Source organism: Capra hircus, chromosome 2, assembly GCF_001704415.2.
Source record: "Capra hircus breed San Clemente chromosome 2, ASM170441v1, whole genome shotgun sequence".
NCBI lineage: Eukaryota > Metazoa > Chordata > Mammalia > Artiodactyla > Bovidae > Capra > Capra hircus.
Window position 1 is genome coordinate 88,856,913 of NC_030809.1, and position 576,716 is coordinate 89,433,628.

Consider the following 576,716-nt stretch of genomic DNA (forward strand, 5'->3'; position numbering starts at 1 on the left):
GAGGTTCTGAATGTTAGCATCACTTGGGGATTTTTTTTAAAAAATACCCATGCCTGAGCTCTTCCTCAGACCAATTAAATCAAAACTTCTGTGGCTGGAGCCTGGGCATCAGTAGTTTTCACCCCATCTCCACCCAGGAAACTGGAATGTGCAGCCAGCATTGAACAGCATTGCTTTTGAGCCTGTAGGCCACTTCCTGGCTGGGTGATACTGGAAGGCTTTTCAACTGTGGTTTCCCCAGTGATTCAATATGGTGGATGTGATTTGCCTCCCAGAATTATAGTGAGGAGCAGTGGATTAAATGGGCTTGATACAGTGGAGGGACCACAGTAAGTGCTTGATAAATGATATCTTCTATTTTAAGCTGAGCAATTGAAGGCTAGCAACTGTTGTAAGATCCTGGAGTGTGGAGATGGAATGAGAAATAAAATTCAAAACAAAATCCAAGGAAATGAAATGGCAAGCCATGAAATACTGTAAATATTTTATCCTGATTTTATTTGATGAAGGACTAGTGCCAGGATATAAAAAGAATCTCTGCAGAGTAGTGATTAAAAAAAAAAAAAACCAACAACAAAGGATCAAAAGACTTCTGAAAGCCACAGGCAGACACCTCACAAAAAGAAGATGTAAGATTAGTCAATAAGTGCATGAAAATGTGTTCAGTGTCATCAGTCATTTTAGGGAATATGCAGATTAAAATCATAAGAGATCACTTCATACCCACTGCAACAGCTGGAATTCAAAAGATTAATAATACCAAATGTTGGTAAAGATGTGAAGCAATTAGAATGCTCATATTGTGGATAGAAGTGTACTGCGATTTGATCACTTCACAAGTCTATTTAGTAGTTTCTCATAAAGTTAAGCATATATTTACAATACAACTCCAATCCTAGCCAAGGAGATTTAAAAACATATGTCTACGGAAAGACTTGTACAAGAACATTTACAGGTGCTTCATTTACAGGCAAATATGACCAACCTAGATGACATATTCAAAAGCAGAGACATTACTTTGCCGACTAAGGTCCATCTAGTCAAGGCTATGGTTTTTCCAGTGGTCATGTATGGATGTCAGAGTTGGACTGTGAAGAAAGCTGAGCACCAAAGAATTGATGCTTTTGAACTGTGGTGTTGGAAAAAACTCTTGAGAGTCCCTTGGACTGCAAGGAGATCCAACCAGTCCATTCTGAAGGAGATCAGCCCTGGGATTTCTTTGGAAGGAATGATGCTAAATCTGAAACTCCAGTACTTTGGCCACCTCATGAGAAGAGTTGACTCATTGGAAAAGACTCTGATGCTGGGAGGGATTGGGGGCCGGAGGAGAAGGGGACGACCGAGGATGAGATGGCTGGATGGCATCACTGACTTGATGGGTGTGAGTCTGAGTGAACTCTGGCAGTTGGTGATGGACAGGGAGGCCTGGCATGCTGCGATTCATGGGGTCGCAAAGAGTTGGACACGACTGAGTGACTGGACTGAACTGAACTGAACTAGAAACAACCCCAAAGTCCATCAGTTGGTGAATGGACTGACAAATTAATTGGAGCGTGCTACTAAGCACTGAAAATTAAAAACAGCACATGTGAACCTCAAAGCGTTATGTTATTGTGAGAAAGAAATGAAACACTGAAGCGTTTGTTCTGTATGATTCCCTTCATGTGAAGTCTAAAACAAGCAAACCTAATCTTCAGTGACAGAGAACAAATCAGTTCTCTGAGGTATATCTGAGTGGCTGGATGGGATTGACTAGAGAGAGGCATGAAAAACGTTTTGGGGGATGGAAATGTTGTATTTCTTGTTGGAAGTGACAGGTGCATGAAATTTCCATTGTCAAAACCCATTAACTTGTAAAAATTAAACCTGTACATTTTATTTTCTGAAAATTATGTGTTAATTAGAGTTTGTGGAGACAATAAAATCTCATACCAGAGACTCTAAGTGTTTGGGTGCAAAGGATGAAAACTGGAAGACAGATGAACGTGTGGCTGCCAAGTTCACCACCAACTGTTTTTGGCCAAATAAGAGGGAGTACCTGCGCCTAAAAGGAGGTATAAATCCTATTTACATGTAATATTAATCAAGGATATATGCCCTCCATGAAGAAGTATGATATGCGCTCTACTCACATAGTCCTCTTGTCCAGTTGAGAAGATTTCCATTCTCCAAGATTTGTACAAATGAAATCTTTTGACAGGGCAAAATCATACCATGTGGATTTTCAGCTTCAGTATTTCAACAGACTGGTTCCAAATAGGAAAAGGAGTACGTCAAGGCTGTATATTGTCACCCTGCTTATTTAACTTACATGCAGAGTACATCATGAGAAATGCTGGGCTGGAAGAAACACAAGCTGAAATCAAGATTGCCGGGAGAAATATCAGTAACCTCAGATATGCAGATGACACCACCCTTATGGCAGAAAGTGAAGAGGAACTAAAAAGCCTCTTGATGAAAGTGAAAGAGGAGAGTGAAAAAGTTGGCTTAAAGCTCCACATTCAGAACACGAAGATCATGGCATCTGGTCCCATCACTTCAGGGCAAATAGATGGGGAAACAATGGAAATAGTGTCAGATTTTATTTTTGGGGGCTCCAAAATCACTGCAGATGGTGATTGCAGCCATGAAATTAAAAGACGCTTACTCCTTGGAAGGAAAGTTAGGACCAACCTAGATAGTATGTTGAAAAGCAGAAACATTACTTTGCCAAAAAATGTCCATCTAGTCAAGGCTATGGTTTTTCCAGTGGTCATGTATGGATGTGAGAGTTGGACTGTGAAGAAAGCTGAGTGCCGAAGAATTGATGCTTTTGAACTGTGGTATTGGAGAAGACTCTTGAGAGTCCCTTGGACTGCAAGGAGATCCAACCAGTCCATCCTAAAGAAGATCAGTCCTTAAAGGACTGATGCTGAAGCTGAAACTCCAATACTTTGGCCACCTCATGTGAAGAGTTGACTCATTGGAAAAGACCCTGATGCTGGGACAGATTAGGGGCAGGAGGAGAAGGGGACGACAGAGGATGAGATGGCTGGATGGCATCACTGACTCGATGGGTATGTGTTTGAGTGAACTCTGGCAGTTGGTGATGGACAGAGAGGCCTGGCTGCAATTCATGGGGTCGCAAAGAGTCGGACACGACTGAGCGACTGAACTGAACTGAACCTCAAAATATTATGTTGTGATAGCTTGTCTTAATCCAGCCAATACTCTGGAACAAACTTGAAGAGGTTCCAACTAGCCAAAGGTGGACGATGTGAACATCACTGAGGATGATGACTACAGTGGATCAAAGAATATCACATGTGTGTAAATGCATGAGTGTATAATAGTACTAATATCAACAACCTCAGATATTCAGATGATACCACTCTAATGGCAGAAACCAGAGAGCAACTAAAGAGCCTTTTGATGAGGTGAAAGAGTGAAAAGCTGGCTTGAAACTCAACATCCAAAAAAGTAAGTTCATGGCATCTGGTCCCATCACTTCATGGCAAATAGAAGGGGAAAAAGTGGAAGCAGTGACAGATTTTATTTTCTTGGTCTTCAGAATCACTGTAGATGGTGACTGTAGCCATGAAATTAAAAGACCCTTGCTCCTTGGAAGGAAAGCTATGACAAGCCTAGACTGTGTATTAAAAAGCAGAGATATTATTTTGCCAACAAAGGTCCATCTAGTCAAAGGTCCATCTAGACTACTGGTTTTTCCAGTAGTCCTGTATGGATGTGAGAGTTGGACCAAAAAGAAGTCTAAGCACTGAAGAAGTGATGCTTTGGGATTGTGGTGCTGGAGAAGACTCTTGAGAGTCCCTTGGACTGCTAGGAGGTCAAACCCATGAATCCTAAAGGAAATCAACCCTGAATATTCATCTGAAGGACTGATGCTGAAGCTGAGGTTCCAATACTTTGGCTACCTGTTGTGAAGAGCCAACTCACTGGAAAAGAACCTAATACTGGGAAAGATTGAAGGCAGAAAGAGAAGGGGAAGACAGAGGATGAGATGGTTAGACAGCATCACTGACTCAATGGACATACATTTGAACAAATTCCAGGAGATAGTGGAGGGCAGAGGAGCCTGGCATACTGCAGTCCATGGGGTCGCAGAGTCAAACACGACTTAACGACTGAACAACAAGCAACATAATAGTATTAAACCAGCAAGGACAACAAAGGTAAATCTAATTGGTCACTATTGGAGGATGCTAGGGAACCAAGCTTTCTTGTGAAAACAGTAAAAAAAGGAAAGAACTAAGTATTTGTTAATATCTTGACTTCTTTTTACTAACTGTGCAGGTAGAGCAATGGTACAAAAGGTGGCGTTTATTTTAATGAAAGTATTCCTAATAAATAGTAGGTTTTGAATATTATAATTTTGGATCTTGGAGTGTTACCAGCTGTTAACATCCCACAAAACAGCGACACATTGTGTGCCTCCCGATGGAAGCACACACCACCATCCAGCAAGTATTCTTATCAAAAGAACCCAGCGTGAATCTGTTCAAGCCTGTATCTGACTACCAGTGCAGAGAACAGAGGACTTGTTCAACACCCCATGAGATGCAGTCAGCAAAATCCCAAGTCGGGAAACTGTAGTATAAACTATCCTTTTTTTCCCCATCAAATTAATTGTAAGACAAAGAAAAAAAAAAAGGAATGGAAACCTATTGAGTAAAGAAAATGCAAACACATTTCAACCAATTACCATGTGTGGACTTCATTTGATTCCAATTCAAACAAGGTGTTAAAAAAAGAGAGAGAAAAGAAAGGAACAGTGAATGACGTTTATGAAACAGAATTCTGGATACTTACTAGATAATTGATATTATTGGTTGATTTTTAGGTGTTATACTGTTATTATAGTTACATATTAAAAAGGAGTCCTTATATTCTTTTGAGACATATTTAAAAATTTACAGGGGAAGTAATATGATATCTGGGATATGCTTCAAAATCATATGGGAGGAGCAAGTGGATGAGATATAGATGAAATGAAATTCACCCTGAATTAGATCATAGTCCTCATGTTGAAGCCGCTGAGAGGTATAGAGGAATTCATTCTTTGGTCTGTTCTTTCCTGTATTTGAAATCATCCATAGTGGATACTTTTAAAAAGCAGAACTGGGGTGAAATTTTGGTAATAGCATTACACTGTTTGAGTGTGGATATTGTGGATGCTGATTAATTTTCAACAATGACAGAAGATATATGCTTAAAAATCTTTTGTCAAAATGTAAATGTAACATCAGATAAATAGAAATAGAATACATAATTTTCAAATAACTAAGGTAGGGAAAATATATAAGATCCTTGAAAGAGAAAGTCAGAGGGAAATGAACAACACAGTGCTTAGTTAATTCCCCAGTGATTCCGTTGGTGTAAAGAAGACCCTCTGTGTTTATAAATGCAAGCAAATGGGAATAAAGGCAGACTTTCATCTTATTTTGTTTACTTGATATTATTTGAATTTTTAGTATAAGTGTATGCATTTAGAGAACATCACTGAAAGCTCAAAAGGTGATGACAAGTTTCTGCCACACATAGGACCAGTTGGCCTTGAATTTCTGACTCAGTTTTCTGGGGCAGGGCCCGGACACCACCTGCTGGCCTCCACTCCAGGCGATTCTGTGGCGCAGGCCACCCTCTGATGTTTTTCCATGGTGAAAAACACAATTACTATTTTATTTTAAATAAATAAATTTATATTAAAAAAAACCACACAATTACTGTTCAGAATTGCTGTTATGCATGGTGGGCCTGCCACGCTCACCCCAATAAAAGCAATTCGAACCTTAAAAAACAAAAAGGAATTTACTGTTATAGTGTATCAGACATGCAGTACCCAGTGTTTATCGGTTCATTTATTTCATTATAATAAACTATTTTAAAATAATTTTAGATTTACAGAAAACATAAGACAATACAGAGAGTTCCTGGATCCCCTATCGTTAACACCTCACATTACTATGGTAAGTTCCTCACAATAAGGGAGCCAATGTTGATACATGATTATTAACTAAAGTCAATACTTTATTCAGATTGTCTTGGTTTTTACCTAATGTTCCTTTTCTGTTTTCAGGATCCCACCCACGATACTGCTCTGTCATGGGTGGGGTCCTTGCGTCCCCTCAGAGTCCTCTTGGCTATGACAATTCCTCAGAGTTGTTTTATTTTTGTTGACCTCGACAGTTTTGAGAAGTATTAACCAAGTACTTTGTGATATGTCCCTCAATGTGAGATTGTTTGACTTTTTTTTCACGATTAGTTTGAGCTGATGTTTTTGAGAGGCAGACCCCAGAGGTGAAGTACCATTCCTACCCCGTCTTATTAGGGTGTCAACCATCACCATAACTTATCAATGATGACGTTAAACTTTGTCTTCAGAGCAGTTGCATACCATAGGAAATAATTGTCCAGACTAAAGTTCTGGAAGAGATTCTTCAATGTGTTTACTAGTAGGGTATAATGTCTTTAAAAAAAAAAAAGATAAAGTAAATAACAAATATTCCATTATGCCTGGTAGTCACAAAGATTTGTGGGAGCGAGTGAGGCATGGGGTGCTCTGCGGTTTGTATGGGCATAGTATTCTTTTCTCACTTCTTCACAGCATCAGCATGCCAGTGTCTGACGGTGGTGTCCTCTGAGATCATTTATGTCCAACAGGGGAGCACCTGGCCTGGCTGTGAGAATCAGAAGAGCTTCTAAGAACACCGAGAACAACCCTGAGCCTCAGACCAGATCTCAGGTGTCAGGGGCCCCTCTCTTTCTAGATCACTCAGAGGCTGTTTGCTTTTTTCTCTTCTAACAACTTTACATAAATTTTCTCTTTTAGTATTTATAGCCACCTCACAAAGAAGGCATTTGTCCTGGGGGTGCTCCCTGCATGCAGAGCCTGAGACCAGGATGTGTCTGAGCTTGTCTAGGGGAAAGTGATCCCAGGAGGCAGGAGGGCGGGAGAAGGGAGAGAGGGGTGGAGATAGGGAGACTCACTCCAGAAGATGTGAAGGACGTCCCCAGGATATCTAAGGAGCACACAGAATGCCCCCAGATCTTCTGTCTCAAGCAGGTTAACTTGCCCCCTTGCTAGGCCACTGGCCCACCGGCTCCATTCTGCTTTCGGCTGAGAATCACGCTATGGGTGTGTCTGCTCAGTCGTGTCTGACTCTCTGTGACCTCAAGGATTATAGCCTGCCAGGCTCCTCTGTCCACGGAATTTTCCAGGCAAGAATACTGGAGTGGGTTGCCATTACCTACTCCAGTGAGAGTTTCTAATGGAGGCTTAAACTTCCCTGCATTTCCAAAGCAAGGCCAGCAGGCTGAGAATGACCAGGTAGGCTCCTCAACAGCAAACCCCTGAGCGGGAGAGGGAATCCCACAGAATCCGCCCCCACCGCCGCCGCCCCGGCTACACCTGAACCCAGAGCTGCAGCTGGGACCAGACAGTGAGAGCCTGTATAGACTTCAGCATCATCCCGAACTTACCTGTGAGGAAACTGAGAATGAGAGAGGTGGATTAACACATCCAAGGTCACACAGCTAGTAAGTTACAGAGCCGCGATTGTCACTCAGGTTCTAGGGAATTCATCTCACATCTTTTAACCATTAAGCTTCTCTGTCCACTGTTTTGACTGTACTTAAAGCAGTGCTGTGTCTTGCTCATGGATCCCATTCAATATCCTCATCTTGATGCCTTTCTTCCAGTCCTCACCCACCGTTTCTTACCTGGCTAGCCCCTCTGGGTTCCTGGGTTCCTGGGTTTCCCTTTCCCTCCTTCCTCTATGCCTCCTCATGGCAGGACCATGGGCCCAAGGCTCCTTTACCACCATTCTCCTCAGCCAGTTCTGTCTCCTATCTAATGAGCAGTTTCTGATAGTCTCACCTGAGCTCTGATGTTTGCCTGGACTTGGGGAGGGGTGGTGGCGGGGGCTTATTGAGTCTGTGTTCAAGAGGAGCTCTCAACTTTCCTTCAGCTGAGCCAGGCTGCACGCAGAGCTCACAAGGCCTGACTTGTCGCTGTCCCAGAGACTGGCTCACATGGTCCCTGCCCCCTCCCCCACACTTGCTGACCTGTCTGTGGTATCAGTCTTCCTCACTTGGCTTTGGTCTGATGGTTTTTATCCAACTCACCTTTATTCATCGTTCTGTGTTGGTGCTAAATTCCTAGAGGTCATGGATCATCTCTGTGCATCTGTCCTGAGTCACGGGAAAGAGCCTTGCTGACTGCTCCTGCCACCAAGTCAGGTTTCCCAGGTCGGGTCAGAACTGTATGGACAGAGGTGCAGGCGAGGGGGCTGCGGCATCAGTGTGCACCCTGGCTGTGCCTTGTTTGGGTTTCCAAGGTGTGTCCACTTCATCAGTTCCTCAAGCCGAATGACCAGGTATCTGTTCTTTCCTTTCTGTCCCCCGAGGTATGACTGCCACTAGAAGGTGAGTCCGCATGGATCCGGGATGTGCGGCAGCCTCCTGTGTCCCAGTCACTGGCCAGAAGGGTGAACAGGGATGGGTTCTACCCAGCACTGGGCTTGGACTCAGGCAGGTAGTTGGTAACCTGAACAATAAGGAGCTGCTGTCAGAAAGGCCAGAAGCTTAGAGAATGGTGTAGAAGCTCTGTAGATCTCAGGACCTGAGTCCAGAATCTCAGATCAGGAAGGAGGCAACAGAAGATTACCAAGGGTTGGAGCCGAAAGCTGGATTCAGAATCCAGGCGTGGTCTAGGGACCGCCAGCACAAGCAGCATAAAGGAATGGGTCTGGGTGCACAGGCAAGGCCCCTCACTAGGCTCCGTCCTCTGCAGGGGTGGGGTCATGCTGGCCAGCATGGGTCTGTGACCAGGGCATGTTCCTGACTCAGGCAGAGTGGAGGCTGGGCTGGGTCTGAGGCGCTGCAGGCCTTTTGGTCCTCTTGGCTTCTTTATCTCCTTGGTCACCTTGGTCTGACCTTCCCTCTGCAGTCGAAAGGAGCTCCCTGGATGCTCATCCCACTGTTGTCCAGAGGTGGGTAGAGTTCGAAAGGAAGCAGTAGGTAAGTGCAAGTGGCCACTGGAAGCAGAGCCTGGGGGTCAGGAGATGGAAAGAACTGGGCACAGATGCCTGGCTATGGCCAAAAGAGAGTTTTTGCTGATCCTTTAGGGCTCAGATGTGCAATGTCCATTAGCGCTCAAAGCCAAAAACACATTGGCAGTTGCAGTAGGAATAATGGTATTGAAGAGGAAATGGGGTCAATGCAAGAAAGTAAAGTGCTGGCACACTTACCAGCACTCCAGTTAAAGAATTTGGAAAAGCCCAGGAGTTGCTGAAGCAGCATAAGACTTTGTAATAAATATTAAAGGAGGTGAATGGGAGAGGGAAGCCTGGCACGGCTGCCCCAGGCAAATGTGCAGGTCTTGTCTGCAGTTTACCCCTTCTCGCTGGGGCCTCACTCGAGCAGATCTCTCCCTTCCACTGCCATCAGTGACGTCAGCAGCTGTGAACTGTGTGCCCACTGTGTGCACAACATATAGGCAGGCCCTGAAGATGCAAAGAAAGAAGTGAGAACGTCCAGGGGCTCACACCGGGGCTGGGGAAGCATCTCTGCGGCTCTCACAAGGGCGGTGGACCCTGGGAGACTGCAGCTGCCTGTCTGCTCTCTGTGACGGATGGGACAGTGTTTTTTCTTGAATTTTAGTGTCATTCTTGACTGACAGCTCCGATGACGTGACTGCCTTTTCTGGCCTCAGCAGCACATGGGCCAGAATCCGTAGTATGGTCCACATTGTTTTTAGAGACATCGAGTTAGGAATACTGGGCACTTTACTAGTCCTCTCTTACCTCCAGTTTCCTCATCTGTAAAGTGAGGCAGCTGGACTTTGGAGCGGACACTTGTCAAAGTCTTTTAAAAACTAGATAGAGCAGTGCCTCGTATATTCTAAATGCATTTGACTTCCCGGTGGATCTTGTTAAAATGCAGGTTCTGCATTCAACACATCTGAGTGAAGCCTGAGAGTCTGCATTTTGAACAAACTCTGAGGTGATGCTGATGCTGCCGGGCCATAGACTACACCTTGTGTATCAAGAAAAAAGATCACATCATATGATATGATCCAAGACTTTCCACCAAATAGCCCTGGGTTTGAAGTCCAGTGCTGCTACTGTGTGATCTTGAACAGGTTCCTTAATTTCTCTGAGCCTCAGTTTCCTCATCTGTAAATTGGGGCAATACCAGTAGTAATAACCACCTCTTTCATTTATGATTTTAGTACTTTGAGCCTTCCCTTTGTTTTTCTTGGTCAGTCTAGGTAAAGGTTCGCCGATTTTATCTTTTTGAAGAATCAACTATTGGTTGATTACATTGATTCTGCTTTTCTGGTCTCAATTTTTTAAAAATCTCTATTCTAATCCTTATTACTTCTATCCTTCTGCTAAATTGAAGTTTAATTTCTCTCTCTCTCTCTTTTTTTACCCACTGTCTCAAGTTGGAATATTAGGTTATCAGTAGACTCCAGAACTTCAAAATTGCTTTATTGGGAAATTTCTGCTAGATAGTCATTCTCCAGATGGGGGGACAGGTTTTTGGAGCTTCCTACTCTGCCATGACAGAGTTTTTTTAGGCAAGACTAGTTTTTTAAGGCAATCTTTGAGGTTTGTTTAGACCCCCAGTTGGGCTGTTTCTATCAGCGTCTTTCCATAGTTCTGTCTGGTGAACTAGTTAGCCTATGTTTAAGCTTATTGTTCTTAATTAAAAGGATCCATTATTTTCTATAGGGGGCTTCCCTGGTAGCTCAACTGGTTAAGAATCCACCTGCAGTGCAGAAGACCCCAGTTTGATTCCTGAGTCGAGAAGATCCTCTGGAGAAGAGATAGGTACCCATTCTAGTATTCTTGGGCTTCCCTGGTGGCTCAGCTGATAAAGAATCTGCCTGCAAGGAGACACCAGTTCGATCCTTGGATTGGGGAGATCCCTGGAGAAAGGAAAGGCTACCCACTCCAGTATTCTGGCCTGGAGAATTCCATGGACTGTATAGGGTTGCAAAGAGCTGGACATGACTGAGCAACTTTCATTTTCAATGTTTTCTACAGCACTCTTAAGCTTGAACTACTGCACACTCTGTTTTAAATAAAGTTAGTTCTTTGGTGAGAGCTTTGAAAGAAAGAAAGTGAAGTTGCCGACTCTGCTACCTCATGGACTGTAACCCACCAGGCTCCTCCATCCGTGGAATTTTCCAGGTGAGAGTACTGGAATGGGTTGCCATTTCCTTCTCCAGGGGATCTTCCTGACCCAGGGCTGGAAACTGGGTCTCCTGCATTGCAAGCAGACGCTTTACCATCTGAGCCACAGGGAAGCCCTGATGAGAGCTTTGGAGCTCTCTTTTCTTATGGACTGCCTTTCCCTTGGGCAAACTCCTGAGCCATAACTCTGAGCAATGGCTGGTATAGTAGTCCCTAGTCTTCTTGGCTTGCTGCTACCCTACAAGTGAGCACTGGGATGGGGGTGAGTGAGGCCCCAATGTTCTTGGTTTGTCAAGCCTGAGATAGAACTCCATACTAAGTGTTAAAGCTGGATGGTAAGAAAGCTTTCAAGAATCCAGCAGCTGTACCTGGAGTTGAATGGAATGAGAAATGTAGGAGGGTGGCTTGCCTCTCTCAGTGAAATACAATAGCCGTTGATTGGGAGATGACGGAAGAGGAAGTCCTGTCTTCTTGATCACACCTCTTTTGAGTAGAGCTTCCATCAAGCTGAGATGGGATAAAGAGAGCGAGGACATATGTCGTGGCTCATATGCCTTGGACATATCAAGTTTAATATGTTTTCTTGAATAAATGTTTATCCTATTGTTCTTATCAAGGTTTATATATTTTCTTGAATAAATGTTTCTTCATTTGTTGTATGCCCTTAGGACAATTTCCGAAGATTTCAAATGATTGTTTTAGAAATGATTTTCACAAGCTTTGCTTATTTTACTGGGGACTAGATCTGCTAGTTCCTTGTGATACTATCCTGGAAGTGAAATGCCCACCAACTGGTTCTATACCCCATTGATAAAGTATTTTCTTTGGGGCATTTTGATTGATATCATTACTTTGTTTAGAAACTTTCAAAATTTTTGTGCCAGAGACCACTAGTTGGTCTCTGATTTAATAGCCATTTTCTCCTTCCTCAAGCACATAATTCCAATGTTATTTTTGGCAGCAATGTACCCAGATAAAAGACTATATGGCAGTTAGGTGTGGCCAAGTGAGTTCTGATCTCTGAGTTGTAAGTAGGTGTATTGCCTGTGTCTTGAAGAAAACTGCTTAACGGGAGTTGTTCAGTCAGGTTGTGAGCCTTCATCTTTCTTGTTGACTAGAATATGGTCTTGATGGCTGGAGTGCTAGCTGTCATCTTGGACAATGAGGCAGTTCTAGGGGTGGAGGTCACACAGTGAGGATGGCAGAGTAGAAACATAGGAAACATTTCACTTTCATTACTGAGTCCTTTGTCATTTCCCAGAGCCGCCATATCAGTCCTAGGTTGCTTTCTTACAGTAAGTATGAATCCTTGTGTGTTGAAGCCACTGTTTTCAAATATCTCTCAAATGTCACCTCCTCTAAGAAATTATACTTGACCCCTCCACATCTAGAAATGGTCTCTCTTTCCTTTAAATTCTCATTAACACTTACCTCTAACTCCCTGAGCCCTGATACCTAATATAAATTCCTCCTTGGATCAATACTACTTAGTTTTAGACTGAAAGGAATTAGATGGCTAGCCTAATAAAATCTAGTCCAGATCATCTAAGGCCAACTATAGGGGATGAACCAACAAGTGAGGGGGGCTAACTGGACCTTGAAGCCCGCATCCCCTCTCTGAGATCCACTTCTCTCCTGCAGGATTCTCACTGTTACCTATGGGCTGACTTCGGGGACCACTGCTTTACTTTTGAGGGTTCAACCCAAGTATGAGGTCATACAGCATGCAACCATTCCCTTAATTCCATCTGGCACAGCTGAGAACAGGCTAGAAGATATTCTTCGAAGATAATTGAAAGCTGAGAATAACAAAGGAGAAATAAACAAAGACAGTAAAATAACGCTGCTGCTGCTGCTGCTGCTGCTGCCAAGTGTCCAACTCTGTGCGACCCGTAGAAGGCAGCCTACCAGGCTCCGCCCTCCCTGGGATTCTCCAGGCACTAGGCAATCTCGTTTACTCATCTTCAGCTTGGAGGCCCTGCTGCATACTTTGCGGCCTCCGGGTAACAGATAACTTTGGTTCCTCATCATCTTGATGTTCCAGTGGCCAAATTATCCAGATGCAGCCATTACAGTATCTTAAAACCTTTGGAATGTGAAGGTAATGGACATCTGTATCTGGCATGCCCAAGCTGAGGCCTGGATCCTAATAGTTTTTGGAGCTTGATAATGAAGAGGATGAAAAACAAACAACTTTTGTCATTTAAAATCTCCCTTGTAGAGGTAATGATTTTGGACCTAGAATTACATTCAAATGGAAATTTTATAAATGCAAATACACAGCAAAGATCCTCTTCTAAATGAAAGTGTTTGAGACTAGTTCCCAGGAGCTAAACTTAGAACTGAATATAGTAAAATGTCATCCTTGCTGGCTGCTGAGTGGTATCTATCACTGCAAATTTGGTCGCTTTGGGAGAAAATACCCTTAACCTAAAAGGGGCCAATAATGATAGGAGAGCTAGCACGGTGCCTGAGTCTTGGACTTGCACTGAACCCCTGTTTTAATTAAGAGATGAAGGTTAAGAGATCACAGGACTGTTTTCAAGGAAGGATTTGTGAGACTCAGGGCTGAAGGCAAAATTTCAGGGCAGGTGACAGCTGGCTAAGAGCTAATAATAAAAAATAAAAATAACAGCAAACAATTCTATACAGCTTATTCAGCCACACATTGCTCTAACACATAATACTTGATGTACATTATTTTATTAATCCTCATAGTAACCTTTGAGGTAGTATGATTATCATCCCCATTTTATGGATGAGTAAATTGAGGCACAGGAGGTTCACTGTGTGATAAAGTGGAGTTGGAATTTAAACCCATGCAGTGCAGCTCCAGAGCTTGAGTCCTTCTCTATTGTTTACATAAGGCAAGTGTCTATTTCTTTCCACCTTTACATGAAACCCTGAGCTCTTGTTAATGGCATTTCATCTTCCTTATGAAGCTGAATATTCCTGATGGACAGAAAAAAATGAGTGATTTCATCCACTTATTCTTCATCTGACCACTTTATTGAACTTGCATATTTGGTCTATTAGCTTTGTAGCTAACTCATTATTTGAAGGTGGTGTTGGTAGTAATCATTTTTCCTGCAATTGTATATAACTTTGCTTTCCCTTTTTCTATAGTTGTGCCTCTCATTTTTGTATGTTGCCTTATGTATGTGTAATTTATGGAATAGTAAAAATGGAATTAATTTTAGAGTGGCTATTGGACAGATAAATGTGAGATCAGAGTATATGGTGCAGGGTAAGTAGTTAAGCTCCTGCAGTAATTTAGGTGTGATGTCAAGAGAGCTTAGTCTAGGATAATTGCTAGGCACGTATAAGGAGGGACACACAGGAACAATATTTAATTATTTATTGCTTCTATGCTTCATTTTATTTTTTTAGCTTTTTATTTTATATTGGGGTATAGCTGATTAACAACGATGTGACAGTTTCAGGTGAATGGTGAAGGGACTTAGCCATATATTTACATTTTCTTCCCCAGATTCCCTTCCCATCCAGGCTGGCACACAACATTGAGCAGAGTTCTCTGTCCTATATAGTTGGACCTTGTTGGTTATCCATTTTAAATACAGCAATGTGTATATCTCCATCCCAAACTCTCTAACTATCCCTTCCTACCACCCTTTCCCCTGGCAACCATAAGACTGTCAGGAACGATATTTTGCACAAAGAATGTACTGGGCTTAGCGATGTGGGTGAACAATTAAAAACATCCTACCTGAAATCTGAAATCTAGTACTCTCCCTGATGGTGATGATTTGTAACAAATGCTAGTATCAATTGAAAACATGTATGTCCGGTCATCTAAAAGGGGGTAAGAGGAAAAGAATGAATCCCAATTTTCAGTTTGTGACAGCATTAGAGTTATAATAAATTCTATTAGATAGATTACAGATCAATATTCAGATATATTTATATCCAGATAGATTCTATCTATTCTATCTTTATCCATCCACCCATTTACCCATGGATCTATCCACTTAACAATCTATCTAGTTGAATCTTCATGGTTCAGTCTTTGATCCCTGAACTATCCAGCCTCATTGCTTATCTACCTGCTCCAGAACCACAAGCTTCTCTTTTTTTACTCAAAACCACCGGCATCCTTTCCCCTGTCACATCTACCTCAAATTCTATCCCCATCCTCCATCCCATCCTAGTTTAAATGGCACTCGCTCCAGCCAACACCACCACACACTCTGCACTTTTCTTTCCAAAGTATTGATACTTGCCACAATTGCAGTTCAATAGGTATTTGTGTAACTGTGGTGTCTATTGCTTTTACTAGACCATAAGCTCCATGAGAGCATATTTGTTTTTGCTGAATCCCGAATGCCCACCACAGTGCCTGGAATGTAATTCCTAATCCACAGTCCTTCTTGCATGGATTTATGACTATCAAAAACAAATCTTAAATTATTAGCCCCTGGGCATAGCTCTTCTAGTTTCTAGAGTAACATTTTGTCTGTTGTGCGCCATCTGGTCTTCACATTAAACCTGTGAGATTTGGGACATGAAGCTGGCATCTTACAGGTGACTGTGTTTTCTCCTGCATCATCTCACTCCATGCTCACTGACAGCCTCATCATTCACACGCCAGCACTATGCTCTGAACACAGCGTACTCACAGGTCCCTCTCTCTGCTGAGCATGTGCCTCCGTTGTGGATGCCCTGGTGCCCCACACACGCCCCCTTACCACCTTGTGCTCCCCTCCCCTGGTGCTGGGAGCTCTGTAGAGCTCATCTGTGGAGAGCTGGCCTGCTCTTAACCTGAGAGAGGACTCCACACATCCAGTGACTGACCAATACCCGGACACAAAAGACTACCCCCTTCCTCATGGGGGCGTAATTATATGTCAGAGTCTCCTGTTGGGACCATTCCAGAGCCAGTCTCCTGTGGCCTCACCATACCTCACTCGTCTGTTCCTTCACTCTTCAAGAAACCCCTGCCATGGGACGGCCCACCCTGGGCTCTGCTTCTGGGGAACTCTTCATCCTACCAAGCTTTTCCACCAGAGACAACCTTCTGCCTGGAGGTGGTAAGACTGGTGTGCAGGCAGCCTGGTCCTCGGAGAAGTGGCACCCAACAGTTGGGTGGTCCCCGCTGGCAGGTGTGGTGGGGTCTTTACAAAGTTGGCATTTCTAGATGATGACAGAAGAGGTTGCTCCTTATCTCTCAGATCTGCCAGAGATACCACCTGTCACAGTTTTCTGTTAACCCTCATCACTCCCCAGTTTTTAATTATGCCACTACTGGGGACTCTTCTCAGCGTCTGTTTCTGACTCTGATTCTTCCCCCATTTCAGTCTGCAGCCCCCAATCATATCTCCATCTAGAAGCACCATTTTTGCTCCCAATATGCTATAGAAGTATTGGGACAAAGCAGCCAGGAGTGACTTTCCCTGGGTGACTGAGGCACCTCCCTCCCTTCCTTGGTGAGCTGAACCCCCCTCCCCCAGAGGAAGAGAAGCAATACTCACCACTCAGCCTCCATTCTCTCACTCGTGACACGTGAACACGGAAGAAGGGGAGCTGTGGTTACACGCAGGAGTTTGCATTCGTGCAGCCTGGCTATCTCAAGTCCCAGCACTACTGGCCCCCCTTGATGTCCAGGATTCCAAACAGGCAGCCCCGAGAGAAGCTGGAGCCTTCTCCTACCTGCCCGAGGCCTGCCGCCTCTTCCGGGGTCTGGCAGTCGGGACCCCACCTCTCTTTCACAAGGACACGGCCTTGCTCTGTGCCCATGACAGGTCGACTCCTCTGAAACCCCAGATTCAGTTATTTTCCAGGTCTCTGTTTCTCCCCTAGATGGTAAACTCTAGGGGAGCAGGCGCCACGCCTTGCTTATCTTAGTGGCTGCTGTGGTAGCAAGAATATACATGTTATTTTTGAGTTGAAAGTTCTTAAAGCTGTGCGGTACAGTTTCCTATGGTGGAGTCTTACAATCAGTATAAATATTTTCCTTTGATTTGGATCTTCTAATAATTCACCCAGAATTATATTAAAGTAGAATTTCCCTGGTGGTCCAGTGATTAAGACTCCTCGCTTCCACTGCAGGGGGTGTGGGCTTCCCTGGTAGGGAAAGTTCCACATGCATTGGTGGTGTGGCCAAAAAAAAATATATATATATATATATATATATATATATATATATATGTAGATTTGTTCATCAGAGCCATTTTTTAATATTTATATTTTAGGGCAGGGAGGCCTATAGGTATCCTCAAACTTTTTTAAAATAGGAAGACACCTTTTGCTTTTTAAGACTCCTCAGGCTTACCTGACATTTAGAAGACAGGCAAAGAGTGGGCTGTGATGAGAGGCCTCCAGGCAGAACAGGAACCTTTCACACAATTTGTTTTGTCCCACGCATGGAAAATTCCCAAATCATTTCTGTGTCTTTTTGAAATACATCGAGTCAGTCTCAAGACCCTTCTTGCTCCCTGATCCTGATCGTCTTCACCTTCTGACCGCATTCTGCTCGCAGATGGAGACTGCAGATGGGTGCAGGGCACACGACCCACTTTCAGATGAAAGAGGATGGAGTGTATTCATTTTTTCAACTTTACACATGCTTTTTAATTGGTGTACAGTTGCTTTACAATGTTGTGTTAGTTTCTGCTCTACAGCAGTGACTCAGCTGTGCACATATATTTCCTCTTATTTTGGATCTCCTTCCCGTTTAGGTCACCACAGAGAATTGAGTAGAGCTCCCTGTGATATACAGTAGGTTCTCATTCGTTATCAGTTTCATGCATGGTAGTGTGTATATGTCAGTCCCAAACACCTAATTCATACACATATTTAAAAATAAGCATCCCTCCCTCCTCCCCTCCCTTCCTCCCTGCTTCCTGTTTCCTTCCACCCTCCTCATGCTAGTAAACGGCCTCTGTGTGTCCACGCCATAGTTGGCTTGGGCTGCCGTAACCAAATGCCATAGGCTGGGGGGTTTAAACAACAGAAAATTATTTCCTCACAGTTCTGGAGGTGGGGGAGTCTAAGATCAAGGTTCCGTCAGGGTCAGGTTGTGATGAGAGCTCTCTGGCTACAGGTGGTCACCTTCTCACTGTGCCTCCATGGTAGAGAGAGAGGAGGGTATTTCTCTCTTCCTCTTCTTCTTCTTTTTTTTTTCTGTCACTTTCAGTTTTGTATTGGAGTATTTCTGATTAACAATGTTGCGATAGTTTCAGGTGGACAGCAAAGGGACCCAGCCATACATATACATGTACCCGTTCTCCCCCACACTCCCCTCCCATCCAGGCTGCCACATAACATTGAGCAGAGTTCCATATGCTATACAGTAGGTCCTTGTTGGTTATCCATTTTAAAGAGACCAGTGTCTACATGTCCATCCCAAACTCCCTAACTGTCTCTTCCTCCCATCCCCTCTTCCAACAACTATAAGTTTGTTTTCCAAGTCTGTGAGTCTCTTTCTGCTTTGTAAATAAGTTCATTTATACAATTTCTTTTTAGATTCCACATATAAGGGATGTCATACAATATTTCTTCTTCTCTGTCTGACATACTTCACTCAGTATGACAATCTCTAGGTCCTTCCATATTGCTGCAAATGGCATTATTTCACTCCTTTTCATGGCTGAGTAATATTCTGTTGTATATATGTACTGTATCTTCTTTGTCCGTTCCTCTGTCTATGGACATTTAGGTTGCTGGTAGAACTCATGAATGAATTTGGTAAAGTTGCAGGTTACAAAATTAATACACAGAAATCTGTTGCATTTCTATATACTAACAATGAAAGATCACAAAGAGAAATTCAAGAAACAATTCCATTTACAATTACATCTTCCTCTTCTTCTGAGGCCACAGTCTATCAGATTAAGACCTTACTCTTATGACCTTGTTTGTTACCTTTCCAAAGACTCCATCTCCAGAGATGGTCACATTAGGATTTCAACATATGAATTTGAGGGGGACACAATTCAATTCATATTTACAGCCTTGCACGGGGACTTTGCAGTTCTCTCTCACTCTGTCTTGGCCAATGTTAGCAAGTATGAGGCTAGTAGAGGCTTGGAAAGTACATGCTCATTTGTACCTAATCTTTTACATAGTGGGGCTTGCTCACTCTGCCTCACTGTGAGAACGTGCCTCGGCTTGTTTCCTGGGGTGGTGGAGAGACGTGGAGAGGAGATTGGACCATCTTAGACTAACTGACAGTCAGCTGATCCCCTGAAATGTGAGAGAGTCCAGCCAGGTCAGCAGAAATGTGCAGTGAGTCATAGGCTGGCAAGAAATAATACACAGCTGTTGTTTCAGGCCACCATGAGTGAGACCAAAAGGCTGAAGCCATCCATCTGACCCCCATTCCGTAGGAAGGGCTGTCTCTTCGGCTCTGCTATACAGTGAAGCAAAAGCGGATCCATGGGATGAGAGAGTGATGAGTCTCTCCAGTTCTTTCCCTGGATTTGTATCTCATTGGTGTTGCTAACTGGACTTAGACCTCTTTTCTCACCTGGTCACTCCTCTCCTTAAGAACCTCCAGTGATTTCCCACTGTCAGCTGAATGCCACCCAGACATCACCACCTGTGGCCCAAGGCTCTCAGTAATTTGGCATAAATGCACTTTTTCAGTTTTAATTCTCAGATGTCTCCTTTCAAGTTTGCACTTCTTGTTCCCTGAAGGTACAAATGCTTGCTTGCCTGGTATTTCTGTCACTTTCAGTAGGAAGTCTGCATCTGTACACATTTCAGGGTTTGATTTATGTTGCCCTCCCAGAGTAATTGTATATATCTCCCCTCCTATCAGTAGGGTAAGAGAAAGTTGCCTTCTCTCTTTACGACATTGGCTGTTGTTACTCTTCATAATCTTTGCCGATTTAAAAGGCATTCCTTTGGTTAGTAATATGGCTGAATAGTTTTTCATGCATTTAATTCTTTTGTTTACTGAGTGTTTATGCTCTGGCTATTTTTTTTCTGTTGTACATTACAACTGTCATATTGATTAGCAAGCATCCTTTATTAATGATACCGACTCTTTGTCATATGTGTTGCAATGGCTTCCTTAGCTGATCATTTACTTGTTTGTTTGTTCACTTGTTTCTGGCTGTGCTGGGTCTTCACTGCCCTGCGTGTGCTTCGGTTGCGGTGCGTGGACTTCTCATTGCAGTGGCCTCTCTTGTCGCAGGGCATGGACTCTAGAGTGCAGGCTCAGCAGTTGTGGTGCAGTTGCCCCAAAACAGGTGGGATCTAGTTCCCTGACCAAGGATTGAACCTGTGTACCCTGTATTGGCAGGTGGGTTCTTAACCACTGGACCACCAGGAAAGTCCCAGTGTATGATTTTTTATATATAGGATTTTATATTTTTATGAAGTTTAGTATATTTATTCCTTTGATAGGAGCCATCTTAATTTTTTGGTGTTTAGAATGGCTGTTTCTCTTTTAATCTCTGTATATCTTGTCTCCCGATTAGATTGAAGCTCTTTGAGTGAAAGGTCTGTTTCCAAAGTTGTACTTCTTAGGTCTACTCTCTGCCCTATTTCAATGCAAATGGAAGTGCAGTAGACCTAGTGGTTTACATCTAATCAGGGAAGTACGGAAACATGATTGGATGAGATTAAGCTATGAAAGACTGTGATTTTGGTCTTGTTTTCTCTCTCTCACTTGCTCTGATGATATCTACAGCTCTTGAGAGGCTCACTGGATAAAGAACAAAGGGTAGCCTCTGGCCAGCAACCAGAGAGGAATGGAATCCTGCCCCAAACCACAAGAATGAGCAGGGAATGGATCCTTCCCCAGTTTGAGCCTAGGGATGGTTGCCGCCATGGCTGCATGAAAGATGAAACCTGGGCCACAGCACTCAGCTAAGGGATGCCCAATTCCTAACCCACTGTGAATGCTGTTTTAAGCCTCTAGCTGTTGGGGTAATTTGTTATGCAGCAGTAGGTAACTAATACCAGTGTTGAAGAAAAGGCTTCTCATCTTTGGGTACTTTCTCTGACCTCTGTTGAAGAAAACTATCTCATTTACTGTTTCAAAAAGTAAAGGAGAACCTCCATAGGGAACCACATCCATCTTGGAATTCTTGGTCTTTAACATATTTACAATGAGTTGATTTGCTGAGGATGCTTCTATGTTTCTCCAGTGTTGGTGATAGGAGATATGTTTATATTTATTCCTCTTTCTGATGGTGTCTGAGGAGGATGGGGCTGCTGACTAGAGAAGCCCATGTATTTACTGAGCACACTGATGAGTCAGAGGCTGCAAGGCTGAAATGGAGCTGGAACACCACGGACTAGCTCTGCATCAGGGAAGAACGATGCAGGAAAAGTTGGGACCGGGAGAGAGGAGTCGGTCGCATGGGTGCTGGGATGAAAAGAGACCCTCCCTGGTGCACGATGGAGATGGAACTTTGGAGACAAGCGTCTGATTTTTAAATAGTTCTCTGTGGAGTGTGCAATAGAAATCCCTAATCTGTGATTCCTGTTACATTTTCAGTAAAATTGAATTACTTCTAATGCTTTCCTGAGAGTGGATTTTTAGAGGAACTAGCAATGTTGAACTCTGTCTCTAAGTAGGGACTGAATGAAGTTAGATACAGTTGCTAAAAAGTGAGGAAATCGCTGACATTCAGGTCACACTAGGATTGTGCTGCCAGCCCGGAGAAGGGCAGGGGCACCCATGCCCCTCACCTCCTGCATCTTGACTCCTAACTAGGCCTGGTGCCTGGTAGCCAGTATCCTGCACAGGTGGGTCCCTATCTCCACCCCTAGGACATAAAAGAGTTGGCTTTTCTCTCTCCTCTCCCTCTTTAGAGTCAATAGTTATCCATCTTATTCATCCAGTGCCCTGGATTTTTTCTGTCTTTTTTTTTTCTGCAGGAATTAATAGTAAAGGTTTAATCTAGTAAAATAAATCTCAGTTGATATGTCAACTCCTCTACAAGGAAACAGGCAAGAAAACGTGCTTTCTCTTTCAGATCAGCTAATGTCATGATAAAAGGAAGTGAGTCTTTGCTTCTTCTCTGCAGAGCTGGGTTATCTGGACATCTTGAGGTGCTATAGTTTAAAAGATATCCTGATTTTCCATTCCGTGGAAATAACTTATTTTTTGTGCAAGTTTTAAAGGATTTTAAACACTAAAAAACATCTCCACCTGTTCATTTGGTTTTTAATCTTCACTGGGACCAGATATTTTTTGTACTTACAGGAATGGAGCCGGGCCCAGGCCATCAGAAATGATTAAACCCACATCAGAACCTGCAGACCCCAGGGTTTAAGTTAAATGACAATCCCAGTGACTGCCTAAGATGGGGAGCTGATGTGAAAATTGAAGCAATTACCTAGATCACTCAGGCAGAAGGATTTCTGAGGCTTTTTTTTTCCTTGAACAATCCAGATAATTGCTTCAATTTGCACTTCTCACTGGCAGTGGAGACTAGGATAGAAACTGTTATCTAGGACTGAGCTGAATAGAGAAGCATAGTGTTCAGAAAATGACTCTGATCACTCCAGAGACAAGGGGGATGGGGCGGGGGGGAGATTCACATGCCTTGATTTCTATCAGGCTAAAGTCACTCAAAGGGAGACTGTTCACTTTTTCCCAAATGATTCAGATAATTCCTTATTTATTTTCTGTCTCATCTCAACACTGAAGTTTTAGGGTCAAGCAGGTGTTACTGGTGGAGGTGTTGGAAGCAATAGTGGCTGGGGAACTTGGAATCTGTTTGAGGCCCTTTCCTTGTGCTTTTACCCTTAATTCCTCAGTTCATTAACTGCCCTCAAAGGGCCTTTACATTCCAGCTTCAAGAAGGCTTTGCTGGGCCAGGAAGGATAGCAGTGGAGCAGGTGCTGTCCTGAAAGAGTATTGCACCTCTTAGCTATTCTTTTGGCTGTTCCGGGTCTTAGTTGTGGCACTCTAATCTTCAATCTTCAAACTGCAGCATGCGAACTCTTAGTTGGGGCATGTGGGATCTAGTTCCCCGACTAGTGACTGAACCCAGGCCCCCAGCACTGGGAAGGCAGACTCTTAGCTACTAGACCACCAGGGAAGTCCCCATACCTCTTCACACAACCATGAGCAAAATTCAGGACAGCAAGACTTGACCCAGCCCTGAAGCAGATGATGCCTTTACTAGGACCCTCTAGGGATTCATTGCTGCCATGGGAAATTCACATTTGTTGAATAAATGCGTAAATAATGCATGAATGCATGAAAGACATTTATTGAGTTGCCATTTTGAGTCTGTTCTTATGCTGGGCCTTGGAATAATTCCCTTTGTATTAATACATACTTTTCTTTCTTCTCATGTTTTCTTAGAGGCAGCGATTCTCCCAATCTCTTCGCAACTTCTCCTGGACTTTATTTCCAAGCATTTGGGCACATACTTCTCTCTCAATTCTCACTTATCCAGAAGAGATGATATTTTCAGCACCATTTCAACAGATGGTATAAAAAATCATTCAGTGAAGCTGAATATCTTTCCCAAAGTCACAGAACTCGTTAGCAGCAGAATGAATGAAAAATGCAGGTCCAAGAGCTTACCTGGTATCCAGTGGTAGGACTCTGTGTGTTCAGTGCAGGGGACTTGGGTTCAATCTCTGGTTGGGTAACAGATCCCACATGTTGTGGGGCCTGGCCAAAATAAATGCACAAAAGAAAGAAAAGAAGAGAAAATGAGCTTCAAAATTCTCTTTAAAAAATGTAGGTCCTAAGCCCAAGGCTCCACCTACAAGGCAAGATCATTATTTCCAGGTTCATGTATTCATTCATTTGTCCTTGCCATTATTGTGATCACGTTGGGCATGGACTGATGATCCAGAAAGTGTTCTTATAAAGCACATAAATACTGCATGATCTCCACAACATAGATAAGGGAGCAAGACATATTTAGCAGAAAGAAAAATACTATGTAGACAAAGGAACTAGAGGACAGAACCAGACCACAGTAGGACTATCACTGCAAGATAGTAGAGCTCAGGTACAAAATCAAAGGGACTGATAGCCTGAGAGAGCAGAGACTTCTGTGGGCTAGAGTGGTTCAAGAAGTTTTTCTAAAAATCAGTTTCTTTTTCCTTCACTGTTAAAATAGTTTTTAAAATTGAGATATAATTGACATATAGCATTATATTCATATATGCATGCATTGTGAAACCATAAGTTTATTTAACATCCATCTCCATACATAGTTAGAAATTTTTTTCATGATGAGAATTTTAAGATTTAGCAACCTTCAAATATGCAATGCGGTATTGTTAACTATAGTCACCATGCTGTACATTATATCTCTAGGACTCATTTATCTTAAAAACATTTTTTAATTGGAGTATAGTTGCTTTACAATGTTGTATTAGTTTCTGCTGCACAGCAAAGTGAATCAGGTATTCATAAACGTATATCCCCTGTTTTTTAGATACCCTTCCGACTTAGGTCACTGTTAGTGGTAAAGATCCAACCAATCCATTCTGAAGGAGATCAGCCCTGGGATTTCTTTGGAGGGAATGATGCTAAAGCTGAAACTCCAGTACTTTGGCCACCTCATGAGAAGAGTTGACTCATTGGAAAAGACTCTGATGCTGGGAGGGATTGAGGACAGGAAGAGAAGGGGATGACAGAGGATGAGATGGCTGGATGGCATCACTGACTCGATGGACGTGAGTCTGAGTGAACTCCGGGAGTTGGTGATGGACAGGGAGGCCTGGCGTGCTGCGGTTCATGGGGTCGCAAGGAGTCGGATACGACTGAGCGACTGAACTGACTGACTGACTGAGTGGTAAAGAACTTGCCTCCCAGTGCAGGAGACGTAAGAAACACAGGTTTGATCCCTGGATTGAGAAGATTCCCTGGAGGAGAAAATGGCAACCCACTTCGGTATTCTTGCCTGGAAAATCTCATTGGCAGAGGAGCTTGGTGGGCCAGGGTCCGTAGGGTTACCGAGTCAGATACAACTGAAATGACTTAGCGTGCAGCACGGCTCGCGTGCAGTGCATAGGCACAGAGCATTGAGTAGAGTTCCCTGTGCTGAACAGCAGGTTCTCATACTGATCTATTTTATACATAGTATCGAGAGTGTATATATATAGCTCATCCCAGCCTCCCAATTCATCCCACCTTTCCCTCCCTCTTTGGTATACCCATAAATTTTTTTCTAGAATTTATTTATCTTATAGCTAGAAGTTTGCACCTTTTAAAAAATACATTTACTTACTTATTTGACTGTACTGGGTCATAGTTGTGTCATGTGGGATCTTTAGTTATCACAAGTGGGATCTAGTTCCCTGACCAGGGATCAAACCCCAGCCCCCTGCAGTGGGAGCTTGGAGTCTTAGCCACTGGACCACCAGGGAAGTTCCAGAAGTTTGTACCTTTTGACTTCCTTCACCCATTTCATCCCCTACTTTGGCAACCTACCAATCTGGTTTCGGTATCTATATGTTTGGTTTATTTTTCTTAGATTCCACATATAAGTGAGAGCACGCAGTATTCCTTTCTCTGGCTTGTTTCACTTAGCCTCTTGATGTCACTGCTCATGAATTTCACTCTGGTCACATGGGGTTTTTCACTGTCCGGAGCATGTAAATTTAATCTGACCTTCAGACTGTCCCTTGCTCACCTCTTCCCTGTATATCTTCCGGTATCAGATAATACCCTTTTGCTGTGAGTCACAGAAAGCTGACTTGAACAGGCAAATTTACTGGCTCAAGAAAGAACTCTAGAGAAGGGTGTGGTTTGGGTTGTTCAGTCTCAGTGGCTTGATCGTATAATCAAAGACCCAGGCGTTTTGATCAATTGGCTCTGTTGTCCAGAGCTTGGCTTCATCCTAAGCTTTGTTCTCCACACGGTCACAAAATGTTTCAGTAGCAATTGAATGTGGAATGTTATCCTCCAGAAAGGGAGAGAAGTTTTAGGAAATAGAATGTCTTTCCAAAAATGTGGCAAACTTTTCTTCTATCTTCTTGGCTTCATCCTGCCCATCCCGGAGTATGGGATTTTAATGAGACTAACCAAAGCCATACGTGAACTGTGAACTTCCTGATGTTCAAGCTGGTTTTAGAAAAGGCAGAGGAACCAGAGATCAAATTGCCAACATCCGCTGGATCATGGAAAAAGCAAGAGAGTTCCAGAAAAACATCTATTTATGCTTTATTGACTATGCCAAAGCCTTTGACTGTGTGGATCACAATAAACTGTGGAAAATTCTGAAAGAGATGGGAATACCAGACCACCTGACCTGCCTGCTGAGAAATCTGTATGCAGGCCAGGAAGCAACAGTTAGAACTGGACATGGAACAACAGACTGGTTCCAAATAGGAAAAGGAGTACGTCAAGGATGTATATTGTCACCCTGCTTATTTAACTTCTATGCAGAGTACATCATTAAAAACCCTGGCTGGAAGAAACACAAGCTGGAATCAAGATTGCCAGGAGAAATATCAGTAACCTTAGATATGCAGATGACACCACCTTTATGGCAGAAAGTGAAGAGGAGCTAAAAAGCCTCTTGATGAAAGTAAAAGAGGAGAGTGAAAAAGTTAGCTTAAAGCTCAACATTCAGAAAATGAAGATCATGGCATCCGGTCCCATCACTCCATGGGAAATAGAAGGGGAAAGAGTGGAAACAGTGTCAGACTTTATTTTTTGGGCTCCAAAATCACTGCAGATGGTGATTGCAGCCATGAAATTGAAAGACGGTTACTCTTTGGAAGAAAAGTTATGACCAACCTAGATCAGTTCAGTTCAGTTCAGTTCAGTCGCTTAGTTGTGTCCGACTCTTTGCAGCCCCATGAATCGCAGCATGCCAGGCCTCCCTGTCCATCACCATCTCCAGAGTTCACTCAGACTCACGTCCATTGAGTCCATGATGCCATCCAGGCATCTCATCCTCTGTTGTCCCCTTCTCCTCGTGCCCCCTATCCCTCCCAGCATCAGAGTATTTTCCAATGAGTCAACTCTTCTCATGAGGTGGCCAAAGTACTGGAGTTTCAGCTTTAGCGTCATTCCTTCCAAAGAAATCCCAGGGCTGATCTCCTTTAGAATGGACTGGTTGGATTTCCTTGCAGTCCAAGGGACTCTCTAGAGTCTTCTCCAACACCACAGTTCAAAAGCATCAATTCTTCGGCGCTCAGCCTTCTTCACAGTCCAACTCTCACATCCATACATGACCACAGGAAAAACCACAGCCTTGACTAGACGGACCTTAGTTGGCAAAGTAATGTCCCTGCTTTTGAATATGCTATCTAGGTTGGTCATAATTTCCTTCCAAGGAGTAAGCGTCTCTTAATTTCATGGCTGCAGTCATCATCTGCAGTGATTTTGGAGCCCCGAAAAATAAAGTCTGACACTGTTTCCACTGTTAAGCAGAGACATTACTTTGCCGCCTAAGGTCCGTCTAGTCAAGGCTGTGGTTTTTCCAGTGGTCATGTATGGATGTGAGAGTTGGACTGTGAAGAAGGCTGAGCGCTGAAGAATTGATGCTTTGAACTGTGGTGTTGGAGAAGACTCTTGAGAGTCCCTTGGACTGCAAGGAGATCCAACCAGTCCATTCTGAAGGAGATCAGCCCTGGGATTTCTTTGGAAGAAGGATGCTAAAGCTGAAACTTCAATACTTTGGCCACCTCATGCGAAGAGCTGACTCATTGGAAAAGACTCTGATGCTGGGAGGGATTGGGGGCAGGAGGAGAAGGGGACGACCGAGGATGAGATGGCTGGATGGCATCACTGACTCGATGGATGTGAGTCTGAGTGAACTCCGGGAGTTGGTGATGGACAGGGAGGCCTGGCGTGCTGCGGTTCATGGGGTCACAAAGAGTCGGACACGACTGAGCGACTGAACTGAAGTGAACCAAAGCCATGCCCAGAGTTGGGGACATTTGTCCACAGTGTGTTCTAGCTTCTCAGTAGGGATGCGTGGGATGGATGTCAGGGAATTTACCAGTGACCTCAGTGCCTCCCCCTACCTTTTACTACTTCCCCTGGGGAAATCTATTACTAATTTGTTTGTTTCTCCAGCTTTGCTGCAACATAATTGACTTATAATGTTGGGTAAGTTTAGCATATCTGCTGCTGTTGCTTAGTCATTTCAGTCATGTCCAACTCTGTGCTACCCTATGGACTATAGCCCCTTCAGGCTCCTCTGTCCATGGAATTCTCCAGGCAAGACTACTGGAGTGGGTTGCCATTCCCTTCTCAAGGGGAAATTCCCAACCCAGGACTTGAACACAGATCTCCTGCACTGTAGGCAGATTCTTTACCACTGAGCCACCAGGGAAGCTCGAGTTTAAGGTATATAGCCTATTAATTTGATACATTTATAATTTGCAAGAGGATTATCACTATAGTGATCTAAAGCCTACATTGTCTGTGTGTGTTCAGTTGCTAAGTCTTTTCCGACTCTTTTCGACCCCAAGGACATAGCCTACCAAGCTCCTCTGTCCATGGTATTCTCCAGGCAAGAACATTAGAGTGGGTTTCCATGCCCTTCTCCAGGGGATCTTCCTGACCCAGGGATGGAATGCATGCCCTCTGCAGTGGAAACACTGAATCTTAACCACTGGACCAGGGAAGTCCCAAGTTCTCCTTTAGACTCAGTGGCTCTGGGTGGATTTCTATCACCTTCCATGGCAAGAGCCCTGCTGTACATACTTACTAATGGGCATGAATGCTTGACTTCCAGAGAGTCAATGCTTAAACAAAGTACAAGAAGCAAGCAGAGCGAGAGGTAAATTTAAATAGAAGAAGCCACAAGTAGTCTGGTGTTTATCAGAGTGTAAATGTCAAGACAAGAAGCAGTAAGAGATGAGGCTAATAAGTAGACAGAAATCTGATCGTGGGACCTGGATGTAGTTTGCAAAGAACTTTGGACTTGATAATATATCTGTTCATTCTACAGGATTATAAACAGGTGTTAGGGAGAGGGTCTGTAAGCTATACAACGTTTGTGTTAATTGCTTAGTTGTGTCCGACTCTTTGCCAGCCCATGAACTGGAGCCTGCCAAGCTCCTCTGTCCATGGGATTCTGCAGGCAAGAGTACTGGAGTGGGTTGCCATTTCCTTCTCCAAAACTATACAATAAATACTAGTAATTAAGAATTTCTTAACCTGGGTGTTAAAGGCAGGGTTCGATTGTCCCTGCTGCTGCGTCACTTCAGTCGTGTCCGACTCTGTGCGACCCCATAGATGGCAGCCCACCAGGCTCCCCCGTCCCTGGCATTCTCCAGGCAAGAACACTGGAGTGGGTTGCCATTTCCTTCTCCAATGCATGAAAGTGAAAAGTGAAAGTGAAGAAGCTCAGTCGTATCCAACTCTTAGCGACCCCATGGATTGCAGCCTACCAGGCTCCTCCATTTATGGGATTTTCCAAGCAAGAGTGACCCTCTGAAATAGCGTGAAAAAAATCTGTGGGTGTGTACGGGTTTATTTGTCTTTGTTTCCGTTATGGGAAAGGTCCCTAACTTTCATCACATATTAATGGAGTTCCTGACCCAAAAAATGTATGAACAAACTTTTTCAGGAATTACTGGCTTCAAATATCCATGCAAATCTCATTTCCCTTCTAATTTCCTCACAACGCTTAATAACTGTTGAGCACAAAGAAAATGCTCCATAACTGTTTGGTTGGACACGGTCTTAAGAGGGGACTTTCCTGTGGGATCATGAAAAGATGTAAGGAGATAATATAGACCTTGTTAGTTATAGAGATTTTAACCGGGAATATTGGATGCGACATCCGTCGTTTTATTGACTTGGGCAGCCACCCAAGATCTGCAGGTTGTCGGAAGCGTCACCCTAGGCACCGCCGCTATCCCCGAAAGCCAACTCCAAGCATCCAAGTCTTTTCACCCGCAGGTGCAGCGACTACAAGTCCCAGGATGCTTCGCTCTCAGAGCCTGAGCGAGGGCGGGGCGGATCCCCGCAGTGACGTAACCGACCAGGGCTGTGCCGAGGCAGGGCGGGGCGAAGGGGCGGGTCCGGGAGGCGACCCAGCGCGCTGGTGCTGATGCAGGATGGCTGAGCTCGCAGGAGCCCGGGAGGTCTGAGTAGGGAGAGGCTGGCTCCCTGCGCATCGCCTCGTCCGCCCGCCGCGTGGTCGTGGGCAGGTGGGCCTGGGGCGCAGCGCAGGGCCAGGAAAGGCAGGTCTGCAGCCGGCTGGGCCAAAGGTTAATAGGCTGCCCACCTACAAGGTGTCGGAGCGGCCGGAGCTGCCCAGCCAGCCGAGTTCGCGATGACCTGCTGAGAAGCGTCGTGTAGGCTGAGGGAGGCGGCCTTGTTGCGGGCGGTGCGGTTCTCAACCACTTTCCCTCGTTGTGCCGAACCGCGGCCCCCCACCCATCCTTGCGCCCCCTCCCTGCCGCCGGCCGAGATGGCGGATCCAGCCGAATGCAGCATCAAAGTGATGTGCCGGTTCCGGCCACTAAACGAAGCAGAGATCCTCCGCGGGGACAAATTCATCCCCAAATTTAAAGGCGAGGAGACCGTGGTGATCGGGGTAAGTGGCTGGGAAGTCTGGCCTCCCTGATGCTTCGCGCCCCAGCCCGGCGCCCCAATGCCCCAGGCCGGGCAGAGATGCTTTGGCAGCCCCTTTGGACATCCCTTGGGGGCTGCCCTCTAGGGTGGACTTGAGAATCCCCCACCCTGCAGTTCCCTTCTGGGCGAGTTGAGGGTCGACTGGAGGCCTAGGGGCGGCCCCAGGTGGCGGGGGTGGGGGTAGGGGGCGAGCAAGGGTTCGGCGCCGCCATTGTTATTGGGGTGGGGGCCCGGGTGGGTCTATTGTTCCCCGCCCTGGCCACGTCGCGTGGGTAGTGTGTTCGCGTTATCCTCAAGCTCAGACTCCTCTTAAAGTATGAGCTCGGTAACCCACAAATGATTCCAGGGATCGTTTCGATTTATCGAGCACTTTGCCTCTTCTCACAGTTTTGGTAAAAGAAGGAAAAAAGCTACTGGAAAAATCCTAGCTTCTGCACCGAGCTCCAACAGCCGTGTCGAATTGGCTCCCCGCGGCGTTTCACCTTGCTCTGCACGCGGAAGGCGGGGGCTGGGGGAACACTGGTGGCCTCTCCCGGAGGCTTCGTATGTCTCCTCTTGCTTCCTCTCAACCCAGGCTGTCCTGACTTGGACCTCGAGTCTCTCTTCCCCGGTGGGGCGACCCCCACCTGGTGTCCGCAGACCCTCGGGTGTGTTTCATGCTGGACGGTGAGGAGGCTGTGCACCCGCCCGCATCTGTAGGACCAGGGGTCCCAAACGGAGCCAAATAGCCTCTGTACCCAAAGAACAAGTTACTTTGTGTGGCTGGGGCCCCCTCGCTTTTGATCTCCCTTCCCAAGTTTCCCCTCCCCAGACTTGGCTCCATTTCTGCAGCGCGGCTGCTGGTGCGGGGAGGGAATACCGTTGGGTTTTAGTTCTTAAAGGAATATGTCAAATGAAATAAGCCAGCTTTCCCTGCCCCCACCCCCACCCTTCCCCCTCCTCTGTCCCCAGCGTGTGTAGCTGACGGTACCCTCTTTGTATGCGAGTCGCGTGGGGAGGGACCGAGTTAATGGGAGCCTCCCGATCCCCGCTGACACGTTCCTGGCAGCCTGCTCGAGGCTGCTGATGCAGCCTTCCCGGCCTCAGCATTGATTAAATGATGTCATCCCGATTACTGAGCATGCTCAGACTACCTCCTCCCTCCTATTTTCCCCCAGTGGCTGGGGTATTTAGGTCAAGTGATTGACAGGTGACAATTTACTTGGGGTCTCTGCTGGAGTCAGGTCGACCCTTCTTAAGCACCAGAGGCAGACATTTGCCTGCCCAAGCAGTCCCAGCATCTTTGCCAAGGTTGTGCCGCAGTATCTGTGAAGGGCCCCAGGGACTAGCAGGTGCTGGTCGAAGCGGAAGGCAGGCTTTCTCTGCGCGAGACCAGAGGCAAGGCTCTGGCATTGCCTAAGGGCTTCATCGTGTACCTTCCTTAGAAAGGCATCTCCTCTTGAAGACCTCCTCTCCTCCTCATTTTCACAGTCATCAGAAAACCGTGACCTCCAAATGCTATGGGGGTGGTCGTTCATCCTGAGAGCTGGCTTGTGAGGCCAGGAAGGAGGGGTTTTCTATCTGCTTAGTGTTAAATTGAAGGAAGGGTGTATGCTACAATTATTGATGAGGAAGAAAATTCTATACTTGATGGCTGACATTGGATAGTGATGTATCTATGGTCAGGACATGGGACGGATAGTAGCTTGTGGGTTACACATCTAAGCTGGGGTCACCCTACAGGCTGATTTGCTGTTTCCTGAGCCTGCTTGTGGTTTGGATAGAGTGGGAGTTACTGGGGACATCTAGCCCTGCCCCTTGTCTGGTAACAGTTTTTTAACCAGTAATTGTTCAGTCCTAGAACATGTTCTGGCGACCCTATTTTTTCAGAGGTTTTAAAGAGAGGCTCAAGCTGTTTCTTTTCTTTCTCCTCCTTCTCTCCCTCCTACTCCACCTTCTTCCTTTCCACGCTCTTCTCTTTCTCCGTCTTCTAAGGGTGACATACCAGAACTAGCGAAGTGGAGTAATCGATCTTCCCTTTGATCTGTATGCAAGGCAGAGATCTTGAATTTTATGGTTATCCTTCCTTAATTTTATGACACTACTAAATTATATTAAACAAATGGTTGTGGATGTGAATACACATGTAGTTCTTCAACTGTAAATCTGGGGTAAATTGAAAATTTTTCATCTTACTATAATCCTTTAATGAAACACTTTTGAGTTTTCTTTAAGATAAATTTTTCTTTGAAATAAAGCATTCATATAGAAAAGTGTTTTCATAAGTGTATATAGCTTTTCTTTTTTTATATAAACACTCCCGTAACCACCTCTTAGGCTAGGAACCAGACATTTTCAGGACCCCAGAAGTCCCTCCTAGTCACTAACTCCCTCTGCCTCAGAATAACTGCTATTCTGACTTTTAGTTTTTTTTTTTTTTTAAGCTTTAGCTCCATAAAACCACACAGTATGTTCACCTCTTTGTGTGAGTTCTTGTGTTCAACATTATGATTGTCAAATTGGTCCATAATGTGATGTGTGGCTGCAGTTGGTTCATCCTCATTGTTCTGTAGTATCTTATTATATGAATATGCCACAATTTATTTATCCAGTAACTGTTGGTAGTAACAGTTTGGGTAGTTTCCACTTTGAGGCTAATATAGATGGAGCGGCTATGAACATTCTTTTATGCATCTGTCAGTGAGTTTGGTACAGAACAGAAGACTGCCAGATGCTGAAGGGTGTTGGGACTTGAGTTGGCATGTGCTAGGACCCTTCCCATTCCTCCTTAGTAATGTGTAACTAAAGGAAGTGACCGTTCTCGCAGCCTGTATCACCCTTTGTCGACGGAGTAGAAGGCTCCCAGGTCAGTTCGGCTGGAACCAGCCCACCTGGCTCGGGTGCAGGTGGAGGCTCTCTTAGATGGGCTCTCCCCTCCTTCTTGCAGGGGCATAGATTGTGGGGAGGACCAAAGAAGTGCAGAGCCCAACAGAGATGAATGAAGAATGAATTTCTGCGCAGGTAACTGTGAGTCCAAATTCAGAATCTCAGAAATTCTTGTTTGTTTTTGAAACTGGAGTGATTGTTTTTCCTTTAAAGTCTTGTTCATTTCTTGTGGAGATGTATGCTGAGAGAAGATTTTGCAGGTGGGCTTCCTAGATTTCTCTTTTTTTAAGAAATGTCATCTTGAAGTGCGTGCTTAGTCACTCAGTCGTGTCTGACTCTTTGCGACACCATGGGTTGTAGCCCGCCAGGCTCCTGTGTCCATGGGATTCTCCAGACAAGAGAACTGGAGTGGGTTGCCATACCCTTCTCCAGGGGATCTTCCTGACTCAGAGCTTGAACCCAGGTCTCCTACATTGCAGGCTGATGTTTAACCGCCTGAGCCACCAGGGGTAAAGCTTGAAGAGATTATCTCTATCATTCTTGCTTTTTTCCCCCCCTGCTCCTTTCTTTCCCTGACTGCCCCAGCCACAGTGTCTTCCACTGTGAACTCTTGCAGCATTCATTCTGTATGTGATCTCGTACTTTTTTGCCTTAGATTATCATTTTTTAATTTTTAAGAGATTCTTATTTATTTTAGAGATTTTTGTTTATTTTCGGCTGTGCTGGGTCTTTGTTGCTGTGTGTGGGTTTCCTCCGGTTGCACAGAGTGGTAGCTTCTCTTGTTGCGTACAAGCTCTAGCACAGGAGCTCAGTAGTTGCGGTGCATGGGCTTAGTTGCTCTGAGCATATGGAACCTTCCCTGACCAGGGATTGAACACTTGTCCCCTGCATTGGCATATGCCTCCAGAGAAGTCCCTTAGATTATTATTAATTTTGATCCTGTGTCTAATGACATTGTAAAGCAGGTGTAGAGCCAAGACCCGTTCATGTTTTGCTTCTTGTACTTCTCAGGTGTTACCCACAGAAGGCACCTAATAAATATTTATTGACCTCTTTGTTGAATCTAGAAATCTTTACCTTGGTGTATTTTAATGACTTTATGGACTTTTCATCGACTGTAGGCTGTGGAGAGTAGTTAAAAATAATTTTAAAGAGATGTGCTATGTGCTATCTCTTAAATGCCTTGGTAAAGAACTGTATTCAACCTTGTTAAAAATTAGGTCTGCTAATGACACTTGTGATGAGCTAGAAGTGGAGGGTGGGGGTGAGGGGCACCACATTAATTCTTTCAGAGAAAAATATTGGATTTAGAGCATTTCTCAGAACACATCTTCATTAACTGCTAAAAATCCTGGTAAGTCCTCCATTACTTTGAGCTCTGCCTGTTGGTTTTGGTGTATCTACATTGATGGAACTCTGTCTTGAGAGAGTTCTCAGTAGGTTTCTTTGAAATGGACTTTCACATGTCAGTTTTCGGCTTTCCTCTTGTTTGCACTCCTGGGAAAGCAGGTCTTTTTAACCAAGGGTGCCTCACCTGAGGCAGTGTAAGTTTTGACTTGTTTGAAAGCCAAAGCGAAATATTAGCCACAAACCCTGAGCTGGCCTTTGGCATGGAAAGTGGCCTTAGGCTCTAGGAGGTTAGATTAGTTCTGGTCAGTGGATGGGCAGGGAAGTCAGGGTGGGGACAGAAACCAAATTCCAAGCCTGAGTTACTGTTGTGGAGATTATGGGCTGAAGATGTCAAGAAATATGGCTAGAACTTTTCTTTTTGTCCATAGTCATGATTCTTAAAAGCAAGAATATTTTAAAATTTATACAGAGTAAAATCACTATTTTTGGTTTATAGTTCTATTGTAGGGGATGTGAGAAATACATAGAATTGTGTAGCTATGCTGTATTCATTTTCTGTTGCTGCTATAACAAATTATCACAAAGTTGAAGGCTTAAAATGATACAAATTTATTATCGCACAGTTTCCATACGTCATGTGGACAAAGAATGTCGCCGGCAGTTGGTGGTGCACCCTGAGGGGAATTCAGGACAGAGAGAAAAGGGTACTGGTTCTAGATAGTTAAGATGCATATCAAAGGAATGTTTTCAATTAGTCCAGACCCTTTCATCTTCCCATACACAGAAAAGCACTAAAACCATTAACTTGAGATGCCTGTTTTTCATGATTAGCAGTGATCTTTGATGTTCCACTACTTCCTTTCTTTTTTCTTCAGCCTCCTTCAAAATCTCCTGAATATCCTGGCTCCTTTCTTGCTCTTTAGAACAGTCCCTCAGAGCTATCTGACAGGCTGCCATCTCCTGCTCTAATCCTCAGTAAATGCCTTAAATAAAACAGAATTCTCAACTTTTAGGTTGTGCTTTTTTTTTTTTTTTCAGTCGACTGAAGTCCATCAAGTCAGCTGGTTTCCCTGCTTAGAGTCTTACAAGGTCAAGACCAAGGTGTTGACAGGACCTTGTTCTTTTCTGGAGGATCTGGAAGAAAATCCATTTCTTTGCTCATTCAGGTTTTGGCAGAATTTGGTCCTTGTGGTTGTAGGACTGAGGTCCCATCCCCTTGCTGGCTGTCAGCCTGGGGCTGTTCCTAGCTGCTAGAGGCCACTCTCAGGTCCTGGCCATATGGCCCCTTCCTATACCTTAAGAGCCAAGGATGGGTTGATTCCCTCTCATGCTTCAAATCTCTTCTGCCTCTTCTTCCATGGCATATCTTTCTCACTGACTCCTCTGCCTCCCTATTCCACTTTTCAGGGCCCATCCGGTTACAGTGAGCCCAGCCAGATAATACGGGATGATGTCCCTATTATAAGGTCATCTGATCAGCAATCAGTTCAATTTGCAAATTTCCTTTCATCCTGTAACTTTCATATATTCACAAGTTTAGTGTAGACATCTTTTGGACCATTATTGTACCTACCATATACAACCATACTCAAGATACAAAACAGTTTCATCACTCAAAAGAACAAAACCAAACCCCCAAAATCTCTCATGCCATCCCTCTGTAATCAAACCTTCTCCCCTCTCTTAACCTCTGGCAACCAGATTGTCATAAAAATGGAATCATAAATTTAAGTATCTTTTTGAGATTGAGTCCATTGAGGTTTAGGTTGTTGTTCCATGTATCAATAGTTTATTCCTTGACAAAAAAGTTCATTACTTTTTATTGCTTAGTAGTATTCCTTTATACAAGTATATCACAATTTGTTTATCCATTCACCTGTTGAAGGACATTTGGGTTGTTTCCAGTCTGAGATGATTATGAATAAAGCTGCTATAAACCTTTACATATGGGTTCTTGTGTGAGTATAAATTTTTATTTCTCTTGGGTAATCAGCCAGGAGTAGGAACTAGATCGTACCATAACTGTATGTTTAACTCTAAGAAATGGCCAGTTTTCCAATGTGGCTTAAACTAAAAAGTGGTAATATTTTATGCCAGACTTTTTAAAGAGTATATTCATCACTGTGTCTAAGTGAATATTAACAGTAGTGTTTAATAGTGTGGAGATATGTTCTTCCTAAATTCAGAAATGTTTACATCACCTGAAAATGAATTTGTGGTTTCCTCTAAACCTGCCCTCTGAAATCCTGGAATGAGTGAACACAAGAGAGTAATTATAATCTGGCCTGTGTCACTGGAGGCTACTCTTGTTTATGGTGAGCACGCGGTTGGTGCTACAATAAAGGATTGGGGTTGGTAGAGGCATTGGGGAGGGTCAGACAGAACTGCCTATGAATTCACTAGCTCACTGTGGGGCCTTTTTCAGGTTGCTTAACTTTCCTGGGGCTCAGTTTGGTCATATTTCAATTGGAGACAATTACTTAACTCACAGGATTGTTGGAATGAAATGAAATGAAGTGGTCAAAACAGGGTCTGGCACAGAGAAAATGCTCAGCATATGCTAATTATCTCTCACATTTCCTCTTCCTCTGTAGGTTTCCTCATTTTCAGAATTAGCCTTGCCCCCGAAAATTACCACCCTTAATTCTGGCTAGCCACTGAAAACGCTTCTTGCATCCTTGTTTCCTAGCCACTAGTTCACGCCATTCTTGTCCGTGGAATTCTTAGCCTTCGGAAGGCAGAGCTCGGTTTCCATTTCCTTGCTATGGCGGCTGTTCCTCTTGTCTGCCGTGATCACATATTGGGGTGTGCACGTGCATGTGCGCTTGCGTGAATATCCTCTTCGTGTAAATGACCAGCTTCTTAGAAGCAGGAGCTGTTTTTTTTTTTTTTTCTTTTTAACATCTTTTTGCCTTTTACTGTCGTAGTCAAGTTGCTTAGTAAGTGTATCTTGATTGACAGTTCTGTCTTCCCCTGTTTCCTTGCCTAGAATCAAGTCTCGCTAAATGCCAATTTCTGCATTTCCTTGAATAACTTGGGCATCACTGGGGATTTCCCTCTGCCTCCACCTGTGCTTCCCTGGCCTGACTCCCTGGTTTAATGACAGGATTTTGCCTCCTTGACTTCTCTCCTCCCTTTAGAATAGGAAACTTCCCCCACCTTTGGGTTCCCTTTGGTACCTGTCTCAGATTTCTCACCTGTGTCTCCTTATTAAACAAGCGAAAACAAAACCACCTACTCCCTAATGGTTTCTCTTGAGTTAAAAAAGAATAGCTCCTTGACAGATCCAGTTTCACCTGATTTCTCTCAGGTTTTCATGAAGTCCTATCTTTGTGGCTGAGAAAGCTCCTCCTTTAACCTATTTGCTGCATATCCACCAAGGTCCTTTTATGAGGAAGAAAGCTGTTGAGTGTGTGGTTATTTGAAAATACTACAGAACTTGAGAGAAAATAGGGTTGTAAATTCATTCTACCATCCCCAACACCAAACTTGGACGCAAGGCAGACAGCCCAGGACCAACACCCAGCTCTGTGACTTCTTCGCTTTATGTACTTGGACCCATGGCTACACCACACTAAGTTCCAGTTTCCTGGCCTGTGAAATATGGATGATAACACTCTCCACCTTGTAGGATCCTTGTGATGGTTACATGAGCTGATGTGTATAGGTTGCCGAGTATGGTGCCAGGTTCAGAAAATGTACGCTGTGAGAAGACCCACAGTGGGTATTTCTCTGCACGCTTGTCAGATTAACTAGGCTTTAGAAAGCTTAAGACCCTTCATAGATTCCCTGGTATCTTCTGGTTGTGCTAAAGAAAAAATTATTCTCACATTTGTAAACACAGTAAGGAAGACTATTATAGTACGGGTTGATACTGTTCCAGTCGGGGAGAGAAATCAGGGTCAATTTCAAGTACAAGGGAAGCAGGTTGGTGGAAGGACAGTCACTAAGAGAGATGTGAAAAGTATGGGGGATTCTTGGTACAGGCAGGCCAGATATAAAGCTTTTAAGATACAAGCATTGAAGTATCTAGGGTGATGAGGTATTGATGGTGAGTGGGGGGGATTCTCTCTAAACTGCTTTAGGAGGAGTCTTGCTCAAACTGGACTCTGCAAGGACAGACATGGAAGTCCAAGTTCAAGGCCCAGTTGAGAAGAGGGCTCAGAGGAGCCTGATTAAAATATGGTCAAGGAGAGAGTCTTGGTCGTTTGGAACCCAGATTCTTCAGAGGCGCATTCGAGACCTTCCATCCTCTGGGCCCACGTACCTTCCTAGCCTCACCCTTTATCTTGTGTTCATCTGTGCTTCTATTCCCCTAGGTTTCTCAATGCCTGCCCTTCTCCACCAGAGCTGACCACACCTGGGATAACCATCCCTAAATTGTACCTGCGCGGCATTAGACTAAACCCCTTGCAGGGCAGGAAGACTTATTGCCATCAGTTCCTGAGCTAGCACTCGGGACAGAGTAGTTGCTTAGTATAAGATGTCTTTTGAACGAAGTGAAAGAATGCTGACCCTCCTAGGCTGTCAGATGTCCAAGCCTGGGTTTTCTTCTTGGATTTTTATCTTTGACCTCTGTCCAGCTCTGGTGACTTTTTCCCTACTTTGATCATCATCATGTTGTTGTTATTGTCTTGAAAGAATAGTTTTCTCTGGGGCTCAAAAAACCTCAGACCATACAGAAAAATATGAAGGATAAGGTAAAAAGCACTTTTAATTTTATGAACTAGAAAACATCATTTTTAACACCTTATTGTTTATTCCAGCTCTTTTCTACTTTATAGAAAACACACTTTGTTTTAAAATGAAGATACAGTTTTATAAAGTCTGCTTTGAAAGCCACCATTTTACTCAATGGTATACCTCAGACATCAGCATTTATAAAAGATTATATATAATTTCATTATGTGTCTAAAGTGAAAGTGAAAGTCTCTCAGTCGTGTCCGACTCTTTGCAATCCCATGGACTGTAGCCTGCCAGGCTCTTCTGTCCATAAAATTCTCCAGGTAAGAATACTGGAGTGGGTTGCCATGCCTTCCTCCAGGAGATATTCCCAACCCAGGAATTGAACCCAGGTCTCCTAAGTAATACTTTATTTTCCACTGATACTCATTTGATTTTCTGTTTTCTTTTTCTATTATAACCAAAGGTGTGATAAACATCGGTTTATCAGTACACATCTCTTTGTGTCCTTGCCCAGTTTTTTGTTAGAATACGTTCCTAGGATTGAGATTTCTGGCTAAAAGGATATAGCTGATTTTAAGGTATGCACAGTTTTTCAGAGGGAGCAACTTAGAGATGGTGAATTGTCTTCTATTTTATATCCTCACTTCTTTGCCCACCCCATGGAGTTGGTGCCAGTTTGTTTCATAAGGCATCCGTTCATACCGGAGCTAAATTAAATTCTCACCAAGAGCGTGTACTTTGTCATGCACTGTTAACCCACAGATCCAGGACATGGCAATGCCTTCAGACTTCTAATGTAAACCGTAGGTTTTTGTAGGCTATCTCTTGTCAGGTTCAATATCCTAAAGGATGTTGTTTCTTGGAGGTGATCAAACGCTAACTCTCTCTTGAGACAGAGAGAGATAGAGGTCAAGATTGTAGTCTTAAAGAAAACTAGGATGGATGTGTGCTTTCTTCTTGGAGCTAACAGTGAATGGCCTGTGATACCTTTAGGCAACGGTAAGTTGAGAAGGGATATAATAGCCCCAAAAAAGCCCTGGAAAGAGCTTTTTACCCCCTTCTCCTTTGATTACTAGGTACTCAGAAAAAATATAAAATTTCAAGCATACACCAGAGTGGAAAGAATATAAAAATCTACCCCCATGAGTCTATCAACCAGTTTCAGCTATCATCAACAAATGAGCTAATCTTATTTTGCTATACACCTCTAACCTTTTCTCCCCAAATTGCTCAATTATTTTAAAGTGAAATCTCACGTCATTATTTTATCCCTCAACTTTAGTATATGTGCTGCCTAAGTGAGTACTATTTTATCCCTAAACTTCTGATATCTCTGAAAGATCAGGACTCTTAAAACTACAATAACGTCATCTCAACTAAAATGTGCACAATTCTATAATGTCAAATACCCAGACAAATTCTCCCCATTGCCTCTTAAGTTTCTTCTACAGTTGCGTTTGCTCAAATCAGAATACTAGGTACCATTGACTACAAGTGTGGAGAAAAAGAAATGCTTGTACATACTGACCCTGCAAGAAGAGGGAGGGAGGCTTCTGCTCTAGAATCACGTGTGGCAGTAGAGACACACACTGAGCACCAGGGCTAAGCAAGATCTGCAGCCTGTCTCCCTTAACAGTGGTCGCACCCTAGTTATGCTTTTTAACAAACCAACTCCAGCATTGCAGTGTCACCCAGAAAAGCTGTTTCAAGAGCTGCATGCCTTATAGCTCTCCCTCACCCCTGAGTCTTCCATTGCTCTTGTTGACTTGTATAAATGTCAGGAAAGCAGGCAGACGTGTTACTCATTTGTCTTCCAAGCTCAGTACTCACCCTTATAAAATTGGGATGTGTGTGTGTGTGTGTTCAGTCCCGACTGACTCTTTGCGACCCCATGGACTGTAGCCTGCTAGGCTTCTCTGTCCATGGGATTCTCCAGGCAAGAATACTGGAGTGAGTTGCCATTTCCTCCTCCAGGGGATCTTCCCGACCCAGGCATCAAACTTGAGACTCTTGCGTCTCTTGCACTGGCAGGTGGATTCTTTACCAGTTAGCCACCTGGGAAACCCCATAAAATTGTGGCCAAGTACATTTAGAGCAGTTCTTTTAGGTGTGTCTTGGTATGTTACTATTTACTATGTTGTCAGTCAATGAACACTCATCCTTTATGTGAATTGGATACAGGAACATAAATCCAGAGAGGTGAAGGGAAAATGTGTAAAATTCAGTGCAACAGAGTACTTTAAGGGAAAAGGTTTGAAGTTCTCTTTTTATGTTTTTTTAAAAATTCCTTTTATTCCTTTATCCCCCTTTTCTTATTAAAGAAAAGGGAGTTGGGTTGGAGAAAAAGTGCAAATAAAAACCAAATCCAATGATTGATACTTTAACTTCTCCGACTACAGAGTATGGTCATGAGAGCTGCTGATCAGTAATGTTATTTTAGAAGCATTTTGTCTAAAGAGCTTGGTTACGCAATTCTCTGTTGGCAAATCTCAGGGACTCTCCAAGGCTCTCTGACAAGAGCCGTCTCTCCCACTTCTAGGTCTCATTTTGCCTCAAGGGGAAATGAAGAACAGCACGCTTCAGTCCTCTGAGGAGGTTACATCATAGTTTTTTTTACTGAACGACCTGTCTGGTACCTCACTCCACTGAGATTATTGACTTTCATCTGGGAACCTGGGTAAATAACAACTCCATATGACGTCAGAAACTTGGGGGAGTCTTGGGGAAAGGGACTTCTGTTCTTCTTTCATAGCACCCCCTGTTCCATAGAGAGGAACACATGCCCATTTGATTGGTCAGTGTCCAAACCTCTGTTGGTCCTGGTTACTGGTGGCAACATCCCATGGGTAGCGTTCAGTTCCGTCCTGTGTCTGCTTCTGGTAAGCTGACCCCTGCAGGGTCTGGCTTCCTGGGCTGGCTCCCAGGGACCGGCTGTTTTTCCATCTCAGCATCACCCACTGCTGAATGGATAAGTGGTCTGGACCCACAGATTCAGGCCCATGTGGGCTGGTCTCAAGGTTCAGAACAGGCTGGGCTGTGGGAGGCTGGGGTGATGGGGTGAGGAAAGTAGGAAGACCACATACGCCTTCTTGCTGGAGACTGGCCAGGTTTGACATTGGGTTGATGCATCCTACCACCCATCAGGTGGTACTTGGATACCTGCTCCGTTCCTGTTCCTGCGTGGAGCAAACTCACCCGCCCAGAAGGGAGAAGACTCCTAGGCAGAAGACTCTTAGGTGAGGCTTTTGGCATTCCAGGACCCCTGCTGTTAATGTCATCACGATAGCATTGAAACTATCTTCTAACTACTCAAATAGTTTGTTTATATAATATTTGTGAAAGTAGGCTTTAGAAGGGAAGTGCTTAGCTCTTTAGTAATAATTACTAAACAACACAGCCTACTAATTATCTGCTCAGACAAGTTGGGAAAAAAACACCAAAGTACTATATCCTAGAGCAACGCTTGCTCCTGTGTGTTGTTAAATTTTCCTTAATGAATATGGCTCTTGGAAAAGACTGGCTTGAGGATGTTTTTTTTTGTTTCCATTCGCGTATAGTTGATTTACAATGTTATATTAATTTCTACAGTACACCAAAGTGATGCATATATTATGTATATGCTCACCCTCTGTGATGGCCCACACTCTGTTTGTGGAGTGTGCTTCTCTCTGAATCTGAATAAATCCACTTCTTACCTATCACTTTGTCTCTCACTGATTTCTTTCTGCGATGAGACATCAAGAACCTCAGCTTCATTAGGTCCTTAAACCAGATACCATGGGTTTTATCTGGGCTTGAGTCCCACCCACGTGGGTTCAAGTCCCAAGCAGGGTTTTGGCTGGGTTCGGGTCCCAGCCACATGGGTTTGAGTCCCAAACTGGGTTTTGGCTGGGTTTGAGTCCCAGCGCATGGGTTCAAGTCCCAATCTGAGGTAAATGGTTTCACTTTTAAAATGTTCTCTTTGTCTTTGTTTTCTCTAGATTACTGTGATGAATTTAGATTTGGGGGAAGAGGGCTGTTTTATGGATATTCTTCAGTCTGTGGCTTCATTTTGAAATATTCTAAGATTTAGAATACTTCTATGTGAAGTATTTCTTCAAATACTGAATCTGTCTATTCTTCTCCCTCTCCTCTGGCACTACAATTACGTGTACGTTGGGATTTTAACTATGTCCTATATGTCTCACACATTTCCTGCCCTTTTAGGGGGCATGTGAGGACTTCTCAGGTGGCGCTAATGGTAAAGAATCTGACTGCCAATGCAGCAGACGCTGGTTCAGTCCCTGCGTTGGGAAGATCCTCTGTAGTAGGAAATGGCAACCTGCTCCAGTATCCTTACCTGCAAAATTCCATACTCTGCACTGAGTTCACACTCACTGGAGAAGGAAATGGCAACCCGCTCCAGTATTCTTGCCTGGAAAATCCCATGGACAGAGGAACCTGGCAGGCTACAGTCCATGGGGTTGCAAAGAGTCAGACACGACGGAGCACACAGGATACACACACACACACACACACACACTCTTGTTTATATTCTTTTCCATATGGTTTATCACGGGATATTGAATATAGTTCCCTGTGGAGGATATATTTTAAACAATATTTTCTGATTTACACAATTATACAAACAAGTTTGTAAAGGGGAAAATGTACATCTATCTTGCTTTCTTAGTTCTATTAGAAACAAATATAAAGAGGTAACATACAGGTTAATGTAAAACTTTAAATGAATTCTTTATTAGCATACTTCTCTTTATAAAGAGGCGTTTTTCTGTACTGTGGACTTTTTGGAGCTTCACTGCAATACTGTGCTGTCCATAATGGTAGCCACCAGGCTCATGTGACTGTTAAGCCCTTGAGTGTGGGTTGTCCAAATTGGGGGGTGCAAGAGATGTAAAATATTTGTAAACTGGCTTTCAAAGTCTCTGTACAAAAAATGTAAAATATTAATTTACTCTTTTTTTTTTTGGTATTCATTACATGTTGAAGTAGTAACATTTTGGATGTATTGGGTTAAATAACATTAATGAAATAAATGTCCCCTATTCTTTTTACTTTTTAAAATGTGACTGCTAGAAAATTTAAAGGTGCATGTGTGGCTTGCATTTTTGGCTGGTGTTATATTTCTATTGGTAATATATTTCTAGATCAGACGGCTGCGCTAACATTTAGATGCCAGCATCTTGATTGTCTTTTGCGTTTAGGAATTTTGGTTCCAGTCTGGCATATTGAGGGATTATTGTGTGCTAAGATCAGTTGTGCTAAGCATTGTGAACTTGCTGTGATAAGTGAGACGAGATCCCTGCCCCCACCCCACCCCCACCCCCGACCCGCCAAAAAATTACTCTGCTGAGTGTCCAAAGAGAAGAGGAAACAACGTTATTGGAGTTAGAAAAAGAAAGGACATCCCACCTCAAGCAGGGGGATCCTTTGATCCTTACCTTGAGACTGGGTGGGAGTCTGCTCCGCAAATGTAACATTTGTTTCTTCATCTTCAGTTACTTTACAATTATGTGTAGACGCTTTACAGATTTCTGTTTTAAATATTGAGAAAAGACCTGAGTAGGAACCTGTGCTATAGCCAGGTCTCTCTCCTCTCTCCCCTCATCAGTATTGTGCCGCGGCTGCTCCCGGGACAACAGCCCACCCTGAACTCTGGAATTAAGTACCAGCCATTTACAGCTCGTGTGTGATGTGGATTTGTATGCGTATGTCGTGGGTGACATGAGAACAACAAACGGTGAGAGGGTGCGGCGTCCTGGGAGAAAAATCGGCACCGTGTCCTCCTGCCGCCTGGCTCCCGCCGCAGGGCAGCCGCCCGGGGCGCGGGGAGCCCAGCCTCCGGCCTCGCCATGCCCCTTGTGTGTTTTTAATTTCCGGCATGATGATCAATCTGCCGCGTACCCTGTCTCCATTCTGCCGCTAATGCTGGGAATGATGAAACCTCTTGTCCTGGAAGTGCATTCCCGTTCAGCACAGGCACCCTCTGATGCGGTCCCCTCCCCCAGCTAAACAAAAGCACCCGTGCCCATTAGGATGTCAGGGTGGGCAGCGCTGCGGAGGGAAGAAGGCGGGGGAACGCTGCCTTTGTCGCTCAAGGTGCGCCTCTTCTTTGTCCTGGTATCTGAGGGAGAGGTCGCCTTGCAGGAAGGCCACACAGCTCTTTGCAGAAGGAGCTGGAAACTCTTTTACACCCATTTATGTCCTTGTTCGTATGGGTTGGGACAGAACTGATTTTTCCTCCTTTGTCAGTGGCAGAACTGCCCTTTCACATGACGGTAACATGGAAGCAGAGCACAGTAAAACCAGCCATGGTCTTAGCACCCTACATCATCCATGTTAATTTTCTAATATCCTCCTTTTCCTGCTCTTGGTTGATACTTAAACATTTTGGAAAATTAATGTATTTCCAACCATAGATATACAATTCTTCCTTTTTGAAAAAAAAAGAAAAGAAAAGAAGAACCAGAGCCTACTCCATAAGTGCTTTTCCGTGTTATCTTTATGGTTATAATGTTCAGTGGTGATGTAAGTGATAGATCACAGCTCGGTCATTCAGATCTCCTTTCCCCTTGCTGTGGGTGCCGGTGTAGTGATCGAATGCGTGATTTCTTTGGCCGAGTTATTTCTAGAGCATACCTTCTCCAGAAGTCAGTTTACTGGACGCAGTGCTGTGAAAATGTGAATTGATGCTGTCCAGTATTATCCTGTTGCTTCTATAAGGGTCTACCATCCCTATGGCCTCTGGGGATTTATGAGCTTCCCGTTTGGCAGGGAATTAATTTTTCAGGTAAAGGAGATAATCATTTGAGAGGGGGCTTACAACAGTACAGTGGTCTGGGATTCGTGTGTCTTGGGTTTTGTTCTGGTGTTTGCTCTGATTTATATGAATTTCAAACTAAAATTGTAACTATTCAGTGGTCTGTTTTTTTTTTTTAATTTTAAAATCTTTAATTCTTACATGTTTTAATGTGGAATATTGCTGTCAGTGGGCACTTCTGGGATCAGGCTGGCGATTGAGGAGTCTCCTGGTCCTTATAGATGAAGGCAGGACTTGGAAGGGTAGCAGTACTCTACCTCCCAACATTCATCAGAAGAATTGTTTGGAGGTGGTGATTTATACTCATGTTTAACTCAGGGTACTTCTCACGTGCTCACAGATATAATTATTCAAATATGCTATAGCAGTGAATGAACCACAGACCTTCTCTAACCTAACAGCAGCACACGTAGGGATACATTTTGCTGGATGACTCGGGACATCTTGTAGGCATCCATGCTTCCAGGAGGTGTGGTGACACCTCACAGAAAGCATGACTTTATGCTTTGATGGTTCTGTATTTCCAGGCACCAGCGTGCTCTTCAGGTCTGTGGTAGCCCTCTAACCAGGCTCACCATCCTGTGGGCATCACTGACAAACCCAGCACTGGAACGTGAGAACCTAGGCAGGGTAAACGAAAAAGACCTTGATTGCTTCTTCCTTGCATTGTAATCCTCTTGGAAAACAATCTGTTTGTTCCTCACTCTATGTAGTCTTTTGAACACGTTAGCTAAAATCTTCCAGAAGTTCCGTTCAGAGTATGTCAGTTCTCTGCTCAAAACATTTAAGGACTCTCATTTGCTAAAATAAATATGAATTCATCAACTTGTTCCTGAAATTTGGCAAAACTCTTCACAATACGTTCCTCCAGCCTTTCTCAAACCTAACTATACTATATGTATCCTGAACTCAGTCTGAGCTTTCACTCTTTCAGGCATTTGTTGGTGAGGTTCCCATCTCGTGGAGTCCCATTCCGATTTTTTTGTTCTCCTGAACTGCTTTCTCACCTTAGAAATTCACCAGGAGGCATTTCCTTGTCTCTAATCTTGGAATTACCACATTTAGATGTGAGCTCCTTTCCAGGTTGAGGTCTATTTGATTAATTTTCTTTCTTTTTTTAAAAACAGTTTTATTGAGGCATGATTGCTATACGTTGCTTAATTTATTTTCATACTCTCAGCATATGATTCATAATGGGTGCATAGTGTATGATGCTGTGTATGAATGACACTGAAAGAGTATTTCTTATGGACTTATTGTTCATTTTTATGATTGTTTTTATTTCATTGTGCCCCTCTTCCTTTCTCTGTCAATCTTACCTGAGGACTAAATATGCCCACATGTTTCTTTTGTGAAATTTTACCATAATTGGACCAAACAGTGAACAGGCATTCCTTTGGTACACGGTCCATTTATCCAACCTCAACCAACTCACTGTCTAGTAGGAGATAAACAGAGACACACACAAATAATGGCAATGTGGCTAATAAGTGATTGAAGAGTGAGTGAGTGAGTGGAGTCACTCATTCGTGACCGACTCTTTGCGACCCCATAGACTGTAGCCTGCCAGGCTCCTCCGTCCATGGGATTTTCCAGGCAATGGTACTGGAGTGGATTGCCATTTCCTTCTCCAGGGGATCTTCCCAACCCAGAGCTTGAACCTGGGTCTCCCGCATTGTAGACAGACGCTTTACCATCTGAGCCACCAGGGAAGTCATCAAGGTTTATTGAACATGAAACACCTTTAAGGTTGGGGCAAATTTTGCAAAGTGTTTCCATTTTCCAAAGGAAGAGATTGTTTTGTATCGAATATCCAAACTATTATGTTCTATTCAGCTAGTCAACTGTCAGAAGCAAAAAGGAAAGAAATTAGAGACTCATTAAGTACAGAAAATGATTGCTTTCAAACAATTTTCTCTTCTTCTAAAATGTAGAAACCACATGTAAAACACTCTTTTCTTGATTTGCAACTTACTAGTCTTACAAAGTTATTTTAATATGAACTGAAACCTGGTATCATAAAAGGGTCCAAGAAATTATAAATTGAAGACATTAACATAAATGAGCCATACTAAGAATTCCATTGATAGTCTTCAACCCTGGAAGGGAAGTATCTGTAATTTACCTAGATTGCCTGAAAGGAAAAGAAATAAGAGACTTCCTTCCTTAGATGCCTGTTTCCTGGCATTTTCCTAGTAACCAGGTTATGGAGTGATTGAATTATTATTATAATCCCATAGCTGTTATTTTCATTTCAAAAGAGTAGGGTTAATTCCAGCTGAAGCTTACCTTTCAAATAAGTTTATCCATAATACATTTAATAAATCAATACTGAGCCATATGGTCTGTGGCCCCTACATTGGGAGTACAGAGTCTTAGCCACTGTATCACTAGGGAAGTCCCTAAAATTGCTATTTTTAACTTAGGGTAACTCTGTGATGTGAATGTCTGACTTTGTTGTCCCATAAAACGAAGATCATGGCATCTGTCCCATCACTTCATGGAAAATAGATGGGGAAACAGTGGAAAACAGTGTCAGACTTTATTTTTTTGGGCTCCAAAATCACTGCAGATGGTGACTGCAGCCATGAAATTAAAAGACGCTTACTCCTTGGAAGAAAAGTTATGACCAACCTAGATAGCATATTGAAAAGCAGAGACATTACTTTGCCAACAAAGGTCCATCTAGTCAAGGCTATGGTTTTTCCAGTGGTCACGTATAGATGTGAGAGTTGGACTGTGAAGAGAGATGAGCACTGAAGAATTGATGCTTTTGAACTGTGGAGTTGGAGAAGACTCTTGAGAGTCCCTTGGACTGCAAGGAGATCCAACCAGTCCATTCTGAAGGAGATCAGCCCTGGGATTTCTTTGGAAGGAATGATGCTAAAGCTGAAACGCCAATGCTTTGGCCACCTCATGAGAAGAGTTGACTCATTGGAAAAGCCTCTGATGCTGGGAGGGATTGGGGGCAGGAGGAGAAGGGGACAACAAAGGATGAGATGGCTGGATGGCATCACGGACTTGATGGACGTGAGTCTGAGTGAACTCCAGGAGTTGGTGATGGACAGGGAGGCCTGGCGTGCTGTGATTCATGGGGTCGCAAAGAATTGGAGACTGAGCGACTGAACTGAACTGAACTGAACTGAAGTCACCCTGGGGCTGTGTGCTCTAGGGAGAGGTGTGACTGGTGGGGAACGCCTAGGGTGTGGGTCAGTAGAGATGAATCAGGCCTTGACTTTATTGCTCTGAGGGCATCATTTTGGGCAAATTGACCAATTTAACATGTCCACAGTGAAACAGAGATGCTGAGAAACCTGGTGGATGGGAGTGAAGGGAGAAACCTGGTGGATAGGAGTGAAGGTGAAATGATACCATATGTGAGAGGATTTTGCACTCTGTACCTGTGGCCCCCACTCCTAGCCCCCTCTGCATGTGGTCCATGGTGCGAAGCCCTACCTCTTTCCTAGACCTCTCTCCTACCAGACATCCTGTCCAGTCTGCACAGGAACAGAGACCTTCAGGGATCTACGTGGTGAAAAGTCCTAGACTGAGCAGCTTTTTCCAGTCTGAAAAAGCCAGAGTTTGTTAATTCCCCTGCAGCTGAGTAGGCTGGTCCAGCTTCTATGTCCTTGTAACTTCAGTTTGTGTCATTAAGATCACCACCGCACCATTTATTAGATACACAAGGTCCCAGGACCCTGTGGAATGAGTATCTCCTGAGACAATCCCCATCCTCTCTGTGGAAGGCAGAATAGTAACCCCCAAGGATGTCCATTTCCTAATCCCTGGAGCCTATGTGTTATGTTATATATAACAAAGGAGAATAAGGTTGCAAATGGAACTGAGGGGGTTACTTAGTTGACCTTAAAATAAGGAGATTGTTCTGGATTTTCCCTATGAGCCCAGTGTAAACAAAGGTCCTTAAATGGGGAAGAAAGATACAGAAGAGTCAGAACCAGACAGATCACATCTTGAGAGAGACTGGAGTGGACTCAGCTGGTCATGGCTGCTTTGAAGGTGAAAGGAGAGCATGAGCCAAAGTGTGCAGGAGGCCTCTGAGACCCGGAAAAGGCAAGAACACGGAGCCTTCAGGAAAGAAGTGCAGCAGTAACCTTGCCATTTGCCCAGAGAGCCCCCTGCAGACTTCTGACCCAGAGAGCTGTAAGATGATAAAGCTGTGTTGTTTTAAGCCACTAACTTTGTGGTAATTGGTACATCCCCAATAGGAAATGAATACAGCATCCCATTTTTAAGTTTTTTACAAACAAAATGCACATGTATTTGCCAGAAGTGAATGTAAGAAAAACAGTAATATTTGAAGGGCCTATTTTCATATTGACAGTAAAATATTCAACATTCAGAAGGAAATTTTACCTGAAAGGGACTTGTGTACAATCCTTCTAAAGTAAAAGAATTATACTAAGTGCTTGCTGTATTGAATATTAATTAAATAGTATATTTTTCAGAATTCACAATTATTGACCTATATAATTCTTTTGACAGGGAAGCATTTTAAAAATTTTTTGAAAAAGATTCAGTGGCAAAGCATATTCAGCTATAGCCTACCGTTTCCCTTTATTTATGTTTCAAGACTTGTTGCTGCTTTTATTGTTAAAAACTCTTGGCAATTTCAGCTTGTGGATAATTAAAAATGGAAACCAGGTGAAGTAAAGCAAATTAAAAGGCATTTATTTTATTCTCTTGAATGAGAACATCGTGGACATGCATGTGCTTTGCATTGAAATGTTCGATAATTAATAGCCACTTACGTACAGGCTCCTTAAAAACTAGTTCAGTGTATTTCCTCAGCCAGGTCATGGGAATCTCTTCCTCCTGAATTCTTTGAGGTTGGGTCTCCCTATCTCCCCTGTAGCCTCGTGTGTAGCTCCTGCTTTCATGGCTCAGTGTAGGATGCCCCCGGGGCACCGAGGCAGGAGGATGATCTCGTCGAAGAACAAGTGAGCTTTACAGCCACTTCATCCTGCCCTACTTCATGCTTGGCTCAAACCAACACAGAAACAATTAAGGTTGGTAGCTGCCCTAGAATCTGGCTGCACAGTCAGCTTTATTGAACCATTTTTCTACTCTTCAGGTACCTTGTTTGATTATTCCTTGGAAAGCTATTCTGCTGATTTTGTGGTTTTTCCCTTTTGCCTTCTCTGCAGCTCAATTTCCAGTATTCCCCAAAGATCTCTCTATTTTGACAACACCTACTTCTCAGACCTCAAAGCAGATGGTTTTCCTGATGATTTATCTCCCCTCATTCTTAAACCCACATCATTGTGGACACTCTTTGTCCGATACCCTGCCTAGATTCTCCATTCTCCATTTAAAGTTTACAGTCCAGTGATCTAGTGATGCAGAGAGTGCCTTATCTGGAATGTTTCATGCTCATCCTGAGGAAAACCTCTGATTTGTTTTCAAAACCTTGGAAACCGATTTTGAAAATGTCCCTCATTTTTTCTTTCTTCAGCAAAGCAGGCAGCTGACACAGTGGCCCCTCCCTGTCTGCCAGCAGAATCCTGTGAGTGGCCCTTCCCCATCACAGGGCTGACCCACCTCTGCCTCTTTACAAGCTTCCTGCCTCCTCTCTGACAGTTACTTTAATTGTGAAGTTTGCATTCAGTCATTTCCATAGCAACAGTGATCAGGGAATTGATAATTTTACTTTGTAATTACAACCTGCCTTGGGGAAAGGGTTTAACAGATATCTAGTTGGTGCTTTCTCAGTAGACACTGGTGAGACATTGGTGATAAAGAAGGGAACTCATGCTTACAGACCAGGGGAGAAAGATCATTTCAGAGGCTGTGATGGTGCAGGGTTGGAGGGCAGGTACAGGTGTGGGAGCACAGAGGAATGAACTTAGCTCTTGAAATTCATCTCTTGTCTCGTAAGAGGAACACAGTATCTTATGATTGTTATGACATGAATGCAAAAACATTGTATCACAGTTACAGAAATCAAAACTGGTGGTTATGAGGTAGGGTTGACTAGAAAGGAACACAGTGCAGGTGACCTATTATTTTGTTTTAAATGATGGTTACACGAGGGTACATGATGTCAGAATCAATTGGTGGAATATTGGAATATTTCAGATCTATGCATTTGTTATATGTAAATTAAATTTGTTGTAAGGCAGTGCTCTATGTGCTAATATATGGAAAGATCTTCAAGATGTATTAGGTGAAAAAAGCAAGGTGGTCCCACTGTATTTCATGACACCTGGAGGGTATAAACATGCCTCAAATTAAAAAACAAAAGTGAGGTGGATACAGGTTTAGATCACACACCACCTTTTAAGGCATAAAGAGGGAAAACTAAGAATCCATGTTTGTCTGCTGCTTGGTGAACAAGAACTCAGGAAGCCAGGTGGGGAGCTGGTAGCAGTGGCTGACTGAGAGGTGAGGAGGTGGAGAGCAGCTAGCATCTGGGGGGTGGAAGGCAGGGTCGTGAGGAAGATTTCTCACTGTACCATATACCCTTTTGTGCTTTTTGTTGTTGGAACCATGTAAACATTTTTCTTATTCAAAAAATTAAAAAGAAAATGCATTGAAACAGGACTGAGAAGGTTTTAAACTGAGAGATAAATGGTTTCATTGTTCTTTATAGCAGGTTATTTACCAATTGAATGTTTTTAAGCAACTTTCAGTGCTGCTTTGGCAGCTAGCCCGGGCATATGTCCCGCCCCCATGCCAGGGGCCCTGTAGCAGGCCCCTCTCTGCATATTGCCCCATCCTAACTCCAGTCCTGAGAACCTCTCCCCATCATTCTCTTTGGCACCGAAGAGAAAACATTATTTGCCATCTGGATAATGACTTATGTGAGACATGGCCTCAGTTAGTCTTTTTTTAAAAAAAAAAACAAAACACATTTACAAAGCCAGTATCTTCTACCGTATTGTATTTCTACTTGGAACAAATACAAGCTTTGCAATCCCATGGACTGTAAGCCCGCCAGGCTCCTTTGCCTATGGAATTCTCCAGGCAAGAATACTGGAGCGGGTTGCCATGCCCTCCTCCAGGGGGTCTTCCCAACCCAGGGATCAAACCCAGGTCTCCTGCATTGCAGGTAAATTGTTTACTGTCTGAGCCACCAGGGAAGCCCCCAGTTATAAACAAGGTATTCTTTTTAAACAAGATTTCTGGCTTGAATTAGGTAGGGTCTTCTTGCCTCTCCTGTGGGTGGGCTGGGCATGGAGGTGGCCTCTTTACTGAGCTCATTCTTTCTAACAGTCAGAATTGGTCCCAGACAAACAAATCCTGGCCCTCTTACATTTCAATGCCCCTGTCTTATATGAGGAGCCTGAGCAATACCTTCTCTGGTTGATAGGCCAGTGGGAGCGCCATTCACAGGCCTGGATTCCACCTCGGCTGGTTTGTTTCATTTCTTCTGGTTCTGAGTTCTCCTCCCAGTGGTCCTACAGGGGGCAAGACCGAGATAACTGCTAACTGCCAGAGTATCTTAATAAGAGCCTTGCGGTCTTTGTTCCTGTACATTTCTTACCTTTCAAATGAAGATGCTGCTAGTTTTTCTTCTGGAAGCCTGGAGGGAATGGAGATATTTTTGGAGTGCTTATGTATTCTGACGAAAGACCTTATGAGAAAGAACATCTCACATGGCTTCTATCTATCATTGTTTGGATGTTCTGAACCTTCTCCCCACAGATGAAATCTGTGTACTTAGCTGTTTAGATATAAATGTCTTATCAAAAGAACCTAAGTAAAAATAGTTGTTGGCCCCTGCTGAGTTTTAGTTCCGTGCATCAGGCTTGGGTTTCCTGCTTATACTGTCATCCGCAAAAAGGCAACGCCTATGGACTGGCAGTGGAGCGCTGGTTTGAGAATTGTGCTTGAGCTGTATTGAGCTCTGAGGGCAAGCATGCTGTGATTGATTAGTGATGTCTGCCATGGGAAAGAGATGGGACGTAGTTCAAGGGACAGGCATAGCTTGTTATTTGTGTTTTGCAATAAACCACTTCACATCGTTGCATTTTTTTTTGCAAATTGAAGGTCTGTGACAAACCTGTGTCAAGCAGGTCTATCAGTGCCATTTTTCCAATTTTCTCTGTCATGTTTTGGTAATTCTCCCAACATTTCAACCTTTTTCATTGTATTGTAATGTTTATGGTGACCTGTGATCAGTGATCTTTGATGTTACTATTGCAAAGAGATTGTGGCTTACTCAAGGCTCAGATGATGGTTAGCATATTTTAGCAATATTTTAAAATTAAGGTATATACATTGTTTTTTTTAGATCAATGTTATTGTACAGTTGGAAGACTTCACTGTAGTATAAACATAACTTACAGGCACTGAGAAACCAAAAAATTTGTGTGACTCAACTTAATTGTGATATTGCGGTTGCAGTAATTGTGACATTGCTTTTTTGCAGTGGTATGGAAATCCTATGGATCCTGTAGAATCCAACCCACAGTATCTCTGAGTATGCCTATATTTGCCAAGCTTGCCTTTGTTGGCCCTGCCCTAGTTTTTTTTTTTTGTATCTTATATAGTGCCTAGTGCTTTTTACTAAGTGTGTGTTTGTGTTAGTTGCTCAGTCATGTCCTACTCTTTATGACTTTATGGACTATAGCCCGCCAGGCTCCTCTGTCCATGGGATTCTCCAGGTAAGAATACTGGAGTATTCATTCTGTTCTCCAAGGGGTCTTCCCAACCTAGGGATTGAACCTGGTCTCCTGCCTTGCAGGAAAATTCTTTCTGTCTGAGCCACTTAATGGGCCAGTTTACTAAGTATATATTCAATAAATATTTGCTCATGTTACTTTTTTCTTTTTGAGTTTGCTTTTCTAGAAATATGATTATCCAAATAAACAAGTGTATGCATGAGATCAGGGGGACTGACACTGATACTTACAGTGTTTAAGTAGCACAGTACAAGGAACAAAGGTCTGGTTCTGTGCCCTTCTCCCTCCTTAAATGAACCTTGGCTAAACTCCTTTGGTTCATAGTTTGAGCTCTGTGTGGTAGATGTTGGCCATCTCCTCTAACAGCTCCTCAGCACATAATACATACTTACTACAGTAAGAACTGGACATGGAACAACAGACTGGTTCCAAATAGGAAAAGGAGTACGTCAAGGCTGTATATTGTCACCCTGATTATTTAACTTATATGCAGAGTACATCATGAGAAACGCTGGACTGGAAGAAACACAAGCTGGAATCAAGATTGCTGGGAGAAATATCAATAACCTCAGATATGCAGATGACACCACCCTTATGGCAGAAAGTGAAGAGGAGCTAAAAAGCCTCTTGATGAAAGTGAAAAAGGAGAGTGAAAAAGTTGGCTTAAAGCTCAACATTCAGAAAATGAAGATCATGGCATCCAGTCCCATCACTTCATGGGGAATAGATGGGGAAACAATGGAAATAGTGTCAGACTTTATTTTTTTGGGCTCCAAAATCACTGCAGATGGTGACTGCAGCCATGAAATTAAAAGATGCTTACTCCTTGGAAGAAAAGTTATTACCAACCTATATAGCATATTCAAAAGCAGGGACATTACTTTGCCGACTAAGGTCCGTCTAGTCAAGGCTATGGTTTTTCCTGTGGTCATGTATGGATGTGAGAGTTGGACTGTGAAGAAGGCTGAGCGCCGAAGAATGGATGCTTTTGAACTGTGGTGTTGGAGAAGACTCTTGAGAGTCCCTTGGACTGCAAGGAGATCCAACCAATCCATTCTGAAGGAGATCAACCCTGGGATTTCTTTGGAGGGAATGATGCTGAAGCTGAAGCTCCAGTACTTTGGCCACCTCATGCGAAGAGTTGAGTCATTGGAAAAGACTCTGATGCTGGGAGGGATTGGGGGCAGTAGGAGAAAGGGACGACAGAGGATGAGATGGCTGGATGGCATCACGGAGTCGATGGACATGAGTCTGAGTGAACTCCGGGAGATGGTGACGGACAGGGAGGCCTGGCGTGCTGCTATTCATGGTGTCGCAAAGAGTCGGACATGACTGAGTGACTGAACTGAACTGAACTGTTCATAGCATCCCCAATGAGTACTTTAAAATATTTCCAAGGCTTGTCAACCACATGTAGCTTGCCATTTAAAGTAATAGTATAAATGGCTAAATGTATTGACCAGATGTCATGTCAAGTAGCATTTCAAGCATTTCATGTATTAGCTCATTAAAAAAAAAAAACTTTTTATTTTATATCAGAGTATAGCAGATTAACAATGTTGTGATAATTTCAGGTGGACAGCAAATGGACTCAACCATATATATACATGTATCCGTTCTCTCCCAAGCTCCCTTCCCATCTGGTCTGCCATGTAACATTGAGCAGAATTCCCTGTGCTGTACAGTAGGTCCTTGTTGGTTATTCCTTTTAAATATAGCAGTGTGTACACTGCGGATCCCAAAATGCCTATCTATCCTTTCCTCTCATCCTTCCCCGCCGGCAACTATTAAATTTATTCTGTAAGTCTGTGAGTTAGTTTCTATTTGGTAAATAAGTTCATTTGTATCGTTCCTTTTTAGAATCCATAGGTAAGGGGTGGCATACAATATTTCTCCTTCTCTGACTTACTTCATTAAGTATGACAATCTCTAGGTCCATCATTGTTGCTGCAGATGGCATTATTTCCATATATTAGCTCACTTAATCCTCACAAAGTCCTATGAAAGAGTTATTCTTATCTTTCCAACTTGAACTCAGAGAGGTTAAGTAGCTTCCCCAAGGTCCCACAACTGCTGAGTAGTATAGTCAGGTTTTCAGCTTTAGGCAGTCTGATATAAACCTGTCTAAACAGGGAGGTGTGCTGAGCACTTGAGCAGGAGGCAGAGACCTGCATGTTCTTGGGAAATTTCTTCTCTGGGCCCTGACTTCCCCATGTATAAAATGCCGGGTTGGATGGGGTGGCTAAGATCCCTCCACGTTCTACCTTATTTGATTCTGAGTTACATACCAAAGATATTGTTGAGCCATGCTGGTGCATGCATCTGTGCTCAGTTGGGTCCAACTCTTTGCGACCCCATGGACTGTAGCCCAGCAGGCTCCTCTGTTTATGGGATTTCCCAGGCAAGAATACTGGAGAGGCTTGCCATTTCCTTCTCCAGGGGATCTTCAGCCCAGGGATCAAACCCACATCTCCTGCACATTCCTTACTGCTGAGCCATCTAGGAAGCCTCAAGCCACCCTACTCAGTTCAGTTCAGTCGCTCAGTCGTGTCCGACTCTTTGCGACCCCATGAATCGCAGCACGCCAGGCCTCCCTGTCCATCACCAGCTCCTGGAGTTCACTCAGACTCACGTCCATCGAGTCAGTGATGCCATCCAGCCATCTCATCCTCTGTTGTCCCCTTCTCCTCCTGCCCCCAATCCCTCCCAGCATCAGAGTCTTTTCCAATGAGTCAGCTCTTCGCATGAGGTGGCCAAAGTATTGGAGTTTCAGCTTCAGCGTCAGTCCTTCGCACTGATCTCCTTTAGGATGGACTGGTTGGACCTCCTTGCAGTCCAAGGGACTCTCAAGAGTCTTCTCCAATACCACAGTTCAAAAGCATCAATTCTTCGGCGCTCAGCCTTCTTCACAGTCCAACTCTCGCATCCATACGTGACCACTGGAAAAACCATAGCCTTGACTAGATAGACATTTGTTGGCAAAGTAATGTCTCTGCTTTTGAATATGCTATCTAGGTTGGTCATAACTTTCCTTCCAAGGAGTAAGTGTCTTTTAATTTCATGGCTGCAGTGATTTTGGAACCCCCCAAAATAAAGTCTGACACTGTTTCCACTGTTTCCCCATCTATTTCCCATGAAGTGATGGGACCAGATGCCATGATCTTCATTTTCTGAATGTTGAGCTTTAAGCCAACTTTTTCACTCTCCTCTTTCACTTTCATCAAGAGGCTCTTCAGTTCCTCTTCGCTTTCTGCCATAAGGGTGGTGTCATCTGCATATCTGAGGTTATTGATATTTCTCCCGGCAATCTTCATTCCAGCTTGTGCTTCTTCCAGTCCAGCGTTTCTCATGATGTACTCTGCATACGAGTTAAATAAGCAGGGTGACAATATACAGCCTCGACGTACTCTTTTTCCTATTTGGAACCAGTCTGTTGTTCCATGTCCAGTTCTAACTGTTGCTTCCTGACCTGCATAGAGGTTTCTCAAGAGGCAGGTCAGGTGGTCTGGTATGCCTGTCTCTTTCAGAATTTTCCACAGTTTATTGTGATCCACAGAGTCAAAGGCTTTGACATAGTCAAGAAAGCAGAAATAGATGTTTTTCTGGAACTCTCTTGCTTTTTCCATGATCCAGAGGATGTTGGCAATTTGATCTCTGGTTCCTCTACCTTTTCCAAAACCAGCTTGAACGTTAGGAAGTTCACGGTTCACGTACTGCTGAAGCCTGGCTTGGAGAATTCTGAGCATTACTTTACTAGTGTGTGAGATGAGTGCAATTGTGTGGTAGTTTGAGCATTCTTTGGCATTGCCTTTCTTTGGGATTGGAATGAAAACTGACCTTTTCCAGTCCTGTGGCCACTGCTGAGTTTTCCAAATTTGCTGGCATATTGAGTGCAGCACTTTCACGCATGATCTTCCAGGATTTGAAACAGCTCAACTGGAATTCCATCACGTCCACTAGCTTTGTTCGTAATGATGCTTTCTAAGGCCCACTTGACTTCACATTCCAGGATGTCTGGCTCTAGGTGAGTGATCACACCATTGTGATTATCTGGGTCATGAAAATCTTTTTTGTAGAGTTCTTCTGTGTATTCTTGCCACCTCTTCTTAATATCTTCTGCTTCTGATAGGTCGAGACCATTTCTGTCCTTTATCGAGCCTGTCTTTGCATGAAATGTTCCCTTGGTATCTCTAATTTTCTTGAAGAGATCTCTAGTCTTTCCCATTCTGTTGTTTTCCTCTATTCCTTTGCATTGATTGCTGAAGAAGGCTTTCTTATCTCTTGCTATTCTTTGGAACTCTGCATTCAGATGCTTATATCTTTCCTTTGCTCCTTTGCTTTTTGCTTCTCTTCTTTTCACAGCTATTTGTAAGGCCTCCCCAGATGGCCACTGCGCTTTTTTGCATTTCTTTTCCATGGCTACTCACCCTGAAATCTGACCAGTGTTCTCTGCTTGTGTTGGAGATTCACAGACTGAAGTGAAGACTCGAACATTCTTCCCGCACACACCAGAATTATAGCTTGTCAAGTGTGAGAGACTTATTTTCCCAAACAATTAGAGGACACCAGCAATTATGTTTAATTCTATACTGAACAGTTTTCCTGTTGTTTCAGCCCATTGTCTTAATTGTGCTTAAGAGCAGCAGGCTGTTATTTTGAGGTTTGTGAAGTTTAAAAATGGCCTTGTGTCTGAGCATCAGGGAAGCAGAAGAGTTAAGAGCTTGGGCTGTGGAGTCAGACACACTTGGTACAAAAGCTGGATCTGCTCCTTATTGGAAATCTTTAGCAAATTTCTTAACTTCTTTAAATGTTGGTTTCCTCACATTGGGGATAATAGTGGCATCAAAGTCATAGGGGTGTTGTGAAGATCGCAGAGCATATATATGAGGTGCGTGGTGTGGCATTTGGCATGTAAATTTTTCAGATGTTGGCTGTTGTAGGATTTCTTCTTGATTGATTAGATGCTGATGATGGGCAATTTCTGGACACATTCCAGCCTCCAACCCTGATGGATGGCCCCGTCTGGGGTAGATCTGGGCTCCAGCCAGGATGGATTGCTGGTGTTTTGCACTAGCTCTGACCTTTGAGGTGTTTGTTGCCTATCTTGTGTCAATTTTTTGTCTATAATTTCATTCTCTAAGGACAAGTAGAATGGAGCTAAGACATATGGTCAACTATTGGAGAAGTCACAATTGTAAGTCCCTTGAAGAGAACCATGGGCGAGAAAGAGCTAATCCTAGCTTTGAGTAGGGGTGTTATCTCGGTAGCTGATAATTTTAAGCTGTATGCAGACATGACCTTAGAAGATATTGAATTACATAGTGAGAAAAGTTATTTCCTTTTCATTCCTCTTTCAATCCATCTGATTCTATCAAAGAGAAAGCCTCAGTGTTGTACTATCCTTTAATCTCGAATACTTTGGAGTTTCACTTGTAGTGAAAGGAAAAAGCAGGTCTCAGGTTTGGAGCCCCTGGTGGGCAGTTGTATCTGGCTAGAATTCATTAATATGGCTTTACTTTCATTGTATCTTTTTTTTTTTTTTTTTTACTGCTTTTTACTTATAGCACTTTATACTACTGTTTCACTTATAATAGTAGTATGAAAGTTTCATTGAAAGTGTATTTAAGGAAAGATGAATTGATTTAAATAAAAATGCTCAATTAAAAGTGAATGGGAAATTCCCTGGCTGTCCAGTGGTTTAAGACTTCACGTGTTGGTGCAGGTTTGATCCCTGATCAGGGAGCTAAGATCCCATATGCCTCACAGCCAGAAAACGGAAACATAAAACAGAAGCAGTATTATAACAAATTCAATAAAGACTTTAAAAATGGTCCACATCAAAAAAAAACTTTAAAAAAATGTGAGTGGATAGTACATAGCTGCAGCAAAAATTGTGATGTGTGGATGCTCAATCATTTTCAGCACTTTTTGACCCCATGAACTGCAGCCCCACCAGGCTCCTCTGTCCATGGAATTTTCCAGGCTAGAGTGGATTACCATTTCCTCCTGCAAAATATTGTGATGATGGCACTCAAAGCTCTGAGTTGGGGAATGATGCTTTAGAGAGGGAAGGGGGACAAAAACTTTATCCTAGGGCAGGCCAGCGTTTTGAAAGAAGTGAGAGGAACACCAAGAGAATGCAGAATTGCAGGGGAAATCCTGCGGGAAGCAGGAGGCGGACACACGGGCAGACATTGCAGAGGGGGCTCAACAGTGATGACAGAAGCAGTGTAGCTGGGTTTGCCTCTGGGACAGTGGAGAGGCCTCTGCTGGTACCCGTTTAGCACGGGGATCAGCATTGCCCGAGGAATGAGTCAGAGGCAGAAAACAGGAAGTGTTTTCGGCTTTCTTCTAAGAAGCTTGGTATTTTGAGGTAGAGATAAGGTGGATAGGAGTATTTGTTTTAGAATAGTAAAGACATGGGCATGTTCTTAATGAATGGAAGAGGAGCTGGCAGAGACGCATGTGGGAGGGGATAGATGGAGCCAGGGCCAGGGATGCAGGAGGGTGGGTTTCCCTAGGATGGAGGGAGGCAGAGCAAGACTTCCCCTGGGTGGGAGGGAAGGGGAGAGACAGAGGAGAGAGGCGGGAAGTTGCTTCTCCTTTCAGTAAATTCTGCAAGTAAATGCTAGCCAAGTCTTGATGTTGAAACTATTCAGCAGGAGAGGAGGGAAGAGAGCAAACAAGAGTGCCTGGGGGAAGCAGGTGGCTGTGGAAATGAAGACTGGGGAGATCTAGGCAAATACCCGCTCATTGATCTTTGGGAAGCACAGGGAGGAAGGGACTTTCCTGCAGGGAGTCTTGGTGCTTAGGGCATGATGTTGTTAGAAAACCGAGGGCAAAGCAAGTAGCAGCTGCTTTCCAGACCCGTCAAAGAGAGATTAATCCAAAAGCCAGCCCTTTGGGGCCCTCTGGTGCTGTCTTGTGAGGCTTCTTGAGTTGAGGAAGACCAGTAGAGAGGCCTGGGGTATACATCCAACTGTAGCCTCTCAGCCCAACTGGGGCCTCTCCTCGGGCTCTTTTAGAGAAAAAGCAGTGATTTCCTGTCACTTGAGGGCATCCGGAGATCCAGCCTGTAGTCTCCAGGCCCGAAGTCCCCTGCCCTGTCTCAGATCTTTCCAACCTACTCAAATGCTACTGCTTACCATTCACACTGAAAGTTTTGGCTGGCCTGGCTTTCCTTTTATTACAGCATTGCCCACGGTCCCAGAAATGGAATCGATGTGGTAAAGTCATTCTTGTTTACCAGCATGAAGAGTAAAGCTTTCCAGGCAGCTCAGATGGTGACTTTGAGAATCACTATCCATTTGCGTTTTCCAGAGAAGTGCGTCAGAGACAGAGGAGATGGGGTAAGGCCTGGCTGCTTCCCTCCAGAGAGTTGCCTTTCAGTTGGAAGAGAAAACACACATTCTCAAAAGGAGAAGAAGATAAACAGAGAAAAATACTTCTCAGCAGGTGGGATATGAAATGGTCCTTGAAGAAAGAGTAGGATTAAGAGGAAGCATTTGCGGTTTGACAAACAATTAAAGGGACACCAGAGCTTGCCAGGGTCTATTGAGACCCCACTGTCTGGACATTTTTTATCTACTTCACCTATCAGGCTGAGGGTGAAAGTCTCTTCTTCTCCCCTCAAGGGAGACGGAGAGCAGCTGTCTCAATTTATTTGAAAAATATCCTAAATAAGCTATCATGAATCACTCTCTAGGATTTCTCTCCTCCAGACAAAATAAGGCTTGGTCCATCAATCCCCACTTTTATATTTCGAATCCCTTAGTCACTGTAGAGTCCCACCCTGGCCTTAACAGAATAGGAGATGGGTTAAGAGTATGGTCGTGGTTCCGTTCCACACTTACTCACTGGACAGCCTTGCGCAGGTCATCTCCACTGTAAGCCTCGCTTTCTCTAGCTGTGAATCAGGCATTCGAATATTCTGGGGCCGTGCTGGGATTCACGGAGATGATTTCTGCCCGCCATGGTGCTGTGAGTCCAGCAGCTGACAAGCGTCCTGTCTTTCTGCCCTTCCCAGCAGTGCTGTTAGGATCAGTCCCAACTGTCTGGAGAGGTGCTGCTCGCCCTCCAACCTTCTGAAGGCTGATTAAAATAGAAAGGGACTACTTTGTCTGAGACTTCACATTTTTTAAGCTGACACATTTTTTTTTTATTAGAACTCCTACAGAATAATAAAATGGAATGAATCTGTGAAGCTATCTATGTAATGAGGCCAGTGTGTGACACCAAGTCCCTGAAAATATCAGCCAGATCTCTAGTATCACTTTAACTTTAGCATTCATGGAGTTTAAAGGACCTCAGAGAGGAAAACCACTTTACTTGCCAGCTGTTTTGCCTCCCCAGTCAGACGCTGGACTCTTGGTTCTTATGGACTGTGTCTTTGTCACTGTTGGGCTGCTAAGATTTGGCAGGTTGCTTGACACAAGAGAGCATCAATAGTTGTATGTTAAATAAATAACAAAAGTATTTTTACATTAGAAAATTTTGGAAAAAAGTGAAGGAAATGGAAGTCAAGGAGTAGAACCCAGAGTAGTTTCAGGAGTGAGTGTTACTAACTCACAGTCACTCCAGATGCTCTGAAGTTCATTCTCCCCACAGTGAAGTCTCTGGATTCTGTTAACAGAGACGCACGGGCAGTGGGGTCAGGCAGCCCTGGGCCTGATTATGGATCTGCCATGTCTCAGTTGAGTGATGTTAGGGAATCTGCTGCCCCTGTCATGTGGGGCTATGTGTGATAGCATTTCTTCCGTGGGATTGTTGTGGGCATGAGAGATGTTGACTTGAGGTACTTGGTACCTCGGGCTTTATTCTCACCTTGATTTCTGGACTGTTTGGATGATGACTTCAGTTAGCATGCTTGAACTTTGAGACTGAAGGAGGAGAGGCAATGTCAGAAGGGTGTTCTGAGAATAAGGATGAATAAGGCCTTGCTGGCCTGGGCAGCCTTGATGTTGGGTTGACTTTAAGTGGCCTGAGGTCTCTGACTCTCGTGCCGAGATTATTGTATCTGACTCTTGGACATTTGCAAGAATCCATCCAGTGGGTCTTTGTCATCCATGCTTACAACATGCATTTTGCCCTCGCCCCCAGCCCACCTTCTTTCTTTCTCCATTGCCCACTCCACCAAGCTGTCCTCTTTCTTTGTGGACTTCTAAAAGACCTCTTAAGTGGTCTTCATGTTTCCTTTCCTTCTCGTTGCTTCCACAAACACCAAGTCCCTACAGAGCATACAAAGTCATATTTTTAAAGGAAAATGAAAGTGTTAGTTGCTCAGTTGGGTCTGACTGTTTGTGACCCCATGGTCTATAACCGTCCAGGCCCCTCTGTCCATAGAATTATCCAGGCAGGAATACTGGAGTGAGTTGTCATTCCCTTCTCCAGTGATTCTTCCCGACCCAGGGATTGAACCTGGGTCTCACACATTGCCGGCAGATTGTTCACCGTCTGAGCCATAAAAGCAGAAGTCAAATCAGGCCATTCCTTTGCTTAAGGGTACATTAAAAGGTATGATAATCCTTAGGTGCATCCATGTAATTACAAATGGCATGCTTTTGCTCTTTCTTTGTGGCTAAGTAGTATTCCAGTGTATATATATACCACATCCTCTTTATCCATTTGTCTCTCAATAGACATTTATGTTGCTTCATATTTTAGCTGTTGTGAATAGTGCTCCTATGAACATAGGAGTGCATGTACCTGTTTTGAATTAAACCATAATGGAAAAGAACATAAGCAGAGAATGTATATAGCTGAGTCACTTTGCTGTACAGCAGAAATTAGCACAACATTGCAAATCAGCTATGTATGTGTGCTTAGTCATGTCTGACTTTTTAGGACCCCCTGGACTGTAGCCTCCAGGCTCCTCTGCCCATGGAATTTCCCAGGCAAGAATACTGGAGTAGGTTCCCATTTCCTACTCCAGGGGATCTTCCCGTTGCAGGGATTGATCCCATGTCTCTTGCATCTCCTGCATTGGCAGGTGGATTCTTTACCACTGCACCACCTGAGAAGTCCTTAACTATATAGCAATTAAAAAAAAGAGTACATTACAAGGATGCATGACTGGACTTTCTAGCACTGACCCTCTTCGTGGTCGGTGAAGACCCTCATCTCATACCACCCTGCTCTTTGCTCTCCAAATACATCAGCCCACTTTCCAATAAGCCCAGTGCTTCCTAACTCAAGGCTGCACTGTCTTGGTTGCCTCTGCCTGGAGTACCCTGCCTGTTGCCCTTCTTGTGGCTGGCAAGCCTTCAAGCCCCCATTCTCTGTCACATGCTCCATGCCATTGTCCTGACCCTCTGTATTTCTGTCCCATCAGAATACCAGCAGAATTGATCTCTGTTATGATTTCACTGCTTATAGACTGTTTCTTCCCACTCTGTTTGAATAAAAGCTTCCCTGGTGGCTCACACGGTAAAGAATCTGCCAGTAGTGCAGGAGACCTGGGTTCAATCCCTGGGTCAGGAAGATCCCCTGGAGAAGGGAATGACTATCCACTCCAGTATTCTTGCCTGGAGAATTCCAGAGGAATTCCAGAGAAGCCTGGCAGGCAACAGTTCATGGGGTCGCAAAGAGCTGGACATGACTGAGTAACTAACACTTTCAAAGGCAGGGAACCCATATCTCATCACCACTGAATTCCCAGTGTCTAGAACAGTGCCTGGCACATGAAGGAGTCTATTAATATTTGTTGAATAAAGTGGTGAGAAGAGAAACTCTAAGTAGGTGACACTATACAAAATGTATCCAGCTGTGTGAAGCTATTGAGGGGAATCTGAGAGGGGAGTCTCAGTGCTTGTGGGTATAAGAGAAAATAATATTTCCATCCTCATAAGAGACAGGAACCATCTCTAATGCAGAAACACTGTTGGACTGTGATGGTGTGTAGGAGAATTAGGTGGATCTTTGCGGTCCTGAGTCTGGAATGGGGGAAAATCATGAGCTCTGAAATCCGAACCCCCTCCTTCTGCTCCTTACTAGCTGTGTGATTGTTCCCGATTATCTCTGGACTCTGATTTTCCCTATAACATGGGGCAGTAATACCAGCCTCCCTCCATTGCTGTGGAGATTAGACATGGTCTATGTCTGGCACATGCAGCTGCTCAATAAATGGCAGCTTTTATTTTGGGGGGAAAATTTCAAAATTCTAGTAATTCAAGACATGACATCTGAAATCCAATTTAAATAGCTATTAAACACTTAAAAATTATCATAAAAACTGCAAGGAATCCAAAAATATATGAAAGGGTAATATTAGTCGTTGTGCTGATAACAAGTATGTGTACAATACTTTGCAATTGATAAAGTGGTTTTGTCTGCTTTTTATTAATTGCTTCCCACTGATACTATGTGAAGCAAATATAATACAGGCTTTGTGACCCTGTGCAAGGCAGGGACCTCTCTGAATCTGACCTTGTCACTTATAAAATTGAAAGAGTGATAGTTACTTTAGAGAGTAATTGTGCAAAATCTGTGATGACCCAGGCAAAACATAGGGTCTGGCAGGTGAGAGTCACTCAAATAAATTTTCTCACCCTAATCTCTGACCTGGATCCTGTTTTCTTATAACATAGTGCTTCCAGGTGACTGATATGAAGGAGCTTGTGATCAGAGATCAGAGTCCTCCTGGAAACATATCAAAGTGTCATAGAAGTTCAAAGAAGGAATGAATGAGAGAGAGAGAGGGAGAGAGATGAAATAAGAGAGAGCAAGCATCTATTTGAGAGGCTCAAGAAAAGGCTTTATGTTGGGAGCGATTGCATTGGTATGAGGTTGAGAGAACAGATTGTGCTTTGACAGATAACAAGGTGAAGGGTGTCAAGTTCCCCGTTAGAGGGAACAGTTACAGCAGTGAGGCATATGCAGGCAAGTTGCTGTGAGCGCATTGCTGGTGTGGAGTAGGGAAGGACCCACTGTGAGGTGGTTCTGCGTTGTAGACGGCATTAAACTAAGGGGCTCACGTACAGTAGGGCATCCTAGCAAGTGACTGTCAATTTTTTTAGGAGCAGGGCCAAAGGCTCGTGCATTTGGCAAAGAACATAGGAGGCAAGATAAGTGGACCACTGAGAAGGCTCTTGCACAAGGGTAGGCAAAAAGGAATGATGGTTGAGGTGCAAAGCAAGAGAGAACAGACATGAATCAGCACTCTGTGGCAACTGACAGCGGCTGCGGGCGAGAAAGCTCAGAGTTTTCAGTTCAGATGCCTGGGGGCTGTGACTGGAAGGGGGAGGCAGGGGAGGAGGACGAGGAAGGAAACAATGCGTTCCCTTGTCAACATGCTTTGTCTAGGGTATTTGGGGCCAAGCAGCTGGAAGTTTTAATCAAACGGTGACATGGATTGTGGACTTGGGGTTAAGAATGGTCTCATATGAGTGTTGCACACAACTTACGGCTGAAACTATGAGAGTGAGCTCTTTCATGAGGGAGAGGACAGAGGAAGAGGATGCCAGAAAGAAGAGGTCCAGTGAAAGAGCTGGGGACATTCTTTATTTGGAGGCAACAGCAGGGAGAGCTAGTGACAGGAAGACAGGAAGGGGTACGAATGACTGAGTGCAGGGTCCAGGGAGACAGTGGATCAGACTCCTACCGCAGCAGGACTGGCGCACAGTTCTAAACGCTTTGTAAACTTTGAGGACACTGCAGGCTGACAGAAGGCTTAGGTACAATGACTAGGAGGCCACGGAGCCCTTTAAGAAAGCAGTTGAATAAGGACAAAAATTTGGTGGCGGGATGTGAGGGGAAAGAATGAGGAAGTACTAGGAGCAAAATACCAACCTTTCTTCTAAATAGTTTGACTGAGAAAGAGGACCAAGATGGGGCAATGGTTTGAGGGAGAACAAAGGAAAAAATTAATAAAAGAATAAAACATTGGCTCCTTCTTTTTCTTGAAGCATGCTAATGAAGAAGATGCTATATAAAGGGAACATGTGATGAGAATGGATGAACAAAGGGTCCATTCTCAAAGGAGAAGGCAGCCACAAGCAGCCCTTCAGGTAATTGGGTAGCTATTAACAATTATAGCCCTAGACACAGTAGTTGAGCAAAAGCAGCTTGAAATAATAGGTTTAAACTGTTTTCTTGCTGACCCATCCTAGGGTCGGTCGTGAAGAAGATGCACCTGCCTTCCCTGCCTTCTTCCCGTGTCCTGTCTTTCCCTGTTTGGCCAGGAAACTCCTCTCCTCTCCAACTATCTACTCAGAATAAATAATTGATTTATCTTGGCTCTATAAAGTAATGATTCTGATAAGCTAATTGCTGCTCCTGGCAGAAGACTAGAAAGCTATTTCTGATTACAGCCTTCTGGAACCATGCTGGTTTCTCTTGTTGTCTAATCCATTAATGGATCACATGGTAGAGCTTCAAGTCAGGAGGAGGGGCGTGGGCAGGCAGAATAAAGTGTTGGGAGACTTTGCTGTTTAAATCCTGCCTTGTTTGTGGCCAGCTAGCCCTTCCAGTGCCTTCAGTTCAGTTCAGTCGCTCAGTCGTGTCCGACTCTTTGCGACCCCATGAACCGCAGCACGCCAGGCCTCCCTGTCCATCACCAACTCCCGGAGTTCACTCAGACTTGCATCCATCGAGTCAGTGATGCCATCGAGCCATCTCATCCTCTGTCGTCCCCTTCTCCTGCCCCCAATCCCTCCCAGCATCAGAGTCTTTTCCAATGAGTCAACTCTTCGCATGAGGTGGCCAAAAGACTGGAGTTTCAGCTTTAGCATCATTCCTTCCAAAGAAATCCCAGGGCTGATCTCCTTCAGAATGGACTGATTGGATCTCCTTGCAGTCCAAGGGACTCTCAAGAGTCTTCTCCAACACCACAGTTCAAAAGCATCAATTCTTTGGCGCTCAGCCTTCTTCACAGTCCAACTTTCACATCCGTACATGACCACAGGAAAAACCATAGCCTTGACTAGACGGACCTTAGTCGGCGAAGTAATGTCTCTGCTTTCAAATAAGTACTGACAAATATGGTGTCCTATCCTCCAAGCAAAATTTTAAAATCTTTTGAAAGATGCAAGGCTTCTGTGTCCTTTGCACTTAAAACAACTTCTCTTAGATTTACTGATTACAAAATCGTGGCTGAATTCAACAACACTAAATCTTTAAAACAAGTACATTTTGGGGGCATGTCCCAAGAACCCCACTGGCTAACTGTCAGACTCCCCTTATCCTGGATGATGAGGATATGTTCTCATTGGACTGAGACGCATGAGCCTCATGCAACCTGAGTTGTAGCCCATCTGTTCTAGACTTTGCTGGCTGTGGAAGAGCTATTAAAATCTGCACAGAGCAGCTCACCTTTATAGTGATAGTGCTCTCAAACCACATGGGGCTGGCACCCTAGACTCAAACTGTGACATAGTTACCCTGAACTTAACAGCTATTGCTGGTATGAGTTAATGTGATTGTTCTATTTTATGCTACATTTTTTTTCTCGTGTAATGTATGGGAGTCATTTTTTTCAGTACTGTGTAAAAGAAACCATTGCTTTTACATGTTGGGTTATACTGTGTCATGTCCTAAACCCAAATGTGTGGAATTCTTAGAAAATCTATAGTTGAAGGTTAAATATGTTCTTGGAGGATCAATGACAGGATGCAATATGGTGTTATGGGTGGAAGGCTTGGCTGGGAACCAGATATTCTGGATCTAGTCTCGGCTCAAATTGTTGCTTTACACATGATCTTGGGAAGTTATTCTCCAGAAAGGGAAGCTAAGATTCCTGTTCAGCTTCCAAAATCATGAGGAACAAATAGAGACAAGGGACCCGAACATACCATAAGAGCAAAATTGCCATCTAATACGTGGGAGAATCATAATTATATAAGCTGTTTCTGAAGAGTGAAAAATGAGTAGAATGCTAGTTAATTTCTAGTAAATATTTGCAGTGCCCATTTGTCAGAAGCCTCTGTATGCACTTTTAACCAAGGGAAGGTTTGGGGAAAAGTTTTGTTTCATTTTTTAGGTAAAAGGAAGAGAACATACGTGTGTTACCGTGTGGCTTCCATGTTGCTGGAGGTGTCACCTGGAGTCCTGGCCTCCCTGGGGGAGGGCTGCAGAGGGGCAGTTTGCCTGGATTGCCCAGTGCTTTGCCCAGTAGGCTGCTCCCAGGGCAACATGCCCCAGTAAGAAGGCTCGCAGTCATCTTTAATCTCTTCCATTTGGCAAAATAATACCTTCAGTGGAATAGCTTTTCACCTCTTCTCCAGTGAGAAAGGTTTGGTTTTTCTTTTTTTTTTTCTTCAGAATTGGCTTGTCAGAAAACCACATCTCCTAAAATAACCATAGCAACAGTTTTATTCATTTCTCCAAGTATATAGAATGTTGAACTCAACTCCCAGTTTAAAGATTATGTTCTCTCATGCTGTGTGTATCAAGACAGAAGCCACCCTTACGGGGGAAAATTCCAGAACCTCTGTGATGTTCATTATTATTACAACGTGTTAGAGCTGGAATGAGCCAGTCTTTTACTTTACAGAGAGGAGGAGACCTGGAAAATAGAGGTAAATTGTTTAAGGTGACAGAGTATGTTGGTGTGAGGTCTGCGAGTAAAACAAGTTCCTCTGACTCTCCTAAACTCTCTGTGTTGGTAGATGAGGGCACAGAACAGTTAATGAGTGGAGACTGAGGGGAGTTCATTGTATTTCGATATGAAATAAAAATCACATACAAATAAGCATCTTACTTTTGAAACACAGACTTCATTAATTTCTCTAACAAAAGTAACACTTCTGTCTTCATTATTTCCTTTAGCCAGACAATAATTCTGAATTTCTTCATTATCACTTGGGCAGTTTGCCTTCCCAGAGTGGTTTTTTCTTTTTTCATAGCCGTCTGCAATCTTGACAGGGCTTGTGTGTGCACCCAGCAGGACTTTGGGTTGAAAGGAAATAACTAAGGCTGGTTTCCTGCTGGAGAAAGGCTTACAAGATTCACGCTCGTGTGTTGCCTTTGTTCGTTCTCAAGACTTGCAGAGGTTGGCATTGCCTTGGCAGCTCTGGTGGAAGCCGATCGCTGCTTGGTGGATGCCAGTTTTATGACAGCCTCTCCTGGGAACGGCCCTGGCTTTGGCCAGAACTGGCACCAGCCACCTTCCTTGGGGCACAGAGCCAGTGTGGGGCAGTAGACGAGAATGTCTGGGCCCAGCTCGGGTTGAGCGTTTTAGACTCAGTCATGGAGCCCTCCCAGCACAGATAGGGCAGGCGATGGAGTGGTGGGGAGAAGATGCAGCTGGAGGGTTCAGCTGATAGGAGAAGTCCAACTGACTGGCTTCAGGGTCTCCCTGTGAGGCTACATTTACAGGTTAGTGGATCCAACTAATTTAACGGTGGTCATATAGGATTTATCGCTGACGGGAGAGAGCTGGTCACTGCTGGGTATGGTATGCTTCTGTGCGGTGGGGTTTCTTTCTGCTTTGGGAATTTGCTAGTTCCAGAGACTTAGGAAGGTCGGTGATGGGGTAAAGAGGAGTAAAGGGATGCAGAAAGAGGGTAACTCCATGACTGCTAAAACCGTGGCGGTCAGGGATGAGAAAGGTTAGTAACAAGTAACATTTCTGATATGCTGGAGAGAGATTGGGTTGGCCAGGAAGTTTGAGTTTTTCTGTAAGACAGTGCAGGGAAAAAACCTGAACAAACTTTTTGGCCTACCCAATACAATGAGTATAGATTGTCTCCCTCCCTCCAGCCCCCCAGCACCACAGGACATTTCACGGTGTCCTGGCACCCTGGGTGCTCGCCTGCAGGTATTAATCATTGTCATCAGCAGCAGACTTTTACTGAGCGCCTGCTTTATACCATTATGTGCAAGGCACTCTGCTAGGTCAGGGCCTTTGGGAGCTTGGAGCCCTCCTTTGTGTAAATGAGAAATTGGTAATCCTCCGGGCATCCCACGGGCCCAAGGTTTGGCAAGTGACCAGCACCCTATGATGAAGAAAAAGACTTTTTCTAGGATAGTGTCTCAAGCCCACGGCTTGTTAAATTTTGATAAGCATTTCAGTTTCCACTCACCCTCCTGTCTGGACATGAACCGAATGTGATGGCTCCATATTTAACAGTGACTCAACAAACCCAGAATCTCTTAGGACACACTTACTGAATGAAAGAGCAGAACGTCTGGGATTTCGCCTTACCTTCGGCCTTCCCAGAAGCGAACACAGAGAAGGGATTCGAGTGCACATTTCTATGGGAGGTGGCTCCTGGACACACCGAAGAATGGAGAAGTAAGGCAAGGAAGAGAAAGAAACCAACAGAGAGCATGTCATCACGCAGGTTACACCATGGACAACGCGAGTTCCATCCCAGTGGGGACCCTGGGAGCCAGTTTGGAATACTTGCCTCAGAGTCACCCCACCTCCACTGGTACCTCTGGGTGAGGGAGCTGAGCCCCAACTCCTGTCAGTCCGTCATTGACTGAGGGCTGCTGGGCTGCTGCTGGGGAATCTTCTGGCCTGCCGCAGGTGACGGAGAGGGCCCTGGGCCAGAAAAGTCCTCAGGCAGAGACACAGGTGCTGGAGGTTGGGCCAGCATTAGTGGAGATGATGAAGACTATGAGGATGCCGTCAGGACCCTGGATGCATCTGCTTTAGGTTTGCAGTTGGTAAAATCACAGATGTTTCCTGGAGGCTCCAGAGCTATGATCGCCAAGCTGGTATCTCCAAGTGCCTGCACCAGACGCAGCTCCTCCCCTTCCCTGAACAGGCTCTGTAGCTGAACATGGAAATTCTGTTTATTTTTAAAGAGTGTAGAGGGTGGCCTTAGAACAGAGTAATATTTTTGAGGGATATCCCCACCCTGGAAATTAAGGGGCCCCAGAGTTCTGTGGGTGCAGAGCTCATGAGTGGCAGACCTGGGGGACTGGGTGCCCAAGCTGTCATTTGGCACTTGGCTGGTAAGGGCACCAGCGCGCCAAGTCTTGAAGTTGCTACATTGTGAGTGATTGTCACATATTGCCATCCCTCCCTTTAAAGGGTCATTGCTCAGTAATTTTGCAATGCAAGTGCCCAGTGTAAATTGACTCAGGTTTTCTATTACGGTATAGCACTGCCCATGTCTTGAGCATCTGCTATAACAGCAGGCACAGCACTGGGTCCTTTCCTGCATGAGCATATCTAATCCTCACAGGAGGCCTGAATTGCGGATATTATTGGCTTTGTTTTACAGATGAGGAAACTGAGCTTCAGAGAAATGGGAGCTGCATTGAGGAGTATTTGGGTTCATGTCCACCTTTTGGCAGTCTGCTTTCTTTGGGCAACACTCAGCATAGGCTTCTGGAGTGAGAAGCAGAGAACCGCTATTCTAAATCCTTTTATAAATCCCCTCCTCCTGGTCCACTGTTCCCTTTCTTAAAGCATGTGGATGTGTACAACTTATAGGTTTCATAAAATGATTCTTTCATCCTGGGTCATTGTATAAATGCTAAGATACCAGCAAAACAATGTGTTATAATGCCTGGGAACACCTCTGTATCCATAATACATATTGAAATCAATTTTGCGATGTGTCAATTTAAAAACTTCTCCTCGTGTTACTAAGAAACACCACTGCATGCCCACTAGAATGGCTATAATAAAGAAAACAGATAATTACAAGTGTTGGCATGGCTGTGGAGAAATTGGAACCCTGATATGCTGCTGGTACGAATGTAAAATGGTAAACAGTTTGGAAAAGAATTTGTCAGTTCTTCAAAAAGTTAAGCGTAGAGTTATTGTATCACTCAGAAATTCTACTCCTAGTTATATACCCAGGAGAAATCAAAGTAAATGTACACATAAAAACCTCCCATGAATGTTTATAGTAGGACTCATAATAACCAAAAACTAGAAACAACTCAGTGTCCATCAATAGGTGAATGGATTCATAAAATGCATTCATAAAATGCATACAATGGAATTTTATTCAGTCTTGAAAGGGAATGAAGCGATTCATGAGACACATAGATGAACCTTGAAAACATTGTATTTGAAAGAAACTTGTCACAAAAAGCTACATATTATATAATTCCAGAACAGGCAAATCTGTAAGGACAGAAATATGTTAGTGGTTGCTTAGCTGCTGTTGGTCAGTCCCTCACTGGTGTCCAACTCTTTGGAGCACGCCATGCTTCCCGGTCCATCACCATCTCTTGGAGCTTGCTCAAACTCATATACATTGAGTCGATGATGCCATCCAATGATCTCATCCTCTGTCGTCTCCTTCTCCTCCCACCTTCAATCTTTCCTAGCATCAGGGTCTTTTCAAATGAGTTGGTTAGTATTGGAGCTTCAGCTTCAGCATCAGTCCTTTCAGTGAATGTTCAGGACTGATTTCCTTTAGGATTGACTGGTTTGATCTCCTTGCAGTCCAAGGGACTCTCAAGAGTCTTCTCTAACACCACAGTTCAAAAGCAGCAGTTCTTCAGTGCTTAGCCTTCTTTATGATCCAACACTCACATCCATACATGACTAATGGAAAAACCATAGATTTGACTATACAGACCTTTGTCAGCAAAGTGATGTCTCTGTGTTTTAATATGCTGTCTAGGTTTGTCATAGGTTTTCTTCCAAGGAGCAAGCATCTTTTAATTTCATGACTGCAGTCACCATCTGCAGTGATTTTGGAATCCAAGAAAATAAAATCTGTCGTCACTGTTTCCACTGTTTCTCCATCTATTTGCCATGAAGTGATGGGACTGGATGCCATGATCTTAGTGTTTTGAATGTTGAGTTTTAAGCCAGCTTTTCCACTCTTTTCTTTTCAACCCTCATCAAGAGGCTCTTTGGTTCCTCTTCCCTTTCTGCCGTAAGGGTGGTGTCATCTGCATATCTGAGGTTATTGATATTTCTCCCGGCAGTCTTGATTTCAGCTTGTGCTTCATCCAGCCCAGCATTTCACATGATGTACTCTGCATATAAGTTAAATAAACAGAGTGACAATATACAGACTTGACATACTCCTTTCCCAATTTTGAACCAGTCCATTGTTCCATGCCTGGTTCTAACTGTTGCTTTTTGACCTGCATACAGATTTTGACAGAGACAGGTAAGGTGGTCTGGTATTCCCATCTCTTTAAGAATTTTCCACAGTTTGTTGTGAGCCACATAGTCAAAAGCTTTAGCACAGTCATGAAGTGGAATTCTCTTGCTTTTTCTATGATCCAACGGATGTTGGCAATTTGCTCTCTGGTTCCTCTGCCTTTTCTAAATCCAGCTTGAACATTTGGAGGTTCTCGGTTCATGTACTGTTGAAGCCTGGCTTGGAGAATTTTGAGCATTGCTTTGCCAGCCTGTGAGATGAGTGCAGCTGTGCATAGTTTGAGCATTCTTTGGCGCTGCCTGTCTTTGGGATTGGAACGAAACCTTAGCTTTTCCAGTCCTGTGGCCACTGCTGAGTTTTTCAAATTTGCTGGCATATTGAGTGTAGCACTTTCACAGCATCACCTTTTAGGATTTGAAACAGCTCAGCTGGAATTACATCACTTCCATAGGCTTTGTTTCTAGAGATGCTTCCTAAGGCCCACTTGACTTCACATTCCAATATGGTGGCTTAGGGTTGGGGAAATTGAGAGGCTGCGGAGTGACTGCTGATGGGTACAGAGCTCCTTTTAGGGATGATGAAGATGCTCTGAAATTAGACACTGGTGATAAGAGCACAACCTTGTGAATGTTCTGACAACCACTGATATGTACCTTCTTATTAAGGGGTGCATTTCATGGGATATGAATTGTATTTCAATAAGCAACACAGAACTTCTTCTCCCAGAATACTTGTGTTGATTAAAAAAATAAATATCACCATTAACCCAAAGACTTCCTGCTTTTTAGCTAATGTTTTGGAAACATTCTTTCAGATTGTTTGCCTAGTCCTGGACAGTTTGGAAATTTATCTTATTTGATTTATTCTTGTGCAAGCTAATATAATGTTTTACTGATGTCTTAACTTTGGATATCTTTGGAGTCTTTCAAGCAAGACAAATCCATACCCCTTTCATGAAGGGGGCACATATGTCTTTCTCCAGAGAAAAGAGATTTGGGCTTTGAACACTCAGCTCCCAAAGTGAAACAAAGCTACCGTGGTGTAGAAGGAGGCAGGTCTCTCAGCCTTGGTCTGTCTTGTTCTGACACTTGGAGGATAGTGTCACAGCTAACGCTTCAGAGAGGCAGATTTTAAATCAACCCAAGGGGCTTCTCTGGTGGCGCAGTGGATAAGAATCCACCTGTCAATGCATGGAACATGGGTTTGATCCCTGGTCGGGGAAGATTCCACGTGCTGTGGAGGGACCAAGCCCGTGCACCACGGCTGCTGAGCCTGTGTGCTGCGACTGCTGAAGCCTGCATGCCTAGATCCTGTGCTCCACAAGAGGAGCCTCCACAATGAGAAGGCCTCGCACCGCAACAGAGTAGCCCTGTTCCCTGCAACTAGAGAAAGCCTATGCCAAAAGCAGCAAAGAGCCAGCATAGCCAAAAATAATAAATAAAAAATTGAAATAAATCGATACAAGAACAAACTTTGTAACAGTTAGAGCTAGCTGAGTTTCAAGCCGGTTTCCTGTTGCCTCTTAGACTGTGGAGATGAGTTGTGCTTAAGAGGGGATCGGACAGACTGACTCTCAAGTTCATGTTGACTCTGAGAGGTGGTGATTCTGTTGATGTTCCCTTGCTGTACTGCTCTGGGTGTCACAGCACGGACTCTTTATTTGTTGAACTAATCAGTTGTATATTTGGAAATAGTATAGAAATGATGGAAAGGAAAGCAGGGGAAGAAAGTTCCAGAGTCTCATGCTTGTTGTTTCTTTGATGTTCAGAGAGAATAATTGATTCTAAAGCCAGAACTCAGAACACAAGACAGGGAGCCAGGAGGTCTGGACTCTAGATGGACCTGCCACCTACCCAATTAACTAGGTAACTTTCACAGATCATCTACGCTCTCCCAACCTTGTTTATTTGTAAAAGACAGTGTTGGGTTTGGATGACCTGGAAGGACTGTTTGGCTCTGAAAAATTCTAAAAATTTTCTGAGTAAGTCCTTCTTATCATAACAAGTCTTAACATCTGCCTTTTCCTTGCCTCTGGTTGGCTTTTGTCTGTTTTTAATTCCTTCTTTTGCAGAGAAGGCTTGCTGTGTGCTTGCCCAGCACCTTCTTGCCAGTCTTGACCTTCTTCCCCGGTCTTAGCCCTTCTCTATTCACTGGATTCCCGTCAGTCCCGTCTTAATGGTGAACACTGTCTTGACTGCTGCTGTGGTTTGGCTGTCTTTTGTTACCTCGTTAATCACTTGGCTTCAGTCTTTCATGTCAGTCCTAACATCTTTTGTTTCGTGTGTCTCCTACTTTTCCAGTAACTAATCAGCAATTTAGGAGAGTGGCATAATACAAAGGAAGAATTCTTGAAACCAGAGACTTAAAGTTTTTTCACCAGACTGACAGAGCTGATGGTAGGCCTTGGCCTTAGTTTTCCAGTTTATAGAAGGCAGCTAATAATATCTAAGAAAGCCTTCCTCAGTGAGCAGTGCAAAGAAATAGAGGAAAACAACAGAATGGGAAAGACTAGAGAGCTCTTCAAGAAAATCAGAGATGCCAAGGAAACATTTCATGCAAAGCTCGGCATAATAAAGAACAGAAACGGTATGGACCTAACAGAAGCAGAAGATATTAAGAAGAGGTGGCAAGAATACACAGTTGAACTGTACAAAAAAGATCCTCACAACCCAAATAATCACAATGGTATGATCACTCACCTAGAACCAGACATCCTGGAATATGAGGTCAAGTGGGCCTCAGGAAGCATCACTATGAACAAAGCTAAGGGAAGTGATGGAATTCCAGTGGAGCTGTTTCAAATCCTAAAAGATGATGCTGTGAAAGTGCTGCACTCAATATGCCAGCAAATTTGGGAAACTCAACCATGGCCACAGGACTGGAAAAGGTCAGTTTTCATTCCAAACCCAAAGAAAGGCAATGCCAAAGAATGCACAAAGTGAAAGTGAAGTTGCTCAGTTGTGTCCGACTCTTTGTGACCTGTGGACTGTAGCCCACCCAGCTCCTCCGTCCATGGGATTCTCCCGGCAAGACTACTGGAGTGGGTTGCCATTTCCTTCTCCAGTAGATCTTCCCAACCCAGGGATCGAACCCAGGTCTCCCACATTGCAGGCAGACGCTTTAACCTCTGCACCACCAGGGAAGCCCTTAAATACAAGAATCCAAGTACTAACATCAAAGATTTCAAGGGAGGAAAGGAAGCCAGGTTGAAAGAAGAAGGGGGAGGAGGCGGGAGGGGGGGCAAATGGGGTGGCCTTACAGACATCTCCTGCCACCTACAGATGCCCAGGCGTTATGGGACTTTTCCCTGGGCCTCCAGAGAAGTGAGGACTGGAACTCGGCCCTACCAGAAATCAGACCAGACCAGAACCAGAATTTGAGTTCTCTGCCAAGAGGAGGTGATCAGTCTCTAATCCTCAGCTCAGGCTGAGGGCCCTTCGACCAGATTCCTGCATCCAGGACTGGCGGACTAGAAAAACTAAAAAAAAGAATGCTCAAACTACCACACAATTGTACTCATCTCACTAGCAAAGTAATGGTCAATATTCTCCAAGCCAGGCTTCAACAGTATGTGAACTGTGAACTTCAGATGTTCAAGCTGGATTTAGAAAAGCCAGAAGAACCAAAGATCAAATTGCTAACATCCATTGGATCATCAAAAAAACAGCAAGAGAGTTCCAGAAAAACATCTATTTCTGCTTTATTGACTATGCCAAAGCCTTTGACTATGTGGATCACCACAAACTGTGGAGAATTCTGGAAGAGATGGGAATACCAGACCACCTGGCCTGCCTCTTGAGAAATCTGTATGCAGGTCAGGAAGCAACAGTTAGACCTGGACGTGGAACAACAGACTGGTTCCAAATAGGAAAAGGAGTATGTCAAGGCTGTATATTGTCACCCTGCTTATTCAACTTATATGCAGAGTACATCATGAGAAATGCTGGGCTGGAGGAAGCACAGGCTGGAATCAAGATTGCTGGGAGAAATATCAATAACCTCAGATATGCAGATGACACCACCCTTATGGCAGAAAGTGAAGAAGAACCAAAGAGCTTCTTGAAGAAAGTGAAAGAGTGAAAAAGTTGGCTTAAAGCTCAGCATTCAAAAAACTAAGATCATGGCATCCAGTCCCATCACTTCATGGCAAATAGATGGGGAAACACTGGGAACAGTGAGAGACTATTTTTGGAGGGCTCTAAAATCACTGCATATGGTGACTGCAGCTATGAAATTAAAAGACACTCCTTGGAAGAAAAGTTATGACCAACCTAGACAGCATATTAAAAAGCAGAGACATTACTTTGCCAACAAAGTTTCCTCTAGTCAAGGCTATGATTTTCCCACTAGTCATGTATGGATGTGATAGTTGGACTATAAAGAAAACTGAGCACCAAAGAATTGGTGCTTTTGAGCTGTGATGTTGGAGAAGACTCTTGAGAGTCCCTTGGACTGCAAGAAGGTCCAACCAGTCCATCCTAAAGGAAATCAGTCCTGAATATTCATTGGAAGAACTGATGTTAAAGCTGAAACTCCAATACTTTGGCCACCTGATGCAAAGAACTGACTCATTTGAAAAGACTGATGCTGGAAATGATTGAAAGCGGGAGGAGAAGGGGACAACAGAGGATGAGATGGTTGGATGACATGACTGACTTAATGGACATGAGTTTGAGTAAACTCTGGGACTTGGTGATGGACAGGGAGGCCTGGCATGCTGCAGTCCATGGGGTTGCAGAGTTGGACATGACTGAGTGACTGAACTGAACTGAATAATACATATCTCATGGAGTTGGTGTGAGAATTAAATGAGATAAAATATAAAAGCATTTGGATCCTAGTGTTTGGTGGTGGTGTTGGTGGACATTAATGAGAAGGTGGTCAGTGCAGGGAAAACTTCTCATCTTCTGTACTTTCAGGAATGAAGTTAAACAAACACCTGAGACAGAGAGGGAGTGATTATTCTCTCTCTCTCTCTCTTTTTATAAATAGTTATTTGTTTGGCTGCATTGGGTCTTCATTGCATCATGTGGGATCTTTTATTGTGGTCTGTGGATTCTCTAGTCGTGGCATGTGGGCTTTTAATTCCCTGACCAGGAATTGAACCCATGTCCCTGACATTGCAAGGTGGATTCTTAACCACTAGGCCACCGGGAAGTCCCAGTGATTATTCTTAGTAATCACTTCCTCTACTCAGTGTCTGAAGATAATTCCACAGAGTGAGTTTTAATCTTGCTGGGGAAATTTTTTTTTCTTCCTTTTTCTTTCTTTCTTAAAGATAGAAGAAAAATCATGTAAGTCATTGCTACTGCCCCCCCCCCCCAACTCTGGTCACTACTCTTGGTCTCAGAAAGACCAATAATCTTGTTATTAGATAATATGCTAATAAAAATGTTAATAATCTTGTTAGATTATCTTTTTAAAAAAATTAATTTCTTTGAAGTAAAGTTGAATTACAGTGTTTTGTCAATTACTGCTATACAGCTAAGTGACTCAGTTATATATATATATATATATATATACTTTTTTTCATATTCTTTTCCATTATGGCACATCACAGGATATTGAATATAGTTTCCTGTGCTGTATAGTAGGACCTTGCTGTTTAGCCATTCTGTATATACCAGTTTGCATCTGCTAATCCCAAACTCCCAGTCCTCCACTCTCCTGCCCTCCTCCCCGTTGGCAGCTGCCAATCTATTCTCTATGTCCTTGGTTTTCTTTGTTTCATAGGCAGGTTCATTTGTGTCATCTTTTAGATTCTACATATATCATATGGTATTTGTCTTTCTGACTTACTTCACTTAGTACAATAATCTCTGATTGTATCCATGTCACTGCAAATGGCATTATTTCATTCTTTTTAAACGACTGGGGAGTATGCCATTGTATGTATGTACTACGCATGCACGCACACTAAGTCGCTTTAGTCATGTCTGACTCTTTGCGACACTATGGACTGTAGCTCTCCAGGCTGCTCTGTCTATGGGATTCTCCGGGCAAGAGTACTGGAGTGGGTTGCCATATCCTTCTTCAGGGGATCTTCCTGACCCAGGGATGGAACTCACGTTTCTTACATCTCCTGCACTGGTAGACGGGTTCTTCACCACTAGCGCCACCTGGAAAGCCCAACGTATGTACCATATCTTCTTTATCCATTCTTTGTCCATGGGCATTAAGGTTGTTTCGATGTCAGTGAATAGTGCTGCTGTGAACACAGGAGTGCATGTATCTTTTAAAAAAATACCTGTTTATTTATTTAGGCTCTGCTGGTTCTCGGTTGCAGCATGCACAGTCTTCGATCTTCGTTGCAGCATTCGAGATCTTTGGTTGTAATAGCATGTGGGACCCGCCATGCTCCTCTGCGTTGGAAGCTCAGTCTTAGCCACCGGACCACCAGGGAGTCCCTTGTGTATCTTGTTGAATTATGGTTTTGTCTGGTTATATGCCCAGAACTGAAATTGCTGGATCTATTTTTAGTTTTCTGAGGAACCTCCAAACTGTTCTCCAGAGTGGCTGTACTAGCTTACATCCCCACCAGTAGTACAGGAGGGTTCCCTTTCCTCCACACCTTCTCCAGCACTGATTGTTTATAGCCCTTTTGACGATGGCCATTCTGAACAGTGTGAGGCGGCACCTCACTGCAGTTTTGATCTGCATTTCTCTAACAAGTAGCCGCGCGGGACAGCCTTTTATGTGCCTGTTTGCCGTCTGTATTTCTTCTTTGGAGGAAGGTCTCTTAGGTCTTCTGCCTATTTTGTAATTGGGGTGTTCGTTGTTGTTGTTGTTGTCAAGGATTACCTCTTGATTATCTCTTCTTGGGGATAATTAATTTCAGTTTCCTTCACCTTCCTTCTGGTGCTGATTTTCTGAATCTTTAAAGGGGTCTTTGCTTTCCTCTGTCTCCAGTAGTAATATTCCTTCCAGGTTGGGGTATTAATAGACAGGCCATATGGTTCATAGACACTTTGCTCCCAACAACTTGATAGGAATTCTGGTGGCTTGATTTTTTTTTTAAAATTTCAACTATAAAAGTGTAAGAACCATCTGCTGTTATTTTTTTGTGTGTGATCTTGGTAAGTTATTTAGCTACACTGCTTCCATGCTCCGCGAAAGGCTTTCATGGCAAAGCTGGGCTACTTCATTTTCAGTTGTAATGTATGTGGAGTATGAGTCCCACCCAGATTCCTTTCATATATTGCAGCAGCTTTGCGTATCCTGCACTTAGGTTCTGGCATTTGTGTGGCTTCTCTGTTAGCTGGTTAGATGGTTTAATAGTAGGGGTCCATCTGATTGGTTGAAAATGGGTCACATAGTAATTGCTATGGAGCAAACCAAATAGAGTAATGTGATAGAAACCGATGTCAGGGTCGGGTGCAGTCGCTTTTGTTAGGGCCATGGAAGCCTTCAAAAGAGAATTTGGAGGTGACGTCTGGAAGGTGGTAAAGACAGTCAAATGAAGACCTGTGGTGAGCGCAGTGAAGATCTGCAGTGAGAGAATTCCAGGAAAAAGGAAGAGTTAAGAGCAAAGGCTCTGAGCTGAGGAATAAACAAGGTACAGAAGGAAGTCCAGCAGGCTACACTGTAGTAAGATGGAGGAGAGTGCAGGGAGCTAAGGGTGGAGAGGGTCTAGTCTAATAGGAGCCACTGGGGAGTTTTAAGGGAGATGGGGTCATTTGGTTTATGGATCTCAAAAGCTCACTCTGACTGCTAAGTGAACATTGGATTGTTTGGAGCAAGAATGGAGGCAGGGAGACCGGTCAGGAGACTAAAGCCGTGGTCTTGATGAGAATGATAATGGCATGGACTGGGGTTCTGCGGTGCAGATGGTGAGAAGTGATAGAATTTGGATTGTATTTTGGATATGGAATCTGTGGGACATAATAAATGATTTTGACCTGAGTACTAGGTGATTAGTGGTGCAATTCTTTTTCAGATATAGAGGGCTTGATGGTCCTTTTTTGGCCAGTTAAGCTTGAGATGGCTAATGGACATCAAATGGAAATGTCCAGCAGGCGACTGAGTGTATGAATCTGGAGCTTGGGCGAGATTTGAAGGCTGACATGTTCATTTGAATTATAGAGAGAAGGCTGAGGTCTGGGGCCAGACACACTGTCACTTAGAAGTCTAGAAGAGATGTCAGCAAAGGACATGGACAGAGTAGCCAGAGAAGTCTCAGAGGACCATGCGGTAAATAGATGCCTGGAAAGGAAAGTGTCTCTGGAAGGAGTAAATGGCAACCTAGTCATTCAGGCTCAAATGTTAGCACCCAGACCCATATTAAAATGTAAATGCAAAAATTTATTCTGCAGCTGCAAACAGTGACAGCTGAAGCAGGCTGGGCCCACTGCCTGCCCACTGAAACCCTCAGCTATTGTGGGAGACTCTGAAACAGGGAAACTCCCCCAGAAACAGGGAGACTCTGGTTTCCTAGGGGTCTTTGCTGCAGTCTCAACCAGGAATTGTGAGATTTTCATTCCTCTACTAAAATAACAATGATGAGTTAGTTGTTATTGTTGCTTAAATGTATACAGCTGGTACACTATGCCATAAATCAGTTCTTGAAAATAATCAGTAACTAAATTCTAATCCAGATTCTAGTTCCTCGACTTTAAGGTTCACCTGAAATAAAAGGCTATGACCAACTCAGTGTATGAAAAAGCATATAGAAATGCTTACAATTTTAACTAATTTATGCTCTGATCCTGACAAGATAAGTTTCATAACAAATCATTTTCTAAATTTTATCTGTTCTCAAAGGCAGTTTCTGTTTTGGGAATTAACTTTTGCTTATGGAAAATCATTGTGTTATATGTTTGTCAACTTGATAAATGTGATATTATTGAAATGAGGAGTTAGAGATTTCTAACCACTTCAGTATTCTTGCCTTGAGAACCCCATGAACCATATGAAAAGGCAAAATGATAGGATACTGAAAGAGGACCTCCCCAGGTGAGTAGGTGCCCAATATGCTACTGGAGATCAGTGGAGAAATAACTCCAGAAAGAATGAAGGGATGGAGCCAAAGCAAAAACAATAGCCAGCTGTGAATGTGACTGGTGATAGAAGCAAGGTCCGATGCTGTAAAGAGCAATATTGCATAGGAACCTGGAATGTCAGATCCATGAATCAAGGCAAATAGGAAGTGGTCAAACGAGATGGCAAGAGTGAACGTTGACATTCTGGGAATCAGCGAACTAAATTGGACTGGAATGGGTGAATTTAACTCAGATGACCATTATATCTACTACTACGGGGAGGACTCCCTCAGAAGAAATGGAGTAGCCATCATGGTCAACAAAAGAGTCCAAAATGCAGTACTTGGATGCAGTCTCAAAAATGACAGAATGATCTCTGTTCGTTTCCAAGGCAAACCATTCAATATAACAATAATCCAAATCTGTGCCCCAACCGGTAACACTGAAGAAGCTGAAGTTGAATGGTTCTATGAAGACCTACAAGACCTTTTAGAACTAACACCCAAAAAAGATGTCCTTTTCATTATAGGGGACTGGAATGCAAAAGTAGGAAGTCAAGAGACACCTAGAGTAACAGGCAAATTTGGCTTTGCAATATGGAATGAAGGAGGGCAAAGGCTAATAGAATTTTGCCAAGAAAATGCACTGGTCATAGTAAACACTCTCTTCCAACAAAACAAGAGAGAACTCTACACATGGACATCACCAGATGGTCAACACCAAAACAGATTGATTATGTTATTTGCAGCTAAAGATGGAGAAGCTTTGTACAGTCAACAAAAACAAGACCGGGAGCTCCTTATTGCCAAATTCAGACTGAAATTGAAGAAAGTAGGGAAAACCACTAGACCATTCAGGTATGACCTAAATCAAATCCCTTATGATTATACAGTGGAAGTGAGAAATAGATTTAAGGGGCTAGATCTGATAGAGTGCCTGATGAACTATGGACAGAGGTTCGTGACATTGTACAGGAGACAGGGATCAAGACCATCCCCAAGAAAAAAGAAATGCAAATAAGCAAAATGGGTGTCTGAGGAGGCCTTACAAATAGCTGTGAAAAGAGGAGAAGCAAAAAGCAAAGGAGAAAAGGAAAGATATACCCATTTGAATGCAGAGTTCCGAAGAATAGCAAGGAGAGATAAGAAAGCCTTCTTCAGCGATCAATGCAAAGAAATAGAGGAAAAGAACAGAATGGGAAAGACTAGAGATCTCTTCAAGAAAATTAGAGATACCAAGGGAACATTTCATGAAAAGATGGGCTCGATAAAGGACAGAAATGGTATGGACCTAACCTATGGACCTTCCAGAAGATATTAGGAAGAGGTGGCAAGAATACACAGAAGAACTGTACTAAAAAGATCTTCACGGCCAAGATAATCACCATGGTGTGATCACTCACCTAGAGCCAGACATCCTGGAATGTGAAGTCAAGTGGGCCTTAGAAAGCATCACTCTGAACAAAGCTAGTGGACGTGATGGAATTCCAGTGGAGCTGTTTCAAATCCTGAAAGATGATGCTGTGAAAGTGCTGCCCTCAATATACCAGCAAATTTGGAAAACTCAACAGTGGCCACAGGACTGGAAAAGGTCAGTTTTCATTCCAATCCCAAAGAAAGGCAATGCCAAAGAATGCTCAAACTGCTGCACAATTGCATTCATCTCTCATGCTACTAAAGTAATGCTCAGAATTCTCCAAGCCAGGCTTCAGCATTACGTGAACTGCGAACTTCCAGATGTTCAAGCTGGTTTTGGAAAAGGCAGAGGAACCAGAGATCAAATTGCCAACATCCGCTGGATCATGGAAAAAGCAAGACAGTTCCAGATAAACATCTATTTCTGCTTTATTGGCTATGTCAAAGCCTTTGACTGTGTGGATCACAATAAACTGTGGAAAATTCTGAAAGAGATGGGCATACCAGACCACCTGACCTGCCTCTTGAGAAACCTCTATGCAGGTCAGGAAGTAACAGTTAGAACTGGACATGGAACAACAGACTGGTTCCAAATAGGAAAAGGAGTACGTCAAGGCTGTATATTGTCACCCTGCTTATTCAACTTATATGCAGAGTACATCATGAGAAATGCTGGGCTGGAGGAAGCACAAGCTGGAATCAAGATTGCTGGGAGAAATATCAATAACCTCAGATATGCAGATGACACCACCCTTATGGCAGAAAGTGAAGAGGAACTAAAAAGCCTCTTGATGAAAGTGAAAAAGGAGAGTGAAAAAGTTGGCTTAAAGCTCAACATTCAGAAAACGAAGATCATGGCATCTGGTCCCATCACTTCATGGGGAATAGAAGGGGAAACAGTGGAAACAGTGTCAGACATTATATTTTTGAGCTCCAAAATCACTGCAGATGGTGATTGCAGCCATGAAATTAAAAGACGCTTATTCCTTGGAAGGAAAGTTAGGACCAACCTAGATAGCATATTCAAAAGCAGAGACATTACTTTGCCAACAAAGGTCTATCTAGTCAAGGCTATGTTTTTTCCATTGGTCATGTACGGATGTGAGAGTTGGACTGTGAAGAAAGCTGAGCGCCGAAAAATTGATGCTTTTGAGCTGTGGTGTTGGAGAAGACTCTTGAGAGTCCCTTGGACTGCAAGGAGATCCAACCAGTCCATTCTGAAGGAGATCAACCCTGGTATTTCTTTGGAAGGACTGATGCTAAAGCTGAAACTCCAGTACTTTGGCTACCTCATGCGAAGAGTTGAGTCATTGGAAAAGACTCTGATGCTGGGAGGGATTGGGGGCCGGAGAAGAAGGGGACAACAGAGGATGAGATGGGTGGATGGCATCACTGACTCGATGGGTGTGAGTTTGAGTTGGTGATGGACAGGGCGGCCTGGCGTGCTGTGGTTCATGGGATCGCAAAGAGGCGGACACGACTGAGCGACTGAACTGAACCTCTCTTGAAGCAAATGCGCAATGTACCCAACCAACATTTTAAAGGGCACACTTGGTGAGTCCTATTTTTGCACCTTATACTATGATAGGTCCTTTACCTTGCTGTGTCAAGTGCATTTTCTGTAAAACCTAAAACCGAATCATGCTGTAAAGAAGACAGTTTATTTTGGCTACTTTCATTAAGTTTGGAGGAATAATGGATTTGTTTTAAATTAAGCAGAGCTGCGTTTTCTTTCCAGAAGGTTTAGTGGATGACACATACTTAGGCAAACTCTGTAAATGTTTATGCAAACGTTCACCCTACTGACATTTAGTTGAATTTTACAAATAGGTAAATCTAGTAAGAATGTGGTGGGCTGATCACTGGCAATAGATTGTGGTGAGGAATATTCTCTTGATTATTAAGCCAAATACTTGGTTCGCTGATTGTGGTGAGGAATATTCTCTTGATTATTAAGCCAAATACTTGGTTCACTGATCAAATGAGACTCGCTGGGAACAAAGCATCAGGAAATAATCCCTTTGCATAATTTTAACAGAATGACTGGCTCTGCTCTTTGTGAAATGCAAACTTTGATGGTACCTCAAAATTCTCCATTTTCTTTTTCCTAAGACTAGGCTGGAAGCAGCTTGTCTACCTGGTTGGCAGTGTCTTGTCGGCTGAAGCGCAAGCACGGCTGTAACACATAGGGCCTCACTGGTGTGTGGCTTTCCCAGTCGTAAAGGAGTGAGAGAAAGGTTAAGCCAGTCTGACACTTGCATGCCTCCTTTTGTGTGAAGGTTATAGGATGTAACAGGCCTTGTCCTTGGATCTCTCATGAGCAGTTATCTTTTTGAGGTGTCAGACTGGCTTTGGGTGGTTCCTGGCATCCAGAGCCACGTGTGGAGATGCGGGGTGAGAGTGCAGGAGGCTCTGGGCTCTCTCCTTCCCTCCCTTGGCTGCTCCTGTCCTTGCTGCCGCACGTACTTGGGGAAAATGAAGGTGAAGGGCTGCCTGGGTGGAGCGGGCTGTGGGAAGGGAGGTGTTGTTGGGTAAAGTGCTGTGATGGGGGCTATCTGGGGAAAAGGTCCTGTCTGTCCTCCTCCCGCCTTCCCAGAGTGCAGTGCCTGGCACAGAAACTTCCAGTAGTTGCCTGCTGAATGCTGAGAGGCAGAGAATCGGGGCTTGGGGCTTACGTAGTAGCACCGCAGAACCTCTTCCCTTCCCTCTGACCCTTCTCAGTTGCACACAGCCCAGCACCGTGGGGCCAAATCCCAGAGCCCACAGCTGGGGAACGCACGTGACTCTCTTTATAGTGTATGTGTTAGTAGCACTCGTCATGTCCAGCTCTTTGTGACTCCATGGACCATGGCCCTCCAGACTCCTCTGTCCGTGGCGTTCTCCAGGCAAGAATACCGGAGTGGGGTGCCATTTCCTTCTCCGAGGGGATCTTCCCAACCCAGGGATCAAACCTGGGTCTCCTGCGTTGGCAGGTGGAATTTTTTACCATCTGAGCCACTATAGAAGCCCTTACTTTATAGATGCCCCCCTTTTCTCCAAAGCATCTACACAGTTAAGGTACCACCTGTGCATGTGAAAAAAACACTAGAATAATCTGGGACAGAGAACAATAATATCTGGCTATTAAGAGCAGCTTCTTAAATCTGATCATGGCATCTTTCTAGTGAATAAAGTCCAAGTGCGTTACAACCCTGGCTAGCCATCCGGCATGCACTGGCTCCCCGTTGCCTTTCCATCTCCTCTTGTCCACCCTTTAGGCCATGGGACCCCAACCTCTGGGTCTAAGGCCTGATGATCTGAAGTGGAGCTGATGTAATAATAATAGAAATAGAGTGCACGATAAATGTAATACATTTGAATCATCCCCAAACCATCCCCCACCCCCCTCCATGGTCCATGGAAACACTGTCTTACACAAAACCAGTCCCTGGTGCCAAAAAAGTTGGAGACCCCTGCGCTAGTTCCTTGAGCACCCCAGGCCCTTGCTCTCTGCTCCACCCTTTGCCTCTGTTATTCCTCCCCTGCCTCAGCCTTCCTGAGCCTTTCAAAAGATCCGCTTAAGCGGTGCTGCTTCACAGAGGCCTTCATGTCCCGTCTGTCCCATTAATTTATACCCAGGCATTTTGCATTTTCCTGTGTGTTTGTTTCCTTGCTTATTAGCTATCTGTCATGCTTAACTGATGCTCTCCAGGTAGGGCTGTTTTCTGATTTGGTTAGCATCTAGTCTATGCCTGGCTCAGAAGAAGCTCTCCGTAACTAAATATTTATTTAAATAATGAATGAATGTGTCAACCAGTCTTTCATCGGAAAAAGTGCTTCAAGTAAAAAAAAAAACAAAAAACATTTTCCTTTCTCCTCTCTGATCTCAACATACAGTATACACACACACAATGAAGGTGTCGTTCATGCTATAAAATTTTCCTCATCTTGGTAAGGAGTTGCCTTGACAAGTAGCATTGGTGATTTAGTGCCTATGGTCTAACTAATATTAGTGCTTTTTATTCATGAATGTCTAATGTGTTTTTTTCCACCTCTCTCTTCCTTTTGTCTTTCTTTTTTAGCAAGGAAAGCCGTATGTCTTCGACAGAGTGTTGCCTCCCAGCACGACTCAAGAGCAAGTTTACAATGCTTGTGCAAAGCAAATTGTCAAAGGTAAGTGCTATTTCTTTATTTTCTCCTGGGCCTTTCAAAATAATTGAAAATGTTAAGTGGTATTTGCAGCCTAGAAATCAATGTACCTTGACCGTAAGCAGAGGCCTGCTAATTGGAAACACTGAATTATAGCAAGCTCTGGCCCTGATTTGCTACGATGTCAGGATTTAACTCCTCGACACCTCCTTTCCAAGGAGATTTCTTTATTTCTTTTGCCACCTTTTGGGCAGAGTTATTCTGTCACTTAGAAGCTTAAAAGCAGGGTAATATATAGTCACACTATTTTTTGTAATGGCTTTAAAATATTGCTGAAGCTATAGTGCCTCAGGAGAAAAACATCTATTCTGATGCTCCAGTTGTATATTTTTTGGTTGATCTATTTTGTGCATCTGTCTCTTTAGAAAGAAGATTTTTTATTTTTGTTTTTAATTTTATTGGAGTATAATCGATTTGCAATACTGTGTTAGTTTCTGGTGTACAGTAAAGTGAATCTATTATATGGACGCGTATTTCCATTCTTTTTAAGCTTCTTTTCCCATCTAGGCCATTGCAGAGTTTGGAGTAGAGCTCCCTGTGCTATACAATAGGTCTTGATTAGTGTTTTTCTATATAGTAGTGTGTATGTGACAGTAGAAAGGATTTCTGAAAGTATAGTCTTCAGAAAGAAGCTTTAAATGTGGAAAATTCTTGGGCATCAAGGAATTTTCTGCAGCATCCTAAGATCACACATTACCTTGCTGGTTAGTGAGTTGTTCTTACCGCTCAGCATTCCTTAGTAATACTTTCATCTAACCCACTTTCTATCGTCCCACCCAGACCCTGACATTTGTTCTTCCACATAGGTAGCCTAAAGCCTGAATTTGTGTCTTAGAGATCAATTCTTTTTTTCTGGGCCTGGCCTTGGCCCTGAAGGATTTGTGTCAAAATAACAGCAGGGAGCCAAGCAATTTACACGTTTCTCTGCCTTGCCCTTTCAAATCAGGGGCAGGACAGAGCTTGCCCTTGGGGAGCTCGCCATCTGGACAGAGCCGACAGAGCTGAAGGGGCACCTCCTGCTCCTCTGCTTTTCATCCTTGAGTCCTTGGTTTCAGATCTGAGTGCTGCAGTAAATGTGCTTTCAGATGTCTTGATGCTGCCGCTTTCATAGGTAGCGCTAGATTTAAAGAGTGAAAAGTGAAAAAACAAAACCCCAAACTCCTTGTCCTATTAGATCCGCTTGTTTTTAGAAGCTGGGTTGACTAACCTAACTATTTGAAAGGCATGAAAATCAGCCCTGGTTACTTCTGTTAGATTCATTCTGACCTGGGACACCTGCGTGGGAGACGCCTGTCACTATGTACCATTTCTTGCTGAGGTGTATGGTTATTTATGTTCTTGTTGCAGACATCAATTCAATTAGAAAGTCTTTACAGTAAGATTATTACAGAAAATTGAAGAGAAAAAAATATGCCAGCATGTGAGATTTTTTTGAATTAATAGTTTGGGCTTGTATATGTGGTAATTTTTGTCTTCTTTCCACTTCTACTCTTTTGCTTCTCTGTCTAAACATATTTGCTCTTTCTGGAGTGTATAGTTCTTGTTTGCTCCTGGTCAGCCCTCCTTCCCCTCTATTATCAGTCTCTTTTATATTTTTATTAAAGTAATCACATGCAAGCCAGAATTCCTTCTTTTTCTCTCCTCCTTCATTATCAGAACCAAACAGTGTTTACTGCTTGCTGTGCTAAGCACGAGGGCTATTTAAACACACACCCACCCTCTCTAAGTTGACGTAGTAATTAGAGATGGATGCACTCCATTCTTAAAAAGTCCTGTGATTAACAAATAGTACTAATAACCCTTGAGTTTTTATTTACTAGATAAGTTTGGGCCGCCCTCAGTGCTTGGATTTTTTTATAATATGAAATGTCAGAAATGGACAGTCCCCAGGTCGGGGGGGTTCTTGTAGACTTTCTAACTGTGGATAACTTGAGTCTCCAATAGACAGTGAGTCACAAAGAAAACCATCTAAAATAAAATCAGGCTCTGACATGATATAGTAAACAGACATTGCTTGGGTACCATAAATATAGCATCAACATATGCATTTTGTAGCAATAGAGAGTGTCTTATTCTCCCTTAAAAGGAAATTATTAGGGGCATAATGGAGACCAAATTTAACTTTTTTTTTTAATATCCACTGAAGCTGCCATGAGGGGAAGTGGCTGTGTATTTCTGTGTCAGCAAGATAAAATGTAGGTATATAAGAAAGAACTGATTGGCACAGATTACTCAGGTACAGCTGAGGTTTCTCTGGCCATGATAAGCCTTGTTTACATCAGGAATGGAAGGTGGTGCAATGGGAATCTTTTTTTTCTAGAGGCCAAGATTTGAATCAAATGACTTCTAAAAGTCCCTTGAGTCTCTGCAATTCATGGTAATATAGTAGATTGGTGAGCTTTCCTTTCAAGTCTGTCTAAACCCTTAAATGTTTTTGAGATCAGAGAGACTCCTTTTAACTGCACAGCTTTATTCTCTCTTGGTCCTTGCATTCCCTTCAACTTCACTGGGTTTAAAAAAATATTTTGAACATTTGATTGTAGCATCCTGGCATCTCCTATGCTCTCATCTTTGCCTGGTGTGTGTTTTTCAAAATGTCATCTGAAAGAGTGTAGAATTCTCTCCATTTCTTCTAGAAGAGGTGATAGGGTTTGTGGGTACCAGCATGGTAAATAGGAAGGTTCCTATGGATGCCCTAGGATTTAAAAACTGTGGTCAGTGGGCACTATGACTGAAGTAATCAGAGAAACTGTTTCCCCATGTACAGAAGCCACCCCTGGCATTTGCCTTCCAGATTAACTGGATGTAGATCATCCAGTGCTAGAGAAGATAGTTTCTTGTTTTCCAGTTCTAATTTCTTTAAATTGCATTCATTTGATTGTTTCTTTCATTTGTATTTCGATGTGAGTATACTAGGTATTTGCCATATGGTTAAGTATTGCTAGGGGCTGAAGTCACTAAGACACCTAAGACTCTGCAGAAATCTTTGACTATAGAGAAGGAGCAGATGCTTGCATAGTTATTATTCATGTGGAGATTATGTGCTTTAAGATGGGTGTGTGCAAAGTGCTATGGGAGCACAGAAGAAAGTCATTTGCTACTGTTAATTTTGGTGAGTGGGGAGGAAGATTGGAGAATTAAGGAAGGCTTCTTGGAAAGGTTGGGATCTGAGGAGCATAGAATATGCAGGGCTGTACAAGCAGAAGGAACAGCAAAAAACCAAAGCCTAAAGCTTAGGGTGCAGAGTGATAAGCTCTAAAAAGTTAGGCTGGGGACCTCCATGGTGATTTAGTGGCTAAGACTCCACTCTCCCAATGTAGGGGGTCTGGGTTTGATCCCTGGTCAGGGAACCAGGTCCCACATGCCACAACTAAGAGTTCACATGCTGCAGATAAAAATCCTAAGTGCTCCAATGAAGACCCAAATAAACAATTAATAAATAGAAATAAATATTAAAAAGTCAGGCAGGACCAGAGTTGGATAGAAATTGATGGACTTTATTCTGTAGGCGATGTGGACCCACTGAAGAGTTGTGGAATTTTTTTTTTTTTTAGCCTTGTTACACAGCATGCAGGATCAGAGTTCCCTGACCAGGGATTGAACCTGTAGCTCCTGCAGTGGGAGTGTGGGGTCTTAACCACTGGACCGCCGGGGAAGTCCCCACTGGAGAATTTTAAGCTCAGGGATATTATCAGATCAATTTTATTATTCTATTATATATGACTTTTCAGTTCATTTATTTTGCCGCTGTTATCTGTCAGGTACCCCCTGTACATTTACGTATGTTACTGCATTTTAAATCTTTACGACTTTATGAGGTGTGTGAGTATTATTATTCCCATTGTACTACAGAGGAAGTTGAGGTGAAGTAACTTGACCAGGTAGTTTAGGGACTAGTGAGGCCGTGCCTTGAACCTGAGTTTGTCTGACTTGAATTTTTCTGTACTATCCTGCCCCCACGTTTCTTGTGGGCCTGTAATGAGCATTTGGTAATTATTTTATGAGTTATTCCTTTTCCGTCAGGCCATATGGACTACCTTGCAGAAAGGCAGGGGTAGGAATGTGAGTAGAGAAGGGAAAAAGGGAAAAAACAGAGACTGGGTTCCCAGGGCTGCTGGGTGACCCTGGCTGCTGCCAGTGAGGAGGCACGCTTCCATTCTGAAGATGCAGCGTGACCTTGCCTGGGCACAGTGGCGTGGGTGCCCCCAGGTTGGCGGGCCCAGCATGCAGGCTGGCCACTGGCGTTTGGCAGGATGGCCTCTGCAATCTCTGGGCACAACCTGCTTGAGTAGTGTGGTCGGCTGGCGAGAGCCTTAGGAGTCCAAGCCAGGGGTGGCTTGTTAGCCACTATTGCCAGAGGCTCTGGTGCTACTTGTGTTTCCCTGGTAGCTCAGACAGTAAAGAGCCTTTTTGCCAGTGCAGGAGACTTAAGAGACATGGGTTCTATCCCTGGGTTGGGAAGATCCCCTGGAGGGAGGGCATGGCAACCCACTCCAGTATTCTTGCCTGGAGGATTCCATGGATAGAGGAGCCTGGAGGGCTGCAGTCCATGGGGTTGCAAAAGAATTGGATACAACTGGGCAACTAAACAGCAGCAATGACTGGAGCCACTGTTGGGCCACTGCTCCACCTGGAGAGATGGCAGGAGGCCACGGCAGCCTCCTCAGGCACCCGACGTGTAGCTCTGATTCTGTCCTCCCCGAATTCTTACCTGCCAGACAATGGAACTAACTCTTCTGCTTTAGTAAGACCTAGATTCAGAACTGGTAAAGCCTAGGGAGGGCAGCTTGACTCTGAGGCCGCACCAGGAGGCACAGAGTATCTTCAAGGACCCCACTCCCCTCCGGCTTCCTCCCGGGAGATGACAGGACTCCTCCCGTGCACTATGGGCTCTCTTCTGAGTTTGCTTGGCTGCTGGATGGACCTGTGCTGTGTGGGGCCCGGCTGGCCCTGTGGTGTGAGCTGAGGTCACATCACGCCAGTCCCTGTCACAAAGAAAGGTTCTGTCCAGCTGGGCTGGTCTCTGGCTTTGTGGCTGGTGTACAGAAACAGTCATCTTGTGATGACAGAGACCCTGAAACAAATGCTTTCCTCGGGCCCAGGACCTGGCCTTCAGCATGATGAAAGTGCCTCTCTGTGGGCTCTTTCTGCAGAGGCGGGCGGGTGGTGATGTGGCTCAGTGGCGGCAAGCACAGGCCTGTTCCCCTCATCTTTCCGACCTTGGTGGCTGTCCTCCGTCTCCTCGCATTTGTGGTCCAGCCTCACGTGCATTTTGGTGCTGTGCCCCCCTCTCCGTCTGTCTTCTCCCCTCATAAGCAAATGTAGATGCAACAACAAGCAATGCCCCCCACCCCCAAACCCAGAGTTTGGAAGGAAATAGAGGACACCGGGTTAGAAGAGCTTGTTTTCTTTTTAAATCACCTTCTGATTCAGAACCCAGTTGATAGAGGGTGACATCAGCCCTCTTCAACCTTGAACGTCGAGATAGGTTCTCCAACAATGAATTAATTGTTACATGATTCTGAACACTTTAAAGGCTAAGTGGAGTTTGTCCTAATGGGGTTTTATGTATTCTCCTTTTCTTTAAAAAATAAAATAAAATAAAAAGCAATTGCCCACAGTGTTGCCATAGCAGCAACAAAGAATCAGGGATTCTCCAAGAGTCTCACGTGCCCTTAGCTCCTTACCCTAAACAAGCGATGCTGTTCACGAGCATTGTGTGTTTGCATGTGTGTGTCCCAGTCCTTAGCCTGAGGGAGTCTGGTGAACAGTGTGACTCACTAGGGTTTAGTGGGGGTGGATTAGATGGGGGGACTGGGAATGTCTGTGGGGCAGAATTCCGAAGCCCTCGTCCTGTCATTTCCTGGAAGAAGCAAGCACTGGCTTTTCTGCTGTCAGCAGAGCTGGACTCTGAGCTAAGATTTCTTCAAGGGGGCAGCTGCCTGTGGGCAGCTGCTCAGGGCCACCTCTGGGTGCAGGTGGGCGTGTGGGGTGGCCAGCGGCTCTGAGGAGGAGCAGAGGGACTGGACCTTGGCCTTGGGTCCCTTCCTCCTGTCCTAATGCCTGAGCTAATGGGTCCCAGGGTGCTTCCTCCATAGGGACTTAAAATAAGGAAGCCCTTTCAGGGTGGGGGAGAGGTTTAATTTCTAATCAGTTAGGAGCTTAGGTGCTGTGATTGTGGCTGGCATTGAAATTGTCTGGAGGTGTTTGTGCCATGAACATAGAAAATTTTCAAACAACATCCAAGGATGGAGACCTCTTTCTCCAAGTCCCTGAAAATATGTCACATTTGTGGTTGTGTAGAAGCTCCCACTCTGACTACTGTTTTTGACCGGAGAAACCTTTTCTCTGAGCAGGTTGGCATTTTCAAGAAGACTGAAGCTTGAACCTCCAGCCCTTACATTGTAATCTTCAAGCTTTTGCTTCCCCTGTTACCAGGGAAACCATTACCAGAAGTCAGATACGTGTGAACAGTTTTCCTCTCTCAATATAGCTTGACACAAACTCTTGAGAGCTGCTATGATTAAAAAAAAAAAAAATCCTGCTATTTAATTTTTCTTTTTTTTAGCTTCTCGAGGGAAAATCCTACTCTCTTTTCTGATCCCAGTTTACACTCCAAAGTCTCAGAGCAGTACAACATGTATTAAACAATTTTTTTTAGGAGACTCAACAAAACAACAAAAACTAACCACCATCATGAAACTGAGAGAGACTGAAAGAGCAAACCAACCAACCTAATCAGGGCTTGAAATAGATGGAGCTGAATACCTGCCTTGATTTTTTTTTCTTTGTACACGGCCTTGGAGAGGACACCCTCTTATAGGGCTCCTCTCCCCACCCCTCTGTGCTTTTAGGAATGAGAACTTCCTCCCTTATGTAAAGGTAGGGGGTCAGGGATATTAATCATGCATCATCCCGCTGTCAGCGCTGTTTATGTGGGTGAAGCAGATCGAGGGAAGTGAGCACTAAATATATTTTAATCACCTCTGCTGCTTTGAAAGAATTCCCACAGATAATCGCCAGCTCATAGCTATGTCTGTCTGCCTGTCCACACGCGACCCTCCCGCCACCGCTCCCCCCCACAGTCATCTCTGTGTGAGACGGAAACGGCCTACAGCGCGTGGGGTCAGCACAGTCTGCTCCTCCTGTTGCTGCTGCTGTTTGAGTCACTAAGTCATGTCTGACTCTTGTGACCCCATGGCCTGCAGCCCACCAGGCTCCTCTGTCCATGGGATTCTCCAGGCAAGCATACTAGAGTGGTTGTCATTTCCTCCTCCAGGGGATCTTCCCGACCCAGGGATCAAACCCATGTCTTAGCATTGGCAGATGGATTCTTGACAGAGGAGGCACCAGGGAAGCCCCTGCACCTTGTGTAGTTAAAAGAAATTCCCAATGCTCTTGGGCCGGGGCCGTCTTCCTAGCACAATCACTGGAAAAAAGAGGCATTAAATCTGAGTCAGGACCCAGCTGGTTTCCAGGCTCACTGGATTGTCACTGTGTGTCTCAGTATATGGAGTGGGGCCCCGCCCAGCTCTGGACAAGCTCTGTTCCGAATGGGCTCCAGGCAGCTTCTCAAGAAACCTCCCCAAGGAACCCGCTGGGGCCAGGTTTAGCCCAATCCAAATCAGATCTTCAGGAGAGAAATTCTATGTGCACCTCGCTGCAGAGACTCAGGGCATGATAATATTTCCCCCCTCGACAGATCTCAAGAGATCAACATGGAGAAGAAAATTCAAATACCTTTCTACTAAAAATAAAATATAGTGCTCGATGTCTATTTTCATTTTGGTATAACCGGGAGAAAGGGTGTTCGCCTCTCCCTTTATTAATATATTCCATAGGCGTGTGAGTCCATTTATTTTTATTTTGTGGAGCCGTGGAGGCCCTCATTCCCGCTTTTATCTCACAATTCTACTTAAAATGCAAATGGAATTGAATACATCATTTGTGTGAAAAATGAGATGGGCCATTTGGAAAATGTAATTTTAAAACAGGCAACTGGCCCTGGCATGCCATCAAAGTAATGAGTTACTTTTAATTTTTTTTCTTGCTTGCAGATGTCCTTGAGGGTTACAATGGGACGATTTTTGCGTATGGACAGACCTCGTCAGGAAAAACACACACCATGGAGGTAAGGCTTCAGTGTGCTGTTATGTGAGTCTCTGAAATGACTGAATGGAAGTGATGCTTCCTGCAAAATGTTAGGGGCATGTGGCTTTTTGACTGAGCAATAGAGATGGTTAAGGGGATGTTATGTTTGTGGCACAATTTTTGTGTATCTTTGAGGTTTTTTTAAAATAGTGGTGAGTAATAAAGTCTCAGGAGTTCAGTATTAAAAAATCCTCTTTTGAAAGCTCTGTGAAAATATTAATAATAAATTCTGTTTACAACAAGCTAACCAGTGGCGTGAGTATCCCTATGGGGTGTCACCCCAATCTTGCTGAGAAAGTCTGTTGTGAAAATCATTTGCTCTCTAAAGAGTTTCTGGGGAGGCGAGTCTCTTGGGAGGCGAGTCTCTTCTGAATAAATAAAAATTTGTAGGTCAGAGGTTGAAAGAAGCTGCCTTTTGGACCAAATTCAGCCCACAGACACATTTCTGTATGACCTGCAGTGTTCTGTGGTTTTTTGGTTTTTATTTGTTTGCTTTTTTACAAATTGCAGGCAGTGTTTAAAATGGGAATATTTCAAACAATCCTAAGTTGAAAATTCTTAGATTCTTGTACATTTTGGTTGAAAATTCTGATGATCTAGCAACTCTGGGTGCAATTTCACCATGATACGAATGTAAGTTTCACTGGAGCAAAGCTGTTCGTTGTCTCGTTCACCTCTTTACTCACATTGCTAGTGTGTGGGACCACGGCTGTCCCATAGGAGGGCTTCGATAGAATATTTGTGAAAATGGTACCCTTGTGGTGGTCCTGGCTGACCCATGAGTGTCAGGCCAGCCCTTGTGGTCCCCTGGTCCCCTGCATGCACATTGTGAGTGAATGTTTAGCATCCTTCCCCAGAAACATACACTCCTGGTCCCCCTGTGCCCTTGAGGCTGTGCCCCCAGCGCTAATTGTTGGCCCTGGATTTCTGTGGCTCCAGGCAGTTTTCCAGACAGGGCATGCCTGCAGAAAAAATTGGCCCCTTTTACCTCTTCTTTTCCTGCTTTTTGCCATGGATTTGATTCCTAAACAACCTTTAGAGCTGGATAATTGTTCTAAAGACTGGGCCCACCTGACAGGTGAGGAGAGGTGAAGAGTGGTTATTATAAGCAACTACACAGAGGAGGTTTGGGGAATTCATCTTACAAGCAGCAGGGTAAGATGAATCCTTAATCCTTCAAGCTTAGGTTTTTCATTTACGGTCCCCTCTTGGGACTGTCACTGAGTTGGCTACTGCAGACTCGGTTTAGCTTATGAATCATTCCTACTGAAGAAGAGATTTCAAAGGCACAAGGCTAATATCCTCAGGGCTCTGGTGTTCTGCTCACACCAACTTCCAAGTGTGGGGCATGACTCTGGGGGACCTCATTCCTGTTGTGTTGACTCACTTCCCTCTGTTTCGCTGAGACAGAGGGGTTCAGAGACTGCACGGATTCAAGGAAGCCCCAGGTTTATTTGCCACCTTGTCCAAGTGGAGCAGGAATGTGCTTGGATACCCGAGCCTTTTGGTCTCTCTTCCCTGCATCTTACGTCCTGTGGCAGTGCATCTCACATCCTTGGAAATGGGGCACAGGCATGGGTGTACCCCACGCTTCTGCTTTGGCCCCTCTGCTGCCTCTCTACCGGGCCCCAGACACTTAACCTGCTAGTCACTAGAAAAACTGCAGTGATCCATTGCCTGAGTTTCACCCACTCCAGTAGCCATGGGTAGAAACTCCTTCATAACACCTGAGAGAGAGAGAGTAGGAGATGGCTTCTTATGAGGGAATCATTCCTTAGTTTTTTGGAAACTTGCCCAACCGTATACAATGCAAAAAAAATGCAATATTTAAACCTTCCCCCCAAATCTTACAAAATGCTTACACTAGTGACCTTTTAAGCTTTGGGATTAATTCATCTTTGAGAAATAAATACAATGTATTTGCTAAATGGCAAAAATTTAAATTGTAAACCACCAGCGACCTGTCCCCAGAGTAGAATCTTTGTTTGTGTTGCATGTGGGTGGCCAAGGATAGAGGTGGATGTGAGGAGATAGCAAAGAGGTGTGCCAGCCCCTTCACACTAAAATTGGAGGTGTTGCATTAAACGAGAGCCTCTCCAGCTGTCTGTGACTCACTGCATAAACCCCGCACCCTGGGAGTGGTACCGTAGGTCTGGAGGGACTCATGGGACCTAAAAGGAACAGGATGCTTCTCGGGCGGCTCTCACAGGTGCCTGAATTCTGTTGCTGTTCCTTCCTTGTCCGTTTCAAAAGGTTGCTGGGAATGAGCTGCTTTCCTTTACTGTGACTCTGGAGGACCACATGCTTATGTCTGCAGGAGGAAGGAGTGGGGTGGATGGGGATCCTACCCTAGTGCCTTCCCACCCCCTCCATACTCTGCATCTGGCTCATTCTGAAGGGGGATGGTAGTTGGAGAAAAGGTAGGAAATATTTTAAACAGAGGAAAGGGGAAGCCCCACGCTGAAGTCTAGACATTGCAGGAGACCAGGAAACCCAGGGCCCTGAAATAAAAAAAAAAAACAAAAACCCCAACAAAACCCTGCAGGGCTCTCACCTTCTACAAGGAGGATTTTGTATATTCCGCATTACACATTGTGATCTTTTAAAAGCTCTGGGAAGGGACTGTTAATTCCGTGAATGGACAGAGCTGTCACATTTAAAAGCTGTTTTTCATTTTAATCTCCCCCCACCACCCCAGTTTGGGGTCTGGCATCCAGTGGTGATTCCATTACCTTCTATTGAGGGGAGCAAGCAGATAAGCCCACATAAAATTGGAAAGATTAGCTTCTGAAGATGGTGCATTTCAGGCGGATTTTCAGCACAAATGGGAAACACTTGGCAGTGTTGGTGCTAAGCTGAGGGGACCCTTGGTGTGCTGGGCCCTGGCTAGGCTCTGGTGGGCAGTGTTCAGGGGCTGATCGGAAGAGGGGTCCTGGGGTGCTGGCTGCACGAAGAGAGGGCTGGACCTTTGTTCAGAGCAGGAGGCTGGGAAGGGCTTCTCTTGCCCCGTGCCTTGCTTTTTGGCCTGCTTCTGCACACTGATTCAGATGGATGCAGACACGCTGTGTTTTTCCTTCTGCCCAAAGGGACACCTGGAGGCCCTGCGAGGGCGCAGGCTGTCCTGCTGCGAGGAGCTGCCGAGTGGGATTTTCATGAGCCTGTCTGCGTGCATTGGTGCTTGTGTGCTGACGGGCCCCCACTCTCCCTTCTTAAGTGTTTCAGGAAGCTCTGTCCTGCTTGGGAGGCTGAGGAGGCCACTGGGGCTGGAACAAAGGGAGTCTTGTTCCATGGCCAATGGCCTGGGTCTGGTTTCTGCTTTCACACGTGCTCCAAGAAGGCCACCTTCAGAAGTGGGGAAATTATACAGGATTTGAGGAAGATTATACAGGATGCAAGAATTAAAATGTCTCTTTTGCTTTCTGGGAGAAACAAGATGATGGAGTGGTAATGTCCACTCGAGTTCATCCCTGATCCTCCAGCCGACTAAACTTGTCATGTTCTCCAAACCGCAGCGTGCTCTCTCAGTCCCTCCCCCATTCTCTTTCTCCTGTTTCCTCTGCCCACAGTCTCACGTCTCCTTAATCTTACTCATCCCTCAAGATGTGGTGTCCTTCAAGGAAGCCATCCTATGTCACCCCAGCTGCAAGGGATGTTTCTGTTCTCTGAGTTTCTAGAGCTCATTGCCTCTTTATTACCTTTTTTGCCTGAGGTGACTATTTATTGTTTGTGTACATATACTTTCATTTGCAACAGAGACGCAGTGAAGACCTTTGTGGAACGCCTGTCTCCTACACACACCACACAAATCCATCATCACTGCCCCACACACACACCACACACACCTCCACACCACACACGCCTCCACACCACACACACCACACACACCTCCACACCACACACGCCTCCACACCACACACACCACACACGCCACACACACCTCCACACCACACTCACCTCCACACCACACACGCCTCCACACCACACAAATCCATCATCACTGCCCCACACACACACCACATACGCCCCCACACCACACACGCCTCCACACCACACCCACCTCCACACCACACACACCACACACGCCTCCACACCACACACGCCTCCACACCACACATATCCTCCACACCACACACACCTCCCCACCCACACCTCCACACCACACACGCCTCCACACCACACACACCACACACATCTCCACACCACACACACCTCCACACCACATACACCACACATACCCCACGAGGCTCCGCACCACACACCCCACACACCCCACACACCCCACACATACCCCACGTAGCTCCACACCACACACAAACACAACATATCTCCACACCATGTACACCACACACTTTCATTCTCACCACACCACACATACCTCCACACTACACACATATCCCACACACCACACACACTACACACATTCATCCTCATCACACCTCACATTGATAGCCTTCCCCACACATCCTCATGCCTCTCACACCCACACGCTGTGTACCCCACACACAACACAAATACACACACTACACAAACACACATCATACCTCACGCACAACACACACTACACACCGTGTACATTGACACCACACACATACCCACACACACACACAACCCTCCACACACAGGTTATTTTGGCATCCTCAGTTTACTGAACATAAAGGCCCTCACCTCTCTTGGGCTTATGAGCTAGAAGAAGGCATCCTAGCCCTTAAACCTCTGGTAGCTTTGGGTATCACTGCGTCACTATGGGAATGGGGGGTATTACCAGGCCTTCTCCAAACGAACATGTGCTCCTTCTTGTATGATTTTTGGGTTGAGTCTTCAGGGAGACAAAATAGGGAGTGTCTAGACTCATCCTGATTCTGCCTTGGTTCACACCCCGACGAAGGCAAAAACGGGATGTCAAAACTTGTATGCACCCAGAATTAATTGGAAGATCAGTCTGTTGAAAGCAAAGGCATCTAGGGAAACAGATTTGAGTCAATTATAAATGATTTTTGGATTATCAATCATTCTCCTTTGGCTGTGGGCCACTGAGGAGAAGCTGAAGTGTTGTGACGGATTATTCAAGAGCTCCAGGTTGGGGGTGGTGGAGGAGGATACTCTTTGGACTTTCTGAGTCAGATTGGCCCATTGGTGGTATCTCTATTTGATAGAATAGAGATCTGTGTTTTTAGTGTAGGTACCATTTCTGCCAGCAGAGTCCACAGTCCAAAGCAGGTGGGGTCCAGTATTTTGATTTGTTACATGTTTATGACGGCCAGTGAGAAGTGACGGCTCAGTAATTTGGCTTTGTTTTCATTAGATATATCTGGGGTAGTAACATGTTTTAAGACTCTTCAGGTCAAATAAACCCTAAAAACTGCTTAATGAGAACGTTATTATGAGCTGAATAATAGCATTGATTGTCACTAAGCCCATTATATATATTTTTCAATTTAGATTCTATATTAATTCTATGCAGTAGATATTGTACTGAGTCTCATAAGCCCTGGAAAGAAATACTAACTGGCCATCCTGCCAGTTAGTAACAAGAGAAATACATCAAATGATTTAGGATTCTTGGCAGATGAGGCATTCCATGAGAGTACCTATTTTCCTGTTACGAGAGCTTTGCCAGAGGCCAGAAGTGTCTGAATTCAGCTGTTCCCTTGCTTTGGACAGAGCGGACGGTCAGGAATCAGGTGCCTGAAGGAGGGCTCAAAATGGAAAGCGTTCTGTGGCCTGTAGTTAGTGCCAGGGTTTGTGTGACTTCTTGCTTTTCATAACTCAAATGTTGGCTTGAAAGTCATCTGAAAGAAAGAGAGGGCTTGACTGAGGAAAACAAAGCAGATCTTTCAGGTATTGGGCAGATTTGGAACAAAGATATGTGCGTCAAATTCATAAAGACTGTTGGGCATTCCTGGAAAACGAGAGAGCAAGTTGGCTTTTCTGCCAGCTCCATTTCTTCCTAGAATTTTAGAACTTCTGAAACCCAGAGTGGTCTGGGTATGCTGTTACTGACAATTGCTTTGACATGCAATCCCTGTGTTTGTGAGCTGAAAGGTTGTTCAATGTGGAACTTAAGTGTTCCTTTGGTGTGTGTAGAGAAGGCTCTCTGGAAGTTGTATGCTGAGGTCCTTTGTAAGTCTGTTGCTTTAAACACTTCTAGAACTCCTCTTGAAGAATTAGTTTCAGGTACTATGCCATATCTTTTGGAAAGTTTTTGAAACAGCAAATTCTGGATTTTGAAAATGGATTTAGTGATAATTGAGATAACAGAAACATTCATCTGTCCATCCATAAATTAGGTAAAATGAATACAAGTGGGAAAAAGGGGGAAAAAAGGTGTATAAGCAGATTTGTATATTAGAAACAGTCAAAATACTTGAAACAATAAAAGCTTGGAAGTATAGATTTTAAAAGAAATTGATAAAATGGATTTTCTTGATTGGTTTTTAAAGTGCTACTGCAGATATTTGCAGAATCAGGTTCTTAGAAATGTTTAAGCAGTGATGATGTGAATGAAACTATGTCTATCAGCTCTTGATGTGATTTCATTAAGACAGATTAACTTGGATTTGTAGGTTCTGGTCAGTGTGTAAACATTCCAAACCAAAGCCCACATTTAGTATGTTACAGTCACACGTATAACCTCATTCATTCTCCAGCTACCTTTCTCTTCCTTCTACCCACAAGCTCACCTGCATACACACTGATCTGCTGCCCCCAGTGGCAGCAGGAGGGGATATTGTGGGCCTGCAGAGCCTGACAAAATGTGCTATTCCACGTGGGCTTGAGTTATCCTGCTAACTGTTGGTCTGTTGGCTTGTGGGGTGGATCTCCAGGGGAGCAGGCACCCTCTGTGTTCTGTTTAAGTGTCTTCCTGCTCCTATTTAAGAAGCCTGAGTATGGTCCTTTCTCTCTCACACGCGGTGCTCAGGTACCCATCACCCTTTAGATACCTGTGTTGTGTTTTTCACTCGCTAGGGGAAGCTACACGACCCTCAGCTCATGGGCATCATTCCAAGGATTGCACATGACATCTTTGACCATATCTATTCCATGGATGAGAACCTGGAGTTCCACATCAAGGTAAGTGCAATTGATTGAGTCCCGAGAGAAGAAACTGAGCCCCAGATTGTGTTTCTTTGCTTTCCTCTTTTTTACATGCACATAGATGATTTTATTGATTTTAAGTGACATTTATGTGGTCAACAGAGCCACATTTATTATTTAATGGCTTAGGCCAATACCAAGGAAGTATTGAGATAAAGGCAAAGCCCCTTTTAGGATGGAATCATCGTGATTGTGGTCTGAGTTCTCCCCTTTACCCTGTGGATTTCTATAGATATGACTGGCGTGTGTCCGTAATTGGGCAAGGACAGCATTTCCCAAAGTTTGTCTGGGGAACCCAGTCCCTCATATCATTACCCAGTGGGCTGCCATGGAAAAGGCTTATGTGGCCAGATTAGCTGGGAAAATGCTCTTGTTGAACAATTTAAATTTACCCCATGCTTCAGCATGCCTCTGGTTAACGCACTTGTGCACAGTGGACATGCGGTGTATCACATTTCCCAGCTCCTTTGACTGTGGACCTACTTTTCCCTCCTTGGAGGGCGACAGGCTAGCATCTGGAGGAGCAGGTTCTGAGAAGTGCTGAGGAAGGGAACTCTATTCCTTCTTGTTTTTGTTTTTCATACCTATGTTCTGGCTTAAATTTGAACTGAAAAAGGGAGATTTCTACTCTCTTAACTATAGCTGTTAATTCTTAACATTTGGTATGAGGGGTATATTCATTGGAACGCCTTTGTTTGCAAGTGACTCAACGTCACTTGTTTAAGCAAATAGCGGAAGTTGTTGTAGATAAAGCATCTGACAGCGGGTGTGGGGGCGGGGAGTTGTGGAGAAGTAAGAAATCCAGGCTCTGCTTTTCCTTAAGAAACTTGTGATATGGTTCACATACGATAAAGTTAACCTTTTTACAGTGTACAATTTAATGGTTCTTAGTATATTTTCCAAATTGTACAACTATGACCATTATTTATTACTCCAGTGAATGCTAAGCAGATTTATTAAGTAAGTGTTTAGACAGTTACATGGAAAATCTTACAACACATTTTAAATGAAAGGGGGCTATATGATTTCCATAAAGAATTTTAGTAGCATCACCTCTGAAAGGTGAGACTACAGATGATTAGTTAAATCAAAGTTTTATACATGTTTATCCTAGAAGGTGGCAAGAAAACTAGGCACTAAGAAGGGAAAATGCAAAATTAAACATGAATTTTGAAAAGTACATTCTGTAAGACTTAGTGTAGTCTTTTACCAGTAAAAACATTCTGACACCTACTTTCCTTTCTACTTTCTGCTTCAAAAATCTTTTGTGAAAAATATACCAACAATGAAGTACAAACTTCTATTGGAAACATCAGATTAGCTCTGTATGATGCTTTCAGGATCACTGGTTAATTCCAGAACATTTTCATTACCGCCAAAAGAAACTCCATCCCGGTTAGGGTCCCTGTCCCTGCCTTCTTGCTTTCTTTCTTTCCCTTGTTCCAGACCATCTTTCTCTTTTGTTTGTGTGGGAAAGAGGGTGACATCACAGCTTCTGCTCCACCTCCCCTTATTTCCAGTCCCTCATTCCCCTGGGAAGGAGCCCGTTGGCCCAGCCTTGGTCTGATGAGCTGTGTCTAGGATGCACATGGCTGGTGGGGTCCCTGCCACAGTGACTATCACAGGGACAGGGTTGACAAGGGGATGGGGAGGAGAAGGGGGCATTTCTAAGATGACTTGGAGCTGAGCAGATCAACCAAGAGGCTGATGATCCTTGAAAACTGGGACCCAACTGCCTCAGTTCAGTTCAGTTCAGTCACTCAGTCGTGTCTGACTCTTTGCAACCCCCTGGACTGCAGCACACCAGGCCTCCCTGTCCATCACCAACTCCCGGAGTTTACTCAGACTCATGTCCATTGAGTCGGTGATGCCATCCATCCCCTTAGGCAAAGATACAGAGCCCAGTGGCCCAAGTGACATCAAGTCCTCAGCACAGTTGAAATTAGACTCCTGATCTGACCAACCCCACGTGTAGTACCTATTCCATTGTATTAAATTTCTCCTTCACTTATTTCTGTGGTGTGTGCATGCTAAGTCGCTTCCATCATGTCCGTCTCTTTGAAACCCTATGGACTGTAGCCCACCAGGCTCCTCTGTCCATGGGATTCTCCAGGCGAGGATACTGGAGTGGGTTGCCCTGCCCTCCTCCAGGGGATCTTTCCAACCCAGGGATCAAATCCTGCGTCTCTTCTATCTCTTGCATTGGCAGGCAGGTTCTTTACCACGAGAGCCACCTGGGAAGCCCATTTCTGTGGTACCTTCCCCAGATTATATAAAAACAAGGCAACAACTGTTTGCCCATTTATAAAGTACATCTGGCAGATCTTTTTCCTTACAGCTCCCTTTGTTGGCTGAAGCCAGCTTCTCCTCCTTGCCAGAGTTCTTTATATCTGAGGATGCAGAAGCTTGTTGCTTTGATGGGATCAAGATTTAGGAGCTTAATGCATCTTTAAGGCTGTTTGCATTTAAATACCTTGAACCACTGCAGGGTTCTTATGGGATAATCCTGGAGTAAGATGTTAAACCAATTATTGCCCTCAAAATAGGGTCTCATATTAGAATCTTATTAGAATAAAAATAGCCCCAGCATGAAGGGAGGGAGGAAAGGGGGAATGACACTCATGTCGAGGGCAGAATTTCACAATCTAGGGTCCTGTCCTGCATTTGTTAGTTATATTCTCTTATTTCACAGATAATGATTGTTGAGTAGGCAAGTTTGCTATTGATTACTCCGCATTTTGAACTGAGTAGTGACAGGCTTAATCAAGAAAAAAAGGCGTGATTAAGACAGTATTGAATATCTGCTCCTTAAAGTGAGCCTCACAGAGGTTTTAAACATTATTTCTGAACATGCTTTTAAATGCTTATTTATTTTTCTTCCATCCGGTCTTACAAAGTCTTTGAGGTGACAGAAATAACAAAATTTACCCCCTCCCAAGAAACCACTATCTGCTATGGTAAAAAATGAATAAATCAGAATTCTCTGTATACTTATATTAAATATGAACAAGATTCTAAGTGCCAGATTTGCTAATATCTACTTCACGAGTGGTCTTCGGGTGTCATTAATTTTCTTTGTAACCTGTGGAGATAAGGACACATGCTTAAGATCTCAGAGTTAACAGAAAAGTCTTAATGAAAACCAGACAATTCTAAAATACAGAGTGGGTTGGAGCCAGGGTTGAGTGGGCTGCAGAAGGACTGGGTTAGACATAGCTAAGGTTTAGAGACCAAGCAGACCCTAGAATTGTGGCCTCAGGGAGAATTTTCGGGAGCAGTGGGTAAGCTAGGTGTGTCTGTGACAGAGAGAGCCAGTAACAGGGCCATTTGACAGGCATTCAAGCAGGCAGAGGTTGTTAGGGAGAGGATGCTCAGCTATAGATTCCAGGATTTGAAGCCAGGACCCCAGATCTCAGAGAAACGAGGAGTCAGAAGGTTCCAGGCTGAGACAGACGAAAGATACTGAACCAGGACTGAGCTGGGTTGGGACTAGTGCTGGGTTAGGGAGATTTTACTTTGCCTGGTCTAGAGCCAAGACTGGGGGTGCAGGGGTGAGGTTTCACCTGTAGAGTTGCATCCCCACTTTACAACTATTTTTTCAGCTTTTTAGAAAACATCTTTTTGATTCAATCCTCTGTTTAGATTTCCGAGGAGGGGGAACTGGAGGGGAACCATGAACTTGAGGGAAGGAAAAGTTGATCTGGCTGGCAGAAGGCAAGTGTAGGTAGAGTACAGAATCCTAGAGGGAATTTTTGGTATCAATGGCTTCATATGACAGATGGGAGCACTGAAGTCTAGGTTCTTGATTACTTGTGAATTAAATCTCCAAGATCACATATCTAGTTAGAGTTGTTCCCAGATGTCAGCCTGGGGTAAGGGTCACCTGGGGAGTTTAGAAGTGGATTCCCAAATCCTATTCTTAGAGATTCTGATTGAGGAGGATTGCAGTAGGGTTCAGGGCAATTTAAGCAAACGCCGAGTGAGATGCTGGTACAGGCAGTGCTGGGACTGAGGTTTGAGAATAATTCATTGGAAGGCTTCCTTTCCCTCTCACAGATTAACTGTCTTTTATTAAGTTACATTTTGTTCAAGTCCTTCCTGGACTCCCCAGAGCTGGCCACTGCCACCAGCTCTCTTCCTGTTACCGGTTCTGTGGTTCTAAGCAACTGCCCTTATCCCCCCTCCCCACCTTCTTCATTTGAATGTTTGGAGCATGCCCCCTCCCTGGTCTGGTGAGGCTCTCAGTGTCATGCCCAAGGTGAGGCCTACTGGTTTTTTGACAGTTACTTGCAAAGGACATTTTCTGCTCTAGCTGTTGTCATACCTAGAAGTTTGCTTGGTGCTCATCTAAGGTGAAAGAGTCTTCCATCAGACTAGCACAGGATGTCAGTAACACCTGGTTGGGAGCATGCGGACCTCTGATGTGGGGGTGGGGGTGGGGCCTGGGCTGCTGAGCAAGGACCCTTAGAGCAAGCTGGAGGCAGGAGGCCGGTGAGAGGTGGGGGGTTGGCTGGAGCTCTCCCCTCTAGACTCTGAGTCTTCATTTTGTAGCCTTCTTCTTACTCTTCATAGCATGACAGAAAAGCTTTTGAAAGTTCTAATAATGATGTTATTGAAATACAGGGTGGCATTTCTGTTTCAAAATCAATTTGTTTTTAATCAGGTTTCCTATTTTGAGATCTACCTGGACAAAATCAGGGACTTACTTGATGGTGAGTAACCCGAATTCTTGTCCTTTATTCTGTAACTATAGTCCAGGGAGGTTGAAATGTTTTACAGCCCTTCTGCTTCAGGAATTTATAGAGATGTTCTGTTGCCTTCAGGCTGTCTGCTTATTCTCAGCCTAAGCTTTAACTTGAGTTACTGCAGATTAGATCTGCCTATCTTCTGTAACAATTTCTATTTTTCCTCCAATACAGGGCCTTTAACTTTTCTTTTCTTCTTTGCATGTCATCATTATCGTCTCTGTAGTATCCAAGACAAACTTGGCTGTTCATGAAGATAAAAATAGAGTCCCGTACGTAAAGGTATGAGGAAATCTTGACTGATGATACAATTGATTTCCCTCCAATCACTGTCATAATTATTACCTAAGATGCCCAGAACAGTACCTAAAAAGTACATATCCATATTTAATCATTTCTTATATTTAATATTCATCTGGTTAAAAAGTTGGCATTTAATTTCTTCAGTGTAAGTGTAAGAATGTAAGTGTATCCCAGATGTCAGATCACAGGAGGTAAGAACTAGAGAACTGAACAGACATTATTCACATTTAAAGAGACTTTGGGATTGAGTACAGTTGTTCATACTCGGCACTTAGAAGAAACCTATCGTAGCATTATGTGTACAGCTTCAGTATCTAATTAAAGTTGGTGGCTAGATTGAAAGGCAAAGCAAGATTTCATCCATTTCTTTCTCTAGCATTGGTTTTCTTCTTTATTTTCTGTCTCCCCTGCTATTACGTGTGACTGTGTTCTTAAAATCTGGCATTTCTTTTATGGTTAACTTCTGGGTTTCCCAGTGTTTCTTCTTTTGAATGTAGTATTCAAGCCCTTGGTGAGGAGGAAGAGTTTTGGGGTCGACACTGTATCCTTTCTCTGCAACTGCAGTTCCGGAAGTGGGAAGATGTTTAGCTGTTTCAAAGTCTTGCTGCTTCTCAGCTTTTCAGTGACCCGCTTGCTCTGGCTGTCTTGCAGGGCTGCACGGAGCGATTTGTGTCGAGCCCGGAGGAAGTCATGGATGTAATAGACGAAGGCAAAGCAAACCGCCACGTGGCTGTAACAAGTAAGCCTGCTGTGGTGTTTCCTCCCCTCTAACCCGGGACACCGACGTCTGCCTACCAGCCAGGTCGGCTGCGGGTGATGAGGTCCAAACGGAATAATGCCCAAGAAGGCAGTTGTAAAGCAGTGACTGGCACTCAGACAGAGGGATGTGTGCAGTACCAGCGGGCCTGGGCAGGTCCGGGTACAGCGCCTGAAACAGCGCCTCCTGCTGTCCAGGGCCTGTTGGAAATGTTGGGTGACGTTGGGCCTGGGTAACAGCCTGAGCCTCAACACTGGGGTAAGCAACCAGCCAGCCAGCTAAAGGCGGGAGAAAGTACGCTTCTAAGCTCATTCGTTTTAACTCTATTATTGTTTACAAAATCCAAACTGACAGATTCTATATGCCAGTCATACACATCAAAAGAAACGACGCTAGATTTACATCCTCCGTAAACAAGGAAAAGAAAGACGCGGAGGAACTCAGAAACTGGGGCCAGGTGCTTTCTTGTAAACTCTCTGCTGCCTTGTCCATAACAGACACAGGCAGGTCAGCTGGTTGACCTTGTGGGGCCGTCCTCAGGGAAACAGGTCGTGTTGTGTTAGAGCAGCAGGCGTTCCATGAGAAGCTGTCTGTCTTATTCAGAGGGGCAGGGACGAATGAGAGTGACTTCTTGTGAAGATCTCCTGAAAGAACAAAGAGTTTCTAGCTTTGAAGAGAGAAACTTATCTGGGCAGGGCATGTGGATATATCTTAACAAAGTCTTGATGTCTTCAAGGTGCTGACCTTCAGAGGGGCAGCTTGCTTTGTCTGATCTGAATGAGTAGACCATCCAGGACAGTTGATACTACAGAGAGGCAGATTTTGACCTACTGCAAGAAAAACCCTTGTCCTTATAGCTGCGTCACGTAAAGCCTGCTACCTGGAGAGGTAGTGAGTCCTCGGCATGGTGTAGAAGAGATTCAAGCACTGTTTGGTTGTTGACTGGTTCTATGATTTTTTGCTCCAGAACTGTAATTCTCAGCTGTTTCTCTACTGCAACGCATGTATCAGATGATATTCATCTATATGGCAAGTTCCATACGTGAGCCTAGACTTGTAAACAGTATGGGTTAAACTCTATTTCTTTCTCTTCTGCTTAGACACTTACAGAAAGAATGATACACTTACACTAACAGCCTCTCTTGTAAAGAAGTTTCCACTCTGTTTCTCTAGTTATGAATTATTTGTGCTATACCTGATAGTTTGTCTTGGCCCTCTGCTTCAGAACTGTTGGTACAGAACATTGTACGATTTTTTCTTATTCTAGTAAGATGTTTTCTTTTTAAATTTCGTTATATTATACGTAACATGCAATACCATTTTAAGCTCTTTTAAGTGTCCAGTTTAGTGGCATTAAGTACGTTCACAATATTTGCAACCATTACCATTTCCTATTTCCAGAATTTTTATTTATCCCAAAGTGAAACTCCATACCCATCGAATAATAACGGTCTGTACCATACTCCCTCCTCCCAACCCCTGTTAACCATTGTCCTACTTCCTGTCTCAATGAATTTGACAACTCTAGGTACTTCATATAAGTGGAATGATACAAGTCCTTTTGTGACATGCTTGTTTCACTTAGCACAGTGTCCTCAAGATTCATTCATGCTGTAGCGTGTATCAGAGTCCCCTTCCTTTTTATCAGGCAGAGTAATGTTCCATTGTATGCATACACCAGATTTTGTTTATCCGTTCATCCATAGATAGACATTGTATTGCTTCTGCCTTTTGGCTGTTGTGAATAGTGTTGCTGTGAACATGGGTGTTCAAGTTCTTGCTTTTAGTTGTTTTTTGGGTGTATACCCAGAAGTAGGAGAAGGCAATGGCACCCCACTCCAGTACTCTTGCCTGGAAAATCCCATGGACAAAGGAGCCTGGTAGGCTGCAGTCCATGAAGTTGCTAAGAGTTGGACATGACTGAGCGACTTCACTTTCACTTTTCACTTTCATGCATTGGAGAAGGAAATGGCAACTCACTCCAGTGTTTTTGCCTGGAGAATCCCAGGGACGGGGAGCCTGGTGGGCTGCCGTCTCTGGGGTCGCACAGAGTTGGACACGACTGAAGCGACTTAGCAGCAGCACACCCAGAGGTAGAATTGCTGGATCACATGGTAATTCTACTTTTAATTTTTTAAGGAACAGCTATATTGTTTTCCATTGCAAGTGTACCATTTTGCATTCCCACTAACAGTGTGCAAGAATTTCAGTTTCTCACATCCTTGCTGATGCTTCTTATTCTCTATTTTTGTTTTCTTTTTAATAGTCATCTGTTGTGTAATGATGTAAAATGGTATCTATTGAGATTTTTGATTTGCATTTCCTGAATGATTAGTGATGTTGAGCATCTTTTCATATGCTTCTCGGCCATTATGCATCTTTTTTGGAGCAATGCTATTCAGGTCCTTTGCTCTGTTGTTAAAAATTAGGTTGTTCGGCTTTTGTTGTTTATTTGTAGGAATTCTGTATATATTCTGGATCTCAACCCCTTACAGATATATGATTTGAGATATTTTCTGTCATTCTGTGGGTTGCCTTTTCACTCTTTTGACAGTGTCCTTTCATACACAGTGTTGTACATTTGATGAAGTTGCATTATTTTTTGTTGCTGTTGTGGTTTGTTTTTTGGTCTCATATCCAAATTGTTGCCAAATCCAGTGTCATGAAACTTTTCCCCTATGCCTTCTTCTAAGGTTTTATAGTTTTAACTTTTACATTCAGACTTTTTATCCTTTTTGAGTTAACTTTTATGTATGACCTAAGGAAAGAGACCAACTTCATTCTTGCATGCGGATATCCAGTTTTCAGTTTGGTGAAGAGACTGTCCTTTCCCCACTGAATGGTCCTGACACGCTTGTCAAAAATTACTTGACCATATCATGTGAGGTTTTATTTCTAGGCTTTCTATTCTGTCTTATAGGTCTATATGTCTGCCTTTATGACAATACCACACTGTTTTCATTACCATAGCTTTGTAGTAAATTTTGAAATCATTAAGTGTGAGATCTTTAACTTTGTTCTTTTTAAGGATTGTTTTGGCTATCCAGGGTCCCTTGACATTCCATATGAATGTTAGAATAGACTTTTCTATTTCTATAAACAAGAGCAAGGTTAGCTTTCCATTTACTTTTATATTCTTTAATTTCTTTTGGCAGCATTTCATAGTTTTCATTATTTGCCTTTCATTTTCTTGGTTAAATTTATTCCTAAGTATCTTATTCCTTTTTCCTATTTTAAATGAAATTGTTAATTTCCTTTTTGGATTGTTCATTATCATAATATATAATGCAACTGATTTTTATGTATTGCTTTTGTATCCTGCCAAATTCATTAGTTCTAACATTTTTCTGGAAACTTTTAGGGTTCTTTTCCCCCTACATAATCTGGTTAGATGGTTTTGAGAACTGATTACCAATGTGGGTTGAATAAGACAGTCACTGGGATCCTTGTCTGCCTGGTGAACAAAGACCAAGATCCAAGAAGATTTTGATTTTGTTACTTGGTTCTAATGAAGCATATTTCATTTCTGAGACTTTCTATGTTCCTAGCATGGGTTATAAAAGAAATGTATATCTTAATCCTTCTTTAATAAAGTCATAATTCTTCCTTAAGAAGGGTTGTGATATCACTGGTAAGTCAAGGCCTGCACACATGAAGAAGATGGAATACATCAGGTTCTAATCATGGTGATCAAGGCTGAGGGGCTTACAGTAAGGCAGAGGAGGAAGCCTTGAGCTCTTCAAGGAGAGAGTCAGACTGGACAGTCAGACTGGAATGTTGGAGGACATTCCAGTTGGAGGACAGAGCTTGAGAATCTGTTGTCTTAAGCCACTGACCTCAAATTTTAGATTAATTTCTCTGCCACTTGAAGGTATTTTAAATCTTTCATTCCTAGAATGAGCATTGTTTTTTGGAAGAAGTGGTCTCAGATAATTTTTTAAAATTGAATGGACTTAAAAAGAAATGGAGCTATTAGGCATGATTTGTTGTATTTTTGATTGAGAGGCTTACTACTAAATTTATGTGTTCTCTGTAGAGCAGTAAACTCTTTTCCTTTTCAGACATGAATGAACACAGCTCTAGAAGTCACAGTATCTTCCTGATTAACATTAAGCAAGAAAATGTAGAGACTGAAAAAAAACTCAGTGGGAAGCTTTATCTAGTTGATTTGGCTGGGAGTGAAAAGGTAATTGGTTCTTTATTTGTATTATCTACAGTTTCCCCCTGCAATTTGCTTCAGTGTGCAGTGGTATAATTTTTATGTCTTTCTAGTCCCTGGTTTTAAAGAGCTTTTAAAGTTTCTGATGTTGTGCCAAGATGTTATTAAATTTAACCTTCCTTTCCCTGCTCTTTCTTTTCTGGTCCTGAAGTTCCCTACTCACGTCACAGGAGGTGCTTTGAATGCAAACCCTGATTTATGACTAGTAGACTCTGATGATGAGACGAGGCGAGCGTTTGATGTGAACTTAGCCTGGTGAAGGCAGCTATTCAAAGGTGGGAGGGACGTGAACTTCAGAGGGCGGGAAAAATCTCTGTGTTGTAACAGATTCGAATAGGCCAGGAAGGGGCTTTGCCATTGGAATGTGGCAGGCTTGCCTCTGCAGGTTTGTTTGCTGATAAAAGATCTGGAACGTGGGGCTCTCCCTGCCTTCCTGGCTTCTCTCTCCAGCAGGCGTGAACTGCCCCAGTCCTGCATGGGCAGCCTCACTCCCTTCAAGTTACAGGGCCTGAAGCCCATGTTTAGCCACAAGCCCTGACCGTTCTGTGATTTTGTCAGGATTTTCTTTCGGCATCTGGACCCTGTCAGTTCTCTTCCAGGCACACTTGGCCACACTCCAGATCCAATAGGCTTCCCAGCACCTGCCCCCTGCCCTCCCACCTCACCTCCCCAGCACCACTGGAAGCTCCTGTGGCCATACCCGAGTGGGGGCACTGCCCTCCTTGGGTGACATCATAGAGCACGTCTCTGCACATAATACCCCGTGGCCTACCTCATTGCTGATGTCATGCAGACTGTGTCCCCATCAGGGCCAGCCCTGAAGCTTGGTCAGTCTCCCGAACCGTGTCATTGATCCCCACTTACTGCTCCCACCACTGAGTTGCCGAACACCAAGTTATGGCCACTGTCTTCTGTGTAAGTAATGGCTACTTGGGTGGTTCTCCTGTCCGCATTTGTACAGCCTGGAGCAGAAGATCGCCTGGATAGTCCTAACTGGGACTTGAAAATCGTTCTGGCCCAGCTTGAAACTGTAATTAAATAGACGTCCACCAGCACAGGAGCAGAGAGTAGCTTTGCTCACCTCTAGACTGGCCATTAGCAGCCGGCATCTACTTTGCTGCCCCACCTGTCGTGTGGGTCCAGACAAAGCTCTTAGGGATCCTTTGCCTCATCCCGAGCCTGCCCTATTTCCCTTTAGAGAACAGAGATGAGTACTCAGGGCCTAAATGCACTGGGAAAGTGCTTCATGCAGGCAGCTGAGAGTGGAGCGTGTGCAGCGTTGGCGGTTATTGCTTATGATATTTATGAGGTGTTTTAAAGGTGTGGACCTGCAGGTTGTTTCCTCTGCTCATATCTGTGTTCCTTGCCCGAGATGTATCCGCATGAATGTGTCAGGGTGACCTAGTAGAGCAGAGCTCTGGGGCTTAGTCCCATCTCCCCGAAATGTGTTCTTCTCTTGGGTGAGCAATTTGACATGCCCGGAGCTCAGATTTTTCTTGTCTGTTAGAGGAAGGTGATTGTACTTGTCTTGCATATTTCATGAAGCCGAGATGCTCAAATGTGAAAGCACCTTAAACACCATGAATAGACTGTTACTATTTGTGAGCTGGCAGCTCTGTGATTTCTCCATCTGTAAGCGGGGGACCCACACACAATTTCTGGAGAAATACTTGAATTTTTCTTTGAAAAAACCCGTCCCCTGCCCCCTGGACATGCATTCATCTCTATCATTGGGAGTTCCTCCTTTATATGTAATTGAAATCCATCTTCGCACAATTTAAAATCTTTTCCCCACTGTTCTTTCTTTAGAGAGCAGCCGCTCCCCCTGTGTCTTTGGTCCAGTCAGCAGAGCTATGAATCATGTTGAGTTCCCTTTTTTTTTCTTTAGCATCAGTGAACTGCTTTGTACCCAGAGCAAATGCTGTATATACGAAATTACCAGTAATAACAGAGCCGAGGAGGAATGGTGCATGGTTCCTCTAACTGTGGAGAAAAAAGACAGATTCACTATGTAATATACATTTTTTTGACTTTTCATGCATTGTCAAGTATTTTTCCCTTTGGCTGATTACTCCTTTTTTTCTTACTAAGGGAATAAGTAGGGAAGGGACAGAGAGTCTGGATAACCATCCCCAGCACCTCTTGACCTTTGCTTGAAGGTGGAGCTTGTAATGTCCATTCATTGTGGCCAGGACATCGTTTTCTCTTCGCGCATCCCCAGCATGGGGATGGTTCAGTCTCACAAGACCCCAGCCTTTCTGCAGTGACAGTGCTTTTGGAGCCTGGCATCCCCAGACGGATGTCCCCTGGGAAGTATCTGCAGCTCTACACGCGAGGTGTCCCAGCCATTCCCCTAAAACCTAATTGAGAGGAAAATGACAACAGGAGAGAACCAATCCCCTGCCTCGGGCACTGTGGTTCTTACTTATATTTTCCCCAGCACTCCAGGAGGGTTCACCTCGGCTCCCTCCTGCACACGTGCCCTCTTGTGAGTTGGAGTTTTCTCCTTTGCACCTGTGCACCTGTGTAGCTCACATCTTTCTCTTCTCTCTGGTAGGTCAGCAAAACTGGTGCCGAGGGAGCTGTTCTCGATGAAGCTAAAAATATCAATAAGTCTTTGTCTGCTCTTGGAAACGTGATCTCTGCTTTGGCAGAAGGGACGGTAAGTGATCGTGTCCCCATCTATTAAATGATATCTTGAGAAGTTGCCTCTTGGGTCCGTGTACTCTTGCCACACACCCCGGCTATTCATTTGTTTTTGTTTGGAAAGGGACAGGGGGAATCCTGGCTATGGACACCCTGCTTTCAGGGAAATCTAGCTCATTAAAATGTGTGAATGGTGATGCTAATTTCATATGACCCAGGTCCCACAGCAAGATGCAAAGATCAGGCCACAGATTTTTATTTCACGTGTTTCTAAGCCCAGTTCCCATCACTAACTTGCTGGCCTCTGTATTTTCTCTTTGAATTGGCTGTAGCAGACAGTGTTTTTTCTTTTCCTAAATAGAAAACACACGTGCCATACCGGGACAGCAAGATGACTCGGATTCTTCAGGACTCTCTGGGGGGGAACTGTAGAACCACCATCGTCATTTGCTGCTCTCCCTCAGTCTTCAATGAAGCTGAGACCAAGTCAACGCTCATGTTTGGACAAAGGTGGGCGTGACCTTCGTAAGCTGTGCTCTGAGCTGGGTCTTAGGTGTTAGGGGTGAGTGGTGAGGCACTTGGGTCAGAGAGGAAGCAGAGGGAGGGGGCAAGCAGCCTGTTAGTAATTTGCATCTAGCAGGTGACCTGTAAAACTTGAGGCATCATGTACTGAGGCCAAAAGAAAAATTATGTTTTAAAACAATAGGTATGAATATGTCTTATCAAAGGTTATGATGTTAAAAAAAAATCCAAGCGTATTATAGATGTGATTGATGGTAATTCAGTGGAATTTTAGTTTTGTTTTCATGGAATTAATTCTAACTCGCAGGTTCTTCATGGAATTAAGTCTGACTCTCAGGTTCATGGAATTAAACCTTATCTCTCGGGTTCAAGCATATTCAACTCAAGACTGGTAACTACCAGTTACAAGTGGTAGTGCTGCTACTACCACCAGTAACTACTTCAATATTTGGAATCCATTGCAAATTTGCTGATAGACTAAATGTTAAAGAGCAGGGAGAAGTCCCGATGCTCACCCTGGGGCAAGAAATACAGCTGTATGCTGCGGAAAGGAGAGGATGGCCTCATCTCCTCGTCTTCAGAAACGTCTGAAGGACATTTCCTAGGTGTGTGGGGAGTGTTACTAGGTAGGCAGCAGGGACAGCCAGTAATGCTCCAGCAGCATTCCCCGGTACGCGTTAGCTCATCCCTCCCTTTTTTTTGGCTCTGCTGGGTCTTCATTGTGGTGTGCAGGCTTCTCTGGCTGTGTGAGCAGGCTTAGTTGTCCTGCAGCATGGGAGATCTTAGTTCCCCACCAGGGGTCGAACCTGTGTCCCCTGCATCGGAAGGAGGATTCTTAATCACTGAACCCCCAGGGAAGTCCCATCCCTTCCTTTCTTGACCTTCAGTCATGGTCTATCAGCCAGTGGTGTTGAGCTCCATCCTCCCTGCATGGCTGCCTGAGTGCTAGTCCCTAGAGTGCTTGCGTACTGTGGATGGGGCGATTCTGGGCATCTTCCGTGCTCAGTGAGCTGAGCCCAGAGCTGAGGTTGGGAGATGCAGACTTACTGACATCATCCCCTTCATGCAACTGTGTTATCTTTGGACAAGTTACCAGTTCTCTTCAGGCTCTGCCTTATGCCCGGGGCACTCCCGTCTCCCAGGAATGTGTGGTTATGCCTGAGAAGTGGTTTAAGATGCCTAGAGAAAAGACAGATGGTGGTGGGCATTCTGTATGGGAGATTGTTATGGCTTGTTGAAACCACATTAAACCCCAGTCATTTCCTGAACCCTCACAGAACATAGAATTAACCAGTTATGGCACCTGTGGGATGTCTGAATAAATAATAATCACACTGAACTGTTGTAGAACTAATATATTTCTTAAGTTGGATTTGGGTCCTCTATTTCCTCTGAAATCACTTCCTTAATTAGCCAAATGCTTAGGTCAGTGGGTTACAGAAGGATAGCACCTTCTTTTCTTAAGGGTCACGGGATACCTATAAACCAGTATCTGCTTATGAGAAGCATAGAATACTGTGGTGATCATCCTGCCTTCCCCATCTCTCTTGGTTTCTTTTAAAAAAAATTGTGGCCACGTCGTGCGGCATGTGTGATATCCGTTCCCCAGCCAGGGTGGGACCTGTGCCACCTGGCCTGGAAGCACGGAGTCTTACCCACTGGGCCGCCAGGGAAGCCCCTCTCCTGGTTTCTTAAACTTAAGCTTTGACAGTTTCCTCTGAAGACATTTTGGAGGAAACCAGCCCTGGATGCATTTATAAAGGGAACATCTCTTTAAAAAATATATTCCCACTCATAAAGCAAAGATACTTTACATCTTTGCAACCCAGAGTCTTCCTGGGGCACAGGCTCTGTCTCAAGGCTGTTGTTATTGGTGGGCATGTTGCAGCTGTCTAGAGGGAGAGTTTTAGGCATCAGTGAAAATGATGATTTACTTTCTTCTAATCTCAGTGAGGCCATCATAGCATCTTCATTATCAGTAGCACTTTTTTTTAAGGAACTAGCATGTGCCAGACATGTCAGAATCCTCATGGAAATTGTGTCAGGTAGGTGTCTCTCCCCTTTGTACAGAGGATGGGATTGGGATCTAGGCTCCAAGCCATCAGGTCCTGTCCCTGAGGCCACAAAGCTGGTAACCTGTGAGCTGTTACTGGACTGAGACTGTATCACCGGACCCGCAGCCTCTTCCATGTGGGCTGCCTGATCAGGGATCTAGATGATCATGGGCCTCTGGGGACGGTTACTCCAGCTTTGAACCTCAGCTCTGCTCCTGACTTTTTTCTCCCTTTTCCTTCTCTTGGAACCTCAGTCTCTTTGCCTGTAGGAAAAAGAAATAATAATATAATAACACCTACTTCTTAAAATTATTGGGAGGATTAGATGAGTTGCTTCAGTTTTTGCTCAGCACAAGGGCTGGCATGGAATATGGTGTCCCATAATTGCAAGTTCCTCTTTCCTCTGTCTTTGAACAGGCTTGGGAAAGTCACAGTCATGCATGTGGCTGGGCCAAATGTGACAAAAGGTACAGGATACAGCTTTAATGTAAGGATCAGGACTGAATGAAGCAGTAGAGTTAGATTTCTGCAATGAATGATGAACGAAATCTGATAATCTGATAATTAAATGCTGATAATTTGGGATGCCAGGAAATAAATAGTATGTCAATTATATTTTCAAATGAAATTGGTTGGTTTGTAATCTTTTGTCAGAGTCATCTGAATACTGGGCTCCATGAGGATAAGAATTAATTTATTACCAGCATCAGTGAGTGGCACCAACAAGCACCTAGGACAACTGGGACCCAGTAGGTGGTCAGTAGACAAACGTCATCAAACGAATGAGCAGACGAATCTAGTGCTTATTATGTAGGAATCCCGAACATTAGGGCAGTTGCTGTACTATGACACCACTATGTCCAAAAATTGGTTGAGGTTTAGATCTGATTTGTTTTCCTGCTTATAGTTAGAAATGTGTTACGTTTTGTTCCCTTTCCTCCATCTTCAAGTTAGTTAATGGATTCTTTAAGAACATCTAACTTCTCTACGGGGCCAATACTCTCTTTATTATTAAATACACACATTGAACCCAGTTACACAGCAGACATGAGTCTGAACCTCAGATTTGACATGGTACTGATAGCTAATGAGATTAAGCACTTTGAACTCAAAAAAGGCTGCCGGGCACCTCCCAAATTCAGTGTAATGAGTGTTCATTATGTTCTTGCTGCAGGGTGGCCACACCTACAGGCAGCACGAAGTTCCCTAGTTATCACCACATGGTTCTTTCAAGAACACAAAGAAAGTCCATGTTTGTTGTTGAGCCATACTGTATTGATGTTCTGAATAAAACAGTAGTGGGTCCTTTGAAGCAGTAGGAACATGACGGAGTGTACAGAGGCCTGAGGGCAGCTTCCGAATCCGCACTCTGCAGGATTCGAGATGACGTCCTAGAATTGAAAGGAAAAGATTTCACTGTGTCTGTTTGATTTCCGTGATGGTGGCTCTTCTCGTGGGTCAGGCCTGTCACTCTGTGTCCCCTGAATGCCCTGCATTGTGCTAGGAAAGGGGTACAACCATTTCCTGAGTTGTCACAGAGCTTTCAATCTGGTTGAGGAGGCAATACTTGAATTTCCAGGTGATGGAGAGTCAAAGAGCTGTCCTCTGTCAGGAAGCTGAACACTTGGCAGCTGTAATGGTTGGGGACTCAAATTAAAGCAGTTTCATTGATTCTTCTTTTTCATCTGGCTTCTAGCGTTTCATTTTCTAGTCTTTAATTACTCTTCCAAAGTACTTTATAGCACCATTCGAAAAGGATATTTTGAAGTTTTAGAAGTATAAACTCAAATCCCAATTATCTCGGAAGCCTGTTTAGTGTACCTTGATTTGGGGCAATAATGAGGAAAAGGGGAGGCCCCTGGGAGCAGACCAGTTTAGAAATAGCCTGAATCAGCACATCATTGATACCAAGTGTTTTGATTGATCCAGCATGAATAATTCAGAGGCTTTGTTTTATGTGTTAAATGTGAAAGAAGAATGGATCGTTCAGGAAAAGTAATATTCTTTTTTGTTTTTCCAGTATGCACTTTTCAGGAAAAAAACCCAAAAACTGTGCTGTTTCATGCTCAGTTTGATGGTAGCTGGATCAGGCAGAGCCTGAGAGGTGTATGTGCAACACGCATTTGTGCAGAGCTTGACAAGTTCCCTGCAGGACCAGAGCGAGAGCTTTGGCCAAGGGAGATGCTTAGCTACAGTTTTGACATACAATGGATTAAGACTCAAATCGGTTCCTGTTGGAGAGCCTGTTGCCAGAACACCCATAGGTTAATTTTTGCTCTTTGGAGGATGAGATATTGTGGATGACAGTTAATTTACCTGGATATCAAATCCTCATCCAGGTCCATCATTTCTTAATATTTCTTGGGAGACTAGAGTTTTTCAAAAGACCAGATTTAAAGCTCTTGGTTTCTGCTTCCCTACATCCCCCACTCACGAGCAGGGAAATGGTCTTACTGGGGAATGGGAAGGTGCTTTGTGGCAGGCACCTTTCCAGAAGAACGTTAGGTGTCTTACGTGGGCACTAGGACCTAGAATAGAGTAGAAGGTGTGATGGATTCATGTGGAAGCTTGATTAGGCTGTAGTAGCCCGTTATTTAATCTAACACTGACCTGGATGTTGTCGTGAAAGTGTGGTATAGATGCGGTTACCCTCTAGCAGCAGTTGACTTTAAGTAAACACATTATCCTCCATAATAGAGGTGTGCACCATCCAGTCAGATGGAGGCTGTAAGAGCAAAAAATGAGTTTTTTTGGAGAAGAGGAAATTCTTCCTCAAGAATGCAGCAACAATTTCTGCATGAGTTTCCAGTGAGCCAATTTCTTTAAATAGATAGCTAGACAGATGGATGGAAGGTATATCTTATGTATATATCAGATAGGGTATCTACTCATCCATCCATCTATATATCTGTTCTGTTGGTTCTGTTGCTCTGGAGAACCCTAACTGATAGAAAGGGATGCTAGACTACCCCGTCTCCCAACCCACAGTGGGAGGACCTCAGTCTTTTTGTCTCTCGCATATACCAGTCACAGTGTGGAATCATACATTACAGATTTATTCTATACATTGGAGGTCTGGGTTTGTCTAGAGCTCCTTGTCCAACTGCGAGAGGGAAGGAAAATGTTGAAAAACAAGAGGTAAGAAGGTACCAAGAGTAAACATCTTCCTGGCCTTTCCACGGGAGGCCAAGGTAATTTGAAGAAACTCCAATAGTATGTTTCTGTATCATTTAGAAGTGATCTTGGCCAGAAAGATGAGTATAGGCAATTATTGAGGCATAGAAGTTTACTGTCTCTTAGTAGCTCTTATTTATTTCACAATCTGGAAATTCTTATCTGATTTGATTTCTTTACACATCAGTTTATTTTTCTTATGTTGAGTATAACACGCATATAGTAAAGTAAATATAAGTATGCAACTCAGTAAAAATTTAACAAATGTATATACACATGTATCTGTCTTAGAAACCCAGCATCTTAGAAACCTCTGTTTCACACCCTCCCAGTCAGTACCCAACTCTCAGGGGTAGATGGCATCCTGATTTCTGTCAACATAGATAACTATTTGCTGTCCTTGAACTGTTTACAAATAAAGACATACAGTATTGTTTTGTATCTGGCTTCTTTTATGCAACATTGTTATCTTTGTTATCCCTACATTGTTAGATTATGAGCAGTTTATTTTTCGTAGGTATACAGTATTTTGTTGTATCAATATAGTATGTATGCATGCATGCTGTTCTTGATGGATATTTGGATTGTGTTCATCTTGGGGCTATTATAAATGAAGTTGCTATGACATTGATTGCCATGTCATTAGGTGAACATAGATCTTCATTTCTGTTAGTTATACACCTATGAGTATTTAGTTTTAATCGATAGTACCAAAGAGTTTTCCAAAATGATTGGAATAGTTTACACTCTGTCTAGTAGCAGGTGAGTGTTATAGTCATTGCACATCCTCACCAACACTTAGCATTATCAGTTTAAAAAATTTTAACTGTTCTATTAGGTGTGTAAATATATCTTTTTGTTATTTTTTTCCCTAAAGGCTAGTGACATTTGGCACACTTTTCTGGGTACAATTTATTGGCACTTTTTCTGTGAAGTTCCTGTTCAAATCTTTACTGGTGTTTTCACCAATTGTGTGCTTTTTTCTGATTGATTTATAGGGATTGTTCTGGATAAGTCCTTTGTCAGACACATGGATTGTTTGTATCTTTTCCCACTTTGTAGTTTATGTTTTAACTCCTTTAATGGTGACTTTTAATGAAGAGAGGTTTTTAATTTTAATGAAGTCAAGTTTATCTTTTCTTTCTGTTCTATTTGAGAAATGAATCTCTATCTACCCTAAGGTCTTAATGACATTCTCCTGTTTTCTTCTAGCAGCTTTGTTGTTTTGCCTTTCACATTTATGCATGTGATTCATCTGTATAGAATTTTTTATGAGTATTGGGGGAGTCAGTAAAGCACCAGACATTGAAAGGACCGTCCTTTCCCTCGGTGCTAGATGCACACCTTTGTTGTATATCAGATGGCTACAGGGCCGAGTGTCTGTGGGTAATCTATTCTGTTTCTATTCTAAAGTTTCTGGACTCTTTAATCAGTTTTAGTTACTGTGGCTTTATAATGCATTGATATTTCATCCTCTTTGTCCTTCAAAATTGTCTTTGCTATTGTTGGCCTTCTTTATTTCTATTATAAATCTTAGAAGCAGATTGTCAATTTCAATACATACATGCAAATCCGGAGAAGGCAATGGCACCCCACTCCAGTCCTCTTGCCTGGAAAATCCCATGGACGGAGGAGCCTGGTAGGTTGCAGTCCATGGGGTCGCTAAGGGTCGGACACGACTGAGAGACTTCACTTTCACTTTTCACTTTCATGCATTGGAGAAGGAAATGGCAACCCACTCCAGTGTTCTTGCCTGGAGAATCCCAGGGACGGGGGAGCCTGGTGGGCTGCCATGTGTGGGGTTGCACAGAGTCGGACACGACTGAAGCGGCTTAGCAGCAGCAGCAGCATGCAAGTCTCCTGAGATTTTGTTTCGGATTATTTTAAATCTGTAGAATGCATCTGGGATAGTTAATATCTTTCTAATCGGTGCTGGCTGGTTTCTTCCTGTCCTCCATTTAGGAGATGGAGAGGCATGATGGTCTGCCTCATCAATGACCGACTGGAGTCTGTTCAGGGCAGCAGCAGAGACATATTATTCTCGGTTCCAGATGGGAGTTGGGCTGTGTGTCTTCCGTCTGCTCCTCTGCATTGATTCCGTGCCGGCTCTGCTCTGCTCTGCTCTGCACCCTGGGGCAGTGACCAGCTTGGACAACTACAATGGGCTCCTTTGCCTCTGGCTTCCAGTTAGGTTCCACCAATGGGAGGGGAGCCTAGGCAGGTACTCAAAAAGAGAGAAGAGAGTGATGTCAGGGTATTAATTTCATGGCTTCTTCCATGAAGGGTCACTTCGGGTTGGCTGTGTTCCTAGACTAAAGGCTGTCAACAGCTTTGACAGGGCAGCATTTTTCTTTTAAGAGTTTAACAGTTTTAAAAATTTACTTAATTTTTTAAAATTGAAGCATAGCTGATGTATGATATTGTCAGTGTATAAGTTAGAGGTATACAATACAGTGATTCACAATTTTAAAAGGTTATTTTCTATTTGTAGTTATTATGAAATATTTATTATATTCCCTGTGCTACACAATATATCCTTGTAGCTTATTTATTGTATGTATAGTGGTTTGTCCCTCTTAATTCCCTACCCCTGCCTTGCCCTTCCCCCCTTCCCTCTCCCCACTGGTAACCACTTGTTTGGTCTCTGTATCTGCGAGTCTAGACAGCTTTCCTCTTATAGTTCCCTTCCTCTGGGCCCCCTTCAGCCTAAGAGTGGTAACGGATCCCCCCATCACTATTGTGTGTGTTTGAGTGTGTGTGTGTGTGTGTGTGTGTGTGTGTGTTAGTCGCTCAGTCGTGTCTGACACTTTGTGACCTCATGGACTACAGCTCGCCAGGCTCCTCTGTCCATAAAATTCTCCAGGCAAGAATACTGGAGTGGGTTGCCATTTCCTTCTCCAGGGGATCTTCCCGACCCAGGGATTGAACCCAGGTCTCCTGCATTGCAGGCAGATGCTTTACCATCTGAGTTACACCTGTTATCCCTTGTTATTTCCCATCACCCTTACCATACCTTTGTTAAACTCTTCCCAATTTGAGAAGACTGTTTCCTGCCAGGACTCTGATTACTGCAGAAGTGGGAGAAAAAGAATTTTCTCAACAACTTTAAGAGAACTTTGAGAATAAGGATCAGTTATAACCTTGTTGGGTCTGCTCACAAAATTGTACTTCTGGCTAAACCTGCCAGATTACAGCATAAAGGCTGTATGCTTCTGCTTCTGGTATCCTTGGAAATCATCAAGAGACTCTGTGGTATGATAAGTAAGATTAGTAGCCAAAGAGTATATCCTTAAATGTCCATAAGCACTTCAGCCATAGGTTATTTTTCACTTTCTGACTTAACTCAGTTAAAATGGATGCTGGAGTGTTTGTGCTTGTATCTGAGGAACATCTGTGACACTGCCTAAGGATGTTGGGGGAGTGGTGAGGTGAGAGTGTCAACTTGGCACAGACTTTAAAGTAGCAATAAAGTTGCTACTATTTGAAAACAGTCGAAACATTTCTGGAGACAGCAGCCATAAGCTACAGTGAGAGGGAGAATTATACCAATTCTTAAGTCGAGTCTTTCATAGAAATCGTTTTAACTCTTCTTTTGACAGTTGGGTCATTTAATTGTCTGCTTTAGAAATTAATTCATAGAGTGACATCTGCTGCACTGGTGAGGATCGCTGAATTTCTTTTACTGAAATAGAAATCGTGTCCAAAATGTCATTTCCTGACCACAGTGTTTAACCCGAATCACACATCAGATAGCGCTGGCAAATGTGACAGGACAAGAACTGGTGGGAGTGAAAAATGAAAAAGTCAGTAGCAAATAAAACAGGATAGCACAGAAATGAAGTGTTTACTTCTTAAAAAGTATATAATAAGTAGAGTTCTGCCATCATGAATTTGCTTTTCAATTGGACAGACCTTGTGTGCTCATTTCTGTGCATAGTTGGTGAGTCATGTATTTTGTTTTCATTACTGACTGGAGCTGGCACTGCCTTGATTTACTGTCCAGAGTTCCGCTGGGGCATCACACCCCGCTCCAGGCCATCTGCCCTGGGTGGTCACTCTTTATACCACAAGTGGCAAAATGGTGGCCATTAGACTTGTTTGTGTATCCCACACATCAGTTTGAAAAATTATATTGAACTGGGATATACGAAGAAAAATCTCTATTTCTGACTTTTCTTGAAAAAAATGGGATGATCTGAGAAAAGTGGGCCCTCTGCTCCTTTTTGGTGATGGGATGGTGGGAGAGGATGTGGTCAGCTCGGAGCCGTGGTTTCACCTGGCCACCCTGAGTTGGTAAAGGGACCATCTGTCCCTGGAGGCATGTGTTGACATGTGTTCAGTACCTTAGGGATGATGCTAAGGTACCAAATGAGAGTAAGAGAAAGAATTGATTTGTCCGTATGTATATTGTTATGAGAAACTGTAAACTCTAAGGCCAGAGACCTTGTCTCGTTTATCTTGATAAATCCCCAGTGTTTCATAGACGTTAATTGAATTGAAAGGAAGCTCTTCTTGGGCAGAGGACTCTGAAAGTGGCATGCAAGATGCTTAAAGAGGATGCTGAATGTCTGAAAAGCTAGGCTATCGCCACAGGGGGGTTCTAAGAACGTAGGCCAAAGTGGTAGCAGCGAGAATAGAAATGGTGGCAGAGGGAACCGAGAAAGACTCGAGACGAATTCGATGGAAATCCCATTGGGTCTAGAGATAGGCAGGGGGGAAAGGAGAGAAGAAAAGGAAAAGGTGAGTTTTGCAGCCTTAGGAATAGTGGGGCCATTAAAGCAGGGTGGTAGGAAAAGCTCTAGCTTGCTCCCTAAGACCTAATTTTCTGGTGTGAAAGGAATTTGAAGTTTAATTGTATTCCTGATTTAGCAAATGCTAGTAACTCTGCTCAGAATTTTTCCCTTATGTTTTTCACACCAGGGCTAAGACCATCAAGAATACTGTCTCCGTGAACCTGGAACTGACGGCTGAAGAATGGAAGAAGAAATACGAGAAAGAGAAAGAGAAAAATAAGACTTTGAAAAATGTTATCCAGCATCTGGAGATGGAGCTAAACAGATGGAGAAATGGTAAGGACGAAGGAGATGTGAGTGCGTGCTTTTCTCCCCCCATGACTATTGATGTCCTGGGACACTTGGGAAAGAGTGGATGATGGTGGAGCTTGGTCTGGCCTTTCGGCAAGCCGTGTGAACAAGCAGATGTTTTCCCTGGCACTGATCCCTGCCCCCACCCTGTCACTTGACTGACATCCATTCCTAGTGTGGGCAAGTGACTGTCTGCAAGCTTGCCTTAATCTGCTTCCATCGAGATGTGCCTCTATCCGTTACTGTAATTCACTCTCCGGTAGCCACATTTGAGGTGTAGAGGGTGGTGTTTGAGATTTGGGGGTTTTGATTGCTTTTGATTAGATGAAAAATGTCATTCTCTCCTCTGTGAGTTTTATAATTGATTTGGAGTTAAAAGTCACCTCTGGCAAATGTTTGCTTTTTTTTTTTGGCCCAACTCATCTTCATGCTCTGCTTCTTCAGAGCTAGAAATAGAGGATTCCTGAAGAAGCTCGGTCCTAAAATGGAGTCTCAAAGGCTTGTTTCGTGACTCATATCTCTTTTTCCCTTAAGCATTCTCTTTGGTGTGTTCTCCTCAAAGAAAATATCTTAGAGAGCTGACGTGCAGTGGTGGGTGGACTATGGGTGAGGTGTTGGAGAAGGGTTTCCACGTACAGACAGATCATTTCAGTGGTTTTTGCTTTGTGTTGGAGGTTAGCAGGCACAAGTCCTGTTTCTATCCGCCACCCCCCCCTTTCTCCCCATGGAAACAAGGTAGCTTGGTGTGTGTGGTGGGAGATAGTGGATGGTTGGTGTTGGTATTTATTTCAGATGCTGCATCAGGTCTCAATCTTGGGTGACTGTGGGAGCCTGGCGGCCGCTGTGCAAAATCCAAAAGTAACCTGCCTGCTTGGAAGTGCACAGTTAGCAGCAGATGTCTTATGATTATATGCTTGCCTCTGTTTTTGCTAGGAGGGGTGGGTGTCAATGAGCTACTGTTCAATTGAAGAACAATTACGTGGCCAACGAGGATTCAAGAGAGGCTCAAGAAATGACCTAGTGGCCTAAATAACATGATTCTTTTCTTTGGGGGCGATTTTCTAGCTGCACATGTGTTCTGAAAGCTGCTAGAATAATTGAACAATTCAGCATCTGCGGCTGGTGGATGACTTCTTGCAATTTGGCAGTAAGAGAGTGGGGAGGGGTGCTTGGAAAGGCGGGGAGCGCCCTGTGAAATTTTGTTCTATTTCTGTGATCCTCTTGGGTCATTTCTCTGCTGGACACCTGGAACATTCAATGAAACCTTTTGGCAAAAGAGGGGCACTGGCCTTAGAAGCATCATGGTGTAGGCAACTAACCTTGTTCTTTTCTTTCCTGTCCTTTGCCAAGCACCAACCCAGCCCTGCAGTTTTCCATCCTTCGGTCACTGTCATCTTGGGTCTGCCCACTGCCCTTTTTGCCTGGCCAATGCTTATCTTTTTATCTCTTTTGGTTACTCTGCCCTGCTCTTGAACTAGTCACTTGGCCTCATTTCATCCACTTTGCAAATCTACTCAGAAATCTACTGTTTTTCACATCCTGTGAGGTGAGATCCTACCTAAGCCCTTAACTTACATAATTCAGGAAAACTAACATGTGCTTTCTGACACATGATAGATTTTCGTAAGTGTATGTTAAGTAAACCTGTGTTAAAGGCAGTGCCAGGGATTAGAGGGTGAGCCGTCAGCCACAGTCTCTGCCCTCGCAGAGCTTACAGACTGGTGAGGGAGACAGTCTCCAAGCACGATCACTACATGTGCCAAGAAGGGAGAGGATAAAGTGTCGAGGGCAATTACAGAAGAAGGCCCTGAGCTTGACTCGAGTCAGCAAAGGTTTCCTTCAGTAAGTTCCAAGAGAAACAGAGCAGTTGGTTGAGCAAACTAGGAGGTGAGGGTGGAAATGGGGGTGGGGTAGGGGAGCCAGGCTTACATGCCCTGAGGGGGAGGGAGCATGAAGGCCAGGGTGGAGAGCTGGGGTGGGCCAGCTCCGAACTGCAATGGGCAAGAGCAGCAGGCAAGTCTGGGCAGTACTCGTTCAGGATTCTGGTCATTATCTCAGAAGCAGTGAAAAGCCATTCAAGGATATCGGATGATGAGATTTGCCTTTTTGAAGACCCATTGGTTGTGTTGGAGGGTGGACTGGAGGGCCTAGGAAGAGCGCTGGGACCTGAGGTGGCCCTCCAGGCCTGAGACTTAGTCACTGAATTGAGAGACAGGGTGGTGGAAAGGGAGAGAGATGGGCAGACCAGAGAGGTATTTAGGAGGTGAAACCAGCCAGGCTTGGTGAGGCTGGTGGCTGTAGGGAGAGACAGCATCAAGGTTTCTGGCTTGCCGAGTTGGATGGAGGGCAGAGCCACCCACTGAGACAAGAAATGGGGGAGGAGAATTGGAAGTGAGAAGTGGGAGATGATGAGGGGAGTTTGAGGGGAGTCTGTGGAACATCCAGGTGAAAATGCCAGGTAACAAGTTATGTCAGAGTGTCTGGAGCTCTAGGGAGCTTCTTGAGTGATGAAGAAAAATATGTGGGTCGTGGATTTTTTTTTTTTAATGTATGGCTAGCATAATTTTCATGTACATTAAATGTGAGGCATTTTTAAAGTCTTTATTGAATTTTCTACAGTATTGTTTCAGTTTTATGTTTTGATTTTTTTGGCTGTAAGACATGTGAGGCCCTACCTCTGATCAGGGATCGAACCCACAACCTCTGAGTTGCAAGACAAAGTTTTAACCACTGGACTGCTAGGGAAGTCCCTGGGAGTCATGGATCTTTAGGACATAATTGAAGGTATAGGTAGGGATGAGGTCCTCTCTGGGCTCTGAAGAGAGGAGAGGGAAGAGGAGAGGGAGGTTCTTGAGAGACCCCTCCATTCATCCCCATGTTAACATGTAATCACTGAGTGATTAAGAGAAGGGAGCTCTCTGGAGTTCTGTCCTGCAAGCTGACATTTTAAAGGATTTTTTTTTTTTTCTGGAAGTGAAAGTTTTCAAATATAGAGAACCTACTGAAGTGGTATAAAACTTTCAGACAGGAAGTGAGGCAGGTGGAGGCATGGTGAGGTGGTCCTTTGACTGGGTGTGAGTGAAGGATTATTTTAAGGATTAACTACTCATCCAACAAAAACGCAGAGGCTTTCTGTTCTGTTTGGAGACCATGTGTGTCTTTTAGGCAGGATATGAGACTTGCCCAAGCTGACTCCACAGGGTGCTCCTGAGTTCATTCTTTTCCTGTTGTGGGCGCATCCTGCATGCTGCCCTTGTGGTTTGTGTTTAGGCTGGGGAGATGAGTGTGAAAAGAAGGGACTGGAATTTCCCCCAGTGTGTCCTGTGCATTCTGATTCCTCATGGTCACGATGGCACGGCTGGTTGGTGTCAACTAGAGAGCTGGAATTTTGAAGGTTCAATCCCTAGATTAGGAAGATCCCCTGAAGAAGGAAAGAGCAACCCACCTCAGTATTCCTGCCTGGAAAATCCCACAGACAGAGGAGCCTGGCGAGCTACAGCCCATGGGGTCACAAAGAGTCAGACATGACTCAAGTGATTTAGCACACGCTTGGAGAGGGGCGGGAAAGGTAAAAGAATATGATGTCTCAGTGGCCAGTCTGGTCCAGGCAGATACCGTAAATAAGTGAAGGGAGGTACATCTGATACAGTTGCCGCAGGGGAGAGCATTCCCTGCCCAAAGTCATTTCAAAGCTGTGAAGTACTCTATTACATGCTGGTAGTCTGGTCCCTACCCCAGCCCACCCCACCTAAATGCTCCTAGCTTAATGGGTTACTTCAGATGCGAGCCTTGCCATTTTCTCCTCTGGGTATAATACAACATTGATCCTCAGCATATTGACCTGTGGCTCATAATGCACGTACTACACTAAGCCTTAATTCATTTCTGCCACTGCCATTCCAGCACTGTGGCCCGGGGCATGTGCTTGGGGGCTTAAGATAGGGGGCACACCTTGTTTTTATAAATTAAGAGTGGGGAGAACCACCCACTCTCCTGGCTCCATTCCCCACTGGTCCAATGAGGGTTCCGAAGATAAAAAGAGAAAGGAGAAACTGTATTCCGTATCTTGCAATAATCCATAATGGAAAAGAATCTGAAAAGGAGTAGATATATATGTGTAACTGAATCACTTTGCTATATACCTGAAAATAACGCAATGTTGTAAACTACCTATGCTCCAATTAAAAAAAAAAAAAGCTATGAGAGACTCATAGAACTAAAAGAACAGCTGAGGAACGGGGCTTCTGAGGGGCCACACCTCGAGTGAATCCTCTCTGGACGTGTTTCTGTCCTTGTCATGTATATTGGAGACCCAGAGCCCCAGGAGAGAAGGAGGAGATTGTGCTGGGTGGTGTGCTTGGGCTGGGGAAGGACAGGGCACCCTAATGTGTTGTCTGACCACAGCTGCACTCCTGCGGTGAGGGGGTGGGTAATGCTTCACAATGCAGTCGAGGCGCTGTTATGAGAATGGGTGTTGAGTGGCTAAAAAACAACGCATGTCCCCCAGAATGTACTAGTGACATCTTGTGGGCGGAAATCCACGGGCAGACTCTTCAAATCTGGAGGCTCTGTTGGCAGCTTTTAGCCTCATGGAAATGCATTCAGCCTACATGCTTAAGGACAGATAGAGGGAGTGGGCAGCTGTCAGAAATAGGATCTTTCTTTTTTTTTTTCCCTACTCTGTTACTTGTTGATCATATGTATGGAAAGGACTCAAACCATTCTGTAAAGGAGTTGAATTCAGCTTCCAGTCCACCACTGCCTGGCCCCTGCTCCCATCTCTGGTCCCTCCTCAATCTATCAAGAAGACTCTGGACAGGAGGATGGGGAAGGAAGGCTGAGGGCCCAGGGCCATGATGCTAGAGGAAAGTTGAGTCCATTGTTTCCTGTTGTTGCTAGGTCAGTCTTTACCCATGCCCTCTTCTCTGGTACGACTTTGAATTTTGTCCTTGAAAGAAATGACCACTTTTTACAAGAGCTTAAGTCAGAGAAGGATCCCTGAAAATCTGAGGGTCAGACGTGCAGGGAAATAATCTGAGGATATGGTGCATCTACAGTGTGTCTTGCATAATTAAATATAATATTAATGAACAGAGTGGATACAGTCATGCAAAGAAACTATTTCATCACAGGCTGAGAAGGTGTGGAAAAACCAGCAATCTCTAAAGCAGATTGGTTCTCCAGATTTAAAACCTGCCAGGACAGTGGCCTTGGTTCCCTAAGTAGCTGAATCTGTAACCTTGAGGCTGGTGGGTGCTTTGTGGAACTGTGCGAGTTCTGCAGTTGGAACACAGTTTGCTCCTGGGGCATTAAATATTTAGAAGATGTGCTGCTCCTTGGATTTCTGATTATTGTAGAAGCTCAGAAGTTAGCATTTCATTTGAGAGATCTAATTTGTTAGGCTCTCTTCCTTCTTTCGAGAGACAACCAAACACTCGTAGAAATGCTGACTGCTAGGAGAATCGTGTGGCCTGTGTAAGAAGAATGTAAAGCAGATGCTGACTCCTGGGTAACCAGTTTATTAGAAAATTACTGCAGAAGGGATGAGAGAATGTCTTAAGCTTCTTACAATATTTTGAGCAGCTAGGGTAAGAGATGCTACGTGTGTGCAAAATAATCCCATAAAGAAATGAGGTTTTTTTTTTTTTTTTAAACCTTCCATTTATACAATGACATCTTGTATCCTGCTGCTCTCACCCTTCTGGCAACTTAAAAGATTTCCTTTTTCCTTTCTTTGATATAGAAATTACCTGCCATTAGGTCTGCCACTGGGCCTGTTTAATTGGTATTAAAAGAAAGTACCTCCTTTGCCAGATCTGATCTGGTTTCTGGTGGAAGCTGTGAGTGACCAGCCAATATATGCCCTGGAGTTGCAGAGAGAAGGCAATTACCTTACTATATTCTCCGGAGGCTTTAGGGGCTTGACTTATGAAAAGGATAACTGGCTTGTTGCTATTTCATGTGTGAAATTTTAATGAATTACTGGCTGTCTAATGGTTTTCTTTCTTTTTTATTTTATTTTTTTAACAAAAACCCGAAAAACCTGTTTTAGAATTTTTTAACTAATAGTGCTAACAAGATTTTTTGATTAGTCTGTCATTCTTATTTATTGCAATTGATGGATTTCTATTTTTTGTGGAAATGTTATTTATGGCCTCTGGGGGTTTTGCTTTTATAATTAAAATGCTCTGTAAACCTTATAGGTGTGCTCCAACTAAACACTCCTGTGTACACACAAATCTCTTTAGTCCTTAAAGGTAATTACATCTGACAATAGGAAATGCCAGAATGCTTATGTAAAGAAGGAAGTCTTTTCTTGAGGTGGGGGTTGGGGGGGAACCTTTCATTCTGAAAAATAAGATGCTTTACAATATTACAAGCCCTTTCTCTATGGACAGCAAGTATAAATCCTCAAGGGATAAACTAAGAGAAATTTGCTTTTCACATAAAGGAGAGTAAAAATAAAAATAGATACTGGTCTTCGTTTGTGGTCCTTTCCCCTTCTCCCACCAGATTTCAGGGCATTATTTCTCCAGGATTTGTTTGCAGCTGTCTTCCACGTTATGATTGGTTATTCTGTAATCACCTGGTGGTACTTCTCTGGAGACCCGGTCTGCTGCAGTGCAGGGAATATTCTCCATTAATGCCGTGAGATTGCCATGGAGACAGATTGCCTGGTGTCGGGTCCTGCCGAGGGTTGGGAATTTACAATCCCCAGGCGTGTTTGTGAGCTGGACAGTGTAGTTACCAGGGACGCTTCTGGAAGTCATTTTCTGGGTCCTTTGAAGGGCAGCAGTGTTTGGGAAAACTGGCTCTTGATTCCTCCCTGGGCAGGAGCTGTACTCTCCCCAGCAGACACCCGCTGCTTTTGTTGCTGCGTGTTGCTGCTTTGTTCTTCTCGGCCCGAAAGGCTGCTGCAAAAAATAATCTTGACTGCCTGACCTTTAGAATAAAAACTGGGATGGGCTCGCTGTTCAGATGTAGCTTTGTGGGGGACATGTTGACGCTTTGATTGAGAGAGTTGTTCAAGGGAAACCAGAAGGCCTGGTATAGGTTTCAAATATTGTTTTCATAATAAAAATAAACCCGAAAGGCACTCTCACGGCTATACTGTATTTTATTTTGGGAACTGAGCTCTAACCACTAACGGTATTGTCAGGATCCCAGAGACACTAATCTCAGAATAAGTAAAAATAATATTTTATGTACAAACCCTGAAACGTTGACACCTGGTCAGGGAGTGGAGGGGATAAGAAATGGATTTTTGTGTTTTTTACACACACTGTTTTAATTAATCTTTAGAACAATGCTATGTTCAAAGCACTGGTATTTCCTTGCCTTTACAGAAAACAAAGCCAGAAGTTAAGTGGGAGATGGCTTGTGATTAGCTGAATCTGCGGAAGGTGCGGGTAGCTGAGTGTCCCGCTATGGCCCTGACCGTGTTTATGTAGCATCTGTTGGTCACTTCAGGTGCCTCCCAGAGCAGTGCTGACTGGCTTGTTGAACCTTTCTAATCTGGAACAACCGTGGTCGTACTTTGTGATGCTACAATTTTTCAGTGCCAGAAGAGGGCAGCTTTAGGGGTAGTCAAGCCTATGGCTTTTGGTTACAGCAGGTCACCCACTGCTAGGTTGTGGGGTTCATCCCTGACTCCTCCTCCCACCAAACAAATGAAAATATGCACTGGATAACTCCTTGGAAACAAAAAAACTGAAAGTCATTCAGTTGTGTCTGACTCTGTGACTCTGTGGACTGTAGCCCACCAGGATCCCTTGTTCATGAAATTCTCCAGGCAAGAATATTGGAGTGGGTAGCTATTCCCTTCTCTGGGGATCTTCCTGAGCCAGGGATGGAAGCCGAGTCCCCTGCATTGCAGGCAGATTCTTGACCATCTGAGCCACCAGGCAAGCCCCAGGCAACTCCTTAGCTGACCCAGTCTCACGGTATCACTGCTTCTCTGGGCATTCGGAACCAAAGAGCACAGAGTTTCGGATGCCTCTTTTAGATGTTTTTATGTCATACCTCTGGACTTGGCCTGAACTGGCCTGTGGACAGTATGACTATATTCTGCCTGCCTTCTGGTCCAGTGCAATTAAGAATTTCCTCTTTATAAGATTTAACTGGAAGATTTAACTGCTCTGGATTGCCCTGTTCATAAATTTCAGAAGCTAGAACTGAAAAATTAGATGTACAGTCATGATCCAAGTGGGAGAAGGACGTTTACAAAGTGTTAATGGTGAAATTCTCTTAAGAAGGAACAGAATTGGAAGGTAGAGGTGAAAGAGGGCTTTCAAATTTTAGTATATACTATACAGTTAGAAAAAGACACATATATTTATATTTATAATTTTATATTTATAATGTTTTAAACAAACAGAAAAAAAAAACTTGGAAACTAAATAGAACACTGTACAGCTTTTATAGCCCATGGACTTAGCAGGCTGTAGAGAATATAGGTGCTTTAATTGGATGAAATCCAGTTTGCACACTAAGATTGCTGATAGATGCTTTAAACCAAGAATTAGAACTGAATGAAATATTGATTTGGTTCAGGTTCAGTTCAAAGGCTACTCTGATATTCTGGTTTTGTTTCAGGTCAATAATTTTAGAAAAAGGCTTAGGTACAGTACAGTCCGGTTGAGCTTTAGAAGGAAAAACAGTTGGCTCAGTTTTATATTCAGCAGAGTAATAATTTATTCCAGGTTTTGGCTCAAGTTGCTGCTTCAAATGGAACTGTGATATCAAGGTGAAATCACTGAGTGTTAGTTTTGTTTGAGCTGGAGGCCTATGGTACCATTTTGTGATTATCGAGTGAGATAACGGAGTCTTAAGCAATAAAGCTAACCCGTCACAAAGTGCTTTGTTTATATTGAGATAAATGTCCACGGTCAGTGTTCAGGGGTTTCCCGAGATGTGATGTACACTGTTCATGAAGCCATGGATTAGGAGTTAAGTTCTGCCATCTGTCTTTGGGTGCCTTTTGTTGTTGTTTTTTCTTTGAGAAATTCCCTCTGGCTCCGGACAGTTTTCCTGGGGAATTTCCACAGAATACATTTTACGGGCTGAGAACTGGGTGAGGCCTGGAACGTTGCAGACACTCACTGATTGTAGCAAATTGAGTGTGAAGCTGATGGTAAACATTGTGATGGAAAAGTATGTTTGGTTTTGATTTGCTTTCCAAGTAGATATTTAAGCTGAGCTGAGTGCTTTCCATAGACTCCGTTTTTGCAGTCTGTCTTTGCGAGGTGGTTTTCTGGTTGGGGATAGCCCTTGGCCGGTTTAAGAGCTTCCCCTTTTCGCTCAGTTTGCACGGTCACATTTGGTACCGTTTCCTTCGAAGGCACCAACAATGCTCCTCTGCAGATTGAGAAGCAGGAAGGAGTCTGCATGGTGTTCTCGGTGGGCTGCTGCTTCTTTCCCGGGACTACCTGATATCACAGGAGATTATTCTATTTGAACTCTCCAGTCCGCCAATTAACTCTGACTTCCTGGGGGAGAGAGTGGTAGTGGAAATGTGTGTGTGTGTGTGTGTGTAATGTCAGTCAGAGTTCCTGGGTCCTGGGGCCACCCCAACTTCCTCCTTCAGAGTCAGGGATTCTCAAAGCGTGAATATTTGGGCCCTACAGTGTTCCGTTAACAATGGTGAATTTGTTCCTTGACTTGGCTGTTGCTGTTAATGAAACAGTAACCTAATTAATTGTAACTAGAGTGCCTCAGAGGTCTGCTTCCCTTTGAATCCATCACCAAAGAGAACATGATTCTAGTAAAGCCCCAGCATATTCCTCAACAAAAGAAAAATGTTTGCAAAAAATTCTGGGTATCGCTGCAAAGTTGGATTCGTTGAGAGCTTGCATGGTTGATGGAGCCAGTTTACATCAGGAGCAAGGGGGTGTTACATAATCTTCCTCCTTATACTCGTTTTGGTCAATTAACTACGACCTTTCTTGTCAAACGACAAACTATTAACTTTAAACAGCTCCTCATTGTGTCCTTTGTGTCTTTTTCATGGAGTGACTATTTCTGTAACTTTTTCTGGAGGGCTGCATGCTAAATTTCTTCAATGCCTAACTCCTCTTGGCTGTGCTTTGCAGGAGAAGCTGTGCCTGAGGATGAACAGATCAGTGCCAAGGACCAGAAGAGTCTAGAGCCCTGTGATAACACGCCCATCATAGACAACATTGCTCCTGTGGTTGCTGGCATCTCTGCAGAGGAGAAGGAGAAGTACGATGAGGAGATCTCCAGTCTCTACCGACAACTGGATGATAAGGTCTGTGGTCAGAGTTTATAGACCTCACACTGGTACAAAAGCTAAAGGTAGCAGGTCCTAGACTTACTGGCTGGAAGTAGCTCAAGCCCCATGCAACCTGATGTAAGACTGAAGACTGACGTTTATGTCAGGTTTCCTAATGCTTGCCCTCGCTCTTTATTGGGCTGTTGTGTGCTAAGTCGCCTCAGTCCTGTCTGACTCTTTGCGACCCCGTGGACTGTAGCCCACCAGGCTTCTCTGTCCCTGGGATTCTCCAGGCAAGAATACTAGAGTGGGGATGCCAGGCCCTCCTCCAGGGGATCTTCCTGACCCAAGGATTGAACCAGCATCTCTTACGTCTCCTGCATTGGGCGACGGGTTCTTCACCACTAGCGCCACTGGGGGAACTGGATTCACGGGGAATGGAAACTTTCATGGGAATTTGATTGAAAGATTGGCCTCGGCAGACAGAATCTTCACATCTAGAAACTGGATGGGACCTTATCATAGCATGAGGGTGGAGGGTGAGTGAACTTTGTTTAATTCTCCCTTCTTTTCTTCTCTGGGCTTGTCTGTCACCTCTTGGAAATTCCAGCAGTGTCCCAGCTCTAGAGGCAAAGGTGGTGGCTCCCAAAACTCAAGTGTGCACTTTGATCATGTAGCTCTAAGGTCCTGGAATGAGGAGCCGGTAATAGCATCAGAAAGGGGCATCCTCTTGAATGAAGTCGTTTGGATATGCTGATTAGGGATGTCCAATTTCTTGACAGACTTTTGGGACTCAAAGAATCCTGTCAGTGCACAAACTGGAATAAAGGAAGAGAGATCTTGGAGGACACTGTCTCACTCATCCCCAGTGAAGGTCAGGTTAGGAATCCCAGAGGCAAAGGAAATTAAATTGATGTTTCACGTGACCTTGGCATATTGCCCTTGGAATGCTTAAATCCTTTCAGTTCATTTCATCTGGGTTGCTGGTATTTTTAATCTGATTTCATCTTTCCTGCTGTGGTTCAGCTCAGAGTGCTTGGGGACACCTCTGGCTTGGATAGAACAGCTTTGTTATGTTAACGTTGTCATTAATCTTACAAGCCTCTTTCTTCTGAGTAAAGCTCAGAGTCTGGTCTCACCTTTACAAGGGAAATGTGACTGCTTGCCCTAAGGAAGCTGGTTCTCTTTGTGCTTGTGGCTCTGGGAGTTTGCATTATACAGTGTTAAACTGGGGTCACCTTACCCTTTGGGTGACATATTTAATAAGATATTCGTGCTGTGAGAGCTGGATTAATTACTTTTTAGGCTGTAGACATACTGTTACCCTTCTCTTTCTACCCAGGTATTTAATGTAAAACCTCAAACAAAGTGAGAGAAAAGGGAGATCAATAAGTAAGTGAGCAGTCTCTGTGGATTTTTTTGTTTCTCCAAAGAAATGTTACTGTTGAAGCATATTGCAATTATTTTCTCTCATTTAGAATTGAAGGGTTCATTTTTAGTATCCCCAAAGAATCCTGGATGTGGGGTCATAACCTGATTCTGCCCTCTGTTCTCTACAAATAGAAACCAAACATGGTTGGAATTGGGATCTTTTTACCCTGGTAGCATGAGGATTTTTCATGGATCTGAGAAAACTTTAGGGTCTTGAATTGGGCATCTGAAATGTAGGCAATGCCAGGCCTTGGCAGTTTTCAGTTGGTAGCTGGCAGAACTGACCCTGGAGCTCTGCCTCCTAATTCCTAGCCTAGGACATTTTCTGTCATATTCCTTTCCTTTAGTGTATGTTTTGAAAACCCTGGTAAGCATACATTTTGAGATTAGCATTTGTGGTCCATCACAGGGTGATGCTGAGAGATCTGGGAAAGGACTTGAGCCCCAAAGCCTCAGCTTGGCTGGGGGACACTGAAGCTTGTCATGCCATTTGTATCTCTACCCATGGATGGCCTGGGTATGTCTTATCAGGTGTCATTTTTATTTGTCTGCCTTTTAAAGTTCTAGAAGCTATTTCATGCTTCTGATGATGCTGATGGTTTGATACTTTTAAGAATACATGAGTTGGGACAGGGCACCTTCATAGATGATTAGTGGCAGTGCTGAAAGTATCTAGGTTTAGATAAGATGCTAGCCCAGGGTGCTTAGATGACTTACATTGCCTGGAGGTGGCAGAGCTACAATGAGCTTACGCATCTTCTGACTCCCAGTCCAGTGCTCATCCTATTTTGGCTTCAGCCCTTGAAATGAGGAACTTGTCAGTCCTAATGAATTTGTCTTGAATGTGCTGGAAGAAAGATTCTATGTGCTCTTCTTCCCGCTTCCCCCTCTGTCCCTCTGTGCTGCCCCTCCGTGCTGCCCCTCCAGGGGTCGAAGGACAGGTGCTTTTCTAAGGCAGGGCTGTGTGATGGAAAAGCAGGGACTTTAGAGTCAGTCCTGTGGCTTAACAATGTTGAGACCTGGGCTGATGACCCATCTGCTGAAGTTGTTTTTCTTATCTGCAACATGGAGCTCACATCTGTTACTTCAGAAGGTTGCATTGTGGAGTAAACGATTCTAGGACATAGCTGCTGCTGCTGCTGCTAAGTCACTTCAGTCGTGTCCAACTCTGTGTGACCCCATAGATGGCAGCCCACCAGGCTCCTCCGTCCCTGGGATTCTCCAGGCAAGAACACTGGAGTGGGTTGCCATTTCCTTCTCCAGTGCATGAAAGTGAAAAGTGAAAGTGAAGTCGCTCAGTCACGTCCGACTCTTCGCGACCCCATGGACTGCAGCCCACCAGGCTCCCCCGTCCATGGGATTTTCCAGGCAAGAGTACTGGAGTGGGGTGCCATTGCCTTCTCCGCTAGGACATAGCAGATGCCACTAAATATTAGTTTCTTTCTTTTCTATCTCCTCCCTTTCTGTTTGTTTAAGGGAGAAGCCACATGATGGGGGTATCCGAGGGTGGTGGTGCAGAGGTGGGCTAAGAGCAGAGTTGTTAAGACAGGCAGTTTGGCACCGGCACTGTCTCTGATTCCCCATCACCTCTCCAGAGCTTCTGTACTGATGGAGACGTAAGAGCAGAGCTAAGTGTAAGTAGGAGTTGAACTGATGGAATTCATTGAATCATTTCACTGAGTACCATTGCAACAAACACATCTTTGTCATTAAGGGAGACCAGTAACCTATTGACAACTCACTTATTTCAAATACCAGAATGTTTTCTGAAAAGTGCCTGCTAATCCATTATCCACAGACCAGATCTTAACAATTGGCATCAGAGTGAGCATGTATAAATACATTCTAAAAGATGCGCTTGAATGTATAGATATTGACTGCACAGCACATCTTCCTCTGAAAATTTTGAAAATTAAGAAAAAAAAAACACAACACAACAGACTATGCTAATTCCTTAGAGAAGTTTCCTTAAGAAAGGGTAAGTGTAGGTTTGGAAATGTCTCTGACATAAGCGATTCATGTTGTCATAATGTAGTCCTTGGTCGTCATCCTTTCCAGACAGGCTAAGGGCCCTTGATTTCTCCTGGTGCCTCAAACATAACCGTCTCTCAGCCCATCACCCATCAGGAGCGAGCCCACGTCATCAGGCTTTGAAATGAACACAGTATAAGAACAAAGGGCTTGAGCTACTATTCTGCCTCTCGTGATTTATGTCACTTGTAGCCATTGCTTATACGTCCTGGGGAAGAGGTGGCAGCTCTTCCATGTTAAACTTCTTGAGTCTTTTATGTTAAGTTGTTTAATATTTGTGCGCTGAGGAACATAAACACTAAAACCATTCCTGGTAACTGACATCCTAAGTTTATACAGTAGAAGAGAAAATATGTCCACATAATAATCTTCTAGTTGGGGAAATAACCTTTTTTTTGAGAGATTTCACTTACTATGGTATAATTTCCCTAATTCTCCTGCCAGAAATCTGACTTCAAGAGGAAAGCCATGAGTATTTTTTAGAACCATTAAAGAATTTTTAACTTGTAAAAAAATTTTCAAAACTTCAGGGTAAGATGTGCTATGGAGTCCATATCTATACATTCAAGTGCATCTCTTAGAACCTGTTGACACAGGCCTGATGCCAGCTGTTAAGATCTAGTCCATGGATAATAGATTTCTAAGCACTTTTCAGAAAACATTCTGGCATTTGAATTTTCCTATATATAAAATATAGTTGAGTTGGTGTTAAAAAGTTCAGTAGAAACATGATCTCCCTGAGCAGAGAAATAAGCCCAAAAGATGTTCTATACAAAGAAAAAGGAGACGCAGATCTCATAATATTAATGCTAGAATTTTCTTGCTCTGTGGAAAGCATCAGGCTGTGATAGTGGTTAATCTGATTTAAGAGGATGAACTGACATAACCGGACAGGCAGGAGAGTATCCTGGGGAAAACTGAGGACCTGCAACCCAGGCCCTTGAGTTTCCCCTCGAGCCCCCACTCTGGAAAAGGAGGACAGCGCACTACAGGTAGTTGTTTTAGGGGCTGCTGGTGGAAACACCTGGGCAGCTCCTGGCGCAAAGAGGAGCGCAGGACTACTGAACTGGACTGAACTCTGCTCCGGGTTTAGACCCCAGAAGCGTCATCACACAGGATGTTCTCTTGTTCCTAAGGTAGAGGCACGTGGGAAGCCGCGCTGTCTTTCTGCACAGGCTGCGCTTCACAGTTTCCTTTGAACTCATGAAAACCTTTGTAACCAAGACTGAATCTCACGCAGTTAGGTGCTGGCCGCCTGCCGCTTTGGACCACATCTAGGGAGGGGAGAGGTGGAGATGCTTACGCTGGGCCGTGCGAGGCGGCAGCTCCGGCTTTTGTGGCAGCAACACCTAGCGGCAGAAGCTGAGAGCAAGAAGAGCGAATTTAGTCTGTGGGGAGATCCTTTCCCACTTCAGTGACACACCAGAAACGAAGCAATCGTATTTCTGCATGCCAGCATCCTTGAGGTTTTTTCAGACTGGTAAGAAATTTAGCTCCTAATCAAAGGCAGCTCTCTAATGCCAAAGATTAATTCTCTAGTAAATGTTTCCTAGTCTAAGTAAGAGGTTTGAAGTGGAAATACTGGTCTCTTTCACCTGTCACATGGCCGTGTTCCCACTCACGGATGTGTTTGCAAGCTTCGGGACGTGTGCCTGTTACAGTACAAGTGGTTAGAGATTCACTCCCTAATTTTTTGAGCTAGGAATTCACTGTCAACATCTTTGAGTTGGAAGGGATAACTCCAGAGTCCCTTTCAGTTTCCAAGCCCTACATCGCTAATTTCTGGATGAGAAGGAATTGAGTTGAATGTGGAGGATATTGATTTCCCCAGAATATCTAAATGTTTCATCAGCTGAAAAAGATGGGTAAAGTGGTATTTGAACCAATCTCTCATCTGCGACGAGGCACCACACCATTTGCTTCATCTGATTAGCAAGCTTACAGCTGGCATCCTGGTATCTGACTGCCGTCCATCGAGAAACCAGGCTATCAAAAATGACATAACTAACCACAAAAAATTAAACATGATGTTTCGTTTCAGGATGATGAAATTAACCAACAGAGCCAGCTGGCTGAAAAGCTAAAGCAACAGATGTTGGATCAGGATGAGGTAAAGAATGCAATAAAATTTTTTTTTTTGCAAAGTTCTTTTATGATGTCTGTTGTGGCTATTCCAGAAATTTAATTTGCAAAGAGTTTTTTAAAAAAAAATCACTGAATCATGGAAATTTCTTGGTAGATTTCCTTTCAGTGGCTGCTAAAAGCTGATTTTAGCTGAATTTAGGAAGTAAATGTCTGACTTGGTGGAGCTCTAGGGTTTTGAGAGTAAGTAACTGGTTGCTACACAATCTATGAAGAGCAGAGACAGAGGAGCTTGGTAGTGGGGCAAGGATGATCCTACTTCCTCATACCCAGGGCCTAGCACTCCTGGTTCATTCCATTTCAGCCTTTTCTCAGCTTTGCAAATCAGGTAACTCAGGTCTTTGATATGCACCATGTTCTTGTGCTGTCTTGTAGGGAAAAAAATCCTCAGAGAACAAATGTAGACTGTAGAGAAGAGGAAAGCAACAGAAGACAGGGGTCCAAGCGCTGTGTTAGTATATATGTGATACACTTACAAGAAGGCAAATTTTTTTCAGTCTCTCCCTGGATGGCACTCAGTCCTCTAGTAGATGTCTTTATTACGTTGCATTTTTGCCAAGTATTTTGCAAACAGGAACCTAAGCAAAGAACAGATAGCCAATCTATCAAATATAGATGGTTCGTAATTCCCTTGCTGAGGGCCTAAGTATGTTTCCTCTTTTGTGCTTTAGGGTGTTTCCTGCTTTGTTGCTAAAATGCGATGGATTGGCTCATATGATACAGTTATAGCAAGTGGCTATGGTTCATGGCCCCGGTCCCACCCCTCTCATAGATGTAACACACTCTCTCACCATTTTCTTCTCTTCCTCTTTGTTGCCCGTCATCTCTTTAGGATAGTGATTATGCCCTCTGCGCAAACAGTCCTCTTGGCAGGAACCATATTTAATTGATTTTCCTCTTCACTGTAGTTGAGGCTTCCATTTGTTTAGTGCTGCCTGCCTTCTCCCTCCCATTCTGTGGCTGTGCATCTCCAGCTTGGTACAACTGCTGTGATAAGCTTTCCTTTTTGTTACAGTGAAGACTTACTATTTTTCTATGCTGTCAAGACAATCTCTGTTCACTATAGGCAAATCAGAAAATGCAGTAAGCACAAAAATAATGAAAGTATCCATAAAGTTAGTCACTCACTTTTTACTAGTATTAATGTGGAGGGCAAATTCTTCTGTAATCCATGATGAATATTAAGAAAAATTAGGGACTGCTCTTTTACACTGTTTTGATTGACTCTGAAATTGACCAGTTGACAATGTGAAAAAATGATAATAGTGAAAAGCCATGTAAGTATTATAGTCCTTGGAAATTACTTCTCCTCATCCTTTGTTCAACATGTGGAATAGCCAGTCAGCTAAAAAGTGTGATTCTTGATCTGTAATCAGTTCTTGGAATTAAGCTTATGCAGCTTTAAATACAAAAGAAACAGAAAGAAAGAGAAACATGTTTTCAAGACAACATGCTGTTTTTTCATTTAGCATATGGTTATATAGTACGGTTTCTAGTTATCCTGAGCTTTTTCAACTTATTTTCTCTAATCTTTGGGTAGAGCACTGAACATAAACCTTTGAACATTAGCGTCACCAATTCCATGCCATCTAATTTCCCCAGCTTTTAGCTTCCACGAGAAGAGACTACGAGAAGATTCAGGAGGAGCTGACACGGCTCCAGATTGAAAATGAGGCAGCCAAAGACGAGGTGAAAGAAGTTCTCCAGGCTCTGGAGGAGCTGGCTGTCAATTACGACCAGAAGTCGCAGGAAGTGGAGGACAAGACCAGGGCCAATGAGCAGCTGACAGACGAGCTGGCCCAGAAAACGGTTGGAGCATTTGTGTGTGGGAGCGGGCCTTCCTCGGGTGCTGTTCCTGTACTTCTGTTGATATTTACTGACAAGACACTACGTAGCACGGCACTTGGCTGAGTGGTTTTTCAGTGTTAGGCGCAGATGCATTCTGTGAATCCTCCAGTGACTGAAGTAGTTTGTGTGAGTGACTTGTCACTTGCCCCAGATCTTCATGTCAGGTCTGTTTTATATCGGGGATTTGTAACACCAGAAGTGATGCCTTATAGGATACTCAAGAAAGTGCAGACTTTGGAGCCAGAAAAATCCTAGTTAGAAATCTGACTTTAACTGTTAAGCCTTAGTCGAGACATGAATACTTCAGTGTTCATTTCCTTATCTGTAAAAATGGTGATAGTAACATGTTCCTTTCAGGGTATGGGAATTAGTGACAGTTTACATAAAACACTTAGCGTGGACCTGTGCATCACGCTACAGTATCAGCAAATAAATCCCCAAATACTGTATTGACAGGGGAGCGTGCAAGGCATGGAGTCCACTCTTCCTATTTACACCTTCCTGAATGTAGCCCATTCCTTCCCCAGCGCTGCTTGTCCTCGCCTAGGACCTAGCTGTCCTGGTTTCTCTGTTGTCCTGTTTTTCAGCTAGTGCTTCGATCTGCACGCTTCCTAATTTTCAGATTCTCCCAGTGAGAGATACTGCTGGTTCTGCACAGGGAGCTAGTGGCAGACGGCCAGTGAGCATTTGGTGAGGTGGCTGCTGGTGGAACATGTCCATTTTTCCTTTTTCTACTTGGAAGATGGGCGGTGGGCAGCCGAGTGGCTGTAACCAGCTGCCCTTGGCACCTCAGTCCAATGGCCTGGTGTCATGGGATTGTGCCCAGTCTGCTTGGTGGAAAACCACCATCCTCCCAGCAAGGGGAAGTAGCAGATGGTGCAGGAAAGCGCCGATCTGTTGACCGTAGATGCTGCGGATGGAAAACGCTGCTTATTCCATACATTCAGCTGCATGTAGGAAGGCTTTTCAATGTTTCCCAAGATAGGAACTACTGCTTCTGTGGATTTTGAAAACAAAATGAAATAAGCAGTGGCAGTGCCTAAATAAAAACAAAAATGAAAAATAGAAAAACAAAGCAGAAGTTACATAGGAAATAAGGAGACTTAGATTTCTCGGGGCTTACTGTTTTCTGCAGGATTTTTTAACTAGTCTGTGGTGCTTCCCAAAACAATGAAACATTTTCCATGATACAAGTTTTATTTTCTGTCAGACCAAAGTACTACTAGACTAGTTTAGGGTACTATTTTTAGTTTGATTATTAAGAAATACTCGAGTAAAATAGTTGCATATGGAAGAATTACATAAATGTCTTTGCATTAACCTTTACAGTTCTATAATTTATGCAGATTATTTTCTGTTTTGGCTGAGTTAATACCAAGAAACCAAAAGATGGCAAATTTGTTGATGTTGAGAGTTTGTTAAATTAGGTAGTTAAAAATACATGCATATTGGTAGCATACATGAAGAATGGGAAAGGGATGGATTTGTTAATGTTTGGTAGTAAAATGGGGCTTCTGGTATGTATAATTAGAAGCTATGTATATTTAGAAGCCATCTCCTGTTGAACCAGACTAAATTTGAAATGTGATGAAGAGTGTCCAGTTCTGGTTCACTTGAAGATGGAAAGACTTTTTCTTGGTTGTTCTCTGAACTCATTAATGTCCCTTTGGGCCTTCCAGACCCATCTGTTATGAAGTCAGATGGGAATTTGGAAGTGGTCCCAGGGAGCAGGTTTGTTTGGAAGTGGAGGTGGAGACGTTTGCAGGTATGTTTATATCCTGAAGAATGTGGACTGAAACAGAACATCTGGTAGGTCGGATTAGATGTGATTACACATTGTAAACATAAGGACTCCTTTTGAGCTTTATTTGTTTTTAATAACTTATTCCACTCACCTGGAAATTATCATCTGGTATGCAGACAAATGACATATCAGGCCAAGACAACTTCCTCTTCTTATCAGAGAATGCAGAGCTATACCATAGTTTGGCTTAAAAGGACTCCTGCCGAAATTACCTGAAAGGATAAAAGAACTCCACCCTACATGATATTATTCTTGATGACACTGTGTGTATGAAATTGACGGGTGGCCCTTTAAATCTGTTGTTAAAATGTGTATTTCAGACTACACTGACAACCACGCAGAGAGAACTGAGCCAGCTGCAGGAGCTTAGCAATCATCAGAAGAAAAGGGCCACCGAGATCCTGAATCTGCTGTTGAAGGATTTGGGGGAGATAGGAGGAATCATCGGTACCAACGACGTGAAGACTGTAAGCCAGCCCCTCTTTTATCCTCTCTACCTTCTCTTATAATGGCACGAGTCTGAGCAAGCAGAGTCTGTGTTTATTCTCCTAAGTATCCAGTGCTTAGCACGGTGTCTTGCATCTGCTGTGTGCTTGATCATATTTGAATGAATGAACGAAAAGCTGATTGAATGACTAAGTAAATGATTATTTTGGTTAAGGAGGAGAAAAGAAAAATTACCTTTCAGTTATAGGAAATGTCCTCAAATCTTGGTTGGCCTTCTGTGAGTTGGTTTAGTCCTCAGGATTACATGCCAATGTCACAGAGCTTTGGGACTGGATAGGTTAAACAAAAGTTCTACTCAGAAATGTTTCTCCTTTTTTTTTCTTTTTAAGTTATCTATTTATTTTTGGCTGTACTGGGTCTTTTTTGCTGTGCGTGGGTTTTCTCTAGTGCAGCGAGCGGGGGTTACTTTCTGGTTGTAGTCCACAGACTCTAGGTGCATAGGCTTCAGGAGTTGTGGCCCACAGGCTTAGCTGCCCTGCAGCATGCGGGATCTTCCTGGACCAGGACTGAACCCATGTTCCTGAATTGCAAAGTGGTCTCAAGCAGTGGACCACCATGGAAGCCCTCTCCTTTTCTATGAAAATACAACAGAATGAAGGTCCCCAATCAATCAGTATGAGTTAGGAAAGATTTCAGCTGGAAATAAGAGGATTCTAACGGTGGCTTAATAAAATAAAGCCATGTTTATTATTCACAGTATAAGAAGTCTAGAGTCTTGTTATTCAAGTTGTGGTCTGCATCACCTGGGAACTTGTTCTAACTAGAGACTCCTAGGCCCACCTCAGGCCTACTGAATTAGAAGCTGCATTTTAACAAGAATCCCCAGGTCATTCCTATGCTTCTTGAAGTTTTAGAAGAAACTTTTGGTGCAGGATCTCAACAACGTCAAGGATCCAGGTCTTTATTTTCTTTCTGTTTTCCTCAGCCTCATCTGTAGATTTTTGTCTCTTGGTAGCAAGATAGCTTCTGTAGCACCAATCATCATATCCGAAGCAGGACAGGCTGTAAAGCCAGACAGCTTTCATCCAGGAGAGAACTATATCCCCAGAAATCCCCAAAGGCATCCCCTTATACTTTAAAGAGGCCAGAATTGGGTCACATGGTCACCCCAAGCTTCAAGGGAAGCTGGGAGAGCAAAGAGAAATAGTTTTACTACAATGGGCTTAAACCAACCATGATTAACCCCGGGAGTGGTGTACATTAGTGCCATTGATAGCAAAGTTATAAGGGATGTGGCATAAAGTTGTCTATGAGTTTAGGAGTACAGGGAAATGAGAGTAAATACTGCCATCAATCAGGAACAGTTTGCCACAAAATAGACAGGGCATTGAAAAAATGAGTGACATCAAACAAAATAGCTCTCTTGAGGTATAATTGATATAAAATAAGCTGCATGTATTTATTTATTTGACTGTGGTAGGTCTTAGTCGCCACAGGTAGGATCTCAGTTTTGGCATGCAGGGTCTTGTTCCCAGCCAGGACCCCCTGCATTGGGAGTGTGGAGTCTTACCCACTGGGCTACCAGGGAAGTCCCAGCTGCACATGTATACAGTTTGAGAAGTTTTGACATATGTGTACATTCATGAAACCATCATCCCCACAATAAGATAATGAGCATGTCTGCCACCTTCAAAAGTATGCGGGGCTATTTCTGGTCTCTAGTCTATTTCAGCGATCTGATCTTGATACCAGTACCATACTATTTTGATGATTGTTGTTGTTGTTCAGTTAATTACTGTAGGTTTATATGAACTCAAGGCCTTCTGTGGAGTAGCCATTGATAAACGTGTGTGTATTTTATCAAGCCAGGGAATAGTACTATAGTATTAAACTTCTACCTCAAAGGTTAAAACCAAATTCTTGGAGTTTAGCCTGTTAGCCTTTAAAAGGCCGAATTATACTTCAGACTGCTTTGGAGGAACACTCAGGTTTTGAGTTGGAATTGTTAAATACTAGACAGGCCTCCCGAAATTAGTTTTGTTTATGGACATTTCTGGGAACCATTGAAAGCTCTTCTTAGGTGGTATAACAGATCGAGGTTTAGAGCATATGACCTCTTATAAACCCAATCATTCTTTCATAGAACCTCTGTTGTAGCTGAATATTTAATGAATCTTTGCAAACGAATCTAATTTTAGCATAGAATTCTCCGGTACTATAAGATTAACTATAAGATTAAGTTCCAGTTCGGTGATTTTATATTTGAGGATTTATTTTTAGACGCATATGTTGGTGTTGAGCTATAAACTTCTAAGTTTGGGGTGATTAAATGGTCCTTGCAATATGAAGGTACAGTTGATTTATGGGAAGTTGGTGCCTGCTGCTGATAATGATAAAGGAAGATATTTTTATGCCAAGTTCTAAAATAGAGCTGATGAAAAATGCTAATGAAATCAAGGAGTATCTGGGTACTTTGGAATTTAAAAAGAAAGAGTCCTTACCTTTGGGAATATGAAGTATGATTGAGATTATTTTTAAGTACTTTGAATATTTTTAAGATATCTTTGAATTCCAGACATTGGATGCCCTAGTTAATTTCATTGATAACTTTCACTTAGATAGCATCATATTCTTAATCACTCTGGTTTTTTCTTACAATTATGATTTAGTTTGTAATTATAAGCAAAAAAATTCATCATGGCAATGAGCATTAAAGGAGAGTAATTATGTGACTTTGGGCAAGTTACTTTATTTATCTGGGTTTCATATTCCTAATTTGTAAAATGATAAGATGAGTCCAGATTATCTTGAAGATGGTCAGCTCAGGAACTGCATGAGTTATGCATCTATTTCTTAAATCTATCATTGTGGGTACAGATGCTTTTCTTATTGGCGATGAGTATTCAGTTGATATAATTCTTTTGATCTAAAAAATGAGATCAAGGAAATCTTTTTTGGTGATCTTGTGTTTTTATTCCTAAAAATCCTATTCAGTCCCCCTGGTAGTGTTCTGGGGCGAGAGGGAAAGATGGCTGCCGGAGTCTCTCTCAGCCATCAGTTCTAGGATACAGCAGGCCTAAACAGCAAAGAAACAGAAGAACTCATATTTCTCCAGCTCGGTCATGTCTGGGGGCATTTTCAGAGTCCAGGAAATACTTAAGTCAACAGAGCAAGATGAGAGCAGCAAATGACAAGATGAGCCTGTGTTGGCTTCATCCAGGCTTATTAGTGAGCCTCCTCTTTTCATGTTCCAACGTCACCGGTCTTTCCTTAAGGCAGAGGTTTCCAGATTTCTAGCCACAAGCAGAATAACAAGTTGAGGTTGAGTAAACGAAATGGATTGGATTAGCTGCCTAGTTTTCTTCGGACCTCAGGTCTAGCTGAGATGCAGGTGAAGAAATTCAAGCAGGTGACAGAGACCCTGGGCCCCGCCTCCATGAGGGACCTGGCTGTGGCTGGACCAGAGATGCAGATAAAACCGTTCCGGATCCTGGGCCTGAAGTCAGCCTTCATCACCGATAGCTCCCTTCTCATCAACTTCTTCAGCACAGCCTGGGGTCTGCTGGGGCTACGGTGTGACTTCCAGTCCCCACAGAATGGTGGCTGGGGTCCTCACCTCCAAGAGTGCTTGTTTCTTCATTCCCCTCCTGCTCCTCAGCCTCTGGGAAGCAACTTTATCATACCTTGGCTCTGTGCTGCACTTGTAAATAAAACTGACATTTCTAGACGCCTTTTCTTTTTTTTTTTAAACTGGGCTTCATTCCCTGGCCTGATTGGCTGCTGCTTGACAACCGACCAGAGCCCATAGCCGCTTTTTCTAATAGGGATTTTTTAAGTCCCGTTATGACTTTGTAGGGCTTCACTGGTGGCTCAAGCAGTAAAGAATCTCCCCGTGATGCAGGAGACACGGGAGATGGGGGCTTGATCCCTGAACTGGGAAGATCCTCTGGAGAAGGAAATTGCAACCCACTCCTGTATCCTTGCCTGAAGAATCCCATGGACAGAGGAGCCAGGCGGGCTGCAGTCCATGAGGTCACAAAAGAGTTGGACACAACTGAGTGACTAAACAGCAACAACAAGTGACTTTCTAGGTCTTAGAATGTGAACAGTCACTTCACTTACTTTTTACTTGGCCTAGAAATGACAGCTTGGATGACTGCAGCATGCTCTAGAGACGTGGGTGAGGGTGATTCCTATACAGGCAAGATGGAAGGGGGAGGCAGTCTCTTCTGCTGAATTAGCCATCCACACTGGGCCTCATGGTCTAGTACATACGTTCCAGTCACTGTTAGACCCAGAGGAGAGTTATTAAATAAGCCTACAGCAGCAAACTCTGATTCTCCTTTCTAAAATAACAGTATACTGGAATTACTGAAAACTCTGAAGTTATATGATTACATATATGAGCTTGTAAGTGGTAAGAAACCTTGCAGTTAATATTTGCTTGGAGTACTGTTTTTTTTTTTTTTTTTTCCCCATCAGGTGTAGATTCAAAATCTCCTTTTTGACCTCCTAGAATAAGTATAGGCTTCAGAAGTTATGGTTCTGGTTTGAGGGAAGAAATACCCAGTTCTCACTTTGGAGAATGTCCATTCTTATAATTTATTTTTTTTCTACTCATCTCCAGTTCAGATGTCACCTGGGCATAGAACACAATGTGCCCTCAGCTGAAGAATGTCTTAGAGGAGGAGGGGTTGCTTCCTTCCCACGACACCCTAACTCGGTTCAGCAATGTTCTCACCCCCAGGAGCTGGTATAGGCTGTGAATTCCACACAAAAGAGATGGATGTCCTCTTACCTTTATACAGAAAGACAATACACAGGGCACACTTGGTCAGGCTAAAGAATGAGTTTCTCATCTCTGTACCATGTTGGACCGATCACCAAGGCACAAGGATAAAACTGAACTTAAAGATTGTGGGGTTTTCTCATCTGTTATCTCCACGATACTGGATTATGAAAGAAGTGTAATGAGTGGATTTGGTAGGCAAATCGCTGGCAGTCAGAAGTGTAACTATTAGGAAGAACCTCCATTAAAGTAAGGGGCTTCCCTGGTGGCTTAGCTGGTAAAGAATCTGCCTGCAATGCGGGAGACCTGGGTTTGATCCCTGGGTTGGGAAGATCCCCTGGAGAAGGGAACGGCAACCCACTCCAGTATTCTGGCCGGGAGAGTCCCATGGACTGTATTGTCCATGGGGTCGCAGAGGGTCGCAGAGGGTCGGAAGGGACTGAGAGACTTTCACTTTCGCTTCTGTTCAAGTAGGATGGAGTCAGATGTTGATAATTGTGGATTTTCTTGCTGTGAACCTGGACTCTGCATTGTGTTGATTGACCCTGAGACATTTAGCAACATTGTTGGGGAATTTTTAGGGGAAGGTTGACACCAGATTTTAGGCACTCAGCACTGTCCTGTGTACTTTTTACCTGCTGCCAATTTTCAGGGTTGATAGACCACTACCGTGTTCATAACTCTTAAATGTTTACTGAAAAAAATAGTCATACGATGAGCTAATGACAGCAATAATGACAAAAGTGGGCAGATGGAGTGTATTGTGAAACATCAAAAAAACAGAGTTGGAATCACTGTCTTAAACTGAAGCCTCTGTTCGTGGGATGGGTACTGGAGAGGGCTCTTGTTTTCTCCTGAGGTGCTAGGGTGCCCTCTGGTGGTTAAACAAAATATTCGCAGTTACTTTGCTCCTCAAGGCTATCTCTGCATCTCAGCAAGTGGGTTTCTATCCCAAGTATCTTGCTGCATTATATGTATCCTGTAGAGCTCTGAAAATTAGACAACAAATATGAGATAGTAGAAGAATTCTTATTGTCAGAATCTTTTCTTCTAAAGGTGAATTTAAACCGTTATTCTCAGGTGATCATAACTAAGCGAGATCCCTGTGTGCAGGCAGGTAGGGGCAAGGAAACATTGGTCATAATGAGAAGTCATGCAGGAAAACTTTCATCCAGAGCTGTTTCTAGTGATAACATGTTCTTGTTCATTAGATTCTTTAATTGAGAACCATATAGAGAATCCTCTGTATTTCAACCTTTGCTTATAGAAACATGTTCAAGCTCTTAGACTGCTTGTTTCTCTGGATAACAGACTGTAGAGAACATAATTGAAGTTTTGAATGATTTCTTTTGGGACTCCGGATCACCTTTAGGAACACTGGGTTTTGCTGCCCTTCCAGAAATGTAAGGAACACCTCTTCAGAGTTATCTCTTTTTAAAATTTCAATATTTTTTCTACTGATATCATCTCTTTCATTCTAGAAAATCAATTGTAATGAAAAACCTGGTTAATTGAAGATTATATTAATTGAGGTTTTTCACTGGAAGTTTTATCTGAGGTTTCAGAGAACGTCAGGTTGAACCTATAGTTCAGCTTGTGGTTCTCAGCTTGTGGTCCTGTGATTAGGGATTCTTAACCCAGAAATCCACAGACATCCCCATGGACAGGTTTCAGGGCCCTGTGAACTTCTGGCAGTCTTAGGCGTCATTGAGTGGTTCCCTCCTGTGCTCAGTTGGCAGATGTGAACGGAGTCATTGAAGAGGAATTCACCATGGCCCGGCTGTACATCAGCAAGATGAAGTCGGAGGTCAAATCTCTGGTGAACCGCAGCAAACAGCTCGAGAGCGCCCAGATGGACTCCAACAGGAAGATGAATGCCAGCGAGCGGGAGCTGGCAGCCTGCCAGCTGCTCATCTCCCAGGTAGGCCACGCCTTTGTTCATTATGTCACACCCTTGTGCTCTGGAAATCTGTTTCCTCCATGCTCCTACTAAGGCTGTTGGTACCTAATAGGGACAACTGATGGACTTATCCATGGCCTCCCAGGCAGTGACCGGCCAGGCTTATTCTTAAGGCTAGGTTTAGTTGTACAAATTACATGAATTACCTTCAGTCTTTTTTTTAAGGGATGTATCTACATATCTTTATCTAGCTATTTACAAATAAGTAGGTAGGTAGATAGGTAGGATAGATAGTGATGTATAATGAATGGAAAAGATTCAGTTCAGTTCAGTGGTCAGTGGTACCCGACTCTTTGCCACCCCATGGGCTGCTGCATGCCAGGCTTCCCTGGAAAAGTGGAAAAGATTGGGTGGCACCTAAAACACGTCTCAGCTAAGGCAGCATTCTTTGATCTTCTAATCTCTACCACAGATCCAGTTTAATATGGGACAATAGAAACTGCCGCCACCACCAGTATGGCAGTAGCAGGAAACATTTTACTGAGTGCTTACAGTGCCCTGTATACTGTGTTAAGTACTTTACATGCAACCTCTCACTTGATCTTTAGAAAAATTCTGATAGGCAGGTGTTATGATTGCCCTTGCTTTTTAGATAAGGAGAATGAGACTTGAAAGATTAAATATACTGTCCAGACTCAGATAGCCAGTGAAAGGCAGAGCTGGCACTCAAACCTTTGTGTGGGAACTCAAAGCCTTGCAGGGATTTTCAAGCCCCAGTGATAAGGTACTCTTCTGTCCATTAGAAAGCATTTTCATTTTAGCATGGTGGTTTCAGAAAACAGCAGCCTTGTTTCTGGTCTGCCACTGCACCTGAGGCTGGTGTTTGGGTTTGAGGCTTCTGTGAGTGGTCCAGTGTGTGCTGCTCACTGCCTCAGTCCAGGCATTGAAATAGCTAGAGTCGTTTGGGGAGAGCAGATACCAGCGTGTAATGGCACATCTGACAGTGCTGAGAAGCAGACGAAAGCATACTTCATCCTGTATGCTTTTAAACAGAGGAATGTGTCATCATACAACCAGCCTCCTCACCTACTGTAATCATTTAAGAGATGCAAATTAAAGCGTAAAGTTTCCATTTGATAAATAACATAGTAAGCAAAGAAGTGTTTAAGAGACTAGTCAGTGCTGGTATGTAATAGTGAAACTTATATACATTGTTGAAAAAAGTATAATTTAGTTAGTCCCTTTGGAAAGCACCTTGGGAATCAAAAGCATAAGTATACTTTGGCCAGTAATTTCACTTATAGTTATAACATTTTTCATTGGTAATGAAAGTGAAGATTTTTCATTTCATATAGTATCATTCCCTGATTTAAAATATTAGCACTTATATGGACGATGTGGATTGCAGTATTACTTTTATTTTAATAAAATAAAATGGGTAACTATTTATTGAGAGACTAATAACATAAAGTTACATGGAAGAATATTATGCAGCTCTTACCAAAAATGTATGCAACCTAGTCATTTGGAAAGTATAATTATATCAAGTTAAATAAAAATGGAAATGCCGAGTGACAGATCTATGCTATACATTGCAACTTGGTAAAATATGCATTTGTATAGATAAGACCAGGAATATAGGGGGGAAATAGTTGATAGAGTGGTTTATGGGTGAAATTTATACTACTTTTCTGGGTTTGCTGGACTCTTTGACATTTTTATAATTTATGAAAATTGAGAAGAAGAACGATAAACATTAGGGCATAGTACACTTCAAGTCTAATTTCCAGGTCTCCTGTTACTCTGAGAGCATGTTCTTCTGAAGCACTCTGTCCCTAAGATTTGAAGGCCAACGCAAATGCACAGAGGCCCTGCGGCCCAAAGCCCACTGTCTTTCCTTCCATCTGGACACATCAGCCTTCACGTCCAAGTCAGGCCCCTTCCGCACGTTCTGTGAGCTGATGGGGCTGTGCAACTGTGTCAGCTGTAATCTATGTAAATGGATGATGGAAGCTGCACTGCTGCTCCTGGGGGTGACCTTAGGGTCATTAGAGTAAGGAGTTTCTAGTTTTCCAGACTCACTGTGATCTAGAAGAGGATGTGGGTTCCAAGTGGGCGTGCTCCCTTGGCATAGAACTTTGCTCGGTAGACTGGGGTACAGCCAGAGGACTGCCCAAGTGGGGTGCCCTGAAGTGTCAGGCCCAGGACTGGGGCCCCAGTTGCCCAGATCTTAAGAGTGACACACACTCAGGGTGTATGAGATTGGAGTCAAGAATATTAGGATGGTTTGGGGTTAAAGAATAACTGTGTTGGTTAGACAGTGCTTTCTGCATTAGCAACAAATACAGTTTTCCCTTAGGTGCTATTTTGTACTCTGCCACAGTTTACACAAAACCAAAGATTTAGTCATTGTTGCCTGGGGTTCAAAAGTAAGAAGAACCTTGTTTCTTTATTTTCTGACATGATCTAAGGAACCTGACAAAATATTTCTAGCTAAAATGCTATTATCTCCTTTGTTTATACTCATCCTTGTCACCAAAAGCTGTGCTTATAAAATATCTGCTCCAACAAAGTCCCATTTCCCAGAGGTTATTTCATTACATTAGAGCTCCATCTCCAGGGTCCTTCTGCCTAAATATGATCCGTGCAGATATGGGGGAGGAGGTGTCTGCATATTTCCATCTGCCTCGAGGTGACTGCTGTTCCTGTTCAGTCACAAGCTCTCATTCATTCATTTATTCCTTCACTCCATTATTATTTATTAATTCTACGTTTTCATGGAGCTAACAAGTAGAAAAAAATAGATGAATCAAATAGAAGTTAGGTGCTATAAGAAAATGTTGGGGCCCAAGTAAGAAGGATCCAGCCAGGCCCATGTCTGGCAGGGTGTTGGGGAGAGCTTCCTAGGGAGAGGAAAATGGAAACCAGGTCTCTGAAATAGTAATTGTTGTGCTTGAAAGGCAGAAAGTGTAAAGACATAATACTTGAGTTCCAAAGAAGAAATCCGAAGGTGCAGGTTCAAAGAATGAAGCCCACAGCCTTGACATTCTTCCAGCCCCTTTCTTTCCAGCAGACTCTGTTTTTTACAAAGAGGAAAACCAGCTTGGGCTTTGGTATTTCAGTTTAATAGATGGTAAGGAAGGACATGGTAAGGAAAGCCATGAGCAGGGGAATGAGGCAGAGAAGCACATGGGAGAAAGAAGACTGTCTTAGCCTGTAATCCCAGATCCCAAGCCAAGGGCAGAATAGCTCTGTTGGGACTCAAACAGAGGAGTCAAGAACTCCTCTTCTGTTGCGTTTTCCTGTTGGACAGTCCTGGGCCAGCCAGGATAATCACTCGCTAGTCATTCACAGCCCCCTTTCTGTTTGCTTGTTTAAAGCACGAAGCCAAGATCAAATCCCTGACGGACTACATGCAGAACATGGAGCAGAAGAGGAGACAGCTTGAAGAGTCCCAGGACTCGCTCAGTGAAGAGCTGGCCAAGCTCCGAGCCCAAGGTGAGCAATCGACCACTTTGCAGGTGTCCAGCGGTTGGCCTGAATCAGACACACTGTAGTTGGCTGGACTCTTGATGTTTAATTTTGCCCAATTAAACCATTTGTATGTCTACTGAAAACAGTGGCATAATTGGAGTGGGGTAGGGGGTAGAGAACCATCTAGAAGACTGCCCCTACCCCATATTGGCTTCTGTTTGCATTTCCCCTCAGTCCACCCTGCTGCCCAAGTCAGAATCCTCCCCTTCTTCACCTCCTGCCCCCACTCTGTCACCGAGGCCCGTCCATTCAGCCTGCCAGATGCCCCTCTGGTTCTGTGCGTCTCCAGCTTCCTTGTCACTGTCCTTCATCCTAATTAAGAATTGGCTCCGTTCATTGACCGAGGGGCAAAACCTGAGCATGTTTGAGGCTGGCCACTGTGCTGCATCCCAAGGGAGGATTCCAAAATCCAGTTCTACCTTATGTCCAGCCCCAGACCTCCAGCCTTTCCCTGCTGTCCTGTTGCGCTAAATATCAACTCTGAGCTTGCAGCCATAGTTCCCCTGCATCTTGCATCCTTTGAGCACACTCTGCCTTTTCCAGGCAGTCTCCTGACCTGTTTGTGGAAGAATGTGCTCAGCACATAGGAAGCACTCAATAAATATGAATAAATAGAAGAGATTCGAGAGAAGAGACTGGAAATGTAGAAACCAGGACAGAATTAATGATGTATGTGTTGTGGTGAAACGGGAACACACAGATCTTATGAGTTGCAAAGAAAGCTGGTAAAATCCCTTTGGGAAGCATTTTGAAAATACATATTAATCATGCTAACACTTTTCATACCTTTTACTCCTCAAATCTCAAATATTTGTTGCAGAATTCTCAAGAATTCATTGTTTATATTAGTGGGAAAAAAGGAAATCACCTAAATGTCCAACAGTTAAGTGAACTATGGTATGTGGTTTAAAAGAATAGGTTTTTTTTCATCTTGGAGATGAAATACATGAAGACCAAGCAACAGTGTTTACAATGCATTAGATTAAACATCATAATATGTAATTTTATCTTTACTGTGGTTATGACATTTAAAAATCAGTGGATACTTAGGTTTGAAGGCCTATAAAATTAATATTTGAAGGGAACATGGTTTTAGTAGGGTAACAGGATTGGTGACAATGTTATCCTTTTTTATTTATTGTTGTATTGTCTGTTTGCTCAGTAAATACATTTTGCTTCAAATGGCAATGTAAATTAACAAAAAAGGAGAAAACACCCACCCCTGCTATGACCTTGTAAGGTTTTCTTTATGAGATAAGGGATGTTGGGAATAGAATGCTCTACCCAAAAGCTGACATGGAAAAGAAGCTTTCCCTCTGGTCAGTGGCTTCTGCAGTGGTGCCACCGAGTGGAAACAAAATCAAAGCAAGAATAGCTGATGTCCACTAAAAAAGATGCATAACGTGAAAGTTGCGAGTTAAGTTTTATCTGGAGCGAAATGAGGACTGTAGCCCAGGAGACAGCACCTCAGACAGCTCTGAGAAAGTGCTCCAACAAGGTAGTGTGGGAAGGTCAGTATATATGATTTTGGTGAAGAGGGAGTTCACACAGTCAGGCACTTATCTTACACAAGGTTTTCTGCTAGCCATGAGGAGCTAAATTTCACCATGAAGATAGTTAGTGCTTTTCCAGATGTGAGGAGATGCAAGGATTGGGATAATGAAATCACTTCCTGAAAATATCTTTCTAAAACCCCCTTCCACCAGTTTCCCTGGAGCACAAAATGCCTCTTTTCTCCACCCTGAGCTCCCTTCAGGGCGTGTCGAAGGTCAACAGCTGCAGCGGCACAGGGTTCAGTCTCTGCAGAGGCAGATGGCAAATGCCCTTGGCAAGTGCCAATTTGCAGTTGACACTGGAGTAAAGTGAAACAGAGTGGAGAGAATACTTAATGACTTGAATGTCACTGTTGGAAACCCTTTTGGTCCCTCCACCTGAGGCTGCTCATGGTCCACTGGGCTCGGCGAGACCTCTGACTGAGAGGAGGGTGGGGCTGATGCCCCCTCCCCAGAGGTGTATCTCATTGCACCATGCCCCAGCACACAGCGTGGGCTCCCTGCTTAGTCTGGAGAGAGTTATTTTATGTTTCTTTTTGCTTTGTGCTTGTCCCTAGATTATTTCCCTGCTCCAGATTCTTAGAGAATACCCATGGGAGGTAAATTAGCTCTTTCCGAAACTCTAATAGTGGCAGGTATCCAAGTACCACTAATGTTTGCAGAGAGCGTTGTTAGTGACGATGCATGTCTATGCACACTGGCAGGAGTGGCTCACCAGGCCTGGGGGGGCGCAGTCCTCTGAGGGCACGGAGTGGCAGCCCCGTCAGGTCCAGCATGACCGCTCCTAGATCACATGTCCCCTCCAATCGCCCTTCTCCCCGGAGGACTTCCACAGTCTCCCTGGAGAGATCAGCCTTGATTTAACAAGCTGGAAGTTCTGAGGTGTGGAGGGTATCTGAGAGTGACATTCAAGAAGTCCCCCTTCAGAGGCATGTTCCTTTATTCCACGGTGGTACCTTGGTGAGATAAGCTGATGTTTCACCATATTCCTTTCTGTTGTGTGTGTGTGTTTTTTTCTTAATTTTTACTTTTGGATGGGAATCCTGCCAGTTAAATCTTTTACATCATCCTTTAAAATTCAAAACAGAAAAAATGCATGAAGTCAGCTTCCAGGATAAGGAAAAGGAGCATCTGACCCGGTTACAGGATGCCGAGGAAATGAAGGTATGTATGCAGCCCTTTCCAGGAGCCCCGCACGCCCTGGGACTAGATCTCCTTCATCTGGGAAAATCCAGATCCTTTCCAAGATGTGTGAGGTGAGGTAGGAAGGAGGGGGGCGGGACTGGGGCTGGGCCGCAGAGCTGCTCTCAGAGGGTGGCTGGACTTAGAGGTGAGATGGAGATGGACGTGCAGGTGTCCAGGCCCACTGAGATGTCTGCAGACAATAGTTACGTTGCTTCAGCACATTTCTCTTCCCGCTCATGAGCAAGAGGGAGAGAATGCACCTTCCAGTAGCCGTGCTGGTGAGCCGTCACAGCCTCTGCAGAAACAGTCACCCCTCTTTTGAATGGAAGGAAGCACCTCCTCTCTATCTTTTAAAGAAGTACCCCCAATTTGAATTTTCATCTCAAACACAGGGGTCTTTATTTTGGTCACATTTTAAACAGAAATGGAAATGTGGGAAAGAAGATTGGGAAATAAGGGTTTTAGGTGGATAAAATGAGACAGGAGAAAATATAGAACTTTTGATTGTGTGTGTGCATGTGTGCGCACGCTTAGTTGCTCAGTCATGTCCAACTCTTTGTGACCCCATGGGCTATAGCCTGCCAGGCTCCTCTGCCCATGGAATTTTCCAGGCAAGGATACTGAAGTGGGTTGCCATTTCCTTCTCCAGGGGATCTTTCTGACCATTGGCAGGTGGGTTCTTTGCTACTAGAGCCACCTGGAATAGTTTTAGACAAGCCCCAAGCTCCACTGGGTGTGAGTCCCATAGTTAAAGTGATGCCATGCTGTTCAGCCAACAACCCTGCCTCACCTGGCTGGGCCTCTCCTGGGTTCACATCACTTTGGTGGAAGGGTCTGCTTGGAGCATCATCATAAATCCATGCAGTGGACAGGGCCGGGAGATTATTGACATTTTACTGGTGGGGAAGTGCAGCTCAGGGAGGTGCCATGACCTGAGGTCATCCAGGTAGTAAGAGGTCAGTGACCTCAGGGTGACCTGGTGAGAGAAGCTGTGTGGCTCAGGTGAGCTGTGGAAGGTCAGAGGCAAACCCTTTCCTCATGAAATATGGTTATTTGTCCATGGGAACCACTCAGTTTTCTAACAGATCCTTGGCTATTGTCCCTATAAAGCAGGGTAGGTCCTGGGCCCTCGTGTGGGGATCTGGCAGCTGAGGGAGGTGGGATAGAAGGTAGCGACCCGGTCTTGGCACCGCGTGGGCTGCGAGCCGACAGCGGCTGACACATTTCCGCTGGCCTGGGCTGCAGAAGGCGCTGGAGCAGCAGATGGAGAGCCACCGGGAAGCCCATCAGAAGCAGCTGTCCAGACTCCGGGATGAAATCGAGGAGAAGCAGAGAATCATCGATGAGATTCGGGAGTGAGTTGCCCCGGGGGACTCGCAGGGCATGGAGGCGGGCACAAGCCCTGTGCCAGCCTGGAGGGATGTGGCGTCTAGCCCTCTGCTTTTCCTGCCCTGTGGGTGCTGGGCTCCGCCCTGGTGTCACAGGGAGCTGGGTTGTGATGCTTCTGAGGTCTGTTCCCCATCTGGAGTCCAACCTCTGAGGGCTCTGGTGGGCAGGTGGCAGGTTGGCCCAGCTGCCCTGCCTGGTGCCCTGCAGAGCAGGACACATTGATGACTCACATGGACAGACACGTGCCCCTGTAGGTGGGGATGAGTTCCTGTGAGGGTGTGAAAAAACCTGAGTTGGTCCTGACTCGGGGCTTCTGCTGGGTTAATAAATGCTCCAGAGGAGACCGTCAGCTCCTGCTGCCTCCTCGCCCAACACATACCTGTGTCTCTACAACCTGGAGCCACCAGGTCACACACGTGGACTCTTAGGGACCCATGCTGTTGGGTGTCTGTCTGCGCTTGAGGACATCATTGCAGCTGGGCTCCAGTGACACCTTCTCAAGGCCATTCTGTTGCAGCTGCTGCTGAACAGCCCCCTGCTCAGTAACGACCCCTCCCCATTCCCCTCACCTTCCCACATCATCAACACAAGTCCCCAGGCTGGGAGGCACCTTTAGGATCCTCTCCTGGGGATTCTTAACATTTTTGCACAGTGAGTCCCTTTGCAGAACAATGTGTTTACATGTCCCAAATAAAAGAGAAAAACAAAGAAAACCAGTTATATTGAAATATGCTGAAATACAGTTCATTCCATGCCCCCATGTCCCCCACCCCAGTCTAGACTAAAGGTTCCCTCCTTTCTGTTTCTATAGATGAAGAAACAAGATTTCTATACAGAATCAAAGCTAAATGATTTCCTTAAGGTCATACTGTTAAACAGGAATCAAGCTAGAGTTGGAGTTATTCTCCAGACTACTGATCCAAATCTCTTTGCTTGTACCGCACATTTGCATTTTAAAAGCAAAAGTGTAAATGATGCCATGGGTAGACTTTGTGCACAGTCTACCTAGGAAAGCACTTAGCATCGTCTTTCTCCCTTGGGGCCACCCCATGCTGCCTCTCAGGTTGTGCTTTCGGCCTTTAAGCACGGCTTTTATTTGTTATTCTGATGAATCACCCACAAATCATTCAACTGGGAGGAAAGGGAAGGGAGGGAATGGAGGTGAGAGAGATGGAGGGTCTCTGAATGAGTTGACAGGTGGGGGGAGTTTCCTTGGCCTATGCCTTTCATCTGGCCTCTGGGTTTTCCTTCAGATAGTGTGTAAGCTATTCGGTATGGTCACGCGGGCATGGGAATACAAAAGGTTTTATGAGGATAGCACGTATGCTAAGTCATGTCCAACTCTTTGAAACCCTATGGACTGTAGCCCACCAGACTCCTCTGTCCATGGTATTCTCCAGGCAAGAATACTGGAGTGGGTTGCCATGCCCTTCTCCAGGGGATCTCCCCAACCCAGGGATCAAGTCTATGCCTCTTATATCTCCTGCATTGGCAGGTGGGTTCTTTACCACTAGCACCACCTGGCAAGGACTGGGGTACATAAAATGACCCGGTGTTCCCATCCAGGTGGTGAGTTTCTTTCTTGCAGCAAGCTCAGACTTTCTTTGTGTTTCCTCTCTCTGACCACTGCCTCGCTTCCCCCTCCTCCCCCACCCAAAGACCTGACAGAGCAGAATGGTCCCTATGTCAGCCAGGGAGTTGGACTTGGGAGATGTTTTCAGAGCATCGGACCAGAGAGGAGGGGAAGGTCAGAGTGGCCAGATAAGGTTCCGGGAGTGCATGCGTACCATCTGTGGGGCAGAAAAAGAATTCTTACTGGGCTCTCTTTCCCTGTTTTAAAATATTGGCCCCTTTCCCATCTCATTTTTTTTTTTCCCTTCCAGAGCTCTTGCATAAGCCAGCTATAAATACATTCTTAAAGCCTTATGTTTCATGCCTCTTAGATGTTCCCAGAAATTAGTTTTCACTTGGGCAGGGAGGAAGCTGTGAGGTTGTTCTCTGATCTCTCAAAATCTTCCAGAATTGTCGCCTTTATTGCACAGAGCTAATGGGCTTGGAACAGAATTATGTCTTCAGTCGCATGACTCAGAATCTCAGGGTGATGTGGAATGCATTGCTGTTTCCTCTCATTTCAGTTTGAATCAGAAACTGCAACTAGAACAGGAGAAGCTCAGTTCTGATTATAACAAGCTGAAAATAGAGGACCAAGAGAGAGAAATGAAACTGGAAAAGCTCTTGTGAGTACGCTTTAAATATTTCCTCTGTTTTCTCTCATCCCCATGAAATCTCCGCCAGTCCACACTGGAGATTCAGGTACCAAGATATTCAGGTTAGGTCGGGCCAATTTAAAAACAGACCCTGAGCTGGTGAGTTGGTTTGTTTTGCTGATTTATCTGCAGATGCATGGTGTCTGTGAGAATCTCTGATGCCCCTTCGGTGGTTCATGGTTCCTTTCTGTTTTATAGATTGCTCAATGATAAAAGGGAGCAAGCCAGAGAGGACCTCAAAGGGCTGGAGGAGACAGTGGTATGTTGATGTGTTTCCCAACTCATTTTAGTCTCAAAGACCAGATTAGTTTATGATCTTTTGAATTTGTTTCTTCTAAAATTTTATCTGTGCATGCCTTTCTTGAGTATAATTTTAAACATAAAACTTCTTATGGAAACATAAGAGCTGTAGAATTTATTCCCTAGGTTTTGACACAGTGACTAACCATCCAGCCATCCTTAGGAGTATAACCCTGGAGTCCTGATGAGATTTAAACTCAACTCAGTGTCTGGAATTTTGCCGCCTCTTGCACATTGTGCTTACTTCCATTCAACAATCAGTGGGTATTTGTTGAGCACCTGCTAAGGACTGTTTCTTTTAGGTGCTTGGGTTGCATCAATACACAAGAGAAGAGGGTGGCCTTCTGAAGCTGTCCTTCACTTGGGGAAAACAGTGAACAGTAAGGAAGTAGATCGTGGTCTCCATTAGATGGTTATAGAAGAGGCACAGGATACTGGCTGGGGGAGGCCCCACTGGGAAGTAACATTTGAGCAGGAGCTTAAATAGGAAAACGAAGGAGCCGTGGGGATATCTGGAGGAGGAGCCTGTGCCAAGGCCCTGAGGTCAGCCCACGACCCACATTTGGGGAACAGCAGGGAGATCAGTCTGTCTGTGGCCAAGAGGAGAGGCGGCGTAGGAGGCAGGCACAGAGAGGTCAAGGCAGAAGGGGGGCCAGGCCAGATTCGGCCTTGAGACCTGCAGGGTTTGTGGCAGAGGAGTGGCAGGTCCACTTCCCTTTGGAAGAAGGGCTCGCCATGTGAGACCCTGGTTGCTTTTCTCTGTCCTACATCTGAATTCATTGGGCTTGTCTCCTGGTCTGCTTCTGTTTTATTTGCCCTTGTGGATGGCTGCCTGGTGCCAAGGGCTCTCAAGAGCCCTTCAGAGTACCATACAGCCTGTGTTTGAAGACAGACATCCCGACATAGTTTCTAAATCTGGTGAAAACACATCCAGTCATTGCACATGACATGTTGTTTAGATATAGGCAAGCATACTGGTTCCATCCATACGTCATGTGAACTACTGAGGGACTGAACCTGAATCCAGGAACTTGGTGACCCCAGACTGGAAGCAGGTGGTTGATCAGGGCTGGACCTGAGGCTGTGCGTGGGCCCCTGGGTGAGAGTTGGCTACTCCTCAAGGCTGGATGGGGGCTCTAAGGGCACAAACCATTCAGGACAGAAGTAGAATGACTGTTGATAAAGTTGGGCCTCTTGAGCCTGGTGGAGAAGACAGTGGACAGAGCGGCTGGAGGGGAAACCGAAATGAAGCCATGAAGTTGCTTTATCTATGTCTGTTTTCCTGGAGAAGTGATATTCATAATCATAAATAGTATATAACAATTCAGAAAAATATTGACCATTAAAATGTTCCTATATTCCCACCAGCCGGAGGTCAGTATTTCAGTATCTTCCTTTGCACTCACGCACTCTCTCAGTCTGTCACCTAGCACACCTTTCATGCTCACACCCAGACACTCACTGTTTACCTCTCTCCCTCTCATGGTCTCACCCACACTTGTGCATAATCACTTGTTCTCACTCACTCACACGTCTTCACATATACTCCCACCCACAGGTCCCCACTATCACATGCTCATGCCTGGATTCATCCACTCACAAGCTCTTACACACTCAGCACATCCCCATCACATGCTGACACACGCATGCACAGACCCCCGTGGCCACCCACACACTCTCACTGGCATACTCTCACTTCTGCTCATTCACTCTCACAACCCCCCTCACGTCCACTCACACTCACCCCACGTACTCTCGCTCCCAGACTCACAAGATTTCTCTCTTTCATACTTACTTGTGAGCATGTTACTTTGCTCTGTTGACTACATTTCTTTTTTTTCTCTGTGTGTGTGTGTGTGTGTGTGTGTGTGCACATGCTCAGCTTATGGAATCTTAGTTCCCCAACCGAGGATCGAACCTGTGCCCCTGCAATGGAAGCGTGCTGTCCTAACCACTGGGCAACCAGGGAATTTGCTTGAATATGTTTTTAACAACACATTTTCCTCACTAGCCTCCTCAGATACACTGGTTCTCCCTACCCTTGCATCCATTCCCCACCCCACCCCCCACACCATACTCACACTCAGACACTCAGTCCCTCACACGTGGACAGACCCACCAATACAGCCCCCCACGAGCCCTCGCTCTCCATCCACATACACGCACATGCATCACACACGAACGTTTCAGTCCCCACACTGGAGCCCTGCAGTCTGTGCCAGTCTAGACGCGGGTGTTACTACGTATCCTTCCATCGCATCCTCCCCACGCTGTCAGTGTTCCTCAGAAGTGGCTCACTGTCTTTGGCTGACCCTTCCTGATCCTTCCTCAGCTCAAGCTGCTCTGCCTCCTGAAGTGTCTGGGAAAGGTCAGGGTGGGACCTGCCACGAGGGACCAAGGTCTGTAAAGCCCCCTCCAGGGGCGACATTTGGGAAGGCCAGCCGGCCAGTGGGGACATCTCTGGGACCCCAGGCAGCCCTCTGGCCTTACCAGGACACTTCGTGTGGACTCTGGGGCTAGACCCCTCCTCCCTCTGTGTTGGTGAACCTTGTGTCTCCACCGCTGTGGTCCCACCCTTGCTGTGACAGGAAGTTGAGCCCTGACTTTTACACGGAGGGGCAGCACCTGTGCTAGGAGAGACTTGAAGGAAAGCAGTCAGGGTGGAGGAAGAAATAATGCACGTGATGGAGGAAAATTCATGGCCCCAGGAAGCCAAATGGGAGTTGCCTAAGCATACACGTGTGGGCTATCAACCATCTCCAAGGTCTGAACTGCCTGTGTTAAACTGTTTATAGAAAACCAAACAAGAATGAGAGAAAGTCACCAAGCTCAGGTCTCTGGATTGTTTGGTGTTTGCCCCCGAAGAATCGCCTGGCCCTTTGACAAGGCGCCTAGGTCTTCTCTTCTCATTTCCCTGTGGGGTGCTGGTGTTTTTCATGGAAAGTAGTTTCTGTGGTTATAGTTCAGTCATTAATCAACTACCTGAAGCAGGAAGGAGGCTCGCAGAGCAGAGGGCCAGGATGGAGCTCCCTGGGACAGAGGCGCAGACAGCGTGGCTGTGTGGCTGACAGCGTGGAGCTGTCCCCCCCTCTGCCCCCACCTGCCAGCTGGTGGCTCCGCCCCGGACATGCACTGTGTCCATGGCGTTCCCAACAGCAGGCCCGCTGGGCCTCCTGCAGAAAGCAATTTGCCTCATCTGAGGAGGCAATTGACTTTAGGTGCTTTTTATTTCAGCACTATTACGGAATTGGACCCAGTAATAAGACCTAAAATTAACATAGAACCTTTATTCCCAGAAGCTTATTGTTTCCACGGCTTTGGAGCCTGTTTTGTCCTTTTTTCTGTGAGCTTCTGTTAGTTCCATCCCTTGATGTTCTGTGTGAGAGTAGATCAATTTTAACAAATTGAAAAATACAAATGCGAGTGTATTTCTCTCCTCATAGGAAAATATTTTTCACGGAACTGGTTGTAGATCTTGTGATGAATACATGGAGACTTAAATGGAAGGAAACATTTAGGTTTTCTGACTTTGTTAACAGAGGGCACCAGGTTTGACTCAGACCTTTGTCTTAGCAATCTAATTCCTAAGTGTTCATTAGTAGAAAATAATCCAAAATTAAGGGGGAAGAAAATGCTCCCAAGAAGTTAACTATAGGAAAGTTATAGCAACAGCAAAAGCCTAATGAAGAAATAGCTGCCAACTATGATGCATCAATAAAGTAATACTAGCTAATATTTACTGAATACTTACTATGTGCCAGAAACTGTTGTAAGAGTTTTATAAGAATAATCTCATTTAATCTTGATAACAACAACTATAAAGCAACTACTGTTTTTATCCTCATGTTATAAATAAGAAAGCACAGGAAGGTTAGATACTTTGCCCAGGGTCACCAGGTGGAATGTCCCATTAGCTCAGTGATGTGAGGCAAAAAAAGTCTATAGACCAGGGCCAGAGGGGTGTGGGAACATGAAAAATGTTGGTCAGCTCGGGTGGGAGAAATTGCGGGTAACTTTTCATTAAAATTTGTTGGCATTTTGTGTACACCAATAAATTAAAGTGAAAAAAGAGTCCATTCTGTTACAACTAAACTCACTAGGAATTTTTATGAGAAAGCTTTCAAGTTTTCGTGGTTAAAAGGGAGGAAAAAGGTTCTATTTAAAACAGAGCAAATGAGCAGGCTTCAATTTAGTTTCCGTATCTTTGTTTGAGCTCCCAGGCTCTGTGCCTTGGGGTAGCCCTGGGAAGATGCCGGGTGGAGGGGGAGAGCACGAGGGTGGGCAGGTCACAGGGAGCGGAAGGCCCCATGGCCTTGACAGACAGCTTGCAGAGCTTTGTGGAGGCAGCTGGGGTTGATGGTCTGGTGCCAATGGTGTCATAAGTTGTGTGCCCTCACTTAAGTGGTGTTTTAACGATCTTCTCTTCCAGTCTCGAGAACTCCAGACTCTACATAACCTCCGTAAACTCTTTGTCCAGGATCTAACTGCACGGGTTAAAAAAGTGAGTTCTAATTCATATGAATGGGATTGAGGAGAAACAAAAAGCTGGCCAGAAAGAATCATTTTCAGTTGCTTAAATCATTATCACTTGCTTAAATCCTAGCTGGTGATGCTTAAAAATTACTTCATACCAGAGAATATGATTAAAAGAATGTGCCAGAGGGGGAAAAAATACTTGGGAACATTTTTCCGTCTGACTTTTTGTTCTTAGTGAAAGGAAGCTATCATCCTTTCCTTGGCCTTTATTTCAAAGGAACACATATTTATCTGGTTGCAGTGTGAAAACCTCTGAGTGACGCAGGGAAAACCCAGAGGGCTGTCAATAGACAGCGTGGCCCTTAGCCTGGTGAATGATGCCAGGAACCTGGAAACACCAGGGGCTAGACCCTCCTGTTTCCCTGTTAGGAGGCTGTGAGGGGCCAGGCCAGAGTGTATGAAGCACTTTAACTTCACGTGTCTTGCCTCCTGTCCCCAGCAGCCTCGTAATTGGTCCTTTGTGTTCTGTTTTACGGTTGTGGGAAGGGCTCCGCTGACCTGAGATGACAGAGCTGGGGAGAGCCAGAGATAGGACTGAGATCCAGGTCGGTGTGACTTCTGAGTCTGAGCATTTTGTGCCACACGCAGTGGTGATCTTGGGGAATTCCGAATGGTGAACCCCTAGAGCAGTTAGCAGAGGTCTTAGGAGTGAGGAGGGAGAAGCAGCAAGGAGGCTTTTGAAAAAGTGATGGATGAGGAGCAGTGAGCATACCCAGAGGTAACAGGATGGACAGAGGTGTATTTAAGTGTGTGCATGGGGGTCTGTGTGCAGGAGCCAGGGAAAAGAGATGAAGTATATTATTTAAGGGAAAAAAAAGAGGAGGTGATTGATAGGGTCAGATCTGAGAGGATAGAATTGATAGCATAGAAGAGTATATATGGCTTGGTAAATGGAAGGGACATACTTTCTCAGAGAGGAGAAGTGGAGAAACCAGACATTAGCAAGGAGATATATGACAGGGGAAGAGATACATTCAACGACTCTGACTTTCTCAGTTAATGTGGAGAAGGAGGAAGAGAATGGGGAGCCCACGGAGGCTGGAGGAGGCTTGGGCAGCTGTGAGGGATTTTCTGGAGATAAGCAAAAGGATGCTGAGCAGTGGAGGGAGTGTCCAGATGAGGTTCAGAGCATGGATTTGCCTCGGCACTTGGCAGCATGATTCTAGTGAGTTTGGAGGGCTGGAAATCAAAATAAGGAAGGAGGGTAGAGGATGATGGGAGGTTTCAAGGCTTGAGTGGCAGGGATCAGGAAGGTAGGTAGTGACCACAATCAACAACATAGAAATGATCAGAGGACCTGGATCGGGGAGCAAAGAGAGGCCAGAGCAGAGGTGATGAAGACAGAGACGAGAGAGATTATGATAAGAACTGAAAAGACTCAGGGGGGGGAGGAAGTATTCCAAGGAGGAAGCAGAGCTTGGGACCAGATTTCATGATGTAAGACTCTCTGGGGAGGATTTGCTCTTAGACCAGTGGTTCTCAAAGTGTGGTCACCTGGCCAGCAGCACTCGCATCACATAAGAACTTGCTGGGTGTGCAGATTCTCAGACCCACCCTGGATCCACTGACTCAGAGACTGGGCTGAGTGAAAGTCACTCATCGGGTCTGACTCTTTGCGACCCCATGGACTATACAGTCCATGAAATTCTCTAGGCCAGAATACAGAAATGGGTAGCCTATCCCTTCTCCAGCGGATCTTCCTGGCCCAGGAATCGAACCGGGGTCTCCTGCATTGCAGGCAGATTCTTTACTGACTGAGCTATCAGGGAAGGCCCTAGAGCTTGGGACCAGACTAAAGACTAGGGTGGGGCCCAGCAATCTGAGTTTTAACAAACCTTCTGGGTTTAAGAGCCCTGGATTTAGAGCCAGGAGACAGGTTTGAGATGCTTGTGTGGCCACCAGCTCTCAGAAAGAGTGATGATATCTTTTGTAATCAGACAAAATAAGCATGCTTTGCCGTTTTTAGACTCCAGGATGCGTTTGTACATGTATTTCCGAACTTATGTGGCCACTCAGCATGGAAGTGTTGGGAGAACAGTGCTTTTGTTAATCTCAAGATCTGATAAATTTCGAGTGTCAGTCCAGCACAGCACACAGATGCCTCGACTGGTCTGGGATGGATTCATTAAATAATCTCATGTAATTGAAAGCTGAAGGGACAAGCAGAGACCATGGAGACTGCCCAGTGGGACCACAGACACTTTCCCGCAGCTTGATGACTCATTATCTCACTTGTGATGTTTTGAAATGAAATTTAGGTCTTGGGCTTATGTTTTCCCATTAGTTCTTCTTAATGAGTTTTGACACACTTCCTTTTGAAAAGAAAAGTGTCTGTTCACCTACCTGCAAGGGAGAGGTATATTCACAAAGAGAACTGTATCTAATCTGTATCTTTCAAAAGTAGATTGCAATATTTTTGGTCAGCTATCTAAAAAATAGCATGTTTGATACCGATCAAAGGAATTAATTGGGAAGACTGTTGAGTCTCAACTTCTAGAAGCTCTATTTTCATTTTCAGAATAAACCTTTAGTAGGATTGGGGATTTCTCCCCAAAGATATTTAGAATGGCTCTTCCGCATGATGCTGGGGCTGCGGCTGGGCAGTTTGGAGGCTGATTCTGCTGACCCCTTGTGTTGATGCAGAGTGTAGAGCTGGACAGTGACGATGGAGGAGGCAGTGCTGCCCAGAAGCAGAAAATTTCCTTCCTGGAGAATAATCTGGAGCAGCTCACCAAGGTTCACAAACAGGTAGGAGGGTTGTGCCAGCTTGCCCCTGCTTCTCCTTCTCTCCTGGAAGGGAGACTCACTGCATTTGGCTCCACTGAGGGAGGAGCTCTGATACGGAGGGTAAAAGGACTACAGCGTCACCAGGGAACATCAGCGTCAGAAGGGACCTTGAACTCTTAGTCTTCAGTGGCTCCCTTTGTATATAAAATACTGTCTTTGAAGGAAGCCAAATAAAAAGAATAGAGTGTGAGCTCTCTGGGGATTGGAGAGCAGGGTGTTCAGTCGTGTCTTTTCATTCTGCCTCCCTTTCCAGCCTCTGCGCCCAGCTGGCCTCGGTGTGTCCCATGATGCTTTTGAGGACACTCTGTGGACCCAAAGACTCCACAGTACACAAAGCAGAGGACACTGAGTTGGTTCAGGCTTCCTGTTTCTAGAGACGAGAAACAGACTAGGAGGGGAAGCCACGGGCTTCATCCCACAAGTGGGAGAACTGGGGCCGGCACCAGACCCCGTTCTGCTTGCTCTGTTTCTTGGGCATCCTCTCAGGTCCCCGCGACACCCTGGAGTTTGTTTAGAGCGACAGAGAGCAATAACCATGTCCAAACCCACTGATGACTCAGGCAGGTTGTTTGTCTCCTTTCTGCTTATTTTTTAAAATTTGCTTTTAATTGGAAGATAATTGCTTCACAGTATCGTGCTGGTTTCTGTCGTACATCAGCATGAATGAGCCATAGGCGTACACATGTCCCCTTCCTCTTGGCCCTCTGCTCTCTGTTTAAATGCGGAAATGTTCGTGATGGCTTCCCCTAAATCCTCAAGATTTGGGATCTGAAAAAAAAGGTTCAGCTTTGCAATGGACCACATGCTCTAGGGGATGTCATTTCTCTTTGACTCGTTACATGCCCTTCAACGTTACTGATGACAGCACTTTTGCCCAAAGGGAGGATGACAGATTCAACGTGGTTGAAGTCATTCAAGCAAACTGTTGAAGACAAACAGAAAAGCGGAAACTGCTGGGGACTTGAAATTGAGTCCTGAGATTCGTTAATTATTTTATTCAAGAATTCAGTGAATATTTATTAAAAACCTACTCTGTACCGGGCACTGGGGCTGGGACTGGGTGGGGAGATGGGGTAAAGAAAACAGGTGTGGACCTAGGAATAGTTCAACCCATATAGCACTCCTGATTTTCAAATATTTCCTGACCCACTTGCATTCCCACAATGGTCCTTTTATGTAGTATGTGGACTTAATAGTGGTTGAATGACTCATACCTGGTCAGATGACCAGGAAATAACAGAACTGGCTTTTGGCCCATCCTCAACCTCGGGTGAGTCTGTTCCTTCTGAATTGAGAGTCTTGGATCATAAAGAATGAGCAGTATTCCTGGGTTACTTAGACCCTGGCTACACTCCAAACCTTGTGCTGCTGTGGACAACATGTCCTCTCTGAAGGAGGCCTTCAGAGAGCTCAAGAACATGAATGCCTTTCGAGAGCATGTCCGAGCTGGCCTTGTGTTTCTTAGCTTTCACATGCCAGCGTCGGAGTTGTCAATTTTCTCCCGCAAGTTCCCCCTCGCCCCTCAAACAAAAGAAGCAAATCCCACCCAAGCCTGAATGTTTCCCACAGTTGGAAATGGCTTCTAATTCTAGCCTACTCCCCTCTCCACTTTCTCCAAACTGTGAATACTGTGTTTGGCAAATCTGAGTCTCGGGGTGTGGGGTTTTTATTCCCCTTGGGTGCTCCCAGAGTTTATGGTCTTATGCACTTTCCAGAACAGCCTGGCAGGGGGTGGCGGTTCTAACTGCTCCTCTGTGGCCTTCTCAGCCCCCCAGCGCGGGGTCTGCTGCTCCTGCCTCCCCTTCCGCTAACTCCCCAGCTCTCCCTTCCCTGCAGCTGGTCCGGGACAATGCAGACCTGCGCTGTGAGCTGCCCAAGCTGGAGAAGCGCCTGCGCGCCACGGCCGAGCGCGTGAAGGCGCTGGAGAGCGCGCTGAAGGAGGCCAAGGAGAACGCCATGCGGGACCGCAAGCGCTACCAGCAGGAGGTGGACCGCATCAAGGAGGCCGTGCGGGCCAAGAACATGGCCAGGAGAGCTCACTCGGCCCAGATCGGTACGTGCGCCTGTACCCGGGCCCTTGATATAAGGCGAGGGCTCCACGGGCCAGATGCCCTGTGCAGGCCAGCCGGGGCCTCCCAGTACCTGGCGTCCATCCTGGCAAGATGGGATCGCCAGACACGTGCTTCCTTGAGATTCCAGAGGACATGGTGATCTTCAAAATTACCGAGCTGAGCAAAGAAGCCAGCCAGCCCTGGCTGCCGGCAGAGGGGTTTGGCTGTAAACAGAGGTACACTCTCCCAGAGATACCAGAGTATAGGGCTTGCTCAGCAAAGCCTGCAGGCCCCTCGTGGTCTGCACCTGGCAGAACCATGAAGGAGCTGCATGTAGCTAGAAGCCTCAGGGAGAGTCTCTTGCAAGTACAGGTCTGGAAATACCCTGGAGAGAGCCAGGCCTGGCATCAGTGAGTGCATGGGGGGTTGGACATCTAGCCCCTTCCTTCTACCTGCAAAGACTGAGAGTGTAGCTGTTGAGTCATAGTTCCTGGGATAGAGCCATAGGAGGAAAATAGATTTAGGGATGTCTCTAGAGAGCATTTTTTTCTTCTTCTTAGATGGAAATATCTCCAATAACATGTAATATTTCTTATCAGATACTGCTCTGCAGATGTTTGGGAAACCAGCAATTCCTTGTTTCTAGTTTTAAGATCATAGATTAGTGCTTTACTGCGTTTACTGGATTTTTATACCCTTGGAAAATCTCCTGAAACCTGTGGACCTCTTCCCCTAAAAATGCATCACAGACAGAATTCTGCATCCAGTTATAGGGAGATGCTGTTGGAACTCATCGGGACCTACAGATCTGCCTCAGATAAAACTGAAAGTCTGATGTCTCTAATTTTCATTAATCAGAATTGAAGTAATTGATAAATAAGGTCTCTTTGTCCCCTGAATATTGGGTGGCTTGGGTTAGCTAAGTGTGCTAATAGAAGGGTAAACTTCCTGTCTTCAGAAAAGTCTGGTGACCGATAAGAATTGCAACGTTGATGAGAAGATTGTGCCTCTTGGTTTTTGCATGTGACCAGGAGGTATCTGGATGCAGCTGTGTAAGCCCTTTCTGAATGTCTCTTCTCTCTTTTCTGTCGGTTGGACACAGCCAAGCCTATCCGCCCTGGACACTACCCTGCATCATCTCCAACGGCGGTCCACGCCATCCGAGGGGGAGGAGGCAGCTCTTCAAACTCCACTCACCACCAGAAATAAATATGAAGTGAGTCCCTGGTGTCGGGTGGCTTCTGTCCAGGGCAACACCAGGGGCTCTCCTCGCGTCTGCCAGGAGCTTGGCTCCATGTGTGTAGACAGCTAAGCTCCACCCAGCACACGCTCTGGGGCTTCAGGTTATTGGGGGGCCTGCGTTTACCCCCAACTCAGTCTAGAACCTTTGGGTCTTCCAGCTCAGGCCACCTGATGCTGGGACCCTCTGGGGGTGCCAAGGGCGTGGTGAATGAGTCATGCCAGTCTCCTTTTGTCTGTGGGACTCCCCTCTGTAGCTGGCATCCTCAATGGCATTACCTGTTTGTCAGGTGCTTTTGCCCAGAGCAGGTAGACATGGGTGGTTGCTCTAAGTCTCAGGAACCGAACCTAAGAAAGAGCCAGATAATTGAAAGTCACATGTTTATAATTACTATCTGAAATCAACAAATAGGGTTTTAAAGAATTGTGCAAATTTTCATCTAGCTAAGTCTGGACCACTTTTTTTCTTTGAGATGCTGGTCTGAAAACTACTCTTCCCACAATCCACATGCCTGACTTTGCTGTACCATGTCAGCACAAAGGAAAAAGTGGTGTGCTTGAGAAAAGAGGGGGCAGTACAGGCCTGTCCTCTTGTGCTTGAGGGAAAGAGTTTACTGGTTGGGCAGGGCAGAGAGACAGCTCGGTGGCCAGAAAACTCTGTTTAGAGAAACTGACTTCATGCCAGTAACCTATAGATGGGAGGAGGTGGCTCCTAATGCTGACTGTGGAGTCTGAGCGCTCACTAGGAAAGCTTGCAAAATGGATGAGCTTGGCGACAAAACTGCAGTGATCGGGGCAAGTCAAGAAAGAGTGGGTCTGTATCTAGCCTTCCCTGATAGCTCAGTTGGTACAGAACCCACCTGAAATGCAGGAGGCCCTGGTTCCATCCCTGGGTTGGGAAGATCCCCTGGAGAAGGGAAAGGCTACCCACTCCAGTATTCTGACCTGGAAAATTCTATAGAATAGCAGAGTTGGACCAAGTGACTTTCACTCTCACTTCAAGGCAAGTGAAGATGAAGGGCTGGAGCCCCCACTCACAGGCTACGACAGTATTGTTAAGGCTCAGACAAAACTTCCAAAGAGGAAGCTTTCACGTGCCCTGCCCCAGGAGCATGTCAAGGAGCAGGACACACCATGCCCATGGCAGGCAGGGTGACCCCATCTTCTGTTGTATCCTGGAAGGGTGGATGGGAAATTATCTTAGTGATGGGTCACCCTATTCAGATGTGATCTCTGCTTTTAATCAGAAGTGAAGGCAACCCACTCCAGTGTTCTTGCCTGGAAAATCCCGGGGCAGAGGAGCCTGGTAGGCTACACTCCCTGGGTTGCAGAGTCACACATGACTGAGTGGCTAAACAACAACAAAGTAAAACTGGACGTTAAAAAATTGGTTTTGACTGCATCTTATCAGTGTTAGGGTTGACACTTGAAGGGAGCTGTAAGAGCAAATTGGGCAGCTTAGTACAGAAAGCCTAACAGGGCTTCTCGACCTTTGGTGAGTGTTAGCAGCACCTAGCACCCAGAGACACAGTCTCCTTGAAGCAGCGTAGGGTTTGGACCTTCATGTTTTCACCAAGTACCCCAGGTGACTGCTGCCTGCATGCTATCACTTCAGTCATGTCTGACTCTTTGTGACCCCATGGACTATAGCTGGCCAGGCTCCTCTGTCCATGGGATTCTCCAGGCAAGAATACTGGAGTGGGTTGCCGTTTCCTCCTCCAGGGGATCTTCCCGACCCAGGGATCAAACCCTTGTCTCTTGTGTCTCCTGCATTGGCAGGAGGGTTCATTACCACTCACACCACCTGGGAAGCCTTTGAGACCTGGTAGCCTAAAGTATCCAAAAGTGGCTTATATGGGATGCATGTTTATTCCTCTGTCTCATGAAGGACATTTGAGGGTGATCTGTCAATGGCTGGGAGAACCGTACAGTGACAAACTTCAGCTCCCTGTCCTCGGCAGGCGCCTCCCTTCCTCAGGGTCACCTAAATGACTTCTGCAGTCCTCACGGTAGTACCTGTGCTCCATGTTAATGTATGATATTTGTTTTTCTCTTTCTGACTTACTTTGCTCTGTACGACAGACTCTGGGTTGATCCATGTCTCTACAAATGGCCAAGTTTCGTCCCTTTTTATGGCTGAGTAATATTCCATTGTATATGCGTACCATATCCTCTTTATCCTTTCTGCTGTGGATGGACATTTAGCCTGTGTGCTATGTTGAGCAAGCAGAGAGAGCAGCTGGGGAGAGGCAGAAGCAGCTCTTGCTGTTGAGTCAGCTTCCTTTAAGTTGCCCTTTCAGAGGTGCCATCCAGCTCCAATGCCTGCACCCCTCGGACACAACTGAGACCCACGTGATCACAGCTGCTTCAGGGGAGGCTGGAGAAGGTGGTCTTTGGCTGGGCCCATCACTGCCCCAGATAAGAGTAGTGTTCTCTTGCCTGGAACGATGAGATGGATGTTGGATAGGCAGCCAGCACTCTGGTTGTTCTTTTATTAAAATTTTGTTTGGCTGTGCTGGGTCTTAATTGTGGTATGTGGGATCTTAGTTCTCTGACCAGAAATCAATCCCTGGCCCCCTGAATTGGGAATGTGGGGTCTTAACCATGGAGCCGCCAGCACAGTGCCCCCAGCACTCTGCTTATTGAACACACTCTGCAGCAGCTCTGTGCAAGATGCAATATCTGTTACCCACTTGGTGGAAGCGCCATGTTCACATGTGTGCTTGGCTTCAGCAAGCTCCTAAGGAATACACCAGCCCAGGGATTCCAGCTTCAGAGACTGCTCAGTGGAAGGCCCCCTCCTCGGGCACTCCCAGAAAGGCCCGTGAGCCCCACTTTAATGTAAGATATGTACAGCCATACGGCGGCCAGCCATCACCCCAGCCTGAAAGTCTCAAAGTCCTGAGACTTTCAAGACCTTCAAAGTGTAGACGCACCCTCACCCAGCATGGTGATTTGTTTCTTTTGTTTCTAACTCAAAGTGCTCAGAGTGGTTTTGATGATTTTATCTGAAACTGGAACCTTCTCCACCCACCTTATTACCTATTCCTATGACTCCCATGGCTGACTGTTCTCACAGCGTCACCAAACAGACCCCATGCAAGTGTCAGGGTGGCGGAGGGGTTAAGGGGCTTGACTTTGGACAGAGACCTGGGTCAGGTGTCAGGCCTTTCATGTTCTTAATCTCAGAGTCAGTCTTCTCTTCTGTGAGATGGGGAGAGTCCTTTCCCTGGGCACTGCAGTGATTTGAGGGCTAAATGAGGTCATGCTTCTGAGCAGCTTGGCACATAGCGAGTGCTCAACAAAATGGCAGCTATGGGAGAGGTGAGCAGTGCAAGCTTGGCACAAGGTGGGTGGTTAGTGAGTGCTGGTTTATGTTATCTTCTAATTCTCATAATTGTTGCAAAACAGTTTTTAGTCTCTGTAGCAATAGATTATAACCGCTAAGTGGAGAAGGTTAATGTCTGAGTATCCTGTTTGGTGCTGTGACCAGATATAAGGGGTTTAAAATATACTAGCGTGTATTTATCCCAATATTATAAACAACAACATTGACTATTTTTATGAAAATAATTGAGCATTGATTAGTGGAGTCGGAAAAAAAAAGGATGATAACCAATGGAGTAAGGAATTATAATTGGAGCTGAGGAAATGCTGATTAAAAATAAGCTTATTTAAAAAAATAATTGGAGGAAATTCCCTGGCGATCCAGTGGGTAGGACTCTGCTCACTCTCTGCTGAGGGCCTGGATTTAGTCCTTGGTCGGGGAACTGAGATCCCACAAGCCTCACAGCATGGCTTAAAAAATAGAAATATGGAATTCATTTATTAGGTGGATCAAAACCTTTTTGAGATGATCTCTTTTGGGTTTGCCTGGTGGCATTGCAGGTAAAGAATCCGCCTGCAATGCAAGAGATGTGGAATCTATCCGAAGGTTAGGAAGATCCCCTGGAGAAGGGAATGGCTACCCACTCCAGTATTCTTGCCTGGAGAATCCCATGGACAGATGAATCTGTTGGGCTACAGTCTATGGAGTTGCAGAGAGTTGGACATGACTGAATGACTGACACTTTCTGCTCTTTGGATGCTTGTTCTGAAGTGTGTCTGTCCTGTAGCAATGGTCTCAGCTGCCGATCTTCCCAGCCCTCCTGTTGGAGCCAGAATGGCACCTTCATACTCAGGCAGCATCTGGGTCCCTTTGGGATTTCTTTCCGCTTCATTTCAGGATGCAGAGAATATAGTCACAATGCATCTCTGGGTTTATGCTCAAAGTTTCAGAGCCACTGAAGAGGCCAGCGTGTGGAAATAAAAAAAAAAACCCAGGACAGTGCCAGCTTTAATCTCATATTAAAATCTGGGGGCCAGGGCTGCCTCAGCAGGATGGGGACCATCTCTTTCAAGCTCCAAAGCCGGACAGGGGGCAGCATGGTGCAGCAGACTGAGGACACGGGGTATGGAACTGGCCACGTGTGGGTTCCAGCCCTGGCCTTGGCTCTGTTCTTTTGTGACAGTCGGCAAGTTGCTTGATTTCTTTTAGCCTCAATTTCTTTATCTGCCAAATGGGATCAGGCATTTTATACTTGCTCCGTACTTGGTTTAACAGTAGAGAGACAAAGACTCTGTTCTTGTGTGCTGACATACTTGTCGGGGAGAGAGAGCAGATAAAGAAGGTAACTGCAAATAGTGGTCAGTGTTCTAAAGAAAATAAGAACAGCTTAATGAAATAGAGATTAGGGAGATTTATTTAGAAATGGGGGTGACCTTTGAGCTGAGAACTAAATGATGAGAAATGCCGGCCCCATGGTGATGTGTGCACAGACACTCACTGGAAGCTGGGTCCAGATTGCAGCACGTTTGAGGAACCACAGGAAGGCTGATAAGGCTGGAGCATGGAGAACAGAGGAGAGTATCATAATTTGGGGAGGGAGATGGAACCAGATAAATTGAGATTGAGGTGAGCAGTTTAGAGTGTAAGCTAAGCCTCGGGTTCACTGGGGCCTTTGGGCCTGGGAGTGATGGGACGGGTTCATGACTAGGAAAGGTCTGCGAGAGCTGGACTTTGTAAAGAGGATAGGGATGGGGTGAGAGTAAGTGCAGGGGACTCCCCAGGGGGTACTGTTGTGGATGTCCGCTTGGGCGGGTGGCAGGCGGAGTAGCCCTGAGCTAGGTGGCAGTAGCAAGTGGTCAGAGTTGACCTGTGTTGGAGAGCTGAGGGTGGAAGGGTGAGGAGGAGGGGTAGCTGGGAATCAAAGGTGGTTCCTGGGCCCTAGCAATCAGGTAAATATTGGTACCTTTTAGCAGTGACTTGGAAAATTGAGCAGTGCAGGGTTTATGGAAAAGAGAGCTTGGTGGATCATGAGATTCCTCTTAGACAGCTCAGCCTAGCTCACCATCAGGCAGGTATGCTGAGTAGGCAGAAACCTGCAAGCTCAGGCGAGAGGTCAGGGCTGAGGTCATAGAGAATTATGGCCTGTGGATTGTGTTTAAGACCACATGTCCAGGAGGTCACCTGGAGAAAGGGTAGACAGAGGCAGAGAGTGAGGAGGGTTTGACCAGATCTGGGGACTGGCCAACGGAAAGAGCAGAGAAAGGACGTAGCAGCGATGAAGGGGCCTGAGGAGGAAAATGTTAGGTTCAGGGAGGCAGAGTGAAGCCCTGGCTCCTAAGGGAAGGTGGTCAGCTGCGCTGAAGGCGGCTCAGAGCTCCAGGGAGATGACCACAGAGACTGATGGTTGTTGGAGGTCTGAGGGCAGAAACTTTAGCTTTAGCACAAGGGGGCAGCATGGAGCAGAGTGTGGAGGTGGGGAAATAGAGTCAGTACCTGCTTGCGGCTTGGAGTTTTGTTTGAAGAAGCAGCAGAGAAATGGAGGGATGTGAGATTAAGATGGGGTTTGCATTTTTTTTTTGTTTTAATTTTTTTTAGCTGAACTCCACAGCATGTGGGATCTTAGCTCCCTGACCAGGCATCGAACCTGTGTGCCCCCAGAAATGGATGTGCGGAGTCTTAACCACTGGACCAGGAAATCCCTGCTTTTCTTTTTTAAGATGGCAGCTATTACAGCTTATTTATACGCTGATGGTAATAGTCCAACTAAGAAGGGAAATTGATAACTTCGGAGCCGGGAGAATTACAGTAGAGAGTATTGGCTTCCGGTGAGGTGCTTTGATCTGAACGTGAACGAAGGCAACGCTGTATCCAAGGCAGGATAGAAAGTTCTGGTAAATGGGACATGCAGGGAGGTGAAAACGGAGCTCATCTTAGTGCTTGTTTTCCTGTGCAAGTAAGGCAAGTTATCTGCTGAGAAACACAGGGTTGCAGGCTGAAGAGAGGTGTGAAATAGGCCGCTTGGGTAGTGCTGAGTGCTTATTCGAGGCCCTGCATTTAATTAAGGTAGACACCGTTTCAATAATTGTCCAGCTGCCTGGTACCGAGGGCCCTGGAGCTGGGATTACTTCCTTTGCTGTGCAGTGGGCACTGGTTCCAGTATGTCCACCAGATGGCGCACGTGGGGCATTACTGAAAGCTCGGTCGTTTTCTGAAAGGCTTTTTGAGGCAGAATCCATCGTCTTTTGGTTTTCCTCTCTTATTTCTCAAATTTGAGTAGTAAATAGAGTACTTTTAAGGAAATAAAATTCTCACAGATTCGTATAGTTAATTTAAATTATTTTATTATAGTTTTTATTTTATTTATTATAGTGCAAATTTTAAGAAGTGTTCACTCCTTAAACTGGTAGATGTTCTACAACTATCAAGTTGAAAAAGATTTACGAAGTAGATTTAAAGAGTCGAAAATCCAAATCACCAACCTTTACTAAGTTTTACTAACTTAACAATGATAGTCTTTTGCTGAAAATAAAGAGCAACATGCAATGTGACTGTAGTATGTATTGCATTCGGTGGAGTTCATCACGTGTGTCAAGACATGACGATTCTTTCACCCTCTCTTCCTGTTAAAAATCACTGCAGGATCACCCATTGCTTTCAAGTCATTCTGTCTTTTCATGGCTGGAATGCCTCATCTTCCCATTGTCTGGATTTTACTTGAAGAGGATAAAAGCTGTGACGAGAAGCACCAACTTGGTTTTGGCGTAAAGCAGGTGTGGGGCTGAAGTTGGTTACAAGGTGGCCAGCTAGATAATCTAGAGTATGCACATGTTAATGCTTCAGTTTCTTGACAAGGAAAGCATACAGTTGAAAATATAGTGGAAATGAATCAAAGACCTCAGATGCCTTTCAGTGTTGATGTAGCTGAACACTGTTATTTTGGCGACTGTACACATATTGCATGCTGTTCATGGGGTTCTCAAGGCAGGATACTGAAGTGGTTTGCCATTCCCTTCTCCAGGGGACCACATTCTGTCAGACCCCTCCACCATGACCCACCATCTTGGGTGGCCCCCTCACCGCATCGCTTAGTTTCACTGAGTTAGACAAGGCTGTGGTCCGTGTGATTAGATTGGCTAGTTTTCTGTGATTATGGTTTCAGTGTGTCTGCCCTCTGATGCCCTCTTGCAACACCTACCGTCCTACTTGGGTTTCTCTTACCTTGGACATGGGGTATCTCTTCAGCTGCTCCAGCAAAGCACAGCCGCTGCTCCTTACCTTGGACAAGGAGTATCTCCTCACTGCCGCCCCTCCTGACCTTGAACGTAGAGTAGCTCCTTTCAGCCCTCCTGTGCCAGCATGGCCACCGCACCTTGGATGTGGGATTGTTCCTCTCAGCCCCCGCCCCTGACCTCAGGCGTGTGGTAGTTCCTCTCAGCCACTGCCCCTAACCTTGGACGTAGGGTAGCTCCTCTAGGCTGCTCCTGTGCCGTTGCAGCCTGGCACTCTCGGTCACTATGATGCTGTGAAAGTGCTGCACTCAGTATGCCAGCAAATTTGGAAAATTCAGCAGTGGCCACAGGACTGGAAAAGGTCGGTTTTCATCCTAGTCCCAAAGAAAGACAATGCCAAAGAATGCTCAAACTACCGCACAATTGCACTCATCTCACACGCTAGTAAAGTAATGCTCAAAATTCTCCAAGCCAGGCTTCAGCATTACGTGAACTGCGAACTTCCATATGTTCAAGCTGGTTTTGGAAAAGGCAGAGGAACCAGAGATCAAATTGCCAACATCTACTAGATCATGGAAAAAGCAACAGAGTTCCAGACAAACATCTATTTCTGCTTTATTGACTATGCCAAAGCCTTTGACTGTGTAGATCACAATAACCTATGGAAAATTCTGAAAGAGATGGGAATACCAGACCACCTGACATGCCTCTATATGCAGGTCAGGAAGCAACAGTTAGAACTGGATATGGAACAACAGACTGGTTCCAAATAGGAAAAGGAGTACATCAAGGCTATATATTGTCACCCTGCTTATTTAACTTATATGCAGAGTACATCATGAGAAACACTGGGCTGGAAGAAGCACAAACTGGAATCAAGATTGCCAGGAGAAATATCAATAACCTCAGATATGCAGATGACACCACCCTTATGGCAGAAAGTGGAGAGGAACTGAAAAGCCAGTTGATGAAAGTGAAAGAGGAGAGTGAAAAAGTTGGCTTAAAGCTTAACATTCAGAAAACGAAGATCATGGCATCTGGTCCCATCAGTTCATGGGAAATAGATGGGGAAACAGTGTCAGAATTTATTTTCGGGGGCTTCAAAATCACTGCAGATGGTGACTGCAGCCATGAAATTAAAAGACACTTACTCCTTGGAAGGAAAGTTAGGACCAACCTAGATAGCATATTCAAAAGCAGAGACATTACTTTGCCAACAAAGGTCCATCTAGTCAAGGCTTTGGTTTTTTCTGTGGTCATGTATGGATGTGAGAGTTGGACTGTGAAGAAAGCTGAGCACCAAAGAATTGATGCTTTTGAACTATGGCGTTGGAGAAGACTCTTGAGAGTCCCTTGGACTATGAGGAGGTCCAACCAGTCCATCCTAGAGGAGATCAGTCCAGGGTGTTCATTGGAAGGAGTGATGCTAAAGCTGAAGCTCCAATATTTTGGCCACCTCATGCGAAGAGTTGACTCATTGGAAAAGACCCTGATACTGGGAGGGATTCTGGGCAGGAGGAGAAGGGGACAACAGAGGATGAGATGACTGGATGGCATCACTGACTCGATGGACATGAGTCTGTGTGAACTCTGGGAGTTGGTGATGGACAGGAAGGCCTGGCGTGCGATTCATGGGGTTGCAAAGAGTCGGACACGACTGAGTGACTGAACTGAACTGTACACATATTAAAAACTATATCAGGTCTAGAAATTATATCCTATTTAATAAAGTTTTGATTCACTTTGATAAAATATTAGGCAAAATCATGGTAGTAGAGCCAGAAGACACAAACCGGCTCTTGAAATGCATTTGAGGACACTTGTTTTTATTAACCACTGTGATTTCATGTTTTGAGGCATAAAGAAAACAGCTCTGGAAATGCACTTCTGCAGTTTATAGCAGGGTCATCCAGGTGAATGTAACTACAGAAAGCCATTGAAGAGCTCAGGAGTCTGTCCTGACCCCTGGGTCTCTGATTTATGTGACATTCCCTGGATCACTGATAGTCGTTGCAGGGTAGTGGTACCTCTTTCTGGTTTTACTACTTCAGGATTTTATTGTGAGTTTATTTGTTAATTGTTTTTCTTTCTTTTTCTGCTTTTTATAAAAGTTTCTAAGTGTTTTATTTATTTTTTAATTTAGTTTTTATTTTATTTTGGAGTATATAGTTGCTTCCCTGGTGGCTCAGATGATAAAAGTATCTGATTACAATGCAAGAGACCTGGGTTCGATCCCTGGTCCCAGAATATCCTCTGGAGAAGAGAATAGCTACCTACTCCAGTATTCTTGCCTGGAGAATCCCACAAACAGAGGAACCTGACGGGATACAGTCTATGGGGTTGCAAAGAATTGGATATGACCTAGTGACTAGCACTCGCACTTGTCATAGTTGATTACAGTGGTGTGGTAGTCCTCAGTGAATCCTGCGTCCAGCTTCATTCGACATCCTGCAGAGAGGCAGAGTGACCCGTCAAGATCTTGACAACTTGTTAGTGGGGGATCCTGGTCTGAGAGCTCTGATCTGCTCTGCAGCAGTTCTCAAGGTTCCTGACCTTAGGACCTTTGACATTCCTAAAAAGCTTGGTGAACTCAAAGAGCTTTTATATTAATATTTGTGAGTTGGATCTGCTGATTGGTAGTATATTAAAAATGGAAACATTTAAAATGGTACTTCTATTAACAAATGCCATTTTTAATGAAAAGTAATAATTTTTCAAAACAAAAAACTTAGAATGGCACTGTTTTTTTTTTTTTTTTACAGTTTTTTGCAGATCTCTTACTAAGCTTAAAAGACAACAGCTGGTCTCTCACATCTGCAGCAGGCCTCCTGTCTGCTGCAGTTGGGTTGCTTCAGTTGAAGTATATGAAGCAAATCCAGCCTTGTCCCTTCAGACAAGGTTCCTGTCCGTTTAACAGCTAAAAGATCCATGGTATGAAGTTATGACCAGAGTGCCTCTATCACGGGCTTGTGCTGGGAATTAAATGAGATCATGTGAAAGTAGAGTGAAAAGTCAATAGAATATCTGGAAAAAATGAGACCCTGACAAGTGAGACCATGAATGTTATGGCCGTGGGGACAGGCGTAAAAGGAGTAGGTGAAGCAGGACCTGGGGGAGAAAGGAAAGAAGTGACTGCAGACAGCACTGGTGTAACATGGGGCTTTGAAACTAGCAATGTGCCTTCCAAGGGAGGGATCATGGAGGAGCCGAGGGAAAGAATTCCTTCCTTCATCTCCAGCACAGTCACTGGACTTGACTCTCCTCAGTGGTACGCTTCTCAGAGTTACGAATTCAGAGCAAGTAAAACCCTCCCTCAACAGCGGGTTGCACGAGTGCCCCCGTGGGACAAATTTGGTTCTGTTCAGCAGTGGTACGTCCGATACAACTGGTAATTTTTACAGGGTGGGGACTGAATTGTAGAAAGGCAAAAGGAAAGATAGAATTATGTATTATTTGGATTAAGCATAAATCCATTGCAAGCAACTGCAAAAGCCAAAGTTGGTGAGGGGGAGTCTCTAACTGCTTCTTGCAAAACCCATATATAATTAGTTTCCTTCTTCAACCTTCCCCACCTCTTCTAAAGGAAGGCAGTTTTAGTTCTTGCTCAATCTGGTCACACATTGCCACTCTGAGTTACTATCTCCAGTTGTGCAGAGGCCTACGGACAGTCCAGTAGCAGGATGCTTGGTCCAGTATGCTTTTAGGTGAGTGAGTGGCTCCTCCGAACCGTCTAAGAAGGGTCAACAGTGCTGGGTTCTCAAGATTCACCAAGCTGTCTGGATGGCCAGTCTCTGTTCAGAACACTCAGAAATGGTTTTCTGGGGGCTAACCCACTGGCCTCTATATGTTACATCTGTCTTCTCCCTGGAGTTTGTCAGAGGAGGTGAACATCCAGATAGTTAGGGGATGGATGGGAGTATCCAGTCCGTCCTTGGACCTGGGGAAAAGACTACTTTGGCATACATGCCCATGAAGGTCTTTAACTCACGATGAAAAAGGTGGACCTCTAAGTAATAAAAGTTGTTTTCTGGGTAGAATTGCTGTGTTTCCTTTCAGAACCCCTCACAATCTCAGTTCAGGATGCTTGGTCCAGTATGCTTTAAACTAAGCAGATTGGGCCTCCTTTGCGGCCCCCCGTTTCTTCCAGACTGTTAGCCAAAACGTGCAGCAGCTTGTACATTGAGGGGAGTTGGAGGATTTGAATGAAAGGCCTTCTATGGAAATCGTGTCGCTTCATGGTCCGCTGAAGTTACTGAGGCCGCCCCGTAGAGTTTGTGTGTCTAACGCTCGGCTCTGTCAACACGGGTAGGCTGCAGTCATCACGTTAAGCCATAATCCTACATGTAAAGTATGTGCTCAGTCCCTCCTGCAGGCACGCAGGACAGCCACCTCAGGGTGGCCCATGAATGATTCTGAGATCACTTGGAAAAATGAACCTGTAAGGAAAGTGAAATGGGCATTTCAAAGGGACTATTTAGAAAGCATTCTTGAGCCTATTGGTTTTCAGCTCAAAATAGATTTAAACGATGACTATGACTATGCTTTTAGGTTTTTCATTTCTGGTGCTAATAATAAGCACACAGTCTCACCAGAGAGTCTCCTCTGGTAAAGATGCTCTTTCCAAAAACAGATCTCTCTCCCTCTATCTGACTTCTAAAAATGACGGGAATATAAGATAGCTTTATATTTTTAATTTAGCAGCTTTGTAATTGTGAGCAATTGCACTATTGGGAGCAAGAAATGGTAGTTAGCGTATGATCTCCCTGACTATTTATTTTTTGAGTGGGGAAGAGGTAATATTCTAAAAAGGAATGTGTTCTCTTTTTTTCTACTCAATTTTTATTCTTTGTTCCCTTTCCCCCACCACCTACTTTGCTCTTATCTATCTTTTAAGATCCCTTTTCCACACTCTGAATTTTTTCCTGTTTACTTATAATTTATATCCTACTTATTTATACAAAATATGTGAGGTTGCTTACAATATTATAACACACAAATCAGGAGAGTGAAGACAAAAAAATTAGGGAGAGAGCGTTGTAGTAGGAAGCTGAGATATTTATCACAGTTGAGCACCAAGTTTGAATGTAAGGCTCCTCGGGGCAAAAACAGATGTGTGGCCACTCGAAGTACCCTCTTTTTTTTTTTTTCAGGTATAATTGCTTTATGATCTTATATTAGTTTCAAGTGTTCAACATAGTGATTTAAATTTTTTATAGATTATACTCCATTTATTGTTGTTATAAAATAGTGGCTATTATTTCCTGTGCTTTGCAATATATCCTTGTAGCTTACTTATTTTTTGCATGGTGATTTGTACCTCTTAATCCCCTACTTCTGTCTTGCCCCTGCCCCTTCTCTCCCTCCACTGATGATTACTAATTTGTTCTCTATATCTGTGAGTATGTTTCTTTTCTGTTGTATTCACTAGCTTATGTTTTTTAGGCTCCACATATAAGTGACAGCATACAGTGTGTGTCTTTCTCTCTGACTTACTTGACTTAGCATAATGCTCCCCCAGTCTATCATCCATGTTGTTGTAAATGGCAAAACTTCATTCTTGTTGATGGCCAAGTAGCATTCCATTATATATCTACATGAAGTTTTTAGAATCAGAAGAGCAGCTGGGTTTTTCTCAGTGTCTGTCACATTTCCTGTGCCTGGCACTACCCGTGTATTCTTTAAGGATGAGGCTGTACCAGGCTCTCCTGTCACCCACTCCCCACCCCACAAGCACCATGATCTCTGCACAAAACCCACAGGCAGGACCCCAGACAGACCACAGCTTCCAGCTGGTGTGAGGAAGTTGAGCCTTTCTGTTTCTTGCTGAAAGCAGAGTTCCTTGGAGTTGGTCCAAAGGCTGATGAAGGGCTGGCCTCTGAGTCAGAACTGGTCACATTTCATCCTGGAGACTCGACAGTGATCAGATGAACATCTGTTGGGACATGGAGTGACATCAGAGAAGGCGTACTATGTAACTTCATCACCCTGGGGAGACAAAACAGTGCCTTTCAGGACTGGGAGTCTCTGCCTTGAGAGAGCTTGGTTTGAGGGGTTGTGTCTGACCTGCCTGGATGTCTTCAAGTGCTGGCAAGTGAGAACTGTTGTTTGAGTGCCCCCAAAAATGAGAAAATGAATTCTGTTTCTCCAAATATCTGTCGTTTCAATAGGCACTGACTTTCGGAAGACACTGTGAAAAGTGAAAGTGTTAGTCGCTCAATCATGTCCAACTCTTTGTGACCCCGTAGACTGTAGCCCACCAGGCTCCTCTGTCCATGAAATTCTCCAGGCAAGAATACTGGAACGGGTAGCCCATTCCCTTCTCCAGAAGAGCTTCCCGACCCAGGGGTTGAACCTGGGTCTTCCATACTGCAGGCAGATTCTTTAGCATCTGAGTCTTAGGGAAGAAACTATTGTCAGGGCTAAATACTTGGAGCAAAATCATGAAGTAGGAGGCTGTGCTGTCCGTAGGCTCACTGCTCACCACACAGGTGACTTCTGAGCCCTTGACTTGTGGCCAAGTCCACACCAAGATGTATGGAAAGTGCAAAAAACACACCAATTGACAAACACTGGCAAAAAAGACTGAACTATCTCAGTAGTAACGTTTTAATGTAAAACATCTCAGTCTCTAATAATTACTTATGTGGCCACCTGAACATTTATTAATAAAATTAAATGTGTGGGTCACATGGTATTTCTGTTGGGACAGCTCTGGTCTAAATATCTAAAATTAAAACTTTTTTCCCCCTAAAGAGTGAATTTCTATTGTGTTCTCTAACTCCTATGTTCTTTCTCTGTTTGATTCTCTTTCAACAGATATGACTGTCCACGTAGCATGTCAAGGACCACATTAATCACCAGTTCCGTTATTTTTCTCCCTCCTACACTTTCCATTTTCTTCTACACTTGCTTACCCCAGCCATCTGCAGTACACCAGTTTCAGATATTTGAGCTGTATAGAGTTTCTGTGTACAGATGCGTGCTTGGACTTTTCTCAAGAAATCTGAAGGGAACGCTGACAGAAGACCCACTTACTCCTGGGACCCGTTGCTCTGGCCTTGGGCCTGGGGCACTGGGTGGTCCCTGGGTGGTTCTTAGAGACTCGTTTCTCGGCAGCCACGTTCCAGCAAACACCACTCCCTGAGGGGGAACAACCAAGTGCCGTGGTGGTGGGGACACCCGCTCCACCACCACAACTGTCTGGTTTCCTGTAAAATAAACACATTACTTTATATTTTTAGGGAACACAAAAATGCTGCTATAGCGTTTAAATTTTTCATTCTGAACACTTTTCCAAAACAAGTCACCCCAAAGATGCATTTTGAATACCCTGGTCACATCTTTGGATCTGTAAAATACACCTTTTAGTATGGCACCCTTTAAAATGCAAAGCATATTTGTTCAAGGCAGAAAAACAATCTGACAGTAGCAATGTAGACAGGGTTCATTCAGACACATCTATGTAAATGCGAAAAGTCATAGCATTCACCTCTGAGCTGCTTGTGACTGAACCTGCAGTGACTAGTCTCAGCCAGCCCAGGTAAAACATCATTCCTTCAGACGTGTTGAAAATATTGCAAAGTTGGATGAGTGGAAATGGGGCTGCCTCCCTCCTCACTTCCTCCTCCCTGAACACAAGAGCTCGCTTCGGGGATGGCCTCTTCTCTAGGGAACCATCGTAAGCTTGGTGAGGATACTGCTGATGAAATCCAGGATCGTTCCAGCAGTTGAAAAGGAAGCCCTAGAGGGAAAGTGACATATTTTTGTGCCTATGAATAAGTTGTTGTATTAATCCATCCTTACTGACTGTTTAGGTGAGTTCTCTCTTTGGCGGCAAATAGATAGGTTTCTCTTAGGCAGAATTAGAAGAAATCAGTGTGGGTGGATTTTTCAGTTCAGCTGTTGTTTCATTCAAATACATGACTCTAAAGCTGATTCAACTTTTATTTCTAGTTGTGCATATTAAAATGATCGATGTCCAAGTAGTAAAGTTTCCAGGGAAACTGATAAGGATTCAATTCAGTTAGTCTCATGTGCTGCTACTTGTTTGGGTAAATCTGAGGGTTAAGTCAACGATGACCAAACCCATCTTGTTGAAAGAACTCATCCTATGCTTGGCTGACCTGGGATGAGTGAGCTGGTTCTAGCCCTGCTGTTTTCACCATTGGAATGAAATTATGCCAGGAGAGACATGGCGCTTTCTCATTGCTGGTGGGTGGGAGATAGTTCGTGCGTGTGTGAGTGTGCGCATGCGTGTGTATAAAAAGCTTAGTGCCGAATTGATTTCCAAACTCTTGTGTAAAATTTCCCTAACCAAGCAAAGCTGCTCTGACTTAATTTATTTGTTAAATGTTGCACTTTATGTGTGTTTTGTTTTGAGGGGCAGGTAGTAAGGCAAGAGAAGAGGATGAATTCCACTGAAGTATTTATTTCATAAGAATGACACGTTTGCATTCATTTACATTTTTAAAGCTTCTTGTGTTTGATTTTTTTTTAACAGTGTTGATAGTGCTCAGTGCTATTTGCCATCTGACAGAAAGATCCTTGTAGAGCAGGTTTGACAAACCTTATCAGATAATAAATAACATATGCCATAGATTATAACCTTGCTGTTAATATGGTTGCCTCTGATTTTAGAAGCTAAAATTGGTCCTTAAGAGGATTGCCAGTTAATAAATTGTCATAACCAGTGTTGTGGTTATGCTGTCTTATGCAACTGTATAACTGTGTTTGGAAATTGAACAAAGGTGAGGAATTCTTCCTTTTGGATTTTCTTGGTAATAGATTATTTTAGATTCTTTACAAAGTCATTTTTCCCTGGGCACCCCCTTTCTAATTCTAAAGGGGTCTTTGACCTGTTCATGTTTCTAAAAGAAACATTCACTTGTAGTTCCATATTTCTTGACCTCTGTTAGGGATTCACGAAGTTCAGTTCACTTTTATTCACAGAGAAAGTTGGCTTTGATGTCTCTTAAAGATGATTCTGCTAGTTGCTGATCAGCCAGTCAGTCCACCTAGCCTCAATCTTTACAGGACTGCTAAGCTAACTTTCCTACACTGTGACTAAAAGGCAGATTATTGGAATGGATTATGCAGCGTAATCAAATGAATCCCTAAATGTTCCTCTGCTTAATAAGGTAATATCAGGACCATATACTTAATAGAATCACTTTTGTTAAAAGCCATATTTATGCAATTTTCAGTTTCCTAGACTACCATTCTTTACATTTGTACTCCAGATGTGAAAACCACATTTGTGAAAGGCTGAGCCTATGCTGATATTTTTTGGTTGTACACTACTTTGCTAGAGTGTGTGTGTATGTATGTGTGTGTGTGTTTCTCCTCTATGAATAATTTTATATTTCAAGCCACTTCTTGAAAGTTTACTCTTTGATGCTAAAAGGGAATAACCAGATGATTTCTACAGATAATCTCTCCCTGCAGGACGGTGGATTGTTGAATTAGAGGAATGCTGTTTGGGATATCAACATTTATGGTTGGAGACAAAACATATTAATGCCAAGTCGGTTTTTGTCAGTTACTGGAGAATTCTGTATAAATGCATCATCTCTTCCAATGCTGTACAATTTGCCTTGTGAAATGGCAGGTAGTGGGGAAAACAATAAGTGTGGATTAAGACTTTAAAGGAAATAGTATTATATGATTAAGAAAATTAGAATTTGTAGAAATATTGGGATAAATGAAGTAAAAAGGACTGTCTAGAATGTAGCATCCATCTAGAGAGTTTCTGAAGCCCTACTTTCACAGGGGGAAGTGATTTTCCTGTCCAAAGGCCAGACTAAGCCATCCCCAAGACTCATGGGGAGATTATCACTTCTTTTTTCCTGGAGGAATAACTGAAAGCAAATAAAAATTCTCAACAGTCTCCTTTTGAAGTGTATTTTTTAAGCCGGGCAGAAGACATTTAGACTCTGCCTTTATGACCTAGTAGGGAAGTTGTTTGTTGGCAGGGGGTAGGAGGTAGGGGACTGGGGTAAGATTTCACTTCTAAGTTGTCTCACACTGCATATCTTAAGCAAGCTACAGGAACCGTCATAGTCTAAAATGTCTTCACTGAACATTAACAGTTTAGACTTTTTAGAAAATCTTGAATAAGGTCAAGGTAACAGCTGAGGGAAGCACCATTCCGTGAAGTCTGCTTACATATTTACAAATCTGTTCATCAGTTTAAATACTTTTCACTGTGTGTGGATATAAGGGGAATAGGGCAATTCTGTAGAATTATCCATGTCTAGTTTGTAAAGTATGTTGTGTGTACTGCAGATGTGTGTTCTCTGGGCTTTATGTATTTGTACAGTAGCTTTCATTAAAAAAAAAACAAACAACAACTTGTGGATGAATTTGTTTTGGTGGTGTGAGGGGGAGAATGGCAGTTTGTATCGAGTTATGATGCTGTAATATAGTACATGTAACAAAAGAGCTGGAAGTAACCCTCCCCTGGCCCATGGACAATTTTGGTTATCTTCTAGGTTCTAAAATGAAGATCTATGGATACTCTGGCAGACTGCATGTTGTATAATTTGAAAAATACTAAAAGTGGAAAATAAAATTGAATTAAACTTTGGCTGGTCTGTTTTTTCTTATCTGAGTCATCTTAAAGGCACTCTCTCCTTGCAGTCCTCAATACCAGTGTGAGGATGGACCATTTTCTGGCCTCGAAGGAGTTCATTTCAGGGAGCAGTGGCTCGAATTCATTCGAGCAAAGTCAACCTTTACCTCTTTGTCTTTTGCTTTGCTTGAATGTCTGTTTTTAAATTTTTCCTTCATTGAGGATCCAAGAAAACCTGACCTTTGTTTCTTCGGCACTGAAAAGATGGCCACTGATGTCAGTAAGTATCTTAACTTTTTAAAAAGTATGATTGAGTTAGTGCGATAGACCAATGTATTAGCTGAATTTCTGAATTTCTTCTTGTCCAAGAAAGGATTTGTTCTAATAATATGTTTTACTTCATGGGCATTCTTCAACTAATGCTTTGGAGCTCTGCATATGTTGAAAGGTTATTGGGATCTTCTGACAATTGTTGGGGTGTTTGAATTCCTGTTTTAACCTACTGATTATTACTGTTTTGTTTATTTGGCTCTGCTGGGTCTTAGTTGTAACATGTGGGATCTAATTCTCTCATTGGGAATCAAACTCAGGTCCCCAGCTTTGGGAGCATTGAGTAGTAGCCGTTGGAACATAAGGGAAGTCCCGAGTGGAATCTTTAGTTGCAACGTGTGAGGTATTTTAATTGCAGCATGCAAGATCTTTAGTTGTGGTCTAAGCGATCTAGTTCCCTAACCAGGGGTTGAACCTGGGCCCCTTGCATTGGGAACATGGAGACTTAGCCACTGGACCACCAGGGACATCCCTAACTTTCTGATTATTACAATTAATGTACAGCTCTGAGATCTTCTGAGAGGATGCCAGAGTATGAAGCCACTGGGAAATAACAACTGGCCGGACACAGGATTATTTCTATCTGCCCTCTCAGCAAGGAGACTGCCCTACTTTGGGTCACTGACCTGTGGCCATGCATGGCCTTGTGTGTGTAAAAACCCTCATTCGATCTTTGTTTGGTTAATGTTGCCTGAGAGCCAGACAGTAAACTGCTTTTATCAGTTGAAAGTGGAAAGGTGGATGTCAGATAAAGGGTTCGTTGTAGAATTCAGGGCACTGCAAATGACATGCTTTTACGATGTCTTATCCATCTCCTTGAATTTGTCATTCTCCAAAGAACTTGAAAGAGGCAGTTACTAGACTGTTAAAGGTAACTTAAGTAGTAAAACTTCAAATGTGGTGGATGAATATTTAGGCTGAAGCCCATTTATTTTAGATGGGGAAGCAGTCCCCCAAAAGGACCTGATTTATACAGCACATTTCAGTACCACTGGGAGGCGACCTCTAGGTTCCAGGACCAGCAGCTCTGCAATACAGTAGGTCTGCATGAACCCCATCTGTTCCCTGGGCTCCCGCGACCCATCCTTAAGGTTTCCTGTTGCATCGAGCTCTGAGCAGTGTTCAGGCTGTGCCTTGGAAATACTACAGAGCTGGAGCGTCTGTGGGAGAATGTGGAACGGAAGCTATCTGCCGAGGCAATTACTGGTGACGTGTGTATTGGCAACTTTAATTCCAGCATTTGTGACAGGTTACATCTTGTGATTTGTCTTATGTACATAATAAATTGAACAGGAGTGGGAGGCATCTCTCGGATGACACATCAGATGAAAAAATGCGGGCTCACTTAACAAAAGGCATCCTGAGCCATGGGATTTTCACTTTCCCTTTGGTGTTTGGTGGTTCTTTAGACAATCCGCAGAGCAAACCGATTTCTGTGTGGTTAGTTGGGCTCAAAATAATAAAAGACTTGCAGGTAACCCCTGTGGGTCTTTCTACTTGACAATGCACCGTGGATGCAAAGGTTGGAATCTTCCACCTGCTTCGCTTCCCCAGTGCTGAAGGAGGTTCTGTTTGAAGCCCCATCTGTTTCTGTGTGTGCTTGGTCATGTCTGCCTCTTTGCAACCCCATGGATTGTAGCCTGCCATGCTTTCCGGTCCATGGGATTTCCCAGGCAAGAATACTGGGGTGGGTTGCCATTTCCTACTCCAGGGGATCTTCCTGGCCCAGGGATTGAACCCACGTCTCTTGCATCTCCTGCATTGTCAGGTGGATTCTTTACCAATTGGGAAGAACCGGTCTTTCTGGGACCCTCTAAACCTTCACCCCCACGCATGACCAGGCTGCAAATCATTCTTGTAGGACAGCTTTTCAAAAAATTGACCTAAAATGATACTTGACTCCTTCAGAATGTATACCTGAGATGAAAGAGATTGGCAAGCTTGCCAATAATGCGTGCCAGTCCCAGAACCTCACAGTGCTTGGAAAGCTGCTGTTGGTAGTGGATTAAGGTGAGAGACTCTCCTGGTGATGTGCCAGATACTGTTTTAAGTGCTTTACTTGTATTAATCCATCTAATCCCCCTAATAACCCCATGAGGTAGGCACCATTGTCTCCAGTGGGGAGGGCATGGACACAGAGAGGTTAATTAACTTGCCCAAGGTCTCACAGCTGGGCAGAGAAGCAAGGATTGCGACCCAGGTGGACTGACCCTAAGGAGTGCACCCTCCGCAGCTGATAATACTGCGTCTCAGAGCAGTGCTCTGTGTGTATGTGTGTAGTGAAAATCAGCAACCAGCCTCAGAAACCATCTTGTCAAGAACTTATACAAAGTTTTCTTACTTGGCAACTTTCTGTGCTTTCTCCTTTCATGGGAATCTGAGATCTTACTGTTGTTTGAATTACTTTAAGCAATCTAAAACATCTAGGAAAGGATTGTTGTTGTCATCTGGTCACTAAGTTGTGTCCGACTCTTCTAACCCATGAACTGTAGCCCGCCAGGCTCTTCTGTCCATGGGATTTCCCAGGCAGGAATCCTGGAGTGGGGTGCTGTTTCCTTCTCCAGGGAATTTTCCTGACTCAGGGATTTAACCCACATCTCCTGCGTTGGCAGGTGGCTTCTTTGTCACTGAGCCACTAAGCAGTCGAAATAACAGAGAGGCCTCACTTGGAAGTGCAACTGTCACTTGGGTCACGGTTTTCAAACTGTAGGTAGTTAGAATTTCACTTAACCCATGTTGACTTCTTTTTCTCTTTAGGACGCTATCTCTGGTTGCATTTAAAAATATACGACCTATATCCCTTGACTTCTCAAGCTAAAAGAAGAGCAGGGTTCTCTTGTCCCAGCTAAGCCAGCTCTAGCAGAAGGCCTCAGGGGGCCCTGGGTGGGTTCCCTCATCCATAGATCTGTGTGAGGCCTTGAAGAAGGCTCTCAGGGACCCATGCTCATAATAATAGCTGCCCCGTACCTCACCTCCAGCCCTGTCATGATGATTAATAGGATCTCATTTTAGTGTTTTAAGTTTTAGCAAAAGTAAACATGCCAATCATACCACACGTGCAAATGCATGTCCAACTACAGAAAGGGGCAGGAACAGCTGTAGTGGGGTCCCCCTGAAACCCCCATTTTATCACAGACTCCCTGTGCTTCTGTCTGAGGATGCCTCTCCTGGGCTCCTGCAGGGTTGGAAAGGGCCGGCCCAAGGCAGATATGTCTAGGTCATGCAATGCTAATTCCTTCAGCCAGTGCCAACCTGGAAACCTGCTAGCCAGACCCCAACCCGCAGCCCTGATGTCCTTGTTGCCCTGTAATGCCCTCTTTTGAGCAAAATACCCCTGAAGCACGGGCCATCTGGCAGTGACGCTACTCAGTCATGAAGGAGGGATGGACTTGGGACCTGGACCTGGCCCTACTTTCCAGGGAACAACTCTGGGATGTGGTCAGCCTGTTTAACTGTGCAGCATCTCAACAACCTCATCTCCATACCCAAATCAGGGAGTTTTGTAGCCCCCTGTCCTCCATTCTTCAGTTTGTTGTGAGCATCAGTGAGAAACTGTATGTAAGCATCTCAAACAAATGCCACTCAAATATATGGGACTGTGACATTGAAATAAAATTCAAAAGGAATAAATCTTTTTGGCTTTATTCAGTGTTTCATGAATCAGGTAGCATCCAATCTAGCAGATAGAAGCTCTAAGGAGATGTACAAAGTGAAAGACTTTTATAGGCAGAAGGTAACAGGAGCAGAGAGGCAAAAAGCAGGTTGGTTATTGCAAGGTCACTTTCCTTTAGGGGATGGCAGGGGCATGTAAGGCAGATGATGTAATGAATGCTGGTCAGGTGATTCCCCATTGCCTGGTTTAAGATTCCATTTCTGGGAGAGCCAAAACTGAAATTAAGTCCCATTTTTGGTTTGGTGACGTGGGACTTTAAAGTGACTCCATCAGGGGCCTGTTGCCTTGTTTTTAATAGTTATTATCAAATACTTCCCAAGTGAAGGTATTTTTTCCTTGGACACCAGCTAAGCCTTCACCTAGCATCACAGATACTTTGAGCAGGAGAGAAGACTGTGAGATCCTGGGAATCATTGGATTCTCCCAGTGAAATGGAATCTCACTGGAGCTGTCTGGTTGGGGCCCTCGCTTTTCCTACTGCTCCACCCTCATTTTCTTTTGGGGAAAGTCTGCTCTTAGGCTATTTCATGGGGAGAGAACCTCCTGAGAACTGCAGTGAGTGGGGTTTGAGGCTGGTTTCTATCTCTGTGCCTGGTGGCTGTTCCGAGGACTCCTGTAAGTACTCCCCTCTCAATGTCCTGACACCAGATCATGAGTCAAGTCTATTCAGACTCCCAGCAATTATAGCTAGTGCTAAGAGCCTACAACCCAGAAGCATCTTTGTAGGAGCAACATACAGGAGCAGCTGCCACCTTCATGTGATGTACTCAGAGCCTGCTGCAAAAATGTGAGCATTCATTAAGTTTTCTGCAAAGATTTAAGCACCTACTTTGTACTCGCATTGTTTTCAGAGCTGGAGAGAGGTGGTATATGACACAAAGTCTTCATTTTCTTAGAGGTACATTGTAAACCAGTGAACAGCACTTTCTAAAATGATTCGGTACATTTGAATGCTATAAACGGAACAGGGTACTGTGATACTACGTGGCTTGGGTGGTCAGGGACGGTTCCGTGAATGAAGGAAGGAGCCAGCCTTGCAAAGATCTGGAGACAAATCCAAACAGAAGGAACAGTAAGTGCAAAGGTCCTGTAGCAGATTTTGCCTGGTGTGTTCATGGTACTAGAATTCTGATTTTACACTAAGAATTTTCTCCACACTGTTATTTTAGTTCCTCATTTAGCAAATTAAAAAGATACGTATGTTTGTGTTGATTTCAGAAGTAAGAAGTAAATTTAGAATAATCAAGATCCTCTTTGCTTAGTTTACAAATACAACAACAAAGGCATTTGGGCATTTTTGTAGCCAACAACTCTGTAAACAGACCCGTGCATTTGTGGCCCACGCTTCAGTGCTCGCTCTGAAACAAAGCCAAAGAGGGCAAGCTCATCCCCAGCTGATAGGTTTTAGACAGCCAAGCAGGTTCACACTGATCCACAGTCCTCCAGAGGTTACAAGACAATACTGAGGGACAAATATGGAAAAGCTGACTTGCTGCCCAGCCTCAGTCTAGCATAGACCTGAGGGGCCAGCTGCATCTTTGTACATTTCTCAAGGAAATGGCACAGCCACAGCCAGCCATGTGGGAAATTTTTCCTGCTTGCCTTGTATTTGAGAGGTTGCTCAGCTCACTGTCGGAAGGTTATTTCAACTTTTTGCTACATCAGGACTTTGTGATTGGTGAACATTAAAACCCCAAAGACATGCACGCATCCTTGGCTGCCCTTGGTAAGCACAGAGAGAACCTCACCGGTCAGGATGAGAATATTCTGGGTTTTGTCTGATCCTTCTTGGGCTGACCTTTTTGGGCATTCCTGAAACATAGCCGCTCTTGCTGCAGCTGCCACCTGTCCTGTTCTTGCTTCAGACTCAGCACTTGCCAAGATTAGCCCCCAAAGAAGCATGTCCCCCGTAGGCCTCACACACTGAAATGGCACCAGACTTAAGTCCTCTATTTCAGGGTCTGATTAGCCTGTGGCTTTAGAATATAGGACAAAACCGACATTTTTGTAGGATGTCACTTGGGAGTGTTAGCTGAATAGCCTCAGCTGTTCAAATAGCAGCGCTAGATACGACTTGTGTGGAGGGGGTGTGTGGAGGGGGATGGCTAGACTGAGGGTTGTGGGTGCTGGAGGGGGGTGTCCTGGCAAGACAGGTTTAGGCTCCTTTAAGATGTAAAGAACTAGCCCTCAGGTAACCGCACATGTTATTTTCCTTATGAAAGAAGGCTGTTTTGTTCGCTGAGTGCTCCTTGTGCAAAGCTGGGTTGTGCAGGGAGAAACATTTCTTTCCCTTGGTTTGGGTGGGGTGAGGGCTTGGCTGATTGGCAGATGTGGGCTGGAAGGTGATTCCAAGTGAGCTGATCCCTGGGGCTGCTTCTCACCTGAGAGATGGGAAGGTTGGATGCTATCAGTTTCCTAGGCTCACCGGTTGGTAAGTAGCACCTGAACTTAACCCACAACCTCTCGGCCCTCCTGAATCAGACTTCTCGGGTGCAGTGGTTTGCACCTTGAGTAGGCCTCCTGGTGAACCTCCTTCTCAAGAATGTCTGCCCTTTGTGAGGGCTCACAAGTCTTCCAGTCCTAAAACCGCTGGCTAAGTTTGGAAGACAGTGATTCCTAACTGGTCTTGAGACTCTTATATTTTTGCAAGTATAAGGACAGTTGTGGATGCTCTCTTAAGGAAAAACTGTAAGACATAGACTACTGAGTCCAGGTTCAAGGTTTGTGATTCCTTGATGAATTCCCGCTCTGAAGTCAACTGTGAAAAGAAAATCTAAGCACCTGACATCATGTGCAGCACAGAGTAGCTGCTCACTGAAGGTTAGCTATCCTTTTCATGTCTCCAGCTTCTTCCTATGATATACTAATATTATCTTCATTTTATAGATGAGGAAACTGGAGCATAGTGAGATTCATAAACCGTGACTGGATTTTAACCTAAATGGTCTGATTCCAGAACCAGTGAACTTAAAATTCTGGGTTACCTAATTAACTGATTCTTAGATTTGCCTGCCTGAATCCATGGTTCTTTGTGATCCTAGTAATTCTGATCACTTCCACACCTCTCCCATGTTAGTTGTAATTAATCGAGCAGTTATTATGTGCCGGGAATTCTCCTAGGTACTTTATATGCAATGTTTCATTGAAAAATGTGCACAGAAAATGGTGTACCATGTTAATGTACATACTGAGTGCTATGTAAAAGTAGGAAAAATTAGGAAGGTAAATATATTCCAAGGTTCAGAAAATTGGAATTATTTCCTCTTTGGATAGTTTCTCTTCCATTATACTATCAAAGATCTAGAGACGGAAAAGAACCTGAAGATTTCCTAGGTCAGATATCCTTTTCCTAGGAATCACAGCTATTTGCAAGGATTAATTTAGTTTAGATTCTCCAGGAGTCCATCAATGGTTTGGTCTTTATTTTCAGCACTATAATGGCTAGCAGATATCAGCCGGCTCTCTTGGCACTGGCAGGCTGAGCACCATTTATTGAGCAGGTGCTTTGTGTGGCCCTGTGCTCTTGTACTTCAAGTACCTTCTTTCATTTAACCTCACAGTGGTATCAGCCCATCATATTTTGGATACCCCTTTCAAGTAAAGAACTTCAAGCAGACAGCATGTCTGATTTCATACATACACATTTCTCAAGCAGGAGAAATGCATAACTGAGGAAGATGCTTAGGGCTCCTCACAAGCCCAGAGGGGAGAGAGAGAGAACAGGAACACCAGAGCACAACTTGCATTTACTTTCCTGATGATTCTCAGGTTAGCCCAGCCAAGATCACACACAGAGTGGGAGGATCCTAAATCACAGGGGATCACACGCTCCACTGACTGAAACCAACATGCAAGAAAGGCTGGGTTCATGTCATGTGGGTGAGACCCAGAGGGATCCCTGGGCTCAGCCTCACCTACTAGTGCCAGTGGCTGTCCCAAGGGCAGGCCCCTTCACAATCCCGAGAGGGACACCAGCCTCCCCACCCACCATGGAGGGAGCGCAGCTGGGGGAGGGCACACTGGGTGGGGTATCCTCTGTGGCTTTTTTCTGGGTTGGCCTTGCCCAGTGTAAAGTGGCCAGCCAGGCCATACCACATCTTAAACACCCATCTGTGCAGGACTCACTGATGAAGGGATATGGGGTCCAGGCCTTCAGAGTGTTGAGCCTATTGTTCCAGGGACGGGTGGCCTTGACATCATCTTAACAGCCTCCAGTTATGGCTTCTGAGGTTTAATGTGCAGTCATTGAAGAATACAGAAATAGTTACAAGGAGGAATAGTCTCTATACAACTTTAAAGTTGTACAGTGTTTCCTGTAGTGGGCTTGAAATGGATTTCTTTAATGAGTCTGGAAATTAACATGTTAATAGCAGCATCACACATCATCTCCTGGGTGTTTGTGTGTGAGAAGACTATTCGTTTGTTCAATGAAACACTTAAGAAATATACCACATTCTTTCTATCCTATTCTAATACGTCTTTATTTTTGAAACTGTCAGGGCCTCAGTAAATACAAATGGCTCAGGTCACACCTGACCTTTGAGAAGCTGGGAAAGGCCATGGATTAGAGAACTCAGAGCAAACCCAAGCCCCATTTCTGCAGAAGGTCAAGACTTCCCATCCACAGGTCCCCCCCACTCAGCTCTGCTATCAGCTGTGGGATGTCAGGTCAGTTGCCCAAACTCTGGGCTGTGCCTGAACAGGGTGGGGCTGGCAGGACAGCATTGTATGTCCGAGTTCCTCTGCCTGTAACATCTTCAGGAGGTAAAGATTTTCTCAACAGCTTCCAAAGGTGCCCCTAAGACCTTTGCAGACCTCTCACAAGTCAGCCTCTGGACCGGCATTGGGAGGGAGGTAAGCAGTACAGAGAGGATGGGTGGTCCGGAAGCCAGGCAGCTTGACTCTGGGCTCTCTGACAAAGCTGGGGTGGGGGCGGGGACGGTCGGGCAGACTGGCCAGGGGGGACCAGTAAGAGGCTGGTCACGCCTCAGTTATTCGTCAGCCATTAACTGAGCACCTGCTCTGCCCTTGGTTTGTTCACCTCTAATGATTCGTCAAGGACAGGAGAGTTTGCTGCCCCACCTGGGGCTTACCGTCTCCAGTTGGGGAGGACATCACTATCTGAAATGACCTTATTTATAGTTTAAAGTCATTATTTTAAAAAGGGGGAGAATCATCTGAAGTGCGGATGGGCGGGCAGAACGGTTAGAAAAGGCCTTTCTGAGCTTTCCAGTTCTGAATTTGCCCTTGGCCCCATCAATTTCACCCTGAGAATCTCGGTTCTTGATTTCTAAGTCCACAAAGAGAAGGACTGGCCTCTCCTTTTCCTGTTCAGGGGGTTCCGGCTCCCACGCTCCGTGATCCATTTCTCCAGTGGGCCAGGCTGTGTGGAAACGGGCCGGGTCCTGGCTCCCCGCCCCTCTCCCGCACTAACTGTCCCAGGTGTCACTTATTTCGCGGCGGCCCGGGCCCCCCTTCCACCCCGCGGAGGATCGCGAAAGAGCCCCGCGCTGCTGGCAGCGGGCGGGGCCCACCTGTCCCGGCCCTGCCCCGCCCCTTCCCGGGCGCCCCAGGTGGCTCGGGGCGGGGAGGAGCCGCACCCCGCCCCGGCCCTCCCTGCGCGGCCACACCAAGGCCGGCCCGCAGCGAGCGCGCTCTGCGCTAGGACTGGGACCTGAGAGCCGGGAGCCGGGCTGGCGCGCGGAGGCCCGGCGAGCGCGGCGGCGCAGGTGAGCGGGACGGGCGCACCGCGCTGGGGGCGGCGGGCCCCCGAGCCTGGTCCCTGCGGGGCCGCGCGGCCGCGGTGGGCAATGCGGGCGCCCCTGCCCGGCGCCGCTGGGGAGCGGGGGCGCCAGGGGCGCGGCACAGCTGAGGGGTCGGGGTCGCGTCGCCGCCTGGGGGCGAACAGATGCGAATATCTGCCCGGGACCAGGCTGGGGTGGGCGCGGGGACAGGATCCGGCTGCGCCGGTCTCTGAGCGGCCTGGGCAGTGGGGAGCCAGGGTTTGCGGGGCGCTGGTGGGGAGAGCAGGGGGGCCGGCTGCTGCGGAGAGCGCGGGGCTGGGCTGGGGGTTCGGCCGCGGGGGAGACCCGGCGAGCTCCCGCCTCTCTCTCGGCGGCGCTTCCCGGGCCCGCGCAGGTGCCGCTGCTCCTTCTACCCGGGTCTTTACTTCTGGCCCTGGTGTTGCGAATCCGACAGACACCTGGGTTAGTTACCTGCGGCTTCCAGAAAACTGGGTATGCGAGGCTGCTCTGACTGCAGGGGGCCGAGGCTGTCAGGGTCCATCCAGGTCTGTGTGTCCTGGGGCGCTGTCGGTGCTGGGGTGGAGGCGGAGGGTTGCGCTCCATCTCCCAGGCCCTGGCCATCAGAGCGATAAAGTGGAAAAGGTGTAGAATTTAAATTCTAGTTAGTAGCTGTGTGACCTCGAGCAAGTTACTTAATTTCGCTGATTCTGTTTGCTCAGAGGTAAGAAGGGTATTATAATCATCACAACAGTTGTTATAAGATATTTGTAAAATCTATAGTAGATTGCTTGATGAGAATTCTCTCCATTTTTTTCTGTATCTAGTTAATGTAACACTTTATGCCTCCCAGAGGTTCAAATTCATTTCTGAACGGAGAAGAACAGAGGAGGTTCAGATTACCCTCCTTTAGGAGGAAAGGCGGTGATGGTGGTGTGTGTTTTGTTCCCAGAGAAGGCAATGGCACCCCACTCCAGTCCTCTTGCTTGGAAAATCCCATGGACGGAGGAGCCTGGTAGGCTGCAGTCCATGGGGTCGCTAAGAGTCGGACAGGACTGAGCGGCTTGACTTTCACTTTTCACTTTCATGCATTGGAGAAGGAAATGGCAACCCACTCCAGTGTTCCTGCCTGGAGAATCCCAGCGACGGGGGAGCCTGGTGGGCTGCGGTCTATGGGGTCGCAAGGAGTCGGACACGACTGAAGCGACTTAGCAGCAGCAGCAGGCCTCCTCCAGGCTATCTTAGTTGCCACCACTATCCTAGAAGCCAAGTTTTGAGAAGTGACAGCGCCCAGGTCCTGAATGTAGAAGGGATGGTAACAGTTTGTTTTCAACATTATTGACTGTATTTGTCAGAATTCTTTTCTTTGGATTGTGTTTTAGTCACTTGAAAATTGCCTTATGCTATATTGAAATTGTGGAGAAGGCGATGGTACCTCACTCTAGTACTCTTGCCTGGAAAATCCCATGGATGGAGGAGCCTGGTGGGCCGCAGTCCATGGGGTCACGACTTAGCAGCAGCAGCATATTGAAAATGATTGAGTCACATAAATGAAAAGGCTGAGGGTTTCATCTGCAGGCATAGCTTGATCCAGGGCACACATAAGGTGGCATGGCTATTTCTCTCTCTTGTATGTATCTTAGCTCTTTCCCCCCTATGTTGACTGCTTCTTCGTATGGTGTGATAAAAAGCACTGGTACCTTCAGGCTTATCTGTTCCTTTATGGGTGGGGAAGGGGGGGATGTCTTTCTCTCTTCATCTCCTCCATCCTAACAGATCTTATCGATATACTAGACTAAAACTGGGCCAAGCCATCTCCGTGGACAGGGAGTGGGTTTTCACCATAAGAGTGGGTACTTTGCTCAGGTGCCGCTATGATAGACAGCTGCACCCCAGCTTCCGGTGATTGGACAAGGGTAGTTTCCAGGCAGATAAAAATAGGACCTGTTCATTGTACTGTCCCAGCCTTTGCTCACCACCACCTAAAGGAAGTCTTTGGTAGAATGCAGACAGCCTGTGTGCCATATTCCATCTGTCAGTTGTCAAGGCTTATCTAAGGCATGGAAGGCGTCCTGCATATTCATCCTTTGATTTCTTATTTTGCTGTTTGCGTGTTGGTTCATTCATTCATTCAGCATTTAGTAAGTGCCCAGTGTATGGCAGGGCCTCTGCCAAGGGTGAAAATGTTTGCTTTTGAGAATTTCACAGTTTAGTTGGAGAGCTTCACAGTTTAGTTCACAGATGTGCAGATAACAGAGTCTGTGACTGTTTAACTATCTGGGGACAACCAAAGCCTTCTCAAGGAAACTAGTTGAGCTCTGAATCAGAGATAAGTAGAGCTGCTCTAGGAGGAAAAGTTGGAGGGACTTCCCAGGCCAAGTGGTGGGTACTCTCTGTTGTAAGTAGCATTGTTTAGGTTATGTGACTGTTTGCTTAAGAAGTCTAGAGGTGGGTGGTTTAAAAGAGCCACAGTTTGGGGTTGGCTTCTTGAAGATTCTCTAAGTTTCTGTCCTGCCACAGGGTGACTGGAGCTCCATCATGCCTTCACATGCTAACATCTAAAACAAAAAGGGAGGGAGAGGGCTTGCTTTTCAGTGATTATCTAGACAATGAAAGTCATAATTCCTCAGAAGTTCCCTGTGTCGCTGGCCAGAATGGTCATATGTCCATGCTCAACCATCAATGGAGAAGGAGGCGAGGGTGGCTGTGATTGTTGTGGCCAAGCTGTGCTCCGGAGCTGGGGGAGGGTCACCTTCCCTGAGCACATTGGTGTCAGAATTCTGTTAGCTAGGCAGAAAGCGAAACTGCCTGTCGGGCTGTTAGTAGGCAGTCATCCGAGTCTCCCAGAGGTGGTGACAGATGATGAAAGACATGGCCTTGTGGGCAGACAGGAGAAACTCAGGACAATAGGAGACGTCTAGGGTGTGGCTGAGGGAGGGAAGGGGCTGAGGCTGGAGGTGCTGGTAGAGACAAGAAAACCACTCTGGGCATCACTAAGAAGCCTAAATCTCGGTCCCATCCCTCAAAGAATTACGCTTAGAACCTGGTGAAGTGTTTGAATCTTTCATACGTTCATAGTGACGGCAACGGTGGCTCACTCTATTAGGTAATTGTGGGGTGGTTTAAGTGGAGGAGTTTAGGGCCGGGCTGAGTATAGTTAGAAAAAGCCTCCCACCCCCCAGCACCCGGTCACCCTCTCCTCATCCCTTATTGGGAACATCTGCTCTCAATCAGGGCTTTTCAGTGTTGTTACCTGTCTTCAAACTAACAGCTGGTATTCGGTGAAGATGCAGTTAGCGGCGGGTCCGGGATTAGAGACCGATTCTCCTGATGATAGTCCAGCGAGTGGATACTTTATAACTCTGTTCAGTAGGAAACCAGCCTCTACCGTCCACTGCTTTTGGAGCATTTCTCCTGTTTTCGTTGAAGTTTGAAGTGAGCTGCTGTTTGTTTGCATTTGGCATGGTGGACACGGTGGGCGTTTGGCGTTAGATTGGGCCACCGGGGTGCTACTTCTCATGATCCTTCATCCTCAGTATGTACTTAGCATAGAACTTGGCAGAAAGATCTAGTCACTAATCCTGGAAGAAAGGAGGGAGTGGAAGGTAGCATATTTTGTTGTTTCCGTCAGCAGTCCTGCCCAGGATCCCTGAAAGAATGTGAGGGGATGAAGTAGGAGATGCCTTGGGCAGTCAATTCATTCATACATATTTATTGAACACTCACTGTATGGCAGACACTGCTCTGGGGGTACAAAAAAAAGTATATGAGAAGGACAAAGTCTGTGTTCTCATGGAGCTCACACTTTGCTGGAATGAGATATATTTGTTTTGTCTCCTGTGTCAGGTGATGAGAAGTCCTATAATGAAAAATAGGTTAAGAGAAGACTGCAGTAGTAGTTGGAAACAGCTGTGCGCAGTGCTGGAAATCATCAAGGTTTAGTATCACTCTGGTTTCCAGCAGAGAAATGTGGCTTGTGCAGGTATGGTGTTGGGGAAAAAAGACCTTCACGTGGAGGAAGAGGATTACATATTGAATAACTTAAAGAATTTGTTTCATGCAAAATCTCTTTGTTTGCTATACCTCACATTATCCCCAAAACGTGATTTTTAATGACTTAACAAAACATGGTGCCAGGTGATGAAATAAGTGAAGAAATATGAGCAAAGGGAAAATAAGGGTCATTTCTCTCATCATTGTGTTCCATAATTGTTTAGATTTGGTAGCAGGGGAAGAAAGAAGTAGGGTTATTAAAAATGATTCATACTCAGGGTTCATTATTTAAAAGGTGACAGTGTAAAGTTTCGATGTCCCAAAGTTATAACTCATTTGGGTGTGTGTGAAAAGAGCTGGTTTTATTTGATAGGAAAAAATAGTCTCTTTATTAAAGTTGTGCATGCAAATTATCTTCTGAGTTCAAAGAAAATTAATAGTATTATTTTTAAGGCCAGTTTAAAGTGCCCAAAGGTTAACAGAGATCAAAAGCCTAATTCCAAAATCAAAACAATATAGTATAAAAAATTAATGAGAAGTTAAGTTTGGTCTGATTACTAGCTGAGAAAAATATACAGATTCAAATAAAAATTTATAAAATAGAAGTGTTATGCAAAGGTAATTTTGATTACCTATTTTTATTGGGTTGTTTGTTTTCTTATTGAGTTTTGAGAGTTCTTTACATAATCTGGGCTTCCCTAGTGGCTCAGATGGTAAAGAAACTGCCTGCAATGTGGGAGACATGAGTTCAGTCCCTGGGTCAGGAAGATCCACTGGAGAAGGAAATGGCAACCCACTGCAATATTCTTGCCTGGAGAATTCAATGGACAGAGGAGCCTGATGGCTACAGTCCACTGGGTCACAAAGAGTCAGACATGACTGAGTGACTAATACTAATACTACGTAATCTGGATATATATCTTGTGTCAGAAATTATTTTCAGAGAAATTCTCGCAGCCTGTGCCAATCTTTTTATTCCCATAGCAGTGTCTTTCTTAGGGCAAAAGGTTTTAAACCTTGGTAAACCAATTTATCAGTCTTTTCTTCTGGAAGTTTTCTACTGCATTTTCTTCACAGTTCTGTGTTTTACATTTAGATATAGGATTCATTTGGGGTTAATTTTTGTGTAACATGTAAACTTTGAGTCAAGCCATTTTTTTTCATAGCATGTGGAATTCTAGTTCTTTCAGCACAATTTGTTGAAGAGATTGTTTTTTCCCTATTGAGTTGTCTTGCTATTTTGTTGATAATCAGTAAGGTTATAATCAAAGGTTTATTTTGGGATTGCCAGTTTTATTCCATTGATCTTAATGCCTACTTTATACCACCAGTACACTGTCTTGATACTGTGACTTTATAATAAATTTTGAAAGTCCTCTGATTTTATTCCTTTTCAACCTCATTACGGCTCTCCTAGTTCCTTTGCCTTTTCATGTAAGTTGTAGAGATGTACAAAAATTCCTGCTGGGATTTTGAGTGGGATTGCACTGTATCTATAGATTCATTTAGGAGGAACTGACATCTTTAGAATATTGAGGGTTCCAGTCATGAACACAGTATGGCCTCTCTCTCTATTTCTGGTTTTATTTTTCTATCAGCACTCAGTAGTTTTCAGGATATAGATCTTCCACGTGTTTTGTTAGATTTATACTCAAGTGTTTCACTTTTGATATTGTTTTTGTTGCTCATATACAGAAATACAATAGATTTTGTATGTTGACATTGTATTCTGTTACCTTGCTAAAGTCAGTTATTATTGTAGGAGGTTTATTTGTAAATTCTTTGGGATTTTTTACATATGCAATCATATCATCTGTGAATAAAGACATCTTTATTTCTTCCTTTCCAGTCTGGTTGCCTTTTATTTCTTTTTCTTGACTTAATCAACTGGTTAAGAATTCTAGTTGAATGTTGAATAGGAGTGATGAGAGAATGTCCTTGTTTCTTATAATAAGGGCGAAATAATCTTTCACGATGAAATATGGTGTTAGCTGAGTTTTCCACCTGAGGTTAAGGAATTTCCCTTTTATTCTAGTTTACTGAGTTTTTATTATGGATGGATTTTTAATTTTGTTGAATACTTTTTTCCCCATCTGTTGACAGGATCATGTGATTTATTCATATTCACTGTGGTGAGTTCAGTTCAGCTTAGTCGTGTCCAACTCTTTGCGACCCCATGAATCGCAACACACCAGGCCTCCCTGTCCATCACCAACTCCTGGAGTTTACCCAGACTCATGTGCATCGAGTCGGTGATGCCATCCAGCCATCTCATCCTCTGTCGTCCCCTTCTCCTGCCCCCAATCCCTCCCAGCATCAGGATCTTTTCCAATGACTCAACTGTTCGCATGAGGTGGCCAAAGTATTGGAGCTTCAGCATCAGTCCTTCTAATGAACACCCAGGACTGATCTCCTTTAGGATGGACTGGTTGGATCTCCTTGCAGTCCAAGGGACTCTCAAGAGTCTTCTCCAACACCACAGTTCAAAAGCTTCAATTCTTTAGCACTCAGCCTTCTTCACAGTCCAACTCTCACATCCATACATGACCACTGGAAAAACCATAGCCTTGACTAGATGGATCTTTGTTGGCAAAGTAATATCTCTGCTTTTGAATATACTATCTAGGTTGGTCATAACTTTCCAAGGAGTAAGCATCTTTTAATTTCATGGCTGCAGTCACCATCTGCAGTGGGTTACACTGATTGCTTTTCAACTGTTGAAACAGCTTTGTGTTCCTAGGATAAATCCTACTTGATTGTGATGTATTTTTGGAAGAGACTCTTCAGGACTGCTGTGATTTCTTCCTTCAGTGTTTGGTAGAATTCATTAGTGAAACCATCTTGGCCTAGAGTTTTCTCTGATGGAAGGTTTTTAAACTACAAATTTAACTTCTTTAGTAGATATAGGACAATTCTGGCTACCCAGTTTTTCTTGATAAGTCTCAATTGTTTTATTTTCCAAGGAGTTGGTCTTCTTCACCTACGTTGTCAAATTTATGGATATAGAATTGTTTGTGGTATTCTTCTATTATCCATTTAATGTCTTTGGGGTCTGTAGTGATGTTCCCCGTTTCATTTCTGATACTGGAAATTTGTGTCTTCAATAATTTCCTTAGTCTCTCTAGAAGTTTATCAACTTTATTGACCTTTCAAAGATCCAGACTTTAATTTCATTGATTTTGTATCTTTTTCTGTTTTCTTTTTTTCCTCCAAGCTTATTTATTTTTAATTGAAGGAAATTTTGTTTTCAATTTTATTGATTTCTGTTCTAGTTTATTTCCTTCCTTCACCTTGCTTTGGGTTTAATTTACACTCCTGTTTTCTTAAGGGGTAAGCTCTTATTACTGATCTGAGACTTTTCCTCTGTTTTAATATAAGCATTTAGTGCTGTAAACTTCCCTTTCACCACTGCTTTAGCTGCATTCCACAATTTTGAGATGTGTATTTTCGTTTATTTAAATTAAAATATTTAAAATTTTTCTTTGAGACTTCCTCTTGACTCATGTGTTATTTTAAAGTATGTCATTTAATTTTCAAGTACTTGGGAATTTTCCCCAAAGTCTTCCTATTACTGATTTCTAGTTTAATTCTATTATTATCTCATAATTTGCGTGATTTTTATTCTAAGTTTGTTCACATTTATTTTATGGCCCAGAATATGGTTTATGGTGAATGTTCAGTTGAAAATATTCTGCATTCTTATTGCTGGTTAGAATATTTGGGAAATATTGAGTTGTCTGATAAGTTTGTTCAGGTCTCTTATGTTCTTATTGACTCTCTATCTACTACTTTTATCGATAAGAGAAGCATGTTAGACTTTCCAACTACAGTTGCAGATTTTAAAGTTTCTTTCAGTTCTATCACAGTTTTTGATTCACATATCTCGACCATTTGTTCTTAAGTGCAACTTTAATAATGTAATAGTTATTTTACCAGTGAAAGCAAGTTTATTCAGAAGTAGTTAGAGGAATTGCAATTCAGAATATGTGAACTATGGTGGGCCATATGCAAATCCAAAGAACATGGAAAGGGAACTTGCTTTTATAGGAAAAAGCAGAAACTTGGGAGGGGCTCTAATAACCAAAGAGTTTTCTTGTAGTAAGCCGAGAGTCCGTTGTGTGGAGGCTTCTCATCGGTTGTATTGCTATAGTCCCTTGACTGGGCTGTCCTCCAGAGCGAAGTTTTCTTGTCTCTGCTGTACAGTAGTCAACACCTTCCTGTTTGTAGTTAATTTATGACGTGTGGCAGGGAGTGAGAGTTCCCCTTACAGGTCTGTCTCAACTCCAGTTTTAGCTGTGCATGCTAAGTCTCTTTAGTCGTGTCCGACTCTTTGTGGCCCCATGAACTGTAACCTACCAGGCTTCTCCTGTCCATGGGCTTTCCCAGGCAAGAATACTGGAGTGGGTTGCCATGCCCTCCTTCGGGGAATCTTCCCCACCCAGGGACTGAACCTTCTTCTCTTATGTCTCCTGCATTGGCAGGCGGGTTCTTTACCTCTTGTGCTCCCTGGGAAGTCAGGTTTCTTTAATTCCAGAGTGGAAACACTCTTAGGATTACGTCCTCTTGGAAAACTGGTCCTGTTCTCATTATATAATATTCCTCTTTATTCATGTTATAACTCCTTGCTCTGGGATCTACTTTGGGTTGATAATATAACTACTCGTGCTTTCTTTTGCTTAGTGTTTGCATCCATATCTTTTCATGTTCTTTTTTTTAATTTTATTTTTTGTTTGGAGGAAAAGTGCTTTACAGTGTTGTGTTGGTCTCTGCCATACAACAACACAAATCAGCTGTAATTATATGCTTCTTGGTCCCCAGTCACCTCCCCACCTCCCTGCCCCTGTCCCACACCTCCAGGTCATCACAGAGCACTAGGCTGGGCTCCCTGTGTTATAAAACAACTTCTTACCAGCTCTCTGTTTTACACGTAATAGTGTATATATATATATATCTATGCTACTTTTTTTCTGTTCATTCCACTCTCTCCTTCCCCTACTATGTCCACAAATCCACTCTCTATATCTGGGTCTCCATTCCTTTTCTGCAAATAGATTAATCAATGCCATTTTCTAGATACCATATATTAATATATGTGCTAATATATGATGTTTGTTTTTCTCTTTCTGACTTACTTCACTCTGAATAACAGACTCTAGGTTCATTCACCTTACTATAACTGCCTCAAATTCATTCTTTTTTATGGCCGAGTAATATTCCATTGTATACATGTGCAACATCTTCATCCATTCATCTATCAATGGACATCTAGGTTGCTTCCATGCTGTTCTTTTAATTTTAACCTGCCTGTGTCTGTATATTTAGACGTCAGATAGTTGGATCTTCCTTTTTAAATGAATCTAACAGTATCTGTCTTTTAGTTAGTGTGTTAGACTATTCATATTTACTGTGGTATTAATATGGCTTAATTAAAAACTTACCACCTTGTTATTTTTCCACTTGTTCCATTTTCCCCTATAATTTGAGCGTTTATGTTTCTCTTTTGTCTCTACTTCTTTTTTATGCTTCTTTAACATTTTTAATGATTGCTTTGATTGTTTATATTCGTAAATCCTTAATTAGAGTCTACGTTCAAGTAATATTACACTCTTTCACATGTAGTCTAAGGACCTTGCAGCAGTATATTCTGAATCCTTCTTTTCTATCCTTTGTGCTATTATTATCATTTTTCTTCTATGTGTGCTATAAGCAAAACATTGGTACTATTTTTGCTTTAGACTAGGGGTCAGCAAACCTTTTTTGTAAAGGTCCAGAAAGTGAATATATTGCTCTGAGGTCATATCTTGTCCCTATTCTATGTTCTTCTTTTCTCCTTAAACAACACTTTGAAAACATAAAAACCATTCTTTGCTCATCAGTTCAGTTCAGCCGCTCAGTCGTGTCCGACTCTTTGTGACCCCATGAATCGCAGCATGCCAGGCCTCCCTGTCCATCACCAACTCCCGGAGTTCACTCAGACTCACGTCCATCAAGTCCGTGATGCCATCCAGCCATCTCATCCTCTGTCATCCCCTTCTCCTCTGCCCCCAATCCCTCCCAGCATCAGAGTCTTTTCCAATGAGTCAACTCTTCACATGAGGTGGCCCAAGTACTGGAGTTTCAGCTTTAGCATCATTCCTTCCATTCCTTTTCCAGGGGCTCTTCCCAACCCAGGGATCAAGTCTACATCTCCTGTGTCTCTGGCATTGGCAGGTGGATTTGTTATCTCTGAGTCACCAGGGAATCCCTAAAATAGACTTTGGGCTGGATTTGGTTTGCAGGCTGTAGTTTTCTGACTCTTGCTTAAAACATTCAGTTACCTTTTATAGCGATTAAAAATAAAGAAGAATTGTATTTGACTTTTGTTTATTCTATTTCTAGCACTTAAATAGGTCCAAGTTTCTGTCTGACATCATACTCCTTCTGCCTATAAAACCTCAGTATTTATTGTAGTGTAGGTCTCTTGGCAATGAAGTCTCTCGGTTTCTGTTGGCCTATTGCAGTTATTTCTTGTTCACTTCGGAAAGATATCTCCCCTAGGTAAAGAACTCTGGGTTGACACCTTTATACCTTTCAGCACTTCGAAGCTGTTGCTTCATTTTCTTGCCTGCATACCTTCTGACAAGCTGTCTTCTGTAATTCTTATCTTTGTTCCTTTGTATATAATGTTTCATTCTCCCCCACGGCTTTTGAGATTTTGTTTTGTTTTCAGTTGTCAGCTGCTTTAATAAGGTATGCCTCTGTGTGTGTCTGTGTACACATGCACGCACATGCTTGGTATTTATCCTCCATGGTGTTTTTGAGCTGCTTGTTTCTGTGGTTTTGTATCTGTCATTAATTTTAGAAAATTCTCAGCAATTATTTCTTCAACTATTTCTTCTTCTTTCTCCTTCTGAAATTTTGACTACACCTCCATTAGGACTTTTGGTATTAGTCCACAGCTATTGGACACTTTGTCTTGTTTCTACTGTTGAGCGTTCTTCATTTCTGTTACTGTGTTTGGCATTTCAAGCATTTCCATTTGATTATGTCTTACAGGTTCTATGTTAAAATTATACATTTGATCTTTCATGCTGTCTGCCCTCTTTTCCACTAGCATCTCTGACCATTGATTATGGTTATTTTGAATTTGGTGTGTCTGATAACTTCCCCATCTGTGTTGCATCTGAGTCTGGTTCTGTTAGTGGCTGTGTCTCTTGGCGGTGCTGTTTTTTCTTTTTGTATGCTCTGTTATGTTTTGTCAAGACACAAACGTCTTGTATAGGACATGAGAGACTGAGATAGTTTTCATGCTTGGAAATGGGAATGCCTCTCTGTTAACACTAGGCCTTTAGTGTGGGGAGTTGATCAGTCTGCTTGGGAGTTGACTGGATTTGAAATTTGTTATGGGTGTACTTCTTTCTCCCCAATGCCCCACAGACCTCAGCTTCCTCTAGCGACACCTGGAGTTTAGAGTTGGGGCTGGTTTGCTGCAGGGCTTGTCTCACTGTTTCAGGGTCAGCCTTCGGTCTTCCTTGTGCCCTGTGCCTCAGGGTGGTCCCTGTCTATGCTCTTTCAACTCCCTCAGTAGGTTCCATTGGTATCTGTTACTTGTCTCCAGGTGCATCTGCCTCGGGTAAGCAAGTGCACGTGTTATCTCTTTCTTCAGGTGCCTGGTTCTCAGATTCTGGGCTAGTTTGTTCCCCTGTGACCTCAGCTGTCTAATAGACTCAAGAGAGTCATGAACTTGCAGTTTATCTGTTTTATTTGTAAGCATGGGTGTAATGCTCTTTTCAGCTTTCTGTACCTGGAGCAGAATCCAAACCCTTGACTTGATGTTTTCCATCCACTTCTTTTTATGATCTTCGTGTACAACCATCGTGCTGTTTTCCTTCCCTCTGTGCTTTATAAAATGTCACTTTTACATTTTACACATATAAATGAGTGGTTTGCAACTCATACCCGGGGAACGTGAAACAAAATACAAATCTTGGGCCCCAGTGTTTCAGTTGAGATACGTTGGGATCCAAGCATGGGTGTCTTTTACAAGCTCCCCAGATGATTCTGATGTACACCTAGGTTGAGAGCCCTCAGTCCAAGTATCACTTACAATGTTTCCTTTCACAGAGGTACTGTTCCAATATAAATGACCAAATGAAATCTCACCTCTGTGACTTCATGGAGTTGCTTCCCTTCTAATTGTTCCTTCAGTGGTAATTACAGGCCTGTGGTTTAGACTTGACAGTCTCATACATGGGGCAGATACTTAGACTTCTTCACATTTAACTTTCCACCAATGTGAATATCCTCCTTGACAATCTATGGCTTTGGCACTGCTTGGAGTCTTTTAGAGGCTGGAAGCTGCCTGCCATTCACAATAATAAACCCCCTTGTGAGGCAGTTTCACTTGTTTGAGGTGCTTTCCTTCTTTTGAAATGTGTCTTTCTCATAATATTTGTCTAATTCAAACTTGGCAAAAAATCATTTGTCAAGAAATCCATTTGTGTGACCCGGTGCACATGCATGTGTGCACACACATGCATTTTATGAAACAGCACTTACTGCAAGTCTTCTCTCTTTAGATTGACCTCATGACCCCACTGTTTCTTGTAGTATGAGAAATGCTTACTGAGCCCATCTGCCATTAGACAAGCATTCAGAACCTTCATGACCACTCTTCTGGCTCCCCAGGAGTTTTCGTGTGCCCGGTGTTGTACTGGTTCTTTCAGCTGTGTTCAGCTTCCTCACTGCCCTGGCCAGTGTCCTGCACCAGATGGACTTCAGTGTGTGGCGTCCTCTGCAGATGAATGGCCTAGTTCAGAGGCCAGGGCCCTGCAAGTGGCAGACCAGTTCAGAGTAGAGAAGGTCCCTTGTTTTTCCGTAGACAGCACTTCACTCCCCTGGCCTGAATTCAGTGGGATGTAAATTGAAGCCTTCTCTTGAGGAACATTGCTGATGGCTCTTCTTTGGAGCTTATCCAAAGCTCTTACTTTTGCCGTGTTAATTACATGTTATTCTACATATGGGTCTTTAATTTCCAAGAGACTGTGAACTCCTTAGATATCAAGAATATTTCCTTCTTTTTGAACAGCACACAAAATTTTGTTTGTTGAATTATTCTTAGAAAACTGTGTTCCCAGTCAAGAAATTCTGGCCTTTAGTGCCATTGCTTTGTTCACAGTTATGCTACCAGTCTTACCTCTAACTACCAAGGGGGCGGTGGACAAAGTGGAAATTAGGTGAACTGTCACCTTGGTACTCATGCACGAGACACTGCAGCAGGTCCCGGGTGAGATGCCCAATATGCCGCAGCCTACAGCCTGACCAGGGGCACATGCCACGCAGGATGTGTGTCAGTGAGCTGTGCAGGGTTATGTTCTCTTGGAGGCCACAGGTGAAAGAAAGGTCACAGTACTGGTCAGGAAAGTCTTGATTTTGACCTTGAAGGTAAGCATCAGGCATATGGAATGGACAGTATTTGGGGGTGGGGAGGATTTGGAGGAAGAAGAACACTATGTCAATAGTCTCCCAAGTTCTATAGCATCTTAGCTCTCTCATGGGGTGGCTTGGGATCTGTAGGATCTGGGAGAAACTGTAGGTAAGATACAGAGGGAAATCTAATTTACATGGTTTCTGTACAAAGGATAGACATCAACAGAAGGTAACAGGCTCAACTTCCTCACCCTCGTCCCCAGTGTCTGAATCCTCAGGGACACTGACGTTGACAGATGCTGTGTGTGGGGCTTCTTGTTGTGGTCATCTTGCCAGGGGCCACCTCAGGCCTGGTCGTTCAGCTGTGCCTCTCTGTGGCTTCCATGAACTTTTAGAGCAAGCATCCATGGCCACTGATGTAATTTTTTTCTACTTTCTCTTCTCAGAGGGCTCTTAAATATATTAAGAAACGCACATTCTTAAAGTGCATCACATGTACCACTCTGGCCCACTGCATCCGTGAGACAGTCTTCTGAGTATTCCTGTGCAAGTGACGCCATCAGCATGCTGCCTAAAAGCTGGATATTCATCAGTGAGGCCTTATTGAAAGCATCTCATTCATCTTGAGACTATTTTGCTATGGCAGATAAACAGGAATGGGAGTACATTATGAAAAAATAGGCGCTATGTGTGTGGTACTTGTCCCTTAGTGAGCAGGGAGAACTTCAGTTCTTAAGCAACTACAGGAGTCGTTAGAACAAAGTGTACATCATACATTTCTCCTAGAATCCAGTGCCAAGATGGTAGTTTATATCCTGGGAAGAACTGATAAATCAAGCAGTGGAGACTTATATAAGTCTTCATTTCTCTCTGTGCCTCAGCAGTCAGGAGGCCTAGAGCTAAATGTGAAAACACCCAACTATCATGATAATTTTATTTCACGTTCTAAGGACAAAAATTTCCTTTATTAAATCATATGATTTCATCTTTTTAAAAACAGTAACTTTTTTTTCTTATTACCTCAGTCATACATGTTCATTATAGAAAATGCGGAAAATAGCAGATTTACCTCCCTCATCAGATATTTTCCTGCCACATAGTAGCTGACACTGTTTAAATCTTTTTAATTTTTTCTAAGCCTATGTGTGTCTGTATTTTTTTCCTTAAAAAATGAAATGATACCTCTTGGCGGTAGTTTCATTGCTAAGTCGTGTCCAACTCTTGCCATCCCATGAACTGGCTCCTCAAGGCTCCTCTGTCTATAGGATTTTCATATTGGAGTGGTTGCCATTCTCTTCTCCAGGGGGGGGGGGGGTCTTCCTGACCCAGGAATTGAACCCGGGTCTCCTGGACTGCAGGCAGATTCTTTACCAACTGAACTACCAGTGAAGCCCAAGCATGTGTATGTATTTTTTCCTTAAAAGATGAAATGATCCCTCTTACACTGTATTAAAGCTTTAAAAAATGTAACCTTTGTAAACAGCTTCCATGTCATTAAATACTCCTGCACAGCATTATTTTTAACAGCTGGTATAATACTCCACCACAAGGCCACATTTTGTACTTTTAGCTTGAATTTAGCCTTCTGCTCTCATAAACAACTCTGTCATGTATGTTCTTGTAGGTAAACCTCTGAGCATATCCACAATTACTTCCATTGGATATTTTCAAGAAATGACACAGTTGCTTAAAGGGCTGTAATATTCTTAAGGCTTTAGATATATATTTCCATGTTGTTGTCCAGAAAGCATGAGCTAATCACCTAAAATTTGAGAGTGCATCTTCCCTAAGCCTCTTGCTGTTCCAAGGTGATGATTTTTCAGAATTTCTGTCAGGAGACAGGATTCTGGCTATGGCCATATGAGGAAGTTGCACATCTTCTTCCCCAGAAAGCAACTCTACATCTGGACAAAATTAGCAGAAACAGCCATTCTTATCACTCTGGTGCCCATCCATCACACCACATCCATCTGCGAAGCTGCCCCGCCCTGTGGTGCAGAGGTGTTGTCTCAGCAGCGGAGGGCCCGCCCTTTGCTGCCCAGATCACAGGGACTTGCTCCATCTCTGGTGGGCGCTGCCTGCTCCCAGTGAGGGTTTCTCCAGATCCCTTCTCCCTGTCAGTTTACTTTGAATCTTAAATAATAATAACAGTATTCTTTTATCCAAACATTTCTATTTATTACCAGAAAAGTGGAAAATAAGCACAAAGAAATTTAAAAGCATCGTAAGGCCTCTTGGTGTGTATTCTTCTGTATCAGCTCATTTCAGTGGAACTGTCTGCAGTGAAGGCAGTGTTCCCATGCTGTCCAGTACAGTAGCCACTGTTGCCATGTGCTTACTGAGCACCTGATGTGGCCAGTGTAACTGAGGATCTGGATTCTTAATTTTTGTTCATCTTATGAATTTAAATATGCACATGGGCTAGTGGCTATAGTTTGGGCTGCCTAGTTCTATTATTTCTATCATATGGAGGCATGAATACATACATGTATAGTTTAAAAGCTGGAATCAAGATTGCAGGGAGAAATATCAACAACCTCAGATATGCAGATGATACCACTCTAATGGCAGAAAGTGAAGAGAAACTGAAGAACCTGTTGATGAGGGTGAAGGAGGAGAGTGGAAAAAGCTGGCTTAAAACTCAAATATTACAAAAACTAAGATCATGGCATGCAGCCCCATCACTTCACGTCTAATAGAAGGGGGCAAGGTGGAAGCAGTGACAGATTTCCTCTTCTTGCTCTCTAAAATCACTGCAGGTGGCGACTGCAGCCATGAAGTTAGAAGACAACTGCTGCTTGTCAGGAAGGCTGTGACAAACCTAGACAGGGCGTTACCAAGCAAAGGTGTCACTTTGCTGACAAAGGCCCATATAGTCAAGGCTATGGTCTTTCCAGTAGTCAGTACGGATGTGAGAATTGGACTATAAAGAAGGCAGAGTGCCAAAGAGTTGATTCCTTTGAATTATGGTGCTGGAAAAGATTCTTGAGAGTCTTTTGGATTGCAAGGAGATAAAACTAGTCGATCTTAAGGGAGATCAACCCTGAAAACTCACTGGAAGGACTGATGCTGAAACTCCAGTACTTTGGCCACCTGATGCAAAGAGCTGACTCATTGGAAAAGACCCTGATGCTGGGAAAGACTGAAGGCAGAGGAGGGCGATAGAGGATGAGATGTTTGGATGGCATCGCTGACTCAGTGGACATGAGTTTAAGCAAACTCAAGGAGATAGTGAAGGACAGGATATCCTGGAATGCTGCAGTCCATGGACTTGTGAAGAGTTGTCATGACTTGGTGACTGAACAACAACAGCAGCAGCTACATAGTTTAAAAAACAAAACTACAATCAGACTTCATATTGTATTTTGTATCCCTCTTTTTCCAGTTAACAGTATATCAATAAATATCATTTTTGCAGGTGACTCCTTAAACTGAATGAATGTGCCATAGTTGGCTTACCAAAATCTGTTGTGCCTTCAGGGTATTTACAATAATTTGACACTGTAAACAACATTACAGATAATCTTTAGAGCTAAAGTTGTGACCTCATAATTATTTATGGAGGCTAAATTCTTAGAATTTATCAGGTAAATTTTGATACCCTTTTCCAGACCCCTCTTCTAAGAAATTCTGCCAGTGAACATTCTCACCAGCATGAAAATATGTGAAAATATCTCACTGTTATTACTGTTAATTGTAAATTGAGATAAATACACATGCCATAAAATCCGCCCTTTTAAAATATATACACTTCAGTGGTTTTTAATACAGTCACAGAGGTGTAGCCATCATCACTGTCTAACTGTGGTATGTTTCTATGACTCCACAAAGACATCTCATACTTATTAACAATCACTCCCCATTCCCTCCATCCCTCAGCCCCTGGAAATCTCTGCTCTACTCTCTAGCATATGGATTTGCATATTCTGGACATTTCATATAAATGGAATCATCCAACTCAACATTCAGAAAACTAAGATCATGGCATCTGGTTCCATTACTTCATGGCAAATAGATGGGGAAACGATGGAAACAGTGAAAGACTTCATTTTCTCGGGCTCCAAAATCACTGCAGATAGTGACTGCAGCCATGAAATTAGATAATGCTTGCTCCTTGGAAGAAAAGCTATGACCAACTTAGAAAGCATATTAAATAGCAGAGAGATTACTTTACCAATAAAGGTCTGTCTAGTCAAAGCTATGGTTTTTTCAATAGTCACGTATGGATGTGAGAGTCAGACCATATAGAAGGCTGAGCACTGAAGAACTGATGCTTTCGAACTGTGGTGTTGGAGAAGACTCTTGAGAGTCCCTTGGACTGCAAAGATATCAAATCAGTCAATCCTCAAGGAAACCAGTCCTGAATATTGACTGATGCTGAAGCTGTAGTACTTTGGTCACCTGATGCGAAGAGCTGACTCATTTGAAAAGACCCTGATGCTGGGAATAATTGAAGGCGGGAGGCATTGAAGGTTGGATGGCGTCACTGACTCAATGGACATGAATTTGAGCAAACTCCAGGAGATGAAGGACAGGGAAACCTGGCGTGCTGCAGTCCAAGTGGTCACAAAGTCGGACACCGCTGAGCGACAGAACCACAAATATGCAGCCTTTTGTGTGTAACTTTCTTAGCGTAATGTTTTCAAGATTGAAGGTTCATAAACCAGTACTTCATTCCTTTTATGATTGGAAAATATTCCATTGCATGGATAGACCATATTTTGTATATCCATTCATCCTGATGGAGATTTTGGGTTTTTTTTTTTGTTGTTGTTAACTATTGTAAATAATGCTTCTATGAACATCCATGTACAGATTTTTGTGTGGACATGTTTTCGTTTCTGTTGGATATGTGCCTAGGAGTGGAACTGCTGGATTATGTGGTTAAGTTTATACTTGACTGAGGAACTGCCAGACTGTATCCAAAGCAGCTGTCATTTTGCATCCCCACCAGCAATGTGTATGGTTCCAACTTCTTTACATCCTCCTCCACACTTTTTATTGTCCATGTTTTTGCTTATAGCCATCTTAGTGCGTGTGAAGTTGTATCTCTTTCTGGTTTCAATTTGCATTTTTTCTGCTAATGATGTTGAGTATCTTTTATGTGCTTATTGGCCATTTATTTATCTTCTTTGAAGAAATGTCTATTAAAATAACTTTGCCAATTTTATTTGGGCTACTTGTCTTTTTATTTTAAAGTTGAGAGAGGTCTTTACATATTCTGGATACCATACCCTCATCAGATGTATGATTTACAAATATTTTCTCTCCTCCTGTAGGTTATCTTTTAATTTCTTTGCTAATATACTTTGAAACACGAAAGTTTTAATTTTTATAACATCCTGTTTATGTTTTGTTTCCCGTTGTGCTTTTATTGTCATGTCTAAGCAAGCACTGCCTAATCCGAAGTCACAGAAGTTTACTTTTGTTTTATAGTTTTACCTCTTCCATTTAGATATTTGATCTGTTGTTGTTCAGTTGTTAAGTCGTGTCTGACTCTTTGTGACCCCATGGACCGTTGCCCATCAGCCTCCTCTGTCCTCCACTATATCCCAGAGTTTGCTCAAATTCATGTCCATTAAGTTGATGATACTATCTAACCATCCCATCTTATGTTGCCCCCTTCTCCTTTTGCCTTCAATTTTCTCAGCATCAGGGTCTTTTCTAATGAGTTGGATCCTTGCTGCTGCTGCTGCTACTGCTAAGTCACTTCAGTCATGTCTGACTCTGTGCGACCCCATAGATGGGGGCCCACTGTCTCTGGGATTTTCCAGGCAAGAACACTGGAGTGGGTTGCCATTTCCTTCTCCAATGCATGAAAAGGAAAAGCGAAAGTCGTGCCCGACTCTTAGCGACCCCATGGACTACAGCCTACCAGGCTCCTCCGTCCATGGGATTTTCCAGGCAAGAGTACTGGAGTGGGTTGCCATTGCCTTCTCTGTGGATCCTTGCATCAGGTAGCAAAGATTTTAGAACTTCAGTATCAGTGCTTCCAATGAATATTCAGGGTTGATTTCTAGGATTGATTTAGTTTGATCTTCTTGCAGTCCAAGGGACTCTCAAGAGTCTTCTCCAACACCACAGTTCAAAAGCATCAATTCTTTGGTGCTTACCCTCCATTATGATCCAGCTTTCATACCTGTACATGACTACTGGAAAAACCGTACCTTGACTAGACAGACCTTTGTCGGCAAATTGATGTCTCTGCTTTTTATGCACTGTCTAGGTTTGTCATAGCTTTTCTTCCACGGAGCAAGTGACTTTAATTTTATGGCTGCAGTCACCATCTGCCATGATTTGGGAGCCCAAGAAAACCTGTCACTGCTTCCACTGTTTCCCCTTCTATTTGCCATGAAGTGATGAAGATGCCATGATCTTAGTTTTTTAAATGTTGAGTTATAAGCCAGCTTTTTCACTCTCCTCTTTCACCTTCATCAAGAGGCTCTTTATTTCCTCTTCACTTTCTACTATTATCGTGGTTATCTGCATATCTGAGATTGATGATATTTCTCCTGACAGCCTTGATTCCAGCTTGTATTTCACTTGATATACTCTGGGATTTCACTTGATATACTCTGTATATAAGTTAAGTAATCAGGTTGACAAAATACAGCCGTGTTGTACTCCTTTTCCAATTTTGAAAGAGTCTATTGTTCCATGTCTAGTTCTTACTGTTGCTTCTTGACCAGCATATACAGGTTTCTCAGGAGACAGGTACTCTTGCCTGGAAAATCCCATGGACAGAGGAGCCTGGTGGGCTGCAGTCCATGGGGTCGCTAAGAGTCGGACACAACTGAGCAGCTTCACTTTCACTTTTCACTTTCATGTGTTGGAGAAGGAAATGGCAGCCCACTCCAGTGTTCTTGCCTGGAGAATCCCAGGGACGGGGGAGCCTGGTTGGCTGCCATCCATGGGGTCGCACAGAGTCGGACATGACTGAAGCGACTTAGCAGCAGCAGGAGACAGGTAAGGTGGTCTGGTATTCCCATGTCTTTGCAAATTTTCTACAGTTTGTTGTGATCCACACAGTCAAAAGCTTTAGTGTAGTCAGTGAAGCCGAGGTAGATGTTTTTCTGAAATTCCCTTGCTTTCTACATGATCCAGTGAATCTTGGCAATTAGATCTCTGGTTCTCCTGCCTCTTTGAAACCCAGCTTATACATTTGAAAGTTCTTGATTCACATATTGCTGAATCCTGACTTGAATAATTCTGAGCATTACCTTACTAGCATGTGAAATGAGCACAATTGTACAGTAACTTGAACATTCTTTGGCATTGTCCTCCTTTGAGATTGGAATGAAAACCTGACCTTTTCCAGTCCTGTGGCCACTGCTGAGTTTTCCAAATTTGCTGGCATATTGAGTGCAGCATTTTAACAGCATTGTCTTTAGAATTTGAATAGCTCAGCTGGAATAATTAAGCTGAAATTCCATCCCTTCCATTAGCTTTGTTTGTAGTAATGTGTTCTAAGGTCCACTAGACTTCACACTCCAAGATGTCTGGCTCTAGGTGAGTGACCACACCATCGTGGTTATCAGATCATTAAGACCTTTCTTATATAGTTTTTCTGTGTATTCCTGCCACTTCTACTTAATCTCTTTTGCTTCTGTTAGGTTGTTACCGTTTCTGTTCTTTGTCGTGCCCATCCTTGCATGAAATATCCCCTTGGTATCTCCAATTTTCTTGAAAAGATCTCTAGTCTTTCTGATTCTATCATTTTCCTCTATTTCTTTGCATGTTCATTGAAGAAGGCCTTCTTTTATCTCCTTGCTGTTCTCTGGAACTCTGCATTCAGTTGGGCATGTTTTTCCCTTTCTCCCTTGCCTCTTGGGTCTCTTCTCTTCGCAGCTATTTGTTAAGCCTCCTCAGACAACCACGTTGGCTTCTTGCATTTCTTTTTGTTTTTGGATGGTTTTGGTCACTGCCTCCTATACGTGTTATGAACCTCTGTCCATAGTTCTTCAGGTACTTTGTCTATCAGATCGAATCCCTTGCTTGAATCTATTCATCACTTCCACTGTATAATCATAAGGGATTTGATTTAGGTCATACCTGAATGGCCTAGTGGTTTTCCCTACTTTCTTCAATTTAAGCTTGAATTTTTCAATAAGGAGCACATAACCTGAGCCACAGTCAGCTCCAAGTCTTGTTTTTACTGACTAGGTAGAACTTCCTTGTCTTTGGCTGCAGATAACATGATCAATCTGACTTTGATACTGACCATCTGATGATGTCCATGTTTAGAGTCATCTCTTGTGTTGTGATTGTATATAATTATGTTCAACTAATATTTTATAGAGTTCTATTCAGATGGTGACTCCAGCCATGAAATTTAAAGATGCTTGCTCCTTAATGGACTTTTGGACTCAGAGGGAGAGGGAGAGGGTGGGATGATTTGGGAGAATGACATTCTAACATGTATACTATCATGTAAGAATTGAATCGCCAGTCTATGTCTGATGCAGGATACAGCATGCTTGGAGCTGGTGCATGGGGATGACCCAGAGAGATGTTATGGGGAGGGAGGTGGGAGGGGGGTTCATGTTTGGGAACACATGTAAGAATTAAAGATTTTAAAATTAAAAAAAAAAAAAAAAGAAAAGCTATGGCCAACCTACATAGAGTATTTAAAAGCAGAGACATTACTTTGCCAACAAAGATCCATCCAGTCAAGGCTATGGTTTTTCCAGTAGTCATGTATGGTTGTCAGAGTTGGACTATAAAGAAAACTGAGTATTGAAGAACTGATGCTTTTGAACTGTGGTGCTGGAGAAGACTCTTGAGAGTCCCTTGGACTGCAAGGAGATCCAACCTGTCAATCTTAAAGGAAATCAGTCCTGAATATTCATTGGAAAGACTGATGCTGAAGCTGAAACTCCAGTACTTTGGCCACCTGAGGCGAAGAACTGACTCATTGGAAAAGACCCTGATGCTGAGAAAAGTTGAAGGTGGGAGGAGAAGGGGACAACAGAGGATGAGATAGTTGGATGGCATCACCGACTCGATGGACATGAGTTTGAGTAAGCTCTGGGAATTGGTGATGGACAGGGAAGCCTGGCATGCTGCAGTCCATGAGGTTGCAGAGTCAGACACACCTGAGCAACTGAACTGAACTGACAACAATCAATGGAGGAAAGAATACTCTTGTACACAAATGGTGCTGGGACAACTGGGTACTTACATGCAAAAGAATAAATTTGGATCCCTAACTCACACTGTATAGAAAAAGATCTATTTTGAGGTAATTTTTGTATATGGTGTGAGTTAGGGATCCGGATTTGTTCTTTTTGCATGTAATTGTCCAGTTGTCCCAGCACCATTTGTGGACACGTGTATTGTTTCCCCCATTGATTTTCATAGCACTCTTATAAAAAAAATCATTTGATCATAAATATATGCAATTACTTCCATGTTCTAAATTCTACTCTGTTGATCTCTATATCTATCCTTATGTCACTGACGCACAGTCTCGATTGTTCTTGTTTTGTAGTAGTTTTGAATTCTGAAAATATAAGTCTTCTAACTTTGTTCTTTTTTTCCCCCAAGATGCCTTTGGCTATTCTAGGTCTTACATTGCTATACAAACTTTAGGATTATTTTGTTAATTTCAGCATTAAATCCAGTGGGGATTTTGATATTGATTACATTGAATCTGGAGGTGAATTTGGAGATTAATGCGTTTTAACAATATTGTCTTCTTGTCATGAACATAGGATGTTTTCCCAGTTATTTAGATCTTCTTTAATTTCTTTCAATGATGTTGTTAATTTTCAGTGTTCAAGTATCGCATTTCTTTTGTTAAATTTATTACCAAGAATTTTATTTCTGCTGCAGTGTAAATGAAACTATCCCAGTTTTATTTTTGGATTTTCTATTGGTATTGCATAGAAACAATTGATTCTTATGGTTTGATTGTGTATCCTGAAACCTTGCTGAAGGTTTTCTTATTTATTGTCTCTAATGATTTTTACTGAATTCATTAGAATTTTTATATACAAGATCATCTAAAAATGGAGATAGTTTTACTTATTTCTGGCAGAGATTCCTTTTATTTCTTTTTCTTGCCCAGCTACCTTGGCTAGAAGTGACAGTACAATGTTGAATAGAAGTGATGAGAGGAGACATCTTTATTTTGTTCCTGGTTAATGAGATGGCAAGTATTATTTATGCTTCTTTTTGATGACTGTTTTTATGTTCTAAGAATCTGAGCAATGGGGCAGGAGTTGCTGCTTGGTTCCTCCAAGGGAAGGAAAAATAATAAGCAATCAAAACAATAAAATCACACAATGAACATTCCCTTTGTCTTGTGCATTGGAAGGTTTGGCATAGTAGTTACTAGAAAAGAAGCATTTTAATTGAGGTATTTATTCATGTAACATCTAGGTACCAAGGAGTTTGATTAATCTTTTTATTTATTATTATGTAAGCATTCATTATTTTAAAGTAAAACTTAAATTTTCCTATGATATTTTCCACCCTATATTTTCGCAGTTTTGGTTTCCCACTGGGAACTTCAGGTACCATGTGGGATCACAGAGATGAATTAAACACAGGCTGTTCCCCTAGGATGCTTGTGGAAAAGTCTCCTGAGGGAGACAGGAAACAGGAAGTTTAATATTCTAGCAAATGGTTTCCATCAAAGGGTAACCTGTCAGAAGAGGTGAGCTTCACCATTAGTATTTTTGGATCTTAGTTTTCTGATGGAACATTCACTTATTACCCTATAGAATCAAAGAATTTTGGAACTAGAGGCTTGTAAATCCTTTTAGTAATATCTGACCTCATATTTTTTTTTTTAATAGGAAGAACCTCTTACCTTATTCCACAATTCCTGTTTTCTCTTATCACCAGTGAGCAGCTCTTCTCACTCTGAAGTGTTTTATCACATACACAGACACAGATGAATGTACACATGCATGCTAAGTTGCCTTAGTTCAGTTCAGTCGCTCAGTCGTGTCTGACTCTCTGTGACCCCATGAATCGCAGCACGCCAGGCCTCCCTGTCCATCACCATCTCCCGGAGTTCACCCAAACTCACGTCCATCGAGTCAGTGATGCCATCCAGCCATCTCATCCTCTGTCGTCCCCTTTGCCTCCTGCCCCCAATCCCTCCCAGCATCAGAGTCTGTTCCAATGAGTCAACTCTTCCCATGAGGTGGCCAAAGTACTGGAGTTTCAGCTTTAGCATCATTCCTTCCAAAGAACACCCAGGGCTGATCTCCTTTAGAATGGACTGGTTGGATCTCCTTGCAGTCCAAGGGACTCTCAAGAGTCTTCTCCAACACCACAGTTCAAAAGCATCAGTTCTTCGGTGCTCAGCTTTCTTTATAGTCCAAGTCTCATATCTATACATGACCACTGGAAAAACCAAAGCCTTGGCTAGACGGACCTTTGTTGGCAAAGTAATGTCTCTGCTTTTGAATATACTATCTAGGTTGGTCATAACTTTTCTTCCAAGGAGTAAGCATCTTTTAATTTCATGGCTGCAGTCACCATCTGCAGTGATTTTGAAGCCCCCCAAAATAAAGTCTGACACTGTTTCCACTGTTTCCCCATCTATTTCCCATGAAGTGATGTGACCAGATGCCATGATCTTCGTATTCTGAATGTTGAGCTTTAAGCCAACTTTTTCACTTTCCTCTTTCACTTTCATCAAGAGGTTTTTCAGTTCCTCTTCACTTTCTGCCATAAGGGTGGTGTCATCTGCATATCTGCAGATATTGATATTTCTCCTGGCAATCTTGATTCCAGCTTATGCTTCTTCCAACCCAGTGTTTCTCATGATGTACTCTGCATAGAAGTTAAATAAGCAGGGTGACAATATACAGCCTTGACATACTCCTTTTCCTATTTGGAACCAGTCTGTTGTTCCATGTCCAGTGCTAACTGTTGCTTTCTGACCTGCATATAGGTTTCTCAAGAGGCAGGTCAGATGGTCTGGTATTCCCATCTCTTGAAGTTGCCTCAGTTGTGTCCAATTCTTTGTGACCCCATGGACTGTAGCCTGCCCGTTTCCTCTGTCCATGGAATTTTCCGGGCAAGAATACTGGAGTGGGTTGTCTTTCCCTTCTCCAGGGGATCTTCCTGACCCAGGGATCGAACTCAGGTCTCTTATGTCTCCTGCATTGGCAGGCGGGTTCTTTGCCACTGAGCCACTGGGAAGCCCCACCAGTGTACACATGCACAGTATTTTCTGTAGAGAGGCAATCCATGTTCAGTCCACTTCTTGCTCCATTGGTTGTGTCTGGCTGGGGTAATATAACACCAGCCCCCAGGTTCATCTTCAGGGTGACTTGTCTAGGATTCTTGCTTCACTTTGCCCTCGAAGACTACTCAGCATTGTCCTTCTGATAGGTGTTGATGACGTGGAATTGACAAGGACAGGGATGTTATCTGACTCCAAATCTGAATGACCCAGAGGTTGTGGGAGGTTTCCTGTTTTTTTTTTAATTGTACATTCAACATTTTTTTGTAAAGAGCATACTCCATCCATTTTAAACTTGTCAATTCAGAGGATTAACTAGGACACATATAAAGACATACCCGTTTACTTACTGTAAAGTCATCTTTCTAGAAAAGAATGCAAGTGGTATTAACAAAAGCAATTAAATAGACACATGCCTTAAAAATATTTACAGAGGCTTTAAAAAAAATGTCAATTCAGAATGGTAGGGAACATGTGTTTCCACTTGGCTATTTAAAAGAAACTTTTAATCTAACTTCCTTATATATTATTTATTATTACAATTAAAATGACATATGGCTGCTTTTTATCATTCCACTGGTAAAATGGAATGTGAAGCTTATGGTCTTAGACTACAAAAGGAAATGAATTGTCCATACAAACCTTTCAAGTTTAATTAAATTTCAAACAAATATGAAGTTCTAGTTTCCTCTTCTCTTTTCTATTACAGTGTGGTTTTTTTTTTTCTTTTTTGATTATGTGAGGGTGAGATAAGGATGCAAGAGTGCTTTCTGGTTCACACTGTTACCGTGTATGATATAGTAGCCAATTCCATCAAAAGGGAAATAGGAAAATAACTGCTCTGTTTGTGCCTCGTAAGCAGTTTGTAAAGTCCCCTCTAGTCCCTATGATTAAATATTGGCATCTCTCCTTGCAGGCTTCTAAAATGAAATTTAAAAGTGGAGCAAACAGCATTTTAAAACCAAGCACATATACTGTGTAGGGACAAATCCAGCAAAGAATCACGGCACCGCAGGCAGGCATTTGATTCAGTGCTGTGGGAAATGCTACAGAGAGGGAAATGGATGGGGCAGGGGAGCCTGGGGGAATTCCAGGCCATTGAAAGGCTCTGATGGCTTGCCCCTGTTGGGGGCGGTTGGGCTGGGGAGCAAGGAGCATGGGATGGTAAAAAGCAGAGCTTTGCCTCTCGTGTGTGACAAATCCATCAGTAAGGCAGATTGTCACTGAGTTCCTCCTTACCTCAATCTAAGCCCCGGAGTGATCTGGATCTTGCTCTGGGGAGGGTGTGGAGGGCCCTTCCTAGAAAAGGAGGCGGCACCGTGTGGAGGAAAGAGTGTTTGGTTGGGAGTCAGGAACTAGAGTCCTGAGCTTTGTCCTTCTGGCTTCCATTCCATGACCCTGGATGAGTCACCTTACTCTCCGAGCTGTGGTTTCCATACTGCAACACGTAGGGCTGACCTAAGTACATGATTCCCAAACCAGATCCCCAGGCTGCCATCAACCAGCTCTGAGGCTGTTGCTATACCAACACTGGGATTCCTGGCCCTGCCCGCTGAAAGGAGCAGCCTCAGCCTCCTCTCTCGTAGCTGTTCTGCTGCAAGCTGTTTGAACAAAGCTGTGACTGGAAGGCGAAAATTATTAGGTGGTCTGATCTTGAGGATCTTCTTGTTCTTACATTCCAGCTGTCTCTGTGACATCCCATCCCTGCTGAATATGACAGGGGTCAGGAACACCCGTTATCCCGGCCTCTCCCATCTTGGCCAGAAAACACCAGGGACGTGTATCCTCAGCAACAGAAACACAGCTCATTAGTGAACGTGAAGCTGCAGTGAGGAAAGGAGTCTGTGTTTGTGGGATTTCAGCCTCTGACTCGTGGACAGACCAGTTCACTCTCTTTGGATGTGGTTTCCCCTTTTCTCCAAGCCTGGGGCCTGGATCCTGTACATGGTCATGTGGCGTTGAGGGCGCTGCAGCCTGTACCCCTCTACCCTAGTCAGCTTTCCACAGGTGCTGTCCAGGTGCTGAGTCCTGACCTTTACTGGTGTCTCTGAGGTTACTGGGGTTCTGAGCTCTGGGCTTCTCGCAAGAGTCACTTGCTTTTTCTCCCTTGTGTCAAGTCATCACTTATCTGGTTTTGTCTTGAGATCATTCTCCTTTCACTTATTCATTATGTGACTTATCCCTCTGCAACAAACTTTCCTTTCTTTCTTTTGAAATGATAGTCCATGTGCTCTTGTGTTGCCAGGACTGAAGATTTAGGGAATAGGCCTTCAATTTCTCTGCTGTGTCAAGCAGATATGTGCCTTTTGTTACTTATCCCAAGACAACCTGATGAGAACAGAAGCCTAGGAGGAAGGTTTGGCAGAGGAAACCATCATGATAGACCAATTTTAATTGATGAATGTGTAGCTGGAGACCCAGGGGTGTTGAGCAGTTTGATTAATGTTTATGAGGAATGAAGATGTGTTATTCAAGAATGAAAATTTGGACATTGTGTCTCCATGTCCACTTCTCCATCATGTTCTGTTCCTTTCACTGTTTTGTAACTTAGCAGACTCTCCTTAAGTTCCCTGATGAGAGCATGGGGCTTGCTGAGCATGGGGCTGTCAGAAGTGAATGACCCAGGCGTTGCCCTCAAGGGGCATGTGGCCGGGCTTGGGCAGGAGCTGAGTGGTGACAGCCCACAGTGGTCGCTGCACTTTCAAGAAAGTCCTTGGTGTTGGGGACACTCAGGATGGGCAGTCACGTGCTCCTGGCTGGGGCAGGAAGTACTCTTACAGAAGGTACCCCAGAGGGATGACCTTGAGGTGCTCCAGAAAGTGGGGGATTCCAGGGGGAGGCAAAGGACTTGGTGGGCTTGGTCAGGTGTAGGAGCCCAGAGCTGTCATTGGGCCAACCCTGAGGGAGAGATGAGGAGGGGGCAGGAACCTGGATAGGATGAGCAGAATCAGGCTGGGAAGGGTTTTGAATACTTGACTGTCAGTTTGGGTTTTACCCCCAGGGCATGGGAACCCAGAGCACAATGTCAGGCAGACTAGGAAGTATGGGAGGAGGTTTGCAAGGTCACTGAGCGTAAAGTTAATAAGCAAGGGCTCTTGGTGCAGGTGACTGGGGTTTGAAACCTGCCGTTACTACCTTCCAACCCTGGGCAGGTTACTTAACTGTGTCTCTTTTGCCTCATCTTTCAAACAGGGATAATAGTCCTTTTTGTCTGATAGGGTTCTTGTGAGGAAACAATAAATACTTCCGCCTCTTGGGGCTTCCCTGGTGGCTCCAGTCAGTAAAGAATTCGCCTGCAGCGCAGGAGATGCACATTCAATCCCTGGTTTGGTAAGATCCCCTGGAGAGGAAATGGCAACTCCAGCATTGTTGCCTGGGAAATCTCATTGCCAGGAGCCTGGTGGGCTACAGTCCATGGGGTCGCAAGAGTTGGACAGGACTTAATGACTCAACCACCACTAAACCACAATACTCTTACCAAAATGGGCCCATAGTAAGCACTTCTTAAAATGTAGTCATCATATTTTGGGCAAGGGGACATACCGTATTTGCCAGGAACAGTTTCTTAGACTGTGTATCAGTTAGCTGTTGACATAATAATGCTGGGTAACAAATATAACACAGCAGCTGACAACAGTGATTTACTATGACTTTTGCAGTGGTGGGTTGGCAGTGGAGCTTGGCGGCTCCACCTTGGACTTCACTCAGTGGCCAAGCCTCAAGCTGTGGCCCTGGCTGGGCCTGCAGGTTGCTTCATGTCTGTTCCATGTGGGGTCCAGGCTGAGGGCAGCTGTGGTCCCAGGGTAGCTCCTGTCAAGGCTGTGGCAGAGCGGGAAAGGCTAAGAGAAATCCTGCGAGACTGCTTAAGGCCTGGGATCCCTGCATCAACAGTAAGTCCAGGCCAGCAAGCCCAAGGTCAAAGGGCCAGGGATTCTGATTCTTGTTGGTGGGAGGAGCTGCAGGGTCTCTTGGGAAAGGCCATGCCCATAAGAGGTGGGGGCCAACAGTGAGGAGTCATGGATGGTACTGCATTCCTCCTAATGAAGCTTCTAGAGGGGAATTTCCTTGCAGGGTGAAGCAACACTCACCGGACAAGGTGACCCCAGGGGCCTGACTTCAATTAGTGTCCTTCCTGTGCTTGTCCCAGCACCTACCTTCAGGCTTTGCAAACGCCTGCTTTTTCTTGCTTCTCAGAGTCTCAGGGAAGCCTGCACATTTCAGGGAAAATGTACTGGTATGGGTTTGAATCTTCAAAGTGAGGATGAGCACAGGCTGTAGTGGCCCTTACTGGAAGGATGGGAGGTCCCACTGAAGGAGCACTGGGCAGCCTCTTGCAGACTCACCAGGCTGTGATGACTTTCACTAGAAGACTTACTGCTTAGACCCGAGAATAAAATGTCTTTGCTTACATGTGTTTTTAGATGTCTTTCTCCCAGTATAGCTGAGGAATTGCATCTTTTTCTGGTTTCCCTGGCATTTGCTTTCTACTCCCTGGGGACCTCCTGGGAGGTGTGCCTGGCTCTCCAGGGTCCAGCCCTGGGCAAGTGCTGGGAGGGAGGCAGCGAGAGGCAGCCCAGGCAGAATGGGTGAGCGGGTAACTCTGCCTCTTTCTCCAGCCTCCTCGGCGCTTGGGAGGAGGATGGGGACAGTGATGGGAGGAGCCGAATGCAATTGCTTTGCCAGTTTGTAAGATAATCCCTCCTCTTCCCTGGCCTCCTTATGCTGCACACAAAAGTGTCCATTCTTCTCCAACAGAAAAGAGAGAAGCAGAGAGGACAGTGTTATAGTTGGACTTTCCTATTTTATATATGAGACAATATTGTGAAGTGGAATATCACATTTCTTAATATGCTGTTCACTTATTAGATTAAAAAATTAAGCAAGATCTCTAAAATTAAACTTAATAGTTAAGCATAATATTAAATTGAGCAATTTTTTCAGAGATGTGGAAGAAATGCATTCTAGGATTTTTTTTCTTTTTTTGGTAAGAAAAACAGCACCAGCTATATTATTATTATTATTTTTTTTATTTATTTATTTATTTTTAGCACCAGCTATATTATAACAAGTGACATATTTAATAGCTTGGAGAACATTAGATGCTCAGTAATTGTACCTTTGATGGTGGTGCTCTCTCTGGTTCGTGTTTGGAGGAGGGGATTGAAAGCAGAGAATGCCAGGCTGAGCACTGCCATCCAGGGCCTTGGTCCAGAGGAACCACTCAGCCATTTCTTTTCTGGTTGGAGAAGCAGTAGGGAATTGAAACAGAAAAGCTCAGATTCTAAAACCAAGCCATGTATGAACCTTTGAGGTTATAATTTTTTTTTTTTTTTCATATAGTGGTTGCTCCTAAAAAACCCAATTCAAAATAGTTACTGCAAGAATAGACATGCTGAAATCCTAATGGTGCAATTCTGTTTTGTTGAGTCAAAAAAATAGGGCTGGATAATGACGAGTCCTAGCTATGCAAATGGAAAGAAAGATCATCGTGCCTTGTGCTTCAGGGTGTGAACTGATCGCAGAAGTCTGCCCACATCACTGTGTAGGGGAGATGAAAGCAGTCAGTGATACTAGGTTGCTTTTCTTTTTTTCTTCAAGCATCACTTATGACTGAGATGCTAAGATAGCTGATCCATTGGCAGCCTTTCCTGAGTGTCCACTGTGGGTAAGGCTCACATAGAGGTCTCTGCAGTGACTGTACTTGAGTCCCTCCTTTCTTCATTGGTGAGTAGCTTCAGGCTTGGCTTTCCAGGAGCTTGTGTCTTGATGGGAATGGCAAGGTGCAGACATTAGAACCTAAAACACAAGAGCCGATTTACATAGTACACACTATGTATGGTAGGTTTCTAGTAGATCTGGAGGAAAACTCAATAGAGTAAAAATCCATGATTCTGAATCTTGACCAGTTAAACAATGAATTCTTGGACTTCTTTTATTTTTCTCAGGGCAAAGGGGTATTATTTCCAGGTGTGTCAGGGTTAGAATAACATTGCCACCCAAGAAGTAGCCCCTCCCCATAAAATAAGCAGAGAATCCAAACAGTTGGTGACTCAGCTGCCATATACTTATATACCCCACAATTATATACTCAAAGCCTTGTACTGAATGGGAAGAACTGATTTTAGATGGAAATTATGGCTCAGTTGACTGATGCCCCACTGAAGATGAAATGGCTTGATGATGTCTTGATTTGCTCATAATCTCTTACTGAGATTTCTTATAAAACTCTTATGTATATTTGGATTTTTACTTTGAGGTTCTTGTACTTTAAAAAGTAAATTGGAATAATCTTCTAACTATAACTCAAATATACTAAAATTTCAAAATAAGGCAATGAGGAAGAATTATTTAATAGATTATTTAATAAATGGTTTGGATATAGTAAGATATCAATTGGACCTTCACCAAATGTAAGCTCCAGAGAGTTGAATATTGCAAATCAAATGATAGAAACACTAGCAGAGAATATAATATTTATTAGTTCTGCATAGAAGTAACAATTTTAATGGCTTTAAAGAAAAAGAAGAAACCTGTGAAGAAAAAATGAGCAGATTTGAACACATTAAAATTTAAAACTTCTGTACAAATGAAGAGACAACATACTGGGAACATTTGCATTACATTTTTGATACACCTATATTCAAATATATTAAACAATTGGGATTTTAATAGATATAAAATATAATTGGTCCCATTTATTGGATATTTTTCTATGCCCACATAGGTTTACAAAAAATCAGGTTATAATGAATGTTTTGTAACCAGCTTTTCTCTTACTAGTCTTCACAGTTTCCAGGGGTTGCAAAATGTTGCACTGGTCAGGAAGTAACAACTCAGTTTTACTTAATTACGTTTTCAGGGCTCCGTGTGAAGGTTACAGAAATCTAATTGAAGGTGATTTTTCTATTGTCTCTTCTACTTATGAAGCTCGTCTGCTGTGGGAATGATGGTTATGGAAAAATACACCCCCTTGTACTGTACAAAGAAGCACATCTGATACCGTTTTTATCAGCAATTTTTAGGGAGTGTTTGCCACTGAGATCTGTTTTAGCGAAAGAGGAAGTATCTTTTGAGGTCCAGTGCCTTTCACAACATATCATCAGTTGTCTTTAAAGGCTGTGGTAAAAGGAACACGTTAATTACCATTCCTGTGAGCATTTCTAGGGTGGTGATGACTGTAGTGTTATATTAGGGCTCTCTGTCAAGCATGTCATTCCCTTATCTTGCTTTTATAGCAGAGGAAATAGAGGCACTAGAGAAGTGTCTTTGAGGTCACACAACAAGTTAGCAGCAGATAAACATTAGAACTGGCAGCTCCGGAATTCCCACTGTGTGTAATTAGTTCACTGCAGGCAGGAAGTGGCAGCATGGGGGATAAATGGCAAGCGTGGTGTTTGGGGACCTGGAGGCTGGTAGAAATTCTCTGTGTTCTTCTGAATGGTTAATTAAGTTAGTTTCTTTCTGAGGTTCTCACTGTGTAGAACTGGGAGGCCTCTCAGGCAGGCACTTTACTCCTTAGGGTGAAAGGAAACAGTAGTCACCCTCTAGTGTCTTGATGGCGGTGGCACCCACTCCAGTCCTCTTGCTTGGAAAATCCCATGGATGGAGGAGCCTGGAGGGCTGCAGTCCATGGGGTCGCGAAGAGTCAGACACGACTGAGCGACTTGACTCACTTTTCACTTTCATGCATGGAGAAGGAAATGGCAACCCACTCCAATGTTCCTGCCTGAAGAATCCCAGGGACGGGGGAGCCTGGTGGGCTGCTATCTATGGGGTCACGCAGAGCTGGACTCGACTGAAGTGACTTAGCAGCAGCAGCAGCACAGCACCAGCAGTGTCTTGATGAGCTAGCTAAGTGGAGCATATTGACTGTGGGGTTGGGAGGCTCAGTAGATTCTTGGACCTTTCAGTCTCCTCCTGATGCTTTTGGAGTTTCTGAGTGTGGTTTTGTTCTGGAGCTCCTGATGGAGCATGAGGATGGGAGTGAAAGGGTGGAAACTGTTCTGACTCTTTACAAGTTCCCCCTTCTTCCAACAACTCCAGGATCCAGAGCGTCTGGTAAGCACTTGGTTGGCTTGTGGAGGGCATGCTTGCCTTTTTTTTTTTTTTTTTTTTTGTCTCCTTAAGGAGAGAGAGATTCAAAATCGGTGTTCTCCATCCTGTTCTTAGGCCTGTGACAAATCGTTGTAGGAGACAGTGTGGTGTTTGGAAGCTCCACCAAGAAGTTTGGTGTGGAGAATTCCAGGGAGTCCAGAGGCAGTCTGCCAAGTTGGAGTCAGAGGCTGGCTCCATCAGATGCTCTAAAAAAAGCTCCTTAGATTTTGGAGTCATGATGATCTTAATTTCATTGGGCCCCTTTTAAGGCCATGACTAAGGATTTAATCAGCAAGGGCTGACTGGTGAGAGAGAAGGCTGTGCCCCTGCTTTAGGACTTTGAAGGCAGGTGAGGTTCAGAGTTCATCTCTCCTCTGTCCTCTCTGGAAGGGGCCTGGCAGGCTTCCTGGGGCTCTGCTGGCTTCGCGTTGCCTCCACCTTGGCTACTCAGAGCGAGGTCGAGTGATTGGCAGATCACTGTCACCTGAGAGCTCCTTCGACCTGCTCTCACACATCATCTAGGTGGTTATTCTGTCTCCTCAAGTTTGAGGGGCACTGGTATGTATGGTGTTAAGTTGTTTGACTCAGAAATATAATTTGATCAGTGGCCAAACCTTTCTTCCTGATTTTATTTTGTATTTATATACTTATAAGTCTTAATAGATACTCAGTCCTTTGACATTTTGGTAATTTAAACATCTTTTTTTTTTTAAAGTTGTTTTTCATTTTAAATTACGACATTCATTCTAAAAGCTTCAGAAAACACAGAAAAGTGAAGAGTAAAGGGCAACTTACCCTCAAATATACTTACTCAGAACATTTTAAAGGTAGGTTTTCTTTCTGTTTTTTCAGTGCACAATTTTGAATAACTTCTTGTTTTTCATGGTAGACATAATATATAATCCTTGAAGAAAATCAAGAAACTAGGAACAAGCATGAAACAGAATGGAAGGCATCCTATTTATTAGGTTTTGGAGTTTTGTATAGTGTAATAAAGAGGTGCTTCCTAGTCTTTGCCTCTATCCTTTGGTTTTAGAGGATCTTTTCAGAAAATGTTTTTAGTTCTTATGCCACTTAAAGGTTCAGTTTCTTATTTCAATTTGATAAAATTTTAGAAGATGCTGGTGTGATCACCAGTGTCTCAAATACTTATTTTTATGGTCAGAACAGACAACATTTTTGTGCAAATGAGAAGCTACTTGACTCCTCATCCGGAGGGCGTGCTCTGTGGTATATGTGAATCTTTGATCAGAAACTTTCCTGTGGGTGGAAAAGCCTTCACTGTTGAAGGATGCATGACCACACTGGAAGGTAAAGGATGGACCGGTTAGATTGGTGATCCCTAGAGAAAGTTGCTCTTTCTTGAGTCAACTGATTAGAACCTTCTAGATGATTGGAGAACACTACTGCAAAGAAGCAGATTTTTGTTACCTGGACTTTTGGCCGAGACTGGAAAAATACAAGAAAATGAATCTTTGCCCAAATCTCTACCTTTTGAGGTAATTTGAGAGAAATCCAGGGTATGATTTTGAATGTCTGTAGAGTAACTGGCTTCAGTGTTTGAAGTAGGCAGGGGACATCTGGTGGTGATTTTCCCTGTAACATCTTTGCCACACTTGATTTTGGAATATGTCATTGCCCTCAGTAATGCAGACTGCATTGTGTCAAGTGAAGAATTCACTGCATTTTTAAGTTTTATTTTTATTTTTTTATTGGAGTATAACTGCTTTACAATGTTGTGTTAGATTCTGCTATACAAGGAAGTGAATCAGCTATATTGTACGTATATCCCCTCACTCTTGAGCCTCCCTCCTATTCCCCAGGCCCCCTTCTAGGTCGTCACAGAGCTCTGAGCTGAGCTCACTGTGATATACAGCAGCCCCCCACTAGCTGTCTATTTCACACATGGCAGTGTATATACGTCAGTCCTAATCTAATTCATCCCACCTGCCTCTCCCCTGATTGGTGTCTGTATGTCTGTTCTCTACGTCTGTGTCTCCAGTCCTGCTTTTTCAGGTAGATTCATCTGTACAGTTTTCCTAAATCCCACATGTATGCATTAATATTTGTTTTTCTCTGTCTGACTTACTGCATGTTTTTATGTCTGTGAACTAGACTATTTGCTCAAGTCTGGTTGTTCCAAGAATAGTTGATATAATATATCACCCAGAGGAGCATAGTGCTGAAACTAAAAGTAACAAATATTTCTAAATCTCAAACTTTACTTCTTTTAGAGAACATTAAAAAGAGATTCAGTGTTTATTTTTAAAAATTCCAAGTAACATCTCTCAAAGCTTTCTCCCTTCTCTCCTGCCCCACACCTCCCTTTCATCTCTCCTCAGCACTCATTTTCATTCCTCTGATCCACACCTTCCCGGGGTTCTTAGTCACTTCTTCCCTGCGGTTTTTCACTCTATAGATCACTTGAGCCCCAGCGACTTCTTTACTTTGCAAGAAGTTCTGAAAACTTCTGACCAAGAAGAGTTATGAAATAACCCAGCAACAGGAATTTGTCCATTTTTGTGGGTGGGGCAGTGGCTGTGGCCTCAGCAGAACCTGAATGGGAAGAATTGTGACTACTTAGTTATTAGTAATAATAGCTTTTAAAGAAATGGTTGCTGTTATACAGGTTCCAGGTATGCCCTCTAGTCCATGCTTGTTGCCTTGGTCAAACTGTATGTTTTTAAGAACAGTAGAGTCACTGCAATGAGTTGTGTAGAATTTCTTATGAATATTTGTTCATTAGAGAACTAAAGAATTTGAAAAAGAATAGATACAACTATATGTATAATGGAGTCACTTTGCTGTACACCTGAAACTAATACAACATTATTAATCAACTGTACTCCAATATAAAATAAAATTAAAACTGAGAAAGCTGTGTATATGATACATGAAACTGGGCTGATCAGGACTGAATGGAATTGGAAGATAGCAGATTTGAAGGTACCACCCCCAAACCCCGCTGCCAGAGATCTTGGCTGATAGCATCTTATTCTTGTTGAGAAGCTGGTTGGGCAGGAAAGGGGTGTGGCCTGGATACCGCATTAGCCAGCTTGGCATTTAAACTTGCCAAAGAGTTTGATGTATTGCAACATTTAAAAACGTGTCCCTGTGGTAAATTTCGATGCTTCAGTCTCCTATAGTTCTCTGTGTTATTCTTTTTAACCAGTTTGACATCTTTTCAGAGCATCGATGCATGCCCAGTCGCCCATGGTGTTGAGCTGTGTTCTCTATTGTGATGCCTGATCCCAATCCTATACAAGCTTACACTCAGAGCCGCAAACCATTTCCATTCTTATTAATAGGAGCTTAGGATTTTCCCCTAGGCTTGCTGGGGAAAATGTTGGCTTGCTGTATATTTTTTTTCTTTTTATAGAGGGCAGGTTGTTCTCTTGAATCATGCAGATACAGATTCTTGAAGAAATAACCACTGGAGAGTTTTGAGGAAGTGAAAATTAGATGGAAGGGTGGTCTTCCTGTGATTGATAGAAAGGCCTCTGTTGTGGAAGCAGGGTTCAGAACGGTCCTGTTGCTGCTCCTCTAGGATCTTACTTCCTCGTCTCTCCCTGTGAACATCAGGCTCCAGCCACACTGGCCTTTGTGGGGCCCTTGACATATCGCCCATGCTTTTTCATAGAGCCTGGCATTGGCATCACCTCTGCTGGAAATGCTCTCCCCCGTTGATCTGTGAGCCTGCCCCCCTCACTCCCTTCAGATTTAAATATGAGCCCCTCATCGAGGACATCATTGGTTGTGCATCCGTTAATTTCACTCCCTCCCTTCAGCCCCTTTACAGTTTGTTTCTAGCCTCCTTGTTTTGTTTTTCTGGTTCTTTTCCCCCTTGCAATCGCATCAGTCGTGTCCGACTCTGTGCGACATAGACGGCAGCCCACCAGGCTCCTCCGTCCATGGGATTTTCCAGGCAAGAGTACTGGAGTGGGGTGCCATTGCCTTCTCCCCCTTATCACTTACCAGTACCTAACATGATATACATGTTGCTTATTTCTCTTGTTGATCTCTCTCTCTGTCACTGGATTAACCTTTCTGAGGGCATGGTAAGGTGTATCTCTCTGCTGTTCCTAGTGTTTAGATTCCTGCCTGGACCATCATATAAATACTTTGCCGTATGAAGTGCTCAATAAGTAATGGCTGATAGGAGGTGGGAAGGAAGAAAGGTTGTGAATAGCTCTTGTTGGCTTCTCCCTGTCATAACTGTCCTCCCCCTGCCTTAGACAGCCCAGTGTCAGCTAGCCCACTCACCACACAGAACAGTGTGTGATTTCCAGGTGCATCTGGAGGCTCCCGGGTTCTGGCAGGCTTCAGGGTCGGTAACCATAGGAAGTAAACTGTCCTTAGTGTTTGGTGTACGGAGGCGTGTCTGGTGACACTGGTTCTGCTGTTTCATACATTTCCAGGAAGTCAACAGTTGGTAACAGAGGAAGCCTGATTGATTTCTTGGAGGTAAAGACAGAGCATATTTGCTATGGGATAGGTGAATGGACTCTTTGGCACTGGGATTCCTTTATCTTTTGTCCATGGATAAAAAGTGTATGACGTACTTATCATTTAACCCCACACCTGGCATTAGCGGTGGCGATAGGTGAGGGGGTATGAGGCGAGGGACCTGTAAATAGTGATAAGATGGTGGGAGCATGAAACTCAGCTTTTTACCTCGCAGGAGAGTCTGCTGGGGTTTTGCTGATTCCAGAGTGATATTAATTAACTGTGCAAACATTCTGTTCCAGATAAGACTGTAACAGTTGCCTGGGGGAAAATTCTTTTGAGTCAATATTTGTTTGATCTTGTAGAGAGTATTTTGGCTCTACTCTAGCGAAGTTCCCATAATAGATGCCATTTTCAGGGATTTGCCATATTTACACACAAGGTCAGTCCTGGAAGAGGTTAAAGGATTGAATCACCGTCTAAATAGAGGTTCTAAGGGGTTTCAAATGAAATTTTAAACATGGAAATCCTTTGTTTCCATCACTTGACAATAATTATTAAAAACTAATGGCAAGTACTCTAGAGGAAAATTTAAAAATCCAGACGTAAGATGTTGGCCCTCAATTTGCTTGTAACCTAGCTGTGGGAATAAGAGTTTAATTAGTATATGTGATACAAGATACTTAAACTAAATAACAGGAATAATGGCTGTGATTTATTGGCTAATAAACAGCACCACACCATCCTAGTACTTCCCTAAGCATGCGGTGACCCGCTCAGTCCTCCCACTGAGGCAGGTACTGTTGGTCAGTATGGTTTGCATGGAGTAGACAATGCTGAGGGGTCTGGAGAAAGGGTAGAGGGGGAAGCAGAGATGTGAAGGAGAACCTTCAGGAAGAGGTTTCTCAGCGACTGGGAAACAGATGGCTGTGGCATGGGAAGAAGGAAAAGGGCTTGATGGACATTTGCTGGTTTTCTCTTGTATTAGTACCTTCTTTCTCTCTGGGAAGTTGTCTTACCCTTCCATGACTCTCAGCACATGAGCTTCTGGTGAAGGGCACATGAAAGGCACACAAATACAGAAGAAGACATACAGAATGTCAGTGTGAAAAGTGCTGTGAAGCAGAAGAAATACAGGAAAAAGAGCATTTGAGATTTAAAAAGGATGGTCAGGGAAGGCTAAATAAGACATTTTGGTGAAGTGTGAAGGAGGAGAGAGAAAGAGCTATGAAGGCACCTGTGGGCAGAGCCTTCTAGGCAGAGGGACTAGCAAGTGCAAAGGCCCTGGGGTGGCCACTTACTCAGGATCATCAGAGGCCAGAGACTCAGGAGAATGGCAGCAAGCAAAGCCTTTAGAGGCAGTGCACGCCTGGCTCCTGCTGGTTTTGGTGATGAAAACACATATGCTGGACCTTTGCCAGAGTCCTCGGGGCAGGGCTATGATGCATGGACTCCTTTCAGCGTGGGTTTGCCTGTGTCTGGTCATTCCCTTTGGTCCCTGAGGCTGATCCACTCAGTTATAAGCAGAGGCTGTTTCCGGGAGGATGGGGACTTGGGAATGGGGTTGGGAACCCAGACCACGCAGGGTGAATGGAGGAGGAGGCAGATATCAGGGATCTGAAGAAGCCACGATGGAACACGAAGCAGCCTACTCTAAGGAGACTCAGTAAAGAGCAGAACCAGAACAAGCATTTAAGGGGTTAGGGATGCATATTAACTAACAAGTTGCAAAGGCAACAAGCATTTTCCAAGTCTTACAGCTGAGATGTGACCAAGTTAAGTAAAGAAGAATGTGTCTGCCTTGGGGACCCCATGAGGGCACAGGTGGGGCTGGGTCCATATGGGATAAGTTCAGGTCAGATGGTCAAGCTAATGTTTGCTCTGAGGGCCAGCCACAGGGTCACTGGTGTGAGGCACACCCACGCACACACTCATGTGCACACATTCTCACCCATTCAGTCTTTTGGTTTGTTTTCAGTTGTTGTCACTTCTGTGTCGATCTGGAACACCAACTTGAGTGCTGTTAAAAGGAACCATTTCAGTGCCAAGGGGCCCAGTTCTCAAACTTACAAGAGGTTGAGGTACTGGAAAGTTCTCTGCAATGAGAACCTGACTCACTAAGGGTGCATATACCACATGGAAGCTTTTCTGAGTCTCCTGTGAATCAAAGCATGCTTCTGGGCCACTGTGGTGCTGGAGAAGAGTAGCGGGGTTGAAAAATGTTATTTCAATAAAAATATAATATTGGTATGATCATAGAAGGTAATTAAACTAAGGCATGTTTCTTCTTTGAAGATAAATGCTAACAAAATAAGTGGTCTCCCTGGCTTAACCACTTACTTTCTTTGGAAATGGATAAATTTAACATTCTGTCAGCTTCCAGAATATCCTATGCAATGCCTTAAAATTTTATAATATAATTTATTTTCTGAATAGGTAATTGACTCATGTGATTCAACATTTAAAAACTACAGAAGTATATCACTGAAAACCTTTCCTCCACTCCCTCCTTCTTGCAGATTAACTGGTTCCTTCCTCAGGGCAATTCATGTTACCAGTTTCTGATCTGTTTTGTTAATATACAATAGAATGTGCTCAGCCTGTGTTAATATTAAGGAAGAACAAGGTGACTTTTCCCTTGTTAAGAACCTTCTACTGAATAAAACAGGGTATGCCAATCAATCATTTATAGCTGTGTCTTTGAAACGTTTATTGTAAGTCCAATAATGACAAAGTTCTTATGTGCTGAAGTCTGTATTTGCTACTCAGTTTTTTTGTTCCTCCGGGCTTCCTTGGTGGCTCGGAGGGTAAAAAATCTGCCTGCAATGTGGGAGACCAGGGTTTTGTCTCTGGGTTGCGAAGCTCCCCTGGAGGAGGAAATGGCTTACCCACTTCAGTATTCTCAGCTGGAGAACCCCGTGGACAGAGGAGCCTGGCGGACTACAATCCATGGAGTCTCAAAGAGCCAGACATGACGGAGTGACTAACGCTTTCACTTTTTTGTTCCTCAAACCAGCAGCAGTAACAAGCACCTGAGAGCTTGTGAGCAAGCAGAATCTCAGGTTCCACTCCAAACCTCTCCAGTCAGAGTCAGTATTTCATACATGCAAAGTGATTCTGAAGCATCTGAAGGTTTGAGAAGCCTCTGCTGTGTCTCATTGTCCCAGCACTGGCCTCAGGTAGCAGGGTGAGCAGAGGTCTATGTTGAGTGAAGAGAGGGAGAGATGGCCCTCGTGTAGAGCCCTGTCCTCTCCTTATTCTGAGGGTTCTGTTTGTTTTGTTTTTTTTTTTTTTTGCTAAAGTTATAGTGGCTGATCTTTTCTTAATTTGCCGCAAGATTAAGTTACTATGTAAACTTTTGTGCTTTGATTTTTAAATTCAGAAGTCTTCCTCCTTTCCTCCCCCGCTCCTCCCTTATAAATTGTTCTTAAACCTTGGCATTTGCTGTTTACTTCCTTGTGGGGCCTTGCTGAGCTAAGTGAGTAAGTAATAAGTGACTGTTAATAGGAAAATGTAGAAACAGCCAATCAGATACAGATTGGCAGGTTCTGGTTTGATGGGTACATGTTTATGGTTGTGGTTTAATGTAATGCTTTGCAGTGTGTTTGTATACTTTATGAATTTTCACAATTCTGAGCATTTTAGACTTCATGTATATGTGCTAATCTCAGTGTGGTGGAGCTAGTTAATGGGATTCTGAAAAAACAATTTGAATTCCTTGAAAGTTGTCAACCTTCTCTTGGGGAGGAAAGAAGGGAGGAAACTGTAAATGGAGGAGTTCTTGTTCACTTGCTCAGTCGTGTCTGACTCTTTGTAACCCCATGGACTGCAGCATGCCGGGCTTCCTTGTCCTTCACCATCTCCTGGAGTTCAAACTCATGTCCTTTGAATCAGTGATGACATCCAACTATCTCGTCCTCTGTCATCCCCTTCTCCTGCCTTCAGGGTCTTTTCCAATGAGTCAGCTCTTCATTCAGCATCAGTCCTTCCAATGAATATTCAGGACTGATTTCCTTTAGGATTGACTGATTTGATCTTGCAGTTCAAGGGTCTCTCAAGAGTCTTCTGTCATGTAAGAATTGAATCGCCAGTCCATGTCTGACGTAGGGTGCAGCTTGCTTGGGGCTGGTGCATGGGGATGACCCAGAGAGATGTTGTGGGGAGGGAGGTGGGAGGGGGGTTCATGTTTGGGAACGCATGTAAGAATTAAAGATTTTAAAATTTAAAAAAAATAAAAAATTAAAAAAAAAAAAAAAAGAGTCTTCTCCAACACCGCAGTTCAAAAGCGTCAATTCTTTGGTGCTCAGCCTTCTTTCTGGTCCAACTCTCACATTCATACATGACTACTGGAAAAACCAAAGCTTTGACTATATGGACCTTTTTTGGCGAAGTAATGTCTCTGCCTTTTAATACACTGTCTAGGTTTGTTATAGCTTTTCTTCCAAGGAGCAAAGGTCTTTTAATTTCATGGCTGCAGTCACCCACCCTCCCTCTACCCACCCCCGCCAGGATGATTTTGGAGCCCAAGAAAATAAAGTCTGACACTTTTTTCATTGTTTCCCCATCTATTTGCCCTGAAGTGATGGGACCAGATGCTGTGATCTTAGTTTTTTGAATGTTGGGTTTTAAGCCAGCTTTTTCACTCTCCTCTTTCACCTTCATCAAGAGGCTCTTTAGTTCCTCTTCACTTTCTGCCATAAGGGTGGTGTCATCTGCATATCTGAGGTTATTGTTATTTCTCCTGGCAGTCTTGATTCCAGCTTCTGCTTCACTCAGCCCTGCATTTAACATGATATACTCTGCATATAAGTTAAATAAGCTGGGTGACAATATATAGCCTTAATGTACTCCTTTCCCAATTTGGAACCAGTCCATTGTTCATATCTGGTTCTAACTGTTGCTTCTTGACCTGCATACAGATTTCTCAGGAGGCAGGTAAGGTAGTCTGGCATTCTCATCTTTTTAAGAATTTACCACAGTTTGTTGTGATCTGCCTAGTCAAAGGCTTTAGCATCGTCAGTGAAGCAGGAGTAAATGTGCTTCTGGAACTCTCTTGCTTTTTCTATGTTCCAGTGGATGTTGGCAATTTGATCTCTGGTTCCTCTGCCTTTTCTAAAACCAGCTTGAACATCTGGAAGTTTATGGTTCGTGTATTGCCGAAGCCTGGCTTGGAGAATTTTGAGCATTACTTTACTACCGTGTGCTATGCTAAGTCACTTCAGTCATGTCCGACTCTGTGCGACCCCAGAGACGGCAGCCCACTAGGCTCCTCTGTCCCTGGGATTCTCCAGGCAGGAATACTGGAGTGGGTTGCCACTTCCTTCTCCAATGCATGAAAGTGAAAAGTCAAAGTGAAGTCGCTCAGTTGTGCCTGACTCTTAGCGACCCCATGGACTGCAGCCTACCAGGCTCCTCCATCCATAGAATTTTCCAGGCAAGAGTACTGGAGTGGGGTGCCATTGCCTTCTCCGTTACTAGTGTGTGAGATGAGTGCAATTGTGCAGTAGTTTGAATATTCTTTGTTTGATATTGCCCCTTCTTTGGGACTGGAAATGAAAACTGACCTTTTTCCAGTCCTGTGACCACTGCTGAGTTTTGCAAATTTGCTGGCATATTGAGTGCAGCATTTTAACAGCATCATCTTTTAGGATTTGAAATAGCTCAGCTGGAATTCTATTACCTCTATTAGCTTTGTTCATGGTGATGCTGCCTAAGACCCACTTGACTTTGCACTTCAGGATGTCTGGCTCTAGGTGAGTGCCAGACAACCATCTTGGTTATCTGAGTCATTAAGATCTTTTTTGTATAGTTCTTCTGTGTATTCTTGCCACCTCTTCTTAATATCTTCTGCTTCTGTTAGGCCCATACCATTTCTGTCCTTTATTGTGCCCATCTTTGGATGAAATGTTCCCTTGGTATCTCTAATTTTCTTGAGATCTCTAGTTTTTCTCATTCTATTGTTTTCCTCTATTTCTTTGCATTGTTCATTTAAGAAGGCCTTCTTATCTCTTCTTGCTATTCTTTGAAAGTCTCTTTTTCTCCTTTGCCTTTTGATTGGAGTAAAGAGCAGAAATGGAAAATTCTATGATGGGTGAACCTGTAAACTAGTGAAAATAATTTGAAATTAGCTCAAAACTTGTGGAAAATTTATAAAAAGAATATTAGAAAGTAGGTCACAGGACTATATTGTTGTTAACTGCTTTAAAAATGTTTCTAATCACTAAAGGTTTTACCTTCTAAAAAATAGGTAAGATAAATTTGTGACATCATTTAAAAACTAATGCTAGAGTGGAGGTTGATCATCTGATACACCATCCAGACCTTGGACTGGGGCTGAAAACTTGACATCCTAGAAATAATTAGGACTTATAAATAAAATAATTTTCATACAAAAAAAAAAGCTAGTGCTAATAGATTACTTTTTTGAATGTATTGTGGCAGAGCTGGAGAATGAGTGATGTAGAAACAAAGTAAATACCTAACAAACCCTGGCTTGTTAGAAGTGAGACAATTAAGCCTAAAACTTCTGGGGCAGTTCTACTACTGATGTGGGCAGGAGGTGTAAGGGAGGAAGGAAGCCAGTTCAGGAGAGAAGCTTCCAGAGAAGAGTGGTTGAGGGGAAGAAAGTTTTCTGAATATGGGAGAGAACCCCTGAGACAGTGTGATATTGAAACTTATTTGAGCATTTGGATAATTACTCACACCTGCAATAATTCTAACACTAGAAATCTATTTTCAAGGAAATGTCTGAAATTAAAAATTCTTGGCATAAAAATGTTCTTTAAAGTATCGAAGTCGAAGTGAAGTGAAGTCGCTCAGTCGTGTCTGACTCTTTGCGACCCCATGGACTGTAGCCTACCAGGCTCCTCTGTCCATGGAATTTTCCAGGCAATAGTACTGGAGTGGGTTGCCATTTCCTTCTCCAGCGGATCTTCCGGACCCAGGGATCGAACCCAGGTCTCCCGCACTGTAGACAGACGCTTTACCGTCTGAGCCATTCATAATAAAAATAGAAAGTGAGTTAGTTTTCTAACAGAGAGGGAATGGATGAGTTAATTTTAATGTATCCATAGGATTGGATGTTTTACAGCTAAAATAATGATTATGGCATATTCTAAATTAGGTAAGAAACAAGATAAAAATAGTTTGGAAGAATGACAGGAGATTTGATGATGGTTGTATATATGTTACGGGGTTAAAAAAAACCAATCTGGATCTAAAAATAGGCCATGATAAGGATATATTACTTGAAAAAGTGTTGGAAAAAATCCTTTTTCTAATTTTTAAAGAAGAGCAAAGGTTGAACAGAAATTTGTTGCCTTTATTTAGTGAGGATATTATCATGATGATTTAAAATTGAGGTATTGAAGGTGTTTCTGTATATTCCTTAGCAATGTCATGTCAAGGTTAAGGTGTGCTGGGGTTGGAGTTGGTCATACAGGGAGGAGAGGGAAAGAAGGAATTCTTAGTGGGAGAAGTAAGACATTCCTAACCTAGAATCACAGTTTGCAGGCTCCGCTGACCCTGTATGTGAGGCACTTACAGTTTGTGGAGATGACAGTCAGTGCCTCTGGCTATAGGTGGCCAAGTGGCTGGCTGCCTGGAATGCATGGGCGGCCATGGACTCCTTGGTGACCAGTGTTCTGTTAAATGCCACAGGACACTTCTAATTCTCCCGAATTCCCTTGCAACTTTGAAAAGATAAGGCGAGAGATCCTGCTGGGGCTGCACCCAGAGCATAAGCAGCCCCAGGGACGTCTGCAGGAAGCTCTGGGGACTGAAACCTACCAGACTTCCAGCAGCGCAGGGAGGTGCAGGCTTGGGTCTCTGGCACGCTTTAAATAGCCGTCTGGACATAATGGATGAACGCTGAAAAATACGTTCCCTTTATATTTGGAAACTATCATATTTCTGTATGTTTGGATTTTTCTTAAAGACAATGTGACGTATAGTAAGAAGTGTTAACTATAACTAAAAACAAATTTCCCCAGGACTGCACTAGAGCAGCTTCTCAAAGGAGGTTTTAAAAGTGATTTTGAAGGGAGTGGCTTTTAAGGTTTTCATCCTTTTTCACGTATCTTATTCTTTAAAGTCGGTGAGTTGAGCACATCTACATGAACACACGCAACTATAATTGCTCCGTTTTTGAGCTCCTCTGAGCCGCAATGAAAGATCAGCACCATTAGCACAGTGTGTAAGCCTCCATCCTCAAAGTGCTGGACGCTTTTTAGTGGATAAAATGCAGGTTTCATAATGTAGAAACTGAAGTTCGTCACGCTGATGTCTAGCTTTCAATTCATCATTTGGCTGAAAGTGACTGGATTTCATTGAGAAAGAAGATAAGGTGGAATGGCATGAAGTCCCAGCAGGGTAGCTTTGGGCAGAGCTGAAGAGGCTGTTGAAGAGGCTGCTCTGAGCTGCTGGGTCCTCACCTGGAGCAGGAAGTCCTGGGATTCACCCGAGGAAGTGACTGTCAGCACTCTTAGTTTGCCTGGGGGGCTGACACTGTCGGGTCAGAGTACCACAAGGTCAGGCCAGGGGAGGGTCCTTGAAGGCCACAGGGTATCTCATGTACAGAGTGGCAGGAGTGCTGCTGGCATCTCTGCTTCCCCTGGGAAGGTGTCGGCATGACCGGATGGAGGCCTGTTTCCTGTCATAACCCATCTTCATCTCTGTTGGTTTAGCTTCCCTCTCTGTTCATGCGATGCTTTACTCAGATCCCCTCTGAGCTTGCTGGAGGGCGTACTCCTTTCTGTAAACCAGTAATTTGAAATATGGACTTGCCAGCCAAGATATTGGGCTTCCCAGATGGCGCTAGTGGTAAAGAATCCTCCTGCCAGTGCAGGAGACATAAGAGACGCGGGTTCGATCCCTGGGTCAGAGAGATCCCCTGGAGGAGGGCATGGCAACTGACTCCAGTGTTCTTGCCTGGAGAATCCCCATGGACAGAGGAGCCTTGTGGGCTATAGTCCAGGGGGTCACAAAGACTCGGACACAACTGAAGGGACTTAGCACGCACGCATGCAGCCAAGATAATAAGTGCAGTTTCTTGAAGTAACCTGGTCCTGTGAAGAGTAAATCGGTGACCCTGGTTTTCTCAGTCCACCCACTGGTCCTCTTTTGAAGTTGACGCACACACAAAGGGGAATGTGCCTCCCAGTCCATATACTGTACGGAAGAGGAGCCCAGAACCGAGCCTCTGGTGTTAACTTCAATGACCGCCATCAAATGATGGCGGTCTGGCTAATTTTAAGACTCAGAAGAACAAACAGAAATTTCTAAGATGGTAGTCACTAAAATTTCTCCTTTAAAGACCAGCAGATATCACCACCGTGAGTTAACTCTGAACTCTAGTTTGACAGCTTTACTCTAAAATCTGTGAGGGCTTTTAGACAGGGCTGGTGTCTGTTTTGTTCACCCCTGGATCTGACTTTGAATGGGTGGACTACATCCAGCATGTGGCATGTGCTCAATTAATATTTCTTAAATGTGTGGCTTTCCATTTAATAAAATCTGACTCTAGCTACTACTACTATTGTTGCAGCTACTATTAAATACAGTCTAGATATTACTGACATTTGTTGTAGTTTGAATTTTAGCCATAACTAGCACACCAGAGATCTGTTAATAAACTCTACCCTAACACTGATTGCTTTTAGAGCTTCATTTTTATTTTCTGTGGTTGCATTCGAAATGGACACCATTGTGCAAGCTCTTTACTGGACTGACACTTTTGGAACACAATGTAGATTAATTCTACATGAAAGTTCAGAGGTGATTCTGAACTTCTAGGCTCCCTGGACGTCTTAATACTTATTAAAATGCCATTTCTATTCACTTTTTTTTTCCTTGCGTCATTTTCAGTCCCTACATTCTTTTTAACAGATTCAGGCCTTTGAAAATTAACTCATTCCCTCCCTCCTTGGGAATTATAATTCTTGGCACAGGTATGCTGTGTTGGCTTAGATTTGCAGGGGTGGGGGCACCTTTGGGGACACACGTTAGGCCCCTTTCTCTGTACACAGGAGCCCCCCTTGGCCCTCCCAGACAGGAGGTAGCAAGCCTTTGGGGAAAGACAGTTCGCCATTTTTTTCATGCCTTTGCTTACTACAACTTTTTGGATCACTTTTCCCCTTGATTCCTGAGTTCTAATCTTGGCCAGTGAGGGCCAATACAGCATTCTGCATTATTTCTCTGTACTTGTTTCTTCATCTACAAAGCCCTAGCTCAGACTCAGGACCTTAAACAGCTCACAGTTCTGGAGCCCAGAAATCTGGGATGGAGGGGTCAGCAGGTCCATGCTCCCTTGGAGGACACTAAGGAAGGGTGTGTTCCAGGTCTCTCCCCAGCTGCTCGTGGCGCTTCTCATGGTACTTCCTCATGGCACTGTGACTCCAATCTTTACATGGCGTTCCCCATGTATGTGTCCAAATTTTTCTATTTATTTATCTTTTTTTAAAGAAACTTTTGTATATTGGAGTATAGTTGATTAACAATGCTGTGTTGGTTTCATGGGTACAGCTATAGCAAAGTGATTCAGTTACGTACACATCAATACATCTATCTATTCTTTTTCAAATTCTTTTCATATTTAGCTTGTTATTAATACATAATATTGAGCAGCATTCCCTGTGCTATACAGTAGGTCCTTACTGGTTCTCCATTTCAGTGTCGCAGTGTGTGCATGTCACTCCCAAATTCCCTAATTATCCCTTCCTGCCAGTAACCATAAGTTCATTCTCTGTGAGTCTGTTTTGTAAATAAGTTCATTTGTAACATTTCTTTTTAGATTCCACATATAAGTGATACCAAATGGTATTTCTCTTTCTCTGTCTGCTTTCACCCAGTATGATGATCTCTATGTTGCAGTATGTTGCTGCAAATGACATTATTTAAGTTTCCGTAATGGCTGAGTAATATTCCTTCGTATATATGTACCACGTCTTCTTTATCCACTCCTCTGTCTATGGACATTTAGGTTGCTTCTTGTCTTGGCTATTGTAAAGAGTGTTGAAATAAACATTGTCTTGCATGAATCCTTTCAGACCATGTTTTTCTCCAAATATATGCCCAGGAGTGGGATTGCTCCATCATATGGTACTATGATTAGTTTTTTAAGGTATCTCATACTGTTCTTCACAGTGTCTGTGCCAATTTACATTCCCATCAATAGTGTAGGAGAATTATATATATATATGTATTTTATAAGAATGCCACTTGTATTCAGGTCCATCCTACTCCAGTATGTGAAAGTGAAAGGTGAATGTTAGTCATGTCTTACTCTTTGTGACCCCATGGACTATCCAGTCCATGGAATTCTCCAGGCCAGAATACTGGAGTGGGTAGCCTTTCCCTTCTTTGGGGGATCTTCCTAACCTAGGGATCGAACACAGGTCTCCCGCATTGCAGGTGGATTCTTTACCAGTTGAGCCACAAAGGAAGCCCAAGAATACTGGGGTGGATAGCCTATCCCTTCTCCAGCAGATCTTCCCAACCCAAGAATCGAACCAGGGCCTCCTGCATTGCAGGCAGATTCTTTACCAGTTGAACTACGGGGGAAGCTTAAAGTGAAAGTGAAAGTCGTGTGGTCGTGTCCAACTCTTTGCGACCCCATGGCCTGTAGCCCACTTGGCTCCTCTGTCCTTGGAATTCCCCAGGCAAGAATACTGGAGTGGGTATTCACTGTTCTCTTCTCCAGGGGATCTTCCCAACCCAGGGATCAAAATCAGGTCTCCTGCACTGCGGGGAAATTCTTTACTGTCTGAGCCACCAGGGAAGCGAAAGAGACATATTTTCATGAAGGAACTGGGCAAAGTTGTGGATAGTTTGGTGGTGGTGGTTTTTTCGCTAGTTGTGTCTGATTCTTACTACCTCGTGGCCTGCAGCCTGCCATGCTCCTCTGTGCATGTGATTTCCCAGGCAAGAACACTGGAGTGGGTTGCCATTTCTGTCTCCAGGGGATCTTCCCAACCCAGGGGTCAAACCGGAGTCTCCTGTACTGTAGGCAGATTCTTTACTGACTCAGCTACCTTTTGGCTGAGCCCAGTTCTGGTCACTCCAGTGTATAACCTCATCTTAACTAATAACATCCACAATGACACTATTTCCAAATAACGTCGCATTCTGAGGGCTAGGGGTTAGGACCCCAGCATACAAACTATGGAGGGAGACAATACAACCAACCCATAACAGTAGCGTCAAATAGGATTGTGAACAGTGAAAGATCAGATAGGTCAGATAGGATTGTGAATAGTGAAAGTCACTCAGTCATGTCTGACTCTTTGCAACCCCATGGACTATACAGTCCATGGAATTCTCCAGGCCAGAATGCTGGAGTGGGTGGTCTTTGCCTTCTCCAGAGGATCTTCCCAACCCAGGGATTGAACCCACGTTTCTAGCATTGCAGGTGGATTCTTTACCAGCTGAGCCACAAGGGAAGCCACAATAGGATTGGGAGGTTTGAAGTAATAGATTTTTCTTGCTTTTATAGAATCTGATCTATTAGGAAAAAATGCCAACCTGGGACACATAGATTTGCTTTCTGCTTGGGACCCTGCTTATAAAGGCCAGACGGAAGTGAGCTTACATGGACTTTTTGATTTAATCCTATTTTCATGTCACGACGTTAGTACCATCTTGGTCCTTCCCTGAATTCAGCAGCTGCCATGCAGAGGTGCAGGGGCTGGGGTTGGTGCAGTGCACGGATGAAGACACGTGGGCTTTGGCAGCACACTGCTGGGCCTTGTTTGCTGGCTTCTTGGAGATCCCAGATGGAAGGTATAATAGAGGATCAAAGGCCTTTGATTCTAGCCCCAGTAGTTCTTGCTAATGCTTGCAGTTACTTGTACAGCAATTGCAGGAACTGTGTCTCATTTCATTTTACGCATGGACTTAAGATTAATTCCTAATCGCCTTGAGCTCTCACTTTCTTTGAGTGGATGATTTTACATAACACCATTTCTGAGGTTGTTTCAAAAGTAGGAGTCAGAGATCTCTTGGTATAGGAATATTCAGTTGTCTTCATATTTGTTTATGAAAAATATAATTGACTTACAACTTTAGCTTCAGGTGTACAACATGATGATGTGATATTTGCAAATATATAACAAATGATTTTGTATATATTGCAAAAATGATCACCACGGTAGGTCTGGTTAACATCTGTCCCCATACATAGTTACAGAATTGATTCCTGTCATGAGAAACTTTAAAGATTTACTTTCAGTGACTTTCAAATATACCCTATACTATTATTAATTATAGTCACCATGCTGTACATTACATCCCCATGACATTTTTGCTGGAAATTTCTATCTTTTGACTCCCTTTAACTCATTTCACTCTTGCCCTACCTCTGGCAACCACCAGTCTGTTGTCTGTATCTGTCAGCTTGCTTGTTATTTTTTAAATTCCACATGAAAGTGAGATCATGCAGTGGTTTTCTTTCTCTGACTTACTTCACTTAGCACAGTGCTCTTGAGGTCCATCCATGTCACAAATGCAAACTTTCATTCTTCTTTAGTGGCTGAATAACATTCCATTATATATGTATGCATGTACATATAAACACTATGAAAAGGCAAAATGATAGGATACTGAAAGAGGAACTCCCCAGGTCAGTAGGTGCCCGATATGCTACTGGAGATCAGTGGAGAAATAACTCCAGAAAGAATGAAGAGATGGAGCCAAAGCAAAAACAATACCCAGCTGTGGATGTGACTGGTGATAGAGGCAAGGTCCAATGCTATAAAGAGCAATATTACATAGGAACCTGGAATGTCAGGTCCATGAATCAAGGCAAATTGGAAGTGGTAAAACAGGCGATGGCAAGAGTGAATGTTGACATTCTAGGAATCAGCGAACTAAAATGGACTGGAATGGGTGAATTTAACTCAGATGACCATTATATCTACTACTGTGGGCAGGAATCCTTTAAAAGAAATGGAGTAGCCATCATGGTCAACAAGAGAGTCCGAAATGCAGTACTTGGATGCAATCTCAAAAACGACAGGATGATCTCTGTTGGTTTCCAAGGTAAACCATTCAATATCTTGGTAATCCAAGTCTACACCCCAACCAGTAATGCTGAAGAAGCTGAAGTTGAACGGTTCTATGAAGACCTACAAGACCTTTTAGAACTAACACTCAAAAAAGATGTCCTTTTCATTATAGGGGACTGGAATGCAAAAGTAGGAAGTCAAGAAACACCTGGGGTAACAGGCAAATTTGGCCTTGGAGTACAGAATGAAGCAGGGCAAAGGCTAATAGAGTTTTGCCAAGAGAACACACTGGTCATAGCAAACACCCTCTTCCAACAACACAAGAGAAGACTCTACACATGGACATCACCAGATGGTCAACACTGAAATCAGATTGGTTATATTCTTTGCTCTATACAGTCAGCAGAAACAGGACCGGGAGCTGACTGTGGCTCAGATCATGAACTCCTTATTGCCAAATTCAGACTTAAATTGAAGAAAGTAGGGAAAACCACTAGACCATTCAGGTATGACCTAAATCAAATCCCTTATGATTATATAGTGGAAGTGAGAAATAGATTTAAGGGCCTAGATCTGATAGAGTGCCTGATGAACTATGGACGGAGGTTCCTGACGTTGTATAGGAGACAGGGATCAAGACCATCAGCAACATGGCTGTCTGGAGAGGGCTTACAAATAGCTGTGAAAAGAAGAGAAGCAAAAAGCAAAGGATAAAAGGAAAGATATAAGCATCTGAATGCAGAGTTCCAAAGAATAGCAAGAAGAGATAAGAAAGCCTTCTTCAGTGATCAAGGCAAAGAAATAGAGGAAAAGAACAGAATGGGAAAGACTAGAGATCTCTTCAAGAAAATTACCAATGATACCAAGGGAACATTTCATGCAAAGATGGGCTCAATAAAGGACAGAAATGGTATGGACCTAACAGAAGCAGAAGATATTAAGAAGAGGTGGCAAGAATACACAGAAGAACTGTACAAAAAAGATCTTCACGACCCAGATAATCACCATGGTGTGATCACTCACTCAGAGCCAGACATCCTGGAATGTGAAGTCAAGTGGGCCTTAGAAAGCATCACTACAACAAAGCTAGTGGAGGTGATGGAATTCCAGTGGAGCTATTTCAAATCCTGAAAGATGATGCTGTGAAAGTGCTGCACTCAATATGCCAGCAAGTTTGGAAAACTCAGCAGTGGCCACAGGACTGCAAAAGGTCAGTTTTTATTCCAATCTCAAAGAAAGGCAATGCCAAACAATGTTCAAACTACTGCACAATTGCACTCATCTGACACGCTAGTGAAGTAATGCTCAAAATTTTCCAAGCCAGGCTTCAGCAATACGTGAACCGTGAACTTCCAGATGTTCAAGCTCGTTTTAGAAAAGGTAGAGGAACCAGAGATCAAATTGCCAACACCCGCTGGATCATGAAAAAGCAAAAGAGTTCCAGAAAAACATCTATTTCTGCTTTTCTGACTATGCCAAGGACTTTGACTGTGTGAAAGTGAAAGTGAAGTCACTCAGTCATGTCCTACTCTTTGTGACCCCATGGACTGTAGCCTCCCAGGCTCCTCTATCCATGGGATTTTCTAGGCAATAGTACCGGAGTGGGTTGCCTTTTCCTTCTCCAGGGGATCTTCCTGACCCAGGGATCGAACCCGGGTCTCTTGCATTGCAGACAGACACTTTACTGTCTGAGCCATCAGGGAAGTCCTTTGACTGTGTGGATCACAATAAACTGTGGAAAATTCTGAAAGAGATGGGAATACCAGACCACCTGACCTGCCTCTTGAGAATTTGTATGCAGGTCAGGAAGCAACAGTTAGAACTAAACATGGAACAACAGACTGGTTCCAAATAGGAAAAGGAGTATGTCAAGGCTGTATATTGTCACCCTGCTTATTTAACTTCTATGCAGAGTACATCATGAGAAACACTGGGTTGGAAGAAGCACAAGCTGGAATCAAGATTGCCAGGAGAAATATCAATAACCTCAGATATGCAGATGACACCACCCTTATGGCAGAAAGTGAAGAGGAATTAAAAAGCCTCTTGATGAAAGTGAAAGAGGAGAATGAAAAAGTTGGCTTAAAGATCCACATTCAGAAAACGAAGAACATGGCATCTGGTCCCATCACTTCATGGGAAATAGATGGGGAAACAGTGGCAGACTTTACTTCTTGGGGCTCCAAAATCACTGGAGATGGTGATTGCAGCCATGAAATTAAAAGACACTTACTCCTTGAAAGGAAAGTTATGACCAACCTAGATAGCATATTAAAAAGCAGAGACATTACTTTGCCAACAAAGGTCCGTCTAATCAAGGCTACGGTTTTTCCAGTGGTCATGTATGGATGTGAGAGTTGGACTGTGAAGAAAGCTAAGGGCCGAAGAATTGATGCTTTGAACTGTGGTGTGGAGAAGACTTGGAGGGACCAAGTCAAAGTGAAGCAGAGATACTTGCCAAGGTCGTCTATCAAGTACGGTTTTCAGGGTCATGTATGGATGTGAGGTTGGACTGGAGAAGCTAAGGCCGAAGAATTGATGCTTTTGAACTGTGGTGTTGGAGAAGACTCTTGAGAGTCCCTTGGACTGCAAGGAGATCCAACCAGTCCATTCTGAAGGAGATCAGCCCTGGGTGTTCATTGGAAGGCTCCAATACTTTGGCCACCTCATGCGAACAGTTGAGTCATTGGAAAAGATTCTGATGCTGGGAGGGATTGGGGGCAAGAGGAAAAGCGGACAACAGAGGATGAGATGGCTGGATGGCATCACTGACTCGATGGACATGAGTTTGAGTGAACTCCGGGAGATGGTGATGGACAGGGAAGTCTGGTGTGCTGCGATTCATGAGGTCGCGAAGAGTCGGACACGACTGAGCGACTGAACTGAATTGATGTTCATATATGTGTGTGTGTTTGTGTATGTATATCCTCACATTTTCTTTGTCTATTCATCCATGAATGACCACATAGGTTATTTTCGTATCTTGAAAGAAAGTGAATGTGACATTGCTCAGTCATGTCTGACTCTTTGCGAGACCATGGACTGTAGCCTACGAGGCTTCTCTGTCCATGGGGTTTTCCAGGCGTGAGTACTGGAGTGGATTGCCATTTCCTTCTCTAGGGGATCTTCCCGACTGAGGGATCAAACACAGGTCTCCTGCATTGCAGGCAGATACCTTACCCTCTGAGCCACCAGGGAATCCCCAGAACCAATTCAACTGTCATCAATCCCTTCCCTGCAAGTTTCAACAACTGGTGAAGATTGACTTATCACTGGATAGGAAGTCAACCCAAACTTCATCCCAGACTCTCATACCTCCCACCTTCTCTTCAAGGCCCCTTTCTTTCTTCCTAAAAAGCACTCACTCACTCTCTAAGAGCTCAGATCTCTCTCCCCTTTCTCTATGAAGATGGTCTACTCCTGAATTCTTTGCCACCTGGGGGAGTTACTAAGCTTCTCTAGTAGCTCAGTTGGTAAAGAATCCACCTGCCATGCAGGAGACCCTGGTTCGATTCCTGGGTCGGGAAGATCCGCTGGAGAAGGGATAGGCTATCCACTCCAGTATTCTTGGGCTTCCTTTGTGGCTCAGCTGGTAAAGAATCCACCTGCAATGCAGGAGACCTGTGTTCAATCCCTGGATTGGGAAGATATCCTGGAGAAGGGAAAGGCTACCCTCTCCAGTATTCTGGCCTGGTGAATTTTATGGATTATATAGTCCATGGGGTCACAAAGAGTTGGACACAACTGAGTGCCTTTCACTTTCATATATTGGCTGTTGTTAATAATTCTGAATTTAACATGGGGGTGAGTGTTGGTATCTCCATGAAATAGCAATTTCACTTACTTTGGATATGGATGTATACCCAGAATGGAATTGCTGAATGTACAGTTCAGTTCAGTTCAGTCACTCAGTCATGTCCGACTCTTTGCGACCTCATGAATCGCAGCACGCCAGGCCTCCCTGTTCATCACCATCTCCTGGAGTTCACTCAGATTCATGTCCATCGAGTCAGTGATGCCATCCAGCCATCTCATCCTCAGTTGTCCCCTTCTCCTACTGCCCCCAATCCCTCCCAGCATCAGAGTCTTTTCCAATGAGTCAACTCTTCGCATGAGGTGGCCAAAGTACTGGAGTTTCAGCTTCAGCATCATTCCCTCCAAAGAAATCCCAGGGCTGATCTCCTTCAGAATGGACTGGTTGGATCTCCTTGCAGTCCAAGGGACTCTCAAGAGTCTTCTCCAACACCACAGTTCAAAAACATCAATTCTTTGGCACTCAGCCTTCTTCACAGTCCAACTCTCACATCCATACATGACCACTGGAAAAACCATAGCCTTGACTAGACGGACCTTAGCCGGCAAAGTAATGTCCCTGCTTTTGAATATGCTATCTAGGTTGGTCATAACTTTTCTTCCAAGGAGTAAGCATCTTTTAATTTCATGGCTGCAGTCACCATCTGCGGTGATTTTGGAGTCCCCCAAAATAAAAGTCTGCCACTGTTTCCACTGTTTCCCCATCTATTTCCCATGAAGTGGTGGGACCAGATGCCATGATCTTCGTTTTCTGAATGCTGAGCTTTAAGCCAACTTTTTCACTCTCCTCTTTCACTTTCATCAAGAGGCTTTTTAGCTCCTGTTCACTTTCTGCCATAAGGGTGGTGTCATGTGCATATCTGAGCTTATTGATATTTCTCCCGGCAATCTCGATTCCATTTTAAATTTTTTGAGGAAACTCCATTTTGGTTTCCGTAGTGGCTGCACAAATTTACATTCCAACCAGTGTTGGAGGAGGGCTCCCTTCTCTCCAAATCTTCTCCAACACTTGTTGCATCATTTCTTTCCTTTTTTCTTTTATAATAGCCTTACATCTAACAGATGTGAGGTGATATCTCATTGTGGTTAATTGTTTTCACCTTCTTAATTGAACTTTTGAAGTCTAACATATGTATGGAAAGTACACACAGAAGAACACAGTTCAGTGGATTTTCACATGCAGAACATTTCTTTGTAACCAGCACCCATATGAAGAAATAGAACCTCACCGGCCTCTAGTGACAGTCCTTGCCCATGGTGCCCCTTCCTAGTTACTATTCTCTTCAAAAGTTGTCACTGTTACCTATGATAACAGGTTACCATATGGTAGAATAGCTAGTGAAAATTTGCTATATGACACAGGGAGCTCAACCCAGGGCTCTGTGGCAATCTAGAGGGATGGGATGGGGTGGGAGGTGGAAGGGACCTTCACAAGGGAGGGGCCATATGTATACTTATGGCTGATTCCTGCTGACATATGGCAGAAACAGACACAATATTGTAAATTAATTATCCTATAGTTAAAAATTTAAAAGTTATGAGAAAGAGAAAAAGAAACCACTATTCTGAATTCTCACCACTATTCTGAATTCTAACAGCATTAGTTATTTTTGCTTGGTTTGAATTTTATTATATATACATGTTTTAAATATATTTTAAAAATTAAATTTTAAATGAATAAATTATATAAATAAATTATATCAATATACAGTTCAGTTCAGTCGCTCAGTCATGTCCGACTCTTTGCGACCCCATGAATCGCAGCACACCAGGCCTCCCTGTCCACCACCACCTCCCGGAGTTCACTCAGACTCATGTTCATCGAGTCCGTGATGCCATCCAGCCATCTCATCCCGGGTCGTCCCCTTCTCCTCCTGCCCCCAGTCCCTCCCAGCATCAGAGTCTTTTCCAATGAGTCAACTCTTCGCATGAGGTGGCCAGAGTGCTGGAGCGTCAGCTTTAGCATCATTCCATAGCCACATTATATACTCTTTTAGTGTCTGGCTTCTTGTGTTCATTATATGAGATTTCATCCATGTTGTTGCCTATAGTTCCCATTTATTCTGTAGGGGAGGAAGAAGAATTTTCCTTCAGTTCTTAGCTGAGAACCCTGTATATAAAAGATAGGTTAACAAGAGAAAAACAAGTTAACATGTGTCCCTCATATATATATGTATATATATATGGGTGATACCAGGGACAATTTAGTAACTCCCCCAGGTGGCAAAGAATTCAGGAGTAGACCATCTTCATAGGAAAAAGGGAGAGAGATCTAAGCTCTTGGTGGAGAGTGAGTGCTTTTTAGGAAGAATGAAAGGGGCCTTGAAGAGTAGATGGGAGGTATGAAAGTTTGGGATGAAGTTTGGGTTGACTTCCAGTCTCCTCTCCTGTGATAAGTCAATCTTCCCCAGTTGTTGAAACTTTCAGGGAAGGAATTGATGACAGCTAAATTGGTTTTGGAAGCTCTTTCTTTAGGCAGATAAGGGAGTTGGAGGAAACATCTCTGTGCATTTTCTCTTCTCCAAGTGCCTACAGCTGAAAATAATCAGTATACCCAGGTGGCATCTTTGGGGTGGCATGTTCTGAGCCCCTGTGGTCCTGTTTTGGCATGCTGGGTTCTGCTCCTCTTCAATTCCGACGGCTGCATGATGGTCCAGGGTTCCTTCTTATTAATAAAATATACTGTCTTCTGTGTAGTTACCAGGTAGTTAAATGTTAGAGCCAGTCACTAACAGTTGGCCGTCCTTCCTGTTTTTGTCCATGTTCACGTGATTCAGCTGCCGACCTCCAAGATTTGAATACCTGCCTAACTTCCTCGATGTCTGTAGGTCTTTTCCCCCCTTTCTTCTATCCCACAGGATATTTGAAGCTTAGTTTTCTCCACCCTCAATAACTATCTGCAGTGATGTTGGGGAGGGAACAAATGCTGTAGTCCTTAGAAGTTTCTAGAGCCAGTGTGTGAAGAGAGCTGTGAACGATGGCAAGTGACTGATGAGCGGTGACCCGGGAGGAGCAGCTGGGTTGGGTGATAGGGCTTTGCTTCTCCTGCTTTGATTGCCGGATGGCAGGAAGACAGCCATGATGTTCAACGGTGGTACATTCTTCCTCATGATAAATGGTTATGGAGGCCGAGACTTGAAAGACTGAGGGGGGATTCACAGTAATGGTGTTTAGGAAAGAAATACTGAACCTCCTCCCACCTCCAGTATCAATCCCCATTTTTTCAAGCAAAGACGACTCAGCCTTCTGAATGTGAGTACTATTGCAAGTTACTTTTAGTCTTTGCCTATGATGATGGTTTCAGTCAGTCCTGGATAGTGGTACTTAATGATGATATGATAAAGTACGGCTTTATCATGACAGCTCCTGTAAATCCACGCATTTAGGGTACATAAGGCACTTGGTGTCTGGCACTTAGTAAGTACTCAAGAACTGTGGTTGTTGTAACAATTATTGGCAATTATTTGGTCCCTTTTCTTGTGCCAGCTGAGGGCCCATACTAGCTGGATTCTGTTGTGTGGTTAATTATTATCAGCTTGTTAGGCAGCCGGAAAAGCTTGTTAGCTGAACCTGGCTGGGTTCGGCCATAACTCAGGCCTCCCTTTCTGCCTCACTGCTTGTAGGAAATAAGGAGTTCAGGGTGTGGAACGGCATTCTTACTGGCTGCCTGTGTGCTCCCAGCTGCACCTCCAGAAAGGAAAGCCAGTGCCAGCACACAGAGCAGAGGCTCTGGCCATCAGATGAGAAAGGCGCTGCAGAACTCAGGTCCCCAGGCCAGAGTCTGGAGGCGCTGGACCAAACGCCCTTGAGTGGGGGTCACGTGGCTCTGTAAGGCGTGACTGCAGAGCAGTTCTCTTACAAAAAGGAAGAGCTTCATGTGTTCCCTGCCAATATGCTGCCCCACAAACAGTATTTTCCTCTATCTTCTCTTCTCTTAAGTTTCAGACATTAGAGCATCTCACCCCTGAAAACTTCAGAATGTATCTCCTAAAAATAGGGACATTTCTCCTTCCTTCCAGTAGTACAATAGAACGCCTAAGAAAATGAACAGTGGTTGTTTTGCCATCAAATATCCAGTATTTTCAAATTTCTGTGTTTATTTGAAAAATGTCTTATAGTGTTTTTTCAACATTAGGATCGAATCAAGGTTTATGAGTTACATTTGCCTATATCTTTTTTAACAGTCTCCACACCTCCTCCTCTAATGTTTTAGGGAGTCTAGGGGGAGAATGTCCCATATTATGGGTTTCTTGATGGTTTCCTCATGTGTCATGTATTTATTCTTTAATGTGGGTGGCACATCTATATATAGGTGGCACAGTGGTAAAGAATCTGCCTGCCAATGCAGGAGACACAAGAGATGTCTGGATTGGGACGATCCCCTGGAGAAGGAAATGGCAACTCACTCCAGTATTCTTTCTTGGGAAATCCCATGAACAGAGCAGCCTGGCAGACTATTGTCCATGGGGTCACAGAGTCAGACACAACTGAGCACACACACACACACACACACACACACACACACACAAACACAGGGTGTGTATTTCTTGTAAACTGGAAGTTAGTTTTAAAAGTGTGAGTAGATTTCAGGTTAAACATTATCTTAGTCCACTTGCATGCTAAATCACTTCAATTGTGTCCCACTCTTCACGACCCCATGGACTGTAGCCCACCATGCTCCTCTGTCCGTGGGATTTCCCAGGCAACAATACTGGAGTTAGGTTGCTCTAACAAAAATACTGTAGACTGAATGGCTTATAAACAACAGAAATTTCTCACAGATCTGGAGGCTGGAAGTCTGAGATCAGGGTGCCCCCATGGTTGGGTGGGTGTCCCCTTCTGGGTTGCAGTAGGCCTGCTTGTACCCTACATGGCAGAAAGGGCAGTGAACTCTGAAGAGTCTCTTTTGGAAGGGCACTAATCCCACTGATGAGAGCTGTGTCCTCGTGATCTAATCATCTCCCAAAGGCCCCACCTCCAAATACCATCACCCTGAGGTGGAGGTCTTAACATAGGAATTTTGGGTGTGGGTAGAGACATTCAGTCTATAGCAAACAGTCGCCAGAACTGTTTCATAGGTGATGCTGTGAGTTTCATATCACCTAACTGTCTTGCTGTCTCAGTATTACTGATGCAGAGCTGGTGATTGCTGGGTCTTTCCACCAGAAAAGTGTATTTTCCTTTGTAATTGGAATCTGTGGGCTGATTTTTGGGCAAACATCCTGTTTCCTAAAGATTTCTAAACCAAATTTTTACCTTCCTTTGATCCCTGCCTCAACCAGCTGTTGCACTGGAAGTATTAACACTAAATAGAGACTTGGTATTCTTTTGTTGTTTCTGCATTGAGCTGCGGGCGTTCAGCTGTAACGAGTTTTCCTTACTCACCATTTTCCTGAGTATCGCTATAGATTTGTGGATTTCTGATGCCCATTCTTTTTGATCCTCTGGATGACCTCCATGTTGAAAGGTTAATGGGAAATTGAGGTTGTTAGTTGACAAGTTCTTGTGTGAGAATGATAGTGTTGTGGTTTAGTTTCTTAACTTCAGGCCACTGGCTTAACAGTTGGTTATGTTCAGAGGATTTAGGATGCTCCAGGGTTGGGGGTGGGAGGACGTTAGTTCTCTTTATGAACCAGCTCTGTTTGGGGTGGTTTTAAAACTGTAGAGCCTAGAAGGGATTTGATGCTGAAGATTGCCAGAGCAGGGAGAACAGTGAGGCATTCGTGTAGTAACTCTTATGGTAACTGAAGCTTTCTTCTGATTTGAAGCATTACCCTTTCTCCAACTTTTCTGTCACTAACGTGGAAGAATGACCAAAGACTAGTGAGACAGGACAAGGAGGTAGTGCTGTCCAGAAGGTTCATCAGTGAGGACTGGAATTGCTGAAAGCATAAAGTTAGACCATCAGTGCCTCTTGGTTACTGCAGGCAGCCAGAGAAAGGCCCATTAAAAACAACTCCATCAAAGTCCAGGAGGTTGCCAAGGAGCTGTGCTCAGATGGAGGCCTGGGCCTTTTGAATGCACAGATGCACCTTAGGGGAGGTGTTTTGATGAGGGTGGAATATAGCTCATTTTTCTTCCAAAATGAAATGTTTCCAGAATATACTCCCCCACCTCCATACACATAAACACTTCTCCAGTGTTAAACAGTCTGCCCATGTGTGGGTATAGTTAATGATTATAAAGCCAGAGGAGGCTCCATCTAGAAAATGGAAAGGAGCCATCAGTTCTCTCCCTAACAAGAGAGGCAAGGATGAGGCAAGTTAGTTTGGGGTTTGTGGAGATTGAACTTCTTTGTTCGCAGCCCTTCCCTCCCCAGTTGGCTCCTCCAGACCCAGGGGGGGAAGAGGAGTCACAGGAAGTGAGCGGTAGTGGTACCATGTGCGTCAGGGTATCACAAAGTGATCACTTGTTGAGAATCTGGCTCTTCATTCTCTCTCTCCTTTTTCTTAGAGTGTTGACTCTGACAATGGCTGGCCTCCTTTCAGAACTAGGGCAAGTACCCTGTCCTAAGGAAGGTATTGGTTGAGATAGGATTGCCTTGCTGTTTATACAAGTATGTGTATTAGTTTGTGAAGCCTGCCATCACAAAGTACTACAGGTTGAGTGGAGTGAACACCTCCCCAGGGTTCTTCTGAGACCTCTGTCCATGACTTGCAGGTGACCACCTTCTCCCTGTGTCTTTATGTCATCTTCTGTGTCTGTTTAAATTTCCTCCTCTTATAAGGACACCAGTTATACTGGATTAACACTTACCCTGATGATCTTGTTTTAACTTAAGTGAAGTGAAGTTGCGCAGTTGTGTCCGACTCTGAGGCCCCATGGACTGTAACCTACCAGACTCCTCCGTCCATGGGATTTTCCAGGCAAGAGTACTGGAGTGGGTTTCCATTTCCTTCTCCAGGGGATCTTCCCAACCCAGGAATCGAACCTGGGTCTCCCGCATTGTAGGCAGATGCTTAACTGTCTGAGCCACCAGAAAAGTCCTTGTTTTAACTTAATTACCTCTTTAAAGACCATATTTCTAAATACAGTCACATTCTGAGGGACTGGGGGTTTGGACTTCAACCTATGAATTAATATATGAATTTTATATCCCATAACAGTAGATATAGAAACACATCCTAATATTTGATGTGAATATTAATATTATCAATGTATTTGTAATTTAAAAGCAAGCTTCCCGGATGCTGCTTTAGTGTACAACGTGTCCTTTTCCCTTCCTCCAACAAAAAATACCAGAAATAAGAACAAGAGCACAGTCATCTACAATAATTGAGTTTAGTGGAGGAAAAGTACTTAGCTGATGCTCTCCTTCATGTCTGCATCTCTTACTCTGTATTCAAGTTTTAGGTTTGTAAGGAAAGGAGAAATCAGTCATGATAGACACTACTCTGTAGTAGTCCTAATATGCTTCTCTGAGCAGATTGTACACTGTTATACAAGTACTCCAAACCTGTGCAAGTCTTGGTGCAGTTTGCTCACTCACTGACACATCTTCAAAGTCGCGTGGTGGCAGCTGTCAGAATTGGAACCTTGGGCCCAAAGGAGATTCTGTAGTCTGTCTGGTGCCACCTGTATCAGAATCACATGTTGTGCTTTAAACGTGCTCGTCGTGGGCACTACACTGCATCTAGTGCATCAGTGTCTTTGGAAATAGGGCCTGGGAACATGCATTTTAAACACACGAATCAGGAAATTACCAGGCAGGTAGAACTGGAGAACTACTGTGCTGTTGGCAGGACTTGCACATCTGCACCACCGTGCAGTGCTCACAGTCATTTCACTTGTCAGAAGCCACTGTTTCTGCCGCTACTGCTGCTAAGTCACTTCAGTCGTGTCCAACTCTGTGCGACCCCATAGACGGCAGCCCACCAGGCTCCCCCGTCCCTGGGATTCTCCAGGCAGGAACACTGGAGTGGGTTGCCATTTCCTTCTCCAATGCATGAAAGTGAAAAGTGAAAATGAAGTCGCTCAGTCATGTCTGACCCTCAGCAACCCCATGGACTGCAGCCCACCAGGCTCCTCTGTCCATGGGATTTTCCAGGCAGGAGTACTGGAGTGGGGTGCCATTGCCTTCTCCACACTGTTTCTAGGTAAATAATTTAATGCTGTGGCTTCTGGCCCCTGCCGTCTTCCTTCCATGTTTGGTCTCATTAGAACAGGGTCGAAATTTCCTTGTCCCCAAGTCCCCTACCCTCTGCCTTTGGAATTATTATGTTTAATTTGGTGTCAGGTGTCTCCTGGGATCATGCTTCCTTGTGATGGTGGGTAGCTTCTAGAACCTTGTATGATATCTAGGAAACAGACTAACTATATGACACGGAGGTTTTGTTTGAAATGCTTAGGACCAAGGTCATTTGGAGACATTTTTCTAATTAGAAAATGTTCAATGTAGACTAGATTATACCATCCCAGAATATGGTTAACCTGGCAGGGGAGTAAAATATGAACAGATAAATTAACAAGTTGTTCTTTTGTTGAACGCTGATCTTTTAGTTTCCAGTTCTAATTATGTGAGCATGTCGTCTTTTCAGCTTGAGAATTTCTTCTTTGGATCATTGATTCCTTGGAAAATCCTGATTTGCTCCAAGGCAGGAGCAAATCCCAGCTGCCTTGCCTTCTCTCCTGCTGCTCGGTGGTGGCGCCCATCCCCCTGTTTACAGCCTAAGACCATGATCACTGTGGTCACACACGTCCCTCTTAAAAGTTTGTCTTCTAGGTGGAAGAATTTTTTAAAGCAGTGTTCCGTTTTGCACAGTGCATGAAATAATATTGGTAAGTTATAAATTGAACCTTTGATGTTTAGGACCATATGCAGTGGTTATACAAAGTGTAGTGGAGTTGACAATTTAGCAGATTTTCATGGTAGTCATAAACTGTCAGGGCTGGCACAGAAAGATGAAGACTGTGATATTCTCCTATTGAAAGAAAGTTAGTCATATCAAATAGACATTTGAGCCTTTGAAAAGACATGGTGAAACATTATAATGTGGTAGTTAGGAGCACAGTTTTAGGGGTGAGAACTGAACAGACCTACGACATACTTCCATTTTTAGAGGAGTTGTTTACCCTCTCAAAGGCTGTTTCCTCTCCTTAAAATGAGGATAATAATAGTTTCTAACATAATAAGGATCAAAATATACAATTAATGCGTGTAGTATAGTGCCCGCCATGTTATAAGGGTGTTTGTGTGCGTTCCGTGATCCTATGAATGTTATTTTTAATACTGAGATAGTTATTTGGCATGATGCATAACAAAATAGAGAGCATTGTAGTCCATTAGTTCACCTTCAGTTGTACGTAAATCTAATAGGAATCCAGCTTGGAGTTGGTTAATGTATTTTATTACAGGTTGAAAGTGGCTAATTGTCAAGCTGCATTGAGGATGGTGAGGCTGTGTCTGAATGCCAGGGTAATTGCTGGGGTGTTTATACAGGTTCGAGAGGGAAGACTGGAGACATCCCTGGTGTGCGTTTGCCAGTCCTCTATGTCATAGCTAAGCTGTTTGATCAGTACTGTTTTCTTCTATACCTTTTCATACTAGATAGAAACAACTGGTTCTATAAGATAATTAAAATAGTTAAATCTGATGTTAATATTTTTTCCCGTGTGACCATCCATACTGTATGTATTTATGGTTTGGATATATTATACTTCACCAGATAGAGTAGAAAATTTAAGGAAAACATCATTTTGCATAAGTATAGAGGAACTAAATTAACTTCTGCTGTTTATTAACAGTTCCTTTTTTTGGTTGTTAGTTTTTAATTGTTGCTGTGCAGTTTTGCCTGTCTTGCAGCTTCTAATAATTTTGAAATATGGTTTTTCAAATATTTGAGTTGTTTAATAAAGCAATAAAAAATAAATCTATTTAAAAATCAAAATTGCTTAATTGTACGGAGGCTAGATGAGTGCATATTTTTAAAAAAGTTTTAATTTTTATTTTGACTACACTGGGTCTTTGTTGCTGCATGCGGGCTGTCTCTAGTCGTGCTGAGTGGGGGCTGCTCTCTAGGCGTGGTGCATAGGCCTCTCATTGCTGTGGCTTCTCTGGTGCGGAACCCAGGCTACAGCATGTGGGCTCAGCAGCTGTGGTGCTTGTGCTTAGTTGCCCCGTGGCAGGTGAAATCTTCTCGGGCCAGGGATGGAACCCATGTCCCCTGCACTGGCCGAAAGATTCGTAAACACTGGGCCACCTGGGAAGTCCGATGGGCGCATATTTGGGACACTGTTGCAGCCAGTCACATGTATCTTTCATAGGTGGGGGTAGAGATCTCGACCCTTTATGCACATATCCTACCTCACTTTCTTCCTCCACAAAATGCACCTAATGGGGTGTGGTGAGGGTGGAGATGACCTATTCTGTCAGCAGGAAATCTGCGAGTCTGCATTGATATGTATATTGGGAGGGCCAGGGAATTTGTGGTTCTTCTCTCCATATATTCTCATTGTTCCGTTGTGGTGAAGATTTTGTCATCATAAGTTGTTGAATTTATAATAACAGGTAATATCCTGAGAAAAAGGACTTTATGTTTCAGAGATTTATGTCCTTCAAAGGATGAATTAATATAACCAACCTAAGGTACTAAAATAGCATAGTGAAAGTGAAGTTGCTTAGTCATGTCTGACTCTTTGTGACCCCATGGACTGTAGCCTACCAGGCTTCTCTGTCCATGGGATTTTCCAGGCAAGAATACTGCAGTGAGTTGCTATTTCTTTCTCCAGGGGATCTTCCCTACCCAGGGATCAAACCCAGATGTCCCACATGGCAGGCAGACACTTTACCCTCTGAGCCACCAGGGAAGCCCAGAAGAGCATAGAGTTACATGCAATTAAATAGGCATTTTTAGCAAATGGACTGATTTTCTGAGAATGGTTCAGATATAATTTCCAGCTGTCTAGTGGGTCGTAATGATTTACATGGCAAATGAAACTAATGTGGGCTTAAGTAGTATGATTAAACCAGTCTTTCTGGATCGCTCTTTTTCATTGTAAACTGCCCTGCCAACCGCATCCCCCCCTCCCCGCCCCCCGCCCCACACACAAGCCAGAGTGAGAGGTATTTATAGAATTTCAGGAGTGGAAATGATCCTTACTGTTGTTGGTACTGGTTCATACAGGATTGTTCATATTAAACCAGACTTAAATTCTACATACAAGACTTCCACAGAGGAGCTCGATATGGCAGAGTAGAGGGATGGTGGAGCTCACTTCCCCCTTCAAGTTATATATATATAAAATACATCTATATGTGGAACAATTCTCACAGAATACCCACTGGAAGCTTACAGATCTCATACAACCAACGCTGCAAAAAAGACCCCCACATTACTGAGTAGGATGAAGGAGAAAAAAAGAGGAAGAATGGGGAGGGAAACTGCCCTGGGTGGGAGCTGTGAAGTAAGAAAGGTTCCATCACTCTGGCTGGAGATCTGCCGAGACAGTAAGGGAGCTTCCGAGGCTGGAGAGGAGAGTGTGCGAGCTTCCCTGCAGTCCTTCAGGGTAGAGGAACACCAACATAGATGGTCCTGGCCGCATCGCAGCCATTCCCCAGCCTGAGACACATGCTTGCTGAAGTGTGCAGTGGCAGGGAGCTGAAACTCAGGCTTCAGTGGATAGATGGGTCGGGGGGCGTGCAACTTGATTCGGCCGTGCAGGGACAGCCCAAAGGGCCTGCGGTGTAGTGCAGACTGCGGCTAGGGGCACGTGCAGGGTGGAGTGCAGGTCTGCTTACGAGTCCCATCGTCAGCGTGGAAGGGATGGGCACGGCTGCCACGGCTTCACTGTTGGCATGCTTGCAGTGGGGCATGCGTCTGTGAAGTTTGTGGGCTTACACACACATACACACATGTGGAGGGGTCCTGAGATCTGAACAAGTTACTGGCAGTCCCACTGTGGGTGCCAGGATGTGGCTACAGTGGGTTCTTGCTCTGGTGAAGTTGGAGACTTGGATCATACACCCACGTGTCTAAGGCCCTTTTGAGTCAATTATCTGCAGGTTGGGGACATGGCTTCTGTGGGTTTCTGTGCCAGTGGCTTTGTGAGTGTACATGTGTGCCTAAAGGGCTTCCTAGCCAATTACAAGGGACCACAGGCAGAGGTCACCAGTGAGGGTGTTGCTGGCAGCACTCATCTTTGTGGGTATGCACAGCAGGTGGCAGGTGGTGTCAGAGAATTGCATGACCCAGTGGACACCTCCTGTGGAAGAACGTGCAGCAACTTCTTTCCCAGTGGAGTCCTCCAGGTGGGCCTACCTCACACCACAGCGTAGAATCAGATCTGTGGCTTTTACTCCAGCCACTGGAGAGCAGACTCTGCCCCTTTGACAGGGTGATGATAACTGTGGAGCAAAGAGGAGAACCTGCCCAATATCCAGAGTAGGGGTTAAGAAAGGTTATTGATAGACATGCAGATCACTGCAACTAGGGATTAGAAAGTGTAAAGAGCTAATCAAAATTAGACAAATCAGTCATGAGATAAAGTGATCTAAAGACAATAAATAGCAAACTAAATAATGCAGAAGAATGAATAAGTAGTCTGAAGGGTAGAATAATGGAAATCACCCAATTAGAGGGGCAAACAAAAGACAAATGAAAAAAAATTAGACATGGATCAATGATCAGAGTAGAGAGTTCAGAAATACACACACACACCTACATTGATTAATCTTCAACAAAGGAGGCAAGAATATACCATGAAGAAAAGATAGTCTTTCAGCAACTAGTGTTGGAAAAGCTGGACAGCTATATGTAAATCAGTGAACTTAGAACACTCCCTCATGTCACACACTAAAATAAACTCAAAATTGCTTAGAGACTTAAATAAAAGACAAGTCATCATGAAACTCCTAGAAGAGAACATAGGCAAAACGTTTTGTCGCATAAATCCTAACAGTGTTTTCTTAGCTCATTCTCCCAAGGCAATAGAAATAAAAGTAGTAATAAATGAGTGGGACATAATCAAACTTAAAAGCTTTTACACAGCAAAGGAAACCATCAAAAAAGTGAAAAGACAACCTGTGGAAGGGGAGAAAATATATTTGCAAACAATTCAACTTACAACATTTTAATTTCCAATAATATACAGACAGCTTACACAGCTCAATAACAACAATTTAAAAAATGGGCAGAAAACCTAAATAGACCGTTCTCCAAAGAAGACATACAGATGACCGATAGGCACATGAAAGATTTTCAATGTCACTAATTATTAGAGAAATGCAAATCAATCAAAACTGCAATGAGGTATCATGTCACACCAGTCAGGGTAGCCATCATCAAGAAGTCTACAAAAAAATTCTGGAGAGGGTGTGGAAAAAAAGGAACCCTCCTACCCTGTTGGTGGGAATGTAAATTGATAATAGCTACTATAGAGAATAGTATGGAGTTGGGCTTCTCTCATAGCTCAGTCAATAAAGAATCTGCCTGCAGTGTAGGAGAGCTTGGTTTGATTACTGGGTCCAGAAGATCCTCTGGAGAAGGAAATGGCAACCCACTGCAGTATTCTTGCCTGAAAAATCCTGTGGACAGAGGAGCCTGGTGGGCCACAGTCCATAGAGTTGTAAGAGCTGGACACGACTTAGTGACCAAACCACCACCACTACCATAGAAAAACTAAAAACAGAATTACCATATGATCCAGCAATTCCGCTCCTGGGCATATATCCAGAAAAGACAAAAGCTCTAATTAAAAAAGATACATGCACCTCAGTGTTCATAGTAGCACTGTTTACAATAGCCAAGACATGGAAGCAACCTAAGTGTCCATCAGCATGAATGGAGAAAGAAGATGATGACACACCGTGGAATGATCAGGATTCAGCTCAGTCACATAGTGTCCGACTCTTTGTAACCCCATGGACTGCCATACTGGCATGTATGGCATTCTACACACACCATGGAATGTTACTCAGCTATAAAAAAGGAAATCATGCCATTTGCTGCAACATGAATGGACCTAGAGATTATTATACTAAGTGAAGTAAGACAGAGAAAGACATGATGTCACTTATATATGGAATCTTAAAAAGTATACAAATGAACTTATTTACAAAAAAGACTCACAGATGCACAATGCATATATATGGTTATCAAACAGGAAATGGGGGATATATTGGGAGTATGGGATTAACAGATGTACACTACCATATATAAAATAGATTAACAAGGATTTGCTGTATAGTACAGGGAACTATGTTCAATATATTGTAATAACCTGTAACAGAAAAGGTTCTGTAAAAGAATATGTATATATGTATAACTGAATCATTTTGCTACATACCAGAAACTAATTGTAATCAACTATACTTCAATGAAAAAAAAATTTTTTTTTTAAAGGAATGAAGGTCTACTGTGTGTTATTCTGGGACAATCTCCATTGGTTCCTGATGATCCCCATGCTCTAAGTGCTATGGGTCATTGCTTTAAAGATCTAGTTTAGGTTCTTTTCCTTGGATTTGATATTTTGAGCTGCACATGGCTAGTGAGGATTCATTATCTAGACAAGATTGGTCTCTTTCTTTTTTTCTCTCTCTCTGCATGTATATTCTAACATTTTCTTCATTATCCCAGGCTCCTACAATTTGTAATTTTCTCTTTCCCATAGAACATTTTTACACTTCTTGTATTTATTAAAAATTTGCATTTTGTGTTACCTCTTCAGCTGTCTGTGAATGATTAGATTTTTCCCAACTTACGATGGCTACTTAATTAAAAAAATTTTTTTTCTCAGCTACACTAGTTTGGTGATGCATTTTATCCTTCTCTTACCATTTTGAGACTCCTTTACATCAACTTTGTCTTTCTAATTATATTAAAACAAGAGTTTTCTTGACTTATTTTTGCTCCTGTTGTATTCTAACGCAATATTACTTTGGTCTTGAAAAGTTGATATAAAGTTGTAGAGCAATAAATAGGTAATATAAACGTGTAATGAATAAGATTTCCTCTAGCAAACAAGAAAACAATTATCTACTTAGTTATCTAATTTAATTATTTTTGGTCCCTCTGTGTAAATGAATAGACATAATAAAATAGTACATAGATCAAATCTCTTTTGTCTTCCTTTTAAAATGTTCAAGCAAAGATCTGAATGTCAGCATGCAATTTCACTAAATATATATGAATGATGTTTGGACATAGGAATGATTGGACTCTGGCTCCCATGAGGAAAAATTGAATAAAGCCTTGTAATTTCACTTCTGGAATGCCAGGGATACAATATAGTCTGGGGGACATATTTTGCCTGTAAAGATCATAATTAGATTTGCTGAACCAACTGTGTATCCAAAAGAATGCCTGAAAAATACTCCTGAACCTCAGGCAAGAAGAAATGAATAGTTAGAGTGTTACCCGGGGGTTAACCGCTTAGGGAGTAAGTTTTACATATGCTGCGTATTAGAACAGGAGAGTAATTACACATTTCCCATAAGACAGGAATTCTTTGAGAATACTTGTTAATTCTCAGATTCTTCTTTGAAAACAAGAATGAATAAAAGTAGATTTTACTTTAAACTTAAATTATTAAAAAATGAAACATTTATAGACAATAAGAACATAGGTACCATTTACATCCCTATTTTCATGACTGATCCTTCAGTTGAGGTCAGTTCAGTCTCTCAGTCATGTCCGACTCTGAGACCTCATGGACTGCAGCACACCAGGCCTCCTGTCCATCACCAATTCCCGGAGTCTACCCAAACTCATGTCCACTGAGTCGGTGATGCCATCCAACCATCTCATCCTCTGTCGTCCCCTTCTCCCACCTTCAATCTTTCCCAAAATCAGGGTCTTTTTTAAGGAGTCAGTTCTTCGCATCAGGTGGCCAAAGGATTGGAGCGTCAGCTTCAGCATCAGTCCTTCCAATGAATATTCAGGACTGATTTCCTTTAGGATGGACTGGTGAGAGTCCCTTGGACTGCAAGGAGATCCAAAGAGTCTTCTCCAACACCACAGTTCAAAAGAATCAATTCTTCAACGCTCAGCTTTCTTCATAGTCCAACTCTCATATCCCTACATGACTACTGGAAAAACTATAGCTTTGAGTATATGGAGCTTTTCTGGCAAAGTAATGTCTCTGCTTTTTAATATGCTGTCTAGGTTTATTGTAGCTTTTCTTCCAATGAGCAAGCGTCTTTTGACTTGATGGATGCAGTCACCATCTGCAGTGATTTTGGAGCCCAAGAAAATAAAGTCTGTCACTGTTTCGATTGTTTCCCCACCTATTTGCCATGAAGTGATGGGACCAGATACCATGATCTTAGTTTTCTGAATATTGAGCTTTAAGCCAACTTTTTCATGCTCCCTCTTTCACCTTCATCAAGAGGCTCTTTAGTTCCTCTTCACTCTCTGCCATAAGGGTGGTGTTATCTGCATATCTGAAGTTATTGATACTTCTTCCAGCAATCTTAATTCCAGCTTGTGCTTCATCCAGCCTAACATTTTGCATGATATACTCTGCATAGAAGTTAAATAAGCAGGGTGATGATATACAGCTTTGACGTCCTCCTTTCCCAATTTGGAACCAGTTCATTGTTTCATGTCTGGTTCTATCTATTGCTTCTTGACCTGCATACAGGATTCTCAGGAAGCAGGTAAGGTGGTCTGTTATTTCTGTCTCCTTAAGAATTTTCCACAGTTTTTTGTGATCCACACAGTCAAAGGCTTTGGCATAGTCAATAAAGCAGAAATAGATATTTTTCTGGAACTCTCTTGCTTTTTCGATGATCCAGCGGGTGTTGGCAATTTGATCTCTGGTTACGCTGCTTTTTCTAAATCTATCTTGAATATCTGGAAGTTCACAGTTCACTGCTGAAGCCTGGCTTGGAAAATTTTGAGCGTTACTTGCTGGTGTGTGAGATGAGTGCGATTTTGCAGTAGTTTGAGCATTCTTTGGCATTACCTTTCTTAGGGATTGGAATGAAAACTGACCTTTTCCAGTTTCATGGCCACTGCTGAGTTTTCCAAATTTACTGATATATTGAGTACAGCACTTTCACAGCATCATCTTTTAGGATTTGAAATAGCTCAGCTGGAATTCCATCACCTCCACTAGCTTTGTTCATAGTGATGCTTCTTAAAGCCCACTTGACTTCACATTCCAGGATGTCTGGCTCTAGGTGAGTGATCACACAATCGTAATTAACTGGGTGGTGAAGATCTTTTTTGTATAGTTCTTCTGTGAATTCTTGCCACCTTTTCTGAATATTTTCTGCTTCTGTTAGGTCTAGACCATTTCTGTCCTTTATCGAGCCCATCTTTGCATGAAATGTTCCCTTGGTATCTCTAATTTTCTTGAACAGATCTCTAGTCTTTCCCATTCTATTGTTTTCCTCTATTTCTTTGCATTGATCACTGAGGAAGGCTGATCCTTGCGAGTAGATAAACAGAACTTAGTTATAATGAGGTGGCTTCAGACCACTACTATGTTGTGGTTGCTTTGTTTGCTTGGCATTGCTTAGGTATTGTCAAAGGACTTTTGAGGAGGATGGCCATTATCAAGTAGTAATTCCAAAAGAACCTACTCAGTTCAGTTCAGTCGCTCAGTTGTGTCTCTTTGCGACCCCATGAATTGCAGCACTCCAGGCCTCCCTGTCCATCACCAACTCCCGGGGTTCACTCAAACTCACATCCATCAAGTTGGTGAAGCCATCCAGCCATCTCATCCTCTGTCGTCCCCTCTCCTCCTGCCCCTAATCCCTTCTAGCATCAGAATCTTTTCCAATGAGTCAACTCTTCGCATGAGGTGGCCAAAGTACTGGAGTTTCAGCTTTAGCATCATTCCTTCCAAAGAACACCCAGGGCTGATCTCCTTTAGAATGGACTGGTTGGATCTCCTTGCAGTCCAAGGGACTCTCAAGAGTCTTCTCCAATACCACAGTTCAAAAACATCAATTCTTCAGTGCTCAGCTTTCTTTATAGTCCAACTCTCACATCCATACATGACCACTGGAAAAACCATAGCCTTGACTAGACGGACCTTTGTTGGCAAAGTAATGTCTCTGCTTTTCAATTTGCTATCTAGGTTGGCCATAACTTTCCTTCCAAGGAGTGAGTGTCTTTTAATTTAATGGATGCAATCACCAGCTGCAGTGATTTTGGAGCCAAAAAAATAGTCTGACACTGTTTCCACTGTTTCTCCATCTATTTCCCATGAAGTGATAGGACTGGATGCCATGATCTTTGTTTTCTGAATGTTCAGCTTTAAGCCAACTTTTTCACTCTCCTCTTTCACTTTCGTCAAGAGGCTGTTTAGTTCCTCTTCACTTCTGCCATAAGGGTGGTGTCATCTGCATATCTGAGGTTATTGATATTTCTCCCGGCAATCTTGACTCCAGACAATGAGAAAGTAATAATATCTTATGTCATTATCCTGGCTGCTTCTACAACTTTTAATGCTCAAGAATTTGTTTTAGAAGATTATGGCATAACACTGTAGCTGATATGTTAAGATAAGGACCGAAGTTGAGGACTTCCCTGGTGGTCCAGTGGTTGAGACTCTGTACTTCCCATGCAGAAGGTGCAGGTTCGATCCCTGGTCAGGGAATGAAGATCCCATGTGCTTCACAGTTCAGTCGCTCAGTCGTGTCCGACTCTTTGTGACCCCATGAATAGCAGCACGCCAGGCCTCCCTGTCCATCACCAACTCCTGGAGTTCACTCAGACTCATGTCCTTCAAGTCCGTGATGCCATCCAGCCATCTCATCCTGGGTCATCCCCTTCTCCTCCTGCCCCCAATCCCTCCCAGCATCAGAGTCTTTTCCAATGAGTCAACTCTTCGCATGAGGTGGCCAAAGTACTGGAGCTTCAGCTTTAGCATCATTCCTTCCAAAGAAATCCCAGAGTTGATCTCCTTGAGAATGAGGTGGCCAAAAGAAAAATACAAAAGTTGAAAGGACCTTTCCCCTTTTATGACGTTCCGTATGATTCCATTGTTGTTGTTCTGTCACTAAGTCACGTCTGACTGTTTGCTGGCCCGTGAGTGCAGCACACCAGGCTTCCCTGTCCTTCACCATCTCCCAGAGTCTGCTCAAACTCATGTCCATTGAGTCGGTGATGCCATCCAACCGTCTCATTCTCTGTCTTCCCCTTCTTCTCCTGCCTTCAATCTTTCCCAGCATCAGGGTCTTTTTCAATGAGTTGACTCTTCACATCAGGCAGCCAAAGTATTGGAACTTCAGCATCAGTCCTTCCAATGAATATTCAGGGTTGATTTCCTTTAGGATTGATTGGTTTGATATTACAGTCCAGGGACTCACAAGAGTCTTAATCTAGCACTACAATTCAAAAACCTCAACTTTTTGGTGCTCAGCCTTATTTATGGTCTACCTCTGACTTCCATACATGACTACTGGAAAAACTATAGCTTTGACCAGATGGACCTTTGTCAGCAAAGTGATGTCTCTGATTTTTAATACACTGTCTAGGTCTGTCATAGCTTTTCTTCCAAGGAGCAAGCATCTTTTAATTTCATGGCTACAGGCACTGTCTGCAGTGATTTGGGAGCCCCAGAAAATGAAATCTGTCAGTGCTTCCACTTTTTCCCTATCTTTTTGCCATGAAGTGATGGGATTGGGTACCATAATCTTAGTTTTTTGAATGTCGAGATTTAAACCAGCTTTTTCACTCTTCTCTTTCACCCTCATCAAGAGGCTCTTTCTTCACTTTCTGCCATTACAGTGGTATCATCTGCATGTCTGAGATGCATATCATCTGTATCATCTGAGGTTGTTGATATGTCTCCTGGCAATCTTGATTCTAGCTTGTGCTTCATCCAGCCCGCCATTTCGCATGATGTACTGTGCATATAAGTTAAATAAGTAGGGTGACAATATACAGCCTTATCATACTCCTCCAATTTTGAACCAGTTAGTTGTTCCATATAAGGTTCTGATTGTTGCTTCTTGACCTACATACAGCTTTCTTAGGAGACAGGTAATGTGGTCTGGTATTCCCATCTCTTTAAGAATTTTCCACAGTTTGTTGAGAAATCCACACAGTCAAAGGCTTTCACCCTGTCAATGAGGCAGAAGTAGATGTTTTTCTGAATTTCTCTTGCTTTCTCTATGATCCTGGGAATGTTGACAATCTGATCTCTGGTTCCTTTGCCTTTTCAAAATCTAGCTTATACATCTGGAAGTTCTCAGTTCATGGACTGTTGAAGCTTAGCTTGAAGGATTTTGACTAATACCTTGCTAGCTTGTGAAATGAGTGCAGTTGTATGGCAGTTTGAGCATTCTTTGGCATTGCCTTTCTTTGGGATTGGAATGAAAACTGACCTTTTCCAGTCCTGTGGCCACTGCTGAGTTTCCCAAATTTGCTGGTGTGTTAAGTGCAGCACTTTTACAGCATCATCTTTCAGGAATTGGAAGAGGTCAGCTGGAATTCCATCACCTCCACTGGCTTTGTTCATAGTAATGCTTCCTAAAGTCCACTTGACTTCACATGCCAGGTTGTCTGGCTCTAGGTGAGTGACCACACCATTGTGGTTATCTGGGTCATTCAGACCTTTTTTGTATAGTCCCTCTGTATATTCTTGCCACCTCATTTTAATCTCTCCTGCTTCTGTTAGGTCCTTACCATTTTTGTCCTTTATCATGCCCATTCTTGCATGAAATGATTCCATGCTCCCAGATAAATACAGTTGAAGGCATTTCATTCACAGTGAAAATTAATGTGTGTGTGTATCTCTGGCTGGGCTTTTCCCCTCCAGTTGGGAATATGGTTAAACACAGTTGTGCTTTTGTGATTTGCATGCCCTTGGGTTGAATATGGAAAATGATTTACTCTTAGCTAATCTGATTAATTATTGCTCTGTGTTTGATGTTGCAGGCATTAGATTCCGGGAGGTGGCAGAGAGGGACTGAGAGCCAAAACATGAATGCGGTGATGTGAGAGAGCACAAGTCAGAGCAAGAGATGTCAGGGTTGTTAGCAGGAGAAAGACGTGCACACAGACACAGAGAGGAGGGAGGAGGGAAGGAAGAAAGAGGGAAGGAGGGAGAGAGAGAGAGTGCGCAAAAACAAGCATCAGCAGGGGAGGGAGCAGAGAGAGAAACGGAAGGTTGGGAATGTGGTTGAGGAGGTCTTTGTTACACACCTTGGTAACTTCCTGTATTCCCCCTTGGTGAATGATTATGGAGCAAATGTTAGTTTGTTATATGCTCTTTAAGAAGCAGAAAACCATTTGAGTGAGAAGTAGCAAACTTACCCCTATGGGTTAAATTTCTTTGATTTCCACTTAGTCCATGCTTTCAGATTCTGAGCTTGGTCCTGAGCTGTGTTAATCATTACTTAATACTTATATGGAAATAGGGTTCCCCTGTTGCAAGTCCCAGTTTCAATCAGTAAGTAATTATGAAAATTAGTATTAAAAATGTTGTGAAGGGGCCTTGCTTTGTAGGCAATAATTAAGCCTCTCAGCCATCCCTGGGTGGTTTTTTTTTTTTTCCTTCTAGTTATTTTTTTGTCCCAAACTTAGTTTCTGCAGGTGGGAAGAGAGAGCAGGTTGCTGTTGAATGAGGGATTCATTAGTTGAGGTAGATAAAGTTTCTATCAAGAGAAGGAATGAATGATCAGGATATTATAAAGCTAAAGAAAAGAAGAAAGCTATCCTACTTTCTTCTGGCCAAAAGAAATATATATATATATATTTAATATGAACAGAACTTTTAAAACTCCAGGTATTTTCATGGGAGTATTTTTGATCTCAAAACATGGATCTAAATCTCTGTCTTCACTGGGGGCCAACTAAAAATTCTTGCCAGCTTTAGTTTCTGGCATTTAGTAAGCAGGTGCTCAGAAATAGCAACACATAATAATAATGGTAATAATAATAATGATCAGCATCCATAAAGTGCCGTGGTGGCTGAGCATTATTATATAAGTAGAGCCGATAAGTCTTATAGGCTTGCTGCTCTGGTGGCACCAGGCACCATTGCCATCTGTTCCCCCTGGGGAACCTGGGGTTTTAAAGGTTCTGTTGACATTTAAAAAAAATTAAACTTCCCAAAATCATTGGCTGTTGATCCATCAGTGAGAAATACAAGTGAGCTTGAATCTAAATATCAGTAGTTTTCTTGGCTCTTCGATTATTTAATTATGTACCCTACATAATTTTTAATGCATAGCCACAAAATTTATTTAATGAGGAAAAAAAGAGGAGTCTAATATTTTTTAATTATTGAGAGAAATACTGCATTTTTATTACTTTGAGGCAGTATTGTTTAAAGATCTTGCAAATAAAAATTGTTTTATTTGTTGCATTTTATTTATTTTGCTGTAACTTTGCCTTTTGTTTGCTTTTTAAGGGTGTTAGCATAGGAGGGTGGAAAATCCTGGGAGTTAAAAGACCCAGTCTTTTTTTTTTTGAAGGATAATTGCTTTACAGAATTTTGTTGTTTTCTGTCAAACCTCAACATGAATCAGCCATAGGTATACATATATCCCCTCCCTTTTGAACCTCCCTCTCATCTCCTGCCCCATCCCACCCTTCTAGATTGATACAGAGCCCCTGTTCGACTTTCCTGAGCCATATAGCAAATTCCCATTGGCTATCTTTTTTACATATGGTAACATAAGTTTCCATGTTATTCTTTTTTTCTTTAAATATTATTCTTTCCATACATCTAACCCTCTCCTCCCCTTTCCCCATGTCCATAAGTCTAGTCTCTATGTCTGTTTCTCCATTGCTTCCCGGAAAATAAATTTTTAAGTACCATTTTTCTAGATTCTGTATATATGCATTAGAATACAATATTTTTCTTTCTCTTTCTGACTCACTTCACTCTGTGTAATAGGTTCAAGTTTCACCCACCTCATCAGAATTGACTCAAATGCATTCCTTTTTATGGCTGAATAATATTCCATTGCGTATATGTACCACAACTTCTTTATCCATTCATCTGTCCATGGACAACTAGGTTGCTTCCATGTTCTAGCTATTGTAAATAGTGCTGCAATGAACAATGGGATACATGTGTCTTTTTCAGTTTTGGTTTCCTCAGGGTATATGCCTAGGAGTGGGATTGCTGGGTCATATGGTGATTTTATTCCTAGTTTTTTAAGGAATCTCCATACCATCTTCCATTGTGCCTGTTAATTTACATTCCCACCAACAGTTCAAGAGCATTCCTTTTTCTCCACACCCTCTCCAACATTTACTGTTTGTAGACTTTTTGATGAGGCCTGACCGGTGTGAGGTGATATCTGATTGTAGTTTTGATTTCCTTTTCTCTAACAATGAGTGATGTTGATCATCTGAGTTAAAAGACCCAGTCTTGATGCTCTCCCTCAGTTATTTCCTTTGTGAGCAGGTGCTAGTGTTTTTACATCCTGAGTTTCATTTTGAATTCTTGTTACATAGATTTTCAGAGGTTTCCTTAACGTTTATGTTCTCAAACTGATATGGATCCATGTTGTTCCTTGTGTGAGTCCTATGGGACATTACCAAAGGGAATTTTAAAATGAGTTTGATTTCTTGCATTGCTTCTGTAAATTAAGCTTATCTATTATATGAATATGAGCTGAAGAAACGATGCTTTTGAACTGTGGTGCTGGTGAAGACTCTTGAGAGTCCCTTAGACAGCATGGAGATCAAACCAGTCAATCCTAAAGGAAATCAACCCTGAATATTCATTGGAAGGACTGATGCTAAAGCTGAAGCTCCAATACTTTGGCCACTTGATGTGAAGAGCCAACTCACTGGAAAAGACCTGATGCTGGGAAAGCTTGAGGGCAGGATGAGAAGGGGACAACAGAGGATGAGATGGCTGGATGGCATCATTGACTCTATAGGCATGAATTTGAGCAAACTCCAGGAGATAGTGAAGCCTGGTGTAATGCAGTCTATGAGATCACAAAGAGTTAGGCATGACTGAGTAATTGTACAATAGCAACGATATTTTATTATTGTAACAACTCATACAATAACAACAATTGTATAAGTACTTGAAACTTGGAGATATCTTTGGATTGATCATTGATATATATGTAGAGATACATATATCTAGTGTTTGTTTTTTTTTAATCCATGCTGTTTTCAAAGAGGAATGTTTAAGACAAGTATGAGATGACTGGATGTTGATGTACTGCCAAATCCTGCACTTTAACAAGGCCCTAATGCCTTTCCCACATATTGAACTGTCACAGCAATGATAAGTGGCTCAGAATGCCTCCTGAATTCCTGACCAGCTGCCAAAACAAGTGCTTAAGTAAATGTTTCCTGATGTCTGGTGACCGTCAGTGTCCCCCTTATCCAATGGTTATGAGCTGAGATTTGAAAGATGTAACTGTACTGCAGTGAAATCTATGAAGAAGCTTTGTTGTTATGGTCCGCTGGATGAGGGAGAGCAAGTAAAGCCTTTCTGAGGACAGACACACTCATCTTTACATCTGTTTCTTTAGAGACCACAGTGGGTCTCTGAACTGCCTGATGATTCTCATGGTAGCATCATGCAAGTACCAGGAGGAGACATGCTCTGTTCTAAGATCCCCCCACGCTTGGTACCCTCCAGGAGAATCCTAAAACTGTTGGATACCATATCTCTGAATAACAGTGTGAGCCCTGGTAACCTGGATGTAGCAGAGCCCATCTCAGACTTCCCCCAGTTCTCCAAAGCTCTGTGTGTGGCACCAGGGGTGGTGCCTGGTCTAGGATTGCATGTTTCTTGTTATGGTGGCTGATCTGCAGGAATACAAGTCTTAAACCTCAGTCAGTTCAGTTCAGTCGTTCAGTTGTGTCCAACTCTTTGCAACCCCATAGACCGTAGCATGTCAGGCCTACCTGTTCATCACCAACTCCTGGAGTTTAGCCAAACTCATGTCCGTTGAGTCAGTGATGCCATTCAACCATCTCATCCTCTGTCGTCCCCTTCTCCTCTCGCCTTCAATCTCTCCCAGCATCAGGGTCTTTTCAAATGAGTCAGCTCTTCCCATCAGATGGCCAAAGTATTGGAGTTTCAGCTTCAAGATCAGTTCTTCCAACGAACACTCAGGACTGATCTCCTTTAGGATGCACTGGTTGGATCTCTTTGCAGTCCAAGGGACTCTCAAAGAGTCTTCACCAGCACCACAGTTCAAAAGCATCAAATCTTCAGCACTCAGCTTTCTTTATAGTCCAACTCTCACATCGATACATGACTACTGGAAAAACATAGCCTTGAGTAGATGGACCTTTGCTAGCAAAGTAATGTCTCTGCTAGGTTGTCTAGGTTGGTCATAACTTTCCTTCCAAAGAGGAAGTGTTTTTTAATTTCATGGCTGCAGTCACCATCTGAAGTGATTTTGGAGCCCCCCCCAAAATAAAATCTGCCACTGTTTCCACTGTTTCTCTTTTTTTTTTTTTTTTTTTTTTTTTCAAGCTTCTGATTTTCACTCCCTGCCACATTTTCCACTGTTTCTCCATCTATTTGCCATGAAGTGATGGGACCAGATGCCATGATCTTCGTTTTCTGAATGTTGAGCTTTAAACCAACTTTTTCACTCTCCTCTTTCACTTTCATCAAGAGGCTCTTTAGTTCCTCTTCACTTTCTGCCATAAGGGTAGTATCGATCTGCATATCTGAGGTTATTGATATTTCTCCTGGAAACCTCGATTCCAGCTTGGGCTTCCTCCAGCTCAGCATTTCTCATGATGTACTCTGCATAGAAGTTAAATAAGCAGAGTGACAATATACAGCCTTGACATACTCCTTTTCCTATTTGGATCCAGTCTGTTGTTCCATGTCCAGTTCTAACTGTTGCTTCCTGACCTGCATACAGGTTTCTCAAGAGGCAGGTTAGGTGGTCTGGTATTCCCATCTCTTTCAGAATTTTCCACAGTTTATTGTAATCCACACAGTCAAAGGCTTTGGCATAGTCAATAAAGCATAAATAGATGTTTTTCTGGAACTCTCTTGCTTTTTCCATGATCCAGTGGATGTTGGCAATTTGATCTCTGGTTCCTCTGCCTTTTCTAAATTCAGCTTGAACATTTGGAAGTTCATGGTTCACATATTGTTGAAGCCTGGCTTGGAGAATTTTGAGCATTACTTTGCTATTGTGTGAGATGAGTGTGATTGTGCGGTAGTTTGAGCATTCTTTGGCATTGCCTTTCTTTGGGATTGGAATGAAAACTGACCTTTTTCAGTCCTGTGGCCACTGCTGAGTTTTTGAAATTTGCTGACATATTAAGTGCAGCACTTTCACAGCATCATCTTTTAGGGTTTGAAACCTAGACCTTGTAAAACTTTATTTTCCCAGAGACTGAAAGGAGAGCTAGCATTAAAGGGTGAGACCACCCTTTAATGGCCCAGCATTAAAGTTAGACCACTTGTAAGCTTGTTAGCACAGCAGCATGATAGTTAATAGATAAGTGGCTACAGGTTTTGATTAGGGCCTACCTGCTCAATTCATGCAAGCTGTGTAGAGCCCTTCTCAGTAGGAGTGGTCCTCTGTTACCAAGTCCAAGTTCGCTCTACTCACCGCCCAGTAGGCCAGGAAACCCCAGAGACTGAGGTGTTGAGACAAGGAAAATGACTTTATTCAGAAAGCTGCCTGACCGAGAAGATGGCACATTAGTGTTTCCAAATAAGCATATTGTCGGGGCCTGAATGCCGTATTCTTTTATGGATCAGAGTTGGGGATGGTGAGGAAACAAAGTAAAAAGATCATTTAATTCTTGCGAATCTCTCCTAGAATGGGGAACCTCGGGCAGGGGGATGTGTTCGGTTCACCTCCTCACAGTCCTCTACAGGTGGGCAGGCTCAGGTTATCTCCCTAACAACAAAAGGGGCAAGATAAGGGTAAAGGTCACAGAAGCAGATCCAGTATGAATTCAGAATTAACCCGTACATCTCCACTGTTTCAGCACTGTTCTGAATGAGGGTTTGTCCTCATTTTGTTCAGTGTGAGGAATTTCACATTTTTGCTCTAAAGAGAACCATTTATTCCTGTTCCGTTTCCTGTTAGGAAAAAACTGTTGATGTCTGCTAGGGGTACTGGCGAGGGATGAAGTGTGGTGGAGTAATTCATGATCTAAACTGGATGATACTATATTTTAAAGTTACATTAAAGTTTAAAGTTATAGGGCTTCCCTTGCAGCTCAGCTGGTAAAGAATCTGCCTGCAATGCAGGAGACCCTGGTTTGATTCCTGGATCGGGCAGATCCCCTGGAGAAAGGATAGGCTACCCACACCAGTATTCTTGGGCTTCCCTGGTATCTCAGGTGGTAAAGAATCTGTCTGCAATGTGGGAGACCTCGGTTTGAATCCCTTGGAGGAGGGCATGGCAACCGACTCCAGTATTCTTGCCTGGAGAATTCCATGGACAGAGGAGCCTAGTGGGCTACAGTCTATGGGGTCACAAAGAGTTGGAAATGACTGAACAATTAAGTACAGCACAGCACCTGAAGTTATAGCATCTTTTCCTGGGGATCATGTATAAGGCCAGAATGTTTCTCAACTCAGTGTTCCAAGTTGTTATTGTTGTCCTTGCTCAGTTGTGTCTGATTCTTTGCAATTCCATGGACTTCAGGACCCCAGACTTCTCTGTCCTTAACCATCTCCCAGAGCTTGCTCAAACTCATGTCCATTGAGTCAGTGAGGCCATCCAACCATCTTATCCACTGTCGTTCCCTTCTCCTCCCGCCTTCAATCTTTCCCAGTATCAAGGTCTTTTCTAATGAGTGGGCTCTTCGCGTCAGATGGCCAAAGTTTTGGAGCTTCAGCTTCAGTTCTTCCAATGAATATTCAGGAATGATTTCCTTTAGGATCGACTGGTTTGATCTCCCTGTAGTCCAAGTAACTCTCAGGAGTCTTCTTCAACACCACAGTTTGAAAGCATCAATTCTTTGGCGCTCAGCTTTCTTCATAGTCCAACTCTCGCATTCATACATGACTACTGAGAAAACTATAGCTTTGAGTATATGTACCTTTGTCAGCAAAGTTATGTCTCTGCTTTTTAATACACTGTCTAGGTTGGTCATAGCTTTTCTTCCAGGAAGCAAGCATTTTTAAATTTCATGGCTGCAGTCACCATCTGCAGTGATTTTGGAGCCCAAGAAAATAAAGTCTGTCACTGTTTCCATTGTTTCCCCTTCTATTTGCCATGAAGCAATGGGACTGGATGCCATGATCTTCGTTTTTTGAACATTGAGTTTTAAGCCAGCTTTTTCACTCTCTTCTTTCACCTTCATCAAAAGGCTCTTTAGTTCTCTTAGCTTTCCACCATAAGGGTGGTGTCATGTGCATATCTGAGGTTACTGATATTTCTTCTAGCAATCTTGATTCCGGCTTGTGCTTCATCCAGCTTGGCATTTCGCATGATGTACTCTGTATGTAAGTTAAATAAGCAGGGTGACAGCATGCAGCCTTGACATACTCCTTTCCCAATTTTGAACCAGTCCATTGTTCCATGTTCAGTTCTAGCTGTTGCTTCTTGACCTGCATACAGGTTTCTCAGGAGGCAGGAAAGGTGGTGTGGTATTCCCATCTCTTAAAAAAAATTTTTTTTTAATGTATTTATTTATTTTAATTGGAGGCTAATTACTTTACAATATTGTAGTGGTTTTGCCATACATTGACATGAATCAGCCATGGGTGTACATGTGTCCCCCATCCTGAACCCTCCTCCCACCTCCTTCCCCATCCCATCCCTCGAGGTCATCCCCAGTGCACTAGCCCTGAGCACCGTGTATCCTGGACTGGTGATCTGTTTCACATATTGTAATATACATGTTTCAATGCTATTCTCTCAAATCATCCCACCCTTGCCTTCTCCCACAGAGTCCAAAAGTCTGTTATTTACATCTGTGTCTCTTTTGCTGTCTTGCATATAGGGTCATCAGTACCATCTTTCTAAATTCCATATGTATGCATTAATATCCTGTATTGGTGTTTTTCTTTCTGACTTATTTCACTCTGTCTAATAGGCTCCAGATTCATCCACCTTATTAGAACTGATTCAAATGCATTCTTTTTAATAGCCGAGTAGTATTTCATTGTGTACATGTAGGCATTCCCATCTCTTTAAGAATTTTCTACCGTTTGTTGTTCCAAGTCATCACTGCTGCTCATTTGGCCTTGATTCATGAGCTGATGCAGGTTTGCTACTTCTGTTTTAGCTGAATTAGTTTCTCTGCTTCCTTCTCTAGAAATTTGTATTCAAAAGTGTCTTTTGGGGTCTTTTAAAAGCAGGTCTCAGTTGGTGTCCCTTGGCTTTGGCAGAAAAAAAGGCCAGGACTGGAGACATCGGGGGTTGGCATTGGAGTCCTTGCTTTTTCCCAGTACGTCTCCCTGCCCTGTCACCAAGGGGTAGTGTGTCCTTGGACTAGGCTAGAGGACCTCATAAGAGACTTACCTTCAAGGACAGTGAACTTGTTAATATGCCTTCTTCTTGGACAAGTTTAATTCCTTTTTACTACCCTCCCCCATGGGACTTTATGGACCTTTATTTATATGGACCTTAAAAATAGTGGCTTTGTGTGAGCTATTGTAAAGTGAAAGTGAAAGTATTAGTTACTCAGTCATGTCCGACTCTTTGCAACTCCATGGGCTGTAGCCTCTGTCCATGGAATTCTCCAGACAAGAATACTTGAGTGGGTAGCCATTTCCTTCTCCCGGGATCTTCCCCACTCATGGATCAAATCTGGGTCTCCCATACTGCAGATTCTTTACCATCTGACCCACCAGGGTTAAGCCCAAGCTATTGTAAAAGGCTAAATGAATTCATCTTTGAACTTAACATTTTAGAATCTTCCTTTTAGAATCACTATGCAGGCTTGGCTGTGAGTTACCCAGAATTTGGAGTGTAAATAGTGAAAGGAATATAAATCTGCTGCCTGTCTGCGCCAGTACTAACTCAGGCCCCTCTGGCCACCCATCTCTTTGTAGCATTTTTAATCGGCACTCTCATTGCTTGGACCAGCCTTTGTCGGTTTCTGGTTTTTCAGAACAGAGCTGTGTCTTCAGACAGAATCCATTGACTTAAACAATAGACCTTCTTGTCAGTTCTGCTGCTTTCAATAGTTTACCTTGACTTGAAGTTCATTAGTGTGTGCCGTTGGCAAAAGAGGCATACCTCCAAACTCAGCTAATTACTCAGCTATTCAGTAGCAGTATGACTAAGTAGAGCCTAGCCATCTTCGCAAAGGGGGCTTCTCTGCCAGAGCCAGCCTCGAATGTAGTAGGTGACCGAGACAGGGCTAACATCGATGAGCCCAAACCAGAGGAGATGTGAAACTTTGAAGGCAACTGTTAGTACATCCATTCCTCCCCCAGTATATTCCCCTTCCACATTGCTGTGGAAGTACTGCTGAGCCACTGCCCAGCCCAAAAGCGGGAAATACAAGGAATTGGGGTGGAGTGGGGAGTGGACACCGGAGAGCCCTAGAAACTCAGGTACTGACTTTTGAATTTAGTAGTAACTGGTGAAAGTGCTGAGGCTTAGCTCAGGTTTGACAAACCATCAAGTACAGTTGTGCCTGTTGTTCATTGCACAAGGGTGCTGAGCCAGAGGGTTAAGTGGGGTCAGAATCCAACCCTTGCTCTGTCTGGCAGAAGGCTGTACTGGCCTGGAGAAAGGGAGGCCTTGTTCAAAGGCTGGCATGGACACTGTCCTCTTCCCACGCCACGCACACACACAGGGCTCGTCTGCTCAGGGAGGGCGCCTTTCCCTAGTCTGCTTAACGGTGCTCGGTGGGCCAGTAGGAGCTGTGCTGCTTATCCACAGTCCTCAGAGTATGTCAGACCTGTGTGAATTCTGAGTCCATCTTGACCTCAGGGATCTCCTGAGGAGATGGGTTCTCAGAGATCCTCGAGGGCACGGGGAGATTTCAGGTGCACACAGCAGCACGTGTGAGAGGTCGTGTGTGCTCTGGGACTAAGTCGTGTTCAGCTGTCAGCGACCCCATGGACTGTAACCCACGAGGCTCCTCTGTCCATGGGATTTTCTAGGCAAGAAGACAGGAGTGGGTTGCCATTCCCTTCTCCAGGGGCTCTTCCCCAACCAGGGATAGAACCCAGGTCTCCAGCTTTGGCAGGTCAGTTCTTGACCGCTGAGCCACCAAGGACTACACATGTAAAAGATCATTCCCTTTGAACTCTTTCAGTCCTGCTCACTACTCAGGAAGGTGTTGAAAAGGACTGGCAGCAGGCTTCCTTGGGGGCTCAGTAATAAAGAATCAGCTTGCCCATGTAGGAGACACAGGTTCAGTCCCTGAGTGGGGAAGATCCCACACGCTGCGGAGCCACTGAGCCCGTGTGCCTAGAGCTTGTGCTCTGCAATAAGAGAAGCCACGGCAATGCGACGCCCTTGCACTGCAACCGGGGAGTAGCCCCCGTTCGCTGCAACTAGAGCAAAGCCCACGCAGCATCAAAGACACAGCACAGCCCTAGATAAATAAATTATAAAAAAATCAAGCACTGCCAGCAAGTGCTGGAGATGCCAAGTTAGCCGCCCAGCCCCACGAGAGCTAGACTTGGACCCAGAGACCTTCACGCACGTCGATAGCATTTGTGGTATTTATGTTTAGAATATTCTTTTATCTATGCCAAGGGGTCCTGGTTTCCTACTTAAAGAAGTGAAGTAAAGCTTAAAATATAAGTAAATATATAAATAATGCTATCTTCATTATTTTAGTCAAATCTAAGTGGTCACTGGCATGGACTGAATTTAGGAAACAGATTTAGTGTGACGAGACCAACTATGAGAGGGAAGAAGAGAGGCCTTTTCAGAAACAATACTATAGGTTTCTGACAAACTCTAATGAGAGTAGAAGGAAGCATTTGCACTGTTGTTGGAGAGATTCGGGATCCCACGAGCCGTGTGTGTTGGTGTGCACTTGTTCCACAAAGGAAAGTTGAGAGATTGTCGACTGAATTTTGGAGGGTGGGATTGGAATATGCAGGAGAGCCTGGAGCTGTTTCGAAGTCAAGCAACTGACCCCACATTATTTTCTGAACGGAAGAAAGCCAGAAAGTTCCAGAAGGGAAGCACAGCTATTAATTGAGATTTGACTCAAAGGTCTCTCTTCCTGTGTCCCTCGCCTTCATTCTCTCTCAGTCTTTCTCACACACAAGTGCACTCACACTTATACACACACCCCAACCCACCAAAGATTCATAGCTGCCATCTCCCTGGTAGGAGAACTTCCTGTAGAAGTAATGTAAGTAAGACAATGTAAGTAAGAGGCGGGCGGTGGGGAACTATAAAAGCATTGTTCTTAGACTGCTTCAGGTGAAAAAACATTCAGCTCTTGGCATGAGCATGACTGAGATAACTGCATTAAAAGCGTTGTTTGGTATCCAGTGGCAGCTGTTATTTACGTTTACATAAAGGGAAAAAAGTGTCCTCTGATATAATCTCAGAAAACTGCTGCCACAGGCTTTTGAAACAATTAGACTATTTCACAGAGCATTAAGCTTAACAATGTCAGTCTGTTCCTAAAAGCTCTTTAAGAAAATTTTTGCAATGAGGTCAAAATTTAGCTTGGCAAAAGAGAAACCTCAAAAGGCAATCTCATCCTTCAGTTTTTTTTTAAATGGCTTTTTTGAGATATAATCAACCTAAAATGAACTATTTAAAGTATGTACTTTGCTCATTTGACATGTGTATATCAGTGAAACAGTCACCATAGTCGAGAAAATGAACACTTTCATCACCCCTAGATGCTTTCTTTTGCGCCTTGGTAATCCCTACCTCCCACCTGCCTCTGTGCATCCCCTTCACAGGCAAGAAAGTGCCTCTGTCACTATAGTTTAGTTTGTCCTTACTAGAATTTATATTAAGAGCACTTATATACTCACTCTTATCTGGCTTCTTTCAGCATAATTATTTTGAGATTCATATACATTGCATCTTAGTTCATTCCATTTTACTACTGAATAACATTCCATTCAGTAGTACGTATGGGTATGCCACAATCTATTTATCCATTCACCTATTGATAGTCATTTGTTGGGTTGTTTGTAGCTTTGCTGCTGCTGCTGCTGCTGCGTCGCTTCAGTCGTGTCCGACTCTGTGCGACCCCATAGACGGCAGCCCACCAGGCTCCCCCGTCCCTGGGATTCTCCAGGCAAGAACACTGGAGTGGGTTGCCATTTCCTTCTCCAATGCATGAAAGTGAAAATTGAAAGTGAAGTTGCTCAGCCGTGCCCGACTCTTAGTGACCCCATGGACTGCAGCCCACCAGGCTCCTCTGTCCATGGGATTTTCCAGGCAAGAGTACTGGAGTGGGGTGCCATTGCCTTCTCTGGTTTGTAGCTTTAGGCTATTACAAATAAAGCTACTATGAACATTTGTGTACATGTTTTGGTATGGATTTATATTTTCTTTTCTCTTGAGTAAAAGGCTAGAAGTGCAGTGGCTGGTAGTTGTCTGACTGACTAATAAATTATCCAATGTCTTCTGAAGAGTTATACCAATTTATGTCCTCAACAAATGAGAGTTCTGCTGTTTCCCATGTAAGAGGGTTCCAGTTCCTCTGCATCCTCGTAAACGCTTGGCATATCAGCCATTTTCTCTCTTTGTGGTTTTAATTTGCATTTTCTGAGTAATGACACTGAAAAGTCCACGTGTTAGTTGCTCAAATGTGTCTGAGTCTTTGTGACCCTATGGACTGTATAGTCCACAGACTCCTCTGTCCATAGGATTCTCCAGGCAAGAATATTGGAATGGGTAGCCATTCCCTTCTCTAAGGGATCTTCCTGACCCAGGGATCAAACCTGAGTCTCCCACAATGCAGGCAGATTCTTTAATGTCTGCGCTACCAGGGAAACCTATTGAGAGTATCCTTTATGTATTATATACCATTTGTGTATCTTCTGTCATGAGGTGTCCGCATATTTTAAGAAATTGGTCTGTTTTCTCATTCACTTATGAATCTTTTTATATATTCTGTTTGTGCTTCAAAAATCTTTCAAAGAATTGAAGTTCTAAATTTTGATGAAATCCAATTTAATTTTCATGGTTTAGGTGTTACATCTAAGAACGTCATCTTTGCTTAACCCAAAGTCACAATTATTTTTCCTACCTTTTCTTCTAGAAGTTTTATAATTTCAAGTTTTACATTTTTATCTGTGATCTATTTTGAGTTCAGTTTTCTCATAATGGTGCATGATATGGATCAAAGTTCAACTGTTTGCAAATAGGTACCAGATGGTTACAGCATCATTTGCTAAAAAGTCTGTCCTTTTCTCCATGGAATAGCCATTGCATATTTGTCAAAAATTGCTTGTTTATATATTTGTCAGTATGTCTATTTAACTCTGTTTCATTGATGTGTATGTCTGTGCTGTTGTGATTACTGCAGCTAAGTCTTTAAATCAAGCAGTTGTTTTTGTTTTACTGGGTACTTTTTATTTACATATGAATTACAGAATCAGCCTGTCACTTTCTATAACAAGGCTGTTGAGGTTTTGATTGGGTGGTATTAAGTCTATACCCTGGAGAAGGAAGTGGCAACCCACTCCAGTATTCTTGCCTGGAAAATCTCACAAACAGAAGATCCTGGTGGACTACAGTCCATGGGATCGCAAGGAGTCAGAAATGACTGAGCACGCACACGTGTGCACACACAGACACACACCACACACACACACACACACACGCACACAGCCAGGTTTATAGACTGATTAGTGGAAAATTGCAGATTTAACAATATGGGCTTCCCCAGTGGCTCAGACAGTGAAGAATCTGCCTGCAATGCAGGAGACCCAGGTTCAATCCCTGGGTTGGGCAGATTCCCTGGAGAACGAAATGGCAACCCACTCCAGTATTCTTGCCTAGAGAATCCCATGGACAGAGAAGCCTGGTGGGCTATGGTCCATGGAGTCACAAAGAGTTGGATATCATTGAGAAACTAGCACTAACACTTATCTATGAACAAGTCCATAACTCTCCATTTATTTAGGTTTTCTTTACTGTGTTCCAGCAATATTTTGTAGTTTTCAGTAAACAATTCTTTCACATTTTTATTAGATTTATCTTTCAGTGTTTTTTAATTGTATTGTAAATGACTTAAATTTTTTTTTGATTTCTTATTGTTGCTAGTGACTAGAAATACAATTGATTTTTGTATATTGATGTATCCTGCAACCTTACTAAAGGTAGAAGTAACTATTTTGAGGATTCTGTTAGATTTTCTACATATATAATTGTGGTGTCCTCCAATAAGATGATTTTACTTGTGTAAGTCCGTCTAGTCAAAGCTACGGTTTTTCCAATAGTCATGTATGGATGCGAGAGTTGGATTATGAAGAAAGCTGAGCACCAAAGAATTGATGCTTTTGAACTGTGGTGTTGGAGAAGACTCTTGTAAGTCCCTTGGACTGCAAGGAAATCCAACCAGTCAATCCTAAAGGAAATCAGTCCTGAATATTCACTGGAAGGACTGATGCTGAAGCTGAAACTCCAATACTTGGGCCACCTGATGAGAAGAACGGACTCACTTGAAAAGACTCTGGTGCTGGGAAAGATTGAAGGTGAGAGGAGAAGGGAACAACAGAGGATGAGATGATTGGATGGCATCACCGACTCAATGGACATGAATTTGAGTAGGCTCCTGGAGTTGGTGATGGACAGGGAAGCTTGGTGTGCTGCAGTCCAAGGGGTTGCAAAGAATTGGACATGGCTGGGTGACTGAACTGAATTTTATTTGTAACTTCTTGATCTATGCTTTATGTAAAAATGTTTATTTTCCAAACATTTGTTTAGTTTATAAATATTTGGGGGCTTCCCAGAGATCTGTTATTGATTTCTACTCTAATTCCATTGTAGTCAAAACTATGACTTGGAGTAGTTTAAATCTGTTTAGGCTTGTTTTATGGCCCAGAATATGTTCTATTTTGATAAATGTTCCATGAACTTGTGAAAAAGTGTGTATTTTACTTTTGATCGGTGGAGTATTCTATAATTGCCAATTAGGTCAAGTTAGTTGATAGTATATCCTTATTGATTTTCTGTCTGCTTGTTCTACCAATTAATGAGAGAGGAGTATTGAAATCTCTGGTTGTAACTATAGATTTGTCTATTTTTTCTGTTGCATTCCAATGAGTTTCTGTTTCATATATTTTGTAGCTCTGTTAATAGGTTCATAAACATTTAGGATTCTTATGTCATCTTGACTAATGACCACTTTATCAAATGGCCATTTTTAATCTTGGAAATATTTCTTTGCCCTGAAATGTTCACTATTTGTTAACACTGTCACTCCAGTTATTTATTTATTTATTTTAAATACTGGGGCTGGCATGGTTTATCTTTCCCCATTATTTTGTCTTTAATCTGTTTGTTTTTACATCTTAAGTGTGTTTCTTATAAGCAACATGTTGTTGTGTCTTTTTCATCAGGCTGACAACTTTTGATTTTAAATTGGGCTGTTAGACCACCTATATTGAATGTGATTATTAATATGGGTCAGTTTAAGTTTTTGATCTTACTGTTTGTTTTTTAGTAATACTGTTTTTCCTTATTCCCCTTTCCTTATTTTTATGGATTCTTTTGAAGTTTTAAAAAAACACTGCATTTTAGTCACTCTGCTGACTTATTAGATATATCTGTTTTATTTTAATGGTTGCCTTAGAGTTTATTATATGTCTTCAACTGAGTCTAAAGTGGTATTTTTCACTCACTGTATACGGATCCTAAAGTAGTATCCTTTCATTTTCACTTATTTCCCCAGCTTTTATGCTACTTTTTCATGCATCTTATTTATCTGTGTAAGTAAATAAATGTATATGTATGTATAAGAAACACCACAATCCACTGATATTGTTGTTTAAATAGTTATTTATTAAAGAGATTTAAATAATAAAAAATATAGACAATAGTGCTGTATTATAATCATGAAACTTGGTAAGAGATGAGAACTTAAGTATCCCAACCACTAAAATAAATGGTATTTATGGGAACTTCCCTGGAAGACCAGTGGTTAAGATTCTTGTTTCCACTGCAGGAGGTGGCGTTCGATCCCTGATTGAGAAACTAAGTTATCACATGTGGCACAATGTGGGGGGAAAAAAAGATAATCGTGTGATATGATAGTGGTACTAATTATTGCTACAGTGGCAATCATATTACAATATACAAATATATCAAATTAACATCTTGTATGCCTTAAATTTAACAGTGCTATATGTCAAATATATCTCAATTTTAAAAAAAGAAAAATTTTGGATAAAGTGTGTATTTATCCATGTACTTCTGGTATCTTTCATACTTCTGTGCAGATCTGTATTTCTGTTTGTTTTCACTTTTCTTCTGTTTAAAAGACTTCCTTTGACAATTTTTTAGTGCAGATCTTAATGCTTTTGTATATCTGAAAAAGTTTTTATTTACCCTTTGTTTTTGAAATATATTTTTGCTATGTATACAGTTTTCTAGGTTGATAATATTTTTCCTTTCAGAACTTTAAAAATACTCAATTATCTTCACACTTGCATTATTCCTGATGAGAAATCTACTGTCTTGATCTTTGTTCCTGTGTAAATAATTTAGCTTTCTTCTTCTGGCTACTTTTAAGACTTCCTTTTATTATTCATTTTGAGTTTGATCATTATGTGTCTTGCTATAGTTAGTATTCATGTATCCTATCCTTGAGGTTCATTGAAGGTCTTAGATCTGTCAGTTTATAGTTTGCATCAAAATTGGAAAAATTTTAGCCTATATTTCCTTGAATATTTTCTTTGTCCCCTACCCTTATTTCGTTAGGGAACTTCTATTACATACATCTTCCCTGGTGGCTCAGAGGGTAAAGTGTCTGCCTGCAATGCAGGAGACCCGGGTTCGATCCCTGGGTCAGGAAGATCCCCTGGAGAAGGAAATGGCAACCCACTCCAGTATTCTTGCCTGGAGAATCCCATGGACAGAGAAGCCTGGTGGGCTACAGTCCATGGGGTCACAAAGAGTCGGACATGACTGAGCGACTTCACTTGAGATAACAAAGTTGTTTTTCAGTTTATCAATGGTCTTTCCATTGTAAAAATTATTTTTGCTACCTTTGTTTTATTTTGAGTAGTTTTAATTACTTTGTTGTCAAGTTCCTGAATTACCTATAGGGAATCTCAGACTTAGCTTTTTAAAACTGAACTCTTGTGGGTGAGAAATGGGAAGGAAAGATGAAATTAAGAATGGCATAAAAAAAAAAAGAACAGCATCAACCTTTTGTTTTTTTAGCTAGTGCTTGCCCCTCCCTCCCCCCTTACCAATAAGAGAAATGAAGTTGTCATTTACTGGAATGGAAAAGACTGGGAGAAGAGAATCAAGAGTTCAATTCTAAGTGTTTGAGGTTTTCTTTAAGTTGTCAAGAAGGCAGTTGGACATGTAGGTCTGGAGTTCATGGGAGAAGTATGAGCTGAAATCTGGGTTGAGAGTCATCAACATATAGAAAACATTTAAAGCAAAGCCTGGGGATGAGATCACCTAGGGGTAAGTATAGATGGAGAATGAAAAAAGACTGAGAATTGGGGTTATCCAACATTTAGAGGTCAGGGTAGATGAGGAAGAGCTGTTAAAGGAGATTGAGCTCTGGGATCCCTGGGGCCTGCAGCCAGATTCTCGGAACCAGGTTTGCCTTCCAATAGTCTGGGATTAACTCTGAATCTGGCTTCACCTGCCAGTGGGTGGGCAGCAGCTAGAGCCTTCTGGACTCTGACTCCACCCAAACATGAGCCAGCACTAGCCCTTGGGCCTTCTCAGGTTCTACAATGAGCTACCTCATGACTGGCCCCACTAAGCAGCAGCCAGCAGCATCTGCACAAGGCAGGGCCTGGAAACCAATCAGACGAGGGGCCAACCAAACCTACCAGACCATCCACATAGCCTGCCATAACAGAGAGACCCGTGTAGCCTCTTGGGGAAAACCACTAGAGCTTGGGTGATGAGAGGGGCGGGCACCACTGGGATGCATAGGACATGTCCTGGAGAAGGCCACTTCCCCAGGATCGAGAAACAGAACTAAATTTCCGCACACAGACAACCATACAGATAGCAACTTAGACAAAATGAGGCAGTGGAGGAATGTGTTCCAGCTAAAGGAAAAAGAACAACCCCTAGAAGAAGAACTAAGCAAAGTGGACATAGGCAATCTACCCGAGAAGAAGTTCTGAGTAATGATGGTAAGGATGATCAAAGAACTAGGAAGGAGTGAATGTATAGAATGAGAACTTTGAAGTTTTTAAAGAAGAGTTTAAAAAGTATAGAGAATAACCAAACAGGGATGAAGAAGACAGTAACTGAAATGAAAAATATACTTGAGGACTCGATAGTAGACTAGACGATACAGAAGAATGCATCCGTGCGCGGGAAGACAGGAGTAGTGGAAATCACTGCTGCTGAACAGAATAACAGAAAACAGTGAAAAGAAATGAGGACAGTTTGGAGACCTCTGGGACAATGTCAAATGCACCGATATGCACATCATAGTGGTCTCAGAAGGAGAAGAGACAGAGAAAGGGCCTGAGAAAATTGGTGAAGAGATAATAGTTGGCAACTTCTTTAACCTGGAAAAGTTAAAGTCAGCCAAATACAGTAAATTCAGAGTCCCACCCAGGATTAACCCAAGGGAAAACACACCAAGAGACATTGTAATCAAAATGAGAAAAATTAAAGAAAAAATACTGAAAGCAGCAAGGGAAAAGCAGCAAATAACATACAAAGGAACTCCTATAAAGTTTTGTTTAGTTGCTAAGTTGTGTCCAACTTTTTGCAACCCTATGGACTGCAGCCTGCCAGGCTCCTCTGTCCATGGGATATCCCAGCAAGAATATTGGAGTGGGTTGCCATTTTCTTTTGCAGGGGATCTTCCTGACCCAGGGATCAAACTCATGTCTCCTGCTTTGGCAGGCGGATTCTTTCACCATTGAGCTATCAGAGAAGCCCTCCTATAAAGCTATCAATTGACTTTTCATCAAAAACTTTGCAGTCCAGAAGGGAGTGACATGATGTATTTAAAGTGATGAAAGGGAAAACCTTTTGATACAATCAAGAATACTCTGCCTGGCAAGGCTCTAGTTCAGATTTGATAGAGAAATCAAAAGCTTTATAGACAAGCAAAAGCTAGAAGAATTCAGCACTATCAAACCAGCTTTAGAATAGTTGTTAAAGGAACTTCTCTAGGAGAAAGAAAAGGTCACAATCTAAGAAAATTAAGAAATAAAAAAGCTCATCAGTAAAGGCAAATATACAGTAAATGTAGAAAATTGTCCACACCCAAAGTTAGGGAAGTTAGAAGATAAAAATAGTAAATCGTCTATATCTACAATAAGCAGTTAAGGGATACATAAAACAATTAAATATAAAATATGATACCAGAAACAGTAATCATGAGGGGAGGAGAGTACAAATGCAGGGTTTTAAAAATGCATTTGCTATCAAGACATCAGAAACTTAAAACAAGTGTGTGTGTGTGTGTGTGTGTATATATATATATATATATATGTATGTATCTATATATATATAGAGAGAGAGAGAGAGAAAGAGAGATTGCTATACAAAAACTTCACAGTAACCACAAACCAAAAATCTGTAATAAACACTCAAAAAAGAGATCCAAACATAACACTAAAAATAATAAATCACAAGAGGACAGAAGAAAAACTTTTGACAAATTTAACATCCATTATGATAAAACCTGTCAACAGAGTGGGTGTGGAGGACACCTACCTCAACATAATAAAAGCCATTTATGACAGACGCACAAGTAACATCATACTGAATGGTGAAAAGCTGAAACCATTTTCTCTATGACCAGGAGGAAGGCAAGGATACATACTCTAACCATGTTTATTCAGCATAGTATTAAAAGTTCTATGTTTAACAATTAAACAAGGAAAAGAACTAAAAGAAATCCAAATTGGACAGTAAGAAGTAAAACTGTCACTTTTTGTGGATGATACAATATTATACATAGAAAATCCTTAACACACCACCAGAAAACTGCTAAACTCATTAAAAAATTCAGTAAGGTTGCAGGATGTAAAATTAATATACAAAAACCCATTGTGTTTCTGTATACTAACAACAAACTATTAGAAAGTAAGAAAGCAATTCCTTTTACCAGTGCATCAAAAAGAATAAAATACCTACAAATCATTCTAAGGAGATGAATGAAAACTATAAGACACTGATGAAAGATATCAAGGACAACATAAACAGATGGAAAGAAACCACATAGATTAGATTGTGTTCATAGATTAGAAGAATTAATGTTGTTTAAAATGACCATATTAACCAAGACGGTTTACAGATTTAATGCAATTCTTATAAAAATATCAGTGGCATTTTTTTTTAATAGAACTAGAACAAAGAATTCTAAAATTTGTATGGAAACAAAAAACACCCCAAATAACCAAAACAGTCTTAAGAAAGAACAAAACTGGAGGTTTTGCACACCCTGAGTTCAAACTGTATTATAAAACTATAGTAACCCAAACAGTATGATACTGCCGCAGAAATAGATAAATCAGTGGAACAAATCAGGGTTCATTTCTGGGCTCTCTATTCTGAGAGAATAGAGAGAGTTTAATTCTGAGAGAATAGAGAGCCCAGAAATGAACCCTCATTTACATAGGTGATACATGATGAAGGAAGTAAAAATATACAACATTGAAAATACAGCCTCTTTAGTAAATTTTAATGGGGAAACTGGGACAGTTACATGCAAAGGAATCAAATTGAACTACTTTCTCACATCATAAACAAAAATAAACTCAAAATAGATTAACTAATGTAAGGCCCACAACCGTAGAGTTTCTAGAAGAAAATACAGGCAGTATACATCAATCTTAGCAATATATTTTTATTTATATCTCCTCAGGTGAGGAAAATAAAAATATAATTAAATGAATGAGGCTACATCAAACTCAAAAGCTTTTGCACAGCGAAGGAATCTTTCAACAAAATGGAAAGGCTTTCTACTGAGTGGGAGATTTTTGCAAGTGATATATCCAATGTATTCAGTAGTGGCTCAATATAGAAAATATGCAAAAAAACTCATACCATTCAGCATTAAAAAGAAAAAAAACCCAAAGCAACCAGATGGCCAACAGGTACATGAGAACATGTTTTTCATCACTTTACAAGGAGGGAAATGCAAATCAAAACCACAGTGACATACTGCCTCACATCTGTCAGAATGGCTGTCATCAAAAAGATAGCAAATAATAAGTGCTGGCAATGATGTGAAGAAAAGGCAACCCTTGTGCACTGATGGTGGAAAAATAAATGACGCAGTTTCTATGGAAAACAGCATGGAGATTCCTTTTCAAAATAAAAATAGAACTTCATATCATCCAGCAAGTCCACTCCTGGATATTTATCCTAAGAAAACAAAAACACTAGTTAGAGAAGATACATGTACCCTTGCATTCAGCATCATTTATGATAGCAAAGAAATGGAAGCTGCCTAAATGTCCATTGATCGATGAATGAAGTTTGATATGTGTGTGTGTTTGTATGCAAAATAGAATATTCAGTTCAGTTCAGTTGCTCAGTCATGTCCAACTCTTTGCGACGCCATGAACCGCAGTACGTCAGGCCTCCTTGTCCATCACCAACTCCTGGAGTCCACCCAAACCCATGTCCATTGAGTCGGTGATGCCATCCAACCATCTCATCCTCTGTCGTCCCCTTCTCCTCCTGCCCTCAATCTTTCCCAGCATCAGGGTCTTTTCAAATGAGTCAGCTCTTTGCATCAGAGGGCCAAAGTACTGGAGTTTCAGCTTCAACATCAGTCCTACCAATGCATACCCAGAATACAATATTACTCAGCCATAAAAATAATATCTTTTTCTAATTTTCCTTGTTATGACTTCTTAGATACAACCATCATTTAAAAGTGGACATTTAATTACCAAATACATGGGTTCTTAAAGTATCTTTGTTGTTAATTTCTCATTTTGCTATTTCTCACTTAAGTGCTTTTCTCTCTGCAAACACCCTCTGTTGAGTTTTCAGTCTTCTAACTTTACCGAGGCTTTTAATGGCTAAGTCACAGATCTCTCTGGTAAGTGTCACATTGCACTTGAAAATGTGTGGGTTATTTTCAAATATCTTTTGATATTGATTTTTAACATAATTCTATAGTAATAAGAGAACAGACTCTGTATGATTTCAGTACCTTTAGACCATGAAAATTTTGCACATTGTTTTATATCTCTGGATATGTTCCAGTGTCTCCTAGTTTACAGTCAAGTTCCTATGGGAACTTGGAGAGAATTTGTATCCTACTGTTGTATGAAAATGATATCAATCTTAATTATGTTGAACTGGTTCATAGTGCTTTTCAGGTCTACTGTATTCTACTTTTCTGTATATTCATTCTGTTAAATTTTGAGAGTTTGATATTAAAGAAAATAAAGGGCTTATAATCTTAAAACAGTTAGAACTGGACATGGAACAACAGACTGGTTCCAAATAGGAAAAGGAGTCTGTCAAGGTGTATATTGTCACCCTGCTTATTTAACTTCTATGCAGAGTACATCATGAGAAATGCTGGGTTGAAAGAAGCACAAGCTGGAATCAAGATTGCTGGGAGAAATATCAATAACCTCAGATATGCAGATGACACCACCCTTATGGCAGAAAGTGAAGAGGAGCTAAAAAGCCTGTTGATGAAAGTGAAGGAGGAGAGTGAAAAAATTGGCTTAAAGCTCAACATTCAGAAAACGAGGATCATGGCATCCGGTCCCATCACTTCATGGGAAATAGATGGGGAAACAGTAGAAACAGTGTCAGACTTTATTTTGGGGGGCTCCAAAATCACCGCAGATAGTGACTGCAGCCATGAAATTAAAAGATGCTTACTCCTTGGAAGAAAAGTTATGACCAACCTAGATAGCACATTCAAAAGCAGAGACGTTACTTTGCCAACAAAGGTCCGTCTAGTCAAGGCTATGGTTTTTCCAGTGGTCATGTATGGATGTGAGAGTTGGACTGTGAAGAAAGCTGAGCGCCGAAGAATTGATGCTTTTGAACCGTGGTGTTGGAGAAGACTCTTGAGAGTCCCTTGGACTGCAAGGAGATCCAACCAGTCCATTCTGAAGGAGATCAGTCCTGGGTATTCTTTGGAAGGAGTGATGCTAAAGCTGAAGTTCCAGTACTTTGGCCACCTCATGGAAGAGTTGACTCATTGGAAAAGACTCTGATCCTGGGAGGGATTGGGGTCAGGAGGAGAAGGCGACGACAGAAGATGAGATGGCTGGATGGCATCACCAACTCGATGGACGTGACTTTGAGTGAACTCCGGGAGTTGGTGATGAACAGGGAGGCCTGGCGTGCTGCGATTCATGGGCTCACAAAGAGTCAGACACGACTGAACTGAACTGAATCTTAAAAACAAAAAGAATGATATCTTACCATTTGTATCATGGATGGACCTAGGGTTTTATGCTAAGTGAAATAAGTCAGACAGAGAAAGATAAATACTGTATGATTTGACTTACGTGTAGAATCTAAGTAAGGGAACAAATGAGCGAATGTAACTAGACAGAAACAGAATTACAGATACATAGAGCAGACAAGTGGTTGCCAGAGAGGAGGGAGGTCTGAGGAGGAGAGAAATATGTGAGATTAAGAGGTGTAAACTTTCAGTTACAAAATAAACAAGTCACAGTTATGAAATGCACAATGTGGGGAATATAGTCAGTAATTATGTAATATCTTTATATGGTGACAGATGACAGACTTATCTTGATCATTTTGAAATGTATAGAAGTATCAAATCACTGTTGTATACCAGGAACTAACCTAGTTTTATAGGTCAATTATACTTCAAAAACAAACAAACCTGTAGAAAAAGAGATCAGATTTGTGGTTAACCAGAGGAGGGGGTGGGAGGAAGGGAAAGTGGATGAAGGTAGTCAAAATGTGAAAACTTGCAGTTATAAGATAAATACTAGCGGTGTTATGTACAATGTGATAAAGACAACACTGCTATACGATATATAAAGTGAGAATAATCCTAAGGGTTCTCTTCATAAGAAAAAAATAATTTCCTCTATATGTTTCATGTTATAACTATATGAGGGGATGAAAGTTCATGAAACAGTGTGATAATCATTTCATAATGCAAGTCATTGTGCTGTACACCTTAAACTTAAGGCAGCGCATGTATGTGCTTAGTCGCTAGTGCTGGATGTCAATTATATCTCAGTAAAACTGGAAGAAAACGTTTACTACTTCCATTACGTGTTACTGTTAAATTTCAGTGGGATACCATATGTTAAGTCCCTGGAGATTAGTAGGTTCTTGGTCCGTTATTATTATTCCTCTTATCTTGCCATGTTTTCCAGTGTTTTAAAAGGGCCAAACTATACATTTTTTTTCTTGTGTCATTAAAAGTTAGAACCACTGGAAACAGACTGGAGCAACAGACCAGAGGCTTGTAAAGAAGGTGGTGTTGGTCCTAGTGTCATTATTTGGCGTCCCCTTTCTCTTTCAGAAGTGGAGGATACGTTATATGATCCCCCTATTTGAGGAACGCAGAACCTTTACATGTTTTACAGGACTCTATAGAGCTCATTGGAAAAGACCCTGATGCTGGGAGGGATTGGGGGCAGGAGGAGAAGGGGACGACAGAGGATGAGATGGCTGGATGGCATCACCGACTCGATGGACGTGAGTTTGGTAAACTCCAGGAGTTGTTGATGGACAGGGAGGCCTGGCGTGCTGCGATTCATGGGGTCGCAAAGAATCAGACATGAATGAGCGACTGAACTGAACTGATAGTGCTCCTGGGTGGTTTTGCTGAGAGTTGTGTTTTAGGTTGGGAAATAGGATGGTGTTTCAGTGAGATTAAAAGGATATCCAGGTTAACTTCCAGATTTAAATTCTGCCGTGAAGTTGAGAAAGATAACATTGAGGATGGAAAGACAGACCCCTCCACAGTGAAGTTTTCTGTCCTGGTTAGGGGGCAGAATTATGTATGGCTTCCTGTTATAGGCCAGGGGGAGTCATATTAGGTAAAATATGCTGCAAACTCTATTCAAGTGTGTAGTCCTTTCATGTGTATTATTCCATTTGAATCTCAACATATTCTCTAGTGTTTTTTTTTTTTTAATAGGAAAATAGCTAGTAAGTGGTCTGGGACTAAAACTCATATATCCTCATATTCTTTCCCTTATGACATGCATCTGGGAGCCTTCTCCACTCTTGGGGTAGGGCTTTTACTGACAAGGACAAAAAGTGAGTTTAGGTGGTTTTCTGGAGTGAACTACATGGTTACTTTTTCAGGAGACCAATTAACTTTACTAGATAAGGTATCTTTGCTATATAAGGTATTGAGAAGATATAGGGTTTTGGACTGAAAAAAAAAAAATCATTGTTCATTTCCAAGATGAAATAGTAACTGGTTGACTACTGTCAGATTTGAGTATGTGCCCCAGATGGCTCTAGTGGTAAAGAACCCCGCCTGTCAGTGCAGGAGATGTAGGAATCATGGGTTTGATCCCTGGGTCTGGAAGATCCCCTGGAGGAGGGCATGACAACCCACTCCAGTATTCTTGCCTGGAGAATCCCATGGACAGAGAAGTCTGGCAGGCTGCAGTCCTCAGGGTCACAAAGAGTCAGACATGACTAAAGCCACTTAGCACTCACAGCATGCATTTTTCTTGACGCTAGAAATTTAATTCCTTTCTCTTTCCCTCAGAAAACAATAAAGCAAAGGGAAGGAAAGCTGTGGGCAGAATTGTTAAAAGAACTTCAAGGGGCTGACCTGATAGCATCTGAAGCTCTTACTTAGTACCTTACTCACACACCAACTTCTAAATCAAGGATTACAGTATGGAATTTAGGAATTACAAGAAAAAATAAGAGCTTATGGCTAACTGCTCTTTCGACTCTTTTTTTCTGAATATACAGTCTCTGGAGAAAAGTCTTATAAATAATTCTTTTATCTCAATGCCAGGCAATATTTCATTTTGACCTAGGAATCCAGGGTTTGGTTATATATTTCTTTTTGAAAAATGTTAGCTTTTTTTTGCTGCTGAATTAAGTAACTACTTAGAGAGAAAAACCCCTATACAGCTCTTTCCTGCTGTCCTAAAACCATATCAAGACCCCACATAGCTGAGAAAAGGAAATTGTACCCTAAGGCTTAACACAGAAGTCATCAAGGCTGTTCTCTGTGAAAGCTCAGCTGTCAGCAGCCTGGAAATTAGGACTGTAGGGAATGTTGAAATTTAAAGTTCGTTTTTAACATGAAGGGGGTTCACACAGCGCTACTCTGACGGCTAATCTTCAGTGACAGATGCAGAGAAAGAAGCCTGAAGTGTTATTAGGAGAGCCCAAGCCTTCCATCCTAAGTAAGCCCCGTTGGCTTTCAGTTCAGGTGTCAGCCAATCATTGCCAAGAACGTGTCTGAAGAGACTGATCCCAGCTATTTCAAAGGGCCATCTTTTGTGCAAGGTACTTAGAGAATCATGTTGTGTTATACTCTGTGGTATGTATTATGTATACCATAATGACCTCAGATAGCAATGATGCTAATGATTTTTTTTTTCCAAGTTAAGCATAGACTTGTGGAAAGAAAGCTCATATTGTTGGGAGACTATCCTTGTTACAGTGAATTAGATATTGCCATTAACTAGATAAGTTGTTTAAACTTGTTTCAATTTTCACATCTGTAAATGGAGCTTCTAATAACTTCTCTATATACTTTGTTGGGATGCATTCATGGTCAAATGGATAATTTGATGTCAGATCCTTTGAGAAACTAGCGTAGCCTCTGTCTAGCCTACATTGGCTGATGATTTTCCTCATTATCATTAAATTTTTACTTACAGTTTGTCCATTTAGACATTTTATGTTTTTATGTAATCAAATATGTTACTTTTTTAGGCTTTTGAAGTAGTTTCAGATTTAGGGGATTAGCTTATGATGTGTGATGTAATTTATGCTTAAAATGTGAAAGTAGTGTCTGTTTTAAAGCCACTTTCTCATGCATAGGAGGAATGTGTTGTTCATCTACATGTTCTTTGGATTATGTAGCTTTACAGTGAAGGGGCTATGTTATTCCAATTCATATTATTGTCAAATTACCCTGGTTAGTGTAATAATAATCTATTGCAGTGTAATAGAGCCCCCAAAACTTAGTTCCTTAAAACACCAACAGTCATTTATTATCTCTCATGGTTTCTGTGGTCCAGGCATTCTGAAGTGGCTTGGCTGGGAGGTTCTGTATGAGAGTTTCTAGTGACACTGTAGTCTGCTGTTGGCCGGGACTGCAGTCGTCTGAAGGCCTGACGGAGGCTGGAGGGTTAATGTCTAACGTGACTCACACAGCTGCCAGCTGTGCTGGCAAGTTGGTCCCTCTAACCGGAATGACTTGAGTGTCCTCATGACACAGTGTTTGGCTTTCCCTAGAGCAGGTGGTCACAGAGACCAAGGCAGAAACTCCAATGTTTTTTATGACATAGCCTAAGGAAAAAGCAAGAGAGTTCCAGAAAAACATCTATTTCTGCTTTATTGACTATGCCAAAGCCTTTGACTGTGTGGATTACAATAAACTGTGGAAAATTCTGAAAGAGATGGGAATACCAGACCACCTAACCTGCCTCTTGAGAAACCTATATGCAGGTCAGGAAGCAACAGTTAGAACTGGACATGGAACAACAGACTGGTTCCAAATAGGAAAAGGAGTACGTCAAGGCTGTATATTATCACTCTGCTTATTTAACTTATATGCAGAATACATCATGAGAAACTCTGGGCTGGAAGAAACACAAGCTGGAATCAAGATTGACAGGAGCAATATCAATAACCTCAGATATGCAGATGACACCACCCTTATGGCAGAAAGTGAAGAGGAGCTATAAAGCCTGTTGATGAAAGTGAAAGAGGAGAGTGAAAAAATTGGCTTAAAGCTCAACAGTCAGAAAACGAAGATCATGGCATCTGGTCCCATCACTTCATGGGAAATAGATGCGGAAACAGTAGAAACAGTGTCAGACTTTATTTTCGGGGGCTCCAAAATCACTGCAGATGGGGACTGCAGCCATGAAATTAAAAGATGCTTACTCCTTAAAAGAAAAGTTATGGCCAACCTAGATAGTATATTCAAAAGCAGAGACATTACTTTGCCGATGAAGGTCCGTCTAGTCAAGGCTATGGTTTTTCCAGTGGTCATGTATGGATGTGAGAGTTGGACTGTGAAGAAGGCTAGAGGCACGAAGAATTGATGCTTTTGAACTGTGGTGTTGGAGAAGACTCTTGAGAGTCCCTTGGACTGCAAGGAAATCCAACCAGTCCATTCTGAAGGAGATCAGCCCTGGGTGTTCTTTGGAAGGAATGATGCTAAAGGTGAAGCTCCAGTACTTTGGCCACCTCATGCGAAGAGTTGACTCATTGGAAAAGACTCTGATGCTGGGAGGGATTGGGGGCAGGAGGAGAAGGGGATGACCCAGAATGAGATGGCTGGATGGCATCATGGACTCGATGGACGTGAGTCTGAGTGAACTCCAGGAGTTGGTGATGGACAGGGAGGCCTGGCGTGCTGCGATTCATGGGGTCACAAAGAGTCAGACACGACTGAGCGACTGAACTGAACTGAACTGAAGGAGTCATATATTATCATACCCACCTAATTCTATTAGTTGTGTAATAAACCAGCCCTTGCTTCAGTGTGTTTGTGTTGGAAGAAGGGGAGAGCACTGCTAAGGATATGATTACAAGGAGGTGAGGTCATTGAGGGCCATTGTGGAGGCTCACTCCCACAGCAATCAAAGAGCTTGAGTAAATAAAACTTATTCAAGTATATACTTTTTTTAAAAAATTATTTTTATTGAAGGACAATTGCTTTACAGAATTTTGCTGTTTTCTGTCAAACCTCAACATGAATCAACCATACGTATACATATATCCCCTCCCCTTTGAGCCTCCCTCCCATCTCCCTCTCCATCTCATTATACTTTTAAACTTAGAAAACTGGAAAGCCAGATAATTAGCACTGGGGTTTATCCACAGTCCTGTTAACGTTAGAGTCAGATAGAAATGAGATGGATGAGGTTTTGCAGACTCTTGGCTGGGAAAGAGCCCTCCATACAGAAGGTGTCCAAGAGTGCACTGATGTGATACTTCTGGTATACTTTCTGGGACTAACTTTGTTATTCTTGATATTCTACTTCATTAAATTTCTGTGAATCCAGATATTTTGAAGAAAATAAATCAGGAGCAAGACAATGTTTGGCAGAGTAAAATAGCTGCTAATAACAGCGGTATGTTTTATTTACTGAGTGTCTGCTGCGTGTCAGACTCTTTTCATAAGTTACATCTTATCTAGTCCTGCCAGTAGCCATTGATGGAAGGTGATATTATCCCCATTTAAAATCTGACACAACTGATGCTCATAGTAATTCGTCTAAGATCACGTAATAGGGAGGACTTCCCAGGTGGCGCTAGTCGTAAAGAACCCACCTGCTGATGCAGGAGATGTAAGAGGTGTTGGTTCCACCTCTGGGAAGATCCCATGGAGAAGAAATGGCAACCTACTCCAGTACTCTTGCCAGGAAAATCCCACAGACAGAGGAGCCTGGCAGGCTACAGTCCATGGGGGCACAAAGAGTCGGACGCGATTAAAGCAACTTAGCACATGCACAGCACACATGTAATAGGTGGTTAAGCTGAGACTTGAACTCAGGTGTGTCTTCTGTAAAGGTTGTGGTTATTCTATTACCTCTTATCATATCCCATTGATATATTATAAATGCACACATACATAAAATATATGGCTGAGAGAGAGCTGAAAAACTGCAGAGTTGTGTGTTATCTGGAAGGATTTGTCAAGGGTAAAAGATCTAGGAAAATGTAATTCCAGATACAAAAGCACTTTGAAAAAGAAAAGTGCTTTATAAATGTAAGGTGGCAGTGTTATTAATATTATTCAGCTTGCAGAAATAAGAAAATGAATCATGTATAATTTCTCTATTTCTTCTTCAGTGAAATTATAGCAGAACACCTGCCCATTAATCCTTACCCTGTTAAAACAATAACTGCCTATGCAGGTAATACATTGGAATTAATGTGTAATTAAAGAAAATTATCATCCACTTGGCTATGAAATAGGAATGGCAGTATTTCCAGTTGATATATATTCTAGACCAATAAATGTTTTAGACTAGGAAACTCTGCTAAAATGTGTAATTCAGGAAGAAATCAAATCATCAGTTTAAAATTAAAGCATAAAGAGCTTTATGCCTATAAAAGCATTTTGTTGTAATGTTGATATGGTGTCATATTTGTCTTTAGCACAAAGACATTGCCTTTTTGACAACTGCTGTTTAAAGAAAATACACCTTGGGAATGGGAATGGTATGTTTCTTTTGGATTTCTCCTCTCTCAGCACGTTTGCTGGGGGTATTAGCACATTAATAGTGAACTCAGATGATAGTCTTCGGGTGGGGATGATATGTAACCCTCGTTACAGCACCTTGGCGCCCAGCCCACAGACACCAGCAGCTAGAGTCCCGATTTCATTGTGAGAGGAGTTAGAAGAATTTGAAGAAGGTCACGGCCATCTATCTGTTATCACTCTGCTAGATAGACTCTCTTTAAGGAGGAGCATGAAACATATTTTAAAACATGGCATGAAGGCCCCCAAATGACGATGTTCATCTTACCAGTTTCTAATGAAACTGCTCAGCCTCTGAAACAGAGCTCACAAGGCCTGCACCACAAAATTTGAGAAAATGCCTTCACTTTACATTGTCCCAGCTAGAGTCAGCATCTACAGACACTGTATACAGTGAGGCAGGTTGTTATTGTTGTTCAGTCGCCAAGTCATGTCCTGCTGTTTGTGACGCCATGGACTGAAGCATGCCAGGCTTCCCTGTCCCTCACCATTTCCCAGATTTTGCCCAAGTTCACGTCCATTGAGTCAGGGATGCCATTCGACCATCTCATCCTCTGTTGCACTTCCTCTTCTTCTGAGCAGGTACAAGAAAGCAAAAAAATATTTTTCAGTCCTGTTAGGTTTCATTGCCTTCTCATTTTTGTGAGTGGGACAGTGGTCAGTCCTGTTGCAGAGGGAGAAACTGGAGACTGAAGCTCAGTGTTCTGCTCAAGGCTGTTTGTTGACTGGAGAGCAGCATAGAGTCTAGAGGAGCCTTGATCTCCCAGAATGCTCCTCTCTTATCACCAGATGCGGCCATGAATCTCCGAGGATTATGCCCTTTGTTTTTCTTCTAAGGATATTTCAGAGAAGAAATTGAATTTGAATCCTCCAACATGGAATTTAGTTTTGCGAAATTTTATCGAATGTTTACGTGCGTGTTCAGTCGTGTCTGACTCTTTGTGACCCCTGGACTATAGCCCAACCAGGCTCCTCTGTCCGTGGAATTTTCCAGGCAGGAATACTGGAATGTTGTTGCTATTTTCTCCTCCAGAGGATCTTCCTGGCCCAGGGATCGAACTCACATCTCCTGCATTAGCAGGTGGATTCTTTAACTCTGTTTCACCTATGAATGTTTAGGCAAATGCATATTTGTTCTTACATAGTTAAAATTCAGATGTTCAGATCTGTTTTGCTTACTATTGTTTGTTACTGCAAAATCTTAATTATAATAATATATCATGGTAACATCATAATCCGTTAAGTTCATTTATCATAATTCAACTGTTACATTACTATTAGACATCTAAGGTTGTTTCCAAAATTTCCTCTGCTGTAGATGAAAATGTAGTCAACTTTGTTATGAATATAGCTTATTCCCCCCCCCAAATTATTGTTTTTCTTAAGCTGAAAATTTCACTATGAACTTAGAAGGTTAACGCCAGTTTCATAGTTAATTTGATTATCTTCCTGATAGATGGTGAGTGCTTTTCTCATAGATGATGTGATTTTTTTTTTAATCTTAATTTTTGAGAGTCTAATCTTCACCTAGAGGTTCATATAGTACTGATTTGTCTGACCAGATTTAATGATTGTATCAGTAATGATCCCAGCAGGACACACGAAATTCACCTCATTGGTTTGAATGAGGAGAATTAAGTGAAGGGCGGCTCGTAGAAGTGTGTGAGGTGAGAGAACCAACAAGAAATTACAACAGTGGGAAACTGTGGCCAGCCCTGGACTGAAAGTGTTTCGTGAGCACTCAGAGCTGCAGTGGAGGAAGCGAATGCCTGCTGGGTCTGTGCAGGGATGCAGTTTCCAGCAGTGGTGACGAGCATGTTGGGGGTGGAAAGAAGCACCCCAGCTTCCCTCTCCTCCCTTGCTCTCATTTCCTACCAGGGCCTCCATTGGCCCAACCCAACCAGAAGTCAGCTGATGCAGGAACCTGGGTGATTCAGTTTACAGGGGTTGCCCTCGCAGGCCACAGAGCAGTGTAGACAGTGGATCGCAGGCTAGTGGAGGCAAAGACGCAGATGACTGAAAACTAACACAGTGGTGGGAACTTTCTCTCAGTGGCACTGCTGCTAAGTCACTTCAGTCGTGTCCGACTCTGTGTGACCCCATAGACGGCAGCCCACCAGGCTCCCCCGTCCCTGGGATTCTCCAGGCAAGAACACTGGAGTGGGTTGCCATTTCCTTCTCCGGCTCAATGGCACTACAGGGCCTATTTTGTAGAATCTCAAGTTTGGATTATGTTTGCTATCTCTCTAAACGATAGTCTTATAGGGAACAGTATGGAGGTTCCTTAAAAAACTAAAAATAGAACTACCAGTCGGGACCCAGCAATCCCATTACGAGGCATATACCCAGAGAAAACCATAGTTCAAAACATGTGCCCCCAGTGTTCATTATAGCACTATTTACAATAGCCAGGGCATGGAAGTAACCTAAATGTCCATCAGCAGAGGAATGGATAAAGATGTGATACATATATACAATGGAATATTAGCCACAAAAAAGAATGGAATTGGGTCATTTGTAGAGATGTGGATGGACCTAGAGACTGTCATACAGAGTGAAGTAAGTCAGAAAGAGAAAAACAAATATTGTATTTTAACACATATATGTGGAATCCAGAAAAATGCTATGAGCCACCAGGAAAGCCCAGAAGAATGGTACAGATGAACCTATTTCCAAGGAAGGAGTAGAGATGCAGGCAGAGAGAGCAAACAAATGGACACGAGGGAAGGGGAGGTTGGGATTGACATATATCCACTGCTATGTGTAAAATAAGTAACTAATGAGAACCTGCTGTCTAGCACAGGGGACTCTGTGTTCTGTGGTGAGATGAACAGGAAGGAAATCCAAAAAAGAGGGGACATATGTGTACATATAGCTGATTGACTTTGCTAGAAAGTGAATGGTAGAAACGAACACAACGTTGTAAAGAAACCATATTCCAATAAAAATTAATTAAAAAATAAACTGTAGTCTCTGAGAAAGCTCTTAAATACTGCATTTTCTTTATTTTGAAAACTTAGACAGTGAGAGAGCATGGGGCCTCAGAAAGGGCACTTGGCACTAGTGGGAACAAGTCACATCTCTGCTGGGCTCTGTGTTTGCTCCTTGGCAATTTTTGTTGTTATCTTATGTCAACTCTGATTTTATCCTATATCCTAGCTGTTCCACATCTCCTTCAGCTCCTAACCTCACCCCTCATGGTTCTGATCCAAGTATGATCTTAGTTTCAAGGACACATTAAGGGCGGGTTATTTGTAAGAACTTGGTCACAGCATTCCACAAGGCATTTCTTACATTGGAAAGTGAGTGTGAGCATTTGTAGACCTTGGGGGTTTGTGATTCTTCCATAAGAATTTTAAAATGTTGCTTCACTTTGGATGGCAGTAAACATTTAGACATAATTCTATATCTTTGGATAACTATCTTATAACTAAGCACTGTGACATGGTTTTTGTGTCTCTGCCTGCCTTTAGGTTTTTGGTTTGTGTTCAGATTAGCGTCAGGTCAAACCAAAATAAATGTAGAGGGCTCTTAAGAAAAGTCAGAGTTGAGTTAATTTGATGCCAAAATACTATTTATATTTAAAGACCGAATGCTGACAGACCAGGTTTGGTGAAGAAAGGTTTCACAGTAGTTCCCGTGGGGAAAGTGGTGGGAGGATACAGTCACTGCATTGAATGTGGAGGTAAATGCCTGCTGAGCTCAAAAGGGCCCCGTGCTACAGCACTCAGTGACCAGCACCGCATAAGTCTTCATCTGGGCAGCAGTGTGGTTTCAGCGGAACATCATATAGTATGTTTTATTCATACTATTTGGAATGCTGTTGCTTTTATTTATGTACTGTGAGATTTTTATTGAAATATAGTTGATTTACAATGTTGCATTAGTTTCTGGTGTGTATGTAAATATATGAGTTCTTCTGCTGTAGACAGACTATACACTGTATATAGTATGTAGAATATATAGTGCATCGAATATATAGTATATATACTATTACACACATACATAATTCTTTTTCAGCTTCTTTTCCATTATATATTGCAACATACTGAATATAGTTCCTTGTGGTACACAGTAGGTCCCTGTTGTTTGTCTTTTTTATGTAGAGTCAGTTCAGTTTAGTTCAGTCGCTCAGTCATGTCTGACTCTTTGCAACCCCATGAATCGCAGCACGCCAGGCCTCCCTGTCCATCACCAACTCCCGGAGTTCACTCAGACTCACGTCCATCAAGTCAGTGATGCCATCCAGCCATCTCATCCTCTGTCGTCCCCTTCTCCTCCTGCCCCCAATCCCTCCCAGCATCAGAGTCTTTTCCAATGAGTCAACTCTTTGCATGAGGTAGCCAAAGTACTGGAGTTTCAGCTTTAGCATCATTCCTTCCGAAGAAATCCCAGGGCTGATCTCCTTCAGAATGGATTGGCTGGATCTCCTTGCAGTCCAAGGGACTCTCAAGAGTCTTCTCCAACACCACAGTTCAAAAGCATAAAATCTTTGGTGCTCAGCTTTCTTCACAGTCCAACCCTCACATCCATACATAACCACTGGAAAAACCATAGCCTTGACTAGATGGACCTTTGTTGGCAAAGTAATGTCTCTGCTTTTTAATATGCTATCTAGGTTGGTCATAACTTTTCTTCCAAGGAGTAAGCGTCTTTTAATTTCATGGCTGCAATCACCATCTGCAGTGATTTTGGAGCCCCTCAAAATAAAGTCTGACACTGTTTCCACTGTTTTCCCATCTATTTCCCATGAAGTGATGGGACCAGATGCCATGATCTTTATTTTCTCTGACTGTTGAGCTTTAAGCCAACTTTTTCACTCTCCACTTTCACTTTCATCAAGAGGCTTTTTAGTTCCTCTTCACTTTCTGCCATAAGGGTGGTGTCATCTGCCTATCTGAGGTTATTGATATTTCTCCCAGCAGTCTTGATTCCAGCTTGTGTTTCTTCCAGTCCAGCGTTTCTCATGATGTACTCTGCATATAAGTTAAATAAGGAGGGTGACAATATACAGCCTTGACGTGCTCCTAGTTTGTATCTATTAATGGTGAACTTCTAATTTATCCCTACTTCCTCTTGCCCTTTCCCCTTTGGTAACCATAAGTATTTTCTCTGTCTCTGAGTCTATTTCCATTTGGTAAACAAGTTCATTTGTATCATTTTTTTTAGATTTTGCATATAAGTGATATCATATGATACTTATCTTTGTATACTTAACATGATAATCTCTAAGTCCATTCATGTTGCTACAAATGATATTATTTCATTATTTTTTATGGCTGAGTAATAGTCCATTGTGTGTGTGTGTATACACACCACATCTTCTTTATTCCTCTGTTGACAGGCATTTATTATTTATTTTAGGTAGCTTCCATATCTTGGCTGTTGTAAACAGTGCTTGGGTGCTAATGGTTTCGTAGTTGGGTTGTATTCATTTCTACCTGTGCTTTGGTTCGTATTGGTTAAAGGTGATACATGTAAAGATTTTGTACTTGGTTTTATTTTGGTTGTTTTCTAAAAAATACACTAAAAACAATAGTCAACACTGGGAGAGTTGAGGACATTTTTCTTTTAAAATATCCGTATATAGTTCAAGTTGGACAATTACTGAGTGGAGTTCGGAACACTAGACTGGGAATCTCAGCCTCTGTGCACTGGAAAGGGAGAGAGGAAGGAAGGAAGGAATTTTGCAGTCATCTCTTTTAACTCTATGAAGACTATGAATCTTCAGCCCAAGAATTCATGAGGTTTTGGTTTATTTAAGAGCTCATATTTGGGAGATATATAAGCCAATGGGATCCCTCTGGCTCATTTGCTTTGTGCTTTTTCAGTTTGGGTCTCTTGTACATGGAATCCAAGGGCCGTTCTTCATGTTTCTGCCGTAACCAAGTATATAACATGATGAAATCTTGAAAATATTTGCTGACTAATTTTCTAAAATATTAATTTCATTGGTTGAGAATATTAAAGATATCTCTTTAATTCCTCACTGTGCTGCCCCTTCAATAATGTGGATTTTGAATGCAGGACTCCTTGGGGTTACCAATATGTAGTCCTCTTTGGGGCTGGGAGAAATGCTTTGTAATTGCCAGCGACAGTATTTTCACTGGGCTTTGTCTTCTCTGTGCCCATAGCAAATAGTTAAGAACACTCAGGGCAACTACAGGCAAGTTGGAAAATCAGGAAGTAGTGTGTTTGGTATTAAGTTCATGGGTCTGTCCTTTAGGCAGGGGTTATAAAACATGTTATGTGCTCTGTGATGACCTAGAGGGGTGGAATAGGGGAGAGAGGCCCAAGAGGGAGGGCATATATGTATAGTTATGGCTGATTCGTGCTGTTGTATGGCAGAAACCAACATAACACTGTAAAGCAATTTTCCTCCAATTAAAAGCTGAAAAAAAGAAGCAAAGTAAAAAGCCCCACATTATGTAACTGAGGGGTCATATGATCCCATGGGCAGGTGTGCATGCTGGAGTAGCCTGCTAGTCTCAGCTAGGCAACACCTTTTGTTCTTGGCAGCTCTCTAGGGTAGAATCACTTCTCATGCTTCTAAAGTTATGGTAACAGGGCAATTATTAACCACTGTCACCACTCACTAATTCTTCAAATGGACTTCATCAGGGGGAGAGGTAATCTGAATAATAGATAGTTTATAAATAATTTGGAGCTGGCATTGAATGAGTCCTACAGTTTCTTCCTTGTCTATTGACCTTTCTACTGTTTGCTTTAGGATTAAGAAAGAGGGAACCTGCATTCCACAGGTTAGCGTCCCGCTTACAGTGCTGCTCCTCTGCAGCTCTCTTCCCACTTCCTTCTCCCCGTTTAAGCCCCGTTGCCCAGATTGTCATGGAACGTGATAAAGAAACGACCACAAGAAGCTTCTTTAGGTTGTGTTCCTGGATGCCGACCCTAATACTGAGGAAGACCTCAACTAAATAACCAGGTTGCAAGGAAGCCTTTGAAGAAGGAAGGTATTGGCTATGACTTTTCTTTTCCCATCAGGAACACCAATGGGGTGGATGAGGTCAGACTGCATCTAACAGAAACGTTCCAGGAGGAAATTGGGCTTTCCCAGTTGAACATAAACCTTTCTCTTCTCAATACCTCTTGATTGGCAAAACCCAGAAACTCAAACACATCCTTGCCTACCAGTCCTTGCAGTAACTTTGCAAATCTCTCATCTCTAAGCCTGTTTGCTGTAGTCAAACAATGCCCAGCCCCTACAAAGCCCTCCACAAACAGTCACTCCCAGCCTGCAGGTCAGGGTAAGTAGATTACTTTGGAGACAGCTGAAAGTTCCGCTGCCCAGACTCTCTGCCTTTCCTTCTCCTCCAGGCCTTTTCTTTGCTCAGAGCTCTTCCTCTGCTCTCAGGGAACCCACCGAGAATTCTGTTCTGTCAGGAAGTGCATCAGATCTGCTGGTCTCACCCTAACTCCTTCCGGGCTAGATTACAACTAGGGAGAGAAGGTCTGGGGTATGAGGGGATGTTCAGGTGGATTAAGGCCATGCTCCTTTTCCCCCACTGAGAATGGAGTTAATCGGTATCATAACCTCTCTTCCAAATGACACAGCACCTTAGAGTATTGTAACTCATCAGCCTCTCTTTTTTTCTGAGGTATACTTGATGTATAACACTATGTTGGGGCTTCCCAGGTGATGCTTGTGATGGAGAATTCACCTGCAAATGCAGGAGACATTAGAGAAGCAGGTTTGATCCCTGGGTTGGGACGATCCCTTGGAGTAGGAAATGGCAACCCACTCCAGTATGGGCTTCCCTGGTGGTCAAATGGTAAAGCTTCTGCCTGCAATGCAGGAGACCTGGGTTCAATCCCTGGGTGTAGAAGGTTCCCTGGAGTAGGAAATGGCAACCCACTCCAGTATTCTTGCCTGGAGAATTCCATGGACAGAGGAGCCTCGAGGGCTACAGTCTGTGGGGTTGCAAAGAGTCGAGCATGACTGAGCAACCAACACTTTCACACTTTTCAACATAATATTAGCTTCAAGTGTACAACATAATGATTGGATATTTGTATGTATTATGAAATAATCACACAGTAAGCCTAGTTGACATCTTTCCCTATACATAGTAATAATTTTTTCTCCTTGTGATGAGAACTTCTAAGAGTTACTTTCTCAACAACTTACAGATATGCAATATGGTATTGTTAAGTGTAGTCACCATGTTGTAAATTACATTCCCAGGACTTATTTGTTTTATAACTGGAAGTTTGTAGCTTTTGACCTCTTTCGTCTAATACCACCACCTTCCCACTGTCTCTGGTAACCAGCAGTCTGTTCTCTGCATCAGTGAGTTTGTGTTCTCATCCCCTAACATAGTGTTACCATGTGATCCAGCAATCCCATTTCTGGGCATGTATCTGGGAAAAGATGAAAGGTCTGATTTGAGAAGATACATGTACCCTAATGTTCATAGCAGCTCGATCTACAGTAGCCCAGACATGGAATCGACCTAAATGTCCATCAACAGACAAGTGGATAAAACATGATATGTGTATCTGTGTGTGCACGTAAATAATGGAATATTACTCAGCCATAAAAGAATAAAATACTGCCATTTGCAGCAACGTGAATGGATCTAGAGATTATACTACTAAGTGAGGTAAGTCAGAGAGAAAAGACAAATACCATATGATATCATTTATTTGTGGAATCTAAAATATACAAATGACTTATTTACAGGACAGAAACAGACTCACAGACATAGAAAACAAAAGTTATGGTTACCAAAGTTACCTAGATATTTACCAAGTTTTCTGTTCACCGTTTCTTGCATTTCAACATTTCCTTGGGTTCATTTTACTTCTCTTCTAAAGCATATCTTTTAAACATTTCTTTAGTGAAGTTATGTTGATAATAAAGTCTCAGTTTTTGTTTAGAGGAAAATGTTTTTCATTCTTAAAAAATAGCTTTGGTGGGATTTCTAGTTATTTCCTCCTAGCACTTGGAAGATAACTTCTATTTTCTGCTTCTGTCTTCTGACTTCAGTTGTCACTGGTTAGAGATCTGCTTTCAGTCTAATTGTTGAAATTTTTTGTGGCTGCTTTTTGTAATATTATTATTGTCTTTGGCATTCTGTAGTATTACTTCAGTTATCTAAATGGAGAGTATTTTTTAATCTATATCTTATGTGAATTATTTTATATATAGAATTATTCTGTGTCTAAGAATGTTAAATGGAGAAGGCAATGGCACCCCACTCCAGTACTTTTGCCTGGAAAATCCCATGGATGGAGGAGCCTGGTAGGCTGCAGTCCATGGGGTCGCTAAGAGTCGGGTACGACTGAGCGACTTCACTTTCACTTTTCACTTTCATGCATTGGAGAAGGAAATGGCAACCCACTCCAGTGTTCTTGCCTGGAGAATCCCAGGGATGGCGGAGCCTGGTGGGCTGCCGTCTATGGGGTCGAACAGAGTCAGACACGACTGAAGTGGCTTAGCAAGAATGTTAAATATTGGTAATAGAGGGTATAGCTCTGTTGTTTGCAGGCTTCCATAGTGGTTCAGAAGATAAAGAATCTGTCTGCAGTGCAGGAGGCCCGGGTTCAATCCCTGGGTTGCGAAGATCCCCTAGAGAAGGAACTGGCTGCCTACTCCAGTACTCTTGTCTGAAGAGTTCCATGGACAGTCCATGGGATCGCATAGAGTCGGACATGACTGAGTGACTAACATTTTCACTCTCTGTTGTTTATTGTTTCTGGCCACTCTGATTTATGTTGCTTCATGTTTTGAGGAATATTTTTTTCTGAGAGTTTGTATTTGATTTAATTTACAGTAGCAGTAAGGGCTTAAGTTGAGAGCTTTCCTCCAGAGAAAATGTGCATTTCTTACGTCCTGGAACTTGGGGACAGGATGGACCTGGGGCTACATAAGCTGCTTTCATGGGTCCCAGCTTAATGCACAAGCCTCAGACCCAGCTGCTGCTGCTACTAAGTTGCTCCAATTGTGTCCGACTCTGTGCGACCCCATAGACGGCAGCCCACCAGGCTCCGCCATCCCCGGGATTCTCCAGGCAAGAACACTGGAGTGGGTTGCCATTTCCTTCTCCAATGCATGAAGGTGAAAAGTGAAAGTGAAGTCGCTCAGTCGTACCCGACTCTTAGCAACCCCATGGACTGCAGCCTACCAGGCTCCTCCATCCATGGGATTTTCCAGGCAAGAGTACTGGAGTGGGTTGCCATTGCCTTCTCCGTCAGACCCAGCTACCCCATCATATGAGGGATGGGAGTTCAGTCTCTGATGCCAGAATGATCTTGACTAATGTATGTGCTTGCCAGTTATGATTTTGAATTTACCTTAAACTTGTTGCCCATTCCTTACTCCCTCCCTTTGCTTTCCATTTTCTTTCCACTCCTTTAAAATATTTTCTTTACTTTCTTTGATGGTCAGAAATGCATTATAAAGTTTGCTTTTCTATTTTTCTAGGACCTTGTAATATTGTAGCAGGAGGGCCTCTCAGAATATGGGATAGAAGTAGAAAATCTTCCTAATCTCTCGATAGGTTGCCCCAGTTGCTTGATGCCTCTTGGTTATAGTTAACGTGTGTGTAAGAGTAGGCTGATCCATGGAACTACTTTTGGCTTCTGAGGTATAAAAGTGTGCTAATCACTCAGTGTTTCACACACTAACTAACTTACGATCTTCTTTTACTGTACTGATTACTCTGAGGTCGTTGGTTAGGAGTGTGTCTTCAAAATACAGTACTACATAGGCAAATGAGTATTTTTTAAGGAAAAAATAGAATGATATATTTGGGGTTTTAATTTCTTTAAGAGGTACATTTTCATGTAACATGCATTCAACTGATTTATTTATTTAAAAGAAAAAGACATAACCCATTTTTCAAGTCACTCTTTCCACATGAACATGGTATTGCCAGCATTTGTTTCTTGAAAATCAGGTTTGTATCTTATTTTTCTTTTTAAATTTTTATTTTTTATTGAAGTTTAGTTGATTTACAATGTTGTGTGTCTGGTATACAGCAAAGTGATATATATATACACACACACACGTATATATATGTACAATCTGATATATATGTATTCATATATTTATATATTTGGATTCTTTTTCATTATAGATTATTACAAGATTTTGAATAAAGTTCCCCATGCTATACAGTAGGATCTTGTGGGTCTTACAAGATCCTAATTAATTAAAAGCTTCTAATTTATCCCTCCCTGCTCTTTCCTGTTTGGTAACAAGTTTGTTTTCTGTGTCTGTGAGTCTGTTTGTGTTTTGTAAATAAGTTCATTTGTGTTATTTCTTTTAGATTCCACATATAAGTGATATAATATTCATCTTTCTCTGACTTCAGTTAGTATGATAATCTCTAGGTCCATTCATGCTGCTGCAAATGGCATTATTTTTTATGGCTGAATAATATTCCATTGTGTGTGTTTGTATGTATGTGTGTCTATGTATGCATATACACAGACATATCACATCTTCTTTATCCATTCATCTGTCAATGGACGCTTAGGTTGCTTCCATATCTGAACTATTGTAAATACTGCTACTATGAACATTGTACCTTTTTGAATTAGCTTTCTCTAGATATATGCCCAGGAGTGGGATTGCTGGATCATATAGTAATGCTATTTTTAGGTTTTTGAGAAACCTCCATATTGTTTTCCATAGTGGTTACACCAGCTTATATTCCCACCAACAGTAGAGGAAGTTTCCCTTTTCTCTACATCCTCTCCAGCATTTATTATTTGCAGACTTTTTGATGATGACCATTCTGACTAATGGGAGGTGATACCTCAGTGTCATTCTGATTTTCATTTCTCTGATAATTAGCAATGTTAAGCATCTTTTCATATGCCTATTGGCTATCTCTCTGTCTTCTTTGGAGAAATGTCTATTTAGATCTTTTGCCCATTTTTGATTGATTGTTGTTGTTGTTGTTATTGAGTTTTATGGGCTGTATATTTTCGATATTAACCCCCTTTTTTGGTAGCATCATTTGCAAATATTTTCTCCCATTCTGTGGGTTATCTTTTTGTTAATGGTTTCTTTGCTGTGCAAACACTTATAAGTTTGTTTAGGTCCCATTTGTTTATTTTTGCTTTTATTTCTTTTGCCTTGGGAGTCTGACTATTAAAATATTGCTACCATTTATGTTAGAGAATGGTTCATCTACATTCTCTTCTAGGAGTTTATGGTATTATTTCTTAAGTATTTAAGCCAGTTTGAATTTATTTTTGTATATGCTGCAAGGGAGTGCTCTAACTTCATTGATTTACATGTGACTGTACAGCTTTCCCAACACCACTTGGTGAAGAGAGTATCTTTTCTTTGTTGTATATTCTTGCCTCCTCTGTTGAACATTAATTGACTGTAAGTGTGTGGATTTATTTTTGGACTCTATTCTGTTTCATTAATCTGTATGTTTATTTTTTTTGCCAGTACCAGACTGTTTTGATTACTGTAGCCTTGTAGTATTTTCTGAAGGCCAGAAGGATTATAACTCCAGCTCTGTTCTTTTTCCTCAGGATTGCTTTGACAATTCTGAGTCTTTTGTGGTTCCATATAAAATTTAAGATTATTTATTCTAGTTCTATGAAAAATATCATGGGTAATTTGATAGGGATTGTATTAAATATGCAGATTGCTTTCAGTAGTATGCCATTTTAGCAGTATTAATTTTTCCAATACAAGAGCATGGTATATCTTTACATTTCTTTGAATCATCTTCAGTTTCTGTTATCAGTATTTTGTTGTTCTCAGCATATAAGTCTTTCACCTCCTGGTTGGGTTTATTCCTAGGTATTTTTAAATGTGATTTTAAAAAGGATTTTTTTTTTAAACATTCTCATTCTGATACTTCATTGTCATTGAAAAGGAGTGGAACAGATTTCTGAATGTTAATCTTGTTCCTGCTTCCTTGATGAATTCATTCATCAGATCTTGAAGTTTTTGTGTGAAGTCTTTAGGATTTTCTGTGTATAGCATCATGTTCTCTGCATATAATGATAGTTTTACCTCTTCCCTTCCAGCTGGGGTATCTTTTATTGCTTTTTCTTATCTGATTGCTGTAGCTAGGACTCCCAGTACTATGCTGAATAGAAATGGTGAGAGTGGGCATCCTTGTCTTGTTCCAGATTTTAATGGAGGGCTTTCAGCTTTTCACAGTAAGCATTATGTTGGCTGTGAATTTTTCATAAATAGCTTTTATTATGTTGAGATATGTTCCCATTATACCTGCTTTGGTAAGAGTTTTTATCATGAATGGATATTAAATTTTATTCAAATGCTTTCTCTGAATCTGTTGAGATGGTAATGTGAGTTTTGATTTTTCTTTTGTTGACATGGTATATCACATTGATTGGCATATGTTGAGCCATCCTTGTGACCATAGGATGAATCCAAGTTGAGTGTGGCGTATTATCTTTTTTTTTAACATGTTGTTGCATTTGGTTTCCTAATATTTTGTCGAGAATTTTTGCATCTGTATTCATCAAAGATGTTGGTCTCTAATTTTTATTTTTGGTAGTGTCCCTGTCTGATTTTGGTATAAGGGTAATAGTGGCTTCATAGAATAACATTCAGAATGTTCCCTTCTCTTCAGTCTTTAGGAAGATTTTGAGAAAGATAGGTGTAAGTTCCTCTTTGTACATTTGGTAGAATTCCTCAGTGAAGCCATCTGGTCCTGGATTTTGTTTGCAGGAAGTTTTTTTTTTTTTAGTACCTGGTTATTTAGTGATCTTTCTTGCAGCTTAGGTTGTATGACATCTTTTGCCAGCATTCAGTAAGTATTCCATGAGAGTTGTTTAATATGTAGGGTTTTTTTTGATGTATTTGTGGGGAGGAAGTGCACTCCATTTCTAATATTCTGTCATCTTGATCTCCCAGACACACTGTTTTTATTTTTATATCTGGCTACACTTCAGTTCAGTTCAGTCACTCAGTCGTGTCTGACTCTTTGCGACCCCATGAACCCCAGCACGCCAGGCTTCCCCATCCATCACCAACTGCCAGAGTCTACCCAAACCCATGTCCACTGAGTCAGTGATGCCATCCAACCATCTCATCCTCTGTTGTCCCCTTCTCCTCCTGCCCTCAATCTTTCCCAGCATCAGGGTTTTTCAAATGAGTCAACTCTTCTCATCAGGTGGCCAAAGTATTGGAGCTTCAGCTTCAACGTCAGTCCTTCCAATGAACACCCAGGTCTGATCTCCTTTAGGATGGACTGGTTGGATCTCCTTGCAGTCCAAGGGACTCTCAAGAGTCTTCTCCAACATCACAGTTCAAAAGCATCAATTCTTCGGTGTTCAGCTTTCTTTATAGTCCAACTCTCACATCCATACATGACTACTGGAAAAACCATAGCCTTGACTAGACGGACCTCTCTTGGCAAAGTAACATCTCTGCTTTTGAATATGCTATCTAGGTTGGTCATAACTTTCCTTCCAAGGAGTAAGCATCTTTTAATTTCATAGCTGCAATCACCATCTGCAGTGATTCTGGAGCCCAGAAAAATCAAGTCAGCCACTGTTTCCACTGTTTCCCCATCTATTTGCTATGAAGTGATAGGACTGAAGAGTTGACTCACTGGAAAAGACTCTGATGCTGGGAGGGACTGGGGGCAGGAGGAGAAGGGGACGACAGAGGATGAGATGGCTGGATGGCATCATGGACTCGATGGACGTGAGTCTGAGTGAACTCCGGGAGTTGGTGATGGACAGGGAGGCCTGGCGTGCTGCGACTCATGGGGTCGCAAAGAGTCAGACATGACTGAGCAACTGAACTGAACTGATGGAACTGGATGCCATGATCTTAGTTTTCTGAATGTTGAGCTTTAAGCCAACTTTTTCACTCTCCTCTTTCACTTTCAAGAGGCTCTTTAGTTCTTCTTCACTTTCTGCCATAAGGGCGGTATCATCTGCATATCTGAAGTTATTGATATTTCTCCCAGCAATCTGGCTACACTTACCATGTGATAATTTTCTGGAATTGAATTACATTTTTCCAGGTAGCTTGACAGAGATCTGGGTAACTGTGACATTTTAGAGAAGTACCTTCAAATAGCATTTGAAATCTCCTGATAGATAAGTCTTAATTAGCAGAGCAAGTTGTTTGGTTCACGTTATAGATCCAAATCATGGACTTTGGAGAAATTTTCTGAAAACAGATCCCTTATCTTGGTTCTCATCATTGGTACCGCTTCTCCCTTTCTGTTATTGATGAGTAGCTGCTGTAATTACATGAGTCTCCCAGGATGGAGAGTGAAGGATGGAAATGGCTTTCATTTGTTGTTAAGGCAGTTTTGGGACTTCCCTGGCAGTCCAGTGGTTAAGACTTCACCTTCCAGTGCAGGAGGTGCAGGTTGGATTCCTGGTTGGAGAGCTAAGATCCCACATGCTTTGTGGCCAAAAACCAAGGCATAAAACAGAAGCAATATTGTAACCAATTCAATGAAGACTCAAAAATGGTACACAGAAGGAAAAAGCTTTCAAAAGAAATCAAGGCAGTCTTTAGTGTTCTTGTCTCATCTGGGTAGAGATCATTGAAAGAAATGTGTCAGGTAGTCAGTGTTTCAAATGAACGATGATAAAAGAATCTTTGCACGTGAAACAGTTCCTAAATTTTGTCATTTCAAAATGTCAGAATTTCAATTACAGAGACGTTTGTACTAACAAAATAGCAAAAAGATGTGTTGTGGAAAGTTAAGGATCTGCTCATTGCTCAAATGCTATGGACATGCCGCATCACTTGCCTTTTTTTTTTTTTTTTTTTCCTTGAGACAGCGTGACTTTTAATGTTGCCTAGTTTTCTAATGCCCCTGATTATACTCCAGAAGAAAATCTGGTGAAAATTACGTAGGCCACCTGCCTGAACTTCACAAATGAGAGGAAGGGAGAACTCACAGGGGAGAACCCTTTGCCTTTGAATAGCAAAGGGTTGTGTGGAATTTTGAGGTCTACTGCATGCTTTCAGCATATAGGGGATATCCTTCAAATACATGGAAGCCTCTGCTAGTTATATCCTGGGGACATGCAAGACAGGAATAACCAAAATCCATATGTTCAGGAAGATTCTTTAAATTGATCTCTTCTGGACTTCTAAGGGACTTCCCTGGTGGCTCAGATGGTAAAGAATCCGCCTGCAATGCGGGATACCTGGGTTTGATCCCTGGGTTGGAAAGATCCCTTGGAGGAGGGCATGGCAACCCACTCCAGTATTCTTGCCTGGGAAATCCCCATGGACAGAGGAGCCTGGCAGGCTACAGTCCATTGGGTCGCAAAGAATCAGACACCACTGAGTGACTAAGCACAAGACTTCTTAGACACTAACAAAAAAGGAAAAATCTAAGAGTTACAGCATGTGAAATTACTTCAGAGCAAGAATAATTTTCTGAACTTGAGAATATATAAAAAATAGCAAACAAGATGTTTTTGGGGAGTGTGGCCTGAAAGAACTAGGACAGGTGGCAGGCCTGGGCTGACCTCTGCATGTACGTATACTCTGTACATCTCTTAGGGAACTAACCCTCAGACTCTACCTGAACTGCTTCCTTTGGGATGGATGCAGTTAACTCCATACAGAGCTACAAATCACTAATAAGTTCCAGGAGTTTCCTCCTCTTAGTTTTTAACTGGAGACATTCCTCAGTCAAGGGAATGCAGCTCCAATGTGTGAGAGCCTTTATATCGACTTGGTGGGGGAAGTTACCTTTTGAAGGAGGAATGGGGAGTATGAAGTGCTTTATAGAATCACAAGGCTTTTTCTGTGATGTTGACAGCTTCTGCAACTGTTGTTGCTCATGATGAAACAGATAAAGCTGGTAGATTCCATCCAGCTTTCTTTTCTTTCTGCTCTTTGTATCTTCAGAGCAGAGAACATGTAGAATGCTTCTCTGCATACTTCATTTCTAACTCAATTCCTGGTGCAAGCCAGGAGCTCTAAAATCTTGGCTGTTGAATGGATTGGCTCAGGACCTACCAGCAGGGCTCAGGTATCTGGGACCGACAAAGAAAGAGACATTCAGACAGGTACCTGACTCAGAGGTGTAACATGCTGACCACAAAAAATATTGTATCATTTTTTTGTCTCATATTTTTGCCATGGTCCCAGACATCACTTTGCCAACTAAGGTCCATGCAGTCAAAGCTATGTTTTTTCCAGAAGTTACGTACAGATGTGATAGTTGAATCATGAAGAAGGCTGAGTGCCAAAGAATTGATTCTTTCAAACCTCTGGTGAGCTTCCCTTGTGGCTCAGCTGGTAAAGAATCCTCCTGTAATGTGGGAGACATGGGTTTGATCCCTGGAAGATCCCCTAGAGAAGAAAAAAGGCTACCCACTCCAGTATTCTGACTTGGAGAATTCCATGGATTATACATCCATGGGGTCACAAAAAGTTGGACACAACTGAGCAACTTTCACTTTTCAAACCTCTGGTGCTGGAGAGGACTCTTGAGAATCCCTTGGATAGAAAAGAGATCAAACCAATCAATCCTAAAAGAAATCAACCCTGAATGTTCATTGGAAGGACTGATGCTGAAGCTCCAATATTTTGGTCACCTGATATCAAGAGCTGACTCACTGGAAAAGACCCTGAGGCTGGGAAAGACTGAGAGCTGGATGAGAAGGGGGCAACAGACGATGAGATGGTTGGATGGCATCACTGGTTCAATGGACATGAGTTTGAGCAAACTCCAGGAGATAGTGAAGGTCAGGGAAGCCAGGCGGGCTATAGTCCCTGGGGTCACAAAGAGTCAGACATGACTGAGTGACTGAACAACAACAGCGGCAGTCCTTCTTGACATAGATTTTCCTGTTGTGAACAAAGTGGCTCTTTGTTCTGTTTGTTTTTTCCTCCCTGGACTCCTGCTTCTGCTCCATCAGAGGCCCTCACCTTTGATCCAGGAGCCTGGGTGCTGTAGGCCTTATGCTCAAATGTAAGGAATGCACCCCTTCTTCTCTGTATTCCTTTGAAAGGCCTATTGGACCAGGACCCCGAACAGCTGCTCTTCTCCCTCCACATTTTAGGACAAGCCTTGTATTTCTGTGCTTTGAGTTTCTCTAAGACACAGCCAGGACCTGCTCCATCTGTGAATTTCCCGCTGAAGACTCGTTTGTATCACTCCGCTGACTTGTCCTCCAGCCCCTTCTTCTAAAATGGCAGATCTCCTGATGTATTGTGTTTGTATTGTTCTAGGGGGGAAAAACCTTTAAATACCTTTTTAAGGGGAGGAGAAGGAGGAAGAGCCAACAGTTTTAATTTGGACATCAGAGTGTTTTGGCTTCTGTCCTGTAGCCATTCCATAATGAGTCTTTATTTAGGCAGACATCCATGGAGAGATTAATCAAGGAGGGCTGAAAGTTAGTCATCCATCTTAGGTACCTGGCAAGTTCTTTTTTATACCTGGAGGTAATGTTCAAGGTGCTTGCTCAAAAACCAAATGTTTCCACTTAAGGAAAAGAGAGGGCGGCCTGGTCCCACTAAGTTATGTGTGCATATGTGCTCAGTTGTGTCCGATTCTTTGTGGCCTGATGAACTGCTGCAGCCCACCAGGCTTCTCTGTCCATGGGGGTCTCCAAGAAAGAATATCTGAGTGAGTTGCCATGCCCTCCTCCAGGGGATCTTTCCCACCCAGTGATCGAACCCGTGTCTCCTGCATTGGCTGGTGAATTCTTTATCCACTGAGCCACCTGGTTATAGCAGGACTGAATTAAGTGATTCTCTGGGATTGGAAAGAGGAGCATTGCCTGTGCTCTTTCCTGTTCCTGCCACTGCTGAAAATTTGCATCCACTCTGTCTACATTCTTTGGATATTTCTGCCTGGGGACAAGAGGACACTGTCTGAAGTCTGGATCTTTCTTATACCTGGTTTGTGGCTGGGAAAGGTTATTGAGCCTAAGGACCTCTTTAAGATTTGTCCCCTGCCAAAAGCCTCTTACTTACTGTAAAAGCTTTTTATCCCAATTGTCTACAACATCAGTCATAATGATACCTTTCCATGTTCATTTGTTTAGATATGCCACACTGCTGCCTGCCTTTGGCAAGCCTCCTGGACTAGGCTGCTTTTGTTAATCACATGGATGTTGTGAGTATTATGTTCACAAGTGGATGCAGAGAAGATATTTTGATTGAACTACAAATCCTTACCGTATGAGCTACTCGTGCTTAGCAAAAACTATATTAAACAGTGGTGATCCGGAGTTTCATTAATCTTGGGGATTATGCTGCTTGCCCATCTGTTAAATACTGTGATTTCTATATCTTCCTGTAATCATATCGACTTTTTATGAAAGAACTTTTGATACTGAGCTGTGTCTTGTAATGTTTCAATGTAGAGGTGGTTGTTGATCTTAATTTGTGATCCTGAATTCATTTCGTCTCAAGTACTTTTATGTTGTAGCTTCCTGAATGTTTTTAACAGAAATGTACTTCAAACAGCTCTCAGTCCTAATCTTGTACTTCTGTTCATTGAAGATAAGCAGCAATTTCTTTTTTTAAAATTCAAATAGAGTTGATTTAAAATGCTGTTAGTTTCCGCTGTATAGCAAAGTAATTCAGTTTTGTGTGTGTGTATACACACATGCACACATCTGTACATACAGAGATATATATGTGTGTGTGCTTTTTCATATTCTTTTCCATTCTGATTTATTATAAGATATTGAATATACTTCCCAGTGCTATACAGTAGGAAGGACCTTGTTGTTTATCTATTTTTATATATAGCAGTTTTGTATCTGCTGATCCCAAACTCCTAATTTATCTCTCCCCCTCCTTTCCCTTTTGGTAACCATAGTTTGTTTTCTATGTGAGTCTGTTTCGTAAATAAGTTCATTAGTGTCATATTTTAGATTCCACATATAAGTGATATCATATCCTATTTGTCTTTCTCTTTATGACTTAATTCATTTAGCATGATAATCTCTAGGTCCCTCCCTTGCTGCAATGGCATTATTTCATTCTTCTTTAGGGCTGGGTAATATTCCATTGTGTGTATATGTGTATGTGTACACACACACATTGTTTATCCATTCATCTGTTGATGGACATTTATGTTGTTTCTGTGCATGGGCTATTGTAAATAGTACTTCTGTGGACATTAGGGTGCATGTAACTTTTTGAATTTGCATTTTCTCTGGATATAGCCCAGGACTGGGATTATTGGATCATATGGCAACTCTGTTTTTAGTTGAATGAAGAACCTCCGTACTGTTCTCCATAGCGGTTACACCAATTTACATTGCCATAGATGATGTAAGAAGGTTCTTTTTTTTTCCCATACCCTCTCCAGCATTTATTATTTGTAGACTTTTTGATGATGGCCATTCTGACTGGTGTGAGTTGATCCTTCATTGTGGTTTTGATCCAATCTCAAAGGCAATGCCAAAGAATGCTCAAACTACCACACAATTACACTCATCTCACATGCTAGTAAAGTAATGCTCAAAATTCTCCAAGCGAGGCTTCAGCAATACATGAACCGTGAACTTCCTGATGTTCAAGATGGTTTTAGAAAAGGCAGAGGAACCAGAGATCAAATTGCCAACATCCACTGGATCATGGAAAAAGCAAGAGAGTTCCAGAAAAACATCTATTTCTGCTTTATTGACTATGTCAAGCCTTTGACTGTGTGGATCACAATAAACTGTGGAAGATTCTGAGAGAGATGGGAATACCAGACCACCTGACCTGCCTCTTGAGAAATCTGTATGCAGGTCAGGAAGCAACAGTTAGCACTGGGCATGGAACAACAGACTGGTTCCAAATAGGAAAAGGAGTACGTCAAGGCCGTATATTGTCACCCTGGTTATTTAACTTACATGCAGAATACATCATGAGAAACGCTGGGCAGGAAGAAGCACAAGCTGGAATCAAGACTGCCAGGAGAAATATCAATAACCTCAGATATGCAGATGACACCACCCTTATGGCAGAAAATGAAGAGGAACTAAAAAGCCTCTTGATGAAAGTGAAAGTGGAGAGTGAAAAAGTTGGCTTAAAGCTCAACATTCAGAAAACTAAGATCATGGCATCCAGTCCCATCACTTCATGGGAAATAGATGGGGAAACAGTGGAAACAGTGTCAGACTTTATTTTGGGGGGCTTCAAAATCACTGCAGATGGTGACTGCAGCCATGAAATTAAAAGCTTACTCCTTGGAAGAAAAGTTATGACCAGCCTAGATAGCATATTCAAAAACAGAGACATTACTTTGCTGACTAAGGTCCATCTAGCCAAGGGTATGGAGAAGGCAGTGGCACCCCACTCCAGTACTCTTGCCTGGAAAATCCCATGGACGGAGGAGCCTGCTAGGCTGCAGTCCATGGGGTTGCAAAGAGTCGGACAAGACTGAGCGACTTCTTTCACTTTTCACTTTCCTGCACTGGAGATGGAAATGGCAACCCACTCCACTGTTCTTGCCAGGAGAATCCCAGGGATGGCAGAGCCTGGTGGGCTGCTGTCTATGGGGTCGCACAGGGTCGGACACGACTGAAGCGACTTAGCAGCAGTCAAGGCTGTGGTTTTTCCAGTAGTCATGTATGGATGTGAGAGTTGGACTGTGAAGAAAGCTGAGTGCCGAAGAATTGATGCTTTTGAACTGTGGTGTTGGAGAAGACTCTTGAGAGTCCCTTGGACTGCAAGGAGATCCAACCAGTCCATTCTGAAGGAGATCAGCCCTGGGATTTCTTTGGAAGGAATGATGCTAAAGGTGAAGCTCCAGTACTTTGGCCACCTCATGCGAAGAGTTGACTCACTGGAAAAGACCCTGATGCTGGGAGGGATTGGGGGCAGGAGGAGAAGGGGACGACAGAGGATGAGATGGGTGGATGGCATCACTGACTCGATGGACACGAGTCTGAGTGAACTCCGGGAGTTGATGATGGACAGGGAGGCCTTGGCGTGCTGCGACTCATGGGGTCGCAAAGAGTTGGACACAACTGAGCAACTGAACTGAACTGAATAAGTAGCAAAGTTGAACATCGTTTCTTGTATTGGCCATCTGTATGTCTTCTTTGGAGAAAGGCCATATATAAGTTTTCTGCCCATTCTTTGACTGGGCTGTTTGTTTTTGTTATTGAGCTGTTAATATATTTTGGAAATTAAGCCTTTGTCAGTTGCCTCTTTTGCACGTATTTTTTCCCAGTCCTTAGTTTGTCTGTTGTTAATGGTTTTATTGCTGTGCAAAAGCTTATAAGTCTGATTAGGTCTTGTTTATTTTTGCTTTTATTTCTCTTGCCTTGGGAGACTGAACTAAGAAAACCTTGCTATGATTTATGTCAGAGAATATTTTGCCTATGTTTTCCTCTAGGAGTTTTATGGTATCATGTCGTATATTTAAGTCTTCAAGCCATTCTGAATTTATTTTTGTGTATGGTGTGAGGGAGTGTTCTAACTTCATTGTGTCAAGCAGCAATTTCTTATTTTATTTCTTATCAGTTATCAACAGGTCTAAACAACTCTCTTAGTTGTGCTGCCAGGACTGAGAAAAGATGAGAAAGAGGGAGGGGAAAAAATAGACAGATTGACAAAGTATGAGATAAAGACGGAAGATAGCATAGTGGGAAGGTGATGTAGGCTGCTAATCATTTGAGGGCTGTCAGTGTCCTGCAGTAGTTTATAAGTTGAATGTTACCTGTTACCTGTCTGCAGGCCCCCAAAGAAAATGTGGGTGTGGGCCATGTGTCTGGTCACTTCTCCCTCTGTTTGATGACTGAAGGATGGGAGAGTTGTCAGCAATGAGGGCCACAGAGAGCTCGAGATTGCTGAGTCTTAAGTCTGTCTCTTAAGTGAATAGTCTCACAGGAAATTGTCTAGAGTAAGACTGAGTGAGACACCCTGATGACCTCCATTTCAGACACGGCTCTTCTTTGGATATGATAGCTCAAATTCTTGCCTGTCCTGTTTTATTTGATTTTCTGCAGCATAGCTGATGGCTCACGATTCCATTTCTAGAAGAGGCAGCCTAACTGTGTGGAAAGGACCTGTGAGACACAGCTTTGCTGCCACATACTATGTAATTTGGGGCATGTCACTTCCTCTCTTAGTCTCGATTTCCTCATCTTCAAATCAGAAAGAAGAGGCTAAAACGATACCCAGGAGTGCTGTCACTCTAGGAGTCTCTAATTCTGTGGATTTTTCTGAGATACTTTTCTCTTTGAAGGAATTATATTCGTCATCAGTCGTTTTTGGCCACTCTTTGTGTTTTTTGCTCTTACTTATCCCCCAAAACTTTACTAGTCAGACTAGTAGGCTGCCTTTTCCAGGCTTAGCAAGACACCCCGAGTGCAGCAAATAAAAGCAACATTCTAGGTGGAGTCCAGGCTTCCTGGTACACACTTACACTCAAAAGGTTGATGTGGAAATGGACTCACCTTCCATGTGGCATGATTTGATTTCCTTTGGGGTAAGGGGAAAGAAACGTGGAAAAAATGTGTAGGTTAAGGCCAAGTAGACATGATTCCTTGTGTCTTTTCTCCAGGAAAGGAATCAGATGCTGCTCGAGTCTTTCCATTCATGGCTCTGGGGGCTCCAGTGGTGCTGGGTAAAACCTCATGTTGTGCCAGCCTCTCTTCTGCAGATGGAAACAAATTCATTGGCAGCTACACACCGAGAAGGAGAAAGGCTTCAACACTATTTAGGAGCTCCTTAGCAGAGTTACTTAGAGAGTTACTGCTGAAGATGAGGACAGCTTATTTCCATCTTACAGATGTGCAGTTTGTTAAATGCGCTTGGCCCTGCCCCATTAAATTAGCCTTCCACTCTCGGTAGCTTGTTGAAAGAATTGCTAGGGCTCTGCTTCATTGCTCCTTGGCAGGCAGTTTAATAGAGCACTTTGATAGCAAATGTCAAGCCAGAGTACTGAGGTTTAGAATTATGGCCTGCTTGAAGCCCCTTGGCTTCTGTGGACTGATGCTTTTATTTATTTATTTATTCTTAAATTTCTTTCCTTCTTTCTTTCTTTCTTTTTTTTTTTTTACCGTGGTCTGTTCCCTTGTAGTGACAAAACCAAGAGCGACTCCGGATCAGACAGTTTACTGCTTATTTAGTTGTATTTTATGATTCTCTTTTTGTCAGTTCCTAAATCCCATGGGCGGAGGAGCCTGGTGGGCTGCAGTCCATGGGGTTGCGAAGAGTCGGACACGACTGAGCGACTTCACTTTCACTTTCTACTTTCATGCATTTGGAGAAGGAAATGGCAACCCACTCCAGTGTTCTTGCCTGGAGAATCCCAGGGATGGGGGAGCCTGGTGGGCTGCCGTCTCTGGGGTCGCACAGAGTCGGACACGACTGAAGCGACTTAGTAGCAGCAGCAGCAGGTCTCCTGTGATTTAAGTGACCCGCAGCCACTGATTTCTGTGCATATCTGGGTTACTTCCTCTTTACAGACTCATATTTGGGAAGGTGAACTTTTTGGCTGCAGAGATTCTGAAGTTCAAAGTAGCCTTCGTACCTGTTAAAAAGGGAGCTCTGGGGCTGTGTGGTCCATTTAATGAGGTTCATGAATGCTTTATAGTATCACTGTGTGTGTGTGTATTTTTTTTTTTTTAGTATCATTGTTAATCAGTGATCTTACACTCCCCCCACTTCTTTTGACTTAAGATATTGGAAAGGGAGTCAGTATAACATTTTTGGGAACCATGAAAAGTGAGCAGGTTTCAAAGGTGTCAAAACTGCCAAGTCAAAATGCATTTAATGGTGACGTATACAGTAAGGTTCTAGATGGGTTGCCGCAGGAGTAACAGAACTTCTTGGAGCATTTGTTTAAATAGCTTTGGCTTTTTGTAGGATGTTGTTCTTTGCCAGAGTAAAGGAGAAGAGGTTTAAGCAGAGGTTGGGAAGCATCCTTTGTACCTTCACTGTGCCTTGGTTTTTAGTATTGAGCTGCAAGGATGGAATGTGAATGAGCTAAACGGATTTTGAAAAACATCATTTATTCAACAAATATTTGTTGATGTGACTTGTTGGTGTCAGGAGTTGGAGACATAGTAATGAACTTTTCTAGGGCATATATTGTATTAAAGAAAGAGGGGAAACAAACAAGTGTGTTTCTGGTGATAAGTGCTGTGCAAAAATAGGGAGAGGAAAAGAGAGAAAAGAAAGAAGAAAAAAGGAAACTTCCTTTCCTTGCTGCTTCGGATTTCTAAGCTAGATATTGTCATTTTCACCACAGGTTTATGAGGTGGTTGCTATTAAATGGGAGTCATGCGTATGAAATATTTGTTATGGTATTTGTTGTTGTAGTCTATTACATGGTATTCTGACTTTTTACAAAGTCACAAAAGAGACTCCAACCCACCAAACCCTTTATTGCTTCTGAGGTATTTGTAGGCATAGGAACTATTCCTTTGGGGATGGGGATGCTACATAAATGGAGAACTGTTTTACTTCCACTGCAGTTCCAATCACTAGAAAGTGTTCCTCTGAAATAAAAGCAGTTTGCTTAGGGATAGATTTGAATCAATGATAGAATTTGAAATGATGCCAGGCACCCCGTTCTTTCACAGTGAATGACGTGGCAGAGGGGAAGGTTGGTGGAGGAGGAGGCAAAGGAATGCCGTGGTTTTGCATTAGCCAAATCTGGAAGGAAGCCAGAATGCGTCTAGAAAGTGCAGAGTCCACCTGTGTTGTCAGTCACCATCTACCAACCCAGAGCTACTGGATCAATACCTCTGGGGTTGGTGTGCTAAACAGTAGTGAAGAGGCAAGGCTGAGAATGTGCTTAGTAAGAAGGTACCTTCATATTTTTAAACAAAGTTACTTTGGAATCGTGGCAAGAATGAACTCTTCAAAGCAGATTACTCCTAATTAGGTCTGGTCTTCCTAGAGACCTTGTAATATCCTATTGTAAGCTGTGATTTTATAAATTTTGAGAGTTCCTTTAGGTTAAAAGGATATTGTTTAGTGACTTTTTTATGGAAAGATTAAAGACAGGAGGAGAAGGGGGTGACAGATTGGATGGCATCACTGACTCAATGGACATAAGTTTGAGCAAACTCCAGGAGACTGAAGGACAGGGAAACCTGGGGGTTGCAGTCCATGTGGTTGGAAAGAGTTGAACATGACTTAGTGACTGAACAACAGCAACAAAGCTGTGTTTTTTTTAATAAAATTTGAGGGTTCCTTTAGGTTACAAGGATATTGTTTAGTGACTTTTATTTGTATGTCTAAATATGCATATGTATGATTAAACAAGTATGTATTATTTCCAGTCTTTCTATGAAGGTTTAAAATTATTTTTAAATAAAAAATTAGAAACATCAGAAATCAAATGGGAGATGATTTACCAAGAACCAGAGATGATATCTTATTGAATATTTCAGTTTTGGGGGGCACCTTCCTTGATTCTCCCTGCTCACCCCTCCATTTCCCCAGGCTGGATGAAGTGCCATTTCTATGAGCTCTCAGATTATCCTATGTATATCTCAGTCACAGAAATGATCCCTCCTTAATTCAGTATCTGCCCGTGGCTTTCTGAAAAGCTGACTGTGCCCTTGAGCTCTGAATCATCAGGACTTTGCATGGTCCTTGACATGTAATAGGAGCCCCATGTATGTTTACTGAATAGATGAATGAATAAATGGGTTACAAAGATTTATATCTGGTTTGAACTTCTTGGTAAGCAAAGCAAAAAAAATATATATATATATATTGACTACACAGTTCTCATAGGCATATAAAACAGAGCATTATTTTTACAGTATTTTTTTCCTTGGTGCTAAGTTCCTGAAAGCATATGATGAAACATGATATAAAGATAGTAAGTTTTGAGAAGTGTTTTCAATATTTAATCAGCTACTTGTGCCCTGGACTCTGAAAAAATTACTTTGGTAGAGCCTGGCAACTGGAGGCCAACTCCAGCACCTGGAGAACCTGGGTCTTCATTAGCCTTCTAGCAGATTACCTGCTAGAGCATCACTTTCCCAGATGGCAGGGGCTCCACGAGACAGCTTATTTTATGCCACTGGACTTTATTTTCATAATTGGAACTATTTAACAGATACTCTATTGAAAGATTTTATTGTGCTCACAGTCTCAGGCATTAAACGGAGTGTGTGAATTACGGGAAAACATCCAATAGAAAGCAAATGGTGAGGATGCTGCGGTCAGTTTCGGACTTCAGCATGCCTGTGGGTTTTTCAAATTCTTAAAAAAAGAAAAAATATTTTTTTGCCCTTGCTGACATGTAAGCTTTATGAGAAAAGGATTATTTTTTTAGAAACAAAAGTGACTATCAGAATACAGGTGAGAATAAGCTAATAGATATCTGCTTAGTTAAAAAATATTTTTAAACCAACTTCCTTTATGAAGAAGGAATAGTGCTAAGAAGTACAAAGATATAGTTGCTGAAGGAAAGAAGGTTTTTTTTTTTTCCTGTGATGTATGAACTGAGACAGGAAGGAAAGAGCAAGGACAATTAAAAATTCTTTGATTCAGCAGCATAATTATTATTTGAATGTTTTTAAAGAATATATTTTCTTTTCAGTTGGATAATCAATTAGTGAAGAAAGACACTGAGTGGTTAAGGGTTTTGAGTCTCGAGACAGTTTGAAAAGAAAGGACAGGAAAAATAAATTTATTGAGTGTCTACTTTTTTTCCAGGCAGCTCTAAAAAGTTTTTACTTTTTTTTTTTCTTTTTGTCTAAACTCTTGTGGTAATTCTGTGAGTCTGAAATGTAGATGTTAAATAAATTGAGATTGTACAGTTAGTGTATACATCAAAGCCAGGACCGAATGTATACATGAAAGCCAGTTAAGTGTGTTCTAAAGTTCAAGCTGGTGTTAATTTTTTATTTCAAACCTGCTCCAGTGGCTTCCTATTTGCATGGAAGGGACTCACAGGGGCTTCAGAGCTTTACAAAGGTTTCATTCAAGAGCGTATCTGGCATTACCTGTATTACAGAAATGTCATACAGATATATGCATGTCTATACTTCAAGAATGTGTAGAATGTATTTGAAACCATTATGTCTAGAATATAATCTCAACAAGACCAGAGATTTTTTTGGAATATTTTTGTGAGGTAAAAAATTGCCTAGAACCCCATCAGTATAGCAGAAGCTCAGTAAGTATTTGTGCATGCCAACAAGGAAAGAGGCGTGGTTCTTTGAACAAACCATGCTTTATTTCTATTGCTAGAAATTTTCCTGTTTCTGTTTTTCTTTTTATAAACAATATTTATACAGGCTACAAATACGTTCTTATATGTACTTCTTCGCACTTTATAAAGAAATAGAGAAATATTATATTTTTTCATTGTAATAGAGTCTTGGAACTGCTGGATCAAAGGATAGTTTGGATTTTGATATGAGGGCAATTTGACACAACGTATCAATGATATTATCTCAAATAGCATGTGAGATTGTTATTTGTTTCACCTCAACCTGGCTGACAGGAGGAGTTTTCAGGCTTTCCCCTCTTAAACGCTCATTAAATTTCGAAGTTTGGTAGGCTTACTGCTTTCTTACAGTTTCTATTTATCTTTCTTAGAAGTTGGGACAATACAGTGTGACTTCTTTCCTTCTGTGTTGAGAGAGTATGTATGATGATACTACTCAATGAAATTATTTTTTAAACCCAAATTATGTTCTTTTTCCTAACTCTCTGGATTCCTGTTTGAATATATGGACTCTGTATTGTCATTGGTGACTATGTGCCTAAAGAGAAAAAAATAAGTCTAGAATTGGTTGTATCTCATTAGCAAGTACAATTGCACCACTTGGTGAGAAACCGTGGATACATTTCTGAACCAGACTGACCGCTGTGGGCATGATCTGTCGTTGGGAACGTGGGGTCTCTTGCTCTGGCCCAGCCAGCAATGCAAATGCCTGAGAGCCCATAGTATGTTCCTGTCGGCTGTTAAAGATGCACAGGAACAGCTGCTGTCTGACCTTGGTTGTTGCCCCATAAGCAGATGTGGGTGGGCTACAAATATGTTCTTATGCGTATTTGTGCAACCAACAGATCTTTCTGTTACCAACCAGGATTCTTGGCTTCCTCAATCAATAGAAATTGACCAGAAGCCAGGCAGGAAATTCAGGCTCAGCCTTATGGGGCCCCTGCTGCAGCAGAGGGGAAGGAGAACAATCAACAGGTTCCCTTGCCTGCTCACTCCCCTAGAAGGGTGAGCTGATTCCTTCCAAGGGGTGAGGTGGGGAGTGTGCTCAGGGGTTGGGTCAGGGGGTTGGCATAGGTTGTCTGCCCGCCCCTTTGGTGGTGGTGTGTACAGGGGGCGTGGGCCAGTACTCTGCTTTTGCTCCTGGCTCCTCAGAAGAGGCAGTTTTGTATCTTATTGTCCACAGTTTGCCTCAATTACCCATGCACACAGTTATTTTTAGTCTCTTGCAGTTTCTCTGTATTTTGCTGCTGGAGGACATGTTTGTGCAGGTGCAAGCACCACAGCAAAGGGTCCCAGGTCTCATCCCTACCCAGCAAAGAATGTAGAGGGCACTGGCTTCTTGCTGGCCTCTGCTTTGCATGGGTTTGAAAGCAAAGGACTTTAGAGAACTCAGAAGCATGTGCTCAACATTCTCCAAAACAATCTGTATCCTCTGACAGGGTTATTTATACAAGAAAACGTTGTAAACAAGTATAGAGTTGACCCTTGAACAAGCTAGGTTTGAGTTGCATGGATCCACTTGTAGGGCAATTTTTTTCAATAGTAAGTAACACAATACTACATGATCTCTTGTTGGTTGAGTCCGCAGCTGGTTAAATCTGTGGCTGTGGAATCACAGACACAGAGGACCAACCCTAAGTTACATGCAGATTTTTGACTGCACAGAGGGTTGTCACCCCTACCCCCCTTCTCCTCTTTTTCTTTTTACTGGATATTTTATTTTTTATTTTAAATTCTTATTTATTTAATTTTGGCTATACTGGGTCTTTGTTGCTACACTTGGACTTTTCTCTAGTTGTGGCGAGCGGGGCTGCTCTCTAGTTGTGGTACATGGAGGTCTCATTGCAGTGGCTTCTCGACAGATTACTGGCTCTAGGAGTGGGAGTCTTGGTGGTTGCAGCTTGTGGGCCCTAGAGTGTGTAGGGCTCAGCAGTTATGGCACACAGGCTTAGTTGCCCTGTGACAGAGGGATCTTCGTGGACCAGGGATCGAATCTGTGTTCCCTGCATTGGCAGGCAAATTCTTAACCCCTGGACCACCAGGGAAGTCCTCCTTTTTCCCGTCTTTGCTTAGGCTACCTGAAAGTTCAGAACCATGGGTAAATTCTAATAACTCATTGTGGCTTCAGTAGAAACATGCATGGAGCTCATATTCCGTGTCAAGTACCGTGAAAGTGCCGGTGGGTTCAGGTTGCGGCTCATGAAGGAATAGTTTCTTGCCTTCTCGAGCCCCTTGTCTTGGATGCTTGCCCTGGAAGAGGAGAGCCCAGCTTTTCCCATGGAACATAACCGTCTCCATTAAACTTATTAGCACTAGAAAGGAGGTGGCTCATTTTGCTCTCAGGTGGAGACAAAGGCTGCTCTTGTCCCGGGTGAAGGGCCTTTGGTGACTTGATTAGTGCACAGGCTGGCCTCTGCTGATTTTCGGATGGAGACCATCAGATATCATCCGCCGCCTCATTAGGCTGACACTGGTCCTGCCCCCTCTTGTAATAATGTCACTGGAGCACTTAATAATCTTGTTAAGTGCTATAAGCATGCACTGCAGAGGTAACCCAGGGTCAGCAGTGACAGATGCTCAAAAAAGCACTTGTTTTCTCATCCCCGGCTCTGGTTAAAATATAACAAAGCAAGAGGTAGAATAATCGCACAGATTTAAATATTGAAGGAGCAGGACTGTGGCCATATAGCTGTCTTTATGTCTGATTCAAGCTTGCAGGTTTTCAAGATTGAGGGGACCATGAAATAAATTGGCTGATTGCCATGGACTTGCTGAAGGGTTCATTTGTTTCAGAGAAGAGAAGGCAGAGAGGGGTCCTTAAGTGTTGGAAGATGTATAAGATGGGCAATATTTATGAACTCTTCTTTTCCAGTGAGAATGGGAGAAATAAGTCTTATGTTGATTCAAGGAGTAATTTAGATTAGACTGTAAGCAGAACTTTCTGGCTAAAGATTGGACAAGCCCATGGGTGGGGAGTGGACTAGGCTCCCACCTTTTTTTTATATGTTTGCGCACGTGTGTATATGGTCTTCCCTGGTGGCTCAGTGATAAAGAATCCGCCTGCCAATGCAGGAGATGCAGGTTCGATCAATGGGTCAGGAAGATCCTCTGGAGGAGGGCATGAAAGCCACTCCAGTATTCTTGCCTGGGAAACCTCATGGACAGAGGAGCCTGGCAGGCTGCAGTCCGTGGGGTTGCAGAAGATGTAGGCATGACTTAGCAACTAAACAATGACGATAATGTATGTATATATGTATGTGTACTACTTTTTAGAGTAGACAGTTATTTTCTTTATTGGAATTGGATTCCAGAAACTGTTTGTTGGGCTGATACTGGGCTGTGCACTAATTCACAAGTGTGTATATAACCTGCCCTCAGAGAAGCAGGGGATGTGGCAGGATTTCAACAGGTCATTCTATATTTTGTGGGTTACAAGGATGCAGTGGGAAGGGCTGGGAACAATGGAGCATTTGTCTTGGTACCACATAGCTGACACCGTCTTCTCTCTGTGGGTCAGCGCTGGAAGACTAGAGCCATAGGTGAGCCTGTGACAGTACTTCCCAGGACGTGGTTGTTGTTTAGCTGCTAAGTTGTGTCTGACTCTTTGCAGCCTTGTGGTCTGCAGCACGCCAGGCTTCCCTGTCCTTCACTATCACTCAGGGTGTGGGGCTCCCTTAACCAAAAAGGGGGCGATGCCTTCAAAACAGAACAGTCTGGAAATGGCAAAGTGAAGAGACTACTTTCTGTCCCCATGATTCTCTGACACAGGTTAGCACCGTTTCCCTGGTGAATGAAGCTGGGGGAACATAAGTGTGAGAAGTCCACTAGAGAGCTGAATTTGATGGGAGTCCAGGGTATCCTGCCAGGGGACAGGCAGCTGGATGCTTGATCCTCAGGGACTTCATTAGATCTCAAACACCTGCTTCTCCACGAGTGCTGAAGTCCCTCCCAGATGAAATAGCTTCATTGAAGTTATCCTTGCTTTTAGAATACTTCTGTAGCATTGGGGTTTTATTCCTCATACTGTTTGAAAAGATTTTCCCTAACTTTTACAATTGGATGGCCAGGAAAATAAATGATTCTGAACCTGTAACATATTAGCTTGGTGAATTTAAACAAAATCCAACACCAAGGTTACAAGTTCTTTTTCCCTTCGTGAGTCTGTTCTTTCTCCAGAAAGAACTTCTCTCCATTTGCCCTCTCTTTGAACACTGTCTAGGTTAAAAGACTAGAAAAAGCTGCAGTCTTAAAAAATAAACATACAATAGATGGGATTTGGCTAGAAGATGAAGAAAACTATGTTAGAGATTTCCTGCAAATTTATGTCACGTACATTCATTTAGGGCCTACTGTATACTTTTAGGGTCTGGTGAATAGCAGGAAATCTTGCCCTCAATGCTAGAAAGGGCTCACCTTCTCGCGTGGGAAGTAAACAAATACACATGTTAGATAGTGATGAGTGATGGGAAAAGTAATAAGGGTAAGGGTATCTCAACAAATCCATGGAGTAAGTCATGTGACTTTTGGGGGATGTGCTGCTGGAGTTGGTGGGAGTTGGAGGGGTATGGGTAGGACCAACCCAGGAACCAAGAATAGCACCTGCCTTGAGGAAGGTCTGGAATTTCCCTGGTGTGTCCTTTGGGAGTAGGGAGGGAAGAGAGATCAGAGATAGCCAGGATTTATTAAGCTGGTTTGCCATGAAAGGAAGTAGTCTTTCACTTGTTTGCACTGCTTTTGGCCTGTAGTTTTTGACTGAGCACTTTCACATGTACCAGTCAGGTAATGACCCTCTTGAAAACCTTGTTGAACGTGTTTGCTGGTTTAACTGCACAGACATGTTAGACCTGATAGTTCATCATTAAAGGAATTTAAAGGGAATGTGCAAAAGAATTTGGAATATCTGCAGTTTATTAGGCTTCTCACTAGAGACTTCATTTTATTTAGATGCTGTATTTTAAATGAATGAATCAAGTGACTAGAGGCTTTCTGCCTGTTTATTATTTGAATAGTAATTCATAGAACATGGTAAAATGCAGATCATTTCTTTTAGTTAAAATAAGTCTTCCCTGTCTCCCAGTGCTTACAGAAGCAACCACTGCTAGCAGATGCTGTTAGCATGGTATTTTTCTAGAATGAAAATAAAGACCCTTTTCTTTATGAAAAATAAATGATCATGGCTATATACATTGTTCCACACCTTAAGCATTTTAGCGCTCTTCAATATCATAAACATGGCACTGTCTCATTCGTGTTACTATTCAGTTACCTGAGAAGACCACAGTTTAATCCTTCCCACATTGATGGACATTAAAGTTTTTGGACCTTTTGCTATAACAATCAATACTGTAATGAAAGTCCTTGTACACTCTTCTCTTTGCACATGTGTAAGTGTATCTATATAAAAAATTACAGGAACGGATTGGTGGGCAAGGAGGAAATGTGTATTTTAGCTTTTGATAGATATTGCCAAATTATGACAATTGATACTCCCACCTTGGCCAGGAGTCCCTGTGTTCTTGCATCCTAAGCAACACCTTGTGTTACGCTTCATTTGTGTTCGCAGTATAGGCAAGAAATGCTGTTTGTTGTAGCTTACTTTTTATTTCTCTTAGAACAAAGTTGAATTCAGAGATGAACAGTATTGTATTTTGGTCAAGAAAGGATTGTCTGTGTGACCATGATTCTTTGAAATATGTGGGGACTTCTTGGAAATCTAGTACCTGGTTAATTTTATAAATTGTCCTATGTGCTAAAAAAAGAAAAAGAATATGAATTCTCTTTGTTGGGAGCAGGCTTTTGAACATATTTTTGGATTAATCTTGCTGGTTAAATTGTTCACATTTTCTGTCGCCCTACTGGTGTTTTTCTCATCTGTTCTCCAATCACTTCTTTTAGAAGAGAATGTCTCCCACTCTGGGTTTTTCCAATTGTCCTTATAGTCAGCTTTCCCTTGACGTTTTTGTAGATGATTGCTGTTTAGGAACATTGCAGTTAATTTCTTTCTGGTGCCTTGCATGCATGAATTGCTCCTTTTTATCTCTGATGTTAATATTGCTACACCTGCTTCTTCTCTTTTTAGGTGGTGTCTGGTATATCTTTCATTTTCTGTGTTCTTTCTACATTCCTATCATTTTGTCCTGTCCTAGAAATGTCATCTGAAAACTGCATAGATGAATCAGATTTGTAAACCCATTCAGCGTTTTGTATTCTAATAAATGAATTTCATATGTTCATACTTTTTGAATTACTGGTGTATTTAAATTTATTTCTTCTATGTTATTCTGCATTATGTAAAAACTTTTTTTCTATTAGGAATAGCTCCTGTATTCTGTTGTATTAATCAAAATTTCTGTTATTCTTTTCCCACTCCCCTCCCTAAATGGAAGCTGAGTTAGTTTTCTAAGGCTGCTGGAACAAAGTGTGACCCTCTGGGTGGCTCAAAACCACAGAAATTTATTCTCACAGGTCTGGAGGCTAGGAGTCTGAAATCCAGATGTCTTCAGGGCCATGATCCCTGGAAACCTGTAGGGGAATCCTTCCTTGCATTGTCTCAGTGTCTGGTGGTTGCTGACAATGTATTTAGTATTTCTTGGTTAGCACCTGGATTACTCCAAACCCTGGCATCCTGATCACATGATCTCCCAAGGATCTCTGCAGGGTTTCTGTGTCTGTGTGTGTACCAAACCTTCTTAGGCCAGTTCTCTGTTGATGGGCACGTGGGCTGCTTCCATGTCTAGGCTATTGTAAATAATGTTATGAACATTGAGGCGCATGTTTCTTTCCAAGCTAGAGATTTCATGTTTTTTTGGATATATGCCCAGGATTGGGTAACCCTATTGATTAAGGAACCTCCATACTGTTCTCTGTTGTGGCTGCACCAGTTCACACTCCCACAAACAGTATAAGAGGGAGGGTTCTCTTTTCTCCACACCATCTCTAGCATTTGTTATTTTTTGACTTTTTAATGATGGCCTTTCTTTGAGTCTTCTATAGAAATGTCTATTGAGATCTATTTTTGAAAAGATTTTTCATTTATTTGATATTGAATTGTGTGAACTGTTTGTATATTTTGAATACTAATCCCTTATCAGTTTTCAAACATTTTCTCCCATTCTGTAGGTTTTCTTTTTGTTTTGTTGATGGTTTTCTTTGCTATGCAAAAGCTTTTAAGTTTAATTAGGTCTCATTTGTTTACTTTTGCTTTTACTTTTTTTGACTTAGGAGATTGACCTAAGAAAACATGGATATGTTTCACATCAAAATGTTTTGGTTATGTTCTCTTCTAGTAGTTTTATGGTGTCAAGTCTTATATTTAGATCTCTAAAGCATTTTGAGTTTATTTTTGTGTAGGGTGTGAGAGAGTGTTCTAATTTCATTGGTTTATATGTAGTTGTCTAGCTTTCCCAACACCTGTTGAAGAGATTTTTTTCTTCATTGTATGTTCTTGCCTCCTTTGTCATATTTTAATTGACCTAAGTGCATGAGTTTCTCTCTGGGCTTTCTATCCTGTATTTTTTTGTGTCAGTACCACACTGTTTTGATTATATATGTAGTACAGTCTGAAGTCAGGGAGCATGATTCCTGCAGCTCTGTTCTTCTTTCTCAAGATTGTAGGAGGTTTGGGCAATGCATGACACTGGGTGCTTGGGGCTGGTGCACTGGGATGACCCAGAAGGATGGTACAGGGAGGGAGGAGGGAGGGGGTTCAGGATGGGGAACACGTCTATACCTGTGACGGATTCATGTTGATGTATGGCAAAGCCAATACAATATTGTAAAGTAATTAACCTCCAATTAAAATAAATAAATTTATATTTAAAAAAAAGATTGCTTTGGCTATTTGGAGTCTTTTGTGTTTCCATACAAATTTAAAATTCCTTTATTCCAGTTCTGTGAAAAATGCCATTGGTAATTTGATGGGGATTGAATCTGTGTAGACTGCCTTAGGTAGTATTATCAATTTAGCAATATCGAGTCTTCCAGTCCAAGAACATGGTATATATTTCCATCTCTGTGATCTTCAATTTTCTTTTATCAGTGTCTTATAGTGAAAACTATAGGTCTTTTAGAAAAGTATAGGTCTTTTGCCTCCTTAGGAAGGCTTATTCCTAGATATTTTATTCTTTTTGCTGCACTGGTAAATTGGGTTGCTTCCTTAATTTCTCTTTTTGATATTTTCTTGTTTATTGTTAGTAAATAGAAATGCAACTGATTTCTATATATTGAGTTTGTATCCTATAAGTTTACTGAATTCACTCATGAGCTCCAGTAGTTTTCTGTTTTTGACTTTAGGATTTTCTATGTATCAGTTCAGTCAGTTCAGTTCAGTCGCTCAGTCGTGTCTGACTCTTGGCGACCCCATGAATCGCAGCACGCCAGGCCTCCCTGTCCATCACCATCTCCCGGAGTTCACTCAGAGTCACGTCAATCGAGTCCGTGATGCCATCCAGCCATCTCATCCTGGGTCATCCCCTTCTCCTCCTGCCCCCAATCCCTCCCAGCATCAGAGTCTTTTCCAATGAGTCAACTCTTCGCATGAGGTGGCCAAAGTACTGGAGCTTCAGCTTTAGCATCATTCCTTCCAAAGAAATCCCAGGGTTGATCTCCTTCAGAATGGACTGGTTGGATCTCCTTACAGTCCAAGGGACTCTCAAGAGTCTTCTCCAATACCACAGTTCAAAAGCATCAATTCTTCAGTGCTCAGCCTTCTTCATAGTCCAACTCTCACATCCATACATGACCACAGGAAAAACCATAGCCTTGACTAGACGGACCTTAGTCGGCAAAGTAATGTCTCTGCTTTTGAATATACTATCTAGGTTGGCCATAACTTTTCTTCCAAGGAGTAAGTGTCTTTTAATTTCATGGCTGCTGTCACCATCTGCAGTGATTTTGGAGCCCCAAAAAATAAAGTCTGACACTGTTTCTACTGGTTCCTCATAGTATTAGTGAAAGTGAAGTTGCTCAGTCAAGTCTGACTCTTTGTGACTCCGTGGACTGTAGCCTACCAGGCTTCTCCGTCCATGGGATTCTCCAGGCAAGAATACTGGAGTGAGTTACCATTTCCTTCTCCAGGGGATCTTCCCGACCCTGGGATCGAACCCAGGTCTCCTGCTTTGGAGGCAGATGCTTTATGTCATTGCAAAAAGCAACAGATTTACTTCTTTTCAATAGACTCCTTTTATATCCTTTTTTCCCTCTGATTGCTGTGCTAAGTTTTCCAAAACTTTGTTGAAGCAAAAGTGGTATGATTAGGCCTCCTTGTTTTGTTCCTGACCTTACAAGGAATGCTTTCAGTTTTTCACCATTGAGTATGACATTAGCTGTGGGTTTGTCATATGTGGCCTTTATTATGTTGAGGTAGGTTCCCTCTATGCCTGTTATCTGAAATTTTGTTTATTATTATAAATGGATGTTGAATTTTGTCAGAAGCATTTTCTACGCTTATTGAGATGATCATATGGTTTTTATTCTTCTATTTGTTAATGTGGTGTATCACACTGATTTAGAGATACTGAAAAATCCTTGCATTCTTGGCATAAATCCCACTTGATTATCGTGGATGATCCTTTTAATGTATTGTTGGATTCAGTTTGGCAGGATTCTGTTGAGAACTTTTACATCTGTGTTCATCCTTGATATTGGCCTATAACATACTTTTTCTGTGGTATCATGGCCTCATAGAATGAGTTCAAAGTGTTCATTCTTTGCAACTTTTTGGAATAGTTTTAGATGGGTAGACATTGATTATTCTCTAAATGTTTGGTAGAATATACTTGTGAAGCTATCTAGCCCTTGATTTTTGTTTGTTGGAAGTTTAAAAGATTACTAGTTCAATTTCCATACTTGGTCTGTTCATATTTTTCTATTGCTTCCTGGTTCAATTTTGGGATACTGTACCTTTCTAAGAATTTTTCCATTTCTTCTAGGTTGTCCAGTTTATTAGCATATAGTTGCTTGTAGAAGTCTGTTATGATCCTTTGTATTTCTGTGTTGTCAGTTGTAACATTTTTCATTTCTGATTTTATTAAATTTTTCCCTCTCCCTTTTTTTTCTTCATGAGTCTGGATAAAGATTTATCAGTTTTGTTTATCTCTTCAAAGTATCAGCTTTTAGTTTCATTAGTCTTTTCCATTGTTTTTTTTTGACTCTGTTTCATAGATTTTTGTTCTGATCTGTATGTTTTTTTTGTTGTTGTTTTATTGAATTTGGGTTCTGTTGATTCTTATTTTCCTAGCTGCTTTAGAAGTAAAGTTAGGTTATTTGAGGCTTTTCTTGTTTCCTGAGGTAAATTTATATCACTATAAACTTCCCTCTTAGAACTAGCTTTTGCTTGTCCCATATGGTTAGATCAGTGTGTTTTTGTTTTCATTTGTCTGTAGGTATTTTTTTATTTCCTCTTTAAGTTTATCAGTGAACCATTGGTTGTTAAGTAGCATATTATTTATGTCTTATTTCTCCGTCTCCTTATTTAGTCCTTCGTCTGGAACATATTCTTCTGCTGCCTCATTTTGTCTGAGTTGCTATTTGTATTTTTATGTATATGATAGGCTAGTTACATTTCTCGGTCGTGGAGAAGTGGCTTTCTGTAGGAGACATCCTATAGATCTAACAGTGCACGCCCCTCTCATCACCCAAGCTATATGCTCTAGGGTTTCTCTTAAGAGGGCTGCATGAAGCCTTCTGTTGTGGCAGACTGACTACGTGGGCAGTGTGTGGTGGGTTTTGTTGGTCCCTAGTCTGATTGGTTTCCAGGCCCTGCCTGTGTGGGTGCTGCTGGTTGCTGTTTGGTGGGATTTGGTTATAAGGTAGTGGGTGCAGAACCCTAGGGGGTGCTAGGGCTAGCGCTGACTCACTAGTGGTGGAGTCAGCATCTGGAAGACTCTGGGGCTGTTGCCCACCCACTGGCAGGTGAAGCCAGATCCTGGGATTAGTGCCACTCAGCTGGGAACAGAGCTGGTTTCTGGAGTCTGGCTGCAGGCCTCAGGGGTTCCAGAGCTCACTGGTGCAGGGATTCTGATTTCTGATGCAGTTGGACATGGGGTCCCGGGTGTCTTGAGAGCTGTGCTGACCTGCTAGAGGGCAGGGCCGGGGCCCAGGTGGCCCAGGATAGGGTCTGGTCTGTGTTGGTTGACTGGGCCTACAGACTGTAGGGATCATAGTTGTTTTGTTTCTGGTGTCTGCCCTGTGGTCAGTGAGGTGGTCTAGAAACTTGTGGAGGCCTCCTGGTTGGGGGCGCCTGCCCAATTCTGGGCAGAACTGTGACTTGGCCCTCTAGTGAGCCGCACTGTGTCTATGTGTGTGTCCAGAGGCAGGAGTGGGCTCAGGAAATCTTGATGCAGCCTTTGGATGGTTGGAGCTTTGTCTGCCACCTCTTCTCTCTAAGACCAGCAGTTAGGTCTGGCCCAGGCTCCTATCAGAGTACTGCTTTTGTGCTGGGTCCTGGTGCACATGAGATTTTGCATGTGCCCATTAAGAATGAGTCTCTATTCCCCTCAGTCCTGTGGGGCTTCCGCAGTTAAGCCCCGTTGACCTTCAAAGTCAATGCTCTGGGGGCTTGTCTTGGTGCTGGAACCCAGGTTGGGGAGCCCAGTGTAGGGCTCAGAGCTCTCCTTCTATGGGAGAAACCTCTACAATTTACTTATTCTCGTTTGTTGGCTTCTCACCTGGGTGGTTTGGGAGTCAGCTATATAGTGATTCTGCTCCTCCTACCCAACTCATTGCGGTTCCTTCTTTATATATTTAGTTGTAACTCTTTTCTAGAATGTTCCAGTCTCTTTCATCAATGGTTGTTCTGCATTTGCTGTGACTTTTGTGTGCTCGTGCAAGGAGGTAAGCTCAGGGTCTTTTTATTCTGCCATTTTGGCTGCTCTCCCACCTTCTGTGTCATTTCATCTGCTCCTCATTGCTTCTAAATTGCTTTTGATCTCAGCAATTGAATTGCCTTCTGCATCTTTATATTTTCTAGTTTCTTTTTACTGTGATCTGCATTTCTATCGATAATCTTTCTTAATACCTTTAGCATTTTTATTACCTCCTATTTGAACTCAGTCTAATAAACTGTTGAGATTTGTTTCATTATCTGTTCTTTCAAGGGCTTTCTCTTGTTATTTTCCTTAGGAGTAGTTCCTTGACTTTTTTGTTTTGCTTAACTGTTTCTCCTAAATTCAGAGACAGAGTAAGTTATCTACTGTGGTTTTTGAATGGGTGTTTTTGTGTGGGAGCATTCCTATGTATGAACAAATTCCAGGAGACAGGGGAGGACAGGGAAGCCTGACATGTTGCAGTCCATGGGGTCGCAAAGAGCTGGACACGACTTAGTGACTGAACGACACCATTACTGTGTAGACCATGTGAGTCCGCTCTTTGTAGCTGGAGGGGTGGTGTGGCTGCTGGCCACATCTTTCCCCAGGATGTGTTGGCCGTTATTCCCTTGATAGGGGTCGTGACTGGTGCTGGGGCAGAGCTGCACTGCTTGCTGGCGGGGCCTCTCTGCCCCATGGCCATTCCAGCTCTGTTAGGGGTGGGGTCTGTTCTTCAGGCTGAGTGGAAGCCCTGAGGAGTTTGATCAGGCTCTGTTGCCCTCAAGCATGGGTCCCACCCCAGAGGAGGTGACCACTGAAGAAAGTCAGGCCCATGTAGTCACAGTGGACCTACGTGCCCCCCGGGCAGGTGTCTGTGTTTCTGCCCAGGAGCAGCCTAGGGGTCATCCCCCTTTCGCCTCTGTATTCATCCCAGACCGAGTGCTAGGCTGGGATGCGTACTGGGCTGCGGCTTGGGCACTGTGGCTGCAGGAATCAAGGTGGTTGTGCTGGGGACCTGGACTGTCTCTGTGGCAGGGCTCTCCCAGGACTCTGTCCATCCCATCCCCCGACTCTTTCACTTGATCCCCTTCCCTGTCCCTAACTTTTAAAAGCAGAACTACTGTACACATTTCAGCTGCTCCAGACATGCACAGTGAATTATAGCTTCTGGAGGAAGAGAAAATAGTAATGACTTGAAATTCCCACACCTGTACTGCTGTAATAAATACTTAACTGATCTCCTCACATCCAGGCTCAGTTTACTCTAGCTTGTCTTATAGCCTCACCCTATAGACTCAACCCTGCTGCATGTTGGAACCTCCTCGGAAGCTTTAAAAAAAAATACTGATGTTTTGGCTCGCACCCAAGACCAATTAAAGTAGAATCTCTGTTGGCATGGCTTTGGGCATTGTTCTTATTAAGAGCTCCCTGGGTGAGTTCACTGTCCAGGCAGGGCATGGCCCGGACAGTCTCCCCAAGTGCTTATGAAGCACCCACAGTCCACAGGCCCTTTGCTGGGTCTAGAAGGGCACGGCTGAGGAAGGTTTTTGCATTCTGAGAATGTTGTCCCGCAGCGTTTATTGAGGGCCTTCACCTTCAACTCAGTTAATATTTCTTAATTGGTTGATATAGTCCCAAAAACCTGATAAGCTGCCTAGGGTAGGAGTCAAAAAACTTAAGAATGGGGAGGGAGGTGGAGGATAGCAGCCTAATATTTAATTAGGGAGAAAAAGAGATACTACATTCTTAATGCGCAGTTCTTAATTCTTGCCTTGTTCATCTTTGCTGTACTGTGCTCAGTTGTGTCCGACTCTGTGGCTCCATGGACTGTAGCCTACCAGACTCCTCTGTCCATGGAATTCTCCAGCTAGGAATACTGGAGTAGGTTTCCATTTTTTTCTTCAGGGGAAGGAAGCCCCCGGCCCCCTGAATATATTCTTATTGCCTGCATTCTCTTCGATTAAAATTTTCAAGAAATTTACGTTTTGCCTCCCCATGTAATTGTAAACTATGTATATTAATTATGTTCTTTAGGGATTACTTCTATTTTTAAAAGTTAATAAAGCTTTTTGTACTATTTATTTATGACCTCTGTTGCATGCACGTTTAAAGTCATGGTGATGGTTTTTCCTAGTACAGAGCAGCAGTTCAGTAAATACTTTTTTTTTTTTTTTTTTTTGCCATGCTGCGTGGCATGTGGGATCTTAGTTCCTTGACCAGGGACTGAACCTGTGCCCCCTGAACTGGAAGCGTAAAATCTTAACCACTGTACAGCCAGAAAAGTCCCCATACACATTTTACATTAGAAAAGTTCTAGATGTTAGGGAAAGTTGGAAAAATAGTACAGAGAGTTCCTCTATACCCCACACCACTATTTCCACTATTATTACCATCTTATATTAGTGTGGTACACTTGTCACAATGTATCAACCAGAAATGACACATTATAATTAACTAAATTATAATTTTTTTTCACATTTCCTTAGTTTTCACCTAATGCCTTTTATCTGTTCCAGAACACATCTACGATACCACATTATATTTACAGATTTTGTTTTGTTTCATTTTTGGCTTCATCGGGTCTTAGTCGAGGCATATGGAATCTAGTTCTCTGACCAGGGATTGAACCCAGGCCCCTTGCGTTGGGAACATGGAGTCCTAGCTACTGGACCACCAGGCAAGTCCCCTACGGAATATCTTTTATTTTTTTGCATTCATGAATCAATTTATTTTCCAGCAAAGTCTGTTAATTGGTAGCTTTCTCTCTTATAAGACAAGAATATTAACATACTTTAATTCCCCTTTGTTTTTCCACTCCAACTCCTTAGCTAATGTTATGTAAATTTTGGTTCCAACTCTTTTTAGGACTGTAAATGCTAATGAGTTTAGAATTCTGGCAAGGACATTCAGTGAGAAATGTTTGTTCTTGGTCTTCCTATGTTTAGAACATCAGTGAAAACCACAGGTCTATCAAGTTTTAGCTATCCATTTGATGATTTTTGAAATTTGTCTTCTGAAATTGCAAAATGATGTTTTTCTCAAATCACTCCACCTTTACTCAAAGAATGGCCAAGAAAATTATCTGTGAGTGGCAGAACCTTGTTTCACTCTCAGTAGTTTCTCAGCGAAGATATCTCCATCCAGTTGTCTCTTATCTGGGGAGCATAAAGACAGACTCATCATGAGATGCAGTAAATAACACTGACAGAGTTTAATTGTTTTTTTAAATTGCAATCATAACTAATTAAATACTGAGATGTGAACAGCTGCACAAGAATATTTAACAGATTTCTTGGAGTCATCCCCACTTTTGATATGACTTTTGAAAAGCCTAGCTTGTGGAAAGCTGAGTGAGTGGTTATCTTATGTTTTACATTTGAAAGTGAAAAACCAACCTGAAAACTAGCAAGAAATGAATTGGCAAGTCTTGGTGAAGGTGTCATCTAAGCTCAGTCTTGAAAGACGAGTAGGATCCTTTCAGTCAACCTGTATATATTAAACTTCCGTCACTATGCTAGAACTTGGACCCCAGGGTCACTTGCCTCTGGGGAGCTTATAGTGTGGTGGTGGTGGGGAGAGGGGATGGGCTGACTCATCGGTGGTTAGTGCAGGGGCCTGTGGCCAAAGCCAGCCCGTCACCTGGTTTTGTATGACCCATGAACTGACAGTGATTTTTACGAAGCAAAGAGGAAGCAGGGATGAGTAAGGGACTTTCCAGCTCTGCTTTTTTTTTTTTTTTTTTTAAATGTTTCTAGCCTAAGTGGAGCCCCGTCTAGCCCTTTGGATAAAGACTTAATATTTTATGGTTAGAATTGCAGCACACCCAAGGGGCTACAGAAACAGGAGGGACAGCTGACTATGACTGGGGAGACCAGAGAAGTCACCCCAAGAAGAGGAGAGACTATGGGAACAAACGTCGGGTTGCGCTTGCTGGGCCTTTGGATGCCAGCTGCCAGGTTGCCCATCCTTGATTTTTTCCTTTTAAGATTTGGTCCTTCTTTCATCTGCTCCTTATAAAACGTGACTTTGGTTGCTGAACTTGTCATTGTCCATTGGCTATGTTCCCTGTAGATGGGGCTTCAGGGGTTCTGAGGACCCCTTAAATGGATTCACGTGTGCATTTTTCTGGGAGAAAGACACATGGCTTTCATCCCATGCTCCACCGGCTCCATCATTCAGAAATTTTGGAAGCACAGTTTTAAAGTGGGTGTCTTCAAGGAAACCAGAATTGAAAGAGACACGTGTACCCCAGTGTTCATCACAGCACTGTTTATAATAGCCAGGACATGGAAACAACCTAGATGTCCATCAGCAGATGAATGGATAAGAAAGCTCTGGTACATATACACAATGGAGTATTACTCAGCCATTAAAAAGAATACTTTTGAATCAGTTCTAATGAGGTGGATGAAACTGGAGCGTATTATACAGAGTGAAGTAAGCCAGAAAGAAAAACACCAATACAGTATACTAACACATATATATGGAATTTAGAAAGATGGTAATGATAACCCTCTCTGCGAGACAGCAAAAGAGACACAGATGTATAGAACAGTCTTTTGGACTCTGTGGGAGAGGGAGAGGGGGGGATGATTTGGGAGAATGGCATTGAAACATGTATACTATCAGGTAAGAAACGAATCACCAGTCTGTGTTTGATACAGGATACAGGATGCTTGGGGCTGGTGCACAGGGAATATCCAGAGAGATGATATGGGGTGGGTGGTGGGAGGGGGGTTCAGGATTGGGAACTCATGTGTACCCGTGGCTGATTCATGTCAATGTATGGCAAAACCAATACAGTATTGTAAAGCAAAGTAAAGTAAAAATAAAAATTAAAAAAAAAATAATAAAGTGGGTGTCTTTAAAATTGGGACTGTTGATGGTGGGTTCTGACTAGTGCAGAGTTAAGCAGAGGAGTTATATGTTTCCTGAATATTCATTGGAAGGACTGATACTGAAGCTAAAACTCCAATACTTTGGCCACCTGATGCGAAGAGCTGACTCATTTGAAAAGACCCTGATGCTGGGAAAGATTGAGGGCAGGAGGGGAAGGTGACGACAGAGGATGAGATGGTTGGATGGCATCACCAACTCAATGGACATGGGTTTGGGTGGACTCTGGGAGTTGGTGATGGACAGGAAGGCCTGGCATGCTGTGGTTCATGGGGTTGCACAGAGTCAGACACGACTGAGCAACTGAACTGAACTTACTGTCCAGGCCCAGATGCCCAGGGTCTGTGCACTCAGAAGAAGTTCAGTGAGAGGCTTCTCTCAAGGTATTCCGTGCTTGGGCTGCGGGAGTGGGTGCTTCAGGGACACTGGGAATGTCAGAGGGTATCAGCCTGAAGGGCTGAGAGAAGAGGGTCTGAGAGAAGGACTAAGAGGCCAACAATTGACTGGGAAGATGCGAGCCCTGGGTGATGGGGCAAAGAGGAGACTGCGTTACTGCTGGCTGACGCCTTTCAGCAGCCGTGAGGTGCCGTATCTGTCCCTCCGCCACTTACTCTTGGCTCCACACTTCTCTGGGAGGGCTACAAGAAGGGGCCACACTTCGCAGTAGCCCCTCGGAGAGAGGAAGGAGGTTTAGGTGCCAGCCTGACTTGTGTCTCCTTGTCATGTCGGTAAAGCTAATTCTCCTCACTTTAGGGTACTCCCCCTCCAAGCCTGCAGGGACAGCTCGGGAGCTGGATCCCATGCACTGCAGGGCTGGAGTCTGGTCTATCCAGAAGCAGAGGGGCAACCAGGCAGAGGCGGGAAAGACCATTAGAAGAAAAAGAAATTTAGAGAAGTGTGTCAAGGAGTTGGAAGGTGAACGTTTGTTTCTATCAGTAGGAGGTAGACCTCTGAAGAAACAGCAGGTGTCGGGTTGGGGTAGGACCATCTTGGCAGAGGACACAACTGATCAGAGGTGGCAATGGAGGGAAGAGGGAGGGGAGAGTAGTCCCCTCGAGACTATGTATCACCCTCTCTCCTCTGCATCCGTCTGACACTCAGCTTCTGTTCTGTGCCAGTGGTGATATGATGAGTGAACAAAACCAGATCTGGTCTGTTCTCTTACAAAGATTAATCCAGTGTGGGAGACAGAGTATGCACATCATCACACTGGCAGATGTGAAATTGCAGCTGTGGTAAGTGCTCCTGGGAGACAGCTCTCAGAGCCTTTGTTAGTCGGATTTAAACACAGTGAGAGGTCAGATAAGATGTCCTTTTAATTTTTTATTGGAGTATAATTGCTTTGCAATGTTGTTAGTTTCTGCTGTACAACAATGTGAATCAGCTATGTGTGTACATATATCCCCTCCCTCTTGGATCTCGCTCCCACCCCTCTAGGTCATCACAGAGCACGGGGTTGGCTCCCCGTGTTACAGCAGCAGTTTCCTCTAGCTCTCTGTTTCACACATAGTGGTGTACATACAGTCAGTGCTGCTCTCCCGATGTGCCCTCCCCTCCCCTGCCCTCCATGCCCACATGCCCATTATCTAGCTCTCTATTCCTGCCCTGCAAGCGTGTTCATCTGTGCCCTTTTCCAGACTTCCCTGGTGGCTCAGACTGTAAAGAATCTGCCTGCAATGAGGGAAACCCAAGTTCAATCCCTGGGTTTTGAAGATCCCCCTGGAAAAGGAAATGGCAACCCACTCCAGTATTCTTGCCTGGGAAATCCCATGGATAGAGAAGCCTGGCAAGCTATAGTCCATGGGGTCACAGAGTCGGATACGATTGAGTTGGACACACACACATACCTTAGACTCTGTATGTGTGCATTAATATAGGATATTCATTTTTCTCTTTCTGACTGACTTCAGTCTGTATGACAGATTCTAGGTTCATACACGTCACGACAAATGACCCAATTTTGTTCCTTTTTATGGCTGGGTAATATTCTAGATAGGGCTTTCCAGGCCAAGTGGCTCATGACCTGAAATAGAAAGGACTGGTGGGAGTTAAGGGCAAGAGCAAGAGAAGGGAAAGCTCTTTTGTTTGGAGGACAGACACCATGTCCAAAGGCTCTGTGGCAGGCTGGAGCCTGGCACATGTGAGTGTCAGAAACCAGGCCAAGGTGACTGGAGCAGTGAGAACACATGGGACAGGAGGTGGGTGTCAGGGGCGGGCTTCAGACTTCCATGCCAGAACTGGGGCAGTTGGAGCCCTTCCCAGCAAACACCAAGTATTAACAACCCCACGGATATCTGAAGGACAGGCAACTCCAGGAAAATCTCTGCAGCACCAAGCTAAAGGCAGTAGAGACTTTGGGGCTGGTAGCTGTGAGCGGGGCTTCCCAGGTGGTGCTAGTGGTAAAGAATCTGCCTGCCAATGCAAGGAGACACAAGAAATGAGGGTAAACGTGAGTTCAATCCCTGGGTCGGGAAGATTCCCCTGGAGTAGGAAATGGCACCTCCAAAAGACCCTCATACTTGCTTGCTGGCTCCAGGATCATTTTTAAATGTCGCAGAGCTTTTTCTTTTTATTATTTTTTGAATTCATTTTTTAATTGGAGGAAAATTACAGTGTTGAGTTGGTTTCTGTGGTACAACAATGTAAATCAGTCGTTATTATATATATGCATACGTGTGTGTGTGTGTGTGTATCCCCTCCGTGTTGAGCCTTCCTCCCATTTCCCCCTCATCCCACCCCTCTAGGTCATCACAGAGCACCAGGCTGAGCTCTCTGTTATACAGCAGCTTCCTGCTAGCTATCTGTTTACACATGGCGGTGTATATATGTCAATGCTACTTTCTCAGTTTATTCCACCCTTTCCTTCCCCCTCTGTGTCCACAAGCCCGTTCTCTATATCTCCCGGAGCTTTTTTAGACTATTCGCTCTTCAGATTTTCTAGCAACACTCTCACATGGGGCATGAAACTCAAGGTGCCTGCATGGAAAGTTCCAGAACCAAACATAGCATACAGACCTCCTCCTGGGCAACATCCCACAGTGGCAGTGCTGGGGGCAGGTCAGGCAGAGGGCTGGCCCACACAGCCCTGGGCCAGGACTCCTCGTAGGAGGACGCACAATCCCCGTCCTCAGTGTTTGCCCCAGGGATTGACTCACATTCTCTTGGAGCAATATCTGTGCTGCTTCCAGGTGCTTTGCAGATAGTTATATGGCCCGTAACTCTGCACACTTCAAACAAAGCACAAAACAAAGCAGAAACCCCCCAGTGAAGCTATTTGAGAAAGAACTTTAATCGGTCTGACTACCAAGTTACCTTTGGCTTGTGATAAACAAAATAATCCAACTCATTAACCTGGGAGAAAGATCTCTGAAGGGCAGGCTTTTGGTATCTTGAAAAGCTTTGAGAGGAATTTAAATGTATTCTCATTTGGCAGAAATTTATGTATTGTGATTACCTCCAGTCAGAGCAGATTGTCTGATTTGACTGCAAGAAGCCTTGGGATTGGTTAGAGCAGTCTTGGCTGATTACAAATTTATTCATCTGAGCCTCTGTCTCTGTGTGTGTGTGTGTGTATTTTTCAAGTCAGAGATGGTTGTTGTCTTGTGTTCTGAGCTGTGAGTAGTTTTGATTCTTTTTTTCAGAATATTTCAAGAGTGCTGCAAGAGCAGACCTCTCTGGACCCATTTATCTATGTAATTTTAATGCAGGAGAAATAACAAGGGAATATCTAGATAGAAAATTCCAGTCCTCATGGACTCGGGAATGCTTGGCATTTTTCCTTTCTAAACTGGGCAGCTGCCTGTGAGAAGCTGATTTAACATGTCAAATCTTGGATATCCCTTGTAAAAGCTCTTAGGCACACTCTTGCTTGGTAATTCTGAACTGTGGGAAAAGAAGTGCAGGACTTCATGAGTGGATTTGAACAAATTGGAGGAATTTAGAAAGAGTCATAAAAGTGATTAAGGGTTGGAGGGAGTGACTGAAAAGAGATTAAAGGAGTGAAATGCATGTCTTGGCCAAACTACAGATGTGGGAGAAGCAGAGGGCAGAACTCTTAGAGGATCATAAAATGCTGGGAGGAAGTGGGGCTGATTCAAGGCTCTTAACTTCTTTTGGGGTCATGGACCCTTTTGCTAATCCAGTAATAGCTCGAAACCTCTCTTTAAAGGAGCGCCCAGGCTCACATAGGCTTGGTTTGCCTGTTTCTTGCTCTTTGTTCTTGGCTCTAGACGTGTTGGGTTCCATATGAGTCTGGAATTGCCACAGCTTTTAATTTCTTTAAAGACAAATTGGAAATACAGATTTTTCTGTGAATTTTTTCAAAGAAACCGTACTGACCAAATTAAATGCCGTTCTGGGCCATTGTAGCCTCTAGGTTGCCATCTTTGTCTTTTTTGTCCCTAGTTCCTTGTATCTGTTTATCTGTTTAGTTGGTTCCACTTTTTCACATGGAGACTTTCCTCAAAGGTCTGGTGATCCTGGCTGTAAGTGGGTGGAATTTTCCTGTAGGTGATGGATGGTGAGTATGTATGGGTGTTTCTTTGGGGCACTTAGTTTTTCCAGAGAGTTGCCCAATCTCCCAAGAGAGGTTGCAGTGAGGTGGGGTATAAAGGGGGACAGGGGAGAGAGAAGGTCTGTGGTTCTGTAGCTGGATGCTGCTGTTGTAGGAATGGACATTTGAGTATGTGGATTACTGACAATCCACCACTTGTCAGCATTATACTTCATCCTGCTGCTGCACTGTGCCTGATCCTTTTGAAGCCAGAGAACCGTCTTCTTGATTTTTTCCAAAGGGTGAAGCCCTATTTTTGTAGGGTTGGATGTCTTGCTGTGCAGAGCTGGGGAGAAGCTCTGGAGGTCTGAGTTGGCCTGACTGCTTGTAGACAATCTGTTTTTAACCTGAGAGCCACACTTGCCCTCTTGCTGGCTAGTCTTCAGGTGCTGAACCCTCCAGGGATTCTGCAGAACAAATTAGTTTGTTTCCTGTTGGTAGCCTACTTGGTAGGTTATTGGTAGAGCAAAGAATATCATAAGCTAAATTAGTTGCCTTCTATTTTCCAAAATCTCTCTTCTGCAGTTAGCTCCTTCTAGTTCTTTAGTAAAGAAAAATTCAGTTGTTTTAACCAACAATCTTTTTAGTGAGGATTTGGGAAAAGAAGGGCAGAAATGTATATTATAGTCTGCTATTAAAAAAAGTTGAAATACAGATGACTCAAAATATTGTGTTTAAGGGATACAGCAAAATGATTCATTTTTTTTCAGATTATATCCCATTATCAATTATTATTCAATATTGACTACATATAGTTCCTTGTGCTATCGCAGTAAGTCTTTGTTGCTTATCTGTTTTATGTATAGTAGTTTGTATCTGTTAATCCTATGCTCCTAATTTCCCTCCCTCTCCCCTTTGGTAACCATAAATTTGTTTCTATGTCTGTCAGTCTGTTTCTCTTTTGTGTATAGATTAACTTGTATTATTTTTAGATCCCACACATAATATTTGTGTTTCTCTGTCTTCACAAAGTATAATATTCTTCAGGTCCATGCATGTTGTTACAAATGGCAATATTTATTTTTATGGCTGAGTTATATTCCATTGTTGTATATGTGTGCATACACACACTATATCCTCTGAAGACAGTTGCCTCCTGGTGGGCACTTGGGTTGTTGTTATGTGTTGGCTGTTGTAGATAGTGAAGATAGGCGCAGAGATTAGATTTGTGCAGTTACAAGCCAAGGAATGCTAAAGGTTACCAGCAGCCACCAGAAACCAGGAAGAGGCTGGCATGGAATACATCCTCTCTCAGAGCCTTCAGAAGGCATCAGCCTTTCTGACTCCTTAATTTTGGTCTTCTGGTCTTCAGAATGCAGAGAGAATAAATATCTTTTTTTTTTTAAAGCCACTAAATATGTGGTAATTTGTTATAACAGTTTAGGAAACTAATATAGTTATGTTCAGATTTTAAAACAGAGGACAGGAATTTGCTGACTTTAAAGCTCTGTAACCTTGCTGTTTTGTTTGATCTTCTGAAAAGATGGACATTCGTTGTGATCATGCTGTTGCTGACATTACCTGGCTGGTGGCATAGACGGCAAGAATGAGGAGAGGCTTGTGTTGTTGAGTAAGTGAGGCAGGTGGGTTTCCCTGGTGGCTCAGACAGTAAAGAATCTGCCTGCAATGTAGGAGACTCAGGTTCAATCCTGGGGTTGGGAAGATCCTCTGGAGAAGGAGATGGCTACCCACTCCAGTATTCTTGCCTGGAGAATCCCATGGACAGAGGAGCCTGGTGGGCTACAACCCATGGGGTCTCAAAGAGTCGGACCCAACTGAGCGACTAACGCTTTCACTTTCAAGTGAGACAGATGTAGTGGATTGGATTTGCTTCTCTGCAGGGAAAACTATTTCAAAAACAAAGGTGAAAGTGAAAGTCGCTCAGTTGTGTCCGACTCTTTTCGACCCCATGGACTACTCAGGCCATAGAATTCTCTAGGCCAGAATACTGGAGTGGGTAGCCTTTCCCTTCTCCAGGTGATCTTCCCAACCCAGGGATTGAAACCAGGTCTCCTGCATTGCAGGCAGATTCGTTACCAGCTGAGCCACAAGGGAAGCCCTCAAAAACAAAAAGCAATCAGTAATTGAACTTTTATCATGTTTCTGTTTTATGTCCAACAGTATCTCTTGTTCAGTCATTCAGTAGTGTCTGACTTTTTGTGACCCCATGGACTGCAGCATGCCAGGCTTCCTGTCCTTCACCGTCTCCTAGAATGTGCTCAAACTCATGTCCATTGAGTCAATGATGCAGAGAGATTAGAATTAGATTCCATGTGGACTCTTGAGATGCTCACAACTCAATAATTGAAACAAAACCATTAGCAAGCTAATATATAATCAATTGGTAAGAGGCATAAGGAAGGTTGAACTGGATAAGGAACCTCAGTTTATTTATTAGTTGGATACTTGATTTTTTTTTTTTTCTTCAGAATTCATCACTCAGTTTCAGGTTCTGTGACAAAGTCACTCAGTAGGATGTGTCCCTGGATCTCATTAAGGTCAGATTACCCCTTGGCTTGAGTCAAGGTGTGTGCTGATTGCATAGCAGAGCGCTGGCATTTGTAGGCCGAGAGATCATCCCTTTTTCCCCCTTACCACAGTGCTTGGAAAATGCAATGCAGCTGGCAGAATCAGCAGGGGTGGGAAGCACAATCACCCTCTAGCATTGGGAACGGAATAAATTAAAGTACTGTCTTATCTAAACGGTTTGACAAGTTCCCGTTTGCCTGGCTAATTGCATCAGTCCGCTATCCTTGCTCCTCCAAGGCTGGGATTCTCAGGCTAGAGTGTTAGCAGCCCCTGCCCTGGAGTGTGCCCCAGCCCATTCCTACAGCCTAGAGGGGACCCCGGGGTTTTATCTGCTGACCCCAGGAGTGCTCCAGGGCCCTTCTTTTAATAATAGATTTCACAGTTATTGCTGGATACTTACCTGCAAAGCTGTGCCTAGCTGGTGTTAACTTTAGGGAGGTGGGCTGAGCAAGACTGAGGAGCCTGGGGAGATCAGTGAAGCTGGGACCCTAGGACTGGCTAGATGAAACCTTGTGCTCCTGCTGTCACTTGTGACTTACCTCCAGCAGTCCATCTTGTTAGGATTCCCTCTGAGTCTAGCACAGGCCCCTTCAAGTCATAGCTCCTGGAGCCAGAGATATAACACTGGGCAGTTGGCCAAACATGGAGAGTATGGAAATCAGACACAGTGGTCGTGGCTCCCAGCACTCACAAAGCCCATCAGTTAACTCTCCTGGATGAACTTTTCCAGTGAAGGAAAAAATAATTAGTGCGAACTGAGTGTTAAGGCAACTGCCAGTCCTTTTGTCTCTGATGACCTCTGGCTCTGGACTTGCTTCTATAATGTGCGAGGTGCTTAGGCCCCCAACTCTGCCTTTTCTCTTTAGGGAGAATAGGGAACGGAGATTGCCCAAGGCATCTGAGCCAGCTGCAGGGATTGAGGCAAGAGAAAGGAGGACTCAGTTTCTGGGAAGAGTATCCCAAGGATGCTTTTTGCAGGGCAACTTCTAGTTAGCACAGAGCATTTGGGAGAAGCAGAGGAAATTCCTGTAATGTGGAAGTCAGAGGCCTTGGGGCAGGCAGCGGCTCCCTCTTTGGGTGTAGGGGTCTTCAGTTTATTTGAGAGATGTTCCTATTTGTCACCCTCTTTGGATTTAGAGATTACCCATTTGGGGTAAGGACATGGATGACAGTGAGGTCCCTGACAAGGGTTGGGAACAGTGTCCCTGTGACTTTTACAGACTCCTGCCTGGGAATCCTGGCATTCTGAGGAGAAAGACAAAGACAAGGGATTAGTTATCTAGGCCTGCCATAACAAGTCATGCAGATTTGGTGGTTTAACAGCAGGCATTTATTTCCTCATGGTTTTGGAGGCTGGAAGTCTGAGATCAAGATATAGGCAGGATTGGTTTCTTCTGAGGCCTCTCTGCTTGGCTTGCAGACGGCCGTCTTCCCCCTGTGTCTTCACCTGGCCTCCCTTCTGTCCTTGTCTGTGTTTTGTATCCAGATTTACTCTTGTCAGAACCCAGGTCATATTGGATTAGGGCCCACTCCAGTGGCCTCATTTGAAGTTCATCACTTCTTTTAAGACCTTATCTTCAAATATAGTCACATTCTCGGGTTGTGGGGATTAGGACTTAAACCAGTGAGTTTTGGAGGGAGGGGGACATAATTCAGCCCAGAACAGAAGCAAATTGGCGTTCTACTAAGTTTAAGTTTAATTTTGTAACTACTGGTGAACGCTAGTTGTCTTGTTGGGGTTCTTACCTTTGAGAATGTTTTCAGGCCATGGGACATTTTTTTTTGAGAGTGTGTGTATCCACATCAGAAAGGCTTGAATGAACTTAACCTTACTTAGATGTATGGAATGAGTATCACAGATAAAATCTTAGTACTCAGTTTATGCCTCTTATCCATTTCCAGAGTGTGTATTACTGATACCCTAAGAAGAGGGGTTGAATAATTACTTCGGATGGAAAGCTGAGTATCTTCTTATTCAGGAGTCTCCTCATTAGACAAATTTGAGATCCATGCTATTAAAATCTTCATTTCAGCCTGTTGGGAACTGGCTTCTACAACCTATGGAAATGTCTCTTGTTCTAGAGACAATGGATTCTTTACCTATTTGCTAAAAAGAACAATCTTTCTGGCATTTATTTTGTTTTTATCTTAAAAAATAAAAAACCCTCTTGCTCTCCAAGTCAGTCTTAAAAAAACATACAGGAGGAGCTCAAGGCTGGATTCTCTGTAATTTTCTCAAACAGCTTTTGTGTAAATGACATGTTCCTAGCTAACTGAACGCAGAAGTAGCGGATGAGCTTAAACTCAGCCAAGTGGTAATAGTCTGGGATGACAGCAGATCCTCCCAGCTGAGAAGTTTATGCTGTACAAAGTAGCCTGCATCAAAGCAGCTCTTGATTTTGCTGGCAGTTCCCTTGCCAGAGTGCAAAAATGGTGGTTTTTCATCAGCTTCCTGCAGACATCTTTTGATGACTCTCACCCAGCCATTTCTGTGAACTCAGGTGTACAGTGGCATCCCCTTCATGCCACATGCTCCTTTGTGCACTCTGAAGGTGGAAGCCAGAGTGGAGTGTAGCGTCTCACTTCTTCTTTCAATACTAAGACGTCTTGCTGTGGACCTGTGTTCTTCTTAGGACCCATGTCTCCATGCAGAGATTGGTTATCTTATTTATGCGCCCTAGAAATGAAAAGCTTCTGATGGATAGCAGGCAGGTGAGGGGAAGGATGTGCTTTTATAGTTGACTTTGTCAGAATATTTCATCTGCAGAGGTAAAGAAAGCAGAGTCTTTCAGTCCTGCAGTTTCTCCGGCTTCTTCATGTCAGCTGTTTTGATAGTTCATTATCAGTGGGTCAGGGTCAAGAATGACACGTTATAAGCTTTAGGCACCATGATATGGAGAGTTGCAGTGTACACTGGCCACAGAGTGAGGCCATTTTAATCTCAGGTCAGCTTTCAACATGAAGAATGCTAATTAAGATTATAGTGGGGGATTTATTTAACTCTCAGGGAAGGAAAACTATTTAACAGACTTTTGTTTTCTCTCTGCTGCTACTGACTCTGAAGCTAGGATTTATACAATTAATTGGCTTCTTGCAGAATAACTGTTCTGCCTCTTACACACTGTTCTTAGAATAGAGTTAATATTTAAATAGTCGAGACTTTGTACATTATATTCGATCATTGGTGGTGGTGGTGGTTTAGTTGCTCAGTTGTGTCCGGCTCTTGCGACCCCCTGGGCTGTAGCCTGCCAGGCATTTGATCATTATTTGTTGAATTAGTTATATAAAATAGTATATACTTGTAATAAAATAATATTCAGCCATAAGGGAACATGAATGAACCTTGAAAACATTATGATAAATGAAATACAGACACAAAAGTACAAGCATGGTATGATTTTACTTTTATGAGGTACCTCAAATAGGTATGTTCATGGAGACAGGAAGTAGAATGATGGTTACCATGGGCTGGGGTCAAGGGCGTAAGTAGAATAGTGGTTACCATGAGCTGGGGTCAAGGGTATAATGGGGACTTTCTGTTTAATCAGTATGGAGATTCCATTTGGGCTGATGAAAAAGTTCTGGAGATGGATAGTGGTGATGGTTGCACAACTGCAAATGATTAAATGCCACTAAATTATACTTAAAAACGGTAAATTTTATGTTATGTATGCTGCTGCTGCTGCTAAGTCGCTTCAGTCGTGTCCAACTCTGTGCAACCCCAGAGACGGCAGCCCACCAGGCTCCCCCGTCCCTGGGATTCTCCAGGCAAGAACACTGGAGTGGGTTGCCATTTCCTTCTCCAATGCATGAAAGTGAAAAGTGAAAGTGAAGTCACTGAGTCATGTCCAACTCTTAGCGACCCCATGGACTGCAGCCCACCAGGCTCCTCCATCCATGGGATTTTCCAGGCAAGAGTACTGGAGTGGGGTGCCATTGCCTTCTCCTATGTTATGTATACATTACCATAAAAAAAATTTTTTTTTAAATTGATTCCATTGCAAGAAGAGCTTCTAAAAATGCAGAAATATAAAAAAATTTAATTTGCTATTTCTTAGATATGTGTTACATGTATTTCTTAGAGTTTATAAACCTGAGGGCAGTTTTTCTGTGGTTCTGCCCTTAATCAGCAATAGAGGCAACCTTTACTCCATGGATGGAGTAGTCATGTATAGATGTGAGAGTTGGACTGTAAAGAAAGCTGAGTGCTGAAGAATTGATGCTTTTGAACTGTGATGTTGGAGAAGACTCTTGAGAGTCCCTTGGACTGCAAGGAGATCCAGCTGGTCCATCCTAAAGGAAATCAGTCCTGAATATTCGTTGGAAGGACTGAAGCTGAAACTCCAGTACTTTGGCCACCTGAGGTGAAGAGCTGACTCATTTGAAAAGACCCTGATGCTGGGAAGGATTGAATGTGGGAGGAGAAGGGGACGACAGAGGATGAGATAGTTGGATGGTATCACCGACGCGATGGACATGAGTTTGAGTAGGCTCTGAGAGGTGGTGATGGACAGGGAAGCCTGATGTGCTGCAGTTCATGGGGTTGCAAAGAGTCAGACACGACTGAGCAACTGAACTGAACTGAACTCCTCCAGTAATTATAATTTTTCTCCTTAGCTCAGGCCAGATGATCAGATGGCTGTGTGCTTGGCCTCCTTTTTTGACTTTGCTCAATCACTTCTGCATGAATTGTGCTTTGGCCTCCTCTCTCACATTGAAGGAGCAACAGGAAGCATTTCAGGAGACCCCCTACTGTCTATACCTAGAGGCACTATTAACTGATTACTTCTCCACCCCAATTTCCCAGTATTGGATGGTAAAGGATACTTTATAACAATGTACCCAAGGAAGGGAAGATTAACTACTTTGGGAGAAATTCCTCAATGATAAAAAAAACTAAGCTCGAAGTATGTAAATTGCATCGTCTTTTACAGTCAATGTCTGTTTTATGTCTGTTTTCTTCTTTACTGTGGCTACTAGGATGCTCAGAACCTAATACATGAACCACACCTAATAATAGTTCAGTACTTTATAAAAATATGTCTGTGGACTGCCTTTTCCTCATGCTCTTCTAGCCTCTTTTTTTTTTAATGTTGTCTTCTTGACATAGTGAACATATTTTATGTCATTCCTCCTGTTTTGACATGAGATGGTGTATTGGGGTTCTGCAGAGAACCAGGACCAGTAAGAGGGTGTGTGTGTGTGTAGAGAAGGAAAGAGAGAGACATATTAATTTTTAAGGAATTAATTTACATAACTGTGGAGACTGGCAAGTCCAAAATCTCAGGCAGGCCAACAGACTGAAGATGCAGGAAAGAATTGATGTCACAGTCTTGAGTCCACGAACTGTCTAGAGGCAGAATTCTTTCTTCCTTGGGACACCTAAGGCTTTTCTCTTAGGACCTCAACTGATTGGATAAGGCCCTCCCATACTGGGCTTACCTGGTGGCTCAGACAGTAAAGAATCTGCCTGCAATGCAGGAGACCCAAGTTCAATCCCTGGGTCAGGAAGATCCCCTGGAGATGGGAATGGCAACCCACTCCAGTATTCTTGCCTGGGAAATCACATGGATAGAGAGGAGCCTGGCAGAATACAATTCATGGGGTCACAAAGAGTCGGAAACAACTGAGGGACTAACACTTTCACCTCCCACATTATGAAAGGTAATCTGCTTTACTAAAAGTCCACTGATTTTGTTTTGGTTAAAATATAGTCTTTGTATAATATTACATGTTTTACAGGTGTACAATATAGTGAGTCACAGTTTTTAAAGATTATACTCCATTTATAGTTATAAAATATTGGCTATATTCCCTGTGTGGTATAAAATATCCTTGTAGCTTATTTTATACATAATATTAATAGTTTCTACCTCTTAATTCCCTACCCCTATATTGACTCTTCCTACTTCCCTCTCCCTGCTGATAACCACTAGTTCTCTATATCTTTCTTTTTGTTCTGCTCACTAGTTTATTTTAGATTCCACTTATAAGTGATATAATACAGTATTTGTCTTTCACTGTCTGACTTATTTCATTTAGTGTAATATCCTTCAAATCATCCATGTTGGAAATGGCAAATTTTTCTTCTTTTTTATGGCTATTTAGTGTTCTGTCGGGCTTCCCAGATGGCTCAATGGATGAAGAACCTGCCTGCAATGCAGGAGACACCAGAGACATGGGTTTGATTCCTGGGTTGGGAAGATCCGGTGGAGGAGGGCATGGCAATCCACTCCAGCATTCTTGCCTAGAGATTTCCATGGACAGAAGAGCCTGGCAGTCTACAGTCATAGGTCGCAAAGAGTTGGACATGACTGAAGCGACTGAGCACAGCACAGTATTCCATTGTGTGCATGTGTATGTTGTGTGTGTGTGTGTATATTCACACACATATATCTATATTTCATAGCTTCTTTATCCATTCATTTGTTGATGAACACTTAGGTTGATTCCACATCCTGGCAATTGTAAATAATGCTGCAGTGAACATTGGAGTATACGAATCTTTTCAGATTATTTTCGTTTGTTTTTTTGGAACTGGTGGATCATAATGGTAGTTTTATTTTAGATTTTTTTTAAATTGGAGGATAATTGCTTTACAATGTTGTGTTGGTTTCTGCCATACAACAATGCAAATCAGCCACGTTTTATCTATCTATCTATCTATCTATCTATCTATCTATCTATCTATCTATCTCCCCTCCTTCTTGAGCCTGCCTCTCCCCTTCCATCCCACCCTTCTAGGTCATCACAGAGGGCCAGGGTGGGCTCCCTGTGTTATGTAGCAGCTTCCCACAAGCTAGTTTACACATGATAGTGTATATATGTCAATGCTACTTTCTCAATTTGTCCTACCCTTTCCTTCCCCAATTGTGTCCGGAAGTCTGTTCTCTATATTTGTGTCTCCATTCCTTCAGATAGGTTCATCAGTAGTATATTTTCTAGATCCCATATATATGTGTGTTAATATACATTATTTGTTTTTCTCTTTCTGACTTACCTCACTCTGTATAACAGGCTCTGGGTTCATCCATCTCACTACAACTGACCCAAATCCATAATTTTTTATGGCTGAGTAATATTCCATTGTATATATATACCATGCCTTCTTTATCCATTCATCTGTCCATCTGTCAGTGGATGCAGGTTGCCTCCATGTCCTGGCTATTGTAAATAGTGCTGCAATGAACACTGAGAAACAAGTATCTTTTCAAATTAGTGGGTTTTTTTTTTTTTTGGCTATATACCCAAGGGTGGAATTGGTGGATCATATGGTAGTTTTAAGTTTTTGAATTAACCTGTATACTGTTCTTGCACAGTGGCTGCACCAATTTACATATAAACAGCATAGGAGGATTCCCTTTTTTCCATGTCCTCACTAACATTTTTTATTTGTGTACTTTTTGATGAGTCCTTCTGACAGGCATGAGGTGATAGCTCATTGTGATTTTGATCTGCATTTCCCCCAGTGCTTACTGATGTTGAGCATCTTTGCAAGTGTCTGTTGTCCATCTGTATATCCTCTTTGGGAAACTGTCTATTCAGTTTCTCTGCCCATTTTTTAATCAGGTTGTTAGTTTTTTGATGTTGAGTTATATGAGCTGTTCATATGTTTTGGATATTAACCCTTTACCAGTCATATCATTTGCAAATATTTTCTCCCATTCTGTAGATTTGTCTTTTCATTTTGTCGATGGTTTCCTTTGCTGTGTAAAAGATTTTAAGTTTAATTAGGTCCAATCGGTTTATCTTTGTTTTTATTTCCTTTGCTTTAAGAGACAGATCCAAAAGATATTGCTCCAGTATATGTCAAAAAGTGTTCTGCTGGTTTTCCTCTAAGAATTTTATAATTCCTGGTCTTACATTTAGGTATTTGATACATTTTGAGTTTATTTTTATATGTGGTTTTAAAGAATACTGTCTAGTCCTTAGCACCACTTCTTGAAGAGACTATCTTTTCTCAACTTTATATTCTTGCCTTCTTCATTGTAGATTAATTGACCTAAAATACATGGATTTATTTCTGGGCTATCTTCTGTTTTATTGATCTATGTGTCTGTTTTTGTGTTGGTACCACACTATTTTGATGACTGTGTCTTTATAGTGTGGGCTAAAGTCAGGAGCTTGATTCCTCCATGTCTGTTCTCCTTTCTCAAGATTGTTTTGGCTGTTTGGGTCTTTTCTGTTTCCATACAGATTTAAAATTATTGTTCTCATTATGTGAAAAATGTCATTGGTATTTTGACAGGGATTGCACTGAATCTATACATTGCGATGGGTAATATGGTCATTTTAACACTCTTCTTTCAATCCCCAAAATGGTATATCTTTCTATGTATTCACGTGACCTTCAGTTTCTTTTATCAATGTCATACAGTTTTTGGAGTGGAGGTCTTTTTGTCCTTAGGCAGGTTTATTCCTAGGTTTGTTTGTTTTTTTTTTTTTTTTTGATGTAATGGTAAATAGAATTGTTCCCTTAATTTCTCTTTTGAATCTTTTGTTTTACTGTATAGAAATGCAACAGATTTCTGTATATTAATTTTGTGTCCTGCAACTTTACTGAATTCTTCAATGAGCTCTAGTAGTTTTCTGGTGGCATCTTTAGGATTTTCTATATACAGTATCATTTCACCTACAGTGAAAGTTTTACTTTTTCCTTTCCAATTTGGATACCTTTTATTTCTTTTTGTCTGATTGCTGTGGCTAGGACTTCCAATACTGTGTTGAATAAATGTAGCTTGAATGGGCATCCTTGTTGTTCCTGATTTTGGAATGCTTTCTAGCTTTTCACTGTTCTGTAATGATGTTAGCTGTGAGTTTGTCCAGTATGGCCTTTTTGTTAATTTATGGTAGGTTCCCTCTATGCCCTCTTCCTGGAAATTTTTTTTTTAAACATTCATAAATGGATGCTGAATTTTGTCAAAAGATTTTTCTCCATCTTTTGGGATGATCACCTAGTTTTTATTCTTCAGTTTGTTAATGTGTATCATGTTGATTTACAGATATTGAAAAATCCTTGCATCCCTGGAATAAATCCCACTTGATCATGGTATATAATCCTTTCAATATATTATTGAATTCGGTTTGCTAGTATTTTCTTGAGGATTTTTTGCATCTGTGTTTATCAGTAATACTGGCCTATAGTTTTCCTTTTTTGTGGTTATCTTTGGTTTGGTATCAGGGTGATGATGGCCTCACAGAATGAGTTTGGGAGTGTTCCTTCCTCTAAAATTTTTTGGAATAGCTTCAGAAGGTTGGGCATTAACTCTTCTCTAAATGTCTGGTAGGATTCATTTGTGAAACCATCTAATCCTGGATTTTTGTTTGTTGGGGATTTTAAAATTGCTGATTCAGTTTAACTAATGGTAATTCAACTGTTCTTTTTTTTTTCTCTTCCTAGTTCAGTCTTGGGAGACTGTTCCTTTCTAACAATTTGTCCGTTTTTTCTAGGCTGTCCATTTTTTTTTGGCATATGGTTGTTCATAATAGTCTATGATGATTCTTTGTATTTCTGTAGTGTCATTTGTAACTTCTCTTTCATTTCTGATTTTATTGATTTGGGTACTTTCTTTTTCTTGATGAATCTTACTAAAGGTTTATCAATTTTGTTTATCTTTTCAAAGAACTAGGTTTTACTTTTATTGATCCCTTCTATTTTGTTTTAGTCTCTATTTTTGCTCTGCTATTAACGATTTCTTTTATTAATACTAACTTTGGTTTTTGTTTGTTCTTCTTTGTGTTGCTTTAGGTATAAGGTTAAGTTGTTTATTTGAGATTTTTATTTCCTCAGGTAAACTTACTGTAAAATCTCCTCTTAGAACTGCTTTTGCTGGGTAGAATATTCTTAGTTGTAGGTTTTCCTTTTCATCACTTTAATAAATCATGCTGGTTCCTTCTGACCTATAGAGTCCCTGCTGAGAAGTCAGCTGAAAGCTTTATGGGTGTTCCTTTGTATGTTATTTGTTGCTTTTCTCTTGCTGCTTTTAATATTCTCTTTTTTTCTTTAGTTTTTGTCATTTTAATTACAATGTGCCTTGATGTGTTCCTCTTTGGGTTAATCCTGTGTGGGAATCTCTGTGCTTCCTAGGCTTGGGTGACTGTTTCCTTTCCCAGGTTAGGGAAGTTTTCAGCTATTATGTCTTCAAATATGTTCTCAAGCCCCTTTGCTCTCTCTTCTCTTTGTGGGACCCCTATAATGCAAATATTAGTGTGCTTGATGTTGTCCCAGTAGTCTCTTAAACAGTCCTCATTTCATTCTTTTTTCTTTTCTTTTAGGCCTTGGAGATTTTCACTACTCTGTCTTCCAGCTCTCTGATCCACTCTTCTATATCATTTAGTCTATTGTTGATTCCTTCTGGTATATTTTTCTTTTCATTTATTATGCTCATTATCTCTTCTTGGCAGTTCTTTGTATTTCTATCTCTTTGTTTAAAATTTCTAACTTCTCGCTGTGTGCATCTATTTCTCTCCTAGGTTCTTTGATCTCCTTATAATCACTACCCTGAATTCATGCTTGGGTTATTTGCCTGTCTCCAGTTCACTTAGCTCTTCTTCTGGGGATTTATCTTGTTCCCTCATCACCTGGAGCATGTTATTCTGTCACCTTAGTTTGCCTTGGTTGCTGTTTGTATTTTTATGTATCTCTTACATTTGTTATGTTCTCCAGCCTTGAAGGAGTGGCCATTTGCAGGTGGCCAGAAGCACACTCTGCTCTTGTCACCCAAGCTATAAGCTCTAGGAGTTTTCCTTATGAGGACGGTGTGGGTTCTTCCATTGTAGTGGGCTGTGTGGGCAGTATGGTAGGCTTCAGTTTCAGTTCAGCCAGTCAGTCATGTCTGACTTTGGGATCCCATGGAGTGTAGCACGCCAGGATTCCCTGTCCATCACCAGCTCCTGGAGCTTGCTCAAACTCATGTCCATCGAGTCAGTGATGCCATCCAACCATATCATCCTTTGTCATCCCCTTCTCCTCCTGCCTTCAATCTTTCCCAGCATCAGGGTCTTTTCCAGTGAGTCATTTCTTCACATCAGATGATCTTAGTTTTTTGAATGTTGAGTTTTTTTAAAATTTAAATTTATTTATTTTAATTGGAAGCTAATTACTTTACATTATTGTATTAGTTTTGCCATACGTCAACATAAATACACCATGGGTATACACATGTTCCCCATCCTGAACCCCCCTCCACCACCTGTCTCCCCATACCATCCCTCTGGGTCATCCCAGTGCACCAGCCCCAAGCATCCTGTATCCTGCATGGAACCTGGACTGGCAATTTGTTTCTTATATATTATACATGTTTCAATGTCATTCTCCCAAATCATCCCACCCTCTCCCTCTCCCTCTCCCACAGATTCCAAAAGACTGTTCTATACATCTGTGTCTCTTTTGGTGTCTCACATACAGGGTTATTGTTACCACCTTTCTAAATTCCGTATATATGCGTTAGTATACTGTATTGGTGTTTTTCTTTCTGGTTTACTTCACTCTGTATAATCTGCTCCAGTTTCATCCACCTCATTAGAACTGATTCAAAAGTATTCTTTTTAATGGCTGAGTAATACTCCATTGTGTATATGTACCACTGCTTTCTTATCCATTCATCTGCTGATGGACATCTAGGTTGCTTCCATGTCCTGGCTATTATAAACAGTGCTGCGATGAATATTGGGGTACACATGTCTCTTTCACTTCTGGTTTCCTTGGTGTGTATGCCCAGCAGTGGGATTGCTGGGTCATAAGGCAGTTCTATTTCCAGTTTTTTAAGGAATCTCCACACTGTTCTCCATAATGGCTGTACTAGTTTGCATTCCTACCAACAGAATGTCACACCTTCTCCATCATTTATTGCTTGTAGACTTTTGGATAGCAGCCATTCTGACTGGCATGAAATGGTACCTCATTGTGGTTTTGATTTGCATTTCTCTGATAATGAGTGATGTTAGCCATCTGTATGTCTTCTTTGGAGAAATGTCTATTTAGTTTTTTGGCCCATTTTTGGATTGGGTCGTTTATTTTTCTGGAATTGAGCTGCATCAGTTGCTTGTATATTTTTGAGATTAGTTGTTTGTCAGTTGCTTCATTTGCTATTATTTTCTCCCATTCTGAAGGCTGTCTTTTTACTTTGCTTATAGTTTCCTTTGTTGTGCAGAAGCTTTTAATTTTAATTAGGTTCCATTTGTTTATTTTTGCTTTTATTTCCAGAATTCTGGGGGGTGGATCATAGAGGATCCTGCTGTGATTTTTGTCGGAGAGTGCTTTGGCTCTGTTCTCCTCTAGGAGTTTTATAGTTTCTGGTCTTGTGTTTAGATCTTTAATCCATTTTTTTATTTCTATGTATGGTGTTAGAAAGTGTTCTAGTTTCATTCTTTTACAAGTGGTTGACCTGTTTTCCCAGCATCACTTGTTAAAGAGATTGTGTTTTCTCCATTGTATATTCTTGCCTCCTTTGTCAAAGATAAGGTGTCCATAGGTGCGTGGGTTTATCTCTGGGCTTTCTATTTTGTTCCGTTGATCTATATGTCTGTCTTTGTGCCAGTACCATACTGTCTTGATGACTTTGGCTTTGTAGTAGAGCCTGAAGTCAGGCAGGTTGATTCCTCCAGTTCCATTCTTCTATCTCAAGATTGCTTTGGCTGTTTGAGGTTTTTTGTATTTCCATACAAATTGTGAAATTATTTGTTCTAGCTCTGTGAAAAATACCATTGGTAGCTTGATAGGGATTCCATTGAATCTATAGATTGCTTTGGGTAGTATACTCATTTTCACTATGTTGATTCTTCCGATCCATGAACATGGTATATTTCTCCATCTATTAGTGTCCTCTTTGATTTCTTTTACCAGTGTTTTATAGTTTTCTATATACAGGTCTTTAGTTTCTTTAGGTAGATATATTCCTAAGTATTTTATTCTTTTCATTGCAATGGTGAATGGAATTGTTTCCTTAATTTCTCTTTCTACTTTCTCATTATTAGTGTGAAGGAATGCAAGGGATTTCTGTGTGTTGATTTTATATCCTGCAACTTTACTATATTCATTGATTAGCTCTAGTAATTTTCTGGTGGAGTCTTTAGGGTTTTCTATGTAGAAGATCATGTCATCTGCAAACAGTGAGAGTTTTACTTCTCCTTTTCCAATTTGGATTCCTTTTATTTCTTTTTCTGCTCTGATTGCTGTGGCCAAAACTTCCAAAATTATGTTGAATAGTAGTGATGAGAGTGGGTGCCCTTGTCTTGTTCCTGACTTTAGGGGAAATGCTTTCAATTTTTCACCATTGAGGATAATGTTTGCTGTGGGTTTGTCATATATAGCTTTTACTATGTTGAGGTATGTTCCTTCTATTCCTGCTTTTTGGAGAGTTTTTATCATAAATGGATGTTGAATTTTGTCAAAGCCTTTCTCTGCATCTATTGAGATAATCATATGGCTTTTATTTTTCAATGTGTTAATGTGGTATATTACATTGATTCATTTGTGGATATTGAACTTGCATCCCTGGGATAAAGCCCACTTGGTCATGGTGTATGATCTTTTTAATGTGTTGTTGGAGTCTGATCGCTAGAATTCTGTTAAGGATTTTTGCATCTATGTTCATCAGTGATATTGGCCTATAATTTTCTTTTTTTGTGGCATCTTTGTCAGGTTTTGGTATTAGGGTGATGGTGACCTCATAGGATGAGTTTGGAAGTTTACCTTCCTCTGCAATTTTCTGGAAGAGTTTGAGTAGGATAGGTGTTAGCTCTTCTCAGAATTTTTGGTAGCATTCAGCTGTGAAGCTGTCTGGACCTGGGCTTTTGTTTGCTAGAAGATTTCTGATTACAGTTTCAATTTCCGTGCTTGTGATGGGTCTGTTAAGATTTTCTATTTCTTCCTGGTTCAGTTTTGGAAAGTTGTACTTTTCTAAGAATTTGTCCATTTCTTCCAAGTTGTCCATTTTATTGGCATATATTTGCTGATAGTAGTCTCTTAAGATCCTTTGTATTTCTGTGTTGTCTGTTGTGATCTCTCCATTTTCATTTCTAATTTTATTGATTTGATTTTTCTCTCTTTGTTTCTTGATGAGTCTGGCTAATGGTTTGTCAATTTTATTTATCCTTTCAAAGAACCAGCTTTTGGCTTTGTTGATTTTTGCTATGGTCTCTTTTGTTTCTTTTGCATTTATTTCTGCCTAATTTTTGTGATTTTTTTCCTTCTACTAACCCTGGGTTTCTTAATTTCTTCCTTTTTTAGTTGCTTTAGGTGTAGAGTTAGGTTATTTATTTGACTTTTTTCTTTTTTCTTGAGGTATGCCTGTATTGCTATGAATTTTCCCCTTACCACTGCTTTTACAGTGTCCCACAGGTTTTGGGTTGTTGTGTGTTCATTTTCATTCATTTCTATGCATATTTTGATTTCTTTTTGATTTCTTCTGTGATTTGTTGGTTATTCAGCAGCATGTTGTTCAGCCTCCATATGTTGGAATTTTAAATAGTTTTTCTCCTGTAATTGAGGTCTAATCTTACTGCATTGTGGTCAGAAAAGATGCTTGGAATGATTTCAATTTTTTGAATTTACCAAGGCTAGATTTATGGCCCAGGATGTGATCTATCCTGGAGAAGATTCCGTGTGCAGTTGAGAAAACGGTGAAATTCATTGTTTTGGGGTGAAATGTCCTATAGATATCAATTAGGTCTAACTGGTCTATTGTATCATTTAAAGTTTGTGTTTCCTTGTTAATTTTCTGTTTAGTTGATCTGTCCACAGGTGTGAGTGGGGTATTAAAGTCTTCCACTAATATTGAGTTATTGTTGATTTCCCCTTTCATACTTGTTAACATTTGTCTTACATATTGCGGTGCTCCTATATTGGGTGCATATATATTTATAATTGTTATATCTTCTTCTTGTATTGATCCTTTGATCATTGTGTAGTGTCCTTCTTTGTGTCTTTTCACAGCCTTTGTTTTAAAGTCTATTTTATCTGATATGAGTATTGCTACTCCTGGTTTCTTTTGGTCTCTATTTGCGTGGAATATCTTTTTCCAGACCTTCACTTTCAGTCTGTATGTGTCCCCTGTTTTGAGGTGGGTCTCTTGTAGACGACATATATAGGGGTCTTGTTTTTGTATCCATTGAGCCAGTCTTTGTCTTTTGGTTGGGGCATTCAACCCATTTATGTTTAAGGTTTAATTTAAGGTTTTTAAGGTAAGGTAATTATTGATAAGTATGATCCCATTGCCATTTACTTTATTGTTTTGGGTTTGAGTTTATACACCCTTTCTGTGTTTCCTTTCTAGAGAATATCCATTTATTGGAGGGCTAGTTCGATGGTGCTGAATTCTCACAGCTTTTGCTTGTCTGTAAAGCTTTTGATTTCTCCTTCATATTTGAATGAGATCCTTGCTGGGTACAGTAATCTGGGCTGTAGGTTATTTTCTTTCATCACTTTAAGTATGTCTTGCCATTCCCTCCTGGCCCGAAGCGTTTCTATTGAAAGATCAGATGTTATCCTTATGGGAATCCCCTTGTGTGTTATTTGTTGTTTTCCCCTTGCTGCTTTTAATATTTATTCTTTGTGTTTGATCTTTGTTAATTTGATTAATATGTGTCTTGGGGTGTTTTGCCTTAGGTTTATCCTGTTTGAGACTCTCTGTGTTTCTTGGACTTGGGTGATTATTTCCTTCCCCATTTTAGGGAAGTTTTCAACTATTATCTCCTCACGGATTTTCTCATGGTCTTTCTTTTTGTCTTCTTCTGGGACTCCTATGATTCGAATGTTGGGGCATTTAATATTGTCCTGGAGGTCTCTGAGATTGTCCTCATTTCTTTTAATTCATTTTTCTTTTTTCCTCTCTGATTCATTTATTTCTACTATTCTATCTTCTACTTCACTAATCCTATATTCTGCCTCCGTTATTCTATTTGTTGCCTCCAGAGTGTTTGTGATCTCACTTATTGTATTATTCATTATATATTGACTCTTTTTTATTTCTTCTAGGTCCTTGTTAAACCTTTCTTGCATCTTCTCAGTCTTTGTCTCCAGGCTATTTATCTGTGATTACATTTTTATTTCAAGATTTTTGGATCATTTTCAATATCATTATTTGGAATTCTTTCTCAGGTAGATTCCCTATCTCTTCCTCTTTTGTTTGGTTTGGTGGGCACTTATCGTGTTCCTTTACCTTCTGGGTATTCCTCTGTCTCTTCATCTTGTTTATATTGCTGAGTTTGGGGTGTCCTTTCTGTATTCTGGCAGTTTGTGGAGTTCTCTTTATTGTGGAGTTTCCTCGCTGTGGGTGGGGTTGTACGAGTGGCTTGTCAAGGTTTCCTGGTTAAGGAAGCTTGTGTCCGTGTTCTGGTGGGTGGAGCTGTATTTCTTCTCTCTGGAGTGCAATGAAGTGTCCAGTAATGAGTTATGAGATGTCAATGGGTTTGGAGTAACTTTGGGCAGCCTGTATATTGAAGCTTAGGGCTGTGTTCCTGTGTTGCTGGAGAATTTGCATGGTTTGTCTTGCTCTGGAACTTGTTGGCCCTTGGGTGGTGCTTGGTTTCAGTGTAGGTATGGAGGTGTTTGATGAGCTCCTGTTGGTTAATGTTCTCTGGAGTCAGGAGTTCTCTGGTGTTCTCAGGATTTGGACTTAAGGCCTCCTGCTTCTGGTTTTCAGCCTTATTTTTACAGTAGCCTCAAGACTGCTCCATCTATACAGCACCATTGATAAAACATCTAGGTTAAAGATGAAAAGTTTCTCCACAGTGAGGGACACCCAGAGAGGTTCACAGAGTTACACGGAGAAGAGAAGAGGGAGGAGGGAGTTAGAGGTGACCTGAATGAGATGAAGTGGAATCAAAAGAGGAGAGAGCAAGCTAGCCAGTAATCACTTCCTTATGTGTGCTCCACAGTCTGGATTGCTCAGAGATGTTCATGGAGTTATACAGAGAAGAGAAGAGGGAGGAAGGAGACAGAGGTGGCCAGGAGGACAAAGAGGGGAATCAAAAGGAGTGAGACAGATCCAGCCAGTAATCAGTCCCCTAAGTGTTCTCCACCGTCTGGAACACACAAAGCAATTCACAGAGTTGGGGAGAGAAGAGAAGGGGGAGGGAGAAGATAGAGGCGACTAGGTGGAGAAAAAGGAGAGTCCAAAGGGGGAGAGAGCAGTCAAACCAGTAATCTCGCTCTCAAGTAAAAATAGGTACTGAAGATTGGGTTCTTAAAGGTACAAAATTGATAACAAATACCAAAAAACAAAGATTAAAAATCTAGAGTAGAGGTTGGATTTTCAACAATGCAATATTAAAAAGAAAGAAAAAAAAGCCACAAAAATTATAAAAAATATATATATATGAAGCTTGCTTTAAAAAATAGGGTCTTTTTTTTTTGCAAAGTAATAGTAGGTTATAAAATGAAAATTAAAGGAGTAATAGAGGACTTAAAATTTTTTTAAAATAAAAAGAAAAGAATGATCGTAAAAATAGTAAAAATATATCTAGGACTTTCTCTGATGTTGCTTGTGGGCCATGTAGGGTCAGTTCATTTTCGGACAGTTCCTTGGTCTGGCCTATATCTCTCAAGATCTATAGGCTCCTTCCTACGTAGTCAGTACTAACTACAGGCTTTTAATCTATTGCACCTATCACTTCCAAGGTGGTTCCCTCTGTTTTAGCTTCTTCTGTTTGCTGGTCTCTTCAGTGTCTGATTTCCGCCCTGACACAAGGGGGGCAGTGGTGGACACTTTCTTAGGATCACTTATTCAGTTGCACTGTGGGGAGGGAGGGACGCTGCAAAAAATAACACCAGTGTGTGCTCGCAGTGTCTCAGCCACACTGGGCCTGCCCCCGTTCACGGCACATGTGCCCTCCCTGCCCACACTCCTCAGGCTCTAGGTTGCTCCACCAGGAACCATCCGAGGCCGGCCCTGGGCTGCATGCACCTCCCAGGTCTAAGCAGGTTCAGGCACTCAGGAAGTCCTCAGAGGTGCGGACTTGGTTGGGCCTGCGTTCTGTGCCCTTCCCAGGTCCAAGCAGCTCAGGTGATGAGGTGTTTGGCAAGTGCGGTCACTGTGACTTATTTTCTCCCCCGTCCCTGCCACTCGGCTTTCTGGGTGTACAACCGGTGCACCTTCTCAGGCAGATGTTGACTGTCCAGAACCCCAGGAAGTCTTAGTTAGCAAAGAAGCCTGCTTTCAGTATGGTAGATAATGTCTTCTGGGGCTGCAATTGCCCCCTTCTGGCTCTGGCTGCCTGTCACCGGAGGGGATGGTCTGCAGCTGACTAGCTCTGTTCAGTCCTTTGTTCTGTGAGCGGGCCTGGCAGTGTTTTAAGTTAGGGCTTTTGGCGTGGTAGCTATCCCACAGTCTGGTTTGTTAGCGCAAGTTAGTTCCCTCAGATTGCCCTTGGGGCATTCAGGCCTGGTCTTTAAGCAATGCAGCCCATGCCTCCCTGCCCAGCCCCCGCTTGCTAGTGGCGGGTGCAGGTGTCTGTGCTGCTTCTCCGCTGGGGGAGTTACCGTTGGGCACGCAATCTGTGGGTTTTAATTATTTATTTTTCCTCCCAGTTATGTTGCCCTCTGTGGTTCCAAGGCTCGCCACAGACTCGGCAGTGAGAGTGTTTCCTGGTGTTTGGGAATGTCTCTCTTTTTAGGACTCCCTTCCTGGGATGGAGCTCCCTCCCTACCTCTTTTGTCTCTTTTTTTGTCTTTTATATTTTTTCCTACATCCTTTTGAAGACAATGGGCTGCTTTTCTGGGTGCCCGATGTCCTCTGCCAGCATTCAGAAGTTGTTTTGTGGAATTTACTCAGCGTTGAAATGTTCTTTTGATGAATTTGTGGGGGAGAAAGTGGTCTCCCTGTCCTATTCCTCCACCATCTTAGGACCGCCCCTGAATGCTGAGTTTTAAGCCAGCTTTTTCACTCTCTTCTTTCACTTTCATCAAGAGGCTCTTCAGTTCTTCTTTACTTTCTGCCATAAGAGTGGTGTCATCTGAGTATCTGAGGTTATTGATATTTCTTTTGGGAATCTTGATTCTAGCTTGTGTTTCATCCAGCCTGGCATTTCTCATGATGTACTCTGCATGTAAGTTAAATAAGCAGACTGACTATATACAGCATTGATGTCCTCCTTTCCAATTTGGAACCAGTCTGTTGTTCCGTGTCCAGTTCTAACTCTTCTTCTTGACCTGCATACAGATTTCTCAGGAGGCAGGTCAGGTGGTCTGGTGTTCCCATCTCTTGAAGAATTCTCCAGTTTGTTGTGATCCACACAGTCAAAGGCTTTGGTGTAGTCAACGAAGCAGAAGTAGATGTTTTTCTGGAACTCTTGTAGGCTTGGTTGGCCCCTGGTCCAGAAACTTGCCAGGCTCTGCCCTGTACAGAGGCTGTTGACTTCTGATTTGCTGGACTAGGTCATGAAGAGGATGACTGTGGAACTGGGGAGTGTCCTGGGCTAGTGCTTACTTACTGGTGGGTAAAAAGGATACAGAAGACTCTTGCCTGCCTATTGTTGGATGGAGCTGATTCTGGGATTAGTGCTGGACTACTGGGAGGTAAAGCCAGATCTTGGAATCTGGTTGCAGAGCCAGGGATTCCACAGCTGGTGTCAGATTGCTGGGAGGCAGGAGAATGCAGTTCTTGACATGGGTCCATGGTCCAGAGTTTCCTACAGCTTGTGTTCACCTGCTCATGGGCAAGGACGCAGCCCATTTGGGCCCAGGTCAGGGTCTGGCTTACTGGTGGGCAGGCTGAGTCTGCTGGTTGTGGGATTGTGTTTCCTTGCATTTGGTGGATGAGGCTGGTCCGGAGGCTAAAGCAAGCTTCCTAGAGTGTGGGGCCAGGGCCCAGTGGATTCTGAGACTGATGCCTGCCTTCTGGTGGGTGGAGCTGGGTCCTGGGCCCCCTGGTGGTCAGAGCCATGTACAGAGGCAGCTGCAGGCTCAGGGAGTCTTAAGGCAGCCTGTCTGCTGATGAGTGGGTCTGTTCCCACCCAGTTAGTTACTTGGCCTGAGACGTCCCAGCACTAGTGCCTGTAGGCTATTGGGTCAGGGAGGGCTGTGTGCTGGGAACAATAAGCTATAGGGAAGATTCCAAAATGGTGTCCACCAGTGCCAGTGTCCACGTGGTAGAAGAGACTCCCAGGAATGGCTGCCATCAGAGTCTGTGTCCCTGGGGTGAGCTCCAGTTGCCTCCCACCCCTCTGGAAGACTCTCCAACACCAGCAGATAGGTCTGACCCAAGCTCCTATCAAATTACTGCTTTTTCCCTGGGTCCTGAAATATGTGAGCTTTTGTGTATGCCTTTAAGAGTGATGTTTCTATTTCCTCTAGTCCTTTGGGGCTTCCTGAATTATGCTCTGCTGGCCTTCAACACTAAATGCTCTGGGGGCTCATGTTCCTGGTGCTGGACCCCCAGGCTGGGGAGCCCAGTGTGGGGCTCAGGCCTCTCACTCTTTTGGAAGGACTTCTGCAATTGTAATTATTTTCCAACTTGTGAATCACACACCTGGAGATACAGAATTGACTATATTGTGAGTTCATCCCTCCTCACCCATCTACTTGTGATTCCTTCTTTGTCTCCTTAGTTTAGAAGAACTTTTCTGATAGGTTCTGATTTTTTTCATTGATGGTTTCTCTGCAAATAGTGGTGATTTTGGTGTGCTCACAAGAGATGGTGAGTTCAGTGTTTTTCTACCCAGCCATCTTAGCTGGTCTCCCTTGTTTAAACGTTAATCATATCTAAAAAATATCTTCACAGTGATATGGAGCCTGCTATTTGGCATCATAACCCAGCCAAGTTGGTTAAACTCATAAAATTAACCATCACAGATAGGAATATGAATATATAATAGAATATCCTTAAAATTTGGCATAATTGTTATTTGTCTTTTACACTTGCTTCAGTTCATGCAGAAAAAATATTCTGACTCTCCCATCTCCTCATCTAGATTCAAGTCTCATGTCATTATTTCATCAACTATCAGGGCTTTCTTCCAAGGCAGTGTTGGTTAAATGGCATAGAGTCTTCATTGTATGTGGATGTGTGAATGCTCTGACCTGCCAGCATACCCTGATACATGTCGGTGTTATACAGAGTTCTGCCAGCTCCTTGGTAAACAGCCATTTTTGTGGAGGGACTTGATGAAGTGTATGATTTCACCAGTTATTACCATTTCCAATTAGCCAGGGTCCAGGTGTGTGTGAATAAAACCTTAGCTCATCCTCTCTGTAACCTCAACAGCCTCCACCTGACTTGATTCCAGGGCTTTCATGCGTTAAATATTGTTCAGTTGATTATATTGTTGCTTTTCAATTCTGGAAAGTCTTCAAATATCCGGGGACCTGCCTTCTGTTAGAAAATACTCCAGTTGTTGAGGAGTATAACTCATCCTTGAGGGTGGCTCTCCCCTTATCTCTTTATCTTTGAGGCTGATTACTTTATTTGGTCACAAAACTCTTCACTTTTGGAGAGAGGAGCTGACAATCTCCCTTGCTCTCTTCAGCTAGGAATTAGGTGATTACGGACAATGGTCAGCTTCTTGTTTGGGAGCACTGGGTTAGGTCAGCATCCTCGTGGACTCCTGAATATCTTGGGACTCTTTGACCATCTCCTCAGCAGTTTGCCAGGTTTCCTGTTCCATCCTAACCCTTTGCTTCTCACTGTCATCCTGGGATTCAGAAGCTTGATTTTGCCTTAAGTTAATTATATTTCTGATGAGTCCAAGGGAGGAGGTCTGATGCCTAGGGAATGATTAGTGGTGAGACTTCTCTGCTTCCCATGTGATGCACTAATTTGATCAACTGAGAGTAACTTCCAGAATAACTGTCCCAGAGATGGGGGTGGGGATATATGTGTGTTTGGGGGGAAGGAAGAGGGGTAGGAGCAATGCTCAAAATTGTTCACATCAAGTGAAGTACATTGGTAACTACTTGCTATTCTGAGTATTTGTAATTATAGGACATTTATAAGTGCAGGATTAGAAGATATTTCCTGATCCAAAACAGGATGAGGGTGTGTCCCCAGCCAAGAAGAGGTGGCAGCATCTATGTGAGCATGTTTCAAGTTATGTGTTTTACTGATGATTGCTCTTTACCACATTCATTTGGCCCTTTAGATTTTAGGTGTGGTGTTTAATACATAAGTCAACCAGTGTTGATTGATAGGTCTGTCTTCATTTTTCCGGTGAAAAAAACTGAATCTAACGTCTGGTTTTCCGAGATCCAGGTTACCAAGGCCAAGGAATATCTTCTTGAGGCCTCAGGGACCTGAGCCTACCTGGTCTGCTGAGTAGTCATTTGCCTGACTGGGCTCTCAGCTCCCAGCCCAGAGGCCCTTTGCCTTGTAACCAGACCTCCCACCTTGCATCTGATGAGTGAGGGAGGCAGCCTCCAAAGGAAGTTGTCTGAGATTGTGAACTGATGGGGCCAAGGCCATGTTTACCCTTTCTGTTTCTTGTCTACAAAGAGCAGATTGAATCATTAGTGCACATGTTTGTTAATGATAATTACATGTTTCAAGTACAAAGCATTATTCTGTAGGATATTTACTAAGATGGTTTACTCCTTGCCTTTTTAAAAGGACGACATTGTACTACCCTAATTAGGTTCAAGAAAACAAGTAGGAATCTGCATAGCATCATCACTTTTCTCCCTAGGGCATACTGGTTGGTGTGCAAGCTATTACTTGAACTTAAGAGTCTGCTATTAACCTGAAGAATATGGAGATCAGAGAAGTGATGTCCACCAATGAGACATATAGAGAGTATCGGGTTATCTCCCAAAGCTAGGCAGTATAACTATAGTTACAGGTTCAACACAATGTTAGGAACATGGTAATGATGGTCACGATAATCATAATAATGATAATAATGGCAATAAAAATAATAAGTCTAATGTGAACTATCTCTATCTCCACCATCACAACAGCTAATATTGGTTGGCTCCTACTTTCTACCAGGCCCTAGATTAAGCATTTTATTTGCGTTCTCTCTATCTGCATAGAATGCTGATTACTATGAGGAAGGTCCTATTAACATTCACTTTTTACAGTTGAGGGAATTGAGGTTCAAAGAGATTAGATAAGTAGCCCAAAGTTAGACCGTTAAGTCCCAATGGGGCAGAACAAGAAGTAACCCTCCAGATAGCACAGAACATGGTCCAACCTTGGTGCAGCTTTGACCCACGGGCAGATGTTGTGGCCAGTACTCTTCTAGGTTTTCACACTTGCCCCTGCTCACCTGCCCTTTGCCCTTTGCCCCTACCATTGACATTTTGTGTCTTTTGCATTGAGGCAGCCAAAACATTCAAATATATATAAATAGTTCAAGATCGTTCAAGAATATTCAGGCTCTGGGGGACAGCAGAAGGAGTGAAAAGTAAAAATCACCCAGTTTTTAAAAATCCCAACTCTGGAGTCACAAACACATTAGTGTGTCCTGCTGTGGCTTTTCCTCTTGTAAATAGTTTGTCCATGTTTATTCCATAGTTATTCCAAATTTAAGTTTTGAATTTTAAGTTTAACATAAGTATTTTCTTACACATTTGCTCTCATAGTCCTCTTTTTCAATTTAATATTTTTTATTTAAAAAGTTAGGTACTTAGTTTTGTGCTGGGTCTTCACTGCGGCGAGGGCTTTTCTCTAGTTACAGCAAGCAGGGACTTCTCTCTAGTTGCGGTGTGTGGGCTTCTCCTCATGGTGGCTTCCCCTGTTGCAGAGCATGGGCTCTAGGGTGTGCGGACTTCATTAGTTGTAGCATGTGGGCTCAGGAGCTGTGGCTCTCAGGCCTTAGAGCACAGGCTCAATAGTTGTGGTGCATGGGCTTAGCTGCTCTGCGGCATGTGGGATCTTCCCAACCCAGGGGTCAGACCCTGCATTGGCAGGTGGATTCTTTACCACTAAGCCACCAGGGAAGCCCTCATAATCCTATCTTAATGGCTGCTGAGCTCTCTATTAAGTGCATATGGTTAGCGGGCTTTTAAGTCTGTGCCACAGGAGGTTGTATCCTGTTGCTCCCATGTGCCAGGTGCAGGCTTTTGCTCAGCATGCCGAGTGCTTGTTTCTGTCTACTGCCAGGTGGGTTGGAATTGTGGGGTGTCTCTACCCCCTCACATTGTAAATAGCTTGTATCTTGAGAGGGGTCTCTATGGGGTTTGGCAGGAGTCCTGCTGGCCTGGAGCTAAGGAGACCCAGCTTAGGCTTTATATGAAATTAGCTGCAAGTCCTTCAGGTAAATTATTAATATTAATACTTCATCTTAGTGTCTCCACCTCTGGGCCACTTACATCTAGTCAGTGCTGTAATTGCACGAAATCAGGGGTTTTCTGCACTCTCTTGGTTTATAGCCCAATCAGTTCCAAATCGCTGCAGCAATTTTGGTAGGGCTCAGCTGAGTTATGCTGAGTTGCTTCAAGCAGAGAATTGGTTTTCAAGATGACCAGACCCGTGGGCTCTTGAAAGCTGCAGTGTCTTAGCTGCTTCAATTTGATTCTTTCCATTACCACTTATGTGTTCCCACCCTGCCAACTTTTTCCACGGCCTACTCACCCACAGCATAGATAGTACAAAGTCTGTGCTAAACAAATGTGAGTTGAGCAAATGAATATATGTGCAGACAAATGATCTTGGTCCTCGTTTAAAAATCTTTAGCATAATGGCTGACCTACCTCATCAAATTAATTAGTAAGATTATTTCATATAGATGCAATGGTCTTATTTGTAATAAACAGGGGCTTAAGCTTGCAAGTCTCTCATAACATCTTTCAGAGCAATTTTCCTACAAACTTGATTATGATTTCTTCCCTTGTGTTACAGAAAAAAGCAAACAAAAAACCAGCACTGATTTGTGGAATTTCATATTTTGTCCTCTGTATTGTAGGGTGAGATGGGTTTTTGTTTAGGTCACAGCAAAATCACAGCTTAGGATGTAATCATTGTCTCATTTGACCAGCAGAAAAAATTAGAGCGATTAGGGTTTCCTGCTTTCTTAGAGCCACAGAGCTGGACCCGTGGGGTGACGTGGTTTGTTCTGACTGGCTCTCTGAATCTTCCCTGGTGATACTAACCTTGAATTTGCTTGTGTCTTGAAGGCATCTACCCACATCATCATACAATATCTAAGACTCCTAGAATAAAGGTGCTTCCAAGGAAGCCAAATCTTTGCATTTCTGGCCCTGTATTCTATCACAGACTAAAAGAAACAAAATTTTGAGTTCCCACTACGCTCCTCGAAAAGACTTAATTTGGTATCTGCCTCGGTGCAGAAAACTTGCCTCCATCTCCCCAGATATCATTAATTGGTCTTAGTTTTCCCAAGCTGATGTGCTGACTGCAATGGCCCTCGGTGGGTGGATGAGAGCTTGGAAGCAGCATGTGGTGGTTGGTAAATCTGCTGGCATATAGACAAGTGCCCTGGTTTTGTGTGTGTGTGTGTGTGTGTGTGTGTGTGTGTGTGTGTGTGTGTGTGTGTGTGTTTGACATGTCATTGATAATAATGCCTCATTTGTTTAGGCCTTTGTATCTGTTATCTATTGTGTAACAGTAGATACACAAACTCAGTGGCTTAAAACAACCACCATTGTATTTCTCATGATTCTGGGGCCAGAGACTGGGGCTGGGCTCAGCTGGATGGTGGGTCTGCTGGTCTCCTATGGGGTCCGTGCCACCACGTTCAGCCCAGTGTCTGGGAAGTCGATACAGGGGCCTCAGCTAGGATGACTCAGCTCTGCCATGTGGTCTCATCCTCCAAAGGTTCTCTCGGGCTCCTTCACAAGATAGAAGTGTCTGGTAAGAGGGTAAGTATTGAAGTAGCACAGTCTGTTGGCCAAAGAAAGTCATAGATTCAGCCCAGAGTCAAGGGGAGAATGTTGAAAATAGACTCCAACTCTTGGTGGGAGTAGCTACAAGAGATTCACAGCCATTTAAAATTTATCTGGGCTCTTAACTTTGATATGAAAGCATTCTGAAATTAACATTACTTAACCCTTGTGGCTCAGATGGTAAAGTGTCTGTCTACAATGCGGGAGACCTGGGTTCGATCCCTGGATCGGGAAGATTCGCTGGAGAAGGAAATGGCAACCCACTCCAGTACTCTTGCTTAGAAAATCCCATGGATGGAGGAGCCTGGTGCAGGCTACTGTCCATGGGGTTGCAAAGAGTGGGACATGACTGAATGACTTCACTTCACTATTTGACTTTAAGGGCTTCCCTGGGGGCTCAGTGGTAAAGAATTGGTTGCCAAGCATGAGATGTGGGTTCAGTCCCTTGGTTGGGAATATTCCTGAGAGAACTGGCAAACCATCCAGTATTCTTGCCTGGAAAATCCTATGGACAGAGGTGGGCTATAGTCCATGGGGTCACAAAAGAGTCAGACATGACTTAGCAACTAAACAACAACATTTGACTTTAAATCATCCTGGAATAGAGACAGTGTTGTCATTGCATCTGAGAGCAGAGAAATTTGGAAAATACTTCTGTAGCATACCCAAGAGTATAAGAATAAAGATAATGATAATATCAGCAAATATTAATAATTGCTATTACTATATGCCAAGCAGTGTTTTAAATCCTTTACATATCATAATGCATTTGGTCATTACAGAATCTTATGAGTAGCTATCACTTTAATCCCCCTCTTGGTGAGAAAACTGAGGCACAGTGAGGTCGAGAACTTCCCCCAATGTCATAAGGCTACTAAGTGGCAGAACAGGGACTTCTCCCCAGGTGATCTGGCCCCAAAGTCTGTGTATTAACCCCAAGCGCCTCTCAAGTGATGGAATTTAAATCTTCCTCTGAGAGTGCTCTCTTGAGCTGTGTAATTTTTCTAGAGACAGGGGATTGGCTATTTGGAGAGGGACATTAGGTCTTTCTGGGTACACCCATGGGGCCAAAAATGGGTCTAGTCACACTGCTAGAGACCCTAATTGGACATAATAATGACGCCAGATCCCTGGAACAGAGACTAATTCCCCTGGATGTTTATGGGGAGTGGGGGGTGTCTGATCATGGTATCACTCTGCTGTTTCCTTTGCTGAGAAAGGCATTGAGGAATGAGAATATTTAATGTTCTTGCCAGTCTTTTGGACAGCCTCTTGTTCTTAAATTCAGGTAACCAGAAAGCTTCGGCTCCAAAGAAAAGAATGTTGTGTTTACTTAGCTTTTTGTTTAAGGACTACCCCTGAGAAACCTTTTTTATACAATGTTTGTCCATCTCCAGGTGGGACCAGGTGGTTTACCTAAGGGGAGAGACACATTTTGTTGAATTTGTAAGGCCACCCTCACAGCCATGGATTCAGTGGTCCACGGCACCTATACCTTAGTCTTGAGCCTGCAGCCCCTCCTCAGTGTGAGTAGTGTAGCTGTGAATCAGATTTTAGAGCCAGGATTACACTGGAGTCTCAAAGTGGTGATTTCTCACTTTGCATTTAGCACCAGAACTGGGGAAGAGACTACAGTCTAAGGCTTAAGAGCAGTCATTCTAGCCATCTGACGTCTCCTCTCCATTAGATCCCATTGCTGTCTCTTGACTCCACAACTAGCCTCCTGCTAGTTGGACCTGATGTCCTGGTCCTCCTGTGGTGACTCATGTTATCATCAGTGCCTGTTTCCACTTCTGAGAGGCATTTGCTGTTAATATATCTTCTGCATAGATGAGAACCTGCATATTCACGCCAATGGACTAGAGTAGAAACTGAGTGAAAAGCCAGGCAATCTGGATGGGCACAGCCCACCAGAGCAGGCAGGAAGTGGGGACGGACTGGGGAGACCCACACTGCTGGCTGCCCCTCCCCTTCTAGCATGTCTCACCTTCCTGCCCTGGGAACTTCTTGATTGTCAAGTTCCAACTCCTAGGGAATCCTTCCCCATAGCAGTGGAACCTCTGTTAACCTTCATCATCTTTTCCTTCAGCTACTCTTGAAGAGTTTATGATCCTGTCCTGCATTAAGTATTTTTTCCTTTTTGGATGCTTACATCCTATTTTTCTTATTCAAACCATCTGGAACAGTTGATCCCCTAGCATAGAAACAAAACCCTCCCAGGCAGGTCTCTACAGGAGAAATTCTCTAAGCAGTGCTTGGCTGTTGGAGATGACAGCCAAATAGCTCAGACTGCCTTTACGACAGGGAATGAGAACAAACAGGAAGCTGCTTTTGTGTCTGAGGACTTTGGGGCTTTTCCTTCCTGGCCATAAACATAACTGCTTCCTGGGATGGACCTGGTCAACAGACTGGTATTTCTTTAGCTCCCTCTTGTCTGGTCAGCCTGGAATACCAAAGCCTGCACCTTCATCAGTGGATGGGGTTGAATACCATTGGTTGCCTTTGACTCTTGCTGGCATTGCCTATTTTAGGGATTGGCAGTGCCCAGGAGATGGATGTACGCATGCTTGTGGTGGGGAGGCAGGTGAGAGGCAAAGTGGTGAGCAGGATGAGACTGCGCTTCGCACACTGGGGTCCACTCTGTGCTCTTGAGTGTGCTCAGATGGGTGTGCTCCAGAAGGGTGGTTATTCATCTTATCCCCTTAGAGGATGCTTCAGACGTGGCATTTCCTTGAATTTATTGCAGTTTCAACTCAACCTAGGATTGCTGTGTTTCCTTGTTCCCCTTTCTGGTTGGTTTTATGACCAATGTTGCAGGACGACAACCCCTGAAAGTTTGTGTGAGCTCCCCTTTCTTCTCCCAGCAGTGAAAATGATTGCTCAACAATAAACATAGAAAGGAAGTTTAAAAAAAAAAAAAAACAACACAAAATTTTGCTCTAGGCTGGCTCTTGGCAAGGAAAGCTGAGCTGGCAAAGGCAGCTCCTAAATAGGATGCATATTCACACACCCCACAGTCTAGGGCTTGTTAGCAACTTTCTTATCCTGTGGCTCTTTCTGGAAAGGTGGTTATCAGCAATCCAACCAAAAGGCGGCATTTCAAACTTAACCCAAAGTGGCTCTTGAAATTTCATCTTCAGGAAGTCTTTCTAGAAAAGAGATGAAAACTTTCTCTGTGTCTACACATGTCAAGCCCATGCATGATTCTCCTGATCTCACCACGGTGACTTTCCATATTTAACCTGGGAACATCAAGTCCCGTCCACTAAATAGCTCTATTTTTCCTGTTTGTTGAATGTGGGTCCATCCTAGGATAAAAAGGGCAGAGCTGGTTATTCTGGGATGGCAGATCTGTGCTAACTACCCAGGGTAGCACTACCAGATGGACAGTGAATGAACGCATCCAAACAGTGATGTCACCTACAACATACACTCTGATCACAGGGGCCCAGTGTCTCTTCTGCATTTAAACTTCAGGTATACTTTGGTCCCAGGTGGCACTAGTGGTAAAGAATCCACCTGCCAATGTAGGAAATGTAAGAGACAATGGGTTCGATCCGTGGGTTGGGAAGATCCCCCGGAGGAGGAAATGGCAACTCACTAGAGTATTCTTGCCTGGAAAATTCCATGGGCAGAGGAGCCTGGTGGGCTGCAGTCCATGGGGTCTCTAAGAGTTGGCTAGTACTGAGTCACTGAGCACACACATATTTTGATCAAGTGTGTGGTCAAGCCTTTTTATTGAAGTTTACTTTGGAGTTTCAGCAATATATCCAATTAGATTATTGCCAGAATCACACATGGTATCAACCTATTTGACTTTTATCCCATCGAACTCAAATAGGAGGCAGTAATGTAGGCGGTTTCTTGCCATCTATTAGTTTAGTTTATATATTTTTATTTTAGTGCCTTATTTGTAACTAAATGATAGTCTAAAATCTTAAGTGAAATATATTTGGCACGTAACTGTAAATTTAAGGTACACAACATGCTGATTTGATATGCTTGTACACTGCAACATGATTGCCACTGTGGCTATAGCACCTCTGTCCTGTCACATCATTATCTTTCTAGTGGTTGACATAATTAAAAGGTAGTCTCCTAGCAAGCTTGATTATAATGCAGAATTGTTGTCTATAGTCACTATACTGTGCTTATTTGTCTACTAGTTTCAAGTTAACAGTATTTTAACCTCTCTCCCCCAAATGCTACCCGCCTGGTAGATCAGATGGTAAAGAATCCTCCTGCAATGCAGGAGACCTGGGTTTGATCCCTGGGTCGGGAAGATCCCCTGGAGAAGGGAATGACAAGAACCACTCCAGTATTCTTGCCTGGAGAATTCCATGGACAGAGGAGCCATGGGGTCACAAGGAGTCAGACAACACTGAATGCCAAACATTTTCGGTTTTCCCCCCAAAAGGGTAAATTAGAATAAAGCAGTATGGAGAAGAGTGGGGAGAATCAGATTAATTAGGGAATGAGAGTGCCTAGTGCATTTCTGGATTTGATCCCTGGATTGGTTACAACTCAAAGGGAAAGGTTTTCAATTTTCAAGTCTTTAAAATGTACTGCCATGGCAGAGGCTTTTACTTTCACTCTTCCGCATGTGTTCACCCTATTTGAATAAGACATCAACTTAGTTTTATAGAACACATTCCTAAAAGAGCCAAGGCAGTGACCATAAGCAGAGAGCCAGGTGCTCTTCCTCTAGGATTTCTCTCCACTAAGGTTACAGATGTTCTCGCCTCCATCTCTGCCCATCTCCATCTCTGTGATCACTAGGGGCCTAATGGGGAGTTTTGTGGAGAGGCTGCCTGGAATTGTGGGCTGAAATACAGACTTTAAATACTGAGTTTTAAGATGTGAGGAAGGAAAGTGACATTGATTTATTTGTTCTGTTCTTGGCCAGCCTGAGAAACCTGTCCCATCAGGTAATCAACAACTGCTTTTATCCTAGCTAGTGACTTCAAGAGGGTGATTACTCACCCAGTCATTACCATTCTCCCTGAGTCATCCAGGCTGGCTCCTGTTGGTTTCAACTGAATAAGAATCTTTAGGCCATGGACTCTAGGGCCAAAGTGCCTGTTTAGTAATGTGAATTACAGACACAGGTCTGGAACATGGATCCATGGCTCCTCCTTCTTCTTCTTTTTATCATTTTATTTTTATCTTTTTTATTTTTGGTTGTGCTGGGTCTTCATTGCCGCACAAGGCTTTCTCTAGTTGTGGAGAGTGGGGGCTCCTCTTGCATTGCAGCCCACGGGCTTCTCATTGTGGTGGCTTCTCTTATTTTGGATCACAGGTTCTAGGTATGTGGGCTCAGTAGTCACAGCTTGTGGGCTCTCCAGCCGGGTAGTTGTGGCACACTGGGCTTAATTGCCCTGCAGCACTTGGGATCTCCCCGTACCAGGGATCAAACTCATGTCTCCTGCATTGGAAGGTGGATTACTACTGAGCCACCAAGGAAGCCCCATGGCTCATTTTGAAAAGATATTGTGTAGGTTCAGGTTTTTAGTTATGTGTCTATTTGAGGAATTGTATTGTCTGGTATCATCTAAGTGGCCATCTTAATGGTCAACATAGAATGATTCTATGAGTAACCAGACCTTCTAACCTGCCTGGTGATGATATAAAGGACAAAGATATGATTATGCAAATGGATGGTGACTTGGGGGCATCTCATGCTGGTATCTTCTCAGAAGTGCTTCAGATTGACCACTGTGTATTAGGGGGAGGTCTTAGCAAAGACCCTTGAAAGCCTTGGCCTTGTGATGGTGCTGGGAGGGCTTTGACACTTAGAAAGATGTGTGCTGTTATGGGTATGCTGAAAGGAAGCCAGGATCATTTCCATTTTACAGATACCCTCCTGTCCCTTGTTAAGCCACTCTCCCACTATTCTTGGGTCATATTGTATATGATTTGGACAGTCAATCTGAGACTAAATTGTCTTGGGCCAAATTTGGATGTATGGGTAGTTGTAGAGATTAATATTGATTGGCACATGTGTTTAGTTCCAGTTCATTCCAAAGTTCAGTCTATTTCCATGTTTTGAATGTTTATGTTCATCACAGACCTAAAGAAACTTAGTTTTGAAGGGGAGCAGCCTTGTAAGACTTAGTTGAGGCATCACACATTCATAGGAGAGTTTGACATGTTTTGAAATAGAAAAGGAAAAGGCAAATCTTGGGATACACATTTATGGGTTAGTTGAAAATCCTACCCCTTTTACAGTTTCTTACCTAATCCTTCCTGGGTTTAAATAAAATCAACAGTTGCTTTTACAGCAGCTATTCTGTCACTGTTGTCTATCTCCAGGCACTTGAAATATATCATTAAACAACATCAGAATTAACCCAAGGTCCTTTAGACTGTAGACTGAGCTGCTTGGGGCAGGAACCTTTCCCTTTTCATCTTGAATTCCTAGGACTGAGAAAAATGAGGACTGGGAAAAATGCTTGTTTTATAAGCAGACATATGTGAAATAATAGCAATGGAAAGAAGAAATATTGTGATCCTGAAGCACTGGTGGATTGGTGGCTTGTCCTGTAGGGTCTGCGTTGGATGGGAACCTGGGTGCAGGTGGGAAGCAGCTGCTCTGAGGCTCCTGGACAGGCCTCAAGGAAGGCACTAATGCAGGTCACTTGGCGGGTTGACTTTTACCATCCTCCATGATTCCTGTGTTGAAATAGAAGGGTTCAGCCCAGACAAATGCTAAGGAAACAAAACCAACTCTTTTATTACTCTCTCCAACATTTATAGCCAACTCTTATTCAATGCCCTTATCCTGGAGCCATTCTGACAGTCATTTTAATGATTTATTTTCTTTTCTGCAACCAAAAAATAAATAAAATATTTTATTACCTTTTGGGTAGACTTGATGTCTTTCTCTTCATTTCATCACTTTCTGGGTCTATAAAATTTCCCTTACCTTTCAGTTTTTATAACGCAAGGGATAGGAATTCTGTTTTTCTCATTCTTTATGTGAAAAAAAAATTTTTTTTTCAGTATGAGGATTTTTTTGGTCCTATATCCCCAGGCTGTTGTTTTTCTGTGTGGTGGAGGGAGGGGGTTAAGGAAAGGGGCACACAAGGCCACATGTTTGCTGAAATAGGTGGATGGCAAGGAGAGGTTTTGAATAAGAAAAATATATATCTTCAGTGCTGTTCTCTACTATGGGGCTGTTGGAGCCTTTGGTGGTGAAGAAGTGGTTGTGCTGGTTTAAGAGGGAAATACTACTGCAATTTGCTCTGTGGTTTCTTTCCCAGGATCTACGATAAAAAACAATGATCTATACGAGAACCCACAACATTGTGATTACCCTTCTCCACTCAGAATTATATGTCTTCACCCTAAGCTTCCTGCTTTATAGCTCACATAGGCTTTTTTATTTTTATTTTTTGGCTCTTTGCCCTGTTTTGCTTATTTCTGCCTCATTTTCTGTATGCCTCCTTACACTAAGGTGTCAGATGAGTCATCTTGAGCTACAGAAGCTACACGGCCACATATGTGGGTTTGTCAGGACAAAGCTCTTCTTAGGTTATTCTCAATCGGAGTTGATGTAGCATGAGATTGTGTCAAGTTCAGCAGTGCACCTCAGTGATCTGAGATGTCTATCTCCTGCCCTCTGCTCCCTTCACCATCAGATTTAATGAAGACCATAGAATTGAAAGGGTTTGGGGGGTCTTTTCTTTCAAGGATCGTGATCTCGAGTGTGGAAATGCATGTGATAGCATCCCCATTGGTGGTTACCCCTCCATCCTCTCCTTGAATGATGCCATGGGCAGGGTGCTCCTCAATCTCAGGCAGCCCATTCCCTTGTCAGGCATTTTAAAACTTGACCCCAAATAGGTCTTCCTGCAGCTTTTATGAAGTCATCCTCTGAAATTACTTTCTCCTCTCCACTGATTTGTAAAGTTATTAGTTCAGGTTTAACTCTCAATCTCCCCCTCCCTCCACCAAAGTTTTCATTTATCTGGGCAAACAAGTATAGCTCTCTCAGATATTGTAATTTAGGCAGAGTTTTTTGACCTCTCACCATCCTGGATATTTTGTACTATAGGCCACCTAATTAGAAGTGGATGAATGGCACCCCACTCCAGTACTCTTGCTTGGTAAATCCCATGGATGGAGGAGCCTGGTGGGCTACAGTCTGTGGGGTCGTGAAGAGTCAGACACGACTGAGCGACTTCACTCTCACTCTTCACATTAATGCATTGGAGAAGGAAATGGCAACCCACTCCAGTGTTCTTGCCTGGAGAATCCCAGGGACGGGGGAGCCTGGTGGGCTGCCGTCTCTGGGGTCACACAGAGTTGGACACAACTAAAGTGACTTAGCAGCAGCAGTAGCAGCAGTTGTATTCCAAAGGTGATCAAGACTCATGAAGAGGAATTTTACTCAACTGAGATGTTGTGATCTAAAGATAAGACTCAGTTGTACATCAGTTTGTTTAAGCAGCCTTTTTTTTGTTGTCCAGCCACTAAGTCGTGTTCAACTCTTTGTGACCTCAGGGACTGCCAGGCTCCTCTATCTTCCATTCAGTTCAGTTCAGTTCAGTCCCTCAGTCCTGTACGACTCTTTACAACCCCATGAACCGCAGCATGCCAGGCCTCCCTGTCTATCACCAACTCCCGGAGTCCACTCAAACGCGTGTCCATCGAGCTGATGATGCCATCCAGCCATCTCATCCTGTGTCATCCCCTTCTCCTCCTGCCCCCAATTCCTCCCAGCATGAGTCTTTTCCAATGAGTCAGCTCTTCGCATCAGGTGGCCATAGTATTGGAGTTTCAGCTTCACCATCAGTCCTGCCAATGAACACCCAGGACTGATCTCCTTTAGGATGAACTGGTTGGATCTCCTTGCAGTCCAAGAGACTCTCAAGAGTCTTCTCCGACACCACAGTTCAAAAGCATCAATTCCTCAGTGCTCAGCTTTCTTTATAGTCCAACTCTCACATCCATACATGACTACTGGAAAAACCATAGCCTTGACTTGACAGACCTTTGTTGGCAAAGTAATGTCTCTGCTTTTTAATATGCTGACTAGGTTGGTCATAACTTTCCTTCCAGGGAGTAAGCATCTTTTAATTTCATGGCTGCAATCACCATCTGCAGTGATTTTGGAGCCCAAAAAAATAAAGTCAGCCACTGTTTCCTCTGTTTTCCCATCTATCTGCCATGAAGTGATGGGACCGGATGCCATGATCCTAGTTTTCTGAATGTTGAGCTTTAAGCCAACTTTTTCACTCTCCTCTTTCACTTTCATCAAGAGGCTTTTTAGTTCTTCACTTTCTGCCATAAGGGTGGTATCATCTGCATATCTGAGGTTATTGATATTTCTCCCAGCAATCCTGATTCTAGCTTGTGCTTCCTCCAGCCCAGCGTTTCTCGTGAAGTACTCTGCATATAAGTTAAATAAGCAGGCTGACAATATACAGTCTTGACGTACTCCTTTTCCTATTTGGAATCAGTCTGTTCTTCCATGTCCAGTTCTAACTTTTGCTTCCTGACCTGCATACAGATTTCTCAAGAGACAGGTCATGTGGTCTGGTATTCCCATCTCTTTCAGAATTTTCCACAGTTTATTGTGATCCACACAGTCAAAGGCTTCCATTATCTTCCATTATCTCCTGGAATTTGCTCAAAGCATTTGCTCATGAAGCAGAAGTAGACATTTTTCCTGAATTGTCTTACTTTTTCTATGATCCATTATGTTGGCAATTTGATCCCTGATTCCTCTGCCTTTTCTCGACCCAGCTTGGAAGTTCTCATTTCACATACTGTTGAAGCCTAACTCAAAGGATTTCCAGCATTACCTTGCTAGCATGTGAAACGAGCACAGTTGTGATAGTTTGAACATCTTCACATTGCCCATCTTTGGGATTGGAATGAAAACAGCAACACTATGTATATAGAACTTCCCAGGTGGCTCAGTGTTACCAAAAGAGTTGAATATGATTTAGCGACTAAACAACAACTAAATATGTAAAATTGTGAGGCTTTATATATATTTTCACACATATATATTTTTTATCTATATTTTTATAAAAATCATGCGTGTATATGATGTGTATGCATGTGTATATATGTATATATTGAATGACATGGTGTTTTTAGTTACTATAAAGTTCCTATAAATTAATTTGTCTAGTAAGGTCCTGGTTATTCTCTGCCTATGCTGTTGATAATCTAAACCAAAATATATAACTTTAGTATCATGTAGATTTCAGCTCTATGATATAATCTGTCAAGAATTTTTTCTGTCATGAAACAGTAGCTGTCTTTCCTGGCTTTCTGCCCTCAGTAGGTTTCATAGGAAATCTTATCTTGATTCAAGTAGCTGGTAAAAGTATTAAAACAGCATAAATAAAGACAGAATTCTGTAGTACTACTAGAACGTTTGGGGTTGAAAGTTAAAGTGTTAGTCACTCAGTCATGTCCAACTCTTCATGACCACATGGACTGTAGGTCACCAGGCTCCTCTGTCTGTGGAATTCTTCAGACAAGAATCCTGGAGTGGGTTGGCACTCCCTTCTCCAGGGGATCTTCCCAACCCAGGGATTGACCCTGAGTCTCTTGCATTGCAGGCAGATTCTTTACCTTCTGAGCCACTGGTTTGTTTATTAAAAAAACATAATTTGGCAGCTCATGATTTGCTGTTGTTCCCATAAGGATAAAAATTTTTATGTATTGAGTTGCCAAATCCAGGTCATGTGTGGAATTTCACTGATTTAATAGCCTGGTAAGTATATCACAAAAGGAGAGATTGGTTTGGCTATATTTTACATTACTTTACCTTACTAATCACTTCTTTCTTTTCTATTTGCTCACAAACCAACTGTTTACTAATCTGCACCTTTGTTTATCAAAATTCAGAGAAGTTTATTTGTGAAACTTCAGTGTCTAGTACAGCACTCAATATATGTGACATAGTTCTTGCCTTTAAAAAGGAAAGAGACATATAATACTCTGTTGATAATATACATATATGCAAATGGGTATTTATGTTACTTATATAATAAAGATGGGGTTTTATAAACACAGTATAGTGAATAACACCTAGTAAAGGTTTATCCAAAAGATCACGGACAAATGCAATTTGGGCCTTGCAGAATAAGGAATTAATGGTTAGTTTTGGGAAAGATATAAGTCGTTCAATGAAAGGAATAAAATCTTCAAGGATAAGTGGCCTGTGCCTAGCTTCCAGACCCTGGCCTGCCTATGACTTTCTGCCTGACAACATGACCTCCAGATTCCCAGACCTGTGGCTTGCACTTGGGTATGTTAACTGCTGTTTTGTTTTGGTTTTGCCTTTTCCTTAGCTATTTGACTCACAGATTTCTAAGCAAAGCCTGATTTTTTGGTTCTGGGGCATTTAGTATAATCAGGTGACTACAGGCAGTTGACAGGACCTATCTGGTAGCTGCCTACATCCTAGCATGACAAGTCCCCCATAGATACTGTGGAAAGCAGTGGTGTTATGACCCTAAAAGTTGTCACATGCAACCATATAGGATTCACATCTGACAAACTTTAAAATTGGGTAGTGCCTCTGTTTTAAGCCAGTAGCTACTGAACAGACACCTTTCCCCATCCATATATCCACTATCCTCATGCCCCAGGACATCCAACCAACTTTACTTTGAAATATCTCATCTCCTTTCATCCGTTGTTGAATTGTTTGGGAAGATTTGAAGTGGATCAGTTCAGCTGTGTTTGCATTTTCTAGAACATGAAGAATGGTGTTTCACTGATTACCTGTGGAGACTGAGGAACTATTTGTACAGCCCAGTGTCTTAGATTGCAGGTGGAATTGGTAGTTAGAGAAACGGCCCCCAAGCATGGAAGCTGAATAAATTCAGTTCATGCTGCACAGAGAGAATAAACCTGGAACACCACAACGGTGTTTTCTTCAAATGCATTTCCGACCATTCCTCATTTGCTGAAGAAGAACTTTTGTTTTTCCACATTGGCCCTCTGTTTCCATCAAACATGTAGAGCCAGCTGGCTAAGACAGTAACTTGCAAAGCTGGCTGGAATCTTGCTTTTAGCATCCCAGCAGGAAAGAGATGTTTGTTATAGTTGGGCGCCTTAGCTGTTCTTCCATCTGGCCATTTCCTCCTGTCTCTTACTCCCCTTCACCTTGTTTCTTTGGGAGCCAGTAGTGGCACCAGTGGTAAAGAATCCTCCTGTCAATGCAGGAGACGTACAGGAGAACGTAGATGTGGGTTCGATCCCTGGGTGGGGAAGATACCCTGGAGGAGGGCTTGGCAACCCATTCCAGTATCCTTGCCTGGAGAATCTCATGGACAGAGGATCCTGGCAGGCTACAGTCCATGAAGTCACAGAATCGGACATGACTGAAGTGGCTTGGCGTGCACACATGCACAGTGCTGCTTCTTATATGGAAGTGTGATGTGTTATTCGTTCAGGTGTGTCCAGACTCTTTTCGACCCCTTGGCTGTAGTCTGCCAGGCTACTCTGACCATGGAATTTTCCAGGCAAAAATACTGAAGTGGCTTGTCATTCCCTTTTCGAGGGGATCTTCCCAACCCAGGGATCAAACCTGGGTCTCCTGCATTACAGGCAGATTCTTTACCATCTGAGCCACCAGGGATGCCTCTTTATCATCTGTCTCATTCATTTTATATGGAAAATGGATGTAAATAACTAAGGGCCATGAAACAGCTCATGCATCACATTTTGGCTGAGAGGGTGGGCATTTTGAGAGTCAAGAGCAGGAATCTTTGCAGTGAGTTCTGCAGGGAGTTGGGAGAGATGGCTAATGCTCTGTGAAGAAATCTCACACCTGTCAAGCACTGTGTTGCTTGCCTGCAACAAGATACTCCAGCAGGCAGTCCTCAGAGCCTGCTTACAGGACTGAGAGTGATTCAGCTGAATCTGCCACCTGAACAAGAATAAAGTTCACACGGTGTCAACTTCTTATGCTACCTGGCCCTGTTCCTTTGCCGCAATCAAAAGTTAACCTAAAAAGGGAACTAACATTTATTGAGCACTTACTGTATGCCAGGCATTGTGAAACATACATAATAGTTAATTCACTGAATTCTCACTCTTTCTTATTTACTTCTTACCATGCTGAGCACCAAAGAATTGATGCTTTTGAACTGTGGTGCTGGAGAAGACTCTTGAAAGTCCCTTGGACTGCAAGATCAAACCAGTCCATCCTTTAGGATATCAACCCTGAATATTCTTTGGAAGGACTGAGGTTGAAGCTGAAGCTCCAATACTTTGGCCACCTAATGTGAAGAGCTGACTCATTTGCAAAGACCCTGATGCTGGGAAAGATTGACAGTGGAAGGAGAATGGGACGACAGAGGATGAGATGGCTGGATGGCATCACCGACTCAATGGACATGAGTTTAAGCAAACTCCAGGAGATAGTAAAGGGCAGAGAACCCTGGTGTGTTGCAGTCCATGGGGTCACAAATAGTTGTACATGACTTAGCGACTGAACAACAACAGTCTTGAAATGGAAAGTTTACCATCCTGATGTATAGATAAGGAAACTGAGACTTGAAGAAGTTTAGCAACCGGCTCAAGTTAATCAATTTCTGACAGTGATGATCAGACCCTGAGTTCAGGATCTAAATAAGGTTTTACTGACTCCAATTAAATCCAGTACACCAAACCTTGAGAAAAACTTGTGTTCTTCTGGGAGTTAGAGATATAAGTACTCAGGCTGAGAAACAACTGGGCTTCCAGCACAGCTTTTTATATAGAATGTGACATACAGACAATGCCTTGTTCTTTACTGCCATCCAATAATGTCAGTTCAGTTCAGTTGCTCAGTCGTGTCCGACTCTTTGCGACCCCATGACTTGTAGTATGCCAGGCCTCCCTGTCCATCACCAACTCCCGGAGTTAACCCAAACTCATGTCCATTGATTCGGTGATGCCATCCAGCCATCTCATCCTCTGTTGTCCCCTTCTCCTTCTGCCCCCAATCCCTCCAGCATCAGGGTCTTTTCCAATGAGTCAGCTCTTCGCATGAGGTGGCCAAAATATTGGAGTTTCAGCTTCAGCATCAGTCCTTCCAATGAACACCCAGGACTGCTCTCCTTTAGGATGGACTGGTTGGATACCCTTGCAGTCCAAGCGACTCTCAAGAGTCTTCTCCAACACCACAGTTCAAAAGCATCATTCTTCAGTGTTCAGCTTTCTTCACAGTCCAACTCTCACATCCATACATGACCACTGGAAAAACCACAGCCTTGACTAGATGGACCTTTGTTGGCAAAGTAATGTCTCTGCTTTTTAATATGCTATCTAGAGCTTTATAGAAATTGTAAAATATTGTAATGACAGCATCTTGTCACTGCTGTGGCCTAGAGGTCAGTGTAAAATTAACTCAGTTTCCTATCATTCTGCCCTCTCCCAACCCTCTGAAAGACCAAATAGTGCAAGCTGTATGTGCTATCCTTTTGTTCTTTAATGGTTAAGTCGTGTCTGACTCTTTAGAGACCCCATGGACTATAGCCCACCAGGCTCCTCTGTCCATGGGATTCTCCAGGCAAGAATACTGGAATGGGTTGCCATTTCCTCTTCCAAGGGATCTTGCCAGCCCAGGGATGGAACCTGCGTCTCCTGCATTGGCAGGCGGATTCTTTACCACTGAACCATCAGGGAAGCTCCTGAGCTTGTCCTCTAGCCTATGACAGACAACAGAAGTGACTGAAACTATGCAGAAGCTGTGCCCTGCTCCCAGAGCAGACTCTGTCAAAATTAAAGACCTCTGCATTTCCAACAACTTCAGACAGACACTGGCAGCTGACTCAGCTTGCTTTTCAGATTTTTTTCCCTTTAAACTTGAGAAATGCCTTTAATGTTTTCCTCCTGATGATAATGCATTGTAGATAAGATCTTCTAAGCCAAACAGCTGCTTTTTGAGGTCCTGAAAGCCTGTTGAAGGTATTCATTTTCTTTCTCAACACATGGTATATCCCTGCACTTGCTCAAGCCAGTAGGTCTTGTCAATAAATCTGCCAAAGGCCAGGCCAGTCTGCACAAAGCATGCTTTACATCTTCTCCAGCAGGATGAAAGGCAACCTCTTAGAGCTTGGTACAGTGGACATTATCTAGCTCAAGAATAAAAGTGTACATCTCTCAGTTTTCCTTCTTGCCTGCCTACTGCAGTGGTCAGGAGATTATTTATTGTTCATCCATTTGTTGTTGTTCAGACGCTCAGTTGTGTCTGACTCTTTGCAACCCCATGGACTGCAGCATACCAGACTTCCCTGTCCTCTACCATCTCCCAGAGCTTGCTCAAACTCATGTCCATTGAGTCAATGATGCCATCCAACCATCTCATCCTCTGTTGTCCCCTTCTGCTTCTGCCTTCAATCTTTCCCAGCATCAGGGTCTTTTCTAATGAGTCAGCTCTCTGCATCAGGTGGCCAAAGTATTGGAGCTTCAGCATCAGACCTTCTAATGAATCTTCAGGATTGATTTCCTTTAGGATTGATTGGCTTGACCTTGCAGTCCAAAGGACTCTCAAGAGTCTTCTCTAACACAACAGCTCAAAAGCATCAATTCTTTGGCACTCAGCCTTCTTTATGGTCCGACTCTCACATCCATACATGGCTACTGGAAAAACCATAGCTCCTTCATTAGCTAGTTTGTAAATACCCACATGTGAGGCCAAGGAAGGAGAGTCCCAGCTGTGCTCTGTGATCTCAGAACCACTGACTAGAGGCAGGCAGGAGAGAGAAGTGCATGCCGGGAAGCCCACTTTCCTGTCCCACAATGATGCTTGGGTGCTATTCGTTCAGGAATAATTGAAAGGGAGGTTTGTACATACAGTTACCAGACAGGGGATCAGAGAGCCTCAATTTCTCCTGGCATAATTATGGGTCTTCCGGGGGATTAGAAAGCTCTGCAGTTATGCAGATGACTTGCAAAGGCAACATGAGATATTTTACTACTCAAACCAAAGTGAGCCATCTCAATAATCCAGCAGCTAGCTGACAGTGCCAATCACTATTGTAAAATCAGGAGCTTTTGTGTTGGTGAATTGCTTGTGAAGCCCAAAGAGCTGGGTAACCTATTTTAAGGAGATTTTTATATTTCTGACAGGGGTGATTAAAAAACAGGCTCTACTGCTCATATCAGCAGATAGGCTGCTGACATCATATTTTCCCCAGATTGCCAAGTGGGATACAGTTCTGTTTGCAGTGTTGGTGAGTGCTGGAAAAGTCATTTTGATTTGTCATTTGGTAAAGTGGGCATTCTGAATATGAAGGAGTTAATCAGTTCACAGAGGGCTGTCATTAATCCATAACTTACAGGCCCTTTTGGAAATGTCTCTTGCCACTAATGTCATTGCAGGCAAGGTCACAGTCCCCTCAGAATCCTTCATCCTGAAATGGTCCCTTCCAGTCCTGCCAGGGGCAAACTCAGCTTGCACGGTTGGTTTGTATATCATCTGTATAAACTCCAGTTTTCCCAAATTTACAGTTAGGAGCATTGTTAGTTTAGGAGCTTTTTTAATTAGATGAGATAATTCACAAAACTGGTAAGAAATCTTTCAACCTTAGTTAAAATGGAAACAGCTATATCTTCAGTAGAAATTGTCTGTAAAATTCTACCACCTTTGTTTATTTTTCTTGACAGTAAGGAGAGGAAATACCAGAGCTGAAAGTTTGTCCCTTAGTAACTGGCAAAAAGCTGTGTTCTGGTCTCCCTAACTTTTCTCTGGGTGTATTTAATCAGTGTTTGCTGTCAAAGAAGAGAAATGTCTAGCTTCAGCAAAGACACTTTGTCCATCACGATAAACACAGCTAAGGTGACGGTAGGCTCTGTGTGAAGAAGTGAGGAGAATGCTTTTTTTATGACTGGAATGCAAAAAGACAGATTTACTAGGGACTCTGCTGCGCTTTTCTCCCTAAACTTCCTGATTCAGCGGGTGATGCAGTCTCAGGTACGTTATGTGCTGTTATACAAGTGAAACCAGCAGATTTAATGACTCTGTGCTTCTGGCTCATAATTCTTTGGTAACAGCAAGAATCTCAAACCTGCAGCACTCCTTTGTCTTGCCCAGGGCACAGACATTTCTCTTTGTAAGGTGGGGTTTTGTTTTGTTTTGTTCTGTCTTTTGGCCTTAGTCTCCAAAAAGACTATAGTGAGGAAAAGAAATAACCAAGTGTTGAAATATGAACGAGTCAGAGAAAAGTATTAACCAGACTCTTGCCTTATTCAGTTCAGTTCAGTCGCTCAGTCATGCCCAACTCTTTGCGACCCCATGAATCGCAGCACGCCAGGCCTCCCTGTTCATCACCAACTCCCGGAGTTCACTCAGACTCACATCCATCGAGTCCGTGATGCCATCCAGCCATCTCATCCTGGGTCGTCCCCTTCTCCTCCTGCCCCCAATCTCTCCCAGCATCAGAGTCTTTTCCAATGAGTCAACTCTTCTCATGAGATGTCCAAAGTACTGGAGCTTCAGCTTTAGCATCATTCCTTCCAAAGAAATCCCAGGGCTGATCTCCTTCAGAATGGACTGGTTGGATCTCCTTGCAGTCCAAGGGACTCTCAAGAGTCTTCTCCAACACCACGGTTCAAAAGCATCAATTCTTCAGCGCTCAGCCTTCTTCACAGTCCAACTCTCACATCCATACATGACCACAGGAAAAACTATAGCCTTGACTAGACGGACCTTAGTCAGCAAAGTAATGTCTCTGCTTTTTTTTTTTTAATTTTTAGTTTTACTTTGTTTTACTTTACAATACTGTATTGGTTTTGCCATACATTGACATGAATCCACCACAGGTGTACATGCGTTCCCAAACATGAACCCCCCTCCCACCTCCCTCCCCATAACATCTCTCTGGGTCATCCCCGTGCACCAGCCCCAAGCATCCTGTAACCTGCATAAGACATAGACTGACACTTCATTTCTTACATGATAGTATACATATTTCAATGCCATTCTCCCAAATCATCCCACCCTCCCCCTCTCCCTCAGAGTCCAAAAGTCCACTCTACACATCTGTGTCTCTTTTGCTGTCTCACATACAGGATCATCATTGCCATCTTTCTAAATTCCATATATATGTGTTAGCATGCTGTATTGGTGTTTTTCTTTCTGGCTTACTTCACTCTGTATAATCGGCTCCAGTTTCATCCATCTCATTAGAACTGATTCAAATGTATTCTTTTTATGGCTGAGTAATACTATCCTATTAGACGTTCCCTAATCCGGTCCCATCACTTCATGGGAAATAGATGGGGAAACAGTGGAAACAGTGGCAGACTTTTTTTGGGGGGGCTCCAAAACCACTGCAGATGGTGATTGCAGCCATGAAATTAAAAGACGCTTACTCTTTGGAAGAAAAGTTATGAGCAACCTAGACAGTATATTCAAAAGCAGAGACATTACTTTGCTGACTAAGGTCCGTCTAGTCAAGGCTATGGTTTTTCCTGTGGTCATGTATGGATGTGAGAGTTGGACTGTGAAGAAGGCTGAGCACCGAAGAATTGATGCTTTTGAACCGTGGTGTTGGAGAAGACTCTTGAGAGTCCCTTGGACTGCAAGGAGATCCAACCAGTCCATTCTGAAGGAGATCAGCCCTGGGATTTCTTTGGAAGGAATGATGCTAAAGCTGAAGCTCCAGTACTTTGGCCACCTCATGCAAAGAGTTGACTCATTGGAAAAGACTCTGATGCTGGGAGGGATCGGGGGCAAGAGGAGAAGGGGACGACAGAGGATGAGATGGCTGGATGGCATCACTGACTCGATGGATGCAAGTCTGGGTGAACTCTGGGAGTTGGTGATGGACAGGGAGGCCTGGCATGCTGCGATTCATGGGGTCGCAAAGAGTCAGACACGACTGAGCGACTGAACTGAACTGAACTGAAGAGGCTTAATGTGGGAACAAGCTCGAGTGGGCATCAGTCCCACTGTTCTGAGGGCAGCCTGCTGAGCGTGTGCAGGGGCTGTATCCCCGTCATGGTCCCTGCCACCTGTGTGGGTCGGTTTAGGGATTGGCCTAGGCCACAGGCACAGTAAAGGACCGGGTGGGATCCTGGCCTGGGTCTTCAAAGTACATTAAATGGTTTTTGCTTTCTGAGTTCTCAGTTGCCCAGTGCCCCCACCAGCCACCCCCGGCTTTATTGAGGTGAAATTGACAAAATTGTGTTAAGGTATATAACATAGTAATTTGATATGCATATACATACATATTGTGAAATGATTACCACAATGAAGTTAATTAACACCTCCATCACCTTACATAGTGACCATTTCTAATGGTGAAAACACTTCTTAAAATTTGCTTTCTTAGCTAATGTCAAGTATGCAACACAGTATTATTAACAACAACAAGTCAACGTGCTGACCATTAGACCCCAGAGCTTATTCATCATATAACTGAAAGTTTGTGTCCTTTGACCAGAACCTCCACCCCCAGCCCCTAGAAACCACCATTATACTCTCTAGTGTATGATTTTGACTTTTAAATTCCACTTTTAAATGATAGTAATACACTAGTTGTCTTTCTTTCTTTGGCTTATTTCACTTAGCATACTGCCTTCCAGGCTCATCCATCTTGTCACAAATGGCAGGATTTTCTTCTTCTTTTTTGTAATGTCTGAATAATATTCCTTACATATGAATCCCAAATATATGTACTGCATTTGAAAAGAATTCATTCATTGGTTGATGGACTTAGATTGGTTTCATATCTTAGCTATCAGGAATAATGCTGCATTGAACATAGGGGTACAGATATCTCTTAGAAATACTGATTTCATTTCCTTTGAATATATACCCAGAGGTAAGATTGCTGGATTATATGGGAGCTCCATACTGTTTTCCATAGGAGCTGCATCTTTGCTATCCCACCAACAGTGGACAGGGTTCCTTTTTCTCTACATTCTCCCCAACAATGGTCATCTCTTATGTTTTTGATTGCTAACCATTCTAACAGGTGTGAGGTGATTATTTCATTGTGATTTTTATTTGCCTTTCCCTGAGGACTAGTGACGTTTGTGTTTAGTCACTCAGTCTTGTCCAGCTGTTTGCGACCCCCATGGACTATAGCCCACCAGGCTCCTCTGTCCATGGGATTTTCCAGACAAGCATACTGGAGTGGGTTGCCATTTCCTACTCCAAGGGGTTTTCTTGACCCAGGGATCAAACCCACGTCTCTTGCATCTCCTGCATTGGCAGCCAGATTCTTTACCACTAGTGCCACCTGGGAAGCCCCTAGTGGTTTAGTACCTTTTGTGTACAACAGAGGATGAGGTGATTGGATGGCATCACTGACTCAATGGACATGAATTTGAGCAAACTCCAGAAAATGTTGAAGGATGGGGAGGCCTGGCGTGCTGCAGTCCATGGGGTCACAAAGAGTCGGACACGACTGAGCGACTGAACAACAACAAATGTACCTGTTGGCTATCTGTATGTTTTCTTTGGAAAGTATCTCTTCAGGTCATTTGTCCATTTAAAATTGGATTATTTGGGTTTTTTTTGCTGCTGAGTTGTTTGAGTTCCTTATATATTTTGGATCTTAATCCCTTATCAGATATTGGTTTACAAATATTTTCTCCTGTTCAGTAGGTTACCTTTTCACTTTGTTGATTATCTCCTTTTGCTGTGGAGCCTTTTCAGTTCCTAAAGTATTAATAGTTATAATTCCCCCTCAAGTGGCCTCACTTGCCTGTGACCTTGGGCCAGGCCCTGCGTCTCTCTGTCCTGTCTTCCTCATCTGTTTGTGGCTAGGATTGGACTGAATCAATGGCTTTTCAGTTGTTTTAAGCCATGGAACTCCTTACCCATATGAAGTTTTGTGAAATATCCAAATAAAAGCAATTTTATAAAATCAGACCTATTCTCAGTTAAGTGTAGGTGAGGGATGCAGAGTACCTCCCACCCTATTCAAATCCCTTCATCTGTTGGAGCTACAACAGCTTGTAATCAGTTCAGCCTGATAACAGCCTGGCTGAATGCAGGAAGTCAAACGAAAGCCTAAAAATGCAGGTAATTTTACCTTTGTCAATCCTAAATGCTTGAGACAGCATATTTTATAAGCTTTATGTCAACCAACCTAAAATGACTTAATCCATCATAAATTTCTAAGCACCAGTCATCCTTCTTTTATATGCCCTGTTCTTGTAACCGGAGTATTTTTAGCTTTGCTGTTGTTAGTGATGTGCAAATGAACTGGGTGATGAATTCTGTAGAGTATGTCCACCTCAACATTTTAGAACTATGCCAGGTCATTCCTCCCCCTGCCCCCTTTCCTCCTGAATTCCAGGAACTCGGACTGTTTGCCTCCCTACCATCCACTCTTCTAACCCCCCTGCTGCTGGAATACCATGTCCCCTTTCTTAACCTCTATATTGTCTCCTTCCCCCAAAAATAGCCTCTTTGCTATAAAGACAAAAACTCAACTCCTGATTTCAACTTTCTGCAAATTCCACGATTATTTAGTTTTCCTATCAAGCTGTATTTCCTACTTCCTTCTTATATACATCTCCTTTCAGTAAGTTGTTCCCTCCCAATTCTCTGCCTCCAAGCCCATGGTCATGTTCTTTGCCTATTTCTCTCTTTTTCTTTCTCCATGAAGACCCCATATCCTTTCTGTTGCCTACCAATACCCTTTACAGCTCCCCTTTCACACCCTTCCACGCTCCTTCCTCTTCTCCAGTGGTACTTAGCAAAGAAGCAGCTTGATGTGGGACCAAGATTGCAGAACAGAGAGGCAATGCTAATACTACTATCCTGGAACTCTGACACTTATTTGCGAGGTGCCCTTGGCTACCCTGGGCCTCACAGTTTCCTCATCTATAAAATGAGGTTAATAAAAAAAATGAGGTTAATAATGCAGTATCTCCCTTGCCTACCTCACCTTGTGGTCATCAAAATCAAAAGAACTATTGTATGTGAATGTATTCTATTATCACTTACTGTACCCTAAAGCACTTTTTATAATTGTTAATCATCTCTGCCCTGTTCTCACTGTAGTCATTTCATGTGTGATATCTAGTCCCAATAGTTCTTCAGGTCAAAGACTTTTCTTAAATATAAAGTATAACTCCATTTCAACCCTGTAGTGGTCATCACAGTGCTGACCACACAGCAGGTACTTCATATGGATTTAATAGAATTTTGATCTCTGCATTTTCCCAAGATCCTACTATTTTGGATGTGCTGGCCGTCATGGTCATTTAACTATCAGACGGTTATTTGAATTTCTGGCATCTTCCCAAAGCAAGATTGAAATTCTAAAGATTTAAAAATGGATGTGGGAGACCTTAGAAGCAGGGTTGAATAAGTTGTTTGGGTGAGATACTTTCTTGAAAATGAACTCAATGTAGAACTCAGTTCTTGGACCAGTTGTAATGAGTCTGACAGTCATCACTACAGCTTGTAAAAATTCTGTATATGTTATTGCAGTTCCCTGTGCCGTACAGTAGGTCCTTGTTAGTTATCCATCCTGTATATGTGTTGCACTGTCATTGTAGTCGTGTCTGACTCTCTGTGACCCCATGGACTGTAGCCCGCCAGGTTCCTCTGTCCATGGAATTCTCCAAGCAAGAATACTGGAGTGGGTTGCCATTTCCTGCTCCAGGGGGTCTTCCCAACCCAGGACTGAACCCACATCTCATTATGTTTCCCATACTGGTAGGCAGGTTCTTTACCATTCCCAGACTCCAAATTTATCCCTCTCCTATTCATTTCTCCATTGATAACCATAAGTTTGTTTTTGATATCTGCAAGTCTGTTTCTATTTTTATAAGGAAGCTTGTATTATTTTTTTAAGATTCCACATGTAAATGATATATGAAAGTAAAATAAAACAACAAAAGAACTTCAAAAACCTCTGTGGATGCTCATAACGGACAGGGAGGAAGTGTCAGTAAGTGAGGTTGCCTCCCAGACTCTTAAGGACGACACCACATTTCACTGAGGATACTGCTTCAGTCTGAAACAGCAAAAGAGTCCTTTGCTGGCTTCAGCTGATGACACATTTTAGCAGTCCACATGAATTTGCATCCAACTTTTCCAAGTCAAAATAGGAAACAGGTTCTTATGTCCATTGTAAGAGTCAGGGTGCTCAGTAAGATGATGGCAAATACTTCATGTAAGTGAAAATTATTTTATTTTGAATCATACAGAAATATACCATTTCTAAAAGGTATCTAAAGTTCCTTGAGGAAAATAAGCTAAACCTGTTGTGACAAACTCACCTTGGAGGACAAAGACATACTGGGTACCTCTTCCTACACTGGACATTTCATTTGCAATGAGTAAACTGGTAATCAGTAAAACTTTATTTTTCCAAGCTTGTCATATCTAGTGTAATTTATGCTTCTGGAAGAATTGAACTTTGTTGGAAGGGTGAAGTTTCTGAACCGAGAATGAGGACATGAGGGCTCTGAAGTTTGCTGGAAAACAGAGTGCTAGGCTACCAAGTTCCTAGTTCAGGATGTGGACACAGAGCCTCAACATGCTCCCCGTCAGACCACAGGTCTCAGTGTGTCCACCCCCATTCATTTATTCTGGTATAAACTGAGTATAAAATAAACAACAAGGATCTACTGTACAGCACAGGGAACTATACTCAATATCTTGTAATAATCTATAGTCAAAAAGAATCTGAAGAAGAATATATGTAAATAACTGAATTACTTTGTTATGCATCTGAAAACTAACATAACATTGTAAATCAACTATAGTTCAATAAAAAGAAAGAATGTTGAAAAGACAAGGCAAGCTCTTAGTACATATTTTATAGCAAATACCAGTGAGTTTTCACCATTAACTTAAAACAGTTAAAAGCTGCAATTGAAATACAGGAGAAAAGTATAAAACAGACGCAGAATCAGGAGTTTGCACTGAAACAAACAGCAGTGGGAGCAATAACCAACACTCTCCCAAGCTTAATTTGGTTATGGAATCCTTCAAGGAAAATTCCAGAACTGCAGGAACTTAATGCCTTACTGAGACCTACGATGTGTGTTGTATATTAAAATACTGTCAGCCCTGCTTAGGCTTCTACTTAACTTCCTACACCTTCTGGCAACGGTAGTTCAAGATGGAGAGTTGAGAGAGCACTGTCACTGGAATTCCTTTGGGTCTGGGCTCACTGGGCCCTGCAGAACAGACCAAAGAAAATTTGGCGATGCCCTGCAGCCATGGCCTTGCCGCACCATGTAGTCCATGATTTGCCTTCCTCTGTGTGAGTGATTATGCTGAGCACTGGAATAGAAGTGTCATGTTCGGCACCATCCATCCAAACTTATCTTTGGAGTTTTTCTTAGCTGAGGAAGTATTAACAAACTTTTTAAATGGAAAACTGATACATATACACACACACATATATATGTAAACAGATATATAGATATAGAAACCTCTTTTTCATTTCTTTTTATATTTTTTAAACTGGAGTGTAATTGCTTTGCAATGTTGCGTTTCTCCCGTACAACATGGTCAATCATCCATACATATACATATATCCCCTCCCTCTTGAGCCTCTCCCTCCCCGTTCCTCTCACCCTACCCCTCTAGGCCATCACAGAGCACTGAGATGAGCTCGCTGTGCTATACAGCAGCTTCCCACTAGCTGTCTATTTTATACTCGGAAGTACATATATGTCAATGCTACTCTCTCTAATAGGCATTCTTGAATGCACTATGTACTATATGAGGAGCTAGAAATAAAAATTTAAGTAAGACAGGGTCCATGCCCTAAAGTTTGAATACAGTGATGAAGACAGTTTATGCGCAAATGGCAAATAGGTGAAGGTTGCTCTAGATACATGGGATTGTGCAGTGTTACTAACTCTGCTCCATTTACTTTTATAAAATAATTTCTAGTGATCCCTGTAGCTTGTAGTAGGTAGGGAAGTGTATTATTTATGCTAAAATCTTGTAGGGAGGCTCCTAGAAATAAGCAAGTCTGCAAGGAACAAATCTACGTATGTTTAGCTTGGTTCAACAGAACAAATGTCTAGAGAAAATACTTTTTTTTCTTACCAGGAGAAAAAGGAGCATGCTGGCTGTGAGTTCAGTCGCTCAGTCGTGTCCGACTCTTTGCGACCCCATGAATCGCAGCACGCCAGGCCTCCCTGTCCATCACCAATGCCTGGAGTTCACTCAAATTCACGTCCATCGAGTCAGTGATGCCATCCAGCCATCTCATCCTCATTCGTCCCCTTCTCCTCCTGCCCCCAATCCCTCCCAGCATCAAAGTCTTCTCCAATGAGTCAACTCTTCACATGAGGTGGCCAAAGTACTGGAGTTTCAGCTTTAGCATCATTCCTTCCAAAGAAATTCCAGGGCTGATGTCCTTTAGAATTGACTGGTTGGATCTCCTTGCAGTCCAAGGGACTCTCGAGTCTTCTCCAACACCACAGTTCAAAAGCATCAATTCTTCGGTGCTCAGCCTTCTTCACAGTCCAACTCTTGCATCCATACATGACCACAGGAAAAACCATAGCCTTGACTAGATGGACTTTAGTCAGCAAAGTAATGTCTCTGCTTTTGAATATACTGTCTAGGTTGCTCATAACTTTTCTTCCAAGGAGTAAGCGTCTTTTAATTCCATGGCTGCAGTCACCATCTGCAGTGATTTTGGAGCCCCCCAAAATAAAGTCTGCCACTGTTTCCACCGTTTCCCCATCTATTTCCCATGACGTGATAGTATCTGTTAATCTTAGATTCCCAGTTTATCCCACCAGTTTCTTTTTTCTTTAACAATCAAACTTTGTTTTCTAGGTCTGTGAGTCTCTTTCTGTTTTGTAATTAAGTTCATTTGTATAATTTTTAAAGATTCTACATATAAATGATATAGTATTTATCTTTCTGAATTCACTTAGTACAGCAATCTCTAGGTCCATCCACATTGCTACAGATGGCATTAATTCATTCTTTTTATGGCCAAGTAGTATTCCCTTGTATATATGTGCTATGTCTTCTTTATCCATTCCTCTGTCAATGGACACTTAGGGTGCTTCCATGTCTTGGCTGTTTTAAATAGTGCTGCTGAGAACATTGGGGTGCATGTGTCTTTTTGAATTAGAGTTTTCATCTTTTCTGGATGTATGCCCAGGAGTGAGATTGCTGGATCATGTTGCTCTATTTTTATTTTTTTAAGGAAAACAGTGGCACTAGTGGTAAAGAACCCACCAGCCAGTGCAGGAGACATAAGAGATGCGGGTTCAATCCTTGGGTCAGGAAGATCCCCTGGAGAAGGGCATGGCAACCCACTCCAGTATTCCTGCCTGGAGATTCCCATGGATGGATGAGCCTGGCAGGCTACAGTCCAGAAGGTTCCTAAGAGTCAGATGTGACTGAAGTGACTTAGTGCTCATGCATCCTCATTTCAGTGTAGTATGTGATATGTATATCCCCCAAGCAAGTGTTTTATTATTGGATCCATTGTCCCATCAAGTGCCCCTTAAAGGAAAAGGTGACTGTACTTTTTATACCTCCTTTCTTCATTCCACAATATTCAGCAAACACTTGGGCCCCCGCTCTGTGTCAGCCGCATTGCTGGAGATGCAAGACTACTCCCACCTTCAGGGAGCTTAAATATGATGAGAGAGGGGGAGAGATATTGCCTGTGGGCACACCTTCTTCTTCCCATTGAAGAATCTGAGGTCTAATGAATGGTTGCGTGGGCTGCTGGGGCATTCAGGGCCGACAGGCAACATTTATCAGTGGACTGAGTAAAGACATATCAAGGAGAATAACTGTTCAAATTTGGGACTTCAGACCCTAATATCACATTAACCTGGAAAAATAGCAGCAGTGATTGCCATCAGCTGACACACCACCCCCAGACAGAGTGATTGTTCTAGGCAGGAAGGTTGTTCTCTCCTGCGAGCGGAGTCAGGAAAGCATCCCTAATTAGAGTAGCTCCCTGAGCTGGTTCATAATTTGCTTAATCACACTCACTTCACTAAACTATGATTTTGGTTTTAGGGGAGAAAATGCAAGATTTGGGGAAAGGGAAAGGAAGCAATTAGAATTCAGACTGATCCTCCTCCCTAGTCAGTTTGGGATTGGCAGAAAAGACAGCAAATGACATCAATGGCCAGGTGTAAATATAAGGAAGCTGATTTGGAAAATGGGTCCTTTGAGTCTTGTTTGGGTGAGAATCATTGAGATCACAAAAGGAAGCAGCTGGTAAGTTCCAGAAACCTTTTTGTCAGCCTAGAATATGAATAATACACTAAATGGAGTGTAGTGCATATATTTAAATATTTATGTTCGAATGGGTGTCATTTTTTAGCCTGCTCTGCCATGGTCCCATGACTGGATACAATTGCTTTTAAATGATCATTTTGTAGATGCTTGAAAGACATTGTTTAGAAGATGAAAATCAGAGCAAAGCAAACAAAGAAAATGCAGAAGAGACCATTAGAAACCAAATATATCCATCCTGGCCAACCCTATTTAAGAAGTTTTGAAGGCAGTTTAGTTGTAAGGATTAAGATGGAGGAGTTTGTAACTGGACCTGAATTTTAATTCTGTTTGTGATTTACTGGCTCTGTGGTTTTGAGTAAGTTACTTTTCCTATCTTTAAATTTCAAACTCATCTGTAGAAAGGGGATAATAATAGTACCACTTCACAGAGGTGCTGTGAGAATTAAATGAATTAGTGGTGTTCAGTGCCTGACACCCATAAGCCCTCAATAAATGTTAGCTTGGATGCTTGGGGCTGGTGCACGGGGATGATCCAGAGAGATGATACGGGGTGGGAGGTGGGAGGGGGGTTCAGGATTGGGAACTCATGTACACCCATGGTGGATTCATGTCAGTGTATAGCAAAACCAATACAGTAATGTAAAGTAAAATATAGTAAAAATAAAAAATTTTTTTTTTAAAAAGGAAGTTGTTCTACATGAGGGCTCATGGAGGAAACCATTAGCAAAACATTGGAAAGTCTGACCTCTGAGAGCAGCATCTGTGTTTTAGGGACTAAAGCTATGGTGGTGAACAAAACCATGCCAGGCATGTGGTAGGCGCTCCTAAATACTGACTGAATAACTGAAAAAATGGGTTGTGTGCATTTACGGTGTATAAACTGGATTATTCTATGAAATTAACATGCATTTTAAAGGAGGAAAGAATAAGGCAAGAAATAACGGGTAAAAATTTTGAGTGTGGCAAAGGTATATATTTCAAACTTTTAGCAAGGAAAATGTTTATCCTGTGATTTCCCATTAGGGATGCAGGATTTGATTTCCTTTTCTTCTCTAAGATCAGATGATCTGGGGGAGCTGTTTGTAACGTTCTGGATGGTGTCTTCCTGACTGTCCAGCCTCAGCTCCCATCCTCTCCAGCTTGTGTGATGCTACCATGAGCCACTGTTGGGGAGGGACAGGCACACATTGAAACTACTGATTAAGGATGTTCTTTTCTCCCGTTTGCTTCCACATCACAACCCTGGGGGCTCAGATGATAAAGAAGCTGCCTGCAATGTGGAAGTCCTGGGTTCTGTCCCTAGGTTGGGAAGATCCCCTGGAGGTGGGCATGGCAATCTATTCCAGTATTCTTGGCTGGAGAATCCCCATGGACAGAGGAGCCTGGCAGGCTACAGTCCATGGGGTCACAAAGAGTCGGACACGACTGAGCAACTAAGCACATGATACTTTAACCTCCCTCTGTGATGGAAGAGAAGCTTGGAGGGGCCAGATCCCAGAGTCCAGCTGTATATCTGTCCTATTTGTGAGCTGGCCCAACCCGGTGTCTCTTCCAAACTCCCTGGGGAAGCAGTGGGCTGGTTGGTTCCGCCCCTGTCTGTGTGTGGTGTCTTCCTCTGCTCCCTATGTTCCAGGCCTCACACAGAAGGTGGGGAAAGGTGTTGATATTCTCTGCCTGACCCTTGCCTGAAGTCATTTCTAAGACAAGACGTGATGAACAAATACTGTCTTTGGAAGAAGATGTACAGGTTTGCCAAGGAGAGAATGTAGGTCTGGGACCTCCTGGCTACAGGATCGTATAAATCACTCAACACTAGTAAAGTCGAAGTTTTGAAAGTAAATAATTTCCATTTGTACCAGAGCTAATTAGTCTAAGGAAAATGGTGACAGAGATGTATTCTGTAACTTCTCAGGCAGCCCTGGAAGTCTGGCTCCAAAGACAGAGTTTTCAACATATTCATCTCTAAGATGTTACAGGTAGGCAGCTAATATTTACTGAGTTTGCACTGCCTTCAGACATGATTCTAAGTGATTGTGATGTTCACTCACTCCCTTGAGGTTGTATTTTTTATTTTTTCCTTTTACAGTATGGAAACTGAGGCACAAGGGGGTTAAGTGACTTCCCCAACGTTAGCACTAACTCTTAATACTTGATTCAACATGTGAGGAAACTGAAATGCTGAGAAACAGCCCACAAGCTAAATATTTCACTTGATACTCAGTTAAATAGGAATTTCCCCCCAACTATGTGCACAAGGAACCATTGCATCCTTTCCTGTGGGAGTGGGTTATAGGCCCCTCTTACCGCTGAAGCCTTCATGTGGAGATGGGGGGTTGCTGAATTCTGAGATTTCAGAACCTCAGTTGGAGTCCTGGGAGATAAGCCATTTCTCATAGTTCAAAGAGCCTAACAGAAATTGCTCATTTAGGGGCAATAAACAATGTGGGCTAATGAACGTGAAAGTTTTGTGTGTGTGTGCTTGTCAAAATTCTGTATATCATATTAAGGTAGTTATTTTTTGTGGAGCATGCTTTTCATGGCAGTTGTGCATTTTGTTTTACATTAAAACCTGGTTTATTGCATATCTTCAACATTGTTGCTGTTCAGTCGCTCAGTCATGTCGGACTCTTTGTGACCCCATGGATTGCAGAACCCCAGGGTTCCCTGTCCTTCACTATGTTCTGGAGTTTGCTCAGATTCATGTGCATTGAGTCAGTGATACTCTAACCATCCTATCCTCTGCTGTCCTCTTCTCCTTTTGCCTTCAATCTTTCCCAGCATCAGGGGCTTTTCCAATACAGTTTATTTAAATCCTTCTAAATGTGGAATCTGGGGTCTAGACTTCAGGAATGAAAAAGTTAGAACGTATTGCCCTGCAGTGAGAGAGGGATGTGTTGCTAATAGTCAACAATCACAGTGGATTCAAATGGATAGAGCACTCCCGTTCTGCTGGGAGGCAGTGCTTCCTGGCTGTTCTCTCCCTTTCCTGCATTTTTAATCCATTGTCATATTGCAGACAACTGTGACTGTGTTCTTATTAAGATCTCAGGGGCTTTCCCAATGGAATTTGCAAAATGTAATTAAGATGGTGAATTGTCTGGGACTCCCATCCCTACTACTAAATAATAGCATTTTTATTTGGCTCTGCAATGTTTTTGTATCATTTGCTCTTTGGATTTACAAAGTCCCTGGTCCATTTAGAGAGAACTGTTGATTTTTAAATATACAGTAGGTACTTATCCATAAACTACAGAGCCAGTCAAACTCTGTTTTAATTTAAATTTCGAGTAAGTTATGCATTCATATGGATCAAAATTCAAAACAATGAAATGAGATGTGCTTTGAGAAGTTTCCATCCCACTTCTGTCCTCTTATTAGGTGTATTATTTATCCCTGTCCCTCCACCTACATGTCATCACTTTTATTAGTTTCCTATAAACTGTTCCTGAGTATATTTATACATATAAGTATGAATACATATAGCAGTTTTTGTTCCCTCTCTAACACACAAAAATGACATGATATTCATATATTTATAACTATCTCTATTCATATATATATATATATATCTCCTAGAACTTTTTCACAGCAGAATATAGGGAGTATCTCCTTTTTTTTCTTTTTTTAGCTGTGCCATGCAACATGCAAGATCTTAGTTCCCCTACCAGGGATGGAACCTCTGCCCCGTGCAGTGGAAGTATAGAGCCTTAACTGCTAGACAGCCAGGGAAATCCCATTGTTTCAAATGGCTGCATCATATTCCATTTTAGGTGTATATATATATATGTATGTATACACTCCCTACACACACACATATGCTCTTTTGATGGACACTTAGGGTTTTGTCCAATCATTTGCTATTATAAACAAGGCTCCAAAGACTATCATGGCAGTATATTATTTTGCATGAAAGCAGACCATCTGTAGAAAAAATTCCCAGAAGTGACATTTTGGGTCAAGGGTAAATGCATTTGAAATTTTAATAATGTTTCCAAATTGCTCCTTGGAGTCACATTCCCTCCAGCAGTGTATGAAAATGACTGACTTCCTATGGTCTCCTCAAAAGAGTGTTAGAAAACATTTTTATCGATCAGACAAGTCAAAATTTGGAATTTATAAAGTATAGTTTTAATTTCTATTTTTTCTATTTGAAAAGATGGTCAGCTTACATCATGTTGTTTAAAGGCCATTTTATTCATTTCTTCCACAAAATGTCTATTGTCCTTTACTAATTTTTCTGTTGGGTTGCTGATAATTTTCTTACAAATTTTCAATGTTAGTGAGATTATCCATTGTTTTGTCTGTGACATGAGTTGAAAATATTTCCCACAGGTTATTTGCTTTTTTTAAATTTATGATTTTTTTGTCATACAGAATTTATTTTTGCTTAATGTAATTGAATTTTCAAACTTTTTAATACATTCTAAATTTTTTTTTCTTTTTTTTTAAATTTTATTCATTTTTTTATTTTTTAAATTTTAAAATCTTTAATTCTTACATGCGTTCCCAAACATGAACCCCCCTCCCACCTCCCTCCCCATAACATCTCTCTGGGTCATCCCCATGCGCCAGCTCCAAGCATGCTGTATCCTGCATCAGACATAGACTGGCGATTCAATTCTTACATGATAGTATACATGTTAGGATGTCATTCTCCCAAATCATCCCACCCTCTCCCTCCCTCCTGAGTCCAAAAGTCCATTATACACATCTGTGTCTCTTTCCCTGTCTTGCATACAGGGTCGTCATTGCCATCTTCCTAAATTCCATATATATGTGTTAGTATACTGTATTGGTGTTTTTCTTTCTGGCTTACTTCACTCTGTATAATCGGCTCCAGTTTCATCCATCTCATCAGAAGTGATTCAAATGAATTCTTTTTTACGGCTGAGTAATACTCCATTGTGTATATGTACCTCAGCTTTCTTATCCATTCATCTGCTGATGGACATCTAGGTTGTTTCCATGTCCTAGCTATTATAAACAGTGCTGCGATGAACATTGGGGTACATGTGTCTCTTTCAGTTCTGGTTTCCTCAGTGTGTATGCCCAGCAGTGGGATTGCTGGGTCATAAGGTAGTTCTATTTGCAATTTTTTAAGGAATCTCCACACTGTTCTCCATAGTGGCTGTACTAGTTTGCATTCCCACCAACAGTGTAGGAGGGTTCCCTTTTCTCCACACCCTCTCCAGCATTTATTGCTTGCAGATTTTTGGATTGCAGCCATTCTGACTGGTGTGAAGTGGTACCTCATTGTGGTTTTGATTTGCATTTCTCTAATAATGAGTGATGACAAAGGAGGCAAGAATATACAATGGAGTAAAGACAATCTCTTTAACAAGTGGTGCTGGGAAAACTGGTCAACCACTTGTAAAAGAATGAAACTAGATCACTTTCTAACACCCCACACAAAAATAAACTCAAAATGGATTAAAGATCTAAATGTAAGACCAGAAACTATAAAACTCCTAGAGGAGAACATAGGCAAAACACTCTCAGACATACATCACAGCAGGATCCTCTATGATCCACCTCCCAGAATTCTGGAAATAAAAGCAAAAATAAACAAATGGGATCTAATTAAAATTAAAAGCTTCTGCACAACAAAGGAAACTATAAGCAAGGTGAAAAGACAGCCTTCTGAATGGGAGAAAATAATAGCAAATGAAGCAACTGACAAACAACTAATCCCAAAGATATACAAACAACTTCTGCAGCTCAATTCCAGAAAAATAAACGACCCAATCAAAAAATGGGCCAAAGAACTAAATAGACATTTCTCCAAAGAAGACATACGGATGGCTAACATTCTAAATTTTTAATCATAGTCAGAATAGCCTTTCCCCACTCCAAAGAAGTCATTTATATTTTCTTGTATTTTTAAGATATTTTATTACAGATAATTGTAAGCATAGACAAATTAGAGAAAATAGTATAATAAACCCCAACTACCTGTCATCCAACTTCAACAATTCAGAATATTTTGCCAGTATTATTTCATCTTATTCTCCCACCCATTGTCAGAATATTTAAAGCAAACCCCAGACATTATATTTACTTTGTAAGTACATCAGTATATATCAATAACATGTCAAACTTTTTAGGATATAATTTCTATTTCATTGTTATACCAATGATCCCTTAAGATTATCCAGTACCAGTCTGTGTTCAAATTTTCTTTTCTGGAACATTTATGGCTTTGTTTTGTGTGTGTGCAGTATGATGTATGTACCCAGTTATCCCAACTCAGTTTCTTAAAGTTTATTCTTACCTTACTGGTTTTAGATGCCATTTTCCCCATATAACAGACTCTCACATGTATTTCAGTCTGTTTTCCAGACTTTCTATTCTGTTCCATTTGTCTACTCAAATGCTGCTGCTGCACTGTTTTAATTACTGTGGCATTAGAGCATGTTTTATAGTCTTTCTGAACTAGTCATTCCCCAAATGAAATAGTAAGTAATCTACTCCAGTTCATGCTATGTAAAATGGCAGAAATATACAGTCCAGCCTCCTCAGATCAGGGGTGGGTCTGGTGACTTACAAATCAACAAGGAGTGGGAGTACAATGTGTGAGCATAAATCTGGTCCCTAAGAAAAGTAACAATAATCACGCTGTGGGAAAGTAAATAGTAATAACATAAAAGCTGGAAACCTGGGAAGCGTCCTCATCTGCAGCTAGGAGGAGGAAGCAGAACTGGCAAAGCAAAAAGGACATGGTTTTGGTGGTTGAAACGTGCTTCTCCCTTGGGAGCAGATAATCCTGGTTCTCTTTGGCAAAGTCAGAAAGGGCGGTGGTAGAGGAAGTTGCAGTATTTGCCGTGTACCTGCCCTAGCAAACCCATCAGAGACATAAAGCGTGCTGAAGAGCCAAGAGGGCCTGGCCGGAGTGTAGAGTGGAGACTGTGCCATCACTGTGCTCTGGGAAGTTCACAAACCTCAACAGGCAATAACCCTGAACTCCAAGGCTGCCTGCGTGCTGGCTTGTGCCTCTGAAGTAGCAGGAGTGAACCTTATTGTCCCTTTCTCAGGAAAAGGATGAAGATGTTTTATTCTGAACCCTCTTTCCAGGAGACAGTATTAATTCTACCTAACAAGATACTTTTACTGCAAAGTATCTGAGAGAGGACTTCTAATATGAGTTATTATGGGAAGAGACGGCTGAAGTATTTAGCAAGGGCACACTTTCTTCTTGTAGTTTAGTCGCTAAGTCATGTCTGACTCTTTTTGACCCTATAGACTCTAGCCCTTCCGGCTTTTCTGTCCATGGGATTTTCCAGGCAAGAACGTTGGAGCAGGTTGCCACTTCATACTCCAGGGGACCTTCCCAACCCAGGGGTTGAACCTGCATCCCTTTTGTCGCCTTCACTGGCAGGGAGAGTCTTTACTACTCAGCCACGAGGAGGGTATACCATAATACCTTTTTTCCTTTTTGAAATGCATGTATCTGCTGGACTCTGCACCATCACAAAAGTCCAGAGAATGGTAAGGTGGTCACAGCACAAGGAAGAGACCTGGACCCAGAGTGAGTGGAAAGACTGCACCAGGGTGACTGTGGAATGACTTCATCCCTGGCCAACACCCTCAATAACCTTTGACAGAGCCGGTAACCTCTTCATCCCCAACTTCCTCCTTATAAACTGCAGGAGAGCATACCCGCTTACCTCACAGGGAGGTGGGGAACCTTAATTAGGTTCTGATGGGAAAGTTCTTTACTGATGAGTCATGATCTAGTGACTGTGATAATTTGAGGCTGCACAGCCATGAGTTGCCCGCTGCCCAGACGCAGATGCCAAAGGGTAAATGGAAATCGGTCATCATCAGAGTCAGGGGAGTGGACTTTTCAAACTGAATGAATGGGTGAAGTCATCCTTGTTCGGGCATATTCAACAATTCCTTACTGAGTGTCTACCCTGTGTGAATGGTAGCAAGCAACTGTGGTGGGGGCAGGAGGAGGTTAGCGAGGAGTGGCAGGCCTGAGGTGCGTGCATGGAGTTGGCTGCTGGAGTGGCTGTTGGCCTCCTTGGAAGACAGTAGCTCAGATTTGTGACTCTTTGGACAAGAAGTCACTTTTGCCGTCAGTGGTGGGAGCTGGGCGTTGGTTATAGTCGGCTTCACATTCCAGCATGGTTTAAACAATAAGAGTCATTGGGGCTCCCCCAGCCCCCCTCACTTTCCAGATGCCAGTCTTACCAAATCCCTAACCTAGTTTTCTCTCTTAGGTGTTCCAGGGAAAAGAATCTTTGTGTTCATTAGCAAAAGGGGAAAAGAAAAGGGACCCCTCTTTTGGCCTCTTTGACTTCTGTATTTGCATGAAGCTGTTTTACAAAGTACTTTCAAGGTGTGCTTTATTTTAAGCACAAGGTAAAAGGGACTCTTTTAGGCATTATCATAGAACACTGTCTCTGCCAATAAGGAGTTTTATGGTCTGGAAATTGGTACAGAATATGGATGAGATCTCAATGTACATTTCAAGCTGAACCCTTTTTTTTTTTTTTTTAGGTGTCCTTGGGTGAGAGTAGCAGGAAGTAAAAGAGGAGGCAAAGAGAAAATTAAGAAGGGTGAGTACGAGTAGATTTGGAAGGAGAAGTAAATGGCTTCTCTGGGCAAATAAGGCTGCTAAGACCGTTATCCCAATAGGAAGTTTTTGGACTGTGGAGGTGAGAGGTAACCAGAGAAAAATCAGAGGAAGTTCAGGAGAAAGTCCTTCATTTAAGTGACAAGCCCATTGTCACATAAAAATAGTGTTGTTTATTGAAACACAACATTTTAAGGAAGGAGAATAGGGCAAATCATAATTGTGTTAATATGGAATTCTGGTTTTCAGTGAATTTATTTTAATTTTGAAAATATAGAGTTTTTAAAGATTACTTTGCATTTATAGTTATTAGAAAATGTTGGCTATATTGCCTTGTACAACACAGCCTTGAGCCTATTTTTTAAATTATTTTTTTAGTTTACAATATTTTAAACCCCATAGTTTGTACCTCCCACTTCTCACACCGCCCTGCCCCTGCCTCACCTCCGTGCTGCCCTTCTCACCTGACTCCACTTGTAACCATTAATTTGTCTCTACATCTGTGAGCCTGCTTCTTTTTGTTATATTCACTAGTTTGTTATATTTTTCAGAGTCCACATATAACTGATAGCATGTATTCTATCTTTCTGGTGTATTTCATTTAGCTTATGCCCTCCAAGTCCGTCCATGTTGCTACAAATGGCAAAATTTTATTTTCTTTTTATGGCTGAGTATGGCTTGCCTGGAAAATCCCATGGACAGAGGAGCCTGGTGGGCTGCAGTCCATGGGGTCGCTAAGAGTCGGACATGATTGAGCGACTTCACTTTCACTTTTCACTTTCATGCATTGGAGAAGGAAATGGCAACCCACTCCAGTGTTCTTGCCTGGAGAATCCCAGGGATGGCGGAGCCTGGTGGGCTGCTGTCTGTGGGGTCGCACAGAGTTGGACACGACTGAAGTGACTTAGCAGTAGCAGTATTCCATTGTATGTATGTACCACTTACTTCTTTATCTGTTCATCTGTTTATGGACACGCAGGTTGCTTTCCCGACTCGGCAGCTGTAAATAATACTGCTGTGAACATTGAGGTGCATGCATCTTATTCAACTAGTGACTTTTAAATTTTTTTCAGTAATACCTGGGAGTAGAATTGCTGGGTCATATAGTAGTTCTATTTTTAGTTTTTTGAGAAACCTCTATACTGTTTTCCACAGTGGATGCACCAATTTACACTCCCACCAACAATGTATGAGGGTTCCCTTTTCTCCACATCCTCACCAACATTTGCTATTTGTATTATTTTTGTTGATAGTCATTTTGACAGGTGTGAGGTGACATCTCATTGTGCTTTTGATTTGTATTTCTCTTATATTAGTAATGTGGAGCTTCTTTACATGTTCCTATTGGCCATCTGCATGTCCTCTTTGGAAAAATGGCTATCAAGTTCTTCTGCTCATTTTTTAATTGGGTTGTTTATTTTTTTATAGAGTCCTTTGAGCTGTTTACACGTCGGTTATTAATCCCTTATCAGTCATGTCATTTGCAAATATTTCCTTCCTTTCAGTAGGTTTTTTGTTTTTCAGTTGTTTCCTTTGCTGCACAAAATCTTTTCAGTTTAATTAGGTTCCATTTGTTTATTTTTGCTTTTATCACCTTTAATTTAGGAGACAGACCCAAAAAATATCACTGATTTGTATCAAAGTGTGTTCTGCCTATGTTTTCTTCTAAGAGTTTTAGGGTTTTGGTCTTACTTTTAGGTCTTTAATTCAGTTTATGTTTGTATGTGGTGTGATAGAATGTTCTAATTTCATCCTTTTACATGTAGCTGTCCAGTTTTCACCTATTGAAGAAATTGTCTTTTCCCCATTGTATATTTTTGCCATCTTTATCAAAGTTCAAGTTGATTATTATTGACTATAAGTATGGGGGTTTATTTCTGGACTTCCTGTCCTCTTCCACTGATCTATATGTTTTTGTGCTAGTGCCACACTGTTTTGATTACTGTTGTTCAGTCGCTCAGTCGTGTCCAGCTCTTTGCAACCCCATGGACTGCAGCATGCCAGGCTTCCCTGTCCTTCACAATCTCTGGGAGTTTGCTGAAACTCATGTCCATTGAGTTGGTGATGCCATCCAACCATCTCATCCTCTGTCATCTCCTCCTCCTCCTGGCTTCAACTTTCCCAGCATCAGGGTCTTTTCCAATGAATCAACTCTTTACATCAGGTGGGCAGGATATTGGAGCTTCAGCTTCAGCATCAATCCTTCCTATGAATATTCAGAGTTGATTTCCTTTAGGACTGACTGGTTTGATCTCCTAGCAGTCCAAGGAACTCTCAAGAGTCTTCTCCAACACCACAGTTTGAAAGCATCAGTTCTTCGGCGCTCAGCCTTCTTTATGGTCCAGCTCTCACATCCATACATGACTACTGGAAAAACCATAGCTTGGACTATATGGACATTTGTTGGCAGAGTATTGTCTCTGCTTTTTAATACACTGTCTAGGTTTGTCATAGCTTTTCTTCCAAGGAGCAAGGGTCTTTTAATTTCATAACTGCAGTCACCATCTGCAGTGATTTTGGAGCCCAAGAAAATTAAGTTGGTCACTGTTTCCATTGTTTCCGCATCTATTTGCCATGAAGCGATGGGACTGGATGCCATGAGCTTGGTTTTTTGACTGTTGAATTTTAAGCCAGCTTTTTCACTCTCCTCTTTCACTTTCATCAAGAAGCTCTTTAATTCTTCTTCACTTTCTGCCATAAGGGTGGTATCATCTGCATATCTGAAGTTATTGATATTTCTCCTGGCAATCTTGATTCCAGCTTGTGATTATTGTAGCTTTGTAATATAGTCTGAAGTTAAGGCATGTGATTCCTTTAGCTCTGTTCCTCTTTCTCAAGATTGTTTTTACTCTTTGAGATCTTTTGTGCTGCCAGTAGCAGTATTCATGTGTGGAATGTTCCCCATTATGGCTGTGACTAGTGTCTACATCCCCTCGGTGAGCTGCAGCCACCTCCCATCTTTCTGGGTGACTCTCTTGAGACAAGCAGGGAGATCTGGCATGGGTTCCTATCAAATTACTTCTTTTGTCTTAGGTCCTGGTTGTATGTGAAATTCTGTGTAGCCCTTTTAAGAGTGAAGTCTCTATTTCCCCCAATACTGTGAAGCTTCTGAAATTAAGCCCTACTAGCCTTCAAAGTCAAATGCTCTAGGGCAGAGGTCCCCAGCCTCTGGGCCACAGACTGGTGCCTCCTGTCAGATCAGCAGCAGCATTAGGCTGGAAATAAAGTGCACAGTAAATGTTATCATTTGCACTTGAATCATCCCAAAACTTTCCCCCTCTCCTGCCGGCCCACAGAAAAATTGTCTTCCAGGAAACCAGTCTCTGGTGCCAAAAAGTCTGGGGACTACTGCTCTAGCGGATGATCTTCCTGAGGCAGGACCATGCAGGCTGGGGAACTGGACATGGGGTCCGGAATTCTTATGCCTTTTGGGAGAACCTATACAATATAATTCTCCAGTCTGGGGGTCAACCACTCAGGGGTATGGGATTTGATTGTTTCTTGAATCTGCCTTTCCTAGTTGTCTTGTTGTGGTTCCTTCTTTATGTCTTTAGCTGGAGAAGATATTTTTTGGCGGGTTCTAGTCATTTTGTATGGATGATTGTTTTGAAGATAGTTGTTGTTTTGCTGTGCTCATGAGAGGAGGTGAGCTCAGGGTCTTCCTACTCCCCCATCTTTCCCCCTTCCTCAGTGAAATGTTTGTGTTTAAATAAACTTACATTTCTGTGTTAGGTTCTATGATGTAGAGTACAGCTTTGAATACACTAAAGCTTCCAGGGGCTGCAGTGCTGTGTTCATCAGAATGTGTTCATTTTTCTCAGCTTTTTTATTAAATAAGGTTCAGGAATTTCACCTCCCTCTCTTTCTCCTTATTTCATGATGTTCTTTAGTGATCTTAGGAGCAGGAAAAAAGATGCATTTTGGTGGACTTATGATATTTGCATGGGATTATAAAATATTTTTCAGCTAGATTTTTCTTGTTAATATTCTCATTTTCTTTCTAAAGCCTTCATTCTCCCCTTGATTAGTTTGTGGCATATCCAGTTGTAACAGTTGCTCTTATACGCTCCTGGTAAAGAGGTATTGTTTAGTCACTGCAGCTATTCCTACAACGCCTGACACTTTGGTTCAGTGTGACTCACTTCCTAGTGTTTTGAGACTAGATTCACAGCTTCGTCAGGGTCCTGGAAGGAACCAGATGGCATATTTAGACTGGTGTTATTTGAGAGAATGAATAAGGGGCTATTTACAGTGGTTTGGGCTGGGTTTAGGGATATCAACAAAGGATAGTCCCAGCCTTCAGAGATAGCAACAGAGAGGAGCCATTTCTCTCCTACAGGCCTGAAGCTGTGGGTTGCTCAGTTGTGTCTGACTCTTTGCCACCGCATGGACTGTGGCCCACTAGGCTCCTCTGAGCATGGAATTCTCCATGCAAGAATACTGGAGTGGGTAGCCTTTCCCTTCTCCAGAGGATCTTCTCGACCCAGTGATTGAACCTGGGTTCCCCTGCATTGCAGGCAGATTCTTTACCATCTGAGCCTCGGATAAGAAAAAATGGTTACTGGAACCCAGAAGGTAGCTATGAAGTTAGGGACCTGACAGGAGCTGAGAGACATGACGACAGCCTGGCAGGGGAGTAAATACCTCAGTCTCACTCTCTGCCCACTCTCCAGTGTGCCAGTTCCTGCCACTGGCCAAATCGAACCGAGAGCCCGTAGGAAAGGGAACTGTGCGCCCGGTCATCGTAGCTTGGCTTCGCAGGGCACAGATCAGAGTGGACAAGGCTGCATGGTGGGGCTGGAGGGGCAAGAGATGAAAGCCCAGCAGGGCTCAGTCCCTTTCACCCTTTTAGGATAGCTTGGGAAGGTCATGTGGTCAGAGCATATTTAAGGCCCAACCTAGTATGTGTTGAACCTCATGTGAATACTCTAGGCCAGCGATGGGCAGAGCTTTAGTTGTTGAAAACAGAGCTCTCACAATCTTCATGTGTTCACCTAAAATCTAAATGAACAGTCAACATGGAAATGGAAATTCTGTTGGTGGAAAAGATGAAAAAGCTTTTTTTTTAAAAAAATTTTGTAAAGGTAATGCCTGTGTGTGTGAGGCATTTAGAGGTCTTTAGCTCATCTCTAAGCAAGAGTTGGAGCTGCAGTTCCCACTCCAGTGCTCGATAAGGAAGGGCAACCTTATATCCACAAACAAACCCCAAGCATTTTCCAGGGTGGAGACTACTACATGGAGCAGAGTAGACACAGAAAGTTTTCATGAGGGAGAAATATTGGAGCTTAGCCTTTAAACAAGAGTGAGAAACACAAAGTATTTCTTTAAAAAAGAGTGAGAAATACAAAGCATTTCTTTAAAGAAGAGTGAGAAATACAAGCACAGAGTCTACTGCTCTTTTTTCTTTTTTTGAATTTTTTAAAAAATTAAAAAAATTTTAATTGCAGTATCATTGCTTTTCAGTGTTGTGTTTCTGCTATACAGCGACATGAATCTGCCATATGTATGCATATATCCCCTCCCTCTTGAATTCCCCTCCTACCCACTCACCATCCCACCCCTCTAGGTCATCAAGGAGCACTGAGCTGAGCTTCCTGCTAATTATCTATTTTACACATGATAGTTTATATATGTCAGTGCTACTCTCTCAACTTGTCCCACCCTCTCCTTCCCACACCACAGTGACCACAAGTCTGGTCTCTACATCTCCATTCCCATCCTACAGATAGGTTCATCAATACCATTTTTCTAGATTTCATATGTATGCATTAATATCCAATATTTGTTTTTCTCTTTCTGACTTATTTTACTTTGTATGATATGCTCTAGGGAGCCTGTTGCTTTTTAAAGCACACTTTATGAGAACTGTTTTTATTTATGAGCATAGAGAAAGATGTATGGATGTGAGAGTTGGACTATAAAGAAAGCTGAGCGCTGAGGAATTGGTGCTTTTGAACTGTGGTGTTGGAGAAGACTCTTTTTTTTTTTTTTTTTTTTTACTTTATTTTACTTTACAATACTGTATTGGTTTTGCCATACATTGACATGAATCCACCACGGGTGTATACAAGCTCCCAGTCCTGAATACCCCTCCTACCTCCCACCCCATATCATCTCTCTGCATCATCCCCATGCACCAGCCCCAAGCATCCTGTATCCTGTATCGAACATAGACTGGCACTTCGTTTCTTACATGATAGTATACATGTTTCAATGCCATTCTCCCAAATCATCCCACCCTCTCCCTCTCCCTCTCCCTCAGAGTCCAAAAGTCCGTTCTATACATCTGTGTCTCTCTTGCTGTCTCGCATACAGGGTTATCATTACCATCTTTCTAAATTCCATATATATGTGTCAGTATACTGTATTGGTGTTTTTCTTTCTGGCTTACTTCACTCTGTATAATCAGCTCCAGTTTCATCCATCTCATTAGAACTGATTCAAATGTATTCTTGAGAGTCCCTTAGACTGCAAGGAGATCCAACCAGGGTGTTCATTGGAAGGACTGATGTTGAAGCTGAAACTCCAATACTTTGGCCACCTGATGCGAAGAGCTGACTCATTTGAAAAGACCCTGATGCTGGGAAAGATTGAGGGTGGGAGAAGAAGGGGACGACAGAGGATGAGATGGTTGGATGGCATCACTAACTCGATGGGCATGGGTTTAGGTGGACTCTGGGAGTTGGTGATGGACAGGGAGGCCTGGCGTGCTGCAGTTCATGGGGTCGCAAAGAGTCAAAGATGACTGAGCAACTGAACTTAATAGACAAAGAATATAGATTTATCAGAAAGCAGATAAATGAAAATACTCCACTGAGGCCTAAATATTGTGCTCACATATATTCTAGAGTAGTTTTCTTAAAACTCATCTTCATAGGAGTTTTACATTCTTCTCTCTTATATACTTAGATAATCACAACATTTGAGAGCTGAAAATAGGTGTATTGAATTTGTCTTAAATTTGGCCCAGATATGGTATAATCTTAATCATATTGGCTGGTATGTAATCAATTGAGGAACCATAAATCTCTCATTTTAGATTTTTTTTTGCATTATAATGTTGTGTTAGTTTCTGCTGTACAGCAAAGTGAATCAGCCATACATATACATATATTCCCGTTTTTGGATTTCCTTCCCATTTAGTCACCATAGAGCATTGAATAGAGTTCCCTGCGCTATACAGTCCTTGTTGGTTATTTATTTAGAACATAGTAGTGTATATAAGTCAATCCCAATCTCCCAATCCATTCCACCCCCTTCTAATTTTAGTGTTTAATACTTATTTAATAGTTTGATAATTAAACCAACAATGTATAGGGACTTAGTCATTCTCCTTTAATTCCCACAACTCTGTGCAAAATAGATATTTAATATCTGTTTTATCTGCTTTAATATCTGTTTTACTCTGTTTTACTGTTTCTACTGATAGGAACCCGAGTCTCAGAGCAGTAGAGGAATCAGCCAGAGGTGGCAGGTCCAACTAATGGCAGGGTCAGAATTTGCTCCCAGGCCTGAGCGCCTCTAAAAGCCATTCTCCCTGCGCTAGACGAGGCAGCATATACACTTGACTCGGCCTTTGTGGGACTGTGAACCGTTGCTTAAATGTCATTTTTCATGATGCAATTAAAACACTGTTTAATGCCTGTAATTTTTCAATTTCCTCTGGGAATATAAAGTGATGCACAAATATATCTTTATGTGTACACTTCCTTCTGCTCCAGGTGGTAATAGTGACAATTTATAGGGCAAGTGACATGCTGTAACTTTGTTATATATATAGAATGCAGAAATTTTTTTTACTAGAATTGCTTTTATAAGCTTGTTACCTTCCAGAGAGTTCTTTGAATAATCGGTTCTGGAATTTGTGACTGTGCACAAGTTAGCATAATATTCTTTTGCCATTGCATGTAGTTTATTGTTGGTTTTCAAATGGCCTCCTGTTTTAGAATGATAGCCATGAACATGTTCTTGTGCAATACAATTTTAGATATAGAATCAGGAATAATTTGGGCTAGTTGTATAAACCATGGTCCGTGACATAAAGCCTCAGGACAGAAGAAAGACAACAGGACAAATGCATAGCAACAGTTCTGCATCTTCAAGCTTTCCCAAATGAAAGATAACCCTGTGGATGCTGAAAGCAGCTGACGTGATAGGTAGTACAGTCTCTTACACAGAGTGCCAGGGGCTTCCCAGGTGGCGCTGGTAGTAAAGAACCCGCCTGCCAATGCAGGAGATTTAAGAGACGCAGGTTAGATCCCTGGGAGGGGAAGATCCCCTGGAGGGGGGCTTGGTAACCTACTCCAGTATTCTTGCCTGGAGAATCCCGTGGACAGAGAAGCCTGGCAGGCTGTGATCCACAGGATCACAAAAAGTCGAACATGACTGAAGCGACTTAGCAAGAACACATGCTCAGGGTCACTTTGTCATAGCGCTTAAGCAGTTATTTCATTCATAAGATATGTATGTACATTTGCATATATGCACACACATATATACATATATATACATACATATATACACATGTACACATATACACACATATCTTAGATGAAATTATCATCTAAGATTTCTGTTTTGGTACAGATATTCCATCATGTTAGAATATATACATAGAGATTCAAATGAGACACACATCAGTATACATACTTTATTTCCCATGGTCATTTTTCTATATCTGCTGAGGCTAAATACAGTCAAAAGCGCTCGCCGTCACTTGCATGTCTAGTGACCTTGAAAGCTAAATTTTCTCAGTTGAGTTCTGTATGCCATGTGTTAGAGAAGGCATATTTGGATTGTTCTCCTCTACTCAACAATTGTAGAATAATGGGTCCTTAGCCAGCTGTTGGACATTTCAGCCTAGATTTCTATTATGAGAACTTTGATTGGCTATTAAAAGACATGAGTTCAGTACAGCCAGCACGGATGGGGAACATAAAAAACAATGTCTTCTGTGCCTAGCCTCTGCTGCCACTCAGTTTACATCCGGGAAGTTCTGTGGGTGGCATGGCGTGTTAACAGCACCAACACCTCTGTGCCTGCAGCTCTCTTGAAGAGGTTCTGTCCAGTTATTCTGTCTTCCTCTCAAATTTAAAGACCCCTCTCTTGCACAGAAAAGAAAATAACATCCCTCATTTGCCTGCCTGACAGCGGAAATATCTTTATAAAATTGCTTCAATATTATGCCTTTGGCTTTTTTTCTTTGAATAAATGGCCAAATGAGGGATGCGTCTTGAGCTCTTCAAAACAAATTTCAGGCATTATCTGCATGTTCTTTGGTGCTCTCTGTAGAAAAATGCATAGGGCCCATTAATTTGAGAATTAAGGACTAGGGAGTTTTCTGTTTACAAATCATGAGAATGTGTATTCCACATATGTTTCCCTTGGTCCCTGGGCAGTACAGAGCAGAGCGTGACGTACAGCAGAGGAACACCATTCATACAAGGGGTTAGGATCTTTATTTTTCCTTTCATCCAATATGGTTTTTACACCGTATTTTGAGAACCTTAATGCTTTAATTTGACTTGGCATAGGCCTCTTAAAAATCGCTTATGGAAGCAAACTGTGTAAAAATTATTCCACCCGTGTGAAGGGTACTTTTAGATATAATCAATTAACATATTTTATTAGGTCTCTACCATTTGTCCAAAGAGTTCAATGAAACACGACAAACCAATCTTGATCCTTTTTAAAAGGAATCCATTTTCCAAGTCTCAAACATCTAAGCTTTTAAATATTGTTCATTTGGAATTCTTACTGTCTTATTTCTCCAGTGTCATGAAAGCCTTCTCGAAAAGATGTAAAATTATATCATGGACAAAAATGCAACTGAAAAGCTATTACTTTGGAAGTATCTTTTAGCTATTTCTTAAAATTTGAATCCCATTTAAAAAGATTTCTTTACAATTGATTAGATTAATTTCTTCACCCAAATTACATACTCATGGGCCCTATATTAATTCACAATTAGATTTAAATTTGGTTTGCATAATGAAATGATTTTAATGTTAGCACAGTTTTAGACAGTATCTTGTACCACATTGCATGTAGTAGGAAAAACTCCCATCTTAACACTGTAAAATGCACACCTTTATGTTTAGAAATGAGATACTCCGTTCTGTGAGTTTTTGATCCTGTGTTCGATGAGATTTTTTGAAAGATTTTCTTTAAAAGAGAACAGTGGGAATCTGAAATATTATGGTAATATTGTATTCATTATGACTTTTTATGGCATAACTAAAAGTCTTCACTAATATTCTTCCCCTAAAATCATAGAATATTAGAAGTGAAGGAACCTTGGCAGTCATTCATCCCAGCTCTCCACTTGGTTGCAATAGAGAGAACTTCAGAATCTTCTTGAAAAGTGACTGCACAGAACTCCACACTGTGTACCAGATTTAGTCCAGCTGATATGGAATGGAGTAAGACAGTTATTTCCCTTGATCTGATCTCTATTCTGCTAATATTGTCTGAAGAAGCCTCAGGGGAGGAAAGGAGAGGGAGAACAAGTCTTAAACATCATCTCAGTAAAATAGGAGTTACCTATGTTATTGCACTCAGTCCACACAATTTAGAAAATTTACCCACCGACTCTAAGCCTCACTTGTCTTTCTGGCAAATGTGGACAGTACTTCTTAACTCCGTGGTCACCTGATTATGAAATGTAGAACTAGAATTTTATCCTGTTTGTTGTTGTTCAGTTGCTAAGTTGTGTCTGACTCTGTGACGCCATGGGCGGGCAGCATGCCAGGCTCCCCTGTCCATCACTATCTCCTGGAGTTTGCTCAGATTCATGTCTATTGAGTCAGTGATGCTAACTAACCATCTCATCCTCTGCTGCCCCCTTCTTTTGCCTTCAGTCTTTCCCAGTATCAGGGTCTTTAGGTCTTCCTGAATCTAAAGCCCATCATTTCCCCCTCAAAGATGACAGTATTAATATTTGACAGTCATAATTCACCAGTGGCTCACGTTAACTTCTGGGCTCCAATAATGTGTGACAGCACAGGGACTATGTCTCTTACCCACTGTTGGATATAAGTGCTTAGCACAGTACCTAGTATGAATGCCCGACTTATAAACATGCTGCTTTCAAGATTTGGACAAGCTGTAAAGAGAGGTCAATCATGATTCCATTTTTCCCTATGGAATGTTTTATGCAAGAGTAAAATCCATGGTACTCCATGGAGATTTTTGTATTTTCAGATAAAGATGATGGACTGAGCATAAGCTAAAATTCTCTCTTGTATTTTGCTTCAGGCACATAGAAATGCTAAATTAAATATCTTTAAAATCAATATTTAAACTTGGGTTGGGGGCGGGGGGAGGAATTATCCAGGGACTGGGAACAAAGAATCTGTCAGAGAGGGTCAACTCTGAGCTGCAGGCTCTCATCGCCCAGGTCAGGTCCCCTCAAGGAAGACAGCTGAAGCAGAGTCTCAGCCTATAGCCCGTGGATCGTCTTGCCAAATTTCTTGGGAACCAGAATATCGCCATTGGTCAAACTCAAATAGCTGGAAACAAGTAGTACTACCCTTGTGATAGATTGTAAAGTTTCCTGGCAAATTTCTCCTTTTCTGAGGAATGTTTTGATCTTTTCCACTGTGAGTAAAATTCCAACACTTATGTTGCATTTTCTCTTTGCCTTCTATTCTTTTTACAAGGGAAAGCAGGCCCATTAGGTTTGCCACTAAAGTGTCTTAGCACGGATAAGTGATGCTTGCAGGAAGGTGTTAATGCAGGTGTTGATAGGCATGTTGGACTTAGGAGAGCTGCTCCCCTTAAATTATCTGTTGCATTTGTTTTATTGGCAGTGGAGGTTGGCCTGGCGCTTGCTGACTCATTTTTCGCAGTTGTATAAGCTGTGCTGGTGTTTACCACCTCTGCTTGGTCTCGGGTTTCAAATCTCCTTTTGATCCCCATCATCTTTATCATCTTTGGATGCCCTGCCAGCTCCTTATTGCCCACAATCTGTCTTACTTGCTAAGAAACGTGCTCCTTATAATAGGTCATAGCTAATGATTGTTCTGTTCCAAAACATATCTATTGAATATCTACCATGTGCTGAGTGTGGACCTAGGGGATATAAAAGTGATGGAGGTCCTTTTACTATCTCAGAAGAGCTTGAGGTCAAGGGTGTGCCATTCCCGAGGCCTGCACGTACCCCAGAAAGCTTAAAAATGCCACATGTAGGATGGGATGATGACCATGGCTGGGACCTGGGAAATAGTCATGCTTCTGGACCATGAGCCATGTATGTCCATTACTCCTGGCAGTAGTGGGCCAGTCTCATATGGAGTTTCCTGAACTTACACATCTGGCTACCTGCCATTCCTTGAGTGCCTGAGAGTTACCTGTCCCTGCTGTAACCCTACAGATGTGCCTTGCAGAAATCCCTTCTCTTGGCAAGGAAGCACACTGCATTCTGGAACAAGAATGAATATACTTTCCAAAGAGAGGACTCCTAAAATAAAGACCAGCACCAGAGGTGAGGGGTTTTTGACAAGGTCTTCTATCTGAGAAAGATGGATGATGGTGATGAGCTTTGTTGGGGGTTGGTGGGGTGGGGATGTTTTGAGCCACCCGTGGGTTTGAGAAGTGTAGACCAGGTATCTAATGTCTATGTGAGGCTATGTTAGTGTCAAAGTAAGAAAACATCCAAGTTACAGGAAGCTGAATTATAATGGCTGTATTCTAAGTCAGAGAGCAGCTATTGTTAACCATTATGTGTAGGTTTTAACCCGGGGGAAAACATATATGGACATGATAATACAAATAACCTTAAGTTCCTCGCAGGTCCCGCTCTGGTACATGAAGAACTCAGCTGTGTGATAGTCCTAGAGAAAGTAACAGAATGGGTTAGTCTAGCTTTTGTTAAAGATTTTTTTCCCCTTTCTGGAGCAGAATACAAACTCTGCTATAACCTTGTTCTGCAAGAAAGACTGCAACAAGAGCCTACTCAGCAAAGCCTCAGCAGATAAATTTTAGTTCAGAGTCTCCATGAAATGATTCCAAATGTGAAACTACTTTCAGATACTATAATTTGGTCATTTGCTTTTTCATTATCCTAATGTCTTTGGGTTGTGAAAAATAAAATAGTCATGTTAACACAAACCTATACACTGAAAAAGAGAGACAAATATAGGTGCCATGGGAAAAGCAGTATGTAGTAGATTATAAAACATGCTCTGGAAAATATGAGATATTGTTATTTGGTGCTTCCCTCATTTGACAGGTAAAACCTTTGCAGTTTTTGAGGATCTTGATAGAATAAGACTATGCTGTTTTAACTAAAACCAGAAAGGAAAATACATCTAGTCTATATGGAAGCAACATTCTTGTGGCCTATTTTTCACCATTATCAACTTTGGTTCTAGAAGAACCTGCACAGACACATTTTGAGGGCATGTTGTGTTCCAGGCTGTGTGTTAGGATCTTTGCACATATTGCCCCTGAAACCCCCGACCTTGTAATGAGACTATATTCTCTATGGTGCTTTTTCCAGGAAAGGAGAACCACAACACAAGTCTAATTGTTGGGTTTGTTGTTCCTTCCGTTGTTTTTAAGTCTTCTGTGAGCCATCATATCACGCATGATGTCATCCAGAAGAACCTTTGAGGTGTATCTGAATCCTTCCTTCCTGTGTTCACTGTTATTTGTATTCCTTTCTTCCCGGGGCTAGAAATAGGACTAGGCATTTTGGACCAATTACTACTTTCCAGAGACAAAGCTTCCTTGAGAGTAGTTTTCAAAACTAGATAATCTAAAACAGAACAGTTTCTCGACTCGGCTGGATCTGAGATGCTTGCCATGGCCTGGAAGTGCCTGTGTAGTGTGGCTTCACCGATTCTGGCTTTGTCTGTTCCCCTCTCTCTGCACGCTCTGGTCACACTAACTGCTTTCTGAGTTCCCCCAGTGAGGCACACTTCTTCTGATCGAAGGACTTGGTTTCTTTTCCTTTGATTCTTTGCTTGGACATGTCCTTATCAACACTAAATTCACCTGTATAAATGTCACCTACTCTGATGTACTGGGCTTACCATATATATTAAGCAGTTCCTTCTGTCCACTGACATAACACACATGTTCCCTCCACAGAATTTACAATAGTCAGAAATTATGGCCTTTTCCATATGTACTGCCTGTCTTCTCCCTCTAAAATGCAAACTGCCTGAGAGCAAAGACTTTGTTGGGGATCCAGCGATGAAAATGTCTGTTATGTACTAGGTGTCAGTAATGGTGTATTGAATGGATGGGCTTTTGTCTGAGATTGTGTGAGGAAAATTAGGGGTTCTGACTTGTGATTCCGAAGTACTTGGTGATTAGTTCATAATAGTAAATGCTTCAGAATTAGCAAAATGCTGAGCACATAAGTAATGAGATAGATAGATATGTATTAACAAATTTGTATACCCCTATGAGATAGGTACTATTATTATTATTCCCACTTTATAGATGCAAAAATTATGATACAGAGAGGTTGAGGAACTGGTGTTAGGTGCTATTCAGATGGTAGGTTTGAAGGCAGGTACTTGAGCTAATGATCTTTACTAGTGAATAGAAAGTGCTCAGTGAGTACAGTTTTGACCATGTGCCCAGCACTGGCTGAGCTCTCTCTATGCATGATGTCACTCAGCCCTCACTTCCATACTGTGAAGCAGGGACTGTCGTTATGCCTGTTCTGGAGATGGAGATGCTGAGGCTTGGGAAACTTATGCAACTCAAGTCCCATAGTTGGCACTTAGTGATGCAAAAGGGACTTGGATATAGATAATATGAACGCTGTGATCTTATGCATTCTCTCTCTATTACAGGGGCTTCCCAGGTGGCTCAGTGGTAAAGAATCCTCCTGCCACTGCAGGAGACATGGTTGGATCCCTGGGTAGGGAAGATCCCCTGGAGAAGGAAATGGCAACCCACTCCAGTATTCTTGCCTGGAGAATCCTATGGACAGAGGAGCCTGGGCGGGGGGGTACAGTACATAGGGTCACAAAAAGTCAGAAAACTGAGTGACTAAACCACCACCACCACCACCTTATTTACAAGAGCACTTGTGAGTGCTCTTACAACACAGTCATGTTTGTGAAAGAGGGATTAGTCTCCCCTACTCAGAGGGTCTCCGCTAGTATAACAAAGAGGGTATCCATTACTTGGCTACAGATTTATAATGGACATGGAATAGTCCATCTCAGAGAAAGAAATAGGAGAAGCAGAATTTGTGTCAATATAGCCACTTGTTTATAAGGAATTACAGAGCTGGTTAAATGTTCATTTTTTTTAAGAAAGAGCATAACAATAGGATTTGGAAACCCAGTAACTGTGAAAGGTCAATTGTGATTTCTAAAATGAGCAAGGGCAGAATGAGATACATATTTGTATATCACTAGGTCTGATTTTGGACTGAGCTGAGATGCAGTGTACAGCGTTTAGCATTATTGTTTTGTGAAACTTGCCAAGTTTTTTTTTACCCTGAGTCCTTCCTTAGGGACTTAGTTCTCTCAGAGGCAGAAGCTAGCTGTAGGGATTACCATCATGGGTGCATTTTGTCTAATATTCAGCTTATTGGTAGGCATTATTATCCCCTTAGGCAAAACCAGTATACTCAGAGATGGCATAAAATCCCTAGAAATTATGCATTCTTAATCTTAGCTGCAGGGAAAATATCCATGTCAGGGATTATGCTTAGATATGTGGACATATTTTTTTTTCCTTTAGAAGTTTCCCTAAACCCACTGAGACCTATTGAATCAGCAAGAAGACAGGTTCAGCCATTGTCTTTGAACCCCAAGATTCCACCGTTTTCACAGAGCTTGTATTACAAGGCTCTTATGCACACAGTTCTATGTGATCCTACCCAAGCCTCTATTGGATGGTCACAATGACCCAGGGTGTGGGCAGGCTGGGTGTTATTGAACCACTTTACAGATGAGGAAATTGAGGGTAATAGAATCTAAAGAGCTTGCCCAGGGTCAAGCCGCTAATAAATGGCAGAGCCAGCACCTGAACCAAAGTCTTTGGACTCCAAATGACTTCCTTTTTCTGCTGCCCACGCCTCCCGCTTGTGAAAGAGAACCTGTCGGTGGTGATGTTACAGGCTCTGAGCATCTCTCCTGAAGGTTTCCTTACTAGCAGGTCTGCTTCAAGAGGATAGAATCTGTGGGCTTAATTAAGATGAAACACCTTACTGAGTGCTGTGTGCAAACCACTTTCTCTGGGTTTTGGCCCTGCCAACTTGAAGTGGCTGAAAGCAATAAGCAGTGTCTGTGGGCCAGAATTAACAATATGTGTGTGGTTTTCAAACAACTGTTACTCTGTTCCCTTGAGAATCTCCTGGCCCCTCCCCTTGCTCCTGGCGAGACAGGATACAGGTGGGGACGGCCTTTCACAGTGACTCTCCTTTCTCTCTTCAGTGTCTGTGTGCTCTGGGACCCAGTTGAGGCTTTGTTTCTCAATCTGGTTGCCCTTTTACTCACTGTCCTTCCTACTTTTCCAACTTTTATTGTGTCTTCCAAGTTTTGAAAGAATTGCAAAATTCATCAAGCGTTAAGTATTGACTCAGGGACTGGAATTTCAGAGAGGTGGTTCACTAACTTCAGTGGAGCAACCCAGTTGAACCAAATTGCGATTGTTAAAAGATCAGGTGACTCAGCACAAAGTCACCCAGCCAGTTCTGGCCGAGCAGTGATGGAATGGGGTGCAGGCAGGCCAGGACCACTGCTCCATCTCTTGGGACCTAAGCCACCAGGTGTCCTGCAGAGCCTGCCCGGTAGAAGGTAGCAACAGCTTAGTTTTCACCTGATGGGGAAGAGTACCCTTAAGTCACAGGTGTGGCTCTACAGAACAAGCAGATGGTTGGATACGTTTAAATAATCAAGCTTTTTCAAACAGAAGCCAAACACTCCTCGTGGGCTTCCCTGGTGGCTCAGCTGGTAAAGAATTGCCTGCAATGTGGGAGACCAGGGTTTGATCCCTGGGTTGGGAAGATCCCTGGAGGACGCCATGGCAACCCACTCTGTATTATTCTTGCCTGGAGAATCCCCATGGGCAGAGGAGCCTGCAGGCTACAGTCCATGGGGTCGCAAAGAGTCAGACACGACTGAGCGACTAAGCACAGCACAGTGATGTATAAAACGCAGAGAAACTCAACTCGTCTCTTTTCACCACAGGTATACGAGTGTTGGACTTCCCCACACCTGGGGTCAGAATGCTGCTCCTCTGTCACGTCCTCACTGTAGCTGTGGTCCAGACTTTTATCTTCTCTGAAAACCGGGTATTTGCCAAGAACATCAACTTCTATAATGTGCGGCCTCCTCTTGATCGTAAGTAGTGGTTGTCACCATTGTCCGTGACATGGGATCAGAATAACCAAAATCTCTGTTTCCCTATAGTAACCTTGCTGATTCTGGAACATTTGGTTTATATCATGCATAAATCGGAAAGTCTTCATTACTTCCATGGGTAAGGGTGACACATGGTGACAGAAATTTTCTCCATTTCTTTAAGATGGTTTGGCTTCCTGCTGAAGTCTTAAAAGGGTTCATGTTTAAAATAATTTTCTGAACACTGTCCTTAAGAATGGCTCAGCAGGGGAAATTCAGTGTTCTTTGCTGATCTCTTCCTTGGAGAAGGATTTTGACTATAGGAAGATTCTGCATAAATTATATATAAAATTTCCCCTCCTTTCTCTCTCTGCAGACAAGTAAAACTTCTCTGATATACCTTATAGAGAATGTGTGATAGACAAAAATAGTTTTAGAAATGTTAATGCCAGTGGTTCACAAACCTGGAAGAGTAGCAGAATTATAACAAAAGCCTTTAAAATTACATATTCCTGGGTTTCTTCTCCAGAGATTCAGTAGTCAGGAGGGTGGGATGTGAAATTCTTTCTCTTTTTGCTCACAGAGTCAGGTTTGGGAACAACTGTCTTTATACTCTTGATGAGGAGTGTTCATACTCCTGTATGGTTACCATTCTGCACTTGGTATTTTGTTATTTAGGACATTCAGTCCTTAGTAAGTAGGTGTGTACGCCTACTTACTACATAGCCATACACATGTACACCCCACACACCTTGAACTACCATTTATTATAAATTTCTAATTTGGTAGTGGTTGTATACTTGATAGCTTAGCATAGACATCATTATCATAAAATCTAAATTATTGACAAATATTTAACCTTTTAAGCCTGATATAACTTTATTATGAGCAAATTATTAAAGATATAAAATTAATACTTGATTATTATAGAAAATTCCAAAAAGGACTGGTAAATGTGTAGAATAAGAAAACTTATTCATAACCCCAAGATTCAGAGCGAACTCTTCTTTACATTTTGGCATACATTTTGACCAAGCCTGGGTTCACTTATATGTGGATTTTTTTCAATAGTAAATAGTACTACACGGTCTGCAGAGGGACATATGGAGGGCTGACATGAGATTATGTGAGGATTTTCGACTGCATGTTCTTCTGTTGCTTTTTCTCTGTATATGTTTTTAAATATGTATATGTTTTAAAATATGTGACATACTGAGATCAAACATTTAATTTTGCAGTAGCGTTTATTCCTTTACATTGTATTTTGAATACATTTCCATGATTTTGAAAGTATCTTAATGTCTTACATTAAAAAATGTTTTCACTCATACAGCTGGCAGTGACACACACACAATCATAAACAAACTAAATGTTTATGCTTCACTGAAAATCTTTTTAAATGCATTTTTCACTGGCTAATGACCTTAGAACAGATTTTAGGAATTACTAAATCAAAAAGGTAGTGCCAATTTTCACATTAACTATTCAACTACCAGCAATGAGTTTTAGTATTTTTTAAACTGTACTGAATTAGTAGGTGAAAATGGATTTCATTCTTTATTTACCTATGCATAGGCAAAACTGAAATGCATTTGTGGTAACTGATTTTGTGTCCTCTGAGTTTTAGCTTTTGATAGTTTGCTCTTGGTTTATGCATCAAGAATACTCTCCCCTGTATGTGAAATACCCACCGCCTTCTAATTATCATCCCAACTTGGGGTCAGGTTGCTAGGATGGTTTGGGTTTGATCTTTATTTCAGTCTTCAAAAATAGAATTAAATGTTTCACACAGGGCTTTACACTCTGGTGTACAGAGAAATGTCAAATTTATCCGTTTGATTTCTTGCCCATCAAAATAACAAGATACAAGGCAGAAAAAAGAAAGCATAAAGACAAAAAGAACATACTAGTTGTTATCATTCCAGATTGCCAGCAGTTCATAATTCTTGTTTCTATAACACCCTTGCCTGAGCACAAAGGCCTGAAAATTACTATCATCCTGATATTAAATGTTACATTCCTGGTTGATGTCTAATGTAGGGATAATTGACATATCAAATGAAATTACTTGTTTGAAGTTAAGCCTAGCTATAAAGCAAGTACATAGGGATGGAAATCAATGTGGTTTGATATGTCAGGGATCCTAAGAGAGATTTTTCATGCAGTCTCTTGTTTAACCTTTATTATACCTCTGCAAGTCATGGGGATCTTTCGGTTATAATAATAAATTACTTCTTAGTCAAAAGGGCAGAATCAAGCTCAGGTTAATGACTCCAGTTCTTTTCAGGGCCAATAATATATCAAAGTATTGGTCCCAATACTACCACCATCTTTGCCCATCCACTCAACTTTCACTTATTCCCAAATTATAATAGAACAATACCATGGATATTCCAAGTGGCTCATGGAATCATCTGCAGTACTCTGTAGTGCATATTCATAGATGAAATATTCAAAGAAAAGGGGATAAAGAAAATGCCCCAAAGTCTGGCAGTTAAGCCCAGCTTGATAGAAAAAGAAATTGTAAGGATAATGATTTGTAAATTTTATTTGCTCTGGTAACAGTTGCTAATTTTATTCCGTATCTGATGTTTGAAAAATTTAACTATATTGTTTCCCTTTGCAATTTTTTTTTAAAGCTACACCATTTCCAAACAGCTTCAAGTGTTTTACCTGTGAAAATGCAGGGGATAATTATAACTGCAATCGATGGGCAGAAGATAAATGGTGCCCACAAAGTAAGTGTGCTGAGTTTGGAACTCTTTTTGTGACCAGACCTCATTTAGATCTCTCTCAACTGGCTCTGAGTAAAGGCATCTTATGTGATGAGATTAGCAAACCAGCAGGCTGGTGACGTTCTATGGAAATCAGAGAACTTTTGACAAGACTATCACAGACATCAGACTAATCTGAGAGTACATGGAAACTGATGACATAGCCTCAATTTATAGTTGTGTGTGCTTTGAGGAAGAATTTAATTAATATTTACCAGTGAGAACAAATAGACCACAGTGTTGACTAAGGCATTCTAAGAATGTCAGAAATGTTTGATGATACTTCTAGAAAAGTCCTACTTACTGTAAAGCAAAAGATGGTTTCTGTCCTCTTGAGACACACTGATGCTTAAGTGACTCATTTGTTTACTTGACAAACGTTTGCGCATCTTTTTAGTTTGTTTAGTTGTCTGGTAGATCCCAGTGTGTAATCCAGTACCTGGACCATATTGGGCACTTGGTAAATATTGACAGAATGAATGGATGCCTTTGACTATATAGTCAGGAAATCTCTGAGGAATCTACATTTGCACTAAGACTCGAATGACCAGAACAAATCAGCTCTGTGGAGATCTATAGCGAAAACATGTCAGTAAGAGGGAACAGCAACGCAAGGGTAAGATTTGGCTTCTACAGTGAACAGGAAGGCTGGCTGGTGAGGCTTAGTGGAAGGGGGAGAAAGGATTTGATGGACATAAGGACCAGGACATGCAGGATCTTCGTTTTGGTAAGAAGTTTAGATTTCATTGGAAATGTGTTGGGAGTTGAAGCTATAGAGTACAGATGCTAGGTGTATTGTAAAATATTGCTCTGGCTTCTGTGTGCAGAATGAATGGTTGGGGACAAGAGAAGAAGTGGGCACCAAGTGGGCTCTTTCATTATCTTTTAGGGCAGTAGAAGATGGTCTTAGACGAACATAGGGGGAGAGAAGATGAATGACTTAATACAGACAAACAAACTTGGATGCAAAGCAGACAGGATGTGCTGATAGAATTGAAAACCTCTACTTAGAACTATAAGGAAATCAGGCTGTTTGTATTTTAGGATACCCTGTTTTTTTTAGGTTTTCAGATGTGAAAGACCAACAAAAACAAACTCTTCCAGACTTAGCAATTACCAACTTAGATCTACTATTATTGTGAATCTTTTGGAAGTTTCTGTATCACTTTACGGCAGTGGAAGAGGCCTACCTCTTCCAGATAATGCCAGTGGGTTGTGAGTGTGCTGTGCTCCGTCGAGTCCTACTCTTTGTGACTCCATGGACTGCAGCCCAGCAGGCTGCTCTGTCCATGGGATTCTCCAGGCAAGAATACTGGAGTGGGTTGCTGTGCCAGCCCCCAGGGGATCTTCCCCAGCCCAGGGTTGAACCCACGTCTCTTTCATCTCCTGCATTGGCAGGTGGGTTCTTTACCACTGAGCTACCTGGGAAGCCCTTGATGATGCCAATGGGTGGAGCCAATTGATGGTAACACTGGAGACCTCTAGGGGCCTGAGAATCTTATGCTCTAAGTTAGACAGATGACTATGACATTACATGGACAGCATTGTTCATCACTTCTTTTCAAGAATAATTCTGAAGATTTTGTTCTCTTACAGCTCTCGAGAGCACATGACTGGATTGTGCTTTTGAGTGCATGTGTGTCTGTGCATGTATTCTTTTGAGGATTTGTTTCTACATTTTCATAGACGCTTATTTCAATGTTTGCGAGGTAGGCAGATGCCTCTCTTTATTAGCTTGTGTGAGAGGGCTGGTAAAATTCATTAACCATTTGCTTTAAATTTCCCCGAGAACTGGCGGGGTGGGGGGTGGAGGGGGGAGGATTTGGCACAGCAGTAGATTGGGGCATTGATGTCCAGCCTCTTTATGACTGTCACCCATTCTTTTGAATTTTACCAAATGCTGTTCAAAAGGAAAAGGGAGCAACCAAGGATGAGTTGGTTAGACAGCATCACTGACTCAATGGACATGAGTTTGAGCCAACTCTGGGAGATGGTGAAGGACCTGAAAGCCTGGAGTGCTGCAGTCCATGGGGTCGCAAAGAGTCGGACATGACTGAGCAAGTGAACAACAACAAAACGCTGTTTCTACTAGTTCTGTACATGTTCCAATTTGTAATTCATTAATCAAAGCCACTTTTAAGGGAACTTGCATGGGCATTTCTGGGTTTTGGAACTTTGTTGGAACATGGGAGCAAAAGAGGGATGCTGCAGTTTTCTGCCTCCAAGAAAATGTCAGGGAGGAGAGATGGACACGAGATGACCCTGCATTCCAGCGTGTGTGACTGTACACCAGCCAAGCCCCCCAGACAATAATCATCTGGAGTTCTGAGGCTGTGACTGCTTACCTTTCAGCTTGTCATTATCAAGGGGAGTGAGAGTCAACCATTTCTTGGGACAAACAGGCCTGTGGCTATTGTTCTTTGTCATCTCAGGTTTTCCTTTATGGCTCTGCTTCTGCCATCAGCCAGTGGTATTAAAATAGAGTCTCTAGGTAACAAAATACGACAAGAATGACACTTATTATTTTGTTTACCCCGGTTCTTACTCTGACTTTGTAGGGCTGCTTTAGCCTGTGTGACAGACTCTATGAACACATGCACCTACCAGTTTTCGATTTTGTCTGGAGTACAAATTGGAATGCCTTTCAGAACATGGAGTGGTTCTCTCTCCTTCTGAGTCCCAGTCAGCTGCTCTTGTAGAGGTGCTCTGCTGATGCTCGGCTCAATGCTGTGTACAGAGAGGCACAGTTGTGTGCAGGTGGAGAGCACAAACCCTGGAAAACCACCTCCACAAGAATCTCATCTTCCATCACTTTCTACCCATGTGACTGTGAGCCTCAGTGTTTTATCCGTGAAATGACGATATTACTATGATTTGTCTTAAGGCCCATTGTGAGGACTGAATGAGTGAATGCATATTAGAAGAGTGCCTGGTTGCTGGTACACAACGTGCATTTGCTGTTGCTGACATGAAAGCTTACAACAAGTCTATCCAAATGCAAGTGCACTTACCGTTTTGCTAAAAAGAAAGTCAGCTCAAAGGCTGTCACATGGCTTACTCACTTGTGACAGAGGCAGCTCTCTAAGTCCTGTCTTCTCAACTTTAGTCGAGTTTTCCTCCTCCCTGCCCCTACTTTTTTGGCAACTGCTGCTTTAGTCCCTTCTCAGTAAACTAAGAAGCAGTTCACTGGCCTGAGATATCTAGAATACGAGGCACAGAGCTAAAGTAGAATGTCCCAGAGTAGTGAGAGAAATTGGTTTCTTGAGAGAACTCTTAAGTAATAAAATGTGAATGGTTAAAGGTACCTTTGTGTGAAAATGAACTAGACAAGCAGAGGAGGACAGAGAAGGTAAGAGAGAACTAAAGAGGAAGAGAAAATACAGAAATACTTTGGGGATAAATCACACGCGTTGGGAGGATTAGAGCCTGAAGAACTAGATGAGTAAGGAAAGCGCCTTGGCGTGTAAGGTGAAGCACCTGCTTTCACCCCAGTTTGCCACATGGCCTGTTAGTATATAAAGAAACAATGAGACAGGAAGAGCTGTGGCCCACTTCCTTTTTACATTTATGCTGCTGCTAAGTCTCTTCAGTCCTGTCCGACTCTGTGCGACCTCATAGACGGCAGCCCACCAGGCTCCCCCGTCCCTGGGATTCTCCAGGCAAGAACACTGGAGTGGGCTGCCATTTCCTTCTCCAGTGCATGAAAGTGAAAAGTGAAAGTGAAGTTGCTCAGTTCTGTCCAACCCTCAGTGACCCCATGGACTGCAGCCTTCCAGGCTCCTCCATCCATGGGATTTTCCACATTTATAGTTTTCATTTTATTTTAGAGTTACAGAACATGTGCTTCAGAGGGAGAGAGAAAGATACTGCCACTTTCTTATGACATGAGCAGACCTGGAGTTTTGATGAAAGTCTTGTTCAGTTGTTTTTTCAGCTTTGCCTTGCACCAAAGGATAACTGCCCATTTATATTCATTTTAAAAATGCACATACTTCAGAAGCTAGTACCTATTCAGAAAAACCACCTAGAAACTTAAGGATCGTCCTGAATTTTAGTCATTTCTGAAGTGATTGTTCAAAGGTTTTTGTGTATGTGTGATGTAAAAAGTGAAATTGATTTTTCCCCCCTGCCTAGATACGCAATACTGTTTGACAGTACATCACTTTACCAGTCACGGAAGAAGTATATCCATCACCAAAAAGTGTGCCTCCAGAAGTGAATGTCATTTTGTTGGCTGCCACCACAGCCAAGATTCTGAACACACGGTAAGGAGTGTGTGTGTAAAGTTATTGTCCAAAAGTTTCTTGATGTTTGGTTGTATATAGAGGCAGGATGGATATATAATGTCAAAGGTGTATACTTTGAGAGACTCCCTTACACTGATACAAAGGAGATGAAAGAAGGTGAAGACTTTCTGTCCATCAAACAGTATCACTACTAAAAATGAATGACAATTCTCAGACTCCAGAGACCCTAGGTTCTTAACCTTGGACTTTGGGTGAGTTGCCTGAAGTAAGCTCTGGAATTCCAAGAGTAAACCATCCCTGCATGAAAGGATGACCAGTGCTACAGAGCCCAACTTATGTATTTTGTTTACAGCCAAAAATCACCAAGAATGTTACACAGAGAAGGTGCAAAGAGGAAAATGGTGACACCTTTTATAAAGAAAACCTTGTCTTACTGTCTCTGCTTAGATGAAGTGAGAGTCTGAAAGATTAATACCAGCTTATTATGATGAACTATAGGTAACATTTTAGATCAATTGGTTGCTTCAGTTTTCTCATTCTACCACTTTAAATGAGCATGACTCTTTTATATGCCTGGAATCCTGAAATGTTTGAGAAGAAAATTACTTAACAGTGTATTAATCTCATGAGATCTTAGAATTCAGTTTAGCCTATACATACATAAAACGGTCCTGACACCAGTGGCTTTTTAAAAAAAAGTTATTTTAGTATAGTTGATTTACAACATCGTATTAATTTCTGCTGTAGAACAAAGTGATTCCATTATACTTTGTCATATTCTTTTCCATTGTGGTTTATCACAGAATACTGAATAGAGTTCCCTGTGCTACACAGTAGGACCTTCTTATGTATCCATCATTTATATAATAGTTTGCATCTATCCCAAATTCCCACTCCTTCCTTCTCCTACCCCCTTGGCAACCACTAGTCTGTTTTCTGTGCCTGTGACTCTGTTTCTGTTTTGTGGATAAGTTTGTGTGCTGACCACTAGTGGCTTTTAGCTCTGGCTACACAGGAGAATCTCCTGGAGCTTTTCATAGGCTCTGGTAAGGGGGTTGCAGTGGGCAGACTCAGACCAATTGAAACAGAACTTCAGAGTGAGGTCCTGGGCATCAGGATTTTTTTGGTAAGCTTCCTCAGGGTGATTCTGATGTGCAACCAAGATTGAGAACTACTGAGATAGATAATTTATCTTACCTGGCCCTTCTGGGAGCCATTTGATGTAGACACTTTATCCTGAAAGCCTCTGTGAATGTCTGGGTTTATCAGGTGGAGGTGTTATACCAGGCATTACGACAAGTGCATGCTTCTCTCGAAACAAGCTTGTGCTGCGAGAGCTAGCGTTTTTCACCAGTCAGCAGCCAGATTAGCAAGCCAGCGTCACTGTAAAGATAGGGATGAGGCGTTAGTATAGACAATAGAGTCATAATTATCCCCTACCAAGTAGTACTGAGAAAGAAAATCAATGACTGATCCACAAGGTTCCTAGCTTTCATTTCTGTTTCGGTGTTTCCCCTTGCAAACCGTCAGGAGATTTGTTGACTCCATAAACAGTCTTACTCCATTTGCCTTTCTCTTGCTTATGCCTGGGTTGATGCAGATAAATCACAGTCAAAGTGAAAAGACTCTCAAGATGGTTTTTACTTTGAGGTCAGTTGTGGGGAAGGGTGCCCAAGGGCCTGGATGACTCATAGATCAAAAACCAACTCAGTTCTGTCCTCAGAGCGGTTTCTAACCTCCTGCTGTTTGCGCTTCAGTTACTGTCTCATTGAAGTCACTTAAGAGACCCCCAAGCCAAAACTGCCAAGCCTGTCCTAAATTCCTGGAAAGTTCCACTTAGAAAAATTACAGCGTGAAAATTTACCTAGTAGGAGACAAGCTGGTGGAGTAGAGGATGTGAGCTCACCTTTTCTTATGAAAATACCAACAAGCACAGCTAAGAGCTGCACAAGCATAGACAAAACATGCTGGAACCCACCAAAAAAGATATCCTACACCCAAAGACAGAGATGGTAGAAGAGGTGCAATCATGATAAAATCAAATCCCATACTGGCCACATGGGCAATCCATAAGCTGAAGAATTATTAGAGAAGTTCTCCCACAGGAGTGAGAGTTCCGAGCCCCACATCAGGCTCCCCTGCCTGGCAAGGGGAGTTTGGCAATGGAGGAGGAGCCCCCAGAGAATCACTGGCCCTTTTGAAGGCCAGGGCTTCCCTAATGGCTCGTTGGTAAAGAATCTGCCTGCAAAGCGGGAGACCCAGGTTCGATCCCTGGGTTGGGAAGATCCACTAGCCGAGGGCATGGCAACCCACTCCAGTACTCTTGCCTGGAGGAGTCCATGGATAGAGGAACCTGGCAGGCTACAGTCCGCAGGACAGCACAGAGTTGGACATGACTGAAGCAACTAAGCAGCAGCAGTGGAGTCTGTCTTAGGAATTCCACTGGACCGGGGGAAACAGAAACTCTACTCCTGGAGGGCACACAGATGGTCTTGTGTGCACTAGAACCCAGGGAAAAAAGCAGGGACCTCTTAAGGGCCTGAGCCAGACCTACCTACTGGTATTGGAGAGTCTCCAGGCCAGGCTGTGTGTGTGTGTGGCTCACTGCAGGGACGCAGACACTGGCAGTGGTAGTTCTGGAGAGTACTCACTGGCATGAACCCTCTGGAAGGTCACCAGATCAGAGAGAAATTAAAAACACAATCCCATTTACCATCAGATCAAAAAGAATAAAAATACATAGAAATAGACCTACCCAGGAGGCAAAGGACTTGTACTCTAAAACTAGATATGGATGAAAGAAATCGAAGAGGACACAAACAGATGGAAAGATATACCATGTTCTTGAATTAGAAGAATCAGTGTTGTCAAAGTGACTCTACTACCCAAGTAATATACAGCCTCAGTGCAATCCCTATCGAATTACCAGTGGCATTTTTCACAAAACTAGAACAAAAAATTTATTTTGTATGGAGACACAAAAGGCCCTGAGTAACCAAAGCAGTTCTGAGAAAGAAAAGCTGAAGGAATCAGGCTCCCCAACTTCAGACTACACTGCTACAAAACTACAGTAATCAAAACAGTATGATACTGGCACAAAGCCAGAAATATAGACCCATGAAAAACCTAGAAATAACAACACAGCCCAGAAATCAATCCAAGTACTTGTGGTCAACGAATCTACAACAAAGGAAGTGAGAATATACAATGGAGATAAGACTGTTTCTTCAAAAAGTGATGCTGGGAAAACTGACCACTCACATGTAAAATAATGAAATTATAATATTTTTTAACACCACACACAAAAATAAACTCAAAATGGATTAAAGACCTAAATGTAAGATTGGATACTATAAAACTTGTAGAGGAAAACATAGAAAGAACACTCTTGAACACAAATCACAGCAATATCTTTTTTGATCAATCTCTAGAGTAATAGAAACAAAAACAAACCCAAATGAGACCTAATGAAACAAAAGCTTTTGTACAATAAAGGAAATCATAAACAAAATGAAAAGATAACCCACAGAATGGGAGAAAATATTTGTAAATGAAGCCACCAACAAGGGATTACTCTGCAAAATATACTGACAGCTAATGTAGCTCAATATACATAAAAAAAAAACCACAATCCAAAAATGGGCAGAAGATCTAAATAGACATTTCTCTGAAGAAGACATACAGATGGCCAAAAGGCATGTGAAGAGATGCTCAATATCACTAATTATCAGAGCAATGCAAATCAAAACTATAAGATATCACCTCATACCAGTCAGAATGGCCATCATCAAAAAGTCTACAAACAATGAAGGCTGGAGAAGATGTGGAGAGAAGGGAACCCTGCTATACTGTAAGTCATTACTCTTTTGAAAAATTTTGCACTTAAATAAAAATTTATATACTCACATTAAAAAAAAATTCTGTCCTCAGAGCTGGAGAAGGTTTTTGTTTAACCCTCCCCTCTTCTTCCCATTACTCACTGGCTCTCCCCCTCTTCTCTTCCTTTTGTAACAGGAGTGTAGGTCTTGCTGTGAGGGGATGATCTGCAATGTTGAATTACCCACCAACCACACAAATGCGGTCTTCGCTGTGATGCACGCTCAGAGGACGTCCGGCAGCGGTGTCCCTGTGCTCTACCTACCGGTGTTGGCCTGGGCCTTCGTGCTGCCGTTGATATAAGGCCACCTTCCTGGGAGAGGCAGAGACCAGTCCTCTGAAGCACAAGCTAACAACTGTAAAATGGCGAACTTTGAAGACCAATCTCTTCAAGATTGAAGGATGTGCATTGGACCTCACAGCAGAAGCCAGCTGTTTGCTTAGCTCAGGTACTCCTGCAGGAGGCCACGAGGAAGAGGACTTGGCAGGGACTGAGTGATTACGTAGCTGTTAGGTTTCTTGATCAAAAGGGCTGCATTTTGTCTATTCTGCAAGGAGGGTCCTGCCAACATCTACCACAGGCAGGTTCAGTAGCCTGTGTTGTCCCCTCCAGACCAGACCTTTAGGGGAAAGGACTCCTTGACCTAATTGACTCCTTCAGGGGCTGCTGGAACAGACCCTCTCGATTCTGTGACTGGTTCAGAGCATCTCTGTGAAATCTAATCCTTCCCTCAAGAGAAAGCAGTTTCCCCACTGAGGGTATAGTAACGAGAAAGCCCACTATAGGAAGAAAACTTCCAGGTGAACTAATATGAAACCTATTTGCTAATTGTGGGGGGAAATAAAGCTTTTAAATTATAAGTGTAGAATGCATGCTTATGTGTTTCTAGGCTGACATGGAGATGAAACACATCAACGAGTGTCATAAAGGAGGCCAGTTGAAGCTGATCATGCACTACAGGTGCTATATTCTGGCTTAAAGTATGCAAGCCTGTGCCAACGTGACTTAATTCTTTCTTTGGGGGAAATAACCCTTCTAAGGATGCCAGATGCAAAATTAGTGACCTGAGAAGGTGAGGAAACCTCCCTGAGCAAGGAGGGTGATACCTTATCGTGTGATAGCGCCTCAGAAGTAGCAGTTTAGGGACTTCCCTGGTGGTCCAGGGGTCAAGACTCTGTTTCCCTGCAGGGGGCATGGGTTCCATCTCTGGTTAGGGAATGAAGATCCTACATGCAGAGCAGCATGGCTAAAAATTAAAAAAAGAAAGAAGCAACTTAAAGACAGAAAAACTGGCGACAGTGTCTCTCTTCCAGTCAACCTGTCTCAATGGGAGGGCCATCAAGAGAAACTTTTGAAATCCATGCTAAAATGTCTGGTCCCCTTGACTTCTCTTTCATTCTTATAACACAGTCCTAGACTTTCAAAGGACTTCCCTGGTGGCTCAGATGGTAAAGTGTCTGCCCGCAATGCAGAAGACTTGGGTTCGATCCCTGGGTCAGGAAGATCCCATGGAGAAGGAAATGGCAACCCACTCCAGTACTCTTGCCTGGAAAATTCCATGAACTGAGAAGCCTGATAGGCTACAGTCCATGGGGTCACAAAGAGTCGGACACGACTGAGCAACTTCACTTCAACTTCCATTTCTAGAATCCTAATTTCTCGCCTTTACACTTTGGAGTGACCTCTGAACACTCTGCCTTTATATGTACAGTGAGGAGGTAGTGGAGTGTTTGTTGCTTTGTTTTTCAGTAGAGCATCTACCATTAGAATGCTGAGTGCTCCACAGAATCCACTAACGATGGTGTCCTTGCCACACTGGCTCATCCATGATGGGGCTGGCCATGGATCAAATACATCCCACCACTCTTAGTCTGCCCAACTCTTCTAACAAATATTCTGTTGCCCTGGTGTCTTCAACTCAAACATGTAACCCTCACAGTCCTGAAGGCCAGGAGATCAAAATCAAGGCATCAGCAGATCTACTGTCTAGTGAGAGCCCTCTTCCAGATTTGCAGACTGGCCTTTTCATATATGCTCAGGGCAAAGGGTGAAGAGTGAGCATAAGGATACTAATTGCTTTTATGAGGACTCCACCTGCATGACCTAGCATCCCCCAGAGGCCCTACACCCAAATACCATCACATTGCAGCTTTAGGCTTCAACATGTGAATTTGGGCTTCCCTGATGGCTCAGACAAGTAAAGAATCTGCCTGCAATGCAGGAGACCTGGCTTCAATCCCTGGGTCAGAAGATCCTCTGGAGAAGGGAATGGGAACCCACTCCAGTGTTCTTGCCTAGAGAATTTCATGGACAGAGGAGCCTGGCGGGCTACAGTCCATGGGATTGCAAAGAGTCAAACACGACTACCACCACCACGTGACTTTGGGGGAGAAACAAATATTCAGTCTGTAGCAACCCCCTAGCCATGCCTATTCACTTACATGTTGTCTACAGGCTTCCTTCTTGCTACAACACCAAGGATGAATAGAGGCAGCCAAGAGCACATGGCCTGTGAAGTCTGGAAGGTCTACTAGTTTGCCCTTTACAGGAACAGTGTGCTGACCTCTAACCTCTGAAATGGCGGAAGTACACCGGGAAAAAGCTGCTTGCTTTGCGCGGGCTGTGGTGCTCATGGCGGTGAATCGGCATCTGCAGTGGTTTACCAGATCACTTTCCTTACATGCATCCATGAATTTTCTTCATTTTGTTTGTTCTGTTCCTTTGATTCAGCCTCTTAGTGGTTATGTGCTGTCAGGTGCTGAGCTGTATGTGTTTCTTCTCGACCCTGATGCCCTGGGAGTGTCTCATCTTAAAGCTCTTTGCCTTCCAATAAAATAGGGAGGAGGCAGATGTCATTACCTCCCTGTCTCTAGCCGAACCAGAGACTGACCTGGAAGCAGCAGTTTTGAAGTCTGATGTAGATTTATCTTGCCTTTCACTCAGCACCTTGAGGTATTTGAATTTTCATAGCTATGCTTGTTTGAAATTAATTATATATGACTTCAGTTGGAACATTTTAAGAGCATCTTTGGTGGGTGTCTTTTTATTCCCCAGGGTTTCTTTTGTCTGTGAAGTTGATGAATTGTCTGGTAAAAACCATTAGCAGACAGTACTTCTTTTTCTTCTGTCTAGATTAATGAATTTTCCTTTGTGTTTTTTATTTTTGTTTCCCAAGGAAACATCTTAATTTTTTCTTCTTTGCCCCACATATGTTTTCATAGATTGCCCTCCTAACCACCTCTCCTCTGAGCATTTAAAATAGAGTTATCCTGAGCCAAAGAGAGAACACACAGAGGAAACAAACTGCAAAGACAGCCAAGTGAGTAGGGGTGCCAGATTTACAAATAAAAGGATGGGATGTCCCATTAAATTGGAATTTCAAATAATTTTTTAGTGTAAGTTATTCATGAACTCGTAAGTCTGGCTCATCGGAGGCAATGTTTTCAAGTCCTTGTAATCAGAATTTTCTGGCCAACTTCAAAATAAGACAAATTCTAAGGGCCTCCTGGAGATGCTGACTCAGGAGATGGGATGGAGCCCATGCCTAATCCTAATAATTAGATGTTAAAGAAGAAGCTCCCAGATGACTGTGATGCTAGGTGTGTTACCCTTGATCTGAGAGATTTACTCCCTCTTCAGAAGCCCAGTCCTTGGTCACATAATAAGTGCTAATGAATAATAAACCTGGGTTGGAGTTGTGGTTCTTAGTGTGGTCTCTGGACCAGCAACGGAGGCATCACCTGGGAATTTGTTAGAAACTCAAATACTCAGTCTCCATTCCAGACCCACTGAATCAGAAACTCTAAGGGGTCAATCTGGGTTTTAATAAGGTTTCCAGGTGCTTCTGATGCACACGCTATTTAAGAACCACTGGATCAGAGAAGTGCTTCCTAAATGGGTCCTTGGTGAGGGCATGAAAATTACTCAGGGAGTTTATATTTAAAGAAGAAAACTGGACTCACAGGCCCCAAATCCAGAAAGTCATAGTCTTTTTGTTAGAGTTGAATCAGAAAATCTGTATTTTTAGTAAACTCCTCACGTGGTCCTGATACACAGCCACTTTTGGAGCCACTAAACTAGAGAATAAGAGATGGGGGTGATGTTAGTGAACAGAAGCCCTAAACCTTTAACACTTGACCTTGAAATCCCTATGCATTATAAATGGACTATATGTGGTGTCTCCAATGTAATTGTTTTAAAACTAGAATCCAAGAATCTAATCAGAGTCCATTTGCATGGATTTTTTCAGTCCATTACATAGTGAGCTAGAATGGCCAAGTGATCCAGACCTCAGATTAATTTCATTTGCCCCCTAATGAGCAAGAAGATGAAAAGTACCTTGTCAAAATGTCCCGTGAGAACTGGGGTAGTGGAGGCAGGAAAGAATATGTGGATTTGTTCTTATAAAAAAGACAGGGGGATTAGCTGTGAATACGAGGAAAGTGTGAGGGAATGACCTGTCAAAGTTCCATTTTGAATACTACATTCTAGAATAAATCTTGAGTTCCTGTCCATCATTCACTTTCTGAAAAGAAAAAACGAAGTCGTACAGAACACATCTTTTCCCTGCTGAGTCTAAACTCTCCCTAAATCCAAACCTGACTGAGGTTAGCAGCCAGAATTGCAGGCATTGTCTTCTGTACAGCCTGCATTCTGCTGTGTCACGCGCTGTGTAAGACACATCTCATGAGAAAAGAGAAAGAGGGGGTTGGTTTCTCTTTCTCACTGGGAGAGGACTTAAAAGCTGGGCAAAGCATGAAATGAGCAGCATGAACCAGCATGGACTTGGAAAGTGAGGTGTGGTGTGGAATTGGGAAATATTTCACAATTCAAAAATTACCCTTATGCACAATTTTTGTGATGTGTCAATTGCCATCTTATAAAATTCTGCTCTGACCTTTGAATCTTGTGCATTTTATTTTTCACCTCATTGTCTGTCACCGACTCTGATTTGTGGAGGGTTTCACTGGGATTCTGGATATGTGTGTGTGCTGTGGGTGGGGAGGAGGCGGGCGAAGCATGCCAGAGGCCAGAGGTGAGTAGTGGATGCATGAAGGTGACAGCTGTACAGACTGGAGACCAAGTGGTTGTCGTCACGTAATTTGAGTCTGCCTTTAGGCACAGCTCCTCGGCTGTGCACCTGAAATGGTCTAGCATCTTCCTGGTATCACACACCTCCCACTTCTCCTTTGGCTTTCATAGTTCTACTTCCTTCCCTGTCTTCTACCCTCATTGCCTTGGCCTCTTCTATTAGATGCTGAGGCTAGAAGCTGAACTACCTGGGGGTGAGGGGGTGTGTGTGTGTGTAATCCAGGATGTGAGCTACTCAGAGTGTAGGCTGTGAAAAATATGGCTTTCATACTTGATCCCAGTAATACTATTCAAGGAGTCTGGGAATCTGGAGTTTGAACAAGCTTCTACCTGGTCGTGATTCTGGTACTGGGAGTCCTTAGGGCATCATCTTTAGAAACAATAATGCAAGGCCTCAGTAAAGGCTGTAGAGGCTCAAGTAAGAGCATCTACCACATAACTCCTAAACCTCCATTTCTGCACTTTTTTGGTCTATGAAAATTGGTCCCAGAGAAAGGGCTAGGATAAGCTAGAAGATACTCTGGCTTGGCAGAGCTGCCCTATGTGGATGGTCCTGGGTTCAGTTCAGTTGCTCAGTTGTATCCGACTTTTTGTGACCCCATGGACTGCAGCATGCAGGCTTCTCTGTCCATCACCAACTCCCAGAGCCAACTCAAACCCAAGTCCATTGTGTCGGTGAGGCCATCCAACCATCTCACCCTCTGTCGTCCCCTTCTCCTCCTGCCTTCTATCTTTCCCAGCATCAGGGTCTTTTCCAGTGAGTCAGTTCTTCACATCAGGTGGCCAAAGTATTGGAGTTTTAGCTTTAGCATCAGTCCTTCCAATGATTTCCTTTAGGATTAACTAGTTGGATCTCCCTGCAGTCCAAGGGACTCTCAGGAGTCCAGCACCACAGTTCAAAAGCATCAATTCTTCAGTGCTCAGCTTTCTTTATAGTCCAACTCTCACATCCATACATGACTACTGGAAAAACCGTAGCTTTGACCAGATAGACCTTTGTTGGCAAAGTAATGTCTCTGCTTTTTAATATGCTATCTAGGTTGGTCATAGCTTTTCTTCCAAGGAGCAAGCATCTTTTTAATTTCATGGCTGCAGTCACCATCTTCTGTGATTTTGGAGCCCCCAAAATAAAGTCTCTCACTGTTTCCATTGTTTCCCCATCTATTTGCCATGAAGTGATGGGACCAGATGCCATGATCTTCGTTTACTGAATGTTGAGCTTTAAGCCAACTTTTTCACTCTCCTCTTTCACTTTCATCAAGAGGCTTTTTAGTTCTTCACTTTCTGACAGAAGGGTGGTGTCATCTGCATATCTGAGGTTATTGATATTTCTCCTGGCAATCTTGATTCCAGCTTGTGCTTCTTCCAGCCCAGCATGTCTCATGATGTACTCTGCATATAAGTTAAATAAGGAGGGTGACAATATATAGCCTTGATGTACTCCTTTCCTGATTTGGAACCAGTCTGTTGTTCTATGACCAGTTCTAACTGTTGCTTCTTGACCTGCATACAGATTTCTAGGAGGCAGGTCAGCTGGTCTGGTATTTCCACCTCTTAAAGAATTTTCCACAGTTTGTTGTGATCCACACAGTCAAAGGCTTTGGCATAGTCAATAAAGCAGATGTTTTTCTGGAACTCTCTTGCTTTTTAAATGATCCAACAGATGTTGGCAATTTGATCTCTGGTTCTTCTTGGTTTTCTAAATCCAGCTTGAACATCTGGAAGTTCACGGTTCATGTACTGTTGAAGCCTGGCTTGGAGAATTTTGAGCATTACTTAGCTAGTTCCTGGGGAGGCCTAGACAATTGGGAGCTCCAGAAAACCAGGTCTTCTTTGAGCCAAGCAGGATGTCCAGGGTTCTGACCACTAACAGGACTCCCTATGAGTCATGGCTGAGCGAGTATAATAAAAGCAATACAAAGCCAAGGGCAAGGCAAACTTATTCACAAGGGCTAAGCAGAGAACAAAAACCAACCCAATTCAAATATTCTTTAAAGCAGGATAAGGAACAGGGGTCAAACAGGTCCTGGAGACAGACCCTATCTAGGTTGTTGAGGGTCCCCAAAGACAGTAGTACTTTTTAGAGAGTGATGTATCCATCAGGATGACTTCAACTACAAATAACAGAGAGGCCCAATGAAATTGGCATAAATTCGTTGGCTCATACAACCAGAAGTCCAGAGGGAGAGTGGGATTCAGGGTGGACTTAAATCAGTGGTCCATTCTCTGCTGTTTTCTGGCTCCATCTCTCCAATGTCTCTGGTAAGGAGATGGTCACAGCTCTCCCAGCCATCCCAGCCGGTGTCCAGAGAACAGATAGAGAGATGCTACTGGATACTGACCAGGAAGTGAAGATCTTTACCCAGGCCCCCAGCAAATTTCACCCAGGCAAGATGTGGTTGCTCTTGACTTAGTACAGCTAAACAGAGCTCAGTGTCCCCTAAGGCATGTGTGATGCATGACAGGAGGTAGATAGATGAGCAAAATAGGAATTAAAGAGAAGGAAGGAAAAAATGGATCTGGGAAGGCAGCCAGAAAGGTCTGCTCCAGATTCCCACAGTCGGAAGCCGTGTCGGGAGGCAGTTGTCAAGGTGCCTGAGAAAATGTTCTGGCTAGAGATAAGCCAGCCAAGCCCTCTGGAACTGTACAGACTTGTCCTGAACGCACAGTTAGTTGGTAGCAGATCCAGACAGAGAAGCACCCCTGTCTACTGCACTTTCTACCGTGTTCTTTTTTGATTAATGTATGTTGTAAATCTGCAAGGAGTGGAGACAGTATTCAACACTTCCCAAAATATTCTACAAGAGAAACTTTTCTTTCTCAAGCATATGAATTCCATAGAACACACTCTGTTTAAATCAACACCACTTTGCAAATATAGAGAAGTATTGCGGGGGGGGTGGCTGCAGAACTCAGCAGATGGGTAAGGAACTGACTCCTAAAATAAGGTGGTTGGTTAACACATGCCAAGTGCATGAACCTTGACTCCTTCAGAAACACTCATTTCTCTAAGAGCTTGGGCTCCATCCTGTGCTTGTATAAATGACATCCTTGTGTCCATTATCCTCAGGTGAGTAGAGGCAGAAAACTGAGATTTTTGCCCTTACAAAAAGGGCAAAATACTTTAAAAAAATTATGTTCTCAAATTGCTGCCTATCAGTATCCTGAACTAATTTTGATCCCACTCATGGCATTTTCCTCTAGGTCCAAAGGGCCTGCTACTCCTTAAGGCCCAACTGTAAACCAATCTGGAACACAATGTTTTCTAAAGATTGTGTTTTCCTCTCTTTCCATATGCCCTTTGAAGGTAGTCACTGAAGTAGTCACTTGTTAGTTTAAATATTTTTAGATTTATTATGAAATTAACCTTGAGTCAGAAATGGGTCCTGAAGACTAATCACTTATCTTTATTTCAACTAATGCATTTAGACCAGAATTTCTTAAAGGACTGAAGATGTCTTTTTATCAGAGATATGGACATATTCTTAAGGAAAGTCTTTTGGTATCTCATCCAACAATAAAAAAATGAAGATAGAAGCTTCTGAGTGGTGAACACATGGCAGTTCAGAGAGGGCAAGGAAGCTTGCAACCCTTGCCATAGAGTTGCCTAAGCATCTTTTATCATGAGCCACTTCCCACTGGTCACAAAGCTTTGCCCATGTGACAACACTGGGGGAGGTTGTTATCCATCCACCATGAGGCCTTAACTTGCACCTTGGCCACTTGCTCACATGAAAGGAGGAGACAAGATGCCAGAGGAGCATGACTTTAACTCACCTCCTCTCACAGAAACACCAACATCACAACTAATTGCTTATCAACCATTGACAAAGAAGACTAGAGTCTACCAGAAAAAGATACTCTACATCCAAAGAAGGAGACAAAAAGAGATGGTAGGAGAGGCATTTTTACCATATAATCAAATCCCATACTTACCAGGTGAGCCACTCACAGAATGGAAAATAATTATATCACAGAAGTTCTCTCACAGGAGTAGGAGTTCTGAAACAGATCAGGCTCCCCAGCATAGGGATTCTGGCACTGGGAAGAGGAGGCCCTGGAGCATGTGGCCTTCAAGACCAGTAGGGCTTGAGTGCAGGAATTCCACAGGACTCCTCAGGGGAAAACAGAGACTCCATTGTTGGAGGGTGCACACAAAGTTTCATGTGCACTGGGATCCAGAGCATCAGACCTGTCTGTGGGTCTTAGAGGGTTTCCTGGGTAAACAGGGGTTGCCTATGGCTCACTATGGGGGCAAGGACACCGGAGGCAGAGGCGCCAGTGAATACTCCATTGGTGTGAACTCTCCTGAAGGTCACCATTTTGGCACTGAGACTTGAGCCCACCCAACAGCTTGTAGGCTCCAGTGCTAGAATACCTCAAGCCAAACAACAAGCAGGGTGAGAACACAGCCCAACCCATCAGCAAACAGGCTGCTTAAAGTTGTCCTGAGTATGCAGCCACTTCTAAACACACCCCTTGATGCAGCCCTGCCGACCTGAGGGACAAGAGCCAGCTCGACCCACAGTGGGCAGACACCGCTCCTTAACAGGATCCCTGCACAAAACCCTGGATCAACCTCTTCCACCAGAGACGAGAGGAGCTACAAACCTGCAGCTTAAGAAATGGAAATCACAAATAAAGAAAGTTAGATAAAATGAGACAGCAGAGATATATGTTCCAGATGAAGGAACAAGATAAAACCTCAGAAAAACAACTAAGTGAAGTGGAGATAGGCAATCTGACTGAAAGAGAATTTAGAGAAATTATAGTAAAGGTGATCCAAGAGCTCAGAATGGAGGCACAGGCAAAGAAGATAGAATATATGTTTACCAAAGAGCTAGAAGTGTTAAAGAACAAACAGATGAACAATAGAGTAACGGAAATGAAAAAAATAGACTATAAGGAGTCAATGGCAGGAAAATGAGGCAGAAAAAAGAATAAGTGAACTGGAAGATAGATAGGGGGAAATCACTGCTGTGCAACAGAAGAAAGAAAGAATGAAAAGAAAAGAGGACAGTTTAATAGACCTCTGGGACAATGTTAAATGTGCCAACATTAGCATTATAGGGCCTCCCAAAAGAAGGGAGAGAGAGACAAAGAACCTGAGGAAACACTTGAAGAAGAAATGGCTGAAATCTTCTCTAACATGAGAAAACAAACACTCAAGTCCAGGAAGCACAGAGATCCTACACAGTATAAACCCAGGCAGAAGGATACCAAGACACATAGTAATCAAATTGACAAAAATTTTTTAAAAAAGAAAATATTAAAAGCAACAAGAAACATACAAGGAAATCCCCATATGGTTATCAGCTGATTTTTCATCAGGAACTCTGTAGGCCAGAAGGAAGTAGCATAATATTAATATAATTAGAGTGATGAAAGGGAAAAATCTACAGCCAAAAATACTCAACCCAGCAAGGCTCTTGTTCATATTTGACAGAGAAATCAGACATTTTACAGATAACCAAGAGCTAAGAGAATTCAGCACCACCAGACCATCTTTGAAACAAATGCTAAGGAACTTCTCTAGGTGGAAAAGAAAAGGCCACAACTAGAAATAAGAAAATTACAAATGGGAAAGGCTCACCGGTAAAGGCAAACATACAGTAAAGGTAGAAAATGACACACAAATATGATACCAAAATCAGCAATCATGAGAAGAGTACACATGCAGAATATTAGAAATGCATTGAAATCAAGAAACTAACATTCTATATATAAATATATATTTCTATATCAAAACTTCATGGTAACTCCTAATCAAAATCTACAATAGATACCCTCACAAGAAAGAAAAAGCAATCCAAACACAACTCTGAAGATCACAAGAGTGCAAAAAAGGAAGTGAAGGAAAAGGACCTACAAAAACAAATCCTAACAATTAACAAAATGGCAGTAAGAACTTCATATTGATAAGTATCTTAAATGTAACTAGATTAAATGCTCCAACCAAAAGATACAGACTGGCTGGGAAAATACAAAAACAAGACATATATTTGCTGTGTGCAAGAGACCCACTTCAGATCTATAAACACATACAAACTAAAACTGAGAGGATAGAAAAAAGTATTTCATGCAAATGGAAATCAAAAGAAAGCTGGAGTAGCAGTACTCATATCAGACAGACTTTAACAAAGACTGTTACAAGAGACAGAAAGACGTTACATCATGATCAAGGGATCAACCCAAGAAGAAGACATAACAATTGTAACTATATATGTACCCAACATAGGAGCACTTCAATACATAAGGAAAACACTAATAGCCATAACAGGAGATACTAGCAGTAACACAATTATAGTGGGAGACTTTGTCACCCCACTTATATCAATGGACAAATCATCCAACCAGAAAATCAGTAAGAAAACACAGGCCTTAAATGACATATCAGACCAAATGGACTTAAATTGATATGTGTGTGTGTGTTTTTATAAGACAGAGACAGAGTGAGAGAGCGTGCACATTCCATCCAAAAGCAGCAAAATACACATTCTTCTCAAGTGCACATGGAACATTCTCCAGGATAGATCATATGCTGGGCCAGAAAGCAAACAGTAAATTTAAGAAAATCATATCAAGCATCTTTTCAGACCACAACACTGTCCGATAGAAATCAACTACAAGAGAAAAAACCATAAAAAACACAAACAGATGGAGGCTAAAGAATATGTTACCAGACAACCAACGGATTGCTGAAGAAACCAGAGAGGAAATAAAACATGTAGAGACAAATGAAAATGAAAACAGCGATCCAAAACCTGTGGGACACAGCAAAAACACTTCTAAGAGGGATGTTTGTAGCAATACAATCTTACCCGAGGAAACAAGAAATATCTCAAATAAACAACTTAACTTTACACCTAAAGCAACTACAGAAAGAACAAACAAAACACAAAGTCAGTAGAAGAAAAGAAATCATAAAGATCAGAGCCAAAATAAATGAAATAGAGACAAAGAAAATAATAGGAAAAAAAAAAAAAAAAACAACCATAACAGTGAGACTAAAAGCTGGTTCTTTGAAAAGATAAAACTGATACACATTTAGCCAGACTCATCAAGAAAAAAAGGGAAAGGGCTCAAATCAATAAAATTAGAAATGAAAAACGAGGAGTTACAGTGAACATCACAGAAATACAAAGCATCGTAAGAGACTACTACAAGAAACTACATGGCAATAAAATGGACAGCCTAAAACAAACGGACAGATTCTTAGAAGGGTACAGTCTCTCAAGACTGAACCAAGAAGAAATAGAAAATACTGAGACCAGTCATTAGTACTGAAACTGAAACTGATTTAAAGCTCCCAACAGACAAAAGTCCAGGATCAGATGGCTTCACAGGCAAATTCCATCAAACATTTAGAGAAAAGTTAACACCTATCCTCCTAAACTCTTCACAAAAATTGCATAGGAAGGAACACTCCCAAACTCATTGTATAAGGCTACCATCACCCCAATATCAAAATCAAAGATATCACAAAAAAAGAAAATTACAAATCAACATCACTGACGAACATAGAGAAATCTTCAACAAAATACTAGCAAACCAAATCCAACAATACATTAAAAGGACTACAGAATGTTGAAAAGACAGTCTCTTCAGTAAGTGGTGCTGGGAAAACTGGATAGCTACATGTAAAAATTGAAATTAGGATATTCTCAGCCTACTGTATCACACAAAAAAAGAGAATTTTACTTTTTGAAATTAATGCTTTTTTTTTGGCCAGTTTTTTAAAATATCCTAAGGAAATATAATAATGATGTGTCAGATACAAAATTTTAAATATATTTGTGTAGGATATAAGATTAATATAAATTTATATAAATAGAAATCTATTCTATTTAAATTATTAATCAGTCAAGATGCTCCTATTCTTATTTCCTCTGCACTTGATAAAATATTCTCAGAGAAATGTTAGTATGTCTCACTACGATTGTATATTTTTTTCTTTTCCCTTATATTTCTTCTGATTTTTGCTCTATGTATCTTTGTTTCTTTGTTGTTAGGTGTTTATTGGCTTATGATGTCTATTTTCTTTGTGAATTGTACCTTTTATCATTAAAAATATTAAACTTTGTTTCATTTAAAAATAAATAAATTTAATAAAAAATGAAAAGAATATTCTCAGCCCCTCACTGTCTGAGATGGCCCACACTCTGTCTATGGAATGTGTTTATCTCTAAATAAATCCAATTCTTACCTAAAAAAAAGAATATTCTCTAACACCACACACAAAAAACTCTTAGAAGAAAACTTAGGCAGAACACTATTTGACACAAATTGCAGTAATATCTTTCTGGATCTACCTCCTACAGTAATAAACAAAAGTAAACAAGTGGGACCTAATTAAACTTACAATGTTTTGCACAGCAAAATGAAAAGACAACCCACAGAATGGGAGAAAATATTTGCAAATGATGCAACCAACAAGGGATTAATTTGCAACTGACACAGTATTAATCTCCAAAATATTCAAACAGCTCATGAAGCTTAAAAGCAAAATAACAAACCACTCAGTCAAAAAATGGGCCAAAGATCTAAATAGACATTTCTCCACAGAAGACATACAGATGGCCAGTAAACACACAAAAAGCTGCTCAACACAACTAATTATTCAGTTCAGTTGCTCAGTCGTGTCCAACTCTTTGCGACCCCATGAATAGCAGCATGCCAGGCCTCCCTGTCCATTACCAACTCCAGGAGTCCACCAAAACCCATGTCCATCGAGTTGGTGATGCCATCCACCCATCTCATCCTCTGTTGTCCCTTTCTCCTCCTGCCCCCAATCCCTCCCAGCATCAGAGTCTTTTCCAATGAGTCAACTCTTCGCATGAGGTAGCCAAAGTACTGGAGTTTCAGCTTTAGCATCATTCCTTCCAAAGAACACCCAGGGCTGATCTCCTTCAGAATGGACTGGTTGGATCTCCTTGCTGTCCAAGGGACTCTCAGGAGTCTTCTCCAACACCACAGTTCAAAAGCATCAATTCTTCAGCACTCAGCTTTCTTCACAGTCCAACTCTCACATCCATACATGACTAGTGGTTAAACCATAGCCTTGACTAGACGGACCTTTGTTGGAAAAGTAATGTCTCTGCTTTTGAATATGCTATCTAGGTTTATCATAACTTTTCTTCCAAGGAGTAAGCATCTTTTAATTTCACCACCTGCAGTGATTTTGGAGCCCCCAAAAATAAAGTCTGACACTGTTTCTACTGTTTCCCCATCTATTTCCCATGAAGTGATGGGACCGGATGCCATGGTCTTCGTTTTCTGAATGTTGAGCTTTAAGCCAACTTTTTCACTCTCCTCTTTTAGAGACATTCAAATCATAACTAAAATGAGGTCTCACCTCACACCAGTCAGAATGGCATCATCAAAAAGTCTACAAACAATAAATGCTAGAATAGGTGTGGAGAAAAGGGAATCTCCTATACTCTTGGTGGGAATGTAAATTGGTGTGGCCACTGTGGAGAACAATGTGGGAGTTTCTTAAAAAATGAAAAAAAGAGAAAACATGATCCAGCAATCCCACTCCTGGGCATATATCTGAAGAAAACCATAATTCAAAAAGATACATTCGTCTCAACATTCATTGCAACACCATTTACAATGCCAAGACACTGAAGCAACCTAAATCTCCACTGACAGGGGAATAAATAAAGATATGGTATATATACATGCAATGGAATACTACTCAGTCGTAAAAAGGAACAAAATAATGCCATCTGTAGCAACATGGATGGACCTAGAGCTCATCATACTAAGTGAAATCAGACAGAGAAAGACAAATAGATGCTATCACTTACATGCAGAATCTAAAAAGATTATACAAAGGAATTTATTAACAAAACAGAAACAGACTCACAGATTTTGAAAACATGGTTACTAAAAGGGAAAGGGTAGGGGATAAATTAGAAGACTGGGATTAACATATACATATTACTGTGTGTAAAACAGATAACCAGCAAGGAACTACTGTAAAAAACAAGGAATTCTACTCAATATTCCGTAATAAGCTATATGGGAAAAGAACTGGAGAAAGAATGGATATATGTATATGTATCATTATAACTGAATCACCTTGCTGTACACCTGAAACTTAATACCTGATGAGTTAGTTTCAAATATAACTCAATATAAAATAAAAATTAAATTTAAAAAGACAATGATATAACTAAGTTGAAAGTAAGGGAACACTAGTATTTCCCCTAATCTATTTCTTTTGATGGATCTTTTTTTTGTAAAAGATCAGAAATCCAAATATCCAAAATTGATTTTGGAAGATGTTTTCTCAGCTGTATTCAGGTTATGACTCTTTATACTTACCTGCCCTTAAAAATTGTGGAATTTGAAAAAAGACAAGAGAAAGATTTTGATCATAGTTGCACCAATGTGTCATCTGTAACTACCTGGAGGCAGGGAGCAATTATTTGACTGATAAAATAGATTAGTGAAATAATTCTACATGACATCTGTGTTTTTCTTTTTAATGCAAAGTTTCAAAGTGAAATGAGTTTAATTAAGTGGAAAGATAATCCATGATTAAATAAGATAATGAAGCACATATTGCAAACAAATGACATGGTAAAAGCTTAGAGTTCATGGTTAGGATAAGACAGTGAAATAGTTTGAGGCAATGCATTCTTGATTATTTTTTAAAAAATCAAGACTGCTAGATCTTATCTACATCTTAAGCTAGGCAAGGCCAAATCTTCCCATTTCACTACCTACAAACTGCTCTGAAAATACAATTACTTGAAGTGGTTTGATGTCCCTTGTCAGCCATGGGTAACTGTCTGTGCTAATGAGGCAAGGACAGCAGTGTGGTATGTAGGGTGCAGTTCTCAGGGCGCACGTGCAGAATCCTAATAAGCATTTAATTTCTTTTACTTGGAGAAGCCTGCAGTGCCTTAGGGGAAATGTAATCACAGATTTGCAGAAATGAGTAGGAAAACCACACGTGCAGAGGGGCTTTGCACTGCTTACTCTTGGAATCAGGTGGGGTTCAGTGGTACCTTAAATAAAGCAGGGGACAAGCCTGGCCTTACAGGTTGCCCTTGGGTAGCTTCAGCCATTACAGCTGAGTTCTGAGAGTTTAGCTTTAGAAGCAACCAGGGTTTGAATGACTTAAGCCCTCACTTTCTAAAGACACTCAGGACCAGGTGGTTGAATGAGGATGACTCTTATTTCCTGTGGTTATCTTGGATGGGGGGTGGGTGGATGACACTGGGCAGATCAATAGGTATGAAGGCGAATTATTTGTAAAACGGCATTAGGGTATGGCTTAGCAGTCTGTTGGGCTTCCCTGGTGGCTCAGAGGTTAAAGCATCTGCCTCCAATGCGGGAAACCTGGGTTTGATTCCTGGGTCAGGAAGATCCCTTGGAGAAGGAAATGGCAACCCACTCCAGTATTCTTGCCTGGAGAATCCCATGGACAGAGGAGCTTGGTAGGCTACAGTCCACGGAGTCACAAAGAGTCGGACACGACTGAGTGACTTCACTTTCACTTTAGCAGTCTATTATCCCATTTGAGACTCAGATTCTTACCAACCTGTTTTGCCCCATGTGACTAAAAACTGCCTTTTTTACATCAAAAGTTGGCTAAAATTTCTAAGCTCTGAAATTGTAGCCAACTTTTGATGTTTCTTTGTGGGCTTCCTGGGTGGCACAGCGGTAATCTGCCTGCCAACATAGGAGATACAAGTGACCTGGTTTGATCCCTGGGTTAGGAAGATCCCTTGAAGGAAACGCAACCCACTCTTAGTATTCTTGCCTGGAAAATTCCATGGAGAGAGGAGCCTGGCATCCATGGAGTCACAAAGAGTTGGACACGACTGAGCATGCACATATGCTTTGTAGGAAGCAGTTAGAAACCAAGCTCTGGTGGGATCCTTACTAAAAATGAACAGGCAAGAAGGGAGGAAGAAGGGAGAAAGAGGCTTAGATCTTAATAGTCTTCAAAGTTTGTAACTTAGCCCTGAAAGAGCTGAATGTGACAAGAGATGATTATAAACAAAAACTGGGTACAGGGAGTCCTAAATTCCTGCCCCTCCCACCATACCCAACATTAATTCCTGTAATTGGGCCAATAGCAGATAAATCCAGTCTTCACCCAATGAGGAAAACCTGTTGAAATGAACCCATGAAATGTTTTTCACAAAGTACTTAACCTCACCAGCATTCAATGTCTCATTTGTGTTTATTATTTATTGATTCTGCAGAAGAATCAAGTAATGAATCAGGTATTGGTAGTCAGTAAGTACCACAAACAATTATGAACTTATATTATCTTCACTTTATGTCATGTCAATCAGTAATATTCTATGTGTTACTCTTAATATTTTGAAGTCATTAAGGCAACCCTTCTGCACCCACGGAATTGACTTCATTTTATTGGCAGATTCTCATTTATTTTTCATTAATTGGTTAGGTTTCCTCAAATTTCAAATGCCTACTAAAAAAAACACAATAGGTAGTACATCCTTTATATTAAAGTGCAGAGCTCCAATTAATGGATTGTTCAGCTAATTTTCTTTTAGGCAAATAAGCAAATTAATTTATATAAGCTATTAATACCAATTATTAATGCTTTTCATTTTGTTGGTTTCAACCATCTCTGCATGACACACACTGCAACAAAATGAAGATTGATTTCACTAAGTTTGGCAACACTGCAGTATTCTATAACCTTTGCAACAATGCTTATCTGAAAGGCTGGGTTTAATTATTCTTTTTTCCCCTGCATCTCAAGATGCTGATAGGTAACAGTTCTATTGCACTTGACAGTTAAAAGTAAATTCATCACAGTCTTCCTACACTGCCCTTGATGGTTTTCACATAAGGAGACTTTAATATGCCCACCAGAAAAGCATCAGCCTGGCTTATCTGCCTTAGTTTTTATACATGGGCTGGGAGTGGGGAGAAAGTCAGCTACAAAGCAGGGCAGGAAGCAGGCCTGCTGGGCAGAATAGAACCTGACTTGGCCTGTTCTAAAACTGGGTTTCCCGGGTGGCTCAGTAGTAAGGAATCTGCCAGCAATAAAGGAGATTCAGATTCAATCCCTGGGTTGGGAAGATCCCCTGGAGGAGGAAATGGAGCCCACTCCGGTATTCTTGCCTGGAGAATCCCACAGACAGAGGAGCCGGGCAGCCTACAGTCCATGGGGTCACAAAGAGGCGGACACGACGGAGCACGCATGCGCGACTGGAACTACGGGTGCACTGGAATTCAAGACCTTATAGCGCAAAGGATCCTGGGTCTTCCGGGCGCTGCATGGCCTTTAGGTGACTTTCCAGTTATGCCTCTTTTTGATGTCTTCTCATTTTATCCACGCTCCTAAGAACTGGCTCCCTGACCCTCTCTCTGTTGTGCTGTTTAGTTGCTAAGTCATGCCCTACTCTTTGCGACCCGACGGATTGCAGCACGCCAGGTTTCCCTGTCTTTCACTGTCTTCCGGAGTTTGCTCCAGACTCAAGCTGTTGCTTATTCAGGCATTTGAACCCTTCCTGACTCTGGCTCTCCGGGCTTCTGTCACCTCTCTGCCTCATGACCTTTATGCATTTGCTCCTGCTGCACCATCTGAGCAGCTCAGCACTTCCTTGCTTTGGATGTCATTTGCACTCTGGGGCCCTTGTCCTGCCCCTGGTCCACGGAATATGGTCCAACAGTGGGGAAGGAGAACAGGGCTTTCTGACTCTCCCCTCTGTGAGGCAGCCAGGCAGGGCAGCTCCCTTCTAAGTCATGATGGGCAGGCTAGGTACTATGATTGATCAGGACCCCAAATAATCAGCCAGGACACATCTTTGAGGGTCTTTTAAAGCTAAATGTGGTATTAATAATATAAAGGCATCTAACTCTCATGATCGCTCTTCTCCCTTCCATATCCTAAGCTTTCTCAACATTGAATCTATTCCATCAGTATTTGAATTTCAATTAATAAGACTGTGACTGGCTAGCTATTATATTTTTAGTGGCTTAAAGTTTTGTAGAGAGGTGGGAAACATTTTATGTTCCCATGTTCTGGACAGTAGGAGCTGTGTTTATAGAAGGATACAACCCACAGGGACACAGTGAAGGCGATAGAGGTGACAGCCCAAAATGCCTGCTTTTCCTGCGGGCCTGACCTTCTCATTAGCTGTTCTGAGTTTTCACCGATCAACACCTAGCCATGCCGCAGAGTAAGAGACTGCCAGCCGAGGGCTACTTTAACTGGGATAGGGAATTAGAACGTTCAAGATGTGTTTATATACATAGCATTTAATTAAATCTCATGGAGGTGAAGTCCATCTTGAATGCATTCGAGCTGTAACTCACGGCATGTTTGCTGGTGTCGCTGGTGTGATAACTGATGTAACAGTCATCAGTCCTTCAAGTATCTACACTCAATCAGGAGACACACGTGGTTCCACTTTGGGAGACTTATGACCTAAATATCTTAAATGCAGCTTTTCCAATTTCCTGCTGATCTCGCTGGTCTGTCTGAGAGGAGAGAAGCAAGATTGATAAGATTTGCTTTGAGAGAGAATATTAAAGCAAGGAATAAACAAGGTAGCTTTATTTGGTCAATATTCGGTTAGACCTTTTTGTCTTTATTCTGACTGTTTAGATGGTGGGGTTGCAGTTCTTTATTATGCTCAAGGAGGATTTAATTTTCCTGGGGGAGAATTTCTGAGAAATGTCTGACACTTTAAGATAACCAGATTTTTGAAAAGCCAGCCACAAGGATAAAGGTGTTTAGTAAAATGATAGGAATAATGAAAACTAAAACCTGATTAAAAATGTGATTTCTTGCTTCTGCCTGGCCCTGTGGTTTATGTTTCAGTTAAGCTTCAGTAGAAGTCCCTAGGAATAGCCTGGATTCTAGAAGCCAAATCTGCACCAGTCACAATCTAAACAGTGTTTCTCATTTCTGGAGGACATGATCTCTTTCTATCCCTATCCTGATATTACAAGGTCTCCATGTCACTAAACATTGGGCATGCCTGGCTGGGCTTTCTCCCTTCATTGTGCCCCTCCCCCACCTCTCATAATGGATGAGGGTCCTCCTTGCCCTTTGGATTTGCCTGTGGATATGGGGGAGGTGGCAGTTCAAGAGGAGGTCTCACATAATACCAGTTTTCTGGATCATTTGATTTATTTAAATACCTACAATGCCAAGGCCCCTGGGCATTCATCCAACCAACTGCTTATGTTTCCATAAATAATGTCAGCTCTGGGACTCAACTGAATTAGGCCAAAGGGCTGTGTCTCCTGTTCCCTGAAGGTCAAGAGCTTTTGAGTATCAGTGTATAAGAACTTTTTTCAGAAAAGTACTCCAAGTACAAATTTTTCAGAAAACACCGTCTCATTTAATATTCAAATTTCAGTGCATTTCAATAATCTATGTGTAGGGTTTGTGTCAACTGGCATGGAGAAAGGAGCTCTAGAAACTGATGTGGAGAATTAGAATTTAACACTCACTGGTTAACCCTAACAGGTTTGTATTAAAAGGCAAAGTCTAATAAGCTGATGTTGAAATAGCAGTAAAGAATTCAGACTGATGAATCATGTTTTCAAATGCCAAGGTCAAGGGGAAATTCAAGTAGAAGTCTGAAAATTCAAATTCCTTAATAGTTGCCCCTAGGCCCTAATGACTAATATAAACATATTGTACTAAGTTTATAGTTTTATTTGTTTTTATTTTAATTGGAGGATAACTGCTTTACAGTGTTGTACTGGTTTTTGCTGTACAACAATGCAAATCAGTTATAACCATATAACTGCATGGTGGCTCTGCATGGTGATATGGGCATCATATTACCCAAGAGATCCCCTTGATAGCAGACTAGCTGAAAGTCTAGTCCTCTTGAGCCTCCTTCTCACCCCATCCCAGCCCTCTAGGTCATCACAGAACACCAGGCTGGGCTTCCTGTGTTATAGAGCAGCTTCCCTCTAGCTAGCTATTTTACACATGGTAGTATATATATGCCAATGTTTCTTTCTCAGTTTGTCCCACCCTCTCCTTCCCCTGCTGAGTCCACAAGCCCTTTCTCTATGTCCATGTCTCTATTCCTGCCCTGCACATAGGTTCATCAGTACCATTTTTCTAGATTCTATATATATGCATTAATATACAACATCATTTTTCTCTTTCTGACTTGCTTCATCACACTAAGTTTAAATGAACAAATCCTTGAGTCTTCACAGTGAACCAGCACTATAATCAATAAATTTGTTTCTTCCTGCCAGATAGTTAGGAGATGAAGCAGTGTTTGGATACTATTTGGTTACTCAAGAGAGAGGGAGAAGTCACTTTCAGCTAGTCTGCTATCAAGGGGATCTCTTGGGTAATATGATGCCCATATCACCATGCAGAAGAAACAGATGTAATTGCATGTGACCAAAGACATCCACAAAATGCTCAGCAGACCCACTTTGAGGAGACTTGGGGACAACAATCAAAGAGTAAATCTAGTTGTTTTTTAAAATTTCCCCAAAGTGCTGTTTTCTATAGGAACTGATTCTCTAAGTCCTTCTGATCTATTATCCCCTCCCCCACCCCCGTGCAAGATGAACTCCCTTGTGCTCTCCTACTGCCCTTCCCCCTTCACACCACTCAGCACTCAGAGGGCAAGGCATGGCCCCCGCTACATTAATCGTCTCCTTCAGCCCTCTGCAGCTGAGACCGTACTGCCAAATTTGCACAAACCTTCATCAAAGGTTGGGTAATCTTGGAGAGCAAGTATAATACAACATACAGTAATTGATGTTGACACTTCAAGGGGCTGCCCAGGGTCGCTCCACAAGGCCTGCCTCCCTGTGCTGGCAGCCACTCACTACCCTCATCCATTCCTTGCCTTGCCCACATTTGCAACCACCACAATTCCACTGGGCATCTTAATACTTTAGTTATTTGAGGATCCATCTGTATCTGGTACAGAAAAGGAAAGCATTTCTTTCCCTTTTTGGTTTAGTCTGTCTCCCAGAATTGTTTTCTTACCCCAGAAGCCGCCTCATCTCAGGATGACTGAATAGGAAAGTCTACTTCATTCAACAGACCCTACTCCTGACTCTTATGGGACATTATGGTCCACTAACACAAAATATAATTGCATAAAAAATAGTGTTGTTATTTAGTCACTAAGTCCTGTCTGACTACTTTGTGACCCCATGGACTGCAGCCCTACAGGCTCCTCTGACCAATGGGATTTCCCAAGCAAGAATACTGGAGTGGGTTGCCACTTCTTTCTCCAGGGGATCTTTCTGAACCAGGGTTGAACCCATGTCTCCTGTAGGTGGATTCTTTACCACTGAGCCACCACGGAAGCTCCAAAACAGTGTTATCTAAGCCTTAAAATGAAAACCACAATCACAGAAAACTAAACTGATCACACTGATCACAGCCATGTCTAACTCAATGAAACTATGAGCCATACTCTACTGGGCCACACAAGATGGATGGGTCATGGTGGAGAGTTCTGACAAAATGTGGTCCCCTGGAGAAGGAAATGGCAAACCACTACAGTATTATTGCCTTGAGAACTCCATGAACATGAAAAGGCAAAAACATACAACACTGAAAGATTAACTCTCCAGGTCAGTAAGTGCCCAATATGCTACTTGAGAAGAGTGGAGAAATAGCTCAAGAATGAATGAAGAGGCGGAACCAAAGTGGAAACAATGCCCAGTTGTGGATGTGTCTGGTGGTGCAAGTAAAGTCTGATGCTGTAAAGATCAATATCGCATAGGAACCTAGAATGTTAGGTCCACAAATCAAGGTAAATTGGAAGTGGTCAAGCAGCAGCTGGCAAGAGTGAACATCAACATTTTAGGAATCAGTGAACTAAAATGAATGGGAATGGGTGAATTTAATTCCGATGCCCATTATAACTACTACTGTGGGCAAGAATCCCTTAGAAGAAATGGAGTAGCCCTAATAGTCAACAGAAGAATCTGAAATGACAGAAATTATCTCAGTTCATTTCTAAGACAAAACACTCAATTTCACAGTAATCCAAGTATGCCCCAACCAATAATGCCAAAGAAGCTTAAGTCGAATGGTTCTATGAAGACCTACAAGACCTTCTAGAACTAACACCAAAAACAGATGTCCTTTTCATTTAGGGGGACTGGAATGCAAAAGAAGGAAGTCAAGAGATATCTGGAGTAACAGGCAAGTTTGGTCTTGGAGTACAAAATGACACAGGGCAAAGGCTAAGAGAGTTTTACCAAGAGAATGCACTGGTCATAGTAAACACTCTCTTCCAACAACATAAGAGGTGACTCTACACATGGACATCACCAGATGGTCTCAAATTGATTATATTCTTTGCAGCTGAAGATGGAGAAGAGGTTTGTAACACTGTATAAGAGGCAGTGATCAAAACCATCCCCAAGAAAAAGAAATGCAAAAAGGAAAAATGGTTGTTTGAGGAGGGCTTACAAATAGCTGAGAAAAGAAGCAAAGTGAAAGGCAAAGGAGAAAAGGAAAGATATATACATCTGAATGCAGAGTTCCAAAGAATAGCAAGGAGAGATAAGAAAGTCTTCCTAAGTGAACAATGCAAAGAAATAGAGGAAAACAATAGAATGGGGAAGACTAGAGATCTAATCAAGAAAATTAGAGATACCAAGGGAACATTTCATGCAAAGATGGGCACAAGAAAGGACAGAAACGGTACGGACCTAACAGAAGCAGAAGATATCAAGAAGAAGTGGCAAGAATACACAGACGAACTATACAAAAAAGATCTTAATGATCCGGATAAGCACAATGGTGTGGTCACTCACCAAGAGCCAGACATCCTGGAGTGTGAAGTTCAAGTGGGCCTTAGGAAGAATCACTATGAACAAAGCTAGTGGAGGTGATGGAATTCCAGCTGAGCTATTTCAAACCCTAAAATATTATGCTGTGAAAATGCTGCACTCAATATGCCAGCAAATTTGGAAAACTCAGCAGTGGCCACAGGACTGCAAAAGGTCAGTTTTCCTTCTAATCCCAAAGAAGGGTAATGTCAAAGAATGTTTAAGCTACCACATCAGTTCAATTCAGTTCAGTCGCTCAGTCCTGTCCGACTCTTTGCGACCTCATGAATCGCAGCACGCCAGGCCTCCCTGTCCATCACCAACTCCTGGAGTCCACTCAGATCCATGTCCATTGAGTTGGTGATGCCATCCAACCATCTCATCCTCTGTCGTCCCCTTCTCCTCCTGCCCTCAATCTTTCCCAGCATCAGGGTCTTTTCCAATGAGTCAGCTCTTCACATCAGGTGGCCAAAGTATTGGAGTTTCAGCTTCAACATCAGTCCTTCCAATGAACACCCAGGACTGATCTCCTTTAGGATGGGTTGGTTGGATCACCTTGCAGTCCAAGGGACTCTCAAGAGTCTTCTCCAACACCACAGTTCAAAAGCATCAATTCTTCAGCGCTCAGCTTTCTTTATAGTCCAACTCTCACATCCATACATGACCACATAACTGCACTCATTTAACATGCTAGCAAGATAATGCTCAAAATCCTTCAAGCTAGACTTCAATAATATGTGAACTGAGAGCTTCCAGATGTACAAGCTGGATTTAGAAAAGGCAGAGGAACCAGAGATCAAATCGCCAACATCTGTTGGGTCATAGAACAAGCAAGAGAGTGCCAGAAAAACATCTACTTCTGCTTCATTGACTATGCTAAAGCCATCAACTGTGTGGATCACAACAAAATGTGGAAAATTCTTAAAGAAATGTATACTATCATGTAAGAATTGAATCGCCAGTCTATGTCTGATGCAGGATACAGCATGCTTGGGGCTGGTGCATGGGGATGACCCAGAGAGATGTTATGGGGAGGGAGGTGGGAGGGGGGTTCATGTTTGGGAACGCATGTAAGAATTAAAGATTTTAAAATTAAAAAAAAAAAAAAAAGAAATAAGAATACCAGACCACCTTACTTGTCTCCTGAGAAACCTGTATGCAGGTCAAGAAGCAACTGTCAGAACTGGACATGGAACAATAGACTGGTTCAAAATTGTGAAAGGAAGACATCAAGGCTGCATATTGTCATCCTGCTTATTTAACTTATACGCAGAGTACATCACACAAAATGCCAAGCTGGATGAGGAACAGCTGGAATCAAGATTGCCAGGAGAAATATCAATAACCGCAGATATGCAGATGACACCACTCTTATGGCAGAAAGCAAAGAGGAACTAAAGAGCTTCTTGGTGAATGTGAAAGAGGAGAGTGAAAAAGCTAGCTTAAAATTCAACATTCAAAAAACGAAGTTCATGGCATCCAGTCCCATCACTTCATGGCAAATAGATGGGGAAACAAAACAGTGAGAGACTTTATTTTCTTGTGCTGCAAAATCACCGTGGATGGTGACTGCAGCCACGAAATGAAAAGACACTTGCTCCTTAGAAGAGAAGCTATGACAAACCTTGACACTGTGTTAAAAAGCAGAGGCATTAACTTTCTGATAGAGGTCTGTATAGTCAAAGCTATTGTTTTACCAGTAGTCATGTATGAACGTGAGAGCTGGAATGTAAAGAAGGCTGAGTGCCAAAGAATTGATGCTTTCAAACTGTGGTGTAGGAGAAGACTCTTAAGAGTCCCTTGGACCAGAGAAGATCAAAGCAGTCAGCCATAAAGGAAATGAACTGTGAATATTCATTGGAAGGACTGATGCTGAAGCTCCAATACTTTGGCCACCTGATGCGAAGAGCTGACTCGTTAGAAAAGACCCTGACACTGGGATTGAAGGCAGGAGGAAAAGGAGGCAACAGAGGACGAGATGGTTGGATGGTGGTATCACCAACTCAACAGACATGAGTTTGAACAAGCTCCAGGAGATGGTGAAGGACAGGGAAGCCTGGTGTGATGCAGTCCATGGGATTACAAAGAGTCAGACACAACAAAGAAATGGGTACTACCAGCGAGCAGCAGGAGGGAAGGCACGGTGGCTAGGATTTCCTCCCAGACATCAGGATTTTCCAAGGAATCAATGATCCAAAGAAGAACTTCTCAGACCTAAAAGATGACATGCTCACATAATTAGAATTGGAAACTAAAAGATCAACTTTGAACAAAAGAACATTTATTAATTTATCTGTTCATATTTTACTCCCCTGCCAGGTTAACCATAGTCTGGGATGGTATAATCTAGTGTACATTGAATACAGACCACAGATAATTAGAAAAATGTCTCCAAATGACCTTGGTCCTCAGCATTCAAATAAAACCTTTGTAAGTGCCACATGGTTGACTGCTTTCTAGATATCTTAGAAGGTTCTAGGAGCTACTCATGATCACAGTGAAGTATGAACCCAAGAGACACCTGACATCAAATAAGCATAATAATTCCAAAGGCAAAGAGTAGGGGATGTGGGGTCAAGGAGATTTCAACCCTGTTCTAATGGAGACCAAACATGGAGGGAAGACGGCAGGGGGCAGAAGCCACAGCTATTTACCTACAGATAGCGGCTTCTGAGCGGTGAAATGACTGTTGGCACTTCACGGTGGTGCAGATTTGCAAGTCCTGCCAATAGCACAGTAGTTCTCCAATTCTGCCTGCCTGAGAATTTCCTGATGCATTTGTTCAAAATGCATGTCTCTAGGCCCTATTTCCAAAGACACCGATTTACTAGATAGGGTGTAGTGCACACGATGAGCATGTTTACAGCACCACATGTAATTCTGATGCAGGTGGCATCAGATAGTGAGGCTACAGAATTGAAACCTTGGGCCCAAGATTTCAATTCTGTGACTGTGAAGATATGTTAGTGAGTGAGCAAACCACAGCAAGACTCACAGAGGTATGGAGGAGCTGCGCAACAATGTTCAGTCTGCTCAGAGAAGTATATTAGGACTATTACAGAGTAGTGTCTATCAGGACCGATTTCTCCTCTCCTTACAGACCTAAAATTTGAATACAGAGTAAGAGCTGCAGACATAAAGGAAAGCATCAGTTAAGTACTTTTAAATTATTGTAGATTGCTATGCTCTTGTTCTTGTTTCTGGTATTTTTTGTTGGTGGGGGAGGACAAGTCGTACACTAAAGCAGCATTCAGGCAGCTTGCTTTTAAGTTATAAGTATACTGATAATTTTTAATATTTAAATACTAGGATGGGTTTCTATATCAACTTTATGGAATATAATGTTCATGTGTGTATGCATATGTTGTAGTCCAAACCCCAAGTCCCTCAGAATGTGACTGTATTTGGAAATAGTGTCTTTTTAAAACGAGATCATCAGGGTAGGTGTTAATTCAGTATGATGAGTGTCCTTGTAAGAGAGGAAATTTAAACACAGAGAAGATGACATAAAGGCATAGGGAGAAGGCAGCCACCTACAAGCCAAGAAGAGAGGCCTCAGAAGAATGCTGGGTGGTTGTTTATCTCACCAGCCTGCAGTACTTTGTGATGGCAGGCTTCACAAACTAAGACACCCCTATAAACTCTTAAAATCTCCCAGAGCTTGTTCAAACTCATGTCTGTTGAGTTGGTGATACCACCATCCAACCATCTCGTCCTCTGTTGCCTCCTTTGCCTTCTGCCTTCAATCCCAGCGTCAGGGTCTTTTCTAACGAGTCAGCTCTTCGCATCAGGTGGCCAAAGTATTGGAGCTTCAGCATCAGTCCTTCCAATGAATATTCACAGTTCATTTCCTTTGTGATTGACTGCTTTGATCTCCTCTGGTCCATGGACCTCAAGAGTCTTGCAACACCACAGTTTGAAAGCATCAATTCTTTGGCACTCAGCCTTCTTTATGTTCCAACTCTCACATTCATACATGACTACTGGTAAAACGATAGCTTTGACTGTACAGACCTCTGTCAGAAAGTAATGTCTCTGCTTTTTAACACGGTGTCAAGGTTTGTCATAGCTTCTCTTCTAAGGAGCAAGTGTCTTTTCATTTCGTGGCTGCAGTCACCATCCACGGTGATTTTGCAGCACAAGAAAAGAAAGTCTGTCACTGTTTACATTGTTTCCCTGTCTTTTTGCCACAAAATGATGGGACTGGATGCCATAAGCTTCATTTTTTGAATGTTGAGTTTTAAACCAGCTTTTTCACTCTCCTTTCACCTTCATCAAGAAGCTCTTTAGTTCCTCTTTGCTTTCTGCCATGAGTGGTGTCATCTGCATATCTGCGGTTATTGATATCTCTCCCAGCAATCTTGATTCTGGCTTGTGCTTCATCCAGTCTGGCATTTCGCATGAGGTACTATGCATATATGGTTGATTCTCTGGTGGCTCAGACGGTAAAGTGTCTGCCCAACAGTGTGGGACCCTGGTTCGATCCCTCGGACAGGAAGATCCCCTGGAGAAGGAAATGACAACCCACTCCAGTACTCTTGCCTAGAAAATTCCATGGATGGAGGAGCCTGGTGGGCTACAGTCCATGGAGTCGCAAAGAGTTCGACATGACTGAGCGACTTCACTCACTATACATAGAAGTTAAATAAGCAGGATGATAGTACACAGCCTTGACGTACTCCTCTCCTGATTTGGAACCAGTCTATTGTTCCATGTCTGGTTCTAACTGTGGCTTCTTGACCTGCATGCAGGTTTCTCAGGAGGCAGGTCAGGTGGTCTGGCATTCCCATCTCTAAGAATTTTCCACATTTTGTGGTGATCCACACAGTCAATGGCTTTAGCATAGTCAATGAAGCAGAAGTAGATGTTTTTCTGGCATTCTCTTGCTTTTTCTATGATTCAGCGGACGTTTTCAATTTGATCTCTGGTTCCTCTGCCTTTTCTAAATCTGGAAATTCTCAGTTCATGTACTGTTGAAGCCTAGCATGGAGAATTTTGAGCATTACTTTGCTAGCATGTGAGATGAGTGCAATTGAGTGATAGTTTGAACATTCTTTGGCATTGTTCTTCTTTGGGATTGGAACAAAAACTGGCCTTTTGCAGTCCTGTGGCCACTGCTAAGTTTTCCAAACTTTCTGGCATATTGAGTGCAGCACTTTCACAGCATCATCTTTTAGGATTTGAAATAGCTCAGCTGGAATTCCATCACCTCCACTAGCTTTGTTTGTAGTGATGCTTCCTAAGGCCCACTTGACTTCACATTCCAGGATGTCTGGCTCTAGGTGAGTGATCACACCATCGTGGTTATCTGGGTCATTAAAATGTTTTTGTATAGTTCTTCTGTGTATTTTTGCCACCTCTTTTGGATATCTTCTGCTTCTGTTAGGTCCAGACCATTTCTGTCCTTCATTGTGCCCATCTTTGCGTGAAATGTTCCCTTGGTGTCTAATTTTCTTGAACAGATCTGGAGGAGCCAACTGGGGAGAGGAGGGCTGCAAAAAAAGAAGTTCAATCTCCACAAACCCCAAACCAGCTCGCTTCCTCCTTGCCTTTCTTGTTAGGGAGAGAACTGATAGCTCCTTTCCATTTTCTAGATGGAGCCTCCTCTGGTTTTATAATTATTTTCTTGAAGTCTTTATTGAGTTTGTTACTATATAGCTTCTGTTTGATGTTTTTGACTCTTCGGCCCTGAGGTATGTGGGATCTTAGTTCCCTGGCAAGGAATTGAACCTGCACCCCCTGTATTGGAAGGCAAAGTCTTAACCACTAGACCACCAGGAAAGTCCCTAGTTTTATAATTATTAAACGTACCCATACATCTGCTAGGTCACTTCAGTCGTGTCCGACTCTGTGTGACCCCACAGACAGAGGCCCACCAGGCTCTCCCGTCCCTGGGATTCTCCAGGCAAGAACACTGGAGTGGGTTGCCATTTCCTTCTCCAGTGCATGAAAGTGAAACGTGAAAGTGAAGTCGCTCAGTCATGTCCGACTCTTAGCGACCCCATGGACTGCAGCCCACCAGGCTCCTCTGTCCATGGGATTTTCCAGGCAAGAGTACTGGAGTGGGGTGCCATTGCCTTCTCCGACCCACACATAGACTGTTTAACATTGGAGAAGTGTTTATGTGTATGCAAGTGGGGGAGTATGTTCTGGAAACATTTCATTTGGGGAGAAAAATGGGCTACATTCTACCCTCATCAAAATACCTCCCCCTAAGATGCATCTCTGCATTCAGAAGGCTCAGGCCTCCATCTGGACACAGCTCCCTGGCAACTTCCTGGACTTTGATGGAGCTGTTTTTAATGGGCCTTTCTCTGGCTGCCTGCAGTAACTGAGAGGCACCAATAGCGTAACTTTCTGCTTTTGGCGATTCTAATCCTCACTGATGAGCCCATCCTCTCTCACTAGTCTGGTTATTCTTCTTCCACGTTAGTGACAGAAATGTTGGAGAAAGGATAATGCTTCAAATCAGAAAGAAGCTTCAGTTACCTTAACATAAGAGTTAGGAGATGAATGCCTCACTCTACTCCTTGCTCTAGCAATACTCAGCATTAAATCCCCTCTTGGGCTCTACAATTTGATCACTGTCCCAAACAAGGCTGGTTCGTAAAGAGAACTACCCTCCCTCATCCCACAAATCCACCCTGATTTCTTGAGCATCCTAAATACTTCTGAACATAACCAACTTTTAGGCCAGTTGTCTATAGTTAAGAAACTACTTTAAAGGATACCACTATCATTCTTACACAAGCAGAACTTGTCAACTAACAACCTCAATTTCCTATTAACCTTCAACATGAAGATCATCCAGAGGATCAAAAAGAATGGCCATAAGAAATCCACAAATCTATAGTGATCCTCAGAAAAAGGGTGAGTAAGGAAAACTCACCAGCGGCTCAATACAGAAGCAATATAAGAATCACCAAATCTCCATTTTGAACTTCCAGTGTAATAGCTGATTCAGGTAAGAATCAAAGGAAGGTAAAAATTTGGTTGAAAACTTTTAAGGAAATCAAGATATTTGTACTCTGCCAAAAATCAGCCCACAATTTCTTACTAATTGTAAAGAAAAATGTACTTTTCTGGTGGAAAGACCCAGCAGTCATCAGCTCTGTATTAGTAATACTGAGACAGCAGGACATTATATGATATTAATTTCACAGCATCACCTATGAAGTAATTTTGGTGACTGTTTGCTATAGACTGGATGTCTGTGCCCAAACCCAAAATTCCTATGTTGAGACCTCATCCCCAGGGAAATGGTATTTGGAGGTGGGACCTTTGGGAGATGATTAGATCAAAAGGGCACAGTTCTCATCAGTGGGATTAGTACCCTTATAAAAGAGACCCTACAGAGTTCACTGGCCCTTCTGTTATGTGTGGGTACAAGCAGGCCTACTGCAACCCAGAAGGGGGCCCTCACCCAACCATGGGGGCACCCTGATCTCAGACTTCCAGCCTCCAGATCTGTGAGAAATTTCTGTTGTTTATAAGCCACTCAGTCTACAGTGTTTTTGTTAGAGCAGCGTAAGTAGACTAAGATGATATTTAACCTGAATCTGCTAACACTTCTAAAACTCATTTCCAGTGTATACTAAATGCTAAAGAAAAAGTAAACGATTCATGTGGAAACCCTTAAGAAACACATAATGTGGGACATTCTCTAAGACAACTAGCCTGGACTCTCCAAAATGTTAAAGAAGCAGGCATGGTGGCTGTTAAAAGTTAAAATGGACAAAAAAAGACATAACCAAAGGCAATTCATGAAACTTGATTAGATCCTAATGTTGAAAAAACACTAAGACATTTTTCAAGGAGTATGGAAATTTGAAAAGACTGGATACTACATGGTAAAACCATCACTGTTATTATTCTTAGGTGTACTATTGTCTATTACAAGGAAGTGGAAATATCCTGATTTTTAGGAGCTGCATTCTGAAGTTTTTAGGGGTGAAATGAATGCTCTGATGTCTGAAGCTGAAGAGAAGAGCAGATAGAGCAAAATACTGTTTGCGGGGCAGCATATTGGCAGGGAACACATGAAGCTCTTCCTTTTTGTAAGAGAACTGCTCTGCAGTCACGCCTTACAGAGCCACGTGACCCCCACTCAAGGGCGTTTGGTCCAGCGCCTCCAGACTCTGGCCTGGGGACCTGAGTTCTGCAGCGCCTTTCTCATCTGATGGCCAGAGCCTCTGCTCTGTGTGCTGGCACTGGCTTTCCTTTCTGGAGGTGCAGCTGGGAGCACACAGGCAGCCAGTAAGAATGCTGTTCCACACCCTGAACTCCTTATTTCCTACAAGCAGTGAGGCAGAAAGGGAGGCCTGAGTTATGGCCGAACCCAGCCAGGTTCAGCTAACAAGCTTTTCCAGCTTTCTAACAACCTGGTAATGATTAACCTCACAACAGAGTCCAGCAAGTTTGGACCCTCAGCTGGCACAAAACAATTGCCAATAATTGTGATGACAACCACGATTCTTGAGTACTTACCAAGTGCCAGACACCAAGTGCCTTATGTACCATAATGTATGGATTTACAGGAGCCGTCAAACTTTATCATAGCATCATTAAGTACTATTATCCAGGACTGACTGAAACCTTCAGCATAGGCAAAGGCTAAAAGTAATTTGCAATAGTACTCACATTCAGAAGGCTGAGTCATCTTTGCTTGAAAAAATGGGAATTGATACTGGAGGTGGGAGGAGGTTCAGTATTTCTTTCCCAAAGAACCTTACTGTGAATCACCTCTTACTGTTTCAAATCTTGGCCTCCATAACCATTTATCACAAGGAAGAATGTACCATTGTCAAAAACCACGGCTGACTTCCTGACATCCGGCAATCAAAGCAGGAGAAGCAAAGCCCTTTCATTCCAACCCAGTTGTTCCCTTCCAGGCCATCGCTCATCAGCTACTTGCTACTCTTTTCACACATTAGTGTAGAAAATTCTAAAGACTAGAGCAGATGCTCCCTCTTCAATATTACTGCAGAGAGTTATCCATGGTGGGAAAATTAAGCTTCAAATATCCCCCTTGGTGATAGAATAAATGGGGAAAAAGACCTACAAACATTGAGGAAGTTAGGTAGGCATTTGAGTCTTGGAGGTCGGCAGCTGAATTACATGAATATGGACAAAAACAAGAAGGGTGGACAATCCTTTAGCAACTGACTCCAGTATTTAACTACCTAGTAACTACACAGAATCAGTAAATTTTACTAATAAAAAGGCACCCTATCTTGCAGCCATTGGAACTGAAGGGGAGCAGAATACACCATGCCAAAATAAGACCACAGGGACTCAGGACACGCCACCCCAAAGATGTCACTTGGATATACTGATTATTTTGAGCTGTAGGCACTTGAAGAAGAGTAAATGAAGAGAGACGCTTCTTCCAACTCCCTTATCTGCCTAAAGACAGAACTTCCAAAACCAACTCTGCTGTCATCAATCCCTTCCCTGGAAGTTTCATCAACTGGGGAAGATTGACTTATCACAAGACAGGAGACTGGAGGTTGACATAAACTCACAAACTTTGTCACAAACTCTCATAGCTCCCACCTACTTTTCAAGGGCCCCTTCGTCCTCCCTAAAAACCATTCACCCTCCCTTAAAAGGCTTAGATCTGTCTTGCCTTTCCTTATTAAGATGGTCTAATCCCTAATTCTCTGCCACCTGGGAGAGTTACTAATTTTCCCCTGGTGTTGCCCATGATGAGGTAGGCATGTTAATAAACTTGTTTTTCTCTTGTTAATCTGTCTTTTATTATAAGAGTCTCAGCTAAGAACTCAGAAGGGTAGAGGAGAAAGTCTTCTTCCTCCCCTGCAGAATAAATGGGCATCACTTCAGGCAATAACATGATGAAATCTCATATAATTTTGAACAAAAGAAGCCAGACACTGAAAAGAACATACTGTGACTATATGGGCTTCCCTGGAGGCTCATTGCTAAAGAATCTGCTTGCCAACGCAGGAGAAGCAAGAGATGCTGGTTTGATCCCTAGGTGGGAAAGAGCCTCTGGAGGAGGAAATGGCAACCCGCTCCAGTATTCTTGCCTGGAGAATCCCGCAAAGGAGCCTCACAAAAGACTGGGACAAGACTTCGCAACTAAACAACAACAATAAATTACTATAATTTGTTACAATTTTTTAAAATTTTAAAATATTTAAAATATGTATATAGAACAAAATTCAAACCAAGAAAAAAATAATAAACACCATTAATATTCAGAATAGTGGCAACTTTTGAAGAGAGGAGAAACTTAGAAGGGCCACCATGGACATGGAGTATCTCTGGGGGCTGCTCAGTTTCTCTTTCTTCATGTGGGTGCTGGTGACACAGGTGTGTTCCACATGTGAAAATTCACTGAACTGTACTCTTCTGTGTGTACTTTTAATATGTATGCCATACTTTTTAATTAAAAATGTGACAACAACCAAAACCACAATGAGATATCACCTCACATCTGTTAGAGTGGCTATTATTAAAAAAAAAAACAAGATAGCAAGCATTGATAAAAGATTTGGAGAAAAGGGGACTCTCATGCATAGTTGGTTGGAATGTAAATTGGTGCAGCCACTATGGAAAACAGTATGGCCATTGCTCAAAAAATTAAAAATACAACTACTATATAATTTAGCAATTCTACTCTGGGTATTTATTCATACCCAAAGGAAATGAAATTTCTATCTCAGATAGATACCGACATCCTGCCATGTCAATGCAACATTGTTAACAATAGCCAAGAGATGAACATAATCTATGTGTTCATTGATGGATGAAGAAAATGTGAGATTACATATATGTATGCACACACATACACACATAGTGGAATAGTATTCAGCCGTTAAAAAGAGTGAAATCTTGCCATTTTCAACATGGGAGGATCTGGAGGTTATTATGCTTACTGAGGTCAGACAGAGAAAGACAAGTATTGTATGATCTCATGTATACATGGAATCTAAAAAACAAACAAGCAAGCTCATAGATACAGGAAACAGATTGGTGGCTGTCAGAGGCATAGGGGAGACAGTTTCGGATCTGGGACCCTTTGCTGCAGTGCATGCACCTAGACAAAATACAAAGAAACTATATAGGACTAAAAATAGCTGTGAGCATGTGCAGTTTGGGCAAACTGAACAAGACACAAAAAGACCAAAAACCCAACTGCCACTTCTAAGGAGCTGGGGGCAAAAGCAGGGTACTGCACATGCCCCCTGCACACAGTGCCACCAAGGGGTGGGTAAACACCTAAATCACTCCTCTGGCCCAACCACTGAACCTGTCCCTATCCTCCGAACCTGTCCCTATCCTCCCTCCATCAAAGGAACCAGCTCCCACACCATACCAGGGAGCAAGCAAGGGAAACTGTTTCTTGTTTTCACTCTCCTTTGCTGCAGCAGGGGCCCCAGTAAAGCCTTGCCTGAATCTCTTGTCTGGCCTCTTCTCAATTTCCCTTGATTAAGGAGGCCAAGAACGCTGGCCAGTAACAGACTTTGTGGCACCCAACATGGGGCAGAGGGAACTGGGTGCCTCTGGGGCCACCGAATGCAGCTTCCCCATGGGTGACAAGTAGCCCCCTGAGCCTCTTTTTCGGTGTCAGTTCCTTCCTGGTCCCGGGGGGCCTCAGTACCCTAATCCAGACAACACTTTCCCCCTCTCCTTTATCCCTTTCACCTCCTCTATCTCCTTCTCTTTTGCCCTCTCCTACTTCTCTGACCCATCCTTCTAAGACGGTGGACGTCAGGCAGCTGCAGCATCATTCCTCTCAGCGTGTGAGACCTATCCCTTTGGGCCAGCAATGGCTCACCTTGATGGGTGACAAGCAGGTGTGCAGACCTTGGTCCAGGGGGTTCTCCCTGATGGGAGATTTATGAGAATGATAGAGCTTTAAACTTCATATGATGTAGTGGCTGGAAGTCTGATCATCCCACTCTCACCTTTATTTTCCTGCTATCTGTTTCCCGTCCTTCCTTCCTTTACCTTGTCCTTGATCTTTATGCCTGCACTTCCATCCCGTTTATCCTGAAAATCTGTGTCTTTAAGTTTCTGTCATTAGTCTATGTTGAGTAAAAGGATCTTTGTCTTATGTAGTTTTGCCTGTCCAAGTGCTCCTAAAAGTCTCTGCCTAAACTGTGGGCACAGTGGAGCATTTAAACCTTGAAATACAAATGCAGCCCACATTACCTGAGACTCCATCCAGCCTTGGGTTACTTAGTGGGATTTTAAAGAGAGAGAGAAAAAAGAAGAGCTTGCATTTCTCTCTTCTGACTTTGTAATGTATCTATGCTCTCAAGAACTGTCTGATCCATCTATAGTCCTCCAAAGTGAGGGGGGAAAAGGCCTTTTTTAACTCATGCAGGTGTATACGTATGGCTGATTCATGTTGATGTATGGCAAAAGCCATCACAATATTGTAAAGTAATTATCCTCCAATTAAATTAAAATTAAAAACTCAGGCAGGAAAACTATGAGATCTCTGGTTTTGTCTGTCTTTAAAAATTAGCTTGTAAATGAGCTGTATTTAGTTTGCTTAAATCGAGCACTTGAGACACAGGCCCCAAATCAGTAGCACCACTGGGTTTATAATTCCCCAAAGGGACCAGAAGCCAGGAACCACATAGAGGGGAGAGTGTTCAGTCATGTCCAACTCTTTCTGAACCATGGACTATAGCCCGCCAGGCTCTGCTGTCCATGGGATTATTCAGGCAAGAATACTGGAGTGGGTTGCCATTTCTTCCTCCAGGGGATCTTCCAGACCCAGGGATTGAACCCTAGTCTCCTGCATCTCCTGCATTTCAGGCAGATTCTTTATCCACTGAGCCATCTGGGAAGACCAGGAACCACATAATCCAATGTGTATTAGAAGGAATGAGAAAGTGCTTCAAAAAGCCAGACTGTATGTATCAAAACTCAACTATGAAAAGATTAAAGGAGTGACCCAAGAAGGAAAAGAAAATCTAGTTCTCTTTCAGGGATGGCTTGTGGAGGGTTTTAGAAATAGTGATTCATCCTCTCCTGAGGGTCAGTCCATCCACTCCTGCTGGAACAACATTCTATCAGCCAGTCCGTCCCTGACATTAGGCCAAAGTTACAATCAGACCCACAAACTCCCATGCCCCCAACTCCTGGAGGCAGCCTTTGGGGTATTTAATAACTGAGATCAAGCTGAGGAGGAAGAGAGAATCCAAGTGAAAACAGGCAGGCCAGGGCTTGTGCAACCTCAGGACAACCCAAAGGGGCCAAGAAGTTTTAACCATCTGTCTGGAGGTAAAACCAGCAAGGCAGAATGCTTCAAATGCAAGTCAACTAGCCACTGTGCCCATGAATGCCAGGAAGTGCCCCCAGGTCCATGCCCAGTCTGTAAACAAACAGGTCACTGGAAGTGGAACAGTCCCCAGTCCCAAAGCGGGAGAGGGGCTCCGGATCCTGAGATGGCCATCCCGGACAACTGAGAGAGCCCACAGATTCTGGTGGCAACCCTCTGCCCCCACCCTACGGGGATATCTGTCTCCATCAAGGAGCCCCAGGTGATCCTTGAAGTGGCAGGTAAGAAAATAAATGTTAAAACTGATACAGGAGCCATTTACTTTGTTCTGATCTCTCACGTTGGGCCTTTTTCCTCCAAAGATTGTGCAGTGACTGATGTCATTGGACAGCCTCGCACCCATTACTTCACTGGGCCTCTCACTTGCCAATTTAAACTCCATCTGATCTCATATTCCTTTTTAGTTGTGCCTGAAGGTTTGACTCCAGTAGTGGGGAGAGACCTTCCGGGCTCCCTCAGGGCCAAATTAGGACTACGAGGCCCCAAACAGCCCCTTTTCTAGACCCTAAGACAAATCAGCTGTTAAAACAACGGCCTATTCTCAGACATATTCTACACACAGCTAAACTGACAGTTTGGGACAAAGGAATCCCTGGAAAGGCTGTAAATGTGAAACTTGTAAAAATTACCCTTAAGCCAGAAGCCACTTACCCTAACAAGAGATCATACCCCAGAAATTTGGAAGCAAAAACGTATTTTCAACCCCTCATAGATAAATCCTTAAAACATGGCCTCTTGGTGCCCTGTCAGTCTCCATGCAGTACCCCTATTCTGCCAGTTGTTAAGCCAAATGGGGACTATGGAATGGCACAGACCTTAGAGCAGTAAACGATGCACTAGTCCTATACATCCCCTTGTGGTCAGTCCTTATTAATTCAGGTTCCTGGAGATGCTGAATGGTTCACTGTTCCTGACCTCAAGGATGCCTTCTTTTGTATCCCAGATCATCCCTCATCTCAGTATCCATTTGCCTTCAAGTGGACTATCCCTACTAAAGCCAAATGCAACAACATACCTGGACAGTATTGCTGCAAGGGTTTCAGGACAGCCCATACTTGTTCATCCAGGCCCTACTAACAAACTAAGGGAAATACACCTAAAAGAAGGAACTATTCTATAGTATGTAGATGATAATATGTAATACTCTCCATGGAGGCATAGATCAAAATATCATTGAAGTCCTTAATTTCCTTGGGGCATAGGGTCTCTCAGAAAAAGACACAAATTTCAAAACAACAATTTAAATATCTGGGATATATTATAAACCCTGGAAGTAGACAGTTATCTCCAGATAGAAAACAAGCTATATTATACCCAAGTGCCCCAAAAGACAAAGAAACATTTAGAAACATTTTTATACCTTCTAATGCATGACAGAATTTTGAAGAATTTGAATTCCAGGATTTGGACTAATGACTAAGCCCCTATATAAAGCTGCTAAAGGCCTAGATATAGAACCATTACTTTGAACTGGGGAACAAGAAAGGGCTTTTAATAATATCAAACAGGCCCTCACCAGATCTCCTGCTTTGGGTGTCACCTTAAAGAAGCCATTCATCTCATACATAGCTGAAAAGGAAGGGACAGCCCCGGGGGTCCTTATACAGAAGCTAGGTGCAGTTCAGAGGTGTAGCTCAGACCAGAGGCTATTTTTCCAAACATCTAGATGCCATGGTCCAGTGTTGGCCTGGCTGCTTCCAGTAGTAGCTGCCATTGCTTTATTAGTGGAAGAAGCTAACAAGCTTACTTTTAGGCAGTCGTTGAAAGTCCAGACCCCATTAAGTACAAATAATTCTGGAGATAAAAGGTCACCACTGGCTAACAGCAAGCCTCCTTACTAAGCACCAGGCTTTACTTCTTGACTCCTCAGAGGTAACCCTCAAAATTTTCCACACCCTCATTTGGGCAACACTGATGCCTGTTGAAAGCCCAAAACTAACATGTTCCTGCCTCAAAACCCTGGACCAGGTCTATGCCTGTAGGCTTGATACAACAGGCCAGGCCACAGAAAACCCTGAGGAGGAAAGGTTTACTGTTGGGAGTAGTTTACAATTAACCACCAATCCTCACTATTCAATATGGGCGGGGAAATTGAACACTGGTTCTCTAGCTTGTTCTTTGGATCTCACAAGGTATAGAGACTTTCTGGCAGGAGATCTTCATTTTCTCATAACCCTTCTCTTTTCATTCATAGTGATTAATGATATATGTCATCTAGCGCTCCATTGTCTTCCCTCTTGTTATAAATCTGTGACTAAGACTTTTTGATTCAAAAAAGAGACCTGAGACCAATAGGTCCAGAGGTCCCATTTAAAAAAATAGATACACATGGTAAACTTTAACTCTGAAATTAACAACTGTACATCCAAGCAGAATGGCTTCACAGTTTTGACAGGAGCAATACTGCCTGCACTGTCTGATCAACAGTTAAGGAAGCCCTCCCAAAGTTAGCATGGTTCCTTTCCTTTTCTAGGCCCTTTTAGTGGCAATTATTGTTGTCCTTTTGGCCCTTGTCTAACCTTTAGGTTAAGTTTGTATTTTTAGGCTCCAACAGTTTCAACTGAGTCACACGATGGCTCAAGGAATTCAATCCATTTTAGCAGAGGATGACCCAGGTAAAAATCCTTGGAGCAACCAGCTAGGAACTTCTACAGGCGGTGAGTGAAATGGGTAAAGGAGGTCAGAACATACAAATTTCCAGTTATAAATCATGAGAATATAAGGTACAGCGTGGTTGAGATAATTAATAATGTTGTATAGTCATGCAGTCATATCCGACTCTTTGTGACCCTATGGACTACAGCCTGCCAGGCGCCTCTGTCCATGGGATTTCCCAGGCAAGAATCCTAGAGTGAGTTGCCATTTCCTTCTCCAGGGGATCTTCTTGACCAAGGGATTGGATCTGAATCTCCTGCATTGGCAGGCAGATTCTTTACCATTGAACCACCAGGGAAGCCCAATAATACTATATAGTATACCTGAAAACTGCTAAAAGAGTAAATCCTAAAAGTTCTCATCACAAGAAAAAAACCTGTAACCATGTATGGGGACAGATATTAACTAGATTTATTGTGGTGATCATTTTTTGCAATATATAAAAATATTGATTCATATCATATACCTGAAGCTAATATAATGTTGTATGTTAATTATGTTTTTAAAAATGAATAAATATGAAGACAACTTAAATTCCTATATCAAGAGATCTGACTTCTATTTCCAAAACAACCTTAGAAATGGTGCTATGGAAAAACATCCACTCAAAGAAAGTGAGATCTCAAGGCATTTAAGAACCAACATCTTAAGTCCATGTATAAAGTGAAATTAGACACAGATCCTGCAATAGCTGTACAAATAACTCTGCAGGCATTAGCAAGACTGCTGGGAGGAGTAATTACAGAGGCCTTTGATCCTCTATTATATCTTCTATCTGGGATCTCCAAGAAGACAGCAAACAAACAAGGCCCAGCAGTGAGCTGCCAAAGCCCTCATGTCTTCATCTGTGTACAGCACCAACCCTAGACCCTTCATCTCTGCATGGGAGCCGCTGAATTCAGGGAAGGACCAAGGTGGTACTAATGTCCTGACATGAAAACAGTATTAAATCAAAACTCCATGTAAGTTCACTTCTGTCTGGTCTTTATAAGCAGGATCCCAATCAGAGAGCAAATCTATGCCTTCCAAGTTGGCATTTACCCTAATATATCAAGTGCTATAAAAGCAAGAATGTTATGACCAACCTAGATAGCATATTGAAAAGCAGAGACATTACTCTGCCAACAAAGGTCCGTCTAGTCAAGGCTATGGTTTTTCCAGTGGTCATGTATGGATGTGAGAGTTGGACTGTGAAGAAAGCTGAGCACCGAAGAATTGATGCTTTTGAACTGTGGTGTTGGAGAAGGCTCTTGAGAGTCCCTTAGACTGCAAGGAGATCCAACCAGTCCATTCTGAAGGAGATCAGCCCTTGGTGTTCTTTGGAAGGAATGATGCTAAAGCTGAAACTCCAGTACTTTGGCCACCTCATGCGAAGAGTTGACTCATTGGAAAAGACTGTGATGCTGGAAGGGGTTGGGGGCAGGAGGAGAAGGGGATGACAGAGGATGAGATGGCTGGATGGTATCACTGACTCGATGGACGTGAGTCTGAGTGAATTCCAGGAGTTGGTGATGGACAGGGAGGCCTGGCATGCTGCAATTCGTGGGGTCACAAAGAGTTGGACACGACTGAGATACTGAACTGACTGACTGCTATGGGTTGTATTGTGACCCCCCCCCCCATAATTTGTATGCTGGAATACTAGCCCATAGTCCTCATGACCTTATTTGGAAACAGGGTCATTGTAGATAAGTAGGTAAGATGAGGTTATTATACAGGAGTAGGGTGGGCCTGAATACAACAAGAGTGGCACTCATATAAAAAGAAAAAAAAAAAAACCTTAGGCATGTGTACACACACAAACACACTGAGAATACCACGAGAATACTGGAGTCACACAGCCATAAGGAAGTAACAGAAGCTGGAGAAAGACCTGGAACGCATTCTTAGTGCCCTCCAAGGGAGCATGGACCTGCTGACCCCTCCATCTCAGACTCTGGCCTCCAGAACTGTGAACTGTTTAAGGTCCTGAGTCTGGGTTAGGGCTTTCTTCTGTATTAGCAAACTAACATATCTACAGAGCCCAGGTCTGGCAATGTTGGTGAACAAGGCACTTTTATTCTTATTTTGGAGATGAAGAAACAAGTATAGAGAAATAATTCAGGATGCTGTAAGTCAGAAAGCCCCCATTGGCCAGGATTAGAACTCAGAAATCAAGAAAAAGAGTGCTCCAAAAAGTTCTAAGAAGTAAAAGCACGAAAGAAATGGCAAATTCTCCTTCCCCAAAGGCCTGCTAACTCCTTCCGGGAGGGATGAGGGTGGGTCTGTCTACAGAGAAAGGGGCCTAATGTGTGTTCCCAAAGGTGCTCTACCCCTGCAAATCTAAGCTAACACATTGTATCTGCACTGAGATTTGTAATTCCCAAGGAGAGAATGAATTGCTTTCAGAGGGCTGAATCTGCTAAAAAGAATGTAGTGACTGAAAATGTGGGAAGGGGAAAAAGAGGATGTGAATAGAAATGATGCTGTAATGAGACTTCCAGGGAGGCTAGCAGTTCAGAATCACTTCTGAACTTTCACATAGAATTAATCTACATCATGTTCCAAAAGTGTCAGTCTAGCAAAGAACTTGCACAATGGTGTCCATTTCAAATGCAACCGCAGAAAATAAAAATGAACCTCCAGAAGAAATCAATGTTCAAGTGGGTTTTATAAATTGATCTCTAGCGTGTGACAGCTATGGCTCAAATCCAAATTACAGCAAACATCGGTAATACCTAGACTGCATTTAATAGTAGCTGGAACAATATGGCTAGAGTCAGATTTTATGAATTAGAAAGCCGCACATTTAAGAAATATTAATTGAGCACATGCTGCAGGCTGGATGCAGTCCACCCATTCAAAGTCAGATCCAGGGGTAAACAAAATAAACACCAGCCCTGTCTAAAAGCCCTCACAGATTTTAGAGTGAAGCTCTCAAACTGGAGTTCAGAGGTAACTCACAGCGGTGATATCCGCTGCTATTTAAAGGAGAAATTTTAGTGACAATCACCTTAGAAATTTCTATTTGTTCTTCTGAGTCTTACAGTTAGCCAGACCTCTACGACTATCACTGAAGTCAGCACCAGAGGCTGGGCTCTGGCTCCTCTTGGGTACAGTGTATGGACTGGGAGGAGTGCTCCCCTTCCTGTGTGCATCAACTTCAAAAGGGACCAAAGGGTAGCTTGAAAAAGCCAAGGTCACTGATTTAATCTTCACAGGACAAGGTAACTTCAAGAAACTGCACTTATTATCTTGGCTGACAAGTCCACATTTCAAATCACTGGTTTACAGACAAGAATAGGCCCTCAAGCAAGAAACAGGTAAAGCATTTCTTGAACGCAGAGGAAAAAAGCTAACAGAGATGACGATCCAGGTATGGCAGGAAACAGGCCTCCATCCAGCCATCACTCTGCTTTCCCAGGGGAGGCGGGGGTGCCAGGAGCACTCACACCACCTTATTATATGAGATGCCCCCTGGCCTTCAAGGACCCTCCCCTGGCCTGACCTTGTAGCACTATGACATGACAGCCTCAGCCCACCAAGTAAACCAAGAGTGCTGACAGTCACATCCTCGTGTGAATTCCAGGATTTCCTGCTCCAACCCAGCAGTTCAGAGCAGCCTCTTTGATAGCCTCTTCAGCTCTTCCTGAAGCAGCAGCTCTTGCTACAAGGAGAAGCAACTCAGTTTTAGCCAAAACTACCCTGTTGGGACTTGATGCCATTTTAACCTACCTTCTTTCTCAATGAAATCCAGTCATCTTCAGTCAAATGATGAATTGAAAGCTAGACGCTAGTCTGATTAACTTCAGTCTTTACATTATTAAATTTGCATTTTATCCACTAAAGAGATGCCCAGCACTTTGAGGATAGAGGCTTATACAATGTGCTAATGGTGCTGACCTTTCACTGTGGCTCAGGTGAGCTCAAATACAGCAATTTTAGTTGCATGTGTTAGTGTGGATGTGCTCAACTCACTGACTTTAAAGAAGACACATGAAAAAGGATGAAAACCTTAAAAGTCACTCCCTTCAAATCACTTTAAAAACCTCCTTTGAGAAGCTACTCTAGTGTAGAAATTTTCTTTTAATTATAGTTACCACTTCTTACTACATGTCACCTTGTCTTTAAGAAAAATCAAAATGTTGAGAAATACGATTGTTTCCAAATACACAGAGAACATATTTTTTTGGAATTCATCTATTATGTCCAGGGACTTCCCTGGTGGCTCAGACGGCTAAGCGTTTGTCTACCATGCGGGAGACCCGGGTTCAATCTCTGGGTCGGGAAGATCCCCTAGAGAAGGAAATGGCAATCCACTCCAGTACTATTGCCTGGAAAATCCCATGGACAGAGGATCCTGGTAGGCTACATGTAGTACATGGGGTCGCAAAGAGTCAGACACGACTGAGCAACTTCACTTCACTATCATGTCCAGATGACTATTTAAAGCAAGCCAGAGATCCAAGCCCACACCTCCCTGCGATGCTGGAAGGCTGGTAGGTTTCAGTGTCTCCAGAACTTCTGTAGAAGTCACTGGGGCTGCTTATGCTCTGGGTGCAGCCCCAGCAATGTCTCTTGCCTTATCTTTTACAAAGTTGCAAGGGACTTCCCAAGAATTAAAAGTGTCCTGTGGCATTTAACAGAACCCTAGTCACTAAGTAGTCCATGGCTGTCCATGCATTTCAGGTAGCCAGCTGCTTGGCCACCTATAGCCAGAGGCACTGACTGTCATCTCCTTGAATTATAAATGCCTCATGTAAAGGGTCAGGAGAGCCTGCAAACAGTGTGAATTCTAGGTTAGAAATGTTTTATTTCTTCCCACTAAGCATTGCTTCCTCCCCCTCCTCCCTGTATGACCAATTCCAATCCCAGAAATATTAACTTTGACACTTCACTTATAAGGACTTTACAAAAATGCCTTGAAAACCTCAAATTTAAAACATTCTTGATAATATTCTCCACTAAATAAAGGCAACCAAATTTCTGTTAGGGGACCTTTTTCCTTTGTATTTTATTTTAATTAGAGTAAGGATTTCTCTGCTACTTTTTCAGGCACTATATCCTCACTACACAGTTTATGTATTAGATCATACTAATGACATTTTAAAAACTCCATCACACTCTCTTTTGCCACATTCTCTCTTTGCCTCCTTTTGCCTCCTGACTTCTGCCTGGGTTGCCCTTTAGCCCTTCTGCCTGCTGTGCCCTTTGGATGGTCTGGGCAGGGGGACCAAGGCCAGGACCCCAGGAGGAATCTGGCAGCCTGTGTGGAAGAGGCCCCTGTGGATGGCAGAGCACAATTAGCCCAGGAGATACTAAGGTGCATTTAGGAGAGGCAGAGATGACAAGTAATAGCCCTTGATCTTATTTTTTATTTTTTTCTTTTTAACATTTTTTTTTTGAGGTGGATCTTTTTTTTAAGTCTTTATTGAATCTGTTACAACACTGCTTCTGTTTTATGTTTTGTTTTTTTGGCTGTGAGGCATGTGGACTCTCAGCTCCTTGCATAGGGATTAAACTGCACCGCCTGCATTGGAAGACAAAATCTTAACCACTGGACCATGAGGGAAGTCCCAGCCCTTGACCTTAAGTAGTTCTCAGCCTGGATCTGGGAGAGTACTCTGGAGAATTAGAAACAGCCCTGGACACAGAGCAAAAGGAAGGAGCTACTCAATATCCAGGGCAGGCTTTGGTGATAACACCAATCAGACCCCCTATCAAGGGGATAATGGCAAAAGCCTCTGGACCAACCTAACCCACCAGGGGGCAGACACCAGCAGGAAGGAAAACTACCCTCCTACAGCCTACAGAAAGGAAATCACAAACACAGAAAGTTTAACAATATGAGATGACAAAGAAATATATTGCAGATGATGGAACAAGATAAAAACCTATGGTGTGAAGTCGCTCAGTCGTGTCTGACTCTTTGCGACCCCATGGACTTTAGCCTACCAAGCTCCTCTGTCCATGGGATTTTCCAAGCAATAGTACTGGAGTGGATTGCCATCTCCTTCTCCAGGGGATCTTCCTGACCCAGGGATTGAACCCAGGTCTCCCGCATTATAGACAGACACTTTACCATCTGAGCCACCAGGGAAGTCCCTAAAAACCTAAAACCTATGAGAACGATTAAATGAAGAGGAGACAGGCAATCTACCTGAAAAAGAACTCAGAATAATGATAGTAAAGAGGACCTAAGATCTCAGAAAAAGAACGGAGGCATGTATGAAGAAGATAGAAGAAGTGTTTAACAAAGACCTAGAAGGACTAAAGAAGAAATGAACAGGTGAACAATACAGTAACTGAAATGAAAAATACACTAGAAGGAATCAATATGAGAATAACTAAGGCAGAAGGATGGATAAGTGACCTGAAAGGCAGAACGGTGGGCTCTCTGCCAGAGAACAGAATACAGAGAAAAGAATGAAAAGCAATAAGGACAGTCTCAGAGACCTCTGGGGCAACATTAAATGTACCAGCTTTGAATTATAGGGTTCCCAGAACAAGAAAAAGAGAAAAGGGTTGAGAATACATTTGAAGAGATAATAATAAAAAAAACTGCCCTAACTTGGGGAAGGAGATAGTCACCCAAGTAAAGGAAGCACAGAGAATCCCAGACAGGATAAACCCAAGAAGGAACACACTGAGACATATTAATCAAACAAAATTTAAGTACAGAGAAAAATATTAAAAGCAACAAGGGAAAAGTAACAACATACAAGGGAATCTCATAAGGTTATCAATTGATTTTTTAATAGAAACTCTGCAGGCCAGAAGGGAATGGCATGATATATTTTATGTGATGAAACAGAAAAACCTACCATCAAAAATTCTACACAGCAAAGCTCTCATTCAGATTTGATGGAGAAATCAAAAGTTTTACATACAAGCAAAAGATAAGAGAATTCATCAACCACCAAACCTGCTTTACAACAAATGCTAACAGAACTTCTCTCAGGGAGATATACAAGAGAAGAGAACAAAAGAGGAAGGGAAGAAAAAAGACCTAAAAAAATAAAGTGGCAATAGGAACAAATATATTGACAGTTACCTTAAATATAAATGGATTAAACACTCCAACTAAAAGACAGATTAGACTGGCTGAATGGATAAAGAAACAAGACCCATGTATAATGCTTTCTACTAGAGTCTCTATGCATCAGACCTGGGGCATAAACAGACTGAGAGAGGATGGAAAAAGATATTCTATGGAAATCAAAAGAAAGATGGGAGTAGCAATACACATATCAGACAAAACAGACTTTAAAAACTATTATAAGAGACAAGGAAGGGGGCTTCCCAGGTTGCTCAGTGGTAAAGAATTTGCCTGCCACTGCAGGAGACAAGGGGTCCATCCCTGGTCTGGGAAGATCCCACATGCTGCAGAGCAACTAGGCCCATGTGCCACAACTAGGAAGCTTGGGAATCACAAATACTGAGCTCCTGTGCTGCACCTACTGATGCCCAAGCACCCTAGAGCCCGTGCGTCTCCACAAGAGAAAGCCCCCACTCACCACAACTAGAGAAAAGCCCATACAGCAATGAAGACCCAGCACAGCCAAAAACAAAATAAAGAAAGAAATAATTTTAAAAAGAGACAAGGACACTATATACTGATCATGAGATTAATCCAAGAAGAAGATGCAACAACTGCAAATATATATGCATCCAACACAGGAGCACCTCAATATATAAGGCAAATGCTAATGGTCATAAAAGAGGAAATCGACAATAACACAGTAATAGTGGGGGACTGTAATATCCCACTTACACCAATGGACAGATATCCAGAAAGAAAATTAATAAGGAAACACTAGCCTTAAATTTCCTTGGAGAAGGCAATGGCAGCCCACTCCAGTATTCTTGCCTGGGAAATCCCCTGGATGGAGGAGCCTGGTAGGCTGAAGTCAATGGAGTCGCTAAGAGTCAGACACAACTGAGTGACTTCATTTTCACTCTTCACTTTCATGCATTGGAGAAGGAAATGGCAACCCGCTCCAGTGTGCTTGGCTGGAGAATCCCAGGGACGGGGGAGCCTGGTGGGCTGCCGTCTATGGGGTCACACAGAGTCAGACACGACTGAAGTGACTTAGCAGCAGCAGCAGCGGCCTTAAATGACACATAAGACCAGATAGACTTAATTGATATTTATGGGACGTTCCATCTGAAGGCAGCAGAATACACATTCTTCTCAAATGCACACAGAACATTCTCCAGGATAGATCACATCTTGGGTTACATATCAAGCCTTGATAAATTTAAGAAAACTGAAGTCATATCAAGCATCTTTTCCAACCAAAATACTATGAGATTAAAAACCAATTACAGGGGAAAAAAGACTGTAAAAACACAAACACATGGAGGCTAAACAATATGCTGCTAGCTAACCAATGATCACTAAAGTAATCAAAAAATGCCTAGAGACAAAGGACAACAAAAACACGATGATCCAAAACCAATGGGACACAGTAAAAGCAGTTCTAAGAGGGATGTATACAGCTATCCACTCTTAAGAGACAAAAAAACTTTCATATAAACAAACTAACCTTACACATAAAGAAATTAGAGAAAGAAAAAACAAAACCCCCAAGTGAGTAGAAGGAAGGAAATCATAAAAATCAGAGCAGAAACAAACGAAATAGAGACAAAGAAAACAACAGAAGTGATCAATGAGACTAAAAGACGGTTCTTTGAGAAGATAAACAAAATCGATAAACTAGGCAGACTCATCAAGAAAAGGGGGAGAGGACTCAAATCAATAAAGTTAGAGATGAAAAAGGAGACGTTACAGTGAACACCACAGAAATACAAGTGACAAGAGACTACTACAAGTAACTGTTAAATGCCAATATATGCCAATAAAATGGACAACCTAGAAGAAATGGATAAATTCTTAGAAAGGTACAGTCTTTCAAGACTGAACCAGGAAGAAAGAGAAAATATGAACAGACCAATCACAAGTATTGAAATTGAAATTAAAAGTCTTTCAAGAAACAAAATTCCAGGACCAGATGGCTTCACAGGCAAATTCTATCAAGCATTTAAAGAACAGTTAACACATAAATTTCTGAAACTTTTCCAAAACATTGCATTGGAAGGAACACTCCCAAACCCATTTTATGAGGCCACCATTACCCTCATACCAAAACCAGACAAAGATATCACCAAAAAATATTATAGGCCAATATCAATGATGAACATAGATGCAAAAATCTTCTCAACATGCTAGCAGAAGAAGTTAAGTTGCTCAGTTGTGTCCGACTCTTTGCAACCCCATGGACTGTAGCCCACCAGGCTCCTCCATCCATGGGATTCTCCAGGCAAGAATCCTGGAGTGGGTTGCCATTTCCTTCTCCAACCAGCACATTAAAAGGATCATAAACCATGATCAAGTGGGATTTACCCTAGGGATGCAAGGAATTTTCAATATCTGCAAACCAATCAGTATGATACAATACATCAACAAATGGAGGAATAAGAACCCATATGATCATCTCAATAGGCACCGGAAAAGCTTTTGACAAAACTGAACACCCATTTATGATAAAAATTCTCCAGAAAGTGGGCATAGATGGAACCTACCTCAACATAATAAAGGCCATATATGACAAACTCACAACTAACATCATTCTCAATGGTGAAAAAGTGAAAGCATTTTCTCTAAGATTAGCAACAAGACAAAGGTACTCACTCTTTTCGCTATTATTCAATATAGTTTTGGAAGTCCTAGTCATGACAGTCAGAAGAAGTGGAAATAAAAGGAATCCAAATTGAAAAAGAAGCAAAACTGTCAGTTTTTCCAGATGATACATTACTACAGAAAACCCTAAAGAAAACTACTAGAGCTCATCAACAAATTCTGTAAATTTGCAGGATACAAAATTTATATGCAGAAACCTCTTGCATTACTATACAGAAGCCTCTTGCATTACTATACACTAACTATATAACTAATGAAAGACCAGAAAGAGAAATCAAGGAAACAATGCCATTTACCATTTCATCAAAAAGAACAAATATCTAGGAATAAATCTACCTAAGGAAGAAAAAGACCTATACTCAGGAAACTGTAAGATACTGATGAAAGAAACCAAAGATGACACAAACTGATGAATATATCATGTTCTTGAATTAAAAGAATAAATACTGCAAGAATGACTGTACTATCCAGAGCAATCTACAGATTCAACGCAATTCCCATAAAACTACTAATGGCATTTTTCACAGAACTGGAACAAAAAATTTCAGTTTGTATAGACATTCAGAAAACAAAGATCATGGCATCTGGTCCCATCACTTCACGGCAAATAGATAGGCAAACAGTGAAAACAGTGGCTGACTTTATTTTTCTGGGCTCCAAAATCAGTGCAGATGGTGACTGCAGCCATGAAATTAAAAGATGCTTACTCCTTGGCAGGAAAGTTATGACCAACCTAGACAGCATATTCAAAAGCAGAGACATTACTTTGTCAACAGAGGTCTGTCTAGTCAAGGCTATGGTTTTTCCAGTGGTCATGTATGGATGTGAGAATTGGACTGTGAAGAAAGCTGAGTGCTGAAGAATTGATGCTTTTGAACTGTGGTGTTGGAGAGGACTCTTGAGAGTCCCTTGGACTGCAAGGAGATCTAACAAGTCCATCCTAAAGGAGATCAGTCCTGGGTGTTCATTGGAAGGACTGATGTTGAAGTGGAAACTGCAATACTTTGGCCACCTGATGCGAAGAGATGACTCATTGGAAAAAACCCTGATGCTGGGAAAGATTGAGGGCAGGAGGAGAAGGGGATGACAGAGGATGAGATGGCTGGATGGCATCAGTGACTCAATGGACATGGGTTTTGGTGGACTCCTGGAGTTGGTGATGGACAGGGAGGCCTGGCGTGCTGCGGTTCATGGGGTTGCAAAGAGTCGGACACGACTGAGCGACTGAACTGAAGTGACTGATAGACACAGCATTCTTGAGAAAGAAAAATTGAGTTGGAGGAATCAGTTTCCCTGACTTCAAATAATATTACAAAGCCACAGTAATCAAAATAGCATAGTATTGGCACAAAAACAGAAATATAGATCAATGGAACAGGATATATAGAAATTCCAGAGATAAACCCATGCACCTATGGTCACCTAACCTATGGAAAAAGAAGCAAGAATATACAATGAAGAACAGACAATCTTTTCAATAAGTGGACAACATACATAAAAGAATGAAATTATAATACCCCTAACACCATACACAAAAATAAACTCAAAATAGATTAAAGATCTAAATGTAAGGCCAGGCACTATAAAACTCTTAGAGGAAAACATAGAGCACTATTTGACATAAATTACAGAAATACATTTTTCAATCCACCTCCTAGAATAATGAAAATAAAGACAAAAATAAATAAATGGGACTTAATTAAACTTAAAAGCTTTTGCACAGTAAAAGAAACCATAAACAAAACAAAAGACAACCCTCAGAATGGGAGAAAACATTTGCAAATGAAGCAACTGACAAGGGATTAATCTCTAAAATCTACAAATATCTCCTGCAGCTCAACTGGCAAAAAAAAAAAAAAGTGAAAATGGGCCAAAGATCTAGGAAAAGACATTTCTCCAAAGATACAAATGGCTAAAAAGCTCATGAAAAGATTGTCAACCTTCCTAATTATTAGGGAAACGGAGATCAAGATTAAAATGAGGTGTCACTTCACATTGATTTGAATGGCCATCATTAAAAAATCTACAAACAGTAAATGCTGGAGAGGGGGTGGAGAAAAGGGACCCCTCATCCACTGTTGGTGGGAATGGAAACTGGTACAGCCACTACGGAGAACAGTATGAAGGTTCCTTAAAAAACTAAAAATAGAATGACCATATGATCCAGCAATCCAACTCCTAGGCATGTATCCAGAGAAAACCATAATTCAAAATGATATATGCACCCCAATGTTCATTGCAGCACTATTTACAATAGCCAGGACACCAAAGCACCCTAGAAGTCCACAATGACAGACAAATGGATATAAAAAATGTGGTGTACATACATACAATGGAACACTATTCATCCATAAAAAAGAAGTGGAATAATGCCATTTACAGCAATATGGATGGACCTAGAAACTGTCATCTCTAGTGAAATAAGTTAGCCATGGAAAGACAAATATATAATATCACTTAAAGCTCAACATTTAGAAAACTAAGATCATGGCATCTGGTCCCATCACTTCATGGCAAATAGATGGGGAAACAGTGGAAACAGTGTCAGACTTTATTTTTCTGGGCTCCAAAATCACTGCAGACGGTGACTGTAGCCATGAAATTAAAAGATGCTTACTCCTTGGAAGGAAAGTTATGATCAACCTAGATAGCATTTTGAAAAGCAGAGACATTACTTTGCCAATAAAGGTCCGTCTAGTCAAGGCTATGGTTTTTCCACTGGTCATGTATGGATGTGAGAGTTGGACTGTGAAGAAAGCTGAGCACCGAAGAATTGATGCTTTTGAACCATGGTGTTGGAGAAGACTCTTGAGAGTCCCTTGGACTGCAAGGACATCCAACCAGTCCATTCTAAAGGAGATAAGCCCTGGGTGTTCTTTGGAAGGAATGATTCTAAAGCTGAAACTCCAGTCCTTTAGCCACCTTATGTGAAGAGTTGACTCATTGGAAAAGACTAATGCTGGGAGGGATTGGGGGCAGGAGGAAAAGAAGGCGACAGAGGATGAGATGGCTGGATGGCATCACCGACTCAATGCACATGAGTTTGAGTGAACTCCGGGAGTTGGTGATGGACAGGGAGGCCTGGCGTGCTGCGATTCATGGGGTTGCAAAGAGTCAGACACAACTGAGTGACTGAACTGAACTGATATGTGGAATCTAAAAACAGGGTACAAATGAACTCATCTACAGATCAGAAACAGAGTTACAGATGTAAGAGAACACACTTACAGCTACCAGGGAGTCAGGGGTGGGGGATGGATAAATTGGAAGATTGTGATTGACATATACACACTATTATATATAAAATAGATAATTAATAAGGACCTACTGTATAAAAGGGGGAACTTTACTCAATATTCTATAACGGCCTATATTGGAAAACAATTTAAAAAAGAGTGGATATATGTATCTGTATAACTGATTCTCTTTGCTGTACACCTGAAATTAACATAAGCATTGTAATATACTGCAATAAAAGTTCTTTAAAAAACCGTCACATATACACAACAATCAAAATTCCTTCCTGTAATTTTCCCAAACTATTTTTGTCTTGCTTCATACCTAATTTAGAACATGTCATAAATATTATTTAAGCTGCAGAATGTCCCATCCTATGGAGGTACTATAATCTACTCATCCATTCCCTCCTTAGAAAATTAACTCAATTTTTATTATGAATTACACTTTCACATTCTTATGCCAAAGATTTCTTTTAATTTCAGACATTCCCTGGAAAACAGATTTCTAGTATTAGAATTACTGCGGGTGTAAGCAATTATCCAAGTGCTCAAATAACTTAAGTTTCCACTATTACACTGGCAAAGCGGTTCTCATTTCAGTGTTAAATCTGACATTTCACTCCCATAGTCAGACAACTTTCTTCCCTCAATCACTTTCTCTGGCATCTCCTCTCCTGGATTGGCCTCCTTTCTCCCTTAGGCATCTTGCGCCCATCAATAGCAGAACTGGCCCCACTGGCTTAGGCTTAATGGTCTTATTTTTAAGAAGGCAGGGGTTTGTTAGGTATTTGCTTGTTTCTGTTTCATTCATCCTCCAACTCTGCCACAACACACTCAAAAAAGTATCCCATTAGCACCAAAAAAAGTATTACATTAGCAGGTTTTTAATGATATGGATTATGTATTTATCTTATTTATAGAAGGGAAACACTTTAGTGATTGGAAACATTTTTAAAGTGTTTAAAACAAACAAACAAAAAAACCTCACAATATAGTCCCATGACCTACTTTCTACTTTCCTTTTTTGTAAATGTTCTACAAGTTCCTAAATTCAAATTATTTGCACTAGTTTACAGGTTCACCCATCACAGGACTTTCTATCATTTTTGCCCTCTACTCCTCTGCTTAGACAAAACAAAAAGTTTCCTTCTTTCTTTCCTCCAAGAGAAGTTTGACAACTCTTAAAAGGAATTTATATTTATTTTCAGAATCCCATTAACTATTTAGTTCCATCACACTGAAATTAGCACATATCAAGTCTAAATTGTTCAGAAATGTGAAATTTAATAAAATGTATGAACACCCTGCAAAACATAACGTAAAACCACAACCATAAAATATGTATCCATCAAACCAGAAACCATCAATTTATATCTGATTGACTGTTTCTACATTTTCCTACTAACATTTGCTTATTACTTATTTACTTAGCCCAGCTTCGCCCCACAAGGAAGCAACAAGCAGCAAGTGCCAAAGGTTTAAGAACAATTCATAAGGGAAGGAAGGAGAAAGATTTCTGAATTTAAAAATCAAAGCACAAAAAGTATACATAGTACCTTAATTTGGTCACAAATTAAGAAAAGATCAGCCTCCTATAACTTAAGCGACAAAACAGAGCCCTCAGAATAAGATGAGGAGCAGAGCTCTTCCTGAGGACCAGCTCTCCTTTTTTCTTTTTTTAACTCCACATGGACCTCTGCTTACTCTGCTCCTGAGACCAGTGCTGTGACAGTGAGACACGGCAGAGGGTTCTCAAACCTTCAGCTGCTTCAGAATCACTTTGCAGTATGAAATGCTGACTCTGACTGGGGGGCTTTAGGGTGGGGCTTGAGATTCTGTTTTCTCACAAGCTCTCAGGTGCTTGTTACCGCTGCCAGCTTGAGGACCAAAACACTGAGTAGCGAATACAGACCTCAGCATCTACGTGAGTGTATGTGTGCCTGCGCTCGGTCGTGTCTGATTCTTTGCCACCCCATGGACTGTAGCCCACCGGGCTCCTCTGTCCATGACCTAGGAACTTTGTGATCACCAGACTTACAATAAAAGTTCCAAAATAGAGCTATAAATGATTGATTGGCTCACTTTGTTTTATATAGAAGGTTCTTAAAGAGAGAAAAATGACCTTGATTATCCTTAATATTAATATAGGTTGAGCACATTTTACTGTATATTAACAAAATAGAGCAGAAACTGGTAATATGAGTTCCCTTGAGGAAGAAAACAGCCAACTTTGAGAAGGAGGGTGAGGAGGAAGGGTTTTCCCTGGTATTCTTTTGGAGGAAGGGCTTTCACTGAATTTCTTTTGCAGCCTGTAAATGTTGAATCACAGGTCAATTACCTTTTTCAGAAAATAACTTGCATTTAAAACTTTTAAAGCATATCATGGGATATCCTGGAAGCTGATTAAATGTCAACTCAATCCACTTCCCAGGAAAGTAAGTGGTTAAGGCAGGGGAGGACTCCTTAACTCTAAGTCAGCATTTTTCTTCGAAGAGGGAGCATGCCTTAGTTTAACCGCCGTCTAGGATCACACCAATACTATATTTTTATTATAATGATATTTTTGACCCCATTACTCTTCTCAAGCACCACAGGGGCTCAGTAGCATGCCTTGATTCACAGGAGATTTGAAGAAAATTCTATGTGCTATGTGTACCCCTAGGGAACCAGGTTCTCACTCTAGGGAATTTTTCAGTAAGTCTCTGGTCTGTAAGTTTGAGAACTGGGCCCCTTGGCACTGAAATGGTTTTTATTAACAGAACTGATTGACACAGAAGTAACAGCAACTGAAAACAGAAACCAAAGGACTGAATGGGTGACAGTGTGCATGTATGTGTGTGTGTGTGTGGGTGTGTCCTCACACCAGTGACCCCGTGGCTGACCCTTAGAGCAAACATTAGCTTGACCATCTGACCTGAACTTAACCCATATGGACCCAGCCCCACCTGTACCCTCTCAGGGTCTCCAAGGCAGACACGGTCTTCTTTACATAAGTTGGTCATGTCTCAGCTATAAGACTTTTGGAAAATGCTTGTTGCATTTGCAACTTGTTAATTAATATTCATCCCTAAGCCCTTAAATGCTTGTTCTGGTTCTGCTCTTTGCTGAATCTCCTTAGAGCAGGCTGCATCATGTTCCGTCGCGTCTTCTTTAGATCCCTCATATCTGCCTCCTCCATTCGCCCTGCCTGGTCTGGATCTCCATCCCCCACCCCAGTTCCCCATCCTCCTGGGAACAGCCTCTGTTTATAACCGAGTGGATCAGCCTCAGAGACCAAAGGGAACGATCAGACATGGGCAAATCCAGGCTGGAGGGAGTTCCACATGTCACAGCCCTGCCCCGAGGACTCTGGAAACGGTCCAGCATGTGTGTCTGAAGAAGCACAGGCCACCAAGCTAATTCCAGTTTCTTGTCTGTTATCCCAGAAGACACAGCAGTGGTGGGGAGAGAACCAAAAATGTAAGGGTCAGGGAAGGAGGCCTTCAGCAGTGCTGAGGATCTTCCCAGCTCTCCGCTCAGCACAGAGCTCCACACAGCTACAGACACAGCCTAGGACCAGCACTGACTCCCAGCAACACAGTGGGTGGGCTGGGGAGGGGAAGGATGGCAAGAATCAGGTGAAGCCAAGGACCCAGCCACGGGGGCTGCAGTTCAGGCCAGACTGTGGTTCCAGCAAGGACATTGGTGCCAGGCAGGAAATCAAAGAAAAACCTCAGAACTGCAGGTCCAAAAAATACTATGAGTATTGAGGTGAGGGTGTTGTTCAGCTCACGTGGGTGCTCTCACCCTGGGCTTGAGCTGTATCACTGGCTTCCTACCTGCCAGGTGATGGACGTAAAGCTGCTGAAGTGCCTCTGCCCATGTGAGCAACAGACCAGCAATGGAGAGCTACTGAGTGGAACTGCCAGTGAGAAGCAGAGAAGCTCCAGTGGCACCGGGCTGGAGGCAGCGGGTTCAGCTACCAAGCTGCCCTTCCACTCACTCAAACTCTTCCTAGCTCCTACATCACCACCACCATCATCATCACCGAAACCAGCAGGAGACAGGAGTGCATTGCCTGCTGCCACTCTCTTCCCTGCTCACCATTCTCCTGAATCTCTGGCCTCTGAAGATCCTAGAACCAACAAGTATGTGGCCACCCCAGGGCATTTGCACTTGCTGCTTCCGCTGCCTAGAAGGCTCTGCCCAGAGGTACCTCATAGCTGTTTCTTCTCCTCCTTCAATCTTCACCCAAATGTCTTAATTAGCCTTCCCCGAGACCCCTTTCGGAGAAGGCAATGGCATCCCACTCCAGTACTCTTGCCTGGAAAATCCCATGGACGGAGGAGCCTGGTAGGCTACAGTCCACTGGGTCGCTAAGAGTCAGACATGACTGAGCGACTTCACTTTCTCTTTTCACCTTCATGCATTAGAGAAGGAAATGGCAACCCACTCCAGTGTTCTTGCCTGGAGAATCCCAGGGACGGGGGAGCCTGGCGGGCTGCCGTCTATGGGGTCGCATAGAGTCGGACACGACTGAAGCAACTTAGCAGCAGCAGCAGCAGAGACCCCTTTTAAATCACAAATGCCCTCTACCACCTCAGTATCCTTTTCTGTATTCATTATTCTTTACACACATATCACACTAACATTCCATGTTTTCCTGCTATAGTTGGGTGCCCTTCACCAGAAGCACCTGTGCCAAGAGTCAAGAAGGGTAAAACAACTTCCCAGAGAGAAAGACGGTATCACAAGGAAAAACAACAAATGTCCATCAAGCCCTTTTCTGTTTCCCCATCTTTAGGGGCTGAGAAACCTCTTCCTGAAGGTTCTTCACATCTCCGCTCCCTTTTCTCCCCTGTCTCCAAATTCCCCAGCATTGTCTATTCCATGTGAACTCCATACTGACCAACAGCACCTGCCTCACTGGGAGGACTGAGCAGGTCAGCTCATGCTTAGCGAAGTACTAGGATGGTGTGATGCTCTTTAGCCAATAAAGCAGAGCCATTATTACCATTATTCAGTACAAGTGCATTGTATCACATATACTGATTAAAGTCTTATTTCCACAAGTAGGTTACAAGCAAATTGAGGGCCAACATCTTACCTTGTATTTTTGAATTTTCCCCTAGAGTGCTTATCACAGGTTTTTAATATTTGTCAAGTGATGGAAACAAAGGATTTTCATGTTTAAAGATTCATTTGAAACTCTTTAGACCCTCTATTTAGATAGTGATTCAATCCTTTAACCTCTTCCAGGACTGACCTTGTGTGTAAATATGGCAAATCCCTGAAAATGGCATTTATTATGGGAACTTTGCTAGAGCATGAACAGCAGAGCCAAAATACTCTCTACACAAAGATCAAACAAATATTGACTCAAAAGAATTTTCCCCCAGGCAACTGTTACAGTCTTATCTGGAACAGAATGCTTGCACAGTTAATTAAGAATCGCTATGGACTCAGCAAAACCCCAGCAGACTCTCCTGGGAGGTAAAAAGCCGAGTTTCATGCCCCCACCATCTTATCACTGTTTACAAGTCGTCTCCTCATACGCCTCACCTATCGCCACCGCTAATGCCAGGTGTGGGATTAAACGATAAGTAAGTCATACGCTTTTTATCCATGGACAAAGGATAAAGGAATCCCAGGGCCAAAGAGTCCATTCACCTATATCATAGCAAATATACTCCGAGAAATCAATCAGGCTGCCTCTGTTACCAACTGTTAACTTCCTAGAAATGTATGAAACAGCAGAACCATGAGGAGAGAAAGGTGTTCACAGTGTCATGGGACCCACCTCCATACACCCACCAATCACTAAGGACAGTTTACTTCCTATGGTCACTGACCCTGAAGCCTGCCAGAACCTGGGAGCCTCCAAATGCACCTGGAAATCACACACTGTTCTGTGTGGGGGAGTGGGCTAGCTGACACTGGGCTGTGTAAAGTGTGGGGAGGACAGTTATGACAGGGAGAAGCTAGCAAGAGTTATTCACAATCTCTCCTCCTTCCTGCCTGCTATTGGTCAATATTTATTGAGCATTTCATTTGGCATCATATTTATACGAAGGTCCAGGCAGGAATCTAAGCACGAGGAACAGCAGAGGGATACACCCTACCATGCTCTCAGGAAGGTTCTCTCCAAGTGACAGATCAGCAAGAGAAATAAGCAACATGTATATCATGTTAGCTATTGATAATTGATAAGGTGAAGAAGGGGAAAAAAATGAGGAGGCTCTACATGAACTGTCAAAGGGCTGAAGGTAGGCAGTAAAATTACAGATGCATAGCCAGTGATGTCCTTGATGAGAGGCTCATTTTTATATCTGAAGGGAGTGAGGGGGGCAGGCTCACAGATCAATGGGGAAGAGCATTTCCAGCAGAAGTGAGCAAATGCCAGGCTCTATGACAAAGCATAGATGGCACGTTGAGGGCGCCACAGAGACCAGTGCGACTGGAGCCTGACGTTCACAGGGAGAGATGAGGAAATAAGATGCTAGAGGAGCAGGAACAGGACCGTTCTGAACCCTGCTTCCACAACAGAGACCTTTTCATCAATCACAGAAAGACCACCCTTCCATCTAATTTTCACTTCCTCAAAACTCTCCAGTGGTTATTTTTCCAAGAATCTATATCTATGTAATCCAAAAGAGCAACCTGCCCTCTACAAAAAGAAAAAAATGATACAGCAAGCCAACATATGCCTGGGGAAAAATCCTAAGCTCCTATTAATAAAAATAGAAGCAGTTGTGGCTTTGAGTGTAAGCTTCTATAGGATTGGGACCAGGTGTCACAATAGAGAACACAGCTCAGCACCATGGGCGACTGGACATGCACCAATGCTACAAAAAGATGTCAAGCTCATTAAAAAGAATAACATGTGGAATTACAGGAGACTGAAGCGTTGAAATTTACCACAGGGACATTAAAAAAATGTTGCAATACATCAAACTTTGGCAAATTTAAATGCCAAGCTGGCCAATGTGATACCACACTCCCTTTCCTGCTCAACCAGCTTCTCAACAAGAACAAGATGCTATCAGCCAAGATCTGCTGCAGCTGGGTTCAGATCTGCTATCTTCCAATTCTATTCAGTCCTGATCAGCCCAGCTTCATGCATCACATAATATTTGTTCTTTGGAAAAACTGTAATACTCCTAACAAATTCTATACAGCTCATTTTAGTGACTCCATTCTTCTTAACAACACACAGTGTTATCAAGGCAATAAGCATGGACTCCAGGGCATACTTGAAGCCTGAGTAACAGCAACAAAAAACCAGTTATTATTATTAATAATAACTAAGTTGTCACAATCCTTCCCCATCAGGTTCTGCTGTAGCCACACCCACTGCCCCACCCACAAAATGGACAAATTCCTGTTGCTGGGTTATTTCATGATTCTCCCTGGTTGGAAATTATCAAAAGAAAACTAAAAGATGTCTGTGGGGCTAAAGTGATCCATAGAGTGAAGAACTGAGAAGGAAGATGTAACTAGAATTTGAAAGAAGATGTGGATCAGAGGAGTGAAAATGAGTTTTGAGGAGAGATGAATGGGAAACTATAAGGCAAGAGAGTGGGGAGAGGATTTTTAGAGCTGTTACTTGGAGTTTTTAGAAATGTACACTGAATCTCTTTTTAAATGTTATCTGAATAAAGTAACATTTGAAATTTGGAAATACTTGTTACTTTAGTTACTGAACTGTGATCCTGTGGGTGGTAAATTGTATCAACTACTCTTGGAACAACTAGACTTGAGCAGAGTCAAGTCCATGGATATACAAAATGAATGCAGTGAATTCTTCACATGACACAATGCATTCTGCATTACCGAGGACAAAGACATATTCCAAAACAGGTGTTGCGAAGATGTTATAGGGAAAATCACCACCAAATGTCCCCTGCCTGCCTCAAACACCAAAGCCAGTTACTCACAGACATTCAAAACCATATGCTAGATTCCTCTCAAACAACCTAAAAAGGTAGTGTTAGTCACTCAGTTGTGCCCAACTCTTTTTGACCATGTAGACTGCAGCCCACCAGGCTCCTCTGTTCACGGGATTTTCCAGACATGGATACTGGCGTGGTTTGCGAATTCCTTCTCCAGGGGATCTTCCTGACCCAAGGATTGAACCTGGGTTTCCTGCACTACAAGGAAGATTCTTTACTGACTGAAAGGGAAGCCCCAAAAGGTAGAGATTTGGGCAAATATTCATTCTCTTGCATTTTTCCAGTCTCAGCCAAGAGTCCAGGTCACAAAAACCTGCTGCTTGCAGTTGCACTCTCCAGCCTAGACGTTTCGAAACAGCTGACTTAAGAAACACATGTACCCCAATGCTCATCGCAGCACTGTTTATAACAGCCAGGACATGGAAGCGACCTAGATGTCCATCAGCAGACGAATGGATAAGAAAGCTGTGGTACATATACACAATGGAGTATTACTCAGCCATTAAAAAGAACACTTTTGAATCAGTTCTAATGAGGTGGATGAAACTGGAGCGTATTATACAGAGTGAAGTAAGCCAGAAAGAAAAACACCAATACAGTATACTAACGCATATATATGAAATTTAGAAAGATGGTAACGATAACCCTGTATGCGAGATAGCAGAAGAGGCACAGATGTATAGAACAGTCTTTTGGACTCTGTGGGAGAGGGAGAGGGTGGGATGATTTGGGGGAATGTCATGGAAACATGTATAATATCATATATGCTGTGGGGAGGGAGGTGGGAGGGGGGTTCATGTTTGGGAACGCATGTAAGAATTAAAGATTTTAAAATTTAAAAAATAAAAAATAAAAAATAAATAAAATAAATAATAAAAGTGGAAAAAAAAAAAAAGAAATGAATCGCCAGTCCAGGTTCAATACAGGATCCTTGGGGCTGGTGCACTGGGATGATCCGGAGGGATGGTATGGGGAGGGAGGTGGGAGGGAGGTTCAGGATGGGGAACATGTGTACACCCGTGGCGGATTGATGTTGATGTGTGGCAGAACCAATACAATACTGTAATTAGCCTCCAATTAAAATAAATAAATTTAAATTTAAAAAAATTTAAAAAAAGAACTTTCTCTAGGGATTAGCAATCTTACTGGTCCATCTTTTTTCCCCTGGAAGACAGCCCATCAGGCTAGTGGAGAAAAGCGTGGTCATGCATCCTTCAACAGTGAAGGCTTTTCTACCCTCTGGGAAGTTTCTGATCAAAGAGGATTCTTATATAGAACACGCCCACTGATAAGGAGTCAAATAAGCTTCTCAATTGCATGTAAAAGAAAATAAATTCTCTGTTCTAATCGTAAGATAAAATATGTGAGACATTTATGATAACACCAGAATCTTTTAAAATTATATCAAATTTAAATTATATTTAAATAAAATAGAATTTTAAAATTATATCAAATTTAATTATATAAAATTTAAATAAAATTATATAAAATTTAAATAATCTCTAAGTAGCATAAGAACTAAAAACAATATCTGAAACCAAAGGAAAGAAGCAAAGACTAGGCAGCACCTCTTTATTACACTATGTAAAACTCCAAAACCTAATATGTAGGATGCTCTCCATTCTCTGTTTTATGCTTTTTTCCTAGTTTCTTGATTTTCTACAAGCATCATATATTATGTTACAATCAGGAAAAACATGAAGTTCTTCAAAATTATGCACAGAAAACAAAGAAAATGTTATATACAAGTATCCTGGAGGGTAAGTTGCTCTTCTCTGTATTTTCTGAAGCTTTTAGAGTGAGAATGTAATAATTTACAAGAAAAACAATCTTAAAAAAAGATGTTTACATTATTAAAATATCAAAGGACTATAAATACATAAAGAAAATATAATCAGGAAGACAGATTTCAGCAAGCTATCTTTCATAGTCAAACAACTTATACCTTATATACCAGTGCTTCTCAGATTTGAGGAGGCAGAAGAACCACCTGGAGGTGATGCTAATCTGCCAGTCAATGAAGCTCATCCCCAGGATGGAAGCAATGGGAAGTAGTAGAGCTTTGGGAAGCCTGCCATGCTCTTTCCAAAGTGGACAGAAGAGAAATGAACTCCAAATTCCCCCTTTCTCAACATTCTAAAGCAGGGGCACAGATTTCTCTCTCTCCAGTCAGCCCTTGCTGATTAAATACTTAGTCATGGCCTTAAAAGGGAGCCAGTGAAATTAAGATCATCATGATTCCAGAATCTAATGAGCTTGTTAGAGCATCTGATGGAGCCAGCCTCTGATTCCAACTTGGCAGACTGCCTCTGGACTCCCTAGAATTTTCCATATCAAATCTCTTGATGGAGCTTCCAAACACCGCACTGTCTCCTACCTAATGATTTGTCACAGGCCTAAGAATAGGATGGAGAACACCGATTCCAAATCTCTCTCTCCTAAGGAGACCGAAAAGAGAAAAAGAAAAAAAGGCAAGCATGTGCTCCGTGAGTCAACCAAGTGCTTACCAGCTCCGGGATCCAGAGCTGCTGGGAAAGAGGGGGAACTTGTAAAGAGTCAGAAAGTTCCTGCCTCTTTGCTCTTGTCATCACGCTTCCCAGCCTCCTCAGGGGTCCATCAGGAGCTACGGATCAAAACCACACTCAGAAACTCCAAAAGCTTCAGGAGGAGACTGAAAGGCCCAAGAAACTACTAATGCTGCTGCCCCTCCCAGCCCCTCAGCCAATATCCTCCACTTGGCTAGCTCATCAAAATGCTAGAGAGTGACTACTGTTTCCTTTCACACTAAGGAGTAAGGTGCCTGGCTGAGAGGCCTCCCAGTTCTACACAGTGAGAACCTCAGAAAGAAACTAACTTAATTAACCATTCAGAAGAACACAGAAAATTTCTACCAGCCTCCAGGTCCCCAAACACCACGCTTGCCATTTATCCCCCATGCTGCCACTTCCTGCCTGCAGTGAACTAATTACACACAGTGGGAATTCCGGAGCTGCCAGTTCTAATGTTTATCAGCTGCTAACTTGTTGTGTGACCTCAAAGACACTTCTCTAGTGCCTTTATTTCCTCTGCTATAAAAGCAAGATAAGGAAATGAGATGCTTGACAGAGAGCCCTAATATAACACTACAGTCATCACCACCCTAGAAATGCTCACAAGGATGGTAATTAACGTGTTCACTTTACTACAGCCTTTAAAGATAACTGATGACATTGTGAAAAGCATGGGACCTCAAATGATACTTCCTCTTTCACTAAAACAGGTTTCAGTGGCAAAAACTCCCTAAAACTTGTTGATAAAAACAGTAGCAGATGTGCTTCTTTGTATAGTACAAGGGGATGTATTTTTCCATAACCATCATTCTAACAGCAGACCAGGGCTTCGTAAGAAGAGACAATAGAAAAATCACTTTCAATTAGATTTCTGTAACCTTTACATCTAGCACTGAAAACTTATTTAAGTAAAATTGAGTTGTTCTTCCTGACCAATGAAACACTTTGCAACCCCTGGAAAGTGTGATTTAGAAGACTAGTTAGTAACACAGTCTGGGCATGTGAGAAAAGTTAGTCAGAAAGCATTCTGTGCACAAAGCAATCAGTATCATCTGATTTTTGTAAATCTATGTGAGCACAGAAACTAGTCAATAAATGAGAGCAATTATACTTTACATCTATCAATTTTAGGATGCCAATTCATTTCTTATACATTAGAATGAGCTATAAAATTATAACACGGGTTAATCATTTATGTGTCACAAATTTAATGCAAATTTTCCCAGTATGTTGTCTCTTCATTTGTATAGCAGTTTTAAATTTTAATATTTTCAAATCTGTTCATTTTTTCTTCACTGGTTGCTTCTTTTGAAGTCATGAAAATTGTCATTTTTATGCAGAACTAATAAATATTAAATTTTCTGCTAGTGTTTCTATTATTTGATTTGCAATATTCAACTCTCTGGAGTTATATTTGGGTTATGGTATATTTGGTAGGGGTCCAAATTTATATATTATGTCCAAGCCATTTATTTAATAATTATTAAATAATCCTTCTTCATTGCCCTATTTTGAAAACTTAGCACATTTGACTTAGTTAGGAAATTATTTCAATTTCAATTATCAAAGTACAAGAATCTCAAAGTAAGAATCAAAATATACATAATAGTTTTATAAGAAATCTCAGTAAGAGATTATGAACAAATCAAGTCATTATCAAGCCATTTCATCTTCAGTGGGGCATCAGTCAACTAACTAAGCCATAATTCTGTCTAAAATGTGTTATTCCCATTCAGTACAAGACTTTGAGAATGTAATGTGGAGTATATAAGTATACAGTAGCTGAGTCACCGAGTATTGGAATTGTCTGCTTATTTTATGGGGAGGTGCTATTTCTTCGGTGGCAATGTTATTTTAACCCTGACATACATGGAAATAACACTCCTTGCCCCGAGGAAAATAAAAGAAGTTCAAGAATTGTTTAACTGGACAAGATTTAGAACCATGATTATGGTTCTTATGCACAGTGGACACTCAGGAAAGATTGCCAATGGATCAACTGTCTTAGCATCTCAGCCATAAGTGCAGCTTGGAGAAAAAAAGAAAAATAACATTTATCACTGAATGCTTTCATCTGAATCCATCTCCCCTACACCGTAATACGGACAGATTTGTGCCATCAGTTCACACCCTGAAGCACAAAACATGATGATCTTTCTTGTCAGCTGCATAGCTAGGACTCGGCATTATCCAGTCCTCTTTTCTGATTCAACAAAATAGAACTGCACCATTAGATTTTCAGCATGTCTATTCTTGCAGTAACTATTTTGAATTGTCTCTTAGAAACATCCACTGTAAGACAAGAAAAAAACCGTGTAACTTCTAAAGTATATACATGGCTTGGTTTTAGAATCTGATCTTTCCTGGGTTCATTTTCCTGGGCTTTCTCCAGTAGGGAAGGGATGGCTGAGAGGTTCCTCTGGAAGAAGGCATTGGATGGCAGTGCTCAGCCTGGCATTTTCTGCTTTTAATCTCCTCCACCAAAAGCGAACTAGAGAGAGCACCACCATCGTTGCCATCATGGATACAATTACTGAGCATCTGATGTTCACCAAGCTCACTATTAAATATGTCACTTGTTATATCTGGTGGTGTTTTTCCTACCCCTTCACGAAAAATTTGAGGATGCATTTCCTCCACATCTCTCAAAAAAAATTACTCAATATTATGCTTAAGTGTAATTTTAGAGCTCTTGCTAAATTTTTTAATCTAATAAATGAACAGTATATTGAGAAATGTGATGTTTCACTTCACAATATAGTCTTGCACATAAAATAGGAAAGTCCAACTATAAGACTGTCCTCCCTGCTCCTCTCTTTTCCGTAGGAGAAGAAGATAATTTCGTCATGCAGCATAAGGAGGGCAGGGAAGAGGAGAGATTATTTTACAAGCTAGCAAAGCAATCACCTTCAGCTCCTTCCATCACTGTCCCCATCCTCCTCCCAGGCCCTGAGGAGGCTAGAGAAAGAGGCAGAGTTACCCGCTAACCCATCTTGCGTGGCTGCCTCTCCCTGCCTCCCTCCCAGCACTTGCCCAGGGCTGGACCCTGGAGAGCCAGGCACACCTCCCAGGAGGTTCCCAAGGAGTAGAAAGCAAATGACAGAGAGCCCAGAAAAAGATGCAATTCCTCAATGAACTGAGAGAAACGCATCTAAAAACACATAAAAAACACACGACTGGAAAAGGTCAATTTTCATTCCAATCCCAAAGAAGGGCAATGACAAATAAAACTCAAACTACTGGACAACTGCACTCATTTTGCACCTAGTAAGGTAAAGCTCAAAATCCTTCAAGCTAGGCTTCAGCTGTATGTGAACCAAGAACTTCTGGATGTACAAGCTGGGTTTAGAAAAAGTAGAGGAACCAGAGATCAAATCGCCAACATTCACTGGATCATAAAGCAAGGGAATTCCAGAAAAACATCTACTTCTGCTTCATTGACTATGCTAAAGCCTTTGACTGAATGGATCAGAATAAACTGTGGAAAATTCTTAAAGAGATGGGAATACCAGACCACCTTACCTGTCTCCTGAAAAACCTGAATGCAGGTCAAGAAGCAACAGTTAGAACCTTACATGGAACAACTGATTGGTTCAAAATTGGGAAAGGAGTACAACAAGGCTGTATATTCTCACCCTGTTTAACTTATATGCAGAATACATCATGCGAAATCTGGGCTAGATGAATCACAAGCTGGAATCAAGATTTCTGGGAGAAAAATCAACAATCTTAGATATGTAGATGATACCACTCTAATGGCAGAAAGCAAAGAGGAACTAAAGAGCCGCTTGATGAAGGTGAAAGAGGAAACTGAAAAAGCTGGCTTAAAATTCAACATTCAAAAAATGAAGATCATGGCATCTGGCCCCATCACTTCATGGCAAATAGAAGGGGGAAAAATGGAAGCAATGACAGATTTTATTTTTTTGGTTCCAAAAATCACCATGGACAGTGACTGCATCCATGAAATTAAAAGACGCTTGCTTCTTGGAAGGAAAGCTATGACAAAACTAGACAGCATATTAAAAAGCAAAGAGGCCAAAAGTCCCCGGCCCGCTCCCTCCAGTGAAGACGTAGCTGCGGGTGGCTGTGGTGGTGGCGACCAAGATGTCGACCAAGAATTTCAGAGTCAGTGACGGTGACTGGATTTGCCCGGACAAAAAATGTGGAAATGTAAACTTTGCTAGAAGAACTAGCTGTAATAGATGTGGTCGAGAGAAAACAACTGAGGCTAAGATGATGAAAGCAGGGGGCACTGAAATAGGAAAGACACTCGCAGAAAAGAGCCGAGGCTTATTTAGTGCTAATGACTGGCAGTGTAAAACTTGCAGTAACGTGAACTGGGCCAGAAGATCAGAGTGTAATATGTGTAATACTCCAAAGTACACTAAACTGGAAGAAAGAACAGGATATGGTGGTGGTTTTAATGAAAGAGAAAATGTTGAATACATAGAAAGAGAAGAATCTGATGGTGAATATGATGAGTTTGGACGTAAGAAGAAAAAATACAGAGGGAAGGCAGTTGGTCCTGCATCTATTTTAAAGGAAGTTGAAGATAAAGAGTGAGGGAGAAGAAGAGGATGAGGATGAAGATCTTTCTAAATATAAATTGGATGAGGATGAAGATGATGCTGATCTCTCAAAATATAATCTTGATGCCAGTGAAGAAGACGATAGTAATAAAAAGAAATCTAATAGACGAAGTCGTTCAAAGTCTTGGTCTTCACACTCACGATCCTCGTCACGCTCATCCTCCCCCTCCAGTTCAAGGTCTAGGTCCAGGTCGCGTTCAAGAAGTTCTTCCAGTTCGCAGTCAAGATCTCATTCCAGTTCCAGAGAACGTTTGAGATCTCGTGGGTTGAAATCAAGATCCAGCTCCAGGTCCCACAGGGGTTCTTCTTCCCCACGAAAAAGATCTTACTCAAGTTCATCATCATCTCCTGAGAGGAACAGAAAGAGAAGTCGTTCTAGATCTTCTTCATCTGGTGATCGGAAAAAAAAGACGAACAAGATCACGGTCACCTGAAAGCCAGGTGATTGGTGAAAACACTAAACAACCCTGAGCCCAGGGCCAACCCCTTGGAACACCACTACTTTACCCAGGCACCACAGGTCACCTTCTGGATCATCCCATTCTGGTTCCCGTTCAAGTTCAAAAAAGAAATAATGTATTAAAATTTACATCTAAAAAAAAAAAAAAAGCAAAGACATCACTTTGCAGACAAAGGTCCATATTTTCAAAGCTATGGTTTTTCCGTAGTCATATATGGATGTGAGGGCTGGACAATGGAAAAGGCTGAGCACCAAAGAATTGATGCTTTCAAACTGTAGTGCTGGAGAAGACTCTTGAGAGTCCCTTGGACTGCTAGGAAATCAAACCAGTCAATTCTAAAGGAAATAACCTTGAATATTCATTGGAAGGACTGATGCTGAAGCCCCAATACTTTGGCTACATAATGCCAAGAGCTGACTCACTGGAAAAGACCCTGATGCTGGGAAAGATTGAGGGTAGGAGAAGAAGCGGAGAAGGCAATGGCACCCCACTCCAGTACTCTTGCCTGGAGAATCCCATGGATGGAGGAGCCTGGTGGGCTGCAGTCCATGAGGTCTCTAAGAGTCGGACACGACTGAGCGACTCACTTTCACTTTTCACTTTCATGCACTGGAAAAGGAAATGGCAACCCACTCCAGTGTTCTTGCCTGGAGAATCCCAGGAATGGGGGAGCCTGGTGGGCTGCCGTCTATGGGGTCGCACAGAGTCAGACATGACTGAAGCGACTAAGCAGCAGCAGGAGAAGAAGAGGGTGGTAGAGGAAGAGGTGACTGTATAGCATCACCAACTCAAAGGACATGAATTTGAACAAACTCTGGGAGATAGTGAAGAACAGAGGAGGTTGGTGTGCTGCAGTCCACAGGGTCGCAGAGTCAGACACAACTTAGTGACTGAACAACAGCAGCAAAGGGAGGACATTTTAACCTTGGTTCTAAACAGTAAGTCTTCTCATGGAGTTCAAGTCTGCTTACAAGGTCACGGTCATCACAGCCTGGTGAGTATGAGAGAGGCTGCCCAGTGCTCCTGCAGTGGGACCTCCACTCCTCTCCCATCCTTCCAGAAAGGGTTATTACAGGCCTGTGCTCATCCCCACTTTGAAGATTCAAACTCACACCAGTCCTTTTCCCTGAAATGTGCAGTCTTCCCCCAAACTCTGAGAAGCAGGAGAAAGCAGGCATTTACGAAGCCTGAAGGTCGGTGCTGGGACAAGCACAGGAAGGACACTAATTGAAGCCAGGCCCCTGGAGTCACCCTGTTCAGGCGAGTGTTGGCTTCACCCTGCCTGGAAACTCCCCTCTAGAAGATGCATTAGGAGGAAATGCCAGCACCGCCCATGACCCCTTACTGTTGGCCCCAAAGCATCCCTGCTCCCTGTGTGCACAGCCTTTCCCAAGAGACACTGCAGCTCCTCCCTTCAACAAAAATCAGAATCCCCGGCCACTTGACCTTGGGCTTGCTCACCTGGCCTTGCATTGACTGCAGGGAGCCCAGGCTTTAAGAAATCTTTCAGGATTCTTCTTGCCCCTTCCAGCTCTGGCACAGCCTTGCTGAAGCTGCCCCTGGATGGCTGCTACCCTCAGGCTGGACCCCACATGGAGCAGATGTGAACGAACCTGCAGGCCCAGCCAGGGCCACAGCTTGAAGATCAGTTGCTCAGTGAAGTCCAAAGTGGAGCAGTCAAGCTCCATAGCCAACCTTCCACTGCAAAAGTGATTATAAACTGTTCTAAGCTCTGCATTTCAGAGTGTTTGTTATCCAGTATTATTATTCCAACAGCTAGCTGATACACAGTCTAAGAAATTGCTCACAGTCTAAGAAACGATATGCCATTTGCCTAAAATTTGATGACTACATCTTAGTGAGTGCACGCTATGGGCCCATTTTTGTAAGAGCTTCAGGTGAATGTATTTTGCCCTCTATTTCTTTGCACTGTTCACATGAGAAGTCTTTCTTATCTATCTTTGTTATTCTTTGGAACTCTGCATTCAGATGGGCATATCTTTCCTTTTCTCCTTTGCATTTTGCTTCTCTTCTTTTCTCAGTTATTTGTAAGGCCTCCTCAGACAGCCACTTTTCCTTTCTGTATTTCTTTTTCTTGGGGATGGTTTTGATCATCGCCTCCTGTAAATGTTATGAACCTCTGTCTGTAGTTCTTTAGGCACTGTCTACCAGATCTAGCCCCTTGAATCTATTTGTCACTTCCACTGTATAATTAGAAGGGATGTGATTTAGGTCATACCTGAATGGCCTAGTGGTTTTCCCTACTTTCTTCAATTTGAGCCTGAATTTTGCAATAAAGTGTTCAGGATCTGAGCCACAGTCAGCTCCAGGTCTTGCTTTTGCTGACTGTATAAATCTTTTTCATCGTCAGCTTCAAAGAATATAATCCATCTGATTATGGTATTGACCATCTGGTGATGTTCATGTGTAGAGTTGTTTCTCATGTTGTTGGAAGAAGATTTGCTATGAAAGTGCATTTTCTTGGCAAAACTCTTTAGCTTTTTTGCCGTGCTTCATTTTGCACTCTGAAGCCAAACTTGCCTGCTACTCCAGGTATCTCTTGACTTCCTAACTTTTGCATTCCAGTCCTCTATGATGAAGAGGACATCTTTTTTTTTGGTATTAGTTCTAGAAGGTCTTGTAGGTCTTCATAGATTTCATCTTCCTTGGCATTAGTGGTTGGGGACTTGGATTACTGTGATATTGAAAGGTTTGCATTGGGAACAAAGTGACATCATTCTGCTGTTTCTGAGATTGCACACAAGTACTGCATTTCAGACTTTTGTTGACTATGAGGGCTACTCAATTTCTTCTAAGGGATTCTTACCCACAGTAATATATAAAATGGTCATCTGAATTAAATTTTCCCACTTTAGTTCATTTTAGTTCACTGATACCTAAAATGTCGATGCTCAGTCTTTCCAGTTGCTGTTTGACCACTTCCAACTTACCTTGATTCATGGACCTAACATTCCATCCTATGCAATGTTGTTTTTTACAGCTTTGGACTTAACTTTCACCACCAGACACATCCACACTGGGTGTTGTTTCTGCTTTAGCTCAGTCTATTCATTCTTTCTGGAGCTATTTCTCTGCTCTTCTCCAGCAGCATATTGGACACATACCAACCTGGGGAGTACATCTTTCAGTGTACTAACTTCTTGCCTTTTCATAGGTGAACAATGCAAAGAAATAGAGGAAAACAATGGAATGGGAAAAGCTAGAGATCTCTTCAAGAACTTTAGAGATACCAAGGGAATATTTCATGCAAAGATAGGCACAATAAAGGACAGAAATGGTATGGACCTAACAGAAGCAGAAGATATCAAGAAGAGGTGGCAAGAATACACAGAAGAACTGTACAAAAAAGGTCTTAATGACCCAGAAAACCATGATGCTGTGGGTCTCTCACCTAGAGCTAGACTTCCTCAAGTGTGAAGTCAAATGGGCCTTAAGAAGCATCACTAGGAACAAAGCCAGTGGAGGTGATGGAATTCCAGCAAAGCTATTTCAAATCCTAACAGATGATGCTGTGAAAGTGTTGCACTCAATATGCCAGCAAATTTGGAAAACTCAGTGGTGGCCACAGGACTGCAAAAAGCCAGTTTTCATTCCAATCCCAAATAAAGGCAATGCCAAACCAAGAACTTCCAGATGTACAAAATGGATTTAAGAAAGGCAAAGGACCCTGAGATAAAATTGCCATGTAAGTTTCTTACTGTTGCTTCTTGACCTGCCTACAGCTTTCTCAGGCGATGAGTAAGGTAGTCTGGTATGTCCTATCTCTTTAAGAATATTCCACAGCTTGTACATCTGGAAGTTTCTCAGTTCATGTACTGTTAAAGCCTAGCTTGAAGGATTTTAAGCATTATCTTGCTAGCATGTGAAATGAGTGCAATTGTGCGGTAGTTTGAACTTTCTTTGGCATTCCAATTTTGGGTTCCTACACTTGACCAACCCCACCAAGTCCATTGCCTCTCCCTGGAATGATCCCCTTCCTTCCTGGAGCATCCCCCTGGGGTACCTCCCGCAGGAGCCCTTCCTGCACCAGCCAGGAGCATGTGAATGCCCATCCTGAGTGTCCCCAGCTCCTAGGACCTTCTTGAACATGCAGTGACCACTGCGGACTGTCACTACTCAGCTCCTGCCCGAGCCCGGACATGTGCTTCTTGAGGGCAAAGCCTGGCTTCATTCACTTCTGACAGCCCCGTGCTCAGCAAGGTGCTTAGTCTCATCAGGGTACTCGAGGAGAGTCTGCTAAGTTACAAAGCATGTAAAGGGAATAACAACACAATGGAGAAATGGATATGGGGATGTAAGGCCCACATTTTCGTTTTTAAATGGGAAGTCTTCATTCCTCATAAACATTAATTAAACTGCTTAACACCCCCTGGGTCTCCAGTAATACATTGCTCAATTAAAATCTGTCAGTTGTGATGGTTTCCTCTGTCAAACCTTCCTCATGGGCTTCTGTTCTCACCAGGACAGCTTGGGATAAGTAACAAAAGGCATGATATTTGCTCGAAACAGCAGGGAAATTGAAGGCCTAATCCCTAAATGTTCAGTTCTGGCAACATAAAAGCACACATACTATGATTCTAGAAGAGATGGAGGAAAGTTTGTTGCAGAGGGAGGCATGTAATGAATAAGAGAAAGGAGAAGGGTCCCAAGATAGGGACCAGATAACTGATGACTTAACAAGGGAGAAAGAACTTAGTTAACACCAACAAGCAAGTGACTCTTGCGAGAGGCCCAGTGCTCAAAACCCCAACTTGCAGCTGACAGGTGGCTGTCATTGCCTTAACCTCAGAGACACCAGTAAAGGTCAGGACTCAGCACCTGGACAGCACCTGTGGAAAGCTGACTAGGGTAGAGGGGTACAGGCTGCAGCGCCCTCAACACCATATGACCACGTACAGGATCCGGGCCCCAGGCTTGGAGAAAAGGGGAAACCACATCTAAAGGGAGTGAACTGGTCTGCCTACGAGTCAGAGGCTGAAATCCCACAAACACAGACTCCTTTCCTCACTGCAGCTTCACGTTCACTAATGAGCTGTGTTTCTGTTGCTGAGGATACACGTCCCTGGTGTTTCCTGGCCAAGATGGGAGAGGCCGGGATAACGGGTGTTCCTGACCCCTGTCACATTCAGCAGGGATGGGATGTCACAGAGACAGCTGGAATGTAAGAACAAGAAGATCCTTGAGATCAGACCACCAAATAATTTTCACTTTCCAGTCACGGCTTTGTTCAAACAACAGCTTGCAGAAGTACAACTATGAGAGGAAGTCGTGGATACTCTCCTTGGCGGACAGAAGCCAGGAACCCCAGTGCTGGTACCCGGACAGCCTCTGAGCTGGTAAATGGGGGCTCGGGGATCTGGTTTTGGAATATGGGAATCATGTCCTTAGGCCAACCTTGCATGTTGCAATATGGAAACCACAGCTCAGAGTAAGGCGACTTATCCAGGGTCACAGAATGGAAGCCGGAAGGACCAAGCTCAGGACTCCAGTTCCTGACTCCCAACCAAACACTCTTTCGTCCACCTGGAGCAAGTTCCAGGCCATTCATGGGCTTAGACAGAGGTAAAGAAGAACTCAGTGACAATCTGCCTTACCAATGCCTTTGTCACACACAAGAGGCAAAGCTCTGCTTTCCACCAACTCATCTCCTCCACTCCCCACCACAGCTGCCCCCAACATGAGCAAATCACCAGACCGTTTCAATGGCCTGGAATTTCCCAGGCTCCCCTGCCCCATCCATTTCCCTCTCTGTAGTATTTCCCACAGCACTGAATCAAATGACTGCAGTGCTGTGATTCTATGCTGGATTTGCCCCTACACAGTATATGTGCTTGGTTTTAAAATGCTGTTTGCTCCACTTTTAAATTTCATTTTAGAAGCCTGCAAGGAGAGATGCCAACATTTAATTGTAGGGACTAGAGGGGACTTTACAAACCGCTTACGAGGCACAAATAGAGTACTTATTTTCCTGTTTCCTTTTTGATTGAATTGGCTGCTGTATCGTATGCAGTAACAGTGTGAACCAGAAAGCACTCCTGCATCCTTATCTCACCCTCACATAATCGAAGTATAAAATGCACTGTAATAAAATGAAAAAAGGAAACTAGAACTTCATATTTGTTTGAAACAATTAAACTTGAAAGATTTGAAGGGATGACTTATTTCCTTTCGGCCTAAGACCAAAAAGTTCACATTCCATTTTACCAGTGGAATAATAAAAAAGTAACATGATGAGAGAAGAATCAAGTCAACAAAATTAGAAATGAAAATGGAGAGGTTACAACAGACAATGCAGAAATGCAAAGGATTATATGAGACTATTATGAACAACTATACGGCAATAAAATGGATAACCTGGAAGAAATGGACAGATTCTTAGAAAAGTTCAATCTTCCAAGACCAAACTAGGAAGAAATAGAAATTATGAACAACCCAATTACAAGCACTGAAATTGAAGCTGTGAACAAAAATCTCCCCGAAAACAAAAGCCCAGGACTAGATGGCTTCACAGGATAATTCTATCAAACATTTAAAGAGCTAATGCCTATCCTTCTGAAACTCTTTCAAAAAATTGCAGAGAAAGGAACACTTCCAAACTCATTCTACAAGGCCACCATTACTCTGATACTAAAATCAGACAAAGACAACACAAAAAGAGAAAACTACAGGCCAATATCACTGATGAACATAGATGCAAAAATCCTCAACAAAATTTTAACAAACAGAATTCAGCAACACATCAAAAAGCTCATATACCATGATCAAGTGGGTTTATTCCAGGAATGCAAGGATTATTCAACATACACAAATCAATCAATGTGATACACCATATTAACAAATTGAAATATAAAAACCATATGACAATCTCAATAGATGCAGAAAAAGCCTTTGACAAAATACAGTACCTATTTATGATGAAAACACTTCAAAAAATGGGCACAGAAGGAACCTACATCAACATAGTAAAGGCCATAATATATGATAAGCCTACAGCAAACATTATTCTCAATGGTGATAAACTGAAAGCATTCCCCCTATGATCAGGAACAAGACAAGGGTGCCAACTTTCACCATTATTATTCAACATAGTTCTGGAACTTCGAGCCACAGCAATCAGAGAAGAAAAATATATAAAAGAATCCAGATCATAAAACAAGAAGTACAGCTCTCACTGTTTGCAGATGACATGATACTGTACATAGAAAACCCTAAAGATAATATCAGAAAATTACTAGAGCTAATCAGTGAATTTAGCAAGTTGCAGGATACAAAATCAATACACAGAAACCACTTGCATTTCTAGATACTAACAATGAAAAATCAAGAAGAGAAATTAAGGAATCAATCCCATTCACCACTGCAACAAAAAGAATTAAATATCTTGGAATAAACTTACCTAAGGAGACAAAAGAACTGTACACAGAAAATTATAAGACACTAATGAAAGAAATATAAGAGGACATAAATATATGGAGAGATACTCCATGTTCCTGGGTAGGAAGAATCAATATTGTGAAAACGAATATACTACCAAATGCAATCTACAGATTCAATGCGATCCCTATCAAATTACCAATGGCATTTTCCACAGAACTAGAACAAAAAATTTCACAATTTGTATGGAAACACAAAAGCCCCCAAATAGCCAAAGCAGTCTTGAGAAAGAAGAATGGAACTGTAAGAATCAACCTTCCTGACTTCAGATTATACTACAAAGCTACAGTCATCAAGACAGTATGGTACTGGCACAAAAACAGACAAATGCAACAAGACGAATGGAACAAGATAGAAAGCCCAGAAATGAACCCATGCACTTATGGGTACCTTATTTTTGACAAAGGAGGCAAGAATGAACAATGGAGCAAAGACAGCCTCTTCAATAAATGATGCTGGGAAAACTGGACAGCTACACATAAAAGAATGAAATTAGAATACTTCCTAACACGATACACAAAGATAAATTCAAAATGGATTAAAGACCTAAATGTAAGACCAGAAACTATAAAACTCTTAGAGGAAAACATAGGCAGAACACTTGATGACATAAATCAGAGCAAGATCCTCTACGACCCACCTCCTAGAGTAACAGAAATAAAAACAAAAGTAAACAGATGGGACCTGATTAAACTTAAAAGCTTTGGCACAGCAAATGAAACTATAAGCAAGGTGAAAAGACAGCCCTCAGAATGGAAGAAAATAATAGCAAATGAAACAACTGACAAAATGTTAATTTCCAAAATATACAAGCAGCTCATACAACTCAATACCAGGAAAACAAACAACGCAATCAAAAAGTGGGAAAAAGACCTAAACAGACATTTCTCCAAAGAAGACATATAGATGGCTAAGAAACACATGAAAAGACGCTCAACATCACTCATTACTAGAGAAATGCAAATCAAAAGTACAATGAGATATCACCTCACACTTGTTAGAATGGCCATCATCAAAAAGTCTACAAACAATAAATGCTGGAGAGGGTGTGGAGTAAAGGGAACACTCTTGCACTGTTGGTGGGAATGTAAATTGATACAGCCACTATGGAAGACGGTGTGGAGATTCCTTAAAACACTAGGAATAAAACCACCATATGACCCAGATATCCCACTCCTAGGCATATACCCTGAGGAAACCAGGGTCGAAAAAGACACATGTATCCCATTGTTCATTGCAGCACTATTTACAATAGGTAGAACACGGAAGCAACCCAGATGCCCATTGACAGATGAATGGACAAAAAGGTGTGGTACATATACACAAAGGAATATTACTCAGCCATAAAAAGGAACACATCTGAGTCAGTTCTGATGAGGTGGATGAACCTAGAACCTGTTATACAGAGTGAAGTGAGTCAGAAAGAGAAAGATAAATACTGTATTCTAATGCACATATACGAAATCTAGAAAAATGGTTCTGAAGACTTTATTTACAGGGCAGCAAGGGAGAAACAGACATAGAGAATAAACTTATGGACATGGGGAGAGGGGAGGAGAGGGTGAAATGTATGGAAAGAGTAACATGGAAACTTACATCACCGTATGTAAAATAGATAGCCAATGGGAATTTGCTGTATGGCTCAGGAAACTCAAACAGGGGCTCTGGATCAACCTAGAGGGGTGGGATGGGGAGGGAGATGGGAGGGAGGTCCAAAAGGGAGGGGATATATGTATACCTATGGCTGATTCATGTTGACGTGTGACAGGAAACAACAGAATTCTGCAAAGCAATTATCCTTCAATAAAACAAATTTTAAAAAGTAACCTGATGTTATTTTAATTGTAATATTAATATATAACAAAGCCAGAATAAAGGTTTCTTTTAAAAATCCAAGTTAAAATGGAAGCACATGCTCCCTACCATTCTGAACTGATGTATTTGTTAAAAGCCTCTGTAAACATTTTTAAGACTTGTGTTTATCTAATTGCTCTTGTTAGCACCACTTGCATTCTTTTCTAGAAAGAGGACTACAGTAAGCAAACAGGTATGTCTTTATATGCATTCTAGTTAATCCTCCAAATTGACAAGTTTAAAATGGATGGAGTATGCTCTTTAAAAAAAATGTTGAATGTACAATTAAACAGAACAGGAATCCTCTCACAGCCTCTGGGTCACTCAGATTTGGAGTCAGATAATGTCCCTGTCCTTGTCAATTCCATGTCATCAATACCTATCAGAAGGACAATGCTGAACAGTCTTCGAGGGCAAAGTCAAGCGGGAATCCTAGACAAGTCACCCTGAAGATGAACATGGGGACTGGTGTTATATTACCCCAGCCAGACACAACAAATGGAGCCAGGAAGTGGACTGAACATGGATTGCCTATCTACAGAAAATACTGTGCATGTGTATGTCTGGGTGTGCGATAGAACATTTGAGAGAAAGATGAGAGGAGTTGCTAATAAGAGACAGCAGAAATGTTGAATAAGGTAAGAGGTTCCTCCTAGTGAAGAATGTGAGGTCAGATGAAAGGACTTACAAGCCTCTAGTTCGAAAATTCTTTGATTCCTATGGGGTAGAAAGTGAATGAGATCCAAACTGAGATCCAAAAACTCTAATGGTGAGCCCGCCTCTTCTGACAGGTTTCCCTTTGAAACTGGGAACTACTTGCTGGAATACTAAACTTCCTGTTTCCTGTCTGTCTTCCCCAAAAGACTTCTGCAGAAGCACCCTAAGGGCACGGCCTGTGTTTAATTTATCTCTGTGATCTTACACAGTACCTGAAGTATACAGCGGGAAATAAAAAATGTAGAAATATAGGATGAAAAATTTAGTTTAGTAGGGACAATTTAAATTTTATTTTAAAATAAGAAACATATACATACTAGATGTTAATCAAACTTCTTGGCACCTAGATGTTATCTGAATAGATCCCTCAATTAAAATATGCCTTCTCTGGTAACTACTATGCCAAGCCTCCCAATGCAAAGGACAAATGGAATTTTTATTGTGTGATTAAAAAAAATTTTTTTTTTTATTCCTCCTTCCCTTGGAGGAACCAAGCAGCAACTCCGCCTCATCAGTCAGATTCTTAGAGTATGAACACAGTCATCAAATAATAGCATAACTGACCCAGGGAATGGAACCCAGGTCTCCTGCATTGCAGGCAGACGCTTTACCCTCTGAGCCACCAGGGAAGCCCAATAGCATAACTAATACTGGCCATCTCGCTAACCAGGAACATTAGACAGGAACAAAACACAGAATCTGCTCTCATCACTTCTATTCAACACTGTACTATCACTTCTAGCCAAGGTAATTAGGCAAGAAAAACAAAGGAATCTATGTTGGAAGGAAATTAAACCATCGCCATTTTAGATGATCTTGTATATCAAAAATTCTAAAGAACTAACTAAAAAACATTAGAGCCAATCAATGAGAAAAACTTCAAGATTTCAGGATACACAATCAAAACACAAGAATCAACTGTATTTCTATACACTATCAATAGAAAATCCAAAAATAAAGTTGGGACAGTTTCATTTACTTTGCAGCAGAAGGAATAAGAGGCTCAGTAATAAATTTAACAAAAGTGCACTACTTGAAGATGAAAATTAATAACATCATTGAAAGAAATTAAAGAAGACCTAAATAACTGGAATAACATTCTATGTTCATGACTGGAGGACACTACTACTGAAATGAATTAATCCTCAAATTGATCTCCAGAAAAAAAAAAAAGAGGAACGAAGATTTATACTTTCAGAATTCAAAATTACTACAAAAGCACTCAAGATTGTGTGGTAGTGGCATAAGGACAGATATATAAATCAATAGACTAGAATTCAGAGCACAGAAGTAATTGTGTATATTTATAGTCAATTGATTTTTGACAGGGTGCTATGACAATTAATGGGGGAAAGAATATTCTTGTCAACAAATAATGCTGGGATTGCAACATGCTAAAGAATAAATTTGGATCCCTAACTCACATCATATACAAAAATTAATTCAAAATAGATCAAATATCTAAATATAAGAGTTACAATTATAAAACCTTTGAAGTAAACCTGTGTGACTTTGGATTAGTCACTGGTTTCCTAGATATGACAACAAAAGCACAACTGAACACACAAAAAATATAGATATATAACAGGATGTTGTCAAAATTAAAACTTTGGTGTTTCAAAGTATATTAGCAAGGAAATGAAAAGATAACCTACAGAATGAGAAAAAATATTGGTAAATCATGTATCTGATAGGGTATATCCAGAATATATAAAGAACACTTACAACTCTAAAATAAAAAGACAAATAACCCAAATAATAATTGGCAAAGTATTTTAATAAGCATTTCTCCAAAAATGATATTAAATGGCCAATAAGCACATGAAAGATACCCGACATCATTAATTAGTAGAAAAATGCAAATTGAAACCCTGAAGAGATACTACTTCATACCACTAAGATGCCTATAAGCAAAAAGATGGACAATAAAACATGTTGTGAAGGATGTAAAGAAATTGGAACATTCACACATTGCTGGTGGGAACGTAAAATGGCACAGCTGCTTTGGATACAGTTTGGCAGTTCCCCAAAGAGTCAAATACAGACTTTCCTCGTGATCCAGCAATTCTACTCCTAGGTATATATCCAACAGACATGAGAACACAAGCTCTACCTAAAGATTTTACATGGATGTTCACAGAAGTGTTATTCATAATAGTCAAAAAATGAAAACAAATCTCCATCAAGATGAATGGACACAGAGAATATGGTATATCCATGCAAAAAAATATTTTTCAGCCATAAAAAGAATGAAGTACTGGTTTAGGAACCTTAAATCTTGAAGACATTATGTTAAGAAAGCTAGACATGAAAGACTGTATACTGAATAATTCCATTAATATGAAATGTCCAGAATATGCAGATCCATAAGGTAGAGAGTAGAGCAGATATTGCCAGGGGCTGAGGGAAGGAGGGAAAAGTGAAAGTGTTAGTCTATCAGTGGTTTCTGACTCTGTGTGACCCCATGGACTGTAGACCGCCAGGCTCCAGGTTCAGTGGAATTCTCCAGGCAAGATTCCTGGAGTAGGTTGCCACACCCTCCTCCAGGGATCTTCGCAACCCAGGAATTAAACCTGGGCTTACCAAATTGCAGGCATTCTATACTATCTGAGCCACCAGGGAAGCTCAAAGGCGGGAATGGGGAGTGATTATTTATGGTATGAGATGTCTTCGTGGAGTCATGAAAACATCCTGAAATTAGGTAGTGATGATAGTTGTACAACTCTGTGAATATACTAGAAACCGCTGAATTGTATACTTTAAAATGGTGAATTTTATGGCACATGTATTTATCTCAATATAAAATTACAGTAATAATAGTGAGATACTTTCACATACTGCTGGTAAGAAATGTTCACTGTAGAACTTCTTGAAAGAGAGGTCTGGAAAAGGTTATCAAATTTTACCTAACAAATAAAATTATAAGAATTTATCCTTCATAAATAATGTCACAACTTTAGCTCTAAAGACTGTCTGCAATGTTGTTTATTGGAAATACCCTGAAGGCACAACAGAGATTTTGTTAAACCAATTATGGTACATCCATTCAGTTTAATACAAGTTACCTATTAAAATTGTTTCCAATATACTTTTAACCAGGAAAAGGCTACAAAATACAGTATAAAGTATGATCCTATTTTTGCTTTTTCAAACTATACATGTGTGTATTCATGTCTCTGTATTATAGAAATAATAGAACCGAGGCAGCCTAAACTATAGCCACTAGTGTATGTGCATATTTAAATTTAAATTCATGAGATTAACAAAAATTAAGAATTCAGAACTTCACTTACACTGGCCACATCAGGTGCTCAGTGAGCACATGAGGACAGTGGCTACTGTGCTGAACAGCACAGAAATTTCTGTCCCTGCAGAAACTTTCACTGAAATGAGCTGTTACAGAAGAGTACACACCAAGAGGGCTTATAGGTGCTTTTGATTTTCTTCAGGTTTATTTTCTACTTTTCCTGTAATAAATATAAATGTTTATGATTCAAGAACATTATTTTTGTTTTTTAAAGATTCAAAGTAAACTGAAACAGGGAGAAGGGATCTGGAGAAACATCCACTGGGAGCAGGCATCGCCCACCACAAACGGAGCAAGTCCCTCTGATCTGGGCAGCAAAGGGCGGGCCCTCCCCCTGCTGAGATGACACCTCTGCACCACAGAGCGGGGCAGCTTGACAGACTGGTGTGATGGATGGGTTACCAGAATGATGAGAATTCTATTTCTGCTCATTTCATCCAGATTTAAAGTTGCTTTCTGGTGAAGAGGATGTGCAACCTCATCACTTGGCCACAGCCAGAAAGAATCCTGCTTCCTGACAGAGATTCTGAAAAATCATCACGTTAGAACTTGGGGAAGAGGCACTCTCAAACTTTAGATGATTAGCTCATGCTTTCTGGACATTTAGATACATGCCTAAATATATGAATATATGTCTAAAATATGGATATTGTGGCGCTAGTGGTAAAGTATCCGTCTGCCAATGCAGGAGACATAAGAGATGGCAGGTTTGATCCTTGAGTTGGGAGATCCCCTGGAGAAGGAAGTGGCAACCCACTCCAGTATTCTTGTCTGGAAAATCTCATGGATAGAGGAAGTCTGGTGGGCTACAGTTCATAGGGTCACAAAGAGTTGGACATAACTGAAGTGACTTAGCATGCACACAAAAAAATCACATTCCTTTAAGCAATTGTGTCACTTCTTGAAACTCTATTCTAAGGATATAATCACGGATATGCTCAGAGATTTAGCTACAGCAATGTACATGACAGAGTTGTTTATGAGAGCAGAAGGCTAAATTCAAGCTAAAAGTACAAAATGTGGCCTCACAGTGGAATATTATACCAGCTGTTAAAAATAATGCCACACAGAAATAGTTAAAGACATGGAAAATGTTTGTAAAGGTTAAGCTTTAAAAAAATTTTTTTTAATATTCTGTGAAAGACATTTCATTTTTAAACAAAAAAATATATATACACACATATGCCTAGAAGAAATGAAATGATTAAAACAGTGTCAACTACTATGCAGTGGGAAAATATCTGATGCAGGAGGCAATCTGTTATTTTCCACATTTTCTACAAAGAACATGTATCACTGCAGTAACAAAAAAATAAATGTTAGTGTTTTAAAAACAATAACTTGTCTGATTTAAGACAAGAAATCTTTGTGCTTAGAATTTGAAATAAAATCATCAATATAGTTGAGGATTTTTACATTTAGCTCTGGGCTTCCAATCCCAAAGAAAAGCGATGCCAAAGAATGCTCAAACTGCCGCACAATTGCACTCATCTCACATGCTAGTAAAGTAATGCTCAAAATTCTCCAAGCCAGGATTCAGCAAAACGTGAACTGTGAACTTCCAGATGTTCAAGTTGGTTTTAGAAAAGGCAGAGGAACCAGAGATCAAATTGCCAACATCCGCTGGATCATGGAAAAAGCAAGAGAGTTCCAGAAAAACATCTATTTCTGCTTTATTGACTATGCCAAAGCCTTTGACTTTGTGGATCACAATAAACTGAGGAAAATTCTGAAAGAGATGGGAATACCAGACCACCTAACCTGCCTCTTGAGAAATCTGTAGGCAGGTCAGGAAGCAACAGTTAGAACTGCACATGGAAGAACAGACTGGTTCCAAATAGGAAAAGGAGTACATCAAGGCTGTATATTGTCACCCTGCTTATTTAACTTATATGCAGAGTACATCATGAGAAACGCTGGGCTGGAAGAAGCACAAGCTGGAATCAAGATTTCTGAGATAAATATACCTCAGATATGCAGATGACACCACCCTGATGGCAGAAAATGAAGAGGAACTAAAAAGCCTCTTGATGAAAGTGAAAGTGGAGAGTGAAAAAGTTGGCTTCAAGCTCAACATTCAGAAAACGAAGATCATGGCATCCGGTCCCATCACTTCATGGGAAATAGATGGGGAAACAGTGGAAGCTGTCAGACTTTATTTTGGGGGGCTCCAAAATCACTGCAGATGGTGATTGCAGCCATGAAACTAAAAGACACTTACTCCTTGGAAGAAATGTTATGACCAACCTAGATAGCATATTCAAAAGCAGAGACATTACTTTGCCAACTAAGGTCCATCTAGTCAAGGCTATGGTTTTTCCAGTGGTCATGTATGGATGTGAGAGCTGGATTGTGAATAGAGTGCCAAAGAATTGATGCTTTTGAACTGTGGTGTTGGAGAAGACTCTTCAGAGTCTCTTGGACTGCAAGGAGATCCAACCAGTCCATTCTGAAGGAGGTCAGCCCTGGGTGTTCTTTGGAAGGAATGATGCTAAAGCTGAAACTCCAGTACTATGGCCACCTCATGTGAAGATTTGACTCATTGGAAAAGACTCTGATGCTGGGAGGCATTGGGGGCAGGAGGAGAAGGGGATGACAGAGGATGAGATGGCTGGATGGCATCACTGACTTGATGGACGTGAGTCTGAGTGAACTCCAGGAGTTGGTGATGGACAGGGAGGCCTGGCGTGCTGCGATTCATGGGGTCTCAAAGAGTCGGACACAACTGAGCGATTGAACTGAGCTGAACTGGGCTTCCTGGCTGCCAAGGGGCAAAAGGAAATAAAGACTTATATAGGTCTCTACTGCTTGCTTGATTAGTTCTTCTCAGGAGATAAGCTGCCATCTTGGCACTGGATTCTAGGAGAAATGTATGATGTATTAACACATCATAATACCTATCCTATAGTGCAGGATGGCAGGGGATTACTCACAGTCCTCATCTTTGTTCTAACTACCTCCGTAGTTGCTTAAGAGCTGTGGTCCTCACCTTTCACTAAGGAACAAATACCACCACTCAGTGCCTTTAAGAAAAAACATTCACAATATACTTCTGTTTCTATTTTCCTACCATGGCAGAATGGTCCCAAAATGAATGCTCTCATAAGACAATAATGATGCAATATCCAGCTTTTATGCAATATTTTGATAGTGTCCCTTTACAAAATACTGAGAAGAGTGTCTCACAGATGCAGTGGATCACAAAACATGGTAGATGTGACATACTTTAAGAATATATGTTTCTTAATAAAACATTTAAGAGCCCGGTGAGGAGAGAAAGTAAAAAAATTAGGTCAGTGGCCATGGATGCTTGCTCCAAAAGCTAATGGAAGCCACAGAGAGGCAGAGCTGAACTACCAGCCCTGAGGCGGCCCCTGGCAAGCTGAACCCTCACCACGACAAGAAGCCCCTCCACATGACATCTGTCAGCATCGGTGTCCCTGAGGATTCAGACACTGGGGACGGCGGTCAGGGGAGTTTAGCCTGTTATCTTCTGTTGATGTCTATCCTTCCTACAAAAACAATGTAAATTAGAGTTCCCTCTGTAACTTACCTACAGTTTCTCTCAGATCCTACAGATCTAAGTCACTCTGAGAGACAGCAAAGATGCTGTAGAACTCGGGAGACTATTAACAAAGTGTTCCTCTCCTTGCTAATCCTCCCCACCCCCAAATACCTTCCATTCCATGTCCCTGATGCTTACCTTCAAGGTCAAAATCAAAACTTTCCTGACCAGTACTGTGACCTTTCTTTCACCTGTGGCCTCCAAGAGAACATAACCCTACACAACTCACTGACACACATCCTGCGTGGCATGTGCCCCTGGTCAGGCTGTAGGCTGCGGCATATTGGGCATCTCACCCGGGACCTGCTGCAGTGTCTCGTGCATGAGTACCAAGGTGACAGTTCATCTAATTCCCACTTGGTCCACCGCCCCCTTGGTAGTTAGAGGTAAGACTGGTAGCATAACTGTGAACAAAGCAATGGTGCTAAAAGGCCAAAGTTTCTTGACTGGGAACACAGTTTTCTAAGAATAACTCAGCAAATGAAATTTTGTGTGTTTACTATGAAGAAAACGAAAGAGTATTCTTTTCAACATCCAAGGAGTTCAGTCTCTTGGAAATTAAAGACATATATGTAGCTAATTAGAATAACATGTCATCAATATGAAAAAAAGTAAGAGGACACATAAAAGCTACAAAGAAAAGCCATAAGCAATGCTACTCAAGAGAAGGCTTCAATTTACATCCCACTGAATTCGGGCCAGGGGAGTGAAGTGCTATCTACAGAAAAACAAGGGACCTTCTCTACTCTGAACTGATCTGCCACTTGCAGGGCCCTGGCCTCTGAGCTAGGCCATTCATCTGCAGAGGACGCCACACGCTGAAGTCCATCTGGTGCAGGACACTGGCCAGGGCAGTGAGGAAGCTGAACACAGCTGAAAGAACCAGTACAACACCGGGCACATGAAAACTCTTGGGGAGCCAGAAAAGTGGTCATGAAGGTTCTGAATGCTTGTCTAATGGAAGATGGGCTCAGTAAGCATTTCTCATACTACAAGAAACGGCCCATAGCGGGGTCATGAGGTCAATCTAAAGACAGAAGACTTGCAGTACGTGCTGTTTCACAAAATGCTTGTCATAAGCGTGAGTGTGTGTGTGCACACATGCATGTGCACTGTGTCGTGCAAATGGATTTCTTTCAAAACAGTTTGCAAGGCTGCGAAATGGACACGTTATTGTTAGAAAGATTTATTTCAATTCAGTAGAAGGAAAACACCTCAAACAAGTGAAACTGCCTCAAAACAGGGTTTATTATTATGAATGGCAGACAGCTTCCAGCCTTTGAAAGACTCCAAGCAGCACTAAAGGGATAGATTGTCAAGGAGGATATTCACATTGGTGGAAAGTGAAATGTAAGGAATTCTTAGTGTCTGCCCCATGCTACGAGCCTGTCAGTCTAGACCACAGGCCTTTAACTACTACTGAAGGAACAATTACAAGGGAAACAACTCCATGAAGTCACAGGGATGAATGTATATGCAGCTTGACATTTCATTTGGTCATTCATACTGGAATAGAATCTCTGTGAAGGGAAACATTGTAAATGGTACTTAAGACTGAAGTTCTCAGCCTAGACAGACATCAGAATCACCTGGGGAACTTGTAAAAGGTACCCATGCTTGGATCCCAAAATATCTCAATTAAAACACTGGGGCCCAAAAGTTGTATTTTGCTTCATGTTCCCCGTGTAAGAGTTGGAAACCACTGATTTATATGTAAAAAGCATAAAAGTGACAATTTATAAAGCACAGAGGGACATGAAGATCATAAAAAGAAAGGGCTGGAAAATATCAAACGAAGGGTTTTGGATTCTACTCTGGATGCAGAGAGCTGAAAAGAGAATCACTCCCATCCTTACAAATAAAACACATAAACTGCAAGTTCATGACTCTCTTGAGTCTATTAGACAGCTGAGGTCACAGGGGAAACAAAGCAGCCCAGAATCTGAGGAGACCAGGCACCTGAAGAAAGAGACAAGATATGGCACTTCTTTACCTGAGGCAGACATGCCTGGACACAAGCATCAAGTAACAAATAACAATGCAACCCTGGTGGGGGAGTTGAAAGAGCATGGACACACATCACTTGGAGGCACAGAGCATAAGGAAGACGTAAGGCTCCCACTGAAACAATGAGAAAAGTCCTGCAGCAAAACAGCCCCAACTCTAAACTCAAGGTGTCACTAGAGGAATCTGAAGTCCGTGGGGCTTTGAGGAGAAGTATACCCTCAACAAACCTCAAATCCAATCAACTCCCAACCAGACCGATCAACTCCCCACACTAAAGGCCTAGTGGAAACACAAAGGCATTCTCATTTACAGGCATAAAAACTATCTCAGTCTCTAATGTCCCACAGAAGATGTCCATGTCTTGACAAAACATTATAGAGCATACAAAAAGTAAGAAAAAACACTGCCAAGAGACACAGCCATTAATAGAACCAGATTCAGAATTGACACAGATGGGGAAGCTATCAGACACAATACTTAAAATAACTATAATTAGCACTAAAAGACCCTAATGGAAAGAAGAGTGGACAACATGAAAGGTCAAATGTATAATTTTAACACAGATAAAAACTATAAGAAAGAATCAAAAGGAAATGCTTGAACATCTAAACACAGTAACAGAAATGAAAAACATTCTCCACAGGCATCCTTCCGTAGATTTGATGCATCCAAGGAAACAATCAGTGAACTTGAACATAGGTCAACAGAAATTACAACACCTAAAACAAAAAGAATCAAAAAGAATGAAACAAAAACAAATAAGATTTCAGAAGAAGAAAAAGAGTAAGGGACAGAAGAGATATCTATTGAGCATTTTCTAAAAGTAATTACAGATACCAAACCACAGAACCAAGAAGCTTAAAAACACTATGGAGAATAAAAATCAAGCATATAAGCACAAGCTGGAATCAAGACTGCTGGGAGAAATGTCAATAACCTCAGATATGCAGATGACACCACCCTTATGGCAGAAAATGAAGAGGAACTAAAAAGCCTCTTGATGAAAGTGAAAGAGGAGAGTGAAAAAGTTGGCTTAAAGCTCAACACTCAGAAAAAGAAGATCATGGCATCTGGTCCAATCACTTCATGGGAAATAGATGGGGAAACAGTGGAAACAGTGTCAGACTTTATTTTGGGGGGCTCCAAAATCACTGCAGAGGTGACTGCAGCCATGAAATTAAAAGATGCTTACCCCTTGGAAGGAAAGTGATGACCAACCTAGGTCCATCTAGTCAAGGCTATGGTTTTTCCAGTGGTCATGTATGGATGTGAGAGCTGGACTGTGAAGAAAGCTGAGCACCGAAGACTTGATGCTTTTGAACTGTGGTGTTGGAAAAGACTCTTGAGAGTCCCTTGGACTGCAAGGAGATCCAACCAGTCCATTCTGAAGGAGATCAGCCCTGGGATTTCTTTGGAAGGAATGATGCTGAGGCTGAAACTCCAGTACTTTGGCCACCTCATGCGAAGAGTTGAGTCGTTGGAAAAGACTCTGATGCTGGGAGGGATTGGGGGCAGGAGGAGAAGGGGATGACAAAGGATGAGATGGCTGGATGGCATCATCAACTTGATGGACATGAGTCTGAGTGAACTCCAGGAGTTGGTGATGAACAGGGAGGCCTGGCGTGCTGTGATTCATGGGGTCGCAAAGAGTCAGACACGACTGAGCGACTGAACTGAACTGAATTGAATATGCGTGTATGTGCACATGCACACACGCACGCACGCACACACAGGCATGTCAGAGGCTGATAACCAAAGACAAAAAGAGAATCTCAAAGCCAGTGGGAGAAAATGAAACATTAAATTCAAAGGAACAAAGATAAGAATTTCAGAAGACACTTTGTCAGAAGGTATTCAAATAAGAGAAAGAAGCAACATTTTGGAAGTACTGAAAGGAAACTGTCAACCCATAATTCTATACCTAGTGAAAATATATTTCAAAAATGAAGGGGAAATGACTGCAACAGGCATACAAAAACTAGAAAATTCACTGGCAGGAGACCTACACTACACGAAATACTAAGGTTTTATAGGCAGAAAGAATATGATGCCAGACAGAAATCTGGATCTACACAAAGAAATGATAAGTGCTAGAAATGGAACAAATGAAAGTCAAATACAATCCTCTTTCTGATATTAAAATTGCTATAAAAAGTAACTGAATGTTTAAAGCCAAGAGTAAGCAACTATGGCATGCAAAGCAAATCAATTTTACAATCTGTTTTAGTATTACCTATGAGCAATGAGTGGTTTTTATATTTTTAAAGTGCTGTTTAGGAATAAAAGAAGTATGTGTAGCAGAAACCATATGTGGCCTCAGAGCAAAATGTTTACTTTCTGGGCCTTTACAAAAAAGGTTGGTGGGGGGCGGTGGGGGGCGCTTGCTGACTCCAGGTCTATAATAAAAATAGTAACAATGTTTTGCTTACAGCATATGTAGAAGAAAAATGATGACAACAATAGCAGAAAGAAAGGGTTATAAGTATACTGCTGAAAGCTCCTCAGACTACACATGAAACAGTCAATCACAATGTTAAAGAAGCATAATAAGAAGTGGAGATAAAAGGGAATCATAGAAATTCTCAGGTATTAGGGAAACAGAGAACATAACTAGCAAGATGGTAGGTTTGTAACTAAGCCAAATTAATACCATAGTAAAAGTGAATGGTCCAACACACCACTTAAAACACAGATATTGTCAGATTAAAAAAAATAAGACCCAACTATCTGAGTTCCACAATGAACCTGTCTTACATCTACAGACACAGACAAGTTAAAATTAAAACAATAGGAACAGATATGGATAGAAACACTAAGAACAAGAAAGCTGAAGTAGCTAAATTGTTGTTTAGTTGCTAAGTTGTGTATGACTCCTTTGTGACCCTATGGACTGAGGTTCACCAGGGTCCACTGTCCATGCGATCTCCCAGGCAAGAATACTAGAGTGGGTTGTCATTTCCTTCTCCAAGTAGCTATACTATTAACATCCAAAGTAGACCCCAGAACAAGGAATATTAACAAGGGTAAAAATGAACATTATCTAATGAAAACAGGATCAATTCTCCAAGAGGACATAACAATCCTAAATGTATATGCACTATGGAATTAAAGAAACCTCAGCTAAAACTGAAGTTGGAATGGCACATATGGGGCGCTCTCAGGCCCCTATTATGCAGTATCAATTACTCCAAACAACAAAGTACTTCTGCTGCTCCTGCTGCTGGAAGACAGCCCAGGCAATCTAAAGCAGCACAACTGATGAGAAGTCTCCATACACTGAACTCCTAGCTTCCTGCGACAGGTGCGTGTGTGCATGCTAAGTTGCTTCAGTCCTGTCCAACTCTTTGCAACCTCATGGACCATAGGCCACCAAGCTCTTCTGTCCATGGGATTCTCAGGCAAGAATACTGGAATGAGTTGCCATGCCCTCCTCCAGGGCATCTTCCCAACCCAGGGATTGAATTTATGTCCCTTATGTCGCCTACACTGGCAGGCAGGTTCTTTACTGCTAGCGCCATCTGGGAACCGTCCTGCAACAGGACTCTTTGGTTATTACAGTCTCTCCCAAGTTCCTGCTTTTACCCATAAAAGGAAGTTCCCCTTGCTTGTTCTTTGGAGTTGCCTATGGTCCATCATGGTTCACATATCCTGAATTGCAATTTCTCTGGCTATTCCCAAATAAACTTGCCTTCACTGGGAGAATAACTGGCTATTACATAAGCTGCACTTAGAAACAAATGGTCAAAATATATGAATCAAGAAGTGATAGAACTGAAAACAGAAATTTAAAATCCACAATTGTAGTTGGAGAGTCTAACATGCCTCTCTGTAACTGACAAAACAAGTAGGCAGTCAGGACATAGGACACTTGAACAACCCTATCAGAAAACTTGAACTAATATTCCTAAAACATTCTACCCAACAGTAGCAGAATGCACATTCTTTTCAAGTGCACACTGAACATTCACCAAGATAACCCATATTTTGGGCCATGATACAAACATGAACAAATTTAAAAGAATAAAAGTCATGCAAACTATAATATGGAATAATAAGAGAATTAAACTAAAAATCAGTAACAAGAAGACTTCTGGAAAATTCCCAACTACTTGAAAAGTTAATGACACACTTTGAAATAATACATGGGTCAAGAGGAGGTCTGAAGGAAAAATTTAAATATATAAAAATGAAAATATACATATCGAAATTGTGGAATGCAGGCTAAAGCAGTAAAGGGAAATTTAAAGCATTGAATGTTTAGTTTTTAAAACAGGAAAAAATCTCAGATCATTAATATATGCTTACCCCTCAAAAAACAGGAGTGTAAATTAAACCCAAAGCAAAGTGAAGGAAATAAAAAGGGCAGAAACTCAATAAACTTAGAAATAGAAGAACAGGAAAACTTAATGAAATCAAAATCTGGATCCTTGAAAGATCAATAATGCTGATAAAGTTCTAGACAGACTAAGAAAACAATTGAAGACACAAATTACCAATGTCAGGAATAAAAGGGGGAACATAACTACAGACCCCAAAGACATTAAATGGGTAATAGGAGAATATCACAGCAATTCTATATCGATAAATTTGACTACTTATGTTAAGACAACAAATTACTAGAAAGATATGAACTATCAAGACTTACCAAGAATAAATAGGTGACCTGAATTGTCCTCTATATATTCAAGGAGTTAAAACTGTACTTTAAAAGCTTTCCGTCAAAGAAAACTCTAGGCTGAGATGAATTCTACAAATGAATTCTACCAAACTCTGAAGGAAGAAAAAATAGCAATCATACACAGTCCCTTCCAAAAATACACCACAACCAAGTAGGATTTATCCTAGGAACAAAAATCCTGGTTCAACATTTGAAAATCAATCAGTGTAACTTATCACAGTAAGTATGAAAAAATCACATGATCCTGTCAATAGAGAAAAAGCATTCAACAAAATTCAAAATCTATCCACAATAAAAATTTTCAGTATATAACAGATACAAGTGAAATTCCTTAATCAAATGGGGTATCTACAAAAAAACCTCAGCTAACATCATACTTCAAAATGAAGATTCAGTTCAGTTGCTCAGTCGTGTCGACTCTTTGCGACCCCATGAATTGCAGCATGCCAGGCCTCCCTGTCCATCACCAACTCCCGGAGTTCACTCAAATTCATGTCCATCGAGTCGGTGATGTCATCCAGCCATCTCATCCTCTGTCATCCCCTTCTCCTCCTGCCCTCAATCCCTCCCAGCATCAGAGTCTCTTCCAATTGGTCAACTCTTCGCATGAGGTGGCCAAAGTATTGGAGTTTCAGCTTTAGCCTCAGTCCTTTCAATGAACACCCAGGACTGATTTCCTTTAGAATGGACTGGTTGGATCTCCTTGCAGTCCAAGGGACTCTCAAGAGTCTTCTCCAACACCACAGTTCAAAACTATCAATTCTTCAGTGCTCAGCTTTCTTCACAGTCCAGCTCTCACATCCATACAGGACCACTGGGAAAACCATAGCCTTGACTAGATGGACCTTTGGTGGCAAAGTAATGTCTCTGCTTTTGAATACGCTATCTAGGTTGGTCATAACTTTCCTTCCAAGGAGTAAGCATCTTTTAATTTTATGGCTGCAATCACCATTTGCAGTGATTTTGGAACCCAGAAAAATAAAGTCTGACACTGTTTCCCCATCTATTTCCCGTGAAGTGATGGGACCAGATGCCATGATCTTCATTTTCTGAATGTTGAGCTTGAAGGCAACTTTTTCACTCTTCACTTTCACTTTCATCAAGAGGCTTTTTAGTTCCTCTTCATTTTCTGCCATAAGGGTGGTGTCATCTGCATATCTGAGGTTATTGATCTTTCTCCAGGCAATCTTGATTCCAGCTTGTGCTTCTTCCAGCCCAGCGTTTCTCATGATGTTCTCTGCATGTAAGTTAAATAAGCAGGGTGACAATATACAGCCTTGACGTACTCCTTTTCCTATTTGGAACCAGTCTGTTCTTCCATGTCCAGTGCTAACTGTTGCTTCCTGACCTGCATATAGGTTTCTGAAGAGGCAGGTCAGGTGGTCTGGTATTCCCATCTCTTTTAGAATTTTCCACAGTTTATTGTGATCCACAAAGTCAAAGGCTTTGGCATAGTCAATAAAGCAGAAATAGATGTTTTTCTGGAACTCTCTTGCTTTTTCCATGATCCAGAGGATGTTGGCAATTTGATCTCTGGTTCCTCTGCCTTTTCTAAAACCAGCTTGAACATCTGGAAGTTCACAGTTCACGTATTGCTGAAGCCTGGCTTGGAGAATTTTGAGCATTACTTTACTAGTGTGTGAGATGAGTGCAATTGTGCGGTAGTTTGAGTATTCTTTGGCATTGTCTTTCTTTGGGATTGGGGTGAAAACTGACCTTTTCCAGCCCTGTGGCCACTGCTGAGTTTTCCAAATTTTCTGTCAGGGGCAGCAGCTGAGAGGAGCTACCCCACGTCCAAGGAGCAGCCGCTGCGCGGGCGCAGGAGGGCCGAGAGGAGCTACTCCAGGTTCATGATCAGGAGAGGCGGCTGTGAGGAGATACCCCTCATTCAAGGTAAGGAGCAGCGGCCGTGCTTTGCTGGAGCAGCCCTGAAGAGATAACCCATGTCCAAGGTAAGAGAAACCCAAGTAAGACCATAGGTGTTGGAAGAGGGCATCAGAAGGCAGACACACTGAAACCATAATCACAGGAAACTAGTCAATCTGACAATAGGACCACAGCCTTGTCTAACTGAATGAAACTAAGCCATGTCTGCAGGGCAACCCAAGATGGGCGGGTCATGGTGGAGAGGTCTGACAGAATGTGATTCACTGGAGAAGGGAATGGCAAACCACTTCAGTATTCTTGTCTTGAGGATCCCATGAACAGTATGAAAAAATGAAAGATTATTTCTCCCCTATTATAAGAAAAGGCAAGAATGTTCTTTCTCACCATTCCTATTGAACACTGTACTAGAATTCTTAGTAGAATAAGTCAAGGAAAAGAAAAAGAAGGTATCCAGATTGGAAAGGAAGAAATAAATGTATCTTTGTTTATAGATAACATGACTGTCTGTGTAGAAACCCCTCAAAGAATCTACAAATTAACCTCTTAAAACAAATAAGTGACTTCAGTGAGGTAACAGACTACATCAAAATACAAAAATCGATTTTATTTCTAAACATTGGCAACAAGAGCAACCTCCAAAATGAAATACTAAATTATAAATCTACAAAACATGTAGAAGATCTATATCCTGAAAATCACTGAATGCTGAGAAAAAATTTCAAAAAACAGAAATAAGACATGAAGAGATAAGCAATATTTTGTTCATGGATTGAAATACTGGATATTGTAAAGATGTCAATTCTTCCTAAATGAATCTATAGATTCAATGCAATCCTATTCAAAAATCCCAGAAGGATGTTTCGTAGATATTGACAAGCTGACTCTACAATTTATATGAACAGTCCATGGAACTAGGAGAGCCATGATGATTTTGAAAAGGAATAAAATTGGAGGACTTATACTACCTGTTTTCAAAATTCATAATAAAGTCATAGTATCTAGACAGTGTAGTGCTGGCACAAAGTAGGCATATAGATCAATGGAATAAAATTGAGAATCCAGAAAAAAAATCCTTATGACTATGGCCAATTGATTTTCTACAAAAATGTCCATACAATTCAAAAGGAAAAGGATAGTCTTTTCCATAAATGGTGCTGGAACAACTAAAATTCCACATGTCAAAAAAATCTTCACTTATAGTTTACATCTTATATACAAATTAACCCCAAACAGATCATAAACCCAAGTGTAAAACATAAAACGATGAAATTTCTAGAAGAAAATTTAGAAAAGTTTCAAGACTTAACTAGGTAAAGAATCTTAAGATACAACAAAAGTTTAATCCATAGAAAGACTGATACACTGGGTTACAAAAGTTAAAAGAACTTTTGCCCTGAGAAAAACACTGCTGTGGGAATAAAAGGATAAGGCACAGACTGAAAGAATTTATTTGAAAATCACATTTATGACACAGAATATGTATCCAGATTATGTAAAGAACTCTGAAAACTCAACAATAAGAAAACAAACAACCCAATAAAAATAGGCAATCAAAATTACCTCTGGGTAACACTTGTATGCTATACATTTTAATTTATTTATTTCCATAGCCAGTCATGAGTCCAAGCTTAAATCTTCACCATTTTTTTATTTATACCATATTATTTGACTCTCATATTAGGCTTTTGATCTTTGTTAACCTTTAATGTGGAGAAGGCAATGGCGACCCACTCCAGTATTCTTGCCTGGAAAATCCCATGGGTGGAGGAGCCTGATAGGCTGCAGTCCATGGGGTCGCTAAGAGTCAGACATGACTGAAGTGACTTAGCAGCAGCAGCAGCAACCTTTAATGAACTTCATACTGATCTAAAAGAAAAATACTATACTGTTTCTTCCTATCAAAATAAAATTGGCTATTTTCATACACACCCCAGAAATTATAACTTTCTGAGGCATCAAAGATTTACATTAAAACTTTTAAAATAATGAACCCTGAGCATAAATCACTACATTTTAAATCACTTCCTTCATCTCCTGCTACCAAATCTAAATAATTCTGGACACAATGATGAAAGAAAGGACCCCCACTTTCCCTTTCTTCATTCCTATTTCTTCACTTATTTCTCATCATCATTTGTGGTAGTGGCTGGTGGGATTTAGTCCCTACGTCATGTCCAGCTTTTGCAAACCCATGGATTGTAGCCCGCCAGGCTCTTCTGTCCATGAAATTGTCCAGGCAAGAATACTGGAGTGGGTTGCCATTTCCCTTTCCAGGGGATCTTCCCAACCCAGGGATTGAACCCATGTCTCCTGTATTGCAGGCAGATTTTTTTTACCACTGAACCACTAGGGAAGCCCCACATATCATGTTTCATAAGTCACTGTAAATCATGTTTGGGAACAATGTGAAGTATAGCAAAGAAATTCTGCATAAAAGAAATCCTTTAAGATCAAGTTATTCAACATGTAATCCTCTTCCTCCAAGTGAAGGTCTTTTTTTTTTTTTTGCCCCATACCATGCCGGCTCAGGCCATATTACTCTGCTGTAAACCAGAGAGAGACTAAACTTTGATGTTTTCCAACACTGTGCCTAGCTTGTTTCCAACTACTGCAGTCTTCTCTTTTCTTTATAGTACTTATCATCTGACACAGGAGGCAAACAAACATATCTCCTTCCAGTGAAGTGTGAGCGCCATGAGAACAGAGCCTATGTCCTTTTCATATACTCTTTATATTCCCAGAGCAGTGTCTGCCACACAGTGGGTGTTCAATAAATATGTGTGAATGAATGACTGTCCAAGGCATCTCTCCATTTTATCCCCTCACACTCTTCCAGGGACCCTGAGCAGGACTGCTGATGGAAACAACAAAATGCTGCCCTTCACTCCCTTCTGTTTTCCAGGATTAGTGACTAGATCTTTCTGCCAAGTTCTATGCTAAGTAGATACTGAGGATGAGGGATCAAGACAAGTAGCACCCTGGTGGCCCAATCTAACACCAAACGCCCACCGTGTCCACCATGTCAAATGCAAACAAACAGCAAAAACAGGCGAAATGCTCCAAAAACAGTGGATAGTAGAGGTTAATTTCCTCCTGAACAGAGTTATAAAGTATCCACTCGTTGAGAATCTTTCTCTAATCCAGGACCTGCAACTAATTGCATCTTCACCAAGTCCCAGCCTGTTAGTTTGAAGACAGGTAACAACACCAAAGTCATGACTGAGAGCAGATGTTCTCAGTAACTGACAGGGAGAGGGTGAAGGGGATGCTGTGGGGTGGGAGGCAGAGCAGAACCAGCTGTGAGGCTTTTTCTAACTATACTCAGCCCCGCCCTAAACCACCCACAGTTACCCCCATAGAGTGAGCTACTGTTGCCGTCACTAGGGAAGTATGAAAGACTCAAACACATTGCCAGGTTCTGACTGCAAATTCTTTGAGGAATGGGACCGAGATTTAGGCTTCTTAATGATGCCCAGAGTGGTTCTCTTGTCTCTACCTGCGCCTCCAACCTCAGCCCCTTCCCTCCTCAGTCACATCCTACACTTCTGTTGTCCTGAGCTTCTCCTGTCTGCCCACAAGGCCATGTCTTTCATCATCTGTCACCACCTCTGGGAGACTCGGACGACTGCCTACTAACAGCCCGACAGGCAGTTTCACTTTCTGTCTGGCTAACAGAATTCCGATTTTCAGATATGGGCACCAATGTGCTCAGGGAATGTGACCCTCCCCAAACTCCAGAGCACAGCTTGGCCAGGACAGTCACAGGCACTTTCTTCTCCTTTCCCAGTGATGGTTGAGCATGGACATATGACCATTCTGGCCAGCAACACAGGGAACTTCTGAGAAATTTTAACTCTTGTTTATCTAGAGAATCACTGAGAAGCAAGACGTCTCCTCCCCTTTTTGGTTTAGCTGTTTAGCATGTGAAGGCATGATGGAGCCCCAGTCACCCTGTGGCAGGGCAGGGAAAACCAAGAGAATCTTTAAGCAGCCAACCCAGAGCTGTGGCCACTTTGAACCACCTACCTCTAGACTTCTTAAGTATGGCAGTAAAGTAACCCAAATTATGTTCCTCAGAACAGAAAGTACCGAACAACAGAAAGAGAACAAGCCTGGCAATCCTATGGGAGCCCCTGGATCAAGCTATACTGCTTGGCCTGGGAAGTCCCTCCAACTTTTCCTCCTCACGGCCCTACTCATCTTCAGTTTACAGCTCAGCTTCCTTGGGAAGTCTTTGATTGTCCCCAGTTAAATATTCACAGCTGGCATTTTGCGTATCTGCATACCTGCCTCCCCAACTAGACAGTGAGCTTCTCAAAGCAAACATTTTCACCCTTGGCAGAGGCGCTGTTATATGTTGAGGAATAATTAAATACTGAATGAATGAATAGATGGATGAATAAATGAATGAACCAACAAGCAAACAAAAAATCAAAGGATAAACATGCAGGACACCTTCCATGCCTTGGATAAAACTTCATGACTGACAGATGGAATATGGCATCCAAACCATCTGTCTTCTACCAAAGACTTCCTTTAGGTGGTGGTGAGTAAAGGCCGAAATAGGACAATGAACAGGTCCTATTTTATCTGCCCAGAAGTCAGACCTCTCATTGGGAACTATTCTTGCCCAATCCCTGGCAGCTGGGGTGGGGCTGTCTATCATAGTGGCATCTGAGCCAAGCACTCACTCCTACGGTGGAAAACCACTCCCTGTCCATGGAGATGGCTTGGCCCCACTTTGGTCTAGTATATCAATAAGATTTACTGTAAGAATGGAGGAGATGAAAAAAGTGAAAGATATCCCTACTAGTCTCCCCACCCACGCCCCAAAGGAACAGATAAACCTGAAGGTGCCAGTGTTTTTTATCACTCCATACTAAAAACCAGTCAAGTGAAAGTGAAGTCACTCAGTCATGTCCGACTCTTTGCGACCCCATGAACTGTAGCCTACCAGGCTCCTCTGTCCATGGGATTTTCCAGGCAATAGTACTGGAGTGAACTGCCATTTCCTTCTCCACGGGATCTTCCCGACCCAGAGATTGAACCTGGGTCTCCCTCATTGTAGACAGGCGCTTTACCATCTGAGCCACCAGGGAAGTTAAGAACCAGTCAACATAGCAGGAAAAAGAGCCAAGATTTTGTGTGTGTGTGTGTGTATTTAATATATTTGTTGTTTAATCACCAAGTCATGTTTGACTCTTTGTGACCCCATGGACAGCAACATACCAGGCTTCCCTGTCCTTCACTATCTCCCAGAGTTTGTTCAAATTCTTGTCCATTGAGTTGGTCATGCTATCTAACCATCTGCCGCCCCATAGAGAGAGAAAGAAAGAGAGAACAAGCCCAGCAACCCTGTGTGAGCCTCCGGATCAAGCTGTTCCTGAAGCAAACAGCCCTTTTCTTTATGTGACCCAGTCAATTTCTATACTGCATAAGGCAATTTTCAAGGGATCAAAACCCAACTCAAAGAAGAATTCTGACAAATGCAGTCAGCAATGATGAAAGCAGACCAAACACATCCCTTCTGCATTCAGGACCTGTGTACTATCACCTCTCAAACTTGGCTTCTAGGATACTGTCAGGAAATAAGATCGCCTGGAGAAGACCTGACCAGGAACAGGTCACAGCTGGAAAAATACCAGCCCCTAACCCCCATATCAGGGACTTCCCTGATAGCTCAATAATAGAGAATCCATCTGCCAATGCAGCAGACTTGGGTTCCATCCCTGGGTGGGGAAAACCTCCTGGAGAAGGAAACGTCAACCCACTCCAGTATTCTTGCCTGGGAAATCCCATGGACAGAGGAGCCTGGTGGGCTACAGTCCATGGGGTCACAAGGACCCAAACAGGACTGACTGAGCCACTAAACACCACCACCACACATACCACCACCAGCACCACCTAAAGGGGGGTGAATCTGAGCTTTCTGGATCTCCCTTCAATTCAGAAATGAGTTTGAACCTCTGGGAAGCACGGAGTGTTTCATCAACACATAGGGGGGAATATGGAGACAAATTTCACCAAGCAAGATGCTATGGGCTTTATGAATACCCTATAACTTAAGGCTGTTGTAAATTGGAGAAGGAAATAGCAACCCACTCCAGTATTCTTGCCTGGAGAACCCCAACAGAGGAGCCTGGTGGGCTGCTGTCCATGGGGTCGCACAGAGTCGGCCAAGACTGAAGTGACTTAGCATGCATGCCATAATTATAATACTCTTTTTATCTTTGAGCAAACTGAGAAACAGTGACGTAACTTGGTCGGGGTCACACAGCTAGTAACCAGAATTTATATTCTAGACTTTTTCCACTTTATCGCTCTGATGGCCAGGGCCTGGGAGATGGAGCGCAACCCTCCGCCTCCACCCCAACTCTGACAACTCCCCAGGGCACACAGACCCGGATGAAAACTGACAGCCTTAGCCCCTTGCAGTCAGAGCAGCCTGCATACCCAGTTTTCTGGAAGCCGCAGGTAACTAACCCAGGTGTCTGTCGGATCCTCAACACCAGCGCCAGAAGTAAAGACCCGGGTAGAAGGAGCAGCGGCACCTGCGCGGGCCCGGGAAGCGCCGCCGAGAGAGAGGCGGGAGCTCGCCCGGTCTCCCCCGCGGCCGAACCCCCCGCCCAGCCCCGCGCTCTCCGCAGCAGCCGGCCCCCTGCTCTCCCCACCAGCGCCCCGCAAACCCTGGCTCCGCACTGCCCAGGCTGCTCAGAGACCGGCGCAGCCCATGTCCTGCCCCCAGCCCCAACCCCGGGCAGATATTCGCATCTGTTCGCCCCCAGGCAGAGATGCGACCCCGACCCCTCACCGCCCCTGGCTCCCTCGCTCCCCCGGCGCGCGGGGCAGGGGTGCCAGCATTGCCCACCGCGGCCGCGCGGCCCCGCAGGGACCGGGCTCAGGACCCGTTGTCCCCCGCGGACCGCCGCCCCCAGCGCGGTGCGCTCGCCCCGCTCACCTGCGCCGCTGTGCCCTCTGGGCCTGTCGTCGCGCCTGCCGGTTCCGGCTCCCAGCTCTCGGATCCCAGTCCCGGGTCCTGGCTCCCGATTCAGGCTCGGTAGGCGCCCACAGGCCACCCTGCGGCTCCTCCCTGCCCCAAGCTACCAGGGAAACCCACGAAGGGGCGGAACAGGGCCGGGACAGTGGGCCTCGCCGCCACGAGCAGCCGGACTCTGGCTCCTCGGAGATCCTCGGCGGGTGGAAGGGCGGTCCCCGCGGCCGTGTAATAAGTGACACCTGGGACAGTTAGTGCTTGGGAGGGTTGGAAGGGAGGCCCGGGCAGCCGTCTAATAGATGACACCTGCGCGGGCGTAGGAGGGCCGAGAGGAGCTACTCTAGTTCTAGGTCAGGAGGGGCGGCTGTGAGGACATACCCCTCGTCCAAGGTAAGGGGCAGCCGCTGCGCTTTGCTGGAGCAGCCCTGAAGAGATACCCCACGTGCAAGGTAAGAGAAACCCAAGTAAGATGGTTAGTGTTGGGAGATGGCATCAGAGTGCAGACACACTGAAAGCATAATCACAGAAAACTAGCCAATCTGATCACTTGGACCACAGCCTTGCCTAACTCAATGAAACTAAGCCATGTCGTGTGGGGCCACCTAGGACGATTGGGTCATGGTGGAGAGGTCTGACAGAATGTGGTCCACTGGAGAAGGGCATAGCAAACCACTTCAGTATTCTTGCCTTGAGGACTCCATGAATAGTATGAAAAGGCAAAATGATAGGATACTAAAAGAGGAACTCCCTGGGTGTGTAGGTGCCCAATATGCTACTGGAGATCAGTGGAGAAATAACTCCAGAATGAACAGATGAAGCCAAAGCAAAAACAATACCCAGCTGTGGATGTGACTGGCGATAGAAGAAAGGTCTGATGCTGTAAGAGCAATATTGCATAGGAACCTGGAATGTCAGGTCCATGCATCAAGGCAAATTGGAAGGGGTCAAACAGGAGATGGCAAGTATGAATGTCGACAATCTGGGAATCAGCAAACTAAAATGGACTAGAATGGGTGAATTTAACTCAGATGAGCATTATATACTGTGGGCAGAAATCCCTCAGAAGAAATGGAGTAGCCATCATGGTCAACAAAAGAGTCCAAAATACAGTACTTGGATGCAATCTCAAAAACGACAGAATGATCTCTGTTCGTTTCCAAGGCAAACCATTCAATATCACGGTAACCCAAGCCTGTGCCCCAACCAGTAACACTGAAGAAGCTGGAGTTGAACGGTTCTATGAAGACCTACAAGACCTTTTAGAACAAATACCCAAAAAAGATGTCCTTTACAGGGGACTAGAATGCAAAAGTAGGAAGTCAAGAAACACCTGGAGTAACAGGCAAGTTTGGCCTTGAAGTATGGAATGAAGCAGGGCAAAGGCTAATAGAGTTTTGCCAGGAGAACGCACTGGTCATAGTAAACACCCTCTTCCAACAACACAAGAGAAGACTCTACACATGGACATCACCAGATAGTCAACACCGAAATCAGATTGATTATATTCTTTGCAGCCAAAGATGGAGAAGCTCTATAAAGTCAGCAAAAACAAGACCAGGAGCTGACTGTGGCTCAGATCATGAATTTCTTATTGCCAAATTCAGACTGAAATTGAAGAAAGTAGGGAAAACCACTAGACCATTCAGGTATGACCTAAATCAAAGCCCTTATGATTACACAGTGGAAGTGAGAAATAGATTTAAGGGACTAGATCTGATAGATAGAGTGCCTGATGAACTATGGACAGAGGTTTGTGACATTGTACAGGAGACAGGGATCAAGACCATCCCGATGGAAAAGAAATGCAAAAAAAGCAAAATGGCTGTCTGGGGAGACCTTACAAATAGCTGTAAAACAAAGAGAAGTGAAAAGCAAAGGAGAAAAGGAAAGATATAGCATCTGAATGCAGAGTTCCAAAGAATATCAAGAAGAGATAAGAAAGCCTTCTTCAGTGATCAATGCAAAGAAATAGAGGATAACAGCAGAATGGGTAAGACTAGAGATCTCATCAAGAAAATTAGAGATACCAAGGGAACATTTCATGCAAAGATAAGCTCAATAAAGGACAGAAATGCTATGGATCTAACAGAAGCAGAAGATATTAAGAAGAGGTGCCAAGAATACACAGGATTGTACAAAAAAGATCTTCATGAACAAGATAATCACTATGGTGTGATCACTCACCTAGAGCCAGACATCCTGGAATGTGAAGTCAAGTGGGCCTTAGAAAGCATCACTATGAACAAAGCTAGTGGAGGTGATGGAATTCCAGTTGAGCTATTTCAAATCCTGAAAGATGATGCTGTGAAAGTTCAATATGCCAGCAAATTTGGAAAATTCTGAATTTCCCTGGTGGCTCAGGCAGTAAAGTGTCTGTCTACATGCGGGAGACCTGGGATCGATCCCTGGGTCGGGAAGATCCCCTGGAGAAGGAAATGTCAACCCACTCCAGTACTCTTGCCTGGAAAATTCCATGGACGGGGGAGCCGGTTAGGCTGCAGCCCATGGGGTCAATATGAGTCAGACACAACTGAATGACTTCACTTTCACTTTCTTTGGAAAACTCAGCATTGGCCACAGGGCTGGAAAAGGTCAGTTTTCGTCCCAATCCCAAAGAAAGAAAGGCAATGCCAAAGAATGCTCAAACTACCACACAATTGCACTTATCTCACACACTAGTAAAGGAACGCTCAAAATTCTCCAAGCCAGGCTTCAGCAATAAATGAACCGTGAACTTCCAGATGTTCAAGTTGGTTTTAGAAAAGGCAGAAGAACCAGAGATCAAATTGGCAACATCCACTGGATCATGGAAAAAGCCAGAGAGTTCCAGAAAAACACCTATTTCTGCTTTACTGACTATGCCAAAGCCTTTGACTGTGTGGATCACAATAAACTGTGGAAAATTCTGAAAGAGATGGGAATACCAGACCACCTGACCTGCTTCTTGAGAAACCGCTATGCAGGTCAGGAAGCAACAGTTAGAACTGGACATGGAACAACATACTGGTTCCAAATAGGAAAAGGTGTACTTCAAGGCTGTATATTGTAATCATGCTTATTTAACTTATATGCAGAGTACATCATGAGAAACACTGGGCTGGAAGAAGCACAAGCTGGAATCAAGATTGCCTGGAGAAAGATCAGTAACCTCAGATATGCAGATGACACCACCCTTATGGCAGAAAATGAAGAGGAACTAAAAAGCCTCTTGATGAAAGTGAAAGAGGAGAGTGAAAAAGTTGCCTTCAAGCTCAACATTCAGAAAACGAAGACCATGGCATCTGTTCCCATCACTTCATGGGAAATAGATGAGGAAACAGTGGAAACAGTGGCAGACTTTATTTTTCTGGGCTCCGAAATCACTGAAGATGGTGATTGCAACCATGAAATTAAAAGACGCTTACTCCTTGGAAGGAAAGTTATGACCAACCTAGATAGCATCTTCAAAAGCATAGACATTACTTTGCCAACAAAGGTCTGTCTAGTCAAGGCTATGGTTTTTCCAGTGGTCGTGTATGGATGTGAGAGTTGGACTGTGAAGAAAGCTGAGTGCTGAAGAATTGATGCTTTTGAACTGTGGTGTTGGAGAAGGCTCTTGAGAGTCCCATGGACTGCAAGGAGATCCAACCAGTCCATTCTAAAGGAGATCAGTCCTGGGTGTTCATTGGAAGGACTGAGGCTAAAGCTGAAACTCCAATACTTTGGCCACCTCATGCAAAGAGTTGACTCATTGGAAAAGACCCTGATGCATGGAGGGATTGGGGGCAGGAGGAGAAGGGGACGACAGAGGATGAGATGGCTGGATGGCATCACCAATTCGATGGACATAAGTTTGAGTGAACTCCAAGAGTTGGTGATGGACAGGGAGGCCTGGTGTGCTGCGATTCGTGTGGTCACAAAGAGTCGATGCAACTGAGCGACTGAACTGAACTGAACCAAGACAGTGCTCAGATCGCAGCGGGGAACCAGGGCCGGCCAGTTTCCACATAGCCTGTCCTGCTGGGGATGTGGATCACAGAGAGTTGTGGCCAGACCCCGCCCAGCCGGAAGAAGGGAGACCAGTCCCTGTCTTTGTGGGCTGTAGAAACCAAGAACTGAGACCTTCAGGCTGAAATTCATGCGGCCAAGGGCAAGTTCAGAATTGGAAGAACTCAGAAAGGCTTTGTCTAACTGTTCCACCCTCTCCACCCCTACTTCAAATAATTCTTCCCCTTTTGAAAATAATGGCTTTAAACTATAAATAAAGTCATTTCAGATAGTGATGTTCCAGATACTCCAGTCCCAGACTGTAAGCTCCAGGTGGGGGCAGGAACCTCTCCTGTCCATGATGAATCGCTAGACCAGTGACTAATCAATCCCAGGAGAGTAACTACCTGATCAATAAACGTGGTGTGATGAGGTGTTTTGAGTCCAGTCTCCTACTGGTCCCCCCTGCCAACCCAGAATCAAGTTGCCTGGTTTCCAGGCCACCCACCCTCTCTGTTCTGCTTGTCTTCCCTCCCAGTGCCTATCTGGAAGTTGGCTTCTAGAAGGTTTATGCACCCTGGGCACCTTTGGAAGCTGTCAAGCAAATCTTTACCTCCTGAAGATGTCACAGGCAGAGGAACTCAGACATACAATGATGTCCTTCCAGCCCCACCCTGTGCAGGCACAGCTCAGAGTTTGGGCGACTGACCTGACATCCCACAGCTGATAGCAGAGCTGAGTGGGGGCCCCTGGTAGGCTGCTGGGCCTTGTGGACAGGAAGTCTTGACCTGCAGAAATGGTCAGGTTGAAGGAAGAAACAGAACAGGCTTTATCTTGAAAGCAGGACTCCATCTTGGGCCAGACTGTGTACTGAGCTATATGCCCAGTATCTATGGAAACGACATACCAACTGGAAAACCAGGCCCCCAGAAGGAAGAGCCCCATGGCTCTCCATTGCCTAAAAGAATACCCTAATTATCTGTGTAACCGAACAGAATCATACATTCTATTATGCTTATTGGGGTATGACCACAAGCCTATTGATAATTGTCCACTGTTAACTACCTAGGCTTAAGGCGCTTATTGGGGTATGACCACAAGCCTATTGATTATTGTCCACTGTTAACTACCTAGGCTTAAGGCATATGAATCACGGGTTAACTTTGATTGTATCTTTTTCCTTTGTTCAGACTAGTTTCAGGGAAACTTATACACTTAGGGTATATCAGGTTTTCACAAAAACTGGTCAGGGTCCTTGGCTAAGAGGAGACTCTGCCTTGGGCCCGCCGGAGTAATAAACTGCACTCCACTATCTGCATTGTCCTCCTGAGTGAGTTTGTTTGCCGGAATGTGTGGCTACAACAAGGTGTGACCTGAGTCATTTGTTTTTACTAAGGCTGTGATGGTTTCCGTAACAAAGACATGTCAAAATAGGAAAGAACAAATGTGGTATATTTTTGTGTATGTTCCATTAAACAAACTAATGGTCTTAACACAAATGCTCGTGCGTGTGCACACACACCCACAAAGGAAATGATGTGGGAGGCTGTGAGGCTGCTACTCAGACAGTTTCAAGACTCATTAAAGAAATCCATTCCAGGCCTACTGCAAGAAATGCTGTACAATATTAACGGTGCGTGGAGACTATTCTTCCTTGTAATTATGTCAATGCTTCCCTGGTGGCTCAGTAGTAAACAATCTGCCTGCAATGCAGGAGATGCAGGTTCGATCACTGGATCAGGAAAATCTCCTGGAGAAGGGAAGGGCAACCCACTCCAGTATTCTTGCCTGGAGAATCCCATGGACAAAGGAGCCTTGTGGGCTTCAGTCCATGGGGTCACAAAGAGTCGGACATGACTCAGTGACTAAACAACAGCAATAACAACAACAAACTATTTCAATATTCTTCAATGACTGCGCATTAAACCTCAGAAGCCATAACTGGAGGCTGTCTGTTAAGGTGAAGTCAGGGCCAAGTGACCTGCCCGCCCCTCCCCCCAACAATAGGCTCAAGACTCTCAAAGGGGACTCCATCCCCCTTCATCAGTAAGGCCTGCACAGATGGGTATTTAAGATTTGGTACCGCCTAGTTGACCACATCACACTGAGCAAGACCAACCTGGAAAAAAGCCACAGAGGATGCCCCACACAGTGTGCCCTCCTCCAGGTGCACTCCCTCCATGGAGGGTGGGGAGGCTGGTGTCCTAGGTGGGGCTGTCAAGGGACCTGCCCTTGGGATCTCCCCTTGTATCAGCAGTTAAGGCTGAGCCCCGGAGCCCCTCTGGGTCTCACCCACATGACATGGACCCAGCCCTTCTTGCGTTCAGTTTCAGTCAGTGGAGCTTGTGATCCCCTGTGATTGAGGATCCTCCTGCTGTGTATGTGATCTTGGCCAGTCGGGTAGGCGATACCACCCAGGCTAGCCTGAGAATCATCAGGAAAGTAAATATAAGTTGGGCTCTGTGTGTGTGTGTGTGCACGTGTGTGTGTCTCGCTCTCATAGCCCTGTCTCTCTCCCATCAGGGGAGGAGATCCTAGCCCAGGAAGCACTTCACGGAGTGAGGGAACAGGACAGGGGAGGGAGCAAACCCCTAGGAGAACTTAAATGAGCAGGTTACCTATGGGCAACTTAGTCCCCCCAGGACCTTAACAGACACGTGTGGCTCATACTTCAGCATTGTCTCCTTGAGGGGTGAGGAAGTTGAGGCATTTATGCACCAATTCCTGGGATAAACATGCCTCTGGGCTCCTCTGTGCATTGATTGAACAACCTCTGTTCTTCCAGAGAGCTGCCTAAGGCTTCCTCGTGCAGGAATTGTCTGCATGTCACGTCAGGGTCGGCCAGGGGCTGTGGGCAGGGCAGTGGCAACTCCAGCACAGCAATCCTTCACTTGTTTACCTTTCTCATTCAATGTCACTTCTCCCTCTGTTTGTCACAATTAGTGTTCTTTCCTCCCTCGTGGACTCCTTCTTTCCTGGGTTTCCTCCAAGAACTTCCACAGTGTTCACTCTACCCAGGGATCTAGATCTAACTTGATTCTGTTCGACAGAAATCCAGGAAACCTCAGTCCATCAATAGGCCTCTTATTTTGAGAGTAGCTGTCGCTGGCTCTATGCTGTTGAGACAATGATGATCAGGCCACCTGGCACCATGCCAGGCATTGCTGAAAACTCTGCAGTGATGTGGTGAAAAGCATAGCATTCAAGTTTAATAACCTGGTGGCCTGGGGTGATGTATGCCCATTAAAGTGGGAGTTTTGATGATCCAGGTCCTGGGTTAGAGATGAGAATTCTTCAACTTCAATTGTTTTGCTCATTTAATGTAATTCTGAGCCTCCCCAGAAGAGGGTTCCTGAAGTTACCAGCTCTTTCAGGTTTTAAATAAGTACACATATTCCCCCAGGCATTCCTATGGTGCCACAGCAGGTAGATGGTTCCGGGGAGCTTCCAGTCCTGGCTACAGACTACAATTAGAATGAGTCCTCAACATCTCAGCCTTTGAAATCAGATGTGACTCTTTGCTTTTCAGTCCCAAGGGCTGACATTCTTTCCCAGCCTCTCAGGGTGATTGACATTATTGTAAGGCTAAGTCTCTATCTTCTCTCCCAGATATGCGCTAAAGAAAAGGTAGTACTTAATAAGTAAACTTCTACCCAAGACTATCTCCTGCTGATCCTTCTGCACACTTTTCTCTTTACTCAGTCAAGTTCTAAGACTATGAGAGAGCCTGGGATCTAAGGGTAAGGCTGAGGAGGGGGTAGTAAATAAGGCTAGAGATGTATGAACTGAGATAACATCCCCTTTGGAGACAAAATACAGACAAAATTGGAAATTGGAAAGAAAGTTGGAAAGGCAGAGACACAGGAGAAAATAAGAAAAAGAGGAAGCATGTCTTTTTAAATTTTTACTATATTGAGAAAAAGAGGGCTTATATATATGACAATATCTTAATGTTCACAGGGAAATACATAAATCAGTGCAAAGTAATGTGGCTGCAGAGGACCATACAGGGAATTGCTCAGTGATCATAGGTTGGTGGTAGACCATGGGAAGTATATTACCATTGCGACTGTTAAGCAATCTAGTTGTATAATTTTTTTTTTTTTTGAGGCAAAATCTGGATGTTGTCTTTCAAGACTTCTGCTACTGTGATTTCTACATATTGAACATATTGCCAATTCACCATATTTTTTCTTTTTAAAGTGTATGTTTGTATATCAAATTCCTCTTCCTTGAACTGATGTGCAATTTATCCACTCTTGTTTTCCACTGGAGTAACTGGAAAAGTGTTAGTACATGCAGCCATATGAAGTGGCAGCCATGAGGAGAGGCCTAAACCAGAAACGTCCTATGGTGCAGGTAGTGCCCACTGTGATATCCCTGTTTTATTTGTCACCCTGGAGTATGCCAAGAAATAGTAGGCTCAGTTTGGTGTTGGTAGAGGCTGTTATGAACTGAATGTTGCGGTTCCTGTTACGCCCAAGTCGCGAATGGCTTTTTATTTTGCTGAAACATTTAGAGTCTCAGACTGAATTTTTAAAATAAAACAGGGCAGGGAAACTCACACCAAAGGCTTATCACAGATTTTGCCTAACAAATCTAGGTGAATTTTTCCCTTTTAAGGTCTCAAAAATTTCTTGAGATTTTTGTACCCATGAGATAACCTTCCTAACTCATTTGATAAACTTACTGGAAACCTAAGAACTTCCAATTTTTGGAGGAGTCAGATAGAAAATATAATTGTTTTGTTTATAAAGCTTAATTTTACCAAAGTATTGTCATAATTAGTTTGAGGGGAAGATTTTCCCTACTCCTTGAAAACATAAGATTCAAACCCATAATTTTTCAGATAGAAACCATAAAAGTTATAAGCATATTCGCTGGTTCATTCAGTCCTTTTGTTAACTTTTGTGAAGTCATCAGGTTTTCCATTAAAATACCAGGACATATCAGAATGTTAAAAACTCCATATAATTTCTAGGATATCTGTATTAGTAATTTTACCATACATTATAACATGAGCAGATCTATTACTCATTTGATAATCTTTTCCATGTAATTTAACCAACCAGATAAACACAGTTTAATATCTCTCTTTGGGATGTTCCAAGGGCCCTCTGAAGCATCCCAAAGTTAGCTAGAGATCAAAAAACTTCAAAAGAGTTCTATTTAGGAAGCTTTCTTAATAGAGTTTATATAAAAGCTCATATCTCATTTACATTTTTTAGAAGTTTTTTTTTCACTTGAGGTAATTTCCTTGTTGACAATCTTGTAACAGATATAATATTTAACTTATATTAAACCTAGGTACAATGAAAATATGTTACTTAATGTTAATTACTCTAAGACATGTCTATATTAAATAGGTTAACAAACAAATATTAATATCAGGTATTTAACATTAAATATTTCCCAGTTCACATGAACCTGGAATTTATTGTTTAATTTAGAATTACTTGATTTGTAAGCACTTTCCTTTTTTTAAGCCAAATAAATAGAGCTCATATACAAATTAACCTCAAAAATATTACCCAGAGACAGAGACATACCAAGACATATTTAGACAGACACAGTGCAAGATCTAGCTTCAAGTCTTTTTTTTTTTTTTTCTCCTTAGTGTCAGGAGTTAGAGATGGTCGAACCCAGGTCTCCCTTATTGCAGGCAGATGCTTTAACCTTGGCTCCACCAGGGAAGCCCTTAAACACAAGAATACAGTCCCTCAGAAAACCTCCTATAGAGACACAGAACTTCAGATCTAAGTACTAACATCAAAGATTTCAAGGGAGGAAAGTAAGCCAGGTTGAAAAAGGAAGGGGGAGGAGGCTTATTAGTTCCGTATTCCTTATCAGGATCTCCTGTCATAAAACAACTCATGCAAATGGTTACTATGGTGCCTGGACAGGGTGGGAGGTTTCAATCAGTGTGCTTCCCCTAACAATTCCCCCCTGTAAGATGAGGTATAACGGCGCCGTGGGTCCAGTTTTCCTGGGTTCCTTCAGATTCTCTCCCACCCGTGTCACCAACACCCGAGTGGTAGAAAGTTCCTGTTGAGGCAAAAAATGTTACCCAAGGAGGGGAGTGTACTATGATATTTTCCCACACTATGACGTAGGGGACTTGGTCAGGGTGTCCGGCCTGCCGCCAGAGGATGATATCTCGGACTTGGTGTGCAGTTTCCAAGTTAAACGTGCCTTCAGAAGGCCAGCCCACATGGAACGACGGCCATTCTGTGGTGCAAAAAGTAATTAGTCTATCTTTCTTAATTTTAACACTGAGGTCACGGGCGCCCTTTTTGACCTCTTTAAAATACTCAGTCATCAGAGATAGAGGAGTAGGGCTAGATTGACATTGCCCCATCGTTCCTGGATCAATCAGGCGTTGGTACATTAACACAAACAACACAGACAGCCACACAGACAGACAGACAGACAGAAAAAAACAAACCTTCAGGAGTCCAGAGGCAAAACTGAAAGTAGGACAGCAGCCTCCGGTCGTTCAGCGGGAGTGACCCGCTAATGTCAACAGAGTACAGGGGCACTCTGTCCCCTTCGGGAGGGTCGGGGACGTCTCCCAACGACCCCCACCGGTGACCCGTCGGCGCGTCCACCTGAGTCATATACCGGTCTCAGAAAATAGGCCTTATCAAAGACAAACAGGAAAACAGAAAAAAAAAACCTACCGGTTACAGATAACTCTCCGGATCGGTCTTCCCGTGGAGCCGATGGGAGATCCCGGACGAGCCCCCAGATGTTATGCCCAAGTCACGAAATCTCCCAATGACCACCAGGGAGCCGGTATCCGATGCAAAAGCAAGAGAGTTTTTATTACCAAGCTCGAGCTGGGGCTCCCACGGTTACCGACACAGCGGCTAAGGAGAGGAGCCCTGAGTTTTGGGTTACACTACTTATATAGGGAATATTCAGGTGAAAGGGTAACAAAAAGGGGTGTTCAGGCTGAAGGACTACTGATTGGTTACCCTCTTCTATAGGGTCGTGTGTGGATCTCTGTTTTTTTTTTTCGCTCATACGGTGAATCATTATTTCACAAAGCTAAATCATCACTTCCAAGGTAAATCACAAATGTAAATCATCACTTCCAAGGTAAATCACAAATGTAAATCATTACTTCCAAGGTAAATCACAAATGTCACAAATGTAAATCATTACTTCCAAGGTAAATCACAAATCCTTGAACTTAAAGTCAGGAGGTTTATCCTAAGGGCTGATTGGCTTGTGCATAGCGGGGCAAGTTTAGGCAATATCCAAAGTCTAAGTCTGTTTGCCCTGTACCTTTGCAAAAATGGAATTCTTTTACAAGATGGAGTAGCTCAGGCTCTACATTCCCTTCCCCTCCATTCGTATGTTGAAATACCAACCCCGATACGATGGTATTAGTGGGGGTGGGGGTGGCAGTTGCCCGCTATGAGTGGTGAGTAGGTCATGAGGGTGGAGTCTTCATAAATTACATTGGCCCCTCTTGCTCTCTTTCTGCCATGTAAAGGACTTCCCAGGTGGCGCAGTGGTAAAAGAATCTGTCTGCCAATACAGGAGATGTTGTTTCGATCTTTGGGTCAGGAAGTCCCTGGAGAAGCGAATGGCAGCCCACTCCAGTGTTCTTGCCTGGGAAGTCCCATGGACAGGCAGCAGTCCACGGGGTTGCAAAGAGTCAAACACCACTGAGCAAATGAGCACAAACACAAGGATACAATGAGGAGTTTGCAGTCTGCAAGCCAGAAGAGTGTCGTCACCAGAGTATGACCATATTGGCACCTGAATCTCAGCCCTTCAGGCTTCAGGTCTGTGAGAAATAGATTTCTGTCATTTTATGCCATCCCATCTCTTGCATTTTGTTGTAGAAGCCAGGACTAACTTGGACAGAGATCCGCTATCAAATGTCTCAGTATTTCTACAAATGCTGCAAGAACTTGTACAACCTTTTGATCTAGTCAGCTCTTTGGCACATTTTGGCAAGCCAGCTAATTCTCTTTATTTTCTTTGTCATAGAAGCATTAAGACTCTTTTTCAGGGCATTGCTATTCAAAACTTAGTTCTATGAGTAGGTCTGATCATTCTTCTTACTGATGGCATTGTTTTAACTCTCACTTTTCATGAGAAACAGATGGAGAAACTGAACTATTATGGTCATAGATCCTGGATTCAAGAGGTTACAGCTTTAATTTCCTTACCAGACCACATTAGTGGTCTTTTTTTTTTTTTTAATTTTTATTGTCTACATCCATTCACTCAACAAATTCTTCCCGAGTACCTACTATATGTCAGACACTGAGGGTGTATACAAGGTTTTATTGGGCTTTGTAACAATAGGTCCTACCTTAAGAGCAGCAGAGAAGACAAAAAAAAAAAAACAGATATAAAGATACAAATTTTCAAGAAGTCAGAGTACATGCAAGCAGTATCTATCGTATTATAAATGTGGTTGGCTTCACCTTCAGGGCGAAGCTATATGAGATGACCATCTTATTGTATGATTTTTTGTAATAAAGAGATTTAAAAAATTTGAAACCATGCTGCAGTTTGCTTGTTTAGCTTGCAAGCATGAAGGAGGCTGGGCTGTTTGCTTAAGGAGTTATGCTGGACATGTTGAATTCAAGTTCTAACATATATTGTCCTCTTCAGTGTTACTTTATCTGGTCCATTATAAGAAGAGAACAGAGGCTCTTCAGTCTACACTTACAAATTACATTTGAGTGTGATAATCTCATTTCAAAAGGGCTCTGGGTATGTATTGCTGCATTGCTCCTGAGTAAACTCAGATGCATGATGATTGGTTAAAATAGTTATGACTAACTTCTCCTTTAAATTGAAAACAAAATCTCCATCTGTACATTTATTACAGTTACTATGTCAACTTGGTTTAGGGATAGCTGAGGAACTTCATAGCTAGATATATGACATGTGTTAAAAAAATCTTTGGGCAGAATAGATATGGCCATTGAGGTAGAGTTCATCATCAGCTTGCCCAAGCCTGTGTCAGAGACCTTCAGAAGAATGGCTCATAATTTTCACAAATCATTTTGCTGCCAGAATGCTTTTGAGCTGGAAGGAGCTAAATATTCAGGCCATAACTTTAGAACTAAGTTCTCACCCTCTAAGGGACCTTTAAAACTTGTTCTATCATGTTTCACCCCTGTTTATTTCTGATCCTTCTAAATGTCTCACTTTCTTTCCCAACTATCTGTCATCACCTGGACTCTTTTCTACATATTGTTTGATACATCTCCTCATTTCTCTCTTCCCTCCAAAGTCTTTTCTTTGTATCCAGTTTACCTTTGGGCTCTTAAAATTCCTCACCTTCCCAAACACTATTATCCACCTGATGCCCTAATATCTTAATTCCTCAATCTCCACAACCACAAATGCCTCTCATATTCATAGCCTAATTTTCATCACTGTACTGGATATCAGTGCACTCAAGTCTATGCCCTCTCTCTACCTATAGCACACCTGTCTGCAAAGCTTCCAGTTCACTCCATCCATGTCACCTAATATGGTGAGAAAATCATGAAAACAGTTTTCATGTAACAAACCTTCCTTATTTCCTTAATAAAGAAACTTTCCTACTTTTGAAGACGACTCTCACTCCCATCTTCTGTCTTAATTTCCAGTTAATTTGCCGCTCTTAATTTCCAGTTGACAATGTGCTTCCTGTTTCACAGAGAAACCAAAATCTATTGAACAGAGTTCTGAAATCTCAGGATAGAACCTGAAAGTGGACCTTCATGTGAACCTATCTTCTCTTCTTCCCCCTTTTCATCATGGATTTGTTAACAGCAAATCTCTCCTCTTTTTTACAAGATCTTATCTCCTTTCTTTACTATACCTTCCAACTCCCTTTCTGGGGGCTTCCTTGATGGCTCAGCAATAAAGAATCTGCCTGCAGTGCAGGAGACATGGGGTTGCAGGCTTGACCCCTGGTTTGGGAAGCTTCCCTGGAGGAGGAAATGGCAACCCACTCCAGTATTCTTCCCCTGGACATTTTTGAAAAATCGAGAACTAAAAAATATAATAATTGCAATGAAAAATTCACTGGGTGGATTTAATAGCAGATAGAAGAGGGTAGAACAGGAAGTCTGTGAAACTGAATGCCAATAAAAAACATTCAATCTGGAGAACATGAACACAGCCTTGGCGGCCTATCAAACCATGTGACTGGAGTCTAAGAAAAGAAAGAATATGTGGTATAATAAGTATTTGAAGATGTATTGGCCTCAATCCACAAATTTGATTTTTAAAAATATTTAAGAGACTCAGTGGTCCCCAGCAGAATAAACACAAAGCAAACCACACTTAGGCACATGACGATCAAGATGCTGAAATCCAAAGATAAAGAGATAATCCTGAAAGGAGCCAGAGAAAGATGTCACGTTACAGAGGAGAATGATGATATGAATGGTGACTGGACTCCCTGTCAAAACCAATGGAGTGAAAGTGGCTCAGTCATGTCCGATTCCTTGTGACTCCCATGGACTGTAGCCCGCCAGGCTCCTCTGTCCATGAGAAGCTCCAGGCAAGAATACTGGAGTGGGTTGCTTTGCTTTCCTCCAGGGGATCTTCCGGACCTAGGGATATAACCCATGTCTCCTGCATTGCAGGTGGATTCTTTACAGTCTGAGCCACAGGGAAGCGAAAAACAATGACAAAACCCAAGACAACGGAGACCAAACAACATGAAAGAGAAAAAGCAAATGTCTCTGCTCTATATTTTATATATACCGATTTTTAAAAAATAAATGAAGGTGGAATAAAGACTTTTTCAGATAAATGAAAGATACAGCAGAACTGTATCAAAAAAAAAAAAAAAGAGCTAAATGCTTCAGGTTGAAGAGAAACGAAACCGTGTGGAAACTTGGATCTACAGAAAGGAGTGAGAAGCACACAACACGGTAAATGTGTAAATATAAAAGAATACGGGTTTTTCCCTCCTAAGGACATCTGACCCTTTAGAACAAAAATGATAACATTTTAAGGTGGAGTTTATGATTAATGTAAAAGATCGGACAACAGTGGTACAGAAGACGAGGGAGCAAGCAAAGCGAAAGTATACTGTTACAAAGTTTTAGATTTTCGAGTGGGAAACAGCAAGTGTGAAGCAGTTTAAAGGTGAAATGTGAAATGATAAATACCAATTCTAATAAGCAGTGACGATTGACAAGCTGTGTTCTAAGCTCTCTCCTAGGTGGTTTGATCCATTTCCAAAGCTTTAAAAAGTCATCTCTATGTTGGTGCATCTCAAATTTGTAATTCTACTTCAGATCCCTCCTCTCCAACCTAAAATCATATTTCCGGTTGTGTACTTGACATAAGGCTCAATGGCATTTTTTTAAAAATGGAAATTTTGGTTTACTCCCTTTCCTCCAACCTATTCTTTCTTTAGTCTTAAATGACACCACCATTCACACAGCTCAAACCAGAAAGGAGGAATCATTGTGGTTTCCTCCTTTTCCCTCATTCTTTCTGATTTATCACATCAGTAAGCCTTGTTATATCTCTAAAACATATTTCCACCACTACCACCAGTCTAGGGCAATCCCCATCTAAGCTTCTCCCTAGACACCCCATTTCTACTCAAATACTCATAGTGTGAATGATCTTTTAAAAATGCCAACAGAGTTTAACACACCTTTGCTTAAATCACTTAAACAACTTTCTGTGACCCCAGGAATAAAATTCCTACTTCTACCACAACCTGAATCGCCCCTGCTTCCCTCTCTTATTACTTACCACACTCAAGTCACTCTCTCCTGCTTGTTTCTCACTCCCAGGGCTGGGGCCAGTGTGAGGTGAATGACTCACAAAACATAAAAAATTTAAAGACAGGACCAGTTGTCGATGTTATGCTAAGCTGTACTGGAGCTTGAGGCAAAAGGAAAAATCAATAATACTACACATCTTTCTTTGAAAGATTGATATTTTGTTATCACAGATGGATTTAATTTTACTTTAATTTTGTAAATTTTGCATTAAAATATTACTTTTTTGATTTTTTGGCACCCCCTTGAATTTTACAACCTAGGTGAATTCCCCCTCCTAATTAATCCCTTCCCTGCTCAAACCACCAAGTTCATTTCTGCTTCGTAATCTTTGCTCATCCTTTTGCCTTTGCAAGGAATCAACCATCCACCAGCTCACTGCAGGTGTAGTTTCTGCTTGTCTTTAGATCTCAGCCTAAATGATACCTCCTTAGGGAAGGTGATCATCCTAGCTCAACAACAACCCCACCTGGCCCCTATTTATTATGGATAGCACTCTTTTTTCTTTTAAGGGGTTTTCACAAGCAATAATCATTTGATTTGCTTATCTTTTTACCTGTCTATTATCTCTCTTTCCCACTAGCCTATTCTCCAGCTGAGGTAAGGAGTCCAGCATTATTCTCAGATCATAGGAACATTCAATACACACTTTGGGGGGAGCTATTTGGTTTATTGCTACATCTTCAACATTTAAAAGAGTCCTTGGTATATAAAAGGCACTTAATAAATATTTGCTAAACAAATTAGCGAAATCAATCTTGAAAGGATACACCATACCCTCACACTGCCCTGGGACAGATCCTTCTTACAGGCCATTTCAGTGGGAATTCCTGGGTGACTTCAATACATACTTTTAAATACCCACCTCTAAAGTAAAGTAATAAATAGGCTGAACTTGTGTTGAATAATGTTGAGCCTTTCTCTTCCTGGCCATTGCTTTTTCCTCTATTGTGATCTCCCTGTTTAGCCTATGAGAGAATGAGGTCTTCCTGAATCAAATACCCTTGGAGTTTTCTCTAAACAAAACAAAACAGAGAGAGGTTACATGGAAACCAAAATACAATAGTTGGAGGACGGTGGATGAAAATCCTCTTAGGTCTGCCTCAGATTTTTATTTGTTTAGGATTTATGAATTAGTAATTATTCCCATGATTGCACAAAAGCTTATAGTTAGAGCTGCTGAATCCAATTAACTGCTGAGGCTATTCGGTACATTCAGTGATTCTTTTTTCGTTTTTAAATTTAACCATAGGAAGAAACTCTTATTAAAATTTCAATATAGAGAACTTGGCTTCTAGGTTTTTCCTCTATGTTTCTAAGATAATAATTCTACCAGCGGTTTATTCATTCAATAAATATTTATCGAATGCCTACTGTATTGCAGGCAGCACTTTCAGGGATGGGCAAACAGCAAGGAACAAGTCAGTCTTCACTTTATGGAATTTACCTTCTGGCACAGGGAGACAGTGAGGAATCCAGGAAGAGAGATTGTTAGGAAGGAAACTACGAAAGCACAAGGGAATGAAGGGGAGTGCAATGGGTGTGAGTAATTGAGGGGCCCTTCTTTAAGGATGTGTGTGTGTGGGTAGTTGCTTCAGTTGTGTCTGATTCTTTGCAGTGGTATGGACTGTAGCCCGCTGGGCCCCTCTGTCCAAGACAAGAATACTGGAGTAGGTTGCCATGTCCTCTTCCAGGGGATCCTCCCAACCTAAGGATCAAACCTGCATCTCCTGAATTGGCAGGCGGGTTCTTTACTATTAGTGTCACCTGCGAAGCCCACTTTAAGAACAGGGTTCAGTAAAGGCCTCTTTGGAAGTGTGCCATCAGTGTAGAGGCCATCGATGTGTTTTGCCTTGGAGTGTTTGTCTTGCTCTGTCTTATATTGTATTCCAGTGCATCATGGGTTGGATTCTCCAGGAGGGGATGCTGAAACAGACTTTGGGATGCACGACGTTAATTAGGGTTCAACATCCATGAAAGGAAGAGAAAGGGGAGCAGGATTGGACAGAGGAGGTGACTGAAGCATCATGATGCCTCACCTAACCTGTGTCAGCACACAGGCTTTCTCAAAACAGCATTTCCTTCTTATAGCTTTATTCATCTGAAAGTTCAAATAATCAATACACTGTTAAGTGAATCATTGAATAAATATTGAATAAACATCAACTAGACACTAAGCACTCTGGTAGGAACTGGAGAGGAACGAGAAGCACATGTTCTGCCTTCCTGTCTGGAGTGATGGATGTGCATGTGAATAATTTTAAATTAATGTGGAAACTGCACTTAAAAGGGGCTCTTGCAGTGCAGCAGAGGGCATGGTTAAATGATCCACCTGGAAGTGCATTTTACAGCTAACCGAACTGGCAGGCTCATTGGTATGCAGGCTTCCTCAAAAATCAAGTATTCTACTGGAACACTATTAAAGTTATATTTTGGAAGAGGCAGAAAGCTGATAAACCCTGCCCTCGGAATCTCCCAGATCTAGAACTTCTCTTCTATACCTTATCAATCAGGACTCTGGGGTTTCAGCTGATGGGTTTTTGGAACATTGGAACAAATAGTGAATAAACTCTTTCAGTTAAGAGATTAGATCCTATATTACATTTTCACTTAAGCTCTCACAGTTACAGCCACACACAATCCATAGATACAAAATTTGCCTACATGTCTCTGTGAAGGAGCAATATGCAGATGCTTGGAAGGTATTTATTTATTGCAACACAGTATGCGTAATCTCTTTGTATTCAAGTGAAGTCTAAAAGGTCTGTTCAACAGGACCAAGGAGACAGTTCTTTCGAACTTAAAATGAAAGAAATCTAGGAATCCTAAAGAAATAAAGAAAGTGAAATAAGAAGTTGAGTAAAAATAAACTTATTGAAGGGAACTGCATAAAATTTGCATTTATAAAAGTCCAGAAGCTTTGTTTTAGAATAAGAATATATCAAGGCCTCCCTGGTGGTCCAGTGTTTAAGAATCTGCCTGCCAATGCAGGGGTCCTGGGTTTGATCCCTGGTCCAGGAAGATGCCACGTGCTGCAGAGCGCCTAAGTCCATGTGCCCAAACTACTGAGCCTGCATCCTGCAACCACTGAAGCCCTCAAGCCTGGAGCCCATGCTCTGCAGCAAGAGAAGCTGTCACAATGAGAAGCCCATGCAACACAGCTAGAGAGTAGCCCCACTCCCTGTAACTAGAGAAAACCCATGTACAGAGACAAAGACCCAGTGCAGCCAAAATAAATACATAAATCTCTAAAAAAGGGATATATCAACACTATAACTATTGTGACTATTACTTTTCTAAGCATCTATTTTTCTTCATGCAAATAAAGTACACACTGAAGACTTCTAGGAATCCTTGAAAAATAAAAATATAAATACTACTCCTAATTTACAACCGAGAATAGCTATTCTTGTCTTACAATCTTATTTCTGTGCTAATTAATTTCATTTAATTCTTAAAAGTTGAGCATATTTTAAAGCCACTGCATAATGCAGAGGTGAAAAGAGAACTCCAATTCTGGAATGGAAGTATCACAAAAAAGCATGGAAACTATTTCAGCACCATGAGTTTGAACAGTGACTTGACTGTGAAGGTCTTATATTAAGTTTTGGCACTGTCTGGCTCAAGCCACAGCAGTCAATTTCAGGCTTTAATCCTATAGAGAAGATGATTTCTATTCAGAAGAGGACAGTGTGAACTTGAGTACTGAGAACAGCTGGACTGATTTAGGGGGTTTTGTTTTTAATATAAGAGTGCAGAGACAGTTCAGGAACAAAAACCTAGTTATTAGAATTGTGTTATTTTCTAATCCCTTTCTCTTCAGGGGCCATTCTGAGTTAGACATGCCTTTACTGAGAACCCCATTGAGCTAACTACTGCCTGGGAAGCTTGAGGCAAATCAGCCATAGTTTGATGAGGTTGGTCCTCAGGCTAAAATAATATGCCTGTTTGCCAAGCAATATACAATTGTAGGCTAGATGAATGGCGCATGTTTAAAAACAGAACATGTTTAAAAATAGAACATGTTCAAAAGCAGAACGTGTTCCTGTGGCTTTTTGAGACCATTATTGAAGAAGAAAGATTTTACCTGCAAGTCTGACTGTTTGTCAACCTTTTAATATGCCTGGACAGGATCCTAAGAATGCTTTTTACTTCTGTGCCTTTCTTAAGATGACATGTTGATATGTGATCTTTGCACAAGATGTAGTGAATTTAGGGTTCACTCTGAGACCATAGCAGGAGACTGTGACAAGTTCACTTTGCAACGTACTGAGTTTCTTTTATCAGACAGGTACAAAACTGCCTCTTTCACCCCTTAATGGTAATGATTTAAATCCAGAAATAACTTTTTCTGCAAAGCACTTTTCTAATATCTTTGCTTATGTCATTATTTCTTTTTATTTGAATGAAAAACGTCCACCATAAAGGGGATTACTAAAGAGTCAGGATTGCCCTATTCATCCCTTACATGGAGAATAGAATTTTTTTAATTTTTAAGTTGATTTTTTGGTTTGTTTTTGAACAATTCAACGTGGACCATAATAATAATAAAGAAACACTAAAGATTTGGTTACAAATAGACTAGATTGATTACAGTACATACAGTATCATTTGGAAGAACATTTGTAAGAGTTGTACCAATCCTACTCGATAAATGGTCACAGGACCCAAAGTCTAAAAATATAGCTGGGTCTCTCTATTTCTTGGGCATATTATACATTCATGGAAAGGGAGGCACTTTCCTAACGCATTCTAAAAACGTAGAATAATGGGATTTGTTGTCAGTCGCTAAGTCGTGTCTGACTCTGAGTCCCCATGGACTGCAGCATGCCAGGCTCCTCTGTCCTTCATCGTCTTTTGGAATTTGTTCAAGTTCATGTCCATTGAGTTGGTGACACTATTTAACCATCTCATCCTCTGCCGCCCTCTTCTCCTGTTGCCTTCAATCTTTCCGAACATCAGGGTCTTTTGCAATGAGTCAGCTCTTCACATCAGGTGGCCAAAGTATTGGAGCTTCAGCTTCAGCATCAGTCCTTCCAATGAATATTCAGGGTTGATTTCATTTTGGATTGACTGGTTTGATCTCCTTGCAGTTTAGGGGACTCTCAAGAGTCTTTTCCAGCACCACAATTTGAAAGCATCAATCCTTCAGTGCTCAGTTTTCTTTATGGTCCAACTCTTACATCCACACATGACTACCATATGGAAAAACCATAGCTTTGACTATACGGACATTTGTTGGCAAAGTGAAGTCTTGGCTTTTTAATACACTGTCTAGGTTTGTCATAGCTTTCCTTCCAAGGAGCAAGCATCTTTGAGTTTCATGGGTGCAGTTACCATCCACAGTGATTTTGAAGCCCAAGAAAATAAAATAAAATCTGTCACTGCTTATAATTATAATGGGATATAATTATGCTAAAATCCAAGAATCTGGTCTGATTTCCATTACCTTCTACTTAATTAGAGGTTTTCAATATTTCACAAGCTGAGAACATCCGCAATTGACATATAGGTTAATTTCCTATCCTCAGAGATGTTGGAAAGATGCTTCTGGAAGGGGGAAGATTGGGTCTACTTCTCCATGAGTGACCCAACATCATCCCCTAAAACATGACACTGAAGCACATGCATCCTCAACCAACTTCAATGCCATTTGGTGCAGCAACTTAAGATAGGCATCAGACTTAGGCAAATGTAAAAGTTTTTCTCTACCCATTGTCAATTACTCCAGATAGAAATGAAGATTTAATAATGGAAATAATTTTTTTTCATGCCAAATGTCAAAGCCTTGGCTTTTGGACCTTGGCCATCATACTTTATAAAATCAGAGTCTGACAGTTGTGTGTTTCCCCTTTGGCTGAGAACATATTTAACTTGAACTACGTCAGTACCCTCAACATTTACAGTTTATAAGACATTGTATATATGTATTCCCACCATGAGAAACAAAGTCTTAGAACAGAATGTTACTTTTATGTTTTCAGGTGACTCAGATACTGTCAAAAAAGGATGACAAAGATTTTTATTGCACATCTGTTTTGACTGCTTACCAACCTTCTGAATAAACTTCCAGGACTTTGAGGCATTTTCGTTTAAAGGTACATCAAATGATTTTCAAAATGGGATGCTTAGAGATTATATAAGAGGCAATACTTCATTGTTATGACTTGGAGAGTGAAGCTAGAATAAAGTCTCAAGGTATTTATTCTAGAATTCTCAGCTTTGAGAGTATAAATGTCATTCAACCCAACATTCAGGCTGAAATATGTCTCCCAACATCAGCATCCTTGCCTGTAGGTGGATGCTCCTGTTTTGAGCTATGGAATGCCTACTCACAGAAAGACTGACTGTGGGTTCATCCCACATACAGGGCACTGCGCTATGCACTTTGAGAATACTGACTCAAATGGGCAGTAGAGAGTTTTGTGTCTAATATTGGGATTTGTGAGGATTTAAGTCTAGAGGAAGGATGGTTACTGCCATGACAGTTCTTCCTCCTCCTGCCATGACAGTTCTTCCTCCTCCTGTAGGTGTGTCCTCAGAAAAGCAGCTCTCCTTCTCCATTTCCAAGACTCTAAGAGGATATTTAGGTTTACTGTCATGGACCTGGACTAATGGAAGATACATCACTTTGCTGTCAAAGGTCTGTATAGTCAAGGCTATGGTCTTTCCAGTCATCATGTATGGACATGAGAACAGGGAAATAAAGAAGGCAGAGCACCAAAGAATAGATGCTTTCAAACTGTGGTGCTGGAGAAGACTCTTGAGAGTCCCTTGGACAGCAAGGAGATAAAACTAGTCAATCTTAAAGGAAATCAACCCTGACTACTCTTTGGAAGGACTGATGCTGAAGTTGAAGCTCTAATACTTTGGCCACCTGATGCAAAGAGCCGACTCACTGGAAAAGACCCTGGTGCTGGGAAAGATTGAAGGCAAAAGGAGAAGAGGGGAAGAGAGGATGAGATGGTTAGATGGCATCACTGATTCAATGGAAATGAATTTATGCAAACTCCAGGAGATGGTAAGGGATAGGGAAGCTTGGTGTGCTGTAGTCCAGGGGGTCGTGGAGAGTGGGACATGACTTGGCAACTGAACAACAACAACATTTGTTGCCTACTCAATAGCTAAGCCACCTTCTTTCCGGCTAACAGAAGCCTATATGGGTGGCAGTGTGCTTGGGGAAGGGGAGTCCCTTCCAAACATCCAGAGCTTCTTGGAAATGCTTTTGTCTCTAATAAGTAAGGCAAGCACATATCTCAGTTTTCCTGAGATTGTACTGGTTTATGTGTATTGTCCTGGTAAAATTCCTAACAGTACCTTCTTTTACTTTAAAAAATTCGAATTCAAGTGATAAATTATATGGTCTTCCTGTGAATATGAGAGAAATCACTGCTCCACCTTCCCGTCTGTGTCTGGCAATGTAAAATGAGGGTATGATGCTTGGAGCTGAGGCAGCAATTTTACGTCTAGGAGGATAACCAAGAGAGAATCAGATCCAGAAACAATTGATTCTGAATCTGTAATGCCTCTGGATTTAGAGTAAAAATGAAGGTTTG

At 42.6% G+C, this 576,716-nt stretch overlaps 2 protein-coding genes and 1 pseudogene across 8 annotated transcripts; all 3 read left to right on the plus strand.

The window, feature by feature from the left end:
* Positions 30,131-194,017, plus strand: KIF5C (kinesin family member 5C). Its single transcript, XM_018062660.1, has 26 exons — positions 30,131-30,655; positions 89,535-89,625; positions 97,719-97,792; positions 104,779-104,883; positions 109,571-109,619; positions 109,879-109,934; positions 110,607-110,694; positions 114,774-114,898; positions 117,489-117,593; positions 117,939-118,087; positions 128,248-128,396; positions 138,503-138,678; positions 144,146-144,214; positions 145,849-146,055; positions 148,219-148,365; positions 154,867-155,055; positions 158,415-158,532; positions 161,209-161,285; positions 162,552-162,661; positions 164,831-164,932; positions 165,161-165,221; positions 169,692-169,763; positions 172,442-172,546; positions 174,422-174,638; positions 175,739-175,852; positions 190,249-194,017. Exons 1-25 carry the CDS (start codon positions 30,530-30,532, stop codon positions 175,843-175,845), a joined length of 2,874 nt encoding a protein of 957 aa, XP_017918149.1. The 5' UTR covers positions 30,131-30,529; the 3' UTR covers positions 175,846-175,852; positions 190,249-194,017.
* LYPD6B (LY6/PLAUR domain containing 6B) lies at positions 203,616-453,514 on the plus strand. 6 transcript variants are annotated; one of them, XM_018062670.1, is made up of 8 exons: positions 203,618-203,734; positions 330,025-330,095; positions 424,361-424,419; positions 436,810-436,920; positions 441,599-441,751; positions 444,391-444,489; positions 448,660-448,790; positions 452,787-453,514. In XM_018062670.1, exons 2-8 carry the CDS (start codon positions 330,091-330,093, stop codon positions 452,949-452,951), a joined length of 723 nt encoding a protein of 240 aa, XP_017918159.1. In that variant the 5' UTR covers positions 203,618-203,734; positions 330,025-330,090; the 3' UTR covers positions 452,952-453,514. The 6 variants fall into 6 exon arrangements, with proteins under 6 accessions (XP_017918164.1, XP_017918159.1, XP_017918170.1 ...); XM_018062675.1 differs by lacking the exon at positions 444,391-444,489 and having other exon boundaries at positions 203,616-203,734; XM_018062681.1 differs by lacking the exon at positions 436,810-436,920.
* Positions 519,980-521,066, plus strand: LOC102187440 (annotated as a pseudogene). The gene has a single exon (XR_309786.3). The product of XR_309786.3 is annotated as a zinc finger Ran-binding domain-containing protein 2 pseudogene (transcript).

What these genes read in the sequence shown, in the direction of transcription:
- KIF5C (XM_018062660.1), top strand. Translation starts at nt 30,530, where the DNA reads ATGGCGGATCCAGCCGAATGCAGCATCAAAGTGATGTGCCGGTTCCGG. An exon ending in GAAAAACACACACCATGGAG is followed by an intron (nt 97,793 to 104,778) that starts GTAAGGCTTCAG and finishes TTCACTCGCTAG; the next exon opens with GGGAAGCTACACGACCCTCA. An exon ending in ATTTGGCTGGGAGTGAAAAG is followed by an intron (nt 114,899 to 117,488) that starts GTAATTGGTTCT and finishes TCTCTCTGGTAG; the next exon opens with GTCAGCAAAACTGGTGCCGA.
- LYPD6B (XM_018062670.1), top strand. An exon ending in CAAAGAGAAAATTAAGAAGG is followed by an intron (nt 424,420 to 436,809) that starts GTGAGTACGAGT and finishes GTAACCCTACAG; the next exon opens with ATGTGCCTTGCAGAAATCCC. An exon ending in AATAAAGACCAGCACCAGAG is followed by an intron (nt 436,921 to 441,598) that starts GTGAGGGGTTTT and finishes TTTTCACCACAG; the next exon opens with GTATACGAGTGTTGGACTTC.